The sequence below is a fragment of the Phaenicophaeus curvirostris genome, chromosome 21 (assembly GCF_032191515.1).
Source record: "Phaenicophaeus curvirostris isolate KB17595 chromosome 21, BPBGC_Pcur_1.0, whole genome shotgun sequence".
NCBI classification, from domain to species: Eukaryota; Metazoa; Chordata; class Aves; order Cuculiformes; family Cuculidae; genus Phaenicophaeus; species Phaenicophaeus curvirostris.
This window is the reverse complement of record NC_091412.1, coordinates 1,910,975-2,451,806: the sequence shown is the minus strand read 5'-3', so window position 1 is coordinate 2,451,806 and position 540,832 is coordinate 1,910,975. Positions and strand designations below refer to the sequence as shown.

The 540,832-nt window shown below is 47.1% G+C and overlaps 8 protein-coding genes, 2 long non-coding RNA genes and 2 other non-coding genes across 23 annotated transcripts; 6 read left to right on the top strand and 6 right to left on the bottom strand.

Annotated features, from left to right (window-relative positions):
- Positions 1-13,723: 13,723 nt before the first annotated feature.
- CLIP2 (CAP-Gly domain containing linker protein 2) lies at positions 13,724-97,964 on the bottom strand. Of its 4 annotated transcripts, none has more exons than XM_069873934.1 (17): positions 97,853-97,964; positions 81,281-81,502; positions 57,044-57,582; positions 46,514-46,638; positions 40,617-40,830; positions 39,452-39,649; positions 37,572-37,675; positions 35,864-35,924; positions 30,809-30,913; positions 28,512-29,456; positions 26,284-26,341; positions 24,192-24,275; positions 23,609-23,765; positions 22,936-23,095; positions 22,182-22,367; positions 18,552-18,614; positions 13,724-17,920 (listed from the first exon to the last, which is right to left on the bottom strand). In XM_069873934.1, exons 2-17 carry the CDS (start codon positions 81,390-81,392, stop codon positions 17,909-17,911), a joined length of 3,123 nt encoding a protein of 1,040 aa, XP_069730035.1. In that variant the 5' UTR covers positions 81,393-81,502; positions 97,853-97,964; the 3' UTR covers positions 13,724-17,908. The 4 variants fall into 4 exon arrangements, with proteins under 4 accessions (XP_069730035.1, XP_069730036.1, XP_069730037.1 ...); XM_069873935.1 differs by lacking the exon at positions 97,853-97,964 and adding an exon at positions 83,507-83,527; XM_069873936.1 differs by lacking the exon at positions 97,853-97,964 and adding an exon at positions 82,006-82,026.
- A 20,941-nt stretch (positions 97,965-118,905) lies between these two features.
- On the top strand, positions 118,906-127,845 carry RFC2 (replication factor C subunit 2). Its single transcript, XM_069874033.1, has 11 exons — positions 118,906-119,080; positions 120,641-120,710; positions 121,556-121,597; positions 121,993-122,099; positions 123,027-123,128; positions 123,744-123,844; positions 124,857-125,014; positions 125,379-125,444; positions 125,922-126,002; positions 126,332-126,445; positions 127,543-127,845. Exons 1-11 carry the CDS (start codon positions 118,959-118,961, stop codon positions 127,651-127,653), a joined length of 1,074 nt encoding a protein of 357 aa, XP_069730134.1. The 5' UTR covers positions 118,906-118,958; the 3' UTR covers positions 127,654-127,845.
- A 3,751-nt stretch (positions 127,846-131,596) lies between these two features.
- LAT2 (linker for activation of T cells family member 2) lies at positions 131,597-150,213 on the bottom strand. Its single transcript, XM_069873997.1, has 14 exons — positions 150,191-150,213; positions 149,623-149,841; positions 143,935-144,031; positions 143,289-143,328; positions 141,719-141,762; positions 140,720-140,774; positions 139,809-139,852; positions 139,144-139,182; positions 138,246-138,285; positions 138,064-138,119; positions 136,659-136,727; positions 135,319-135,381; positions 134,397-134,481; positions 131,597-131,710 (listed from the first exon to the last, which is right to left on the bottom strand). Exons 2-14 carry the CDS (start codon positions 149,767-149,769, stop codon positions 131,692-131,694), a joined length of 798 nt encoding a protein of 265 aa, XP_069730098.1. The 5' UTR covers positions 149,770-149,841; positions 150,191-150,213; the 3' UTR covers positions 131,597-131,691.
- Positions 150,214-158,217: 8,004 nt separating this feature from the next.
- EIF4H (eukaryotic translation initiation factor 4H) lies at positions 158,218-170,332 on the bottom strand. Of its 2 annotated transcripts, XM_069874004.1 has the most exons (7): positions 170,207-170,332; positions 164,159-164,340; positions 163,159-163,223; positions 162,953-163,049; positions 162,222-162,287; positions 160,196-160,354; positions 158,218-160,073 (listed from the first exon to the last, which is right to left on the bottom strand). In XM_069874004.1, the coding sequence occupies exons 1-7, from the start codon at positions 170,263-170,265 to the stop codon at positions 159,937-159,939; spliced, it is 765 nt and encodes a 254-aa protein (XP_069730105.1). In that variant the 5' UTR covers positions 170,266-170,332; the 3' UTR covers positions 158,218-159,936. The 2 variants fall into 2 exon arrangements, with proteins under 2 accessions (XP_069730105.1, XP_069730106.1); XM_069874005.1 differs by lacking the exon at positions 162,222-162,287.
- Positions 170,333-172,792: 2,460 nt separating this feature from the next.
- Positions 172,793-240,913, top strand: MYBBP1A (MYB binding protein 1a). Its single transcript, XM_069873919.1, has 27 exons — positions 172,793-173,032; positions 174,071-174,166; positions 174,551-174,634; positions 175,041-175,115; positions 175,533-175,640; positions 176,489-176,679; positions 176,970-177,137; positions 177,476-177,593; positions 180,249-180,538; positions 181,432-181,539; positions 182,311-182,436; positions 183,155-183,358; positions 183,917-184,025; positions 184,424-184,511; positions 185,723-185,874; positions 186,535-186,624; positions 187,746-187,883; positions 188,607-188,771; positions 189,773-189,930; positions 191,103-191,237; positions 192,200-192,308; positions 194,745-194,876; positions 197,027-197,095; positions 221,008-221,121; positions 236,374-236,475; positions 237,413-237,537; positions 240,293-240,913. The coding sequence occupies exons 1-27, from the start codon at positions 172,808-172,810 to the stop codon at positions 240,783-240,785; spliced, it is 3,972 nt and encodes a 1,323-aa protein (XP_069730020.1). The 5' UTR covers positions 172,793-172,807; the 3' UTR covers positions 240,786-240,913.
- A 7,003-nt stretch (positions 240,914-247,916) lies between these two features.
- Positions 247,917-456,021, bottom strand: LOC138729592 (sphingosine-1-phosphate transporter SPNS2-like). Of its 6 annotated transcripts, none has more exons than XM_069873950.1 (14): positions 404,606-404,912; positions 363,480-363,545; positions 335,346-335,482; positions 313,553-313,704; positions 310,439-310,505; positions 307,274-307,416; positions 305,520-305,672; positions 303,809-303,998; positions 295,373-295,438; positions 285,976-286,074; positions 273,064-273,227; positions 268,686-268,863; positions 254,161-254,207; positions 247,917-251,777 (listed from the first exon to the last, which is right to left on the bottom strand). In XM_069873950.1, the coding sequence occupies exons 1-14, from the start codon at positions 404,901-404,903 to the stop codon at positions 251,564-251,566; spliced, it is 1,974 nt and encodes a 657-aa protein (XP_069730051.1). In that variant the 5' UTR covers positions 404,904-404,912; the 3' UTR covers positions 247,917-251,563. The 6 variants fall into 6 exon arrangements, 4 of the variants coding, with proteins under 4 accessions (XP_069730051.1, XP_069730052.1, XP_069730053.1 ...); XM_069873951.1 differs by lacking the exon at positions 404,606-404,912 and adding an exon at positions 455,976-456,021 and having other exon boundaries at positions 247,918-251,777; XR_011338912.1 differs by lacking the exon at positions 268,686-268,863 and adding an exon at positions 272,432-272,514 and having other exon boundaries at positions 251,705-251,777; positions 273,166-273,227.
- Positions 456,022-456,067: 46 nt separating this feature from the next.
- Positions 456,068-458,502, bottom strand: LOC138729632 (uncharacterized). The gene is made up of 3 exons (XR_011338921.1): positions 458,347-458,502; positions 458,071-458,163; positions 456,068-456,176 (listed from the first exon to the last, which is right to left on the bottom strand). It is a non-coding gene; the product is annotated as an uncharacterized lncRNA (long non-coding RNA).
- An 8,356-nt stretch (positions 458,503-466,858) lies between these two features.
- LOC138729601 (protein spinster homolog 3-like) lies at positions 466,859-494,032 on the bottom strand. Of its 2 annotated transcripts, XM_069873974.1 has the most exons (12): positions 493,773-494,032; positions 491,909-491,974; positions 491,325-491,461; positions 490,658-490,809; positions 489,676-489,742; positions 488,420-488,610; positions 485,938-486,090; positions 482,653-482,842; positions 477,303-477,368; positions 472,692-472,790; positions 469,060-469,228; positions 466,859-467,890 (listed from the first exon to the last, which is right to left on the bottom strand). In XM_069873974.1, the coding sequence occupies exons 1-11, from the start codon at positions 493,972-493,974 to the stop codon at positions 469,061-469,063; spliced, it is 1,491 nt and encodes a 496-aa protein (XP_069730075.1). In that variant the 5' UTR covers positions 493,975-494,032; the 3' UTR covers positions 466,859-467,890; position 469,060. The 2 variants fall into 2 exon arrangements, with proteins under 2 accessions (XP_069730075.1, XP_069730076.1); XM_069873975.1 differs by lacking the exon at positions 485,938-486,090.
- Positions 494,033-498,150: 4,118 nt separating this feature from the next.
- On the top strand, positions 498,151-518,274 carry NCBP3 (nuclear cap binding subunit 3). Its single transcript, XM_069873983.1, has 13 exons — positions 498,151-498,337; positions 500,225-500,290; positions 501,936-502,041; positions 503,944-504,069; positions 506,882-507,010; positions 509,424-509,497; positions 510,156-510,264; positions 510,998-511,097; positions 511,614-511,720; positions 513,168-513,453; positions 514,248-514,405; positions 515,574-515,738; positions 516,331-518,274. The coding sequence occupies exons 1-13, from the start codon at positions 498,185-498,187 to the stop codon at positions 516,564-516,566; spliced, it is 1,815 nt and encodes a 604-aa protein (XP_069730084.1). The 5' UTR covers positions 498,151-498,184; the 3' UTR covers positions 516,567-518,274.
- A 1,840-nt stretch (positions 518,275-520,114) lies between these two features.
- On the top strand, positions 520,115-523,550 carry LOC138729629 (uncharacterized). Of its 2 annotated transcripts, XR_011338917.1 has the most exons (5): positions 520,115-520,363; positions 522,004-522,027; positions 522,539-522,622; positions 522,892-522,945; positions 523,376-523,550. It is a non-coding gene; the product is annotated as an uncharacterized lncRNA (long non-coding RNA). The 2 variants fall into 2 exon arrangements; XR_011338918.1 differs by lacking the exon at positions 522,539-522,622 and having other exon boundaries at positions 520,116-520,363.
- Positions 522,317-522,391, top strand: LOC138729842 (small nucleolar RNA SNORD49). Its single transcript, XR_011338963.1, has one exon. It is a non-coding gene; the product is annotated as a small nucleolar RNA SNORD49 (small nucleolar RNA).
- LOC138729846 (small nucleolar RNA SNORD65) lies at positions 523,228-523,302 on the top strand. The gene has a single exon (XR_011338967.1). It is a non-coding gene; the product is annotated as a small nucleolar RNA SNORD65 (small nucleolar RNA).
- Positions 523,551-540,832: the final 17,282 nt, after the last annotated feature.

Here is a 540,832-nt window from a genome sequence, read left to right as displayed (position 1 = left end):
GCCGCACTCCCCCAGCCTTAATAAGCCAAGCATCCCCTCACAGCCCTACTGCCCAACACCACCACCAAAACCCTGATGTCCCCCTGCATCCCCCAGCCATAGGGAGCAGAGTATCCTCCCCAGCCCTATTCATCTCCAAAAACCCCAAGTCCTGATGTCTTCCAGCATCCCCCCCGTGACCCTCCAGCAGCCCCTCAGTCCTATCACCCCCACAGCAGACCCCCAGTCCTAATAAATCAAGCATCATCCCTCAGCCCCGCAACACACCCCAAGCCCTGATACCTCCTTGCATCCCACAGACCTCTCCCCCCCAGCATCCTCCTGCAGCCCCAACACCCCTCTGCACCCCACAGCCCAATCAAGCCAAGCATCCCCCAATCCCTGCAACATCCCCCAAGCCCTGATGCCCCCTGCTGCCTCCAGCAGCCCCACAACCCCCCAGCAGCCCCTAGCCCTATCAAACCAAGGATCCCCCAGCCCTACTGCCCCACAATAGACCCCAAGCCCTGATGCCCCCTGGCATCCTGCAGCTCTATCAGCCCCCAGCATCCTCCTGCTGCCCTAACACCCCCTGCACTCCTCAGCTCTATGACCCCCCAGTGGACCCTCAGCCCTACCAAGCCAAGCATCCCCAGCCTCACACCCCCCAAGCCCCGACGCCGCTTTGCATCCCACAGCCCTCTCGCCCCCGGCATCCTCCTGCAGCCCCCAGCCTTATTCCCCCAGCAGACCCCCGCCCTATCAAACCAAGCATCCCGCAGCCCTATTCCCCCACAACATCCCCCAAGTCCCAACACCCCCTTGCACCCTGCAGCCCTATTACCCCCAGCATCCTCCGGCAGCCCTAACATCCTTCTGCACACCCCAGCCCTGATGCCTGCCCTGCATCCCCCAGCCCTATAAACCCCAGCAGCCCCCAGACCTATCAAGGCAAGCACCCCCCAGCCCTGCAACATCCTCCAAGCCCTGATGCCCCCTTGCACCCCGCAGCCCTTTGCCCTCCAGCATCCTCCTTCAGCCCCAACACATCCTTTCCTGCCCCAGCCCCATCAAGCCAAACATCCCCCAGCCCTATCACCCCGCAGCATCCTCCTGCAGCCCCCAGACCTCTAAACCCCAGCAGCCCCCAGCTCCACAATATCCCTCAAGCCCTGACACCCCCTATCACCCCCAGCATCCTCCAGCTCCACAATATCCCTCAAGCCCTGACACCCCCTAGCACCCCCAGCATCCTCCTGCATCCCTAACACCCCTTTCACCCTGCAGCCCTATCACCCCCCAGCATTGTCCTGCAGCCCCCCAGCCCTCTAAACTCCTGCACCCCCCAGCCCTATCAAGCCAAGCACCCCCAGCCCCGCAACATCGCCTTGCATCCCCAAGTTCTACCCCCCTCAGCATCCTCCTGCATCCCTAACACCCCTTTCACCCCCCAGCATACTCCTGTAGCCCCCCAGCCCTCTAAACTTCTGCACCCCTCAGCCCTATCAAGCCAAGCATTCCCCAGCCCTATGAAGTCAAGCATCCTCCTGCAGCCCCCCAGCCCTATCAAGCCAAGCATCCCTCAACCCTATCACCCCCAGCATCCTCCTGCATCCCTAACACCCCTTCCACCCCCCAGCATCCTCCAGCAGCCCCCCAGCCCTCTAAATCCCTGCACTCCCCAGCCCTATCAAGCCAAGCACCCCCAGCCCCGCAACATCGCCTTGCATCCCCAAGTTCTACCCCCCTCAGCATCCTCCTGCATCCCTAACACCCCTTCCACCCCACAGCCCTATCACCCCGAGCATCCTCCTGCATCCCCCAGTCCTCTAAACCGCAGCCCCACACCACCCCCCAAGCCTCCCGCACCCCCCGAGCCCCATCAATCCAAGCCCCCCCCCAACACGCAGAGGCCCGAGGAGCGTAGGGGGAGGGGGGGCAGGCTGAGGAAGGCGAGAAGGAAGAAGGGAAGGGTTGGGGGGGGGGGGGTTCAAACTTTTCCTCACCGCGGGGCTGGGGCGCGGCGCTCCTGCCTCCCCGGCGAGGCTGCGCGGCAGCGGCGGGGGCGGGCGGGGAGGTCGGGGGGGGGGGGGGGCCGGGATGGAGCCGCCTCCCGCCGCCCGGTAGGGGCTTAAAGGGACAAGGAAAAGAACGGGGGGGGGGGGGGGGGAGGGGGTGGGAAAAAACCCACCCCGGGCAGGGAGAGGAGCTCTTTGTTCTGTAATCCCAGTAAAAGTGCCAGCCATTCGCCCCGCCGCTAATCCCAACCCCGCGCAACGGCACCATCCATTGGCTGCCATTTACATACGGGATTAACCAGCACGAGAACCGGCCGGGGTTGGGGGTGGGGGGGGTTTAAAGGGGAGAATGAGCTCGTTTAAGCCTTTACACGCCGTGCCGAGCCGCGCCGAGCCGTGCCGAGACGTTCCGTCTCGGCACGGCTCGGCGCGGCTCGGCACGGCTCGGCGCCGAAGGGGTTAAAGGGGTGCAATGGGGACCTGTCGCCACCTGTTGGTGTTGGCATAGCCGGGTTTGGCAGGGCACGGTCCCTGTGTGTTTCCATGAAATATTTTTTCCTAATGTCCAGGCTGACCCTCCCCTGGCGGAGCTTGAGGCCATTCCCTCTCGTCCTGTCCCCTGTCACTTGGGAGAAGAGCCCAGCTCCCTCCTCTCCACAACCTCCTTTCAGGGAGTTGGAGAGAGCAATGAGGTCTCCCCTCAGCCTCCTCTTCTCCAGGCTAAACACCCCCAGCTCTCTCAGCCGCTCCTCTTGTTCTCCAGCCCCCTCACCAGCTTCGTTGCTCTTCTCTGGACTCGCTCCAGAGCCTCGACATCCTTCTTGTGCTGAGGGGCCCAGAACTGAACTCAGGATTCAAGGTGCAGCCTCACCAGGGCTGAGTCCAGAGGGAGAAGAACCTCCCTGGACCTGCTGGTCACGCCGTTTCTGATCCAAGCTAAGATGCCATTGGCCTTCTTGGCCACCTGGGCCACTGCTGGCTCATGGTCAGTCGCTGTCAACCAACACCCCCAGGTCCTTCTCCTCCAGGCACCTTTCCAGCCAGACTTCTCCTAGTCTGGAGCTCCACAGGATTGTTGTGCCCCAAGTGCAGGACCCAGCATTTGGCCTTGTCAAACCTCCTGCCATTGGTCTCAGCCCAGAGGTCCAGCATGGTCTCATCCTGCATGGTTTGGCATGGTACAGCTTGCTATGGTGTGATCCTTGCATGGTATAGTAGAGCCTTGCCCTGTAGAGCTTGTCTGGGTTTGGCTTGGATTGGCTCAGCACAGCTCAGCACAGCCTTGCCCCACGTGGCTTGTCTCAGCTTAGCATGGTTTGGCAAGGTACGGCTTGCTATAGTGTCGCCCTTGCATGGTTTGGAACAGCCTTGAGCCAGATGACATGGCTAGGTTTGGCTTGGATTGGCATGGCACGGCTTGGCATGGCTTCATCCTACATGGTTTGGCATGGTATGGATTGCTATGGTGTGGTCCTTGTAGGGTCTAGAATGGTTTAGGACAGCCTTGGGCTGGATGGCACAGCTGGGTTTGGCTTGGATTTGCACAGCACAGCTTGGTATGGCTTCATCCTGCATGGTTTGCCAAGGTACAGCTTGGTATGGTGTGGTCTTTGTATAGTTTAGCATGGTTTCATGCAGCCTTGACCTGTAGAGCTCGTCTGGATTTGGCTTGGCTTGGTACAGCACGGCTTGGCATGGCCTCATCCTGCATGGATTGCTATGGTATGGCATAGCACAGCTTGGCACAGCCGTGCCCCACCTGGCTCGGCTCAGCTCGTCTCCACATGGCGTGGCCTGCTCCTGTATGGACCGGCACAGCGTAGCGTGGCTTGGCACAGCCTTGCCCCGCACGGCTCTCCTCTCTTCATCGTGGTGTGGCTTGGCATGGGCTGGTCCTACATGAATTGGCATGGCTTGGCTCAGCACGGTGTGGCTTGGCACAGCTCAGGGCTGCCTTGCTCCGTGTGGCTCAACTTGGCTTGGCGTGGTTTGGCTTGATATAGCCTAGCCCAGCATGGCATGGCACAGCTCAGCACAGCCTTGCCCCACCTTGCCTCGGCATGGCACAGCCAGGCTTGGAACAGCCTGGCCTTGCACAGCTCAGGTTGGCACACCTTGGCTTGGCACGGCGTGTCCTGGTCTTGCCCAACGTGGCGCTGTCTTGCCCTGCAGAGTTGTGTTCAACTCGGCTGGGTTTGGCCTGGCACGGCTTAGCATGGCCTAGCCCAGCACAGCCTGGCCCTGCGCATGCTCAGCAGGACATGGCCTGGCTTGGCATGGCGCATTAAGGCCAGGCTTGACATGGAATCCTAGAATCATAGAATTGTTTGGGTTGGAGGGGACCTTAAAATCATCCAGTCCCACCCCTGCCATGGGCAGGGCCACCTCCCACTGCATCAGGGGCTCCAAGCCCCATCCAACCTGGCCTTCAACCCCTCCAGGGATGGGGCAGCCACAACTTCCTTGGGCAACCTGGGCCAGGGCCTCCCCACTCTATTAGTGAAGAAATTCTTCCTTATGTCCAGTCTAAACCTGCCACTCTCCAATTTAAAGCCATTCCCCCTCGTCCTGTCACTACAAGCCTGTGTGAACAATCCCTCTCCAGCTTTCTTGTAGCCTCTTCAGGTACTGGAAGGTCGCTATACGATCTTCTTGTAGCCTTTTCTTCTCCAGGCTGAACAACCCCAACTCTCTCAGCCTGTCCTTGTACAGGAGCTGCTCCAGCCCTCAGATCATCCTTGTAGCCTCCTCTGGACCCGTTCCAACAGCTCCATCTCCTTCTTAGGTTGAGGATTCCAGAACTGGACACAATCCTCCACATGAGGTCTCACAAGAGAGGAACAGAGGGGCAGAATCCCCTCCCTTGCCCTGCTGGCCACGCTGCTTTTGATGCAGCCCAGGACATGGTTGGCCTTTGGGCTGTGAGCGCACATTGCCAGCTCATGTTGAGCTTCTCATCAACCAGCACCCCAAGCCCTTCTCTGCAGGCTGCCCTTAATCACATCATCCTCCATCTTGTACTGAAACCAGGGATTGCTCTGACCCAGGCGTAGGACCTTGCACTGGGCCTTGTTGAACCTCATGAGGTGCTCAGATAACCCAGCTGGGCTTGGCACAACTTGGCACAGCTTGGCATGGCCTGGTGGGTGCCCCCGTTCACCAGAACAGGGCTCGGCAGTGCCAGGAGGCCCCATCAGTGCTGCCACCATCCCTGACCACCCGTACCCAGAGCCATGGAGGCCAGGGCCGCGTTTGCTGGCCGAGAAGACGCTCTGTGATGTGGAAATGATTTATTTTCCCAGTTCCTCTCTGCCCGTTAAGGCCCGGCAAATTAAAACAAGTGAAAAACTATTAAAAATAACTCGACAGCATTTTAGCCTCGAAAGTTTGGAAACTGCTGACAGTTTTTTCCCTTTGAAGCCCACATTATGCAGCTGCTCCATTAGCTGGGTTTTGGTTTAAATAAGTGATGATTTATTACTGCTCCAGGGCCACGAGGAGGAGAAAATATTTTAAGAGAAAACACTTTTTCCCAGTTTCTGGAGGGGTGGGGAAGGGGCTTCTCAGCTCTGTCGAGCCCCGTGCATCTTCCTCCCCATGGCGTCAGGCCTGGCAAACTCATTGCACTGGTAGGAATGGGTTGAGGGCTGGGCAGGATCCCAGCAAACCCCAACAGGGATGGAGGGTTTGATGGGACGAGGCTCCTCAGGGCTGGTGCTGGTCCCCAAGTTTTCGCTGGGAGCACACGTGGTGATGGAAACGTGCTGCATAATTAAATGGAAGCTCTTGCTCTGAAGAAAGAAATCAGGGCATCTTTTGGCTAATTATCTCTAAGCCAGGCCCTCCAAAATATCCACCAAAATTAGTTTAATTAGGTCATCTGAGCGCAGGAGGAGAAGGAGGGGGAGCTGCCTGCGAAGGATGGGCAGGGTTCTGAGCAGGGTTCTGCTGTCCTGCTCTCTCCATCACATTTGACTCAGCACCATGGCAAATACTCTACAGGGTGGCGCTTCTTGGAGCTCTCTGAAGGACACCAGCTTAGATATTAGAAGAAATTCTTTATGATGAGGGTGGGGAGGCCCAAGTTGCCAAAGGAAGCAGTGGCTGCCTCATCCCTGGAGGTGTTCAAAGCCAGGTTGGATGGGGATTGGAGCCCCTGATCCAGTGGGAGGTGTCCCTGCCCATGGCAGGGGGTGGAACTGGATGGGCTTGGAGGTCCCTTCCAACCCAAACCATTCTATGATTCCATGTTCTCCAGATGTTCCCCTGGAACTGAGTCCACACAGGGGAACTCGGCTCCCCTGAGCCCCCATCCTCTAGGGATCCTCACCCTTATTAAAAGGACATCTGGTCCAGCTGGGGGACAGATCCAATGCCTTAAACACTTACTTGCAATTTGCACATCTCCAAAGGAACCCCCCGCACAGGATAAAAGTGGGGAAAAGACATTGTATTTGGGGGCCGAAACAATGAGCTGCACAAACCCATCCAACTAGGCGAGCGGCATGAGAGAGACGGTTTAATCTGTTCTATCTGCAGCAATAAAGATGTTCCTTGTCACAGCGCCAACAAAAGAAAAGGCAACATCGCCGGAAAACAATCCTATCTACAGCAAGATTCCTCTTTTTTTTTCTTTTTAATTTGTTAATTAGTGACTGCTGGGCATCACAAGAATCGTTGTTTTCTCTGATATGCTGATTTCTTCTGTCTCTCAGTGGAATTGGAGATCACAAAAATATAAAAAAAAAAAAGCTGCTTCTTTAGAAGAGGGAATGGGGAAAAAGTTTTAGTAAGGTCAGGAGAAATTTAATTGAGAGAATGAGTTTATTTCTTCTTTCCTACAGGGGTATTGTGTTCTTTTGCTATAGCAAATTGCTGGTTAAAACAACCAAGGCAAAACAAAATGGTTTTTAAATTATAGATCAAAGAGTGGGACATTTCTGGACACCCCCCAACTCCTCGAGCACATCTCGGGTGAGCAGGACAGATGCAAGGAGCTGGAAGAGGCAACATCCATGCAAGGAAAAGCCTAGAGGAGAAAGCACTGGGGTCTGCAGCTTTGAGGGTTGAGGGGAAAAAAGAGCTTTTCCATACAGCTCGTGCGCTTGGAGGAACAAGGCATGCAGCAAACGAACCACTGGTTTATGGGCTGTGATTGCAGTGAGTCCATCCTGAACCAAACCCAGCTACTACGGGGAGAGCTGTGCACCAAGGCAGCCAAAGTGTCATTAATTCTTTTGCAAGGTATAGAATCACAGGAGGAATCATGGAATAGTTTGGGTCAGAAGGGATCTTAAAGCCTATCCAGTTCCACCGCTGCCATGGGCAGGGACACCTCCCACTGGATCAGAGGCTCCAAGCCCCATCCAACCTGGCCTTCAACACCTCCAGGGATGGGGCAGCCACCACTGCTCTGGGCAACCTGGGCCAGGGCCTCCCCACCCTCACAGCAAAACATTTCTCCCTAACATCTCATCTCAATCTCCCCTCTTTCAGCTGAAAACACTTCCCCCTCATCCTATCCCTGCCCTCCCTGATCCAGAGCACCTCCCCACCTTTCAGCCCTGGAAGCTGCTCTAAGGTCTCCCTGGAGCCTTCTCTTCTCCAGGCTGAACAACCCAAAGTCTCTCAGCCTGGCCTCGGATGGAAGGTGCTCCAGCCCTCGCGCTATCAATATTTCCTGCTGATTACAAGTGGCATGAATTCTCTGCAGAACCCGAGCTGAAATCTATTGGTCCCCAACATATTTGTAGAAAGATCAAAAATAAACCCCGTTCTCCCTTCCCTGCCTGCTGGGATACAGCCATGGCTTACAGCGGATATTTACTCTGCCTATCTGCAATTCACATATCTGGCTGCGGTGCCAGCTGCCGGCGGTTGTGCCGTCCTTTGAACACGGTGCTGCAGAAAGAGTTTGCTCCCATGCAACAGATAAAGTGCTATTCCAGCTGTCTTAAGCACATCCCTTGAATTATTTCCATGCTGCTGAGAGCCTGGCAAGGCGCTCCTGAACCAGAGCCTCCAGACAGCGTCCTGAGGAGCAAAGCAAGGAGATTTCTATTTTATGACCCCTTCATCCTTTCCAGCTCGATGACACTTGGGAGGAGGAAAGGTCTTTCCTACACTGACGTTGTCACTGGGGTTGGTTTTTGCTCATCAGTGCAGGGGAAGGGAATCCTTTGCACACCCGGGGGAGCTGCCATGGGTATCAGCAGCACCCCTGAGTGGGTCTGACAGCCCGATCCTTAGTCTCAAAGTCCTCTCTGCAGACTTCAGGCATACAAACAGGACCAGTGAGCCCCATCCATGGAACCCCAAACTCACCAGAGTGGGAATGTGGGTGTTGAGGTTATCCCTGTGTTGTGTTTGGGCTGAGAGCATCACTCCTCCTCCCACCAGTGGGGCACGAGGGGCTGCAGGGGGAGCACCAACCCTGAGCCCTGCCCAAGATCAGGCTGATATTCATACATTTTTAATCCACCTCACAGCTGAGGTTACAGACTCAACCTTTGAAATCATCGCACAATTTCACAGCGAGGCTCTACTTTTGCCTGTCAGCACTTTCCCCCCACCAAGGGCTACAGCCCCAATGAAGCTCCTCATCCCCATCCCCTGCTTGGGCTGCATTTCATAGACTCATAGAATCACCAGGTTGGAAAAGACCCACCGGATCATCGAGTCCAACCATTCCCATCAATCACTAAACCATGTCCCTCAGCACCTCGTCCACCCGTCCCTTAAACCCCTCCAGGGAAGGTGACTCAACCCCCTCCCTGGGCAGCCTCTGCCAGTGCCCAATGACTCTTTCTGTGAAAAAATTTTTCCTAATTTGACCTCCAACTCAGTGCCTGGCAAAGCCAGCCCCACCAGAGAACCTGTGCCTGCTCGCCCCCACCCTGGGAGTGGGCTGAGAGCATCGGTTCTCTGCAGGCGTGGGGACCCGGTGCCCACCCGCTCATGCCCTTGCAGCGCTGGTGCCAAGGGCAGCTGGCATTGACATTCCCGTTGGGTCCATACAGCACAAAAGTAAACTTAACGATGTTATCCGTCGATCTGGTAATTAATACCCTGGATGCTTTTTATTGGAATGAGCGCAGGCTGGGACATGCTGGGGGTTTTAATGAAGGGCCGTGCCGGAGAGGCGCATCCCTCTGGTTTCGCCTGGAAGACGATGCGCTGGGGCTGGTTTGGGGTCTGGGGGGCTGCAAGGGGTTGCCTTGTGCCCCAGTTTGGGCACCCCCAGCCCTGCATCCGCTTTCCCAGCCCGTGCACCCGCCTCTCCTTCCCCATGCTCTGTAGCAAAGCACCACACCAGCCCCCTCTGAGTCCCCACTGGGTCTTTTTTCAAACAAGATGCTTTTAAGATCTTTAAATATTAGGCAAGAAGTGTTTTCCCAGGCTCTCGTGGTGCCACGCTCCGCAGTGCCTGTTCGGGGCAGAACCCCGGCTGCCCAACAGCACCAGGGACACCGGGACCATTTCACTCCCAAACTGCTGTATCTGTAGTTGATCCCGCTGCTATTTTTAATACAGATGCCTTATTGAGATTCAAATGAATGTTTCAAATCCTCGCTCCTTTGCATAATTCTTTTTAATTAACACTTCAAAGGTTTGAACACAAGATCCATGTTATTTCCCTAACGAAGTTGACTGAACCTCCTTTCCCCTAAAGCTCCCCCGCCACATTTCCGAGGGCTAAAGCTGGGGACAGGCTTGTCCCCTGTGTCCCCTGCGTGGGGGGATGACGGCATTTGGCATCAGGCTTTGCAGAAATGGGAGCTGAGGGCAGAGAGGGGAGCGAAGGCTGCAGCGCTGGGCAGGGGCTGCCGTGCTGTCACCTCCACCCTGGCCAGCTTGGCACAGAAATCGTGGTGTTTGAAGTCAGCACGGTCAAGGCCACTGCTCTGCCCTGTCTTGTCTTACCGTCAGCACTGCTACAGCACAATTAGGGTCCTCAGGTAGAACAAAACCTCCCCAAAATCATAGAACAGTTTGGGTTGGAAGGGACCTCAAAGCCCAGCCAGTCCCACCCCTGCCATGGGCAGGGACACCTCCCACTGGATCAGGGGCTCCAAGCCCCATCCAACCTGGCCTTGAACCCCTCCAGGGATGGGGCAGCCACCACTGCTCTGGGCAACCTGGGCCAGGGCCTCCTCACCCTCCACATGAAGAATTTCTTTCTAATGTCTAGTTTAAATCTAAAATGGAGCACTCCACCTCCAGGGTGCATTTTGGTCACATTTTCAGCTCTCTTGGCACCCCAAAAGCCCAGAAACACTTTTCTGCCTTCTGAAATTGTACCTTCACAACAGAAACTGTCACGCGGTTACATTCACTAGGGAGAGCTGAAGCTTTTCCTCAGCTATCCCCAAAGTCGGGAACGACGCAAAGCCCCAGGGATCCAGCACAGACTCGGAAGGGGAGGAACAAGCCCAGGCTGCCATCCCACCTTCCCCCATCTCCATACCCATGGGTTCTCCCCGTCTCAAGTGGGAGCAGCCTCACTTGGCAGGATTGGGACCCTGAAGAGCAGCGCGGTGCAGCAAAGGGGGAAATGAGCTTCAGCTTTAATTCCTGCAAGTGCAGAAATGATTAGACGCAACAAAATTGTATAATTAGGATTTAATAAGAGACTGTCCCAGACATGCAAAAGAAGTAGGTTAGACAGTGGCCTTTGTTCATCTACAAAAGACATTAATTTGCAAATACTCTTAATATTCATTTTTTGTTATTTAGACTGATATTTTGAAAGTCTCCGATAAAATGAGAAATCTGGACTAGGCATTCCAGTTGCATTTCCAAGCGCAGGAATCCAGCTTTGATGTTCCCCTTGATAACATCTTTTTAGAGCCTTGACTGCATCAAATTAAATTCTGATTACCCTGATAGTGCAATACAGCTTCCAAATGTATTCAGGTGACTTTTTGTTCTGGAAGGAAATTAGCTATTTTGACAAGGATGCTTGTTAGGCAGCAAAGAAATGGGGAGGAAACAGCCTTGCCAGGGAAGCAGCACTTTCCCAGCCCTGATGGCAGCACAGGAGCTGCAGTTGGGAGAGGAGATGGGCAGCCCCGACAAAAGCAGATGATTTTTGGTGGCCCACAGGTCTCCCAGCACCAGAGACCTGGTACCTGTACCCCTCCCAAGGGGACATCCCAAAGGGACGGACCATGGGTGGCTGCAGGATGCACAGTTAGGGCAGGGTGACCACATCCATGCAGAGATGTCACCTCTGCGTGTGTCCTCACAGAGAGAGGCCACTTCATATCCCATCCTTACCTCCGCTCTGGATTAAACCCATCCCTGAAGCACCTGTCCATGTGCAGGGACAAGCACAGCATCCCAGGAGACATGTCTAGCATGGGGATGCGTAAGGACATCCCACCCACTGCTTCTTCCGACCCTCCCACGATGCCCACGGAGCCTGTTGGGATCCCTGGACACCCTCACCCTGTCCACTTGCACCCAGCAAAGCTGCTCCCCGGCCCGGGCTCCGCTCCTTGGCTGGATGCAAGGATGAAAATAAAGTGCAAATATTATTGTTGGCAGAGATTACCAGCTCCCCCGCTGCGATTTAGGCATCTTTAAACTTCATGTTTTATTAATCCTCACCGTACGATTAACAGCACAGAAATGTGATGTCTGCAAACAAAGGCAGGAGCTACAGTGTTATCTCTAGGAGATAGCAGGGCTGGGGCACTTGATTGTAAACATGCTTGTTAATGAACCACACAGCGGAATTCCATAAGAGATGGAGCTGGAGGCACCTGCCCTGAGCAGGGACTCGGTGCTTACAGCCGCTGCACCCTGCTCGGAGCCCAGGGCTTGATGGAAAACTTACTGGCTTCTGCCAGCTGTGCTGGGAGAGCCTCCCGTGCCCCCAGAAATGTCCTTTGTGGGCTCATCTCCCTTCAAGAGCATCAGTTGGAAAAGTAGATTTGCTTGGTCACCTGGCAGCCAGCATGGGGACATCTCAACAGCCACCGCTGCAGCATCCCCTCCGTGCTGGGAGTAGAGCGATGGAGCAGGGGCAGCACAAATGCTGAAGCAGCACAGGGTCAGGGATGAGCCTGGATGGACTTTCCTGTGCCCAGAGAGTTTTCCCAAGCAAAGTTCAAGTAAATTATTCTCCTTCCAGCTGCTGGAGGACAGCGAAGCCCATGGCAGAAGCAGATGCCATGGAATCATAGAATCACCAGGTTGGAAAAGACCCACTGGATCATCGAGTCCAACCATTCCCCTCAATCACTAAACCATGTCCCTCAGCACCTTGTCCACTCATCCCTTAAACCCCTCCAGGGAAGGTGACTCAACTCCCTCCCTGGGCAGCCTCTGCCAGTGCCCAATGACCCTTTCTGTGAAAAATTTGTTCCTAATGTCCAGCCTGAACCTCCCCTGGTGGAGCTTGAGGCCATTTCCTCTTGTCCTGTCCCCTGTCCCTTGGGAGAAGAGCCCAGCTCCCTCCTCTCCACAACCTCCTTTCAGGTAGTTGTAGAGAGCAATGAGGTCTCCCCTCAGCCTCCTCTTCTCCAGGCTAAACACCCCCAGCTCTCTCAGCCGTTCCTCATAAGGCCTGTTCTGCAGCCCCTTCACCAGCTTCGTTGCTCTTCTCTGGACTCTCTCCAGAGCTTGCTCCGGACGTTCGCTTAAGAAATATGTGACTCTCACTCCTTGCCTGATGTGGAAGTGGCACCAACACGGAGCTGGTCTGCAGGCAGCCTCTCTGCTTTCCACTCTTAGGGTGGAGGGGGAGCTTTTGGAAGAGGCTCGAGGTGTCTCTGCACCCTGTGCAGTCATGCGCGTGTGAATGTGGCTGGTTTGGCAATGAAACAAGGAGAGCAGAGAGGTCGTGGCTGCACCATGAAAACCAAAAAGCACCAAAGCTTGGAGTAAATTCCAACTCCTGCCCAACAGGGCCTAGACGCCGAGGAACCAGGAGATCCTGCTCGGCTTTGAGAATGTTATTGACAACCTCTTCTTCCACCTGCATGGTGCACGTGCCTGGCCACGTACCTGCGTGGTGCTGGGGCTCGAGCCGTGGCCTGCAAAAACACCAGGGCTGAGTCCTCGTACTTACCCAGACCTGCATGTGGGGCTGGAGGCGGGCGCTGATCCAGCAGCAACGCAACTCCGCTCTGGGACAATCCACAGCGATCCAATTCCCTGCAGGAAGGAGCTGAAGGGATGGAGATGACCCAACCACTTTGCCCCTGTAAAGTCCAGGTGGCCCTGCTCAAGTGAGCAGGTGCCAAGCTCATGAGGGGAGGGGCATTCAGCACAGCAGTGACAAGCACAGCAGTGACAATCCTCTCCTCCTCCTCGGGTATCGTGGATGCATGGAGAGGGAACAGGGAGGGTAACAGAGGGAAAATACTCATGGGTGAACCAACAGCACCATCAGTCTGTGGCTCAGGAGGTACCTGACAGCAGCAGGAAGGGAGAGCAGCCCTGAAAGGAGGTGACGATTGTCCTCATGGCCAGCGAAGGCTGTGGAAGAGCAAACACCATTGCCAGCTCCCCGTGCATCGCACCCCAGGGTGGCTCCTCTCAGCCGTTTGCAAACCCTGCTCTGGGCAGAGCCCAAACGCTGACGGCTCCAGGTCTCGGCTTCCGCTCGGACTTGCCAAATTTTCACATCTGAGCTGCAAAGGGAAAGCCCCCCTCACCCCCAGCCATTTCCATCACAGCACGGCTTGAGCACTGCCCAACACCCTTCACGCACCCCCAGGGGCCCAACTTCAGCCACAGATTTTATTGTTTAGTAACGAGCTCACCACACCAGCAAGCCAGGACAGGGGTGGATGGTACAGGAATACACTTCTGTCGTAGTTACACAGACTGAGATTTGTACAGGTTTTGTACAGAGGGAGGAATAAAATGAATCAAATAACAAAATAGACATTAGCAGTCAAACCTTTTTTTTTTTTGTCTTTTTTTATATCATACTAACAAAATCTGATAGCCAAAAAATGACTAAGCTACAAAATTGTAATACATACCGTACGGGTAAAAGGTTATCATCCATTTATACATCTAGTATCGGCTTTATTCTGGTGACTTACATGAGGCCTATAGGATCTTAGTGTGTTAATAATTCCCTACAAGATAGTGCCGAGCTGCTAAAGCTGCCAAACAATGAGTACTGGATTTTTTGTTAAGGATTTTACAGTGTCATTTGCATCGTTTTGTTTCAATGAAACCCTCATGCATCTCTACTGCAAGGCGGAGGAGCCGCTGGCGGCTGGGCAAGTGCTGGAAAGCCTTGGCTGGGGACTTGGGTTGTTCAGCATGGCCCCAGCGCGGTGCTGCCCTTGCTCCAGCTCTCTGGATGCTGTAGGAGGGATAAAGCTGAAATCGCCAACCCAGACTGATCCTTTTCCCTTTGGTCTTAGAGAAGAAATCACTAAACACGGAGGAGCCTCCGCTTTAAAGACTCTTTGTTGGGTAACGTCTTGGCTTTCAGCAGCGAAGCATCACTAACTGTTGGGGTAACGCAGCTGGCTGGGAGGGACGGTCTCACAACCGGGGTACCAGTCCTTCCTGGGGTGCTGAGTGCTCCTCTGGGCTCCAGCAGGGCGCTGAGTGCTCCTCTGGGCTCCAGCAGGGCGCTGAGCACATGCACGGCTGCCTCCTGCTCCCCCCCCTGCACTGGTGCTGAGGCATCAATGCTGCAGCTGCAAAACCAGCACGACACACACGAGCCAGAGAGGGTCTGGGGAGAAGGCAGCGCCTCGTACCAGCTAGGGGGGATCAAGGGAAGAGCGAGGCTGAAAGGGAGCGAAGGCACAAATAGGAACCAGTCCCTGACCAACAACAGGAGATGGGTGCATCACTGCTCCAATGCCCTTGAGAACCTCCCCCCCAAACCTAAGCCAGTAGGACCAAATATCATCAAGTAACTTTATACACCACCACATAGGTAAAAATAGCAATTAAACTTACAAATAAATAGAGGGGCTGGGGAATCTCCTCCTTGTCCTTTCCAAGTTTGTCCCTAGTTGGTCTCTACAACCTCAGAGGGGCAGCTGGAGGCGGGTGCCCTCAGGAAGCCTTTGCCAGTTTGGAGAGAGAAGACATGGCTGGTGGGCAAACTCTTCCAGGCAACTTCCTACAGGGCTGAGCTGAAACACGTAGGATGCATCTGATGGCGCTTCCTCTCGATGCTGCACAGTCCTGTCTGAGGAGCAGCTCCCACAGATCTGCATCCCACGGGTGGTGGGGACACAGGGGACCTGGCTTCACCCTTCTGCTACACAAATACCACACAGCCTCCACAGAAAGCCAGGAAGTGTCATCAGCTCCTGGCTGATCCTTAAGGAGCAGCACAACTATTTACAGCCAGAGAAGACCACACCACCGACTTTAAACCTCCTGTTACCCATCTGTGCTCTCATCTGAGTCAACCAGGAAGAGCCACAGGTCTGAGCCACTCGCAGGCGATGGTCCCAGGGAGGAATCAGGAGCCAGAGACTCCTCCAGCCTGAACCACTGCCACCCTGACAACTTTGGATCTCTTAAACAGAGCCAAATACATGGTCTCCATAATGACTCCTGGGGGATTCCACCCTGTGCAGCCAAAGGTTCATCCAGGGAGGTGGGAAATGCAGGTATCTTTCCTCTGTAGATGAAGGCAGCTGGTCACAAGTCACTAGAAGACTTATAAGTCACAAACCAGAAAGGGCTCTCCCACCTGCAGGTGGCCAGGAAGCCCTGGGCTTGGAGACAGGCAGCACTGCAGGAAGCACTCAGTGTTAGCTCCACTCACTCCAAAAGGAGCTGCAGAGGTGACTTCAGAGACCACCCAGCCAACTGGAGCGCTTTGGGGCACATCAGCCCTAAATTCCTAAAAGCAGCAGCTCCCAGTGCAGTGTTCACTGCCACGGGTTGCAACAATGAACGCTCCCTCTGGGATCTCCTAAAGCACTTAGGAGATGAATCCACCAACCAGAAAGATTTTGGAGACCACCCCTATGATCCCTTGGGAAGTCCCAGAGCTAGTCAGAGATGTAGTAATCTTCCTGGTCATTAGCAAGAGTTGATTAAACACTTCTACAAGGCAGGATGGGATCCACTTGAATAATTTCCAGCCAACTAGATCTCACACTTGGCCTCCTCCTGCCATGGGCCAGACTTAAGCTGTGTTTTCTGACCTGCTTTATGCCTCTGAAGCCACTTTCTTTTCTCATCTTCCCTTTCAACAAAGGGAGAGGTCACCAATCCTGCATTAAGTGACAAGATCCAGCACTGTACTGTAGCCCAGGCTCAGCAACATCCTTGTGGCAGAGTTGCAGCCAGGAAGCCCAAGCCTTTCCCAGGTTGCTTCTAGCTGCCCGTTATTCAAGGAAGAGCCTGGTAACCCACTAAGAAAAAGAAACAACTTTGTAGGAAATCAGGGCAGAAAGCAATGAAGCTGACATGCCTTGAAGTTCACCTCCCTGCAGCCTGGCTCAGATCTCCTCTCTCAATGGTCTCTTCTTTCTTGTCTTTTCCAGACGCCCCATCATAACACAAGAGTTTCCAAAGACTGGAGGAGCTGGGCACCAGGGCAAATCTGGTAAAATATTGCTGTGAATCTTCCCTGTGGTACCAAACAGGGAGTCTGAACCAGACTCTCTCTCAACAGCACATTATCCCCTTCCTCCACCTTAATATCCCTTGGGAGCTGTGGTGCAAAGTTAGAGACAAGAGGAAGGCCTTCAGAAGAAGGAACAAGACCCTCGCCTGGACCTGCATTGCTGTGTATGGATACAAGAGCTGTGTTGGCTCCATTCTGGGATTCCTCCTGATCCAAATGTTCATACTGGGATCATGCAGAGAACCGGTGTACCCACCAAGTACAGAGAGCCACTACTGTGTGAATTCTCACAGCAGCACCTTAGTTTCCTCATTTCCAAGGACAGCTCTGGAGAATTGCCAGGCAAGCCCCAATCAGCTGTTAAGTTCAACAGGCAAGGAAGGAACCATCTCCTCAAGGCATCTGTCCACACTGACTGCAGCCAGCGTGGAGCCCTTCAGGCCAGCAATGTTGAGATCCAGGCATCTGTGGAGTCTTTAGCTCAAAAAAGACCCAATAAAACACACGCCCATTAAGGGGACCAGGTTGGGCAGCCTGGCTGTGGCCCAGGGCACAGGAGGTTCTGCTCAGCGATCTCTCTGCAGGAAGAAAGGACAACGTGAGCGAGGTGAGCCTGCCCCAAACTTGGAGCCACCACAGCTCCTTCCCCAAACAGCAATGGGTGAGAAACGAAATAAATAGCCCTCTAAAATCAGATTATTCCCCGTGACATGCTATGATACAAGTACTAAGTGCAGCCTCCGTGCTCTAGAACTGCGATGTCTTCCACAAGGCAAGGAGGGAAACACTTCCCCACACCCTGTCTTCCTCAGCCTACACGTGCCAGCATGAACAGTCAACCAGGCAGGTTTTGCTCTCTCGTGCAGGTCTTTGAGACACTAGGCTGGGTGAAAGGGAAGGGACAGACCACGTGGGAAGCACACAGCCTCTGGGCACACGCTTTGGAGTTGACCACCACGAGCAAAACCCTTCGCAGCTCCTGTGGGGTCACCAGGACTCGCTGCCACTTCAGCCACCACTCGGGGCAAGGGTCATCCAGCTGGTGGGACAAGGGCAGCCCAAGCAATCCAAATTCCACAGTTAAAACCAATACAGGTTAGAAAACCAAACCCAAGGAGATCTTTCTGCTCCCTCCTGGAACAATGGCTGTCTTGGAAAACTGGGCTCCAGGATTGTCCTGATTACATCAGTTAGTATATTATAAATATTGTCCTGCTTTAAAGTGAAAATACTGTGTAGTCTTTTGGAGGTGCTAAAGCCAGATGGGGTATTGTTTTTCCTGACTGTGCACAGGAGCTGATACTGGTGTGAAATGATCCTCTTCACCTCTTCTCTATCAGAGATTCTCCTGAAGAAAAAGAAAGCTTGTTAGGCAAAACGAGGGCAAGTACAGTAGTTTTTATACAGAAGGGGAAACTGAAGCTTGGAGTGCAATACTACCAGGCCTGCCACGTCCTGACCCACTGCTCTGCACCTCACTAGCATCTTCCTGATGGCTTAGAATCATTGAATGCTTTGGGTTGGAAGGGACCTTTACAGGTCATCCAGTCCAACCCCCCTGGCAGAAGCAGGGACATCTCCAACCAGATCAGGTTGCTCAGAGCCCCATCCAACCTGACCTCGAAGGTTTCCAGGGATGGGGACTCCACTACCTTCCCGGGCAACCTGGGCCAGTGTTTCACCATCCTACTGGTAAAAAAATGTCATCTTTATATCCAGCCTAAATCTACTTTCCCGTAGTTTAAAACCATTAATAGAATCATAGAATGCTTTGGTTTCAAGTGATTTTAATGGTAAGGTGAGGCACCCACCATGCTGGGGAACTGGAGTTGTGCAAAGCCCCTCACTTTTGCTGCAGGAATGACATGGACGGAGACAGTTCAGCCAGCAAAGCTTGACCAAGAGCTGTCCCCAGTACGGCAGGCAAGAAATCACATCAAACAGTCGCCGTTTTAAACCACGTTCTGTTTATAACTTACCTCTTGCTTGTGGGACTTATCCTGCTGGTGAATCCCGTTAGCAGACCCAGAATTTCCAACAGTCTGCAACAGAATGGACATTTCACAGAATCACAAGGTTGGAAAAGACCTTCAGGATCATCAAGTCCAACATTTCTTACTGAAGGGGGAACACAGAGCCTTGTGGTTTGCCTCCAAAGGCCGAAGTCCACCAAGACTGCCACCTCCTTTCCTTAGCAGCCACTTTACACCCCGCTTTTGCCAAGGAGCTTCTTGCCCTCTGCATCCTGGCTCAACCCCTCCATGCTGGATCACATCCTTCCTAGCTACAAACCACCTCAAGTTCCTTCCAGACAGATCTGCTCTTCGCTTTTGACTCTTAAATCCTGATAAACAAACCCTGAGCTGAGGGCAGCGTGAGCTGGAGAACACAGCACAGTGAAAATCCCGGCAGTGAAGAGGACATTTGCCATTTCCCGTCTCCAGGGACAAGTGTGGCAGCCAGGACAGGCTGTTCTATCTTTAGAAAGCACAAGAACTTTTAAACGTTTATAATGTTTCTTCAGCAGGGATAATATGGAGCCCTTCAGCTTCAAAACGACAGCAGAACCAGCACAAACAAGAGAAGAAAGGCTCAGCCTGGAGACAGCCTGCCAGATGCCAGTTGCATCTCTTGGTAATCACATTCACAGTTGTTGAAATGCTGATGGCAGCAAACCAGACAGTATGGGGAGACAAGACTGCAAAGGCTTAAAACTTACGATTAGAGGAGTCCTAGCTACCCAGCTTCCACCCTCAGTGTGACTGTGAAGGTGAATAATCAACCGCATGGGACAAAGTTTTGGTTTAGGCAGGAAAACCAGGTAGAGATTCAAATCTCCCTGTAGTGCTCAGATGGGGTGTGCTAAGCACCTACCAGATACCAGGAATTAGGTCTGAAATTTGGTCTCAGTACACAGTCACGATAATGAACACAAAGTGGTGTAATTCACTTGGAATTAAATCAAGGCTCCCAGAGCAGTCAATGCAAATTCTTGAAGAAAATGTTTGAGTGTCAAATCTTTGTCTTCTCCCGCAAAGCTGAGAGATTAGGGTCTCCCAAGACATGGCAAAGGCAAAGATCTTCTACTAGAGGACAAACATATTGCAGCTGCAGGCATGGAAAGAGCAAAGCAGCAATTACTCAACAACAAGATGAAGACACAGCAATCTTAGCTCCTGCATCTCATCTAACAGCCAGGCCAGATGGGCCACACACATCAAGACTGCAGAGCGCGGTGGCTGAACGAGCCCACAAAGGGAAAACAGCTCGTGGTAGTCTGAGATTTCCTTCCCGAGCGTGCTACAAAGTGCAGGCTTTACAGACAAAGGGAGAGCGATGCCAAGGCTGTCCAAGAGGAGACAAGAGGTCAGAAAGCAGTGTAGAATGGGTTACAGCAGAAATGTGGCTGCTGGGGAAGCACCATCAACTCCCTAATTATCACACCAGGATCTCTTCAGGCCAGCAATGTCCTCAGGCTCAGCCTGACAGTCCCTGGTTAGCAACTCCCTTCACAAGGGGAAGGATGAACAGATACCATACTGAAACTAGGGAGCTTTGATCCAGACTTCCCTGTAACTAGGCACTTTAAAAGCCTGGCATCAATAGAAGTTTGAAGCCTAGCTTCCTGCAATAATCCCCCGTCTGCCTCTCAGTACCACGGTGTGTAGTTAAAGGCATAATGCTATCTTGTCATATCACTAAGATTCCTTAAGCATGACAGTATCAAAGTAATAGCAGTGATAGATTAACTGACCTCATAAGGTCCATTCCCACTCACTTGATGTAAGATTAGGTATTTTCTACACTCGGTGAAGAAATAATTACCACCAGTACCACCTCTGGAGACAGGAATGCAAAAGGGAAGATTTTCTTTTCTCAAGGACTTAGCATTAAAGCAAATAGAATGACTTTCCCCACCCCTCAGTTTCCAACAGATGAGGTCGTCGTGATGCATTTCCACTTGACACACAGCAATTATAGCAGAAGTTGAAGTTACTCTGGAGGTACCGACAGGATTATAGGACATCTTGGACAGCCACAAGTTTGTCATCATGACTAGAGGTGCCCTGTCTGGTGCCAAGGATATAAAAAGAGGCTGTCTGCAATGCACAGATGCTCAGCTGAACCAGCAGAGCTCTCAGGGCAGCAGTTTTATCATGCACCCTCCTCCTGGTTGCCTCCCTGCGAGTACTGCAACGCAAACAGCTATTTGGTCTATCTGAAAACTGTGCAGAACACAGTGTCAAGGGAGAAGACTTGAAACCCCCAGATCACCTACCACAACGTATCTGCATCTGCACCAGGGAAAACAAGCTCTCTGCCCATTCCCTGTGTCTACTGGCTTGTTCTGTCCTAGGGAATCTGCTTAGATGTGAACTGTAGCTCATTTCTGCAAGAGGAAGACATTTCTCAGCTAAGAATTTAAACACACACACGAGCAAGTACAAGAGGAGCACTGGTGCATCTGCGGTTTGAAAGCCATGACCTGCCTGCAAAGAGAAGAGAAAACACAGCTAGAAGAGTGAAAGAGGTCTTGAGACACAAAGCTTGGCACAAGGGACAGGTCAGCTCACAGAAGGAATCAGTCAGGGCTCAGACACCAGAGGTACAGAACTGAGAAAGCCAGATGGGGAGAGTCAAGCTCTTTGCAGCCCTTGTTTTCACAAGAAGGATGCAAGACAGACAGCAGAAGCAACTTTGCTTTGGTCAGAAGAAACAAGGGGAGACCAGAAGTCAGGAAGAGAAGATAGCAGCTGGAATGGGAACATCCATGGTCCATCAGCAAACCTAGATCAGATACTGAGATGCCTCCAGGAACTGGTTAGAGAAATGGAAAACATTTTCCCTGTCACCTCCGAAGTTTGTGCTTTTGAACTGCAAAGAAATAATCCTCTCAAGGAACAGAGATGGCAGAACCCTCAACTTTCGTATTATAAAGTGTATGTACTGCAAAGATTTGCAGCAACACATCATTGAAAACTTACTCACACTGCAACTTTCCCCGGAATACCACGTTTAGCAACCATTCTTGCAGAACTCAAAAGGATCCAGCTAGCAAGGCTTTTCCTAGTTTTAAGCCACATTTGACAGACCAAAGTCTTGCTGGGCTGTTCCCAGCAGAGGGAAGGGGACTCAGCCGAATGCTGCACCCTCAAAGCACAGGAAAGGATCATAGAATCATGGAATGGTTTGGATTGGATGGGACATTAAAGATCATCCAGTCCCAACCCCCCTGGCCACAGGCAGGGACACCTCCTACTGGATCGGATTGCTCAAAGCCCCATCCAGCCTGGCCTTGAACACCTCCAGGGATCAAACAGCCACGACTTCTCTGGGCAACCTGGGCCAGGGCCTCACCACTCTCATCATGCAGAATTTCTTCCTAATGCCTAATCTTCCCCCTTCCAATTTAAAGTAATTTCCCCTCACCCTGTCACTCCATGCCCTTGTAAAAAGTCCCTCCTCAGCTTTCTTGTAGGCCCCCTACAGGTACTGGAAGCTGCTCTAAGGCTCTTCTCCAGGCTGAACAACTCCAACTCTCTCAGATTCCTCAAGAGAAATAACTGCAGACAGCTGAGCGACCAGAGAAATGATTGCTGATGCTCTACCTGTGTTTTCTCCGAGGAGAGCCTCATCGCTTCCATGAGCTTCTCCATCTGGTGGCCCTGCTCCAGTGCATTGCGCAGCACGTCCTCCGTGGTGACCAGCCGGTGCTGCAGCCGGATCACTTCAGACTCTGACGAGGGGTCGATCAGGGAGTATCGTCTCTGATCCGTTACCGATTTTTCCTTGTCCTTTTACAATAAAAGGTAAAATAGAAGCACATCAGATTAAAAGCAACAACTACAGAAGCCAAGCAAAGCAGAAATCCATAACAACTGATATAACCATGTTTTGATTTCAACAGCAGATGGGGTCAGAGCACAGCAATCATATCGAGTGCTGCCGGCAGCAGCTCCAATTTGTTTCCAGCAGTGTTCAAATAAATTATTCACATTTCAACCACTGGAGGACACTGACGTACACAGGAATTAGAGGACATTGCTTACACCTAGATCAGAGAATCTGTAAAACAATGTGAGGTAGCTGACCGACCTTCAGCTTCTCCCACAAATTTTTGTCCTATTTAGCCATGGGAACAAAAAAACGCTGCAGAAGGACAGCTGGACACTTTTGCTGCTTAATGAGATGCTGCTAAGCCAGGCCACAGCTCACAGGCGCCGCCAAGGAAGTTTCCAGCAGATGCTCAGTAGCACAAAAACAAGCACGAAGACTCGCAGTAAGGGTGAAGGGCTAGAACCCCTCATGGGCAGCACAGAGACCTCCTCAGGCCAAGGCCAGGAGGGGTTTTGGTGCCCTCACCAGCACAATCAGTTTCTCTCGCAGCCCCTTGATGTCATCTTTGAGCTTCTGTTCCTTCAGCCGCCACTCAGCTTTGTGCACCTCCCGACTCAAGTCCCGCTCTGGCCCAGGCGAATGCCGGTTTGCCTCCAGTAACAAAGCTCTCAGCTCGTTCAGGCTCCTGGAAGAAGCAGCATGAGAAGGTGAAGACATTCCCTCATGTCACACCATCGGCACTGCAGTCATGCTCCCTCCCACCTTTCTAGATCCAAAGAGACACCAGTAAGAAAACCTGATCCAACTCCTAACACATCAGGAGCTTCAGATCTCCTGCCCTGCCCACTGTGCCAGCTTTAAAGCCCCTGGGACCTGCACAGGGCTCTGTTTCAGAGCAGGGCAGCAGCCAGCTTAGCTACCTCAGAGGTGACTTCATTCAGCATCTCCATGGGCACTGAGCTGTCGTGCAGCTCCTGGCAAGCAGTGAAATTGATAATTCGCAGCCCCTAATTTTAACCACATTTACACGAGCATCTTTAAAAGAACATAAAAGCTGCTGGGGGCTTCAGCAATTCAACCTCTGGTGAATGGTGGTGGTGGCACCTTCCATTCTTCTAGAGGTAAATCACAGCACCTTGAACAAACGCACAAAGAGCCCTCAGGTCTCCAGCTCCAACCTTCAGAACTGCAGACTGACCTTTCTTTCTTGAGTAGCTCCTGGCTAATCAGGACCAGCTGCCCTGAAGCATCATGCGTTTTCTTTGTCAAGGCTTCCAGTTCACCTTCCAGCCTCTTCTTTTCTTTTAACGCTGTATCAGCCTTCTTTTCTGCTGTTTTGCTCTTATTTTCCAAAGCTACGAGAAGCAGAGGATACAGGGAGAAAAGAAAGGTCATTTAATGCTTTACTTACATTCCTGCTTTCTGCCTTTTCCCAATTCCCCCTCCTAACAGCACAGAACTGGATATCTCTGGATCCGGCCCTGTTTAACGGGAGATCTCAGAAACAACACACCCAGTTCCACTTCTGCTTCTGTTGGCTTTTGACATTCAGTGAACCTAAACTTCTCTTCTCAGAGGATATAAATATCTTCTTTAGGGCTTTTGTTCAACTCTTGAGAATAGACTGGAACTCGTGAACAGATTTTTACTGACAATATTCACTAAGAGACAGGCAGGATCATGTTTTATACCTGCCCTTTTCAACACCTGGGCTCTTGTTAAACAACAGTACGAGGACGAGCAGGGAAACACCTAGTTCCCACTGGATTAGGGAAACTTACCACTTACTTGGGCCCTTAGAGTTTCAGTCTGGGACACCAGCGATGACACCTCTTTGTCTCTTTTACTCAGCTTGTCCTGGAGGTCTGTGGAGAACAAAAAGAAAAGACAAAGGTTAGAAGCTTGGAAAATGTTTTGTATAAATCACAACAGTGATCATGGGTTGGGATGCAACAGGGCATGGTGGGGACACCTTCCTTCGGCAGAGATGCAGCAGGAGACAGAAAATGGGTGTTTCTCACTGCATCTCATCACCATCCAGGCATAAGGAGGCAGGACACACAGCTAGGACAGGTTTGAGAAAGCAACTTCAAAGAGGAGAGTGGGAAAAGGGAATAAAACATCAATAAAAAAAACAAAAAAAGGAACTTTCAGGTACGTTTCTTTGAGCTATCTCCCACAGTAAAAAGTAGCGAGTGTTTTAAAAGATGCGTTTTCTGGAACTGATGCGTTTCCATGCTCAGAGCTGTAGATTTCAAGTATGATGCTTTTGCAGCTCAAGTCTGAGCTGGTTGTTTTAACACATCTCTTTAAGACTTACATAGAATCATAGAATGATTTGGGTTGAAAGGGAACTCAAAGCCCATCCAGTTCCCACTCCTGCCATGGGCAGGGACACTTCCCACTGGATCAGGGGCTCCAAGCCCCATCCAACCTGGCCTTGAACCCCTCCAGGGATGGGGCAGCCACCACTGCTCTGGGCAACCTGTTCCAGGGCCTCCCCACCCTCATCGTGAAGAATTTCTTCCTAATATCTACTCTAAATCTTCCCCCTTCCAATTTAAAGCCATTCCCCCTTGTCCTATCAGTCCATCCCCTTGTAAAAATTCCCTCCCCAGCTTTCCTGGAGCCCCTTTCAGGACTGGAAGCTCAGATCATCTTCACAGCCCTATTCAATGTGGAAACACCACGCGGTGGCCTGAGTGGCCACTTTAAAAGCAGCAGTGAGCTACGCTCTGCCCTCACTCAGCAGGAATTCCCTGTCAGTCACCGTACAATTTGGTGTAAGACATATAATCCTGTATCCACAAAGACAGTGACAACGCCGACTGACTGTGCCCAGCTAGCACCGAGAGTAGATGGAATGGGACAAAATACCTGTCTGAATGCACAGATAGCTGGAGGGATGCTCAAATTACACACAAAAAAAGTCTATTATATGAAGTTTAAGCCTGTGAAAGTTCTTGGTAACCTCTGTCTGGATTGGTATGCTCTCAGTAGGGCTTTCACAAGGGCTTTGCAGAGACCAGACTCCTTAGAGGTGGATAGCTGAGCCAAAGCGATGCCCTCGTAAGCCAAATGCCATTTGACCAGAGAAGAGACAGTGAGTTCTTCAGAAATCACCTTTATGGTGTACACTGATAATGTTTCCTGCTAAAAACCCATCCCTAAGAAAGAATGAAGGCTTATGAGGCTCCAGGGAATAAGCCAGGGAAGATGTGATCTGGAAGCACCTTACATGTCTTGGAAGAGCCCTAAATCCTTCCCAGACACCCGAAAGTGGATGCCATGCAGTGTGGTAGGACATCATTCCCAACAAAACCCATCTTGGCCAGCCAGCTCCACTCTTTCCAGATCTGCTGTTGCTCACTTACCCTCTTTGTGAGGGGGTCTGAGCACAATTTACTTTCAAAGCTAATTTTCTGAGCACATAAATTCTGCACTTTGTTAAAAGGATGAATTTGATTTATAGTAAGCTTAAAAAAGAACAAACCCCATTATTTTAAGCCAGTAGCATCAATATCTACCATTATCAGTCCTCTCCCATGAACAAACTGCATTTAATGTCTGGATTTTACCTGCTGTAAGAATCATTGATGGGACGTGTGCCCATTTTGCCAGATCTGTCTCCAACCTGCACCATCTGCCTCGTGAGTGTGTAACACGAGTGAAAACATCCACCCCTGCATATGTTCAGCCAGATTAGAGCTGGAGGGAAAAGCCAGATAACAAAAGCCATCCAGCCAAATCTGAGAGATAAAAAGGTTTCCTAAGCCACTTTCACACAGCCCTTGCTGCAAGAGCAAAAAGTTAGAGGAAAGGAAAGCACATAAGCCACAGGTTCCACAAGAAAAAAACAATACCACTTCCTACCTTCCATAGTCTGCTTCATCTTTATCTTCTCTTCTGAAATATCATTAGTTTCAATCATCTGAAATAAATGTAAAATATGAGACATAAACCCAAATATGTACCCAAATATTCCAAGCAAATTCACAACCACAAAGCCCTGTTCAAAGCAGAAGAATCCAGTAGCCACGGTTCCATGGTTTACATCCTTCCAAAGGGGGAAACAAGGAGTGTTGAGGAGTCACCCCTTACAGCTGGGCACTAAGGGTTAACCAGTAAGAGCACCCATGGGTGGCAATCATCCAGGTTCACCCAGGAGATGACAACAGGTTTTCTCCCAATCTGGTTCCAGTGTACACACACACAGAGCAATGGAAGAGCTGCTCTCCTGGTGATCAAGTCTCCTGTGGTTAACCACGACAAACATCCGGGTGCAAATGCTCTTTAGCATTCAACTTGAGACCTATCAGACAAGCCCCTCATCTTCTGAAGAATGTGACTGTGCCCAAAGTTATAAAACCAGTAATAACATGTTGACAAAATTCATAATTATAAGAGAATGAATACATAATAAAAAGCAATGCTCATCCATAGAGAGGAATCTGCCTTTTCCCCATCCTGCAATGCAAAGCCAGGGGCTGTAGAGCTGATGGCCGACCTTTCCATTGCAAGAGTCCCAATTCAGCCCTGGGATCTCAGCACACACCCCAGACCAAGCAGCTGTGGCCACCACCACCAAAAGCCCCAAGGCCAGTCCCCAGGAGCTCAAGTTGGGCTGCAGGGTACGTCTTGAAGAGAAGCAGGAGCGCACCCGAAGAGGGAATAGGCTGCCTGATGCACTCCTGGTGCTACAAAACTACTGAACTGCTCTTTGGAAGCGCAGTTGTGGTTCTCACTTGCAGGTCTAGGAAAAATGGTCACAAAGCAGCTCGTTCAAAACATTTGGATGGTTCGTGCTGCAGTCACACTAAATCAGCAGAGGCATTTACAAACAGAAGTTGTCCTGTGACACTCAAAAAGCTTTCAGCCACGCATTTCTTCCCATATTTTCTTGATTTTGATCGACACTAGAGTTAAAATAATTATTTCAAGACTCCTTGGTTCTAATCCAATACCAATATCCCCCAGAGCCCTCTCATTTAGTTAAAGGGCTCTGGAAAAAAGCTCCAGCTTCTCCTTTTACATCCATTCCTGTTGGGATATTGTCTACAATATATGACACGTTGTAATAACAACCCACTTTTCCCAGGGCCCTGACTGTACTAATTGTTCACAACCGTCTTTACTGGATGAAACGTGTTGAGCAACCCTTGAAACACCAGCAATGCTGTAAACTCCTCCTCAGGCTTTTGCTTCTCCTCTCCTGTTGATGGTGCCTTTTTGCAAGCATGAAGCTCTTGCCTTGGCCAACAGTAATTCACGGGCTTTACTTTGCTGCCTAGAGGTACAAACTCATTGCAGTGGGGCTGTTCACATTGGCAAATCAAAGCATCATGGAATGGTTTGGGTTGGAAGGGACCTTAAAGCCCAGCCAGTCCCACCCCTGCCATGGGCAGGGACACCTCCCACTGGATCAGGGGCTCCAAGCCCCATCCAGCCTGGCCTTGAACCCCTCCAGGGATGGGGCAGCCACAACTGCTCTGGGCAACCTGGGCCAGGGCCTCCCCGCCCTCACAGCAAAACATTTCTCCCTAAGATCTCATTTATTTCCTAAGATCTAATCTACTCTGTAATTACCCTTTTCTTTCCTACCCTTCCCTGGGAGGCTCAGGACTTGCTTTCAATTGGCATTTTATTTGCCCAGCCTCACGTCATCCTGACCCTTGGCAGTAGCTCCTCCACTATAATCCTCAAAGTCAACACTTCCCCGTGTCTCCAACACGTGCTGCAAGGCTTCCCATTGCCTCCACTGCATTGCTGGCAGGCGCCTCCCACCCAATCTCATCAACTCAGCCCCCTGAGGCTCTCAAACCATGTTGCATGTGCTGAGCAAGCTACGTGCATGGGCCATGTCTTTTCTTCCACCTCACCCCTACCCCTGCGGGGCCTCACTCAACAATACACTACGGCTGCTGCAGCTCCTTGGAGGACAACAGCTCTACTGCGCGGTTTCTCCACTCTGTCAATGGAATGTAAAAACATCCAGATACTTCAAGACCTCAGAAAACTGCACAAGGCAGCAGCTGAGGGCTACTCCTAGGAGGGGTTACCAAGAGTGATAACAAACAAGCAGAATGACCCAGAAGCCATACGTTTGCGTGCTGAGAAGGATGCAGGGCCTCCATGGACTGCAGCTTGTTCTCTAAGACAAGCACTTTTTCCTGCAATTTGTGGATCTCCTGTTTGCTCTGAGCTTCTGTTTTCTGCAATGTTTCATAGTCCAACATCTTCTTCTCAGCCAAAGATATCTGCTCTTTCAAGAAAGCTATTGCTTCTGTCTGATCTTTATATTCAGCATGAAGTTTCTCCAGTTCGTGCACCCTCAGCTCAGCATCTCGACACTTGTCCTTCACATCTTGGAGCTCAAGAAGATGCTGATTGCTTTTGGTTTCCAGTTGCATTTTCCAGTTGCTGTTGCATTTTTCCACTTCATCCACAGCCTCCTGCAACTTCAGTTTGAGGCTCTCTTTCTCCTTTATATGAACAGCTGTCTCAATGTCATGCTTTGCTTTCAGGTTCTCCAACTCAAGCTGGTGCTCCATCTTTATACTCTCCACCACTGCCTTCAGTTCCACTATCTCCTTGTGTTGGGTGTCAGGGCCTGTGTTCAACGTGGCTTTGAGGTCCTCCAGAGATTTCTGGTGGTCAGATGCTAACGTGTCCAACTTGGACTTCCAGTTGTCCATGAGACCCATGTTCTCATTGGTGGCTTGCTGAACTTTATGCTTTAAGTCAACTATTTCCTGCGAATACTTCTCATTGACAGCTTTCAGCTTCTCCATCTCCTGCTGGTACTTCTTTAACGTCTTCTCGTACTTCTCCTTTAGCTGGCTGCTCTCCTTCTGGTGCTCCTTGTTGGCAGACAGCAGTTGATCTCGTAGACGAAGAGCCTCTGACTGCAAGCCAAGGTTATGCTCAGGGGTCTCCGCTTGGTGCGAGCTCCTGAGGCACTGACGAAGCTCGTCCACCTCACTGCGCGTGAGGCTCAGCTCCTCCTCCAGCTGCAGGATTCTGGACTTCTCAGCTACCGTGGTTAACTGCAATATGACAGAGAAGACAAAGTCAGTCCCTACCTCTCAGCCTCCCTTTTTTCAAGTGCGCTCCAGTGGAAGCAAATCCAAAGTACATGAGTCAAACTTCAAATAAACAGGAAAGGAACACCCAGCACCTTCTGATCTGGGTACAGTTTTGCACCAGGGTAACCATCACCAGTTCTAACAGTGATGTCTTTGGGTCAATCACAATTTGCTTTTTCTAATACGACCCCCTCGTTTTCCACAGAGAAACACACATCTTTGGAACAACCCTTGCCATTCGCTAGAGAGCAACAGTGGTTTATAAAAATAATGTCCTGGAAGGGAATTCGATTTCCCCACCAGGCATCTTGCCAGATGATGCACAGAGGAAAAGTGACTGCACATGCAGGAACATCACAAGCACTGAAACCAGCATGAAGCAGATCATGTTTCCTTTATTGCTCAGCAATCCTCAGCCCACAGACTTCTCTTCTGCATCGTCATTTTTATGCCCTGGTGTAAAAAGGAAAAAGGATTTTTACAGGAATACAGATTAGAGTTTATTAGCAAAGTAAAAACCCATAGAAGGCTAGAGGATGCAAGACAATAAATCTGGCCATGGTTAACATCGAGCATAAGGGCTATGGATCAATGTCTTATGACCTGAATTTAACCTAAGGGGCCTGAACTACCCGCCAGGCACAGGTTTTGGAGAACCTCCCGTTTGTGTTTTCTACAGCTCTAACAAACCCACTGGTGAGAAGCAAGCTCACTACAGGCAAGTTCACTGATTTCCCACACCACAGCGGCATGGAAAAACCCTTCCCACATCAGCTGCTTTTAGGATCAGATTTATTGTTCATCTGGGCAGCCTGTCCTGTTGCAGACGTGGCCAAGGATCCACCTTGCACTCACCAGGACCTTCCATTTCAGGCGGCAGCTCCCACAGCTGGGCAGAGGGACAAAGGGAAAGCTTTATTTTGTTTTGCTAAGCAATGTTATTTCCCATTACAGCCTGGGGAGCCTGGAGGCAGAATGAATTGTGCAAGGTGCAGATATTAATCGGGCATGTTAATCAAACGATGAATTGTGAAGAGCTCGTGTGTCAAATGGTGGCATGGGGCAGAGAAGCAAACTCAATCTGAGAAACGAAGCCCCACGCAAGAAGCAAAGCTAGAAATTATATCATACTACCATTTCCAGGAGAGAGAGCAAATGAAAACCAAACAAAAGAAATCAGGGAAGTCTAAATTCAAGCCAAAAAACAATCAACCCCCAAAACCCAACAAAAGAAACTCAAAGCAAGGCATCATGAGCATCAACGCAGGGGGCAAGCACGCTGGTCTGCAGGCAGGGCAGTGGGGGTCCATTACCCTGGTGTCCTCTAATTCTCTGAGGAGTTTTTCAGCCTGTGCCTTCTCAAACAGCAGGCTCTGCTCGAGCTCCCGTATGCGGGCATGCTCCAACTGCGTCTGAGTCTGGTCACACAGAGGGAAAAAAGAAGAGTGGAGATGGGACAAGGGGGAAGGGAGAGAGAGGAGGAGAGAGAGAGAAAGAGAGGGAAAGAGAGGGAAAGAGAAGGCTGCAACATCATCTTCAGTGTACAAGACAAGGAAAGGCAGTTCACAACAGGAGGAGAATAAAGATCCAAACAAGCAGGAGAAATCCAACCAAACAGAAAACAGTCACTATGGGGTTTTACATGGTACTCATAGTGGCAATTCACAAAAACACAGAATTTGTGATGGGAAAACTTCCCTCTGCAGTAGAAAGCTGCTTCATTGTTTTCCTGCATCAAGACTAACCCAAAGGCATTTCCTAAACCACAAAGCTCCCACTGCTGCAGACCACCCGTACCAGACCCTTGCACCACATCAGAGAATGCAAAACCTTGCCATGATTCTACACATCTACCCTCAAGAAGAATCACAAGGTAGCCTGAAAAAAAAAAGAGTTGGAAGTTCCCATCCTCTTTTGCTCAGGAGACAGCTTGAACTAGGTAGGGGGGAGAAAAGCAGGTCAGATTGTACGCTACATGTTGCTAAACCCAAAAATACTCTGCACTGAAAGCAAATGAAAGAACTACAGAATAAAATCATAGAATGGTTTGGGTTGAAAGGGACCTTAGAGCCCATCCAGTTCCACCCCTGCCATGGGCAGGGACACCTCCCACTGGATCAGGGGCTCCAAGCCCCATCCAACCTGGCCTTGAACCCCTCCAGGGATGGGGCAGCCACCACTGCTCTGGGCAACCTGGGCCAGGGCCTCCCCACCCTCACAGAAAAACATTTCTCCCTCAGATCTAATCCCAATCTCCCCTCTTGCAGCTCAAAACCATCCCCCCTCATCCTCTCCCTGCCCTCCCTGATCCAGAGCCCCTCCCCAGCTTTCCTGGAGCCCCTTTCAGCCCTGGAAGCTGCTCTAAGGTCTCCCTGCAGCCTTCTCTTCTCCAGGCTGAACAACCCCAACTCTCTCAGCCTGGCCTCGTACAGGAGGTTCTCCAGCCCTCGCATCATCTCTGTGGCCTCCTCTGGACTCTCTCCAACAGATCCACATCCTCCCCGTGCTGAGGGCTCCAGAACTGAACACAAGGATCCAGATGGGACCCCATGAGAACAGAGTACAGGGGCAGAATTCCAAAGAAACTTAGATACCAAGCCGTTGTTATATAAAGTCAACGATTTTTGGTTTGAATAGGACCACTATGAATTCCAGAGCAATTTTTTGCACTCTAAGACTCTAACAGCCTTGTATACAAAGCAGAGCTATATTTTTTTTGCTAGCTTCTGCTTTCTTTGTTTTTGAAGCAGATGAAGAAACTAAGCAGAAGCAGTTTATGTAGCCTGCCACATCCAGGCACAGTAACCCAGGGCATCACTTTGGCGTCCTTCACCTTTAAAGCCGAAGTGCCACGTAGCTGTGCTTGGTGGCAAACCTCAGGATTCTTCTGCTACTGCAATAGCATGTAAAATTTCCCATAAATAAAAGAGCAGAGGAGACATGAGTTAATGCATGCAGTCTCTGTCCTTCACAATTTTTAGCTTACAAACCCAGCATCTTCCTTTAAACTATCAAAACCCAAACAAACCTGATCAGAACCATTTCTATTTAACCCTCATTTTCTGTCCTTCATTTTCCATATGGTTATTTGCTTCCCTCTCTCTATTGTTTTTAGGGATTTTTTGCCCTTTCCAACAATAAAACAAGTTCTAGTTAGTTGTGTACAAAACTGACACTTGTAAAAATCTATATTTATGGCTTGAAAGGTATCATTACACATGTATTCATAGATGGTTGAGATCTCAACTGCCAGATATATTCTGACTACTATTCAATGTGTTCTGTTCGATCCCAGAAAAGGGGGAACAATTTGTGGTCTCAAAACCCCAAACATTACCAAACCCCCCAAAGAATGCCACCAAAGTGCAAAAGCTGGATGAATGCATCTTAATATGAAGAATAAAAATATTTAGTTTTGTCCTGAGTGACTTCTCCCACTCTGCAAATCTCAAAGATCCACATCGAGCTCCAGGCTCGATTTTATTTAAAGGGATAATTATTCCATTGATACTAATGATTTTTCTTCATTTTCCACAAGCTCAAAATCCCCAAGGAAAACTTCAGCAACACAAACTTTTGAAATCACCTTTGCTGGTGGCAGCAGGTCAGATCTTGGCTACCTGACGGTGCTGACCTGCTACAAACCTAATCTCTGTATCTCCCAAAGAAGCCCTCTCAAGCCTCTGAGGTTGACAATCAAGTTCCCAGCCAAGCTTGCTCAGTATCTACCAATCCTGCTATTCTCCATGTCTGGAAAAACAAATGAAAATAGAGAAAACAAATAATCAGGGAAGAAAGATCAATAGTTTACAGCCTTTAAATAAAAGTTTCACTTAAAATTTGCATCAGCTCCTGTGGTTTTTCTTATTCTATGCAAAACATTTTGCCATCAAGAGCCTCAAATCTAAGGTTTTCCTGCTCTTTGAGGAAGTTCAGCTCTGAATTTTCGAGTTACATTTTGCTATTAGCCTTAAATAACTACTCATCAATTACAAACTGACTCCGCACTGGTGTTCAAGGCATGAGGTGGGTTCCAGGAGACTAGCATGAGAGAGTTCCTTGAAGCGGTCAACATTTCCTATAACAACCTTCCACCACAAAAAGCCATTCCTAAAAGGTTCTGTTTTCCTGCAATTGCTTCTAAGGCGCCACAGCATCACTATTGCCAATCACAATCAAAAATGGGTTAATTTGCAACTACATTTTAAGGCTAAACCCGCAGCTCCTCTTTCTTTATCCCAAGTGCAAAACCCAGACCTGTAACTCCAGGCTTCAGACACATTGATTTCTTTGGTCAAAGAGCTTCTAGGGATGTTCCCTGCCACGCTTGACACCCAAGAGCCTCAGTTTTGTTCAACAACTACATATCACGAGCAAGGGATTTGCTTTTGGTATCTGGGTGGTTAGTTGAACCCTAGCTAGGGGGGCGAAGGGCTGTGCTAGCAGCCACTGGTAGACTTTGTTGTGATTTTAGCTGAAGAATATTAGGAACAATCATTTTATAGGAAATACTGCTACATGAAAGAGCACTTATCCCCCTGATTCCCTATGGAAGAGTTTTTGTTCTTTAAGTGAATTCCTTCCTTCTGGAAATCCCGTCTCCCCAACAAAGCAAAAAAGGTGAGAATTAACTCCAGTGGCTCAATCATGCAGTCCGAGCACCCAAATTAGACCGGACAGAAGGTAAGAACTGACCATAAAGCCCTCTGACAGCATCTGTGCTGTCACTGCTGTTGGACCCACACGGGAACAAAGCCAGTTATCTGGATTGCAGGAAACCAGGCTGCTCCATGACTCTTCCTTGTTCTTCAGTACAGACAAGTGGGGAATCATAGAATCACTAGGTTGGAAAGGACCCACTGAATCATCAAGTCCAACTATTCCTATCAATCACTAAACCATGTCCCTCAGCACCTCATCCACCCATCTTTTAAACCCTTCCAGGGAAGGTGACTCCACCACCTCCCTGGGCAGCCTGCTGCAGTGCCCAACGATCCTTTCCATGAAATATTTTTTTCTAATGTCAGGCCTGAACCTGCCCTGGCGGAGCTTGAGACCATTCCCTCTTGTCCTGTCAAAGCAGGGAAGTGGGGACAGGACCCTGGCAGCCTGCAGGAAGCTTGACCACATCCTCATTTGCAAAGCCACCCCTTCCCAGCCCCAAATGAAAATCAGATCTATCCTTAGTTTGGGACCTGCAGTTCTAGGAGCACTTACGTCACAGTAGGTTTAGCAAGTGGTTTTTTCAGTTATATCTAAACGTACCTGCTAGCTAATGCTGGTCCCACTGCCATTACTCTGCAGCCAGGCTTAAACATTTAGAGCTTACACAGGGATAATTCACTGCTCTCAAAGACAGTGACAGATCAATCACCCTTCTCTAAAGCACTAGGGGAACCTGTCACTTAAGCTCAGGATTCAACAGAAACCTGACTGTACTCCCCAAACTAGGCAGAAACTGCACTTGCTGTCCTTTAGCAAAAAAAGTCTGCTCTCAGTGCACTGGTGGTTTATACTCTTTCAAACATTACTCTGCTTCAGCTCCTGGATAAAGAGGAGAGGTTTATGCCAAGAGGGTGAAAACACCGTATTCCATTGCCTACTTTCCCCATTTTCCTGGACTTTTATTGATGTGAACGACAGAGAAGCAGAGGAGCAGATCCCTTGACACTTCTTGCTGTTACTAACCTGGCACTCTAGCTAATGAGAAAGGAAAGCCCCTTGACCTACACATGTAGAGCAGAGCCTCGCTTTCACAGAAACATTTTCTTTTCCCTTTTTGCCCATCACAGAAAAGCCTCCCACACAAGGTTGAGCTCACAACACCACTTCCAGTTCACACAGTGTTCACTGCATTGCACTGAGCAACAGCCCTTCCAAAGGATGAGCATCCTAGTGTCAAACCCCACATTGTGGAGAGAGGACTCCACACAAAGACTCTGCAGGCCAAACAATACGTGGCATTTCAGCTGGAATCGAACAGCATTGACTGGGAGATTGTGCATGCCCACTAGCTGCTGTGAGAGGACACCACAGGGACTGGGACTGAGCAGATGATTCATTTTGACAGTGGAGAAACATATGTTGAAATGCACTCGTACAGTCAGATTTTAACACGGCTTGACAACTCATGGCAACATTCAAAGCCGGGCTGGCTGCGTGTGATTAATCCTGGGCAGCTCCTAGCGTTATTAGTCACTGGGCAACACAATCTCCACAGCTTGTACCATGGTGTTTGCAGCAGGTGCAAACCCACCGATAAAGGATTGTTTAGAGTTGAGCAAAAGGAAGCAGAAACTACTCAAGCGAGGCCCCACATGCAATATCAGGTTTTGAGCCCGCATTTTGGCAAGGGTATCAGGAATTACCTCCAGGTCCCCCTTCGTGATGGATTCCTCCTCCACAAGGAACTGCAAGTCTTCCACTTTCCTGGAGAGAGGAAAAGAGACAGAGAGCAATCAGCAACTCCCAGTTCAGCACCTTATTTCTAAACAGCCACTGAACACGAGCCTCCCCTGCACAACCAAAACCCAAGAGGAGAGGGACACAGACAAACTTTGTACACAAACAGCTCAGCAGAAGCTGAACGGCAAGACACATGGAACAAGCAAGATGGTTAATAAGCCAGGCTTCCACATAGCAAACATTTGCTTTAACGCAAGGTCCATGCTCACAGGGATGCTGTTTCTGCTACACCACCTCTCAGCAAGCACAACTGCTGCTTGCTCCCACCAGGATCCTGAACACATGAACGCCACAACCAGGCCCTCCCTGAGTTTCTTAGCCCGTTCTCCTGCAGCTGCGAACTGGGCAACACCTCTACCAAATGCACAAGGTCCATCCAAGATACTCCCTGGGGAGCAGAGCCTCTGCCTTCTTGGCAGAGGGTGGGCAATGCTTCTTTTCCACAACGTGGAAATGGGGAGCTACCCTGGCAGAAAACCTTCACCAAGGACTTTATAGGCCAGTCAAGCATAAATGCCCATAAAACCCACATGCACAAATGCACAGATACCAAGGACTCTTCTGCAAAGTCGGAAGAGAAAATTCTGTGATGAAAAAAAATAACTCAATCTCCTACCAAACTCGGTCTTCTTTGTTCTTTTCAATGGTTTTAAAAAAGGCAATAATGAGAATGTTGCAGTGGTAGCCAGATGTACGGACTCTGATTCCGTTACAAATAAAAAAAGCTGTGAGTGTACACGTCTAACTTCATAAACAAATTTCCTTGTCTAAATCTCCTCTAATTAAAGAGGGCATCTGTTGATATTTAGGAAAGAACTCAGCTGTCTTGAGTTAAAGGGTCTCCCGGAGCTGGGAAAGTGAGCTGCCTACCAGGAGGCTGGAAAGACTTATGCACGAAAGAACAATTTGTCCTCAGGAGGGGCATCAGTCAATTGAAACCAATGCTGTTTTCAGTTACTTCATACACAAAAATCCTCTTTCTATTCCCACTGAAAAGTTTAATTACGTATACGGAACAACTGGACTCCAAGAATGGCAAGCAGATCTCCTCTCCTATCCAGAGGGGAAATGTATGCCTCATCATATATACATGGATGGGGCCTCTGGGATGGGGGGAGATGATGAATCACACTATGGTAAGGCTGTACTCTAGTCTGACTTCCCTTCCTCTGAAGGAATGGTCTTCAGATCAGCATATCACAAAGAGAGGGGAAAGAATAGGCCTTTAGAAACAGATTGTACAGAAAGGTCAGGGGTCTGGAATGGCCCAACCAGAACAGTTCTGTTTATTATCCAGTACAGTTCTGTTTTATACTGTATCTTTAGGCAAGGAGATCTGAAGGCAATGTCCAACCCTAGACAAAAGTCACATCAAATGTGCAACTGTTCTAACCCCCCTGTTACTTGAAGCAGCGCAGCCTTTCCCAACGTGCAGGGAGACTACAGTGGCCAGGAGAAGGGAACATGTATTTGAAGTACTGGAAGAAGACATCCAAAGATGACTTTCGTTGTCATTTTCTTCTCCTCAGATCCAATAAATGACGTTCTTGGGCAAAAGACTCATCTCCCCCATGACTTCATCTCCTCCACATCTATCCACTTCCGCCTTACCTCTTTTCCTCTTCCAGTTGGTTCAACAGCTCAATCTTCTCCTTCTGCATCCCATCCACCAGGGCTCGTGCTCGCTGGAGGTTTCCCTCTGCCTCTGTCACGTACTGCAGCAAAAAGAGCCCAAGCGCAAAAGTGAACAATATTTGAAGTACAGAGTTGTTTAGAAAAAGATCATAGAATCATAGAACCACCAGGTTGGAAGAGACCCACCAGATCATCGAGTCCAACCATTCCCATCAATCACTACACCATGTCCCTCAGCACCTTGTCCACTCATCCCTTAAACCCCTCCAGGGAAGGTGACTCAACCCCCTCCCTGGGCAGCCTCTGCCAGTGCCCAATGACCCTTTCTGTGAAACAGAACAAAGGAACAGAAGGTTTTGCTGATCTGTTTCAGAGGATGCTATGGTAAGAAGGTAGATTTTTCCAAAACAGCCAGTACGTAGGTATCAAAAAGAAAAAAAAAACCTGCTTGGTCTCCTCCAGCTGTAAATTTAATCCACACTTCAGCGTCTTTCTGACTTCAACCCTTTGGAGAATTCAGCTCTGATTAATATTTTAGGATTTGAAGCATGAACAGCTTTGAAAATCTGGTCTGAAGTTACCAGATGCAGTTCAGTCCTGGCCATGAAGCAAGAGAGACGTTTCAGACTTGTGTCAATTCATTTGTTCCCAGTAATTACTAGGAAATATTGTAACACAATGAAGATGTCAGTTTGCAGTTAATTTGCCAACTTCTCCTGCATTTCTGAAGGTGTGGCCCACTACACAGACACACAGGCCCATCCCTGCTCCCCAGTGGCTGACTGGGATTTAGAAAGATGAGCAAGGAATCCAGGGCTACAGCAGTCGTCGTAGAGCCTTATATTGACAAACAGCACAAACACGACTCCTCTCTTTCAGTGTTCAAGTGCATAAAATATCATTTGTACAACTGCTTGTGCAAAAAAGCTAAAATGATCAGCCTGTTTTCCTTAGAGATGTCTTGATTTGATTAATGTGATAACATCCTCTCTGGCAAGAAAACAGTGACATGAATTGAGCTCATGTTCTCAGCAGTGTCCAACAGCATCAAAACCCACTGCAATGCAGCCACAGCCAAGGCCAGACTGGGTGGCTAAAGGGAACAAGTTTGCCTTCCACTTGCATTTCAGCTTTCAAATGTATTGATCCACCAAACAAACCATCTCCTGTCCTTTTTCTGGCACAGTCCTTTTTCTACTCCTCGCTTGGAGGAGAGAGAACACGTTCCACTGGCAGGAGTGGAGAAAGAACCCACCATGCAGGAAGCCATCTCCACATGAAAGAAATTCAGAGCCCAGGTTTCAGATCAGGAAGCAAAACACAGGTTACGTTATCATGATCTGAAACTTTCAGAGGACTCATGTTGAGGCTCTGGAGCGAGTCCAGAGAAGACCAATGAGGCTGGTGAGGAGGCTGGAGAACAGGACTTACGAGGAGCGGCTGAGAGAGCTGGGGGTGTTTAGCCTGGAGAAGAGGAGGCTGAGGGGAGACCTCATTGCTCTCTACAACTACCTGAAAGGAGGTTGCGGAGAGGAGGGAGCTGGGCTCTTCTCCCAAGTGACAGGGGACAGGATGAGAGGGAATGGCCTCAAGCTCCGCCAGGGCAGGTTCAGGCTGGATATTAGGAAAAAATTTTTCACAGAAAGGGTCATTGGGCACTGGCAGAGGCTGCCCAGGGAGGGGGTTGAGTCACCTTCCCTGGAGGGGTTTAAGGGACAGGTAGACAACGTGCTGAGGGACATGGTTTAGTGATTGATAGGAACGGTTGGACTCGATGATTTGGTGGGCCTTTTCCAACCTGGTGATTCTATGATTCTATATTTGTGTGCTAGTGCTAAAGCCATATTGTCTCCTACCTGCTCGTGCTGGGCCTTCATGATGGCAATCTCTTTCTCCACCTCACAGATGTGGCTGGTGGCTTTGGCAACCTCAGCCCGCTCCAGGTCCCGCTCTGCCAGTAGCTGTTCGATGTGCTGCTGCTTCTCCTTCAGTGCCTCCTGGAGAGCTGTTGTGCCAGAGATTTTTCGGGCATAACGAGAAGAGGTCTCTGTCAGCTGGAAAAGGTAAAAAGGGATAGGAGTAAAGCTATGTCCTTCACAGTCCAGAATAGCTTGAAGAGCCCTGTTAAATCTGAAATGCCGCTCACCTGTGGATCATTTATTAGGCCATACAGAACTGTGCTTTCAGGTCTAGACCCTACAGGTGGGGTCAACACGTCTGCAAAGCATCTGAACACCACTTGTGAGCTCAACAGCTCTGCCACGCTGCAATGACAGGACCATTTCCCAAAGGACAGCACATGGGCTTGGAATTGGGTCAGGAAAGATTATCATGTAGAGTATCATCTGCCTTCTTAAAGATAGTTCAGTGATGACCTGCACTGGCGCAGCCTCAAACAGTGAGCTCAGTGGGGAGGACTTATCTCAGCTGGAGACTGGTATGGGCTGGTTGGATCCACTCCCAGTAACAGAGGCTGCACCCGCTTCCCCAGCCAAGCTGACTGCGGGTGCTCTGCAGCACACACTACAGCAGAGACAGAGCTTTTAATAATATCGCTGCCTGCTCTGCTGTCCTCCTTCTTGAGTACCTTCCAAAGCATGTGGCACGTGATCCAGTGGCACCCCTCCACAGTAAAACGCAGCCACTGCAGGAGCTTTCCCTTAGCTGTTAAACAGCAGCACGCTGCTACACAACCACGCAGGACAAGAAGCAAAGACATTTTTCTGCAGGGACCCTTTATAAAACCTCCTTACGGAGCTGAGATTTATCTCACTGCAAATAGCAGTTCAGGCTCCTTAATGGTCACAATCGCTTAGTGTCTGTTAAGACTCTCATGTCCATGGAGGGAGCCCTATTTGTGAGATGGGAACCGGTATCCCACACTCCCCTCAATCCATTGATGGGGAAGAAGCTGCTGCTCAGTGCAGCCGCTGAAACAAAACCCCAACCCTCCCACTTTGCAGAGCAAGGTCACAGCAGAAGTGGACGAAGGCAGCACAGTCTCTGGAAAGAGCCACTTACCAGCCCGCTGCGGCTGGGCCTGCCCCCAACAGATGATGCCACCGAGCTGACAGAGCTGATGGACGAGCTGCTGGGGCTGTGGGTTAAGGCAGACACTCCCATGGCCATGCGCTTGCTCTTCTTCGCCTTGGCAGGGCTGGTTGATGGGAACCCAATTCGGATCACCTTGTGGATGGGAGCAAAGAGCCCAAACTTGGGAGGGCACTGAAAATACCTGTAGGACAGGAGATGCACCAGTTGGGAAATCATAGAGCATCCATCTCACCCAAGACTTGCAGAATGGCATTGTTAAGCAATACGCAACCCTGGACCCTCGGCTCATCTCTTAGTGCTTTGCTTTTCCTGCATGCAAGTGGTTGAATTATTTTTTTCCTTTACTGCCACTTAAGAGTAGTGGCAATCTCTGTGTTTACACTTGTGGTGCTTAAGCGGGGAAACCCGAGATAACTGCCTGGCTCTGTTATTGCACAATTTGATGAGATGCCAGGAAGGACCCATCTGGTAGCCTGGACAGCACAAAGATCCCAGCACAGCAACACAGCGAGAGCACACGCGCTCCTCCTTCCTTACCACAACAAGCCAACCTTCCCAAAACTCACACGTGTTCTCTACCCTACTCTGCAGGAAAATCACATAGCAAAGCGTGTCGAACAGAAAGATCTGAACCACACAGCTCTGTATAAACGTTCCTCCCAAAACAAAAGGGGAAAACGCAGCTTCTAAGATTGTAGCTAAAAATACCATTAGAGCAAACTCCACTGTTTGTCATCTCCTCCAGGTGGCAGCGAAAGGGAAACTGGTTTCCATGCAAAGAAACTTAAAAAGAAGCAAGCATAAAAAAAAGAGGAGAATTGGATAATTATGGTGAAAACTCTCCTCCACAACTGCAGTGAGCCCGATGATTCTGCCTCTCCGAATTCCCCTTCCTGAATACAAATGAGTCAAAACCCACAGCATCAAACCTTGTTAGTCCCTTCAGAGCTTGAGCTGAGCAGCTCAAGGCAGAGTTTATCTGTTGCTGGCCACCTGCACTGCAACATGTAAAACCCGATCACCTCTAGGGGTTACATCCCTCATTTCAGGGGAGTAGTCAACACAGAGAACTGTCTCCATTAAGAGCAGTTTCAGAGCAAGCTCAGGAGAAAATACTGGGCCACATGTCCTATGTTAACATAAAAACCAGATCCTAATGAATAAAAGTCACAAATCCAGCTTTGCTAACATAGTCCCCTCTCTCCAGATGTGAGCAGCTGCCTCCCCAATTCCCTTTTGAATGCTGGTAGCCCCACAGCCGTGTCACAGCCTCTGTGTGCTTTGGCGGCCAGAGAACAGCCTCATCTCCAGCCAGATGAGAAAGTGCTCCCTTTTCAACCATCTGCTCAAGCTCAATTTCACCTATAACAAGCTTTTTGGAAAAAAACAACTTCCTATAATCCAAAAATTGCTTTGCCACTTCTGCTTGCTGTCAAGACAGATCCTTGAGTTTGGAAAACCAGCCATACCACAGGGTGACCTCACTGCTGACCAGGGACCCAGGGAAGAAAATCAGTCTGCCCACTTACAAACCAGCCAAAGCTCTGCTCAGCATCACATTCTCAAACTGGAGTAGGCACAGGCAGACCAACAACATGGCAAAGCCTCTCCCTCAGGTCCAAGAGACTGCTACTCATGACTGTACAACAACAGCAAAGGCCAAGTCCCTCAAAAGCCCCCTGACAGCTCTTAGCAAGTCCAAACTTGCATCACACTACATCTGCTCATTGTCTTTAAGTCCAGTGGGTGCAATCATCTTTTATAGTTCAGAAGCAGAAATTTGGTCCAGAACACTTGGCTAAAGAGAAAAATCGGCCAAACCTGTCTGAAAGCCAAGAACTGCTTTCATTGAGTGCTAAACATAGAATCACCAGGTTGGAAAAGACCTCTTGGATCATCAAGTCCAACCACTTCTATCTGCCCCTATACCACGTCCCTGAGCACCTCGTCTAACCATCTTTTAAATACTTCCAGGGATGGAGACCCAACCACGTCCCTGGGCAGCCTCTGCCAGTGCCCAATGAACTTTTCTGTGAAATTTTTTTTGCTGATGTCCAGTCTGAACCTCCCCTGGTGGAGCTTGAGGCCATTCCCTCTTGTCCTGTCCCCTGTCACTTGGGAGAAGAGCCCAGCTCCTTCCTCTCCACAATCTCCTTTCAGGGAGTTGGAGAGAGCAATGAGGTCTCCTCTCAGCCCCCTCTTCTCCAGGCTAAACACCCCCAGCTCTCTCAGCCATTCCTCTTGTTCTCCAGCCCCTTCCCCAGCTTCGTTGCTCTTCTCTGAACTCGCTCCAGAGCCTCAACATCCTTCTTGTGGTGAGGGGCCCAGAACTGACCCCAGGATTCGAGGTTTGGTCTCACCAGTGCTGAGTACAGAGGGAGAAGAACCTCCCTGGACCTGCTGGCCACGCCGTTTCTGATCCAAGCCAAGATGCCATTGGCCTTCTTGGCCACCTGGGCCACTGCTGGCTCCTGTTCAGTCGCTGTCAACCAACACCCCTAGGTCCTTCTCCTCCAGGCAGCTTTCCAGCCAGACTTCTCCTAGTCTGTAGCACTGCACAGGGTTGTTGTGCCCCTACTGCAGGACCCAGCATTTGGCCTTGTTAAACCTCATGCCATTGGACTCAGCCCAGCGGTCCAGCCTGTTCAGATCCCTTTGGAGCCTCCCGACCCTCCAGCAGATCGACACTTCCACCCAGCTTAGTGTCATCCGCAAACTTGCTAAGGGTGCACTCGATGCCTTCATCCAGATCATTGATGAAGACATTGAACAGGGCTGGATCCAGCACTGAGCCCTGGGGAACCCCACTTGTCCCTGGCCTCCAGCTGGAGTTAACTCCATTTCCCACCACTCTCTGGGCCCGGCCAGCCAACCAGTTTTCCACCCAGGAGAGTGTGCGCCTGTCCAGGCCAGAGGTGACAGTTTCTCAAGCAGAATGCTGTGAGAAACTGTGTCAAAGGCTTTACTGAAGTCCAGGAAGATACATCCACAGCCTTTCCCTCGTCCAGTAGGCAGGTCACCTTGTCACAAAAGGCGATCAGGTTAGTTTGGCAAGACCTGCCTTTTGTGAATCCGTGTTGACTGGGCCTGATCACCCGGTTCTCTTGCATGTGCTTCATGATAGCACTCAAGATCACCTGCTCCATGACTTTTCCCAGCACTGAGGTCAGACTGACAGGCCTGTAGTTTCCCGAAGGAGCTCCAGGAAGCTCTGTGCTCACATTACAGAAAAACAACAGGGAAGAAAAGTGGGATTGTGACGGTGACGCAAACTGCAGGTGGCAAACAGCATAGGAAGTTTTGAAATAGATAAAATCTTCAGTGTCCAAAGCCTGTTGTTGATGAGTTTCAGCCTGCATGAAAGCAAAAGCACAAGCAGCTTAGTAGGCAAAGAGTCCCACAGGAGCAAAGATGGGAGGAAGAACAGTAGAATGAGCAAGTAAGGGTTAATGTACTGGAGAGGAGTAAGTGGAATTTGCCTGGCCTCGTGGGTAAGAAACCAAGAAAACCACACTAGCATCTCTCTAGTCTTCTGTGCAGACAGGAAAGCAGATGCAAACTCCCCAGTCCTGCAGCAGCACCCATGTGATGCACAGAGAGGGGGCTCACCGCAACGATCTCCTCCTCTCAGACACTGCTACTGAGCCAGAGCCTGTTGGCAGCCTCCACCAGAGAGCCTCAAGCTGCTTGGGAATCCCTAGCCCTTCCTCCTTCCCTTCATGCACACCCAGACCCGGATGCCCCTCTTGAACCAGCAGAAGAATCACAGTGACCCTCCTCGAATTTCCAGCTGATTCATCACCGACTCCTCTGGAGAAACCAAGGCAGCAGAGACGGTGACAGATTCCTCTGCTGGCTCATTCACCCATGTTTGCTCTCCTACTCCCACCAGCCTCCCGTCTCCAGCTGGCTCTCTGGACTCAACTCTCCAGCTGTGTAGAACAGCAAGTGCTGGTCTTGAGCAGCCAGGCCAAAGATGCTCACTAGATGGCAACCACTGCCAAGCAGAGAGACACCAAAGTTCTAAGTGGCCTCTGCCCAGGCTGATTCTGCAGGACAAGCTCAGGGCAGTACTGGGAATCCAGTGCAGACACAGAAAATGTAAGGAAGGCTCTGAGGGGTGTGGGCATACACCAGGGGAGTCAGTGTTACTATGTTTGCTTTACTCCAAAACTCTGCTGTTAAAATCAGCCTGTGATATAAGAGAATAAGAAGGCTGGATGAAGGCTCAAAGGATGACCAGGGACAAACATTGCAAACCTGAAGCCAGATCAGTTTTGGACAGACAGCTCTGTAGCTGGACAGTCCACCTGTACCACTTCTGTATCACCTGATATCCAATATTGCTGGAAGGTGTTGGATGTAAGGGGCCAGGATGTCCTTGTTGACTTCCCTCCATCTCCCCTATTTAAATAAAACCTTTTAACTAAAATAAGCCTTTTACTTCATTCCCAATCCCTGTCGTGGAGCTCAATTCTTCCTGCCCTTGATAAAATGTGAAACAAAAGAGAAACCTTATAAACAGGGTACACACCATAGAAACCTCACCCGAAATGTAGCAGTTTCAGAACAAAGTTGACCTCCATAAGCTGGATTTTCAAAACACAGCAACAGAGGCATGAGGATGAGAGATAGAGAGAACTCTTACATACATCTGCTTTCCACAGCTTCCACGTGCAGAGAAAATAAATCACTTCTGAACACCTTGAAGATTAAGCTTACAGATAATTTGTTGCGCATGATAAAGAAAGAGACTTTGATTCCCTCCATGACTTATTTTACCAACCAATTTCTTTTCTCTTGACAACAGGCTGGAACTCAGCCGTGTGCTGCCAGTCATTCACCGCTTTCCTGTCTTGACACTGAACACAGCAGCACCTCTCTTATTTTAAATAAAAACAAGGCTGACCCAACACAAGAATCCTTCAGTGCAGAACCTGATATTTAACAAGTGAGGAACTCTCAGCTCCTCAGTTTCAAAGCTCGATCTCAGGTCTAATGCAAGATTCCCTTCAGAAGCTCCAAGAAATCAACTATATTTCCCACCAAAGAAACTTGAAGTACAAGAAAACTGTTCCACCTGTATGTGAAGTAGGGTCAAAGTGCTGCTCTATAACTCAGATTTGAACATTCCCAAGCTCAAGCTCTGAGGCTGAGGGTCATTCCCTCCTCTAACTTCTACAGAAACAGAAGCAGCTTCCCAGCAAGCCTGTGAGACATTGTATAGGTACTACCAAGGGCTTTTTTTTCGAAAAGGGAATAGTGGAGGTGCCTGTGGAGCCAGAGGTGGCAAGATCCATAAGCAGACAGCCCTCACAGCACAGAGTCAGTCCAAGGACAGACAGCACTCCTAGCTGTTCTTTCAGATCTCTGGAAATTTGTCTCCAGAAAGAAGAGAACAAATAACATCCAGCTGAGGAAAATACAGACTCAAACCTTTATCTCCTATAGTCCTGACACAGTGGATTATAAACTTGCTGCTTGCGCTGCATCTATGAAGGCAGAAAGGCAGAAAGCAGAGCTCATACAATCACAGAAACAGTTTCTAGCAAAACCTAAATCCCACTGTAAGTCATCTACTCTCTACTCTCTCCTATTTCCTGAAACCGCTCAGGTTACTTCTCCACAGTCATTACCTCATCCTGTTTTAAAATACTCCAGTGATGCGGTTTCTATTGATCTCCTTGCAAAGCCACCTCAAAGCCTAGAAGGCTCAAAATTCCTTCCAACCCACGATGTCCAAACAAACAGCCACACACAGCCCCGAGTCCTCCTCCTAGATCGAACGGGATTTGGCCCCCAGCCACCCTCTGAGCTGGGCACGACCCTGTATGTCCCAGGCTGGGTTGGAGAGCTTCCCGTACCTTGTACCAGCGACTGCTCCATCGTTCTTCCCCAGCGGTTCATCCAGCTCCACGCCACACCACTCTCCTTTGGCAAAATCCGTCTCTCCCACGTAGCGCACAACTCCTGTCTTTGTCCCACCAACCTGTTGGAGATAAGAGGTTAGAGAGAGCAGCACCGGCGCTGCCAAAAGATGATGAAAGCTGGGACAACTATGGAGAATGGAGTGGAAAAAATACATCGTTAGTGTCTTCTCTTAGATCCAATGGAACCAAAATGGAGAGTTTCCATATCAAGCTCTCCTAGAACTGCAGATGTCTCTCCAATAATTACAAGTCGAGACTTTTGGATCTGCCTGCCTGGAAGGCATCAGGACAAATATAATGGAAACATATTTTGAAGCGTCAACTCATTACATACAAGTTAGTTGCAAGGCTGTGAAAGAGTTTAAGCCCTCCACACGCAGCTTATAGAATCACAGAATCACCAGGTTGGAAAAGACCCACCAGATCATCAAGTCCAACCATTCCTATCAAATACTAAACCAATACTAAGCTTATTCCTGCCTTCCATAAAGAACAAAGATCTGGACTAATGGAGTTTCAATTCCATGCTCTTTCAGCTGGCAGTTCTGAGCAATACTAGGACAGGACACCAATAGGACAAGCCAGGAAGGCACCCATCACTCTTCAGATGTCCCCACGCGGGGTTTGCTAGGACGCAGCAAACAGCTCTGCCAGCAAACCTCTCAAAATAGAGGCATTTTGTGCAAAAAAACCCAACTCTTCCACATCCTCCATCAACTCACGACACTAGCGTGCTGCACAGGAAAGGATCCCATCTTGCTGCAAGGCTTCCACTAGCACAGGTTACTTTCCCTCCATGGAGAAATAAGACTAAATCAAACGTTTTGCTCCTATAGGTAACTTACAGCTTTCGGCATGCTGAGTAGCCTCTAGGAGAGCACAAGTCAGGAACTTACGACACTGTGTTTGATCCCTGCTAGGAGAGCACATCGCACTGAGCAGCAGCTGCCTCTGCCTCTACACTGGAAGCTCCTTCAGGTTCGCTGAGCTACTTGTGCTGAGAAGAGACAGATGGAAAAGTAGGAGGGTTCTTCTAAAGGCTGGTACTTGAAGTAAATATGATTGGGAACAGCCTCAAAATAACTAATGTCTACAGGGATGCAGCCGAGTGCTCATATCGTTTGTGTGGATGGAGGAGTGGAGCCTTCCACTAGATAGGACTGAACCTTTTCTTAGCTCATCTCTGCCAAAGCCTCGTTTCAAGGGAGAAAGCTTAAAAAGATATTTAAACTAAACTTGCAGCTTTATCTTGAATGACTGGTGGTTATGAATTTTCTTAATATTAAATTTGACATAAATGAGTAGCAATAGAATAATATTGTCCTAAAGAAAAGAGCGACAACCAAACACAGAAATCTCCCAATTGTACATTCCAGGGTAGGGATGTCACAGATTTACCAATTATGAATCCCTAGAATTTCTGAAAATGGCTTATAGAAAGGAGAAAGTTTTCCCAGCCTGCAGATAACCAAACCTGAAGGGATCAGAGAACCCAGCTCTGAAGCCTCACGGGTCCTATTTGAACAGCTGCAGTAGAATTCTTTACCCATCACTCAGAGTCAAACATTTATTCGAGTTTACCAGATTTAGCCTCTTTTAATACCACTCTAATACATTTCTTTAGCTGCAAGTTGAACTCGACATAGGTGCAATTAATCTGAATTATTTATAAGACTTTACTATTGCTAGTAAGCTCCCTCAGTTTTTATTTTTATTGAATTTTTATCACAGATACTGAGGTAGATATCCCTTTACCCGAGCCACCTGATCTTCTAACCCCACAGTCTCATGTAAACACCTTAATACCCCAAAGTCTGGGGCCTCTAGTGGAGAGCCCCACTCCATCATTCACACAAACAACACAACCACTCAGTTATATCACCACAGATATTACAGATTTTGAGAAAGCTGTTTCCAAACAGGAGAGAAAATAACCAGCCCTATTGCCTTAGAACACACATAACTAATTGTGTCATTCCTTGTCCACTGCTCAATAAGAGAGCAGGTCATGTTCCTACCAGAAAGCCATCCATCCATAGAGTAGAACAGAATAGTTTGGGTTGGAAGGGACCTTAAAGATCATCTAGTTCCAACCTCCTTGCCATGGGCAGGGACACCTCCCACTGGATCAGGGGCTCCAACCTCCAGGGATGGGGCAGCCACAACTTCCCTAGGCAACCTGAGTTAGTGCTTCACCACTCTCACGGTGAAGAAATTCCTCCTTCTGTCTAGTCTAAACCTGCCCCTCGTCCTATCACTACAAGCCTCTGTAAACAGTCCCTCCCCAGCTTTCTTGTAGCCCCTTCAGGTACTGGAAGGTCACTATAAGGTCTCCCCAGAGCCTTCTCTTCTCCAGGCTGAACAATCCCAACTCTCTCAGCCTGCCCTCGTATGGGAGGTGCTCCAGCCCTCTGATCATCTTTGTAGCCTCCTCTGGACCTGTTCCAAAAGCTCCATCTCCTGTTTATGTTGAGGATTCCAGAACCAGACACAATACTTACAAGAGAAGAACAGAGGGGCAGAATCACCTCCCTCGACCTGCTGGTCACGCTTCTTTTGATGCATGAAGATGCTAAGCACAGATCGGATCTAACAATCCCCTAAACAGCAACATGATTCTCTGCCATCAAAGCAATGCATTTTCTCTTTCAAGCAATAATTCTTCTGCCGCCTTTCCTATGAAACAGCCCTTGCCAGCATCATCTTCTCCCCAAGGCAGACTGGACACATCTGCTCCTCGACAGCCCAGGGTCCCCGCATCCCGACAGGGCTGGCAGTTCAGCCCGAAGCCACGACCAGGCTGTCGCACTCACGCCAGCGCTCGAAGCGCTTCTTGAACCTCCCATCTTTTGGCAGGCACAAAGATACTCTTATGGATGAAGAGCCTAGAAAATTCATCCGACTCAGGCGTGGGGATTTATTCAGCCTTGATGATCTGCTAATGCTGCTAAAATAAATACTGTGTTTTAGAAAAAGCCAGCTGGCAGGTTGTATCCATGCGTGAAATGGCCTCATCAAACCAGAAGTGTCTGTTTAATCACAGAATGGTTTGGGTTGGAAGGGACCTTAAAGCCCACCCAGTTCCACCCCTGCCATGGGCAGGGACACCTCCCACTGGATCAGGGGCTCCAAGCCCCATCCAACCTGGCCTTGAACCCCTCCAGGGATGGGGCAGCCACCACTGCTCTGGGCAACCTGGGCCAGGGCCTCCCCACCCTCACAGCAAAACATTTCTGCCTAAGATCTCATCTCAATCTCCCCTCTTTCAGCTGAAAACCGTCCCTGATCATCCTGTCCCTGCCCTCCCTGATCCAGAGCCCCTGCCCAGCTTTCCTGGAGCCCCTTTCACTATTGAAGGCTGCTCCAAGGTTTCCCCGCAGCCTTCTCTTCTCCAGGCTGAACCCTTCAATAAATCAGAGGTAGCACCTTGGAAGGGGGATAAAAGGCAGCTTGTGAAAGCCTGGGAGAGCAGGAATCATGTAGCGTAACTTGTGGCAGCTCACAGCTGCCCCTCCTGTCTGTGTCCAGCTCCACAACCTAGGTGTGAAATGCAGCCAAGTGTGGCTGGCTCCTTACTGCTCTAACCCAACTGCCATGGTCATGCTGCAGACCAGAGGATTTCCATCCCACAAACACCTCAGGCTGCCATTAGCATCAGCATCACCCTGAGACATATGGAAATCTGATCCCCACCTCTCAGTCTCCCACGTTAATCAGAGCCACAATCATGCCTTCACCCTGTCAAGCACCTGGAGTTCAGGAAAGCAGAGAGTGAACAAAGCTGCTAGCAAGCTCAGCTGCACCCTGGCAGCTCAGATATGCCACTTTTTGGAAAAAAAAAACTCAAACCAAACCAAAAAGCAGCTAAAAGCAGCTCTTTCTTGAGGCTCAAGAAAAAAAAAAAAGGAAACCATATTGACACAGTGATATCCGATTTGATTTGGTTTGGAGAGTGTTTTGACCAGCATGAAAGTTTCAGGTTTCACTGCTTCAGGTGAAAACATTTATGATCAGCTTAAGCCAAGCTCACTGTGGTCCGTCCTCTCCAGCTGGATTCCAGCAGCCTCAAAGCCACATGCTGTGATCTCTTGGAAAGTTCAGCTCCAGACTGAAGTTCTTCACCTCGGTTCTGATGCCTTTGACTACAGGCCATCTTCCTGACCTGGCCTTTCCTCAAGGAAAGATCTCCAACAGTCTTAGGAGACAGTCTGGGGCTTGACCTTCACAATGAAATGAAGCCAGGAACATTTAACAAGTCTGTAACCAAACTGGTGAGTCAGACAAAGTGTCCTCCTTGAAGGACATCCCCACACTTCCCTGCTAGCTGTAGCATCACTGACATCATTCATGCTTTACTATGGTTTTCTCATCACAGTGACAAAATTGGATCCAGACCAGCATCCCAGGGTTGAAAAGAAAATGATGCTAATCCCTCCAGACACTGTCTTCATCAGAGCTGCTAAAATAGCATTTAAACAATTTACCAAATGAGCACCAGGCTGTATCTCTATCTGTCTGCTGCTGGGCAGACTCCCTCCAGCAGGCACTTGCTCTTCTCCCATTGTGTCCTCCCTGCTCACCCCAGAGCAATTTCTTTCTTTCAGCAAGAACTTCTTACCAGGGTTCCCTAACCCAGGGGCTGTGGGCAATGCCTTGCTTGCAGTACACCCCACTATTGCTCTGGAAAAAGGAAAAAATTAAATTCCAAGTGTCATTCAGACCAACAGGGACTGCTCCCATCACATCATGCATGGTTCAAGGGCCAGCGATGGCTGTAGATGCCTGCTTGAGCACGTGCCCAAGCAGAAACCATGGAAATTATGCTGTCCTGTCTGCTTAAAATTCTAATTTACCTATCTAAATGTATTTTCTCAGCTGCTTTCCAAAGCATTTCCACAAGACACTGTGCTGCTGCCCAGAGGTGGGGATAGTGCCCAAGCACAGCACGCTGACATGCCACCAGAGCAAGGGTCCTGCATCTTCTGATGGGTCCCAGCAGAGCCCTGAGCCTCTCCAACTGCTCGCCTGGGGGAAAAGAGAGGAAGGAGACGGTGGGGAAAGGGCAGACACTGAACACTTTACACTAAGCACCTTCAACGTGCAGCATATCAGCTTGCTCTACACCATCAGTGGATGACACTAAAAAGAAACAGGAGCTCACCCTTACGGGACAAGTGCTGCTTGCTCCTGTTTGAGCTGCAAGCTGGATCCAGCGTGTAATTCAAGCAGGCATCTTTTCCTTGGGGAAAAAAAAGGGATTTTTCTCCCTACACTCAGCCACCCAGACAAGGAGCTTATTTCTACCTGATCTAAGAGTGGTAGAGCTGTGTTTCCCCAGTGTATGTTACTGAGCTCAGCGTTCTTCCAAGCCCTGACCTGGTTTAGCTCTTCCATGCATTGATGGCAGCAGATTATTTTACATGACTTGATTTATCAGAGGGTGCTTTCTGCAGCAGCACGGATGTTTTAGTCCAGCTATTACAGATCATAAACAATGACCTGTAAGCGCAAGGGGGTGAATGCATATACCTGTGGGACATGCATGCCATCAGTGACCAGGCTGTGTCCCAGCTGATGGTCAGGGACAGTGTTCAGCAAGCTGGTGGTTAGGTGGAAACGTGGCTTGTGGTTCAGGTTTGTCTCTAACTACAACTTATTTCAGGTGCCATCAGCAGTTTCATCTGACCAGACAGTCACTACCCCATCTGTGAATGGCAGAACTGGCTTTTAGGGTGAGAGGAGAAAGAAGCAGATAGGAATTACAGGATAGTCCTCCCTGTGTGAAGTTACAGGAGTTTTTATCGTTTCTTTTGATCCAGCCACTTCTCTTTGTGCCTTCCCACCCCACAGGAGAACTCAGCATCGCACAGGGGCGAGTCTGACAGCACTGCTGACACGAGACATTTCTGCACATCTATCTTTCAGGCACCAGTGAGAAAATAAACGCCCTCAGGATAAGGGTAAGAGGCAAGCCTGGAATTACAGCACCCCCTCCTGAAGCTGTCTCTGATACGAAGTCCACCCACATGAATAATACAGTTGGCTCCACCACAGGCCACTTACAACTCCTATTTAACGACAGATATTGTGCACAGGAGACAAGGACTGGCCAAAACATCAGCCCAAATGAGTGGTTGGGAGGGTGTGTGCACACACAAGTCATCTCGGATGGATCAATGTGGCAGCAGAGCAGTTGCTTTGGGCTATTTATTTCCTCCTAGATTCATTGCAGTGACAGGGAACACTTGCTCCTGCGACAACAGCAGTGACACCACGCAACAGCAACAATCTCTTATGGTGAGAAAAGAGCTTGGACAAGGAGACCTAGATGTCCTGTCTCTTGAATCCTGCATATGACTGGACAACTGCACTTCCCACTGCCCATTACAAATCTTCTTAGGGATGGAGATCCACCATTCCCACAGTCCTGTGCAAGGTCTTGGCCTCTGCCACACACCTGTGTTCTCCAGCACAGAAACAGCAACCACTGGTCTCCTTCTAGACCAAGCTGCAAGCAGGCAATAAAATACCAAAAACCTCTTCCCTGGAGATATCACCTTGGTAGAACTGCAGAATAGGATCCCTCATTCTTTACTGCCTGGTTTCTGATCAGGAAATACATCCTGCAATTGCTCACCTGTAAAGTCCACACAGGAGCACTGCTGCACCTCCCAAACCCCAGCAGGCTGGGAGAGCCCTGATGGTCAGGAAAGCGGAGCATGAATCCTTCCTTCCTGACACCTCTAGTGCTGTCGCAGGAGCAAGGCTTCAGTTCCAAGCACTGAAACAGCTCAAAGCAAGCTGGCAGCAGCAGAGCAAGTGGTTATCTCTGCCCAAGGAGAAGGGCTTTGCCTGCAATTCTCCTTGCCAGGGAGCAATAGAAATGGTTTCTCATTCAGGTGGTTAAAGGCTTTCGGCAGCTTCATGCTGGGGCGTGCAGGGTTGATGCTGCAGAAAAGGACACCCTTAGTTTATTCACAAGACCTTTCCGTTACTTGCAAGAGCCAGGGGCTGCAACGCACCATAAGCAGAACCACTATGCAGAGTTAAAAATGATTAAAACCACACATTTGCTCAGCAGGGAGCCCAGAACCTGTTTCCACCAGCCTAGCCAGCAACAGCCCTGCTGAGGCATCACCCCATTGGCATCTCCCTGCTATCCCAGCATCTCTTCTAGTCTGGGTCATCTACGAGTTCTAGGAAAATCACAAGCCTAGAACCCAGCCAAAGGGTGCCTGGGGCAACACCCCAGAGCAGAGCCCATCAGCCATGGGATATAACCCAGCTCCTAGTCTTCTTCATTACATTTCAGTACTGAGTCCCAGTCAGGAGACAGAAGGCTGGCTGAAGGGCAGAATAATTCTATTAAGAGGAATTTCTTCTTTTTAATTATTTATTTCAATTTACGTACAAAGAACGGCCACCTCCTTCCCTCCCACTTTACCAAAGCAACCACATCTAGGGTAGAATGAGTTCAGCTGCTGAGAAAGCCTCCGCCCCAAAGCATGAAAAACCACATTTTCTTAGGCAAAAAACACAGCCCAGATTCCTCCCAAGCAGAAAACGCTCAACTGCTCTGTTTCCATCCCTTTTTTCCTTGGAGAAAGGCACCAAGCCAGGCTCACATTAACAGCAGCACTCCAGCGACGATCATACTTCAGGGAGCTCCTTTCCTACTAAAGCAAAGGTTAATTGTTCCACATACATTTGCCAGACTTCAAGAGATGAGTTCTACAACATTAGGGCGAGTTTTTCATCTCTTTAATGCAATTTTTGCATCTCTGGGAAAAAGTCTGAGTTAGAAAGTGCTAAAGGCAAATATTATCTAATTCTTCTGATGGAAAGCTTCTAACGGAAAGCTAAAAGTCACTTTTTGCAACTGCTAAAGAGACAGAAATGGTCTCAGAACAAAAGTCAAAATGACTTCAAGCTATAATGGGCTTTAATGCAGTTAAAGAAAACCACTAGCAGGGAATGAGCAGAACACAGAGCAGCCAGGTGTGGGTCCTGCAGACCTGGAAGGGATCCTTGCATCCTTGTGCTCCATCCACTCAATTACAGACCACAGGTCCTCCTTCCCTCCTTTTAAAAGCCTTTGGTGGATCCCGTCTGCCTAAAAGCAATCTCAAATGCAAAGATAAATCTTTCAGAGAAGCACGGGCTAAATAATCAAGATAAGCAAAACTCTACCAACCCATAGAGGGCAAGAACAAAGATTTACTCAGGGAATTTGAGACAACTCGGGTTAACCTGGAATTTTTTTTTACAGATACAAACACCAAACATGATTAGCTGACATCTCCATTACGAAGAGAAGCCACCTGCCAAGCACATTAATGAACCATAATAGCAAGTTATTTCTTCTCGTTGTCATTATCTGCCCTTTTCCTGGACTTCTACTGCATGCAAACAATTCCTGATGTTTCTGTAAGCTGAGCATTCCTGGAGAGCCAGGGAGATGCTGAGCTCGTTCCAGATTCACTCTTTTGGAGCTATTTATTACACTAACAAATCATAGCACAAACTATCTCATAACATCTGGAGGGGATAAACCAGCAGGCAGGGAGAGTGGGCTTAAGGATGCATTTTCATTAAAAACGAACAAAAACGCAACAAAAAACCCAACCAAAAACCCCAAACACAACTCAGAAGCCAAGGGGAGAGATGCTAATAGTTTATATTGCACGGATATGCTGAAGCCTCAGCATGCACGGACCCACTGAGGAAAGCAGAGTACTGAGCGGACAGATCTTGCCTTGGTGAGCCTACAGTCGGGAGAAGAGAGGGGTTAAACTCTGGAGAACATTATTCCATTGCATGGCTGGCTCAGACAGAACAGACCTAAGTTCTGGGTCTATGAGCAACCTGCTCCAGTGGGAGGTGTCCCTGCCATAGGCAGGGGGTTGGAACTGGATTGGCTTTAAGGTCCCCTCCAACCTAAACCATTCCATGATTCTAAGCTGAAGGTAGACTTTATACATCACAGTTTACCCTCTATGACTGTTGCTCCTAAAATGTGAAGGTCGCACTTCAGCACTCTCCCCACTCCCCACAACAGGTAAAGAACAACATGGGAGTAAAGAAATAAACTCATCAGAGGAGGACCCATTCCTCAGGTTCATTTCTCCCCACGTGGGGCTGCTTTAACACATTAACATAAAGCATCTCTGCCTGTGTAAATAGAGATGTCTCTGCCACTCCTCCCTGCCCATGGGACCAGGAGGGACGGCAGCAGCTTTGCTGACAGTAAGGATGGGAAGTCTGAGAAGCAGAATCTGGTCAAGTCAGGAAGGAGACAGACAAATGACAAACCCCTGAGCAGCTGTCAGCTCCTGCCATGATACAGAATGCAATGCATATTTTGGGGAAAATTTGAGGATATAGAACTTTCTCACCTCCACAACTAGGTCTATAATTCCACATGTTCACACTAGATTTACTGAGCATCACATCAAATGGGCACACGCACAATCTATCTTTGCTTTCCCTCCTCTGAAAATGAACAAACTTATATTTTTTTTACATTTCATTTAATTAAAATGAGAATTCTTGGACAACCTAACAGTGTTTCGGCGTGCAAGTGCATTGGTAGCTTTGAAAACAGATTTGTAATGCCAGAGATGCCCAACATTTGGACACTACAGATGCCGAAATCCTCAGAGCAGATTGTGCCATGGGAAGTTTTGAATCAGAAGATGTGTGTGGTCTGCCACAGCCCCTCAGTGCTCCCAAGCCACACAGGGCAGCTCCAGCATGGCTCAGCTGCCCAGGGTCCCCATCAGGCTGCAGAGAGCAAAGGAATCAACTGCATCGGCTTGAGCCACAGCCTGCCCAGGGTTGCTGCTACTGCCAGCCGAAAAACTCACTCTCCAAAACCACAAAGAACATTTGAGACTGCCCCGACACCCCCTTGCACACACGTTTCCTGGTTCACATCAGCTGCAGAACCAAGTTCTACCAATCCCCTGTTATTAACTATGTGACAAGGCTGCCTACATTTCCCTACCACTACTGGTATTGGAACCAGGTGCTTCAAAGGAAACACTACATGCTAACTTGAGATGGGAGCTAGATTGCCCAGGATGAGCAAAGACTGACCCTTTGGAACCACAGAATACAATTATGGAGTGTCCTGAGTTGGAAAAGACCCACAAGGACCACTGAGTCCAACTCCTGTCCCTGCACAGGACAACCCCAACATTCACAGAGTGGTGCTGAGGGCATTGACCAAACGCTTCTGGAATATTGTGAGGCTTGACACCACGACTGCTTCCCTGGGAGCTGTTCCAGTGCTTCACCACCCTGCTCGGTCCAGGCATCTCCTTCCAAGACCATGTTCTGTCCCACACCTCACCACCTTCTCACCTCTCCTCCTTCTCTCCTGTCCTGAACCTCACCCAGAGTTCTTAGGGAAAGGACAAATAATCGTCCTTCGCCTTTTGGGGGGCCCCAGGATCAACTCACCAGCACACGGTCTCCAAGCCGTAAGTCCTTCTCCCCTTTTTTCACAGACCCACTGTCCGACAGGTTAGATCCAGACTCGTTGCCTGTCTTCATGGCGCTGTTGAGGACGCTTTCCCGTAGCGGGATGACGCGACTGGAGAGAGGTGGTGTTGCCGTCCCCGAGTGGAGTGATAAGTTCTGAGCCGTCAGGGAGTCTACGGAGGGTGCGTCACTTCCCGAGCCCTCAGCCACGGGCTGCCGCGTCAGCTTGGATGGTCGCGTCAAAATCCCCTGCATCGGCTGGCATTCAAAGTAACGTACTCCACCAACAGAGCCATCGTTCTTGCCCACCGGGTCATCCAGAACGACCCCTGCCCACTGTCCTGGAGCAAATTGAGTCTCGCCAAGATACTGGATCACACCCGGCTTCACTCCATTTACCCAGACACGTTCTCCCACCACAAAGTCTCCCAGGAAATCATCGCCCACCTCGGCAACCTTTGAACCTGACTTCTCAGTGCTGGCGGTGGAGGTGGTACCCTGCTTGTGTAAAGGTGAGCCTGTGAATCAAGGGAAAAGAGGTTTTGGTATAAGGAGAAATCCTAAAAAGCAGCCAAAAACACCAGGAAAGGGCATTTACACAAAGGAAACATCTGGGACAACTCAGGTTGCAGGTTTACACTGAGCGAAGGTTGAGACCTGAGTGACCCCATTACTTACGCCTCTTTCTCAGCAGGAAATCCATGTGCACAGAAGTCTCCATACACTGCTCAGTTTCTGAACATCTCGCGCTCAACAAAGAACTGACCCCGTGTCTTCACTCCCCTTTTCAATGTCCACTTGCCCCTCCATCCCATCAGAGCACCAAAGGGCACTTAGTGAGGCAGCATGAATGTGAAGGAGCTCAAAAAGACAGGAGTGGTGGGAAGTGCTTAAGGGTAAAAAAGGAGATCAAAAGAGCTGTTGCTTAGAAGAAAGATGCCAAAAACATCCTTTAACCCCAAAAGAAACAAAAAAGAGGGAAAAAACCCACAACCCCCCCCCCCCAAAGAAATAGTGAAGCCCTGATGCCTTAGTACTTGATGCTAGGAGAACTCTATGTGTTTGGATATAGGCAAGCTGGTAGTCCAAGAACTGAGCATCCCACCAAGGGCAGGAACAGCTCCTGTGGGACCACACAGCTGCCTTTTAAATTACTCTGTTTTCCCAGGCACTGCTGTGCTCTTTGCTGGAGCAGAACCCAGCAGCAAGCAGACACCTGGGACACGTTCAATATAAACAGCCTCACTATAAACAGGAAGCAACTACAAACCCCTGCACGCACAGCCTTCCCAGGGCTGAACTCAATGAAACCTGCAATAAAGAACAACTTTATCCCAGCATCAGCCCATCCAGCCAAAGCCAGACCTCCGGCAACGCTTCGCTGGGAGAAGGAAAGCTGCAGGTGATGCTGGAAATCCACTGTCCCGTTCCCACTCTCCAGCACACTCTCGATCAGCCAAACTCTATGTGATACGCAAGGAGATCCTTAACTATGCCACCAGCATCTGAACCCAAGCAAATGAGCTGGCAGTGACCCTGCTCTTAATGACCCCAGTGTCAAACTCTCCTGACGCAAACTTTGGGCTTTCGGCCAAGAGGAATAAAAGAAAAGGACCTATGGACTTTATTAAAAGACACTGAAAGATAAGCGAAGCCCTAAAAGAAACCACACAAGACTGAGGAAATAAGGTCACACAATAAGATCCAGCAAATCATGTTCCCTGGTCCTTCAGTCATCCTCAACTCTTGGCAACAGAGGTCCCAAGGATGGTTGGTGTAGGGAGTGTGTGCATGAGACTCTGTCCCACACATCCTAGAGTCCTCAGCACAGGAAGGACACGGAGCTGTTGGAGCAAGTCCAGAGGAGACCACAAAGATGATCTGAGGACTGGAGAACATCCCATATGAGGACAGGCTGAGAGAGTTGTGGTTGTTCAACCTGGAGAAGAGAAGGCTTCCAGTCCTGAAAGGGGCTCCAGGAAAGCTGGGGAGGGGCTCTGGATCAGGGAGTGCACGGATAGGACGAGTGGGAACAGTTTTGAGCTGCAAGGGGGGAGATTGAGATGAGATCTTGGGAAGAAATGTTTTGCTGTGAGGGTGTAGAGGCACTGGCTGACGTTGCCCAGAGCAGTGGTGGCTGCCCCATCCCTGGAGGGGTTCAAGGCCAGGTTGGATGGGGCTTGGAGCCTCTGATGCAGTGGGAGGTGTCCCTGCCTGTGGCAGGGGTGGGACTGGATGGGCTTGGAGGTCCCTTCCCACCCAAACCATTCCATGACTCTATGATGATTCTATGATCCCGCACTCAATGAAAGTGAACTGGACTCTTTAAGCTGAAATTTCTGGGAGCCACCAACTACAATACCCAAAGCATGCTCAGGAAGCAATTTTTATTTGCTACCAGTCGAGGATGACAGAGAGAGCCCAGGCAGCTGCAGAGAAAAGCCAAATTCAAGTCCTTATCTGAAATGAACTGTGAAACTTGTTCAGCCTCAGCCATCACTACTGCTCAGCCTGCACCATTTGCACAGCTCTTTCTGAAGTAATGGGCCTGACAGATCAGGCTCAGCTCCTAGGAAGCCTGAAGAGCATAAAAGCTTTCAAACTAAGATACTTCAAAGCCTTGCTAAAGGTCTAATGTCAGGGAAAAGAAAAGAGCACCAGTGTTTCAGAACTAGCACAAAGAACCTACAGTTTCTGCTAAACCAGCTGCATTGAAAGGGATTGATATCAACACTTTGGTTATCATTAGATCCCAGAGTCAACACACTTGGAAAATCTCTACAGCACAATTGCACCAATTTGTTTGTGGCTCTGGGCAGACAGCAGTACCTCTGGCTGCTCTGAACCTCATCTGATCTAGCACAACAGTTAAGGCGTGACCATGCAAAGTCCTCTCATGAACAGAACCACCTCCAGCCTTCTCGCTGGGCTTGGTGGGCTGGAGCTGGAGCAGCTCTTGAGAATGCTGGCCAAGCAGGACACACACGCAGCACAGGGCATGTTCGAGAGCCCTGTCCCGTGATGGGCACACAAAGCGCAGTAGCATAAACACCATTCTCCACTGAAAAGGTTGGCAGCAACCGAGCCTGCAGCGTTCCCGGGAAAGCTCAGCAGCTCCTTGGGAGAAAGGGATGCCCTGCAGCCTCTGAGCTGCCCTCTCTTGGCCTTTCGCCCTGCTTTAAACTTTCCTCAACCTCATACATTCTTCTTTAACTTATTTATTTTCTGGCAAACATTGGACTTTCAAGTTTGTGTTACTCTCAGTCTTGTAGGAGATAGTACGTTGAGTGGAGCTCCATTAGAGGGATGGTGTTACACCCAACAACCAGTTCCACCTTAAAAAATGAAAGACACTAAGGATGGTTAGATTTTTTTCATCCTTACAAAATATTTTAGATAGGAATGAGGGAAAGCAACAGGGCTTCATCCATGTGAACCATAAAGACAATCATAAGCAGAAAATAAGGGCATCATTTTCATTCCAACACTTAATAGCACAGGACAGTAAAGTAGCTGGATTAGGGACCAGCAAGTTACAAAAAGTTTGTGCAAAAATCTGAGATGGCTGCAGGGGTTTATCACCAACAACATCCTGTGATAAGCATCCCTCTCCTTTCATGGGTCTAAGAGTAAGTCAACTGAGAAACACAGCTTCCATCCTGGTTGTTCATGGTTGGACCTTCTGCCTAACATAGACCTTGTGCTGCTGACATGTGACAGACGCATGTGGTGTGCCAGGCAGAACAGCCAAACTCAATTTTCCTCTACAGGGAAACGGGGGGCTGCGCCTGAATTCACTGAAGATCAAAGCTCGTTTTCTAGTTCTACTGGAGCCCAAGTTTCAGCACACTAGCAGCCTTCATCAGGGCTGCTAGTTAACCATCAAGATACAGGTTACACTGGCTCACAAACACCTCTGCAATGTGGCTGTGATAAGCAAACCCTCAGCAGCGAAGCTCAAGCAGAGAAAGGCAGGAAGGCTGCCCTGGGCTGAACAAACAGCACAGCAGGATTTGAAACTACAGCTAGACTTGCCGTATTTCACCAAAAGAGCAAACACCTTCAAAACTGGACTTGAAGTGGGAAAAGAAAACAGTTCATTGGGCTCTTGGAGCAACAATGTGCCCCCCATACAGCCAAAATTTCAGAGGAACCTTACACACTCTGTCCATTCGAGGTGCCTGTTGGACAGGCAGCCCTGCCAAACCACAATAATGGCACAATCTCCAGGAAACATCTAATTACAGGCTCCCAAGCAGAGCAGTATAGGCAGAAGCATTATTATTCTTCAGCACAAGGTGAATTATTCAAAGAGACAGGATTTAAGCAAGGAACTGCCAGAAGGTTCACCTTCTTCATTACGGCTGCATTGTAAAAACTTGGTATTTTACATGACCTCTATCACCCACATACCAAATAATAACTAAGCCACTGATTTCCCTACAGTGCAGCTAACAGGCTTTCGTGCACTAGGATTTCAGAGAAGCCAAGAGTCACTGTGATCCAGCTTAATCCATTCTTCTTAGCTTCAGGTCTCATGGACCCGTTAACGAGATGGTCAGACAACATCCAGAGCAGCGTGAGCAGCCTAAGCTCTGATCCTCCTGGGTAGATATCTGGTCACCAGCCCTTCAGAAGGCAAAAGGCAGCGCCGAGCAGCTTGTCTTCAATCCCACCAGTAGCCCAGACATCAGCTAACAGCACTGCTCTCCAATGACTGGTATCTGGAGTTCCTCGCTTTTCAAGTAGCTCTTACAGCTTAGGGGAACATCACCCAACAGCCCCAAATTCCTGAGCTTACTCCATCCTACAGGCACCTAAAGAGCTGGTCTATGCCTCTGTCATTTGAATTTGCTGTTTCTGGAGAAGAAAGATCATCTTGTTCTAGTCAGACTCCTCAGATAAACACCAGCAAGCTCCAAGAGACTCACTAACAGCAATGCGAGGGTACAGATCTTGGGTATGAAGTTGAGAACAGAGTTACACAAGAGAAACTCAAAGCATAGACTTAGTATTTTCTACTCTAACCCTGCTGTTTCCTGGTGATGCCAATCAATAAGCCAAAGGAACTCTTTGAACGTCACAATCTGGAATCTAACTCAGCACCTCACCTGGAAGCTGGTGATGGGAAAAGTTCTTTTCTCCTTAGTCCAGGAAGATCTCCCACTGCTGCTCTGGCCAACACAAACCTTGCTTGCTAGACAGGACTGCGACAGCAGCTCCTCCCTCCCTCCCTTGCACTGGGACCAGGCTCCAAGGCACAACAAGCAGTAAGCAGGATCTCTTCCACTTGAGCTTTCCAACTCCACAACCCTATTGTGTTCACGAGCTGGCTCATTCTTTACTGTTTAAGTGTTCTTCCTGTAGGTCACAGCTTTCAGAGCTGAACAACAATTTACAAATCAAAGTCATGCACAGCATCCGCTAAATGTGCATCTTATCCAACTCCCAATCTCCGTTTTCTCTTTAGCTTTAGTAAAGCCCACGTGTGACGCGTTAATAAACCACCACAGCAGACCTGGTGCTCAGGGCCCCTTTTGCAAACTCATCCCATCAGTTTTCGGGGCCCACAGAGACAGCGCACCTCCCACTGACAGGGCACGAGTACTTCAGCAGCCAAACAAACCTCTGAGAGCCAAAAGCTGGAGGGGTTAAAGGTTTTAACCAAAGCTTCAGCCTGTTCACATGGCTCTTGTTAACCGTGTCAATGAAAGCCATGTGTCCAAAACCTCTGGAAGCGCAAGGACTTCTGCAAACAATGTAGGAAGGAGGGAAATGACAGCTTTGTGAAGTAAAGGAGAAAGAAACCTCCTTTCAAAAAAAGCTCTGAAAGTTGAAATGGGAGGAAGAGAGCGCTTGCTCTGCAGCATCAGCAGGACTAACCTTCTTTGCAGGACCCCTGATGAGATGCTCAGCCTCGTACTATGTTTAAGCGCACAAAACCATGCAACCCCTCACTCCCTCCACATCTTCCAACCTCCCACAGCACTTCAGTTGCTCATTTCTTATCACCAAGCGATTGAAACAAAGAGGAAAGGAAATTTGTTTCTAAAGAGGAGGGAGAGGAAGAGAAAAATAAATAGTTTAGGCATAAGAAGCAGTGCATAGCGAGTGTTGCCTGTGCCATTTCCTACTCCCTGCAGAACCCTTTTGTAGTCTTAGTGCCCCCGAGACACATGCCAGGCACCCCAACTGCCAAAAGAAGCAGAAATACAACAGCCTGGTGCGTTGCCATGGGAATCAGGAGACAGGCAGTTAATTGATAAAATGGAGGCACATTAGGTTTAAAAGAAAGAAAGAAAAAAGAATAAAAGAGATATACTAGAGTAGCATCTCATGCCAGGAAGGGAGGAGGAAACAAGAACACACACCATATTTACAAAAGAACTTTAAAACGTCCCTAAGAGAGACCTTTTTCCTTCTGCATTTTATGATTTGGAGGTTTTTACCCTCAAATCCCATGACATCACAAGACAGCCTGACATGCAGCATGGAATTGCCTGTCCACTGCCAGGCTGGGTTCCCTCCCCATGGCCACCAGTAAGCTTCTCAGCCACCAGCCAGCAAGAAAACCCACACCAGCCTGGAAGAACTGTCACTGTCATGAGACCCAAGGACAATACACGCTCTAGATGTCACTAACCTGCGACAGGGTAGCACGCCTCGCAAATCACATGCATCTCTCAACATGCAGCTCTGTAACCAAACTAACCAGTCAAGAAACCTGGGTACCAGCTCTGCTCCGTCCCGGTCTGGGCAGGGCTTCAGGACAGTCCCGTGACCAGGGGAAGATATTGCCTATTTGGAAGCCAAGACAGATTTTGTCAGCTGGAAAACCCTAGCTGGCCACACGGTGCCAGCTAAAAGGAATAACAGCTGTCTGCACTGCCACAGGGCAAGAGCCTAAGGGGCATCAGAGCAGGCAAGCTCGCTGCTTGGTTCAATGCTTGGATGATGGCATGGGGATGTGGTCTCAGCTGGGACGTCAGACTCTGCCTCCGTTCCAACTCCAGGGAGGTATCAAGCACTTGGGGTGGACAATATGTTCCCACTCAACAGACCACAACCCTCCACTAAGAGATGGAGGTGTAGAGCAACAGTGCACTTTACAACCAAGTGCCTATCAGCTCCTATCAGTTTTTTGGTTTTTACCCAGCGCTTTTACATTAAAATTACCATAAGCCTCTCTGGCTCTGCAATATCATTTCATCTCAAAGCATAACACTACAGAAATTCACTGACTGATGTCCAGCAGAGATGGCTAGAGCTTCCCCTACAGAGGGGGGAACAGAATCACAGAATGGTAGGGGTTGGAAGAGACCTCTGGAGCTCATCCAGTCCAACCCCTCTGCTAAAGCAGCTTCACCAGCAGGTTGCACAGGAACTCATCCAGGTGGGGTTTGAATGTCTCCAGAGAAGATTTCACAGCCTCCCTTGGCAGCCTGTTCCAGTGCTCTGTCACCCTCAAAGGAAAGAAGGTTTTCCTCCTGCTAAGCTGCAAATTCTTGTGCTCCAGTTTGTGCCCATTGCCCCTTGTCCTGTCACCAGGCACCACTGAACAGAGTGCGGCCACATCCTCTTGACACTGGTGAGACCGCTCCTCGAATCCTGGGGTCAGTTCTGGGCCCCTCACCACAAGAAGGATGTTGAGGCTCTGGAGTGAGTCCAGAGAAGAGCAACGAAGCTGGTGAGGGGGCTGGAGAACAAGAGGAGCAGCTGAGAGAGCTGGGGATGTTTAGCCTGGAGAAGAGGAGGCTGAGGGGAGACCTCATTGCTCTCTACAACTACCTGAAAGGAGGTTGTGGAGAGAAGGGAGCTGGGCTCTTCTCCCAAGTGACAGGGGACAGGACTAGGGGCAACGGCCTCAAGCTCTGCCAGGGGAGGTTTAGGCTGGACATTAGGAAAAAATTTTTCACAGAAAGGGTCATTGGGCACTGGCAGAGGCTGCCCAGGGAGGGGGTTGAGTCACCTTCCCTGGAGGGGTTTAGGGACGGATGGATGAGGTGCTGAGGGACATGGTTTAGTGATTGATGGGAACGGTTGGATTCAATGATCCGGTGGGTCTTTTCCAACCTGGTGATTCTATGACACCCACCCCTTAGATTGATGACGTCACCCCTCCATCTTCTCTTCTCCAGGCTAAGCAGACCCAGGCCTCTCAGCCTCACTCCAAAAGAGAGATTCTGGCCTTCAGGAGCCTGGAGAAAAGCAGACACAATTTCAAGCAGTCACATTCACAGCCTGTTGTCAGCCTGCTGCTAACAGGTTCCTTGCGCGTCCACTGAAGGACAGTCCAGAGTATCTGCTGTCATAGCTTCAGTCCCCATTGACTAGAGGAGCTGGTTTACCAGGTGAAAGACAAGAAGGTCGACCTGCTGCAGCCCCAGAAGCTGCCACCCACGCAGGCAGGGAGGCACAGCCTCATTCGCCAGCGTCAGCAGCAGCAGCCAGGCTGACGGGATCCCCCGTGGGAGAAGGGCTGGCTGCCTCTAGCCTTCACAGCGCTCAGCGATGCTGAGCCCTCACCCCACATGCGATTTCTAGGTTCCCACACAGGAACTGGAGCTTCTCAGAGCAGCTTGGATTACATAAACATGACGTTGTTGGCAATCCAGTGAAAGCTTGTGCACTCTGCCGTACTCAAATTCAAATTATTGAGCACAGCAACGAAGCAGCTGTTTTCTGAAAGATTTATCACAGCCTTTTCAAGCCGCAGTATAAGGCAGAAAGAGAGGGAAGAGGCGAAGGCGAGAGAGCGCGATGCTTTGCGGGCAATAGCCCAATGCCTGGCAGCACAGCGTGGGAGGAACCAGCCCAAGAGATTTATAGCTGACTTGGAAACAAGGACTGAAAGCTCTGCAAGCTCAGAGCTGAAAAGTTGAGGCTGTCATTGCCTGTCCCATGGGACTTTCATGCAGTGACTGGCACAGAGACGAGATCAGCATCTGGCATCCTACAAATCTATTGCCCCTGCTGTTCCCTGGAATAGCCCCCACGGCATGGGGACTAAGATCTGATATAACATCGCTGGCTCTGGCTCCTTTGAAGAGGGTAGACATACCTCAAAAGAAACCTGTGATGAGGAGGAAGGAAAAGAGGACAATAAGAAGAAACTACAAATGAGCAAGCAAAATCAAACGAGAACCACTACAAAACTGCTTTGCACTGAAAGCAAGGAGGTGCCCATTGAGGCAGATATTTGACTTCACTAGGGCAGCTAAGAGGGCACTGAACCTCAAACAGACATTCTGAACAAAGCCTTCTTATAAAGGTCTCATTCAAAAGCCTGACTGGTACGAAATCTGCTCTGCCACAGGCGAGACAGGCATTCTCGGTGCCTGCTGGAGAGGGGAGGGATGGAGGATGCTGGGGCTTACCTGCTATGCTAGATCAGATCCAGTCCAACTCTTAAAAGAGACCCAACTCAAAGATATATTTGTTACATGCAAGGACTAAGTTTTTCAGATACACAGTGGTATTCAACAAAATATGCAGAACAGATTGGTTTTGGCAGCACAGGGCACTAGGGAGGCGAGTGACAAGTAGAAAAGATGCAAGGTTTCTTTCACTGCGGGATAATTAACTCGCAGCATATGGAAGGATCTATTTGTCTCAAGGTAAAAGTCTTAATTTTTACATAAGTATAATTTTTAAAATCGTAAAGGATATTCTTTCAGCATTCCTGTTTCAATACGCCATTCAACATTTCCCAATCTGGAAACAGGGCCCACCTACCAAACCCCTGGAGCAGCACCACATTTTCCCAAGAAAGAATGAAAACAAAAATCTCAGTTTTAAGGGTGTTTCAGGTTTCACAAAAAGAATGGAGCATCCATACCTTCCTCCCCAGCCCACACCACCCTTGTCCTCTAGAAAGAAGTCACAGACACATTTGAGACAACTAAAACTGTGATAAAGTAACCCCTGGTGCACAGAATCATAGAGTCACCAGGTTGGAAGAGACCCACCAGATCATCGAGTCCAACCATTCCCATCAATCACTAAACCATGTCCCTCAGCGCCTTGTCCACCCGTCCCTTAAACCCCTCCAGGGAAGGGGACTCAACCACCTCCCTGGGCAGCCTGTTCCAGTGCCCAATGACCCTTTCCATGAAATATAAGCCTGTATAATACAGGCTTCATTCTTCCGTAAATAAATAATAAAATCCCTTCAGCCAGATATATTCCCCTTGGAAGCATTATTCACTTTATTCACCATTGCTTCATCTATGTAGAAGATATATTTTTCCGTTTAAACAAGCACTTCACTGTAAAGATTCAATAAGTTCTGTCCCCCCGGCCCCACGTGCAAACCGGGTTGTTGCAATCACTAAAAGACTTACAGACAGAAAGGGGTGTTAGAAAGCAGCCGGTGTAACCCGTGGACAGCCCCGAGAGAGAGAGAAAATGCCAACCGGGGGAGATCCGCTCACAGGGATGGCTCCTACCGCACACGGCGAGCTTCCTTCCAGCAGCCCCGGCGATCACCACGGCGCTGACACCCAGCTCTGGCTCTCCGGCTGCATCGCTGGAATCACACCATATGTTCGGCTTCTTTTTTAAACCTAGCACAAAGCTAACTTCTCAGAGGCTTTTCTTTTCAAAGCAGCACGGAAAAGAGTTCAGTCTAAACCTACCATGTCTACAAACCCGACGCGTACATACGTGCACAGTTGTCCGCGGTTTCTTAGGCTGTGGGAATTTGTAAGGCACAAGCGTAGTTGCAGGGCTGCTATTACGGAAGTAAAGACAGCTGCTCTCAGTGAGCTGATCCGCTGACAAAAAGAAAGAAAAGGAGGCAGACTCAGGTCTTTAATGAGACATTTATAAACGATTTCCCAGGCAGAGCACAGAGAGAGGAGCAGGACAGGTCCTGAACTGGAGAAGTTTGAGTCCCAGAGAGCAACCAAGTAAAGCACATTGCTCTCTCTCTCTCTACCAGAAAAGCAATCAAGCAGCAGGGGTTTGAGATTTCACAGCCATGTTAAAACGCAGAATTTTTGCTCAGGCATCATTTCCCCATAAAACCCACTCAGATGGATTCTGGTGCCATTCCAAACCAGTTACCGCACTAGCTGAAAGGGATGAGCAGCCAAGCAGTGCATTGCTCAAGCAGGTGCACACGGAAAGGCCATTGACTTATTCACTCAGAAATGATGGAATTAGCTCACTAGCAATAAAATACAGAAGAGAAGGTACCAAAAAATAGTCTGGTTTGCTCCATCAAGAGAGTAATTATTGCTTTATGAGCAGAGCAGAGCCAGAGCAGGGGACCAGCAGCTCCAAAAACAACAGCCTGTGCAAGGAATGTGATGCAGAACAAGGTGCTGTGTGCGCGTGACTCCGGATATTTACTCATGGAACATAACTTGAGCAGCCATACACGAGCAGAGAGGCCGTATCTCTGATAACCCAGGGGAAAGGACTGTTAAAGGACTGGGAGAATGCCTAGTTCAACTCTAACTTTGGCACAGACTGCCTTTGGGCACAGCACTTACTCCAGTATATAACAAGCACTATAACCCTCTCTTACCACCCCACAGCACTCAGATGATCTGGTTACCTCACTCAAGTCAGATAAGCTCTACCGTAACGCAGCATTTCTTGCTTGGCATGACAGCTGATGAGCCATGCCGCTCGTACCAGTGCTCCCACTGGGAGCCTGCAGCACTTCAGGAGCCCACGTGGCCCCAACTCAAGCTGAAAGCACCCTTTAATTCAAGCCAGGGCTGCATTTGCACAGCTGGAAGTTGCAAGTTTAGGCAACAAGAGTCCTGCTGGCGCCTGGAGGTCTTCCCCATGTGAAGGGTTAGACATACCAATAGACCACATCAGTAACATCTGATAACGACTCCTCATTTCTACCTGCTGAACCTCAAATATTTCCTAGGTACACAACCACAAGCTTTTCGTTGAGCTCCCAATATTGAAGGGATGTCCCATCCCTGAAGGTGTTGAAGAACAAGTTGGATGGGGCTTGGAGCCCCTGATCCAGTGGGAGGTGTCCCTGCCCATGGCAGCGGATGGAACTGGATGGGCTTTAAGGTCTCTTCCAACCCAACCCATTTAATGATTCTATGACTCTTACTTTGCCCTGCTCCCCCCTGGCAGGAGTTGAGCCAATCTTCAGCGACTGCTCTTTGCAAGAACTCACAGCCTGCAGCTGGGAAAGGTACTTCTGCAGCCAGTCTTGAGGGGAAAAGCACAAAAACTTAAAACCTACATGCAATAATGAATGAGGATGCTTGGTTAGGTCCTAGCAGTATGCTGAGGGGCTTGTTTTCAGTGTAACCAGCTCTCCTGGAAGACAGCAGGGAGTTAAGCCACTGTTAATTGAACCATTGGGATGGTATCAGCAGAAAGGCAAACACTGTGTTTTGTCTTGCACGTAGGTATTTTCCCTTCCCAGTGGAAACATGACAGCAATCCAATTATACCATCACTTTGAATCATCCACCCGACTTGTGTGAGAGGGACACGTTAAGGGCCATCCAGAGGGATCCCAGGGGAACTGGAGGAGGTACCAACATTTCCTAATTGCCAAACTTGCACACAACACCAGGGCTGTGCTGAAACACAGCTTTGATTCACGACTCCATCGGCCATTTAGTTTCGCAGCCATACATCCATGCGCAGATCTTACGGGCTATACATCTCCCGTGAAGGGCACACAATAGCCTGATTGTAGACATCCACGCTATGAAGAACACAGTTTGTTGGGCTGTTTTTGTTTTGCCTAATCTAATAAAAAGGATATTTGAGAGCAGATTAACACTGAGTCATCTACTTTATTCCAGCTATCTGGCTTAAACAGCTAAGTATCCAATTGAAAAGGCAATGAGCTGTACATGAACAGGCACCATTTGTCGAAAATCCAGATCACCTATTTGCAGCAGATGCCTAATGCATTTTTTACCGTTTTTTGAGAGAAAACATGACCATGATGATCCAGATCTGACCCTAAAATATATCAGCTATGATATGAACACCGAAACCCACAGCAAACCAAATAGGTCTAGGTCTCAGGGATCACCAGAAATCAGAGAACTGTAGAATGATTTGGAGGGGGGGGAAGGGACCTTAAAGCACATCCAGTTCCACCCCTGCCATGGGCAGGGACACCTTCCACTGGATCAGGGGCTCCAAGCCCCATCCAACCTGGCCTTGAACCCCTCCAGGCATGGGGCAGCCACCACTGCTCTGGGCAACCTGGGCCAGGGCCTCCCCATCCTCACAGCAAAACATTTCTTCCTCAAATCTCATCTCAATCTCCCCTCTTGCAGCTCAAAACTCTTCCCCCTCATCCTCTCCCTGCCCAGCCTGACCCAGAGCCCCTTCCCAGCTTTCCTGCAGGCCCCTTCAGCACCAGAAGCTGCTCTAAGGTCTCCCCACAGCCTTCTCGAGGCTGAACAACCCACATTCTCCCAGCCCATCCTCATACAGGAGGTTCTCCAGCCCTCGGATCATCTCTGTGGTCTCTTCTGGTCTCACTCCAACAGCTCCATGTCCTCCCTGTGCTGAGGACTCCAGAATGATCAGATGATCAGTTTTATGCTTTCACCCTCTGAACAGCAAGCTGCCAGCCAAGACAGCAGTCAATTAGTGACGATGATGCCCCAAGCCCTTTTTCGGGGTCAGGATTTTCTCAACATCACACCACCCTTATCCAAAATGTTTTGTTCAAAGCCTGCATCAAGTCCTTCTAAATCCTGGCAGGCTTTTTTGAAGCCTCCAAATATAACACTGTGCAGAAAGCAATTCTGTGAAATAAATTATACAGCAATACAGAAGGCTCCTGTCATCTTCAGGGATGGGAATCCTAAACAACTGTAGATGTTTAGGTGTGAAATAAGACAAGCAGATCCCAAGCACAGGACTGAGACACATGCCCAGTATGCTCAGTGACTGCACACCCTCAGCCAAGTTACAACTGCACAAACTGTTTACAGAGGCAGTATTTTAGTCAGTGACAAGGACAATGGGAAGCAGCATCGGAGAGGGAAGTTGCTGCTCCTGGTGCCAGGATCGGGAAGACAAGCGGCTAGAAAAAACTGCTGGCCAGGGTAACTGTTCCAATTCCACCTCTGACTCACAGATCAACATGGGGCAAGACCCAGTTCTCTAAGTTGTCTTGTGTGCGAAACACACAATTCTGACCCACCTCGCAGCCACAGGCTCCACAGGTGGTGCTGAAGCATTCAGAGTGTCTAAACATATTTCATATGTGCACAGCAGGCTTATAATTACACAAAGAGAGAATGACTTACAGCTCGTGCTTGGTAGGCATCGATAAAGCAGCTTGAGAATTCTTCTGCAGCAGCAGCAAACTCCTCTGTAATGCTGCTCCGTAAACGAGAGCTCTGGGAGCATGCTGAATTCTCCTGAATTCTTGGGGTAGGTTCGGTTTAAGAGGTACTCTAGCAAAATTCATCACTGCCTTCATCTGCAATCATTTAAAAATCCCCGTGCACAAAGATTTCCTTTCTCAAAGAACACTGTAAGTGAGACCATGCGAGTGAAGCGCTTTGCTGCATCCTCCAGGCCATCCCTGACCCAGATGTCACACATGGGACGTGTTTACTGTGCTGGAAGCCAGCATTGCCAAAACAGTCCCATTTTGTAGCAGGGACATCACCAATTGTGTTCTGAATGGAGCTGCTGAAGTCACAGACAGCCCAGTTTCTACAACCCATTCTTTTATAGTGAGCATTGTGATACGTGGAGTTTACTCAATGACCTCACTATGACATAAACCCAATTTCTTTTAAGGCGATGTATCCTTTCAGCATCTTTATTTTAAAAGGAAGTAACTATCCTGCTGAACCCAAAATAAATAGAGAAGAACATCTGTATTCTAGATGTTTCAAAGCTCTTGTGCAGACCAATTCATCCATTTAACTGCTTGCAAGAAGGATGCTCACGTGCAGGGTCAGGGTGTTAAATCTAACCAATAGCTCATACTACACAGCAACAGTCAGAGGCCACTGTAATCCTATGGATTCTCATCCCAAATCCATCTATACTAAAGGGAATCTTTCCTTTGATTTCAATGAATATTGGCTCAGGCCTCTAATGATTAATCTGCTCTTGCAGGATTAGTTCAATTGTTTGAGGCAGGACGCGCAAGAGCAGATTCTGCCCCGAAGCCGCACCCTTACTCCGATGGGTGTAACTGCAATTGCACTCGTGCTCCAGCAGACTTATACCAGCCTAGCTGAACAGGATCTGGTTCATTATATTCAAACCACCATAAGCTGAACATCTGTGAGAAGCAGATTTTCTTTCCCTGCTGTTCTGTGAGGAGCTACGGACAGAGAGAGCAGGAGGGCGTCTGACCTCCATATGCCTTCAGCGTGCACTCGCATCTCAGCCTATGAGTGTACTGAATATTAAGGATTAACTATATCAAATCCTTCTAAGAGCAACTAATGATTAAGACAATTAAAATCAGACTCTCGGTTGTCTCTAGATGTCACCTATAAAGCTGATTAAATCAAGATTGATTTGATGTCCTTTTGTATTGTTAGCAATGCATCAAACCACTTCTCCTTGGGAGACAAACGCTGCCTGAGGTCCTTTCCCAGCTTGAAGCAGAATGGGGCAGGGGCTAAAAGCTCCGCCTAGAAAACCCTGAACAAAACATATTTCAGACAGAGAGGCTCATAAAAGGGCTGTGTGAGCTGAAGACCAGCCCTATGCTAATAGTCAAACAGCTGGGCCACGACCATGCCAGGAAACATTTGGCTTCTGGATAGGCAGAGGGGATTAGCAGTAAATATGCAGGGTCTCACGAGAGCATCCATGTCCACAAGCGAGTGGATTTGTACAGAGCCATGCAACCCACACACAGGGCACTTCAGTCACCCTACACAACGAACAAGCACGCTCAAGCTCTAACGATCACTCAAAGTTTCTCCGGCGGTTGTCACAGTTCCTACCCCTCAACTGCACTGCCCTTCGCAGCCACCTCAGCTCCTCTCCCAGCCTCAACTCTCCATTTGAGCTGCGCATCCATCCAAAATTAGCAAACCAGCAGCTCTCGAACTCTCGTTTGCAGTTTCTCCTGTGCAACCTTTGAAAACACACACTTGTTTCCTTTCAGGTATCTGATAACTTCTTGAACAGATACCTGCTTGTGTGTAGTGGATACCCTACCTGGTACTAATTGAGAGATAATCTGCTTGATACCATAGTAGCCAGAGGCATTTAATCTTAAAACACGCTCCTTGGCACTTCCCAGTTCCCCAGGAACTGAAGATGCCGTGTACACAGACCTATCAAGATCAAAGAAGAACTAATCAAACTTCACAGACACTAATGAAGCATTTCTAGCAAGGATCACTCATCTGACTCAAGGAATACCCACTCACATTTGCAGCATAGATTTAACCAAGGACAGCACTCAGATGAGAGCTGACAATTCCGATCACTCCACGAGGCCTGCAGCAAAAAAACCCAAAAAACAAACATTTGCTTGAAGTAATAGCAGCCTCTGGCCTCATGATATGGCGTCTTTCCTCTCAATTCACCAGTGCACAACATCCCAAGTTGATATTAATCAAGAGGCACGAAGCCTTTGAACAGACAAGATTAGGCTCCCTATGCCTGTGCCAATCAATCAGCTGCTCTGGACACCAAACCCCCATTTCTTTTGTTTCAGACAAAACAGTAGTTTAGTGTTTTTCATATCTATTTGGGAATGAGAAGTAATATTTATACAAAACCTGGCAGCTTCAGCAGTATTTCTTGCAGCTTAATGAAAAAAGCCTGTGGTAAGACACTGCCAAACCATCAATGACTACCTGAGAATAACCACCCCACGCTCTCTCTTATCATCAAGGCGTGAATTCCACATCAAGGACACCTTCCCTCTCTTTGTTGTACTGTAAAATAACCCTAGAGGCAACAGAAATCATTTCTTATTGCTATGCAACCAGCTGATTTACTCCAACAAAACCCTGAGAAAATTTAGGGGCAAACAAGGGATTTCCCAGTTAATTCACCAAGATGCTGCTGTTAATCCTGTTGCAGAGAAATAAAAAAGAAGATTTCCCACTGAGAGTAAGGCACTAATCCTACAGAAGAGCTACGGTGGTGGGGAGATTCACACTCCTTGGGCAGAATTCCTGCAGGGATGGCTCCTTAATGCTGGGGTCTAGATGGATGTGAAGGAACTTTTCTGTAGAGAGCTGCTGAGTCTCTGAAACCAGATGCAGCCCTCAGAAAACGAATCAGAAGACAAAAGTTAATGCCACCACCCCCAGAAATCCCAGAACCCAACTCAATCCTGGTAAAAAATATTACACCACACCAATTTCACAGGAAGCCTCCTTCAACTGCAAAGCAGGACCCGGGATGTAACCCCTGGAGTCCACTCTGTTCGATCCTCTGTCAGCCTCTTCTCCTTGCTCGCCAGTCCTGGGAGTGATTGATCACATCCAGGTTGGAGTGAGGGCTCTGAAGATTCAACAACTTGAACCAACGCATCCCACCTAATGCAGACTCTGGATCTCCACCCAGAAAACCCATCCCAGCTGCTGCCTGAACACCGAGGCTCTCATCCCTCGGCACAGAAACCATCCCCTGGGATGGAACCAGGCTCAGCAACCAGAAACCAAGCGCAACTAACTACTCCAATAACCAGCACAGCTCAGGCTTATAAACCCCTTATTACAACTTGCTTAGTTTAATTACCCTAGGGAGCCAGTCACCTCCTGCTCTTTAATGGCCCTGTGAGCACTCCAGTCCACTTCACTTTTACTTTTAGTGAACAAAAGCATCACATGGTGCTTGCAAAGGCGGACATTAAGCCAGCAAATATTAATAGCTCTGTGCACTTATTTTTCATGAAAAATGATGTACGTACACTTATATGAAAATGAGGAGGCATTCCCAGTCTCCTGGCAAAGCCATATATTTTAGCTATCAAAGTACTGGGTTTGGCAATAAAACTGGGTACCCACTGAAAAGCAGTTTTGACACTCATAGCCATGCCTAAATGTGACATTCAGGTCCTGGATACTCGTACCTGCCCATTCCAACAGACAGGATCCATGTGCAAAATGCAAGATGCAGGCTGGGTTCAGACCGGATGAGTTTAAGTATCACAGAAAATATAATGAGTCTGGGCTTTTCTGCCTTCAGTGTTGACTCCCAGTGCTGCCCAGCTCCATCTGCAAATACTAATTTTCCTTTTCTCCCACTCCATTTGCCAGAATTCTTTCATTAAAGAGATTTAAGAACCATAAAAAGCTCTGTAAATGAACGCCAGAGCCAGCTGACAGCAAAACGCAGTATGAAAGGCAAGACTTTTTCTACCCAAGCCACTCTAACGCTGCTCTGTGCAGACAAAAACCCCTCTGAAATGTGAATGCTCCCCTTCCCAGCAGCCTTCACCTGTTCCACCAGCTGGGAGGGCTGTGTGAACCCATTCATCACAGCTTTCATTCTCTCTCCATCCTACAACTCCAGGCAAGAGCAGGCTTTTCCAGGAGGAGGGTGGGAAAGAAACCATGACATATGAGCTTTGTAAGAAACAAGAAATCCAAACATTACATTGAGCCCTTTAGCAGTGACCCTCACCTTCAGCACAGAAACCTCTGGCACAGGGGGTTGAGAGCAGTAACTTTCTTTCCTTCAAGCATAGAAAACAGGCCAATGCATTTGTGGGAAAGCCTCTCCCAAGACAGCCAGAGATGAATTTTCAGTCTGGTTTTAAGGAAAATAGTTGCCACAAAGCAGTAAGGCTTAGTTTTGCCATTGTTGCAGCTTTATGGGAGAGAAGGGAGAGAGACAGTCAGCATGAACACCCTCACTGAGGATAATGTTTTCCAAGTATCCATATCAGGTGCCATTCCCCCGCTGACTTTCAGTGGAAATGACCATTTCAGCTCTCCTTCACAAAAAAAGCAGCCCCCAGCCACAACAACACAGCGTGCCCAACCCAGAACACCACCACAAGGAGTCCTTACACCTCATGGGACTTTGGAAGTGCCAACTCAGGGAGGGGACACAGCCAGGCTCTACCTCGGGGAAGTTCAAACCGGACACTGTGAGTCGGTGAGAAACAGGGGCTCCAAGTAAGTGTTCAGGATAAACAACTTGGATACACTAACCCAGTTTGTCTCATGTCCTGACTACATCAGATGTCTCTATGGAAACCTAAAGCTATCGATTGTGGAATTATATATACACATCCCCAGCATCCTACATCTGTATCCATCCTCTGTTTTGTTAGAGATGCGAGTTGTCAAGAGTACATGGAAACATTTAACAGGATACAGCTCTACTGCCCAGGAATCGGTGAGAGATGGATGAGAGACACTTGATTTGCTATAAAAGAACGTGAACAGAGCACTGGGGGAAAGAGGAAGAAGAAATCAAAGCATCTTTGTGTATTCCAGTCTTGGGAATAAAGGAAAGCACATCTCCTCACACTTCTGCAGACAAGACTGATGAGTTTTTAGGGAGGTAGGAGGAAGAAAGTGCAAACCTCTCCAAAATCCATCTGCATCTCAAGGCTTTCTGAACAACTTGCAGGTGCAACTGGAGAACAAGCACCTTCTTTGACACCTTTGACACTTCCACAATGTGGAAGACATAACCTAGATGATGGGTCTTTCTGAGCCAGCCCCAGGCCACCACAGCAGAGACAGCTTGGAGCCAACAGACTGTACACTGTTACAGTTCAGTCTTGCACTTTATTAGCTTTATGGTTGTCTTTCACAACTATACTTCAAGCTTTTTTGAGATTTCTGCCTGCCCCCAAGGTAGTAAATTAAAAAAAGAGCAATGTTCTAGCGCTGTATTTTGTAATCAAACAAAAAGGGTTTTCTTCCACCAAGCTGTAGGGCTCAGGTGATTCACCAAATGCATAAGAAAACGAACAAGTCCCCTTTGGCATTTCTGGCAAGAGGCAGTTAAGTGGGGAGACAATGCATGAGCTCAGAAAAGCCCAGTACTCTCAGCTCCCCCTGCAGACTCTGACAATCCCCTGGAAGCACTCTCTGTGCACAGACACAGCTCACAGAGCTCTTGCAAATCATGGAACAGTTTGGGTCATACGGGACCTTAAAGATCATCCAGTTCCAACCCCCCTGCCATGGGCAGGGACAGCACAGAGCACAGCTCACAGTTTCTGCAGGGCTTCTCAAATGCCTCCCATACAGCCTCCACCAGGCAACTTTAAAACCTAATGTAAAGCTTGGCATCTTTAGACAACACTTTTATCCTAGCAAACACCCAGCATATCACAGGAGGGCACTCTCCTAGGGAGGGACAGAAGAGAGAAGAACACAGAAAAAGCTTTTTGCACTATTCACAATAAACACACAAAAGAAAACTGTTTTCAGCCTCTCCGTCTCTGCCATTGTCCCTCTGTACACTAGGAAGGCACCACTGGCGTGACCGTGGGGAAAGCACTCAGTGCTGACTGCACACTCCAGGGCTAACAGCCATCAGGTTGACTTATAGTCCCCTCCTCTTGATAAGGGCTGGTTATCAGCAGCACCATGAATTATCAGCAGTGATGCACTTAGAAGCCAGAGGTTGAGCGATTCAGGCCGGCGAGACAGAGGGGGGAGGGTGGGGCAAAGCTCCACCATCCTCCTGTGGCCCTGACCTGATCAATCCCTGGAAAGGTTACAGAATCCAGTCTCCAAGACCATTTGATAGGAATGGTTGGACTCGATGATCCGGTGGGTCTCTTCCAACCTGGTTATTCTATGATTTCCCAACAGATCCTTTGGCTGCAGGTATCCCCAAAGTCTACGCCAGCGCCTGTGGCGATCAGGATTTTCATGATGTGGGCACCAAGAAAGAAAGAAATCCCTTTGACAGAAGAAAAGAATATTTTCTCTTGGAGGTTTTCCCCACCAGAGGCTGACCCCACGACTGCCTGGGCTGTGGCTGGGCCTCACGGCCAGCACAGATGCTGCTGCGCTCAGATTGAGATACAAAGGAAAGGCAACAGGATTTGGGGGTGCATGCTTTGTCACCATTTCAGATCATCATTGGGAAGGAGAGGAGCAGGAGTCACTGAAGACCAAGCCTTTGAAGAGATTTGCCAGAGCAAGAGCAGGCACAGACCTCACAAATACAGTAGCTCTCATACAGGGGGAGAGAGAGATGATGATGCTACAAGCCCTACTGCAGCCATCGACCAAGCATGTGCTGGGTAAACAGACCTGTTGTGCTCTGGTTTTGCCTTCAAGATAGGAAAGGCTCAGTGCTGAGAGTGCTCCAGCAGCTCCAGGACTCCTGCAAAGCCTCCTGCACCATCCCAAAGGGTAGAGGAGCAGCGGTGCAGCTCACAGCACATTGGCACCAACCCACTGTCCCAGGGCTTCTTCTCTTCTCCGTACATTTTGCCAGGAACAAGACTCATTTAGGACTTCTGAGTCAAAGGTCAAACTCAGTTTGGTGCATAGAATCATAGAATCACCAGGTTGGAAAAGACCCACCGGATCATCGAGTCCAACCATTCCCATCAATCACTAAACCATGTCCCTCAGCAACTTGTCCACCCGTCCCTTAAACCCCTCCAGGGGAGGTGACTCAACCCCCTCCCTGGGCAGCCTCTGCCAGTGCCCAATGACCCTTTCCATGCAAAATTTTTTTCCAATGGTCAGCCTAAACCTCGCCTGGTGGAGCTTGAGGCCATTCCCTCTCATCCTGTCCCCTGTCACTTGGGAGAAGAGATCCTGCCCGCGCTTGAACAGCTCTGCTGACCATCCATCCCCGTGATGGATGGCTGTAAGTGAACAAGGCACAAAAGCTCCAGCACACAAATGTTGCATTCAGCTCAGAGGCGGCATCGGACCCCAGCGCCCACAATCAATGCTGACTCTTTCATACTGGCACACACACACACCGACTGTGTTCGCCGAGATGCCTCTGTGCAAAACCTCTGAGGGGACAACAGGCCTAGGATCTTCTCTCTCTTTTTTCCTTTGGGCGATCATAAAACACGTTGGATTGGAGGGGACCTCAAAGCCCATCCAGTTCCACCCCTCCCGTGGGCAGGGACACCTCCCACTGGATCAGGGGCTCCAAGCCCCATCCAACCTGGCCTTGAACCCCTCCAGGGATGGGGCAGCCACCACTGCTCTGGGCAACCTGGGCCAGGGCCTCCCCACCCTCACAGCAAAACATTTCTCCCTAGGATCTCATCTCAATCTCCCCTCTTGCAGCTCAAAACTTTCCCCCTCGTCCTCTCCCTGCCCTCCCTGATCAAGAGCCCCTCCCCAGCTTTCCTGGAGCCACTTTCAGCTCGAAGGTCTCCCCACAGCCTTCTCTTCTCCAGGCTGAACAACCCCAACTCTCTCATGATAAAAATCAATCGAAAATAAGCCCACACCACACTGCAATTAGAAATCCTGCATGAAGCGCTTTGAGAGATTTGCAGCTGGGAGCTCAACAGTCACATCACTGGAATCCAAGTTCATTTCTCAACCATACCAGCAGAAACAAGGGGGAAATAGAGAGACAGGTCTGATAATTTCAAAATAAACAGCCAAGTTTATAAACCTTATCCTAAGAAATTCCTTTGTCAATTTGCACTTCTCTCCAGCAAACAGAAGTTTATTATCTTCTATTTCGATACGGAATTATTAAATTATTAAAACCCATTCAAACACAGAAGGGTTCAATCCAAAGGTTTTTCTCTGCACTTAGGGCCAAGTCCTCAGCTGAAGAAGAGCAGAGCTGCTCCACTCCCTACAGTGAAATAACGAATTTAGCCCATGAGCTCAGGCAGTGCCTGGCCCCTCAAACAAGACCTTGCACCTGTGCAAAAGAGCAAGTGAAAACTGTGGTTTTTACAATACTGCTCAAGGAAAATATTGACAAGGTTGAAGAGATGATACATATGCTACCAGTCACTGAAAGAAGAGAAAACGCAGTTGAAGGAACCTGGGGAAAGCAGAGCCCCGAGATGTAATAAACAGAGCAGAGCCAGGGTGAGGTCTTTACATGAAAGTCCCACGTAGCGGTCATGCCTGAGGCTCCTTCTCATAAGAGGATGTTCAGGGGACAAGGAGGCATGTCCTACCACAACAGTAACTTCAGAGAGATGGGGGCTATTTTTTAAACAACTAATACTTCTGCACTACTCGACAGACAGCAGACTGGTCAGCTTCATTTTTACAGTATTGTTATCACAGCCTAATTGGTCACAGCATGCTAAAGCCATTTTTGTCCAATATTATCCCCTACACCAAAAGTGACAGGTAGAAGGCTTCTCTGCTTCGGCCAAATGCTATATATTTTTGGGACAGAAACACATAGCAAAGTAATCAGACATGCAGGAAACGACATAAATTATTACAGTACAAGAGGCTGACAGATCTCAAGAAGGCAGCTACATTCTCAAAATAAAAAGTGTACTACATCGAATGTACAGGTGATTGACAGGACATAACAGAATCCTGATGCTTTTCCCCAGAACCAAGAGGAAAGGCCTTTATAATCAAGTGAGATGAAAAGCATCACATACAAAACTTGTACATTGAGTATTTGCTAAAATATATCTAATATATCTAATAAAAAGACAATGCAGCAAAGATGCCAGAAAAATAGGAGTTCTAAGCAAAGGGCATCACAAACTCTTCTGAAGCGTTAATTATACTGCACCATAGCAGTCTATACAGCTTAAATACACCCTGGCTATAGGTCAGACAGTAAAGTGTGGTTACGTGTGTCCAGGTAAATAGTTATTCAGACCCCAGTGCTTCAAATTATTTTGTTTAAACAAAGGCATTAATTCAAGGTAGTCAGCACAGGACAAATCACCTTAAAGTGCCTGGTTCTTACTCTTGCCTCATCACAGGCCAGAAGCAAAGGCTACAGGACAGGATCTCAGAGGGTCAGGGGTGAGGCTCCCACCTGCTGAATCATTACCAGCTCTTCGAGTGAGGTGTCTGTACAGGTACGTAAACAAATGAGACAGGAGGCAGTACCTCTCTCCATCAGCCCTGAATACCACAGGATCTATCACCTCCCACGCACTCCACAACCTGCTGCCTGTTTTGTGCGTTCCTTGGGAGAGGGAGGCCATTCACCCACCCCATCACACTTGTTCCAATTCATGCTCTCCATCAATCTATGCACAGATGGGGAGTTTCACATCCTGCTGAACGCTGGCACCACAAGACTTCTGTCTCTAAAGCCAGGTGATCATGTGGCTCAGTTCATGCCTCTGATGAATCAAGTCCTTACCTTCTTTTGAACCAGTGGTAACAGCAGCTGCAGTGGTCCCCGATGCCCGTCCCACCAGGCTGGAGTGCTTCCCAGCCCTGCCAGGGATTTTAAGTCCACTTGGCTTCAGCATGTTTGCTGTCTCGTGTATCTCAGGCTCGTATTGCCAGTGCTTCAAAGAGCTGTCCTGGTATCACCGTTCAGGCTTCTCGATGATGGACCTCTTCTTCCATCGTCACAGACCTGGAAGAGTATAATATAATCAGATGGGGAATGGGTGGGAGAACATTGAACAGCCTCCCAGAGCAGTGTCCAGCTCCCTCCTCACACCCCTAGGAGGCTCTGGATCTTTCATTCCTCCTGTAAAAGCAAGGGTGATGATTGCCTTCTTTTCCCCAGTCTTGCAGCCTTTAACGCTGTAGTCCTGGCCCACAGCTGAAGCCTCCCAGATCCACCAAACAGGAATTTAACCTCAATTTGGGATTTAAGCAACTAAAATTGTTGATTGGTTTTAAATCTCAGCTCATGCATCAGCCAAGACTCAGTTCTGCTCTGGGAAAGCATTGTCAGAGCCTCCCAAAGGCACACGAACAGCCCTCAGCACAAGACACTCGCTGCCCCTATTTCCACCAGACTTCAGAGGAACCTCTCAAAATTCAAAGGAGGAATTGTCCAAGATGGGGCTTTCCAACTCCCTTCATTAAGAACAAATCCAAAACCATATTACAGAAAAAAAGGCACCTGACCTCATGGATTTGCAGTAACACTGCAAAAGACTTTCCAAAATCTAAGCATGACTCGTTGGTGAAGTCACATAACTCTTCCCTTCCTGGCAGGCAATAAAACCTCCAAATTTCTTGCAAGTCCGTTGCAGTAACCATCACACAACTCTTCAAGCAAAAAGCATTAAAAGAAGAGAAGAAAAAATACAGGAAATAGCTAAGCTGCTTTACAAAAATGCGAAAACATTCCCAAAGGATAAAGAAAACCAATTGAAAAATTGAGACTATCATCCAAAAGGAAGCTAAGGCTGGGATGTGAGGGAAGAAGGAGAGTGAGCGAGGGACAACACCGACACAAGGGCAAAGGGAATTGCAAGGAGAGCAAAGCAAGGGGCAGCCAGAAGCTTCATGGGCCAAGGAGGGAGGCAGCCTGCTGCAGGCACCCTCTGGAGAATGAACGTAGCAAAGATTTACAGATGCTGCGAGGGGGAATTGCAATAGCAGGGACGGGAAGTGATCAAGGCTTGAGTAAGGGTTTCAACACAGGCTGGGTCAGAGCGCAGGGAGGGCTGGCAGGGCTCCAGGGAAAGCTGCGAGCAGACACCGAGGAGGAGAAACCACAAAGAGAATTCCAAAACTTTATTCCTGAGGGCTCACAAATACCTGAGACACCACAGAAGTCAGTCGTCCCACGCTGGCTTTGGGAGACAAAGACAGGAGGGAACAGCAGAGACAGCCTGGGGAGGGAGTCTGAGTGAAAAGCGAAGGGAATCAGGCCCCATCTCCTCTCCCCAGCCCTCCAGAAAGGGTGTTCAACACTTAGGGCAGCTTCAGACACCTGCAGACAGCACTGCTGGAGAGTATTTAGCTTACACAGAAGTCAGGGCTGTTTATGGGAAGGGGGATGCTCAGATCACATCACTAGGAACAATGGACAAGAGCAAGCAATTCTTTAAGGAAGAGAGAAAACAGCCTTCCTGTGACAGAGCCAGTGAGGCTCGGAGGCTGTCAGAGCTGGAGCGGAGGCTGCAGCTTCCAGCCCTGTTTAGCATAAAACAGGGAGACAGAATCTGTAACAGAATCTGGAGGTGAGAAACATTGATAAGCCTGGTTCCTCCCCTCTGTCAAGCCATCAGGCATCTCTCTCCCACCCACTCCATCTCTGATAACACAATTTGCCCAGGGCTAGCTTTGATTTTACAGGGCAACTTGATTTCTAGCACCTCTGCTGGCAGGTGATGTGCTCTACCATCTCCATCACCTTCATCCTGAAGGTTTGCTGTCCTCACAGCACACCCTCACTCCTGGGTTTACCCCTCTCATCGCCCAGTTCTGCCTCTCAGTTACGAAGTTTGATGCTGCACTTGTGATTAAGCAAGTTGGGATGTTGGTTCTTCCAGATAAAACCTGACGGCTGGTTGAATCCACAACCAGGAATGTGGATGGGGGGTAGGAGAGAAGGATAAAAGAGTGATAGAGCAGAATTTAAGCAGAAAGGGGTGCCAGAAGAATTTTTTTCTTTTACAGTTTGTCAGGTCTCTGTTAGACGGAGTCCCTGGATCCTGAACTTTGCATGCAGAACCACACAGGCTGTAGGGAGATGGTAAATTTAGGCTGCTCCTCTGTTTTGTGGCTTATCTATGATGAGACATGGAATTTCAATTCATTCTCCTATCCTGAAGTTCATTCTCAGTGTCCCCAGAGCTCTGCTTGCCACACCAGTCACAAGATGTTGTGATATTCTGCTTCTTCTCAGGATGGCTGGATTTTATTTTTACACAGGGGGAGAGAAATCAGAGGAAGTGCATTCCCACTGCATAACTTCTGCCAGAACCCTTTATGCAAACATATTTGCTTTCAACACAATAATGCTGAAAAACAAATGAACTCCACAGGCTGCTAATTAAGCTGCCCTCTGGACAGATAGCTGCTTTCATCCAGAAATAAAATCACCACGACCAGTTAAGCAGCACATTCACTGGGGGCTCCATGCCACACACCGGATTCTAAACCTTCCAAAGGGCCACCCCAACATCACACCCAGATCCCTGCTGCGTGCCCAGCCACGCTCGGTGCAGAGCAAAGTCGGATGTATTTGAAGTTCATTCTTATCTCCAAGAGCTGCACAATGACCGAAGCCAGGAAAAAGGGATGACTGCCTCAGCATACACCAGCACATTCGTTATCTCACAGGGAAATGAGGATGAACTTGAGAAAATTTTACTCTTTAGAAATGCATCGATAAAAATAAACACCCAGGATATCTTCAAAGACGTCTACACCTGCTGCTAGGCACAGATCCTCCTTCTCCATCGCTGACGTCTTCTCTGTTTCAACATGAAAATATACGAGCAGATTTTCAAGCAGCTCCGAATGCTGAGGATGGAGCTCCTCTGAATCAGACCATCAGGTCACCTTCACCACCCACAGCAGCACTGCCCTGAGCCAGCCAAGTCCCATGTTATCGTCCAACTGAGTGATGCAGCTTTTGTGCTGCAGAAACATCCTCAGCGTGGGACATGGGCCAGTATCTCCACAGGGCACTGCCCTGCTCCATTAGCTATAACAACTTGTGCTGAGCTCCTGTATCGTCCTCTCAGCATCCCAACAGGCTCTATTAGCAATGCCCTTCAGAAAAAAAAATCTGTTTCCAGCAGTAGATGCTCAACACAGGCAAATACGACACCAGACGCAGCATAAGAAACACATGGCTGGTTTTTTTTCCTACTCCCTATACTAGCTGCACAAGCTAAGCTTGTCTTCCCATAAAACCCTGTGGAAATGTGAATTTCTCCAGACACACTGTAACAAAACCCCATCTGTCCCTGTGGATACTCCAGGGCCACCAGCCCTGCCTATTTTGTTTTTCTTCCTTTTCCAAGCTGACACAGATTATAAGCATTTTCTAGATCTCTGCTAGATTCTTCCTGCATCTTTCCATACTGAGATCACACAGAATAACCAGGTTGGAAGAGACCCACCGGATCACCGAGTCCAACCGTTCCTACCAAACACTAAACCATATCCCTCAGCACCTCGTCCACCCGTGCCTTAAACCCCTCCAGGGAAGGTGACTCAACCCCCTCCCTGGGCAGCCTCTGCCAGTGCCCAATGACCCTTTCTGTAAAAAATTTTTTCCTAACGTCTAGCCTAAACCTCCCCTGGCGGAGCTTGAGGCCATTCCCTCTTGTCCTGTCCCCTGTCACTTGGGAGAAGAGGCCAGCACCCTCCTCTCTACAACCTCCTTTCAGGTAGTTGTAGAGAGCAATGAGGTCACCCCTCAGCCTCCTCTTCTCCAGGCTAAACACCCCCAGCTCTCTCAGCCGCTCCTCATAAGGCCTGTTCTCCAGCCCTTTCACCAGCTTTGTTGCTCTTCTCTGGACTCTCTCTAGAGCCTCAACATCCTTCTTGTGGTGAGGGGCCCAGAACTGAACACAGTATTCGAGGAGCGGTCTCACCAGTGCCGAGTACAGAGGGAGGATAACCTCCCTGGACCTGCTGGTCACGCCGTTTCTGATCCAAGCCAAGATGCCATTGGCCTTCTTGGCCACCTGGGCCACTGCTGGCTCATGTTCAGTCGGCTGTCAACCAACACCCCCAGGTCCCTCTCCTCCAGGCAGCTTTCTAGCCAGACTTCTCCTAGTCTGTAGCACTGCATAGGGTTGTTGTGCCCCAAGTGCAGGAGATGAATGGCTCTGTCTGTTCCCACAACCAAGAAAGCATCTCAGGAATGCACAATATGAAAGCTTGCTTCAAATGACCAAAACATTCTGTTCTCTATCTTTCCATTAGAAGAAGGGACAGCTGGATCTGAGTCACCTGGGCTCAGATTCAAAAAGTGGAACAATCCTCAAGCAAGTGCAGATGTACATCCAAAATATACCTTTCACCAGGACCAATATCTCCAGATACTCAAGTACCCACAGCGCTGGCCACGCATGAGAACAGCTGACATTAAAATCAAGAAACAATTGGAGGTGCATAAAATCCAATTATTTCTCAAACATAGGAAAGGAGTAACACAAAACAAGTTGGAAGCAAAAGCCTTTGTCAGTCTGGGCAACACATAACAGCTTATCCACAAGTTTCTCTGCTTCATAGAATCATAGAAGGGTTTGGGACCTTAGAGCCCATCCAGTTCCACCCCCTGCCATGGGCAGGGACACCTCCCACTGGATCAGGGGTTCCAAGCCCCATCCAACCTGGCCTTGAACCCCTCCAGGGATGGGGCAGCCACCACTGCTCTGGGAAACCTGGGCCTCTCCACCCTCACAAATAAACATAACCTCTTGAGATCTCATCTCAATCTCCCCTCTTGCAGCTCAAAACACTCCCCTTACCATATCCTATCCCTCCCCTCCCTGATCCAGGGTCCCTCCCCAGCTTTCCTGGAGCCCCTTTCAGCCCTAGAAGCTGCTCTAAGGTCTCCCCACAGCCTTCTCTTCTCCAGGCTCAACAACCCCAACTCTCTCAGTCTGGCCTCGTACAGGAGGTTCTCCAGCCTTCAGATCATCTCTGTGGCCACCTCTGGACTTAGTCCAACAGATTCATGTCCTTCCTGGGCTGATCCATCCCTCCTGCCCTCAACAAGGCACATAAGTACTTGCTTACTACATGGAACACCACCCGTTCAAGATGGTCACAAGCAACAACGCAGACTCCCCAGAACAAATCCCCTCTGGGTATACGCCAATCTGAGGATCTGTTCACCCCAACATCCCCAGTGAAAGAACTGCAAGATACAGACCAGGTTTCCAGACACCAGACTGAGTTGGCCTGAATCCCACCCTGTGCCTGGTGCTTCCTTCGGGGTAGACCTCAAAGTAAGAAGTGTTTACCCAACACGAAACCCTAGGGAAGCACAGGAATTTCATTGTGAATGCAGGTCCAAGTGGGATTTAGACTGGCTGTACCTGAACACCGCTGTAACAGTTGCGCGTATACAATATTTTGTGGGGAAATAACTCCTTATTTCTTAACATTAAATACATAGCCAAAAAGTGAGTACCAAAATTTAGCTTTCCAATTTTCTAAATTTGGAATCCACATGTAATTAAATGTGAAGCTTGCAGTCACACCTTTTCATGACAAAGGCCCATAAAAAGAGGTAAAGAACAGCACTGAGCTACCAGACAGAAGGAAGTCAAGGTTACGTGGTACAGAAAGTTAATGATAAACAAAGACCATGCAAAGCAGCAGTAAAATACTTTTCCTAAATAATCGTGCCTCACGCAAATAATCCATTATTTCAAAGACAACTATTTGGATATGGAAAGGTTCGTACAATGTGGTTTTACCTACTCCCATCTAAGATAATCTCTTATGAAGCAATTGTTTGTGCCATTACTTAAAACACTGCCTATTTTCCTCATGCTCGCACCAAGGATGAGGAACCACAAGGTCTGGGATGCAGCCCAGCGGCAGCACATCTGCAAGGAGCGTTTCAGCCATTTACGAGCTATCACAAGATGAATCTGCACACTCTTACATGAGTCATAAAGACACAGCTTGGAAAGACCAGGAATTCTGTCTGCAGCTGCTCCAACAACATAATAACAGCGACTCCATTTGGAGTAACGGAAAGTGCATTTCATGCCTGCAAGGTAAACCCCCATCCTCTACAGGGAAGAGAAACAATCCCACGTGCAGCTGGGGTTGGTCCACCAGCACTTTGGTTACAACACATCCCTTGCATGCATGTTCAGGAGACTTAAACATAAAAGCAGGAATAACTTTCTACACACGTTCTGGCTTTGTATTTCAGAAAGAGTACAGAGCCTTGAGAGGTTTCTGGGGTCGGTCCCCTGGCCTTTATCATTCAGGAACCTCTGGGGCTCTGGACAAGTGACCTACCTCCACGAAGCCCAAGAACAACCCCTGCACCCCACAGGACCCACAACTGCCTGTTCCAGCGACACATTCTGGCACATGTCGCACTCCCTGTGCAGAATGTCCCACTGAATACAGCACGACTGCTGGCAGAAACCTCCAGCATCAGGTTCTGTAAAATGTTGAAAATAATACCTGTAGCCCAACATTTCTCTGAAAACAAGCTGCTAGAGAAGAACTCAATTAACCCGTCTCTGGAGGAGCTTTTCACTCACTTCAACAATGAGCACATAGATTAAAGGCAAAAGCTTTCAGCGCCAGCTCTGGAATTCCTTTCCTACACCCAGTGCAAAACCTTTACCTAAAGAGATTGATTTTGGGTTTTTTTATAAGATACAAAGTTCTTTCTCTTCTTGTTTCTGAATTGTATCCACTTCATATTTCCAAGCCTTTCTGCACCTTCCCTCCTCCCAGGAACATGAGCTTTTTGATGCAATAAAGCTCCAACCCCTCAAGTCCTCTAGGATATGTTACTGCCCAGGTGACTGCATGCCAGAGGCAAGGACAGGTAAAGATTCGGTGGCCCAGGCTCATGATCCTGCAACGCAGGCCACGCTGAAAAGACGGGCTAGGGATTTTAAGAACAGTGTTTTGCCTCGAAATCAAAATCTGACGGCCAGACTCAAACCACTCAGTCTTCTGCAAAAGGGACAGGATATGAATCCAATCAACACAGAGGCAGGATCTGATAAAGCCAAACTGCAGCTTTGCTAATAGAGACAGGGATTATGCTGAGAAGAAAGGGTAATTTTATCTTTTAATTCCTTAAGACGTTCCATCTAATCCAAGGTAATCGTACGATCGCCTTCTCACTTCTCTGATTAGTTAGTCCTTCTGACAAGTGATCAGAAACCCATTTCTTAAGCATATGGCAGATCAGGATTAAATCCTTTCACTTCATTGAAAGTACAGAGGACAGAAGAGATGTTCATTCTTAATTAAGGTCAGACTCCGCTCCCAAGAAAATCTTTCCTTCTCCCATAGAGGGAATGGAGGTATAGTACTTCAGGAATAGAAAAAAAGAGCTTTTTTCCTTCAGCTGCACACAAGAAAAAGCAGGGATCCTGGAATTCTCTGTCAGCCAACAGGTTTTTCTCTCCCTTACAGTTGGTTCTTCAGCCATAAAGCTGTGTTGTTACTATGCAGTCTCCCCTCCCTGCCTGAAAGGTTGTTGACCTCTAAAAACGCCTGCGTTTCATCATCTTTCTCACACAAGTTTCATGATAATTAGCACAGAATGCAAAGGGAAAGCCTAGAGGCATTTTATTTTAAAACACAGGTATTTAAGCTAGTTCTTACCACTAGGATAGACTAATCGCGTGTGATTTAGTTATAGAACAAAGGCTATTAAAGAAAGAGCGTGCAAAGCCATCCCATTGCACTCAACTAAAAACATACAATGCAAAACCCGAGGCAAAGCTGGGGAAAAAAAGCCCAAAGGACATTCAAGGAAGTTATCACATACAAACTGGGGAGTAATTATGGGCTTGTTGATGAGCTCACGCTCCCCACGCTGGCAGAGCGCCTGCTGAAGACTGACAACAGCAGATAGCAACCATTCTGCACTAATTGCAGAGCAAAACTATCTCTAGTTTGTGGGAAATGTCCTGGGGAGTTAAGCCCCCAGGAGCAGGGGACAACGTCCCTGCCGAAAGATATAGGGACGCAACACCAAAACAGCTCCCATGGGAAGCAAACAGAATCTACGTGGAGATTTCAGAGCTGTCGTCCTCCGGCTCAGTTCAGGCTTAATCCAATGCCTTCTCAATTCCACAGAAAGGTTCCTCTGCAATTCAAAAGGCCTTGACAAAATCCAAGTTTCCTATTCCAAGAAAGCATTATTTGTCATGGAACAATATCTGGAAAAGAAATATAAGGACAGCAGGCGGAGTGCAGGGCAGGCAATGATACATGATAAACAGATTCCATTATAATGGCTTGGTATTTTACTACAGGACAAACTACTTCTTTAATTAAAACTGAGCTCTCCAATAACTCAGCCGCGCTGTGCACCCCATGCCGAGCTGCAGAAGGATCTGAACTTTTGGAATTTCCTGGTTTGCTTGATTTAGTGCAGCATTAAAGTTCACCCTGGCACTTCATCTGTTACTCAGTGCAGCTCAGGTTAACACAGATTTTGATTTGTGCGCTTCTGTAACCTAACCTCTGTCCCGGACTTTGAATACGAAATAAAAACAGGATCCAGGACTCTCCCACACTGAATTTCCCCCTTTTTACAACTGCACCTGCAATGAAGACTCCTCTGCAGGTCAGCCCTGGTTTGCAGACAGTAACAGAAAGGCTGGAGAAGCAAAGCTGAAAACGGGCAACAACTACTATTGCTGGTTTCTCCTTTCTCTCTCCGCACATTTAAGTTTTTCAAAACTCAGAATTGTTTTCATTTTCAGTGCAGTGTTACGACAGCCTGTCTGATGGGAGTGCAGTTGTGCGAGTTTAAACTTGCAGATGATTTGTTTAAAAGATAAGAAAATTAAAAAAAATAGGAGCGGAATGCAACATCTTTCTGGTGTAGCAGAAAACACCTTGGGACACGCTGGGCTCATCACTTAAGCCCTCTGGGTTCCACTGGCCAATATCTATACACACACTTTCAAGTGCATTGGGAAAACACCCAGTCACACATTTAATGGGATTCAGTAGACAGCGGCAACCTGGGCTTTACAGTAGAAACAGGACCAAAGCCTTGCCCCGGGTCGCCGGTCCTGCAAGAGGAACTCTAGCACAGATATAAACCCACCTTCCAAGCTGTTCCACTCCTGCCATTTGCAGCATCCATTTCAGCCCCATCTGGCTGCTGTAAAGCAGAACAGCCTCCTCCACCACAACCAGCATTTTGTGCCATGCTGCCCATCATTAAATCCCCACTAGGACTGGCTGGTGGGTTGATCATCAGCTAGAACATCCCAAACTTACCAGCTGGGAAAGAGAAGTCTTACAATCATTGAATGGTTTGAGTTGGAAAGGACCTTAAAGATCATCCAGTTCCAACGCCCCTGCCATGGACAGGGACACCTTCCGCTACCTCTTATTCAAGGTTGCAGACTGACCTACTCCAGTTTGCATAGCAAGGATCTTGGTTATAAAACAAATAGTTATAGGCTAAATATAGCTACGGAGCAGGCTTAATCACTAGGCTTCACAAGGAAGGCTGACGAGATCCACTGAGGTAGCACAGGACACAATATACGACAGCTGAATAAGAGGCTAAAAAGCCCATTAAACACATCTCAGAATCATAGAACCACCAGGTTGGAAGAGACCCACCGGATCATCGAGTCCAACCATTCCTATCAAACACTAAACCATGTCCCTTAGCACCTCGTCCACCCATGCCTTAAACCCCTCCAGGGAAGGTGACTCAACCCCCTCCCTGGGCAGCCTCTGCCAGTGCCCAATGACCCTTTCAGTGAAAAATTTTTTCCTAATGTCCAGCCTAAATATGCTCATGATCCTCAGCATCTTCCAGGAGAGGCCTCTTTCTAGGGAGGTTTGTTCCCCAGCCAGGACATCTCCGGGATGCGCTTGCAGGTCACAAATGGGAGTATTTGCAAGGGATGAGCCAGTGCTGTTTGTTGCCACAGGCAGCTGCTTTTTGCGCCTGTCAGGGTTACTGAAAAGTTTCCAGCACTAATTGGCGGACACAGAAGTTTTCAGAGCATGATGCAATGGATAAAGCGGGGAGGAATGTGTCAAAAGAAGGAAAATAATAGACCAGCTAGAGAAAGCCTTTGTTAGGGATTGCACCAGAAGGCAGTGCCTTGGTTTGGGAGACCCTCCAGAGGACACGTTGCAGGAAAAGTTCATGCTGCAGAAGATGTTGTGCTGGCTTTATCAATGAAACATCCTTGCCCTTAGCCTTTTTACAGCAACAGGCAAGACACAAAGTGACAATGACAGCTAATAAAACAAAGGGGAAGACACACACACAACAGTTCTAACTACAACATGAGCTCAACTTGAGCCCAACTGTCCTGAGAGGCTGAAGGGAAACCTCATCACTCCTTACAACTCCCTGAAAGGAGGTTGTGGTGAGGTGGGTGCTGATCTCTTCAATCAAGTAACAAGCAATAGGATGGGAGGAAATGGCCTCAAGTTGTGCCGGGGAGGTTTAGACTGGATATTAGGAAAAGTTTCTTTACTTACAGAGTGGTGAAGCACTGACACAGGCTGCCCAGGGCAGTGGAGGTGTCTCCATCCCTGTAGGTGTCCAAAAAATGGGTAGATGTGACACTTTGGGACATGGTTTAGTAGGCATAGCGGGGTTGGGCTGATGGTTGACTGGATTAGCTTTGAGATCTTTTCCAGCCTTCTATGAAACTCCCTCACTGCCCACGTTTATTTTTTGAAAACAATAAAAAGTTCAAACCTCTGCCTCAAGTGACAGCGATGCACTGTCCTAACCCTGGACAGACAGCAGGATCACATCACCTCTTGAAGTTTCTGCCTCCCCAAATTTTTGTGAAGACCCTTCAGTGCAACCCATATCCACGTCACTGTTGCTACACTAGGAAAGTTATTCACCAACATAAAACAGGATCCATTCGGACCAAGAGCTCCAGCACGAGAAATACAATTTTGTTTGCATTATCTTTTTAAAGGATCTGTGTGTGGGAGCACAGGAGAGGGATCAAAAAGCAGAGAAAAGCGATTAAAGCATTCCAAGATCCAACTATCCAACATCCACGGAGCATTTCACTCGCAAACCTCAAAGGAGTTCAGAACTGCATCACCCACTTGGTACCTGGGAGAAAAAGATACAGACAAGGAAAAGATTTTTCCCAGGATTACTCAAAAACCAGTGGCAGAGATGAAGAGTCAAGTCTGTCACATCGCTGTCTCCCTGAATATCAAGGATTTGGGAAGTCTCATATCAAAAGATTTGGGATGTTCCTCTGAAGTGTTTACTTTATAGAGTACAAACACTTCTCAAAAATAAGCATCTGGCTTTCCCAGGCACAAACAGAGTTCTGAGGGGAATCAGCACCAGAGCTCAGAATGTTAAATCTCAAAATAAGCCAAACAAAGTTCACATTCCCCTTGTACCCCAGCACAGACGGGGATGGGGAGACGAGGACTTCGTTGCTGGCTCAGAGTCCACAGCAGGATACTTCGCTCATCGGTACCACATCTTGCAACAAGCATCCAGACAGGTAAACATTAGAATCAGAAAAATAATGCACTGAAAGGAAAGTACCACCTAATTTCAGTGCAAACTCAAGTTAGCATCGTATTTTATTCCATCATAAGGCAGCAAAACCTTTAAACTGTGACAACAAAATATGACAATGCTTGGTTTAATTTCTTCACACACCTTTGCTCATGCTGCATCTCAAGCAACCATGGCTATTTTATAGAATCACTAAGGTTGGAAAAGACATCTAAGCTCATCCAGTCCAATCACCAGCCCAACCCCACCATGCCTGCCGAACCATGTCCTGAAGTGCCATGGCTACATACTTTTTGAACATCTCCAGGGATGGAGACCCCCCACTGCCCTGGGCAGCCTCTGCCAGGGCTTCATCACTCTGTTGGTAAAGAAATTTTCCCTAATATCCAATCTAAACCTCCCTTGGTGCAACTTGAGGCCACTTCCTCTCATCCTACAACTTGTTAATTGGCAGAAGAGACCAAGACCCCCCTCGCTACAACCTCCTTTCAGGGAACCACAGAGAGCAATAAGGTCCCCCCTCAGCCTCCTCTTCTCCAGGCTATAAAAACCCAGGTCCCTCAGCTGCTCCTCATAAGACTCTTTCTTCAGCCCCTTCCCCAGCTCCATTCCCCTTCCCTGTACACGCTCCAGCCCCTCAATATCTTTCTTGTAGTGAGGGTTTCAAAACTGAACATAGTTTCACTCATTTAGAAGGAGATAACAGTGCCACTGCATGGGAATGACTTCTAAAAACATCTCATGCCTAAATATTGTGGGTCTGGGTTTTTTTAATGGGTATTTTGGTTTTTCGGTTGTTTTTTTTTTTTTCAGGAATAGCAATAAGTATCAGTTTAAGGTGCCAGACTCAGAGCCACGTGCAATGAAGTCATTTTTCCACTGGTAGCTACAGCAAGAGCTCCTGCGTAACAGTACAAGAGCAAAAAATTAAATCTAGCTACAAGAAAAGTGGATTTGACTTAACCTGTTTAGCACTGCAGTTCAACAAACACAAAAGACGGACACAGCACACAGGGCCCTCCCAGAAGAGCAGGGAGAAAGCTCCAAGAGCTCGGTGGTACTGCAGAAAGAGACTTTGTGCATCGATGCACTGACAGACTTTGTGTTTCTCTGCCAGCATCAGCCACAGAGACAAGAGCTTCCACGCAGGATGGGAAGGGTCAGCGCATGGAGAAGGCAGGATTAGAACAGGACTCTTCTCTAACCTGGGCTTCCTGAGTGACCTTGGATAGTCTGGTTTCTTTATTCAGCACCTTAACTAATCTGGTTGTTTCAGAAAACTGATCAGTAAAACAAAGCCCCAGTCTTGCTGGGGTCTGACATCACCAGTACTATCAGCCAAACAGGCAAACAAAACCTGAAATCGTACTGTAAATATCACAAAAACAGTGATAAAAGAACAACAGCCAGAGATTGTTGGCTAACTGTAATAAAGCAGCAGCAAACATGCTTTCTTGCCCCACGTCAGCAACTTCCTTGGTCATTCTTGTGCTCAGACCCCTTGGGAGACGGAGGGGGAAACAGGTCATAAGTTATTTATGACAAAAATAGACCTCTCTACAATTATCTATAGACATCTCTATAAATAAGTGTATACCAGTGTCTAAAGTAGGTTAGCAACAAGTCACGTTCAGATCTAGCTACCTATACCTGGCTTTTCCCAGAGCTTTAGAGGTAGATAAACCTTGTCATGCAATGTATACAAGCTGCAAAGTGGAACCCACCACATATCTGGGAATGGAACTCACTTAATATATAGCCTCATCCTCACCAGAATTATGATGCCTTCTCTCCCCCCAAAAATATTAATTTCCTTAATCTTCATGGATAGAGGAAGCATTTTGAGAGATAAAACCAGCAGCCTCAATCAGGAGGTGAAATCCGTGCCCTTATCCATTTTAAGTACCCTGTAACACAGGGGAAGGAAAACTGGCATCACACCCTTACAGAGCTGCACCCCTTGACACTGGAAAATCCCTCGATGGGTTCTTCATCATTTCTTCTGCCAGAGCGAAAGCACAAGTGGGGAGAGAGAGGAAACACGCCAGGAACTGCTACTTGCTGGAGTAAATTACGGCAGCCTCCAAGGCGAGAGGCGGCAGGAAGCCAAGCAGAAGAGCAGAAACCCTCAGCCTCAGCAGATAATCCAGCCCATACTTACCCTAAGAGCACCTCCTGAAACGCACGGGTTTCCCTTAATTGAATGCAGCCCCCATAAGCTCCCGAGATGACAGCCTGGTTCCTGCACAGCTTCTCTCCGACGCGCTGTAATGGCTGGTGCTAATGTTTAGCTCCTGGCTTGTCTCAGAGCTGAGCCTTCGAAGTCTGGGGCTCTCTGATTTCTGGCAGGCGCTGTGACACCTTTTTGGGTGAACACAGCTGTTCGACGCAGACCTTCCCCTTCCCAGCCTCGCAGGCTCGAACGGCAGGCAGGTAACTTCTTCAAACACCAAATCTAAGTTTAAGAACAGGTAGCTGCACCACGTTTAATGCATCCCCCCCAGCAATGATGGGGCAGGACTGAGCTGCTCTGACTAAAGGGGCTCTCTGGGAGCATCGCTGCATAAAGAAATGCTGCCTCGCAGGTGCCAGGGTGGAGGCTAAGACCAACAAAGCACCCCAATACCCCTCTGTCCACATACACAGACCCGATACGGCTCAAACTGCAAGTCACCCTCCAAAAAAACCCCTCCCAGCCAACAGCAATGGATGGGCTGGTGAAGCCTGACATCCATTCCAGCAGGATGAGTTTCCGAGATGAGGTTTGGAGGCCTACGAGACCGACGCTCCACAGAGCAGCAAACAGCAGTCGGTGCTGACACAGTGCTTTGTCTCCCAGCACTTCCCAAACGTGCTGCAGCCTTCCAAGATACCCTGGAGATATCGCATGCCTCTGTCTCCATCCCTGGATGCTTCCCTGGACCATTTGCTGGTTTGTATCTGGAGATGCAAGGGGCAGGGACCTGCTCTATCAGCCCCACCGTTCACAATCTGAGCAGTACGAGAGCCCAATCCAGGCAGCCCTCCCTCAGAAACACATCTTCCTACAGACAAAAACCCCACCACAGGCTGCAAGACAGAGTTAATGTTGATATGAGGATCATTAAAGAACCAGAGAGGAGACCTAGCCCGGGAAGCAGTCCAGCCTCCCAGAGACAAAAGATTTTCTTCCCAATTCAAACCCAAAACTCACTCAGCGCCGAGCAGTCGATGCTGACACCCACTCTTATCTCCATCTTCCCTGCTCCTCCAGCTGTTCCCAGCCAGAGCCGTGTGCTGGGACCCAGCGGGTGTGTTTGCCACCAAACCCACACCCAGGCAGCCGCGCGTCCTCGGGTGGGTGGGTGGGTGCACAGGCAGGGGCTGCAGCCCTGGGTGGGTGTCAGGGTGGGTGCACGGGGCAGGGCTGCATCCCTGGTGGGTGGGTGGGTGCAGAAAGGGTGCAGAGAGGGGGCTGCAGCCCTGGGTGGGTGTCAGGGTGGGTGCAGAGAGGGGGCTGCATCCCTAGGTGCGTGTCAGGGTGGGTGCAGAGAGGGGGCTGCATCCCCAGGTGAGTGTCTGGGTGGGTGTAGAGAGGGGGCTGCATCCCTAGGTGCGTGTCTGGGTGGGTGCAGAGAGGGGGCTGCATCCCTAGGTGCGTGTCAGGGTGGGTGTAGAGAGGGGGCTGCATCCCTAGGTGCGTGTCAGGGTGGGTGCAGAGAGGGGGCTGCATTCCCAGGTGAGTGTCTGGGTGGGTGCACGGGGCAGGGCTGCATCCCTGAGTGGGTGGATGAGTGCAGAGAGGGGACTGCAGCCCTGACTGCATCTCTGGGTGGGCGCACGGGGCAGGGCTGCATCTCTGGGTGAGTGGATGTGGGTCAGGGGCTGTATCTCTAGGCGGGTGGGTGGGTGCCTGCATAGGTCAGGGCTGCACCTCTGGGTGGGTGTCAGGGTGGGTGCAGAGAGGGGGCTGCATCCCCAGGTGTGTGTCAGGGTGGGTGCACGGGGCAGGGCTGCATCCCTGGTGGGTGGGTGGGTGCAGAGAGGGGGTTGCATCCCCAGGTGAGCGTCAGCGTGGGTGCAGAGAGGGGGCTGCATCCCTAGGTGCGTGTCAGGGTGGGTGCACGGGGCAGGGCTGCATCCCTGAGTGGGTGGATGAGTGCAGAGAGGGGGCTGCATGCCTGGGAGGGTGTCAGGGTGGGTGCAGAGAGGGGGCTGCATCCCTGGGAGGGTGTCTGGGTGGGTGCAGAGAGGGGGCTGCACCCCTGGGTGGGTGCTGGGCAGGGATGAATACCTGGGGGAGGGGGTGCCCTGCATCCCTGGGTGGGTGCGGGTCAGGGGCTGCATCCCCGGCGGTGGGAGCCCCTCGGAGCCCCGGGGGGTTCCCCTGCTCCATCCCTCCCCGGGGGTGTCGGGGCAGCGCGGAGCAGCCCCGTCCCCCCGCACCCAAGGACGGTGCCTCCCCTCCCCTAGGCAAGGACAATGCGCTGCGGGCGCTGCCCGCGGCCCCGTCGGTGCCCTCCTTTGTCGCCCCCCGCCTCCTCCTTACCCCCGGGCATCCTCCCCGCTCCGACCGGGATGCAGCCGGGCGCCGCTCCCCTCGCCGCGGTGCGGCCGGGCGCCCGGCCCGCGCGAACAAAGGGGCCGCCCCGCGCCCAAAATCCCCTTGGTTGCCGGGCCCCGGCGGCGCCGGAAGCGAGGTGGGAGGGTGGAAAAAAAATAATAAAATAAGTAAAATATAAAAAAAAGAAGCAGCGCGGAGGGTGGCGTTTGCCCGCACTTAGCCCTTAAAAACGATATAATGATGAAGTTCACCTTTTGCTCGGCTGAGGTGCGGCCTCCCTTCCTCGCAGCTCCAGGGCTGGGCTCTGGAAAGGAGGAGCTTTCCGAGCAGGCTTGAATTTATGTGGTTGATTGATGCAAGAAGGGCAGGGGGAGGTGGAGGTGCATCCTGCAAAAAAAAATAAAAAGAGGGGCAGAGCCCAAATTACTGGGGCTTTTTGAAGGAATTGAGCAAAGCTAAAACACCTGCAGCCTGGGGAGCTCATTCATTCCAAGGCAGGAAGGGTGGGCTGAGCTGAGCTGATAATCACTTGTCCCTGCTGATAACTCCCAGAGCCTGGGTTTACCTTGGATGGAGAAATAACGGTGCAGGGTCCTGTCCAGTGCCTGTGTCCTGAGGTTGCGTCTTTCATTCAGGCAAGTGCTTGTGCAACGGCCACGGCTTTATCCGATGGATTTAACCAGCTCCACAGACACCCTAGATCACCCAGCGGGCAGTGGATTTGCACGTGAGATGCTACGGTGGAAGGTCACGGGCCATGCAGATGTTCCCACCTAGCAATGGTTCTGACATTTGGTGCTGTGACTCTACATGGGCCCAGGGAAGCACAACAGAGACACGAGTGAAGGAGATGCAGGCAGCAAAGCAGAGAAGAACAAAGCTGAGGTCAACTGAGCATCATCCAGAAGATGAGATTTGACAGCCCTGGCCTTGGCAAGACAATCCAGCCCCAGGGGCCAGCCACAAGCATCCTCATTTTCCTTCTTGCAGAGAGGAAGCCAAAGCAAAGCAAACTGAAATGGCTGGTCCAAGTCAAAAATAGAACCTGAAGCACCTGATTCCGACGCCTCTGCTTCAACTGTTCGTTCAGTGCCTTTCCCTGATATTTTCCCTACATCCAAGCTCAAGTCATTGCTTTACAGTTCTAGATAGGAGATTTTTATTCTCCTCTCTAATCCGCAGTTGCCTAGGGAGACAGAATGTCACCAGGAGAAGAGCTAGACAAGAAGATGCCGAGTGACTCGAGCTCTGGACTTCAACAGGAGGTCTCACACTTCTCTGTCCAGCTTCACCCCTGGTTTGCCAGCTCTACCAGCTCTGTTCCCATCCTTACATCTCAGTTTCTTTCCTTATCAAAACAGGAGGGATGCTGGTGCCCTCCCTTTGCAAGTTCCAGAGAGACTAATGAGAAGTGTTACGTGCAGCCATACATTTTGTAAGAAGGAGAAGTGTAAATTTCATAGAATCATAGAATCACCAGGTTGGAAAAGACCCACTGGATCATCGAGTCCAACCATTCCTATCAAACACTAAACCATGTCCCTCAGCACCTCATCCACCCGTCCCTTAAACCCCTCCAGGGAAGGTGACTCCACCACCTCCCTGGGCAGCCTGTTTAAAGCAGTTTTGGAAAAACACATCCTCTGTGATGTTTTCAGGTGCTTCAGGATAGGATTTCAAGTCAGGAATTGCTCAGGAGTTAAACCTTTGCATTTTTGATCAAATGCACAAGCTTCTGCTGTATCTTACATACACTGGCTTGTTGTCAGTACAAAAAATTCCATAAAAATGTTTAATTTTCAGCCCTATGCCTACACTATGATGATTCTATTCCATGATTCTATTACAACAAAGGAGGTCAGCAAGCCTGGGGTTACATCATGCCTGCCAACAGGCTGTGGTACATGGCTCAGTGCTGTTTTCCGTCTTCGGTCTCGAGTTGTTGCAGGACGGGGTCCAGGACCGACATGCTACGTTGCAAGCTGGCACGATTCTCATTGCTTCTCCCTTTCCATGGCTCAAGTCTTGAATTTCACAAGCGCTTTTGTTTTCTTCTTTAGAACTCGGTTGTCCCATGGGCTCTGCGTTCAAATAGTCATATACTGTAACAATTTCCTTATGTTATGCTCCAGGAGCGACTCGAAGCGCCCTGCGATCCGAGACCGTTGTGCCAGGCACTGCATGCTCCGTGAATCATAGAATGAATCATAGGATGGTTTGGGTTGGAAGGGACCTTAAAGACCATCCAGTCCCAACCCCCGTGCCATGGGCAGGGACACCTCCCACTGGATCAGTGAAAAAAGAGGCAGACCTGCACCATAGAGCCAAGCTTCCCTCACACGTGTGTTCTGCAACACTGATGCAAACCCAAGAATCGAGCCCGCTGCCTTCAGTAAGATGAAGCTAGAAAAACTTCATAGCTCTTAAGTCATTTCCTTGAATCATTTTGAGAAATCTGCCTCTCTGACTAAACTTTCTCAGGGGAATTTCCAGGGAGACAAGGAAAGATCATCTGGGGCCAGAGCTCTTGCAGTGACGTGGCTGAAGTAACCACAGACTAGATTTGTCTCTCTGCCACCAAGTGCTCTCCCACAAAGCCATCCCTCATCTATTGGTGTACCTGCTGTCCACAAACAAAGCTTCAGGATGAAAACAACTGTTGAAATCCCATCATTCTGCAGAGTGGCACTACTATTTCCCAATAACTAGTTACTTATTCACAGGAGCTGTGTGCCAGCAAACAACCCTGCCCTGCTGATCCCAGATGTGAAGTAGTACAGGAAACACTCACATTTGAATATGTGAGGTGTTAATTTTACACAGGTGAGCAGAACTATGACTTTGAAATAAAGCATTACGTGTAAAAAGCCTCTATGCAATCTCTTATTTGAGGCTGTCACGTTTGCCTGATAAACCCCTTGCTATATCCCACCCTCCTATTTCATGGATATTACATACATTTTGTTTTGAAAAGTGGCTGCTCACAGACAATCAAAACTGTCTGCACTTGACTGAGCCATTATTCTGATTTGGTCAGTATTTGCATTAGCTGCTGGGATCACTGTAAAGCTTCACAGCTGTTTGCTTATAAATTAACCTGACAAACTGAAGCATTACATAGACAAAGTAACGTAGAAAACCAAGGGAGTATGCATGCATGCATCTAGGGAAACAAAAAGAGCAAACGTTTTGTGGTTTGCTGTTATCTCTGTTGTTGGTGTAAGGACAGCAGATAAGAAATGGCTAAAGCATTGAACTATCTTTGCATTTTATTATCTTGCCCAGCAGCAGCAGATACAGCACCTATAGAATCATAGAATCACCAGGTTGGAAGAGACCCACCGGATCATCGAGTCCAACCATTCCTATTAAACACTAAACCATGTCCCTCAGCACCTCGTCCACCCGTCCCTTAAACCCCTTCAGGGAAGGTGACTCAACCCCCTCCCTGGGCAGCCTGTTCCAGTGCCCAATGACCCTTTCTGTGAAAATTTTTTTCCTAATGTCCAGCCTGAACCTCTCCACAAAGAGCTGACGGGAGCCCTGATCTGTCCCGTACCAACAGGTTACACTTCCTAAAGCCCTGATCCTGCAGCTCTTCCCCTCAGGCAGCTACGTTTGAAGGCTACAGAGAGCAGAGATGGGTCCCATAAAGCAGTGACATCAGGACCCCAGAAGTCAACAAAGGCTTTTGAGTTGAATCCTTTCAGCCTTTTCCCTACCATACACCTAGAAACCCCTGCCAGATACATCCCTTTGTCCTGTCAATGTATTGTGGGAACTGAGCAGTGGCAGAATCAACTATATTTGAAACCATTGTGCAGCTTCACTGCTGTCAACTTGCAGTTACATGATTTTCATCATCTCAAAGATGCAGCCGCAACAAAAGCACAAGTTCTTCCTCTTCATTCAAGCTGACACTATAAATAGCTGGCTGCATTTGGTGGCAGAGCATAGAATTCCAGCACTGGTGGGAGAAAGGAGATAAAAGCAGGGATTTAAAGAAAAGCTGTTTTTTCTCATTGATTACAGAGCTGGTGAAAGAACTTATCCTGAGGATCAGTGACTGCTCTAGGCCTTACCCATTTCAGGCCAAGCCTGAAGTTCAGAAACTTCTAGTAAACAGCTTTTAAACCGTTAAGATCTTACACAGTTGAAAAAATTCAGCCAAGTAGTGCTGTGCTTTCAGGCGTTTCTTATCCAACCAAGAGCTGCTGCAAAGCCTCTAGAATCCAGCAGATTCTGTTGCAGCTCCTTAGGTGAAAGCAACCTCTCATCCGAGTTCAGACATCTATAACTAAGCCAACTGTCTAGACTTCCTTCATAACAAATGCAAGGAACATGCACTGGGGTGCAATTCCCCTCATTACATTGCAGACATCCAAACTGGATTAACTGCTCTCCAACAATGCCCACTTCCATCCATGAATTACAGGGGTAGCCAAGAATTAGGCTAAATGAGATGGTTCAAGTTAAGCGATATGAATTCTACTCAGTCTTCCTTCCAGAAATGCTCAGCACAGCCAATGATGCTTATTTGGGTGCCTGTAGATGAGCCATGCCTGTCGGGTATGTTTTTAATAAAAGCCTGATGTTGTTCTGTTCCGCTGAAAGAAATGAAACTGTTGGCCAGGACTCAACGTGGGCAAGATCTGGCTCCAGGACCCTTCAGGGGGGTGCACGTGGCTTCTACAGCGTGATGGAAAGTGCTCTGAAAGAAGCAAAGTTGACTGCTGTGTGTTCCTACCCACTGTTACCATAAAAGAAAGCGTGGGTGGAATTATATTGAAGGATCATGGCAGTCCTCGTTAATTATGAAGCTCAAGAGGAGCTCATACTGCTTTTTTAGCGTATTTCCCATACCAAAATCAGTGTATTAACCGTTACTTAAACTTCAACCATCAATATAATTTAATCATTAGCACAGTCTGGTTGCTGTTGTTCTACATTTTTAAAGTAAACCTGCTCGCTGCGGTAGAATTGACGCTGAGGAACGTGGGACAGCACCTACTGATCCTAATGGTGAGTAACATCACATAGATTTTGTGGACTCAGGAACTGGATCCGAAGGCTCACTCTAGCGCAGGAGCACGGCCGGGTGCAGAACGGAGATGACCAGACTCAGGGCATTATTTTCCTGTACTTCACTCAGTCTGTATTTCTTGTTACACAGGTTTAAGTCAGAGAGGAAGGCCAGGCTCAGAGCTCCCAGCAGAGTCTCCTGCACTCTGCTCATTAGGTGAAGCCGCAGCCTGTTTTATGAAGCCTCTGGTAATTCCCTGCACACCTCCATGTAGCTCAGCGTATCCTGAGGAAAATACAAGTAGACAAAACCCATTCATAATGGGGTAACTGTATTTTTCCAGTTGTCAAAGCATCACATACACCAGCACCAATTGTTTACAAACGGTCTGAGCTCTTGTCTCTGTGCACTTCAAATCGAAATCACTTCTGATTCACTTACTATTTGTCATTGTATGTAAAAAAACTATTCCTCTGGTCTGCCTCTGCTCCAAGTACGGGCCACCAGACTTTTCTCATTGCTGCCAGAGCAAAGATTTACTGTTTCCTCTGACCTGTTGAATAGGGTCTGTAATAAACTAAATCAGCCTGTACTTTATGAACAAAAGCAGTCTATTTCCTTGTTGTTTGTGCCCTGATATAAATACTATTTCAGACCAAATTGTTGCACCAGATGTTTTCTACCCAGGCTAGAGCGCCAGTGAGAGGTGAGAGTCCCATTTCCTTCACATGACCTGGAGTGTGTTAGAAGATCAAAGACAAGGGACGGGAACCAGGACCAAAAAGGGAGGGGGTTGAGTCCCCTTCCCTGGAGGGGTTTAAGGGACGGGTGGACGAGGTGCTGAGGGACATGGTTTAGTGATTGATGGGAATGGCTGGACTCGATGATCCAGTGGGTCTTTTCCAACCTGGTGATTCTATGATTCTATGATCTTATTTGTGCCTACAACTTGAAAAAGATTTCAGTATCTACAACCAAAACTGTGTTTAACTGAACCTGCATTTACTGGGGAAGGGTAGAGCAATGAGCTCTCATTTTGACCCTTAGGGAAAAGCCAAACTTTTCAAATGTCTCCAGCAGGGAATACATGGAGCTGGTGTGGGCGGCTGGCCTGACCATGAACACTGCCCACTGAAACATCCAGGCCAGCCACTGCGGGCTCTGAGCCTTTCAAAGCAAGGCTATCCCCCAAAAGGCACTGATGCTGTCATTGGACATAGAATCACCAGGTTGGAAGAGACCCACCGGATCATCGAGTCCAACCATTCCCATCAATGACTAAACCCTGTCCCTCAGCACCTCATCAACCCGTCCCTTAAACCCCTCCAGGGAAGGGGACTCAACCCCCTCCCTGGGCAGCCTCTGCCAGTGCCCAATGACCCTTTCCATGAAAAATTTTTTCCTGATGTCAAGCCTGAACCTCCCCTGGCAGAGCTTGAGGCCATTCCCTCTCGTCCTGTCCCCTGTCACTTGGGAGAAGAGCCCAGTTCCCTCCTCTCCACAGCCTCCTTTCAGGTAGTTGTAGAGAGCAATGAGGTCTCCCCTCAGCCTCCTCTTCTCCAGGCTAAACACCCCCAACTCTCTCAGCCGCTCCTCATAAGGGGGGGCTGCAGGATCACCTACAGCCCACCGAGTTCCAGTCATTAGAGTAGCCGGTAAGCTGGTTGTTCCCAGCCAGCTCTGTTGACCGGGTGAGACCTAAGCCCACATTAATGAGCCCTGCTAGAGCTTTGTTGGCTCCATACAGAGATGTGGAATATTAGCAATTTTCTTGTCTAAGGCAGAAGGAGAACAGAAAAGGTAGGAGGCCATCCGCAGTGCAGCTAGCTGCCCTCTACTTCCCACAAACACATGTATGTTTTTAATTAGGGAGAGGTTTCAGCCAAAGACCCTGACCAACCTAACTTAAATACTGCAGTAATGAGCACAGCGTAAGTCTAATACATATTGCATCTTGTTTCAGCATTGATGCAGGGGAGCGGGTTGCTCTCCTGTCTCTGGGAAAGCGCTGGATGGTAATTAAGCTGCATTTTGTTCTCCTTCCACAGAAACATCCATGCAATAGAAGCACGTATTCCAGCACAGAGGAACTATCTACCACATATTGGAATTTCAGTTTTCCCCCCCGTACTGTGTTTTCACCATCAGCCCATTCAACCATCCCCTGATCCCAGCTGTCATTTTTCAGTACAACACTAAAAGGTTTAAAGAATCAGTGTGATGTCTTTATAAAAGGAGATAATTTCTTTACGCAGAAATAATACATCTTGTGACAGCAGAGTAGCAAGATGCCCCAGCTGACCTCACTCAGCACTTGGATATTGCCACAGTGATTGACAGGCAGAAACTGCAGTCGTGACTCCCAAAAATCCTGGTCTTACTAAAATAGATGTAAAATAAATGTTGAGAAAGCCTGATCTTTTGCCAGGTGTTCATTTTCATATTATAAAATTTGTTACAGAACATCTTTAATAATGTGGATTTTGTCTGTCAAACACCATGATATAACCCAGACCCAGGAACTTGCACACACTTCTTCAGTTTCCTGCCTATTTAGTTTTATTAACTGCTCTACATAAATTGTATTATGTGTTCCAGTAAGGAAAAATCACTGTGAGAATGCTGCCAGTGTGGTTTTCTACAGAGCACTGTTTAGGGACACATGGCAACTAGACTGTAATCTATTTTCTGGTTTTACTGCTTGTGTAAAAGAAAAATGCCCTCCATCTCAACAACCATTTTCACCAACAGTGAAAGAGGAACAATGACAGCAACCTGATCTGTAAGTGCTTTATGCTGACCAGGCTAAACGTGGAAGGTACATGTTAAAATAGCTTATGGTGCCCACTGTAAGATTTATCTCAGTCCTAAACACTCACGGATAAGCTCCGTGGATGCTGCAAATGCTCAGTCCCATCAGAATGGACAACAAACCCTGATCTTCAGAGTGCATCACAGCCACTAACCCGACTCCTCGCAGTGTCCATGAAGCACACACCGACTCCATCCCTTAACAGAAGCCCTGCAGACACACAAGAACCGTGTTTAGACAGAGAATGCTGTAATTATGACCAATATTCCTGACAAGACTGTGCTGTAGTCCCTCTGTACAAGCTACCCATGCCAGCAAGCATCACAGCCTGACTTTGGAAAATGCCAGCTTCTTAGCTCTGAGGATATAAGAGAAGGGAAGGAAAGCAGGTAAATTGTGTGTTCCTTAAGAAGAAAGAGAATCTGAGGAGGGTAGCAACACCTATAAAGTTAACAAGTGGAAAAAAACAATTAAGGTAAATTAACCTGCGGAACTCAGTGCTAGAATATATTAAAGATAATTAAGATAATTATATTGCAGCTGGAGCTATGTTAATTCTAATTAGAGTTAAAAAGTCACAGACAACCCTTAACTCTTGATGAAATATAAACTTCTCTGAACAGATTCTGTAATCATTTGATACCACACTTAAGTTTTCTCTCGCTCTCTTTTGAGCCTGTGATAGCAGTCAGTGTCTCAAAGGGTTTGTTCACTTGAACAGGCTCCGGTCTTCATTCGCCTGTGCCTTTCGTTTTATATTCTTTTGCAATACATCTAAGAATGATTGTGGCAGAAGAACAGAAATAGCAGATTACTATTAGTCTCTATTAGAGATATTTATTGAGAAAGGAAATAAGAAATTAGTAAAGGGGTTTTTTTTTGTGACAAACACTTAAAGATATGAATTGAGCCATGTCACACACATCCAGCATGCAAATTGTATTTATAAGCTAAATAAAAGAGATGGAGATATTTGCAAATGGGGCTTAAAACGTCAGGGAAACAGCTCCCAACAGACTGAAAAATGCAATTCCTTGTGGTATATAAGCAAGTATGGCAGGGAAACCCACCCAATCACATCCATACCTGTGTATCACTCCAAAAGCCGTGGTATTTAAACAGACTATAAATGCTGACCAAACCCAAATGATCAAATCTCACTGGGTTGTTTTTGCAACTGGGCTTGTTTTAAGAGATTATTAATACTTTGTGACATCAAGGTCGTAAAATAAAGCCCCAACCATATTGCAATCCCAGAGAAAATTGCCTTGTGAATGACATACTGCAGTGACCTTCAGATCCCAACAGTCAAGGAGCTCAAGTCTGACAGTTCCCATGCTTCCAACCCCCGGCTCACGCAGATCCCCCCTCACAGAGCTGACAGGAGGAGCAGCCGAGGAGATTTGTAAGGCAGGGCTCTGCCCTGGAGTTGTTTCCATAGAAAATAAAGAGAATATTGGATGTTACGTGCTGTAAACAGCACTTCAGGCTTGCAGGGCAATCCCGCTCTCCCTATCCCCACCCTGCAAAAAGCTCCATCACTATATGTAAAGATGAGTTTGGGTACCTGGTAGATCTACAAGTACCTAAGCAGGTCAGCCTGGGCAGCAGGTGAAAAGAAACCAGAACCTTGTTGGATTCACTCCCTCACTGCTGCCTTGATACTGTGTGGGTTCCAGAGGTGGGGAGCGCAAAAAAAATAACGCGAGCCTGTATCACTGAAGCAGAGAGAAGGGTGAAATTCTTCTGTCATACCAGTGTGGGCATGAAGGAGGCGGGTGTCATTCCTAACAAAACAAGACCTGCAACAATTTTGGCCCTTGTTTTCACAAGAACAGTGCCTGCAGACTGCCAAAGCCATGGGCTTAGCTACGTTGTGCTGCCAGCCCTCTTTGCTGGGAGCCACACTGATCTCTACAGCAGCAGATTATTTGCAGTCATTTTCCACCTCCACAGCCTCTGCCCTTCCGCAGCTGCATGATTGTATCAATGAGAAAGATGGTTTTGTCACCCATTGCAAGGAAACCACACCCGAGCACCCAATCATCCTCTCAATCTGCTGATTTCCATAGGAACTGAGGACCCAGTTTAGCAAAAGTCATAAGCACGGTTTAACGTCACATGTAGGAGCAACCCTCACGAAATTCATAATGAAAAGCCAACTCCACACCAAGCGTGCACTGCTGTACTGTGGTTTGCAGGCACAGAGCCCCTGTCAGGATCAGGTCTTGCCCTGCATCACATGGATGTGAGGCAGCAGAACGCAGGTGCAATGGGATACCAGTAGAGAGAGCTTTTAGTTTGTACATCCTTTATTTCCTTAGGAAAGATCCACTTAGCTGCAGCATTTGATTTTCCAGTTTTATTCCTGCCTCTTACCCTGTTTCCCAGCTGCATGTATTCAGACGCCTCGCTCAAGGTTACACCAACTGATGTAAAGACTGTTTTTGCCAGCTGAGATTTCTTTTCAATCACTCATTTCCATAAAATTCCAGCTCTAATAAACCAATTTATAACTTACAGCCCTGCCAGATGAGGTGTGTCCAGCTCATCTGTACTGGTTTTGCTCAACATACATGTATCCTTATGAATACTACGCTCTCTATCACTTTTACCATGAGGTGATTTTCAACAAGCAACAATAATGCTGTTTCCATTCTGAGTGGAGATTTAGGAAGGCCAATTGTGTATATTACAATGCACTGAAAAAAGGGGTGCTCATGAAGGGCATTCTGTGTGTTCTGCTTGTACTGTTTCAGACCTTCACATCCACTAACGGTTAAGCCCAATGAAATGGCTGAATTGTAAACCCAGACACATTCATGTAGCTGCTATATATCCACTTTACAACAAAGATTGTGTGTGCAGCTCTGTCTTTCTCTATTCCATTCCAACACCTCGTAAGCTGAGGTAATTCAGTGCATGTGGCATTTATATTACTGTATCATCTATCTACAGGAGATGAACACCTACAAGGCAGAGAAAGCCAACAGCTCAAGCCCAGCTTGTATCCACCCTGGTGACAGTATGTAAGAATTTCTGGCCTTTCAGCACCTTTATCACCTGCATTTCAGGAGGTTTTAATAGGCTTTCACTGATCAGACAAAGAGGGTTGTCTCTGAAGGACTGCATAGTCACAAAGGACTTGAGACGCACTCCGTTTATACGGCCTTACCTGCCTGAGAAGCACTTTACCTGGTTAGGAATCCTCCTAGAATGCAGCAATAAACAGCACCTTACACTCATGACAACCAAGTCACTGAATGATTAATCTGAACGACTCTATTAGTTTCATTTTAGCGCTCAGAAGTGTGTGAAATAACTGAATAACCACCAAATAGCCATTGTAGGGGTGGGGAGATCTATGTCTCATGGCTAGGGGTTAAAAGTAGTATTTTTCAACATCCAAGACCTTTTCCGAGCTACTGGACAATTGGTATTTAACCAAGTAAACCTATCCAGTGTCATACACAGATGTCCTGCATGTGCAAACATGTAAATAGTTGCAGAGAGACATGTGTATTAACATGCGTGAAATCTGCACAAATATAATTATTTAAGTAATTAAAAGAAGAAGTCAGTTGTACTCAATGTACTGGACAAAGGCCATGTTCTAGGCCAAAACTGTCTCTTCTCAGTTTCACCCTCTGTGTATCTTTTTTACAGCAAGTGTGCTGCCTGGATGAATGATGTTTTTAGTCATTCAGTAAAGATTCTATGAAAATATTACTAACAAGCATGCATGCAGAACTGGAAAGCTAAATCCCAGAGTAGACTTGGAAACTGTTATAAAAATAGACTCACATCTAGCAAACCAGCCTGTTCTCAGCTGATACAAGTACTCAATTCAGGAACTGTGTTAAGAGAAGGACCAAGAGAGAGAAGCAGTAATGGTGTAGGAATCAGTCCCTGTTTTCAGCTCTGGTTCCAATCAAATGGTCAAAAACAGTATCTGCCTGAAACACTTTGCTTGGTAGCCTGGAAATCACCAGGACAAATGATGTTTAGGGAGATATGAGCTCCCAAAGCCCAGGAAGAATATACCATATATTTTTGTGGGTAAGACCTCACATTGCTATTCACTCATGTGGGTAAGAGAGCAGAGTTTGACACCCCTTCACCTCATCCCTGAAGTCCTGTCTTCAAAGTATGGGAGCTCAAGCGCAGTTACCATGAGGGTATTTAACATTATTATTTGCAAAGCATGTCTATTAAATCTGAACAAGATGCCAAGACAAGAGGAGCTGCAATAAAAGCAGAAAAATGAAGCTAATGCAAAATAATCTTGTTAAACTGTGGAAACAGATGGAAAAATAGAGGTGATTCAGCTAAGAGAAGTGAGTGTGCAACTCCACATTCATCTGGATAAATAAAAAATATATGGGAACACCAGGGAAATATCTGCTGGCTACAACAGACTGAAAACTGAGCATTAGCCAGTGATGGGCTCTGAGCAAAAGATAAATCAGGGATAATTTCAGTTCAAACAAATATTTAAACTCCACAGTTACAAACTGCTTGAAACAAGCACTTACAGAGCAAGTTGTTCCTTCCCATGGGCTCCAGGCAGCCCAGTTCACGCTGCGAACAGCTACCAAACTAAACCCTGGAGCCTCCCTCCCTAGACTCCCTGCTGGCGAGGGCGGAGGCATCAGCAACCACAGCAATAAAAAGCAGTGGCCACACCAGCTGGCAGTAGTTTCCTCCCTTCATGGCTCCAGGAGAACAGCTCATATTTTATTCATGAAAAAAAAAAGAGGCCTCTGGAGGTTTAAGCAAAAAAACAGGAAGTAAATATTTCTTGGGGGCACTCGGTCACAAGCTGGGAAGCGTCCAGGACACCAAGACAGAGAGGCAGGGGTGGAGGATTGAAGCATGGAACCTCCTTTCCTACCAGCCTTCCTGTGATGGTGGGAGGAGGATCAGAAAGGGCAAAGTGCACCCTGCATGTCCTGTGTGGTGACCCAGTGCAGCAGGGAACAAACTCAGCTGATGTCCTGCAGTGGGGTTCCTGCCGGGAGTCACTGCACCACAGGGAACGTGTCCTGCGGGGCCAGCGTGGATGCACATCAGGGTAGGATCCCTCCAAGGTTTGGTTTGGAGAGGCTGATTTTTACCCCAGTCATAACAGGCTGCCCAGGGAGGGGGTTGAGTCACCTTCCCTGAAGGGGTTTAAGGGACAGGTAGATGAGGCACTGAGGGGCATGGTTTAGTGATTGATGGGAATGGTTGAACTCGATGATCCGATGGGTCTTTTCCAACCTGGTGATTCTATGATTCTATGATTCATTTGCACAAGCTCTTGCTTTGAGTTCTCCAAGCAACCTCTCTCCCCACCTTGCCACGCTCCTTTCACGTCCTAAAACCACATCACCCTAAAGTTTTGCATGTGCCTTCAGAACAGGAGCACACCCCAGCTCAGAAAAATCACCTTCCTAGGAAAAGAGATTTCATCTTTCCACATAGTCAGACAGTCCATTCCATTTCCTTGTACCCTTATTAAAAAACATCTAATATCTGTAGAGAAAACAAACTTCTGCAACCCTTCACCTTCCTGAGAAGACCAATGTGAAGCTGCAGACGTCATCTGTCAATCTCTGGAGGCAGAGAACTGTCCTGTGAGCTGTAATTGCATGCAGAGAAGCAACCACAGGTCCCCTTGCAGCTCTAGCCTAGCACAGCCTGGGCTGTTCCTAATTCCATTAATCTTACCATCAGGGCTGACTGTTTCTAACTCTAATTATTGGACACTAAGAAAAGCCCTTTCTGAGAAGCCTGAACTCTTCCTGGCAGATTCCTGGACTCTGCAGGGAGAAAAAAGAAGCTACTTGCCACTTTCTGACAGATTTCCTAAGAGAGGATGCGTGCAGAAGGAGATTTACCCCTTGCAAATTACAAAAGAAATGTAGCATTTTACATTGACACCCATCCTTCATTGTTTTAATTACCAACTAATGAATATGAGGCCCCAGAGTATCTCCCCTGCAGGGCTGAGCAAATGAGAAACAAGTCATAGCAGGGCAGTCAGTATGAAAGGAAGGCAAGAAAACAAGATAATAAAAAACCCCACACATCACACGAGGCAGCAAAATGCACCCTGGGATGCAGCAGCAGCCGTTCTTTTAATAATGCCAACATTTTATATGCAAAGCTTTCCTGGGTGGCTGTAAAACATATGGATTAATACTGGTATGTGATGGGATTAGATAAAAAAATAAATTCATATTTAAGGTGCTCTTTATAGTATGAGTGGCAAGGGGAGGAAGAAATAGTTCTCTATCAGTGCAAGCTTCCCCTAACATTCCTGTGGTAGAAAGAAACTTTAAAAGCAACAAAACCCCCTGAAGACTACGCCTACATCAAGTCCTGGTTTTACTGGTGAGGTAGTGGCACAGGTTGCCCGGAGAAGTCATGGATGCCCCATGCCTGGAGGTGTTCAAGGTCAGGCTGGAAGATCTGCAGATCTGAAATAATCCAGAGTGCAACAGCCTTATAATTCCTTGGCTCCTAATAATCAACATTATTGCATTTCATCTTTCACAGAGAGAAAATGAGTGAAAATGAATGTTATTTAAGATATATTTTGCTGCTTTCAGGCAAACAATGCTTCTGATCCAGTTTTGCCCAGCATTTAAGAGCCTATATCCAACTGGAATGGGTTGCACGCTGTCAGGCAGTACCACTTAGGGGCAGTCAGTACAGAATATTACCAGACTGCAGATGTAAGGAACAAACAGAAGAAACTACAAATGCTGGATGTACTACACAGAAGCACCGTGCTGTATTCATGGCTCACCTTGTCTGACCAAAAGCCAAGCAATACTATAAAAAAAACAAAATCCATTTTGTATCGACTTCATTGCAAATTTCTCTGGGAGTTTCCAACAAACATCTATCAAGTCACTTCATATGCTCATCCTCATGGGAAACAGAGGCCTGGGAGAGCAATGTCTGAAAACACAAACTAAACACGTTGGTAGAAGAATGGAAGAATCCAGACTGCCTACCTCCATTTCTAACCATTGTATGGGAGCTGTGTCCAAACAGAAGGCTCACAGAGTCACCAGGTTCTTTCTTCATCAGGATCCTTCCCCTTGCACAAGGGAGTCCCAGCAAGGCATGCACTGTTGCAGGATGCTCTCTGCAACATCTACATTTGGCAACAGAAGTCATACACACAGAGGCTTTCTCAGTGATTGGGGGAGTCCACATCCTCCCCAGAGGGAGGTAGGAATGCAAACAGAACCCCGCTTGTCACTAATGTGACACAAGATCCTGACATCGAGGAAAAAGGGACTGCTCAATGCCAGCTCCAAGGTGGTGCAAGCAGCTGAGCACTCACAAAGTGACAAGCGTGGCCACCACGAAGGATCATTCCCCTCTCCTATGCTTTCAGCTTTATCAACAGGGTTAGTAGACAACAGCTACGTTCTCATATAATCACCAGGTTGGAAAAGACCCACTGGATCATCCAGTCCAACCATTCCCATCAATCACTAAACCACGTCCCTCAGCACCTCATCCATCTGTCCCTTAAACCCCTCCAGGGAAGGTGACTCAACCCCCTCCCTGGGCAGCCTCTGCCACTGCCCAATGACCCTTTCTGTGAAAATTTTTTTCCTAATGTTCAGCCTAAACCTCCCCTGGCAGAGCTTAAGGCCATTCCCTCTCGTCCTGTCCCCTGTCACTTGGGAGAAGAGCCCAGCTCCTTCCTCTCCACAACCTCCTTTCAGGCAGTTGTAGAGATGTTTGCATCTAGGAAAGTGTTGCTTAAAGGAATTACTTCTTTTTTTTGCAAGAGGAGTTCTAGGAGGAAGTCTGCTCTCTTGGCTGTCAGGGTGATCCTATGTGGATTTGAACACAGGTGTCCACACTCCCTCTGCTGACTAAAGATGTAACCACACGTCTGGTCTTGTACTGGACACTCCTTCTCCAGTATGTGCTTAAAGAAATAAAGAAAGGAATTTTCAGTATTTCCATGACATTCTTAGTCTTATGCATCACAAGAGCAGGAGAGCATGACTAGCAGGTCACTGCTCCTGAGTCCTTTTCTTGTCACTCAGTGTAGAGCACTGGGCAATTATAATTTGTCCTAAACACACAGACATAAAAATCATCATAAAGCTTTTCTGGCTTAAAATTGCAGCAATCTACATACACTCTGTTAAGTATTTTCAGGTGCTTATAGAAAAGAATTGTAAGTATTTACAACCTTAGAGTCTCCTGGTCGCAATAGCTGGAATGGGTCTTTCCAGCTACTCTGTCACAAGCTGTGACTTGCTTCACTTCTAGCAGTATGATTTTACTAACTGCAGACTAAGACGGCTTATAATTTAGTGTGACAGCCTTTAAAAAAATCCAAAAACATTTAAAGGTACTTAATAAAAATGTGAAAAGCAATGAGATGCCACAAAGGAAAGCGTTTGGGTAATAGGGTGGGCAGATGCCACCCTGGATTTACCCAGAGATGTTAACGAGAGAGGAAGGAAGAGACACAGAATGGGGAAACAACCCAGGAGATGGCAGCGTGCTGGTGGAGAGCAAATGTGCAACCTCAGCCATCATACTTAAGAACAAATTTTAAATGGTACTCATGACGTTAGCACAGATCAGCACAACTGCACCTCCCAGGGACAGTGTATGGATAAATACATGAAGAACGGACGGATGCTCTGATGTTACAAAAAGAAATTAATGCCCTGTGTATACTGATGGCATCATCCCTGGGTTTGCTCTTAGACCTCAAGCAGAGCAGCTCTACAGGAGTCAGGGCCCCTGTCAGTCAGGGCGCAGACATGCCAAGCCCATGAAACCCCCTAATGCAGCGCTGTCCTGTTTCATAAAGCACCAGCCCAGCCTCCCTTCTATCCACCCCATCATTACTTTCACTCCTGGCATCTGTCCCAGCTCTGCTTTATGCTTTCAGCCTCAGTGAACACAAGATAAAATGGTCGGTAGCATCAGAATTCATTCTGCTGCCTCCAACCTAACTGTGTGAAAGGGAGCGCGAGCGAACAGGGAGAAGCCTCAATGGAAACTGCAGACTCCACATTTCCCTGGCAGCACGACCATCTGTGCTGCTACGTGACCTACTTGTGGCTGCTGAACAACAGAACGCTGCAATGGGAGGTGACAGCTCTAACTGAGACCACGGGGCTGGTGAGACTGGGAATGAGCAGCCACAGCAACTCCACACTTCTCTTAATTTGAGGCCCCAGCCTCTGGCCTTTTACCTGCTCAGTAATGTATTTTAGTGTTAGTCCTAACAATAACAGTAAGCTGAACTCACAGATTTAACCCAAAAGCAAAATGACCTGCAATACAGTTCTCCCATCCCTCCCAAACCCACTGTATACAAGAAATTTTTATTACTGATACATACTATCACTAATAATCGCCTAAAGGTTGTTTCTTCTCTTGTCTTTTACTTCTATTGTCTTCAGGATTTTACACCTCACATCTCCCATCATCATTTCATCACTGTTGCTCTTTGCTGTCTTCAGCTACTGCCTCACTTTTAATATCTTCACTGATTAAAACTTCTCGTTCAAGCTCCAAACAAGTCGCCCTCAGTTCCACCAACCACAGCACACAAAACTGCAATTCTTTTGCTGCACCTTCTGCATTTACCCTGCCCTCCGACAAAACCTGTGGCCCTGGGCTTTAGTTTCCCTGTAGGGGCTAAAGCGCAAGCCCTTGACCAGAGCTGATCTGAGAAAAGCCTTCATATAGAATGGTTGCAGTTAGAAAAGACCTTTAAGATCATCAAGTCCAATTATCGATCCAGCCCTGCTAAGTCTGCCACTAGACCACGTCCCCAAGTACAACAGGTCCTTAAAGGACCCGTTCCGTACATTCAGCACCTGCAGCTTTGACTTCCTTGCTCCTGGGATGACAAGATCTCTACTTATTTCTCTGATGGTGATTTCTATTAATTGAATACACCCAAGAGGAGCATCCCCCTTGCTAACTAAATCATTAGCAAAAAGCCTTCATCTTTACACTTTACTGATCACAAATACTTAGTAAGCTTTGTCTATAGAACTTTGGGTGTGAGAGGGAGACAGGTCAGAAAGAATAATCTTAAATCCAGAGTTTTTCACCTTTCAGAGTAACACAATACACTTACTGCATGCATGTGTATTCAGGCACTGTTAATGACACATCAAAAGAGTTCTGCCGTTTCAGCAATGAATTTGGAATTCATTTCATCCTGGATGCATCCTGCGATCTCAACAGACAGACTGGCAATAAAAGAAATCCACATTTTAGGATAGATGAGTTTTCAGACTTTTGGCTTGGGTCTGCCTAACTGCTTGCCACACGTCCCTATCAACATTGTTGTGCCCCCAATAAATACTTGTGCCCTCGATAAATATTTGGTGAACTCCAGAATCCCTGTGGATAAGTGAGGAGTTGCTGCCCACACCAAGGCTGCAGTGCTTTGGAAGACCATGCTCCAAAGAAACACACATTGTAACAGGTTAGAATCATAGAATCACCAGGTTGGAAAAGACCCACCGGATCATCGAGTCCAACTATCCCCATCAATCACTAAACCACATCCCTCAGCACCTCGTCCACCTGTCCCTTAAACCCCTCCAGGGAAGGTGACTCAACCCCCTCCCTGGGCAGCCTCTGCCAGTGCCCAGTGACCCTTTCTGTGAAAATTTTTTCCTAATGTTCATCCTGAACCTCCCCTGGCGGAGCTTGAGGCCATTCCCTCTCGTCCTGTCCCCTGTCCCTTGGGAGAAGAGCCCAGCTCCCTCCTCTCCACAACCTCCTTTCAGGGAGTTGGAGAGAGCAATGAGGTCTCCCCTCAGCCTCCTCTTCTCCAGGCTAAACAACCCCAGCTCACTCAGCCGTTCCTCATATCACAAAACCTGTCATCAGGCTCTCTGCAATAATTCTTATTAACAGTCTTTTTTTACTGTCCTTTGGGTGCTTATCAGCTGCAATCCTGCACATAGAGTGGGAGAATCCATGCTGGCCAGGAAAATGATACCTTATCTTCTGCATTTCCTAAGAGCATAACAACTGTTTAATTTGGCAAGAAACCAAGGCATGTCCAGTGTGCTGTACTGACAGACTATGACCAGCGGTGCTGTGTGCAGCCGCAGTGTTTTAGTGTCTCATATTGGGTTTGCAGAGTACTGCCATCAGTTAAATCCAAAGGCAAGAGCAACACAGTGACTTTAAGGTATTACAGGAACAAGGTATTCATCCAGTACACGGCTACCCCAACCCTGGAGGGTTTCAAGGCCAGGCTGGATGAAGCTTTGAGCAACCTGATCCATTGGGAGGTATCCCTGCCCATGGCAAAGGAGTGGAAATTGATGGATTTAAGGTCTCTTCCAACACAAACCATTCTATGATTCTATGTGCACTAGAAACAGTCTGAATTTGCCATCTGTCCTCCTCTCACATGCCTAATAATCATGTCATTATTTAATTTTCTACTTTGCCATCAATGGAGGGGAAGTTAATCCACAGTCAATTCAGCCAGACATGAAAAGGCTGCAGACCACTCACAATTTCACTCTTACGTAATGCTTACTCTAAAACCACTAAGAACCATGTAGATGTATTAACAAAAATAATACACAAAACAAGATTAAAGCACTGACTTCCCTGCCTACGTAGAACCTCAGACACAGGACGGCACTTTCCGTAACACTTTTCACCCTCTGGAATTGTAAAGCCTTATAAGAAACTCAAACTGCATCACTGTTTGGCCACAGGCTGCAGCATTTCCGCAGGCTGAAGGCAACGCTCTCATCTGCAAATGTTCATGAGCCAGCCCCAAAACATCAACTAACAGGCACTGACAGTAACGTTGGAATGCAAATGCTGTGGCAAGCGATAGGAAGACGCTCCCTTACAGGAGCATCACCACTCACACAAGGCTTTACGCATGATCAGTTCCAAGTTCCTGTCTCGTATCTTCAATTACTGAAGGGCAGATCCTCTGCTCTCTGAGCTAACACAGATGTCATTGATTACGTGGAGTACAAGCAGAGCTTAAGGAGGTACCAAGGCTCTGGTAACTACTGAGCTTTAAAACTAAGACTGATAACCAAATTCTGACAGGAGCAGCAGAACCACTCGTTCCGTTAGAATGCAAGTACTCACAGTATTTTGTGATGTCATCTTTTATTGGTTTTGTTTCATAAGAAGTAACAATTGTAGAATGCTTTGGATTGGAAAGAACCTTTACAGGTCACCCAATCCAACACCTCTGCAGGAGTAGGTTTATCTGTAACCAGATCAGGTTGCTCAAAGCCCCATCCAACCTGACCTGGAATGTTTCCAGCGATGAGGCCTCCACGACTTCTCTGGACAACCTGTGCCAATATTTCATCCTCACTGTAAAAAAAAAAATCTTCCTTATATCCAGTCTAAATCTGCCTTCCTTTAGTTTACAACCATTACTCCTTGTCCTCTCACAACAGGCCTTGTTAAGAAGTCTGTCCCGGGTTTTCCTGGAGCCCCTTTCAGCATTGGAAGCTGCTCTAAGGTCTCCCCAAAGCCTGTCAAGTCTCTCAGCCTGTCCTTGTACAGGAGTTGTTCAAGCCCTCAGATCCTCTGAACTCACAGCGCCATGTCCTTCCTGAGCTTAGGACTCCAAAACTGAAGGCAGAGTGCCAGGTGAGATCTAGGAGCGGAGCAGAGGGGCAGAAGACCCTCCCTTGCCCTGCTGGTCACGCTGCTTTGGATGCAGCCGAGGATACAGCCGGCTTTCTGGGCTGTGACTGCACATTGCCAGCTCATGCAGACCTTCTCATCCAGCAGGGCCTCCTCTGGACCCACTCCAACAGCTCCACGTCTGACAATATAAGTAGTAGCTAAAAGAAGAAATAAAAGGTTTATGGTCCCGCAGTGCAAACACATTGCTGTTTTTATTATCGACCCATCAACAGAACCATGGAATCATGGAAATGTTTGGGTTGGAAGGGATCTCAAAACCCATCCAGTCTCATCCCTGCCATGGGCAGGGACACCTCCCACTGGATCAAGGTGATCAAAGCTCCATCCAACCTGGCCTTGAGCCCCTCCAGGGATGGGGCAGCCACCACTGCTCTGGGCAGCCTGGGCCAGGGCCTCCCCACCCTCACAGAAAAACATCTGTAACATCTCATCTCAATCTCCCCTCTTGCAGCTCAATACCATTCCCCCTCATCCTCTCCCTGCCCTCCCTGATCCAGAGCCCCTCCCCAGCTTTCCTGGAGCCCCTTTCAGCACTGGAAGCTGCTCTAAGGTCTCCCCGCAGCCTTCTCTTCTCCAGGCTGAACAACCCCAACTCTCCCACCCTGGCCTCGTACAGGAGGTTCTCCAGCCCTCGGATCCGTGGCCTCCTCTGGCCTCGCTCCAACAGCTCCTTTCTAGCAGGGAACTCCCTCCCGCCCGCAGGGTCTCTCGCCGTGTCCCTCCCCTCACCCCGCCCCGGGAGGCGGCCCCGAGCGCCGCCCGCCCCTCGCTGAGGCGGCGGGGAAGCAGCCGCCGGGCCGGAGCCGCCACGGAGATGATGGAGACGGAGACGGAGGCAGCGGCGGAGTCCGAGAAGGCCGGGCCGGCGGCGGGCGGGAGGCGCGGGGCCGCAGACCCTTCAGCGGCCGCTGCCGCCGGGCACTACGAGCTGCCCTGGTGAGCGGCGCGGGCGGCCTGGGGAGTGGCGGCCATGGCGGGAACAGGGCGGCCACAGACATTGCTGCGGGGGGGGCGGAGCTCGTGGCCAATGAAACGCCGCGGGGGGCGGGGCTTGAGGCGGAGCAGCCAATGAACCGCGGAGGGGGCGGGGCTTATGGCGAGGAGCCTATGAAACTCTGCGGTGGGTGGGGCTTGCTCTTAACGGGGCCTATGAAACGCTGCTGGGGCGGGGCTTGTGGCCGAGACTGGAAGGGGCGGGGCTTGCAGCGGCGCAGCCAATGAAACGTTGCGGAGGGCGGGGCTTGTGGCAGAGGAGCCAATGAAACGTCGCGGAGGGCGGGGCTTGTGGCAGAGGAGCCAATGAAACGCAGCGGGGGCGGGGCTTGCTTTTGGCGGGAAAGCTGGGGCTCTCATGGAGCCTCCATTATGGGGCCTGTGTAGTCAGACACAGACACAGACACAGACACAGACACAGACACAGACACAGACACAGACACAGACACGCTCCTGTATTTCATCCTTCCTGGGGAGAAGGCCTCCCAAGAAGTCTGATTTGATAAGTCGTGTTTGATAGGAATGGTTGGACTCGATGATCTGGTGGGTCTCTTCCAACCTGGTTATTCTATGATTCTATGATTCTATGATTTCTCTTCTAAAACATGAAGTTGGGTTTCATTTCTGATTTACTGGGTTCTGTATCAGGGCAGTTGGTCCTGTTTGAGTTCAGGCTGTCACTTCATTGTAAGCCTTTCCTACAGCTGAGTAGGCATAGGTGATCTTCTGAATGTTCCTTTATGAATTAACTTTATCTTTTATCTGATACAAAAATAGATAATTTTCTCCTTTTTCCAGGTAGACACATCCTTGGCATTGGCATGGGGTACCATTCTGATTTTAATTTCAATACAACTTCATATGCTTAAATGTTGAACATGAATATTTATTTGCCTTGAGGGTGAAATGAGTGATGCTATAAACTTGGAAAAATAGAAGGAAGAAATCTCTCTGGAGCCCAGGCAGAGTCAGCCCTGCCCAGTGTTAACCATTAGCACAACATAATTAGGAAAAAATTTTTCACAGAAAGGGTCATTGGGCACTGGCAGAGGCTGCCCAGGGAGGGGGTTGAGTCCCCTTCCCTGGAGGGGTTTAAGGGACGGGTGGACGAGGTGCTGAGGGACATGGTTTAGTGATTGATGGGAATGGTTGGACTCGATGATCTGATGGGTCTGTTCCAACCTGGTGATTCTATGATTCTATAATGTCTCCCTTTAGCACTGGTATCAGGGTGAGTCACCAAACTCCTGTCCCAACTGGGCTTTTTTTCCCTTCCTTTCCCCTTTTTTCACATTAATGGCAGTAAAACACCCTTTTAGCAGTTCACACTGTGCAATGCTGCGCTTAGCAGGGACGGGGGACCCTGCGGTGTTTGCACTGAAGACACATCAGGTCATCCTTGAGCCATGTTGTCTTAATGGGATCCTTTTCTGTCAGCGCAGAGCCCTATTAAAGTTTCACTGGATGTGCTGAAGTGTGGGGGGTTTTTTTTTGCTTTTACAGGGTGGAAAAATACAGACCCATGAAACTGTGTGAAATAGTTGGAAATGAAGACACCGTGAGCAGGTTGGAGGTAGCCGTCCCTTTGGTTTTTTGGGGGTTAGGTTAAAAAAAGCTGTTCTACATAGATCCACAGAGCAATAAAAACACTTTTGTATCTTTACATCCATATTTGAGTATGTGCAGAAAAGCCTTTCTGATTTACTTAAGAGATTACAGGGTTTAGGGCATGTTTGAGTGGCATTGGAAGGAAACAGGCTTTAAATTGGGCTGTTGTTTAAATTGGCCCTGGTTTGATACAGCTTAGAAAACTTGTAGCTGTTATATTGTTTCAATGAATAAATATAATTTATATAACAACAGTAAAAAACCCGATAAATACAACGTTTTTCTGGAAGAGCAATACTTATCTTGACAAATTAGTTTGTGAACACAGTGTTTGTTATCAGAAAGGTTATCTCAGCAAGCTTAGGTGGGGAGGCCCTGGCCCAGGTTGCCCAGAGCAGTGGTGGCTGCCCCATCCCTGGAGGGGTTCAAGGGCAGGTTGGATGGGGCTTGGAGCCCCTGATCCTGTGGGAGGTGTCCCTGCCCGTGGCAGGGGTGGGACTGGGTGGGCTTTAAGGTCAACTTCCAACCCAAACCATTCCATGATTCTATGATATAATTAAAACAGAGGCAAAGGAAAAGCAAGAGCAATAAAGACCTATGGGATTAAGTCCTTTTAAGTTTTTCCCTATGCTAGGGAATGAATTCTAACAGTTCAATTAAAAAAATCCATAAAAGCAGCAATTCAATAAAAATTAAAACAGGAGGGAAGAATAGTTTACCTCTGTTTCTTGTGCTTAATGTGGAATAGAATTGAAAACTATGTGTTCCCACTATTTTCTTATGTAATTTCTTCTTATTATTCCTACTTAGGTCTTTGCAAAAGAGGGGAATGTACCAAATATCATAATTGCTGTAAGTATTGCTGTGTTTTACAGTATTTCACTGTGTTGGTCCTGGGTTCTGAAGTCTCCCAGTATAGATTTGCATTGTGCCTGGATGTGTTAGTAAGAGAGACCGTAGAATGTGTGGCCGGGGAGCAGTGTTCTTGGCAGGATGCACAAGTAGTCAATAGCCTCCTGTTACAAGCTTCACCTGGCCCCCAGGTGCCTCTCAAAGCATGTCTCGTGCTTCTCCATGCTGCATTTCTCTCTTCTGTTGGAGGCAGGATCTGGAACTCAGCCTCTGTTCTGGTGTTCTCTCTGCACCTCCTCTGTTGCAGCTGTTTTTCACAACTGAGGAGTTCTGTAGAAAGCACAGGTTAGAAAATTACCTTACACTAAGCAATTGCTGCATTGTTGCATTTCTAGGGTCCACCAGGAACAGGTAAAACCACCAGTATCCTCTGCTTGGCTCGTACTCTGCTTGGTCCGGCATTAAAAGATGCTGTTCTGGAGCTGAATGCCTCGAATGACAGGTGGGAATGAATAACCCTTGTTAAACTTTTAATGAAGAAGCAAGTATCCATTTCTATTTTTAGTTCAACTCAGGCTGGTTTGTCAGGCTTAGTGCTGTATTAAGGCCTCCAATATTTATTTTAATGCAGTTCTTTCCAACTGAAATTAGACAACCTTTGGTCTCTAGCTGTCAACATACGTATTATTTCATGATGTTCTGTAAACTTGATACTTTCATGCACAAAAGTAGAAACTGATGGAGTACAGAAAACATAACAATCCTGTTTTCTTGAATTTACTTTTAAAGAGTTAAATTTCTTGCACTCATGAAGATCCTTCTAAGAATGAAAAGCAAGATGTTTGTAATGAAACTCTACAGTGCTTAGGAAGATAATCGAACTGTTAGAAATTAGGACAGTAAGGGCAGTTGGGGGTTAAAATGTAGGATTTAGGGTGTTAGGTTTGTGGAAGACATTGGCTCTACCCTAAGGATCAGACACCTGATCAGGGCTGATTATATTTCCCAAGCTCTGTGGCAGACCTGTCCTGATGTATTTGAGGATGTTTCCTGGAGGGTTGTTTTCAAGTACAATACATTTTACCTGCTTTTGTTAATATCAGTTAGAGAAGAGCTGTAGTGCCACAACGTTCATTTTCTAAACAGAACAAAAAGGTAAAATCCTTTGGTTTTAAAAGTAAATCTTTGATGGAACTCTGTCTAGGAAGCCTCCAAAAAGAAGAGGTTTTGGTATTTAAAGCTGAACCAGTTAGGCAGCCTGGCTTATAAAACGGATTCCCAACAGTTGGACTGGCAGAGCTGAAGGGGAAGGAACAAAACAGCAGGAGAACAGGGAGCTCAGCAGCATTTCAGCCCCTGTGGCTGCTGAACAAAACCTGTTTTGTAATTTTACCCAGCTGATCACCAATCACTTGAATTATTGTTCCAGAGGCATTGATGTTGTGAGAAACAAAATCAAAATGTTTGCCCAGCAGAAGGTCACTCTTCCAAAAGGTCGGCATAAAATTATCATCCTTGACGAAGCAGACAGGTACGTTGGTTTTGTCTTGACGTCAGCTACTAAGTGAAATGCATGTTGTCTGCCCTTTTGGCAGAGCTGCTGTCCTGGACAGTCTGAGATGCTTATATCAGGCTATCAACAATAATTTGATAGGAAATAAATACTCATTGAACACTGTTCTTATGAGATTACTCACATCAAGCAGAGATCATTGCTTCAAAGAAGATGCTAAATATTGGGGTGGAAGACTTTGGGGTTTAGCTGGGTGTGAAATAGCATCTTTTAATTTACTGGTTCTCTCACTTTCAGAAGACTCTGGCTTACATTTACAATTTCACTGAATGAAAACAGGCCATTCTACTTCATCTGCTTATAAGAAGTAGTGTTCTTAGCACTGTTCTTCAGAGCATTAATGGTTTAGTTTTATGTGTTAGTTTCATGGAAGTCTTGGTGACTGCCTGCATTGTGAGGTGATTTTTTCTCATGACTAGAAAAGGTGCTTAGTTTACCTACCCAGAATATCAAATAACTTACAGAGCACTGTCTAATATCATTAAACTCGGGAGCTTGTCTAAAAATAAATATTAGGCTGCACCTGTAAGGCAATGAAGAGAAAAATCTGTCCTAACTCCTTTTCTCTCTCAGCATGACAGATGGAGCACAGCAAGCATTGAGAAGAACAATGGAAATTTATTCCAAAACAACACGCTTTGCGCTTGCCTGCAATGCCTCTGACAAAATCATAGGTAAAGTGCTGCTGGTCCCTGGGTGTTTTTGTCAGATGTCCTCCATACTGCTGGCTACCTTCCAGGGTGGTTTTCAGAAATACCTCAGACCTGCTTATTGCAAGGAACCACAGTACTTCTGAAAAATCAGACCGCCTCTACATCTAGCCAATAATCAAAGAGTGAATTTATGTAGGCTGTGAGCCCTCTGAACAGCTGTTTTTGATGGATAGGGCTATGCCTGACTGCAGAAGCAGATTTCTCATTATTTGGGCTTAATCTCTGTCTAAATCTGCTACAGTTTAAGATAGTTGATGTATTGTTTACTGGATATTGAAGCCCTTTTGTTGTCCTTTCTGAAACACGATCTTTAGGTTTGCCTATAGGCTAACACAATGTAGACCTTTAGACTTTTCTTGTTTAGCCTTTAAAATAGCACGTTAAATGTACACATTCAGAAAACCAGGAGAAGAGAAAAAGCTGAGCTTCATATACGTTTGCACATGTCTGGGAAAACTCAGGTAGCACATTTGGGCTGTAGAGTTGTATATGCTGAAGGAGATCATAGAATCATAGAATAGTTTGGGTTGGAAGGGACCTTAAAGCCCATCCAGTCCCAACCCTGCCATGAGCAGGGACACCTCCCACTGGATCAGGGGCTCCAAGCCCCATCCAACCTGGCCTTGAATCCCTCCAGGGATGGGGCAGCCACCACTGCTCTGGGCAGCCTGGGCCAGGGCCTCCCCACCCTCATCATGAAGAAATTCCTCCCTATGTCTAGTCCAAATCTGCCTCTCTGCAGTTTATAGCCATTGCCCCTTGTCCTGTCACTACAAGCCTTTGTAATAAGTCCCTCCCGAGCTTTCCTGGAGGCTCCCTTCGGGTACTGGATGCTATATTCTGTTTGGAGCAGACATGTTCTGTTTCTTTAAAGAAGACAAATGAAGAGCTGGAAACTGAAATAGCTTCACTCAGGATGAAAACAAGTAATTTTTTTTGAGGGAAATGCTAATTCCACCACCTCTGTCCCCAGAACCCATTCAGTCCCGCTGTGCCGTGCTGCGTTACACCAAGCTGACAGATTCACAAATCCTTGCCAGGCTACTGAATGTTGTCGAGAAAGAGAATGTACCGTATACAGATGATGGACTAGAAGCCATTATCTTCACAGCCCAAGGAGATATGAGACAGGTAAAAGGAGAAAGGCAAGGAAGCGAGGCTTCTGTTGAAAGCAAAAGACCCCATGAATGGTTGCTCTCAAGGATTTATCTTTGGAGAGGTAAAGCAAAGGGGATGTGACCTGTGGCACAAGAGTAACTAAACTATTTGGTGAGGTTTTAAAGCGGATCTGCTCTTTAAAAGTGAATTGGTGGGAACTGGATACAGAATTTGTGGGAGGAGACAAAATCTGATACATTTGCAGTTTATTCTGTTGCAGAATGTAAAAGTGCTTATTTGGCATCATTTTCTGAGAAGTGTATTTCATTCTGAGGAGGGGAGTGAGGAGCAGAGAGCACTTCAGAAAATAAGTGAAGTCTTATTTTTCCTTTCACAGGCATTAAACAACTTACAGTCCACCTATTCTGGATTTGGCTTTATAAACAGTGAAAATGTGTTTAAGGTTAGTAAGAGGGTGCAACAGTGATGCTAGAAGGTTAGCACCACAGCGGAGCGAGGCTGTTGGTGTGAATTGTGAGCCTTTGGTTTGTGGGCAGCAGTGTGTCTGTAGCAATTATAGCATTAGTCTGTAAAGAAATCCAGGTGCCTTTTGATAAAGGGAGAGAGCTCTGGCAGTCCCTAATGGCACATCTGAGATTTTGTGACTTTCCATCTCTCAAAAAGTGCACAAATTGCATAACTGCTGGGAAATTTCACAGTGATAACTGTTGAATCTATTGGGTGTTCTCATTTTGGGCTATTGAGCCTGCCATGGCAGGATAACTGTGTTCCCAGAAAAGGCAGATTGCTTCGGATATAATCTGTATTATGGAATGTGTCAGATTCAGGACTTCAGCCGTGTAAAAGCTTAGTGATAATACCAGGGGTTTAATGTAGAGTCTTCTAGTATTTTGCAGTGTAATATTTCTCTTTAATGCAGGTGTGTGATGAGCCTCATCCTCTGCTTGTGAAAGAAATGATACAGCACTGCATAAATGCAAACATTGACGAAGCGTACAAGGTTGGTTTTCCTGTGCTGTGTCTGCATAGGCACTTTTCTCTCCAGAATTCTTGTTTATTTTGAAGAATTCACTCTGTGTGTTGTTTCTTAAGATAAGGGCAATACCATGTAGATTAGCTGATGAACTACATCCTTTTTATGCAGGTGAATAAGCCAACAAGCAAAAAAGCAACTTGTGTTGAAATTACTTGCTGAATAATTGAGGTTAAATAATTTGAGGAATAGTACATGCAGCTGCAATACTCACATACAGCTGTTCCAAAAGTGAATATACTTGACTCAGCTGATAAGTTTTGCAGATAAACATGAGATTATTCTTGCCTGCACAGATTCTTGCCCACCTATGGCGACTTGGATACTCTCCCGAAGATGTGATCGGCAACATCTTCCGCGTGTGTAAAACCTTCCAAATGCCAGAGTATCTGAAACTGGAATTTATTAAGGTTAGTGTCAGCCTAGCTCCTGGTGGGATCTTTTGGGCATTTTTAGAAAGACGATGTGATCCCCAATCCAGCCACAGGGGATTGTGTTTAAGATATGCTACATATTGGTGCAGAAAGTATTTCTTTTTCCCTCTGCACCATCACTTTGTCAATAATACTGTGTTCAGTTTTGGACCCCTCACTACAAGAAGGACTTTGAGGGGCTGCAGCTTGTCCAGAGAAGGGGAACGCAGATGTGGAAGGGGCTTGAGAACAAGTCTTACGAGAAATGGCTGAGGGACCTGGGGTTGTTTAGCCTGGAGAAAAGGAGGCTGAGGGGAGACCTCATCACTTTCTCAACTACCTGGGAGGAAGCTGTAGCTGGTCTCTTCTCCCAGTTAATAAGTGATAGGATGAGAGGAAATGGCCTCAAGTTGCACCAGGGCAGGTTCAGTTTAGACATCAGGAACAATTTTTTCACCGAAAGGGTTCTTGGGCACTGGCAGAGGCTGCCCAGGGCAGTGGTGGAGTCACTATCCCTGGAAGGATTTAAAAGACGGGCAGATGAGGTGCTCAGGGATGTGGTTTAGTAGTGGGCAGGTATGGTTGGATTCAGTGGTTTCAAAGGTCTTTTCCAACCAAACGGTTCTATGATAAGAATGGTCGCTTGCAGTTTAAAGTCTGATCACCCATAGAAATGCTGAGAGTCACTTAAGTCATCCACTAGAATTGATAACAAATGTAATGGAGGCTAAATTTACTATTTGCATCGAAGCCTCAGATAGCTCCTTGAGAGCTTTCTTCAAGCACGTACTTCAAATGGTAAAATATTGAGAAATGGTAAACTGGTGCAATGGAATCACTCTTTGGATTGAAAACCTGTCCTACAATATATACACCTTGCTCCTTAAAAAGGATGTGGGGAAACACAGGCTTTGATTTAAAAAAAAAAGAAGAAAGAAAAAGGCATTCTAGTTGGTCTGCATTAGATACACTTCCCTAAGTGCGAGGGGCTCTGAAATTGGTCTCATAGCAGTAAAAGTTCTGTTCTGTTTAGTCGTTAGTTGTACGTAGGCTGGGGGAGAGAACAGAAGATCTTACATTGTCTTTATCTCTAGGAAATCGGATACACTCACATGAAGATAGCAGAAGGTGTGAACTCACTTTTACAGATGGCTGGACTGCTGGCCCGGCTCTGCCAGAAGACTGTGGCCCCTGCAGCAAGTTAGAGATTTCACTTTTGGAATGTGAAGGCCTGGTGTGCGAGGTCAGCAGCTCTGTGGGTGTCCCGAGTTCTGCACACAAAGAGCCTGTTCCCTTGGTTTCGCTAAATTGCAGAAAAAATAACCAGGTTCTATTTTTTAAAAAAAAATATTTGTACTTTTTTATTTAGACCAATAAAGCGTTAGAATTTACTTTGACCCAAGAACTCTTACCTGTGGCATAACCAACATAGAAGAGAGGACTACGACAATCCAGAGCAATAAGGTCTGGCTAGTGCACTCTACAAAACTGCCTGTGTCAGTGGTACCGAGACCCAAGAGCAGGAGAAGCAAGCACTGAATCCCATTGTTAGTCCCCACTTCAAGCCTCGCCATGAGTAGTGCTCTGTCTGAGACCGTTTTTGCACAAGGTAGGGTATTTAATGAAATTAGAATTGAGGCCTGCTGAGCAGGTGCCGCTCCTGGGTGTTGTTTATGTGCTCTGGATGAGGAAGATACCTTCACCAAAAACATACAGAGAAATATGACACATTTCTGAATGGTGCCAGCTCTTTACTTCTCATTTCCTTAAAAATATTACTGCTCTCTGCATGCTTTGCATTTCAGTTCCCTTTTCTGGTATTGCTGTCCAGGTTATGCAATGTCATTTTACTATAATTTCAGCACAGGAAACTACAGCATCACACTTTCCTCTCTGTTCTGTTTTGGAGACCACCTTGCCAGTGCAGGTGAGGAATAAAGTGGGACATGCAGAGGGAAAGCAAATGTAAATTGAATTTGACCACTTCCATAAGAGATGTGAGATATGTGCACAGCGATCTTAATATAGTGAAGAATGTTCTGATGATAGAGCCTGAAGACAACCCCTTTTAATTCAAAGTGCAGGAGATAAAGTTATTGACAGCTAAAGCGCAGGCACATTTGAGCTGGCTCCTAAATGGAATAAAGCAAACAGCTCTTAGAGTGATGGATGTAATACTCAAAGTACATTCTTCCTTCACTAGATATTTATTGAACTTAGCTTCTGATTCCCAGTCAGTGAATTGTAACTACAAGCACAAGCGCTGTTAGATATATGACTAATAATTTAGTATTAAGGAGCTTAAGCTGCTGAGCTCTCTCCAGCCACAGTGTCACAGCTTTTGTCCCCAAAAGCTAAATAAGGCAGATTTAAAGAGGAGGTTACTTTTCCCTTGGCTGTATATCACAGTCAGCCTACTCTGTTGTTAAATATGCTCAGTGCTACATAGGGGAGGAAGAGGTGTTTACAGTGGAGGTTTCATACGACAGCAAACACTGAATTTGGAGGCCCTTGCTTCACTGGGTGCACCTACCTGTCCGCTGTCTGGCTTGCTGTGCTGGTGTGAATGGAAGGGTGAGGAACGTGGAGCATCACAGTTTCTGTTCCTACCTCGTTTGAGCAGGTTTTCTTCAGTAGCTGCTTTTCAGCTCCAGTTTTAAGCTGACTCCCTGGGCTACTCCTCTACAGCACTGCAGGGACATAATGATACTCACATTTACTGAGAGGAGGAATAGTGTCGGTCAGGCCACCAGTGCAGCCTGTTCAACCAAAGTGGGTTGCTCACCCTCTCTCAGGGCAGAGCTTTCTGCTAGCAGGAGCTCCCTGGCTCCATTTGAAAGCCACACCAGCAGGGCCAAAACAGCTTTTCTAGTGCATCTGAAATTAAAAACAGGAAGTGAATTGCTCACTTGGCTGCCAACCTCGTGTGAGGGAAGAGATACACGGACCCAGGGGAGAAGGTGTTTCTCCTTGCATCGTGTTCAGACAACTCGGGACCTGGCAATTTAGGTTGAGCACCAGAAATCCTTGCACATCTTTAAACAAGTCCTGAAAGGACAGTGCATCAGCGACCACGCTCACACCTACGTACTCACTCATTGCGAGGGGAAAACGTAATGTTTCAGCACAAGAGTGTTATAACACTGAGGGAAGTGCCCACAACGGTCCCTGGATATCATCCAGCGTAATGAGATCACTGCCTGAAAAGTGCTTTGGGAGCTTTACAAAGGATTTGCCGGTCTCCGCAGCTGGAGAGCTGCAAGGCAGGGACTTGCTCAAACTCCCAGTAAGAGGAGAAAGGAGTCTCCATACCCAGCTCCTGCCCTGCCTGCTTCAGCTGCACAACTTTCAAACTCAGCTTTTGGCAGCAGAGGGACCTTACGCCAGGAAAATGTAATTGCTCTAATCCGCCTCCCTGCTTAGCAAGGACAGCGGTAAGGCTTGTATTTTAATAATTTTGGCTACACACTCACCTAATGGCTGGAACTTTCTGGGAGTCCTCTATCACTGTGTGCCAAGGATCTTTTATTGCTGCTAATCTTCTCCTAATCATTTAATGGCTCCCTCTGGTTAAGAGATGAATCACCAGTAGCTGTAACTTCACTGCACATCACTGAAAACGGAGCTCACCCTCCAGCAGGAGAGCCACAGCCTGCAGCATTTTGTGGGAAGCGGGAGCTTCTTCAGGTACTGAATGAATCACTAAGGGTGACAACGTCACGGCCCCGCAAGAGCCAGGTGTGCTGTTTCGGTAACAAAGGCATCTCCTGGCTTCCTTGCCTGTCTGTGAGCCTGCACAGAGCCAGCACAGGCTGTGGTGTCACCATGCCTACTCCAGGCTTCCTGGGACACCGGTACTCCCTACCTGGGCCAACCTTTTGCAGAGCATTTAAACATCAGGAAGGCAGCGGGTGGGAGTAGAAGCTGGGCTGGGAGGAGCTGGGGCAAGCAGAAAGCCAGGCTGTAGCCTCCCGTGCGTCTACATCCCTGAAGCGCACTTGATTTTCTCTGTGTAGAAGAGGGAACAAACACACTTATGGGAGCTATAAGAAAGTCTTCTCCTAAGTCACACTCCATAGCAGCTGCAGTTTCAGCAACATGAACAGTGACCACCTGTGGTCTCAACAATCCTGCTAAAAATACAGCCAAGCCCTTTGCAGCAGGAAGCACCTGACAGCCCCCTCTCCCGCTCCAGGGTTCACTCACCCTTAGCTCCACTTCTCTGCTCGCTCTTACCAGCATGGGTTGCACCTCTTCTTGAAGCCCAGCTTTCTGAACCAGTTTTGAGGAAGAAGGCTTTTAGGGAGCTACATTTTCTCCCCATAAGATCCTGCACATCATTTTGTGTCATCTCATGTGCTCCCATCTCTGTCTCACCCAACCGTGCAGACGTCATCTGCATCACAGCAAACCATAACAAACCACTGCATTTTCTTTGGAGGCTTTTCTACTTTAATAAATAGATGATACAATGGTGCCAAATCTGTGCCTCAGGGCTCAAGAGACACAACTGAGTAAATAATGAAGTACGCTGATGATACTGGGGTTACATTACAAGGGTTATGTTGCAGGACTGGTGTTCCTACAGCAGCACGGAAAGCTGGATGCAGTTTCTGAGGCCGGCAGCTGTGGCTCCAACCTTCTCAGTTGTTGCAGGGTCCTTGTATCTTTATAAATCAGATCCGGAAACACGAGGCAAACTGCCACAGGCAGACACTGTGAATTACACACTGTGGGTAAAGCAGGGATTAATCCTTTTTGCTTTTGTGAACAGGTTGGTATCTCATTTAGCTCCAACTGGAGTTGTAAAAGCAACCTCCGACTTGCTAGTTCCTCTTCTGCAGGAAACCACTTCTGTAGGAGAGCGTAGGAACTAAATCAGAACATAATCCCTGTGTTTTAATACCATCGTGCATGAGTCACCCTGGCAAATTAAGTAGCTGGCTGCATTAGTGCTCAGCAATTTAAAGATTCATTTCATGCCTGGCAGGAGAAAACATTGCACGGGACTGGCCGTCCTCCCTCGAGTAGACATGCGGGGAAATGAGACGGGATAACGAGCCCTCAGCTTGCCCGTGGTGACTGCCAGGTGGAGAGCTTCCTCCAGCTGCAGGTTTGCAGCAGCAGTTCAAGCTGAGCATTTCTTCCTTTCAGCAGCTCCCCTTCTGCAGGATCTTGGGCACAGATCAAAGTCTCCCCTTCTCCCTGTGCAGACGCTCGCTGGGTGTGCTCTTACAGCTTCCTCAGACTCTATACAGAATACTGGAACAAAGAGGGGAAAAATAGTCAGTCTGCTGTCTTCTAATTGCTGCTTTCAACTTCTTAATGCCACTGCCTGTTGAGTTTTCTTTCCAAGGACAAGTAGTGAGGCACACTACAAAATGTTTGCCCAGGGAAGTGGTGGCTGCCCCATCCCTGGAGGCGTTGAAGGTCAGGTTGGATGGGACTTAGAGCTCCTGATCCAGTGGGAGATGTCTCTTCCCTTGGCAGGGGGCTGGAATTAGATGATCTTTAAGGTCCCTTTCAAATCAAACCATTCTATGATTCTATGTCTGTGTATTAGCAGAAGCCCCAGCCATGCCCCTGGATGATGGTCCTTGAGCAGATCAGAAGGCACAGAGGAGCTCAGAGCCCATTTCTGAATTCGTCCTCCCTTGGTGGACAACTTGTGCTGACACTTGGTCGATACAGGGATTTTATAGCATTGTTCTGCCAGCAAAGGCTATAACAGGCATCGTTGTAACAGCAAAAATGCATTGGCAATTTTAATTGACTCGCAGAGCTGCCAGAGGCAATGCAGACGTGCAGCCACAACAGCATTTTGCTAGGGCTTACGGCTGGAGGGTTTCCCAGAAAACCTGTATCACCAGTGCTTTGGAGGACACCTGTTCCTCTTCTACCTTCACAGAACCATTTATCACTTTGAGGGGTGGATTTATGGTAGCCCCTGTGCTGCTCTGACCACTGCTCTGCACCAAACCAGGTGTGCTCCTTACAGCACCTTCACTGAACATTTTGGGCATTGATCAGCCCTAGTTGTTCCTCTGATAGCTCTGAATGCAGGGGGCACCCTCTCTGTTGAATCGTAGAATCATAGAATCACCAGGTTGGAAGAGACCCACTGGATCATCGAGTCCAACCATTCCCATCCGTCACTAAACCATGTCCCTCAGCACCTCGTCCACCCATCCCTTAAACCCCTCCAGGGAAGGGGACTCAACCCCCTCCCTGGGCAGCCTCTGCCAGTGCCCAACGACCCTTTCTGTGAAATATTTTTTCCTAATGTTCAGCCTAAACCTCCCCTGTTGCAAACAGAACAGGCTGGTGTCTGCTATCCGAGCAAAAAGCTGGAACTCAACATGACCAACGCAGAAATGTAATCCTCTCCTCCATGAAATTTCTCTCTGGAGGAGAAATAAATGCAGAATTGTTAAAAGTTACTATGATAGCACTTCTCTTTTTTTTTTTTTTTCATGGATAATCTGCCTTCCTTCCTTGCAGGTACCTAGCTAACACCATGAACACCATGCCTGGCAGTTCCATAAACACCTTCAGAAAAGAAATTGCTTGGAAAAAAAGCAAGTTTCTCTGCAGCCCCATCTGAAACAGGCCATATTTATGCTATTCTCTTGGCTTGCTCGAGCAAAGAGAGATGCCTGGCTGCAAGATAGTGCTGCAGTGGGTTCCTCAGGATGGGGCTCCAGCTGCATCCCAGCAGAGGCTGGTGTTGGACCATGGGGAGCAGCGGGTGTCCACAGGCAGGAGAAGAGGCTGAGCTGTGCTTGCTACCAGCCAGACCACACGCATGTGCTGTTGGGAAGTGATTTCATGCCATGGGTGACACGCACTGAATCCTGGACCAAAGAACAACCTGCCTTTGGTGCAGCATCTCCTCCAGCCTCCATCAGAGCCAGCGCTGCCATGGTGGGCTGCACAAGCTCAAAGCAGACGCTGTATCGTGGAGAGTGGGGTGACTGTGCTTTGCGTGGCCAGGACAAATCTGAAATATCGTGCAAGGAAAGATCTGATTCCAAGGGTCTGCCCATTGTCGGTTTGGGGCATACAAACCCTGGCCCTGGAGCTACCAGCACGTGGTGTAAGGACAATCCTGCTGGGTCTCAGAGGGTAGAAACCCAACAATGAGAGCAAGTCTGGCCTCAGTCCTAGCTCAGTCTGGAGCAGGGTGAGCAGCACTGCAGGCTCTAACCAGCACATACAGACACCACACAGCTATGTCAGCACAGGGGTTTCTTTTCATTTTTCCCTTTTCCAGCGATCCACATACCTGCTGAAAGCTCAGCTGGGTTTGCTGTGAGCTCTCTGCAAAATCTCCAAGAGCCTGTTTTGAGCTGTGACAGCTAAAGCAGAACGTGGCACTGTTTGGTATAGCTGGGGCTGCTTTTTTTTCCATACACGAGCATGCCCGCTGTATCCCCCACGCATTCAGGGTCACACAACCTCCCTACAGCTCCCAGGCATGGTTTGTTCTGCAACTGCCTTGAGGGATTCTTTATTATCAGAAACAGGTTGCTGCTGATAATGGGGCAGGATCTGTGGTTGTAGCAGAGCAGGGAGGGCTCAGCCGAGCCCAGGGAATCCCTCACACTGCTCAGCCTCCAAGCTGCACGGAACCAGAGGGGTTTTGGGGGGTTCCTGTGTGCAGCACAGAGCGGTGCCGTCTGAAGATGCTCTGATGTGGTTTTGAGTTCCTTTTGGACGGGGGCAGCGCTGGGACAGGGACTTTGACACCTCCGTGTCCACGGTTGGCGTCAGCCAGAGAGGTGGCAGGGCACAAAGCAGGGGGTCCCCACTCCCTTCACGGCCCCCGTGGGCTGCTGGGCACCAGATGGTCCCACCAGCAAGGGGCAAAGCTCCAACCGAGCTCTCTTTGGCATCACCACAATCCCTCCACCCTCGAATAAACATCAACCGTTTGCTCTCTTCGTACCTTTTCTTTGAGAGAAGGGAAGGGCCCAACGCAGGGATCGTGTTAACATAGTCTGGCTCGTCATCGGAGCTCTCCTTCTGCAGAGCTGTGAGGGAGGATGGGAGCACTGATTGGTAAAACATGCTGATCAAAATCTCATTCACACCATAGACACTCTGGGTTTCCCACCAGCGTTGAGCCTTCGGCGCTGACATGTTTCTGTGCCTGGGCTAAGCAATCTCATCAAAGTCTGCTTAAAGGGGCTTCAGAATAGTCATGGAAAACTGGCAAATGAAGTGAGCATGGACAGCTTTGCAGAGCCCAAAGAGACAGGCTTTGATTTAATCTAGAGAGCGAGCAAACACGATAACAAGAATCAGCTTGCTCAAGCAGCTCCCACACTGGAGATAGGCGGCTCTTAAATATACACGTATACACTCACCACTATCCCCCAGGCCAGGCTCCCCCCTGCACAGCACAGGAAGCCACACATTAGATTAAAACGCTCTTTAAAGGTTAACTGGAGCAAACACACCCCGGTGGCTGCAGGAGAGTCACAGGCTGACCCACTGGATGTGCACGCTGCACATTTCTTTCTCTGAGGGGATTACAAGGCTGAGCTTGCACCAGGGCATCTTCAAAAATTACGAAGATACAGGACATGAAGAGCACCACTGCCCTGTAGCGTCCTGTGGGCAGGTTTCAGCACAGCCACCTACACAGTGGCCTTTGGAAACACCACGTCCATCACAGCAGCGTTCAACTAGAGAGCATGCAGCAATTTGCACGTTGCCGTAGATGTTTATCACAGACCAGTGGGCAAAAAATAATTCAAGGCGGGGGCGATGGCTGCATTGGCCTGAGCGTGGTCGATTCTGGTCCAGTGCACCAGACACCCTGCCCGTGAGCCCCATCCCTAAAGAGTAAACAATTGCGACCCTACCTTCCGCTCGCTGGAGTTCCCATACGTGTATCGCTGCGCTGTTCTCATAGTCTCCGTCATCATCTGTGATGGAGAAGAGTTTGGACAGGATGAGGCTGAACAGGAAACGGAATAAAAATGGAGCTTTGTGAAACCCCCCTCTGACCGCCTTGTGCACGTGGCTGAGTTTCCAGCGGGGCGATTGGCGTCCCAGCACAGGTCTGCTGACGCTGCCTCACTGCTTTTCCAGCCCTGACCTCATGCCTGGATATCTGCAGGCATGGACAGGGATCTGACTGGTTCCTGCTGCTCCTGCCCCCTCCGATGCTCCATAGGAAGCCAGGCAGGAGTAGGGCAGGCTCTAGCAGCGCAAACAGTGTTGGGTTAATTCACTGAAGGAAACCAGCTTGACTTACTATTTTGATTGCCACGTCCCAGGACAGAAGCTGGAAGCCCTTAAGCCCTTGGGTCCCTCACCACAAGGAGGATGTTGAGACTCTGGAGCGAGTCCAGAGAAAAGCAACGAAGCTGGTGAGGGGGCTGGAGAACAAGAGGAGCGGCTGAGAGAGCTGGGGGTGTTTAGCCTGGAGAAGAGGAGGCTGAGGGGAGACCTCATTGCTCTCTACAACTCCCTGAAAGGAGGTTGTAGAGAGGAGGGAGCTGGGCTCTTCTCCCAAGTGACAGGGGACAGGACGAGAGGGAATGGCCTCAAGCTCCACCAGGGGAGGTTCAGGCTGAACATTAGGAATAAAATTTTTCATGGAAAGGGTCATTGGTCCCTGGCAGAGGCTGCCCAGGGAGGGGGTTGAGTCCCCTTCCCTGGAGGGGTTTAAGGGACGGGTGGACGAGGTGCTGAGGGACATGGTTTAGTGTTTGATAGGAATGGTTGGACTCGATGATGCTGTGGGTCTTTTCCAACCTGGTGATTCTATGATTCTAAGCAGACACTGTGGTCCAATGCAGCTCAAAGGCTGCACAATTCTTGGGCTGAACGTGGTAAGAAATCTGAGCTGGGGGCTACAACCACAATCAGTCTTGGCTATAATAACACTGAAAGACCTAGAGAAGCAACACAGACCCTAAAGCCTCCTGAATTGCTGCAGGAATCTCCTAATCAAAGGGATCGGCCTGGAGGTGAGCTCTTGGCAAGTAAGGTCTCACCTGCAGAAAGGGAAAATTCTCCAGGTCTGCTCTGTGCCAGAGGCAGCCCCTGCACCCTGGTTCCACCAGCATGGAGCTGGTAGGAAGAGCTGAGCCTGTGAACGAGGGGGCTTTCCCTTGGCTGAGCACGTTGTCTTCCCTCTCTGCTCTTCCAGATACCTTTGTACAATGTGCATGGACCACAACAGCAACACACCTACCTGGATCAGAGCTGTGAGACTCTCCAATGATGACGTTTTGATAGGAATGGGAATCCTCCTCTTTCTCTGCTGGAGAGAAGAAAAAGCGGGAGAAGAGCTTAAGGGAGCGTAGATGACCTGGGAACATCCCTCAGCACCTGCTGGAGAGGGCTGTTTCCCACAACAAAACACACATGAGCTAAAAAATCACTAATCTTTCTGATAGCCTGGGTGCTGGGACAGGGCGTTGCCAGCATGATCAAACCAGGTGATTCGGGAGCGTCACCAGCACCACCACAGAGTGCTGAGCGAGCTGCTTGGGTCATGGCACCATTTGAGGAAGCACCTAAGGGCAAGTGGCCAAATCTGGTCCTGAGACACCACGACTTTTCTTACAGATAGGAATGAAACCCAATAAGCATAATTACAGCAGCCCCTAAGGTGAACAGGGGAGGACCAGCTCTGGCAAGGGGCAAACCCCCAGGCACCCAGCCCAGGGCAGAAATCAAGGAGGGATTTTCCTTCCCAGTGAGCATTAAACTTGTGACTGGCGTCTTCTTGGCTTATTCTCAATTTCTGGGAAGGAATTCAGCCCCAGTCCAAGCACAGCATCCATCTTAGAATCATAGAATCATAGAATCATAGAATCATCAGGTTGGATAAGACCCACCGGATCATTGAGTCCAACCATTCCTATCAAACACTAAACTATGCCCCTCAGTGCCTTGTCTGCCCCTCCCTTAAACACCTCCAGGGAAGGTGAACTGGTCTTAGCCCAGTACACAAATTATTAGCACCTAGAATCAAAATTGACTTAAAAGAATTTTTTAAAAAACAAGCTTTTAGTTCTGTTGCTGGTCATTTCAGCTCCCTGGATGAGCCCGTGAGCAACTGATCCACGTGAGCCCCTGTACTGCTAACCTCAAAATCTGCATCCACTGATGCTGAAAACACCCCTGACACCTGCCAGCTGGTGTGGTCACTGCTAGAAAAGCTTGCAGACAGTGTAAGCACCACTGACACCCATGCTGTGACCCTACAAGCTTCTCCAGAGCAGAAGGGGAGAAGCACCGAGCTCAGCCAGGACACACAGCCCTGCAGCGGTGAGGGCTCTGCTGGTCAAACCACCGTGGGCAGAGGAGAAGGTGTTCACTCGGTGTGGTTCTGCAACAAGCTAAACTGACTATGAAGCAGCCCTCAGACATAGAAAAAGCATTCAAACTAATAAGGGTTACAAACCCATTCATTTAAATACATTCAGGTTTCTCTTTCTCCTTTTTTTTCAGTCAGGTAAGGGTTTTTTTCAGTAAACAAGCTCCTCTCCACAACCTCCTTTCAGGGAGTTATAGAGAGCAATGAGGTCTCCCCTCAGTCTCCTCTTCTCCAGGCTAAACAACCCCACTTCTTGCTGGTGGGGAGGCCTTACCTCTGGGTGGTGCGAGGAACCGAGCGCGGTTGTAGTAATCCAGAGGTATGGGCTCCCTGAGAGAAGAAGAGCAGAGTTAGTTCCTCCTGCCTGTGGCAGCTCATGGGCTTCCTAGCCTGAGATACGAGAAAGCCAGGAGGGACCAGTGTGGCTCCACTTGATTGCACTGACCAGCTACTTACACGTAGGCAGCATCCCCGGTGTCCCCTCGCAGACAGTCCTCTGCAAGCACAAAGGGTTTGCTGTCACTTCATCATTCCATTGCATTAACTCAAACTACCACCCCAAAACACCACCGGATCCTTAAGTGCAGTGATAGAAGATGTCCCCAGCAGCCAGAAAGCCCCACCACAGCCTCAAACTCCATTCACAAGCAGAGCTGGGAGGCTGGAGCAAGGGGAAGCAGCCTAAATACACCCCAGCTCCTGAGAAAACCAGGGCTCACCACTACCTAAAAGGAGGTTGTGTAGAGGAGGGAGCTGGGCTCTTCTCCCAAGTGACGGGGGACAGGACAAGAGGGAATGGCCTCAAGCTCCACCAGGGGAGGTTTAGGCTGAACATTAGGAAAAAATTTTTCATGGAAAAGGTCATTGGGCACTGGCAGAGGCTGCCCAGGGAGGGGGTTAAATCACCTTCCCTGGAGGGGTTTAAGGGACGGGTGGACAAGGAGCTGAGGGACATGGTTTAGTGATTGATGGGAATAGTTGGACTCGATGATCTGATGGATCTTTTCCAACCTGGTGATTCTATGATTCTCAAGGACAGATCCTTCCAGCTGCCAATGAGATCAGGAACATCCTCCTCAATTTGGGAAAGCAGAGCACAGCCCCACATGCCAATAATCCTCTTTGGGCAAGTGCCAGCTCATGCTGCCCCAGAGGGAACAGAGGGCTCGGAGCATCCTACACCCCCTCCACTCTGCCCATGGATCACGTGTGACGAAGCAATCACTAAATTGACAAAGCCAGAGCTCTGCCAGCTGCAGTATTGGCTGCCTGCACTCTCCCGGATGGCTCTCATCCCTGGTAACCTCTCATCGCCTCGGCAGCCTGCCCTCCCACACCCTGGGATGGCACCTACCTGTGAGAAAATTCTGATACCTGCACTCAGTCCTGTTCCCTGGGGAAAAGCAGAGCAGCGCGTTACACTTGAATGATGGGAGCAGTTTGACGATAGAGCCACCGAGCATCTTGTCATCAGCAGCTCTGTCCCCGCTCAGCTCCTTGCTTGGGGCCAGGAGAGATGAGCTACTTCAGGATATCATTTAGTGGCAGATAGGTATGGCTGGACTTGATGATCTCAGAGGTCTTTTCCAACCTGGTGATTCTATGACTTGGCTGCAAGGTTGGATGCCCCAGGGAAGAGAGGGTGGGGTGGACAGGGTGATATTTTAGGTAATCCATCCAGGACTGGGGAGCTGCAGTGGGATGAGTTCTGGATTTGAAATCCAGACCCATGGGGGTTCTTATTAAGCATCGCTGTGTAAACAAGCATAGTGGGTAGGTGCTAATAAGTACGGTTCATTTTATTGCCTCGCAGCTTGTGTCCAGGATTACCCTTATTGAGCCCTGTCTCGGGTCCTAGCAGGGAGATTCTGTCTTCCCAAACCAGTGGGAGCTCCCAGCCAGCACCTACACAAACGAGTTGAGATTTGCAACATCCCTGTTTATGAATTTTGCAGTAGGTGGTTCCCATGTGGATGGAGAGGGCACTGGTTGAGCGCCCATCCCAGGGGAGATGCTCACCGTAACCCACATGGCAGTAGGTACCAAGCTCCTCAGCAGTTTTCCTGAAAGAGAGAAATGAAGCTAAAATCCCAGGTCCCAGCAAACCACATCAGGGGTTATAAGCCACAGCAATGACTCATCCATGAAATCTTCCTGTGAGTTCACCTTCCATGAGAGGAAACACATTGTTCAAATTGGAGGGGGAAGATTTAGACTAGACATTAGGAAGAAATTCTTCATGTGGAGGGTGGGGAGGCCCTGGATGAGGTTGCCCAGAGCAGTGGTGGCTGCCCCATCCCTGGAGGTGTTGAAGGCCAGGTTGGATGGGGCTTGGAGGTGTCCCTGCACACGGCAGGGGGTGGACCTGGAAGGGTCTTGAGGTCCCTTCCAACCCAAACCATTCCACAATTCTATTCTGTGATTCAATGGGAAATTAAGAGATTGTGATCAAATCCCAAGATGGAATCACCGTGCCTGAATATTGCAGTGGAGTTATTGTGGCCATGTCGTTCGTGGGGGTTTTGATGATGGGGAGAAGGGGATTTCTCATGTCAAACAGCTTATAAGCAAAGAATATCTTTTTCATGATGTACTTATTATGGACAGCCACAGCTAATTTCCTCGAGGTTGGTTTATTGGTAGATGGTTGCCAGTAGAATGCAGTCACACTGAAGAAAATCCAGAAGAAATCTAAACCCGCTATTGAGTATCAATGAATTGAGCAGCCTGATCTGGTTGAAGATGTCCCTGCTCATTGCAGGCCGTTGCATCAGGTGACCTTTAAAGGTCCCTTCCAACCCAAACTATTCAAAGTATAACCCAAGCCACATCCAGAATCTAGTCACAGATGCCAAACCTATGCATATGTTGGGTGAACTTCATCCAACCTTGGCTCTACAGCTGGGTTTTGTTTGGGCTTTTTTACATACCTTGCTGTTGATAAATTTACAGGCTCCTTAATTTGTTCCAGCCTTCGGGTTACAGCTAGCATCAAGAAAAGAAAGAGATGTTAATGGTTACAGTAGAAGCTGATATTTCAATGAGAACAGAGCATCCACCAGAGAGGACTCCCCAGTATTAGCAAGCATTTCTCTAGTTCATCCCAAAACAGCTTCTAAATTGTTCCTTGGACATAGACGGTGGCTAAAATGGTCCTAATTGGATGAGACTTGGAGCAACCTCATTACTCAACCATGGGAGGGGTCCCTGCCCACAGCAGGGGGGTCGGTACTGGATGGGCTTTAAGGTCCCTTCGAATCCAAACCCTTCCATGATTGAAAGCTGGTGTCTGTGCCGACCACAGAGCTGGCAAACACACGCTGCAGGAAGCTACAATCCCAACCATTGCTTTATTTCCTATTTTTCTCCCAAACCCACTTGATTTAGGGGCCTTTCCCATGCTCAGAGCCAGTAGGTCATAAGATTTGGTCAGGCTGGGCTAACGCAAAAACTCGTAGTGGGGTTATGGGACTTGGTCACGGGAAAGGACTGGCCCCGCAGAGCCCGTCTGCAGCCAGTGACATTTAATACAGACCCCGCCAGCAGCTCATTTCAGGATAAAAATCAAAAGGTCAGTGCCTAACCCAACTTGCTGCAGGAAGCAGTAAGAGGGTGAGAAGTGAGTCACCCCTATTGATTCAGGTTCACCCACACTGTTGTTTCAACAGGGCAAACAGAGTGGTTTGAAGAGGCTGGGTTGGCAAGATGCTACATTTCAATGGCGTTGCTTTGGTGATTTATTTTCAATGCAAAGGGAGATTTTTTTTTTCACATCACTAGAAGCATCAAAGGTAGCTTCAGCAATCTTGGTCTAACACCATTCCACCATCTGGCTTTGAGGGGACCCTTTTATTTTTACTTTCCCCTCATTCTCTCCATGTAGGATCCTCACCCTGCAACGCAAGAGCCCATCTCATGTTCATACTCACTGGAGTGGGATCGAATCACCTCGAACCTCTGCTGGCTTTCAAGCCTGGAAGAAACAGAGGTATAACCTTAGTTGAATTTTGGGGTCTATCACAAGGAAAATAGATGCAAGAGGCTTCCCTGTGTGGTGAGCGGAGGGAAGGGAGCAGAGCTTCCACGCTGGGCTTGGTGAAATGCTGAGGTGAATCACTCCGCGTGTCACACAGGACGCACGTTAGCTCGGAGCAACTTACTGGACCCCTCTTTGACCCTTTAAAAAGTAAAAATGTGCTCACGGGCCTTTGACAGAGCAACAAACATCAGCCAAGGGAAGGACCCAAGGACGAGAGAAACATCGGTTAGGGTAATTCTGATTCTGAATCTTTATGCACCAGGTAAAGTCAGAAGAGTATTTTCATCCAGAAAAAAATGGGTGATTGTGCATGGCACGGCTTCAAACCCCACTGCTTCACTTCTGCTGCTGTCCCTGCCCATCCCAGCACCCCTTAACATCAACCTGAACAAATAACATACGTGATCCATGACAAATACACCACACGCGCCCAATAACCTCTTTACTTCCCAATCAACAGGAGAACTGCTCTTCAGAGCACAAGAGGACTGACTGGCTCTTCAACCAGAGGTGCATCCAGGCACTTACTAACTCTGATTTTGGGACCCTGAAAGCATCTCTCTCCCCCCAGCTCATTTCAGATGGGTCATTCCCCTCATCCCAAGCCAGCACAGACAAAAATGCTGGCAAAGTCCCTCATTGCAAAGCCTGCAAATATATGAGGTTAAACCATTTTAACTGCAAAAAAACCCTAGCTTAACCCAAACCAGAAGCAGAAAAAGAGCACACGACGCAACGAGCTGGAAGTCAAACCATCTGATCCAGGTACAATTTTAAAGAAGTTGGGGCAATTTAGAACAAACCCATGGGTGTTGAAGTCTGCGCTGCCTTTTCTTTCAGTCTTGAATGGACCACACCAAAGCCTTTGCCTGGTCCTGGTCAAACAGGACAGAAGCAAACACCCCAACCCCATGGAGACCTTCACAGAGCCTCTTTGCATCATGGTTGCTCCTCTATCAAAGGTTATAAGCCAGCTGTGAATTTTTCTTTCTGTGATTTAGCTGTGGTTTGTCTGTTGCTGAAGGAAATAAGGGGGGTTTTGTGTGTACAGCGCGTTTCCTTCGTTGCCTTTACTGCAGGTGGGTGGTTGCTCTGGCACAGGGTCCCACCAGCACCAGCCAAAAGCAGGGTCTTGTTTATGAAGTTACCGATCTCTCCGTCATCTTGGGGGACAGCAAGACAGGATAAGGACTTGCCTTTCCACTTCTCCCAGACCTTTATCCAACAGGCATCACAGGCAGAGCTTCAGTTTGGTTTTGGATTATTCTTTGTAGAGGCATTACCCCCTCAACAGCGACCTGGGTTGGGTCACACCACCCTGCGTGCCCCATTCTGGGATTATTTCATTCTATATAAAGCCAGATTTCAGCTGTGAGGCATGGAGAGGGTCTGGCTCTGAGCAGGGTCTCAGCCTGGGTGAGTAGTTTGGGGAAGAAGTGCAATTGTGAAAGGCAACTTACTGGCTCCTCTGGTCACTCAGCTGCTTCTCTCGCTTGGTAGCTGGAAGAGAAAAGGAAAAAAAAAAAGCTCTAGAAATGGGTGATTTGGGAGTTAAAGAGCAGAAAGACCAATAAATCATTCACAAAACCTCTAACATCCAGAGCAGAAGAGCACAGTGGAGGCAGTGAGCAGCAGTTATGATAGTTTTAACTTTTTAAAATGATGTTTAATAGAATCACAGACTGGTTTGGGTTGGAAGGGACCTCAAAGATCATCCAGTCCCACCCCTGCCATGGGCAGGGACACCTCCCACTGGATCAGGGGCTCCAAGCCCCATCCAACCTGGCCTTGAACCCCTCCAGGGATGGGGCAGCCACCCCTGCTCTGGGCAACCTGGGCCAGGGCCTCTCCACCCTCACAGCAAAACATTTCTTCCTAAGATCTCATCTCGATCTCCTCTAAACTGCTTCCCCTCATCCCATCACGGCACTCCTTCCCCTCCACCTGATCTCTGGCCGCCAGCGGAGCATCTCCGTGAGGGCAGAGCTCCCCAAGTCAGCGCATGGTTGAGCAGAACCAAACCCACTTGGAGCGGACACCCCAAGAGGAAGGGAACTGCCCGATATGACCCGTCAGCCCAGCCCGGGGCTCAGGGAAGGACCTTACCAGAGAGCTGGCACTTGACGCAGAGGCTGATTGCAGCCCCCAGCAGCATCAGCACGGCGGCTGCCCACAGCAGCTCCATGGCCCGGCCACATCCAGCCTGAAACACAGCAGCAAGGGGACCTGTGAGCACTGGGGCATCTCAGCAACTCAGTTGGAGCTGCTCAGAAAGCTTTTACCCAAAAGAGCCACATGCTCTCTGACTTCGCGGCCCCAGAGAGCCAGGCGTTTGCCGAGTTCCGAGCCCACCCTCGTGCCCACCCCAGAGCCAAACCTCCATTTCACTGTGGGGAAGGAATCAGAATCATTTTGGTTGGAAAAACTCCTTGAGATCATCGAGTCCAACCCTATCTGACCACTGCTGAACCATCTCTGAGCACCTCATCTAGCTGTCTTTTAAACACCTCCAGGGATGAGGACTCCACCACTACCCTGGGCAGCCTCTGCCAGTGCCTGAAAACCTTTCCAGTAAAGAAATCTTTCTTGATGTCTAATCTGAACCTCCCCTGGTGCAACATGAGGCCATTAAGAAGAGAAGAGTCTCATGGGCTTCCCCTCAGGGCATTGGAAAAGAGGAAAAACCCACTCGGATTTACTCAGTACCAGTCCCATAACCCACGTTGACATCATTACATGCTGCCAGCAGATGCTGTTTTTAATATCTAGAAGAGAGGTTAAAAAGGAGGCACTTTGAAAGATCCAAAGCTGCCCAGACCTTTGGACAAGGTGCTCTGGTTGTTACCCTGCACCACAGAATCACTTTAAACATTTAAATCCCCTGCAGTTTTTCCTGCGCTGAGTTGGCTCTGACACCAGCTCTTCCTCTGCTTCCCATGACAGACTCTTCCACAAACAGCAGCTAACGTTTTGTAATAATCAGCAAGACTTGGCTCCGATTTCTTCCTTTAAAATACAAAACATCCTATAAATAGCACAGAAAGCAGCCTGCTGGCTCCAAAACAGACTGTTTAGCCTATTCCTACCCCCCAGGCCCAGGTTTTCTTTACTTACAGATTATTTTAATTCTTGTTTTTAATAAACTTCTTCTTTGGCCCCTAGGGACAGAGATGCTTCAACTTGCTGAAGGCCAGTACAGCATTTCTCTGTAGGAGGCTTTCTTACCACTTAACCTGAAGCACTTTTGTTACAATTCAAGCCTGTGTTGTATTGGTACATCCAGGGTGCATGAGCCAGGGAATGGATGTTAGAAATTAGCGAATCATTTTTAAATATCATAGAATCATAGAACCGTTTGGTTGGAAAAGACCTTGAGATCATCGAGTCCAGCCGTACCTCCCCACTACTAAACTACATCCCTGAGCACCTCGACTACCTGTCTTTTAAATCCCTCCAGGGATGGGACTCCACCACCTCCCCAGGCAGCTGTTCCAGTGCGCGGGAACCCTTGCAGTAAAGACCTTTTTCCTGATAGCCAATCTAAGCCTCTCCTGGTGCGACTTGAGGCCATTTCTTCTCCCATCCCTTGATACTTGGGAGAAGAGACCAGCACCCACCTTGCTCCAACCTCCTTTCAGGCAGTTTTAAGCAATGATAAGGTCAAGATATTTAAAAACAATCAAAGAAATATCAAGAACAGATGACAGAAACCAGCAGCTTGATTCTGCCCTGCTCAGCACCTTCGACACTTGTATAAAATAGAAGAAATAACATTTCCTGCTCAAAATACAAAAGACACCAACACCCTATTCAGACAGGAGAAGCCTCGATGGTCTCCTCACAGCAGTTGAGCCTCTCGGTGCTGAGCAAGAATCCTCCTACCCATGTGAGTCGCTCAGCACGGCACCGGGGATGCCGGCAGGAGGTTTGCGGTCTGGTTTGGTATCGGAATCCCAGTTCTACACCAGGCTCCTGATTTCCAGGGAAAGATGTAAATGAGCGGGGGGCAGGGGAAGGGGCAGAAAGGCACCATCTCCCTTTTGTGCTCCATCCAGCCCCTCTAGCACAGCGTTGCTGTGACCCAGGAGGGAGAGATTGCTGAAGGACGGGAGGAGCTGCCTGGGGTTTGGTGTCAGCATCCTCTCAGCAGTGCCCAAGCACCATCCAGCTGCCTCCAAATCACTCACCCAGCAGGATGAGGGCTTGGCTTTGGGACCATCCTCTCTGCTTGCAAGCAAACTGGGTTTATTTCTACTCCCTTTGAGGCTGCCAGGGCTCACAAGGCTGTGACAGCTCCTGGCACTCACTCCATCATGATTTTGCTCTTTCTAGACCCCTTGGGGTTCCCTGCAAAGTTTCTTGCAGCAGTTTCTGGAGAAGCGAGGATGAATTGTTTTAGACTAACAACATGCCCAGCCCCCCCAGACCCACAGGAGCAGCACCCCAGCTGCAGTCAGGAAGTTGGGCACAGAGCCTGGTCAAACCCATGTGGTTCCTCACATCATTTTTCCTTGGCTCAACATCCCCCATGGAAATCATGAGCTGTGGATCATCTGCAAGAGGCAGCGAAGGGAAGTTGGGCCAATGCTGGTGAACAAAATCCATTACACAAAGTGCTGTGACACGGCTGGTTTGTTTGGGGGGTTTCTGGTTATGCTTTTTTTCCTTTTTCTCCTTTTGTGAAAGCTCCCACAGCCCCCACTCACAACCACAACACCAGCCCGGAGGCTGGGATTTGGGTTCAAACACCCAAGCCAATGGAAATCCTTTCTTTTGGGGCAAAACCTCATTTGGGAAAGAGCCGATGGAAGGAGGTGATGAACAGATTTATGACAAACAGAAGGCTGGAGGGACCTCCACATGGCTGGCAGGATATATATATATACACACACAAATAAAATATTTGGAAGGCTGAATGTGCCTTCCCTGCTCTCCGCATTGGAGAGAGAGCGGGGACAACGAACAGGCTGGAGGCACCGAGGGGGGCGATGAGCCCTGAGTGGATCGCAAGCAGGTACAGAGTTAACTGCTTGCTGATCAGCCTTGGTTTCAAGCTGTGGAATTCAAATAGAGGGAGAAAACAGGTTCCCATCTCATTTCAGCTCTTTGAGAGTAAAATTCAGAGAACAGCCAAGTAACATGTTCTCTTTATACATTTCGCTGCTCTCCTTTTAAGTTGGTTTTTCCCCTTCTTGCATCGACACAAGTTTCTCCTTGCATGAGGGAGCGGGTGCAGCCACGGCACGTGCCTCCGGTGACCCCATGCAACGTGGCCCCGCCAAACCCCAGGAGCACCCGCTCCAGGGAGGAAAACACATTGGGGACTGGAGAAAGTCATGATAAAGACCCAATCTCTGCTGCAGGGCCCTAACTCTGCCCCTCTCCAGTTTATCCCCATTGCCCCTCATCCTATCACTCCAAACTTTTGTGAACAGTCCCTCCTCAGCTTTCTTGTAGCCCCTTCAGGTACTGGAAGGTCACTATAAGGTCTCCTTGGAGCCTTCTCCAGGCTGAACAAACCCAACTTTCTCAGCCTGTCCTCGCATGGGAGGTGCTTCACCCCTCTGACCATCTTTGTAGCCTCCTCTGAAGATCCTTCAGTCTGAGACATCAGGTCTTGTCAGCCCGGCTGCTGGCGTGAAATGTTTCTAGTCCTAAACTAAGGGTTAAGCCCAGCAATGGGGCTCATAAACAGCCAAGGGAAGGGGAGTTAGTTTTGTCAGGGGAGATGAAAGGTCTCTCACTTCTAAGGCTGCTAAAGGGGAGAGGGAGGGTACACGGACATTCACCATCAATCCATGCGAGAGAGAAACACCAGAGGAAGAGAAGCTGAATTTAAATAAGGTAACACTGGCTTATAAAATGAGTAGGTACAAGCTAGTTGTGCACAGGCTAGAAAGGAAATTCCTAATGGATGGAAAGAGTAGAACTTCCAACAGCGGCTGAAGAAGCAAAAAGCTCACTTAAAAACCTTTAAGAGTATTTAAAATGTACTTAAACTTTTTTTCCAAGAAAAAGCAACCCAGGAGGGCGAGGGTTGTGGTGATGCAGCATCGGTGAAAATGGCTGGGTATCTGTAAGACTATTTCTGATGAAGTCATTTTAGTTCCTCTCAGAGAACAAGCTCAACCCTCAAAATAAAGACCAAAATTGCAGGTTTGTGTCTTTTTTTTTTACAAATAAGTTGAAAGCGTAAGATCTCAAATGCAAATATCTTACGGTCTCCTCTCCCCTCCAGAACACTTTGTGTTCTGCTCCAGTTTGCAGCACATTAAAGCTAATTCGGAGCGACTGGATGAGTCACCTGCATGAAATAGAAAGTGGAGAGTTTATTTAAAACCTCACCGTCTGAAATTCAGCACACGGACTTGTCGAACAGATGCAACGTTCGGCTTGACTCAGTGTCTCTAACATCTCTAAGAAAAGCAGCCCTGCTCTCCGTTTGCCTGCGCCACACAGATTGCAGCAGAAAGTCCCATCGGTTTAGAAACTGAAGGCTCACACCAAAGAAGCTCCTGTGGTTAGAACCACTTCAATGACCAGCAACGAGCCTCCAGAAAAGCTCCTTTCTGGGGGTCTGCACATCCCTGTTCCTACCAGGTTTCATGCCAGTGTAAGGTTTCTTCGGAAAGCTGCTGCTTTGAAGCTCAAGTCTGGTTTTGTGCAGCTATTCAAGTAGACCAGACTTTATTTCTTAACAGGGAGCAGTAGATGCTTTTTGGTAGAACACAGGACTAGAGGGAGAACTGGAATGGATAAATCAGCTTTAATATAGATAATCACTTTGTAACATGCTTTAAAAACCTCAGGTGGAAAATACAACACGCATTCCTAATTACAAGAAGCCTGCCAGGATGAGGAGGCAATTCACAAAGCATCTTGGATTTGCCCATAATTTCCTGTGTTCCAGCATCTTTCCCTGCGCTCTGGAGTCTGGGGGACACCATCCTGGGAATTGCAGAGAAAGGCAACCCACAGGTATGTAACTACATACTCCTGCATACTCCACAGCGATGAAAATACTGGATATCACACAGGATTATCCCATAATGATCCCGTTTTGCTGAAGCGTCTGCCTCACAGCTCTTATTATGCTGAACATTGATCACAAGAGAAAACGGATGCCGTGACAAAGCTCTTTTCACCCTAGGATTAGTATCAAGCACTTCAACGCAATAAAATAAATACATTCAGGTATGGGATGCCAGTCAGCCCTGAAACTGATGGAGAAGCCAGGAACCATTGTTAAATCCAGCTATTTTGTAGGATTTAGAGGGGAAAACACGGTGGGCCGCAGCATTCCCAGCAGCTACAGGCAGCAGGATGGAACAGGTCTGGGATGAGGCAGCTCAGCCTGAACCTTCCGGACTGTTTTAGTAGATGTGAATGCAGAAATAATGTGAATAAAACCAGCCACTTGGCCATCAGCAGATGGGGTGGGAGTTGTAGAGAATTATACCGTAAAATGGGGAGTCTGGGTTGTGTGGGACAGATACCCATCTGGAATCCAGAGGGGTGTGAGCACGGCCGAGGGGAACGTTTGGTAATGGTCATAACTTGGAGCTCAGCGAGTGATGGCCACAAGCAGCAGCGAGGAGCAACGTCCAGCATGTGGCTTTCTAGAGAGTTTTTTTGAGGAATGACCTTGAATTCTCTTTAAAACAGTCACCAAGATCTCACCAGGGATCCCTGAGCTCCCTGCAACCAGTGGGACACCAGCCCTGTCCCCACAGCCTTCACGTGAACCCCACACACCCCTAGGGGCCTTTCCCTCCCCATCCTCTCCCAGCTTACCTGCAGCCTCAGACGCTCTCCCTGGTCTGTCCCATCTCCTCCTGCATCTCGCCGCCGCAGTGGCCGCCGCTGGAGCTGGTTCCTCCAGGGCTCGTTAGCCAGTTTCTGGTGGTTTCCTGTCATCATCTGAATCACCAACCTCAACATCCGCTGCTCGGCCAGGCAGCCCCTCGCCGGCTCACGAGAGGGACCCACGGGTGGTGCTTGCACAAACACTCCCTGGAGCGTTTCAGAGAATCAGCTTGGGTTGGAAGGTACCTCAAAGCTCATCCAGGCCCAACCCTGCCATGGGCAGGGACACCTCCCACTGCATCAGGGGCTCCAAGCCCCATCCAACCTGGCCTTGAACCCCTCCAGGGATGGGGCAGCCACCACTGCTCTGGGCAACCTGGGCCAGGGTCTCCCCACCCTCACAGCAAAACATTTCTTCCTAAGATCTCATCTCGATCTCCCCTCTTGCAGCTCAAAACTGTTCCCCCTCATTCTCTCCCTGCCCTCCCTGATCCAGAGCCCCTCCCCAGCTTTCCTGGAGCCCCTTTCAGCTCTGGAGGCTGCTCTAAGGCCTCACCGCAGCCTTTTCTTCTCCAGGCAGTTCGGTTTATCTGCTGTGGGGGGAGAGGAAGAGGCTTGGGTGGTGAGGAACCACACACGCCACCAAGGTCCTTTCCCAAGCAGCCCTGGAGTTTCAGATGGGGCTGGTGCCCAAAACAGTTCAAGTTTCCTTTTAGCAAAGGGCTTTTGCAGGATTTATCCTGTGTGCTGGTAGTAGCAAATGCTTCCTGGGAAAACTCAGAGCAGATAAAGCAACTAGGAAATGCTGTCTTAGTTTTTAGAGAAGATCTCTTTGCTCTCTCCAACTCCCTGAAAGGAGGTTGTGGAGAGGAGGGAGCTGGGCTCTTCTCCCAAGGGACAGGGGACAGGACAAGAGGGAATGGCCTCAAGCTCCACCAGGGGAGGGTCAGGCTGGACATCAGGAAAAAATTCTCACAGAAAGGGTCATTGGGCACTGGCAGAGGCTGCCCAGAGAGGTGGTTGAGTCACCTTCCCTGGAGGGGTTTAAGGGATGGGGGGATGAGGTGCTGAGGGACATGGGATAGTGATTGATGGGAATGGTTGGACTCGATCTGATGGGTCTTTTCCAACCTGGTGATTCTATGATTCTATACCAGCCCTCAAAAAGGCAGCAAACAGCCTGAGGTCACCGTTGCTAACAGCCAAACCTGGAGTTCTTGTCCAGAGATGTAAGAATAAAACTATTCCTTATGCCTCTGCCCTGGCTGTTTGCAGACACTGGGCACAACTAAGGGCACTGTGCCCTTAGGGAAATAGCAGCACCTTAATTTTATTTTGGTGCTTGAATAGAATAAGGAGAATAGAATAAGGAGAGTTTATGAATTATTATCCCCTCAGAGCTCTGTTACAGCACGTGAAATGCGTATCCTGCTGTAGGAGCAGTTAAGTCTCCAAGTGCAGGTAAGACCCCTGAATGTTTGTAGCTTCCAGAGTGCAACAGAGAGCTGGGCACAGCCTCTCACTCGAGCTCCATAATCCCTCTCTTCTGTACCACCACCAGCATCAATCTGAAGGGAAATCCAGTTATAGTTCAATCAGGGCCCTCTCAACCAGTCGCCTACATCCATCTCTCTCCGTGGCAGGAGGCGATTATCACCAAAATGATAAACCAGCCACTGTCTACAACGTTTGCAGCTTTGGGATGGGAGCTTTACTATCGAGCTTACAGAGGAAACGTTGCTTTGATAAGGTAGTTAACCACTGCATGTGCAAATCTATCTGGACTATCTCTCTCCCAACTCTAAGGTGTCAAAATAACTGCTTGCGTGCACCTTTCAGAGCGGATCCCACCTGGAATCTGGTTGCAGAATCAGCAAATAATTCAGGTTGGAAGGGACCTTAAAGATCATCCAGTTCCACCCCCCATGCCAGAAGCCTATCTGGGAATCAGTAGATATAATCCAATCCAAAGACTGAGGAAGAGACACCTAGCTTGGAATTGCTTGCATGGCTTTATGGAAAGGGTCACTGGGCACTGGCAGAGGCTGCCCAGGGAGGTGGTTGAGTCATCTACCCTGGAGGGGTTTAGGGACGGGTGGATGAGGCGCTGAGGGACATGGTTTAGTGATCGATGGGAATGATTGGACTCGATGATCTGATGGGTCTTTTCCAACCTAGTGATTCTATGATTCTATGATTCTGGCTGCCCTCTGTGTAAGGAAAGCTACACAGTGTGAAACGGTTTTCCAGCTGCTAAAATAGTTGCTACAACGTCGGCATTTCTAGCAGAGCTCTTGGCTATGAAGTGGTTTATTAGGGGGTTTCAAGCAGGTTTTTAATGTATTTAAACATAAGCTGATAACAGAAGTTTTACAAAAAGAGCTCTCTATAGCAGAACTGATGCTCTGAATACTCTGGAGACAATTGCAGTTTGTCTTTCACACCAGAAATCTATTTAATTAGGAACAGCTGCTGCTAAAAAGGTCCCGTATTTGCTTACAGGTTCTCTGATGGCTCTCACAGCTCCAGAGATGAGTCACGGCCAAGGCGCAGACGTCACCACAGTTGGCATGGGCTGGAGCGAAGGCACCTCGTGTCAGTCCCCAGGTGTCTCCTGGATGGACACATGCGACTCCTCAGCCTCTTTGGAGCAGGGAGAGGCTGCTGACAACCAAGCCCAAGGTGTGGAGCAGCTGCTCCCTTTCCTCCAGGGTGTTACAGGAGCTCTTGGGCAGAGGGATGCCCTTTGAAGGGACCAGCTGACTACCTCGATTCCTAGCTGTGATTAGAAAGTAATTCCTGCGGTAGCACACAGAGACTATCTCACTTCTGACCATGAGCCAGCAGTGGCCCAGGGGGCCAAGAAGGCCAATGGCATCTTGGCTTGGATCAGAAACGGTGTGACCAGCAGGTCCAGGGAGGTTCTTCTCCCTCTGGACTCAGCACTGGTGAGACCGCTCCTCAAATCCTGTGTTCAGTTCTGGGCCCCTCACCACAAGAAGGATGTTGAGGCTCTGGAGCGAGTCCAGAGAAGAGCAACGAAGCTGGTGAAGGGGCTGGAGAACAAGAGGAGCGGTTGGGAGAGCTGGGGGCGATTAGCCTGGAGGAGGCTGAGGGGAGACCTCATTGCTCTCTACAACTCCCTGAAAGGAGGTTGTGGAGAGGAGGGAGCTGGGCTCTTCTCCCACGTGACAGGGGACAGGACGAGAGGGAATGGCCTCAAGCTCCGCCAGGGGAGGTTTAGGCTGAACATTAGGAAAAAATTTTTCACAGAAAGGGTCATTGGGCACTGGCAGAGGCTGCCCAGGGAGGGGGTTGAGTCACCTTCCCTGGAGGTGTTTAAAGGACAGGTGGACGAGGTGCTGAGGGACATGGTTTAGTGATTGATGGGAATGGTTGGACTCAATGTTCTGATGGGTCTTTTCCAACCTAGTGACTCTGTGTGCAATACTGTGTGATCCAAGCGTTGCCTACTTTGCAGACCAGCACTCAATTCCCCTAGCAGAATAAGCCCCCATCTCACCCTGATGAGGAATTACTTGTTTTGCTAAGTTTTCAGGGCAGCTTTAATGAAAGCCACATCCTGGGAGGAAAATTTCTGACACGCTAAAGCAGCGCAGGCACAGTTTGGTAAAGACCCAGGAGCGGCTTTCCTCTTGGCTGTCACTGTGTGATCATTTCCCCAGCTGAAGGGGAAATGCCACCCGCTCCCCTGCCCCAGCTGCACGCCCCACTGCAAACCTGATCTCACCCAGCTGAAACTGAAAGCAGCTCTGATACAGCTGAAGGTCATAGAATCAGAGATCAAGATACCTGCTGCTACCACCCAGTTGAAAGACAGCTCACAGCTCAGGCTTCTGGGTGCTCCATGAAAATCTGGCCAAGCCAGGTTTGCAAAGAGCAGTCCTGTACATCCCTATGGCGCTATAAAGCTTCTTTGCAATCCTATCCTGCTCAGCCCATCCTTGTAGACACCACAATTCTTAAATTTGAACACAAAACCCTAGAAGGTTTGAATGCTTTTATTTGATTTTTATACAGCAATACAAATTATACAGATTCATTACAGTACAGATTTTGCAGGGGTTTATAGAGGTACTTAGTGGTTTTTGGTTTATTTAAAAGAAAGAGGCAGATCTCGGGAGCACGGTGACATGAACGAAACAATCTCAGAGTGGGAAGCAAATCCCTACCATGCTGAACACTAACCTGGCTGAAACCTACTGGGTGGGAAGGTGGTGGCAAGCGTTCGCCGCAATAACATACCCAAATCATCAATGCTGGGATGCTTCAGAGCTTTACACGAGAATCTGTGAGCTTACAGGCAAGCAGGTTGTTCCTGTAACAGCGCTGATGGTCCTTAAAGCCCTTGGATGCACTTTGCTGCCAAGGGGATAGAAACGAGGGAAGCCAATGTCAGAATGAACCTGCTGTTGAGCAGGCAATGTCACATAACAGAGTTCTTGCAGCTACGGAAAAGGAAACCATAAACTGCTTTCGATTCAGTCACCCAAACAGCTACAGTAAGATGAGGAACGTGATTTCAGACACAATAACAGCGACACCGCACGCACGCTGTGACAGCACATGTGCAACCAGAAGCCCGTCTCCCATTTCTCACACCTTTCTAAGCTTCAGGCTTCCAGACATGGGCAGGAACCAGCAGAGCTCCCTGGAAATCCTCGACGCACAGAATAGGTGCCAGGAGCACACCCACAGCGCTGCTGCACGCACCCCCAGTTAGTCCAGAACACACAGTCCCATCAGGATATTGCTATGATTGCCGTGCATCAGGCTTGAGAGCCAAGTGTCTGGCACCAAAGGGTTAAATCATTTCAGGAAGCAGGGTCAAAGAATATGATTACACCATTCTGAATGCTTCTAATCAGTTTGGTTTAATACTGATACAGTGAGAGGTATCACACATCACAGATTATATCGCAGACTATATAGCTAAAATGTGTGCATCCAATAAAAACAGCCCTCTGTCACTTCAAATACATTTGATTCCTTGAAATCCAAGTGGATAAATGACTTTTGAGAGGAGGGATTCAGCTAACAGATTAGAAAATTCCAATCTCAGCTGGAAATCAAATTCCTCTTCAGCCACAGAAACACCTCTTTCTACAAATCTAAGACAAGCATCACCTACAAAATCGCATGCCAAGAATCCAGTCCAGAGAATTGCCCTGGAGAACTACGAAGGTAACCGATGCTGTGCTAGAATATGCCAGGATATATACACAGTCCCATTCCCTCAGAGCCTTCGCTCTTGTCTGGTAGTGAAACAGAAACCATCAGTGTGTAAAACATAAATTAACACCAATTTAAATATACTCGTAGTTACCAGCTTATTGCCTGTGTTCCTCCTATAAGCCCCTGTGAACAGTCAGGAGATGTATTTCCACACACTGAGAATCACAGAACGCTTTGGGTTAGAAGGGACCTTAAACGTCATCCAGTTCTACCCCCCTGCCATGGAGAGGACACTTCCCACTGGTCAGGTTGCTCAAAGTCCATCCAACCTGGCCTTGAACACAAAGTTGCTGGAGAACATCAAGAGACCTACGCCTGGCTTCAAACCACACTGCTTGGAGCAAACCTGATGCATGTGGCCTCTCCACAATGCGCTCGGGAGAACAGGAGGATTCCTGGAGCACCCCCACTCCAAACAGCTCTGATCAAAGCAGTTGGCGGGACAGGGGCTGCTCGAGGAGCTGCTCTGAGGAAGAGCCCACATATGCATTTTAAAACTTGCTGGCTTTATTGTTTAAATCTTTTCTGCAAAAAGGAGGGGTTGTGATATCACAGGATTTGCTCTAGATTCTCAAGATATGATTGTCTCATCTGAAGACAGGTGAGCAACCAGTGCTACAGGCAGCAAATGCTCCTTATATACCATGTGCTAAAGTCAGGATTGAAACTACAGTCACAAGACATGTTGGGAAGTGTCAGCATCACCCAGCGCTGCCCTGGCAAGTGCCCTGGCAAGTCTTGACCAAAACCCCTGTCTATCCCGACCAGCTCTGGGACAGCCAGAACTTCAGGAACACGCGGACAACGCTGGAGACTTGCAGCAGTGCCAGTGCATCTCAGCAGGCTAGTATCTTATTGCTACTCTAGAAAGGCAAGCCAGCCACCCTCAAGGGCATAAATTTAACCTGATGCACCCCTTGCCCATGACTTGAATATGCAAACCCTCCTCCAGCTCTTCCTTCAGCCATCAGAACATTCTTGGCCACAAGCACAGAGCCCCTTGGATGCTTTTATAGACGCATCCAGCCTAGTGAGTTGGCAGCACACCCGTGCCCGCACTGGGCTGCTGCTGTTCGAGTACTGGGATCTGCTCTCCCAGGACCACTCCAGACTTGGGAGCTCAGTGGGGTTTATTTTTCGGTGTCTGACAGTGGAGTTTTGCATCCTGCTGGGTGCCCGCTGCTTATTGCTTCCTTGTCCCACAACTCCCAGAGCCACACCAGCCTCCCTAGCTGGAGGAACCTAACAAAGCATCTACAGCAGCAAAGCAGTGCTGTGCCTTCACTCAATTCCACTCCAAACCCCCTCTTGCTGCACTCCTGACTTCAAGTTTTATTTCTTAAGTTCAAGCTTGAAGCAAGCTCTGCACAGCTATCAGGAATAACTTGATGAGAGTACGAACAGCCGTATGGCCCATTACCCATCGGTTCCCACCGCTGGGAACCTCCTTGGCCCAGGCTTTGCCATGCCAGGTTCAGCTTTAAGCTGCACGTAAAATTAAGCATTAAAGATCAAACCTTAACTGCTTTTTGCTGGTGCGAGGGAAAATTATCTTGCTTCCTCCTACAAAACTGAAATGCCACATCTATATATTAAGTACAGTGTTGTCAACTGTTGGCACAAGCAAGTTTGATGTTTCTGTAAAAGAAAAGTTTAATCAATTAGATTTGTGGAAGGGGCAAAGAAAAAAAGGAGTGGCAGAGTCTGATCCTCAGCCAGATGGAAAGAACAATGCAGAATGCACCAAAGAAACCAAGCAGTGTGTTAATGTTTGCATAGGAAGATCCACTGAAAAGTATTAAATGATGTTGGGATTAGGCTGCGTTCATCTGTGGGAAACCCTTGATCAAAGATTAGCAGATACAGAAAGATACTCATAGCAATGAGCCATTTTCCACCTCTGTCTTTTGCAGAAATCAGTATTACTTTCCTTCGTACACTGTGATGGAATCACTGCTTCCACTGTCAGGAGGTCTGAAAGACTGGCCACAGGCAAGCCTCATGGCAGGAGAGCATCCCCATCCAGCTTGTCCTGCTCTTACATACAGAACTCTTGAGTATCATAGAATTACAGAATTTATTGGCTGGATCATCGAGTCCAATTGTACCTGTCCACTACTAAACCCTGAGCACCTCATCTACCCATCTTGTAAACACCTGCAGGGATGAGAACTCAACCACTGCCCTGGGCAGCCTGTTCAGTGCCCAAGAGCCCTTTCAGTGAAGAAATTTTTCCAGATGTTCAATCTGAACCTGCCCTGGCACAACTTGAGGCCATTTCCTCTCATCCTATTGCCTGTCAGTTGGGAGAACACTCACCTCACTACAATGTCCTTTCATGAAGCTGCAAAGAGCAATGAGTCTCCTTTTCTCTAGGCTAAACAACCCCAGGTCCCTCAGCTACCTCTTATAACACTTGTTTGCAAGCCCCTTCTGCAGCTCCATTCCCCTTCTCTGGAAGGGGAGTCTTTCTTGGACTAAAGGGCCCAAAACTGAACTCAGGATTCAAGGTATGGCCTCACCAATGCCAAGTACAGGGGAAGGATCCCTACCCTGCTCCTGTGGGCCACACAGTTTCTCATACAGGCCAAGGTGTAACATATCATTCATGTAGGACAGATGTCAGCACACATGTGCCTTCAAAAGTGACTCCAGAGCAGGATCTGATTCTCTGCTCAAGCTTTCCTAAAAAACAGGTCTACCGAGTGGACTGAGTAGCTGGAAGGCAGGAACATTCCTAATTTTTTCATGCTACAGCAAGCAGTAAAACCAGCCAGAAGACCAGAGCTCCTTCCCTCCATCCAGACACAGCCACACCTCTGCCCAGCGGGGAACAAGGCCAGCAGGCAGAGAGGGGAAGCTGGGCAAGAGAGCAGCGAGCCCTTCACTGTCTTACCACAGGCTCCCCCTCAAACCTGCCCTGACTCAGACAGGCAGGACACACATTTCTCCCTGTCCCAGGCAGGGGATCCAGGTCAGACGGGAGCAGAACTCAGTCTGTGAGAAATGGCACAAAGAGTGATATAACCACAAGCTACAGGACTTCCAAACCACCTGGCAGCCTGAGCAACAGAAATGAAGTTACAGTGAAGCCACAGGACAAAGAACTCAGGCTCATTTCCACACACAGACAATTTCTACTCCACTGTGCCCTGCATGTTCCAGCACTTGTTTAGATTAGATTCCTCCCCCATTATTGTACAAGAATGGGTCTGGTACTCTTCCCCACAAAATTTACAGAAGCCAATTTCCAAATTAACAGTGTTTGAAAACTGGGGTGGGGAGAGAAACATGCTATAGCAGACTCAAATAAAGACCAATGTTAAATATTACTTAATGTTTTCTTTTATTTAAAAGATCATTCACAAAATACCATATCCATAAATTTATTTTTGTTATGAAGCAGAATGCATTACGTGTTCAGAATTCTTTTCCTTTTTTTTTTGTTTTGTTTTTAACATTTAAAAGTCAACTTTCTTGACTAGAGGTGAGATTTTTATATGGGAATTTGTTCTTAAAATCCTTTCCACATTGAAGATGTAAATAGGTCAATTATTGGTTTGGAACACAACCACACAAATGCATGTCTCTTAAATTAAGTATTAGTGTTAGACAAATGGTTCTTATCTCAGAAGCAGATTAAGTGACAAGAAGAAGGAAGGAAAGAGCAGTTCTGTAAATTGCTGGGGCTCTGACATTACAAAAGGAACCTCTGGGTAGAAATTCACTGCTAGCAGTGACGCTGCTGGCAGTGAAGCAGCCACACTTCCAAACTCCTCTCACAAGTACTCTGGTGTGCCAGCTGCTTATCTGAAAGCTGTCAGCACTAGCATCAGGGGCCCAAGGTTTCAGTGTTGTAGATCCAGGGTTTGTTTTTAAACATTAATGACCTCTCTTCTTTTGCTTCAGCCTCTGCTCCCTCCTCCCACAAAACACCGGCAAGAAACATTTCAAGTGAAGAGGGATGCAGCAATTAGAGATGCTTTTTACCCAAACTTCTATGAGAGAATCTACAGCAGAACAATTTCTAACCTGTCCATTTTCATGGTATTCAGAAAGCAGAGGTCTTAAAACTGCACACCACTGGGCAAAGAAATACAGGGCATAATGGTGATTACGTACTGTGTGGCAAAGTACACACACCTTAAAAATAAAAAAAAGTCAATTTTATTTGTAGAAACTTCGTTTAAAAATTTACCAAACATGTAAAACCCAAAAAAGTGTAAGCAGGAAGAGCCAGTGAGCAGCTGTGCTCAGAGAGGCACGTTTTTGCAGCACTAACCTCAGGCTCAGAGGTGTAGTATCATACCATTTCGACATCAACAGCCAGATGCCAGCAAGAGTCTGCTAGCAGAGGGTTTTACTGATTCCACCACCTATTCATCATATCTCTCATCAGCCACTTTTATTTGCATCTATTCAAATTGACAGTTCCTGATAACCTGTGTGAAGGGCAGTTATCCCCCTCTGTTTCAAGGGCTCTGCTGTATACAGTAATTGTCACCAATTGTCATAAATGGTATTGCACTACTAGGTTAGAACTGTAAACTTCTGTTCAACTCATCTGGACTCTTCAGTTTTCCTCTTCAGAGCCACAGCAATACAGAACAAGACATGCAGGTCAGAAGAGGAGCACTGAGGAAGTAAAAGGAAACAATACAGGGCAATAACTAAGTCTAACCTGTGCTTCTAAAAGTAAAACAAACCCAGAAAGGAAGAAGTTGAAGCAGCACCTTTGTTCAGAGACCTCCACACTCGTGGAAGCAGCAACACTGCCTTATCTGCTGGCAACTGTGCTGCTTGGAAGGAAACAGAAGAGGGAAACTCAGCACAAAGCCGGCACTAGATACAGCAAAGCCAAGAACGTACTAAAAACCACTTGTTAACAGCTGACATGCATTCACAAGCTCTGTGTTTTCGGTTTCAAAGAGGACAAATGCCAGATGGCAGGAATGGTAAACTGCAGGGTTGACATTCCAGCAGAGCTAGTCACTCTGTACTGTCTTGCTTTTTCTCCCGCCTCCCCATTCCCTCTCAACCCCAAACTCAGTCGTGCTCTTTTACTACTTCCTCTCGGGGCTTGGCTCCACCGAAGATAGCAGAGTTTGGGTTGGCTACTTGATTGAGGGGAGTATCAACTGTTCGAGGTTTGAGCTGAAGTCGAGGCCGCTGTGCTCTTTCCTCTGAAAGAACAAACATGAAGGTTTTAAGATCTGTCTGTGGAGGGGGATAGCTTTAACCTGACAAAGAAAGCAGAAGCCTCCTTCATGAAGGAAGGGTGAATGACAGAAGACAAGGAGTTTACCTTCTGTTGGCTCTCTGAAGTCCATGGAAGACCCACGAAGGGGAGGCCCATCTCTGAAGCGACCAGTGCCACCAGTTCCCATGGAGGCACCTGGTGGTCGCCGGTCTCCAGGGCGAGTTCCTCTGCCTCGGCCTCCCAAGAAGTCATCATCTTTAAATCCTGAAGACGGAAGACAGTGAATTTAAAGAGCACATTTGGCAATGCTTTTAATCTAGACTTTTATCCGGATGACTGGAAAACCTTGCAAGTCACTGCTGTCAGTTCCAGATGATGCACTGAGAGCCTTTGTCTGTAGACAGATTGCTGCACAGATCTCTAACATGTTCTAGAAGAGTCACACAGATTCCATTTGAAAGCAAGTGCTACGGCAAGTTCAGCAACTCTTTTATCCACTTAGAAGCTTATTGGAGTATTGGAGAATAGGTCATTAAGTGTGCTTAATATGAGCTTCAGCTGCAGCTTTGGATTGCTAACATTAGCTGAATTCAGATACCACTCTAAGAGTACTCAGTATGTCTGCAGCCAGAAGATCACGCTGACTACAGCCTTAGCATGGAATCTGCAGGAGCAGAGCAAATGGGAAAACAGGTCTGGAACAGTGAAATACACTGCCCTCATAAAGAAAGCCTTTGAAAAACAGAGCAAAACCTCAAGGCTTTTTAGTTCTACTATAAATTGATCCAGCATTTACTAATAAAAGAGCCAGGAGAATAACACAATTTAGAATTTAAATATTAAACTGACTGCATTTCTTCAGTTTATGAATGAAAAAAAGCCCTTGAGAAGTGCCTGTCACTGGCCAGAGTTCCCACTTGTGCCAGTGACTATCGTAGAGCACATCTCCAAGGCCCCATCATCTGCAGATAACACACCAAGCTAACAGCAAACCTGAGGGGAATATACTGTTTTTCAGAAGCTGCCTGGAAGAGAACAATGTTTTATTCCCATTTGAGACATTCCTTTTCACTTTAGTATTTGACAGAGTTGCAGAACTGTCCCTTAGATCAGTGCCAACCAATCATCTCTGAAGACTTGATTCAGAGCAGGGCTGTACAACCTAGGAAAAAAAAAAGCTTCTGTAGCAACTCAGCTTAAGTGCTTAACTTTTGGCTCACAGATCAGTCGTACAGCATCTAACAAGCTGAAATGCATCTGCATTTGAAGAAGCTGCCAAAACAGATACAAAGCTGTGCCACCAGAATGCTTAGCTATGAAGGCAGGTTAAGTGCAGTGCTGCAGCAAGCTTCCCTCTCCCCAGCACCAGTTTCATGCTAGTGGCAAGGGCAGACTCTACCGCTCCTTCTACTTTGTCTGCTCCAATCACACAAAGACCAGACATTGAAAAGTTGCACTTGCCAATGTCTCCTCATCAGAAAATGGACCAAACCCATGATTTCAGAGGACAAGGGCAACTGTGGTAATGTCACCCAGGATTCTAATATGTAGAAACTGACTGGAAGTCAAGAGTAAAGCCAGTGGCTCCCTCACTACCCTCCACTCAGGAGGCTCAGTCATTTACTGCAGTCTGCATTACTGTAGCAGATCTAGAGGTTTAGGATCATTTTGCATTTTAAAGTGCTCTGGAGCATTAACACATCTTTGGAGAAGTCAGTTGGTTCAAGGAAATGCATATAATGTCTCATTTCCTTAAGCAGACGAAAGCCTCTACTCTGAAAGAATACATACAATATCAGCTTTTCCACATGATCTGTTTCTGCTACTATTCAGAAATATACTTGGACTCATATCTGAGTAACTCTTAAAACCTAGACACCACAGGCTAGATTTGAACAGGTATTCTTCCACTTAGGATTGTTACATAAAATTTAAAATCAAGACTCTTTCCTCTGTTTTAAGGCAATGAAGGATTCCCTCTGAAGAATCGCACCGCAACTGCAGGATATCCAAAGTTGGCATACAGTAGATTCACTCAAAATAGTAATGGAAACAAATGTAGTCAACATGAAAATTGGAACGCTTTAGTGCCTTTGAGGCAGCCTATCTGTATAAGTGTTAATACTGGTACCAGAATTGAAGTCATCTCTGGAATCCCATCCACCTCCTCTGGGTTCTCGGGAACCTCCTCCCATTCCTAGGAAAAAAGCCATAATTGTGTTCAGATCTGAAGCTGTGGGAATGACTGATCAAGGGGACACCAAACCAAAGTTTCAGTCCTTCAATATCCAAAGTCATGCTGCTGGAAAATCATTTTGTTTCAGTACTACCAAGTTCCATTGCACAGGAACAAAAGATCAGTTTAAATTAACCACAAATAGGCAGTCAGAAAAGTTTCTCTAATACACATTCAATGGAAACCTTTAGTGAGTCTGGTTCAATTTAGCTTCAGTTAAAGCAAAGCCTGTTCTTACTGGAACAGGAGATAGTCCAAAACAAGTGTTTGCGTACTTGTGCTTCCTTAGCTTTCTCACTTTTCTTACATCATAGTAAAATAGTAGCAGATCAGACTGTCGAGCTTATGATTGTCCTCTGCAAGACACCATACATTAGTAGGGTTATTGGTCTCACTTCCTGGGCTAGGAGTGACAACACATTCAGCGTTTGGACACAAAGCGCATCTATTCCAGACATTTCAGGAGCGGCAGCAGCTAGGTTAGAAATGTGTATACACAATTAAAACGTCTCCTTCCAAAATAATCTTCACATTTATTTGCATGCCTTGTCTTAACAGTAGGTTGCACCAGAAGTCATCACTACAACCATTCTTTTTAAGAAGCTATTCATAAAAATGGAAGTCACCTCTGTCATCAGGCCCGCCTTTTCTGAAGCCAAAGCCACCTTTATCCTGTTTTCTGCCTTCTGCTATGTCCACTCGGAGTGATCGGTCACCCAAAAGCTGTTAAAGAAAGGGGAGAATCTCTTCAGAACTTACCATATGGACTGCCAAGGAGTTTGAGACTTGTGTGTATCCTGTTATTTCATAAATTAACAGCAAGAATACTTACTGCACCATCATACGTAAGAGCTTCCTTGAGTGACTCCACCTCATCGAACTCTACGTAACAAAATCCTGTAAGAAGAAACCTCACAAGTGAGTAGCAGTACTTTAAAAGGCCTTTGTAAGAAGCTAGTCTTCCTGCCTATCTGCCAATAGCACCCCTTCTCTTTCAAACACTAGCTATGATACAATAAGATGTACACAACTCTGAAACCAAGTATCATTAATGATGAATGCATTTACCTACAGCTATTAACAATGGGGACCAATCCTGACTTTGAACTCAGTACGGGCATTACACAAGTGCTAAAGAGCCTGATTAATTCCCTTTACCATAGGGTTCTCATTACAGATTTATCTGCACCTTTAGGCAGTTATTTAGCCAAACACTGACTTTTTGTTACTAGTATTATTAAACAAAAAGCTGGCAAATTTATTCCTTTACTGAGAGACTGTTACCCATTAAGCTTTTCCTCCCCCACTAGAAGTAGCTTAAAAACATAGACCCTTTCCACCGGCCAATTGCAATGGAAAGTAGATTTGCACCCTCTACAACAATAGTCTGAACAGCTTGCTTGTTCTCCTTGTCTATTAAAAAAAAAAGGCAGCACTGAAGCAACTGGAGTCTTCTGAACTAAAGAAAGACTGTGTGAATACTCAACACTTAAGATCCATGTCCTTAAATGGGTCAAACACCTCAGCTTTGTTAAAATTCATACAAGGCAAACAAGGTTTGAGAAAGACTTTTTATGTCAGGGAAAGCATTGACCATTGTCACTCAGGTAATTCTATACCTTAAGGCAACAGAAGTAACAGTGAATCTCACTGGAATGAGATGTTTACTTGTTAGTGAATGAGAAATCTGCATAAGTCACCATAAAGAACAGAGACCAAACAGCTAACGGTGCTTGAGAGCAGACTGAAATTCCCCATTCAGTGTGACTTTAGAAGTACCACATTATCTTCTACCAGCTAGCCACCAACAACTAAAACAACACTGAACCCACCTTTAAATTTGTCTGTTTCCTTGTCTCTGACTAGTCGTACACTCCTTACGCTGAGATCCTTGAAGATGGCATCTATGTCTCCTTGCACAGTGTTGAAGGGTAGATTTCCAACGTAAGCGGTGAAAGGGGGTTCTGTTGGCAGCTCTTTCTGTTTGCGGGGACCAAGGCCACCACCACGAGACCTGTTGAAAGCAAGCATAGTGTCTCTGCAACTTGACATCCAACACAGCCAGTAGTACAGCACATAGCACTGCTCAGGTGCTGCTTGATTTCTTGGAAGTGGATTTTTCCACAACTTCAGTTAGTTTTTTTTATCCCTTTGCCTGTACCTGCACCTTCCAGTACAGGCCAACTCCTTTCTAGTATTACCTGATGCAGTACTTCAGCAGGAAACCAGATGAACAATGTATCTAAACACATTACAGGTGAAGTCAGTAATAAAGTGATGAATTAACTTCTCTCTCATCCCACAATCCATTATGAAAAGCAACATAATGTTATCTCTGCTGTCTTCTACTCAAAACCATTACTTCTTACAAAACACAACCTAGGCTAGATTTTCAGAATAATTTCTAGCAGTGAAGAAATACTTGCATGGCACAGGCTCGTCAACTAATCCTGAAATTAAGCTAGATCCAACATTTTTAACTAAATAGTGTACGACCAACACCCTTTCCACAACCATCTAAATTATTTCAGCAGCATTTAGCTTAACAGAAACACCTTCTCCCAGCCCTTACGTTATTGAAATAACTGTTAGATATCTGGACTGGAAAGCATTGAATTAAACATGTAACAAAAAACCTGCTTGAGCAAGGCGTTCTAAGGCAGGGAAACAAACTTCAGTGCTATTGGGTTATTTACTCCTTCCCTTGCATCTCATGAATCACACTGAGTTAAACTAGGTTTTCTCTTCCCATCTTTTCCCAAGGTTAAGGCTGTTGCCATTGGCTGCTGAAAAACAAGGCTGTATGAACCAAATTCTTTACTGTATCAATGTAATGCACCTGGTTGAAAATTTCCTGTAGAGCCTAATCTTCAAAATCTAACTTTGATCTCCTTCACATAGAGGAAGGATTTGCACTGCAGGCACTAAGCAATCCTCAGTTACAGCTCCTGGACTTCTACACTGCAGGACACCACAGTCAGTGGTTCCTATGCCATTTGCCCCATCTGAGCAATCTTTGACTTCTCCCTGAGATGCCTACCTACTGCTCTGCCCAAGTTCTCTTCAATGCCTTAACTTCTACTGGGCTGTGGCCACATCTGCTCCCTTTCCCAGAGGCTCATTCTGCAACACAAATGGTATGAAAGCAGGATTTGCTAGGGTGACATGGACTAGTTAGATTTCTGCCTAAAATACTGATGGCCAAAGAATTGGTTTATTTCCTTTTATTCTGGCTGGCTGCATGCAGCCAGAAAATCCATTGGGCAAGCAGTGTACTCATCAGCCTTTTTTCCCATTCTTGAATAAATATTTTATTACTAATGAATAAGATAACGCAGAAATCTTGAACGAGATTCCTCAACTCTTTCTAGGCAAGCCTGTTCATGCCTTTTTACGGTAGCAGCTTTAAGCAGGAGTCATTTGTCACCAACGTTATCAGCATGAGGCTAAATGCACTTGAATCACAATCTACACAGATTTGGTGTCCACCCAAGCTCATATTTTAGCATTTTTGACAATATTCCTTATCTGCTTTTGTCCCATTAACACGTTAAGACTCAGACATACTGGAGAATGAAAGCTGCTATAGCTTGGTGCTGTGTACGTATAGCAGTGTTAACTTTAGTCCCTTGATTAAGTTAAGAAGGAACTCTATGAAAGCCTGGCTGCTGTTTTAAAGAATTTTGAAATATGTAAAATTCTTTCCATGCCTTTGTCCTCGATTCTCATCTGTGGCCTTACAAACAGCTGTCAAAACACCATACATTCAATTTGCAGCCAAAAAAAGTCTTAATGCTTATGTTCCATAGGAATATTAGAATTGCTTCATCTGAGTTTAAAAGGAGGAGGCCCTCTTCCTAAACACTCTCGCCGTGTTCCTTGGGCTGAAAGTGATCTGTTCTGTGAGCAAATTTGTGTAAAGACTAATGCTGAAGTTGAATTCTCACCCAGATCAAAAAGGTGACCAGGGCAGCTGTAGGGAGCACTTCCACCAGCACAGGAAGAAGGATGAAAGCAAGAGCTCCAACTACAGCTCTTGGCAACCTCAACTCAGTTTAGTTCGAGCTGCTGCTGAAACCACACCCTCAAGTTAGCAATTCCCAGAAGATTTTTTTTTTTGTGCTACAGACAAACCTTGTTTCTACCATAGCACACCAGAACTTCACAGGGTGCTTGTGTGAAAATCCATGCCCTATTGTGCAATCCCTACTGCTATGAAGTCAAAAAACTAAGCATTCCTTTTGAATTTGATCCATTAAGGCCTCAATTATCAAATATGACCAGGAATGGTCAATAACTAAGTTTTAAACTAAGATTCCTACAGAACCAGGTAGAGCAACACAAAAAGAAACTGCTTCTATACTTCCCTACCTTTTTTTCAACACCAAAACAGTGAAATAATAAAGGAGCTGCCTTCAGCAACCAAAGGAGACTGAAAGATGCTGCTCTAATTTGTAGCAAAATAGGAAAAAAGCCAACTACAACTAAAACCATACCTGAACAAAGTGAACTGCATCACACCCAAGTGTGAAGTGAACACCTGCATTTCCCAATCAGTGTAAATTTTGTTCAGACACAATTAGGTATTAATTATGTCATCTTAATGCAGGAATCAAACAACTATTGGATCTCTTCTTCAGGAAATCAAAGCAGAAAGCTAAAAAGGAAATATCAGTTCTAGCAAATGCAGATACAAATATCCCTGTAATTAGACTTTTGGTGGACTAAGTTAAATGACATGGTAAGGTCATATGTGGGTGGAAAGGAAAACTCATTTTGAAACTACTCTTTCAGAAAGTTCAGCTCTCTCCAGAAAACAAGATCTGTCAAAAGGTCAAAACAAAGACTTTTCTGAATGCTACTATTAGCCTTTCATAGCCTTTCACCAAGGATCAAAGCAATAGATCAGTATTATCACTTCGCACAGCACAGATGCAAAAGCCCCATTGGATTCCACTGTTGGTGCTTCACCACAGCAGCAGGTTGCAAGTGTTGACAAGAATCTCCAAGATCACAGCTCCAAATCACAAATTTATTCAACCAATACAGTCCATCTCTAAAGGAAGCATTGTAAGTGTTTAACAAAAAGCTTACCCGAGCCTAAAAATTAGGAGAAATAAATTTAGTGTTAATGGGTAAGACACAGGATCCAAAATGCTGAAAGGATATAGACCAGTTCTCCATTTTCACTTACCTTCAGGTCAATGTTAACCCTGAGAAAAGGTCCCTGCATTATTAAGCCCAGTATTAAGCCCACATCAAAATAAACAGCCTACCAGCAAGTCAGCAGTGATAAATGCTCAGTTTTCTTCAACTTTAATAAGCTATACAGATGTTCAGAGTTTCAGCTAGGCCTTAGTATGCTTAAGTACAGATTCTTCTGTCAAATCCTGGGCTCCAAAACGCCTACCAAAAAGCTTTTATAGTAAGCCTCTTCTTAAGGACAGTAGTGTGTTCTTCATCTAGAATAGAGGGACTTTTGCATACCATAGTATTACACTTTAGCCGTTAATCAGGGCACTGCCAGTGCACTAGCAAAACCCCTCCTGTCTCATCACACCACAGCCACATTCTGTTGCTCTTCCACTATAATCTTGAAGAGTATCAGAAAAAGGCAGATACCTCACATACGTTAGAATTTGTTGGAAGCTACTGTGTTCCATCTGCCACACTTAAGTCCCAGGTTATACAAAACAACTTCCACAAAAACTATTATATCTCAACTGAGTTTACATTATTTTTATGGTCCTAGATTGCCTAAAAATGAGTAGGAGTTACTAAATTAGGAAGGGATTCTCTAATCAGAGTCTTCAAGAATAGTCAGCTTTTCATGACACCACACACATTACAAAGCTGTAAACAAAGCACAGAGATCTGTTAGGTCTGAAATAATGAACTGGCTGTTAGTAACTTACTAGTAATAGTGATAAATTAAATTCAAGTACAAGTTACACTCTAATAGTAGCATCTGAGGCTTAAAACTACAGCTAATTCAAATAATAGGCATCTACTAATCATTGGAACACCTTTAATTGGCCAAAACAAGTATCCACATCTCACCTGAAAGCAAGTGAAGTAACTCTATTAAAGAAATCTGAATATGAAAGTAGCATTTAAACTTTAACTTTATTACTTCATTAAATGTGCATGCATTGACTAGGGCAGACTGTGTAATAACAGCTGAATTTATTATGACTGTCAAGTGCTGCTTCAGGCTGTTGTGAAGGTTATCTGTTACAGGTTAAGATGTAACAAAATTCTAAGTAGCTAACATCATCCACTTGCTCTTCTTTAGACACAAAGAATATCTAGGCATTAAAATGAGCTTACAAAGCTTGAGTGTCACAGTGTTTCCAAAGACTGGAAAACTTACTCCTCTCTCAACCCCAGCAGTAGCTCCTCCCTGCTGTGTCAACAGCCTGAAATGAAACGGATTTATCCCTCTAAGCACAGGAAGGGACACAAACACTGTTGACCAGGAAATATCTCGAAAGATTAGATCATAGAAGAGCATATTCATTAATACCTGTTTGCAAAACCAGCTTATTTCACAGTTTTATGCCTCCTGTGTTATTTCAGCACACAAAGAATCTCACATGGCATCAACCTTCAAAAAAGTCAATTACTAATCACGTCTTCCTAACCTGATTTAGGAGAAACTTCGTAATGGCTGGGTTTTCTTTGTAGCCTCTTCCCCGTATGTACTCTCCAGCAAAGACACAGAGATGAGACAAGACCAGTTCCCAAGGACTGGGACCCAGGACCTGAGGCCCCGGATCCCCGTGGCACCATGGAAACCTCTCCATCCCCGCCGCCCCGGGCCCCGCAGAGCTCATCCTTCACGGAGAGCTCCCAGGTTATCCCTGCAGAAGCTCCTCACGGCCTAGCGCGGCTCTGGCCCAGCACCTCCCTAAATCCCACCCCGCTTCGTCGCCTCCGGCGGGAACACAGCGACGCCCTCCTCCTCCCGCCCCTTCCAGGCCCTAAACCTTGCGGCACTCGCCCCATGCAGTAAGGGAGCAGCCGATACCCCCTCCCGGGACGCCACGGGCTACTCCGCGCCTCACAAAGCGGGCCCAACACAAGGCCAGGGGCCAACGCGTCCCGCGGGGCTCAACCCCATCCCCCGGGGAAGGGAAAGCGGCGGGGAAAGATGTGCCCGAAAGGCTCCTAGAGGCAGCGGCACTAGCCTCACGTAGCAAGGGAGCGGCCCATACCCCCTCCAGGGATGCCACGGCCTCTTCCTCGCCTCACAATGCGGGGCTGACAAGAGAAAGCGCCCCGCCGGGCTCACCCCCATCCCTCAGAAAAGTGATGGGGAAAGGCGGGCCCGAAAAGCTCCCGGAGACAGCGGCACTCGCCCCATGAAGCGAGGGAACAGCCAATATCCCCTGCCGGGCCACCACGGTCTCCTCCTGCCTCACAAAGCGAAAGCGACAAGGCGCGCCCCGCGGGGCTCACCTGGTCCCCCAGAGAAGGGAAAACAGCGGGGAAAGACGGCCCCGAAAGGCTCCCAGAAGCAACGGCACTCGCCCCATGAAGCGGGGGAACAGCCAGCCTCCTGGACCACCACGGTCTCCTGTCGCCTCACAAAGCGGGCATGGAGAACGCGCCCCTCAAGGCTCGCCCCATCCCCCGCAGAAGGGAAAGCGGCGGGGAAAGACGGACCCGAAAGGCTCACAGAGGCAGCGGCCCACCCCGCCCCCCGCCGCGCCCGCCCGCCATCCATCCCCAGGGGAAGGGGCAGGCCCGGCCCGGCCGCGCCCCCTCCTCGCCGGCCGCGGGGCGCCGCTCCCTCCTTCCCTCGCCGCTCCGGGGCCCAACCCTCGGCGCTGCCCCGCTCCCAGGCCCCGTCGGCGCCCGCAGCGGCCCCGGCTCACCCCCGGCCGCCGCCGAAGCTGCTGTAGGCCCGATCGTCGTAAGGATCGAAATCCGCCATCGCCAGCTCGGCCTCCTCCCCGCGCGAGCGTGACAGGACCGCGCCCGGAGGACCCCGCGCCCTTATATAAGGCGGGGCGCGCGCCGGGGCTGCCCCGCGCGGTGCCTGTCTCCAGCGCCGCGCCCGCCGGGGCTGCCCGAGGCACTGCCTGTCGGGAGGGCGGCGTGGGGACGCTGCCTGCTGATCCCCAGCGTTGGGAGAATGTGGGAGGGGCGGGAGGGGGTGAGGGGCCACGGAGATGGTGAGAGGCACTTGGCCTCTGCTATGAGGAGGGGCTGAGAGAGCCTGAGAAATAATACATAAATATAGACATACATACACATAGAATAGTCCACAGGAGGCTACAGAGATGATGCGAGGGCTGGAGCACCTCCCGCACGAGGCCAGGCTGAGAGAGTTGGGGTTGTTCAGCCTGGAGAAGGCTCTGAGGAGACCTTAGAGCAGCTTCCAGGGCTGAAAGGGGCTCCAGGAAAGCTGGGGAGGGACTTTTTACAAGGGCATGAAGTGATAGGATGAGGGGGAATGGCTTTAAATTGGAAGGGGGAAGATTTAGGTTAGACATTAGGAAGAAAATTCTTCACGATGAGGGTTGAGTGGCCCTGGCACAGGTTGCCCCTCCTGGCAACCCTGTCCCTGGAGGGGTTCAAGACCAGTTTGGAGCCCCCAATCCATGGGAGGTGACCCTGCCCATGGCAGGGGGTTGGAATTGGATGACCTGTAAAGATTCCAACCCAAAGCATTTGATGATTCTATGTCATAGAATCATAGAATCATAGAATAACCAGGTTGGAAGAGACCCACCGGATCATTGAGTCCAACCATTCCTATCAAACACTAAACCATGTCCCTCAGCGCCTCCTCCACCCGTCCCTTAAACCCCTCCAGGGAAGGTGACTCAACCCCCTCCCTGGGCAGCCTCTGCCAGTGCCCAATGACCCTTTCTGTGAAGAATTTTTTCCTAATGTCCAGCCTGAACCTCCCCTGGCAGAGCTTGAGGCCATTGCCCCTTGTCCTGTCCCCTGTCCCTTGGGAGAAGAGCCCAGTTCCCTCCTCTCCACAACCTCCTTTCAGGTAGTTGTAGAGAGCAATGAGGTCTCCCCTCAGCCTCCTCTTCTCCAGGCTAAACACCCCCAGCTCTCTCAGCTGCTCCTCTTCTTCTCCAGCTCCATCACCAGCTTTGTTGCTCTTCTCTGGACTCGCTCCAGAGCCTCAACATCCTTCTTGTGGTGAGGGGCCCAGAACTGAACACAGTACTCGAGGAGCGGTCTCACCATGTTTCCCCTTTTCCTGGGCTGTTATAATAAACCAGAGGCACAGGGACTCTCCGCAATGGCCAATGTGTCTGGTGTCCGCCTGACGCTGTGTGCCACGTGCATCTCGCAGGGTTTTAGTCGTCTTTGCCCCTGAGCGCCTCTTCCACGCCTGGGCAGGGCTCAGCACCCCTCAAGTGCTGCAAACCAGGGAGTGTGGGAGGGACCAGCAAAGGGGTGTGGGACATAGGGGAAAGAGCAAGACAGAAGAGGGCTGGAAGGGAGAGCGGGATGGAGGGGAGAAGTGCTGGACAGAAGGAGATTGTGGGACAGAACAGGAGAGAGAGGAGAGAATGGGAGAGAGCGGGACAGGGGGAACGAGTGGGATGGGGGAGAGCAGGAGAGAGGGACAGAGGGGAGAGTGGGACAGTGACAAAGGCATGAGACAGAGGGGAGATCTGGGTATGGAGGGAGAGCTGGATAGAGGGGAGAGAGCTGGATAGAGAGAGAATGGGACAGAAGGGAAGCCATGAGGCCTTATGAGGAGCGGCTGAGAGAGCTGGGGGTGTTTAGCCTGAAGAAGAGGAGGCTGAGGGGAGACCTCATTGCTCTCTACAACTACCTGAAAGGAGGTTGTGGAGAGGAGGGAGCTGGGCTCTTCTCCCAGGTGACAGGGGACAGGGCGAGAGAGAATGGCCTCAAGCTCTGCCAGGGGAGGTTTAGGCTGAACATTAGAAAATTTTTTTCACAGAAAGGGTCATTGGGCACTGGCAGAGGCTGCCCAGGGAGGTGGTTGAGTCACCTTCCCTGGAGGGGTTTAAGGGACGGGTGGAGGAGGCGCTGAGGGACATGGTTTAGTGTTTGATAGGAATGGTTGGACTCGATGATCCAGTGGGTCTTTTCCAACCTGGTGATTCTATGATTCTATGATTCATGGGATGGAGGGGAGAGCGGGATGGGGGGGGGGGAGAAGTGCTGGACAGGAGAGAGCAGGACAGAAGAGGAGAGAGAATGGGAGAGAGGGGAGGGAGGGCAGAGGTGAAGCCGTGGGACGGGGGGGGGTGTGGGGGGAGAGAGTGGGGCCAGTGACGAAGCCGTGGGGCAGGGGGAAAACCGTGGGACAGAGGGGAGAGCGGGGCACACGGAGAGCGGCCCGGGGAGGGCGCGGGGCTGAAGGAAGTGCGGGACCGGGCAGGGCGGGGAGGAGGAAGAGGCGGAGCGGCCGCGGCCCCACGTGCGGCGGGACAGGGACGGGGACCGGGACTGGGACGGGGACAGAGCGGTGTCTCGGCATGGCCCGGCGGCAGGGAGCGGGGCAGGGGCAGGACGGCGTGGCGGGGCAGCAGGGAGCGGGGCAGGAGCGCGGGCAGGGCGGCGCGGTGCCCCCCGACCCCCGCGGGCTGCTGCGGCAGGGCCGAGCCTTCCTCGACTTGTTCTGGGACATCGCCAAGCCCGACCAGGAGGCGCGGCTGGAGGGCACCGAGCGGCTGCTGCGGCACCTGCGGGAACGCAGGGAGGTGAGGGGGGGGGCGGGAGAGATGCAGGAAAGATGCTGGAGCACGGGGATACAGGAAAAATGCTGGAGCGCGGGGATGCGGGAGGGACGCGGGAGGGACGCGGGAGCGCAGGGATGTTGGGGGGGATGTGGGAGCATGGGGATGCGGGAGGGATACGGGAGCATAGGGGTACGGGAGGGCAGGAATGCTGGGGAGGGATGCGGGAGCGCAGGGATGTTGTGGGGGGGATGTGGGAGCATGGAGATGCTGGAGGAATACGGGAGTATAGGGGTACGGGAGGGCAGGAATGCTGGGGAGGGATGCGGGAGCGCAGGAATTCAGGGGGGATGCGGGAGGGATACGGGAGAGATGCTGGAGCACAGGGATGTGGGAGGGATGCGGGAGCACAGGGATGCGGGAGGGATATGGGAAAGATGCTGGAGCACAGGGATGTGGGAGGGATGCGGGAGCACAGGGATGCGGGAGAGATGCTGGAGCACGGGGATGCGGGGGCACAGGGATGTGGGAGGGATGCAGGATCGTAGAGATGCAGGAGGGATACAGGAGAGATGCTGGAGCACAGGGATGCAGGAACTCAGGGATATGGGAGAGATGCTGGAGCACAGGGATGCGGGAGGGATGCGGGAGCACAGGGATGCGGGAGGGATATGGGAAAGATGCTGGAGCACAGGGATGTGGGAGGGATGCGGGAGCACAGGGATGCGGGAGAGATGCTGGAGCACGGGGATGCGGGGGCACAGGGATGTGGGAGGGATGCAGGATCGTAGAGATGCAGGAGGGATACAGGAGAGATGCTGGAGCACAGGGATGCAGGAACTCAGGGATATGGGAGAGATGCTGGAGCACAGGGATGCGGGAGGGATATGGGAGCATAGAGATACGGGAGGGCAGGAATGCTGGGAAGGGATGCGGGAGGGCAGGGGTGCAGTGGGTATGCAGGAGGTATGCAGGAGCTCAGGGGTGCGAAGGGGATGCGGGAGGGATGTGGACAAAAGCAGCATATCCCCTGGGCTCCCGACAGCTCTGTCTCTCTTGCAGGATGAGGAGCTCAAGTACACGCTGAAACGCCTGGTGGAAGGGTTGGGAGCCACCCGGGAAGCTGCTCGTCCTGGCTTCAGCCTGGCCCTGGCGCAGGTCGGTGTTTCCCCGTGGAAACCTTGGGGTCCTGCTTTGCAGAGAGGTGGGAGGGCTCTTCTCTGCATGTGGAGGGCACAGAGGGCTCCTGCGGCAAGCATGGGACAGCTGTGGGGGTTTGGAGGATGCTACTCTTTTAGAATCATGGAATGGTTTGGGTTGGGAGAGACCTCAAAGCCCATCCAGCCCCACCTCCCAGCCACGGGCAGGGACACCTCCCTCTGGATCAGGATCTCCAAGCCCCGTCCAACCTGGCCTTGAACACCTCCAGGGATGGGGCAGCCACCTGCTGCTGTGCTGAACACAGCTCTATTTTGGCTGAACTCAGTAAAATTTCATAAATTGTAAGAACTGCAGACTGAGCTATTCCATCCGTCTCCTCAGGTTTTACAGGCTTTTGAGGAAATACCCCTCTGCAGCGTCCTGGAACAGATCAAAGAAAAACACAATCTGGAAAAAGTGAAAAAGGTGAGTTGGCTTGTAGCAGCATTGGCCAACAGCTAGTTTAAATTAACCCTTCCTGATTCTTGGAAGGCTTGATGCTTGGATACTGTAGTTTTGGGGTTCTTGCTAAGGCAAACTGCTATAATAAAACAAAGGAAATATTTGTGGAATTAAAAAGTAATGATATTATCTGGCCTGGTTTTAGCTGAGATTCGTCCATTGGACATGAAGATAATCTGGGACAGTTGCTCTTAAACACAGTGCAGGCGGTTGCTTTTTGGTGTGTTGCCTTCATATTTCACGGTGTTTGAGGCTGGAGGTTCCAGTCATTGTGTTTCACTGATCAGAGTGGTAGCTGAATGTGCAATCTAATCACTTGGTGAAGTGCATTTTTAATTCTCCTTCTTCCCTCCGCCCCTTACCTTTTCAGAAACTTGTGAGAAATGCTGCTTTTGGAAACTTTTTTGGCATCATGGCTCTGTTTCAATCTGGCCGGCTCGTTAAGGTATGTTACACCGTTGTTGTGTTGTTTGTCAGTATTCGTTCTGTCTAAAATGGAGAGAGGATCCAGAAAAAAACAGCTGGGTCATTAGCTCCTGGTTAGGATGGGACTTGAAGCATCGTTTGTGCTACATTCTCTGTAGGCTTTTTGTGTTTCTTAAATATCTATTTCTGACCAGAATGTAGGAACTATGTCAAATGGCACAGGAGGCTCCTGCCTCTCCTGGAAGGAAGGGATCTGTTGTCACATACAGCCACAAAACACCAATTTTGGGAAAGCTGAGTGGCCTGTCAAGAAAAAATTGCGTAGGTTTTTTATTGCAAGTAGACTTAAGGGTCTTAGGAGGGGATTATTACCTGAGCCTTCAGAGTTAGTGGCGTGGTATATGTCCTCTGTTTTTGGCTTATCTTTCCCTTCTAGGACCGGAAAGCTCTGCTGGAGAGCATCCAGCTTCTCCAGCAGCTGGCATGTTACCAAACACACCTCAGAGATCTCCCTCGCAAAACTCTTATCGACATCACGTCCGAGGTACAGCCACAGTGCGTGGTGGGCAGGAGGACCTTGCTTTTGGGACTGCTATTTCCTTAGTGTGTTCACAGCTGAAAGTTAAAGGAGTGTGTGTGGAAGAGCGAGTTTAAACTGTGGGAGCTGTTTCCTATACTGTGTGTGGGCAAATGCTTTTATTCTGGGAAAGGTGCCTTCATTTAGCTTAGTCTGATTTCATCATGGACAAACTTGGCGTCTGTTTTTTTCTGGTTGACTTGCCTGGGTCGTATTTAGACCTCTGCTCTTTTGAATAGAAATATGCTGAAAACTCTGGACAGCAAACCCCTTTTATGCTCCACACCTGGACCTAAGGTTGAATTTTGGGCTGTGGGAAGTGATAGGTGATTTTTTTAATTCCTTGTTTTGTGTGGATATTGTTTGTAGCTATGAAGAATAATAGTCTTAAATCAAAATTAAATAATAGTTTGTACGGAAGTGTTCTGGGTCCTTTAGTTTCAGTGTTAGATTTAAATGTATTTTGAATCCGATCTTTAAAAAATACAAACGAGCAGGTTTTGTGCCTTTTTTATAGTATTATAAGATATTGAGAGAACAATTGTAGCTGGAGTCAGTTGACTAGAATTGCTGTCTGATGACAACATATTGTCCTACTCCACATGGTTAAGCCTCTGAGGATTTCATGGCAGTACTGGATGCATCCTTTAATTATTTTTGGTTGCATCACCATAAAGACTATTTCTAAAGTTTCCAGAACACTGCAAGTTTTTAGTAAAATGCCCTACAACACAGATATTTTGACATGCTACACACCGAGTGAGACAAAGGCCCTCCTGTCTTTCTCAGATGCTTTCACCTTCATTCTTGTCTAGGTTCCTGAAGCTGTGTTTGAGGACGTCCTATTTGGCATTCTGCAAAGCGACCTTGCTTCAGCCTTCACGTCTCCAGAGAACCTGCACCTATTGCTTGTGGGCATGCAGAAATTCCCTGCTGTTCTGAAACCTGGGAAACTGAAAAAGCTGTTTGGCTCACCCACTGTTGTAAATGAGGAAAACATTCCCAGGTAAATTCTTAAATAAGGAAGCATTAAGCGCAGCATCCTTGGTCTCTTGGCTGGCAGTGAAAGGAGTGTGGTTTCATTCTGATACCTGCTTGTATTTGCCACTGCAGGTGCTGCTAAGGGTGAGGCGCTGACTGCTGTGCAGGTTCCTAAATTATAGCTCTGCTGTTTCTCCCAGGAGGCACAGCCTGCTGTGCTCAGGAAATGTTCCGTGTCCTTCAGCGGGATGAATTTGGCCTTCAGCGATCCCCTTCCAGGCCAAATCCCTCGCATTATTTTCTTTCTTCTTCCAGACTTGTTGAGCTTCTGCAAAGTGCTGCCAAATCTGAGAAGAAGGACAAGAAATTGCCCAGTGTAGCGTTTGATTTGCTACAAGTTTCACTTAAGGAAGGTGCCTTTGAACTGTTCTGGAAAGAAGGTGTGGAGAATGGACTACTGAAGGAGAAATCAGGACCCGTGAGGTTTGTTTTAGCATAGTTTGTTTGTTGTTTTCCATATTCTCCTTCTGTTTCTTGCCCCAGTCTTTCTGCTGCCCTCTCTTAGGAAGGTACCTACAGTTTCTCATGACCCGTATGAGAACACTTGCTTTTGATTATTTGGGTATTCATGGGAAACTCAAGAGGGTGCCTAAATTCTGGAGTTAATTAGTATGTCTCAGAATTATGACATATGACAAATTTGAAATTAAATTTAACCTGACAGAAAATAAAGGTAACGCACCACGTCTCTGTCTTACCCTTGTATGTGGCTTTACTGGTATGCCTCTGCCTGAGAGAGAATCTTCTTTGTTTCCACCCAGTTACATGTGCTACCGGTTGCTGGGCAGTGCTCTCCCGTTGTTGTCTCTGGATCAGCTACAGATGGTTCTCAAAGGGAAGGTGATGCAGCACTACGGAGAACATGTGGTAACGACTCAGGTGTGTCTTCTGAAAGTTCTTGTCCTACTCGGGACTAAAGATCCTGTCCAGAGCAGAACTCCACTCTGCTCCCCTTTCTGTCTTCACGTCATTGCCTAGAGGAACGCTGAAGAGGGGCTTTTTATCAGGGAATGCAGGAATGGGATGAGGGGGAATGGTTTTCAGCTACAAGAGGGGAGATTGAGATGAGATCTTAGGGAGAAATGTTTTGCTGTGAGGGTGGGGAGGCCCTGGCCCAGGTTGCCCGGAGCAGTGGTGGCTGCCCCATCCCTGGAGGGGTTCAAGGCCAGGTTGGATGGGGCTTGGAGCCCCTGATCCAGTGGGAGGTGTCCCTGCCCGTGGCAGGGGTGGAACTGGGTGGGCTTTGAGGTCCCTTCCAACCCAAACCTTTCTATGATTCTATGATGTGGTATAAAAAAAATTTATGTAATTTTAGATCTTGGACTCTTAGTAAAAGTGAGGTTATTGTGTGACCACAGGGTGCAGTGGGCTGTGGTAAATCGTCATTGCCTGTTTGTGTCTTTTTGTTCAGACTAGTTTTAAGGGTTTTGAGATTTCCACCACTGACCCACCTGCTTTCATTGGTGTTGCTGAGAAAGCTCTAGTGATGAGTGAAGCAGAGGAAGGGCATCCCTCAGCATATTGGCAGTGTTATATGGTATCCTCTAGCAGTCCTTTTGATTTTGCATGTCCAGAAGCTCCTTTTTGTCTGTCGTTGTGCTGGATGTTGCAGAGACAAATAGGGACAACTCGTGCTTTTGTTTATGTTAGTGCTTATTTCGATAAGCACATCCAAGGTTTAAGTGCAAATTTTTGTTTGGGAACTGGATTTCGGAACTCCTCTTCCTCCTTCCCTCCTAGGAAGCCAGCAAACAGCACAGCCCTACAATAAAGGGAGGAAGAATAAAAGGGGAATATTGATAAAAACAGGATTTGGATTGACTTGTTGTGGTAACAATCCTAAACCTCCTCACGTGGGCCCAAAAAATCATTGCCCTCTCGGGAGAAATAGGACTTTGCAGACTTTCTTTTCTGGTATCAAAGCAGCAGTAGATGTGTGGGTTTGCTCTCAAAATAAAGCACTGTGATGCCTCCCTGTATTGACAAGCTTTCTCCAGGGTTTATCCGCTGATGGAGTTGTTTTCCTGTTTTTCGCTTGTAGCATGGTGAATCAGGCTGTCTTCTTCCCGCTGCATCAAAACCATGGTGAATTTAATCCCTGTCTATAACATACAAATCCACTGGAGGCAATGATTGACTAAATGGAAGGAGAGCCCCCTAACATTGTTGATGAGGAGGAAAAAGAAAAGATCTTAGTTTGAATTGGTGGTTTTGTGGGTTTATTTTGTTTCATTTTGTTCCTTGACACGGGTTGTTTGTTTTGAAAAGCAAATACTGTTATCTTGTACTTTCTTAAAGGATTCTGGTTGTTGTTGGAGATGGAACTAGACAAAGCTCAATTCTAATATTTACTGACAGTTATCTTCCGAAATCCACTTTTTTTCAACAGAGGAGCAAATGTCCTTGATTTGCTTTTGTTGAGAGGTGATGGATGAAGCCCCTGTTATTAGTGCACTTACAGCAGTCTCTGTGGAGTTTTTCTCCCAGCTTTCGTACTGGTGCATGAGCATTGAGTTCTCCAGCAGTGGAAGCAAGAGCTTGCTCAGTTGTGTTTTGCCTGAGTTTTCTTACAGGGATATTTATGTTATTGTTGGATGCATTTGTAGTTGATTAGGAATTTATAGCCCCTTTATTTGAAAGAACGGTGTTCCCTAGACTTTGATTACTGCTTCTGCACCTGCCAGATCTCTGTATTAATTGTAACACTACCAAACAAATTGTTTTATTAATATACAGAAGCTACATTGCACTTTTAGAATGAAGCCACAGCTTGCCTCCTTCAAGGCTTCTCCTGTTATGCTTTTTTTTTTTTTTTCCTGGAACAAATGAGTGGGATTGAACACTGGGGGCTATGAAAGAACATTAGGAAATGGGATGTACAAAGAGGTGGGATGAGTCCTGGTGGTCTGCAAGCTGCTAGACAGCTTTGCAAGGCCAGCAGCCTACCAGCTGTGTGCCTTGAGGGTCAGTGGCAGGACTGAGGTCAGGACTCAGCACAAACCAGCAACACCTCAGGATATGTTTTTTTAGGTTAAACATCTCAACTCCCCCTCTTTTTAGAATGTCTCCATGCTTCAGAGACATCAGGGAGAGGAGGTGGGATTCGTTCAGTCAGCAGGCTCCAGGGCTGCTAGTTGGCACTGGAATTGATTGGAGGGAGTTTCCAAATTGAGGGGAAGTCTAAGGCAGATGATGTGAGAAACATCCCGGATTTTCACCCAAAATAAGAGTGCATCAGCCTTGGAGCTTAACTGCTTTGGCCAGCGTGTGGTCCAGCCTGCTGTTGGGGAAGACACAAATTAAAGAGTTGAAGTTGGTACATGGCAGGATTCTGTGGTTGCTCACAGCGATAGCTGCGATGTGGGAAGGACGATGAGGTGAAATTCATGACTTGTTGTATGCCTTATCACAGATGTTCGAGCATGTGACTTGGATTTGCTTACTGCAGTCAAATCTGTACAGTGATTTGTACTCATAAAGACTCTTGAACTCTGTGCTAGGTTCCTAACCTGCTCGTTTGACCGTGTTTTTCAGCTTCCAGACCGATTTAAGTTTGCTCCAGAGATGGAAGGATACATAGATGAATTTCTGAAAAGCTGTGATGACACAGAGAGGCAGCTGGCGGTGGTGATTGGCTTCTCTACTCTCACCAATCAAGGCTATCCAGTGTTTTCTGGCTCTTCCAGGATAGTTGTACACCTGCAACCAGTGACATTGCAAAAATATGTTGCCTGGCTCAAAGACATGTTTCTCAAGCCAGACTTTGACTGTTGTTTAGACTTCGCAAGTAACCGGCAAAAACAGAACCAGGAAAATGTAAACACGTGAGTGTATGGATAATGCACCTTCCTCTTCTCTTTCTGGTTAGTGGTTAGAATAGCTGCCTGTGTGAAGTCTCATTTGGACAGCCAATGTTTACTTGCTCTCTTGAGTTGACAGTTGTTGCCTGTTCTGTCACAGAAGGTTTAGCCCCAGCATCTGACTCTCTTGCTGGGACAAAATTAAATCCTGGAAATAGGAGCAGACAGTGCGAACCAGCCAACCTGACCAAAGCAGACTGCATCACCCAAGAAATCTTTGCTCTTCCCTTTCTAGCCCTTACGTCTCCCTTGGCAAAAATCTCCAGGGGCTTTTGTTTTACCTATAGATTCTCAGGTCTTTGTAGGAGTTGTGCATCCCTTTTACATGGCTGTTAAACTGCCCTGACTGCTCTCATTTCCTTGGCCCACAGCAAAGTACCCGCTTCCATGTCTCAAGAGTAGCCTGTAAATACTTATATCCTTGATAGGCACGTGGAGGGATTTCCAGCTAGGAAAACTTCCCAAGAGAAAGTTCTGTCCTCTTTGTCACTTTTTCTGGCTGAATACCCAGAACTTGGTGCTGTGGGTACTGGGTTGCTTGCAGGGGCTTCTTCTAAAGAAGATGTGGACAGGTAAAACAACACATCTGTGTGCTGCTGTCAGTAGAGTGAGGTTATAGGTGCACTGCTGCGGTTCTTGAAGTGCTTTTTGGTAAAATGCAGTGTCTTTAACATAAAAAATAGCAAACGTGAGAAGACTGTATCTTTTCTTACGTACCTGTTGCTTTTTCACTGCATAACTTTATGTAAAGCCTCTAAATGCTTGAAAGTCCCCTCTTGTTGCAGTGGGTTGTGTGAATTGTATTTATTTCGGGATAGTGTTCAAACTACTGATTGTGTCTGCTTCCTTATTGAAAGGGCACAATATAAGATAAATCGATTAAGGAAATGGATCATCCACCGCCTCGCTAACATCATTGAAAGTCAAGCACAAAAAGACGAGAGCCTCGTGATGGACATTTCCAGGTGAGAATGATTTAAAGACTGAATGCCACATGTGCTGGGAATAATTCTGTTTAGCTCTATAGCAATATTCCAAGTAAGCTGTCCCCACAACAAATTCCGTAGCAGAAATATTCCAGAATCATAGAATGGTTTGGCTTGGAAGGCACCATGAGAGTCATCCAGTCCAACCCTCCTGCAGTGAGCAGGGACATCTTTAACCAGGTCAGGTTGCTCAAAGCCCCATCAAACCTGATCATGAATGTTTGCAGGGGTGATGCATCTCCCTCTTTTAGTTTAAAACCCCTCCTCATTTAGTTTAAACCCCCCGCCCCTTATCCTATTGATAACATAAATCATTACAGAGACTGGTTTCTGTTTACAAAATACCTTCTACAGAGCTGGACAAATTCTTGTCATAAGTAATTCAAGCACTTAAAATTACCTCGGTGCCATTTGTTTTCAGTAGATTTTAGGTTCCTGCTTACCTAGACTGCTTGAAGATGTTACTTCTAATATTTGCATCAACACTTAATAAGCATTTATCTGTCAGTTTAAAAATCTTGGAGAAAAAGACCAAAATCTGACAGTCTGAGTATTGTATTGTGTGGCCTCACCTCTGTACCTCGAGAAATGGATCTTACTGCAAATAGTGACTTTTTTTTTTTCAGTGCTTGGACATCCTTGAATAATAATGCGATGAATATGTGGCACTATTTGGTTTGCACATGTGGGCTGGTTTTGCTTTATGACCAAGCTGACTCTTAATTTTGTCTTTGTTTCTCTCCATTCCAGGTTTTGCTTCTTCCATGCTTTCTTTAAGGCTAAGAAAAAGACTCCCCAGATACATGAGGCGAATGTCCTTCCATCAGAGCCCCTAGATGAACAGGCTCATTCAGTGACAGAAAACTACTTCTTTGGGTAAGGATTTTGCTTATGTACTTTCAGCTTGGAAATTCCTCTTTTTTTCTGGGGGTGAGATCAGCCTGCAAACAGCAGGGCAAGAGGTTTGGGATTGTGAGCTACTATTGGAGCGTTTGTTTGCCTCCAGGACCAGGGAATGGCTTTTTTTTAAGGAGATACTAGGTGGATTTCCTTAAGATCCTTACATTTTGTCCAATAATAACAACGTAATTTTGCATGGCAAACCTGCTGACTACACATATGATGATCAGATGGATGTAGACTTGAGCTCAGACTGCTTTTTCTTGTAAGATTTCTGTTGCCTCTCTTGGAAGCTAGAAGTGGAAGGACCAAAGAGAGAGGTTTTTCAAGTTGCTGTTGGCTTTGTGTCTGCTCTGCGGTCCTCCCTGTACCACGGGAGATGGAGTTGGTAATAACAGATGCTTTTAGATGATTGTCCAAGCTGGTGCTCCAACCTCAGTGGAGGGAAAGCAGAGAGGGCTTGGTGGGACACAGACTGGGAAACAACTAAGAACAGTAGTCAGTGAGACATCAAGCTGTACATTACTGTGCTTGAGTGCATGCATGGGCTGAAACTTTGGTCCTGTGAATCTGGCTTGAAATGAGCGACTGGAGCGCTGGGATGAGAGTGCTCTGCCAGTGAGTGTTGCTTTGGAAGGCGTGAGAAGGCTGTCTGGCTCCTCTGACAGTAACATGCTGGCTATTTTTCTTGCAGGTTGCTTCAGAATTTAAACACCTTGACTGTTTTGGGAGATACAGCGAAGGCTGCAGCCTTGAGGGAGAAGCACATCCATGGTGTGACTGCAGATGGGAAGCTCTGGATCTTTCTCCTTGTTCAATACGCCAACAAGCTGCTCTCCAGTGGGCATGTCAAAGCTGTGAAGCCTTTTACTGAGGAACAGAGGGATGCCTGGGAGAGGTGAGATTGGGCTAATAAAAGAGAACTTGTCTTCTCTCCTTCTGCTGTTGTTCTGGCAGCTGTAACAGAGCCATTTCACGGCAGTGGTAGTTCTGTTTCTTCCCTTTGAGCATCCTGCACCTGTAACTGGGTTTTGGAATGCCTCTCTCTTTCTCATTACCCTATTCCTTCTGTGTGTTAACTATGTGTAGGTGACCATGTCCTTTTCTATTTTTGCTCATAATCCCTCTTCCAAACATGACTGTAACCCTGCTAATCTTTTCCTGTAATAATGCCTGGACTGACTTCTCAGTGACTCTTTTCTGAGCTTGATTTCCCAGGGGTCTGTGCCTTGGCTCTAGCATTAGGGATCTGTCCTGTGCCCATGTTAAGAGGTTTTTATAGGCTATCCAAGGTGAGATGCTATCGTTGGTTAAAGGTTTTATATTATAGATGTCCAGGTTCAATAAATTAAATGTCAGGTACAGAAAATTATCCTATAGATTTGGTCGTGTTTTTAGTCTGATCATAAGAAAGGATTTGTTGTTGTGAAAGACTCAGGAGAATTTCTTTCTTCAGAACACTTCAGGCTGTGAAGAATTTGCAGAAGAAGGAAAATAAGTCAGACAGTGCCAAAGTAGTTGCTTTCCAGCAACTTCTGCTTTTAATGGCTATTCATCTTTTCAAGGTAAGACCTCTGAAGCATATTTGATGGGTGTAAAATGGGCTGATAGCTGGGCTTGCTGAACACTGAGCTAGGGAGTTTCTTTGTGTTCAGAGGTGCAATCTTTCACAGGCTCTGGCTTCTAGAAATGGGCAATTGACAGCTAATAAATTGTAATTCTTACACTGACTGTAGACAGAGGGGCAAAGCTTGGCCTGAGCATTAGTTTTGCCCTTGATTTGCTGTCGAATGGAGTGATTTTTACTTAGGTTCGTATTTTCTTCTGCAAAGGCATTGTAGTAGCCAATTTTAGTATCTGTGCCTGTTTAGAGAGGTCTCCAGGTCCTGGGTCTATTCCTTCTGTTGCTGTTGGTAGTGGGGAGCTCAGAGGGGGTGTTTACTGTCTGCTTGTGATCCAACAGAATCCATCAGAAACAATGGATGTTCTGAGTGACCTTCTGAACTGCACAGAGAGGGCGTTCAGCAAAGAACCTGAGCATAAAAAGACTGGTGAGCCCTTTCTATGGAAAGAAATGGAGAGGGGTGGTTAATGGTCTGTCTAAAGACAGAAAGTGGCAGTTCTGCATTTGTGAAACCCTGACTGCATCAGTTCTGGCTTGATGCACTTAGCCCCAGGAGAATCCCTTCTCCTTCAGACCTTTTCCTTGTCTTTCTAAATCACTTGTCCCTTACTCCAGCAAAGCATTTGTGTTCCTGTGTGCCTTTTAAATGGTAGGTGGGCTTCAGAGCTGACTGTTCTTGAGATGAGCAGTATCCAAGGAAGTTCACTCTCTCTGAGTCGTTGTTCTGCACTGGCCAGGAGCTTGCCTGAGGTGGTGGGGTCTGTCTGCCAAGGCAAAGCTGCGGGCTCTCCTAACGCTTGACAGGCCTGAAACTTGGGCTGAAACTTTCAGAGCTCAGGTTCTGAGCAAACTACATGTGTTCTGTGTGTAAACACAGCCTGTTTGCTGATTGTCTTTGGTTAGGGTATGGATCTAGGCTGTAACTCAGCTAGGAGAGAACCTGGCTTGGTCTTTTGACATCCTCTCTATGGTCTTGTTGTTCTTAAATATCTGTGTAAATTTGAGGGTACTTGTGAAAATAAAGGCTGTAGTTGTATGGTGGCTTGGTTGTATGTAGATCAGGATTTCCAAACTTCTGGACAAATGGACCAGTTTCAAATGTCAACTCTTTTCATGGGCTGCTGTGACTTCTGATCCAGGTTGGACAGGACTTTGAGCAGCCTGATCTGGTGGAAGATGTCCCTGCCTTTGGCAGAGGAGTTGGAACTGGATGATCTTTAAAATCCTTTTCGACCCAAACCATTCTATGATTCCATGATTTAGTTGGAAACACTATCAGATGTGTATACTCACTCACTTGTTGCTGATGGCTTTACTGTGGCCAAGTTGGGCTCGCAGGGTCTGCAGAACTACGAATCTAAGTAATGATGAACGGTAGATTTTGTTACCTGGTGAGGCTTTGTGGTGGCCTGAAGACAACTTCAGGCACGCTTCTCCCTATAGTTGGTAGCCTTCCAATACAACTACCGTCTTTAGCTTCACCCTTGATTATTTCTGGTCTGTGTTGCTGAATGAGTACTTCCAATAGTCACCTGGAAGGACTATCTTTTTTCCTTGATGAATCATTTTGCACTCTTATTGCTGTGCCAATGCTCTGGTTTTGTGCCTTCCTGACACTGTAAATTTGTTTCTGTGCAGATGATGCAGAGCCGGGATGGATTGAGGTGATGGTGGAAATCCTTCTCTCCCTCCTTGCCCAGCCCAGCCTACTTCTACGTCGGATTTCCAAGAGTGTGTTTGTACGGATATGCCCTAATCTGACCAAGAGGGGCTTGCAGCTGATCCTGGATGTAAGTGAGGCATGAGGTCTCTATTTTGGGATTCAATAAAAGCCTCCTTGATTTAGAAGATGTCTGACGATGTGTGCTACTGAATTTTAGATGTAGCTCACAGTGAGTTGGGATTTGGGTTTGAGTTTCTTTGCTTGTTTGTTTAATGGGAACCTGAGATCTGCTAACTTTGAGCTGTCGTCTTTGGTAGTTTTAGGCCGAAGGTTCAGTTTATATAGCTGGTAGATTTTCTATGTGAGTATAAATGGTAATAACTTCTTTTTTCTAGAAATGTTGAGCATAGAGGTGCTAAAGATAGGTGATACTGAAAATCAGAATTGATTGTACTACTGAGTAAGGAGGTGTCTTCTGATAGAGTAATACGTGGATTACAAAGATGAGCTGTTGGATACTTCAAATGATGACCCCAGTACTTCATTTGTAACAAAACAAAATGTGTGATGTCACCAGCCTTTTCAGTTTTCTCCACCTTTTAGTTTGTTATAGAAAGAACTTAGCGTGTTAACAAACATGAAGTTATAAGCCAGAAAGTTATGCCCTTATTTACTATTTCATTATTCAGATGGCTTCCTGTGCCCAAATCCAAATCCGTGCCTGTTACGCACACGAAATGCATCAAAACAAAACACTGAAACCCCACAAATCCCTCTTTTTTTGCAGGTTCTTGATCCATATGAAGAGCAAAATGAAGAAAGTGCTGTTGTTGTGATGGAAGAATCGGGCAAAAAGATCAAATCTGCACAGGACGCGGTAATTACGTGCCATTGCCTGTGACAAATACTCTTCAGACCTTCGCTGTGTAAAAATAATGTGTCTCTGATCTGTGGTAACAGACGCATTTCTCTGTCTTGAGTAAAATGGCTGTTGCTCTGTTAAGATTTATTTATAAAGTGAACACACAAATGGCTGATTGGTAGTATGTGTTTTGGCCTTGAATGAAAAAGCAGTTTTAGGTGTGGCTGTTTGAATAGATGCTGTCCTGACATTAGCATGGGCCTCTTTTGTAGCTGCAGACTGAATAGTTTCTGTGGTATGCAGCCATCTGAATTAAAGATCTCGGGTTTTAAGAACTGCAGAGATTTGAGTCACAAAGCACTACAAGCATTAGCAGAATGCAGAGACAGATGGGGGCTGTTACTTCAGATGTTTTTTGGAAGCTTGTTTCTGATTCTCATTTTACATGACAGAGAAGTCTGTTATGTTCTGCTTTTAGTTCTTGGGAAGACCTGGTATCTCTTTATCTGGAGTGTTTTTACTTGAAGCTAAGGGCTGGAAGCAAAGCAGTGGGGTGAGGGGAGGCTGGAGTTTTTATTTCTGACCAGTGACACGCAGAATCACAGGGTTGGAAAAGACCTCCAGGATCATCGGGTCCAACCATTCCTATCAACCACTAAACCATGTCCCTGAGCACCTCATCCTCCTATCTTTTAAATACCTCTAGGGATGGTGACTCCACCCCCTCCCTGGGCAGCCTCTGCCAGTGCCCAGTGACCCTTTCTGTGAAAAATATTTTTCTGATGTCCAGCCTGAACCTCTCCTGGTGGAGCTTGAGGCCATTCCCCCTTGTCCTGTCCCCTGTCACTGGGAGGAGAGGCCAGCTCCTTCCTCTCTACAACCTCCCTTCAGGTAGTTGTAGAGAGCAATGAGGTCTCCCCTCAGCCTCCTCTTCTCCAGGATAAACAACCCCAGCTCTCTCAGCTGCTCCTCATAAGGCCTGTTCTCCAGCCCCCTCATCAGCTTCATTGCTCTTCTCTGGACTCGCTCCAGAGCCTCAACATCCTTCTTGTAGTGGGGGGCCCAGAACTGAATACCTGAGAACTGAGTAGGGCTGGAAGGATGGTGGAGTCAGGAGATGAACTTTTCTTCCTCAGGATGAAGAAGGAAGCGAGGGTTCCTCAGATGAAGACTCTGAGGAAGAGAATGACAGTGGAGATGAGGAAAAGAATGAAGAAGTTGATGATAACTTCCGCAGTCAGCTGATGAATATGCTCCAAGCAGGGAATGCATTGGTACGTGTTCATTGCATGCCTCGAAACAGATACCAAGAGAGATGGGGTGGTGAAAGATTATCTCATACTCACATCCTATCTGAGCTGATGCAGAGATAACCCTGGCAGTTATCTTTGTATGACTTTTGAAGCAGGAGGTCAGGATCTTCAAAACAGGCTGTGGTAATAAGTCACTTGTTCTTCTCTTTATTGTTAAGTGTGTCTTGAGTGCTTTTGCTTGTCCAGTCTCACCCAATACAGCTTGTATCCTGCCTGTAATAAATGAGATTGATGTCAGCTAAAGCACTGAGGCACTTCTACGTGGTGCCTGTATTCGCTGGGCTATATGGAGGAGTGTGATCCCTGCAGGCCACTCTGGAGACTTGTAGCAGCATTGGAGTGTGGTTTAATGATTCCTATAAAGGCTGCAGACACAGCAATATATAAACCTCTTTACTGAAGGAGCAACAGCACAGAGTGGGGCAGTGTCAAAACCACTGCCTCTTCCCTCTCCCGATTCTCTAGCTCTACGTGTTAGTGCTGTGCAGCATGGATTACCTAAAAGGAAATACAAGCTAGATTTCTCATGGGTCTGAGCATCTGTTTTGCCTCCCCACGTTGTTATTCTGGGTCCAGAGGGAGCTTCATCCCTACTGTGAATCTGGTCTTAGCTGTGGTTCTTTTCCCACTGTCTTTTTGAAGTATGTGGAGTAACATATTGGTTTTGCATTCAAAAAACAAAAGGAAGGAGACGAGAGTGATGAAGAGCTGGATGATGAGGCCATGATGGCTCTTGACAAGAACATCTCAGCCCTTTTTGCGGAGCAGCAGAAACGGATCCAGGCAAAGAAGGATGAGAAAGGCAGGATACGGAAAGAGAAGATCCTACGGAGGGATTTCAAGATTAAGGTGCGAGATAAATGTTTGGTGTGAAGACATGTTAGTTGTAGCTGGCTGCGTGCCATGAGCTACTCAGCAGTGAACAGCTTGGGCATTGGTGCATCTCGTGAGCTCCTGGAGGTTGGGGCTGGATTGTTCTGACTTTGTACAGCACCTGGCATGGGAAGAGTGAGATTGGGGGCTTCACATGCCTACTTCAAAACAAAAAACAGGACTGTACTATCACTGAACCATGGTGATAATGCTGATCTGAAGTGCTTCAGTTTATTGGGTCCTTCCCGCCATGTACCCCAGGGTCAATGCCCATCAGTTGATGGGCCTTAGTGTGACGTGCGTAAAATCCCTCTGACAGTTTTGCAATGGAAGGGTTGTTTTTTGTTATGCTCACAGAATCTGGAGGATTATGGCTGACACCACCTTGTTATTTGTGACTGAAATACTGACTTCAGGCCACCAAGTGTCAGCATGGGCTGTCCAGGACACTCGGCCATCCAACTCTGCTCACCTTTAGAAAAGTCTGGTGCTGGTTTAGCTGAAATGTAGATTGAATGGTGTAGTGAGCCTTTGGCTTTACTGCATTTTCATTCTGATGGTGTGCTGTAAGAGGCTGATTTTATGCTAATGCACTGTCTGGAAGTCAAGGTGGGGGCTTGCAGGGGTGAGAGCTGTCAGTCAGTGGTGCTAACAGAGATCTGTGCCACGTTACAGCGACTGCAGTGGCCAGGTGGGCAGCAATTCTCATAACTGCTGTTTCTAAATGGTCTCACTGCACAAAACAGGCTCAAGTCCACAGACAGCCTTTAATCCTCAGCTTCAAATTTGTAACTTTGAGTTTCTCAGGGCCTAGCGTTACAACTGATAGCAGAAGATGTGTGGATCTTAGCTGCGAATAGTTTTCTTCAGCCCCCATCCAGCCGCTGCCCACTTGGGTCTGAAGGAGCTGCTCTGGGTATATCAATCATGTGTTCTTATCTGCATTAGTTCTCATGCCAGTAACTCTGTCTTTGCAGGTGCTGGATCTGATTGAAGCATTCTTGGTTAAGCAATCGGAGAACCCATTGGTGTTTGACATTATTGAGCCCCTGCTTCGAGTGATTGAGCAATGCATGACCTCGGATTCGGACAAGCAGGAGGTTGACTTCCTCCAGAAAACAGCCAACATCTTCAGGTAAACGTCCTTAGTCCTCCAGGTAATAGGTGGTGGCTTTCGATAGACACTAGTGGTGTTGGTCGAATCCTAGAAGTTGGTTTTTCTGAGGTGGAAGACAAATGCTATATTTATGGGTGATGTAGAATTAGGTTACCCACACCACACCCACTGGGTGTATAGTCATAGCCTGCAGGAAGGAAGTTAGGATCTGTGTTTTCTAGTCTAACGGACTTCAAGTGTTTGCAAAACTTAAAGAATAAGCGTTGTTGTCACAGTCATGGTGCCATGCCGTATCTCCACAGGCCTCTGACCTCTGAGTCAGACCAAACATATCAGCTCCCTAGACTCACAAAGTTGCTGCTGTGGCTGGAGCAGGACTCCCAACAAGTCGTTATTAAGACAGGCACGGTGCACATTCTCTCTGTTCACGGTCAGAAGTGAGGCACAATACAAGCTGGACGCAGAACTAACGTGTGGTGTGTGATGCAATGACTGCTCTGCACACCACTGCCTGACGTCCTCAAAAGTGTTTTTAGCTCTGCTCTCTACCCTGTGTTCAGAAACAGCCTGAAAAGGCAGGGTTTGGGGCAGACAGTCCCCTTTGTGGGAGCTCTGGAGGAAACTTAGAATCATAGAATCACCAGGTTGGAAGAGGCACACTGGATCATCGAGCCCAACCATTCCTATCAAACACTAAACCATGTCCCTCAGCACCTTGTCCACCCGTACCTTAAACCCCTCCAGGGAAGGTGACTCAACCACCTCCCTGGGCAGCCTGTTCCAGTGCCCAATGACCCTTTCTGTGAAGAATTTTTTCCTAATGTCCAGCCTGACCCTCCCCTGGCGGAGCTTGAGGCCATTCCCTCTCGTCCTGTCCCCTGTCACTTGGGAGAAGAGCCCAGCTCCCTCCTCTCCACAACCTCCTTTCAGGGAGTTGTAGAGAGCAATGAGGTCTCCCCTCAGCCTCCTCTTCTCCAGGATAAACAACCCCAGCTCTTGACTGCCTAAATATGTTCTTGAAGAAGAGAAGCAGTACGTTGCCTCACCCTTCATGCCACAGCAACGACTGCTTCCTTTGCTGCCCCCAGCTAGCACCATCTTTGTTCATGCGTTGCCCCGAGCCCAGCGGTAAGGACTCATAGCTCTTTCTGTAGGTAATTGCTTGGGCTTTGTTTTTGATGTTCTTTCAGGAACTCACTGTGCCGAACTAAGCAGTACTGCAAGAGAGTGGATGCTCTGAAAAAAGATTTGCATGATTTTGTGGAGAGGCTAGTGAAAAAAGCCTGCAAGCACACTCACTCTTCAGTGGCTCTCTATTATTTCAGGTGAGTATTAAAAATGAGCATGTCTGCTCTGTGCTGGGACCATGGCTGCTCCTAAGCAGGTATAATATTGCACGTTATAGCAGTTCTGGGAAGTGAGAGACTCAATGAAGGCTGGTGCTGGCATCTGTGTCTTACGTGAGGACTAGTCAGTCATCCTGGCTGTCTGAAGCATTTTTGAACCGATGTCCTTTTTTTGGTGATTTCCTTCTGTGAGCCCTGTGATACAGGAGCGATTTGGTACAGCTTTGCTGACAGTCACGGCAAGCGCTTCCTTGAGGCTTCATTGGGGAGTAATGGGTTGTGTGTGATTCAGTGCGGGAATGAGTGTAATTTATAGTCTGTCTGAAATGATCGTTCTGCAAATACTCTAGTTTCCTGTCTCTATGATAGCACAATGAGGACAATAACGATTATGGCTCCTGACTGTACATATCAGTATTCACTCCTTTGCCATCAAATATGGGTGGATTGGGATAAGCTGTACGTGTATCCGTTAGGAAATATGTGCCTAGTTAATACAGCGTGTCTCAAAAGCAGCAGACTGTCTGCATGCTCTCTCAGTTGATCTGCTGGAGTTCTCCAGGCGTGCAGCAGCCTGGGCTGAGAGCTGCACTGCAGCGCTGCCAGAGCTGTGCAGGCTCCAAAATCCTGGGTGAATGCAGAAGTCCTCAAGCAGTGCTGGTCAAACCAGATAGGAAACAGCAGGAGCTTGAGGAATGCAGGCTGAGAGCAGGGACGTCTGACTGCAGTGATGGATAATGAAAAGATGCAGCCTCCCAAGATCTATTAGTCTTCAGGTTGGCAAAAATGGATTAGAGTGAGAGAAGGGCCCTCTCGAACTCTCCAACCCTGCCTTGGTACAGAACAAGCCCCCTGCATCACTTGGCCCCCAGGTGCCTTTGCAGTAGCTCCAAGACGCTGTGGTAACTGCTATGTTTTTTGCTGTTCCTTTCCTTTTTCAGTGCCTCATTATACCTGCTCAAAGTGTTGAAAGGAAACACGTCCAATAAGTCATCGGCTCCTACCCCTCTGCCAGAGAAACAGAGTGATGCCGTCCCACAGGCTGCTCAGGTGAGGCAGTGGGCTGCTCTTGAGGGTGGTGCCAGTGAAGTTGCATTGCCTCATTTTGCCGAGTGGGCCTTGCTTATTCAGTCTCACTGCTCCTTCTGCCTGCAGATACCCGTCTGCGTGATTTGTTTTCCGTAAAGCTGTCACATTCCCCATCCCCTTCTGCCCCTTGTCCTTCTGCCTTTGCAGTGCTGGCTTGCCTGTGGCCACCAGGGACTGCTAATGTACAGTGGATTGAGGTTAATTGCCTTGGGAGCCTGATGTGTATTTATGGTGCTCTCCTGGCTGATTTGCTGTTTGTTCATTAACCTCTTGGCAGTCACTATTGTGTTGTTTTCCAGGAGGGTGCTGAGGAGCAGGGAGACACAGGATGGTGGTGAATGAGAGCAAATTCCTTTTTCAGTGAGGTTTGGGCTGAATTATCTCAGGGTGAAGAGGCTATGGAGCATCCCTGATTTCCGTGGTAGTTGTTTGCGGGGAAACTTTTTGTCTGGTTGTGCTGTGGGTGCCTATTACTCAGGGAGCTGTACTACCTGGTTCCCTTTCACCTCCTGTCTCTGCTGAATTTCACAGATCTCTGGATTTGGTGACTGTGTATATGGGGCATCCCAGTCCAGTCACCTCCACTAGAAACTTAGCAAGTAGTGTTTCATCAGCTGGTTGAACCTCTGAAGGTTCATAGCTGCTTCTGAACCTCTCAGATTCTGTACAGAAGTTGGTGCCTTAATGTTGTAGTTGTTTTCGGGGGCAGGAAAACAAACAGGGCTACCTCATGACAAGGAAGGGCCTGGAAATTACAAACACTGAGCTGTTATTAGCAGCTGAGATGATAGCCAGTGTTTCTGAGGCTTAGTGAGAGACCAGGAGTGTTAATCCAAGCAGCTCTTGTTTTATGCTGGGCCTTTCTGAGAAGAAAAACAGAGATTTATGGGGACTACAATCAACATGCTTGGTGTTGAGGCTAGAGTGAGACAAGATTCGCAGCATGCTTGTGCTTCCTTGTACTTCCCAGGGAAGGTTGTTATTCCTGCAGGAACAGAGCTGTGGTCTTGGTCAGCCAAGGACACAACCAGCAGCTGAAGCAAGTTGCTGGTTTAAGGGAGGTGCTGCGGTTCAGTTTGTGTGATGCTGCTGATGCTGATGTTGTGTTGAGGCTAGGAGGGTATTGCAGCGGGGAAACGGAGACAAAGGTGTGTGGGGACGTTCCTGTGAGCTGTGCTTTGGGAGCATCGTCTGGAGCTTTTCAGTAAGCAGCAAAGTGGAGCTAGAGCAGGCCACATTTGTGGAAAATCCTGTGACTGTAGAAGAAACTTTTTACAGTAAACATCAGCATGGGAGGAGGAATCCATGTTTTCCCCTGCAGATGTGTATGTGAAATTAGTGTTAAATATAGAGACTTCATTGGGAAACTGGAGCCTTTCAAGATCTGGCTCCCCTGTTCCTCTCTAGCCTGGCTTTGGCTGCAGTGGCACTGCGAGTTTGACCTGAGAACAGGACACAACATTAGCACAGCTTTAACTTTTATAAGTTAATAAGTTAAAGCTGTGCTAATGTTGTGACCCGTTCTCAGGTCAAACTCGCACTGCTACTGCCATGGGGCCATGGAAAAACTCCTTGGATATAGGTTTGTAAAAAGCCCGTCCACTATTGGGAAGATCACAGCTTTGACCTCATGGGCCTTAATTTTTCTTTCTTCCCAAAGGACTGTGCTTCCCTGGCAATATGAGAAGGAATATCAGGATGTGATGCTCCGCACTTCGCTCTTCACTCACCTATGTGGGGCCTGTGCAGGTCTTGGCCAGTTGCTGGGTTTCTTCTTCCCCACCAGAGGGAGATATTGGAGCATTTACAAGGTTCTGGGACTGCTGGGTCCCTGAGCTTGGTGAAGGCTGGTCTGCTGGGTGCCTAGAAATCCTGGACAGAGCTGTGAAGTGCACATAGGTCTAGATATCCACATACACTAATATCTACAGATTCAGATAGTTCTGCAGCTGAGAACACCGGGTGTGCAGCACCGCTGCAAGAGGATGCACTATCATAGAATTGTTTGGGTTGGAAGAGACCTTAAAGATCATCCAGTTCCAACCCCCTGCCATGGGCAGGGACACGTCCCACTGGATCAGGCTGCCCAAAGCCCCATCCAGCCTGTCCTCAAACACCTCCAGGGATGGGGCAGCCACAGCTTCTCTGGGCAACCTGTTCCAGTGCCTCACCACTCTCATGGTGAAGAAATTTCTCCTATATCTGGTCTAAATCTGCCCCTCTCCCATTTATACCCATTGTCCCTCGTCCTGTCACTACAAGCCTTTGTAAAACTACCCAAGGATATCTGGTTGTTGAAAAAATCTGTGTGTGCTGGTTGAAATGAATTTCTTCATTGCTTGTGATTCATCCTTATGTTCCACTGGTAATGTTTTTTGTTCTGCTTTTTCCTTACAGCTTTTGAGCACAGGTTGTTTGGACGTGGAGAGGATGGCTGTACTATATCGGGAAGCACTGACACAGCTCTTTAGTAAACGGAAGAGTGCCCTTACAAGCTCCATGTTCTTTGATCTCTTCAAACGATTCCCGGTAAGTGTTGCTCACGGGGTGGTATGCTGTCTTCTGGTGGCTCCAAAGTACAGTTGTGATTCTGGGCAATGTAGGGAGAGAAACTTTTCTGCTTTATTCTGGCCTTTCATAGCTGCCGCAAGGTTTCCTAGGATCTTCGTCTGACTCTCAGTACTGCTTGCTTCAATAACAGTGCTGCAGAAGAGCTGGATCTCATTTGTGGGTTGGGATACTGCATGGAGAATGCAGATGAACAGAAGGCTGCTCTGATTTTCACCAGTATTCAAGATCATGTGGATGAGCAAGGTCTGCACAAAGGCAGAAGGAGTCAGCTTGTGTAAAGAGCTAATGCAGCTCCTCTCCAGCTTTGCTCTAATGTGCTTTATGAGAGATGGCTGGGGGAATTGAGGCTGTTTAGTCTGGAGAAGACGAGGCTGAGGAGAGACCTTATCACTGCCTACAACTACCTGAAAGGAGATTCTAGTGAAGTGGGTGTTGATCTCTTCTCCCATGTGACAGGCAGTAAGGCGAAAGGAAATGGCCTCAAGTTGCACCAGGGGAGGTTCAGATTGGACATCAGGAAAAATTTATTCAAAAAAGGGTATTCAGGGGCACAGGTTGAGTCACCATCTCTGGAGAGATTTAGAAGATGAGTAGACGAGGTGCTCAGGGGTCTTCTTTAGTAGTGCACAGGTATGGTTGGACTTGATGATTTCAAAGTTCTTTTCTAACCGAACGATTTTACCTACATGTACAATTTCTCTGTTTTCTTCAAGAAGGCTGTAGAGCTCAGAGCCCACTTGGAATCTAATCTGCAAGCTGGGTGTTTGGATAGTGTCTGAACTTGACCCGTGATTGGAGTTGATCTCCGCTAGGAGGACAGCCAGTTTTTAAGGAACAGGCCTTGGCTTTGAATGTCACACAGTTCTTCAGGGATTTTTAGGTCAGAGTGAGATGGAAACAGTTGCCAGAAGGCCTTTCCCAAGGGCTTCAATTTTTTAGAACTGAGGTCTCTTAGGAGGAGACATAGGCTTGTGTAACTGGGGAAGATGCTTTCAGACTCTGAGGGAATCCGTGCAGGATAGAGTTCTTCTGCATACCAGGTTTCTTGGGTGGCATTGTGGGCTGGTGTCCTATGTAAATTAGTGTAGTAAAGAAGGTTGTGTGCTGCCCACGTGGACAGCAAACTTGAGATCCCACATGCAAGTTTCCAGAGCCTGTGGATTCCATGTAACTATTCCTTGTAGAAATGGCTTTTAAAGTCTTTAAGCTCATCCCTTTTATAAAACAAAGGTAAGGATAAACACAGATACTGTTTAAAGCTGGCCTTTGCCCACTTGCTAGTGCTCCCCGACTTTTTAGTAGTCGTTTTACCCCAAAATAGAAGCCACTTCAGGTGATGTTGTTGGAATAAACATCTGTGTGATGCATTAGTGAACTGTACAGCAAACTACAGCAAACTGCTGCCAGTGCTGTGTCTGGGCCATCCCTTCCAGTCCCTGATAGATGGCATTAGAGGGATGCCAGGAAGGTATTTGCAATGCAGATACTTTCTCATTTCTTGTATCTGTGCCCCACAATTTGGAAATATTTTGCCTATGAACATAGAAATGGGTGGATTAGGCCAAAACAGAGATTCACTGAGCTCTGCTGGCATGTACCCCTCCTTTAGAAAGGTTGTTTTAATCACAACTTGTTACAAGGGACAGTTTTAAGATACCTTCTCTGCAGAGGCTTTCTTCCTGACACAGACGTTAGTATGTAGGTTCAGATCTTTCCCCAAGCTCTGACATTCTCCAGTCTGACTCAGCATGTTCTCAGTTGCCTCTGGGACTGTTCCTCTGTGTGAAGGGAACTGCCTACATAAAGCATCAGGCAGAAGCAGACTTAAATCAAGAACCAGGCAGAACACAGGGGGTGAAATCTTTTCCCGAATTTTCTGATTTAAGAGTTTTGCTGCGGGTTTCCTTGTGATCAAGATTTCACTCAGGGCTGGTGTGAGCAGAGCTGTTAATTTTCAAATAAGCTGTTGTTGATCTCTGGGCACTTTTCATTCTTGTGGCATTTTCTTCTCACTCGAGAAGCTGTGTAAAATATAAACTATTTTCCTTGAAAACCCAAATGTCTGTCAGCAAACCACTAATAAGAGACCTTGTCTGTCTTTGTTACAGATCATGTGCAAGCTATTAGTAGGTACTCTTGTCAAGTCTGTCACAGCAGGAGCGAGGCAACATCAGCAGGTAAGAAGGAAAACAAACAAACGAAGCTGTATTAAATATTCGATCAGAGAAGTCACTTAATCACGGCAGCTCAGATGATGCTTAATATGCTTATTTTTGCCTTTAGGGCTGCCCAATTTTGAGAAGTGGGCCTCCTGGGGGGAGAACTTTTGCAAATAGTGCCTTACTGCTTCAGGTGTGTGACTGAAGTTGTGGAGGTAGCTTGTGTATTGACAGTCACAGGCTTTCTTTGGTAGCATCTCCATTTAAAACTGCCTCCTGCTTTCAGGGTTGAGACCTGATTGCCTTCAGTCAATTATTCCTTGATTACTTTCTTACTGCAAAGATGTTCCTCTGTATTAATGTAGGGTGTTGTCATCCTTGCCTCCTAATGCTAACTGGGTGAGCTCCTTGAGTGTGCTCTGCGCCTTGCCAGCTGTCCTGCATTTTCTGAGCCATGTGCTTCCGTGTCTGGTTTAAACCCACTTGTACTATAGATCTGATTTTTGATGGTTGATTGCATGAGCCTGACTAACACAAAATTAGTGGAGCCTTATCAATAAATCATTGCAGGGTGACTGCACAGCTCGCTGTCTGGATTTTGAGTGCAGCGGGGGTGCCTTCCGCGCCGTCAATGACCGAAACGCCTTTAGGCCAACAGCACTGTCTTTCAAACTTTCCCACCCCCCAGCTGTAACATCCTCTGTCCCCTGCAGAATTACATCCTAGACTGACCTTTCTGTTTCATAAATACCTGTTTTATTGTTTCTGGTCGCTGGGGGGAATGTGAAGGGCAGGTGTGTGTTTACAGTAAGACTGCTTTACATTGTCGGTGCGAATTGTGTTTCAGGCTCTTCTACCCAACAGGAATGGCTCTGATTTAAACAAGAACAAGCAAAAATAAGAGAGTGAATTAAGCTATTCATAATTTCAGTGGATAGAAATAAGGATGTGTTACACAAATAACAAACAAACTAATTACAAGGCACATACTTGATCCTATTCGTGAGAGACTGAGAACAGCATCCCAAGTGGACAGCTTCATTTATGTGTGTATCTTTGCTTCCCCACAGGATTGGCATTGTCCTTCTTTCCGGGCTTCCACAGTTATCTGCTCAAGCTTTCTTTCCAGAGCCTGATTATCTGTGGGTGGGAGGCGTAGAGTAGGATGTGTGGTGCGCTGTGTGTGGGAAAGCAGATAGAGAACATGGATATCCTACTGTTTAAACAAAGGCAACATGGAGACTAAGCTGTGTAAAGCCTGGGGAGCTTGGAATTGCAGCTTTACGCTTTTTGCACACTATTTGCTTTTCAGGAATTCTGGCTTCCTCTCATCAAATGTCCCAAGTTACCAGGTTTTTAGTTAAATTTTCCCACTGATTCCCAATGCAAATGTGCTTCGGTGGGATCCTAGGGGCTTGGCGGCAAGCTCGATGGGTGTATGTGGCAAAGGGATGTTGTGAGTAAAATAGGGGGATAACTTCTCTGGAGCCTCTGCAGCTTCTGGCAGCCTCTGAGGGGCTCAGCTGCCCAGAGGACTGTCCTGAAGGCACTAAAGGTCTCCTGATACCATTAGGCCATCCATGATGGTTGAGAGGCAAGTGGGGTGGTCTCCCATTTTCAGCCCCTGAATATCAACCTCTAATCACTAAACTAGCTTAGTCCCAGAGACATTAGGCTTAATTCCCTTTCTGACACTCCTGTTATTAATGCTGATTGTTCTGACTACGCCTGCTGCATCTGTATGAACAGCTAATCCCACTGTGATTTCAGCTCCTTGGCTCTGCAGATCCCTTTGGCAGGGAGTCCCGCGCTGGGCTGTGCTGGGTGGGGAGAGCCGTGCTCTGCACGGGAAGGTGGGAGCTCTCTGCTCTGGCCAGTGTCTCCTGTTGGCCTGGCAAGGAACCTGCTGGCCGCTATCCCAGCTGGCCTGGGGAGGCCTTTCCCAAGGGGGCAGGAGCAGTGGGTGCTCTTCAGATTGAGTTTTCAAGTAGTTTTGAATAAAAGGAAAAGTGTTTTCTGTGGACGTAAGAGGAGGCATTCCTTCCTCCTCACCCTGAATATCTGAGAGCAGCATGGAGGCAGGGGGTTGTTCCAGCTTTCCTCTCCGACTGGTCTCTGAGTTTTTAAGGTCTTTAAGGCAAGATTGTGCAGCCATTGGTGTTCATGTCCAGCTCTTCCTTCAGGGGTGTCTGCTCTTGCTCAAGTGTAAAGTCAGGTTTGGTCACTAAGTGATGCCCTGGACTGGCTTGGCTGAGGTGATTTGCAGCACATCTCCCTGCCTGCTCAGGAAACCACACGGTGTAGGGCATGGCTTGGATCTGCCTGGGCTGCTGCAGGTCTGTTGAACTCAGTTTCTGGACAGTTGTAACTGAGAGAGGATCCTCTTGGAAATGCAAGAGCTGTTCAAGTGCCACTCAGCTGGCGTTGGCTTGGAGAGGAGCAGCCTGGCCTCTCCTGCCCCAGCTGTTTGCCTGGCCCTGGGGATCTCTCTGTCTGGTGCCCAGGCATTCATGCAGTTAAATCGTGAAATGGATGTGAGGATGATCTGGCTGAGAACTTACCTTCCTCTGGCACGCGTACCTCTTTCCCCTCCCTTTTGCCGTGTTAGCTTTGATCGATTCACTGGCCTTGTTCAGGGCACAGGGGCAGTCGTCATGGCAGGAGCTGCTGGGTGAAAGCTGTGATGTGCTTTATGTGGTGTTCGTTAACATGAATTACTGTTTCACTGCATTAAGTATGAGAATATTGGAAAGAAGAGTCTGTGTAGGGCTGTTGCTGATGTTTCGGGCATAGCTGCAGCCTTTCTGTGCATCCCGTCTCCTTCAGTTCCTCACCTCTAAAACTCAGAGTGCATCAAATCTCTCTGCAGCAGTCGTGGCTGTAAAGACAGAGGTGTTTGTAGCTGTCAGAGGGGATGTCGTGCTTTCCTCGGAGATATCTGAAGGTGGATGAATCAGAGGATGCATCTTGAAGCGGAGCTTGGCAGAAGAAAAGGAAACTTTAGAATAAAAGCATGACAGACATCCAGTCGGCCCTTTTCCTCTGCCACTGTTCCTGCATGCAGGAGGCAGGTTGTTCACCTCCATATCGAAGTGATTTGTGAGATAAAACAAACAGCACTTTGGGGGGTCAGAGCTCTTGAGATGGATTTAACCTGGCTCACAGTGGCTGGGTTGGGAAGTTTTCCTAGCAGTAAGCTCAGGCCTTATGAGGAGCGGCTGAGAGAGCTGGGGGTGTTTAGCCTGGAGAAGAGGAGGCTGAGGGGAGACCTCATTGCTCTCTCCAGCTCCCTGAAAGGAGGTTGTGGAGAGGAGGGAGCTGGGCTCTTCTCCCAAGTGACAGGGGACAGGACGAGAGGGAATGGCCTCAAGCTCCACCAGGGGAGGTTCAGGCTGGACATCAGGAAAAAATTTTTCACGGAAAGGGTGATTGGGCACTGGCAGAGGCTGCCCAGGGAGGTGGTTGTGTCACCTTCCCTGAAGGGGTTTAAGGGATGGGTGGAGGAGGTGCTGAGGGACATGGTTTAGTGATTGATGGGAATGGTTGGACTCGATGATCCGGTGGGTCTCTTCCAACTTGGTGATTCTATGATTCTATGATTCAACCCACGTAGCAAGTTTTACACTGGAAAGGTGAATTGTAGTGGTCTTAGTGAATTGGAAACCAAAACTTGTACATGCAGCCAAGTTCTGCTCCTCTGATGTTACTGCTGGAGTGTGGATGTCTGCAGGAGACTAATAACACAGTTTCCCTAGAAAAGGAAAGAGCTGGTGAGATTGGAGTCATTTGTGAGTGGGGAAGGAAGGGCAGGAGATGCCTGACCAGGGAAGGGGGGTGTCATCCCACCCTGAATTCACTTGGTATCTGTTTAAGCCTATACATCAGATAGATGCAAGATGAAGATCTGTGTGGTAGCAGGTCTGCAAAATCACCTTTATTCAGGCAGTTCATGCATCTGAGCTGGACTTCTTGCCTCTTGAAAGATGCTTGTGGCTGCAGGACATGAAGAATCGTACTCTGCCAGTTCAAATGCACTGTAGCTCTGGCAGCTCGGGCTTTGAATGCTCGCCGTTACCCGTTGACTGGCCTGTTTTTCCACCTCTTGAAGCGTGGAGCTAAAGAAGACAGACTGCTGTCCCAAAGGTGCCTGTATTCACGTTAAAATGCTTCAGGCCTTTAAAAAATGAGCACACTAACATTTGAATGTCGTGTCTTTTTTTTTGAACTGAGAAATCTATTGGGTTTTGCTGCAGTTTATTTTTTTAACTGCAGTAGCAGTCGGGATCTTTCTCCTAAACTCTTGTTGATCCTTGCTTTCCCTTATGTATAAGCTAAACCAACATATAACTTAAAACTGCACCATCTTCTCAGAATACGACTTGCCTCACGCCTGCCATGTGTTCTTGCAGTGCTGTCAACTGCAGAAAAAAGTGGATATAAATGGTATGAAGACACTATAGATTGTAAGCAACTACTGTGGCACTTTTCAAGACCTTTAGTGGTCAGAAGTGCTACGAGTTGAAGTGAAAAAAGAAAGAAGGTGGTAAAGAATGACATTTTTTTGGGTAGTCTAATCCAGCTTGTTGGGTGCAGCTCTGAGGACTGAGGTCCTGAGAATCAGTCCTGTTAAATATGACCTTGTGCTTGCTGTAATTGCCTGCAGAAATGTCTTTGGTGGTATGAAAATGGGACCAGTGTGCACATCACAATCTTTTTGTATGTATAGACAGATCTGATAGCTTTCTTTTACTGACAAGGTGTTTACACCCGAGTAAAGCATAGCTAATGTTTTTAGGATCCCCTACCTGCATGCACGTCTGCGCACATACACGTGCTCTGAGTGGCTGAGATATGAGCGATAGCGAAGGATTCATTCTTCAGTGGTAAAAGTGGTGTGGGAATATGACAAGCCATCAAAAGTGGAGCTTGCGTTACACCTTTGAGCTGACCCAGTGCTAATGAATCGTGTTAAGCGTCTGGCACAGATGATCCCACTGGCAGTGCGAAGCCTTACAGTTCTCCAAGTAGAATGTGTGCAGTGCTAACAGATGGGGGAGGCTTGTGTTGTTTTGTTGACTGGATGTTGCTGTCAGCCTGATGTCTTCCGTGAGCACTAAACGCCTTCTCGCCTTCTCTCAAATTCTGTTTAGAAAAACATACGTGAGCTTGTTCTCGCTTCCTCCTTTCTTAATGCAATTTGATCCTATTACTGCAGTTGTTTTGCAGGAGACCTTGACCTTCAAATTACTTCCTTGTGCCTTGTTTCAGTGGATGCAGCATTGCTTTTTCAATACACACAAAAGGCTTGGATTTTTGGCTTGTGCTGATGGGGATCAAGATGTGTTTAATTTAATGATTGTTGCGTGACTCAGCTACATACCAGAATCCTCCTGAGCCTTGGGTGAGGAATGTGTTCCTGGTTTATTTTTAGCAGCATCAGTAGCGCAGCTACAGTAACAATGAGTTCTGTAACTGCAGCCCTGGGCTGTCCCAATGCTGCTACAAACCCCTTGGTGGTGCATCGTTCATTGTTGTGCGCTGCTCATTGTGGTGAGGTTCTTACTGCACTGCCTGTCCACCCTGCTGTTCTCATGCATGCAGGGGCTGCCAGGGGACTGGATGAGTCTGTGAACTAACCCTTCTGGCCTAAAAACTTACTCTGTTAGACTGAAGAAGGGGAATGTGTGGCTGGTTGCACTGTGGTACCTGGCCTTACTGCTGATGCAGGCAAAATGCATCCTGCAAGTGCCTTCTTTGAGCTGGAAACAAGCTGAAGCACGGCCTCTCTGGAAGCTTGTGCTGAACTAGTGTGCTTTTCCCTGAGAAATCCAACTTGTTGACCAGCAATGTTGGAACTAGTTTGGAAAAGAAGAGTAGTAAGTGAAACATCCGTGGCTACCAAGGGTAAGGTGTTTTCCCATCTCACTTGGACTGGCAGACACTTAAAATCATAGGATGGTTTTGGTTGGAAAAGATCCTTAAGATCATTGAGTCCAACTATCAATCGAGCCCTGCTAAGTCCACCCCTAGACCGTGTCCCCATGTGCGACATCTACTCATCTTTTAAACACCTCCAGGGATGGTGAATCAACTGCCTCCCTGGGCAGCCCCTGCCAGTGCTTGAGAACCCTGTCAGTAAAGAAATTCCTACTAATATTAACCGAAATCTCCTCTGGCACATCTTGATGCCACTTTCCCTTGTCCTGTCACTGGCTACCAGGGAGAAGAGAGCCAACGGACACCTTGCTACAACCTCCTTAGACCACTTTTAGTTCATAACTTTTTCCTAGGGCTTAGGCAAACAATGTGCTACCTGCTTCTTGTTCTTTTCCTTTAGGAAAGGCACTAGGAATGCACATTTCAACACAATTACTAAGAGCCTTTGCATTTATTTCTGCACTGTGGTCACACATCAGTTTGGATACATCCCTGTTGTCTTATTTACATTTAAGGCTGTATTGATTGTGGTTGTTGCAGTAGCTGGGAGCGTAATGATGCTGTATTTGTCCATCAAGTGAGTTTATTTTCTGTGTTTTTGCTAGAACTCTGCAAAGCTGATGTAAGTGCGGGGCTGTCATCAAACTAATAAAAGTCATTTTACTTAGTGTGGAGATGAGAATGGGCACTGAGACATAGTTCAAAATGTCATCTTATGTCACACAGATTCATTAACATTTCAAAATGTGGTTTTTTATAAAGCAGTCTGGGACAAGGAACCCTTTAAGATCTATCTAATAGAGAGTGTATTTTAGGTAAGCTGCTAATTAATCTTGGTGCTTTGGCAGTCTCCCCAAAGGGATCAAACATATATAGACATTATTTTACAGAACTGAAGCAATTCTGTGCCAGAGCTGCCATCACCAGAAGGATAAAATATGATCCCAATGTCCTGCCAAAGAGGTCCTGGCTGGTTGACAGTTATCCTTCTGCATGGTTTGTGTTCTATGTAAGCATCTAAGTTAAAAAGTAATTAAATTTTAATACAGCAAGAACAGTAAAAGCACTCCAAAGCTGCAGCAGCCAGCACCCCTCTGTGTGTGTGTGGGAGGATTCCTCCTCGTGCTGTGAGATGAATGGATCGCTGCATTAACACACCGTGCCCTGCCTGCCTTCTCACAGATAGTTTCCAGCAGGTGGTATAGGAAGGACTCGTTATGGAATATTTTGCATAAACTGTTGCTAATAATGAAGCAAAACAAACCTCCCTGGAGAAGTTAAGCTCTGCCTCCTTTGCATCGGTAATGAGAGCTGGGCTGCTGGCTCTCCTAAGCGACACGCTGTGGCTGAAGGGTCCCATTCCTTCCAAGCATCCTCCATGCCCTTGGCAGAGGGAGGACGCGCTGCGCCCGTGGAGGTGTCGGCAGGGAGAGGGCTTGGCTCAGGGTCTGGTGGAGGGGAGCAGATCCTCAGAGCTGAGTTACTCACAAACAGCAATTGTCTTGTGTAAGGTACTGTTACGGTGGCTCTTGCCTGCATGCTTCTTCCTTCTTGTTCAGAATGCACCCTCTCTTCAGGGCAGAGAAATCATTTGCAGCTGGAAAATATCTGTCACATGGATATACCGAGACTCCAGTCAGTGCCCCTCTCCTGTTCCTGTTTTTGTTTTGGGTAAGGAGGCAGTCAAGGAGATCATGTGCTTTGCAAGGTAAAGATGAGCTCTGGGTGGGCTCGTGCACATTTTTGAGCTATCTGACCGTGAGCCAGTGAAGCCGTGACATGTCCTGGCCCTGGGGATGTAAACTGCCCCTCTGAAGCCAAGGAGGAAATGGTTGAATGCTCAAGTGCTTTGCTGGGTCAGGGCCAGTGCGCTCTCCACATTTTTTGTAGACGTTTTTAATTCCTAGACCTTTAGTATATTTGTGGATTATTGCATCCCAGCTTTTTGTTTTTGAAAGCATCTCTTGCACTGGGATTGCTCAAAGAAGCTGTCTTCCTTTGGCAAGCTGGAGGACACCGACAGCATCTATAATGTCTGATGCTCTTTGGAAAGGTGTCTGGTGCTGCAGTGAAATGTAGTGTGCTCTGAACTGCTGTATAAGCCGTGTTGCTCTCTTCCTTTCCTCTCTTGTGTAAGACGGTTGAAAATTTAAAAAGATCTGTTTTAAATGTTTCAGATCCTCCTGACTGCATTTAAGTGAGTGCTTGAAATCCCATGGCGTGAGTTTTAACTTCTATTTACATTGAAAGCTTTGTGTGCTCATGGTGTATTTCACTTGGACCAAGGCAACAAGGTCTTCTTGGAGCATCATGCCTGGTGTTAGCTCTTTACCTTAGTTTATTTTCTCTGTGGTATTGGGGTTTGGGTTTTTTTTTCTCTTCTATTTCTTGGTGCCTTTTAATGGCACCTGTGTTGCCCACACAAATATCCATAACGATACCAGGGGTCAATTTACTGTCACTGAAAAACTGCCCTCTTAGCAGTCCCAGACTTTATATTCCGTCATACTCAGTACAGCACAAACAAATCATGAAAAAGCTCCTCTTTGCCTTTTTATTCTCATTCTGGAGGTACAGACTCTGTTTATTCTGCTCACTGTTGTTCAGCTGATTGTGTTGGTGATTGTGTATCAAATCATGGAATCATAGAATGGGTTGGGTTGGAAGGGACCTTAAAGCCCATCCAGCTCCAACCCCTGCCATGGGCAGGAACACCTTCCTCTGGATCAGGGGCTCCAATTAAGAAAATGGGAAGGTCATGTACGCTTTTGTTGTTGCTGTAGACACAGCTGCTGGCAAGAGCTCTCCAAGGTTGGGACGGGTCCGTAGCATTAGCAGCCCTGTGTATCAGATGACCTTGCTAAGTTAGAGACCTACCATACTGCAGTGATTTTCCAAGACTGAGTAATTTCCCATCAAACTACGTTAAACTTGCCATCTGACATGAGGAGAGGTGGTCTTTTTTTAAAGAGAGAATGAACCACCTCGGTGCGTTCTGCTCAGCCTGACAAACACAGCCCCTTTGGCAATTTGATGAGTGGATGTTAGTGTAGAGCAAATGGGAAAAGGTTGCTTGGAGGCTCGCTCATCGCTATGTGTTTAATAACAGCTTAACAAAACCAGGAGAGGAAGAAATGGTTGTGGTTGTGATGAAATTGATAATTATCTCCATCACATGGGCTTGAGTTGTGTTGGTGTTACAAAATAAGACGAGAACATCAGGATAGAAACCTGTTGTGTTGAAGTTCTGAGTGATGGTTCCTGCTGTGTTTACAGTCAACTCTTGGATCCTGCTTTGGAAATACTTGGAAGGGTGTTTTGTTGGCAAGTGAGGAAAGATTAGGGTTTCTGCAGCATAAAATGAAATGCCCGCCTTGACTGTGTTCACTAACAAGGATGTTCTTAAGAGTTTGTATAGAACGTGGTAGGTTCCTTGTTTGAGGATTGGGGAGGAATGGGGTTTGGCCACTTCTGTTTCTGCTTTCCCTTGGCATGTCTTTAAGTGGCAATTTGGCAAAGGCTGAAGCACATGAACAGAGTTCGGATTTCCCTGCAGGATTTCTAAGCAGCCACCTAGAGGGACATTCCTGTCCCAAGGGCAACATGCAGTCTGTTGTAGAATCACAGGTTGGTTTGGGTTGGAAGGGGCCTCAAAGCCCATCCAGTCCCACCCCCTGCCATGGGCAGGGACACCTCCCACTGGATCAGGGGCTCCAAGTCCCATCCAGCCTGGCCTTGAACCCCTCCAGGGATGGGGCAGCCACCACTGCTCTGGGCAGCCTGGGCCAGGGCCTCCCCACCCTCACAGGAGGTTCATGGCATGGGGCTTCTCTCTGTGGATTCTGCAAAACGGGAAGATCTGCTGGTGAGGGCCTGAAACGATTAATCTACACAGTTCAAGCCAGTACAATTTCCAACTTCTTTTTTTTGCTTAGCAGTGCTGTTTATTCCAATGTTCTGAGCTAACAATTTTACTGACGTGTGAGTACTATTTTTTGTAATCCTGCTTGAAAGCTAAACTTCAATAATTGATGTCTGAGTGAATGGGAATTCTAATTTCTCATTATCTGCTGATAAATGTTCTCAAAAGCTGAAAACCTTTGTCCTTGCAGCATCATAACTGTTGTAGTGAATCAGGGGCAGCAGCTAAAAGGCACACAGTGCCTAGGCAACGTGGGTTTTTTTTAATATGTACTGCTCTTAAATCTCTTAAATTATTAAATTTGACTTTAGCAAAGCCTCTTTAAAAAGGCCGCATTATGCGGTAGCTGAATAGCCTAAAGAAAATCCCATCTCCTGCCTCTCCTGAATTGAGGAAAATTGGCTTTGTTGTGCAGAGGAGGCATCAGGCTCAGAAAGCTTTGGGAGGAGCAGCCACGTGAGGGGACCGGAGAGGATGGCTTTGGTTTTGGTCTTAACTGAGGTGTGCAAGCAACATGAGGTGTCAGCGGAGCTTCTTAGTGTTTAACAATGCAATATATATGTGTGTGTGTGTAAAAGGAAAATGGAAGCTTTTGGGGTCGGTTGGGTTTTTTTTCCAAGAGGAAGACTGGGTTCAAGAGAAAGGATAGCGCCCCAGATGACTTTGCAAGAGATTTCTCGGTATTTGTTGATGTTTCTTTGAGCCTCATCTATTGGGATGGTCTGTGAGAATCTTGGCTTTTATTTCTTAACCAAAGGGCATTTCATGCTCTGGTGCTTAGAGGGAGGAGCTTGTGAGAGCAACGTGGAAATTCTCCAAAATAAACAGTGCTGTAGCAAGAAACCAAATTGTCTTAGGTTGTATTTTTTCTTAAATTGTGACTTTATTCTTAACTTGGCAGAGAAGTATGTTGGGGAGTGGAGAGGGAAACAGGAATATTTCCTGATCATTATTATTAATATATTTTAATACGGTAAGGGAAAGGTTTGTATGCACAGAACCAGTTGCTGCTGTTTTCTCCTCGGCGTGCCCTATGGTACCAGTGCTCCCCACCAATATTCCAGTCCTGTAACTGCCCATTACAGACAGAGCAAGAAAGCATCGGTGCTCATTGGAACTCATCCATGTTCTCTTCTGATTTGTCCTGTGTTCTCATGGCTCACTTAATTGCAGCATCTTTTTATTTCTCAAGAATTTAGGATAAGATATCGACTTTATTTTTTTTTTTTTTGGAGGGAAGCACTAAGACTGATTGGCCTTTCCGATACGGTAAGTGGCTCCCCATGGGAGAAATGAATCTCTGTGCTTACCAAAGCAGCAGACCAATATCATAGAATCATAGAATAACCAGGTTGGAAGAGACCCACCGGATCATCGAGTCCAACCATTCCTATCAAACACTAAACCATGCCCCTTAGCACCTTGTCCACCCGTGCCTTAAAAACCTCCAGGAAAGGGGACTCAACCACCTCCCTGGGCAGTTCCAGTGCACTGTTCCAGTGCCCAATGACCCTTTCTGTGAAATATAAGCCTGTATATTGCTGTGTCCTGAGGGCCTGCCTGCTGGCCTTGGGTGAAAGTGGAGCACGAGTTAAAGAACATCTTCTCTAGCCCTGGATGCTCAGTGGCTCTGTCTTTGTTGTGTGTAATGGACTTGATGATCCGATGGGTCTTTTCCAACCTGGTGATTCTATGATTCTATTCCAAGCTGGTGTCCAACACCAGCAGCGAGGCCCGGTCCAAGAGGTCAGTGTGTTGTTTCAGATGTTCACTCTTTGGACTGCCCAGCTGCCCCACAGACCCTTCATCTCCAGCAGAAAGCCCGCAGCCACCGAAGCTCAGTGGTTAACATGCAGACATCCTCTGAAAAACGGTGGTGTCGAATTCTCTCCCTGCATGTAGTGACTCATCTCTACTGCCTGTAACATCTAGCGACATCTTATTCCTGTCACCGCTTCTGCCTAGATTCTGGTGACTGTAGGAGGGAGTTTTGAGTTTAAATTATTTGCCCCCTGTCCCAGCTGCTCAGGCTGAAGCCAACTGTGCTTATGCCCAGTGGTGCTGGCCACAAATGTCCTTGTGCAGCCTCCTGCAGGCTCTCACAAATGGGCTCCTCTGGTTAAGCAAGAGCACGATGGGGCTTTTGCTCTGACCAAACCGTCTCTGTTTGCAGAGGAACCAAGCATGGAAAAAATCTGCTCCCCAGCAGCAGTGGAGAGAATGTGATTTGCAGAGTCCTTGATAAAACAAATGAAGTAACGCTGTTCTAGGGCGTGAAGAAACCTGTGTAGAAGTCAGTGCTGTAAATACACTCCGGTCTGCAGGCAGCCTGCTGCTGTGTCTTGACTGCTTGTCCTGCTGGCTCAGGTGCACTTAAAAAAACATTCTGGTGTGATTGTGTCAGTGAAAGCAGTGACAGTTTTTCCCTGTAGGGCTGTGGCTGATGTCGCTGGTGTAGGTGCAGCTGTGTTTGATGAAGGTGGTTTCTCTAGGGTGCAGCTCACTCCACATTTGCAGCCAGGTTGAGTGGTGGTGGTTTAAGTGCCCGTGCCTTGCAGTAGCTGTTTTCATGTTGTGGAGGAGGAGAATGTGCCAGCATAGCTGACGTGATCAAACTTTCAGTAGTGTAGACAAGTCCTTGGCAGCAGCAGAATGAAGTTAACAGCCCATCTGATCCATGCGACAGTGGCTGTTCAGAGTCTCAGGAATAGCAATGGAATTGTATGGATTTCTTCACTTCTGATTGGTGCTGCTGTAATGCAGGACATCTGAGGCATGGGTGGAGAGGTTCCTGAAGGATAATAACAATAAAGAGGAGAGGGGAGTTAGCAGGAGGGGTAGAAAGATGGAGATCTTGTCACAGTCAGTTTTGTCTCAATTGCTGTCTTCCAGGAAGCTTTATTCTTCCCAAGTAGGGAAGGTAGTAACATCACAAATCCAAAAGCAGAAGCTTCGGAAGTGGGTACCAACATCTTATTCTAGTACCACATCTCATGCATTTGGTTTTCCCCTGCTTGCAGACATTTTAGTGAGAGATTTCCACCATCCCCAAGTCACTGGTGTTGAGCCTCTTCCATGGATGTGAGAGACCCAATTCTCCTGCTGCTGCAGGAACATAGCAGTCAGCCTTACCTGGTGATGGGCAGGTGATTGCATTTCCATCTCCTACTTCGCCTTGAGCTCCACGTTGCTAAGAGTGACTGGGAAGTTGGCCTGCACTGAGAATTACTGCTGTTATATCTTCTAGCTGCTTAAGAGGACACACAAATCCTGTGTTTGCAAACTGCTGTTTAGCTTGCTCAGAAGCTGGCTAGAGAGAGGGATGTTGGCTGTTTCAGGTGTTTAGAAATAAAAGTTAACATAAAAAACCCCCACAAACCCAGCAGAGTTCACTAATTGTTTTTTGCACTCAGGCTTCAACAGATCATCTAGTGATGATCAAATGAACAAAATGTGTCCCGTGTGTGACAATTATTTGCGATGTGCTAATATGCAAGCTGCTGTGAGGTGTTTAAAGGTTCCTGGATGGAAAGCATCCTGCCCTGTCTGTGGAAATCTGTTTTTTTTCTGGAAAGGAAGAACAGGTACAATCTACTTTGCATGGAACTTGGGTGCATTGCAGGTTGGCAAGAGCTTGATGACTTAGGATGCTTGGTGTGAGTACAAATAGGATTGCTTTTCTCATCCAAAGCTGTAAAATGTGATTTAGGTGTCACCTAAATGCTTTACATGCTGTAATTAACCAGCCTTGCAAAATTTTTCTTATCCATTTGTCACAGGAACTTAATTTAAGCTGTAAAACATCATTGGTTTTGAGCACTTTTTGGCAAGGAAAATTTTGTTCCTGAGCTCATAAATCTCCTGTTAGGTGTTGTTTTGGCAAGACCAGGCTGAGGGAGGGTTGGGAGGAAAGTTCTCCCTGACCCCAAGCTTGACGTGTTGGTAGAAGGAAGGTGTTGGAGCAGGGGGAGGTGGTTCATGGGTGGGGGTTTCTGGACAATGTTCAGTTCTATTGCATTTTTGTTTCTTCTCTGTTCCTGGAGCCAGGAGGGCACATGTGCTGACTTGGAAGCTGGCATCTGGTAGGCTGGCCAACATGTATCCTGCTCACGTTCTCCTACCTCAGACAGCAATATCGGACCTTGTCAAGACTGGCTGAGGAAATGTCTTGAACGAGCTGATTGATTAGTCTGAACACACTGGATTGGAGCAGGAAATATTGAATTTGGCTCTGAGACGGTTGATCACGCAGAAGAGATTTTCATGGTCTTTCCTGGGTCAGCAGGAGCTGTCTGTGAATCTGCTCACAGACACCAGGAGGCTGTGTAGTGGTGGCTAACATCTCGTTCCTGCTGAGAGGCAGCCGTGCTGCGGCAGTGCTCTCCCACAGGCCTGCTCATGTCCTGGTGTGCACTGGAGCTGCAGACAGGAGCTGTGCACCAGAAGCTTTCTTGTACTTGCTGCTCAGTGTGGTGCACGGTGAGGCCCTGGCCCCAGTTGCCCAGGTAAGTTGTGGCTGCCCCGTCCCTGGAGGCGTTAAAGGCCAGGTTGGATGGGCCTTGGAGCTCTTGATTCAGTGGGAGGTGTCCCTGCCCTTGACAGGGGTGTTGACAGTAGATCATCTTTAAGGTCCCTTCCAACCTAAACCATTTTATGATTCTGTGATTCAGGCTGAGCCTGGGAACATCTCTAGGCGAGGTGGGGCAGCCAGAACAGGAAAGGTGCTCCCTGCATCCTCTGAACAGAGGGAAGAGCAGGGTAAAGCTGGGGTAGAAGTAGATGTCTAATTTACAGTGCTGCCTCGGAGCACTGACAGCACATTTCTTGACCAAGATATGGTTATGGAGATGCTCAGGTGTCCTGGCATGGGCAGTTCTGCATAACAAAGCATGCGGCGTGTTGTTGCAACGCTCCCGTTTATCCCAGAAGGCGCTGGCACTTGGCACTCTGAAACCTTTTAGACAGCAGCTAAATGAGAATCTTGCCTTCAGTGCTCGTGTGTGCCTTGTTCCAGAAGCATGGAGGAAGTTTAAAATTAACTTTTGTTCTCAAAAGTAGTTTTCTTAAGCCACCACCAGGGCTTTGCAGTATCCTCCCTTCTGTTGAACTGGATAAATATATGGAATGTGCATGTTTGTGCCGTGTCTGTAATACTGCAATTACAGCTTGTGGATTGAGGAAAACGGATTTCACAAATGTTCCTTAACACCTTTGGATTTCACTTTTTACATCTAAAGCCTTCAAGGCTTGTGTGTTTTAAGTAAATAATTGGCATTTGATGCTGGTTCAGTATGGATACTCATTCTTCATGGAGTCATAGGATGGCTTGAGTGGGAAGGGACATTAAAGCCCACCCAGTTCCACCCCTGCCATGAGCAGGGACACCTCCCACTGGATCAGGGGCTCCAAGCCCTATCTAACCTGGCCTTGAACACCTCCAGGGATGGGGCAGCCACCACTGCTCTGGGCAGCCTGGGCCGTGACCTCCCTGTCCTCACAGCGAAACATTTTTGCCTAAGATCTCATCTCAGTCTTCCGTCTTGCAGCTGAACCCTTTTCCCTCATCCTATCCCTGCCCTCCCCGATTAAGAGCCCCTCCCAATTTTCCTGCAGGTCCCCTTTAAGGATTTTTGTTTGTCCTTAACTTTTTTTTTTTTTTTGACTCTTCTTGCCTCCCTCAGAGACCTTGCAGCTTGGTCTTGTTGAGGTCACCAGGCTGTGTGAAACTCCAGGCTTGTCATTTAGTCTCAAGTTCAAGCCCTCTGTTAAACATTGCCATCAGAGTTCTTAGCTGCAAAGACTTGCCCACAGCTTGTTGGAGTGCCTGGTCTTCTATAATTCTCATTTTAATGTGGCAAGGAAGGTTAGGAAGCTTGCATAGATATATATTTGTCTTATGTATTGGACTGCAGCTGCTTCTGAGCAACCTGCTGCAAGGAGCAGGGAGCACCATTGTCGTGGGCCTTGTTCTTTTTTCCCCTCTCATAATTTGTCCTTTTGGATAAGCTGCTAGGCTGTTCCTAACTTGGCCTCTGGCTGCCAAACCGTTATCAAACTTGTAGCTTTTAGGCTCAGAAATGCTCAAATGCACGAAAGAAATGTGGTAAGGAATTAAAAGCAAGCCCTGAAACTAAGCTGCTCTGTTGGAGCCTTTTCTCTCCATCCCACACCCATCGGTGTAAAAGTAGAGTAGTTTAATGGTGCAGTAGAAATGAGGATGGATTGGCACTTGCTTCATGGCTTTGCATGCTGTTTGTTTTCTTTTTACAAAGGTTTTGACATTAATTGGAAGGGACTTTAGCTGTGTTGCTCTGGGTACCCTGCCCTGCAGTAATAAATGAGAGGTTATTTGATAACCAATGGTCTTGTTGGTTGAAGCTTACTGGGGGGTTGGGTTTTGAGGGTGGTGCGTTATTTTTTCTTTTAAACATGAAACAAATTGTAGGTTGCTGAGGAATTTCTTCATAGTTTTACTATTTCTTAAAAGTTGAAGAAAGCTTATTTAGAATTGCCTGTATTCTTGACATGTGTCCTCATACCCCAGCTCTCCAGGTATGGTTTGTCACGAATGCAGCGGGTGATTTGTGTGATTGTGGTCTCAAAGGGCTCAGTAGGTGAGAATTTCTGGAAGTGCAATTCTTTTTTTGACATATCCCTATGGCTGTAGAATAGTCTTAATGCTGAAGGTTACATCCTGAGAGCTGCTGGCACTGAATCAGGTGTGCTAGCAGGTCAGGTTATGCTGTAGCTTTGCTGCTGCAGCATCTATACCAGAAGGGAGACAACAATGCTCTGAAACACCAGTACCCTGTGTGGTGTGATACCACCTCTGTGTTTGTCTCCTGGACCTCCAAGAGCAGTGAAATGGTGATAGCACTAAAGCTCTTGATGCTTCTCAGTTCTAAAGACATACGAGTTGCACAAACTTGCGATTTTCTTGTTGTGTATATATATATATATATAAAAGGAAAAAGAAGCTCTTGCAATGCTGGTGATGTGCTTCACATTGATAAAACTGTGTCCACGATGCAAAAATGATAAGTACAAGGTGGGGAAAATCCATATAGATGTCTTTGGTAAGCATTTCAACTCCCGGCTGCTTCCTTTATGATGTGCAGGGAGGTCTGATGTAGCTCAGATACTATCCTGGGTCAGCCCTGAGGAGGCCTATCTCTCCTGCCATATGCTCCAGGCAGACCAGTTCAACTCACTGCCTCTCTCCCGTGAGCTGGAAATGCCCTCAGGGAATTTGGAGAGGTTAATTAGCTGTAGGCTGTGAGCTGCCTTGAGATGGGCTGAGAATATGGCTCTGGAAAGCTCAGGCTTCGTGGTTTGTGTGTTGCCATGTGGGCTTATCTTCAGTTCTGTGGTGGCAGGGGCTGGCCGCTGATTTCAGCCTCTTTCCTCAGGGGACTGTGTCTGTGTGGTATCTTTTTTTTCACTTGCTTGCAAAACTACCTCCAGCTAGTGCCCTAAAACCCTTGAGATTGAGAAAATAGGTTCTTTTGACATCAGAAATGAGTGTCTTGTTACTAACTGTGTGCTTCTCTTTGAAAACCCACTCCGGATTTAGGTCATTCCTTCACCTCTCCAACATTGCAAACAGTATCTTTACATCATTGTGGACAAAGGCTACTTTGGTTCTGGCTTCTCTCTTTCACAACTGCAGTGACTGAAAGACACCTTGCTCTGTTCCCTCTGTCCTGCTAACCTGGATGGTCTCATCTGCATGGAGGCTGGGAGAGCTGCTCTTCTCACCAACGTGGCTGCTAGAGATTTACTTTCAATGAGAAAACAGGGTCAGAATTGGTAGGGTTTAATCCATTCCTTGCCATTTTAAATACTCAGGCTGTACATCTTGTCTTTTCCCATGAAGGGTACGTTGTACTTTGTACAACCCAACAACCTGCCAGCATCCATTCCTTTTTAGCATCTAAATGGGGTAGGTGAGCGCATCTGGGAATTACCAGCACATCTTGGTTACCACAGAGAGCACATTTACTATTTCAGAATATAATCTTGGCCGTTTAGGCTGAAAGGCATCTCTCATAATCATTGTAGATGAGAAAGAAATAAACAAAGCTGGCAGAAAATCACAGGGTCGGCGCTGCAGTTTGTTACTGTTTGTTCTCTGCTCCCACGTGGACTGATGATGAGCGTTTCTGCTTAACTTAGTCGTCTCCTTGATAGATATATGTGGGAGTATATATATCTACTATCCCTACTTGAATGGACTTTGCTTTTATTTATTTCTTTACTATTTTATGGTCTCTCTTTTTAAAAATTGCCATTAGGGACAAGATGTTTCTATTGGGCAGTTGGATGGCTCCTAGGGCCCAGGATGGGCTGCAACATTCTCCTCCTTTAGTAAGAAGCTCTAATGTGGCTGTCAGCCACTTCTGACTGTTCTCACGCATTTTTATTTGCAAGATTATGCATATGTGGTGGGGGGACAACTTTCTCTTCTGAACTGGTAGCTGGGACTCTTGAGTCTTCTGCTATTTTTGTCCATTTGTGAAGTGTTGATAATGCTTGGCTCTCTTGTAGAGCTGTCAGGAGCACAGCAGGCTTGTTTTGGCACTGAGAAGATGCAGAGAACCCTGTATGATATCCTTAGAATCACAGAATAGTTTGGGTTGGAAGGGACCTTAAAGATCATCCAGTCCCACCCCCTGCCATGAGCAGGGACACCTCCCACTGGATCAGGCTTCCCAAGGCCTCATCCAACCTGTCCTTGAACACCTCCAGGGATGGGGCAGCCACCACTGCTCTGGGCAACCTGTTCCAGTGCCTCTCCACTCTTATCAGTAAAGAAATTCCTCCTTATGTCTAGTCTAAATCTGCTTGTCTCCAGTTTATAGCCATTGCCTCTAGTCCTGTCACCAGAAGCCTTTGTGAACAGTCCCTCCTCAGCTTTCTTGTAGCCCCTTCAGGTACTGGAAGGTCGCTCTAAGGTCTCATCGGAGCCTTCTCCAGGCTGAACAAGCCAAACTTTCTCAGCCTGTCCTCATATGGGAGGTGCTCTGGCCCTTGGATCATCCTTGTACCCTCCTCTGGACCCGTTCCAACAACTCCATCTCCTTCTTATGTTGAGGATTCCAGAGCTGGACACAATACTCCAGGTGAGGTCTCACAAGAGAGGAATAGAGAGGCAGAATCCCGTCCTTCATCCTGCTGGCCACACTGCTGTTGATGCAGCCCAGGACATGGGTGGCCTTTGGGGCCGTGAGCGCACATTGCCGGCTCATGTCCAGCTAATGAAGGGTATTGTTCTGGCAGCTTTCAAAATTGCCAAATACTTGTAAGACAATAAAAAAATGTAGTGTGATATGTCAAGATGGGCAAGTAAGATGGCTTGTGCTTCCTGGAATCACCCTCTGAAGCCAGTGTGAGGAGGGGATGAACATTCATTTCTAAACACATGGATGTTCGCACTGCATTGTGTCCATTTATTTGAGAAGATAAATCAAGGGAAATGAACTGCAAAGAAAGTACTGTTTCTTTTTGACCTCAAGGAAATGATTCCTAGAGATCTGACTCACTTTGGGTCTTTCCTTCCTTCTGCAAAGTGCTCGTACTCTTTGCTCCTCTTTACGTGACAAAGCAGACATTACCTGGTGAAGCTCCTGGAGGTTGTGAGAGCGATTCCTCTTTGAGTATTTAAAACCCTTTTGGCAAATTCTGCCAGAGACTGTTCTATGGGGAGCTGATTCATTCCTTTTCAGTCACTGGTTTGGTGTTCTTCAGCCCTGACAGATCAACGTGTGGCTGAAAAGCCATTGATGAGGACTGCTACTTTCCAAAGTGGTGTGGAGCTTGTGGTCCTGCTTGCTGGTTTGTTGTCTCTTGACATTCAGGTTCCTTTTTCACGTGCTGAGAGGTGCTTTGAGCAATGTGTGAGGGTTACACCTCTTTCTAAAGAAGAAACTTGGTGCCTCTCCTCTTTTCATAGAATCATAGAATCACCAGGTTAGAAAAGACCCATCGGATCATCGCGTCCAACCATTCCCATCAATCACTAAACCATGTCCCTCAGCACCTCATCCACCCGTCCCTTAAACACCTCCAGGGAAGGTGACTCAAACACCTCCCTGGGCAGCCTCTGCCAGTGCCCAATGACCCTTTCTGTGAAATGACCCTTTCCTAATGTCCAGCCTGACCCTCCCCTGGCGGAGCTTGAGGCCATTCCCTCTTGTCCTGTCCCCTGTCCCTTGGGAGAAGAGCCCAGTTCCCTCCTCTCCACAACCTCCTTTCAGGGAGTTGGAGAGAGCAATGAGGTCTCCCCTCAGCCTCCTCTTCTTTTGGTTTGAACTTGCTGAGATGCGATGGCATCAGTGGGAGGAGTGGGATTTGTTCTTTCTTATTGAGTTTGCCCTTGGACTGGGATTGACGAACTGGGTTTTTGTTTTGGTTGTACCCTTGAATTTTCTGACTGACTCCGCTGACATCAATTCCTCTCCCTGTGGTTTGACTTTTGCTGTTTAACTGTGAAGTTTGCTCTGGAAAAACAGGCTACACGAGAGCTAATAACAAGTTACACGTGTTAATAACGAGCTTTAGGAATTGAAGAGTCACTGTCTCTGTGATAAATATGATAACCTTAAACTGCAGTATAGCATGGTGCTGGGCACTGAGGACCTCATAATTATTCATGTCACATTTGCTCTCCGACTGAGATCTTCTTAAGCCAAATTTGATTTCAACCAGCAAGTAAATCTTTTATTTTATTTTTATTCTTTGGAATGAGAAAAGTTGTTCATGCTTAGTACTAGATTATCATTTGGTTAAAAAACAGTTGGGAAACATGGGATTGTATTGAGCACAGCAATAACAATGTTATAATTACATGAAACACTAAACATATTTTCTCTTTGCTTGAGTCTAATACATGGGCTGGAGGCGTGAAGGCTAAGCGTGACAAAATTACTAAGGAGTGATAGCTCCAGCCAGGACTCTCAGATGGCTGATGTTCTGTCATAGAATCAGAGAATGGCTTGGGTTGGAAGGGACCTTAAAGCCCATCCAGTTCCACCTCCTGCCATAGGCAGGGACGCCTCCCACTGGATCAGGGGCTCCAAGCCCCATCCAACCTGGACTCCAACACCTCCAGGGATGGGGCAGCCACCACTGCTCTGGGCAACCTGGGCCAGGGCCTCCCCACCCTCACAGCAAAACATTTCTTTTAATGTCTAATCTGAATCTTCCCTCTTCCAATTTAAAGCCCCCCCTGCCTTGTCCTGTCCCTGAACTCCAAGGCTGCTCTAAGGTCTCTCCACAGCCTTCTCTTTTCCAGGCTGAGCAACCCCAACTCTCTCAGCCTGTCCCTGTACGGGTGGCGCTCCAGCCCTCAGATCATCTTCGTGGCCTCCTCTGGACCCGTTCCAACAGTTCTATATCCTTCTTATGTTGGGGATTTCAGAATTGGACACAGTATTCTGGATGGGGTCTCATGAGTGTGGAAGAGAGGGGGAGAGTCACCTCCCTTGCCAGGTTGTTTTTAAAATCAGTGCTACCTGAGGACTAGGTCTCATTCTGGGTCTGTTCTGTCAGTCCAGCTCTTGGGTCTCAGGTCTCCAGAGGTCCTTGTTCCTTTGCATGGCTTTCATGTCTTTCCAGTTCTTTTCCTCACTGACTTGCAGCACTCCCACCCACTGCTGACTGGTGCCGTCCCTGAGCAGCCTCTTAGCGCTGTTGCCTCTGATCCTCTGTTCACCTCAAGTAAATCTGAAGTCCTGAGGTGCTATCAGGATAGCTTAACAGGAGCCTTCTCTTCGCTTTGCACCCACCTGCAGTGTGAACGCTTTGTAATTCTCAAAGGATGGTTGGTGCCCTGACGTTTATGACCCTGCCTGAGTCTTTCAGAATGAATTATGGCCTTTCATCGACTCTGAGGGTCACGATCTCTTCGTAATTGCACTGAAGTGACTTTCCACTGCATTTGGTACACGCATGCAGACATGCCATAATTAGTTCTGTAGGACACAGCCTCCCCATAATTACAAGGAATATGTAAGCTTGCCTGTCTCGAACGTGGCATTAGGGCACACTCTCATTAAATCAATATAAATCTTTTGACGTAGCCTCGTTGGTTCCCTGCCACAGTTTCTCCCTTGAGTAGAGAACAGAATTTCTGTTTGCGAGTGAAAGCTTACTGTATTGGGATAATTCCCTTTGTTGGCCATACTGGTGCTAACGGGAGGTGAGCTTGCATAGATGTGTGACATTACTGTGTTGTAACACAAATGCAAGTGCTTGAATGAGGAGCGGCTGAGGGAGCTGGGGTTGTTTATCCTGGAGAAGAGGAGGCTGAGGGGAGACCTCATTGCTCTCTTCAACTACCTGAAAGGAGGTTGTGGAGAGGAGGGAGCTGGGCTCTTCTCCCAAGTGACAGGGGACAGGACAAGAGGAAATGGCCTCAAGCTCCACCAGGGGAGGTTTAGGCTTGACATCAGGAAAAGATTTTTCACAGAAAGGGTCATTGAGCACTGGCAGAGGCTGCCCAGGGAGGTATTTGAGTCACCTTCCCTGGAGGTGTTTAAGGGACAGGTGGACGAGGTGCTGAGGGACATGGTTTAGTGATTGATGGGAATGGTTGGACTCGACGATCCGGTGGGTCTCTTCCAACCTGGTGATTCTATGATTCTATGAATTATCCAGTGGGGGCTCTGTGTTCAGCATCCTGTCCTCCCCAGACATCTGGGTGTGTTGGTTAGGAAACACAGACCTCATTGAGCTCTTGAAGTCTTTCCTGTTTGACTGCCTGCAATTGCAGATGGTCTTACTGCTCTCAGGACATCCAGGGACAACTCCTCTTCCCTCACTTTGAGTTCTTCAGTAAATAGGGCCCTAAAAATGCTCCAGTGCGAGTGTGGGTACCATTTAGCCTCCGGCTACGTGCTTTCCAGGTTGTTTTCCTTTGGATCCAAGTGGTACCTGGAGACCAGGTTGGTTATCACCAGGCTGTGTTTTTCTTGACACCTTTTAGACTTTCGATCTCAGTGGTGTCCTTGATAAAGAGTTTACAGACTCTACAGGGTTGTTTCTGTAGGGTGGATTCAGTTGTAATGTGTGGTTAATAACTTGCAGCCCTTCCTTTCCTTCTACAAGATTAATTCTTGCTGTAATTCCCAATGATTTTTGGTATTTACACCTGCATTCAGTTTTGGTCTGTGTGATGGCAGCCAGAGGCAACTGTTTTCTTTATACGTGGGTAGAATTTGCTCACTAACTCCATGCTGTGACACAAATGTTCTCTTTAAATCCTCTGAACTATTTGCAGTAACCCTTGTTAGTATGTTCTGTGCATTTCTGTCATTTGCTTTTGCCTGTTGCATTTTTCTTGTACCGAAGAAAGCCTTAAAATCTGAATTCTGGAACAGAAAAGGACTTGTAAGAAGATTGCAGGTTGCTGTTGGATTTCTAGTGACTATTCTTTTCATTGCTGTGTTCACACAGAGGCTTTGTGAGCAAGTTTGACTCTGGGGCAAGGCTGAGTGCTGCTCTGAGAAGTAGTTTCCATCTAGGGTTCCTTTGTAATGAAGCAGTTGCTAACCTGCCAGCTTTTACTCTTGTTTATTTGCGCCTACCACATCTGTCAGGGCACGATAAAGTGTAGAGTCACGCAAAGGGCTGCCTGAAGACTTTTGGAGACTGAAAGCGATGCACTCGGAGCAGACTCTGAAGCACACGTAGGCTATTAATGCCTAAATCTAGAAGTGGTACCATCCATCCCTTCCCCTTTGACTTTGTTTTATGTTTGTGCATTCAACCAAAGCCCACCACTCTGTCTCCTGAGGAGCGACCCTATTAGGGTCTGGAGAGCATTTTCCATGAGAGCGACATAGATATTGGTGAGGTTATGCAGCATCTGTAACATTCCCTGGGCACTGAGCTTAGCTGTTTTGGGGTTGTCCTGTGCAGGAGACAGGAGTTGGACTCAATGATCTTTGTGAGTCCTTTCCAACTCAGGACATTGTATGATTCTATGTTGGCTTCAGCGGGATGTCTGCATTGCTACCACCTTCCCTAGAACAGGTGGAGTTTCACCTCTCTTCTCCCCGTTCTCTTTCAGGCCCAGGCCTGCTCCCTTCTCCAGAAGGTTCTGCTACTTCGTGAATTGAAGCTCATCATGACAGAGGAGGAGTGGGAGGACTTGATCAGAGAAAGCATCGTCCAGCTGACACAGGTAACAAGTTTCAACATGTTAAATGTGTGGATTGTGCCTTGTGTTGCTTTTACTAGTGTGGTGCTTGGACTCAGAGCATCCACCAGGACTACAGTGTTCTTGCAACACTGCTGTCCAGATGTATTTTCAGAGCCTGGTACAGCTCAGCGAGGGCTGTGTGTGGATCCAAGAGGCAGAGTCCAGGTTTTAGGGCATGTACTCGTTCCGATTGCTTGAAGGTGATTTGAAACCGTAAGTTTTGAATTGAAAGGTATTGTGAACATTGACTTAATTTCAGAAAATATTATGGAAGTTCCATATTAGAATGAACTTCGAGTCCTCTAGACTTCATACTCCTGGTGCACTGCAGGCCTTCTGGACCAGCCTCCCTCGCTAATAATGTCTGTCAGGGAAACCTTAAAATACATTGGAAAATAGTTTGTACCAAAAAAAAAAAGTGATCGAGAAACGGCAGGGCTTTGATTCTCAATGGTAAGTGTGGTTGTACCTGAAAACAATTTTGAGTGCAGCTATTTCGTGGGAGGTGATCTGTGGGACGGGAGGCTGAAGAAGCAAATGCTGTTCAATTTATTCTTGTGGATTGACGTGGAGGAAACCAAACAGCCAAATTGATCTTAAGATGTGGTGACTAAACTTGATGACATGGGAGATTCCAGTTGTGGTGTTCCTACGTAACTGTAGTAGTAACCTCTTTCCTAGTGTGGCTTTCATTCATTATTTTTTATTTTAAGTGCTGGTTGTGTGGTAATGGAGACCATCCTATAATTGACCATATTGGAACAGAACGGTGAGCTCTGTTCTCTTTTGTCAAGGAGGGACACAATCCAAGCAAGTTTAAATCAAGGAATTCAGAGATGCTGTTTGTAATTCTTGAGGAAGCAGGTAATCCTAGGTTTCATGAAATAGCTTTTACTTGATGATTGCATCAGGAATTCATTGGGTGGAGTTCAGTATGATTTTATTTTCCAGCTGCATAAAACACACTGCTCCTCCCAACCTGGTCATCTCCAAGTTTCTCCCGAGCAACTGAATACCTGCAAGACTCGGTGATTCACTGGGAAACCACAACCATTTACAATGTCTTTTTGTTGTTCTTGTCAGGAAAAGTTTAGCATATTGCAACCCATCCAGTATTTTAATGAGCTTTGCCTCTTGAGCTTCATCAGTGCCTCCCATTTCTGTGGTTGAAGAGAAATTCCTGGGAAGTACTGTCAGTTTGTTTGGGCTGTGTGAGGTGTACCCTGTGGGCAGGAGGCCTCCCGTGCTGCTCACTGGCAACTGAATATTGGTGCTAGCTGTCTTTTTGGGCTGAAAGTTCCCTGCCGTAACGTTTTACAGGGTGCTTGGTTGGGGGATATAGAATCATAGAATCGCTTGGTTGGAAATGAACTTTGAGATCATCGAGTCCAACCAAACCTGCCCACTACTGAACCAGATCCCTGAGCACCTCATCTACCCATCTTCTGAATCCCTCCAGGGATGGTGACTCCACCACTGCCCTGGGCAGCCGCTGCCAATGCCTGAGAACCCTTTCAGTGAAGGAATTTGTCCTGATACCTAATCTGAACCTGCCCTGGTGCAACTTGAAGCTATTTCCTCTTGTCCTATTGCCTGTCGCTTGGGAGAAGAGACCAACACCCACCTCGCTACAACCTCCTTTCAGGTAGTTGTGGATGGTGACGAGGTCTCCCCTCAGCCTGCTCTTCTCCAAGTTTTGTCTCCCTTCCTCCTGCTCCCCCCGGTACTAACATAGTGGGGTACAGCTCCTGCAGCTGGGGCAGCTGCACATCTTTAAATGTTGATGTAATTAGAGGAATCGAGGACTTTATAGTCCATCTAATGGTTTTGATTCATAGCCAAAGGCTGACACTTGTGCTACAAAACTTTCTAAAGCTGCCAAAGGTATTCTGTCTTTTTGGTGGTGCAGAAATGCTCAGTTATCCAATGGAACAGCTGTAAAAGCATGCAGTGGCTTTATGATGTTGTAGAATGATACTTATATCATGACTGATCTGTTTTGGAGATAGTAAAAAATCCCCTGCAGCAGAAGTCAGAGGCTGAAAACTGAGCAAATTTAGAATCCGTAGAAAGTATGTATTTGTCAAGAGTAATCCTCCATTAAAATAACTTGCTGAAGGGTTTATTAGCTCTGAATTGCCATATGGAGATTGCGTCCTTGACTGAAAGAAGAGCTGCAGGTGGGGTGGAAGTTATGGACTTGATGTTGAAATCATGAGGTGAGGTTGCTTGGACTGCGTTAGGCAAACGCTTGGGCTGAACGATAGCCCTTCCTCTCCCGATGGCCACGTGTGCTTCTGCTTCAATAGATGGTAGCGAGGATGTTTATAGAACTGCAACTTTCTCCTGCAGCTCTGGCTCACCCCTTTCCATCCAGGACTTGTTTGGCTGTGCCATTCCCTTCCCCTTTTGGGGTTTTTCCCCTTCCTCTCTTGTCCTGGATTTTGTTGTCCTCATTCTACTGGCTCCTCGCACACGCTGTGGAAATTGGCCACATTGGATGGAAATGAGTGCGAGAAGCTGTGCCAGGGGAGGGTTAAGCTGGACATGAGGAGAAGGTTCTTCCCCCAGAGGGTGGTGGAGCCCTGGAACAGCTCCCAGGAAAGCAGTCACAGCACCAAGACTGGCAATATTCCAGAAGTGTTTAGCAAACGCCCTCAACCCCAAGGTGTGAATGTTGGGGTTGTCCTGTGCAGGGACAGGAGTTGGACTTGATAGTCCTTGTTGGTCCCTTCCAGCTCAGGATATTCTGTGGTTCTGTGATTCCGGAGGTGAATATGTAAGTAGGTAGATGTTGGCACTTGAGTGCTCACCCATGAGAACCTGGACTGAGAGCTGTAATTCATGATGCTGTGGAAAATGATGAATTTTTATTGCCTTACCTCTAGTTAAAAGGTCTGCATTTGTTGTCATTGGCCATTCCTGCCACCATCACTCATAAAGAGCTGTTTTACGAGGGAAAAAGTGATAATGCAGGATTTTATACCTTTCTTTGGCCCTAGGAGAAGCCTGGAATTTCCTGGGAGGGCCAGCTCTTTGACTGCACTTGTAATTCAAGCAGCAGTGCTGTGCACAAGGGAGCTGGCAGCTGAAGGCTTTGCTGTACTCTGTGTCCTTGCCGAGATCTGCAGCTGCAGGGCTGGTAGCTCTTGCAGTGCAGAGTTGCTGTTGCAGGTGTAAGGCTGTAAGGGAGGATAGGATGCTCTCTCCTGGGATCTGTCCTCTTGTCCTGTCTCGCCTCAGCGATTGCTTTGTATCCCTACAGATCACTTGGTGAGGAGCTGGGAGCCCGAGATAGTTTTAAACAGTGATACGTGCTGGAACTGGGGAAAAAGCAATGTGAGAAAACTGCAGTCTTGGATATCATTGAATTATGTGTGCAAAACTAAGAGGCAATGAGGGAGAATCAATGGCCAGGGAGTTTAAAGGAAGAGACAGCTTCCAGAAATAGCAGCTTTGGCTGCTGCAAGGCAATGGCTCGTGTGCTTACATAAGCTAACTTGACCTTATTTGTTCCCAAAATGTTTAAGCACGCTTATAAAACATATATCACAGTCATGAGGGATTCGTGTTTGTCATCTCCTTACTGTCAGCAAGGCAGGTCTTGATATCCCAGTGGGTACTTGGAGTTGACTTGTCCTTGAGAGAGCCCTGCTGGCTGCTGGTGCTCTTGGCTTGTTCTGCTGGGTTATCGGGGCAGAAACCCTTGTCCACAAGCCCTGGGACTGCAAAGATGAGGAAGCAGAGAGGAAGTTCTGGCACAGTTTTGGCCTCCCAAATCCTAAATAGCTACTTTACACAAAGCAGAACCTCGCCACGGTTGTTTAAGTTTATTCTGATGTTAGGAGTCTAGACAGCTCAGTTGTGTTTAGAGGACAGAGAAATATTGTTGCTTCATGTTGGAAATGACAGAGCTTACCTCAGGTGCTGGAGCATCTGATAGAGACTTCTTCCTCTTTGAGAGAGCTTTGTTCCCTTATCGGTAGGTCTCAAAGCGCTTTACAAAGTAAATTCAAACCAGTGAGTTGTTGACATAATGAAGGAAGTATTTTGCAGAAACTCAAGAGCTAATGTATGTAGTTTAGTAAAGTCGTTCACCCTGTTTTACAGTTGGCACGCTTGGCTGGAAGCTGATCCAAGAATCAAACTTTGCTTTCTTGTGACGTCTCAGAGACCCTCATGGCACACGGGCAATCTGACTGCTTCTGAACTTGGCTGCAGTGTGTTCAACAGCCATCTCTGTCCCCATCTTCTCCAGGGGGGATGCTGGTTGTGTTGAGTTCAGACTGCCCGGAGCCATATGATGGGGCTGATGGCAGAACCTGAGAGGTCCAGGTTTCCTCCTCTTCCATGCTGGAAGCTGCAGTACAGCTCTGGTGAGCGATCTCTGTGGGGCTGCCGGGTGCACATGCTGTCTTTTTGACTCTATCAAGACCTTATTGCTCTTTACACCTACCTGAAAGGAGGTTGTAGAGAGGAGGGAGCTGCCCTCTTCTCCCAAGTGACAGGGGGCAGGACAAGGGGGAATGACCTCAAACTGCACCAGGGGCGGTTCAGGCTGGATATCAGGAAGAAATTTTTCACAGAAACGTTCATCAGGCACTGGCAGAGGCTGCCCAGGGAGGTGGTTGAGTCCCCATCCCAGGAGGTATTTAAAAGATGGGTAGACAAGGTGCTGAGGGACCTGGTTTAGTGTTTGATAGGAATGGTTGGACTCAATGATCCAAGAGGTCTTTTCCAACCTAGTGATTCTATGGTTCTAAGTGCCCCTCAACCTGGTCTTTCAGCCCTCCCAGCTGTCATTGTGGGTGTATTTTGGTGTTGGTTCTCCTTGTTAGAAGTACTTCTGTTTTCATTCTGTTAAGTTATGAAATCGCTGTCTTGGCTTTAGAGTGGTCTTGAAGCCCTGCCAGTTTTTAGTAACTCACTGACAGATTTGTGGCAGGAAGCTCCAGGATCAGAATACAGAATTTCGTTACTTTTTTGTCATCCTTTTCACAGGAACTGGCTTGCTCTCCTGAACTTTCAGGCACTTTGTGTAACTCCTGACTTGTCCTGAAACTCCCAGTTACAACATGAAAGTTGGGGGAAATGGGAAAAGATTTTGAGGAATGTTCCAGAAAAAAACTTTGTCCAGTTCTGGAGCCCTCAGCCCAAGAAGGACGTGGATCTGTTGGAGTGAGTTCAGAGGAGACCATGAAAATGATCTGAGGGCTGGAGAACCTCCCATATGAGGCCAGGCTGAGAGAGTTGGGGTTGTTCAGCCTGGGGAAGAGAAGGCTGTGGGGAGACCTTAGAGCAACTTCCAGGACTGAAAGGGGCTCCAGGAAAGCTGGGGAGGGGCTCTGGATCAGGGAGTGCTGGGAGAGGATGAGGTGGAACGGTTTTGAGCTGCAAGAGGGTAGATTAAGATGAGATTTTAGGGAGAAGTTTTTTGCTGTGTGGGTGGGGAGTCCCTGGCCCAGGTTGCCCAGAGCAGGGGTGGCTGCCCCATCCCTGGAGGGGTTCAAGGCCAGGTTGGATGGGGCTTGGAGCCCCTGATCCAGTGGGAGGTGTCCCTGCTCATGGCAGGGGTGGAACTGGATGAGCTTTGAGGTCCCTGCCAACCTAAACCGTTCTATGATTTTCATGGCTGAGCAACTTGAAAACAAAACAGCCCTCAGAAAAGCTGCTGGTCAAGTAGCTTTCTCTGGCTTGTAGGTGGGAGTTTCCTGTGGGTTTCTTTTATCTGTGAGTACACTAATAGGAAGGGCCCAACTATACTGTTACTGTTTTCTTTGCTTGTTGCAGGTTGCTCAGGTTGGCTATTCAGAACCAAAATGAGATCGAGGCATCATGGAATGTTAAAATGCTCACAGAATCTGATACCCAAATTCAGTGCCAAGACCAAAGCGCTCCCAGTCACCAGTATTGCAGCCTCACAGATCAATATACACACAGTCCTGACTAGATTCATGCGATACCTCCTTCCACTTAGGTAGTTGCATAGGCTTGGACTGTGTGAAGCTGCATAGGCAGCTGTGTGAAGGGCACAACTGTAGACAGAGAGGGGGAACTGATGCAGGGGATAGCGTAGAGAACCCAAGACCTCTTTTCCAAGACTTTGTATCATTTGAAAGTTACTGTATGCTCTCCAAGACTTTTATTGTTGGGTTTTGTCTGGGCCCCTTCACTACAAGGAGGACATTGAGGGGCTGCAGTGTGTCCAGAGAAGGGAATGGAGCTGGGGAAGGGGCTGGAGAACAAATGTTATGAGAGGTGGCTGAGGGAACTGAGATTGTTTAGCCTGGAGAAGAGGAGGCTGAGGGGAGACCTCATCGCTCTCTGCAGCTTCTGGAAAGGAGGATGTGGTGAGGTGGGTGTTGGTCTTTTCTCCCAAGTGGCAGGTGGTAGGATGAGAGGAAATGGCTTCAAGTTACACCAGGGCAGATTCAGATTAGATATCAGGAACAATTTCTTTACTGTAGGGGTTCTCGGGCACTGGCAGAGGCTGCTCAGGGAGGCGGTGGAGTCACCATCTCTGCAGGGATTTAAAAGACTGGTAGATGAAGTGCTCAGGGCTATGGTTCAGTAGTGGACAGATACGGTTGAACTTGATGATCTCAAAGGTCTTTTCCAACCAAGCAATTCTATGATTCTATGATCAGAGGGTTTAGTTGTGATTGTGTCTTTCAGCTGGGGATTTAAAATAACAAGCTGGAGCCACCCGTAATGTGAGCAGAGAGAGGGAGATCCTATAGAGTCTGCCAGTGCAGACGTGCCCTTCATTTCTGAAGGGCATCACGTTTGATTATAGATGTCTTAATTTGTAGGGAGATGAATTATTAATGGCGACTTCATGAAATCTCTAAAAAAGCCGTTCTTCATTTTTTTTCTTGCAGATTGCCTGAACTTTTATCTGTCCGTCCTTATAAATTCTTAAGTCATTGCCCTTTCTCAGCCTCTTAGCTTGTAAAATGAGGCCAGTAGTGATTTAACTGCTGGCTTTGACGTGCTTGCAGAGCACTGGATGTGTCTGTGGAGGATTCATTCTCCTCCATTCCCCCAGCTGTCCCATATGGTTTTCCCCTGCTGCATTTTCATATGGTCTATGGGAAAAAAAAATCAGATCTTTAAACTTGGGAAAGCATTGACATTTCTGTGAGAATGGCTTCGGGATTTTTGGGCTCCTCCCTCTAAGAACAGCCAAAATAAACCGTGTCGCGGGTGCATCCAGCACGGCATCGCCAGCCAGGCCAGGGAGGGGATTGCCCTGCTCTGGGGCAGCCCCACCTTGAGCACTGGGGGCAGTTCTGAGTGACACAGGATAAAAGGGGTCCGAAGCTGCTGGAGAGCATTGAGAGGAGGTGGTGAAGGGTTTAGAGAGGAAGCTGTGTGAGAAGCAACTGAAGTCGCTTGGTCTGTTCATTCTGAAGAAGAGGAGACTGAGGGGAGACCTCATCGTGCTCTGCAGGTTCCTCACACGGGGAGGAGGAGGAGCAGGCGCTGAGCTCTTCTCTCTGAGGACCAAGGAGAGGAGCCGAGGGAATGGCAGGGAGCTGTGCCAGGGGAGGGTTAGATTGGACATGAGGAGAAGGTTCTTCCCCCAGAGGGTGGTGGAGCCCTGGAACAGCTCCCAGGGAAGCAGTCACGGCACCAAGGCTGACAACATTCCAGAAGCATTTGGCCAAGGCCCTCAGCCCCACAGTGTGAATGTTGGGGTGTCCTGTGCAGGGACATTCCTGTGCAGTGGGACTTGATGATCCTTGTTGGTCCCTTCCAACTCAGGACATTCTGTGATTCTATGGAAATGGATCTTGCTCTGTGGATTGATGGAAGCTGGAGCTTCCCCTCTTCCCTTCTTTCTCTTCAGTTACTTAGCCTGACATTCTAGCTTGGGATCTTCTGATGTACAGTGAACATTATCACAAAAGGCAGGTGTTGGGAGTGACGTGTCTTGCTTTTGGGAACTCTTGAGTTGATTCCTGGCCCTGTCATGGTCTTTGTGACTCAGTCATGTTACTTGGCCTCTCTGAGCCTCTGTAAATGGAGGGAATGAAGCTGGCTTACCTCGTACCTCTCAGGAGAAATGTGAGTGTAATTACAGGTGAGGGGAGTGCACTTACATCGTCAGATAATAACAGGAGCTGTGAGCGTACAGAATGCTGAAATACTTCATTTGGTTGTCAGTTTGTTATTAGCCTCTAAATATCAGAGGGAGGCTGTGCCCTTCCCGAAACTCTCATCTTACCTGTATGTTGGCAGGGGCTGCGTCAGAAAAGGTGTGACCAGCAGGTGAGGGAGGGGATTCCTCCCCTCTGCTCCGCTCTTGTGAGGCCTCACCTGGAGCCCTGTGTTCAGTTCTGGAGCCTTCTGCACAGGAGGGACACGGAGCCGCTGGAGCGAGTCCAGAGGAGGCCACGGAGATGATCCAAGGGCTGGAGAACCTCCTATATGAGGCCAGGCTGAGAGAGTTGGGGTTGTTCAGCCTGGAGAAGAGAAGGCTGCGGGGAGACCTTAGAGCAGCTTCCAGGGCTGAAAGGGGCTCCAGGAAAGCTGGGGAGGGGCTCTGGATCAGGGAGGGCAGGGAGAGGATGGGTTGGAATAGTTTTGAGCTGTAAAGAGGGGAGATTGAGGTGAGATCGTAGGGAGAAATGTTTTGCTGTGAGGGTGGGGAGGCCCTGACCCAGGTTTCCCAGAGCAGTGGTGGCTGCCCCATCCCAGGCCAGGTTGGATGGGGCTTGGAGCCCCTGATCAGTGGGAGATGTCACTGCCCATGGCAGGGGAGTGGAACTTGGATGGGCTTTGAGGTCCCTTCCAAACCAAACCATTCATGATTCAATGAAGTCTTCTACTTTGGCTCAGGTGATGGCCATGTGCTTGTAGGTCTCCAGACTCCGCCACAAGGACCTGAGCCAGAAGCAAAATACCAAGTTGTATCTTTGTTCTGGGACCTAGAATACAGCGTGGAGCTGTGGCAAAGCAGTCAGTGTGACTCCTGAGATCAGATCTCTTCAGCGCTTTGCCGTTGTGCCTGTGGACGTGCAGGAAGGTGGAAATTTTGCTGGACGAGAGAGTTTACCTTCATGGCCCTGGGCTGTGCCAGGGGCATAAGGTTGTGCTAGGTGGGTGGAGGGATGTGTTTTGCAGAAGACACTTGGCAACGTATTCTGCCACGAATCTGCACATTTATCCATCAGCATCAAATCTGTTATGGGGGAGGAGAGAGAAGGTTGGAGGCAGCACAGCGTGCGGAAAGAATGCAGGTTGGCCCAGCTTCTCCACCTCATGGAGCAGTGATGGATCTGTCAGGCTGATCCCACGGAGGGGAAGGGCTGTTTGTTTGGAACAATGAAATAGGCTGCAGGACATGCTGGGAATGCATAAATATTAAATGGTGCTCAAACTTCCAGCTTGGAAATGTGCTCGTCTCTTGGTAGCAGAATACTCCTCTGTGCTTTTGAGTTACTGCTGTGTCTTGTAACTCTGGGCTGCGTGGCTGCCCTGCTGTGGTACCTGTGAGAGGGAAGAGGTGAGGACAGGCTGGGATTGCAAGGTGCCTGTGATGTGAGGCTTTCAGAAGCATTGCCTGGCTCCCTCTAAGAGCCTGCAGGGGAAGCTGGGCAGCAGCTGGGATGCTGCCTTTGGCTCTTGATGCACATGCACCACTTTTTGCTGTATTGCAGGTTTCAGTGTGGCTTAGACTAAAATCCTACCTGGGAAGCTGAGGGATGGAGCTGGTTAACTGGCTGCCAGCTGCTGCCCTGCTTGTGTGACTGAATTACTGCAGGTATTCACTGCCTGTGTGCTAAACCAAGCTTGGTTTATCCTTTGTGTGAAGATGAAGGAATGCAGTGAAGTGCAATGAGAGGTGGAATGAAGGTTGGATCCTGCAGTGGCTGGGATACCCCCATGTGTTATATAGGAATTAGGAATGTAAGAAATAGCACTGACTGATAGGATGCTGCGGCTGTGCTGTTCTGGTTGTAGAAATTCTGGAAGCAGAGAACTTTGGATCTAGCGGTGTCATCTACCAGAAACAGCCAGAGGCTTTTGGAAGCAGTGTTTGGCATAACAAGAGAAAACTCTCTGCCAGCTGAAGCCATGTAGGGCGAGGCAGGAACTGCATTGCTGCATTGGCTTGAGATGAGATGGGAGTTTCGGCTGTGGAAACTGCCTCTGTATTTTTTCCTTCTGAAAATGACCTGCCCAGATCTGCTGACAGCTCAGATACGCAGGCGTGATTAACCACCACAGGTAGACTGAGCTGTAACTGGAACCGAGACTCCCTGTACAGTGGAACTGGCTGTTACTGAAGGAGCAGAGTAAGAAAAGCAGAAAACAGGAGAAAAACACCATCATCAGCAAGCGATGCAAGTGTGGCTGTTGATTATAAACCACGTGGTCTCGCTGCTTTTAGTATTGAGTTACGTGAGGCTTTGGTTTGGTAATGCTTTCAGAGGGCAGAGGAGGGAGAGTTGGGTGCCTTCTCAACAGCACAGGGCAGAGGATCACAGAAGAGGTGGTGTAACAAGTTCTTCTGGGTCTCACTTCACTCCAACACTGACCTCTAGCATAGCTGGAAGCAAAACTGCTGCTTTGGGCCTCAGCCTTGCTATGTAAAATGGAGTTACTTGGCAGCCTTGTGCAGATCTTTTGCGATCTAATTGGGGTTTGAGGGTCTGCTAAGGATGCTGCAGATGCCTGAAATACTGCTTCTCTTTTTGAGGTGTCTTTGCCATGCGTTGCAGTTTGCCATCTGTTACGGAATAGCTTTTGCTTTAATTTTATGATTGTATTTTATGCATTTCCCAAATTAAATTGCAGTAGGCTTGTAGAATTCTTGACCTACGCAATTGAGGTGGCAGCGCTAATTGCATCTTTCAGGTGGCTGAGCGAGGGAGCAGACCAAAGCAGTCTGCTGTGCAAACCTGTAACGTACAGACAGCGGTCAGTGCCTTACGTAGTAAGAATTTATGACAAATACTTGGGGAAGCTGCTTTTGAGGTTTGGACCCAGTTCCCATTGAAAAGACTTAGGGTTTTGTTCTCTGGGAACAGTTGCCCAAGGCTTGCCAGCAGCCCCAGCCTGAAGTCAGCTTCTTTCAGCTTATTTCATTTAACCAGAGTGCAGCACTAGTAGGATTGATGTTGCATGCTAAGACAAACACCACTGAAGCAAACGCTGCACCGTGTACACTCCCTGCCGCAGGAGGATGGGAATAAGAAGGTACCATCTCACGTACTGCCTCTTGGGGAGGTACTGGAGCAGAGGGGATGAGATTGGGATAATAAGTGACCCTGAGCTGAGCAGGAGTTGGACTGAAGTCTTTAAGGAGGCTTGGCTATCTCAACCGTGCCACGTACAGAGGTGCCGGTGGTTTTGTGCTCTTAAGAGTAAGTTTCTTTTACATCTTTTGTAGCAGAAGGGAAAGGGGAAAACATGTATTGAGTAAGATGTTACTGAATCCAGAGTAATAGTAAGAGTCACCTTCCCTGGAGGTGTTTAAGGGACGGGTGGACGAGGTGCCGAGGGACATGGTTTAGTGATTGATGAGAATGGTTGGACTCGATGATCTGGTGGGTCTCTTCCAACCTGGTGGTTCTGTGATTCTATGAAGATGTTACTGAATCCAGATTCCTTGAAGCCAATCCATTCTGCTTCTGGACCAGAGAAATTTGTGCATTCTGTAGGAATTAATCTGCTGCTCCTTTGGCTTCTCCACCCCCCCTCAATCTCTTCATTGTTCCATCCTGTCTCTGAGAGCATCCATTTCAGTAGGGGGCTATTTGTTTGCAGAGCACCTAAATCGTACTGGATTGCTTCTGGCTATTTGTGCTGGTGGAGCTGTGCTTGTATTTCTAGACTCATGCAAAACACTGCTTTTAACATAGATCCTGAGTCTGATGACGTCACTAGACCAGTGATATCTTCCATCTCCACCTGGGTGAGCCACCCTTGTCGTTCTGCAGGTCTGCATAGATTTGGTTGGGCATCCTAAACAAGTTGTGAATCCCAATTTCCCAAGCACCTGAAAACTGCTCTCAAAACTGCTTGCAGACGTCTGAAAAGCAGCCCCGCAGGTGTTGTTCAGAGCTGCGTGTCTTCTCTGTTCACTGCAGCAGGGTTGGTTTCAAGCTTTACAAAGCATCAGGGCAATTCTGGGAGGTAGGGGTGGCAGCAAGAACTGAGTCAATCAACGTGATTTAAATGCAGTCACCTACATCTACAGTGAAGAGAAAATGCAATTTATTTCTAACACCTCTTAATTCCAAAATGTTTGTATATTAAAAAAGATGAAATTACGGTCATCTTCGCTATGGCTCCTTCTCACAGCCCTGCCCTGATTCCTATTGTCCTGAAGAGCTGACAATCCATACTGATTTTCTCTCACTGTGAACTTGCAGACAACTTAGCAAAATAGGGATCTCAACTTAATAGCCTCTCTGAAAGCTTCTTTAAGCACAGGTAACGGCTGTTAGCCTGCCAATATCTCGTTCTTCAAATTGCAAAGAAAATTTTTATGCAAATTGAGCTGTTTTGTTTTCAAAATGGATTTGATTATTATTATTATCATTATTATTTATTGTGGTAAGCCTAATAAATGGAGTGTGCGTGGCCCGTGGGGTGTGATATCCTACATTTGAAGAGACTTTTGAGGATTTTAATCACACACTATCTATATCGCTTCTTGTTTTACCTGGGAGACTTTGGAGCTATTGAATTGTGTGACCTTGTAGGTTTATGACAGCTCTGGAATAGAGTTGCAGCGCATCTATCTGTATCAGGAGAGAGTAATTAGCAAGTTATTGATAGGCAGATGAAGTTGCGGCATGAATTCCAGCTTGCAGAACCTGGTGGCTCTGTAATACAGGGCTGGAGTGGACCATCCCTGTGAGGAAATTACTATATCTTTATTACTATAAAAGATACTCGCAGAGTGTGGAGCTTGTACAGACAGCAAATACTTCTGCTTGAAGGCTGCTGTTCCTGCAGATCTGTTGTCTGGTCTCCCCTCTTTTTCTGCTGAAAGTTTTCCTTACATTCTTGCTGGCCATCGTTGTTTTTCTGTTGTGAAAAAAGAGCTTGCTTTGGGGGATAAATTTCTTACTTCTGTGTCTCTGAGAATTTTTACTTTATTTGTCAGCTTTATCATAGAATCATAGAATCACCAAGTTGGAAGAGACCCACTGGATCATTGAGTCCAACCATTCCCCTCAGCGCCTCGTCCACCTGTCTTTTAAACCCCTCCAGGGAAGGGGACTCAACCCCCTCCCTGAGCAGCCTGTTCTAGTGCCCAATGACCCTTTCTGTGAAAAAATTTTGTCCTAATGTCCAGCCAAAACCTCCCCTGGTGGAACTTGAGGCCATTCCCTCTCGTCCTGTCCCCTGTCACTTGGGAGAAGAGCCCAGCTCCCTCGTCTTCACAACCTCCTTTCAGGGAGTTGGAGAGAGCAGTGAGGTCTCCCTGCAGCCTCCTCTTCTCCAGGCTAAACAATATGCTCATATAAATGGAGAAAAGTTTGCTTGGAGACCTTAAAATTGTGTTCCGTCTGGATGGAACGAAAGCTATAGGTGGTCTGATGGAGGAGGTTGCGTCTCTCGGAGAACTGTGACCTCCATGTCTGGGCTGAGTACAATTTGGTGCAGTGACTTCTCAGCCGTGCGTGTTGCCTTGGGTTCTGAGGTTGCTGAGGCTGGGGTGGACCTTGCCCGTTGCCTGGGTTGACACGTTTGAATGCCAAGAAAAGGCAGGCTTGGCCACAGTGTGCCTGGCTGGCCAAGAAGGCCAGCACCATCCTGGCTTGGATCAGCCGTGGTGTGGCTAGCAGGAGCAGGGAAGGGATTGTCACCTATATTCACACCTTGTTCAGTTTTGGGCCCCTTGAGAATGACGTTGAGTTGCTGGAGAAGGGAACAGGGCTGAGGGGGAGCCCAGGGGTTCTGGGAGAAGCTGAGGGACCTGAGGTTGTTTAGCCTGGGGAAGAGGAGGTTGAGGGGAGACCTCATCGCTCTCTGCAGCTTCTGGAAAGGAGGTTGTGGTGAAGTGGGTGCTGGTCATTTTTCTCAAATAACAAGCAATAGGATGAGAGGGAATGGCCTCAAGTTGTTACAGGGGAGATTTAGGTTGGATACTAGGAAAAATGTCTTTACTAAAAAGTGGTGAAGCCCTGGCAGAGGCTGCTGAGGGCAGTGGTGGGATTTCCATCCCTGGAGGGGTTAAAAAAATGGCTGTGGCACTTCAGCACATGGTTTAGCAGGCACCGTGGGGTTGGACTGATGGTTGGACTGGATGAGCTGAGAGGGCTTTTCCAGCCTTAATGATTCTATGATTCTAAGTGCAGCCTCCTCCAGAGAAACAGGCTGCGATGAGGCATGCTGCTGTCTGCAATAAGATTGTGCCTGCAAATCCTATCTCACATGAGTGTAATCCATGCAAGCTGAGGGGCTTGCTGTGATGTGTGCATCTGCACAGAAATAAATTGGGGAAGAAAGCAACCATGTAAGCAGCGCTGCGAGGCCCAGCTGCAGGCAGAGATCAGTGCCCCTGAGCCGCCTCTTTGATCCAGCTGCCTTTTTATGGCTATTTTCTGCCCTTCTCCACTTGTAAATAACTCTGGCTTTCATTTGACCTATCGTTGGAATGATTTTCCTCTAAGCCAGACCTTTCAGTGTCTCAGAAACCCTGCAGCCCATAAAGGGAACACAAAGAGATGAGATTTTTCTTTCGGTCAGTTCAGTGAATTTAAGCCTGATTGACAAGCCCTGTTCCAGCACTGGCCACTGGGATTTCCGAGGCGTAACTGTTAATGGACTTTTTCATTACTGTTTTACTTGTAAATCCCAGCTTCTGCAGCTGAGTAGCTGTTGTCCCTCAGGTGACTCTGTTGTCTGGCAGCCTCCTGGCCTTTCCAGGGTAGGAACAGATATTGTCTTTCCCCTTTTTCTCCAGGAGGCAGCAACGTGTCTCCAGTTTTGCTTTAACACAGAAATTTGGGAGAGCAGCCAGGTTTTGCCTTTGCAGTGTGCTTGTTCTTAGTTTGTCCTGTTGTTTCTTAATGAACCTGAGCATCAGCAGCTTCCACCACGTGCCCTCCTGAGCATTCCCAGAATTTGGTGGGGTTCGTGTTCCAGGCTTACTTTGGTGGCTGGTTAATCCAACCAATCATGACTAATTTTCTGCCTTTTCCTGAGAAGTCATTTGCTTCCCGGTTTAATGTGTATTCCTTCTCCATCTCTCCATTTAATCTGCAGAGTTTGAAAGCGGTTGACAAGCGTATCCTGAAGGCTGACAAGGAGAAAGTTGCCAAGAACTTGGAGCTGTTGAACATCCTACTCAAAACTGCAACAGAGCAGGTGAGTGTGTGACCCAACATGTGACAAATGGCTGTTCTGAACATCACCAAGGCCTCTTTTAAATGTCATGCTTGGCTTTTACTTTGAGACTGTTCCATCGCTACATCCCACCTCGTTTCTTACTGGTGGTACCCCTGGAGGGAATGCCTAGCTGGATTTGAGGACAGAAAAGCCCTCGTGTCTTAAGGAGTGATCCATAGCCCTTGTGAGCTCATCTCCTAGAGCTTGTTGAAGGATTTGTGCACTGTTCTGCAAATGCATGTGGCATCTTCTTTCTTATCAGCAGCAACACAGCCTGGGGTGGGTGAGGGTGAGCCAGATTTTGTCCCAGATGATTGCATTGCCCTCTACACTGAACTCCAGAGATTTTAGTTTCCAGAAACTTAACACTTACTCAGGAGCTTTGTTCTGGAGCTTTGTTTTCCCTAATGAAAAGTGACTGGTTTTGATCATGAGAAGATTTTCTCTAGGTGACAAAATAAATCTTCAACATGGCCTTATTTAGTGGAGCAAAATACCACAAGCAGCAGAATTGCTGAAGCCAGATTTCCTACTGACAAGCACTGAGCTCACACCACAGCTTGATTCTTTGTGAAGACCTAATAGGAAAGTAGGTGGAGGAGAGAGAGAGATTATTTGCTAGGATCTGAATTAACCTTTGAGACACCCCTTTCTGTCTGGTTTTACTGAAATTATCCAGTGGGTTACGGAGGACGCAGCCAGAGGTACCATGATTGTGTTCTTTGGAAACCAGACTGAAAAGGATGCTGCTTTTCTTTTAGATAGGTACATAGTCATGTGTCTTCTTCTCCCTGCTCCCAGCCATGGACTGAAGAGGAAAGAAGACCAAAAGACCTTCCAGACCCTTTTCTGCGCCATTGCTATGAGGGCCCCTTCTGCGTTCACTCTGCTGATTTTCTGTACTTGCCTCTTGCAGAAGCTACGTGTGAATTTGACAGAGCTGGACAAAGTGCTGGTAGCTCTGAACCAGGCAGAGGGCATTGGGAATTCGGCGCGTCTCGACTCTCTCTACTGGAACGTCATGCGCTGGCTCAATTATACGTATGTATGCTTGGCACTCTGGCTTCTCGGCTTGCCTGGGGGACAACTGCCTGTCCTGCTTGTCTTAATTGATGTGGGGAAGTAGGAAGAGAAAGGAAGTCAAGGCTCAGGCTGGAGTTTGAGTTGAACGGAGCTCCTGGGTTGGTGAGGTTGAAATGCTTGTTGCTGTGCTTGTTTGGAATAATGCTAGGCTCATTGTTCCAAGTGCTTACATGCTTGGGATTGATTCTTGATGCCAAACAATTGTATGACATGTCTGATACCTGGTCACGTCTTGCCAGCTGATCATCCAAGGATACACTGCCCGCTTTCAATCATCACAAGTGGTGGCCTGGTTTAAGAGCCATTGACAAAGTTGCAGAGGAATTTCTAGGTGAAGATGAGTCACTAAGCTCCTACCACATCACTGGGGATTGATTCTGCAAATGTGAAGCTGGAGGGAGTGAGTAGCTCTCCTGGGGAGTGGCTGGATACCAGTCACTAAGTGCCAGGACCTTCAATCCTCTCCAGTGATTTTTTTGGGCTCCTTGGAGTCTGGATCCCCAGCCTGATGCTTTGAGTGGATGTGTTGCAGCTCTGAAAGCCAGGGAGCATTGAGGGTTTTTTTTTTAATGCTCCTGTTTTAAATGGCAGCTGGATTTGACTTTTGCTTCAGGGGAAAGAAAAAAAAAGAAGTAGGATCTTTTCCTCCAATAGCTTGCTTCCCCTTCCTGCTGGCAGTATTTAGAGAGACAAGCAGCATGAGGGAATGCTGGGTCCTCCACTCATGACTGGGAGCTGCAGTCCCAGCATGTGGGTGGCTCGGTGTGTGGTATTGCAGCCCAGCAGGAGGCTCTGAGGGAAACACTTGCATGTGGCTCCCTGTGAGAGGACTCGTAGGCAGGGAGGGCTCCTACAAGGCAGCTGAGGCTGTTGCTGTGGCCCCTTCTAAAGCCTGGACAGGCTTGAGGGGCACAGTGGCTTGACACAGCCCTAGGCTCACGCAGGTCCCTTGGCATCGTAATGCCAGGGCTGGCATGAAGATAAAACCTGGTTTAGGAGCTAGTGGGGACTGTGGCTAGAGGGGGACTGTTAAGGTAGGAAGCGCTGAGCTTATGCGCACTGTCTGAGGAAGGGGTCGGGGTTTGCCATGCAGCCTGATGTCCCTGTCGGTGCCATCTTGCTGCATCACACAGAGATCTTTGTGCAGGTGAGCTGGAACAAGCCTGCAGCAGCACAGGTTTGTTTGCATGGGATCCTGGGCGAGGTGCTGAGAGGCAAGCGCGAGCATCGGGCTGTCAGAATAGCGTTTTTCCGCCGCGAAGAGATGCTGCTTGAAAAACTCTCTGAAAACTTCATGTTGAAAACCAGGTCACAGAATTCAAGCCTGGTTTCTTTTCAGGTGTCCTCTCTGGGGACTGAGCTGGTGCAGAGCAGACTGGGAGGTGGTGAAGCTGCTGACAGACTCTGTTGGAGCCCAGCAGCAGCTGTGGCTGTCTCGCATATATACAAAGACTGCCCAGATGGGACTGGAATGGTCTCTTGGGGTTCTGGTGGCTCAAATTGTGGATCTGCTGGAGGGTAGGGAGGCTCCAGAGGGATCTGAACAGGCTGGACCGCTGGGCTGAGACCAATGGGATGAGGTTTAACAAGGCCAAATGCCGGGTCCTGCACTTGGGGCACAACAACCCTGAGCAGTTACAGACTAGGAGAAGTCTGGCTGGAAAGCTGCCTGGAGGAGAAGGACCTGGGGGCGTTGGTTGACAGCGACTGAACATGAGCCAGCAGTGGTCCAGGTGGCCAAGAAGGCCAATGGCATCTTGGCTTGGATCAGAAACGGCGTGACCAGCAGGTCCAGGGAGGTTCTTCTCCCTCTGTACTCGGCACTGGGGAGACCGCTCCTCGAAGCCTGTGTTCAGTTCTGGGCCCCTCACCACAAGAAGGATGTTGAGGCTCTGGAGCGAGTCCAGAGAAGAGCAACAAAGCTGGTGAGGGGTCTGGAGAACAGGCCTGATGAGGAACGGCTGAGAGAGCTGGGGGTGTTTAGCCTGGAGAAGAGGAGGCTGAGGGGAGACCTCATTGCTCTCTCCAACTCCCTGAAAGGAGGTTGTGGAGAGGAGGGAACTGGGCTCTTCTCCCAAGGGACAGGGGACAGGACGAGAGGGAATGGCCTCAAGTTCCACCAGGGGAGGTTCAGGCTGAACATTAGGAAAAAAATTTTTCACAGAAAGGGTCCTTGGGCACTGGCAGAGGCTGCCCAGGGAGGGGGTTGAGTCACCTTCCCCAGAGGTGTTTAAGGGGCGGATGGATGAGGTGCTGAGGGACATGGTTTAGTGACTGATGGGAATGGTTGGACTCGATGATCCTGTGGGTCTTTTCCAACCTGGTGTTTCTATGATTCAATGAAAGAGCTCTTGGTATTGTTAGCACAGGGAAGGCCTTGCTGGGGTTGTCACCTTGGGCAGACAGGCAATGTCTCAGCCTTCACGGGGCCACAGAGCGTGCTAGAGGGTGGTAAGTATAGTGTTATCTGGTCTGTGGGTTGGAGATTCTTCAAGTCTCCGAGTGCCTTCTTGAGTTCTGGTCCAGCTCCCACTGCTTATTTAACCAGTCCCCATGCAGGCTGAGGTCCTCCTCCAGGGATAGAGCTCAGCCTTGCAGCGTGATTGTGTTTCCTGCACCTGTTTGTGTTTCTGCCTGTTTGTGGGCAGCATGGATCCCCCTGCTCCCTGGTTGTAAACTAAGTTGCTCTATATTTTTTGTGTTCTCTCTGCAGGAAGCCCAAGAAAGAGAAGACAGCCAATAAGCCAGTGCAGGAAGCAGAGTCCCTTAAGCGGAAGAAGAAAGGCTTCCTACCAGAGACCAAGAAACGCAAGAATCGCAAGAAAGGCATCCAGGAGAATGGGGTAACATCAGAAGCTACTGAAGATGGAGAACCAGCAGCCCCAGAGGAGCTAGGAACAGAAACCCCCAAGCAGAAGAAAGGCCTTGTGCCTGGTAGCAGCAAACACAAGAAACAGAACAAAGGGATCAAGGAGAACGGAGTGGCAAAGGCTGAGACTGGGACAGAAGCTGTTAATGGAGGAGATGCCGTGGCTGCCAAGAAGAAGAAGAAAAACAGAAAAAGAAAACGTGATGTAGGCAATGAAGCTGAGCCAGGTCCAGCTGCAAAGAAAACCAAGGGAAGTGGCAGCCAGGAGACCCAGCAGAAGCAGGGCAAAGCCAAGAAGAAAAGAAAAGAGAAGAAAACTCCAGCGCTGCAGGAGTAAATTCTGTGGACTTGCCCAGGCCTTGCATAGCTAGTGTGGCTCAGAGGACTGTTTTAATATCTTTTATAACTATAGTTTTTATGTCCTCCCTAACTTTAAATAAACCTTCCATGATGCTGAGCCCTAAAGCTGCGGGTCTGTATTGTGTGGAGAGTTCACCTTGAGCACAGGGAGCATCAGGAGGTCACTGTCCCTTCTCTGGCAGCGCTGAACAGCCTGTGCTTGGGAGCACAAACTTGTGTCTCTGTGATTTCCCAAGGCAGAAGCGAGAAGCTTGTTTCGATTTCTGGGTGGTTGTGGTAGTTGTGCTGGCACTGCCGAGTCGTGTGGTCAAGCCCTGTGAGAGGTTCTCAGGTAACCCCTACAGGCACATTTCTGTCCTGCTTAGGCCACACAGTACTCACAGTTTTTCCAGTCTGGGAGATGCCAACTCTTTTAAAAGCCTGGAGTTAAATCCTCATGCATATTACAGGGTCAGATAAATCCAATTTGGCCGCTCGAGTGTCATTGGTAACTACCAGGATCCGGCTTTCTTGCCTTTTTGCTGCTGGGTGCAGGAGGGCGATGGCCCCTGTGGTTGCACCAGGGACATCGATAAAGCAGTGAAACAATGGAAAGGGTCGATTGATTTGCTGGTTTGCCAGGCCAGCAGCTCTGTGCAGCCACGCAAGGAACCTGTTAGCAGCAGGCTGACAACAGGCTGTGAATGTGACTGCTTGAAATTGTGTCTGCTTTCCTCCAGGCTCCTGAAGGCCAGAATCTCTCCTGTGGGGTGAGGCTGAGAGGCCTGGGTCTGCTTAGCCTGGAGAAGAGAAGATGGAGAGGTGACCTCATCAATGCTTAGGAATATCTAAGGGGTGGGTTTCAGGAGGATGTGGCCAGACTCTGTTCAGTGGTGCCCGGTGGCAGGACAAGGGGCAATGGGCACAAACTGGAGCAGAGGAAGTTTCATCTTAACATAAGGAAAAGCTTTCCTGTGAGGGTGACAGAGCGCTACAACAGGCTGCCCAGGGAGGCTGTGGAATCTCCTTCTCCGGAGACATTCAAAGCTGCCTGGATATGTTCCTGTGCAGTCTGCTGTAGCAGGGTGCTGGACTGGATGAGCCCCAGAGGTCACTTCCAACCCCACTGTTCTGTGAGTGCCATCACCCCTTTGGACCAGATTCTCCGATGTGTTGGATACCTGGTTCTGGTGAAAAGGTGAGTCTCAGTGTTTGAAACGCTACTCATGTTGTAGTTGCCTCTAAAACCTCCTTCCTTCTTTCCCCATCCCAGCCTGCTGACCACCTTGCTTATGGAGGCTGGAAGGTGTGGGTAGGTGGCTGGCCCCGATTCCTGTCCCAGCATGGCATGGGGCATGGTTTAGTTGCTGAGGGACATGGTTTAGTGTTTGATAGAAATGGTTGGACTCAATGATCTGGTGGGTCTCTTCCAACCTGGTGATTATATGATTCTATGATCCGAGGGAGTGGTCCCCGTGAAGGCCCAGGAGCTCCTTCCTCCTGCAGAGGAGTTTGGTGCTGGCTCCTGTCAGAAGTAGGCAGGTGCTGGCAGAGGGAAGGGCCCTGGAGCAGGGCTGTTCCTGCTGTGCCTTCCGCTCTCAAAGGGCCCTGGAACAGGGCTGCGCCTTCAGCTTCTCATCCCACAGGTGGGTCTGTACCACTAGACATAGATAAGGGCATCAGGGATGTCGTGTTGCTTTTAGAAGAACTGCAAGAGGCTGTGTCTGCCCATGGCTATTTAACTGTCTTTGTAATTAATCTTGTCTCAATTGGCATAAAACTCTCTGGGAGGCAGCTGCTGGTGGTGACACAAACACATTCGATTGCAGAGCCCTGGGTAGGTGCAGTGATCCTGCTCGGTCTGCTGCGCATCCCAGGGAGCGTGCTGGCTCCTCTTGGCAGCAGGCAAGGGCTGGAGTCGCTGTGGCCACCCGCTGGCCGGGCTCAGCAGAGAATGTCCTTTCTTTCCTTGTCTTTTGCCTCCTGCCTTCACAGCTGGCTTCATCTGGCACTGGAGGAGGCAGAACTGAGAGGTGCTTTGTCATTGCCTTGGGGGATGCAGCCCAGGTCTGTCCTGGAGATGAGAGGTAGGTGGAGCAGAGCTGCACCCATCTGGAGGTGGCACAACTTGGGACAGGAGGTGAAGGGAAGCTCTGCAAGGGTGCCAGGTCCCTCAGTGTGTGAAGAGGAGCTCTTCTGAAGAGGAGCTGAACATGAGCCAGCAGTGGCCCAGGTGGCCAAGAAGGCCAATGGCATCTTGGCTTGGATCAGAAACGGCGTGGCCAGCAGGGCCAGGGAGGTTCTTCTCCCTCTGGACTCGGCACTGGTGAGACCGCTCCTCAAATCCTGTGTTCAGTTCTGGGCCCCTCACCACAAGAAGGATGTTGAGGCTCTGGAGCGAGTCCAGAGAAGAGCAACGAAGCTGGTGAGGGGGCTGGAGAACAGGCCTTATGAGGAGCGGCTGAGAGAGCTGGGGGTGTTTAGCCTGGAGAAGAGGAGGCTGAGGGGAGACCTCATTGCTCTCTCCAACTCCCTGAAAGGAGGTTGTGGAGAGGAGGGAGCTGGGCTCTTCTCCCAAGGGACAGGGGACAGGACGAGAGGGAATGGCCTCAAGTTCCACCAGGGGAGGTTCAGGCTGGACGTTAGGAAAAAATTTTTCACAGAAAGGGTCACTGGGCACTGGCAGAGGCTGCCCAGGGAGGGGGTTGAGTCACCTTCCCTGGAGGGGTTTAAGGGACGGGTGGATGAGGTGCTGAGGGACATGGTTTAGTGATTGATGGGAATGGTTGGACTCGATGATCCGGTGGGTCTTTTCCAACCTGATTCTTTTGCTCATGCTCACCAACTGTTGGCTTCCAGTCTCAGCAGGGTTGCAGGAAGCTGCTGGTCCCCAGCTAGGATGGAGGCTTAGGCTGCAAGCCTTGGTGATGCAGCTCAGACCACCGGTGAAGTGGTTTATTTTCACATTTCTGTGGTGCTTTCACCTTTGGTATTTCCTCACCTCAAATGCCAACCAGTTCTGGGAAATTTAGGGCTGGACTCATCCTGCAGGGCCTTTTCTCCCAAGCCACTAATTAATCTGAAGGTTGTTGTAGGGTCTTGACTGGAATCAAGCTTGCAGAAGAGCTGCAAGTCTTTATTCCCAGCCAGGAGGAACTGGCAGTTCATAGAACCATAGAGTGCTTTTTGTTGGAAGGGACCTTTACAGGTCATCTAGTTCACCCCTCCTGCAGAGCAGGGACATCTTGAACTCCATCAGGTTGCTCAGAGGCTTTATTACTGTTGCCAATCTTATCTCCAAGCCGACTGTTGGCACTGGGGATGCTGCCCTGCCTCTGCTGTTTAGTGCCAAAAGCTGGCTCGTTGCCTTATTAAAACTCCAATCCCAGCTAAGCCCCTCCAGATGTCTCCCGAGCGATGACTTTTCGTATATTATGCAAATGCAGCAAACAAGAGGCCAGCAGGCTGGGGGTGGCCGTGTTTAATGATCTGGAGATGCTCTGAAGAGGAGCAGGGGCTTCAAATCTGAACACTATCTTCGATAACTGTTTTTTAAATTCTTTCTGTGCCTGTAGGACATGCTGGGACTTTGGAGAACTGGAGGAGAAACAGCACACGGATGTGGTGGGAGGGAAGCGAGGTGAGCACACAGGTCTGTGGGTGCGTTGGGAGCGAGAAGACGATGTTAGAGCCTGCTGAGCTGTCTCTCTGGGTGAGCAGCAGGGTAGCAGCTTGATCGTGTTGTGGGAGCTGAGCCTGGTGCTCACGTCAGCAGGGCTGCGAGCAGCCTAGAGCAGTGCTAGGGCCATACCAGGCTCCCCAGTTCGGATGATGCCACCTCACTCTCCTGTGGGAACGTGAGCCTGCTCCCAAGCCTGGTAGGTGATGGGAAGAGCAGGAACTGTGGCCTCACAAAAAAGGACCTTTTGGGGTGAAGTGTTGTCTACAAGTGTTCCCCGCCAGCTGGTGGGGTTTCTGGAGCCTGCGAATTGTTTCAAGGACCACTTGAGCTCTCCATCACTTACATGCTCAGAGGTGCAACCACAGCCAAGCTGCAGAAGAGCAGAAGATCCTGGTGAAAGTAACTTATTGAAAAAGCCTTTCACGGTGCTTGCAGCAGAGCTGCCACTGCAGGCTGAAGCCTACGTCCCCTGCACGTGGCACATGGCCTATATCCTATATCCGTTTCTATATCTACCCATTCTAGCTTGTTGCTGCCAATAGTGACTGGCTTAAATAGCATCTTTGGATTTAACAGCTCACTGGAGTGAGCAGGGAGCGAGAGTTCTTTCCAGGCAGTGGAGGGGGGACACTTCTCTGTCTGTCCAGCACCTGGGAGCCACCGTGCTCCTGCTGTGGCCACAGCCGCTGGGTCAGTACTTGCCCATATGAGTGTAAACTGGGCTATTCTGGGATATTTGCCAGGGCCACGGAGTTCACACGGGTCAGTTTGTCACTGTCCTCTTGGCATGAGGCCAGGAAAGGTCAAAGCACAAGCCCAAAGCCGGATCCTGCACTTGGGGCACAACAACCCTGGGCAGCTACAGACTAGGAGAAGTCTGGCTGGAAAGCTGCCTGGAGGAGAAGGACCTGGGGGTGTTGGTTGACAGGGACTGACCATGAGCCAGCAGTGGCCCAGGGGGCCAAGAAGGTCGATGGCATCTTAGCTTGGATAAGAAATGGCGTGACCAGCAGGTCCAGGGAGGTTCTTCTCCCTCTGGACTCGGCACTGGTGAGACCGCTCCTCGAATCCTGTGTTCAGTTCTGGGCCCCTCACCACAAGAAGGATGTTGAGGCTCTGGAGCGAGTCCAGAGAAGAGCAACAAAGCTGGTGAGGGGGCTGGAGAACAAGAGGAGCAGCTGAGAGAGCTGGGGGTGTTTAGCCTGGAGAAGAGGAGGCTGAGGGGAGACCTCATTGCTCTCTATAACTCCCTGACAGGAGGTTGTGGAGAGGAGGGAGCTGGGCTCTTCTCCCAAGGGACAGGGGACAGGACGAGAGGAAATGGCCTCAAGCTCCACCAGGGGAGGTTCAGGCTGGACATTAGGAAAAAATTTTCACAGAAAGGGTCATGGGGCACTGGCAGAGGCTGCCCAGGGAGGGGGTTGAGTCACCTTCCCTGGAGGGGTTTAAGGGATGGGTGGATGTGGTGCTGAGGGACATGGTTTAGTGATTGATGGGAATGGTTGGACTCGATGATCCGGTGGGTCTTTTCCAACCTGGTGATTCTGGGGTTCTGTGGGATGGCAACTGGATGCTGGCTGCTCTCAGCTGCTGAGCTGGAGAAGTTGGCTTTGACCTGCCTGCCAGCGCGGAGGCTCCTGTGCTTGTGTGTGTGTTCAGTTGAGGGCAAGCGAGCAGGAAAGCTGCGAGGTGTTGTACGGGTTGAGTTGTGCTTTGGTAACCGGCTTTGATGCACAGTTTATAGAGAAGAACCACTAATCCACCAAGCCAAATCATGTTTCACTGGTACTTATTCGTGCCTTTTAACAATGGCAAAGGTTTCACTTTGCTTGATTTCATGTCCTGTCTGTCGCTGGACCCTTAGGGCTTTAGGGGATAAAGCACGCTTTGATTTTAATGAAGCCTTTTCTTTTCAGCTGTCCTGGGCCCAGGCACTCTTTGGCAGCGATAAGAGCTCAGGGGTTCTTCTGAATGCAAGAGAACAGCCGTGAGTCCTGGGGCTGCGAGCCCAAGGGAGCTCCTGTGCGGAGGACTGGCCGCTGTCCCAGGCAGAGGAGCCGTCTGGGGAAGCCCGTCTGGTGCCTGCTGCTTCTGGGAAGCCCGCGGACTGTTTGAACTGAAGTAATAACTGTTGGCTCTCAAGGTGTGTGAAGACTCTCCCCACTGCCTAGGACCGCAGAGCGGGATCGCTAATGATTTGGAGGGGGCGTAAAGGCTGGGCTGGGGCTGGTGTGTCTGTGCCGGGCTGCTTGTTGGGCTCAGGACAGGCTGGCGCCACAGGCACAGGTAAATCGTACGGGGTTCAACAAGGCTGAGGGCTGAGTCCTGAACTTTGAGCACAACAAACCCTGCAGTGCTCCAGGCCTGGGGAAGAGTGGCTGGAAAGCTGCCCGGCAGAGAAGGACCTGAGGCTGAACAGGAGCCTGCAGAGGCCTGGGTGGCCAACAGCCTCCTGGCTCCGATCAGCCCCGATGTGGCCAGCAGGAGCAGGGCAGGGTTTGTCCCTTGTACTCAGTGCAGCTGAGGCCACAGCTCGAATCCTGGGTTCAGTTTTGGGCCCCTCAGTACAAGAAAGATAATGAGGGAGCGTGTCCAGAGAAGGGAAGGGGCTGGAGCCCAGGGGTTCTGGGAGCGGCTGAGGGACCTGGGGCTGTTGAGCCTGGAGAAGAAGAGGCTGAGGGGTAACCTCATCGCTCTCTGCAGCTCCCAGAACCAAGTCCAGTCCAACTGTTGGCCCAACGCCACCATGTCTCACATCTACACACTTTTTGAACCTCTCCAGGGATGACAGTCGACCACTGCCCTGGGAGCTTCTGCCAGGGCTTCACCGCTCTTTCAGTAAAGAAATTTTTCCTAATTTCCAATCCAAACCTGCCCTGGTGCAGCTTGAGGCCATTTCCTCTCATCCTATCACAAGCTAAAGCTGCTGAGCTTCTGAGGGACATGGGTTAGTGATTGATGGGAATGGTTGGACTCTATCCGGTGGGTCTCTTCCAACCTGGTGATTTTGTGATTCTATGAAAGGCTTATCTGCTGGGACATCAGAATTTATAAAATTATGCTTAACCACCATATTCACCATTTCATCATTCAGGACTCTTCCCTCTCGTGTGTCGTTGCTGTGCAGTGAGGGGTCTGGAAGGGGATGGAGCCTCTGTGCCCACCTCTGGCTCCTTCCCCTGCTGCTCCGATGTGGGGCTGGAGCCAGGCAGCCAACTTGGAGGGAAGAGAAGGCCGTTGCTCCCCACCCCTCTGCTCCCTCTGACCTTCCCAGCTCGTGGTGTTACTTTCTAAACGAGCTCCAAGCAGGCTGGTGTCCAAGAAGGTTCATCGCCATCCACAGTGGTCCTGGCAGGAGCTGTGTGGCTGGTGGAGCTCAGAGCAGCTTTGTCCCAGGGACCAGCCCTGCAGGCAGCAACCACAGAGCACGAGCTGACACAGGAAAGGCAGCCAGGAGGTATGTTTTAAATACTTTTATTTCTTAATTTACATAAAGGTATATATTTGGCTTATTTATCTTTTTTTTTTTATACTCTGAGATTCACAATCGATTGCTCTTAAAAAATAAAATAGTCATTTGGTTCTGAAAGAAATCAGAAAACTATTTTATATTCCTCCCTTGTATAACAAGAAAATACACTATATACTCCCGTACATCACGTAGCAAAAGTGATTGTAAGTGCTGGTTTACCAAACAATAAAGCAAATGGAGAAGAAAACAAACAATAGGACGGAGGGTGCAGAGGACATCTCTGCTTTCCAGATCGCAGCCATTCGTTTGGAGGGTTCAGACCCCCAGGGGTTTCTCCTTCCTGGTCTAGAAAAAGGGAGAGACTCGGGGGTTCACCCAGATTCCAGCCAGTGGGTCACCTGGACACGTCTTCCCTGAGGAGCTGGGTTCATGCTGGGCTGGGATGGGGGCAATGGTGCTCACTGCCTTTTGTGGTACTTTCCCATATGTTTTCAAATGCATTCAAGGGTTCCTGTTCGTGCACTCTCACTCTCAGACATTCATATAAAGTGATTTTGTGTGCAGGAGATCAGTGGTTTAAAGGTATTTCTGTCCTTACTGGGCCTATTTAATTTTGCACTGAAGTTTAGAACCAGAGACAACATTGATGACCTGAACTAATCCTTAAGTGATGGGCTGGAATTTGCTTCATTCGGTGTGATGGAAACTTAAAATATGTGGATTCCTTATTAAAAGCTTGTTATCTTTTCCTATTAATAGCCTTTCTTTATAAAACCAGAAATACTAGTTTTAATGAGGTTTCTCACTCAGCTTGGATAGAATTCAAGCTTGTATTCTCATTCTAGAGAGATTTCCTATGTGTGAACCAAAAACTGTTCCTCTGCTCCACAAAGCCAACAAACCAAGTGGCCCCAGGAGCTTCCTTACCTGCTTATTGTCTACTGAGTCCAGATTTCAGCACCACTAGAATAAAAGACTGTCTTTTTTTTTTTAATAATGGGGAAGATCTAACCTCTAGTAGAGTACAGAAACACAGCGTCACTTTGTACAGCATCGCAGCGGTGAGTATCTCAGCTTTGCACATAAAGAAGCTGAGGGCAGGCAGTGACTTTCCCCAGCTCCCATATTGATGGCCTGGGACAGGGAACTGTGTATTAGAATCCAGGGAAAGGGTTTATATTGCAGCTTAGGCCCAGTTTCTGTTTGGTAATACATACGTTTTATGTCTGGATTTGATGTACTTCTTATTACCTTAACCTACAGACCCTTGGCGTAGGTGAGCTGCTTTCCCTCTAGCAGAGCAAATACCTTTACAGAGGCACTAACTGACCAGTTTTTCACAGCCAAACCAAGGAACACTCAACAAAAAATGCACCTTTTAGCTTGTGGCCGTTCGAATAGGGGCCATCAACGTGTAAAGGAGCAGCAGCATCTGCAGGAGGTGGAAAGGCTGAGTTTCCTTTCCCTTCTCTTCATCTCCTCTGAGCTGTCATAGCTGCTGCTTTGGCTTCCTTAGCCTGGAACGTGTGGGAGCAGGGATTCAGGGATGCTTTGGCGTGGGACTGCTGCAGGTAGGACTCAGTTCTCACTCCCTTGCTCCCTCCTTTCCCTCCTTCCTTATTTAAAAGAAAGCCACAGCAATTTCCTTCATGTGCCCAGAAGATAAGGCTGCAACAGCCTCTCTGACAAGGATGGGGCTTGGTGAACAAGGAAAGCTAGTGAAGACACAAAACTCTTCAGTTCCCTTTTCATTGCTGACTCCCGAGAAGTTTAAGGATGGTTCCTAACCTCTGAAATTTAGCAGGAGGGCTTCATTTTGTTGTCTACGCAGAGACACTATCAGAAAAACAACATGGGAAATGTGGGTGATTTTTGGTCTCTGATTGTTGGGTTGCTTTTTGTTTCTGTTTAAACAGCTTAACGAGGAATTTCTTCATGGGATTCAGAAACCCACGTGCCTTTAAAGCCAAGCACTTGGCTCCTAGGCCACAGAGGCGGTAATTTCCCCTACGAATGTAAATAGTGGCACGAGGTGGGAAATGAAGCATTGTTTTGGATTTGCTTTGCTTTATTATTTCTAGCACCCGCTTGCTGTTCTCCAGAGGATCCTCAGGCACTTGAGGAAAATTTCTGGCTCTAGTTGTTCAGCCAAATCTTAAAGCTATTGTTTAGGTATTTTAGGTGACAGAGCAACCTTTGCAGAAGAGTCTGATGAGGAGAGAAGGCGCACGGGGAGTCACCCTCAGAACCTGTCTGCCTGGGTGAGGATTAACTGGTAACTGGAATCACCAACTGTCTCTACACGGCTGTAGATCCTGGAATTGCATGGGAGATAAAGCCCAGATTTACCAGCAGCACCTTCCCCTGTCTCTTATCAAACTCAGGCACGACAGCTTCCAGATTTGACTCACATCCAAGGTCTGGAATTTCCTTTGCTGACTCAGTCCTACTTGCAGCCCAACAATGTGGGCACACGAGTGAGGGGCGTTCGCCTGTCCGAGGTGGTGCTGAGCTGCATCTAAACCACAGGAGACACCTAAACAGAAATAAGGGAGCAGGGAGTTCACTGAACTAATGCCCTTTCCCTGGAAGCCTGACTCCTGACATCACATAAATGTGGTTTGTGGAGGCCAAGTGCACAAAACGCCTCCAGGGAAGTGGCACCCTGACTGTTTAGGGACACTTGCTTCTCCATTGCAGGATGACACCTTGTATATGAAAGATCTCAAATGCATCTTCAGAAAGATCAGTGACCAACTGACCCCCCAGTAAGGGCAGGGTGGGACTGGGCAAGGGACTGGGGGTGCATTAGACCAGGAACCAGCTCCAGCGGAGTATCGGCCGCCTGCATTGGGAATACCGGCCAAGGGAGAATTCGTGTGACGATCCACGTGCTATGATATGCATGTAAATGCAGCGTGATGCCCCTGGCACAGCAGCATTGCACTACCAGGCCCTAGGTAAAGCGATTCAGCCCAATGGATTTTGGTATTTTAAAAACCTGTGAACCTCCTAGGCGAGGCTGAATTTAGCATATTGAGCAAACTCTAGATTTTCTGTCCCAAGGTCTTTTGGGCCTTTCTGTAACAACCACCAGCATACGCAGTGCAGTGATACTCTCTCGTCTCCTCATAGCTCAGCTTCAGGTGACAAATAGTCACCTGCTGGAAGTTTTCAGGGCTTGAAACCAGGGCACTGAGATGAGGAGAGGTGTGGACATTATTCGTGTCTGGTATGGTTGCACAGGCAGCTCCAGATCTTAAATGTTTAAATAAAACCTGTTTCTCTAAATATATATATATATATCTGCCATCTAATGTCTTCAGCAGAGATAAAGCGTCTTATGACATATTTAAATAAAAAATAATAATCTGAATCGAGCCGTCAGTGTTAAAGAAAAGGTGATGTACAGAACAGGTCCCCAATTAGTGCAGTCTCAGGGTGTGGGAGTGCTGACAGAACAGCAGCATTCAATAGGACGCAAGTTGCCCCATAATGTGGACTTTGTTGGCTACAACTAAAACCAAATACACGATCTACGGTCACTCACTTGGGTAGCACATTGTGGGTCCGGTGAACACTTGCTTTCGATGCTCAGAGGAACCTGTGAACGTCCTTATGCTCAAGAAATACTTGTGTTCCAGGCTGCCCTGCTCATCTCCTGGTGCCTGACCCTGCAGGCTGGAGCGGCGCAACGGCTCTGGTGCTGGATAACCCTTCCTGGGTGATGTGGAGCTGAAGGATCCACTGGTTTCCAGTATGGAAGGGCTTCGAGCTTGAGATTGGTGTGGCGGTGGTGGGGAGCAGGAGTCCAGGTGTCATTTCCCTCAGTGCAACTGCAAAGAAAGAAGAGAAAAAGGTGGTTAGTGGGTTTGTTGTGGGAATTGGTTGACGGTGAATATGTGCACCCCAGCTTTGTGGCAGAAACGAGCTAAGAGATCCCCCTCCCACCCTTCAAGCTGAAGGCTAGGAGAGCTTGACCAGTCTGGAGACAGCCCTTTGGCATTTGGAATTGGAAACACAGAATCCAGGAAAAATCTGTCCAAGGAAGTGAACATGTAGCATGTTTACACTCCTGTCTGTAGTGTTTAAGGGCATCGACCACGTTCATGTCAGTTGTGTGGGTGCAGCTGTTCGTCACCTCAGTGGGTAACAGGGCTAATTTGCTAGATTGGTTTTAACCCCATCAACTCACTAAAGAGAACACAGGCTGCCTCTTGTCCAAAATTATCACTTATCAAAGCTGCTCAAAGCCTGGTTGGGGGGGGATCAGGCCAGCATGCACCCCCCATCAGCACAGCTCAGCTCTCAGCCTCACAGGCAGAGCCAACATGGGGCTCCTCTCAGCACACTGGCAATCTGCACTTGCTTTAAAAAGTAACTTCAGCACAGCTATTGACCCCTGAGATAGCACTTGCGCAGGCTGTGCTGGATCTGAGCAGCTTTCCAAGATGATGGGGAAGGGATAGCCCGTCCTCTGGCTGCAGGATTTCCTGCGAGAGGCTCGGTGTAACGCAGGAAATCGCTCCTGCCCTTCAAAATTAGTGACTGCTGGGTTGGAGAACAATTCCCTGTACCAGTGGCCTGGTTTCTCTCAACCTGTATAAAATTGGGCCAAAGCAGAAGAAAGTGCAATGAAAAATGTAGGTGTGTACAGGATCCATGTGTTGAGGGTTCGATAAGGCACAGCTCAGCAACACCACCTCAGATTTGCTCCCAGATTTTTTGAGGCTTTTATATTTTTTTTTTTAAAAAATCCCATTGTAAAAAAACCAAAAAACCAACAAACACCAAACCCTTTGTTTTGAACTGCAAGAGGGGAGATTGAGATGAGATCTTAGGCAGAAATGTTTTGCTGTGAGGGTGGGGAGGCCCTGGCCCAGGTTGCCCAGAGCAGGGGTGGCTGCCCCATCCCTGGAGGGGTTCAAGGTGTTCCCTTCCAACTCAAACCCTTTTGTGATTCTATTCTGATTCCAAGAGCTCCTGATACATAAATGTGTGAGTCCACATTCAGCCAGAGACTGCAAGGTACATGCAGGACTATTTTATCCTGAGCCTCTCCCAGAAAATACTCCCTTCTGTGGAAATAACCCATCTGCTGTGCTAGAGATTGCATTAAATCTCTTACCCCAAAAGGCCATTCTTCAGCACGTTACTGAGTTCTGATTTTATGATTGCTGTTTCAATGCATTTAATTTATGGGAAAGAAATCTCCTCTTCAAAAACTTGCTTTAATTAATTTTGGCTACGGGAAAATGCTGGGAAGTGTTTATCAATCACTGCAGCGCTGAGCTGCGATGCTGTGGCTGTTGGTGAGTGATAAGAATAGTGTGAACATGAAGGAGAAGAAAGGGCAGCGTGAGCAGGACTCTCCCTCTGGGTCGCGGCCGAGGCCTTGGCTTCGTCACCCTGGATCAAGGGTTGCGGTGAGGACGGTCCTAACACAAATGTGCAAGTTTATATGCTGCCAGAAAGCATTTTTCTGCAGAAACCTTGGAACAGGCTAGAAATGGTCACTTGATAGCAGATGCCAGACCAAGAGCATTTCAGTTTTCTGAACACAGGATATGTTGAGGCAAAACATGAGTTTTGGGCTCAGACAATCACATCTGCGGGTGGCCAAGTTGATAGGGGCTGCAGGGCCTTATCTGCTCAAAGAAGGGAGCACAAGGTTTCTGGAAGCAACTCAAGGACACTGGAGCTGACCCTTAGTTTCCCTGTTCTTGATTTGCTCCAGTTTGGGTTGAAGGTAGCGAAGGCGCAGACCGCAGCCGGCTGAGGCTGAGACAGGCTGAGAGAGCTGGAGTTGTTCAGCCTGGAGAAGAGAAGGCTCTGAGAAGACCTTATAGTGACCTTCCAGTACCTGAAGGGGCTACGGCTATAAACTGGAGAGGGGCAGATTTAGACTAGACATAAGGAGGAAATTCTTCACGATGAAGCTATGGAGGCCCTGGCCCAGGTTGCCCAGAGCAGTGGTGGCTGCCCCATCCCTGGAGGGGTTCAAGGCCAGGTTGGATGGAGCTTGGAGCTGCTGATACAGTGGGAGGTGTCCCTGCCCATTGCAAAGGGGCTGGAACTGGATGAACTTTTAGGTCCCTTCCAACCCAAACTATTCTAAGATTCTATGAAGATTAACTTCTTTCCAACTTATGTAGAAAGAAATGAGTTGTCAAGGGGCTTGGGGTAGCTTGAAACCAGTGGCTGGTTAGGGTCACTCACCGTCTCAGACTTTCACAGAGGCTGGTGGCATCACAAGTTGATTCACCCTGGCGGAGGGAAAAACAGAAGTGACACGTGAGAGCTGCAATTAGCCAAGAAAGAGGCTCTTAAATCCAGAGCTGCCTGTTAAATCTAGGTTCTTGTTGTTTAACAGTTTCTAAAGAGATAGGACATTAATAACTGTCCTGCACAATGGTATAAAGCTGAAACCCTTTCACAGCAGGGCCTGATAGCGATTCTGACAATTGCTGGAACACGCCAAGCAACATTGCTGACACTAATTGACAAGGATTTGGGAAGGTCCCAAAGGCATTCAGACGTAGCAATTGTTTCCCTAAGCCAATAACAAGATTGTTTATACAGCGGCTGGTGAGTGGTGTCCTTCAGCCTGACAGCACAAATGTAAACAGTCACCACTGATAAAAATTAAATTAAGAAAAATGTCGCTCCCTTGCAGTTTTCAGCTCCTGCCGCCCTGCTGCTGCTCCAGACACCTGCTCCCCGGTGATGGACGGGATCCAGCGGGGACCGCGGTGCCACCAGGCAGAAGCTGTTCTGCGCCTCCTGCTGCGAGGGGAGCAGCTCCTGGTCATTCGGTGGGTGCCCAGGCAGCAGTGGTTTGCAAAGTTCATGCCTTAGACCTGCTCTTTCCACTCTCCACCCTTCCTCCTCCTCAGCTCTGCCCTCTCTCCCACACTGCTTGTGCCTTCCCAGTCCCTCAAAAACTGGATCTTCTTCGATAGTGTTATACATGGCAGTCCTACGTGGACTCCAAGGAGGACAGATCACCCTCAGATTAAGACCTTTGGGACTTGCTTTCTGTCTTGGATGCTCCCTGACGTCAGTGGAAATTCCTGGATTATTAGTGACAGCACTTGGAAACCTTCACCTCCCTTAAGGAGCTGGCCCAACACTGCCACGTGTGAGAGCTTTTACCTGACTGCACTGTGGTTGTACTTGGCCGACAGGAGAAGAAATGGGAGGCACAAAGGAAGAGTCTTCTCCTACCGTTTGGCTGTGATGATTTATAGTAACATAACTGGAACAGCTGTGTTTTATACCTTAAAGGATTGCAGGAGGACTTTGCCATTACAGCTGCTTTCTGCAGGTTTGCAGGGAAGATCTTACACTACCACCACTTGAGGTCCTACCAGGTAAGAACCTCTCAGTGAAACATCATTTTCTTCTTGCCCAGAGCAGTGGTGGCTGCCCTGTCCCTGGTTCACGGCCAGGTTGGATGGGGCTTGGAGCCTCTGACCCAGTGGGAGGTATCCCTGCCCATGGCAGGAGGTGGGACTGGATGGGCTTTGAGGTCCCTTCCAATCCAAACCATTCTATGATGGTATGACTTTCCTTTGGAAAATGCTGATCCATAAGCAATCTTCTGCATACCTGACCCAGGACGCTCTTTTTTTCTGTTGAAAAAGGATGATGGGGGTTCAGGCGTGTATTCCAGGATAAGAATTAACCAGTGGTTAGGAGACACCTTCCAAGAAATCTCTGCTTCAGAAATGGGCCCAGTTCAGCTCACAGCTCTTAATGTCACACCGACCCCTCAGAAAGTTTGTCCTTGAGATGCAGGGAAGCCTCTGTGCTTTTTCCACCTTTCAAGGCTGCAAACTGAAATATTTTTGAGGTGGGAGCTGATGCAAGTTTTGTACAGAATTCCCATTCTTGGTAACCCTACAACATTGGACACTTGATGGTATTGAACATCATCAATGAACTCTAACTAGCAGAGAGATAAATTGTATTATTTTGTAATGCTACAGTCAACTTCAGAGGAGGAAGGAAACTACGGTCGTTATGAACCTATCACAGATACTACAGCTCCAGATGTTTGAATGCACTGTGATGTTGTTTGGAAGTCGTGTCCCTTAACATGTTGCTATTGCACATCTTTACAAGAGACAGTATATATGCAGAAAAAGTTAGTTTTACCATTCCTTTCTCATTAGTTTCACCATTCCTCTCCCTCTAGCACCGAGAATCCGCCTGCACTGCTGACCGGTGAGCTGTAAACACACACACAACTTCCCTTCTTGCGTTACTTATAGTTCAGCCTCGTATGGGATAAAATGCGCCTCCCACCTAAGTGCTTCTGTTGTCTCCAAGTCAGGAGAGTTACCTGTTCTTGGCATTTTACTCAACTTCTCAACTTTTGCCTTATCTCTCTTTTACAGATGCGAACGGAGACCTAGAGGGGCTGATCCTGAAATGCATGGGAAATTAGACCCCACGTGACTCGAGAAGCTGCTGAGGAGAGAAGGGACTTTCAGGGAACCCTTGGAAGCTGGTGGGCAGAAAAAAGGACTGAAATGGTGTCCATTCTCCCTGCTGTGTTGTGTGCAGTGACCCACTGGGGTCTGCACAGCCTGACTGCAACAAGACTGAACTTACAGGAGGCAGCAGGTCAACTGTGAGGTTTTTATTCTCTTTTTAACCCAAAACACTAATAATAAATTTCCCATTCTCTTAGGCGGTAGAATGGGCTTAAGCTAACAAGGCTTAAGAGCATCTAAATCCCTGTTTAAGTCCCACTTGCCTTTCTAATAATGATAATCCCACATGGAATAGATTGTCGCTTCTGATTTGGGGATATCTGATGACCAAACACGGGTTCCTCAATTGTTCTATTTTCTCTGCAGTGTTTTCTCAAGACTGTGAATGTTTTCATTCCTTGAAGAGAGCGGGGTGGGAACCACTCTGTTATTTCCTGAGGGGTAGGAAACTCACCCAAACTGCCTTTCAAGACCAGAAGCTGTACAACTTTTGTAGTTGTTTTTACGGGCTCCTCCAGCAGTTAAAAACGTGGCTGACTCCTTCTAACCCCATCATTTCCTCCCCTGTCAAACCCAAATATTTCTCCTAGATCCTATCAAACCATTTCCATGTAGCGTGACAGCATCTATAATTCTGAAGCATTTATAAGGCTGTCTGTTTAATATTAAACTACACGCTCCAGAGCTGTTAAATATTTATGTTATGTAAAATGGATCTAATTTCAGAGCACCTCAGCCAGTTAGAGAACTGCAGAAGGAAAAGAAGACAAATTTAAGATAACAGATGAGTGACTGGGATCTTTTACAGGTCAGCTGTCCTCTGCTTTGTTCAGAAATGATTCTCCAAGTGCTTGGTGCCATTCAGCCTCATGGTCACCGAGCCAACAGATCCTGAAGAACGTAGTTTGCAATAAGCCAGCGCTTCTGCGTAGGTCATAGAATCATCAGGTTGGAAGAGACCCACCGGATCATCAAGTCTAACCATTCCTATCAAATGCTAACCATGTCCCTGAGCACCTCATCCACCCGTCCCTTAAACACCTCCAGGGAAGGTGACTCAAGGTCCCAGCACAATCTGTGCCGCATGAGGCCTTGGAAAGAGTTTTTCTGCCCTCATCCAATCCAAGAATGCTCTGCTCCACCCAGTGCCAGCAAGAATACAACCCAGGTCCCTCTCCTCACCTTCGGTGGCAGCTGCTTCAACAGCTTAGGGTGAAGCTGTGAGAAACAGTGGTGGGATCCATGTCCCACTGATTTTCCATCAGCTATAGGCTACTAAGCGTTTGAGCTCCTTGTGTTTGCCTCTCTGTTCATGAGTTCAAACTCAAGTAAGTAATAGGACATCAAGAACACATTTACAGGCTTGTGTGTGCGGTACCAATGCATGCAAAACTCCAAGAGAAAGGCTGTGCGAAAATAAAGCTTCTGTAAGTGCCGCCAACGCAGTGTAATGTTGTTTCATACATAACACCACACATATTTCGGTATCCTACATCTTTCCAAAAGCCCTGCTTTCTTGCTAGTGAAACAAAGTCAGACTCTGACTTTTGTAACAGAGAAGCATGGTAGGAAATGATGCCCCAATTTTTACAGCCTGCTGTACTTAACATCACTTAACTTTACAACCGACAATAAAATGCTTCGGTGGGGTCCTTCTAGCCTGCAAATATCTCATTTTTTGACTAGCAGGAGTTTATTCAGCAGACAAGAGTACTGGGCCTACAGGTACAGTTAGATCCCTGCACTTCGCAGCAGCTCCTGCCTTTGAGGATCCTTCTCCTTCCTTCATTTCACTCCGTGTGTTTCTGTGCAATACGCTACAAAGTGCTTGTCTGGAGCGATTCTTTAGGAAGAGGCACAGGCATAACGGCCTCTAATCCTATCCTTCAGCCGATTCCTCCTTGTCTCAACTTTCTCAGGCGTTGCTGAGGGGCTACACCTCCAAAAGACCTTGTGAACACACTGAAATCTGGAATGTTTACATGGACAGACATCCTTGAAAGCCTTTATGGCCTTAGATCTATGAAAAACAAAATCTTTTTCAAGTACAGCCAGCGGAAGGGGTTTTTGGCATCAAAGTGTTGGAGCCGATGACACCCTCCACCTGTACCGGTGATGACCATCAGCCCAGCTGCATTCTGCAAATCTGCATTCTGAACCTCATCAGTAGCTTTCACATAAAATCACAGAATAGCTTGGGTTGGAGGGGACCTTAAAGATCATCCAGTTCCAACCCCTTTGCCATGAGCAGGGACACCTCCCACTGGATCAGGGGCTCCAAGCCCCATCCAACCTGGCCTTGAACCCCTCCAGGGATGGGGCAGCCACCACTGCTCTGGGCAACCTGGTCCAGGGCCTCCCTAGCTTCATCGTGAAGAAATTCCTCCTTATGTCTAGCCTAACTCTGCCCCTCTCCAGTTTATACCCATTGGCCCTTGTCCTATCATTCCAAGCCTTTGTGAACAGCCCCTTCCCAGCTTTCCTTTAGGCCCCTAAGGTTGCTGCCTGAAACTGGGCAAGAAGAAGAGATGCTAAGAATTATCATGTGCAGCTCCACACCTGGATGACTTTCAGATGTGACAGTGAATTTTGTTGACTGATAAATGTACACAGGAGGTTTCTTGGCTCATGCAATTGTTACCACCATATTCCTGTGGAAAAACAACAAAACACTTCAGGAATTGGAGAACTGAGGCAGCCTTCCACACTGGTTCTAACCTCAGGGCCAACAGGGAAGAGGTGGAGTCTCCTTCCCTGGAGGTGTTCAAAAAATGTATAGACATGGCATTTCAGGACATGGTTTAGCAGGCACGGTGGGGTTGGGCTGATGGTTGGACTGGATGATCTTAGAGGTCTTTTCCAACCTTAATGTGATTCAAAGTTAAAAGCCTAGGGAAGAAGTAACACTGTCACTGTGGTCTCCTGATACCTACAACAGGACAAGTGTAGATGTATCTAGAAGAAGAGAGATCACTGAAGCAGAGGAGTGTAAAGTAGTCTTAAGCAGAAGCTGAGTCCTGTCTCTGCACAATAACCACCTCCTAATGTACCAAACGTGGTTCAGAAAGGGAGAAATGGCAGGAAAGTGCGTGTTTCATACTCACTCACTGCATCCATCACCTTGTTACAGCAGGGACCAACTGCCTTAGGGAATCTTTGCTGAAGCCAACTGACAAAACACATTTACCATTTTAGCAAACAGAGGAGGGAAATGGACACAAGCTTATGTCCTACTCATATTTTCCACCACCACTATCACCCTCATAAAGAGCGTCTGCTTCTAGAGGATGTAAAGCTTATTGCAGTTGTCCTGCCAGCAGTACAAACAGTGTCACAGGATCAGGAAGCACATCCCTCAAATCACAACCAGCCACCTCCATACATCATCACACCTCATCCATGCTCTGCATAGACCCTACTGCTTTGTCTCACTGATATTTCACCACATGGGCGTTTACAGCTGCACTTCACTGCCATTTTATCACATTTCCCTTGAGGACTTTGAATCAAACTCTATTAAAGGCATAGAGTTTCATCCAGAAATAAACAACATCAACAGAGCGGCGCATGTAGGCACTGACTTCATGTAAAGGTTTCTGCCCCTGAAACAAATCAAAGACATCCATGGCTATTCTGCTTTCCCTTAATACTGTGCTCGCTGCAGAAGCCAAAACCTCTTTAACACGTGTGGAACAAACTGGTCCCAACAGTGCTTCACCTTTTTGTCAGATGCTTTACCAACAGCAAAAAAACCCAGCAGGATGGAGACCCCAGCTCAAGTGTGCACCTATTAAGCCCTTCATTGTACAGTTTTTTTAATCAGGCAGTGCAGAATCATAGAATCATGGGACGGTTTGGGTTGGAAGAGACCTCAAAGCCCATCCAGTCCCACCCCTGCCATGGGCAGGGACACCTCCCACTGGATCAGGGGCTCCAAGCCCCATCCAACCTGGCCTTGAACCCCTCCAGGGATGGGGCAGCCACCCCTGCTCTGGGCAACCTGGGCCAGGGCCTCCCCACCCTCACAGCAAAACATTTCTCCCTAACATCTCATCTCAATCTCCCCTCTTGCAGCTCAAAATCATTCCCCCTCATCCTGTCCCTGCCCTCCCTGATCCAGAGCCCCTCCCCAGCTTTCCTGGAGCCCCTTTCAGCACTGGAAGATGCTCTAAGGTCTCCCCACAGCCTTCTCTTCTCCAGGCTGAACAACCCCAACTCTCTCAGCCTGTCCTTGTACAGGAGGTGCTCCACTTCTCAGATCATCTCTGTGGCCTCCTCTGGACTCACTCTAACAGATCCATGTTCTTTTTGTGCTGAAATATAATGAATGTAAAAAAAAATATATATATATGTCTACACACACACAAGGAATGGATGCATACTAGCCATTAGTGTTCTTCTGTAACTATGTATAGTTGCCACTTACACCTGCAGCTGGAAGGAGCTCAATTTGGTTCCCTGCTCTACAACAGAGTTTTCCTGGGATGCTGAACAAACTGCTTGGTGCACGTGTGTCTCCATCTCCTCTCTAAAAATTGGCTCCAGATCATTGAACCTATTGTCTCCAGAGCAGGGTGTAAGAACAGCCAAATCAAGGATTGCTTCCAGACAGCATCTCCTGAACTCAAGCTATTTTGAGAGTTAAGTTAGTAACCTTGGGGACCAGACACCAAAGATCAGCAGCCTGCATCACTGCAGAAATTCTGTGCTTTGATGTAAGAAGTTCCTAGTACACTGCAGCTGAAACCAGTGACTGAGAGGGAAGATGCAGGAAAGGTGAACAACTTGCTGTTAGAACTGCTCCAGAGGAGGCTACAAAGGTGATCAGAGGACAGGCTGAGAGAGTTGGGATTGTTCAGCCTGGAGAAGAGAAGGCTCCAAGAAGAGCTTATAGTGACCTTCCAGAACTTGAAGGGGCTACAAGAAAGCTGGGGAGGGACTGTTCAAAAAGACTTGTGGTGACAGGACGAGGGGCAATGGACATAAACTGGAGAGGGGCAGATTTAGACTAGACATAAGGAGGAATTTCTTCACAATGAGGCTGGGGAGGTGCTGGAACTGGTTGCCCAGAGAGGTTGTGGCTGCCCCATCCCTGGAGGGGTTCAAGGTCAGGTTGGATGGGGCTTGGAGCCCCTGATCCAGTGGGAGGTGTCCCTGCCCATGGCAGGAGGGTTGGAACTGGATGATCTTTAAGGTCTCTTCCAACCCAAACTATTCTATGAACAATAATACATCAACCTAGAAAGACCCCAATGAGTGGTACAGGGACACGACTGACACAGCTAAAAATAGCCCATGCTCTCAGCTTCCTGATGCATCACGACAGGTTCATCAGCCTCCCAGGAGCAGGGGCGGAGGTTGGTTTGCTAAAGGAAAGGACGCTAAGCAGGACACTAAGCAAATTCACAAAGAATCAGGCACAGGAGAAGCTTGCACTGGATTAGGAACCGATCGCTCAACATAGCTCTGCTGGATGCTTGTGCTCATGCATTTCTACCCCGAGAGGAAGCCTGGAGCTTGTGTAAACCTGAAATGCTCCAAGCTAAAGCTCAAACAGGACTTGGTTGTGTGCAGCCCCCCCGTCCCCACAGTGCCCTTCCCTCAGGAGACAGAAAGGGTGGCTCAGGCTGTCCTGAGCAGCCGCTCTCTCGTGGAGCCGGCCCGACGGGAGCTGGTGGCAGGTGCTCCGCCAGCTGCGCTACAGAAATTAATTGGCTTAAATCCCCTTTTCTTCCTGCACGTCAGTGGGTTTAGCGAATGGAATATGGTAATCATGTAGAGCAAACACAGGCTTTTTCGCTCAGTTCTGTACAGCCCCTCAGAGCTGCGCAGGCGCCGTCAGCATTCTCCATCTGTTCATTTATTGTAGGTGCTGAGCATCTTTCCCTTTAGAGGCAGAAACATAGGTCAGCTTCTATTTTTTCACTTTTGCAGCTCTTGACAGAGGAGAAAACTGGCATAAAGGAAAAATCAATAACCTTTCCTTCTATTTTTCCAGGCAGCTGCGACAGAACAGATGCGAAGACGAGCAAGCGGCTAACAGCACTCATTAGGTAGCAGGGACTGGGATGGAAATGAACCCCAGAGACAGCTCTGCATCCCTGCTCCGCAGCGCTGAGCTCATGGGGGCTCCTCGAGTGAGTGAAGAGGACAGGCAATGGCCTCAAACTGCGCCAGGGGAGGGTTAGATTGGATATTAGGAGGAATTTCTTTACAGGAAGAGTGGTGAAGCCCTGGCAGAGGCTGCCCAGGGAAGTGGGGGAGTCCCCATCCCTGGAGAGTTTCCAAAAAGGTGTAGATGTGGCACTTTGGGATGTGGATTAGTGGGCACAGTGGGGACTGGATAAGCTTAGAGATCTTTTCCAACCTTAATGATTCTATGATTTCATGGTTCTAAGATGTGGGTCTCTCAAGCCCTCCAAACGCTGTCCTTGAGTCTGCCCTTTATGTATAATTAGCCAAATATTAATGGCCTCAGAATTAAAGGGGTGGCATTTTTAGTGCCATGGAAGATGTGGGTAACATCATACTCTCATGTGCACTGAAATAGCAGAGGAAAGAGGAGATAGAAGGTCTTGCTTTTTTCTTGGCATGATTGAATAGGAAATGGGATAAAACATGACACAAAAAGCTGGTATAATCTAATTAAATCTTAAAAAAACAAAATCCCGTAGAAATTCCTGGTGCCACTTGGTTAGAAACATGCGTCTTACCCTCCAAAATAACTGCCTCATAATCCAGCTCTTTTCAGCAACCTCTAAGCTATGGGGTGTGAGGAACCAGTGTTCTGCTTGGCCCCACAAGTCTGGGCCAGCCCTGCCTGGTGTGTGGTAGTGATCTTCAGGAATGACCAGGCCAGGGTGCTTCAGACCCTCCCTACAGAAGCCCTGGTAGTAAAACTCCAGCAATGTTGTCCCTGTTTCACTAAAGGATGCGATTCAGACCAAGGACCCCAACATGAGTGAGTTACTTTAACACACCTACAGTCACAGCTTGCTGAAAATCTGCCTTGCAGATTTCTCCACGTGAAGACATCACCTACTGTTAATAAAAGTCAATACCTTTATAATATGCTCTGTGACCATGACAGGATTCAAGAAATGGCTCGGCCGGGCTGAATTTTTCATGACTTGTTCTATTTCCCTGCATCAGAAAGGGTTTCTGGCTTGGAAGGCTGCCTTCTGTTCAGTGCTCCAGTCACCTGCGTGGAGTCTAATCAGACTTCTTATCAGTGCCAGGGCAACCTTAGCACAGAAACTGTCCTAGCGTGGGTTTAAAATACCTTTGTGTGTGATGAAGTCCCTGCGTGCCAAGAACTGTCCTTTGCAATGACAATGCAAACTGACATATTGAAGCCACTCTAAGCATATGGTTTAAGTGCCCTTTGGGGGCAAGTGCTTTTAATCCTGTTTTACCACAGATGAGCATTTGAGGGACAGCATCTGACTTCTCAAAGGTCACAGTAGAGCATCGGTAGCCAAAACAGCTATAGGACCCCAAGTAGGAGACTCAGCACAGAAAGGACATGGATCTGTTAGAATGACTCCAGAGGAGGTCATGGAGATATCCGAGGGCTGAAGCACCTCCAGTATGAGGTCAGGAAGAGAGAGATGGGGTTGTTCAGTTTGGAGAAAAGAAGGTTCCAGGGAATCCTCAGAGCAGCTTCTAGCACTGAAAGAGGCTCCAGGAAAGCTGGGGAAGGGCTCTTGATTAGGGATTGCTGGGATAGGATGAGGGGAATGGTTTTCTGCTGCAAGATGGGAGATTGAGATGAGATCTTAGGGAGAAATGTTTTGCTGTGAGGGTGGGGGGGCCCTGGCCCAGGTTGCCCAGAGCAGTGGTGGCTGCCCCATCCCTGGAGGGGTTCAAGGCCAGGTTGGATGGGGCTTGGAGCCCCTGATCCAGTGGGAGGTGTCCCTGCCCATAGCAGAGGGGCTGGGCTTTAATGTCCCTTCCAACTCAAACCATTCCATGATTCTATGGTTTCCGGGAGGTGCATTGTAAAGATCCATCAACTGCGGGTAGAATAAGATCAGACTGTTAGATGGTTTATCTCCCGTGTTTACTGGCCATAAATGGAACCAGCAAATCATAGAATCATAGAATCATAGAATAACCAGGTTGGAAGAGACCTACTGGATCATCGAGTCCAACCATTCCTATCAAACACTAACCCATGCCCCTTAGCACTTCATCCACCCATCCCTTAAACCCCTCCAGGGAAGGTGACTCAACCCCCTCCCTGGGCAGCCTCTGCCACTGCCCAATGACCCTTTCTGTGAAGAATTTTTTCCTAATGTCCAGCCTAAACCTCCCCTGGCGGAGCTTGAGGCCATTCCCTCTCGTCCTGTCCCCTGTCCCTGGGGAGAAGAGGCCAGCACCCTCCTCTCCACAACCTCCTTTCAGGTAGTTGTAGAGAGCAATGAGAAAATATATTCCAAATATAAGAAGGTAATGACTTGGGGATGGCTGAATATTAAAGGCTGGTTTACTTCTTCACTTGGCAGCTGCTGGCTTCATGCAGATGAAAAATACGGTCTCATATGGAAAAAATATTGCTTTGTTCTGTCGCTTTAGTCAAGCTGTGGATTTCCTGTAGAGTAGGTAGGAAGATGTCAAAGATCAGTTTAGGTGTCCACAGACATTTTGAGCTCAGTTGTGGTCCTTACACAAAAAGCTCATGGCACTTGAAATATGCTTTACTAGTCAGTTGTTGGCAGCAGAAGCTTTGCTTTAGGACAGGCAGGACGGAGCCAGCTGGTGTTGGCGTAGTCCTTGCGAACTGCAAGCTGCGGAAGAGCCTGCAGGCAGAACTTCATGGTTTCCAAGCCCATTAATTCCCCACATATATTGCTCTTTTGAGGTTAATCTGTGCCACGGAGAAAGGTAAACACTATTCCTAGACCAGTCCTTAGCAACTTAAGTGCTGTTGTACAGCAAGAATGGAATTTCTCCATATGCCTGAAGTTACAGGAAGGCAAAGCTTCCTTCTGCAAGAAGAGCACCTGATCAAGTAGAATCAGAGAACTAGAAACATAGAATGGTTTGGGTTGGAATGGACCTTAAAGCCTATCCAGTCCCACCCCTGCCATGGGCAGGGACACCTCCCACTGGATCAGGGGCTCCAAGCCCCATCCAACCTGGCCTTGAACCCTTCCAGGGATGGGGCAGCCACCACTGCTCTGGGCAACCTGGGCCAGGTTCAAGAGCCCCAGGATCCAGAGCCCCTCCCCAGCTTTCCTGCAGCCCCTTTCAGCATCGAAGGCTGCTCTAAGGTCTCCCCGCAGCCTTCTCTTCTCCAGGGTGAACAACCCCAGCTCTGTCAGCCTGGCCTTGTATGGGAGGTGCTCCAGCCCTTGGGTCACTCAGAACACACTCCTTGCCTCCCTCCTTCCATCATCATGGATCCTCTGCATCCTAGTCCGGGCTTTCTGCTGTAAATTCACATGCTTTCAAAGGCCAATGACATCTTCTCTGGGCTAAAAAATAGCATCGTGAGTTTATATCACTACAGGAAATGTTTTATTATTTTTCTTCTTTTTTAAAGTAAAAAAAAGAAAGAAAGCAATCACATTATTTCCCCTAAACAGCTGAATATCAGCAGGGAAGAAACTGTTCCTCAATTATCCTTTCTGGGAGTTGTTTGATTAAATCCACTTGCTGCCCATGAAATCTTCAAATCCAAATGGTGCTTCAATGCAGCACTGAGATGTGTCTCTACAGCGAGCGTCTAGACTCTTTAGAAAATCACTCACAATGCATCTTAAAATGTTTCCGCGAAGAAATATTTCTTCTAGTAATGCAAACTACTAGGATGGAACATGTATCATTCCTGCATGCCAGTGTAATACCTGTGACAGCATTAAGGGAGGGGACACTACCCTGTGCTGGGAACAACACAAAGTCATTTGATGAGTCCTTTCTGTCTCTAACTGCTGCCACAGAGAAATCAGAGCAAAAGAGGGCTGACAATTCTCTGAGTTCTTTCCCTGTCCCACATAATAGAATCTGCAAAGCAAAAATAAGGTCAGACACTTTCAAATTGCTGCAATAGGAGAACTGGGAGATCATTTAATATCTAGTCCTAGAAAAGGCTAAAAATAAACGTGATGTGAGGCAGAAGAGTCTGAAAATGGATTATTCTCATCTTTCCTGTAATGTAATTTGCAGATGTGCTGTGTTTAGGGCAGCAAAAAAGGTGCACGGGATTGTTCTTTTTGAGGCTTGCTCTGTCTAATCTGTAATAGGTATTTTCTTTCTAGTATTTCCACCACTTTTAAGATGCAATATTAATTAGCGCTGCTACTTAGCAAGAGTTTCCACACCCAAGCAAAGGTGTTAAGAGTAAATAATTTTCTCATTAAATGTTTAATTTTAATTTTAGGAGAGAAGAAAACTCCCCTAAAGCTGTAGAATTAACCTGATTCCCATCGTGTCAACAAATGGGTGAACTATTTATGCTTGCAGGTCTCTGAAGTGGTGAGTGATAGCAAGTTAAACACTTAAATTCTTTTGTTCCAACTGGCTGCATCAGTGCAGCTGTTTATTCCTGTTGGTGTCTGCACCAGGGACACACGCTGCAGTTGCATCCTGCTGCTTGATCTGCATTGCTGTATCCTTGGCGAAAACAGCCAGCGTATATCATGCAGGATGCAGAGAGGGATGGAACAGTTATAAAAGTTGGGTATCCAGCCACAACATAGAATCATAGAACAGTTTGGGTTGGAATAGAATCATAGAATCACCAGGTTGGAAGAGACCCACTGGATCATCGAGTCCAACCATTCCTATCAATCACTAAACCATGTCCCTCAGCGCCTTACCCACCCGTCCCTTAAACCCCTCCAGGGAAGGTGACTCAACCCCCTCCCTGGGCAGCCTCTGCCAGTGCCCAATGACCCTTTCTGTGAAAAAGTTTTTCCTAATGTTCAGCCTAAACTTCCCCTGGTGGAGCTTGAGGCCATTCCCTCTTGTCCTGTCCCCTGTCACTTGGGAGAAGAGCCCAGCTCCCTCCTCTCCACAACCTCCTTCCAGGTAGTTGTAGAGAGCAATGAGGTCTCCCCTCAGCCTCCTCTTCTCCAGTCTAAACACCCCCAGCTCTCTCAGCCGCTCCTCTTGTTCTCCAGCCCCCTCACCAGCTTCGTTGCTCTTCTCTGGACTCGCTCCAGAGCCTCAACATCCTTCTTGTGGTGAGGGGCCCAGAACTGAACACAGGATTCGAGGAGCGGTCTCACCAGAGCCGAGTCCAGAGGGAGAAGAACCTCCCTGGACCTGCTGGCCACGCCGTTTCTGATCCAAGCCAAGATGCCCTTGGCCTTCTTGGCCACCTGGGCCACTGCTGGCTCATGTTCAGTCGCTGTCAACCAACACCCCCAGGTCCCTCTCCTCCAGGCAGTTTCCAGCCAGACTTCTCCTAGTCTGTAGCTGCTCAGGGTTGTTGTGCCCCAAGTGCAGGACCCGGCATTTGGCCTTGTTAAACCTCATCCCATTGGTCTCAGCCCAGCGGTCCAGCCTGTTCAGATCCCTTTGGAGCCTCCCTGCCCTCCAGCAGATCCACACTGCCACCCAGCTTAGTGTCATCCGCAAACTTGCTAAAGGTGCACTCGATGCCTTCATCCAGGTCGCTGATAAAGACATTGAACAGGGCTGGACCCAGTACTGAGCCCTGAGGAACCTAAAGATCATCTAATTCCAACCCCCTCCCACGGGTAGGGACACCTCCCACTGGATCAGGGGCTCCAAGCCCCATCCAACCTGGCCTTGAACCCCTCCAGGGATGGGGCAGCCACCACTGCTCTGAACAACCTGGGCCAGGGTCTCACTATACTCATCGTGAAGAATTTCCTCCTTATGTCTAGCCTCAATCTGCCCCTCTCCCATTAGAGCCTTTGCTGAGACAGGACCACTGCTCAGCAAAACTCCAGCTGATTCCCACTCACCCTGACTGCCCTCAAGAGAATCCACACTAATTACAGCACAGTGATTTCTCTGCCCTGGCACCCAAAAGTTGTCACATCTTGGGGAAAGATTTTTTTTTTTTTTTCTTCCTTTTCATAATAAACCCAGCACTTTCTTCCCAACTCCATGTGAAGGCACGGCTTCTTCTAAGAACCACTGCAGCTCTCTAGGGTGAAGCTTTGTTTTTTTCAAGCACACTGCATTCTGAGTGAGGAAAAGGACACAGACAGAGCACAGATGCAATTCTCAGCAGTGCTGAGCTGTTAATTCTGAGAGGTGAAGTACCTGAAATACTCCTGACCTCTGCAAGCTGCCTTCTGGCTGGAATCTGCCAAGGCTGCGCAGGTATCGGTGATGGAGCTCGGGAATAAAAGAAAGGTGATGGGATTGCTGATCCGTTTCTCTAGGGCTCTGCCATGACTGTGCATGTTTGGTTTGGCTTCCAGAGGATTGCAAAGCACAGCTGCTTAATGAAAATTTGTGAGACTCAAGTGAAGAGAAACACAGTACAGCATGCAGTCACCTTTAGAAATGAAAATCTGAGTGTTTTAACCCTCCACTGCAGCGCAGAAGAGGAAAAGAACCGCAAGGCAGTCAGGCAAAAATCACAGCAGCAACTGTAGTTGAGTGGATTAAAAATGAACAGAAATATTTAGCATTACTAGTGCATAAGAGCTCTGGCAGAAAGCATTCTTCACCATTTTCTCTCCCGTCACTTTGGAGGGATGGGATTAAATTCGTGTTTTAGAAATTACACCAAAACTGACCGGATTACATTACAGAGCGATGCACTGCATCGGGTTGTCTGCTAGTCCTAAATTTACTAAAAGCCTCTTTAGGCTGTCAGACTTCTGAAGCAGTGGGAAAATAGAATTGGGAGTGGAAAACAAGAAGAACTGCTGTAAAAAGAACTTTTCCTCCTGAGTGTTTTTGTGACAGTGACAGCCTGATTGACTGGAATTCCTGTGCTAAAAAAGTAAGAGGCAAAATATGCCAGGAATTGTGGCAATGATAAAAGTAGCTTAAAAAAAAGTCACGAGGTGCTGCAAGCCTGGAAATTCTGTTTTTGAAAGGAAGCACGGTGGAAACAGGAGGAAGCTTTACAGGAAAGAGAGGTTGCTGCCCTGATCCTCTGCTCTGCCTGGAAGAAGAAATTATCTCGGAGCTGACGCCCAGAGACTGGTACACAAAGGAACAAACAAACCCCCAAATCCCAGCAATAAAACCCTGAGCTGCTTTTCACAGAAGCATGGAAATGATAGCTGGGAAAGCTTAATTTCCGTCGGCAGAGCTGCAGAGAGGCGCGTTCCACTGCTTTGCTTCCATATTAGTTCATTAGAGAGGTCTGTGACATCTGGCCCGTGCGCCCCGACGCTACCGGTGATGAATGGCTTTAATCTCTGGCTTGTGGCACCTACGCTTGCGATTCCTGCAGGTTAATTGATTTCTGTTGGCAAAGCCCATTTCCAAGGCCTGTTGTCTGAGCAGCAGGGCTGACCGCAGAGGGGAAACAAGGCATCTTGAAAAAGAAAATCCCCCATAGGCAGCAAGCGCTAGGGAGTAACTGGCCAGGCAGAATGATATCCTTGCCAAAGGTGCCCAGTGCCAAGTGCAGATGGCCGGTCAGATATCTGGGCATAAAAGAGAAGGCTCCGGGGAGACCTTAGAGCAGACTTAAAGGAGGCCAACAGGAAAGCTTGGAGCCCCGATCCAGTGGGAGGTGTCCCTGCCCATGGCAGGGGTGGGAACTGGATGGGCTTTCAGATCCCTTACAACTCAACACAACCCAACCCAACCCAATCCATTCCATTCACTCCAGCATGGAGTTTTAGACTGCTAATAGCAAAAAGCTCTTTTGCCTTTTCTCTCCCAGGCAAGCATGCAGCTAATAAACAAATCCTCCCTCAAGAGTTCTTCTGAGGAGACCACTGAACTGGTCAGAATAGCAGATAGGACCCAGTCAACAGCGCAGACACTGTTGCACGTGGCAGGGGGAGAGCTCTGCTCCGCAGTTGCCAACCTTATTCAAGGTCCTGTCTTAACTGTTCATCAAGCCTGAACTAAAGTCCACACTCAGAAATCTGACTGTAGGATGCCATTTCTAACATGGAAGCAGGTATATCCTAGAAACAGCACGGCAGGAGTCATTCATTTAACAATTATTTTGTTAAGCATTATTTATGACAACTGCTCCCTGTCTATGTCTGAGCCAATTCAAAACATGAAAGATCCATGGCTGGATAATATAAAATCCATAATCAAATATGAATCAGACAGACCAGGAAAGGGAAGGATGCCGAAAGAGAGACAGCAACTAAACCAGGTCTGAAGCCTGAATGCTTCTTCACAAAGTGGACCAGCGGCTGGCTGGGAAGCAGGATTGCTTTTGAGGTGCGTGGAGTGCAATCAAATCTGCTCAGGCTAGACAGCAACAATCAGAAATAAACACTTGTATGCAGGAGAAAGCAGAGCTAGGAGATGTGATCTCCCTCCCACAGCAAAGCTGGTGTTTTGATTACAGTGCTGTAAAACATACCAGCACTGGTACCCAAGCGGAGTCAAGCAGTGATCCCATCACCTGCAGTGCCTCCTGGAAAGCCTCTTGGAATTGTAGAACGTCCTGAGTTGAAAGGACCCACAAAGACCATTGAGTCCAACCCAGTCCATGCACAGGACAACCCCAACATTCATATTCTTCTGCAAGAACTCCACTGGAGCTGTGACAACGGATGGGTCCCACAGCATGTTGCCGAGCACAGAGGGCCTGGCGGGTTGGTTTGACAAGCTAATAAAGAAGAGAATCACAAAATCCACACGAAATCACAGAATCACCAGGCTGGAAAGGACCCACTAGATCATCGAGTCCAACCATTCCTATCAATCACTAAACCATGTCCCTCAGCACCTCATCCACCTGTCTTTTAAACCCCTCCAGGGAAGGTGACTCAACCCCTTCCCTGTTCCAGTGCCCAACGACCCTTTCTGTGAAAAATTTCATCCTGATGTCCAGCCTGAACCTCCCCTGGCAGAGCTTGAGGCCATTCCCCCTCATCCTGTCCCCTGTCCCTTGGGAGAAGAGCCCAGCTCCCTCCTCTCCACAACCTCCTTCCAGGGAGTTGTAGAGAGCAATGAGGTCTCCCCTCAGCCTCCTCTTCTCCAGGCTAAACACCCCCAGCTCCCTCAGCCTCTCATCTTGTTCTCCAGCCCCTTCCCCAGCTTCGTTGCTCTTCTCTGGACTCGCTCCAGAGCCTCAACATCCTTCTTGTGGTGAGGGGCCCAGAACTGAACACAGGATTCGAGGAGCGGTCTCACCAGTGCTGCGTATAGAGGGAGAAGAACCTCCCTGGACCTGCTGGCCATGCCGTTTCTGATCCAAGCCAAGATGCCATTGGCCTTCATGGCCACCTGGGACCTGACACCTAATCTCCAATTTCACTTCTTGTAATTTAAAGCCCTTTTATGCAGATAACAAACCACTCACACAACAGTCACGTCACGTCTCCAAAGCCACACTGAAGTTCAGCTGTGCAGGACTTAACCTCTTTACAAGATACATGATGAGGGCTTGTTTTTTCCCGCAGCATTTAAACATCTCATTATCAAGGGAATGGATGTATCTAAAGGCACCAGGAGGCAGAAAACCTTTCCTTTCTGTGGTATTTGTGCACGGAAGGGTGGAACTGCTCTTCCAAGGCCACAGCACTGCCTGTGGCACTGCTCTTCCAAATCTCTTGCATCTACCTGATACAAGCCAGAAAGCATCACCCAAACTGGTCACACGCTTACGTCAGCCTCTAAACACCTTATTTTCTTTCTAGTTGTACTATATCTAGTGACAACGATACACCAGGGCCCTTCTCCTCAAGAAGAGCCGTTCCTGTCTGCATTGAATATCTGCATGTCCCCCGTTGTCCCAGTGAAAGGAAGGCAAAGGCAACTTAGAATCAACACCAGAGCAGTCACCTACCCACATATGATAACATTAAACATAGATACTCTTATTTTGTGACAATTAGGAGAAAGAGACTAACCCCAGCAGTTTGTATGTCATGTGGAAGCGTCTTCCGAATTACTGTAGTTGCCAACCGTGAGGTGGTCCGAATCGGTTTCTTTACTGAAAAACAGTAGCTTTTTTTTTATAAGCTGCAATAAGGGACTGGGAAAACTATCTTTAACACAGCGACCCCTGAGCGCCTATGTCCCCACATACATAGCTTTTTCTTCTTGCATGATGTTCCTCTGTATTGGAGGTAGCGAGCAAGACACACGGGGCTGAGATGGGACTGTGGGCTCAAAGCTGATCACCAAGTTCTGTAAAGTCTCTCTTGCTCTTCACTTAGCAGTCTGCTGGTTCCAGCACACAGCAAGCCTTCACCCCAGAGGGTAAAAGGGGCCTGTGATCTCAGATACTGTGCTCCCCTCCAAGCTGCACGGCCAACAACTGAGATCCACCAGAGCTGAAGGTGTAAAGGATGCCCAGCCAGCAGGACCCAAGCCCCTGTGCTTCGTGCAGCCTCATGCACTCTGCTGAGCTGAGGTTCTTAACACACAACCCAACATCCTTTACCTGAAGGACCAAGGGCAGGCAAAGAGTACAAGCATAAAGTTCAAGAGAGAAAACAGGCTTCGGTACCTCCCCATTTGCAATTGCCAGGTTACTCACTGTTGTTCAGCTTTGGCTCGGTCACTTAGGAAGAAGAGGGCTGTGGCCAGGAAGAACATCCCTCCTAGGACAACGACAAAGGGGCAGAGCATGAGTGCGTACCCCAAGCTGAGGAACTCCCAGACTGGGGACTCCTTTGTGCTTTGTCGTATCAGGTCTGAGATCTAGGAGAGAAGGGGAAAAAAAAGAGTCACTTAGATGAAAAAAGAGACATGATAATAGTCTTCCATCCCCTTGCTATGGGCCGGGACACCTCCCATTGGATCAGGTTGCTCCAAGCCCCATCCAACCTGGCCTTGAACCCCTCCAGGGATGGGGCAGCCACCACTGCTCTGGGCAACCTGGGCCAGGGCCTCCTCACCCTCACAGAAAACATTCCCCCCTAAGATCTCATCTCAATCTTCCCTCTTGCAGCTCAAAACTGTTCCTCTCCTCCTGTCCCTGCCCTCCCTGATCCAGAGCCCCTCCCCACCTTTCCTGGAGCCCCTTTCAGCACTGGAAGCTGCTCTCAGGTCTCCTTGGAGCCTTCTCTTCTCCAGGCTGAACAACCCCAACTCTCTCAGCCTGGCCTCGTACAGGAGGTTCTCCAGCCCTCAGATCAACTTTATTCATGGTGTGGAACACACAGAAGGACAAACAAGAGTGTTACATCTCATATATGAACTGATGGTTAAAAACATTCTGAGACTGAAAGGCAAACAGCAGTGGCTATCAGTCTGAGAGTCTTATTAACAAAACAGCAACAAGATTTGAATGTGAAAAGAATTTGCCTGGAGGAAATGACTAGAATATGCACTGTCCCCAGAAGGCAGGGGCATCAGCTGGTAATTATTCCCTCTTGTATCCAGACACCTTAATTCCCAACATTTCCTTCTGTGTTGATCCCCTCTGTGTACGATTGCCAGAATCAGGGTTCTTCTAGATTAGAAATTTAGGAATTCTAAAACACTTTTCGTGTTGGGGAATGGATACAACTATCCTCCAAAAAGACCTCACAACAAATCACTTGACAAATTGACATGATAAATCAGCAGTAGAGGATGAAAAGCCAGGCATGTGCTCCTGATTGCTCTGTCTTACGGATGACGTGACACTCTCAGCTAAAACCAGCTTTGAAAATGTAAAATCTCCAACAAATCCAACTCCCAGTGTAGCTGCCCCATACCTTTCTTTCTAAGGCCTTGTGTTGACCTGTTATTCCAACAAATCATGTCAATATTGAATATGCTATCTTCCTCATTTTTAAACCAAAAAGCATCTCCGAGGCATAATTCTTCCCACCAAGCCAGTGGGTTTTCTCATCTAGATGTCATAGAACGCCCTCACCCATGCCTGCAGCACAACTCTAGAACTTAACCAGGGCATGCATAGATATTTTTGCTGTTAACTTAAGAGTCACTATTTCCTGTTGTTTTGTTCCACTATATTACCAGCCACCTGCTAAGACTGGAAGTTTGGTATCTCCTTTCAAGAGGACACAGGACATAATTACAGGCTTGTGCTCCAACAGCAACATACGGTTTGCCAATTGGTCTGCTCTGTATTGTTGATTCCTGGCTTTCCAGACTCCTTGCAATGACAGCATCCTGAGCTGTTTAACTGTGCTGGGGAGGGTAAGGTGGACATGAGGAGAAGGTTCTTCCCCCAGAGGGTGGTGGAGCCCTGGAACAGCTCCCAGGGAAGCAGATAAAGCACCAAACTTGATAATATTCCAGAAGCATTTGGCCAAGGCCCTCAGCCCCACAGTGTGAATGTTGGGGTTGTCCTGGGCAGGGATTGGACTCAAACCTTGTGGATCCCTTCACACTCAGGACATTCTATGATTCTAACTGTGATTTGGTAAGACTTAATCCAGCATCACATTTGGTGCCTCCTCTCTATCATGACTAAGAGAAAGTGGGGGTTGACCGCACAGTCAGCGCTAGGACTCACGTGTGGAATCCCTTGCTTTGTTCCACCACTTCAAAACATTTACCCAAACCTTGGAGGTGGAAAATCAATCAGGAGGTGCTGCTGCAGTTTTGCAGTCTAATCAAACGTCTTTGCTAACATCCTATGAAAGCTCACATCTTCTTTTCCCTTGCTGTGTAACACGGATCTCAGACCAAGAGGAGTGACTTTGCTAAATAAACTTCAGCTCCTGGCATTTTTACAATGGAACACAAACGGCGTGTGTTCAGCCGGTGGCAGCCAGCTGGACGGCCGCCAGCTAAAGAAACTACCCATTTCCAGGAGAACAAACAGTTCAGCTGCAGTGGGCCCGATCCTAACCCCACAAATCTCTGTTTGTGTCTCATTCTGAGCACAAGAGACAATGGAGGGGGAAGAGGGAAACTTCATTACCTTTCTTGGGAAGCACGTGCTGTGGTTTTGGGAGCACTGGACAGGCTGTTGATGTGATAAAAGCTCAGGCGGGGTGAAGCCCTAGAATGACAGCTTTGCTTCTGTGTGCCTGTCCCTCCTGAATAGCATGAGCAGTTAAATTAATCTGATTTACTGATTAAACAGTGTAATGGTAACAACATATCTGAAATCATCATTTCATCCGCCCTGTCTCACTGCCGAGCCGTACATCTCAATCCCTCTGCAACTGCTTCATTTTTCTAAATTCCTGACGTTGCCTCTTGGGCACAAATCTTGCTACATCAAAGGTAATTTCTACTGCAGCATCTGGCACAAATACCTGATTTTAATTATTACCGATGTGATACAAACCAGGTTCTCCCTGGCTCCTCTTCTTCTTTGATTTGGGGTTCTCTCACTCTGAATTCAGAAATCACAGAAGAGTAGTTTGGGTCAGAAGGGACCTCAAAGCCCATCCAGTTCCACCCCTGCCATGGGCAGGGACACCTCCCACTGGATCAGGGGCTCCAAGCCCCATCCAGCCTGGCCTTGAATCCCTCCAGGGAAGAGGTTCCCTTCTCTGGGCAACCTGGGCCAGGGCGTCCCCTCCCTCATTGTGAAGAGATGGATGTGAAAGGTTTCTTTGGTTTTTTTAAAGAATCTAATATAAGAGAGCTGGGACTGATTAGCCTGGAGAAGAGGAGGCTGAGGGGAGACCTCATTGCTCTCTTCAACTCCCTGAAAGGAGGTTGTGGAGAGGAGGGAGCTGGGCTCTTCTCCCACGTGATAGGGGACAGGATGAGAGGGAATGGCCTCAAGCTCCACCAGGGGAGGTTCAGGCTGGCTAGGTTAGGTTTTAGGAAAAAAATTTTCACGGAAAGGGTCATTGGGCGCTGGAACAGGCTGCCCAGGGAGGGGGTTGAGTCACCTTCCCTGGAGGTGTTTAAAGGACGGGTGGATGAGGTGCTGAGGGACATGGTTTAGTGATTGATGGGAATGGTTGGACTTGATGATCCGGTGGGTCTTTTCCAACCTAGTGAGTCTATGATTCTATGAATGCAACTGAAAACCAGAAACCAAAAATAAGGAAAAGTAAACAATTTACTAGAGCTGTGGGGGAGCACATACTGTCTAAGTGGCACGAGAAACACATTATAAAAAGGGGCTTTTATGACACATCCTTGAAAGCTACAGAAAGGTAAAAGTAATTGTATTCTCAGAGTTATTTCAATTTTAACATCGGTGTGTTTGGATGTTGGAGGGGAAAAAAACCCCCAAACATCCTGTTAATCTTAATTGTAATCTTTGGAGATCACAACCAACTGTCATACTTGGCTGGTGACAACATCAACAGCCTGTGTTAGTGCGTGGTAGCTGAGTTTGCCCCAGCACTACCAGCAACAAGGACTCCTGCAGTGCTTCCCCTGTGAAAGTCTATTTGCTTTGTGTCATTAAATGCCTTTTTCTCCAGATCTGGTCAGCCCAGGGGTTGTCTAAGGTGACACTGAGCTTCCTCCTGTCCCAGCAGGAGATGCCTCATACAGGGGGGAACACGGGATGAAGGAACCCACGACAGGGCACAGGGACTAAAGGCGTAGGGATGGGGGATGCCTGCTTACATGTGGAAATAAGGCTCAGGACCACAATTTTGAAGTGGTGGCTGCTCCATCCCTGGAGGTGTTCAAGGCCAGGTTGGATGAGGCTTTGAGCCCCTGATCCAGTGGGAGGTGTCCTTGCCCATGGCAGGGGATGGAACTAGATGGGCTTTGAGGTCCCTTCCAACCTGAATCATTCTATGAGTCTATGACCCTTGTCTCTCCTTGCAGCACAGTCCCTTCCCTGGGGGTACGTCCCAGGAGGAGGAAGGCATTCCCCGATGTCGCAGAAATGAGAAGTCTCATTCTGAACGGTGCTCAGCTCTATAAAATTTCTGTTTCTGTATGGGGAGTTGACAGGGCCCTTGGCAGCTCAGAAAGCAGACACTTCTTTAATGAGCTCTTTAGTGCACTGAGAAGGAGCAACAGAGCAGATGGGACAGAACAACGACCAGGTCTGGATTTGGGGCTTTCTTTAATGAGATACTTCTAACTACCTTAAACATCTTTTTATCAAAAATACTAAGAACTTGCACTTCTACCAAAGTCACGGGAAACGATGGGTGCACAGCAGCTCTGGCAAAACACCAGAACAGGCTGTGAACCCTCAGCAAAGAACATTTTATATATGGGAAGTCATTTGGGATTTTTAGGGCAGATTTAAATCTTCTCTCTTGCTGAGTCATCACAGGTGGGAAGCTTGTTAGCTCATTGCAACGAGGAGATAAATCCTATGTGGATTGGTCTCCAGGTGCTTAATTCTCCTCTTATTTTTTTTTTTTTTAGCTGACAGCCTTGTCAAAGATTTGGCCTTTCCATGCACTATGGAAAAAGCTTTTAATTACTCAGCTCAGCCAGGACCAGAGTAATCCTTAACTTAAAGTTACCACTTGAGGATGCAGATAATAAGGGCCTGAGGGCTCTCTTCCTCACAGCATTTCCCCGACACACGTACATCAGATATCAGAGCAAGGGTAAGTCCCGTTTCAGCCACCACAATCCGGGCAAGCAGGAAAATGGGAGAAGATCTCTATGGGAGGAGCAATACTATCAAGGCTACAGAACACCAGTCAAGCTGGTAGCATTAAAGAAAGAGCAATAAAAACCATAAATGTGTGTCATATTCCATCTACTCTCTCCATTAGGTGATGCAAGATGCTGCCTATGCACACTGGTGAGACCGCTCCTCGAATCCTGTGTTCAGTTCTGGGACCCTCACCTCAAGAAGGATGTTGAGGCTCTGGAGCGAGTCCAGAGAAGAGCAACAAAGCTGGTGAGGGGGCTGAAGAACAAGAGGAGCGGCTGAGAGAGCTGGGGGTGTTTAGCCTGGAGAAGAGGAGGCTGAGGGGAGATCTCATTGCTCTCTACAACTCCCTGAAAGGAGGTTGTGGAGAGGAGGGAGCTGGGCTCTTCTCCCAAGTGACAGGGGACAGGACGAGAGGGAATGGCCTCAAGCTCCACCAGGGGAGGTTTAGGCTGAACATTAGGAAAAATTTCTCACAGAAAGGGTCATTGGGCACTGGCAGAGTCTGCCCAGGGAGGTGGTTGAGTCACCTTCCCTGGAGGGGTTTAAGGGATGGGTGGCCGAGGTGCTGAGGGACATGGTTTAGTGTTTGATAGGAATGGTTGGACTTGACCTGGTGGGTCTCTTCCAACCTGGTGATTCTATGATTCTGTGATTCTATATGGACTCTAAATATTAGAACATATAACATGCCGCAAAAGGCAGCAAGCAAGAGAGATGTTCCTTCCTTAAACCCAGGAGTGAAGTAGCTCCCGATAGCCCATAAAACAGTGAGAGACGCTAGGAGAATAATTTACACATTATTGTTACCGAATCTGCCTGCCTTTTTGACCTCAGGTCCATCTCGCGCTCTGCTCGGGCTGGAGAGACAGCGCTGAGCAATCACCAGCAAGCACATAATGGGTTCTGTTTGAGGAACGGCTGCACAGGTCAGACAGGGACAGAGCACCCAGACTGCAGCCTCACATCACAACCATCCAACTCGTTCCACCACCCTGCTTTCAAGTCAGACAGTAGTGGATCTGAGTCTCAACAAGAGGCTGCAGCCTGTTTGAATCCAGCAAACTAAACTGGAAAAAATGTTGTTCCAGAGTAAGCATGTCCACAGATCCACAGCATTTTAAATCATAAAATACAATCCCTGTACGAGGCCAGGCTGAGAGAGCTGGGGTTGTTCAGCCTGGAGAAGAGAAGGCTGTAGGGAGACCTTAGAGCAGCTTCCAGTGCTGAAAGGGGCTCCAGGAAAGCTGGGGAGGGGCTCTGGATCAGGGAGCAAAGGGAGAAGACGAGGGAAACAGTTTTAAGCTGAAAGTGGGGAGACTGAGATGAGATCCTAGGAAGAAATGTTTTCCTGCGAGGGTGGGGAGGCCCTGGCCCAGGGTGCCCAGAGCAGTGGTGGCTGCCCCATCCCTGGAGGGGTTCAAGGCCAGGTTGGATGGGGCTTGGAGCCCCTGATGCAGTGGGAGGTGTCCCTGCCCATGGCAGGGGTGGGACTGGATGGGCTTTAAGGTTCCTTCCAACACAACCAGTTCTCTGATTCTATGGAAATACGAGTTTTAAACTATAACACATGAATTCTGCTCCCTCAGGCAGTCAAGTCTTTCCACTACTTTCTATATTTACTTGGAGGGGTAAACCCCTCTGAAGCTAAATCAACAAAAAGGCTGTCACAAACTGGGACAAGGCAGCTGTGAAATCTACACCTCCAATTATACCTTTCATTAAAAAAGTATTTTAATTGTTGCATTTACTACAATTTTCCTTGAGTTGCCCCTAATCAAATGCTGCTCTGCCTTCCCTGACACTCCACATCAGTGATAATTAACACTGCTCTGCTAAAGGAAGGTCATTAGCTTTCTTGCTATTTAAGTAGCTCATTAGATGTAGTTTATTGACCTACTCACATCAGAAAGTTGGGGAAGGGAGAAAAATGAAGGGTGACAATCTATAGGCTTATTAATAACATTTTTCCAGGTAACATCAGGAGTTGCACAAAACCTCCTCAAAACAAACCAGACCAGCTCAGAGTTGCTTACAATTAATTACAAGGTCACTCAGACATCTTTTTGGAAGGAGACTGTTTAAAGAGAAGATGCCTGTTGACCCAGCATCCCTGACACAGAATGTAGCCACGGGGTCTGTCAAGAGGAGGCCACCAGAGACCCAGCAATGCCGCTGTGTGCATCATTAGAGATGTGGAGAGCTTTTGCACGACCCTCAGCACACAGATGAGTGATCAGGGTCCCCCCTCTCGCAGATCCCATTTGCCAGACTGTCCTGATGCTGCTTGGCCAGAGCGGCTGGAGGTTGTGTCCCTCAGGTAAATAGAAGATGCAGCAGCCAAGGAGGTCAGGCCAGGTGGGTACCACCAGGAGCAGGGCACAGGGAGTAGCTTTTAGCCCATCAGAAGGTGCTGGTGGACGAGAACTTATCTCCAGCTCTTTAAAACTAGATGGTGACAGACTTTTTAGCAAGGCATGTTGCAACAGGACAAAGAGTAATGGTTTTAAACTAAGGGAAGAGAGATTTAGGCTGGATATAAGGAAGAAATCTTTTACAATGAGGGTGGTGACACGCTGGCACAGGTTGCCCAGGGAGGCAGTGGAGTCCTCATCCCAGGAAACACTCAAGGATGGGGCTCTGAGCAATCTGATCTGGTTAAAGATGTCCCTGCTCCTGCAGTGGAGTTGGACTGGATGACCTGAAACGTCGCTTACAACCCAAAGCATTTCTGTGATTCTATAAAACACACAGTGATGTTGCCAGGTGACAAGCACACGCAGACAGATCTCGATCCCCAGACCTGATGGATGGTTGCACAAGGGAGATGAGAGAAAGAATTTAATAAAGCAGGAAGCTAACAGGAGAGCCAACAGGGCCACAGCAGCAATTCCCCTGGCACGCGGAGAGAGCACGAAGCCTGCAGTAGGTGCCTGTTTCTCATCACAGCCAGCACTAGAAGCAAGGATGGAAGAGGAAAGCAATGCCGAGCTCAGACTGGAAGCAAAGGACAGACTTGTAGGAAGGAAAGAAAAAGAGCAAAGACACAGCCCCAAAGGAGAAAAAAGACTGCCTGTACTCACTTTTCCTGAAGCAAAAGATACATCAGCAAGTTTGTATGAAGGAATAATGTAAACCCTGAGCAAGGAAGACAGGTTCATGCATCCATGGGCAGAGATGAATACAAAGGCACAGCCTCACCACCTCTTCTTACAATTGTTTAATTTTAAAGGGCAACAAAGTTATAACCAGAATTAATAACAGAGAGAGCTGGAGCATCTGAAGTATTTCACATTCTGCCGCTGGATACCTCTGCTCAGCACTTCTCAGTTTGAAATGCTGTTTAGGTATTAGGGCACAGGCACAGGCAGGGCAGGTAGAAGACCTTTATCCTGTAAGAGGACAGGCTGAGAGAGGTGGAGGTGCTCAGCCTGGAGAAGAGAAGGCTGAGGGGAGACCTTATAGTGACCTTCCAGTACCCGAGGGGGCTACAAGAAAGCTGGGGAAGGACTCTGGATCAGGGAGGGCAGGGAGAGGACGAGGGGAAAGGTTTTGAGCTGCAAGAGGGGAGATTGGGATGAGATCTTGGGAAGAAAAGTTTTGCTGTGAGGGTGGGGAGGCCCTGGCCCAGGTTGCCCAGAGCAGGGGTGGCTGCCCCGTCCCTGGAGGGGTTCAAGGCCAGGTTGGATGGGGCTTGGAGCCCCTGATGCAGTGGGAGGTGTCCCTGTCCATGGCAGGGGTGGAACTGGATGGGCTTTGAGGTCCCTTCCAACCCAAACCCTTTTGTGATTCTATAAACTGATACTCAACACGACTGGTGGGATTTGGGGTACTACTCTCAACTGTCCTCTGCCTCAGCTACGGTGTTGGCACAGTGGGACCTTTCAAAGACAGGGAATTACTAGAGAGGTGTGGGTGTAACACACTGAGCAGGTGGAATTCCCCACTGACTGCCTCAAGAATAAAGCACGGTGTTCTACTCCAAGTTGTTAAACAGCAATTATTTAAACTCTGCAGGTTATCACAAAGGTCCTGGAAAAGTTACAGTTATCTAGGAACAAAAACTGCCTCATCTAACAGGACACTACAGCAATGCCTATTCTTTTTTGTGAATGAATAGGCTGCACTGATCTATAGTAATTGATCTCAGCGCTTGGCAGGTGGTAAAACCTGATGCAAATTACAGCTGCCACCCTAAAACTGCATTTGCATAAGTCCTTTATAAGTCAGTCTTACCCTTTTTACCATAATCTAAGTTATCAATATTTAAAGAGACATGAAAAACAACCACACAGTCATGATTCCTTCCACTTAGCTTTTAAACAGTAATGTATATTTGGTGCTTTGGGTGAGTGTAAGGGATTGCATTGCAAAGTTTGGAACTGAGGAAGACACAGACAAAACCAACTTCAACTCTTGCGGCACAGCAAGGCAAGCAAGCACAGAGCAAGGCAGCAATCGCACACGTGAGGCTGCAGCTGTTAAGCATCATCTACACCCCACACGGGCAGGGACACCTCCCACTGGATCAGGGGCTCCAAGCCCCATCCAACCTGGCCTTGAACACCTCCAGGGATGGGGCAGCCACCACAGCTCTGGGCAACCTGGGCCAGGGCCTCCCCACTCTCATTGTGAAGAATTTCCTCCTTATGTCTAGTCTAAATCTGCCCCTCTCCAGTTTATAGCCATTCCCCCTCGTCCTTTCACCACCTGCCTTTATAAAACATCCCTCCACAGCTTTCTTGTAGTGCTCTTCAAGTACTGGAAGATCGCTCTGTAGTCTTCTTAGAGCTTTCTCTAGGCTGAACAATGCCAGCTCTCTCAGCCTGTCCTCGTATGGGAAGTGCTCCAGCCCTCAGATCATCTTTGTGTCCTCCTCTTGACCTGTTTCAACAGTTCTATATCCTTCTTATATTGAAGATTCCAGAATTTTGTAAGCAGTCAGAAGAAATGGCAGATCTTCAGGATCCCAGATGAACCCCAGGTGATCCAGAGGCTGTTTCACCCATTCTGAACATGCTGGTTACTGCAGTTGAGTTGATTCCTCCTGCCTTCTGCCTCACTCTCTCCAGCCCTATATTGTGCTCTTGGTCTGCTTCAGGGTAATTCTGTAGTAACAGCAGTGGGAGTTGACGTCCTCAGGCTGGGGGTTCCCAGAAGCACTATGAGAATTACATTCCCAAATTGCCCTTAAAGCCAACGGGAGCAGGTTGCTTAGCTCCCAGAGACTGCCTTGACAATCCTGGTCATAATTCAAGCTACTTCTCTAACCTGCCCAAGTGGGACTTTTATCCTACATGAAGGTCTCCATCCTACAACTCAGCCAGACAATTCCAATACCCAACACCTGCCAATTTTAACAATCAAGTTGACTGCTTGTCCTGGCTCTGCTGGCCAGGTTGGTTGTGTGTCCTTTCACTTCAAGCAGTATTTGTTTTCCTGGCTTACGTGAAAGCTGCAGGTTTATTACATGAAGGCCTTCAGTCACTGTAGCAGAGGGAGCGTGAGTAGACAAGCCAGCCCAGAGGCAAAGGATGCTGGTGCCTCCCATGACATGAGTGCTTCACTCTTGCTCTCCTGCCACAGAGCCTTCTACCTGAGCCGTGTCCTCCCAACAAGAACTGTATTAGGAAGGAGTAATTCAACATCATAATTAATATTTACCTGGTCTAAAGAAAGCCTAAGGCAGCAATTAAATTGGGGTTAAGCATATTTTTGGCAGGCATCCTTAAGTACCTCACAACTTGCTTGATCTTTGACTACCAGAACGGCATGGCCTGTTGTTCTCTACAACCAAAGTCCCTTTCTTAAATCTGTGACACATGGGAGCCCTAGGCAGCTTTCAAGATTAATTGCAATCACTCAGGGTCCTTGCCACTCCTCCCAAACATCCCTTTTATGTAAGAAAGAGGATGAGCATGCAGCAGCGTCACCTGAGCCAGCCTCGCTTGCCTCTCCTCGCTGGCACCTGCTTTCAAAGCACGCTGCTCTGCTTATTTCACTCTCCTACCTGACGTTCCCCATGGCATCTGCCCTGCACAATGACTCTTCCAGTCATTCCTTTGTTCTTGCCTCTTTCAAATAATTTCTAAAATAAGATCATTTCCTCCTGAGTGCCCAAAACACTGAAGTAAATAAAGAAGCAGCCAAATTGTACATATTTATTTTCTTGAGATATTTCTCATTTCTTTGGTCTGTTCAACCTTATCTGTATCTGGCTCTTCATGTGCTCCAGAGCAACTCTCTCATTCTGGGAAAATGGCATTCAAGACTAATGATTAATGTATATATAGAATAGAATCACAGAATCATAGAATCACCAGGTTGGAAAAGACCTATCGGATCATCGAGTCCAACCATTCCCATCAATCACTACACCATGTCCCTCAGCACCTCATCCACCCGTCTTTTAAACCCCTCCAGAGAAGGTGACTCAACCCCCTCCCTGGGCAGCCTCTGCCAGTACCCAATGACCCTTTCTGTGAAAAACCTCTTCCTAATGTCCAGCCTGACCCTCCCCTGGTGGAGCTTGAGGCCATTCCCTCTCGTCCTGTCCCCTGTCACTTGGGAGAAGAGCCCAGCTCCCTCCTCTCCACAACCTCCTTCCAGGTAGTTGTAGAGAGCAAAAAGGTCTCCCCTTTGAATATATATATCATCCCATTTGAATATATATATACAAATTTAAACATATAAGAATATGACACACCAGCGTCTTTGGGAAGAACAGATGAGAAATGATGGTAGAGGTTAAAGAAAAAAGTCCACAGCACCAGCAGCTGTGTCTCACAGCAGTACTGAGCTGGAAGAGCACATCCAAATTCTGCCTTTCAGGTGATGGGACCAGTGGAAGTCCCAGTTACAGCACTGGAGAACTGTAGCATCTTCAACACAACACGAGCTGTGCTGCTCAGGGCTTTATGTAAACACAACTCTGCTTTATAAATAATAATCTGTGTTCTCTGAAACTCAATGCATTGAACTGCACAGAAGAGTGCACGGGAAAGAAATTAGAATCATTAGGATCGTTAAGGTTGGAAAAGACCTCTAAGCTCATCCAGTCCAACCATCACCACACCATCACCATGCCTGCTAAACCATGTCCCAAAGTGCCACGTCTGTATGTTTTTTGAACATCTCCAAGGATGGAGACTCCACCACTGCCCTGGGCAGGGGTTCCAACGTTTCACAACTCTTCCCATAAAGACATTTTTCCTAATATCCAATCTAAACTTCCCCTGGCACAACTTGAGCACCCATGTACATCTAGATTTCTTTTCTGTGAAAAGAGCAGGGTCCTTTTGGAGCAGGGTCTCCTGCTTTGCTCTGCACTAGGATAACACAAAAAGGAAGATCCTTGATCAGATCAAGGCCAACAACTGCAGCAGCACCACGAAGGAGCGTTACTAATAAAAAACCAAAACATATGCACCAGAAAGGAATATTAATAACAAAGCCCAAACACGCACACCCATCCCCTGCTGTGGATTTTGCACCATTATTTATTATCATACAAACCAGGTTCAAAATACGAGCAGGTCAGAGCAGCTGCACGTTGCTGCCCATAAACAGAGATTCGGCTTATGAGACCAGATTAACGGTTCAACACACACACATGAGACTCTTCCAGTCTAATTTCTACTGGATCTATGTCCACTCCACAGAAGCAACCGCTCTCCTTTTACAGAGCTGTCCATAAGCTTTACAGGCCAGGCTAAAAAGATTTGGAAGCTCACTTCTGGTGCCCACGTGGTCCTTCTAGAGTTGAACCACAGCACAGCACTAACAGAAGCATTTAAAAACATCACGTTGCCCTGCCCTGCTTCCCATCCTGCTGGCTCACGCAGCCCTACCTTCCCTAATAGGGGTTAATTTGGCATTTCAGATGAGCAGTGAGTAAAGAAAACCCAAGGTAGGCAGGAACCCCTGCCAAAACCTGCTGTGAGTACTTACAAATCCGATCAGATAAGGGCTGCCAGCATCTCCCAGGAGGTGCGAAGTGAAGCTCTGCAAGGCCACTGCGGTTGCACGGCGGGTTGGGATGACCACGTACTGCAAAGAAGAAGGGGAAAGAAAAAAACATACATAAGGAAACTGAAGGAAGAACCTGTCCAGCTGTCTGGTATTGCTCAGTTTATGCCCAGATCAGGATGAAATAAAGCTCCCCCAGCTGTGGGTGGCAGACACAGCCACTGTCCAGGCCACGACTGGCTTAAGCCACTGGGGAGTTCTGCCACCCTTCCTAGATTTCCATTACTCCAGATGGCAGGCGCTGAGGGAAGGAAGCTCTGTCTCACCTGCACACCCCTCAGCAGCACTACACGCATGAGCCTGACTAAGAACATTGCCCACCAGACACTTTGCTATTGCTCCTCAGCCTAGATTTTGCTCGGCTGATGGGAAGAGTGAAGTTTGAGGTTGCCTGCAGCATATAACTTACCCAGCCTTCCAAATGAGGACTTCTCTGTCACCTGGGAGATTGTGTTTTATCCATAAGATACCACTTAGTTTCTTAAACCATAAGCAATTCACCTCAGTGTGGAAGGTCACATCCTCCCCTCCCACTCAATCTCTAGTCACTGTGATTCCTCTTGTGAAAAGGGACAAAGACACATCAGGGAAATGTTCCATAGCCAAGATACTGTAGTTAGTTGGGTCTCCACTCCTCTAATAGAACATGACAGCCTCTGCCAGGTCATTCAGTATAGCTCTGACTACACAGGATGAGTGGAAAACACAAATTATTTCCCCCTGAAGGGGCCAGAGCTCACAGAAAACAGAGCCCTCACCATGGAAGGGGATAGCAATTAAAAAAAAAGAAAAAAATAACAAACCCTCCTCCTGTGGAACAACCTTAATTTTATAACACAAATTTAAGAGCAGAAAAAGTCTCTCCTGCATAAAACTTGGCCGAGAACATTGGCATCAGTACACAAGTCCTGGTTTTGAAATGGATCTGATCTTCATTTGAAGCTGTAAATAATGAAGAATTCAATGGGTCTCTAAATCCAAATGAGCACCTATAAGCACTGAACCCTGTTCTGCCTTTTTCTGTCTCCCTGAAGAGTGACCTACCCTGGCAGAAAACACTCTCTCATTTAGCTATTTGTACATCATCATCCCTTTTACCTGTCTACTTTCTTTCTGCTGGGCTGCCTTCACTCTTTCTGTTGAAAGCAACCCTTCCCAGACTTCATAGCATCATAGAATCACAGAAAATTTGGGTTGGAAGGGATCTTAAAGATCATCCAGTTCCACCCCTGCCATGGGCAGGGACACCTCCCACTGGATCAGGGGCTCCAAGCCCCATCCAACCTGGCCTTGAACCCCTCCAGGGATGGGGCAGCCACCACTGCTCTGGGCAACCTGCAACCAGTTCCAGGGCCTCATCACTCTCATGGTGAAGAAATTCCTCCTTATGTCTAGTCTAAATCCACCCCTCTCCAGTTTATACCCATTGCCGCAAGTCTTTGTGAACAGCCCCTCCCCAGCTTTCTTGTAGCCCCCTCAGGTACTGGAAGGTCACTATAAGGTCTCCCCACAGCCTTCTCTTCTCCAGGCTGAACAACCACAACTCTCTCAGCCTGTCCTCATACAGGAGGTGCTCCACCCCTCAGATCATTCTTGTAGCCTCCTCTGGACCCTTTCCAACAGCTCCATCTCCTTCTTACATTCAGGATTCCAGAACTGGACACAATCCTCCAGATGATGTCTCACAAGAGGAACAGAGGCAGAATCACCTCCCTTGACCTGCTGGTCACGCTTCTTTTGATGCAGCTCATTCTTACAACCCTTTCCTGAGGTCATTTATTAATTAAATGTGACAGTTCAGGACAGGCACATCCCCAGCTGGAGATACACAGCAATGACTTTACCTTAGCTGACAGTGAGGGAGAACTCACAGCTCAACAGGAACATATCTAAGGGCCCAGGATCTGAAGCACTGGTTCGGTGCTTTAACACTTTCTCTCAGGGAAGGTGAACTGCCCTGTCTGCGTGGAGAGAGTCAGCCAATAAAAAAGGAAAGAAAAGAAAGAAAATCCACACCAGAAGAGCACTGATGCCTACTCAGAATAATCATCTCATTCCAAGCAAAGACAACTTGGAACAACGGGTAAAATTGAATTAAATGCTTTTCCTTAGGGTTTTAACACGCGCTTTGTGAATGACCTGCCAGTTCTTTCATCACTGGTTTGACAATGCTGCACACGCGCACTGCTGCCCTGCTTCGAGGGGACATTAAATGGGTGCCCTCTCAATCTCCTGTGCAAGAGAAGAGCAAAAGATGACCAGGTCCTCAGCAGCCACCTGGCTGCACACATTGGGCACTGGCCTCCTTTTACATCCAGGAGCTCAAAACAGACTTGAAGGCTCAGGGAAATCCCAAAAGGAAAATAAGGTCTAGGCTTGATTAGAGAAATGTACTGAAGGTCACAGTGTGAGACACACAATTCATTGACATTACCCAAAGACGTGGGTAATGGGAGCAACCTGGATAGATTAGACCAAAGGGGAAAAAAAGTTATTGTTGTTCTTCCCACCTGGCCCCAGGAGCCAGGAGGAAAGTGTTCTGCAAGTGCTCCTTGAGAAAAGGGCAGCTGAGAGAACTGAGTGAAATCCTACCTAGTTCGAGAGTCCAGAGTTGTGTAGATCTGTGAAACAGGGAATTGTTAGCTTATATTAATATGTGTTTCTTTTTATAAAGATTATGTTTCTAACTCTGGAGAAGAAAGCCTGTCTGGCTCTATATTCTATCAATTTTCTTAGGGAAATGACAAAGGAAATGGAAAATTTATCCAAAACTTACCATTTTCAGGGAGAGGCAGTGAATTGGTGCCAGCTGGAGAAAGAACTTTGAATGACACCTGCATCACAGAATCATGGAATGGTTTGGGTTGGAAGGGACTGGAAAGCCTATTCAGTCCCACCCCTGCCATGGGCAGGGACACCTCCCACTGCATCAGGGGCTCCAAGCCCCATCCAACCTGGCCTTGAACCCCTCCAGGGATGGGGCAGCCACCACTGCTCTGGGCAACCTGGGCCAGGGCCTCCCCACCCTCACAGAAAAACATTTCTCCCTAAATTCTCATCACAATCTCCCCTCTTGCAGCTCAAAACTGTTCCCCTCATCCTCTCCCTGCCCTCCCTGATCCAGAGTCCCTCCCCAGCTTTCCTGGAGCCCTTTTCAGCACTGGAAGCTGCTCTAAGTTCTCCTCGGAGCCTTCTTTTCTCCAGGCTGAACAACGCCAACTCTCTCAGCCTGGCCTCGTACAGGAGGTTCTCCAGCCCTCAGATCATCTCCGTGGCCTCCTCTGGACTCGCTCCAACAGCTCCATGTCCTCCCTTGTGCTGAGGACTCCAGAACTGGACGCAGGGCTCCAGGTGGGTCTCACAGAGCAGAGCAGAGGGGCAGAATCCCCTCCATTGCCTGCTGGTCCCTCTGCTTTGGATGCAGCGCCGGGCACAGGTGTTTCTGGGCTGTGATCACACCTTGCCAGCTCAAATTAAGCTTCTCACCCCTCAGCATCCCAAGTCCTTCTCCTCAGGGCTGCTCCCAATCCACATCATATGTGTGTGAGCATATATTTATGTTTATGCACAGAAATACACACACGGAGATATTACACATAATTTTGCATGAATATCTATTATAACTACACGTGGCACTACACGTGGCTTTGTAGCCAGCAAGACAATTCCCAGTAAGTTTCCAGCTTGCCTAGCTGGAGAAGTTTGGTGCCCGAACTTGGTAAATCTAGTCTGGAATTCAGGTGACAACCACATGCACAGCACGCCACCCCCCAAACCAGAAACCCGATGTGCAGCAAGCAAATTAATGGGAGACTCTATCTTGTTATCTAAAATGACATCGGAAAGGAAAAAGGCTTAAACCAGCATCCCTAAAACAGCAAAAAAAAATACTCTGTCCTGACCCTGCTAAAAAAGCACTTTATTCTGATGGAGGAAGCAGTTGGTAGCATGCATTATCCACTGGTCTAAGAAGACAGCAGAAAATTACAGCTCTACATGGGCATTTTGATGCTAAAATAGACCTAGATTCAAACCATACGTGGCCTGTTTTGCACAGCCCACAGAAACTGGAGGTGGAGGAGCCGCAGCAGCCACCGCGGAAGCCTGAGGGATTGTCCCAGCTCATCTCTGCCTCCGGGTACAGAGGCCGGCAGCACAGAGGATGGGCAGGAAGGCTGACCAAGCAGCTCTGGCAAACCTCTCCTCTTTAAATAGAGGTTTGGAAGGGCCATGGGTTCCTGCTCACATCCTCTTCCTGCGGTGAAAGCAGCAGAATGGGTTGATCTGAAATAAGTTAAGCAGGAAAGCCAAGGGGAGATCGCCCTTCTCCCAGGTGTGGGAGTGTCTTGAGTTTTATGTCTCATCTCTCTGAAACAACTTCTGCTCTTCCTGGGTGAGACAGAAATCTTCAGGACAACGCATATCAGCCTCTTAACATCAAAGACAAAGAAAACATATGATAACTCCATCCCACAGGCAGAGCTTGGACACAGTCCAGGTGTCCCTGCTGTAACTACTCTCCAGAAAAGGTAGAGGCTGTGAGCCAGAGAAACCAGCCTGAGAGAGACCCTTCCCTCAAGCCAGGCAGATGCTGTCTAAAAAACCACTTGCCCATGAAGTAAAAGGAGGCTGAGCAGGTCTCCAAATCACAGCGCGACCTGGAGCAGGACACATCCAGCTCACAGGGCTTCAGAGACACCCCTTGGAACATCCTTCCTGGTGTTTTGAGATGTGTACCTTCAGTCACAGGCACTCCTCACCCTGCCTGAAAACCTAAACCACAGCCCTCAGGGGACTGATGCGCACAGGTTGCACCAGGAGAGGCATCAACGGAACTTCTGGAAATGCTATTTAGCCCCACCTGTAAAACAGAGCAGTATTGTACGCTAAATAATTCTATTGCACTGCTGAGCACCACTCTATGTCTGTTTTGAGCATAAAGGATAGAGCATAACAGCAAGGCTCTTCTCCTCCACAGCAGCTCATGATCATTTGGAAGACCTAGTGTTTTAAAAGCAAAAGATAAGTACACAGAGCATTTTCTGCATCAGTATCAGGACTTTGCATAAACTGGGGGATGGCTTTTCTCAGCAAAGACCTAAAGAGACTGTGACTGCAATAGCTGAGACCCTTTAAATTGTCTTCGGGCTCTTACACAGAAATGCCACCAAGCCTCTGTCCATCATCTTTAGTTTTGAGATGTGCTAAGGAAAAAAACCCCTGCTATTAAGGTACAAAGGCCCAAGCACTCAGCACATCTCAGGATGTTCCACCCTTGCCTGCTGCACCGAAGCTCATTCATTATTTCTGTTCCAAGGCAGTTTTAATGTTGCTTTGGGGGGCTGGTAATTTTGAGGCCGATTTGCAAAGACGGCTGATAAAATCTGTTTCATGATTAGCATGCTCCATAAGAACCACCACCTCCTTCCCTGAGCACCATCTGAGCATGTGCCTGGGAGGAGATTTGGCGAGTTGTGCTCAGGAGAATAAGGGCTGTTTTGAACAAATTTGCATTTGGAACAAATATGAGGCTTTTACAACCCCCGGCAGTGCAGGATGTTCTGCAGTGCTGACAGTTTATCAAACCTAGCCCCCAGCACCTTGCACTGCAGGCAGTTTGAGGAGCTACACACAGACTGCTACGTGGGCAAGGACAGGAGACACAATGGAAGAGTGAAGCTATGAAGAACCAACAAATAAATCACAGAATTATAGAATAGTTTGGGCTGGAGGGGACCTCAAAACCCATCCAGTTCCACCCCTGCCATGGGCAGGGACATCTCCCACTGGATCAGGGGCTCCAAGCAGGCATCCAACCTGGCCTTGAGCCCCTCCAGGGATGGGGCAGCCACAACTTCCCTCAAAGCTAAGAAGCAAACAACCTCATTTTGTCAAGGAAAATAAACCTCTGAAGACGCTTACCAACTTGCCAGATAGGGTTCTTAAGCAGTCATAAGATCTGCAAATCTTGGGAGATCTATGCTAAACCACGTGGGATGCAGTTTCCAAAAAGCTTTACTCCTGAGGCTCAGCCAGTATTGAGAGCTTTTTATCCATGAAAACAGGATAATATTTAGGAACATGATGAAAGTCGTGTTAGGTTTATGCTAATAATGCTTTTAAACTCCTTACCGGCCTCAGGCAAGAACAGGCACCCTTCTGATTACACCAAATAAATAGTAATCAGTAGAAATTAATTTGCCAGACACTTAAAATGCACCTCACTAAAGCATATCCACACCTTTCTCTGGCTAGGACTGCCCAAAAAACTGCCTGTCAAGCATGGTTACAGCCCTGATTCTTACCTATTGTCTGACTAAACATCCTCTGTGTAGCAGGAGTGCCCGTGGACCATCTGTTCACAGGCTTGCATTGATCCAAGTGGATGTTTACATTTATCATATAGCACTTTTACAGGTCTACTTGTGCTGATAATGCATTAAGTTGGGCTTTGTACAGGACACCCAGCTCGTTTGTCTAAACAGACAGGGAAACAGGTAGTTTAAGAGTTGGCATCAACTACCAAGATCTGATTTTTAACATGCTTTTCTTTCCTGTCTTTTGGAAATCAGAACTAAGAAATTAGTTCCAATCATTTCTTATGGAGTTCTTTTGCACAAGAATCATAGAATCATAGAATAACCAGGTTGGAAGAGACCCACTGGATCATTGAGTCCAACCATTCCTATCCTAAACTAAACCATGTCCCTCAGCACCTCATCCACTAAAGCAACATAAATAACTGCAAATGCAACCCTACAAAACACAACCGACTGCAGGATGCTGGTCACATCAGACGGACGTAAAACCCTGTAAGAGCTATTAAAAAGCAACAGGATTCTGAAGTCACATCGACATCGACACAAAAAAATCTCAGTAATTAAAGTGGGAAAACGGTGGCATCCTTCGTACATCTGCTATAATGATGTAGGTGGTAGAAGAATGTCTCGGGGTTAGCTGGAGAGAATGCAGGTCAAGGGTTAGCTCTGTCTCTGGCAGACACTCCTGGAGGCCCCGGAACATACCTGACATGTTCCCTCCATCCATCCGCACCATGCTGGCAGCAGGGATGACAACCTCAGCTGCTATTTGAGAGTCTCTGCTGGAAGACTGCAGATGTGCTCTACGGCCTTAGTTCAGGCAACACCAGCCAGGACATAAAAGATTTCCTACTTAAGCCCATTAGCTAATTCTGACCAGAGAGAGTTGGGAGCGCTCCTGGAGACGGCACAGCCAAAGGCAGGAGGGACTAATGAGCAACTACAAACATTGTACCATAATTTCTTCCTGAACACAGCTGTCTGTGGACCACACACAGAATCATAAAATAGTTTGGGTTGGAAGGGACCTCAAAGCCCATTCAGTCCCACCCCTGCCATGGGCAGGGACACCTTCCACTGGATCAGGGGCTCCAAGCCTCATCCAACCTGGCCTTGAACCCCTCCAGGGATGGGGCAGCCACCACTGCTCTGGGCAACCTGGGCCTCTTCACCATCACAGGAAAGCAATTCTTCCTAAGATCTTGTCTAAATCTCCCCTCTTTCAGCTTAAAACCATTCCCCTTCATCCTATCCCTGCCCTGCCTGATCCAGAGCCCCTTCCCAGCCGTCTAAGTGTTGAGATAGCTCTTCATGCACGTCCACATCAACCTTGGACTCGGCACGGGCTGCAAGCGCCAGCTGAGAACAGAGTAACCACCTGCTCAGCCTGAGCACAGCTCTGTCACACTAAAGTTAAACTGATAGGAGGAACGAATCTCGGTAATTAAATGCTATTTAATGCTAATTAAGTACACTGATAACCTTTGTTTCTCTGTGCTTTCTTCACATCTGAGAGAAGTGGAATTAACCACCCCACCCCACCTCCCAAAGATCGAAAATTCATCAGGCAACACAGTTACGGCAATGGCAGAGCTACCTGAAAACATAAACACAACCTTGAACTTAAATCACAAACAGAACTTAAGCAGAGGCTTGAAGTTCTTTGCTGAGTCAGTATATCAACACCAATATCTTTACATCTAAGAATACCGAGCCAGATTGTTTTCTCACTAATGTTTGCAGGAGCAACAAACACAAGTCGAGGGAGTTTCCTATTGCTGTTAGACTGATTATATTTTTAGTTCTGTCAACAAACTGCCAAAGACCATTGACAAGTCCTGTAATGGGTCTGTGCTCTGGCTTCTTTCTTTTTCAAACAATAAGCACCAAGTAACCTCCCATGATGGGATTTCAACAGTCAGCATCTTTGATATATTCTTACATATTATATTGATATATAGTATGTTTGATAAATTCTTCACAATGAGGGTGGGGAGGCCCTGGCCCAGGTTGCCCAGAGCAGTGGGGGCTGCCCCATCCCTGGAGGGGTTCAAGGCCAGGTTGGATGGGGTTTGGAGCCCCTGATCCAGTGGGAGGTGTCCCTGCCCATGGCAGGCATGGAACTGGATGGGCTTGGAGGTCCCTTCCAACCCAAGCTATTCCATGATTCCATGATACGGAGCCTATCACAGAATGGTTTGGGTTGGAAGGGACTTTAAAGATCTTGCATTTCCAATCTTCCCACTGGATCCGGTTGCTCAAAGGATCATCATATGTCTCTGATGGAAGCATTACAAAACATGCAAGGGTCTCTAACAAACATCCAGGCTATTTCATGTGAAAATCAAGCTGCTGAGGTCAGCTTACCCATTGGAAAGGCTTAAAAAGCTCTGTGGTGGAGAAAGAATGGAAAATGAAGGACATGAGGTGAAAAGTCCCTGACAGTTTCCTCTTGGACAAGGTGGACATAGTCCAAAAATTCTTTCTACTTTCTTTTCCTCTCTCCTCTCCCAGAGGTGGTTCTCTATTGTCTATGTGTTGAATGGTAGGTTTGCTGGAGTTACGCCAAAGAGAGAGGTGGTTGGCTGCTTTTGTGGTCAGAAGAGGGAGGGAGGGAAGGATTTCCTATTGCAGAACAAAGCTGAGTTATTGACAACACAATCCACTAATGTGCTGACTATTAGGGAACACTGGCTGATTTCTTTGCATATGGGGTTTTGTGCTAATACTCAAAATTTGGGGAAACTATTTGAATTCAGTAATGGTGTCCTTTCCAGACATCTCCTCTCCCTGGTGTGCAGAACAAAGGACAAGAAGAATCTTCTTTTCTCTTCCTAGCTCATTTTCCTTTTCAGCATGTTAAAAAAAGATATAAATACAAAAATAGAATTGGCTGAAGTAGGCATTTAGAAGAAATGGTGAACTTCAGGTTGTTCTTGCAAGCTGACAAACTGCTCTGGCCACCAGAAGAGAAAGATGCTGTTCCAAAGTCCACTCACCATTAGTATGTCTGCTGTGATAGCCCAGTTTGAAAACAGAAGAGTTTCTCCGATAAAAATGCAAGTCTGTTGTAACAAAACACACAAAAAGGAGAAGATTTATTCACTTGACATTCAAGGGAAAAAAAAACTGTCACAAACTTTCCTTTGTTGCTTATTTGTCTCAAAGCTACACAACACTCCTTGTAACTTTTGTTGTTCATCCTGAATATTAGAAAGCTATAGATTTTTATCAGAGCTTCAGGCTGGCCTGCAACTTCATTAGTGTAAACTATGATCTGCAGAGCAGCTAAATAAAAGGCTGACATGTTTAGTAACAGAAGAACATGAGAAGCCAGCAAGAAGAGACAGCTCTGGGGTTCCAAACTCGCATCATTCTGGTCCACAAAAAGCCAGTTAGGAAAGGCAAGAAAGCCACAACTCCCCCCAGAAGTCATTTTCACCACTAGGAATTGAGTCACATGTTAAAGTAGGAAACCAAATGAGGTTCTCTACCCACTATGTGCAAGATCCCCTCCCTCCCCTGAGAGCATGTGCTGTTCTTTTTGAGGGTGACTGTAGTAACTGTAATAATTTGAGGGCGCTGTAATAACTGACACGTGGCATTGGTGATACCTACAGTCAGCACAGGACTTAACTGTGGGGTTGGCGACATCAGTGTCTTACAGTGAAATACTCTGTGGAAATGATCAACAAGCGACACGAAAAGCTCTGTGTATGCAGCGGGATGAGAGTTGTTTTTTATGTTGATGTGGCATGAATGTTAGGTCTCCCTTTTCACTTACTGCCTTCTCCTTCTCCATCCTGTGTGGCACAACAGAGCCAAGCAAAGATTCAGATCAGGAAACTGAGATGGGCAGAGAATCTTTTGTAGCGGGGAAGAAACAGGGGAAGAGGTGCTTCTTTTGCTTATTATATATATGCCCAGGGAGGTGGTTGAGTCACCTTCCCTGGAGGTGTTTAAGGCACGGGTGGACGAGGTGCTGAGGGATATGGTTTAGTGTTTGATAGGAACGGTTGGACTCGATGATCCGGTGGGTCTCTTCCAACCTGGTTATTCTGTGATTCTGTGATTCTGTGAAATCAGTTTGCTGGTGCACTTCACTAAGTGGTTCTACAAACTGCTATAGTAGTGACAAACTGGAAATGATCATCAAGAGTAAATTAACTCAGCCTAATCACTAAAATAAAAGTTCATCAAATTGAGTGCAATGGAGCAAGAGTGACAAGGCTTCAGGAGGAACATTGCCTCCATCACAAAGCCTTTTACTCCTACTTCAGTCCTGAACCCCTTGCTTTTATGCTATAGGTTGGCAATGATGGAATGGGGTGGGTTGGAAGGGACCTCAAAGCCCACTCAGTCCCACCTGCTGCCGTGGGCAGGGACACCTCCCACTGGATCAGGGGCTCCAAGCCCCACCCAACCTGGCCTTGAACCCCTCCAGGGATGGGGCAGCCACCCCTGCTCTGGGCTGCCTGGGCCAGGGTCTCCCCACCCTCACAGCAAAACATTCCTCCCTCAGATCTCAACTCAACCTCCCCTCTTGCACCTCAAAACTCTTCCCCCTCATCCTCTCCCTGCCCTCCCTGATCCAGAGCCCCTCCCCAGCTTTCCTGCAGGCCCACTCTGAATACTAGAAGGGACAGTTTAACAAAGAAACATAGATCCAACAGGATGAAAAAAAAAGGACAGAGAATCTTCCAGGCACACGTTTCCCTCTTCCTTTGTGTACTTTGAAGAGCAGAATGTATAGACAAAGCGCTCTGTAAATAACCAGACTTGTAAAAAGCAGCTCCCCTGCTCTTCACCAGCAAGAAGACAAGCAAAACCCCTTCCCTAGACTTCCCCCAAAGGCAGCTTTTTGCCCAGCTCACCCATTTCTTTCTGTGGCATCTAGAGAGAAAATGTTACTCCTGGTATCTCCGCTGGCAGTTGGAGATTAACAGCTATGGAGATTTGGATTCAGGCAATTGAAGATTTCCCTCTTCATTGCCTTTTCATTACCTTGTGCTCGGTTTTTGTTATGGTGAATAGGCTACGACTCATTAATGAAACAAAGCTGGCAAGAAATACTCGACACACTTTGCTGTGAGCAAACACTGAGATAGATTTTGGTTTGTGGTGTTCTGGTGAGCTTTGAGTCCCTGTCGCAGTCCCTGTTGCTTGCACAGGCGCAGTCTGGGGTGAGGGGCACCATGGGACTGGCAGCTATGGCTCTGATGTGACCACCACAATTGTCTTTCCCACACACACACAGTTTGAGATTGCCCAAACCTCTCAGACCATCATGTCACTGCCAGGAACAGTTGGCTTTATTTAACAAGTCTTACGCTTTGGCCCGCAGAAAGCTTCCTCTATTTGTTTCTAAAATTGTCTTTGTTTCCCACACATTCCTCTTCCTCATCCCCTTTTGCTACGACTGGATCTGCTTCCTCTGTGATGGTGTCTGAGCCAGTCATCACAGCCCAGCTGCTCAGCTAGGAAATCTCTTTCCATTTTCCCACTGTCCAGTGGTCTGCCTTGCACTTGGCTCTCACTGAAAATCACAGAATCATAGAATCATTGAACAGTTTGGGTTGGAAGGGACCTTAAAGCCCATCCAGTCCCACCCCTGCCATAAGCAGGGACACCTCCCACTGGATCAGGGGCTCCAAGCCCCATCCAGCCTGGCCTTGAACCCCTCCAGGGATGGGGCAGCCACAACAATGTCACAGATGTCACCTGCCAGGCTAAGAAACCAACGAATTAAGGTGCTGACAGGAATTGAAGCCACATGTCATGTAGCAAAGGCTTGCCCAAGCCCCAGGTGGGCTCTCAGGACCTGCTCTGAAACCTGTCCCCAGCATTGCAGCTGCTGTTGCTGCGGTTCTGGATGGATTAAACTGAGCTTGGGAAAGATATAATCACACTTCTGAATGCAGCATCCACACGCCTTGCCTGTTCATTCATCCAAGATTGCAAACAAGCATCATCTGCCTTAAGGATATACAAATTATGTGGACATAACAAGTTGTAACCCACAGCAAGTAAAACTTGCCCCCTTCTGCAGGAATTCAGACAATGCCTACAGAATCATAGAACAGTTTGATTTGGAAGGGATCTTAAAGATCATCTGGTTCCAAACCCCCTGCCATGGGCAGGGACACCTCCCACTGGATCAGGGGCTCCAAGCCCCATCCAACCTGGCCTTGAACCCCTCCAGGGATGGGGCAGCCACCACTGCTCTGGGCAATCTGGGCCAGGGCCTCCCCACTCTCACGGTGAAGAAATTTTTCCTTATGTCTAGTATAAATCTGCCCCTTTCCAGTTTATACCCATTGCCCCTAGTCCTGTCACTCCAAGCCTTTGTAAAAAATCCCTCCCCAGCTTTCTTGTAGCCCCTTCATGTGCTGGAAGGTCACTATAAGGTCTCCTCAGAGCCTTCTCTTCTCCAGGCTGAACAACCCCAACTCTATATAAATCTATATAATAAAGGGATCTATAAATAGATCCCTACAAACATCAGAGTGCACCAGTTTAGAATTGTTGGATGTGCATTTCACCCAACACGTTGCAATGAGACACGTGCTGAATGTGGGGATTAACCATGACACTGGTAAAAGGAAAAGGAACAACAAGAAGATCAAAAAGTAGGACAAAAGATACTGACATTAAAAAATCCTGTCCTTATCCGCTAATGGAGATTTCTAAAAATGAGTTCATCTGCTGCAAAGGGCACATGAGGATAAGTAGTGTTTCTGCTGGGGAGAGACTCTAGGGATGCCTGCTGCAAAGAGGACAGACTCTAGACAAGATCAATAACTCCTGAAATGGTCACGGCATTGACTCCTTGCTTTTCGACGCCTCATTTTACTCTGAGATTTCAGCTCTAGAGAGGTTTCCCCTTCTGAATCCAGCTGTGCTGTGTGATATCTCACCATCTCCATTTGTATCCAGTTGCTCATCTCTGATGAGCTGATAGAAGTTACGCTCCCCTCAAGTCTTCTGCTTACGTGAGCAGTTTGCAAATTCTGATTCCCAGAAATGATAAGTAGTTTCAGACTGGTCACACCAGCAGCTCTCCCAGCAGGACCTAAGCAGGTTATAAACTCCTTCTATGGCTGTTTGAAAGTGTATTTCTCTGCATCTTCATTATCTGCATTTCTCGTTGAAATGCTGAGTAAGACTCTCACATTTACTCACAATTTCGAAGCAAGGCTAATTCCATCTTTTACAAAGGCCTCTAGTGATAGGATGAGGGGCAATGGGTATAAACTAGAGAGGGGCAGATTTAGACTAGATATAAGGAGGAAGCTTCAATATAAGAAGGATATAGAACTGTTGAAACAGGTCAAGAGGAGGACACAAAGATGATCTGAGGGCTGGAGCACTTCCCATATGAGGACAGGCTGGGAGAGCTGGCATTGTTCAGCCTAGAGAAGGCTCTAAGAAGACTACAGAGCGATCTTCCAGTACCTGAAGAGCGCTACAAGAAAGCTGGGGAGGGATGTATTATAAAGGCAGGTGGTGAAAGGACAAGGGGGAATGGCTATAAACTGGAGAGGGGCAGATTTAGACTAGGCGTAAGGAGGAAATTCTTCACAATGAGAGTGGGAAGGCACTGGAACAGGTTGCCCAGAGCAGTGGTGGCTGCCCCATCCCTGGAGGTGTTCAAGGCCAGGTTGGATGGGGCTTGGAGCCCTTGATCCGGTGGGAGGCGTCCCTACCCATAGCAGGGGATGGAACTGGATGATATTTAAGGTCCTTTTCAACCCAAACTATTCTATGATTCTACAATTCCATCTCAGTGCTGGGCAATATTGATGCCCCAGAAGGAGGTAAGTCACCAACACCATGTCAACAGAAACTCCTTGAGCTGAGCCTGAGATGGTATAAAAGCTCTCTGGCAAGGTTTTACCCTGGGAGTTGCTGCTTCTGCAAGATCATAAAATGTCTTTGAGGGATTGAAATAGATGCTGAAATTGAGGTACAACAGGAAATTGGAACTGTGTCAAAAGGAAGGCAAAGCAAAGCATCTCTCTCCGGTCATTTGGAAATTTAAACTGCTCTAAAACCTGCTGTTGAAGTGTCTGAGTACTGTGATCCAATGATGCCACGGAGCTAATGGGTTTCAAGAGACAGGTTTGAAACCCAGTGCTTCAAAAAGTACATATTTCAGAAAGAGTGGGACCTAAATATATGCAAACTGCTGTTGTAAGGAGCTGGAGTGCAACACACAAATACACATGCTGCGAGGAACACAGAATAAGAACTGACTGGACTACACAGCTGAGCAGGATGATAAAAGACAGAAATACAAGCATCTGGGCAGCTAAGTGATATAAAATGCTGTTTTATTCCCCCTTTCCAGCCACTTCTACCACTGTGAGTAATTTACTGGATTAGTATGAAAAGATTGGAGGAAAAAAAAAGCAGTCTGTCTACCTGCTCCAGGTAGGAGTGGCTGCTTCAGAAGTGGAACAGCAGCTGCCCTCTGGGTCAAAAATGCCTACAAGACAGGTCTGAGCAGAGGGGGAAAGGACACACTGTCAGGGGAGGACGAGAGCAGAGAGTTGACAGCCTGTAAGGTGTCAACTATAAGCCTATAAGGTGATTGTGCCAAAGGATAGGCAGGTCTTTTCCAATAAACAAACCCAGAAAGACAAGAACTTAAAAGTAAGGGCTTTGGTGATTCTTGCTAGAGCGCCGAACGCTTCTTCCATGCTGATTCCAGTCGCAGTTGAAATTAATAACTCTCGAGCAGGGGAGGAGATGGTGATCTGGTGGTAGCACAGCTCAGCAAATCGTGGGGACCCATTTAAACACTTGCAAGTGAGAAATTTAAGGCTCTGAGCCAATGAGATGTCCAAACCTAATAACCTTTCAAATTTAGCACAATGCAAGCAATGACAGAAGTTTAAGGACAGACACAGTACAGAAGGTCTGGAAATACCACCGTGTTGGGAAACAGACCAGAACACGGCTCTTGCCTTTCACGCTCACACAAAACTCAAGCATACAGTTTCAAGATAAGAGCCAGGACACAACTGTCAAGGAAGCTATCAGAGATGAGAAAAACACCTATAAATGTCACTGTATTCTTTCCAGAACCAGCTGTTTTCATAGATTTTGAGTTACGGAAGGTAACCCAGCCCATCATGCTGCCCACCATATCTAAGTTTCCAACTCCAGTGTCAGAGAACAGCCTTCCCTTCATTTTGGACCAATGAGACTTCAAACAGGCAGTGATGAGGAAGGACTATGCCATGAAAACTTGCAAGTTAGGTCTCCTAGGGTAGTACAAGGGTATTAACCCCCCTGGAAGTCCGTAAGATCACAATAGCATTGAAGGGTGTGGAAAAATAAGGGCTCGTGTTTGAACTTGCCTTCCAAAGTCAATTCAAGTGATATGAAGCACCGCGACGACAATGCCTTGTGCTGTGAGACATTGGTAGCTCCAACACAGACCCGTTCTCTCAGTGGGGTTAGCACCCACAACTCTAAACAGCAACAGGTGTGGTGCCATTGTTTTCTCTTTATATGAATTTATAGTGGATGGCTTGGCCACAGATCTTCTAACTCCACGTGATTTACAAACATTAATGATCTGAGCGATCCTGACCCTTTCCAAGTTAAGAATCCCCATCTTCCAGAGGCAAAACAAAGTTAAACACTTGCCCACTGGCAGGTGTACAATCTGTTAGAGAGAGTTTAGACCTTGAACCCCATTGTCATGATAACTAGACTCCTATCTGCTTTCTAGGCATCAGGTTTCCAGTAGCAAAGAAACCATCTTTAGGGCTATGGACAGGCAGTGCTACATGCAACAAATATATGCACCAGCCTAACAGCATCAGCAAACAGACTTATATTCCTCACATCCCCTCCACAGGCAGATGTAATTTCCTTTGCAAACCATTGACTCTTTATTAGATTTATTGCTCATGCATAGTAAAATAAATAGTTTCTAAGATTGGTTAAATGACACCATCTATATTTATATATTTACACAATGCAGAATAGTCACGTGGTTATTTAAAAAGAAAAAAATTAAGAATAAAAGATGGAAATGAGACCAATAAGCACCTTTTGTTGCAAAATTTTTGAAAACTAGTTCCAGCTGAGAAAGGGGGAGGGTTTCTGCATAAAGGGACTACAAACAACAAATGAACATGTCTTGTCATCAGGGCTGCGAAAGGAGAAAATCACAGGGCTGGCTGCACAAAGAGATGGAGAGGAGGGGCAGGTGGAAGGTGTGACAGATCTCCTCACTCGGAGATGGTGGATGATGAATGGAGGGTTAATGCTTGGCCAACCAGTAATCAACAGGTTGTCTGAGGTGACCAGTTTCTTGCTGATCACTGAATCAAAGGTTGCTTCTAGATCGTGCCACAAACCAGAGGATGGAATCTCCCTCTGACACTTCCTAAATAGCCAGCGTAGGCACTCTCAGTTCTGTCTTAATCTTTTCAAGCTTTCACTCACTCGATAACGATGGCAGCTACTGAAATACTCAGATCTACAGAGGAAGAAGGAACCACAGTAGATGGGTTGACTGGTTAATTGTAAATGAACTCTCCGGTTAATTGTAAATGAACTCTCCTGCTGGGTGGAAGTGTGGAAGCTCAGTGTGGGCTTTCCAAAATTATCCCACTATTCCAACCATCTCATGCCTTCCCTTCATAAACTCCTCCTAGGTCCCAGGCTCCTCTCTGGGACACTGAAGGAGAGCCCAGGACTTGTTCAGTGTATAGATTTCTGCTCTCTGCTGAAAGCAAGATTCTAGCCTGGGGCTGGATTATTATGCTTGAGTTTTTCCTTTTTCCTTCAGTTGATTTGTCCAGATCTATCCGATGTCTTTTTATTTGCTTCAGTTACAAACTCTCAGAGAGGGGCTCTATTCTAATGTGCACTTGTGCAGCCTCGAGTATTATGGGTGCCTGGGTTATGAACAGGACTGTCAGATGCTACAGTAACACAGATAACACAAGTTGTAATTACACAGTAATTACTATTGGTCTGCAACAATCTACTTAGTTATGCAAATTAGTGGTACCTATTGGTAGCCAAAAGCAAGCCCACAAACAAATTTTACTGTAAATATAATTTGGTACTACTGCAGCTACCTTATTTTCCTGAACCAAACTATTAGGCCAGAGCAAGAGAGGCACGGATAGAGGTATAGAAACAAACCCCAAAGGCAGGGAACAGTGCTAAATCCCCAGCCCTAAAACCCAATGACAGTTAGTGAGAGGACATAAGGAGCTGAGATATCATTTTCCCTCCAGGCACATCTAGATAGTGCCAAAATGCCAAGGGGCAAAAGGAAGGACACTCAGGAGAGGAAAAGTAGGATCAATATCTCAGGCTTTCTATAGCGGACAATGTACACAGTCTTCTAAGGAGTTGGGGAGAGAGTAAAAGCCAGACCGACATGTGCAAAAGATTATACTTACATAGGCTCCCACGATGCTGCTCTTGGCAGCGACGAAGATCAAACAGATGAAGATGGCTGATCCCAGCATGCCGACGGCACAGACAAGAGGATCAGCTCGCTGGGTTTTTGACCGGTACCATTTGGTTGCCCCAGCCCCTGTGATTACACCCAGGAAACCAGTGAAGCATGTGATTGCGCCGAAGATCAAGCTATTAAAAAAAAAAAAAGGAGAGAGAGGATTTTTTTTTTTTTGAGATTTCCCCAAAATGGACAGGGTCTTTGAATGAATTATTAGGGTAAATAGATTAATGGGAATATGCATATTGGCTTTGCAAACTTAAAATAAAACAAATGAGCTCCACTGCTGAGCACTTGTGATTTTAGCACTCTTCCCCCGCGATTAAGAATCATAGAATCATAGAATGAGTTGGGTTGGAAGAGACCTCAAAGCCCATCCAGTTTCACTCCCTGCCATAGTCACATAAGGGGAACTCACAGACAGAACAGGCATTGGGAAGCTTAAGGGAAAGGAAACCTAACAAGATTCTAAATACCAGTGAATTTCAACTTACTTTGATTTTCTAACTCCTTTCAGACCACTTCAGAGAAGGTTGATGAGATTACTTACTGTAATGTTACCCATCTGAAAGATGTTAGTTTGAATGTAAAAAGCCAGGAGCTATCAAGGATTCTCTGTATTGTATGTGCAGGACTTGGATTACAGTGTCTTTGGCAACTACACTACAGTAGCTCCAGGGCAGCTCAAACCACAGGTGTCATTAAGGAGTGGAAAACATCTCTTTGCAAAGAGCAGATGGGGCTGTCTGACTGGAGCGGTGTTTTCTACTCACTGCATTTTTGCAGAATAGACTGAGACTGCTTGCTGGGAGCTCTACTTGATGGAACTCCAGATCACTAAGTCATTTACTTATGATGGGATAGTGTCAGCTAGAGCAAGAAGGCTTTCCTAATGTTCTTTTTCCCTCATGAGCTAAAAAGTAAATAAGCTTACAAAAGGTAGACTTCTCTTATCTTTCATTCACCCAGCGAAACGCTTCTTTAGCATTTGAAGTTTTGCGGCATCAAGGTAAAGCAAAAACCAATGAATTACTTTCCCTAGCTTATGTGCTGCAAGTGATATTCTGTCACCGGGACTGAAAAACCAAACCACCATTTAACATCAAGCATTCCAGACCAAGGCGTCCCAGATCTCTGCACCATCCATCAGTAAAATTCAGCTTACACAGAGCCCAGGGAGCACTGACACACAGTGAAGCTCTCCCTCACACAGAAACAAAGGTCTTCAGGGTCAGTCCCTGCAGCCTTTAGGGTCAGTCCAATCTCGGAATCACAGCCACCACTGTAGCTACCCAACCTGCCAGCTCATTCTGCTGTTATGATGAGATAAGTAAGGGTCTCAAGAAACCAAATTCTCAGCTCTCCAAACATCCTCCAAGACAAAGATAGAGGCCTCTTTTCTGCACTACAACCTGGGAACTAAGATAGAGCTGAGGTCATTGCTTCTCCCTTGGTTTGACTTCATGATATGAAGAAAAGAAGTGAAATAAAACCTAGTTTACAACCCCAGCATTTCCTATCATTGTTGCAAAGAGCTAGAGGAAATTACAGACATTCTAGTAACTTGACTCCGTGGGACTTGCCTGTTTCCTCTGGTAAATAAGCCCCCACCATCTTCTCCACTCTTTAAAGCAGCAGAGTATGAATCTCACCTATCTTTGGTGCTGCAGGACTGTGAGCCGCAGGTCTCTGCTGTCTTCTGCACGACCTGCGCTCTGTGAAGGTAGACAGGGATCCACATGCCAAGTGCCCCTGTGGCAAAGGAGACAGCAGAGGTGGCCAGCGATGAGAACACGTAGCTGCGGCTGCGGAGACACAAGAAACAAAACCAAGAGAAGGTTTAGTGGGGAAAATGAAAAAGGAGGAGCCCTGGGACAGGAGCCAGAGCCTCAGGGACCAAACACAGTGTTCCCCCATGCTATATACCTCCCTTTGCCAAGGGCCAAGGGTAACACAAGGTACAAAGCAACAGAGAATAAAAGGCATGGAATATTACTCCATATGTGATGCTCCACTGATAATGATGTACACAACTCTTGAGAAGGGCTTCAAAGAGAACATTTCTCATGGAACTGTTTCAGAAGACAATCAGTACTTGGTCACGTATTAATACAGGGCTTTCACTCTGATATGACCTGCTTACCTGGACTCCAATCTCACTTCTCCCTCCTCATCCACACCACCATATGATTACTACTCGGATAAACTAACAAAAACGTAACAGAAATATTGATAAACTAACCACCATCACTTCTCATGGGCCTTTGATGCTGAATATCAGGAAGGCATTGTAGCCAGCAGTTGTAAAAATGAAGGATGCCAGCAGAGTCCCATCAGAGTTCCAACATCGCAGTGAATTCCCGAGTGTGGGTATCTGCATCCACAGATGAGTTTTCTGGGAGTGAGAGTAGCTGCCCAAACACTCAAGAGTATCTGAACTTTGATGTACAGATACAAGCACCCAGGCACATATACAGGACAAACATATAGATTTAAACCTGTGATGAAGTGCAAGCTTTTGCGTGTTTTCTCCTCTTAAAATTAAACTGGCATTTAACTCTCTCTTCTGCCTCAGCTCTTTCAAGGAAGAAAAAGGATCTAAGCGTGTGAACAGCAGCAGCACAATTAGAATCATAGAATCACCAGGTTGGAAGAGACCCACTAGATCATCGAGTCCAACCATTCCCATCAAACACTAAACCGTGTCCCTCAGCACCTCAGCCACCCGTCCCTTAAACCCCTCCAGGGAAGGTGACTCAACCCCCTCCCTGGGCAGCCTCTGCCAGTGACCAATGACCCTTTCTGTGAAATATTTTTTCCTGATGTCCAGCCTGAACCTCCCCTGGTGGAGCTTGAGGCCATTCCCTCTCGTCCTGTCCCCTGTCACTTGGGAGAAGAGCCCAGCTCCCTCCTCTCCACAACCTCCTTTCAGGGAGTTGGAGAGAGCAATGAGGTCTCCCCTCAGCCTCCTCTTCTCCAGGATAAACACCCCCAGCTCTCTCAGATGCTCCTCTTGTTCTCCAGCCCCTTCCCCAGCTTCATTGCTCTTCTCTGGACTTGCTCCAGAGCCTCAAGATCCTTCTTGCGGTGGCAATTTTGACACTGCAATTTTGACACGGCAATTTTGACACTTCAAAAGCCTGGATTTGTCTGAAGCGTGAGCCAAACAAAGCAGACTCTCTCTTGGATCTGAATCTTAGAAAGGTTACAGCAAAAGCTGGGATCCATCAGCACCTTTGCAGTCGATACTGCATGAAAATGTTAACTGTGATTTTCTTTCCAGGGTCCTCAGACTAAACCTCCTGCAACTCCCTGCCTGGTGGCACTTCCCAGGCTCAGAAGCAGCACAGACCACTGGATCTTCCTATTAAGCATTAGAGGCACAGCTTTTTATGAGTGCTCTTACTTTCTGATGAGTGCTTTCATGTCCCTCAGCCAAGAGGTCCGAGCCTTCAGCTGTCCCCCAAGTTGTTCCACGTTTCCTCTTTTAGCCGCAGGCACAAATATCAATATGAGCGTCCCCGTTATCACTCCCAGGAGTGGTGATACCTGCAAGAAAGGAGCAGGGAATTAGCACAGGAGTCAGTAAGAAGCACATTGCATTAGTTTAATTTCAGAACTGGATTCTTTACAGCTAGCCAGAATCTGTAAGCACACTGAGGCATCTGCTCCTTCCCTTCTTCTCAGTTATCCCCTGGGGTCTGGAAGCAGGCAGCTTGGTGAATGCTCTCGTTAAGGCAGGCCGTTTCTTCATTAAAGTGCCAAGATTCATCTAAATACAGTTCTTCAGTGATATTCAGCTCTCTGGAAACCCAATCCCAGCTGGGCTAAGAGACCAACTAGTTCCTCTGAGAGTGCAGGAGCTTTTAAGCCATGAGGCCAAGTTAAAGATTTCTGGATGCAGGAAGCAAGCTGGCTTTGAAATCCTTGCTTGACATGCATATGGGTATGAACTGGAGATTTAGACTAGACATAAGGAGGAATTTCTTCGCTATGAAAGCGGTGGCGCTCTGGAACAGGTTGTGCAGGGAAGTTGTGGCTGCCCCATCCCTGGAGGTGTTCAAGGCCAGGTTGGATGAGGCTTAGAGCAGCCTGATCTAGTGGGAGGTGTCCCTTCCAACCCAAATTATTCTAAGATTCTATGATCCCTCTTCCAGGATCCCTTCCCTTTTCCAGGTAACTTCCTCAGATACGCCAAGAAACACTGAAAATTCAGGATGAAAGATAGGAAAATGGCACATTCAGGGGTTAGGTGTCCCGGTTTCCAATCCTTTCTCTCAATCACTAGGCAAAAGTACACAGTGTTTTGCAAGCTACAAACATGATTCTCATTTTGACACTGAAATTCCATCATTGTCAGAATGGAAAATAGCTTTGTTAGGAAAATAGGAACAAGGATTTTCACCAAACTACCATCTCTTCTATATGTGTTACTTCAAAGAAATTCCTGCTCAAAAAAAAATGTTCTTCCAGTAATAACCTGACAAGGGCCTTTACAAGTGTTTCATGTCCAAAGATGACAAATCTAGAATTCTAAGTAAAGGAAAAGAAGATAAAAATATTTCAGAACTGGAAAGCTGGGAAAATCCTTCATCCAGGGATACTTGAAACCTTATACAGCAGCCTTATTACAGTTGAACACAATACACAGCCCTCAAAAAAACCCCATATTATGGAAATCCTGCGATTTTCTAGGGTCATAGAATTTAAAATCTCTTTGAGTATTACCTAAAGGCTTAACCCCACAACAGGACAGTATCCATGGATATTCAGAAAGCTCCAATGAAACACTGACACTGCTGCTAGATCAAGAGATAAAGCTGCCACTTGCCAAAGTGCCTTTCTGTCTTCTTCAGCCCAGTGAAGTACAGATTATTCTTGACCTCTCCCAGATGTGGAGACCACAGGAGATCACAGAAGGGAAGCATCACCTAGGGGAAGCTTTCACTTCTGGCAAGAGCACAATAATTTCCACCAGGATGGAGCCTGCTTTACACTGATGCCTATAAACTCTCAACATGTGCTGTCTGAGTATGGAATCTAATCCATGCCATCCAAAGCAACCCTCAAAAAGTGTGCAGCTTGGCAGAAGGCCCACAATTTTGCACAGTCAGGCAATCACAGAATCATAAAATGCTTTGAATTGGAAGGGAAATTTACAGGTCATCCAGTCCAACCCCCCTGTAGAAGCAGGGACATCTTCAGCCAGATCAGGTTGCTCAGAGCCCCATGCAACCTGACCTTGAACATTTCCAGGGATGGCACCTCCGCTGCCTCCCTGGGCAACCCAGGACAGTGTTTCACTGCAAAATTTCTTCCTTATATCCAGTATAAATCTCCTCTCCCTTAGTTTAAAACCATTACGCCTTGTCCTGTCACAACAGGCCTTGCGAAAAAGTCTGTCCCCAGCTCTCCTGGAGCCCCATTAAGGACTGAAAGGCTGCTATAAGGTGTCCCTGAAGCCTTCTCAAATCATGCATCGATGTGTCACTTAGGGTGGAAATCATGACCCCATATATACAGTCTTGCAGATCGCCTGGATTTCTCAGGATAACTACAGAGACTTCATCTGCAGAGAAAGACGCTTGTGAGGATTTTTTTCCACCAGTTAATCATTTGGGTTTTATAGATGGAAACACAAGAGCGCTCCAATGTACCAACCTTGTTAGAGCCCACCAACCAGGAGGAGGGGCTTAAGGGTTTCTTATTCCTTGTGCTGGCCTCTGCTCGAAATCTAATTTCACCCTTAAAGTATTTCTGCTGCTGACTGAGGTAGCCATCCTGTAGGCTATTAAACTTCTCATTTCAGATTCACTGCTGGAAAAGTCTCTCCACTCTCCTAGATGCGGATGGACAGGGAGGGAATGGCCTGTATCTCAGAAGGGCACATTTGCTCGAGGTGGGAACCCATCTACTTCATCATCTTCAGTTGTAAAGGGTGTTGGCATGAGATTCATTGTGTTCATGAAGTGCCAGAGGCAGAGCATGCAGCCCACGGGGGCTCATGCCACCCAGCCTGCCAAAGGTCAGAAAACAGTTCTCCTGGGCCACTTCCTCTCAGCCCTTTCAAGACACCTTAGTGTGCAGGATCTGTTTGTGTGTATGTGGTTGGTGTGTATTATCTTTTCAATACATTTATCAAGGTCCCAAGAGGTTAACATAGAAGGAAACCGACTGTCTCAGGGCAGAAAAACAAGCGGAAACTGGAACAAAGTGTTTTTTCCTCAAAGCAGGAAGCCATTCTCGGAGTTTCTTGACAGCAACGGACTGAAAGACTGTGGAGTTGATTTAAGGGCATCTTTCCATCCCCATGAAGAAATCATGTTTGACTGATAATAAAGTGATTGGAAAACTCTTGCTCTCAGGCAGGAAAAACACCAAGCACAATGAGCCAAACCCACATACCTTTCCCATTTGCTGCGAGAATGCATCTGTTATGCACTTCAATGGCATTTCCTATCCTTTACCTTCTAGATATATATCAACAGGTGGAGGAATTGTGAGACAGAACTCTTCCTGACACTGATAATTGAATGCAACTGTTACTAGGATGTTATTAAGAGTGGCTTACCCGCAGCGCCCAGTGCCAATCTCCAGCTACCTGCTTCACGCTGGAGCCAGTGATGTATCCCAAGCCACTGCAAGTAAAGCAAGTATGAGAGTCAGTCAGTCAGAGAGTCACCCACAGCTGCTCTTAAACAAAAAGACAAAAGTCACAATCATTTGTGCATCCTAGGCTCTCTTCTCCAGCAGGAAGAAGCACAGCGAATGAAGCTGATGGTGGCTAATTCATAATTCTTCTCAGCACTGCTGATCTAAAAATGCTCAGATCTGATGCAAATTCAGACACTGTTCTCAAGTTTATAGCTGACCTTTCAATCTACAGCGGATGGAAACAAAGCCTTAAAAAGAATTTATTTCCCAATTTAATTTCTACATCAGGTCTATCCATGCATTAAAATGAATACTCAACAATTTTATGTTCAAGCTCTCAGTTAAGAAGTGCCCTTAAATACACACTATATTCCATCATTAATTTTTTTCTTGCCATTTAATAGTACTTGGTTCTAATTACCCATGAAGAGACCATTTCCCATAACCTAGTAAGAAAAAAACAAGAAGATGCACAACAGTTTGATGAGAGAACATCAGACCTGAAGCTTGGAAATCCCCTCGGAAAATAAAGGATCAAGAGGACCTTTGGCCACATGCTAAAACTTACACTGCAGTAACAAAGGGTGGTTCACAAGAGACTGGATGACAGAATCATACAATAGTTTGGGTTGGAAGGGACCTTAAAGCCCATCCAGTCCCACCCCTGCCATGGGCAGGGACACTCCCACTGGATCAGGCTGCCCAAGGCTTCATCCAACCTGGCCTTGAACCCCTCCAGGGATGGGGCAGCCACCACTGCTCTGGGCAACCTGGGCCAGGGCCTCCCCACTCTCACTGTGAAGAAATTATTCCTTATGTCTAGTCTAAATCTGCCCCTCCCCAGTTTATACCCATTGCCCTTGTCCTATCACTCCAAGCCTTTGTAAACAGTCCCTCCCCAGCTTTCTTGTAGCCCCTTCAAGTTCTGGAAGGTCGCTCTCTTGGAGCCTTCTCTTCTCCAGGCTGAACAACCCCAACTCTCTCAGCCTGTCCTCGTACAGGAGGTGCTCCAGCCCTCTGATCATCTTTGTAGCCGCCTCTGGACCAGTTCCAACAGCTTCATCTCCTTCTTATTTTGAGGATTTCAGAACTGGACACAATCCTCCAGATGAGGTCTCACAAGAGAGGAGTAGAGGGGGAGAATCCCTTCCCTCACCCTTCTGGTGACGCTTTTGATGCAGCCCAAGATGAAGGCGTATGCACTCAGGCTTCTCTCCAAGTGAACTGAAGGGATGTGAATCTTCTTTTTTACAAAACAGCTGCATTTGTTGCTGAGATTGCCTAGGCCAAAAGTTGCCAGGGATGCTGTGGGGCATCAGCCTTCACTGAACTATCTCCTAAGTTTTGGACATTGACATCCATAATCCCCTCAAAACTGGGCTTTTGACACAGATGGGCCCCAAAATCAAGCCATGGATCCAAAACTCTGTTGGATATTGAGATAATTAACCACCAGAACCAGGATAAACAGGATGAATATTTGTCATTTCTTGCCAGTTCACTGAATTCTCTATATAAGTATTTGGCCCTCTTGAGAAAATACTCCTTTCTCTCACCAGTTATGGACTTCACTATCTCTTTTTCCTCAAGAGCAAAGGGATGTTTGTGAGTTTTATCTCAGGAATGAGTGCTCTAACTGGTTAAACTGCTGCCTGTGTTTTCCCTGCAGGAAATGACCCCAAGATGCCACTTTTGCACAGGATGTTTTCCGGCTCTGGGAATCGGTATGCAAACTATGCAAACCCACCCTGGCTCCAACCTCACAATAGAGGATCCACCATTATTCAAAATGAAAAAAGAAGCTTGCAGATTACCTCCTCCTCCAGCAATCAGATACTGCATTGGGCTGATAAGGGAACCTGAATGAAAGAAAGTGCCGGAGGAAATAACCACTCCAGATCTGAGCCTGCCTCTTGCTTTCATCAGGTGTCTAAGGGCTTGGCCACCCTCCACTGCTCTGCATTCAGATTGAGTGTGTACCATCATTAGATCATTAGATTTAAGCAAGCTGACCCAGTGAGAAGTGTCCCTTCCCATGACAAGGGGGTTGGAACTGGATGAGCTTTAAGGTCTCTTCCAACCCAAAGCATTCCACGATTCTATGATTACTTTCTCTCTTCAGCTTTGTTATCTACCCTAGACATTATAATTTCTCCTTATAAAACGGACTGGCCACTGCTATTGCAACTACTAAAATTGGCTCAGCTGCATTTTCCAAGCTCAGTCAGACTGGCCAAATTCAGGACTGGGCAGAATTTGAGCTTAAACTAAAAATATTTTTAAAGTAAAAAATTGTGTATATTATATAGCACATCCCTCTTGAAACCTCTGATACTTTGACTGTCATAGAAGCAGATACCCATTCGCTCACTTTTGAAAACTCAGCCCAGTGTCTTCAGAGATCTTGATTTCACCTGAAATCACACTGGCTAAAGAGGGCCCTAGACATCAAACACATTGAAGCAATGAGACAGAGAACCAATATGGAATGGAATGGAATGGAATGGAATGGAATGGAATGGAATGGAATGGAATGGAATGGAATGGGTTGGGTTGGGTTGGGTTGGGATGGAAGGAACCTCAAAGCCCATCCAGTTCCACCCCTGCCATGGGTAGTGACACCTCCCACTGGATCAGGGGCTCCAAGCCCCATCCAACCTGGCCTTGAACCCCTCCAAGGATGGGGCAGCCACAGCTTCTCCGGGACATCTAGCAGTAATTAAAAATGATAGTTTAATATGATAATGCTAATAAAAGTCAGCTACAATATTTTCATTCCATTTCCACCCGTTGTGGTTAAAAAAAAAAACAAAACTTCCCACTAATTCCCAAAAGTCACACGTGAACCAGTAACCAGGCTAGAAAAAGAACCCAATTCCTGCAACTAATTAGTCACTACTCACAATTTTTTCCTGTCTAAATCATTCCAATCAAAGGCAGAAGAATTATAATCATTAGCAACTTAAAATCTGCATGAACTCACTTTAAGACAAAAGCCTAAATCAGAGGAAAGCAGAATTGTGTCACTTACCTGCCAAGGGGAATTGCGAAGTAGAACACGGACAGCATGAGGGTCCTTGTGTTCTTGGTGAAAAGGTCTCCAATGATGGTTGGTGCGATGGTGGAATAACTCGCTTCACCGATGCCAACCAAACCTCGTGAGAGCACAAGGAGCCAGAAATACTGAGATAAAGAGATAAAATAAAGAGATGAAACCCCTTAGCAGGTCCTCCCACCTCTTTTTGAATTCAGGATTGACAACAGTGGAAGCTGCAGAAAGAGGGAAACGTGAACACAGGTGACTGGGAAGTCACATCCTTGTACACATTTATTGTTTAAAACCTGTAGCTCTTTTCATCTGCTTTTCGCTGGGGAGGAAAGGGTATATTTTTTAAAGGTTTATAGACATGAAAGAAAAGTAATAATGATGCATGTTTACCCAGACCCTCAGGAAGATATTCCCCAGGCAGACAGTGGACCCTCTATTTATTCTCAGGATGCAGCCCAAGCACCAGCAACCAGCACTGACAGAGGAGGGTTTGGGGTGTTGGGTGAGTGTAACAAATCCTGCTCTGGGATCCAGCAAAAACAACCCCTGCCCAGCACAACCCCAGGACACCAAGGGACAAATGAGACCGATGAAATCCTAAAGGCTCTTCATGGCTGGGAAAAAGTTAGACCTGCAATCCTTCAGATTTTGGATTTTCTCCTTGATTAGAAGCTACCAAGTAAGGGAAGTGTTTCAAAGGTGCTGAGCACCTATCTCGCTCCACCTGACTTGTAAAAAGCATAGATCTCCCCCCTCACTGCAGGGAGGCAGAGCAGGCCAACACTGAACCCATCTGGAAGATAAGACTTGAGCTTGACTGTGAAGCACAGGAACACAGCGTGCTCGGTGAGGAAGACCTTAGGGGAAAGAGCTGCAAAGGCATCAAACTGCCCTGAGAATCCTATGCCCTTCAGAGTAAATCACAATCGAGGAGAGGGACTTCATACTCCGCACAACACTGCCTAGAATGGATGAAATGGAATCATTCATCTTACCAAATTTTCTTCACCGCCTGTTTAAGCCAACGCTTTTGAAATATGCAAGGATCTGATTTTCATAGAATCACAGAATCACTAGGTTGGAAAGGACCCACTGGATCATCGAGTCCAACCATTCCCATCAATCACTAAACCATGTTCCTGAGCATCTCATCCATCCATCCCTTAAACCCCTCCAGGGAAGGTGACTCAACCACCTCCCTGTTTCAGTGCCCAAAGACCCTTTCTGTGAAACATTTTTTTCTGATGTCGAGCCTGAACCTCCCCTGGTGGAGCTTGAGGCCATTCCTCTCATCCTGTCCTTTTCCAAGCCGATCTCTTTCATTGCACTCACAGTTTTCTAGGTGCTGCTGTGCAAAGGCAGGAGGCACAGTAGTTTGATGCCTAAATACCTGATAGATGAGCATAGTCAAGTTCTTGACATTTATGCAAGCTTGGGCTATGCCCAGAATTAATTGCAGGTGCAGAAGTTAAAGTCAATTCCAGAAAACTGTAAGCACAGGGAAATCTATTCCTACAACTGTAACCTCTACCAAATTGTTATTGCTCTATAGATCATTCAGGAGATAGCAGCAGGGATTATGATATATCCTTAAACATGACAGTGCTTTGAGAAAAAAGCACAGTCACTGATTCCCCTTCTCCAGAGGGGGAAAAGCTGAGTTACAGGGAAGCAACTGACTTTGTGCCCTACAGCAAAGCTACGCAGAGCGCAGGGCTCTTAATTGCAAACGTGAAAAATGCCGTGTATCCATCCAGCCCCACATCTCAGCCATAAATACATCCACCTACCACTGACACACTTGCATTGTTTTCCTCATTGTAATCCCCTGGTTGAAAAAAAGCTTATTGAGGATTTCGGTAGTCACACAGAACAAACATTTTTGTGTGCTCTTCACTTCCTCTTATTTTGATGTAAATTCTGCATCAATCCCCATTTTCTGAGTGGGTCCAAGCGCCTGATTTGCTGCCACAGTGTCTAGAGTGCTGCTGTCATAGAATCATGGAATCACAGAATAGTTTGGGTTGGAAGGGACCTTAAAGATCATCCAGTCCCACCCCTGCCCTGGGCAGGGACACCTCCCACTGGACCAGGGGCTCCAAGCCCCATCCAACCTGGCCTTGAACACCTCCAGGGATGGGGCAGCCACAACTTCCCTGGGAAACCTGGGCCAGGGCCTCCCCACCCTCATTGTGAACAAATTCCTCCTTATGTCTAGTCTAACTCTGCCCCTCTCCAGTTCATACCCATTTCCCCTCATCCTATCACCACAAGCCTTTGTGAACAGTCCCTCCCCAGCTTTCTTGTAGCCCCTTCAGGTACAGGAAGGTTGCTCTAAGGTCATTTATTCCTTTCCCATTGGCTGCACATCCACAGCAGAGATGTGGGTGTATGCAGCAAGGGCAATACCGTGACTCAAGCAGTTTAATTTATGCCAATTACCCAACGCTGAACCACTCCACTGCAGAAATATGCTGACAACGACTGGGGCACAGGTACTTGATGCATTTGGAATGGGCAGCAGTATTTATAGCATGCTGAATGACTTAGTCATGCAGAATTAGAAGACCAGGGAACTGGAAGCTGGTTTTGGTTTCTTAAGAAGTTCAGAACTGGATCACAGAGAGGGTGACAGGCAAAACAGTCACCTGCCAGACCCAGGATGAGTACGGAGCCAGTACCAGTTGCACCTGTAGAATGACAAATGCACTGGATGTTCCTCAAATTTGAAATACCTACATAAAAATGACACAAGTTTGAGCTCACCAGTCAGTAACACTGAATGGGAATTTCCTTCAAATAATGCTGTTATAAGATTCCACTTAAAATCATAGAATCATAGAATCACCAGCTTGGAAAAGACCCCCAGGATCATCGAGTCCGACCATTCCCATCAATCACTAAACCATGTTCCTCAGCACCTCATCCACCCGTCCCTTAAACCCCTCCAGGGCAGGTGACTCAACCTCCTCCCTGGGCAGCCTGTTGAGATGAGTAAAGGAGCAGAATCCCCTCTTGTTCAGCCTGGAGAAGAGAAGGGCCCAAGGAAAACTTATAGTGACATTCCAGTACCTGATGGGGCTACGAGAAAGCTGGAGAGGGGCAGATTTAGACTAGACTTAAGGAGGAATTTCTTCATTATTTTCTATCTCTCCCTGTCTCTCTGAGTGATGTGAACATGACAACCAACATAAATAAAAGGCAAAGCCAGATCTGCCCCATGCAAAGGAAGCACTATTCTGCTCCACAGCTGTAGCAGGACACACCTCCCATTATCTCTGTATTAGACCTCCCCCAAGTGCTTTTCTCCCCTCTTTCCCATCCCAGGATTTGCATTAGTTTTGCGAGACAAAAAGGGCTGACACCAGCCAAATTCACCTCTAAATTATCTGTGCTTAAAGGCAGGACAGGCATCTCAGACTTTTAACTGAATTTCACTGTTCCCCAAGCAGAAATCCATTAAAGCAGGTTATTTTTTCCTACATTACTTTGGAGCTTTTCTGTAATTTGTTCATCTGTACAAATAGTTCTCACTCTGGCAGGAAAATGGAAAACATCTCAGTCAGCTTTCACATCTGAGCTTATTCCTCTTCCACAGGTTAAGCCCTGCAACCTCAATCCTTCAGTGTCTTTTTCTCCGGGTCAGTGCTTGCAATTGAAGTTATTTGAAACAAAGAGCTATCACAGCAAACAATTTATTTATGTCTTTAATTTTGGTCAGCGGTCACGTCAGAGATGTCTGCACCTCCCTGAGAGCTGCCAGCACCTCCTGGTTTGTAGAGATGGAATGATTTCCTTTGGATGACTGTACATCAGCCATCACCCTCCTTGTCTCTGCTTGAGACTCTCACAGCCTCGCTGCAGCAGAGCTCCTGGGCACCAGCTTGGATGTAGACAGCTAGAGAAGGGCCATCACAGGAACACTTGAACCACACAACACGACTCCTATGAGCTCCAGGGGTAATTTAGGATGCAACAGTTCTCTGAATCCCTTTTCATAGAATCATAGAATCACCAGGTTGGAAAAGACCCATCAGATCATCAAGTCCAACCATCCCTATTAAATACTAAACTGTGTCCCTCAGCACCTCATCCACCCGTCCCTTAAACACCTCCAGGGAAGGTGACTCCAGCTTGTGTGCACCACACAAGGGATTGTGGGGGAAGATTCCAGTATACAATAAACCATCAATACATGGAAAGAATGGCGGCTGACAGAGACCAAGAGCTGCCACAGCCATCCTGGGAACTTCCCTTCAAGAGATGCCATCACTGAAAACCAGCGCCCAGAGAAAACACTCAGACATGTGTATGGGAGGTAGGCAAGTCAATGCACCTGCTCTCTTCTTCCGATCTCTTTATTCTACGGAAGGAAAAATACGCCCTAATTCTAAAGCTGAAGACTTCACTACTTCATAATTTGAAGACTAACAAACCCAAACCAAAAAAAGAAACCCAGTCCCCCGCAGACAGATATAATGGGAGGCGGTTGAGTCCCCTTCCCTGGAGGTGTTTAAAGGACGGGTGGATGAGGTGCTGAGGGACATGGTTTAGTGATTGATGGGAATGGTTGGACTCGATCATCCGGTGGGTCTTTTCCAACCTAGTGATTCTATGAAGTTTTGGAAGGGACACAAATCTTTGTGCTTCAGGGAATGCACTGGTCACTAACATCAATGCACAACCCACTAACTTCTAAATTTCTTAAAATGTCAGGAAGTGATAGGCAACAGCAGCAATAGATCATAGGGTTGGATGGTCTTGGTCTGATTGCTGGTGCCAATGATATTTCCCTACTAGAAGCAACAGTTGTGATGCAATCCTTCCAGAATTTTCACTGGACCCTACCTGGGTTACTGTGTCCAGTTCTGGAATCCTCAACTTAAGAAGGATATGGACCTGTTGGAGCAGGTCCAGAGGAGGCCACAGAGATGATGCAAGGGCTGGAGCACCTCCCGTACGAGAACAGTTGGGGTTGTTTAGCCTGGAGAAGAGAAGGCTGTGGGGAGACCTTAGAGCAGCTTCCAGTGCTGAAAGGGGCTCCAGGAAAGCTGGGGAGGGCCTTTTTACAAAAGCCTGTAGTGACCGGACGAGGGGGAATGGCTTTAAATGGGAAGGGGAAAGATTTAGATTAGGCATTAGGGAGAAATTCTTCACAATGAAGGTGGTGAGGCACTGCAACAAGTTTCCCAGGGAAGTTCCGGATGTTCTCTCCCCGGCGGTGTTCAAGTCCAGGTTGGATGGGGCTTGGAGCCCCTGATCCAGTGGGAGGTGTCCCTGCCCGTGGCAGGGGAGCTGGGACTGGATGGATTTGAGATCCCTTCCGACCCAAAGCATTCCATAATTCTATGAAAAGGTATCTTCTCTGCAAAGCGTGACGTAGTTGATATTCACATTTTCAAACTGACTTTACTCTCAATCTCACACACACATGAGTGTTTGATGGCCTGGGACACGATTAGCTTGAATCATGTTTGGACAAACCTCCTAATTATACATTTATCCGGGCTGTATAGGCCATTGAGTGAGTAATACATGTTTTAATAGGTCTAATTACAGCTTTAACTTCTTCCTATTTTTTTAATTAGTTAACAAAAGGAATTAAGCCACAGTTCCCTAAAAGATTAGCTGTCAGTGATAAACCTATAATCTGCCAAATATGTGTACAGCTCTGAACCACCAGATTTGCTGTCTAAGGAATCATATGATCCTTAAGCCTCAGTTATTAAGTATTTGCATTTGAATGTGGAGTAGCTTGTAAGGGTCTCGTAAAACGAGCTGAACACATACTTCTTTCAGATCAGGGACACACAAACTGATGAGATCACATAGATAGAGTTAACCTAGTACAAATTAACTAGTATGGATGCACAGCACCAGCACAAGCCATGATTTGAACTGATGTTGCTGGTCTAAAAGAAGGATGTTTACACAGCTACAGCGACTGCCCTTGCACTTTATCCTACATGAGGATATTGAGTTAACCTCTTAGAGTTTCCACGCTGAGCTTCTGCAAAAGAGGGCTCAGCACCGTGAAATTTCATCTTTGAACTGCTGAGGTTTGCTATATTTTCCTTCTTTTATTACATAAACATGATGCAGCAAATAAGGATGAAGAATCAGGGTTTAGAAAGAAGATGTGTGTAAGGAAAACTATCCATGGCACCAGAGAGATGGGATGGCCACACAATGCTTAAAATACCTGTGTGTGGAATGACAGTAAAGTAATAAGAAAGCATTTTGATTGATTTAATTTTTCTGAGTTTTCTAGACCAAGCTCAGCTGAATTGTATTGCAGCTACAGCCGTATTTCTGCAGCTGGCTGGGTCTTGTACTGACAGCACCCAGGGTACCACAGCAGTCACAAGCAGAGTGGCTGAAGACAGAGAAATCTGGAATACTGCAGGACCAAAGCAAACCCCACGGGGCTCAAAAGTATATTTAAGGGCTGCACAACAGTGATCCCCTTTGACAGCCCCACTCGTGTGCAAGTGTTCGCCCTTCCTGAGCAGTAATTTCTGGCCAGAGAAACATCACTTCTTGTGCTCCATTAATTTTTCTCAACCGTATCAGCACTTTGCGGGGATTTAAGTAGTTAAAGATGACACATCACACCTTTCACTGCAGGTACACAAAGGTGTATTATTAACCATGACGCAAAACAAACCAGGAACATGCTTCTGAGTATCGGTATTGTGACTAAGAGCATTGGCTCCTGTAAACTCACAGTTCAAATTCCAGCTCATTAGAGTCACCAGAAGAGCTGAGCAATGGAATGATGTTACAAACATAGGTTTCGTCTTTGCTTAAACATGAAATATTCAAATTCATAAATCACTAAGTTTGGAAAGTACCTCTAAACTCACCCAGTCCAACTGTCAGCCCAACCCCACCGTGCTTGGTAAACCATGGTTGCTAAACCATGTCCTGAAGCGCCACATCTACACGATTTTTTAACACCTCCAATGATGGAGACTCCCCCACTGCCCTGGGCAGCCTCTGCCAGGGCTTCACCACTCTTTCAGTAAAGACATTTTCCCTCATATCCAACCTAAACCTCCTCTACTGCAACTTGAGACCATTTCCTTTCGTCCTATCACCTGTCACGTGGAAGACCAGCACCCAACTCACCACAACCTCCTTTGAGGGAGCTGCAGAGAGTGATGAGGACTCCACTCACCCTCCTCTTCTCCAGGCTAAACAACCTCAGGTCCTTCAGCCCCCTCTCATAAGACTTGTTCTCCAGCCTCTGCCCCAGCATCGTTGCCCTTCTCTGGACACGCTGCAGTCCCTCAATGTCCTTCCTGTGCTGAGGGAGTAGCCTGGAATTATCTTAGTCCTCCCAGTAATGCTGGATTCACCTTTAAGAATCCGAAAGTTTCCAAGTCAAACAGGGACGTTGTCAAATCATGAAAGATAAGGTGACATTAAATGATGACGTTGACGTTCTAAATTTCATTCTGTGTTTGGATGGATGACAAAGCCTACAGCAGAACAGATAAGCCTAAATACATCTTCCACCTCTTTGCACACCTAAAGTTTTACAGATTTTGGATACATATAGTCAGGCATTTGGTGGATGGATCCTCCTTGGTGGATACAAGTCCTGGATCCAAACACTTGATAGGAATGCTGTGTCAAATCTCGATATGGACCACAAAGTCACATGCCTTATCGCCTCAAACACAAATGGGTTTAACTCTCCTCTAATAAAAGGAGAATAAATATTGAAAAGGGCTAGAGAGGGGTTACATATTTAGCATTGGTGAACTGTTCTATGCCAGTTCTCGAGAACTTATGTTCCTGTCAAATCCAGCCCAGACTTTTAAATAACTGAATATCCATGCCAAGTTTGGGCCATTTGGTGCAGAAACAAAGGATGATCAATATCTACTTTTATCTACAAGTAATCTTAACTAATCCCACATGGGGTTTGCAGCAGAGATAAAAAAAATACAAAACAGCTTGGGGGCAGAACTGATCACTGTGATATTTTGTTGGTCAGTACTTTTCTCTCCCATTAATAGGTTGGGCAAGCATTGTTTTCAGGACTTCCTGCAACCAAAAGGAGTCGATATGTTTAGTCTCTGGGTGGCACAGATAGCTACTAGGCAGGACACATGCTTGTGTGGAGCCTGGTTGGCGAAAAGTTGATGAGATATCAGCTCTGATGCAATGCTGTGAGCTAGCTGTATTTTATCTGTTTTCTGTGGAGATACAAGTGCATTTAGACGTTCACACTACAGCTACCTGTCCAACAAATAGAAGTATAAACTACCCTTCTTGCCTCCAACAAGACAGTTCTTCCCTTATCAGATGCGAGTCACGATGGCAGGTTAGCCTGGTGGGATTCTCTGCTGGTTCTTTTGCCATTTGGCCCACCACAAAGAAGGAGTTTAGACTCCTCTTTTCTTCCCTCACTGTGTGTGCCATCACCTACCCATAAACACTTTTCACTTTCCACCTCTTTACAACTACAACTGCCTTTGAAGCCACCATTGCACACATTTCCCATAACTTCAGTCACCACTGGATCCTACGTACGTTCTACAGTTCCCCACCTTCAAATTGAACTCTTGATGCAAAGCTCATCGTTCATCATTCATCACCATTTTCAAACTGCTCCCCTTTGCATGTACGCCACTGAATCAGAGAACAGTAGAGATTGAGGGACCTCTGGAGATAACCTAGCCCAGGCCCTCTGCTCAAAGCAGGACCAACTACAGCACGTTGCTCAGGACCACATCCAGTTGAGTTTTTAATATCTCCAAGGATGGAGAAGTCAGAACCTCACTGTTCCAGCATTTGACCATCTTCACAGTAAAAAAAATTTCTTCTTACACTGAAATAGAATCTCCTACACTCTGGGTCATGCCCATTGCCCCACCTTTTCACTGGGCACCACGGAGAAGAGTCTGGCTCCATCTTTCCTACCTCTTATCAGGTACTGATATACGTTGAAGCAGCGCTGCTGGCTCTCCAGGGAGAGAAGCACAGTTCCAGAGTGAGGACACCACTTCTGCAAAGGTAAGTTGTTACCTCAGCTAAATCCATAGGGCAGACACCACTTCACCTACTGTGTCTCTGTTGCATTTACCCTGAACAGGTTTTTCTCCACTCTTTTCCCTCAAGCCTGCTTGGGCACAGGGAGTACACAAGTTCAAATATCTATATCCAACAAAGGAGACTTCTCATACTCAAAGCTCTTCCCCTGAACTCTGTCAGGCAGGTCATTAACAGCAAACTGAAAATGCTCTGAGTCTTTCTTCAACTACACACATTTTATTCACACATTGACATTCATTTTATTCACAGATGCTTATTAAAAACTGCCTCGAGGTTATAAGCCTGTTTGAGATAAAACCACTACAGCAACCCAAATTTAACAGCAAGCTAGTGAGTTGTTGAAACCTTAGTACGCTTGATTAATCATTTGCTCAAGGGTCAACATATAGACCCTTCGCAATTAGGATGGACTTACAGTATAGCTTCTAAAGCAGCTCTGACTCTTCTACAGCATCCATCCACGTTATGTCAAACCCTTCCAAATTTCAGCTCATTTGGATGCATTAAGTGTCCTACCAGCTCTGAGCTCTAAGCACCTCACCTTCGAACAATTCCCTTTTGGGAAAATTCAGCTGGTGTTCAGAGCCCTGCGAGGAGAAGAAAGACTACAGCAAGAAGAAAGAGAACAAAATACATATTTAAATATAGAGAGGCGCAAGGGAGATGAAGCGAAGTCCCCTCACCTTTCCTTTGATTGTCTCTAGTGTTTGTTAATGGCTTTAGTTCTCCCAGGTGACCTGTTCAGGGACACTTAATTGAACGTGGAAAGTTTATTTGGGAATGTACTTGAGATTCTGGCTGATTAAAGTGTCCTCATTCTTTGAGATTTATATTATTACTTAGTACATGAAAATAACCAGTAAAGACTGTACGATATTCCTTTTTTTCACTCAGTGCACCCTTCAATCAGCAACTAAAGTGTTTAACAACTGGATACCTACAGATAGGCTCTGAAGTGAAGCACTTGATTAAGCACTCTGGAGAACAAAAACAAAAACAAAACCACCCTGGAAGCAGTAAGACTCCCACAGAGCTTCCCTGAGTCAGCAGGGAGCTTCTGTGAGCTCCACAGGTATGAAAATCAAAGCCAAGATCTCCTCAGCTTCTTGCAGATTTTGAATGTGAAATTCCTTTTCAATGCATCCACTCAGCACAAGAAAGATCTTGACCGGAGCATGGCCAGGGGAGAGGAACAGAGTTGGGGAAGGAGCTGGAGACTAAATCTTATGAGGAGCAGCTGAGGGAACTGGGGCTGTTTAGCCTGGAGAAGAGGAGGCTGAGGGGAGACCTCATCACTGTCTGCAGCTCCCTGAAAGGAGGTTGTGGTGAGGTGGGTCCTGGTCTCTTCTCCCAAGTAACAAGTGACAGGATAAAAGGAAATGGCCTCAAGTTGTGCCAGGGCAGGTTTAGATTGGATATTAGGAAAAACTTCTTCACTGCAAGTGTGGTGAAGCCCTGGCAGAGGCTGCCCAGAGCAGTAGAGGTGTCACCACCGGATCATTGTGTCCAACCATTCCTATCAATCACTAAACCAGGCCCTTCAGCACCTCAAAGTAAGCCCAATTCCCATTCTCCATCCAATTAGGTAATGTAATTACAAGACACTGGGTGATGGGACAGCAATGCCAGGTCCTAACAATAGCCTCAGTTAAGACGAAGCATCATTTCAGCTTGCAAATTGAAGGACTTTTCATCTGATTGACCTGCCAGCAGGGAAAATATTACATGACACTCAAACGGTGGGATTTATGTTCTTCTCAATTTAGTCTCTTGGTTATTAATATTGCATTAATGACAGGGATCTGGAATGTAATTGGAAGGAACAGAACAGATTAGCTTGCTTATTCATCAGAACACCACCCGGCAGAGTGCTACGTGCGTAGCTACTTATAAAACAGACCTTAAAGAAAAAGGTTGAAGCTTTCAAATAAATCATAGGGATCATAAAGAGTCCCGTGTTACCAGCGCCTGCTAGAACATTGAGTTAAAGCACTTCTTTTCACCCTCGTGGCTCTGGTGTGAGACACAAATAGAGGAGTCTGGAGCATTTCACATGGCTGAAATAGTGGTCATTTATCCACGCACAAAACGATTACGTGCAGCTCAGGCAGAATGTGTCTACCCAAACTGTTCTCCCGAGAACGCCAATAGTTCTGGGTTACAAGCAAACTATTGCTGTTTGTTCCAGATCTGTCAGGTGGGACACACTTAGCGCTCACAACAAATAGCTCTGGCATTAGGCACTATCACCATTCCCTTCCTGAAAGGTGCTAAGACATCATCACAAAAATGGGGACTGGGAGAACCACAACACATTTTTGCCACTGCGGAAACAATTCAGGGTTCTTGACACATAAGTTTCCAGATACAAACACGGGAATATGATCTGGCACACATGAAACTAAGTAATATTGACAGGCAGTGACAGGCTCTGATGAGTCACAAGCGAAGACTGAATCCAACAACTGAGCCAGATTTCTCAGAACAAATAGTTACAAGCATTTATATGTAACCCAACAGCATCTCTGCCTTCCACGATGTCTACAGCAATGTGCTAGGTGTAGCTGCGTTAACCAGATGGGCTGTCTTGGCTCAAACACTTTGGTTTGGACCAATTCTTAAACCAAAATGTAGTCAAATCCAACAGACAGTTCTGGTTTTTGGAGAGCACAACCCCACCTTCTTGAAGGAGAAGTTCGGATTTCTCAGCACCCTTTGAAAAAGGCATCAGCCAACTGACCAAGACACCCAGGTGGGAATGTTTTGCCCTGACTATGTACATTTTCAACGGTTGGATTTGATCATCATAGAGACCTTTTCCAACCTTAATGATTCCATGATTTTCAAGGGCAGAACAAGTTTTGAGAGTCCATGAAGGACACATTTTAGCAGAATGCCTCAAGGTTTAAATCAAATTACCGCAAAGTTACAGTCCCAGCATCTTTATCTGTACTGTTGGTTTTGCTGATTCTTAGCATACTTTATGTTGCATCCACTAAAAGTCTGAGTACTCTGGTAAGTCAGACCTTTTAGGCAACTCTGGTGAAAACCTCTGGAGGGAAATATTCTCTTCCTTCTTTCTGCTTTCACACATCTCTGGCTCACTGACTCAATCGAGAGCCTAGCACCCAAGTTATATGAGAAAGGCTGACCTTGCAGTATGTCTTGCCTGCATAAAATCACAGAATAATTTGGGTTGGAAGGGAGCTTAAAGATCATCCAGTTCCAAACCCCCAGCCACATCCAACCTGGCCTTGGACACCTTCAGGGATGGGGCTTCCCTGGGCAACCTGGGCCAGTGCCTCACCACTCTCATCATGAAGAATTTCTTCCTTATGTCTAGTCTAGATCTGCCCCACTCGAGTTTATACCCATTGCCCCTAGTCCTATCACTACAAGCCTTTGTAAAAAGTCCCTCTCCAGCTTTCTTGTAGCCCCTTCAGGCACTGGAAGCATCTCTAAGGTCTCCCCACAGCTTTCTTTTCTCCAGGCTGAACAACCCCAACTCTCTCAGCCTGTCATCTGAGAGATGTCTCATTTTTAGCATCAGATTTCCATAGAAAAAACAATGCATCTACCGATTCTTCCTACCTACAGCTCCTTATCCATAATCTTCTTTGAATCATTGTTATATTTCTAGTAGAAGCGTTATTAATTGGCAAGGCTTTGTCATGCCGTAGCTTTATTTCATTCTCTACAGCCACCCTATCTGACAATCCTATTTAACGATATTAAATGCATTTGCATGTTTTGTCACTATCTTCTCATGGGACTACGTCCATCATGTTTTCAAACATGATGATCAGCAGCATTCCCAGGGATTTCCAGCTCAAAATCTATTACACGGGTTTGAGATTAGTACTCTAATTCAAGGTTATCTGAATTGCAAATGCAGTCTTTTGTTTAGCAAGTGAACTTCATGCATTTAAAAAGAAATGTCAACACTTTAAGAGACTAATTTAGCACCTGGTACTATAAGACATTTCCCATCTTCACACTATTTGCACATTAATCAGAGCACAATGACCCTTTTTAAGCCTTTGTGTGTGACCCAGGAGGCCAGAGATTGTGTGTGTCACTGAAGAAGCCCTTACACTTCCTAGGGTGACTGATGCTTTTGTATCCGTAGGCAATCAAGAGCTCAACCAAAGGCCCCAATCCATACTTTTGCATCTCAACACAAGCCAAAGCAGTTGAATAACACTTTCCCTCTCTCCTGCATCCTGTTTTTCAGGACAGTATGCACAACTTTCAAGAACCACAAAGGTTTTTCTAATACAATGTTGAGGTTTGTTTCCAGGCCTCCTAATGACCCTAAAACTGAGTTAAATGAACTGTTTTCTTTGCCTGTGAGGCATTCTCCTGAAGCATCATGCTTCTTTCCAAGTCATAAGCCTCAAGAATACAAATCATAAGCTGCCTCATTTACATCCATGCTAAATACATAGAATCACAGAACGGTTTGGGTTGGAAGGGACCTCAAAGCCCATCCAGTCCCACCCCTGCCATGGGCAGGGACACCTCCCACTGGATCAGGGGCTCCAAGCCCCATCCAACCTGGCCTTGAACCCCTCCAGGGATGGGGCAGCCACCACTGCTCTGGGCAACCTGGGCCAGGGCCTCCCCACCCTCACAGAAAAACATTTCTGCCTAAGATCTCATCTCAATCTCCTTTCTTTCAGCTCAAAACCGTTCTCCTTGTGCTATCCTGACACATCCTGACAAAGAGCCCCTCCTAACATTTCCCCAGACTCATAGCTGAACATCCCAGTGAGGCATAAAGGGACATGTTCTACCCCACCAACTTAATACCCTCAATATAAATATCTGTGAAGCTTCTTTCCAACAGAACAGTATCCCATGGTGCCATGCAGACCCTGCAGCAGTGCCTTACATTGCCTTCCGAACTCATTTGACCAAGTCAGACTTCCCCACTTCTGAATCACAGCATAGAATCATAGAATCATAGAATCACCAGGTTGGAAAAGACCTATCGGATCATCAAGTCCAGCCATTCCCATCAATCACTAAACCATGTCCCTCAGCACCTCGTCCACCCGTCCCTTAAACCCCTCCAGGGAAGGTGACTCAACCCCCTCCCTGGGCAGCCTGTTCCAGCGCCCAATGACCCTTTCCGGGAAAAATTTTTTCCTAATGTTCAGCCTGAACCTCTCCTGGTGGAGCTTGAAGCCATTCCCTCTCGTCCTGTCCCCTGTCACTTGGGAGAAGAGCCCAGCTCCCTCCTCTCCACAACCTCCTTTCAGGGAGTTGGAGAGAGCAATGAGGTCTCCCCTCAGCCTCCTCTTCTCCAGGCTAAACACCCCCAGCTCTCTCAGCTGCTCCTCATAAGGCCTGTTCTCCAGCCCCCTCACCAGCTTTGTTGCTTTTCTCTGGACTCGCTCCAGAGCCTCAACATCCTTCTTGTGGTGAGGGGCCCAGAACTGAACACAGGATTCGAGGAGCGGTCTCACCAGTGCTGAGTATACAGCATGCAACAGTGGAGCCCACCAACAGGAATGGCTTGTGTTCCTCAGGTCACAACCACTTTTGCAAGGATCACGTTAGGAGAGTCTTCTCTTTCTTCCATTCCTGGAATGTTTTGTTGGAGGCTGAGCTTAAGATGCTGTAATAATTATTAATAAAACATAATGCTAAAGCATTATGGAGATTTCCAACAGGAGGGTTGAAGCACGAAGCCGTGCTTTGAACATTCAGCCTCTGCTGCAGGATGACAAGTAGAATACACATTTTAATAGACAACACAAGAAGGAGGAATGCTTCCAGACACACACAGTCTGGCAATGAAATAAATATCCCTTGCCTCCTCAGCAAATAACTGACCCAGGCGAGATTTCCTGCTCAGGCACAATGAAAGCAGGACAGGCAGGATGACAGTTACAGGCAGGCATTGCTTCCAAACCACCCATTAACTGACAGCGGCTGAACTTTCCTAGAGACTGTAAATTCAGGTTTCTGCATAAAAATGGGACAAAGCTGCAAAGGTCTTTGGTCTGTAAAGAGCTTTCATGCCAGCATCAGAGTCCCCAGCTGTTGTCTTGAGGCATTTTCCTGACCCGATGAAAAAGCATCAAATGTAAGCATATTGATTTAAAAAGATGTAGGCTCTGACTCAGCTCCCACAAAAGGTTCCCACAGACTTCCAAAGCAGGAGCTGAATCAGAACCATAATCACAGACCCTGTGATAACGATTGCAATAGCTTCCAGTAACCCAGATAAGCAACAGCTCTCTAAAAAAGGGTAGGCAATTAGGGGAGCCCTCACTGAGGCCCACAGCAAATTAGCATTAAGCCTCCAGCCTATTTCTTGATGCTCTCCCAGCACAAACTTCTGTCCACCTGCTCTAGAAATTGCCTGAGCTCCAAGGAGTTCTGATATTTCAGTGCAAATCAATGCCTCCAGTTTAACAAACTCGCAGCAGAAGCCTGGACAGCAGCACGTGTCAGTTCAGGTGAGTTACAACACTCAGCAATAGAAATATCTCTTCTTCTTTCAGCATCTGAACCGCTTGATTCAGATAATCGTTGAATCATAGAATAGTTTGGGTTGGAAGGGACCTTAAAGATCATCTAGTTCCAACCCCCCTGCAATGGGCAGGGACACGTCCCACATAATGCATCATTTCAGACTAATTAATGACCTGGAAGCAGGTAGCAGAGGGCAGGAGGCACAGTTATGAACGTTAACGGCACACGACCTGGGTGGTTTGAGAAGGTTGAACAAGATGTGGTGCCAGATTGCCTCTACCTGGGGCAGATGGAACACGGGGTGAGGGGCGTGCAGCATTGATTGCTCTGGGGTCCCTGAGGGGAGGGCAGAACCCATCCTGCTCCAGATGCACTGGAGATGGGAAAAGCTATGTATGGTGGAGATATAATAGGTTAAGTTAATTTTTTGCATCACACGAAGAAGCTTTCTGCGAGAGCTTTGGAACTGCACCGTCTCTCTCCTGGCACGCATCGCCAGCTGGGTTTTCAATAACTCTTCCCAAATGGTTCATAGATAGAAAGATGCAGATACTGGAGGAAAAAAAACCAACACTCAGAGCAAAAAATACAACACCAATTTCTGATAACACCTATGAAAAGCCTCCTCCTCTCACAGATTGGCTTTTTGGGGCTGATGCTCTGAGAACACTCTAACCTGTTTTTCATTTATAGTTTCCCTTGGAACAGGGACAGTAGAAAGAGACAAGGTGGGAATATAAAGCAGCCAGGAGACAAACATGGCAGTGACTCTGCACTCTATTTCAGCAAGTTTCAACTAGTGCATCTGGATAAATTTTCTCCCACGTCTTCTGTCACAGGTCAGCAAAAATCTGAGTGAACAATGAGGACCCAAGATTCAAGAGTTCAAATCCTTACACTTGGGTGCGGAAGAGAAGATGTTACTCTCACACAAACCAGTTTCTCATTTAGTATTTGGTATCAGCTGTGCTGGAGATGCCAGCAGACTTGACAGATGTCCAGAACACCTTAAGACCAGCCTGACCAAAGCTCTGTTGCTAAAGGAGTAAGCAATGGAGTATTCACTTGCTACAGTACCCATCACATAATTCCTATGAAAAAATGCAAGATAGCACGACTGAGACTGAGAAGATTGCTGTGAACAGCACTGGGAAGGAGCAGCAGGTGCCTTCTTGCTGGAGAGGAGTCAAAGAAATGGTGCCTTTCAATTCTCATAGAAGTTCTCATACTTCCTTGTCCAGGGAGCATGGATTTTGTTATCTCTTGATCTACTCTGGGCTGGAGAGTCAGGTAGCCATGAAAACAGAAAGGGAGTCTCTCACAGCAGAACGGCTGCAGGAACCCAAAAATTCCTATTTCCCAAGAGCTGCAGCTCTTAAAAGTTACCCGTGGTGGGGTAACTCCATCTCCTGCAGCCATACAGGTTTAGATCCATACAACCAGACTTGAGGTAGGTTCACCTCTTCTCCTGATGGGCAAGGCCATCACTATCACATTGCAGTGCAAGGAGGCCTCTTCCTAGCTGGCTGCTGAGAGGGGAAGCAGGTCTAACAGGGGCTGTGGGAACTACCTTTTTTCAAACCATCTGCTTTCACATATACAGGAGAATCAAAACGAGGCAGAATCAGTCCATAAAGAATTTCATTCTGCAGTGTAAAAGGAGACAAGAATTCTTATCCTTTCCTTCTCTTCTGGGAGTTCAGAGACCACTGCCTCCAGCCCAGCCTCCTTCATCGCTTGGCATCCGCTAATGCCCAGCCCCTCAGCACAGCAGTGCTCCTGTGGTGAGGAGGGAGCCCTGATAGCTGAGGAGAAGAAAAGATTGGTTGGGTGGCCTTATTCAGAGAGTAGTGGTCAACAGCTTGATGTCCAGATTGAGATCGGTGACAAGTGGTGTCCCTCAGGGGTCAGTACTGGGACCAGTGCTGTTCAATATCTTCATCAGTGATATAGACAGCGAGATTGAGGGCACCCTCAGCAAGTCTGCAGATGACACCAAGCTGAGTGGGGCAGCTGCCCAACCAGAAGGACAGGATGTCATCTAGAGGGACCTGGACAGGCTGGAGAAGTGGGGCTGAGTGAATCTCATGAGCTTCAGCAAGACCAAGGGCAAGTTCCTACACCTGGGTCAGGGCGATCCATGGTTTCAATACACGATGGGGGAGGATGTGATTGAGAGCTGCCCTGCACTTGGTGTGCTGAATCATTAGAAGCTCAATATGAGCCAGCAACATGCGCTTGCAGTCCAAGCAGCCAACTGTATCCTGGGCTGCATCAAAAGAAGTGTGGCCAGCAGCTCGAGGGAGGGGATTCTGCCCCTCTGTTCCTCTCTTGTGAGACCTCACCTGGAGGATTGTGTCCAGTTCTGGAATCCTCAACATAAGAAGGATATGGAACTGTTGGAATGGTTCCAGAGGAGGCTACAAGGATGATCAGAGGGCTGGAGCATCTCTCATACGAGGACAGGCTGAGAGCGTTGCAGTTGTTCAGCCTGGAGAAGAAGGTTGGATGGAGCCTCGGGCAGCCTGATCCAGTGGGAGGTGTCCCTGCCCATGGCAGGGGCGTTGGAATTAGATGATCATTTTCTGTGATTCTATGTACAGATTGTCATGCCAAGCACCAGGGCAGAGACAAAGCAGGAGCCGGGGCTGCCAGGGCACTGTCCCAGCACGACTCACAAGGCCATAACAGCAGCGCTGAGTAATTTGGGTGTTGACAATGCTGGCAGTCAGACTAGGAACACTCCTGCGAATAATACGGCCCCTAATCTCTTCCTCTGCGATAAGAGGGCACGCAGCGGGCTCTGTTTTCCCTGAGCAGTCTAGCAGAAGGGCAAGCAGGCAGAAATCCAAATGTCAAGAGCGTATTCTCGTCTGGAGGGTTCCAGTACCACATCAAGGGCTGGCAACATACACCAGAGCCAAGTAGCATCCATGAACCCCCTGTGAGGGATCCAGCCCCGATCTCTGCAACAGCCACAGCACAGGAACTGCACGTGTGGGAGGGACAAAGCAGCAGCTTTGGGAGAAACTAATTTGCCTTCTTTCTAAAAGAGAGTCTTGCTCAAAAATAATAGGATGGAACAGTGGGATATAAAGACTGCAGGAATTCATGGTGACTTCAAAGACAACACTCAGTACCTTTCTTACATACAAAACGATGGCTTAGGGCATTCTGTTTGCGTCTGTTTTTCAAACTGTGGATTTATCTTATGCAGTGGAAGCAGAGGAACAGACACTTTATGTTTAATAATACAACTTCTGCCAGAACACGTAAGACTAAAGGCTATTTTTTTTCCCTTGCAGTGAATCGCGGTGTGTGGGGGAGTGGGCTTGGTTTATGAACAATTGTTCACAAAGGCTTGGAGTGATAGGATGAGGGACAATGGGTATAAACTGGAGAGTGGCAGGTTAAGACTAGACATAAGGAGGAATTTCTTCACTATGAGTGGTGAGCACTGGAACCGGTTGCCCAGAGCAATGGTGGCTGCCCCATCCCTGGAGGGGTTCAAGGACAGGTTGGATGGGGCTTGGGCAGCCCAGGTGTCCCTGCCCATGGCAGGGGAGTTGGAACTAGATAGGCTTTAAGGTCCCTTCCAATCCAAACTATTCTATGTAAAGAAAGAAAGAACAATCAATTCTGTAAAGAAGAGCCAGTGTTTTGCTCCTCAAATGAATCCCAGAAGACAAAGATTAGGAAAAATGGCTAGTTAGTCACTTTATAAACAAAAAAAAAAGATGCATCAGCTCTTCTCTGACCCCTTTTCTCATCAGTGCTTCAGGAATTCACCTTGTTCAATGTGCCTTGTCTTCCCAATATGAGATCATGATACCAAAGTGGTGGGGATCCTTTCGACCTTGCTCAACTCTTGCAGTTCCTGAGTTGAACACATCTATACGACAGCTGCAAACTTTTCCGTCATCTCAAGAGTTGATAACAAGAGCTGGGCATGAGACCTCGAGCTTAACAGATACAATTTCCAGCAGAGTTGAGGACCTTGGCAAAATTTTTTGGTGTATTGGGGTGGTTTTTGTCCAAGGTTGTAGTTTGGGTCCAGAATTAGTTCTGATGCAAATCCAGGAGGAATTTACAGGTCTGGCTATTTTGATCTTGTCTCTCTTGTGATTTCTAAAACATTGGGGTTTGGATTCCATACACAATCCAGCTTTATGAACATTTTTCTCCTTTTTTTTTCTTGGCTGAAATAATGCTACTTCCACTCCTGGCACCTGTATACTGACCAGCCACAGATATTAATCCCTGAACTACTTCAGCCCGAATTTCTTAAACTGAAAATCAACTCCGAAAAGATCAGTTACATCAGTCCAGTTCCAGTGTTCCTCTTCTCGCAACCACAAGACTAAGCCCAGTGCAGAGAGAGCAACGAGAACCTCAGCACAAATTTGTCTTCCTAACCTAGAAAATGTTTATAGCAGGTAACTGGTCCCTTCCTAAAACTGCTTCCCCCTTTGGGCTCTGATCGCAGCTGCTTTTGCAGAATGTGATTAAGTTCAATTTAAAACAAACAAACAAACAAACAAAGCAAAACCAAAAAGAAAAGCAAAACACCCTTCCTCTTCATTTTAGATGGGAAATGCTCTTCTGGAAAGGATGCTTCCTGGCCAAATATAAACCAGAACAATTTACTGAGTTAAAGGCTTCTACACTTGGCCGCATGCACCTTTCTTTAGGAAAGCAAGGCAGATATGTGACTGCCCCTGCCCACTTCAGCTGGAAATTCTCTTTTATTAGAAACTACAGAGTATGTGTGTGGGCAGGAGGGAGCAGGGCAGAGAGGTTTTGTCCCTGGGTGCCATTCTTCAGGCGTGACCGCAATGCTGCAGTCTCTGGAACGCAGCTGGATGGAAAGGATGAGGAATGTCCCTGCCTCCCTTGGGGAAATCAGCCTGGTGATGCCAGAAGCTGTGATTTGTCTCTTCAGGAATGTTGCCACCTGCAGCAATTAAACCTGCTCTAGAATATGATTTAAACAAGAGGATATTTTTCCCCAGAAACTGCCAGATCATTGTTTCCTACAAGTACCTCTGACAGGCAAGAAAATGAATGCAGTGAGGAGTCCTCAAAACGGGGTCCTGTGGCTGTCCTGGGAGCGGGTGAGGGATGCTGTGCATAGCTTGACAACTCCATCATCAGCTCCCCAGACAGATCCATCAAATAGTGTTAAAGGAGGTGGAAACACGTCCAACCTCTATGCTATCATCCACTCTCCCTGCCTTTGTCAGAGGAAACAAATTGCCTGTGTAAAACCACTGGTGGATTAATTTTGTCATTCTATGTACCACAAGCAGACTTCCCAACAAACTCCAGTGTTTCTCTTGCATATCAGAAGACAAGAGAACTATCATAGAGCCATGGCTACTTTTTCCAAGTAATTTTTAAAAGCCTTTTGAAGTTTCTTTAGGATCTCCCTCCACACAAAACTCTAATGTCAACAGAAACTCTTGCTTAGATATGCTTCACCTGTTATTTTTAATAAAACACAGAATCAGTAAGGTTGGAAAAGACCTCTAAGATCAAGTCCAGCCGTCAGCCCAACACCACTGTGACTGCTAAACCATGCCCTGAAGTGCCACATCTACGTGTTTTTTAACCCCTCCAGGGAAGAAGACTCCACCACTGCCCTGGGCAGGCTCTGCCAGGGCTTCACCACTGCTTCAGTAAAGACACCTTTCCTGATATCCAATCTAAACCTCCTCCTGATGCAACTTGAGACCATTTCCTCTCAACCTATCCCTTGTTACTTGGGAGAAGAGACCAGCGCCCACCTCATCACAACCTCCTTTCAGGGAGCTGTAAAGAGCGATGAGGTCTCCCCTCAGCCTCCTCTTCTCCAGGCTGAACAACTCCAGGTCCCTCAGCTTCTCCCAGAACCCCTGGGCTCCAGCCCTTTCCCCAGCTCCATTTCCTTCTCTGGATGTGCTCCAGCTGCTCAAAGTCCTTCTTGTAACGAGAGACTCAAAATTGAACACAGGATTTGAGGTGTGGTCTCATGATCAAGGAGTAAAAGCTTTCACGGTTAGGAAAACAGTTAGACAGATCACTCCCAAAAGTTCAGACTACGCAACATGCTCTGTGTTAAGTTCACACAAACCCTTAAGCACACATTGTTCCCCTTGAGCACACTGTGATGGGAAGAGGTTTTTAGGAATGTCTTGTCCATCTCTTCAGGACATCCTACAAAGTGCTTTTCCAAAGACCTTACCTGCTCAGTGATGAAGGAGCTTGAAAAAGTGACCGCTGACCAAAAGAAGATCCCACAGCTGAGGATGATCTTTCTGTTGAAACGGTCACCAAGGTAACCAAAGATGGGCGCCGCGACCATGAAGCTACAGATGAAAACTGCAAAGGAGACAAAAAGGAAAGAATCATTTAATAAACACCAGGCCAAGAACATGAAAACTAATTTTCTGCAAGCCAAATCCTCTAGAGAGCAGTTCCATTTAATTAGACATTCTGCAGCCCGGCCTCAGAGTTGCGCAGGCTGATGGGCTTTCAGAAGTCAGCGTTTCCTTAATCAAACAGACTTTTCATTCCCAAAGAAACTTCAGACCAGTGAACTCTTCTTACAACTGAAAGCACCAGCCGCTCACAGTCCACTGAGAGCTCAACACCCGGGAATGGGCAAAACCAGGACAGAATACATTAAAAGCTTCTGTCTAAATGTCCCTGAGGAGCTGAAGGGGAGATTGGAAGGAGGGTCAAGCAAACAGAAAGCAAGCCAAGGGCTCCTTGTTGGCTCTTGCAGCAGAAACCAGAAAGAAATAGGCAACACAAACTGGTTCTTTCACTCTTCCTAGCAGTAAGGCTGGAGCACGAAGACAGGCTGAGAGAGCTGGGCTTGTTTAGACTGGAGAAGACAAGGCTCTGAGGAGATGTTAAAGTAACCTTCCAGTACGTGAAGGGGCTATGAGAAAGCTGGGGAGGGACTGTTCACAAAGGCTTGGAGTGATACGATGAGGGCAATGGGTATAAACTGGAGAGGGGCAGATTTAGACTAGACACAAGGAGGAACTTCTTCACTATGACAGTGGGGAGGCACTGGAACAGGTTGCCCAGAGAAGTGGTGGCTGCCCCATCCCTGGAGGTGTTCAGGGCCAGGTTGGATGGGGCTTAGAGCAACCTGATCCAGTGGGAGGTGACACTGCCCATGGCAGGGGGTTGGAACTAGATGATCTTTAAGGTCCCTTCCAACTCAAACTATTCTATGATTCTATGATTCTATGATTCTATGATTCTATGATTCTATGATTCTAGTTTAGGGCAAAGACTGAAGACAACCAATTAACACTCCATCATCCTACGGGCACCAGCCCTGTAGTTAGACAGAATGCTCCCATCTCCTCATGAGACCCTCTCACCAGCACTGAACTTGTACTTAAATCCATCACGGAGCAACGATTTTGCTAAAAGAGAAAGTTTTAAGCTACAAAGCCCTACCAAACAGGTCAGGAATGTCGTCATCTGAAAGACTCTTCCATTTGCTTCGCCCCAAAACCCCCACAGCCTTAACTCAAAAGCTTCTACCATGCAGTAATGAGGCTCTTGACAGAATAACCTCTGCAAAATCACCTCGACTTCAGGGTTTGTTCCCCCTGTCCAGTTCAAAACAGCCTGGCCAGTGGCACGACTGCCAGCACTGTATTCATGATTAACGTGGAACTTGGCAGAAACTGCCAAGTTTTAAGCTGATTTATACCTGGTTTTCATCTGCCCACATGAGAGATTTGGATGAGAGCAACTACATTGATTTTAGTACCGAGCACTATGGTTGACTTTGAGTGTTCAGCAAACCCAGAAGGGTTTGGGTGGGACACTAAAATACTTGGAGATCCTCTTTAGTCAGAGTTACGACTCTCATCAATTATTGGGGAGTTCTTGGAAGGCAAGGTGGGCTTTTGGCATTGACTAACTGCATCCACCTACTTTTAATTGTATAAAAGGGCGGGGGGAGGGATAGAATAGGATAAAAAAAAGTAAGAGTAGAGGACACACGCCCCTTTGTTTGGAATGCATGTATAAAATTAAAGTGGTTAAGAGCCAAATTATGAATATTTCATGGATGATGATATATGACAGCTCAAAAACGTGCAGAATCCTGAACTATGAAATGATCTAAACGTCTCTTCCTTTTTAATATATTAAGATGTCAAAGCTGCTTCATAAATGATGCATAGCTACTTGCATCTATATTTCGCGAGCCGTATGACTGTGAATGCCAGTTTTGCACAGGGAATCGTTGATAGGAATTACAGATTTACTCTTTTTACAATTAAAGTGCAATAAATGGAGATAGTGCAGAAATTTTAAGCCACAAAAAGAAGCACATACAACATTATATCACAAATAACAGCCCAAGAACCCCACTGTTCTGCTGACCAGGTGCCCTGGCTCACTGCAGGACAGGGACTGCTTGAGGAAAAGTTTTATTTTCTACCCAGGGACACTTTGTGGTGCTCACCTTCCCTACATACAGCCCCTGAGCTGCACATCCCTGAAGCCCTCGATCTCCAGTGGACTTGGCCCTAGAAAAGCAGAAGTGGCTTTCAAATCTCTGCTCTGCAAGGGTACATCTACACTGGCCTCAGTCCAACAAGGCACTTAAGCACATGCTTATATTAAGCACTTTAGAGTCATCAATTCCATGATTAAGTGCTTTGCTGAATTAACACCAAAGTGCTCAGCACCTCGCAAAGCTGGTGCGGCAACCTGGCAGGAAGCATATGGGATTGTTTATCGGGAATGAGAAGCAGAAAATGACTATGACTCGTCCAGAGCAGTGTGCCCTTTGCAATTTGACCTTACCCTTGGAAGAGAACTGAAATTCATTAATCTCCGAATCAGATATTCTGCCATGTTTATGATGTATGAAGACATCAAGGTAAAAAAAGCTTCTAAGGGCAAGTTAGAAATACCCAAGCCAGCACCTCATCATTTCGGTATATGGAAAACCAGGCTTTGAGATAAGCAGCACCTCCAAAATTCACATTAATCAGTGGGATTATTAGCTTCATATTATTAACTAGAAGATAAATGCAAAGTCCAAAGCACAAACCTCCTCTTTCCAATGGAACAAACCAAACAAAAGATCACCCAGTGCTTATCCAACAACACAGATCCTGTTGTTCCCCAAATCCCTTTGGAGAATTTATTTTTGGATGATTCTGAATGGAGCTGTGAGCTTTGTCATTGATAAGCAGCTGACTTGACAGCTCCACAAGGTGTAAAACGAAAGGACAACAGAACCTAATAAATAACAGGCAATGGAACACAGCTGTCATAATAATAAATGCAATTTATATCAGGGTATTTATGACCCAAATATGCATCACAGCATTGATTGACTCAAATAAACGTGGGATATGATGTCTGCGTGGTCTGTCAAAAGGATCTGCCTGTTATGGCTATTTCCCATGAACCAATTTTTGCGATTACTCTTGCCAATGACAGACGAGGCTCCTGGAGAACGGGCTGGGTTGGTGGAACAGAGGTGAATGAATCTGGAGTAGGTTAGCAGTTGAGATGGAAACCTGAGTTACTCTAGTCCAGAAGCGGATCCAATCTCAGGAGAGATCTGATCCAGAAGACAGATAACATTCAGTTGGAGAGAGGGGGGCATTGGAAAAATGATTAATTTGTAGAGAAAGCTGGCTGCAGGGTATGGCAGAGGGATGCATCCCAGTAAAGGAGTCTGGCAATTGGACCAGCCTCTCCATCTCTGGCTTCTCTCCCCTCTTTGATAGCATTTCTGCTCCTTGCACTCACCCACTCCCCATTTAATATCCCAGTGACACCACAGCAGCCGCAGCTTTGGCTCAGCCCACTGCCATAAATCTTCTCTATTAGGAGAGAGCTGTGACAGGGGCTGGCATTTCATTTGCCTCCTCACAATCAGCAGCTCCTCTTTCCATATTCACTTAAAGTCAGCTCAGAATGTTACCAATTCTGGAGAGTGCAAAGCAGGGCAAAGTTAGAAATCCTTCAGGATTTGGGATGAGATACTGAAAAAGTAGTGATCACATTTGGTATCAGACACGGTGGAGCAACATAGAATCACAGAATGGTATAGGTTGGAAAGGACCTTAAAGCCCATCCACTTACACTCCCCTGCCTTGGGTAGGGACACCTCCTACTGGATCAGGGGCTCCAAGCCCCATCCAACCTGGCCTTGAACACCTCCAGGGATGGGGCAGCCACCACTGCTCTGGGCAACCCTCACAGCAAAACATTTCTTCCTAGGATCTCATCTCAATCTTCCTTTTTTCAGCCCCAAACTGTTCCCTGTTCCCTGCCCTCCCTGATCCAGAGCCCCTCCCCAGCTTTCCTGGAGCCCCTTTCAGTGCTGGAAGCTGCTCTAAGGTCTCCCCACAGTCTTCTCTTCTCCAGGCTGAACAACCCCAACTCTCTCAGTCTGGCCTCATACAGCAGGTTCTCCAGCTCTCGGATCATCTCCATGGTCTCCTCTGGACTTGCTCCAACAGCTCCATGTCCTCCCTGTGCTGAGGACTCCAGAACTGGACGCAGGGCTCCAGGTAAGATCTCACAAGAGGAGCAGAGGGGCAGAATCCCCTCCATTGCCTGCTGGTCCTTCTGCTTTGGATGCAGCCCAGGACACGGTTGGTTTCTGGGCTTCAAGCTCACATTGCTGGCTTGTGGACCTTCTCATCCACCATGTATGCCATACACCTGATTTCTGTTGGTAAACAATCTCCAGCAGTGCCAGCAGTGGTGGCTCAGTCCTAGCACTGGGTGGAGCAGAGATATATTTCTGCAGAAGCAAATTATCATGTGAGTAAAGGATGAATAAACAGACACATCATGAATGCCACCCCGGGAGGGAGGTTCTGTTAAGTATAGGTATTTTCTAAAGGAGATCACATTTGTCTTCATACCTCCCTTTGTGGCTTTACTGGCTGTGGAGAGAATGCAGGAGGAGTATAATTGCCCAAAACAGGATGGCTCAGTGTCTATTTCTGCCTCTGAATGCCTGTCCCACCCTGTACAGGTGCACAAGCACCTACCCAGCCACCACTGCCCAGCTTTTTCTGTGGGTGGCTGGAATTACAAAAATGCTTTGCATAAAAAAAAGCATGAAAATCTTAGTTTTCCTAGCCAAACACACACCAGAGGTGAAGAGCATCCTCCCAAGCCTCTAATGCCTACTTTCTGGACTGTAGCTCCAGTCAGCTTTCAGGGATCAGGGCCAGGGAGCTGCCCTTCAGCCCACACTTTCCCCTCTCAAGAGCTGCCTGTGTGCCCAGGGGGAAAGTAAAACCCCAGACAATGGAAGCAAAGGAGATGAGGGGAGAGGAAGGAACCGTAGACTTTATATTTAACAGTCATAAAAAACCTCCTGCCTACTGGAATTAGACCTCACTGTTGCTATTTTTCTCATTCTTCTTCTCTCCAAACAAAAATTTACCAGGTTGACTCTACAACTGTGCCCTGAAATGGCTCTGACCCACCAGTTTCTCACCCTGTGATTTCAAAGTCACTGTTGCCTGTGCCTCACTTGCTCTTTTCTTACACGGACTGAGCAGTCCTTTGGATCTTGGACTCACAGAACAGTTTGGGTTGGAAAGCACCTTAAAGATCATCCAGTTCCAACTCCCCTGCCATGGGCAGGGACACCTCCCACTAGATCAGGCTCCCAAGGTCCATACAACCTGGCCTTGGACACCTCCAGGGATGAGAGAGGGGGGTTCTCCTGCCAGTGGATCATCAAGAAGGCATCAAGGCACTGACAGAGGCACACACAGAGGCTGCGTTTCCCCAGTCGCTGAAAGGCTGAAAGGATCAGAAAAGCACCTCCAAGATAAGTTCTCCTCTTTGCGTTTTGACTTTAAGCACACAGGGTTTATTTTTCCTATCAGGAATAATGCTAGAAAGGTTTGGATTCAGGTAAAAATAGCTCACTCTCTCTAGGCAGGGAAGCCCAACAAGAAAAAAAAAACAGTGGCTATCTTTGAGCTCTGAGTCAGCACGAAACCACACACGCACACGTCTAATTGAGCGCTGACAGGGTGTTTGGCTCTGGGGAAGGCAAACCCAGGCAGCCTCTGCCTCAAGGGACCGGCAATCCACTTAGACACAGCGAAGAACTGTGCGCTGTGAGGTTGTTCCTATTTTCCCAACAAAAAATTTCCAAACAATGACAACACCTAAACACCCAGATTCTCTCGATGGGATAATTTATGGGTGTGTACCAGGTCAATCCTGCTCTTTCTGTGTGAGATACGGCCCTGCTTGGGTTTGTTTGAGCCACTTCATTACCTCCAGGTATTTTTATATATAGAATCATAGAATCATAGAATCACCAGGTTGGAAAAGACCCATCATATCATATATATATACATATATATACATATATAGTGACCTTGCAGTACCTGAAGGGGCTACAAGAAAGCTGGGGAGAGACTGTTCACAAAGGCTTGTGGTGATAGGACAAGGGGCAATGCAGATAAACTGGAGATGGGCAGATTTAGACTAGACATAAGGAGGAATTTCTTCACCATGAGGGTCGGGAGGCACTGGAACAGCTTGTTCAGGGAGGTTGTGGCTGCCCCATCCCTGGAGGTGTTCAGGGCCAGGTTGGATGGGGCTTGGAGCCCCTGATCCAGTTGGAGGTGTCCCTGCCCATGGTAAGGGTGGAACTAGATGATTTAAGGTCCCTTCCAACCCAAACTATTCTATGATTCTACAATTTTCAGTCATGAATGCATGTGTTTCTCAATCTGCTGATGGGACCAGCTGCCATCTACCTGCACTGGTGAATAGAGACTCTCCCGACAGCCCAGCCAGCCCCTCAGTTTCACAGACATGTTTTTGCAATGCTTCTTGGTTTTATTTTCATTTTGATTATAGCTTTGTGCTCTGATAATACTACTCAGCACATACACGGCACATTTAATCACAGCGAGGGTTGGGATAATTTAGAAAGGAAGTTAAACATCATTAATCAGGGCTAAGGAAACTAAGACATGGGAAAATGACCTGCTGCGGATGGACTACAGAAAGCTTGAACCCATGCAGCTCTTACAGCTTCAGCAGCAACATGTTTACAGGACCGTATCTATGCTAAAGGTATTTTTGAAGGTTTGCAATCACATTTAAAAGTGACTTCTTTTCTGACAGCACCATGCAAGCCAAGTAAAAACCAAGACCCTTTCATGCTATTTAACAGTGAGCCTGAAAGTTCAGACACAACATGGTGATGTGTTTAGCCTGGAGAAAAGGAGGCTGAGGGGCGACCTCATCACTGACTACAACTGCCTGGAAGGAAGTTGTGGAGAGGTGGGTGCTGGTCTCATAGACCAAAGATGAGAGGGAATGGCCTCAAGTTGCACCAGAAGAGGTTCAGATTGGATATTAGGAAAAATTTCTTCACTAAAACAGCTCTCAGGCACTGGCAGAGGCTGCTTAGGGAGGTGGTGGAGGCCCTGTCCCTGGAGGTGCTTAAAAGACACGCATATGAAGTGCTTGAAGATAAGATTTAGTAGAGGTCAGGTATGGTTGGGCTTGATGACCTCTAAGGTCTTTTCCTAGTGATTCTATGATTCTCCGTGACCAAAGGAAAAGCAGTATCTGACTATGGGGCAATCCAAGGCCCTGGGAAATGCTAGCAATGCAATTTAAAACATTCACCCTTTGATGGAGATGAATCCTTACAATATAATTGTGACCTGCTGGTCACACTTCTTCAGACGCACTATGTACTACAGGTTCACTGTTCCAGCACTCTCCACATGGGCTTTGTTTCACTTCACTGCTAATTCAACAGCCAACAGATGGATCATGTTAGTGCCTTTTGCCAAGTGCAAAACACAAGATCACTGGGTTCCAGACTACCATGCAGACTAAAAGTTTGTGACAAGTGTAAGGAGCTATGAAACGCACCATCAGTTCCGTATGTCATACAAAGCTGTCGTATCCCAACAGCATCGAACATGCGAGTATTGAAAGAAAAAAGGCTTGAGGAGACCTCAAATCCATTAGACTTAAGTCTACAAATGCTTGGTTTGGATGCGACCTGAAATGTGCTCCCAGACCACAGCACGGGATGAAAGAGAGATATTAATAAATGCCTCATTCTTGCATAATTGTGTCCTCAGCATAATGAGAAAAGCAATGCTTTAAAAGGCGTGGACCTAATTACACACACTGCGCTTCTCTGGTATCTCTCTTTTCAGCAGGACACTAGATTACATTTCCCTCACTGCAGATGCCACTCATCAGTATTCAAGCTCCAATCTTGTTTTCTCCGCAGGGAGCATGTTGCACCATGAGGTGCCGGTGTTTTCCTCAGAGCAAACTGATATCAAACATCAACAACATGTTTAGGATGACCACGTGCACACACAGCTCGAAGCACATTTGTGGTGGGAAGGCAGCTGCGGTGCGATCCCACTCTATTCCGTTTGCTGTGACAGGGTCAGAACCCAGTTACAAAAACACATTTAGGAAGACAGACGGCCTGAACACAGCTTTCCTGGCAACTTCATGGTTTACTCAACATCATGCAAGACGCAGCCCCGCAGAGAATGCAGTACTGGTAATTCCACCTCTTTACCTCACTGAACAAACAAGATTCTTCCAAGAGTTATCCCAGCAAAGGATATCCTGACAGCTCCGCTTTGTTCACCTTAGCCAACAAGAATAATTGCTTCAGCAGGAACTGATGGGAAGTCCACTCCTTGAGAACAAAAAATCAGAGAAGACAAGCCAGAAAACCAGTCCAATAACACACTAAAGCCACCTGAGCTTTAAGAGGAACTGTGCTGGGCAAAGAGAAACCACTGTGGTCAAGCAAGAGTAATTTCTGACCAAACTGCAATAGATAGAACGACATTGATCCATAAGAGTGGCAAGTATGGGATACTGTGGATGTGAGGTTCCACTCACTGTGTGCAGTGCTGCACAGGGATGGAGAAATATTCTGCAGTCCCAAAAGCCTAGGCAGCAGCTACAAGTAATAACTCTAACAAAAATGAAGGGAAAAAAGGAAACAACCCTTACACGTGAGGCCCACAGAGCAGCACTAGGGTCCAACAGAGCCTCTGATCCAGTGGGAGGTGTCCATGCCCATGGCAGTGGGGTTAGAACTGTATGGCCTTTAAGGTCCCTTCCAACCTAAACTGTTCTATGACTCTATGATCAGGTACAATGCACTGCAGAGAACATCAACCCTGCTGTAACACACACTGCCTCCCACATAAACTTAAAGGAAAGATGAACAATGTCTCCAGCCCGCCTTCTATAGACCTAACCCAGTATGTCTCTACAAACCAACCACTCTCTGGTCCTCACTTCTATGTTCCATAGCATTCCAGCAGTACCCAGAAACCTGTAATGATGCTCCTCTCACTTAGACCTCACAAATCACAGAATGGTCTGGGTTGGAAGGGACCTCAAAGTCCATCCAGTCTCAACCCCTGCCATGGGCAGGGACACCTCCCACTGCTCTGGGCACATATTTCTATTATGTCTCAAAGTTTGCAATCAGTCTTGGTTTCCTGATTCAGGCAATCTGCACTGTAAAGGCAAGGAAAAATGTCTTTGAATTAAAAGCCAAGATCTAAATCAGCACTCTGTTTTTTCATTTTTTTTAATTAACTTCCAATATTATGTCAATTGAAGATACACTTAAAGATTCAGCTGTTCATATCTTGCTTATTGCTAAAGCAATTAAGTAGGTTATTCACAGTTATTATTTCACAACCATTTTCCACATCCACTGAGGTCCAGTTCTGTCAAGCTGAACTTCAGAATTTTTTATGTAAGTGTACAGTAGAAAAGCTGGCATTTTACTGCGCTGTTCAGCTTCTCTGGATGACCAGTAAATTTACTCAGAGCAAGAGCTAACTCGCTACAAGATTAGATTTTGAACACCTGTACACAGAAAACATAATTTTAAAAAGCAAAGAGGAAACACTCAAACCCACATTCTGCTTTTCACTTTGGGAATTACAGTGATTGCATTACCATTGTTTTACAGGAATTTAAGCAACCCGAACATAGAGTCATAGAATAATTTGGGTTGGAAGGGACTTTAAAGCCCAGCCAGTCCCACCCCTGCCATGAGCAGGGATAACTCCCACTGGATCAGGGGCTCCAAGCCCCATCCAACCTGGCCTTGAACCCCTCCAGGGATGGGGCAGCCACATCTTCCCTGGGAAACCTGGGCCAGGGCCTCCCCACCCTCATTATGAACAAATTCCTCCTTACATCTAGTCTAACTCTGCCCCTCTCCAGTTCATACCCATTTCCCCTCATCCTATCACTTCAAGCCTTTGTGAACAGTCCCTCCCCAGCTTTCTTGTAGCCCCTTCAGGTACTGGAAGGTTGCTTTAAGGTCTCCTCAGAGCCTTCTCTTCTCCAGGCTGAACAACCCCAACTCTCTCAGCCCCCATGAACATCTTCTGCAATGAATCAGAATTGTTTGGCTGTAAAAGACCTTTGAGATCAAGTCCAATTGTATCTGCTCACTACTAAACCAGATCCCTGAGCACCTCATCTACCCATCTTCTAAATCCCTTCAAGGATGTTGACTCCACCACTTCCCTGGGAAGGCCATGCAGCGCCTGAGAACCCTTTCGCTGAAGAAATTCTTCCTATAAATAAATAATGTATTTGCTAGCAGAATGTCTTTTGTGGCTACACAGCATATTTGATTAGGGGATTAAAATTTACCCATGGGAACATTTGAGGAGGAGCAGACACCACCCCTCCCTGTCAACTGAAAAAGTAATCATCTTCACATCTGGGTCAGTTCCTCAATCTGCTTTGTGGCGGCCAAAAAGAGGGGCAGGAATAGGTGGCTGTGGCAGAGTTTGCTTTCCATGGCAGTGCCATACAAAAGGCACACAAATTATTCCCCAAGAGAGCATGAGATTGCTGACAATTAGCAGCAGAACCCAGAAAATTAGCTTTTCTGCCACTATTTAAACCCTGCTTTTGCATTTCTCACCACTGGGAAACGAATGATTAAATAAGTCAAGGCCACTTCTGTTCTATGGCCACTTTGAGTTGTTTTTCTGCAAAATGCTTTTAGCGTGGTTTGATTTAGACTCCAAATCATAGTTGATGGAAGGACTCGCACTTGATTCTGTGGGTATTAGAGCTGAGTTTTTGTTTAGCTAGAACTGCTTATGAGTCCACAACAGCAGCAGAGACCAGAGCTGCTTTACCAGTAAACACCTTTTAGTACTTACGAGTTTACTGCAACCCTGTAACATGAAGTACAGAGAGCATCAAAAAGAATTGTCAAAAGCACAAAACAGGTCCTTTCACAGCAAAACATTAAACATACTGGGAAAGGAACAGCTGATGTGGGATATAGAAGAGGTCTTGAACCACAGGTAGCACTGAAAAAGGGAAAACTGAATCACCTCTTCTCTTAGAAGACTGACCAGTTGGGATCAAAAAAGATTGGCAGCTGCAAAATTCAAATTAAAGGAGGTATTTCATGTACAAAACCTAGCTAAACACTTAGATTTTGCCTCAGTAGGCTATGGAGCTCAGGGTTTATCTTATTTCAAACCATGATAGAACTAAATCCTGGAAGAATTCTAATTTAAGGACTGCTAAAGAATCATAGAATCACCACGTTGGAAGAGACCCACCGGATCATCGAGTCCAACCATTCCCATCAATCACTAAACCATGTCCCTCAGCTCCTCATCCACCTGTCCCTTAAACCCCTCCAGGGAAGGTGACCCAACCCCCTCCCTGGGCAGCCTCTGCCAGTGCCCAGTGACCCTTTCTGTGAAAAATTTTTTCCTAATGTCCAGCCTAAACCTTGCAGTCCATCCAAGAGCTTCAATCACAAACAAACCTCCAGCAGGGAGGAGGGCAGCTCTCATCAGCAGGAGCAACCGCACCCATGGCTAAGGGCTAGAGAAGAGTTTTGAGAAAAGCACTTCAGTAACCATAAACCCAAAAGATCTTTGTTTTATTCCCTTCCCCTACTCGAGCTCTTCCTTTTTCCACCGCAGTGATGATGTTAGACACACACTACACCCACCTTCATGGTAACCTTTGGAAAAAAAGGGGAGATTTGAAAGAGCAAGTCAGCCTCCCCCTTGAGCCCGTGCTAGAGCTCGTGTGGTGCCTGGAGAGCAAAACCAGGGCAACTGTTGAGGACTGAAAACTGACCTCATGCCTTTTCTGACCAGGTCCCTTCTCCAAGGTCCAGCAGGGCAAATCCAAACAGGAAGGCACGAACAAACTGGTTTCCTTAGGGCAGGAACAGTTCCATGCTCCTTTGGCTACAAAGCCTTTTCTAGCACAGCGTGCACTTAAACACACCAAGAAATAACAGCCTAAAGCTGATAATGCAGAGTAATCTAAATCCCTTGATCCCCGAAATCTGCATTGAGTACCATGAATTAGATTTAACTGGCAATAAAATACTTTCAATCTGTTATTCTTTTAATACAATGATACGTCACTTGTATTTGGTGTAACGGGAAATAAAGTTCCTTGTTTCCAATTTGAAACAGAAGGGGAAGGCAGTAGAGGGGAGATTGAGATGAGATCTTAGGGAGAGGAGGCCCTGGCCCAGGTTGCCCAGAGCAGTGGTGGCTGCCCCATCCCTGGAGGGGTTCAAGGCCAGGCTGGATGGGGCTTGGAGCCCCTGATCCAGTGGGAGGTGTCCCTGCCCATGGCAGGGGTGGGACTGGATGGGCTTTGAGTTCCCTTCCAACCCAAACCATTCTATGATCCTAAAATGAGGTTTACCATCCTTCTTTACAACTGCAACATCAATCCTGCATCCTACCTCAACTAACACTTTAATTTCAAATAATTAACTACTGCACAATAGGATTTGTTCTGTCTCAAAGAGAAAATAATCTCAAAACCTACATCCTGCAGCAGTAGAGAACAGAGAGGAGAGAGGAGACTCTCTAAGAGTATGGTGTTCTACTAATACATTCTTTGCTACATGTAATTTTCTGATAGCAGCAGCTTCCTAAGAAAAACATCAGGATAGGATGTGCTTCTCCTTCTTTTTAGGGTGGAGCCAAGAGCTTCTTTTTGAGGCTCTGGAGGAGTCCAGAGAAAAGCAACAAAGCTGGTGAGGGGTCTGGAGAACAAGAGGAGCGGCTGAGAGAGCTGGGGGTGTTTAGCCTGGAGAAGAGGAGGCTGAGGGGAGACCTCATTGCTCTCTACAACTCCCTGAAAGGAGGTTGTGGAGAGGAGGGAGCTGGGCTCTTCTCCCCAGTGACAGGGGACAGGACGAGAGGGAATGGCCTCACGCTCCACCAGGGGAGGTTTAGGTTGGACATCAGGAAAAGATTACAGCTCCACTGCAGGGTGAGGGAAAGCATGCAAACACAGGGCAAAGGACAGGGAAGGCTTTGAGCTCAATGAGAGACCTCCAGATCCTGCTTCGGTGTCACTGCCAAAGAGCAGGAGCTGAGCTCCAGTGCCAGGACTGGGAAGGACAAGGACTTGTATTCACAATGTTCATCCAGGTGCAAATAAAAGTGTGTCAGGGCTTGGCAGAAAAATTGTTACCTTTCTGGTCAAGCCACACATCTTCAAGATGCTTTCAGAAGATCAACAAAACAGCATCTTTTAAAATCAATAAAACCTCAATAACTAAGAAAATTATCAATCCGAAGGGAAAAACCGACGATTTTTCTCTCTGTATTATAGCCAACCTTCTTCAAAGTGGTCAGTTCAGCTCCTTCTAAACTTCTGTGCAGACTGACACCCTGGGCTTCTGCTGCCTGCCTCGTGTCCTCCGGAGGAAGGCAAACATTTGTCAGATTAAACTGATTTTAAGGGATTAAAATATATTGCCTCTCATCACACGAACTACAAGAGGACATGTGAGATATTTGATTTTTACTCACTTGCTCTAAGATGCAGGCAGCACCAGGAACAGAAGTCACCGTGGATTGGAAAAATGCTAAAATCCACAGAAAATATGGATGTAAACGCAGTTGTGAGTAATTGCTTTAGTTTGATGCTAATCCAGCAGCCTGGCATCTTTTCATTTTCTTGAAAGTTTTCCCTCCCAAATTCCCCAGTCCTGGGGACCCGAATGCTTGATATAGAAAGGCTCCCACTTATTTGTGGAGGAAGCACATAAATTTCGAAACGCTGCCCACCAAACCCTTATTTCTAAAAAGCCGCTCGCTGCTCACCGAGGGAATTACAGTATTTTGTCCTGCTCATTTGCCCACTTTTTTTTCTCAGTTGCCTGTAAAATTTTTAAAAGAGTGTTTCACGCAGTGACGGTTCTTGCTGTATAAGCTGCCACCCGTCAGGAGCTGGACCAAACCCACACTAATTTTACAGCAGAAATTTCCGTAGTGCTGGCTGGGTTTCAATCCAAAGCAGCAACATAGAAGAGAGAGAAGCCTCTCCCGATGGAATCTCAGTTTCTTCTTAACAGCAGTGTCCGTGTTTCTGCCTGAGGCATTGGCAGGTTATAAATAATAACAGGTCCCCCAAGAAAAGATCTTTCATGTAACCGCAGGAGACCACTTCATAAGAACAGGAGAACAATGGCAACAGATCAGAAGACCATGTTGTCTTGCATCCTGTCTGGGACAGTGACAGCAATCAGATCCTTCCGAGGAAAGTACACAGAATTCCTACCCAGACAGCTGAATTACTCAGAGGCTGCCCTAAGCCCTCCCAAGCACTTTAATGTGTTATTCACATAAAGATCTGGTCTTTTAAAATCTGACCACGACAACAACCCTTGTGGCATTCATTTCCACAAGGTAACTATTTACTGATAAGCTTTTGAACAGTTTCCAGCAAAGTGAGCTGCCCTGATTGTTTCTGCGTTATGAGGAAACCAGAAGAAATCCCCACACCCCATCTTTTCAATACGCTCATTACTTTATGGGCTTTTACAGCACCCCTCCTTAATTTTAAGAACGAGCAAAATAATAATACAGGATATTGTAAAAATAATCCTATAAAAAGGAAGCAAAGGGTGTTCGTGTGCAGACAGAATGGGAGTCCAAGCAGGGGCACTGGACCAGACACATTGGCCAAGAGTGGTAAAGTGCTGTCTAGTTTCATTATGAGTCACGAAGTCTCTAAAAGGCAAGAAAGGAACTGGTGGTGCTCTCACTTACCCTGTACCCTGAACTGATTCCTATTTATCACCCCAGTCATCACCCTTGCACAGTCACAGACACAAACAATTCACCGGTAGATGCAAAGGCCAGGAAAGAAAACACTGATCCACTCACCTGGGCTGATGAGCAGCACAGTGAGGAGAAGGGAGGAGTCCGGGTGAGGAGGCCCTGGCCCAGGTTGCCCAGAGCAGGGGTGGCTGCCCCATCCCTGGAGGGATTCAAGGCCAGGTTGGATGGGGCTTGGAGCCCCTGATCCAGTGGGAGGTGTCCCTGCGCATGGCAAGGGGGTAGGAACTGGATGGGCTTTGAGATCCCTTCCAACCCAAACTACCCTATTATGCTATTTACCTTTGGCAGAAGACAAGCTCTAGTCACAGAATCACAGAATCACAGAATAACCAGGTTGGAAGAGACCCACCGGATCATCGAGTCCAACCATTCCTATCAAACACTAAACCATATCCCTCAGCACCTCATCCACCCGTGCCTTAAACACCTCCAGGGAAGGTGAATCAACCCCCTCCCTGGGCAGCCTCTGCCAGTGCCCAATGACCCTTTCTGTAAAGAATTTTTTCCTAACGTCCAGCCTGAACCTCCCCTGGCAGAACTTGAGGCCATTCCCTCTCGTCCTGTCCCCTGTCACTTGGGAGAAGAGGCCAGCACCCTCCTCTCTACAACCACCTTTCAGGTAGTTGTAGAGAGCAATGAGGTCTCCCCTCAGCCTCCTCTTCTCCAGGCTAAACAACCCCAGCTCTCTCAGCCATTCCTCATAAGGCCTGTTCTCCAGCCCTTTCACCAGCTTTGTTGCTCTTCTCTGGACTCGTTCCAGAGTCCCTCTAGTGCTACTTTCCCTTACTGTTCAAGTACATCAAGTCACTCCACCTTGTAGGGATGGGCATCTAAATTTCCAGAGATGGGCTTTCCAGGCATCCACCAAACCCCATCATCCTAACAAGATGCACAAGTGAGCCAGAGGCATTAGGAACATCATTTCACACCCAGAACACCTTCAACTCCCAAGGTTTTGTGTGTCCAGCACACTTTAGAGAGGTTTCACCATCACTCAGGAGGAGCCAGTGATCTGAGCACAGGACGGGGTTTGTAAACACCTCTTACTTCATATTGAATTCTACACGATGCCCAGCAGCACCCACACAACTCTGCCAGGGTGCACAGCCACATGTGTGTCCATCTACTTCTTCAAATTCCAGCAACGTTTCAACCGGCTTTTATACCGCAAATTAAACACAAAGAACCATCACTACCGACCGCTATTCGCAATCACGTATTGAGTTGTAGGAGAAGAGAGCTGAGCAAACAGCAGGCCACAAATAAACACTTACAATGACAAGCAGTCTCATCCTACAATGAAGAGGGATCACAGAACATGTAAGAAGTTGCTCTCACAAGTCTAAGTGGCTAGTGCTATTCAACAGAAATTGTTTGTTGATTCAATTTTGCTGGCAGAATTTAGAAATGCTCTTGCCTCTTCCTGTTATAAATGGCAATTCAGTCAAAGAGCAAGTGTTTCAGGGTGGTCTTCAAAAAGGGATAAAGTCTTTTAAGGAAATTGTTGAAATACTGACTTATCCCAGTGTTTAATTTGCCGTGGTTTGTAAAAGGAAAAGGATCATAACTACACTGGAGGATGAATCAGGTCTCTGTCTGTCTTAGAGTTGTTATTTTTAAGATGATCACCCTCATGAGTTTCCAGTGTCATCCCTGACTCGCAGAAATACTTTAATACCGAGCTGAGGTGCTGCTCCGGGAATGAGCTTTGCAAATAAACTTGCATCTGTGGATAAACGAACACATCCTCTGCAAAAGATTCCAGGGATAACAAAGTTTCAATAGCCATGGGGCAGAACCAGATCCTGTATTAAATAATCCCTCATTTTAATTCTTCTGATGAGTACCTTTCAGGTAGAATGAGCGCTATGGAACACAACATACGGCAATGTGCAAGGTTTGCAAATGCAATGCCTTCAGGCATCATCAATTACCTTAATGGAAAAGAGGAAAGACAATATCTGATGAATCCAGGCATCGTTAACGTATTTGAAAAGCCCATTTCATTCAGGACTAAATATACAGAAGGTGAGACTGATGACTGACCAGTGGCCCATCTAAAAATCAGATTGCGTTCAGTGTCTGTTCCATTCCCTTCCCTAAAGACCACGGCAACGTAAACCTCCTGAGAAGCCAGCTTTGTTATTAGAGAGAATCGGAGCTGTTCAGCCTGAAGAAGAGAAGGCTCCAGGGAGACCTTAGAGCAGCTTCCAGGGCTGAAAGGGACTCCAGGAAAGCTGGGGAGGGGCTGTTATTTAGGGAAGGTAGGGAGAGGATGAGGGGGAACGGTTTTGAGCTGCAAGAGGGGAGATTGAGATGAGATCTTAGGCAGAAACGTTTTGCTGTGAGGGTGGGGAGGCCCTGGCCCAGGCTGCCCAGAGCAGTGGGGGCTGCCCCATCCCTGGAGGGGTTCAAGGCCAGGTTGGATGGGGCTTGGAGCCCCTGATCCAGTGGGAGGTGTCCCTGCCCATGGCAGGGGGTGGGACTGGATGGGCTTTGAGTTCCCTTCCAACCAAAACCAATCCATGATTCTATGATTAGCAGTCCCATACAGCTGAAAACTGAACCTTAGGGGAAAACTTCTCATGGTGTTACCAGCAGTTTATCTGCCTGCGATTGGATAAGAGAGTCTAGTTTCTGGACTACGAATCCATAAGGATTCAATAAGGTTCAATAAGAACAAGCAAGAAAAACTTACTTGTCTTTTATAAGCAATGCAAGCATTTTCTCAGCTCAGTGTGTCATATATTGTATTGTCCAAGTCATTAAGAGGTATAACATTAGCAGCTGGTAGGAATATCTCACCAGGGAGCTTTTAGTGAAAATTCAACATCCATTGTATAATATCCTGTATTATTATCCCTGCTGCCATTAAACATCCATAGTGAGAACAAGGGTTACTTTGGACAACTTGCTATTCAGGAAAATCTCTTCTCTCTCCCCATTTTTTCCAAGTGATATTTTCATCTAATATTTTGTCCTTGTCTTGTCACCGTCCTTCCAAAATATGAGCCATTTTATATCATACTTGCTAATAATTTGCCATGGTATGACATCCATGGGTTTTCAAAGCAGTTAGCACACAGCACGATGGCTACGTTAGCAAGAAAGCTGGACATAACTGAAGGCTCTGGATGGGTTAAGAAGAACTGAAACCACCTGCGCCTCTTGGCTGGTGATGCCCGTGGATGGAGTCAGGGTACCACACAGACCCAAACCACAGCAGAGCATAACAACCTCAACCATCAGCAGGTTAAATACACATTTCTGGACCTGGTCTCACTGGTCTCGTGAGGAAACTGGAAGGTTGGGTTTCTAAAGCAGGCAGTACTCTGCTTCACATCACATCCCCAAACCAGAACGTCCCTCGTGAACCCCAAGGAGACGGCACTGGAGGCAGAGCACGGCACCAATCTGCTGGATCCCACTCCTGGTTGTATCTGCGTCTAAAACCTCTGTCCCTTGACTGTTACTTTGTCAACAATAAACCTCAAGAACATTCAGCGTAACAGGTGTTTTGATGGATCGCAACAGATACTGGAGGAACGAGACATCCTGAAGAAGTGAGTTTCTTTATAAGAAGATCCCATCATATTTTAAAGGACAGAAAAAAGACAAGCCTTAGAGATAGATCCTCCTTCTAGACCCAGGTGACTGAGGAAAAGCAACCACTTGGCTGGTGATGGTTTTAGCATGGTGAGTGCTCAGCAGCACCTCAGATTTACACATTCCAGTAGGGCTCCTGTGAACCCCTCCTTGGGGGCATCACATGGGCAGCATTTGGATGGTGGAAGCTATCAAAACCAGAAGAGACGGGTGATGACAGGACTAAACTAGCAAAAATTATGAGACATTTTCATCTTCCTGTTCTGCAATTTTACCTTCAAGAAGATTGATGAAGGAGGTGGATTTATCTTGTCAAACACTCGCATGGATCTCACCATTATAACTATTTACATCAGCTCTTCTGAACTAATATCTATTATTAGTATCAGGTTTTTAAAGGTTTCTCAACTCAATTGCTGATTTTGAGCTTGCAATTTACCTCAGAAGCATTTCTGCTGGTGCAATTTGTGCCATGACTACTTTGATTTGCAGGCACAATTAGTAAGTTAAGCATTTATAACTCTTAAACTATACCTGTAAAATGAAAGCTGCTTTTAGAAACAGCCCATACACTCAAAATTGAATGCAACTCAGTTTAACAACACATGGATCTCGAAAACATTCTGCACATTCCACAGTAAGCAAAAAAAAAACCCCTTACATTTCTTTTTTTGGTGGCAAAGTTATTCTTTAACCAACCCATCTTTCTTACCTGACTCATTCTAGTCATAAAGGCTCGAATGAAATAGCACCTTTCTTTGTCAGGCTTTGTCCATGATTTCTAGTGCTCAAAAGGCGTGGCCAAGGGCACTCAGGCACTTTTCTTGTTATTTATATTGCTGGGTAGGATGGACAAAACCACAAGATGCTGAATATCCAAGCACAGAGCCCAACAGCATCCGTGTGGTGACCAAGACCACTCGCATCCCAGGGTGGGTAGAGGCAAGGATAAAACCAGTAACTGTGAATAAGGCAGAATTGAAACCAAAGAATTCTGAGCATATTTCAAACATCTTTGAAGGAAAACAAAACAAAGTAAACCTACCCCTCCCAAGGAAAATACTAGTCAGACAAATGCTATCCGGAAGATTTCACTTGGCCAAACCTCTTCACAAGGTCAGTTTGAAGGGTTTCATCGCAGAGTGGATGATTGTCTTGCCTCTACACTCGGATGATGGAGAGAGAAGCAAGGGAAAATGAAAGCGACAGTTACATGAAAGACCCAGAGGAGAGAGAACCTTGGCCAGTGCCACCAGAAATCAAAGCTCATACTGTTTTACATGTACTGCCTCTCTAATTTGCTGCCAAGTCTACCCCGACAGTAATTTCATAGAATCATAGAATAACCAGGTTGGAAGAGACCCACCGGATTATCGAGTCCAACCATTCCTATTTATTGCAACCATCCCTTTCCAATCAGTGTAGCTCCAAGTAAGCAAGTTATTTTAACTTCTTAGTTCTTTAAGGCAACTTTTTGCAAGAAAGGCATATTCCTATTAATATTCTCGCTTCAACACTACTGTCCCCCAAGAGAAGACATTAGAGTTGTGTCTCCAATTCAGCTCATCTACAAAGAGCGAGAACGATGCAGGAGAATACATACAATAAATCTTGCTTCTGTAAACATCAGTGGATGAAAAGGCTGGAAGGAGGAAATGGTTAAAATGGTCCAAATGTTTAATTAAGAATAACCTGATGTATAACTGAGTAGGGGAATAAAAGAGGTTAGAACTGAACTTCCCCTGGAAACATCTTCCCCACTGAAACCCAAAGCATTTCCCTGCTTCCAGCAAAGAACACAAGGATGTGTGCAACCCCCTCCTCCTCCTCTTCATCCCATCAAACAACTGTTTGGGTTTCATCTGAAATTTGACAGTTAAAAACCTAATCCACACTCAGTCATTTGACGGAAAGTTGACAACAACTGAAGAATTTTCAGCCCAAAATGTCTATGTGCATTTACATTTTTTGTGAGAACTAACATTGAGCTGGTAATGGACCGTGGTCCATATTTCCCCTCCAAAACCAGGTTCTGTGCATAATCTAAGCAGAAAATCAGCCTTTGCTCTATAATGTTGCATCATCATACAGAAAAAATCCAGGCATATGTGCGCATACTGGGGTAAGGGGAGTGCACTGGGAGATTTCTTTTGAGTTGGTGCAACAATACATCATTCATGCAATTCAGACTTACTTGTGCAAATTGGAATCTAGTTCTGCAGGCTGGTAACACAACCGAATACCGCAAGGAATGCTCCCTTTTTATGTAATTAATGGCTTGGAATTCATTTTCAAAGCCAGGTATATGTGTCTACAAATGAGTCACTCCTACTCAGGTGAGTGTGGGTCCATACGTGGGAACCACTGCAGCCTCACTGAAATGCAGTTGCTTCTGCCTGGACAAGCCAACCCATTTCAGCAGCTTGGTTAAAGGCTATGGCTCCCAAAATTGTGAACCACAAGGTAACAGCAAGTCCTTTGCAGCCAGCCACACAGAAATGTGACTTTTATAATGGTCTGATGGTAAATCACTATAAAATTTGATGGTAAGGTAGCAGAGTGGTCTGGTACACAGCCCAAAGGGTCTGAGAAGCACCAGTTTGGGGGAAAAGCCATCTTGAACTCAAGATGGGATGTCAGAGAAGCAAAATCAGAGAATCATAGAATGGTTTGGGTTGGAAGGGACCTCAAAGCCCAGCCAATCCCACCCCTGCCATGGGCAGAGACACCTCCCACTGCATCAGGGGCTCCAAGCCCCATCCAACCTGGCCTTGAACCCCTCCAGGGATGGGGCAGCCACCACTGCTCTGGGCAACCTGGGCCAGGGCCTCCCCACCCTCACAGAAAAACATTTCTCCCTAAGATCTTCTCTCAGTCTCCCCTCTTGTAGGTCAAAACTGCTTCCCCTGCTCCTCTCCCTGCCCTCCGTGATCCAGAGCCCCTCCCCAGCTTTCCTGGAGTCCCTTTCAGCACTGGAAGCTGCTCTAGAGTCTCCCCACAGCCTTCTCTTCTCCAGACTGAACAACCCCAACTCTCTCAGCCTCAGATCACATGGACCAGTCTAGGGCCCTAACATTCCCTCTACAGAAACTCCCTGGTACTTCCAGAGCCTACCAAACACCTGCAGTATTACATCAACTACCAGCAATGCTCTTGCTTCATAGTGAGATGGTACCTTCAGAGCTCCTTCGCGCTCTGTCATGAGCATTTGGTTTATCCAAATGATCTCTCTCTCAAAGCAAACACCTCCTCCAACAGCAATGCTTCCAACTGTACAATATTAACTTGGAAATCTCCCAGTGGGCACAGACCAAGCCTGACCTCTTTATTACCTGATCTCAGAGCCCTGTGTGAATATAGCTGCTCACATTTGGCGCAACACAGTGTGTTGCCCTGCAGGACCATAGGTTTGTGCTCTAAGAAAATGAGAGTTCTTCAGGTGGGAGGAAAGACAAAAGCAAAGCAACCTTAAAATAAATCTTCTACAACAGAGCACTTATGGCTCCCCTGGGATGAAGCACATTAAATATATAAAATGTACTCTAAAAGTTCTGTTTTCTCACTCCCAGTTCATGGAGACCCTGATCCAACTTCCCTTAATGTCAAGGCAAAAATTCTTTCCCTCTGAGCTAAACCTTACCTTTAAATTGGGCTAAATAGGTATTGGTACCAACTGTATGTACCTTCTACAAAGGTTTGGAGTGATAGGACGAGGGGCAATGGGTTTAAACTGGAGAGGGGCAGATTTAGACTAGACATGAGGAGGAATTTCTTCATGCTGAAGGTGCTGAAGCACTGGAATAGGTTACCCAGGGAAGTTGTGGCTGCCTCATTCCTGGAGGTGTTCAAGGCCAGGCTGGATGGGGCTTGGAGCCCCTGATCCATGGGAGGTGTCCCTGCCCATGGGAGGGGCTTGGAATTAGATGATCTTTAAGTTCCCTTCCAAACCAAACCATTCTCTTGATTCTATGAATTCTGAGGAGCGCACACCCGGGGGGATGGACAGGCTATGTTAAAACCTGTTAGGACTTTGGGTGGAATGGTAACTACGTCTCTTAAACCTATGGGAAATCTCTCCCCTCCTCGTTATAATAAATGACAAAAGTGAACACAACTTCGGTAAGAGGTGCTTGAACTACAGCTTATGGGAAACCAGGCCAATACCTACTTACGGAACAGACGTGCCTCAGGCAGCACAAGTGCAAGGTCCTCTTGCAGCAACCACCCCCGATACCTGCCCTGGCTGAAAGGGGAATAGTTAGGACAAACCCTCCTTCTGCAAAACAGGGAGATGGGATGGGAAAATGATTTGTTATGTTGTGTTAGTGGCCATGCAGTATCATAAAATCAAGATATTAATGAAGACAAGCAGTCTGGAGTGTTTCCTGTTCTCGTAGCCTCTTGTTGACAAGAAACAATAAAATGACAAAGTGCAACACAGGCTCGAGCATTGACCTCCTATCAGCAGGAGGCAAGGACATCTTCCTCTTCCTTCCCTGCCCCTTCTCCCCCACCAAAGATTATTTACTTTGCAATCTAGGGCTGTCCAGTGAGAGAGCACACTGTAAACGGAATTTTTATGCTTTGGTGTAAGAGGGACTGAGCTAGGGCACATAAATGTTATCCTATAACCTGCTCACCGATTCGAGAAAACGCCTTCACTCTTGAGTGCAGAGGGATTTCCAAATCGGCTTAACCGCTGTCATAAATCAGAGCCTCCGCCTGCCAGGACTTCTTGGCGTATCAGACACACAGGAATAAAGGACCAGCGGAACTTGTAATGGTCTTACACGGGCAACAATCAGGTTCTGCACTATCTCACTTTACCTTGATAAGTAAAAGGCTGACCCTTGTCACACCACTAATCGATGCACAGAGCTCTGCTTTGTATCTTTATTGCTTAAATTGAAGCTGACCTGTACAAACTGTTTAATAAGTGGTGTGTAGCAGAAGACTGGAAAAGTTCAGAATCATAGAATCATTAAGGTTGGAAAAGACCTCTAAGATCATCCAGTCCAACCATCAGCCCAACACCCTCATGCCTACTAAACCATGTCCCAGATTGCCATGTCTACATGGTTTTTGATCCCCTCCAAGGAAGGAGACTCCACCACTGCCCTGGGCAGCCTCTGCCAGTGCTTCACCGCTCTTTCAGTAAAGAATTTTTTTCCTGATATCCAATCTAAACCTCCCGTGGTGCAACCTGAGACCATGAAAAAAATGACACAAAATCAAGTATAGAGGGGGGAACGGGGAAAAAGGTTTTGCTTATTGTTGATATAACTTAGAGAACCTCCCTCTCCACCTTGTCTTGGCATTCAGAGGCCCAGATTGCCAAGGTAGTAACCTGGATTTAAGAATGCTTAGCATGGCTGGGGGAAGGGAAGACAACAGTGGCATGCCCTGCGCTGGGTAGGGCTCAGCGCTCTAAATATTTGCCATCATAAATCTAGAAAAGCAACTACGAAGCATTCTGGCTGGCTAGAAGATTAAGGTGCCCATTCGCAAGGACTAAGTCTCTGGGTCTCAGCATTAACCCAGCTGAATGCTGTGCCTTCAGGAACTGGACTACAGTTCTCATTCCGGCTCTGCCTCCGACCCGCTGTGTGACTTTGGGGAGGTCATTTCTCCCATCTGGCTTCCTTGGTTTTCCCAGCTGTAGAAAAAGGCAAGCCTCATTATTCCTTCCTATATAAAACCATCCTGAAACCTACAGAAGATAAATTATATCGAGAGCCAGGTACTATTATTGTTAGAGCTCTGATGTGCTAAATAGACACCGGCAAGAGACATAACAGCAAAATAAATTCAAGGGCAAGGAAAGCAGACAGAGCAATAAAGCACAAAAATTGAAGAAAGAGGAACAAATCTAGGGAAACCCAGAGTGCAGCACTGGGCACTGCTCCTGTGGTCTAAGTATATCTGGAAGGATAACACTATTCTGAAGCTATTCTATAAATCCTGTTGTCCATCCTCTCAGTCTTTGTGTTTTTCACGGTCTGTAGTTTTGGTGAGTCCAAACTGCTGCTCCTACTCAGCCCCACACACAGGAAAGGCTTTTTTTACCGTTTGGCTTATAAAGGATTGACTGACTGCAGCTGTACAACTCAAGTAGAAAAGAAGATGCTCTATAACCTTTCGAGATCAGCCAGGATTATCCTTTCTCCAGCTGGGAAAAGCACCAGTGAGATACAAAAAGCAGAGGAGAGCTTGGATGCAGACCTGTCAGACAATTAAGTGAACTTAACTAGTATTTATATAACTGCACATGTAGCACTTTATTATGGCTTCATCAAGAGATAGCGGAGGCTCTGGAATCAACATAGTTATATGCCTGCTACTCTAGCATGGTACCGCGATCCATCTGTCAGCGTGTCCTCTGCTGTCACAGGATCCTTGTACAGAGTCTACCGCCTTCTGGTCATTTCCATTACGGATGAGGCTGCAGCATCCCTGTGATGCTTCGGTACAGGAGTTACAGTACCCCTCTACCCAGTTTTTACTACATCTCTTAGGCAAAGAGCAGCTTGTATCTTGGAATTAATATAAAAGAACACAAAAAAATTCCGTCTTTGCAATTCCTAAGAAACCGGTCACCTTTGCTTTCCAGAGAGCAGCAGAAGCTGAGGGTGCATGAACTGGCTTTTGAATATTTGGAGTGAGAGTGCTATGAGCCTGGCTGTGCCTGCAAAGACTGGGTTACGGTATGAATGCAGGGTCATACATCCTCCTTGGTGGATTTCTTTTCCCCTTGCTGTTTGAGTTTTCAGTACTATCTCTTCCTAAAACTGTGTGCAGCCTTGTTTCTCAGTTAAAAGGATTTTCTTTACTTTTTAAAGCCTGTTTGATGAGTGATACGAACTGCCAGCAAATAGTACATTTCACTCCCCCTCATTAATGTTGTAAATTAATTTAGGACTCATTTAGATGCAGGATTAATAACCTGAGGACTAATCCACTCTTTATTCAGAGGACATATTCAGGATGAGCAGTCTTTCGTCTCACATCACTCAATTAGTTAGCAGGATCATCTCTTGGGAATTAAATGATGCTTCTGTCTCTCTGTTTGCAAAGGAGCTGTTCAAGGTTAAGGCAGAAGTCTGGGAGACATCAGTCCTGGTCCCAACTCTACTATTGCCCAATTTGCAATCATAGAATCACCAGGTTGGAAGAGACCCACCGGATCATCAAGTCCAACCATTCCTATCCAGAGGGATGAGGCTTAGAGAACAGGCAAAAGATTAAAAGCAGTGTTTATGGTGGTTTAGGCTGGCAGCTTTTATTTCACTAGGTTTAAGGGCACACAGGCCATGGGCCTAATACAGAACTTCTTAAGCTGAAGTAATACACTTGATAAGTTTTCAGTGAGGTGCCCCTGCCCTTAACTTACATGAGATAATGTATTATTTTGTGAGCGCTCGTTTCCTGGGACAGCACTGTGATTAATGCATTCTCAACATTGCAGGGGCAAAGTCAAGCCCTCAGCTCTCAGATCAGCAAAGAAATCAAGAGAAAACGTTGCTTTTCTTAAAAAAAACGCTCAATAGCCATCTTGCAATATCTCAACCTTTCCAGATGCCCTGTGTGTTTGAAAGGGCTACAAGAAAGCTGGGGAGGGGCTGATTACAAAAGCTTGGAGTGATAGGATGAGGGGCAATGGGTGTAAACTGGAGAGGGGCAGATTTAGACTAGACATAAGGAGGAATTTCTTCACAATCAGGGTGGGGAGGCCCTGGCCCAGGTTGCCCAGAGCAGTGGTGGCTGCCCCATCCCTGGAGGGGTTCAAGGCCAGGTTGGATGGGGCTTGGAGCCCCTGATCCAGTGGGAGGTGTCACTGCCCATGGCAGGAGGTGGGACTGGATGGGCTTTAACGTCCCTCCCAACCTAAACTATTCTAGGATGCTATGATTTGCTAGAGAAATAAATAATATTTCTTGCAATTAACAAATGCAATGCCCTGCTGGGGCTTAGCTCTTACTTGCTGTCAGTAAATCATCTGCAGAAGGATTTCATCCACCGAGGGGAATGAAGATCAAATATCTGCTTTGGCAAGTGTCATTTTCCACCAGAATATTTTCTTGAAGGTACTTTGTGTCTAATGACACATTTAGGACCTGTTCCTCCGAGTACAATAAATAAATACAAATAATTGCTGTAGAAAGGAGCCTGACAGACAACCAGTGCCACTTTGGGCATAATTGATTGATGCTGCTTATAATCAGTGACACTTTTAAGGCTCAGGACTTCTGTTCTGGACATGGGCTACACATCAGCTTAGCTGAACTCTGCTGTCCCTCAAGGAGAGTGTTTTCAAAGCCTTGTGACAAATTGTTAATAATTATTTGTATTGCAGCATTACCAAGAAGCTGTACCCACTGATGAGGATCCTGCTGTGCCAGGGGCCACAGGACATAAAAAGAAGGAGATATTGCAGTGATTCACAGAGTTTGAAATCAAAGGCTGAATGATGGAGCTCCAGAATGTTCTCACCTCTAGTGTGATCGTAAAGAATGAATGATTTTACACTTTATTGTTGGCTACCATTTCAGAGACAAGCTCCTGACAGGCATAAGGAAAAAAGCATGGAAAAAAATATCTTTCTGGCACACTATTTCTAATCCTATATGAATCCTATTTTTTTTTTCAGAGATATCACTGTTCCAGCGTAGATGACAGTATCAAAACAACCACAGCACCACAACTCTATGACTCCAAATAATAATTCTCTAGGAAGTTTCCAAACCAGATTGTTTCTCTTCTTAAAACATTGTGTTTGCTCTCTGGCAAGTCCTTTCAACTCTGCATAAAGATCAAAAGTGCTGTCAGAACTCCAGGAGACTGCTCCTCAGCATTATCAGATCCAGCCTGCTGGCAAAGGTGCTGTTCTAAACCTCCTCAGGACTCGAGGCCAGAGAAGCTGGGTTTGTCCTGGGGCTGTCCTGCTCTGGCTGCAGGTGCCTGCTCCATTAAAAAAGACATCACAGTTGCAATAACCCTTCCACAAACACAAGGAGAGGACCGTCTGAAGCTAACAGCACCAAAATCACAGGGATATTGTTAATCCATGAGTTCCTATAAATGCAGTGACTGTCTTTCATGCAGTGATCATCCCCAGGTACTCGTCCTGATGAGTTTTACATTTTCATGCTCCCAATTACTGTACATTCAGCAGATTCTCTGCAGAGCACATGGAGGGCAGCATGCTTTACACTTATTACCAACCTACAGAAAGTCAAGAGAAGTGAGAACAGCAGGATCCTGCTGTTGTTTTATCATGAGTTTTCTGATCTAGGGGAAGGAACCATCTCTTATTTGAATCTGTCATAAATAACATCATTAGGTTTGTTTCCTTTTGGCCCATTTTGCATTCAAGTCACTCTGAGCCTTTATCTCCTTCCCATCAGCAATCAAAACCAAAAAACCTCTCATGTTCACTCATCTTCCTAGTAAGAGAGTATTTCACAGCCAATGTGCCCAAAGGCCATAACCGAAGAAACCTGACATCATCCTCCTGAGAAGAGGAAGGTCACAAAACCCAGTGAGAAAGCAAATTCTTTTACCTGTCTGTAGCAAGCCAGCTCCACTGTCTTTGACTCCGAAGTGCTGCTGGATGTCGAGCAACACGCCTGCAAGGAGAAGAGAGAGGAAACTCAGTGCCTTCAGCCTTTGAACAGTAGACGGCCCCAACCTGCTGTGAAGCATCAGCAAAGCTTCATGTTAGTTCAGACACACGACTTCTAACGCTTGTACATTGACTTCTTGGCCCTTGATCAGGGAGTGCAGGGACAGGACAAGGGGGAACAGTTTTAAACTAATGGAGGGTAGATTTAGACTGGATATAAGGCAGAAATGTTTTGCTGTGAGGGTGGGGAGGCCGTGGCCCAGGCTGCCCAGAGCAGTGGTGGCTGCCCCATCCCTGGAGGGGTTCAAGGCCAGGTTGGATGGGGCTTGGAGCCCCTGATCCAGTGGGAGGTGTCCCTGCCCATGGCAAGGGTGGGACTGGATGGGCTTTGAGGTCCCTTCCAACCGGACCCATTCTAGGATTCTAGACAGGCACACTCAATAATTTTGGGCTACTACAATGAAACCAGAGGGAGGCAGATCATGCGGAGAGTTTGGGAATGAAATCCTTATGCATGAGAAACCGCTCTTTCGTTTCTATACAAATAAGATCAAGGTTTTCTTTTTGTTTATTTTCTGCAGAGTCCAGATCCCTTACTTCTGTTATTTTACAGAAATATAGGGAAAACTGATTCTGTGCCTTGGGTGCTGCAGAGGGTTCCACCAGACAGACAGATTGAATTCAAGACAAGTCGTAACAAATCTCTGTTGGGAGGAGATGTGACACATTGATAGGAGCCGTGATGGAAATTTTCACATTTAATTAATTCTGGGGGGTTCTCATTTCCAAAACTAACATAGAAAATAAATATAAAATAGCTTAGTAAAGGAGGGCAAGTGACCAAATGGTTGGCTTTAAAGCAACTACAAGAGAACCAAACCCAATGTTTTCTCTTCCCTGACCCCCTGTTTCATTAATTGTATGAGCAGGTTCTGTAGAATTTACATATTCAAGAGTACTTATCACTTGGGTGTCAAACATATAAAGACATGCAGTGTCAGGTTCACGCAAACACGTGTGCTTTTGTAACCAACAAGCCAACAGGGAAACCTCCAAGAGAGCCTTTATAACATCTTGGGGGTCATGTTTGCCAAGCCAGTTGCGTCAGATGTATGTCCATAGGCCTGAACACTCATTTATGGTCTAAATAAAGCGCCTTCGGACTTCTTGGGTCTGCCACAGAGACAGTTGCCCTCTTAATATCTGAGTCTTCCTTATTTAGGCTGCTGTCTTCCCCCAGACTGAGGATATACAAGTTTCTTTTTTTAAAATAAAAATGAGAAACACCATTCTCCAACTATACTGAAAAGTTCACCTCCAGTTCAAAATTTGATCTGAAGCTTTATCCAAAGTGATTCTGCTCATCACATCAGGTTACGGGAATCTACTAAGCAGCAACCTGAACTCACTCATCATAAATATCTCTGCTTTTGGGGCTGCCAGTATCACACTAAATGACTAACATAGAGATAAAAGAGCCAGAGATAACTATTCCCAGAAGACATGCAGGACAATGCCAAGAAAACAGACATAAATTAAAAGTAATAAAGGTAAAAATGATACAGAGAAGGAAGGAAAAAGCAAGAAAACACATTTGTCCTATTCCATATTAGTTGTACATCTCCATTTACTTAGAGGAGCATTCAGTTGGCTCTAAACTACCAGTATCTGCCTGGTAACATTGGTTCTATCTTCTACAAGGATCCCTGCTTCCATACTCTCTCTATCAGACTGTTTAGCCTCCAGCAGAGAAGGCTGGGGTGGGGAAGGGTGTGAATCTTATCTGCGTGTGTCAATACCTGATAAGGGGAGGAGGTAAGGAAGACAGAGCCAGGCTTTTCACACTGGTGCCTATTGAAAAGAGGCAAAGGGCACAGACTGAAATCCAGGAAATTCCATTTAAACATAAGAAGAAAAAAAACATTTTACTGTGAGGGTGGTCAAACACTGGAACAGGTTGTCCAGAGAGGTTGTGGATTCACCGTCCCTGAAGATCTTCAAAACCCAACAGGACATGGTCCTGAGCAACCTGCTGTAGTTGACCCTGTCCCCTTAGCAGGGGGCTTGGACTGGATGATCTCCAGAGGTCTCTTCCAACCTCAATTATTCTGGGATTATGTAATTTTTTTAAGTGTTAAGTGCCTGATGACGTCCAGCCTGGCACAGTATTCCCCTAGCCTTTCATTTCTTTTGGAGCACTGCTGTCTACTGTGAGCCCAACAAGAACTTCTACGCTTCCTCTTGAATTTACCTCCATTTTCAAAATGCCTTGGCATTTCTTAGCTGTCCTTCCCTCATTTGCTCCATTAATAACTGAGAAAACATTATCCAGGCAATACCTGATGAACAGAATCAAGTTTTGCATTGGCGCAGCAAACCCCTCTGTGGTTTAGATGACTTACACGCTCCCCTTGGTGAACCACTCTTCCACAAAAAGCCAGTTCCCCTGCAACCCAACCTAGAAACCTGATTTAGCTCACCCACCTCTGAACACCTTCAATTTGTGCTGCATTACTGAAATAAAAGAAGCTCCAAGCTGATGGGCTGAACAAGAGGATGGCATCCACCCACCATCTGCCAGTGTATCAGGAGGTGAATGGGGATCGCTGACCACCCAGTGATGCACCTGCTGAGATTAAGTCTTGTATGGAATTTGTCTGTAAAAGTAAGGAGAGCTTCGATCCCTCTGATTTGGCTTCTCCAAACTGAGTCTGGGGCTCAGCTGCAGGGAGTTACTGGGATATTTCGTCTCTGTGTAGCAAAATTAAGTGATGATACCAGAGCATAAGAAAACGTTGTATTCAGTATTTCCTCCCTTCTTTGCCATTTTTCTTGAGAATGTTGATGGCTTTATCTTCCATAAAATTGGGATTATGGTACCTACAAGTTCTCCTGACCTGCTGAGCTTCGTTTGATGTGGGCAGTCTGGGACCAACCGATAATGGATCACAAATTGAAGCTGGTTAAGCCTACAACTTTATTCTGGTGGGGGAGAGGGCTGTGGGTTCTGAGGACAGTCAGTTCAACAGGACAATACAAACCCACAATTACAAGACCCATGTGAGCTTGGACGAAGGTCTCAGATGATTAAGAGAGATCTGCATGTCTAATTGGCATGAAGTCCCTACTCCAAATCTGTTTGATATTCTCTTTGGACTACAGGTGTTTTGATATGGGATTTAGAGCAGTAAATTAGAGACAGCAGCAAGCAGATGATGCAATGCATCCATGAATGGATAGGAGTTTCTCTCTGCTGTGGAGATCTGCTCAGCACATTCACATGGGAACAAACTCCTCCTCTCTTAAATTTGCTCAGCTCTGTTTCCACCTCAGCAATGACTCACCTCCAACTTTAATAAGATTTAGGGATACAATTAAGCAATGATAGACCAGGGGAGAACACAGTAAAATAACAGGGCTTTTGACTGTCCCTTCTGCTTCTAGATGATAGGAAGGCAGAAGAAGCTGGAGCCAGGCTCCAGACAGTGATCATGTTGCTTGTGGAAATGTGCTCCCAGGTATCTCACACCACCTGGATTAAAATTCATACCTGTGTCCCAGGAGGACCTCAAAATAGCCATGAGCAGCTAACAGGCACCAGCCTTCCCCAGACAGCCTCTCGACAGGGCTGAGGGCCGTCTGGGATGTCTTTATGATTACATGGCACATGTTAGTGCTGTCACCTATTATTTCTTAAGAACATTCAGCAGGACTGATCCAACATACAGAAAAAATGGTGCCAACCTTCCAAAGTATCTTATTAGCTGAACCAGACACTATCAATGCTGATGTAGAGCTTGGAACTCAATGAGATGGAATAGAGGCAGCACCTAGCCAGAAGCACTGATCAAGATGGGCACAGAAACAGGACTTACAGGGAAGCCCAGACAGAGGGATGACTGGTTACTTCAGCCCTATCTAGGTTACTCCACCAGGCTAGTGTCTAAGCACCTGACAAAGACACCAAGGCAGTTATCGGATTTTTGTGGGCACTGGGCATGAAGAGGACTTTTAAGAGCAATTTGGAGGATAAGAAGTCTTTGGGTGTGGAGTGGAAGATAGGGAGGGAATGTCGAGTAAATGAGGAACGTGGCTGACCTCATCCACCTCCAGTGTCAGAGGGTTTCTAGGATCTAGTGTAGGATCCAGCAGACTCTTGCCTCCCGTTCTTTAATGGCCATTTCACAAACAGTGAAGATAAAAGACCTGATTCTGAGGAGGTGGGAATGCAGGTTCATGTTTAACAGCCCAGGTTATCTCTGATTTAGGGGAAATACTTTGGGAAAGGCAAATTTTCCTGGAAGTGCACAGTTCAGGCTTCAAACAGGGAGGTAGGTGGCACTGATCATGCATGAAGCAAGCTGCTTCCTTAGACAGACTTTGTGTTACTGACCACAGCTCAGACAAAACAAAAGCTGCAAGGCTGGAAAGTCATCTTTTATGGGGTAAACAGATACCCTGAACAGAAGATGATCTTACTACAGATGTTTTTGTGAGAAGCATCATTTCCAGAACCAGTCCACAGCAGATCCAAGTGCAGAGTGCACTGGGTGTCGTTCGTATTTAAAAGAAACGAGGGCTCTCCACCTAACGACTGCTACCTGTATATATGAAGAAAGAGTCACTATGGTAGGAGTCAGCGTTCACAAGCTCAGCCACAATGAAAACATAATTTCAAAGTAGAAAGATATTAGGGCTTCCCTGGGAAAGCTCCATTTTCCACTCACTAAACCAAAACATTATGATTTGATTTCAAACCGCTTCCAAAGCAGGTGCAGAATATAGAGTTTGCCTGTGCACTGAGTGCAAAGCTACAGGAACAAAGCCACGGGTTTTCAGCTCACCAAGTGTTCCATCAGAAATGCCCATACACCTTCTTTAAGCACAAACCGAGCTACTCAAAAAGCGCAGGCATTTTTAAAGGTATCTTTTAATGGGGGAAACTATGGTGTTTAAAAGAAACCAGCAGTCCTGGCTTTGCACTGCTCTTCAAGGAGGCCTCAAGGAGAACCAGACCCACACACTCTCTTGGCTCCTGAAGAGCCAGGGAAGAGTTTGCATGGATAGCTCTTTAGCCTCCACTACCGACCTCTCCTCCTTATCAAGGCATTTTCCTTCCCAGGCTGTGATTACTGGTTCTTCTAGGACCAGCTCCCTCAAGTGAAGCAAGGACAGCCAAGCCCTGGCCTCGTAGCCATCAAAAGCACATGCCACCTTCCTACCATCAGGCTCTTCCTCGTGCCTGCAGCCTCACTCAACCTGCTTCAAATACTGCATTAAGGAGACCTAGGAGTGATGCACACACCTGTCTGTTCAGAGACATGTGAAAAGATTAGGTGGAGAGAAGTTATTTTGAGGTCTCTGTGACTACATCTTGACTGCAACCCCAAGGTACGACTGCAGCTCACACACAGATCCCTCAGCTTCAAACGAGCTCAGCCACCTACCAGCTACTAAACTCTGGCTTCACAGTTTGAACCCTATTCAAGCACTCAGCTGTAGAAAACCACTGCAGTAGCCCTGCTGATATTTGCACCTCAAAACAGGCTCCCACTGCTACCAGAACATCTGGAATCAAAGGAGGGGAGATTCAGACTGGATATAAGGAAGAAATCTTTTACAATGAGGCTGGTGAGGCTCTGGTGCAGGTTGCCCAGGAGGCAGTGGAGGCCCCATCCCTGGAAATATTCAAGGTCAGGCTGGATGGGGCTCTGAGCAACCTGATGTGGTTAAAGACATCCCTGCTTCTGCAGGGGGTTAGACGGGATGACCTCTAAAGATCTCTTCCAACCTAAAGCATTCTATGATTCTAAAGTGCATTACCACTTTCTTTGGCTTGCTAGGAAAGCAATCCCTTTCTTGCATGCAAAAGGAAGCAGGGCTGCTCTTTAAGTATTGCTAAAGGTGTGGGGTGAGGTCTTACTTGAAAACATGGAGAAAACAAGGAGCTTCCTTAGGACATCCACACTGACTTGCCTTCTGCAAAGAGCATTTCCACTGTTGCATGCGATGACAAAACGCATCGGTGAAACCGCCTTTGGTTTTGAAATAATGCTGAAGGATTATAAAGGAACAAACAAAACAAAACCAGCAACTAGACAAATCAAAACAAGGGTTTCCTAAGCTCTATTCACATGGGCATGCTAGCAACTTGTGACCTAGAAAGTGTTGAAAGGAAACTGCCAACACTCCCAGTGAGATGTTTACAGCAGGGTTTCCCTAAGCAATACAGTGAAGGGCTGTGAAGAGAGAAATCCAGCACAGCAGGTCAAGCTGAAGATCTGAACAAGCCAGGCTCTCGGTGCCCAGCACCATTCACAGGCCAGAAAACATCAGCTCAAACATCTGCAACTAAAACTCCAGAACAGGTGAATGCAGAGATCAGAGCCTTCAGGAACCAACAGCCTCCCATGACCTGCACAAACAGAAAGGCGTCTGGGAAGGCTCATCTTTGAAATGGAGAGAATCACTGAATTGTAGAATAGTTTAGGTTGGAAGAGACCTTAAAGCCCATCCAGTTTGACTCCCTGCCATCCAGTGGGACACCTGCCACTGGATCAGGGGCTCCAAGCCCCATCCAACCTGGCCTTGAACCCCTCCAGGGATGGGGCAGCCACCACTGCTCTGGGCAACCTGGGCCAGGGCCTCCCCACCCTCACAGAAAAACATTTCTTCTCTTCTCAAAAAGCACTCATCTCAATCTGTCCTCTTTCAGCTGAAAACCATTCCCCTCATCCTCTCCCTGCCCTCCCTGATCCAGAGCCCCTCCCCAGCTTTTCTGGAGCTCCTTTCAGCACTGGAAGCTGCTCTAAGGTCTCCCCACAGCCTTCTCTTCTCCAGGCTGAACAACCCCAACTCTCTCAGCCTGGCCTCATACAGGAGGTTCTCCAGCCCTCAGATCATCTCCGTGGCCTCCTCTGGACTCGCTCCAACAGCTCCATGTCCTCCTTGTGCTGAGGACTCCAGAACTGGCACAGGGCTCCTAGCAGGGTCTCACCAGAGCGGAGTAGAAGGGCAGAACCCCCGTCCCTCATTCTGATGATCCATCTAGAGCAAACCCACAAGGGCACAGACCTGTAGCTCTGACCCACGCGAGGACCTGCTGCTCGCCCTGAGCCTATTTTCAGTGGGTTTTCATTAGGAATAGCGTGATAACACCCTGCCGAGCACTCTACTGCTTGGGAAGAGACATACAAATCTCTCACTGCTTTGTAGTTCTATTCCTATTCTGAATCCAAACCCGCTGTTATCCTCAGAGACCCACACCGCCTGTCACACCCACTTTTGCCATTCAATATTTTTATCATTATTACAGTATCGGGGAAGTATCTAAGCTGTTTGTGCATTCCCAAAGGCATCGGGCTTACCTGCATGGCATGTAAGAAGTAATTAAGCATTAGGAAAAAAACTAAGGAACGCAATTAAGCAAGGGCTTGGAGATGAAAATGTATTAAAAAACAACTTTGCCTTCTCTCTCCATCAAGTGGTAATAAATGATGGTTCTTCCAAACTAGCTCAAACTCCACTGTAATGCTGGATGCAAAGTCTTAGCACCAAATTGCCTGCAAGAGTGGGAGAAGGTAAATAAAGTTCATCAGGTGTAGAATCAATTAACACAAGGCATCGTTAACACCGGGTCAGGCCATCTGGGGAAGGCAGCACAGGACAGCTTGTCCTGCTCAGATAAAAAAAAAAAAAAATCAAACCAAAACAAATAGGAATTTGAATGCAACCCTGGCTGCCAAACGCTGGGTGCCTCACTGGCAAAACCACACCCTAATCAAATCCCTCATCTCCCTAATTACAGTGCAGGCCTGTTCCCAGGACTATGGTTGGGAAGGAAGCCCTGGTCGAATGGGGAACATGGGATACTTGGCCAGCACGAGCCCAACAGATTAAATACATTCCATAACATGGATGATTTTCCATTTATGATCCAACGCAACAGCAGCTCTCACCAGGAAAACTCCACAATGACATGGGTCGAGTCTGAGACTTGGCTTGCTGTGTCACTTTGCTCTCCCTCCCACCCCTGCCACACAGCTCCCTGCAACGAGATCCTTAATTTCTACCTGTCTCCACTCCCGGTGAGACTCCAGCCTTAGCTAAGCTTAATCAGCCTTGCAATTCCCACCAGCCAAGGGAAGACTTCAATTACAGATGGGTGACGTGATCTGGCTGGAAGGACAGGCTGAAATGAATTGGCACCTGGACCTGAACTTGGAAACCAATTTCATCAAGACTTGGAAAGATGCCTTTACGTGGAATGGTAAAAATCTGCTGCTACAACTTTAAACAGCCAACAGAAATGTAAGGAGTAACTAAGGTTTATGAAATGAAAGGAAACACTCTCAGATGAAGCCGGCCAGACCTCTTTCCCATCCCCAACATCTCTATCTCAGGACTCAGTTCAAACCCTCTTCCAGTTTCTAACTCACAAATCAAGCCACGCTTTGCACCGCAAAACCTCTGCTCTAACACAGACTAGAACGTTACCTGTACTGAGGGAAGAAGCTGCTCTTGTGATATTTTAGATCTAACCAGCAGCCTTATTGGATTTACAGATCAAAGAGCAGAGCCTCAAAAACTAAGAACACTATTATTTTACTTATTCAAATCATGGAAGTTTCAGAGGCTCCCCCATAAGACTCCCCGTGTGCAAGATATGGTAGGGAAAAAGTGAGCCTGACACCAAAAGCTCTAGAGAACTTCTGGCTTTCTAATCTTTACAGAAGACTCACAAGTCCAGCTAATTCATGTAATAAAACATATCTCAGACTTTGTATACAGACTAATTAAAATAAACAAAACCAGTATAGATAATGATAGAGCAAATCAAGTGCATATGAATTCAGCCAGTGACTCACCACTCCCTTGTTTTCCCTATTGGAAAACTTGGCGGATCAGCATACTGGAGTGACAATGAGTCAGGAAACTGGCATGAGCCACAAATTGCAAGGAAATTAAAATAACCATCTACAACATCTCTTTGGGGGGACATTTTGAAGATTTTTGCTGGCTTTGTACGGATGTGGCTATGGACTTCACAGCTCTACTCGCATGGTTTTCTGGCTAGACAAAATCAACAAAGAGAAGAGTCATTTACAGGTTCTTCTAGAGGCAAAATGTAATCATAGAATTCTAGAATGGTCAGATGGGACCTCAAAGCCCATCCGGTCCCACCCCCTGCCATGGGCAGGGACACCTCCCACTGGATCAGGGGCTCCAAGCCCCATCCAACCTGGCCTTGAACCCCTCCAGGGATGGGGCAGCCACCACTGCTCTGGGCAACCTGGGCCAGGGCCTCCCCATCCTCACAGTAAAACATTTCTGCCTAAGATCTCATCTCAAACTCCCCTCTTTCAGCTGGAAACTGTTCCCCCTCATCCTATTCCTGCTCTCCCTGATCAAGAGCCTCTCCCCAGCTTTCCTCTAGGTCCCCTTTAAGTAATGGAAAAATAATGACTAGGCTCTTGTTCTCAGAATCAATTTGATGCCTTTCATTTTACATCTTCTTGCTTATCTTTTAACCAAATCCACTTGAAGCACACTGCCCCATCCTACTGGATGCTTGGTATCACTTTATCTTTTAAATAGGCAGATATTACTCGCTTGGAACCAGCCAAAGCACATGCAAATATTTTAATAGTACTAAACTGACAACTAATGGCCTGCATGACATGAGGTAACGGTCCTCACCCTAATTCTGCGCAAGCATAACCTCTAGCTGGTCACTTGGCTGCCTGCCTCGTTCATGCAGACCATGAGAACTTGTCTGATCAGATTTGAGAAGTTCAGGCAGGTTGGGAACACAAAGCCCACCAAAAAGCCTGGGCTATGAGATGCACCTTCCATGCACAAGCGGCCCCCTCTCTCATCAAGGGATGACATTTCACTATAATATGATTTGATTCAACTGTTAAGCTTAAAAAAAATGTTTAAAGATAAATAAGAACTGCATATTTCAAGGCTGTGAAGGCTAACAGAAGGAATTCCCTACTTTCTGTAATATCACAGAATCATGAGAGAGGATTTTTTTTTACCCCTTCCCTCCCCTTTTACAACCACACACACTTTTGTGACACAAAAGACTGAGATGTGTGTGAACAGCCAGGGTAATTAGTGACTGCTGATTTATGGCAGATGACAGCTAATTTCTCCAGTTAGGAAGATTTCTATCAAATCTCTAGAAATATGCCCTCAGATTGGATATACTTCCAAGCGACTGCATCTCATTTCTCATTTGCATTTTGCTTCTGCTCAGCAATGCCTCGAAGCTATTTGGGAACATCACAAGCTGCCCAGGGCGTGCTCCTATATTCTTGTAAGGAGCTTTCTATTCTTTTTGACTACAGAGAATGTTTTATAATGTGCAGAATCATAGAATGGTTCGGATTGAAATAGACCATGAAGATCATCCAGTCCAACACCCCTGCAGTGAGCAGGGGCACCTTCAGCCAGATCAAGTTCCTCAGAGCCCCATCCAACCTGGCCTTGAATGCTTCCAGGGATGGGGCATCTACCAGCAGTCTGGGCAACCTGGGCCAGTGTTTCATCACCCTCAGTGAAAAACAATGTCATTCTAATATCTAGTCTAAATTTCTCTTTTAGTTTAAAACCATTACCCCTTGTCCTATTGCTAGAGAAGCCGAGGTACCCTGTACAGAGCAGCCTGCAGAACAGCAGGCAGGCGGTAGAGCAGCCTGGCACCAAATCTCAGGCACGTCCCACGCCTCAGTCAAAGCATGACACGTCGACTGTCACGGTCCTGGGCTCACAAAGAGTTCTGGTAATCAGCTTCATGCAGCATCAGGATATATTAGAACACCTCCAGTGCTCCTGGCCAAGCTGCATCCTGTTTAAAGAGCGTCTTTGCCATGTTAGTTAACATCCACTGCACAAAACTCCCTCTGCAACCTAGATTGGGAGAGGGTCGTGAGGCTTTAAAAGTGCAAAAGTATGAAATGCTGGAATTGCCTATGGCACATCCTCCACAGATGGAAACTTGGATAAAACTGTGATGCCAACTTAGGGCCCACTTTTAAGACGACAGGAAATCTGTTTAAAAAAAACCCAAAGCCCTACTATTTCAAGTAGCTACCTAAATCTCCTTGGTTTAGCTTCCAGATGAAAAAGCCTTTGGCTGCAGATAAAAATACCTACCCCAACTTTAGTAATCCCAGAATGGCCCTTGCTGTTAAATACAGGCTTCAAACATCTCTGAGACTGCTGCTGAACACAGCAAATAGGTTTAGGAGTCTGTCATCCCACGTAAAGAAAGGAGGATAAAGCTACTGAAGTTCACTCTTGCACACTGCTCCCTTTCATTCACCTGTTTTCCCTGTTCTCTCTGGTTCTCCTCACACATCTCCTAATCTATGATCCATGAAGCAGCTTCCCATTCCCAATGCATATTCCCTTCCTCCTTCCCTCGCGTCACACCTGCATTCACTTGAGGAATGCTCCCACCACAAGTGTGTTGATCTACACCAGAATCCTACTACGTGGGGCATTAATATATAACAAAGGTTGTATAACATTGAGCTACAAGGATGATACAAGGGCTGGAGCACTTCCCACATGACGACAGTCTGAGAGAGTTGGGGTTGTTCAGCCTGGAGAAGGGAAGGCTCCGAGGAGACCTTAGAGCAGCTTCCAGTGCTGAAAGGGGCTACAAGAAAGCTGGCGGGGGGACTGTTTACAAAGGCTTGGAGTGGTAGGACAAGGGGCAATGGGTATAGACTGGAGAGGGGCGGATTTAGGCTAGACATAAGGAGGAATTTCTTCATGATGGGAGTGGGGAGGCCCTGGAACAGGTTGCCCAGGGAGGTTGTAGCTGCCCCGTCCCTGGAGGGGTTCAAGGCCAGGTTGGATGGGGCTTGGAGCCCCTGATCCAGTGGGAGGTGTCCCTGCCCATGGCAGGGGTGGAACTGGATTGGCTTTGAGGTCCCTTCCAACCCAAACTATTCTATGATTCTATATAAATAAATCAGAATGTCCTGCGTGGAGGAGTTTTTTCCATACCCTCACATGACCCAAGGGGGACATTTTTCTAACAGACAAGGACTGAGGATGTATTACTCCACAGAGCCAACACAGGCTCCTGGAACCCTCTTGGTTTTCTTCCATAGCTACTTCAAGCAACCATTGCAGTCCTTTAGTCACTGGCAATTTTTAATCTGTAGATGGATGGAAATGCCCTTCTGCCATCACCCACTCCACTTTTGAGGGACATGGTTTAGTGTTTGATAGGAATGGTTGGACTTGATGACCCGGTGGGTCTCTTCCAACCTGGTGATTCTATGATTCTTTGATCTCTCTTTCCTCCCACAGAAGCATTAAGCATCTGGGTTTCATTGGGGCTCCTGGTCAAGCTGTGCAAGGAAACAATCGAGCCTGGTGCACGACTGTCGGTTGCTGCATTAGTTTTGTAAGCAACAAGTCTTTAAATTCATCAAGCTGGCATGGCAATTGGCTTTGTGCAATTAATTAGTAAGGTGCGCAGATCTTCAAAGCAGATCGTTGTGGGGCACAAAAGCTGGTTAAAGAACCTGGGGCTTACCCACAGGACTATTAGAGAACAAGAAACCGGCTTTGGAGTTATCATAGGTGATTATTTAAATGCATCAGTCTAGCATCTTTAACATGACCCATTGAAGAATTTACTATAGAATCACTAAATAGTTTGGGTCGGATGGCACCATGAAGGTCACCCAGTCCAGCCCTCCTGCTGTGAGCAGGGACATCTTCAACCAGATCAGATTGCTCAAAGCCCCATCCAACCTGACCTTGAATGGTTCCAGGGCTGGGGCTTCTCCCACCTCTCTGGGCAACCTGGGCCAGTGTTTCACCACTCTCAGCATAAAAAAATTCTTCCCAATATCTAGTCTAAACCCCTCCTCTTTTAATTTAAAACCATTACCCTTTACATTCTATAATAGCTCTATGGCTGGTATAGCAGTAAAATCTGTGTATAAAACCTTACACCTGCAGGAGGGTGTATATGTAGATGAGAACAGAGTGCACTAAAATAGGCACAACACCTCGGGCTTCTCTATAATTGGAAGTGGTCCTTGGTGTGTCCACATGACTGCAATGATACCAGGAAATCCTCACTGCATGAGCGGGGCTTGCTCTGTTCTATTTATAGTGTTTCATTCAGTGGGAGTTGTGGCAATTTCTGAACCTAAACCATCTTCCACAGCACCAGTTTTGATTTTGCCTCGTGCGTTGCCACAGGACATCCACGAGCTTGGGTGAAGGTACCAGGATAGGAACGCATCCTCCTAAATGACACAGTCACATTCACAAAACCTAATTGAACCCAGGCTTAAGGGACAGCACTGCTCTGTTCCCAATCCTGACACGGCATCGCTATTTAACCTCAGCTAAGTTATTTGATCACGCAGAATTTCAGAGCCTGCATTAACCTAATGAGGTTAATAATAATAATCATTGGTGTCACAGATACAGTAGGGTTTGGTTATTACATTCTTGTGAAGTGCTTAGAAGAGCCCCAGATGAAAGGGAAATTAGGAGAAGGAAGATTAATTAAAAGACATGCGCATCCCAAATAAAAACCAGGCAGGAACGTTGTTGTTGCTGTTATTAGGACAGAGAACCTGTCTGATTTAGGGCAGCTTTTATTTCTCTGTTGGTAAAGCAGACCTGTTTTAACCACTTTCCACATTCAAGCTGTATTTGTAGATTGTGGGTAGGTGATAAATGCAGCTGAGCCTCTGATATTGCAAACACAAAGGGCTTTGATCAAAGGTTTGGGTTCTGAGTTACAGGACAGAGCAGCAGTTTGCCTTTGCTATGACTGTTCAAGGCAAAAAAAAAAAATGTACTGCCACACTGAAGGAAAGACAAGGACTGAAGTTCATAAAAGAAACATTTCCTGTGGATAAACACACCGTAGTGAGAAGTCACTGGGGAGAAATGGTGCAATGAAATCCTGTTTCATTCCCAAGCGCTTGTTAATAAACAGACCTGTGCAAACGGAGACACCTTTTCTACAGAGCTGTTTATCCAGGTGGTGCCAGCATTTAGCAGTTTGGTCAGGCCCATCACCTGTCCTAAACAGGGCGAAAGGGACACACCAAGAGATGTGGTGATGTTAATTTGTGTAAAATGGAGCAGCACAGCCCAGGAGGAGACTCCAGCTCGCTGCTTTTTCCCCAAGCCCCAGCTGGGACCGGTGTCTGTGGGAGCAGCCTCCCTCCTTTGCCACAGATGATCCCTAGTTCTTCTGACAGCGTGCTGGGAGTGTGAGATGCTGTACTTCAATACAACATCATCCAGTGACAGATACAGTCCTAAATCGAACTTTGTATTTCAATGTGACACCAAATTCCATGAACTAGCCCCCAGGGCAGTCACAGAATCACAGAATTATAGAATGGTTTGGGTTGGAACGGATCTCAAAGCCCATCCAGTCCCACCCCTGCCATGGGCAGGGACACCTCCCACTGGATCAGGGGCTCCAAGCCCCATCCAACCTGGCCTTGAACCCCTCCAGGGATGGGGCAGCCACCACTGTTCTGAGCAGCCTGGGCCAGAGCATCATTACTGAATTCATTCAGTAATGCATTTCTTAAGAAATAGGTGAGTACAGGAATCAGGGGAAAAAAACCCTAATAATTGTACAGTCATTCCAGGACACAGAAAAACCTTTCTTTAACTTGCCCAGAAAGTTTTCTGGTTTTAAAAAACACAGTGGTATTGAACCCTTCACTTCTCTCAAGTGAGATGCTTTTAAATTGCTGACAGCAAGTCACCTACGCTTTCATTTATGATAATTAAAAAAAAATGGACATAGCATTCCCTTGTTCCAGAAGACACTGTAGTACAGCTAAAGATGGAGTTTGGGGTTCCCCCCTTAACTATAAACAGTAAAAGGCTCTAAATCATTAGTCTTCTGCTTATGAAATAGGCATTAATCCCTTAATGGCAGGTGCACCCCCAAGCATCATGAGATCCAGAGCTAACCGCAGCACACAGCTCATGGAGGCCCACATCTTTTTCAAAGAACATCTTGGCAAGGTTCCCCAAGCCAGTTCCCAGCAAGTTTATAGCAAAATGCTGTTTTCTAAAAGCAGAACTACCAGTCCCTGTTTTCCTATGGCTTTGTGTCTCAAGAAAGCTGATGCTGAGTCTTATACCATTGTGGTTGCTTTCATATCTAATAAACATTAAGCTTGTGTTACAGGGACTCCCTCATTTCCCTGGCTCCAAGTTTTTATGAGACCTCTGGCCACACTGTATCTTTGAGAAGTCTTCTTTCTTCACGTGGGGCCAAATTTGCCAACGGATGAAACCAGTAAGGGTTGAGGGGAATAAAGAATAACCTAGAGAGAGGCTGATTCACAAAATACCCTCTGTTTAAAGCCAACTGCTTCCACTGCAAGTCATGTCTTCATTTACTGGAAGTTCTTTCTTATGGTCACAGTGGCCACATTTCATTCCAGAGTGACTTTCCTGTTTCTGAACAGCCGTATGCGTCATAGATCTGAAGCCAGCCACAGCAGCTTTTCCTCTCAATACAGAAGCAAATATAAACTTGGAAACAAGTGCATTATTCTGTGCCGGTTACAACTCTCTCTTAAAAAAGAATCATAGAATCATTAAGGTTGGAAAAGACCTCCAAGCTCATCCAGTCCAACCATCAGCCCAACCCCACCGTGCCTGCTAAACCATGTGCTAAACCACGTCACAAAGAGCCACAAGGATGCATTTTTTGAACTCCACCAGGGATGGAGACTTCACCACTGTTTGGGTAAAGACATTTTCCCTTATATGCCATCTAAACCTTCCCTGGCACAACTTGAGGCCATTTCCTCCCATTAACTTCCATTAATGTCTGTTTACCATTAACTTCTGTTAACAGACGTTGTCTTGTCTTTTACCAAGATAAAACACCACACAACTTTGAATAAAAACAGACCTAACCAACATTTCTTGCAACGATGTTTAATAACCTGAAGCTTCATATCTGGCCAATAAAACATAGTTTTTAGGATAGACAGTCCCTAACTCTCATTCCTTATCTCAGAATGTGTTTGTGTGTGAAGTGAAGAACTGTTAAATCTTCAGAGATAATCAAGATTGGGCACAGGTGCTGCACATAAGGGAATATCACTGAAATAAAGCAAACTATTTATCTTCCCCTTCCTACCCACACTCTGCTTTTGCATAGAGATATCTAAACAGCTGAAGGGATGGGGTCAGGAAGAAAGTGCTTTGCCACCAAACTTGTACAGAACATAAAAGGCAAAGCTTGCTTTGATGAAACAGCCTATTGGGGTCCTGTGATCGTGCTTTCTCACCAAACAGAGAAGAAAAGGATCCATTTTAAAATTAAAAGGCAATCCAGTCCCCTGTCTGAGCAATAGCTCACGCTCTTTGGTCCTGCCCTTCAGTCACTGGTATTAAAGGTAGTTCTTTTAGGACTCGTGTCAATCTTTTTGATCATTTATTCTTGATTTAGATGTTGAGCAGAAAAGAAGGCATCTCACACCCATTGGAATGCTCTGTAATATAAACTGGATGAAATGAAGAAAAAAGCAGGGCTAATCTGAGGCAAAGGGGGAAAAAAATCCTCAATGCTGCCTGATTATTGAAAGTCATTCACAAAAGGGTTGTGAAGGGCCTGTGCAGTCAGTAAATTTGAGGTAAATGAGGATTCAGGAGGTACTGCACACTCTGAGCACCAACAACAGTGCAATCAGATAAAGCAATTCTCGGATAAAAGAAACTCCTTGTCAAGCACTCTGCTGGCAGGGGGTCTACCTGTTGCGCCTTACGCGTGCCATGCCTATTCCTTCTCCTTGGGATGTTGGCTGGAATCATTCTTGACTCCAAGCACCCACATGGCGTGCAAGATATTTGTTAGGAAGCTGGGCTGTGGAGCACCCGCTGACTGCTGCTCACGTCAACCCCCCATGACGAACCAAGACTGGTGGACTTCACCTTGAATCCTGTGTTCAGTTCTGGGCCCCTCCCCACAAGAAGGATGTTGAGGCTCTGGAGCGAGTCCAGAGAAGAGCAACAAAGCTGGTGAGGGGGCTGGAGAACAAGAGGAGCGGCTGCGAGAGCTGGGGGTGTTTATCCTGGAGAAGAGGAGGCTGAGGGGAGACCTCATTGCTCTCTCCAACTCCCTGAAAGGAGGTTGTGGAGAGGAGGGAGCTGGGCTCTTCTCCCAAGGGACAGGGGACAGGACAAGGGGCAATGGCCTCAAGCTCCACCAGGGGAGGTTTAGGTTGGACATTAGGAAAAAATTTTTCACTGAAAGGGTCATTTGGCACTGGAACAGGCCCCCCGGGGGAGGGGGTTGAGTCCCCTTCCCTGGAGGGGTTTAAGGGACGGGTGGATGAGGTGCTGAGGGACATGGTTTAGTGATTGATGGGAATGGTTGGACTCGATGATCTGGTGGGTCTTTTCCAACCTGGTGATTCTATGATTCTAAGCTCTGGGCTGGGTAGAAGTGCAGAACACACCATAACACAGCTGTAACTCACCGCTGAACCTGTTTTAGCACAGACAGGTGGCAGGGAAGTCCTGAAGGACCTGACAAGATCACTATGTGAACTACCGTAGCACAAAGAACTCCATTTTCCAAAGCCAAGCTAGTGAGGGCGCTTTCAAGTCGGCCCAACCAGCAGCCACGGATGCCACCCAGACTCCAGGTGGCTGTGGGCAGGTCCCAACAGGCAGCCCAGGTGTTCCCGGGAGGAACGTGCTTTGCCAAGGGAGCTGCAGCATTCCTCACCAACCTCCACACTGGAACAGGTTTCCGAGGGGTCCCAGAAGTCATTTGCTCTCTAAGCTCTTCCCCGCAAGGTACGGGGCATGATGGAAACGAAAACAAGAGAAAATTAATCTTTTTATTAATTTAGAAGGATGCGATTCATGACTCATAGTAAGCTTGTATAAATAAACAGCATTGTTTAAATCTTATTTGTAATTACACTTCAAGCCAGGGACTTTCAAAGCTGCACTGAGAATACGGCATCCAACTGTCTAATTTATTGTTATTTTAAGCAGGTACTGAGCGCTCAAATTCCCTTGGCAGATTATATCTCAGCCTAAGTGTTTTGCTAGAGGTAATTTTCATGTGTTCATGACAGCAGCAATGAGAGGAAGGAAATCAAACAAAAGCGAATTCCATCTGTGTTGTCCAATTTCTTCCTCTCTGTGTGGCGAGCTGGAGGAGAGCTGGGCACAACTGCGAAGCTGCACGCTCGCAGCGCTCCTCCTGGCTTGGCACCGAAGGGAAAGTGGAACGGAGGAAGGACCAAATGCAGGTGGTTTGGGAAAGGAAACAAACCGGTAGGCTTTCTTTACCAGCCATGCATTTCCTAGAAATAGGAAAACCTGCTCTCTGAGCTCCTCCTGTGCACTGCACTGGCCACCTGCTCATTACAAGTGTAGTAATTATCTTAGAACAGCCTTCCAGAACTTAAAGGGGCTCCAGGAAAGCTGGGGAGGGGCTCTGGATCAGGGAGTGGAAGGATAGGATGAGGGGGGACGGTTTTGAGCTGCAAGAGGGTAGATTAAGATGAGATCTTAGGGAGAAATGTTTTGCTGTGAGGGTGGGGAGGCCCTGGCCCAGGTTGCCCAGAGCAGGGGTGGCTGCCCCATCCCTGGAGGGGTTCAAGGCCAGGTTGGATGGAGCTTGGAGCCCCTGATCCAGTGGGAGGTGTCCCTGCCCATGGCAGGGGTGGAACTGGATGGGCTTTGAGGTCCCTTCCAACTTCAACCATTCCATGATTTTATGATTCTAATTAATAATAGATCACCTTGAAAGTCTTGTTCATACTTCTTCATCAGCTTCCTGCAGCCCTCAACCACAGACTTGAGCTTCATAAGGATCAAAAATGTCTAAAAGAACAGAAGTTACTAAGGGAAAAGTAATTTGTGCTAATACTTATACATATCTGGAATGCCAATCTGCCTAGGAAATTAGTTTTACTAACATCTCACTTGAAACACACCAGACGTGCTTAGAAGGCACCTGGTGATCCTCAAGGAATTGGATGGAGTCTTGAAGAACTGTCACAGAGCTGGTTGTTCTTGAAAAGCTGGACAGAACAAATGCTTGGAAAAGTGCCTATCACGTGTTACTGCTTTTTAATACCTATTGCAGCGTTGCATGAATTGAAGACATGCAGCAAACACAGGGAAAATTAGCAGCCTCCTAATGTATATCAGTGTTAAGAGCCAGAAGGATCACAGTCACCCACTTATTCACTACAGAAGTTGAGTTGGGAAGGAGTTACCATCTGTCCTCTTCTCAAGGCACTGTTTGAACCGAGAGAGATTTCATAGAATCACAGAATCACCAGGTTGGAAGAGACCCACCGGATCATCGAGTCCAACCATTCCCATCAATCACTAACCCATGTCCCTCAGCGCCTCATCCACCCGCCCCTTAAACCCCTCCAGAGAAGGTGACTCAATCCCCTCCCTGGGCAGCCTCTGCCAGTGCCCAATTACCTTTTCTGTGAAAATTTTTTTCCTAATGTCCAGCCTAAACCTCCCCTGGTGGAGCTTCCATTTCTACATGGAAGTATAATGAAATCCTAAAATGCTGGATTTACCAGGACTCTAAAATATATATATATATTCAAAAAAATTATTCCCTAAATTGGTTTAACTGTTTTGGGGGGGCTGCTGGAACATCTGGACTGCTCCTCCCTCAGCTAAGAAACTCACCTTTCACGTCAACCCGAATTCCCATGCAACAGATTTGATTTTGGTTTTGTTTGCTGCTCATCTTGGTCCCACTTTGTGATGGAACTGACTGAGAAGTCAGAACTGCTCTACACACACTAAACCCAAACCAAAAGACAGTAGGTTTGCCTTCTCTGTTCAGAATCGCAATCAGCGGTTTGATTTTTATATGTCCAGTATTTAAAACTACACACATGCCCCTACCCAATCTTGAAATGGCTTCCAATTTCTTTCTTTACTGAGCTTTATTCCTATCATGTGCCAGGGAAGAAAATGCAACTTGATAGCTGAAATGGCAGAGACTGAGAGAAATCTCTGGCAATTACTTCTAAATGACCTGGAGTTTCAGAGAACACCGTTAATTCATCTCCTTGTAGGTGGGGTTCCAAGATGCTCTTCCCTACTGTCTGATGCTCTCAGGGCCCAGAGGAGGACTGCAGGGACAGGAGATGATGTTAGATGGTAGGAGATGCAGGTGTTGGAAATGACAAAGACGTTCATCAAATGAAGACACACTCCAACCTACTCCTGCCTCCTTCTTTGCTTAATTTCCTAGTTTTATATTCTCATTAATGCCACTTTTTGGGGGGTGAGTAGGAAGAAATCGTCACCTCAGGCACACCACCCTAGGATACTGCAGAAAGAAAAGACTGCATAAAAGATCTATAGGCATAAGGATCCTGCTGTGTGCTGGAGGCATAATTCATCTCCATTCAGCTAAATTGTGCAATAGGGAGGCAGAGAAAAACTGCAGAAATTGCTTTGAAAACAAAAACAAAAAAGTGTTTTCCTAGAGCCATCATCAGGTTTGCTTGTCAGATCAGTTGCATTTCTTTTTTTTTTTTTTTGTGCTCCATTCAAATGCAAAGAAAATGCTTGAAGAAAATTGCTAGTTCTGATATTTACACCCTTCCCATACACAGCTGGAGTGAGATTTCTGCTGTGGGGGAGCAACAGAATCAACAAAATAGCCTAAGCCTAACGCAGTCATACTGCAAGAGCTATTTAAATACATATGTGAAAGATTTCTTGATGTCCTACACTCTAATAAATTTTATGCTTAAATAATTTTTACCTAGTCATTTTTACAGCAAGTTTTAGGGAAAGGGCCATTTCAGGGTAAAGACTGTGATCCTGGAAGTAGGACTGAAGGAAGGAAGTTAAACCACAGAATGGTTTGGGTTGGAAGGGACCTCAGAGCCAATCCAGTCCCACCTTCTGCCATGGGCAGGGACACCTCCCACTGGATCAGGGGCTCCAAGCCCCATCCAGCCTGGCCTTGAACCCCTCCAGGGATGGGGCAGCCACCACTGCTCTGGGCAACATGGGCCAGGGCCTCCCCACTCCCATCATGAAGAAATTCCTCCTTATGTCTAGCCTAAATCTGCCCCTCTCCAGTTTATCCTCACTGCCCCTCGTCCATCACCACAAGCCTTTGCGAACAGCACCTCCCCAGCTTTCCTGGAGCCCCTTCAGGTACTGGAAGCTGCTCTAAGGTCTCCTCGGAGCCTTCTCTTCTCCAGCGGGAACCACCCCAACTCTCTCAGCCTGTCCCTGTATGGGAGGTGCTCCAGCCCTCACATCATCTTTGTAGCCTTTTCTGGACCTGTTCCAACAGTTCCATGTCCTTTTTATGCTAAGGATTCCAGAACTGGACACAATACTCCAGATGAGGTCTCACAAGAGATGAGTAGAGGAGCAGAGTCCCCTCCCTCTCCCTGCTGGCCACGCTTCTTTTGATGCAGCCCAGGACACGGTCGGCTTCTGGGCTGTGAGCGCACATTGCTGGCTCACATTGAGCCATCCATTTCTGTCAAAATACAGGTATTTAAATACCATCCACCATCATAATTTTATTTAAAATCCTTTACCCTCCTTTTCCCTTTCACACACATGCTCAGTCTTCCTCTGCATAACACTGGGAAAGCTCCGTGTTTTAACACACACAAACATCAGCTACGAAGAAGAGGTGTGAAAGGAAATTAGGTATGCAAGTCAACTCATTCACAAATTAACTGCCTAATCACTTGCAGGAGCATGGTGCTTTGCCACACTGGAAAGCGCTTGCCAAACAAGAGGCAGCCAGGGGAGCATCCCTGTTTTTCTAGCAGCTTGAAAACAACTGGTGGAGGTAGATGAAGAGATACCTCTGTTTCTCCGAGAAGCCATTTCAGGATCAACCGTGTCTTGTTGCTTTTCTCAGCTTCTGAACACAAGGAAGACATCAGCATCATCACCAACATTATGATATAAATAATTAGCAACTAACAGGACCACAGAGTATTGATTAGATGTGAAGAGTTTGTATAAACAGCCTTGCTATACCGGGTGGGAAAGAGAGTTTTCAGACCTTATAATAATGATATATTATCTCAGTTTATGACATAACAATTAAACATATGCCTAAAATGAGAGACTGGGTGCTAGTGAAACTCAAAGCACGGAGCTAGAAAGGCTGTGCCCAGTTATCCTCAAACATACGGCAACTGTGTTTCTCACGTGTTCCTGCTGAAGCCCCCTGACACAATCGAGCCTTGAGGCTCTGGAGAGAGTCCAGAGAAGAGCAACAAAGCTGGTGAGGGGGCTGGAGAACAGGTCTTATAAGGAACAGCTGAGAGAGCTGGGGGTGTTTAGCCTGGAGAAGAGGAGGCTGAGGGGAGACCTCATTGCTCTCTACAACTCCCTGAAAGGAGGTTGTGGAGAGGAGGGAGCTGGGCTCTTCTCCCAAGTGACAGGGGACAGGACGAGAGGGAATGGCCTCAAGCTCCACCAGGGGAGGTTTAGGCTGGACATTAGGAAAACATTCTTCACAGAAAGGGTCATTGGGCACTGGCAGAGGCTGCCCAGGGAGGGGGTTGAGTCACCTTCCCTGGAGGTGTTTAAGGCACGGGTGGACGAGGTGCTAAGGGGAATGGTTTAGTGTTTGATAGGAACGGTTGGACTCGATGATCCGGTGGGTCTCTTCCAACCTGGTGATTCTATGATTCTATGATTCTCCCCCTCCTCCTCCTCGACGCTGTCCTGCTTCCAGCTCCACCTGCGTGGATGCAGCAGTTAAAGAGCACAGTGGCTGCTGAAAAAAGATCCACTCTTGTGGATCTCATGGTCCTGGGGCACCATAAGAGCAATTCTCCATGGCAGTACCCAAAACCTACCTTGAACTCTCTGTTCCTTCTACCATCGACCCTTTCTAACACAGGAAAAGTAGTAAGATCTTCATCTCAGTTGTGCAGTATAAACACTGCCCTGTATTCTCACTCATGTGAAGAGACTTCAGCCCAGCTATTTTCTTACAAACTTCACATTACTCAGTTTCACAGAATCATAGAATCATCAGGTTGGAAAAGACCCAGCGGATCAGTTTGATCAACTGATATCATTTTCTTTCTGCAACTTTTCAACCTCACATCAACAACCCTCCTTTACAAACATTTTGATACAAACCTACTATGAATATTTCACAGCACATTTGAAAAATAAATAGTTGCAGCCTACCAAGTAAAGCATTTTGCTTAAATTTCACACTCATCTTTCATAAAACTACAAAATGTGGGTTTGCCTTCTCACCATACCAGAGACTGCAGAGAAACACCCTGCAGCACTGTCACTGCTGCCACACCACACGCACATCCTGCAGACTGCTTAGGGCTGCTCTTGTGCTTCATTTTAAATGACATCGAGCCCCGTGAATCTGTTCAGAAGCAGAGGAAACACTGGTCAGCCTTGTTGGTTGAGCTCTGCCAACAGGAGAGATCCCTATTCCACATTACGAAAGGGCAATGGGAATTAGCGTTTATAGGTATGGCACAGGTCATCATTGTAGAATGGTTTGAGTTGGAAGAGACCTCAAAGCCCATCCAGTTCCATCCCAGGGACACCTTCCACTGGATCAGGGGCTCCAAGCCCCATCCAACCTGGCCTTGAACCCCTCCAGGGATGGGGCAGCCACCACTGCTCTGGGCAACCTGGGCCAGGGCCTCCCCACCCTCACAGCAAAACATTTCTGCCTAAGATCTCATCTCAATCTCCCCTCTTGCAGCTCAAAACTATTCCCCTCATCCTATCCCTGCATTCACTTATCCATGTGCTAAGCACAGCTCTGTCCTCCCAACAGTCGTTGCTGTTACTCTTCTGCACAGGAGACAGCATGAGTGTCCTTAATTGCAGTTCCTAACTCTAAAAGGAACTAATAGATAATTAGCGTAGATCCAAAAAGCCTTCTCCAGGCATTTCAGATTTGTTTAAGAAGCATCCATGACTACTTTAGTAAGCATCAAATCTCCACTGAATTTTAGAGCTGAGCAGAAAAGTAAAAATATCTAGAGCTTAAAATATCTTTGTGCTTCAAGACTGACCTCCATCCACAGGTTAGGTTACATCACAAGCCCTTGAAGATCTGAATAGTTCAGTTAATTGCATTTACTTGTCATGTCCCCTTACTTGAGAAATCCACACTAAGGCTACGAGTGCAGTAATGGTTGTAACAGTGACAGGGCTGCCCTGAGGATAAAATTGATGTAAAAAGCAAACAACAAAGAATAAGATTTAATTTCTCAGGGTTCCTAAAAAAAAAACAACAAGAAACCACCAAGATGTAACCCAGCTGAAATGCTGGAAACCAGATGAAAGCGCAGCTCCGATCCATCTCTCCCTTCATCGCAGCATTTCAAGTTTTCAGACTTTATAATAATGATATATTATTTCAGTTTATGGCATAACAATTAAACACATGCCTAAAATGAAAGACTGGGTGCTAGCAGAAACTCAAAGCATGTAGCTAGAGGTTTCAAACCAGCCAAAGGCTCACAGCAATTCCTGACTCTTACAAGAGCTCAGAGGAAGTAAAAGCACATTATTTGGGAGATTCTTGGATTTTGCAGAGCAAACACCTCAGAATTTTTCCTGCAGTAGCTCTTGATTTCACATTTTGAAGAGGACAGCCTGGTTCTCCAGCCCATCCTTCTGCTGGATGGTTACACTGCTCATCATCATGAATTTCTCTCTATGGCCAAGAGGCAATCCAAGCACTTTCCATACACCTACAGCACCTTCTGCACCCCAGCACCCCGCTCCTCACATCTGCCTTCTCAGGGCTTTCCATCACACACAGGAGACAGCTTCTCAGCCCTCCTTGAGAGGCAAGCATCTCCACCTCAAGTAGACAGAAAAAGACCATGCTGAAGGGTTTAAAACATTCAAAATCCCAGCTCGGAGAGAGCTGCCAGTGGCCAACATTTCTAAGGGCAAAATTACAGCATGTGGGAATTACAGATCTGCAGACAAACCAGCAATTTGTGAGGAATTCGAGTCACCAGAAGCAACAAATTAGGACCACAATTCTAACAAAATTAGACGCAGTCTCCTTTTAACCTCATCTCTATTTTTAAGGGCATTTTTTTTAAAAAAAAAAAAAAAAGGTTTGTATTTGTTGTGTTGTTAAGAGTTTCCATGAAATTGGGCTGAGAGCAACTGTTTAGGAATGAAGTTTCCCATCGTTTACCCTCACTACCTTAGGATGTGTGAAGTTCTGCTCATGCCTGCACAAGGAGGTTTCTATCAGCAATTTAACAGTGACAGTTGCACAGCAAAGATAAAGCTCAGGAGGAACATGAAAATTCCCATAATCTTTGCAAATTAAGGGGGCCTACGGGAAAGCTGGGGAGGGGCTTTTCATTAGGGAGTGGAGGGACAGGATGGGGGGGAATGGTTTCCAGCTGCAAGACGGGAGATTGAGATGAGATCCTAATGTGACCTTGTTGTCTACATGTCAATAGACAGAACTATGGAAAAATAAAACAAGAACCAAGGCAATTTGCACCCCCTTCCACTCTATAACAATAAAAATCACCCAACCGCATCTTTTAAACCATGCCTGTTCGTTTCAATAATTACTCTACCAGTCCACCTAAGCACGGCCCCTCAGCCCCCTTCTCCAAAGGGGAACCACAACCTGAAGGAGAAGGAGGAAACGGCTCATCTGCTGAATACAATGTTCGGAAATGTGAGGTGAACATTCCTCACCAAAGCAAGATGAATGTTCCCACCCGAGCACAAAGGAAGGATTCATATCTCATATATTTCCCATTGTTTGAGCTTGCTTGTATGTATGTAAATACATTCAGCAGTCACCAACGGGAGAGATTTAGCAGCTAAAGAGATTAATGTTTTTAACAGTAGAATAGCAGAAGCAACGAGGCAGGCTGCACCCTGTTCAGTTCCACGACTGTTCTCCAATTCGGACACAGAGATCCACCCTTCCGTGGGTGCAGTTACCTTTCTAACACTCAGTGAGATGTGCAACATCCACTTTCCAAATGCAAACATCACATGAAAGTTGCCCACAGCAAGGGGGTTGTGGCAACAAACCCCAAAGGAAACCCAACGCTTCTGTTTGCTGCTAAGTCTAAGCAGGGTTCTTCAAAAGCTCTGCTGCACGATGCTGTGTCAATGATTTCCAGTGATGGTGAGGTCTGTGTGGTATCAAACAATGAAACAAATGAAGACTTTGAAGTGTAAGATATTTAAATGAGATGGCTTCATGATGTTAGGAAATAACACTTGGGTAATGATGGAGACAGTGGTTTCAAGCTTCCACACTGAAAAAAGTGTTGGTTTGACTCCAAAGGGTTCATCAGACAGTGAAAAGCACGATGGAACTGGCCCAGGAAAAGGAGGATAAGGGCTTTTAAATAAAATTATCATGGTGGATGGTATTTAAATACCTGTACTTTGACAGAAATGGATGGCTCAACATGAGCCGGCAGTGTGCGCTCGCAGCCCAGAAGGCCAACCATGTCCTGGGCTGCATCAAAAGAAGCATGGCCAGCAGGGCAAGGGAGATGAAACTGGATGGGCTTTCTGCCCCTCTATTCCTCTCTTGTGAGACCTCACCTGGAGTATTGTGTTCAGTTCTGGAATCTTCAACATAAAAAGGACATGGAACTGTTGGAACAGGTCCAAAGGAGGCTACAGAGATGATGCGAGGGCGGGAGCACCTCCTGTGTGAGGACAGGCTGAGAGAGTTGGGGTTGTTCAGCCCGGAGAAGAGAAGGCTGCAGGGAGACCTTATAGTGACATTCCAGTACCTGAAGGGGCTACAAGAAAGCTGAGGAGGGACTGTTTACAAAGGCTTGTAGTGATAGGACGAGAGGCAATGGGTATAAACTAGAGAGGGGCAGATTCAGACTAGACAGAAGGAGGAATTTCTTCATTATGAGAGTGACGAGGTCCTGGCCCAGGCTGCTCAGAGCAGTGGTGGCTGCCCCATCCCTGGAGGGGTTCAAGGCCAGGTTGGATGGGGCTTGGAGCCCCTGATCCAATGGGAGGTGTCAGGGGGCAGAGAGATGGGACTAGATGGGCTTTGTGGTCCCTTCTAACTCAAACCATTCTAGGATTTTATGAAGGATTTTGTGCAGAGCCGGCAGATGTGGCAAGGCTCCCAGTCCGCTGTCCGTGTCTCACTGACGTGCTGCTGCGCCTCGCTCCTCCTCCGAGTGCAGCTGCTGGGGCTGGGGCATCTGGCACCCCGCACGGAGAAAAGCAGCAGCCCTGTACCCTAGAGAAGGCACAATAGCTAGAAGATCCAAACAAAAACAGAAAGCGAGGCTTCACCAACCTACAGCGGGTTTCAAATAGATGCCTGCAGTGTTCCACAAGTGACTGCTGCTGTCTGGAGCGACCCAGCATCTTTGCACGGTCATCACTGCCCACCAATCGCTGGTGATTTGGGTTGCTGCCTCCCTTTATCTATTTCACAGAAAGCTCATAATGCTGCCCTTTCTAGCCTTCACCACACGCGCTGAAAGCCCTCTTCAACCGCACCCTGTAAAAATATAATGCAGAGTGTTTATGGATAAAGACAAGCTTTAGAAGACTGGCAAGGAATTACGGGTCCTTGAAACTATCGATTGAGAGAGAAGGGACAGGGAACGCTTATCGGCACAGGCTGCTGGCACTTGCGGTCACATCGGCCGCCAGCAGTGGCAGGTGCTAACGATGAAATCTGCGTGCACATCCTAGAGGGACGGCTTTCCAACAGAGGAGCTCTTCTCCACTGGGGCTGGGGTCACTGTTCAATTTGATTCCACACAAGTGAGAGCCTGGGGGAGGGAGAAAAGGAGAGAAAAAGGAAGAGCGAGGGCCCTCTAAGCACCCGCAGGCTCGGCAGCAAGGCTCTGAGCAGTGGGCTGCAGCAAAATCACAGGGGCTCAGGCAGCTGACACGGCAGCAGCGTTGGGTAGACAAAAAAAAAAATGACTTGCTTTCCTCTCAGCAAACCACACGCCACCCAGCAATTTCAACTGGAAAGACGCTATCCCAGATTTAAAGGGAAACTAGTTAAAGAAATGCATCACGGAGTGGGAGAGGTGAACACAGCACACAGGCTGATGCTTTGGCTCTAACAACCCCAGGTGCTGCACTCTTTCTGCTTACGACCAAGTCTTTTACTACCTGGCTTTTTAAGAGCAGCCAAGAGACTCTTTTCTAACGATAACTTGCAGCCTCGAATTACCCAAAGCGTGCTCTGCTTCCCTCTAGCCCCAAAATCTCACAGAAGCACCCTGGAACTGTTACTTTAAAAGACTGAATAACTCAGTCTCTACTGCATTCTGGGTTAAAAGGGAAAAAAACCAAACCAAAGACCACCAGAGCCAAGGATCAGGTCCTCCAGACTAAGTCTGAGAACATCACTAAAGAAGAAAATTGCTTTTGTTGAGATATTTAGGTACATGGTTTTTTAAACCTACCTTAAAACTGTCATGACATTGCCTACCAGAGTCTAAATTATACATTCAGAATTATATGTATTAATTTCTAAAGTGTGTATTTATAAAGGAGCAGCTATATTTTAGAAACACCATACTTATAAATCTATTTTTTAAAACAGAAACTTTCTCTATGACTCCAATATCTATATTTTAGGTCTCCTGTCTTTACAATTCAATACTAGCAGAGGCAACTGGAGTCCACATGTTTGAATGAGAGCTTGCAGTGACCTTCTACATTATGTCAATGGCATTGGAAAAAAAAAAAAAGAAACTGCAAACCTCACTCTGGCAGAACAAAAGAAAGCCCTGAATACAGTAGGAAAACGTGCTGCTGATATATTTCCTTCTTACCAGCTTCCTTCACTAAAGCCAAATTCATGTGAGCAAAAAGTTGAATGCATTTGTTTTAATCCAGCAAGAAAACTGAAGTGCTGAAAAAGATTGGTTTTGCCAGCCAAAAGCGTAATGAATTTTACAAACAGCTTAATTCTCACATCAGGGATGTAAATCTAATTCTAGTGATGCTCACACCTTACCTGATCCTACATGTTGTTTTCTGGCAGTCTCATAGAATCATTGAGGTTGGAAAAGCCCTCTAAGCTCATCCAGTCCAACCGTCAGCCCAACCCCACTGTTTCTGCTAAACCATGTCCTGAAGTGTCACGTCTACAGGCTTTTTGACTCTCTCCAGGGATGGAGACTCCCCCACTGCCCTGGGCAGCATCTGCCAGGGCTTCACCACTCTTTCAGTAAAGAATTTTTCTGTAATATCTAATCTAAACCTCCCCTGGCACAACTTGAGGTCATTTCCTCTTGTCCTGTCACTTGTTATTTGGAAGAAGAGACCGATATCCACCTCACCACAACCTCCTTTCCAGGCACTGCAGAGAGTGATGAGGTCTCCCCTCAGCCTCCTCTTCTCCAGGCTAAACAGCCCCAGGTCCCTCAGCCGCTCCTCATAACGCTTGTTCTCCAGACACAGACCAGAGCCTGCCTGTCCAGGACTCTCCAAACAACCTCTCCCACACCAAGGCTTGTTTTGTACATACAAACCCCTCGCTACAGAGAGGGAGTGCAGAGGACATCTCTCCCACTCAGGCCTGAAGCAGTTTGTACTTCCATTGGATGAGTTTTCAAGTGAATAAAACCAAACATCATGAGGTAGAAAAGTCCAGTAATCCCGAAATGGGGCTGAACTTATTTCCCATTCACATAGGAAATGCGAAGGGATGGTATAATACGGCTTGATGAAATATTTAAATCAAGTTAAATCCTGATTCAGATTGTATTGCATGTGCTTTTAACAGAAACCTCTACCTAGCCACACACATAACTTCTGTTTCGATTCAAATATTAGCTCTACTGCTAATTTATTCATTAGGTGAAGTGCCTTTCAGCCATGCAAATGATTTACGTGTGCACTTGCGAGGCCAATCTAGGCTTGCAGTGACGTACAGAGTGTGACATTTAAACCATTATATATTCCTGAACATAATAGGACTACAAATGCATTACTAATTTTGAGTCACTTCCAAATGAGAGAAATAAGTTTAACAAGAACAATGACATGCAGAGCAAGAGTGATTTACCTTGCTCTTCTTCAGCGACCGTTGCCATCTCCCTCAATCCGCAGTCCAAAAGCCTGAAAATTTTGACAGCTATGTAATAACTTAAAGATACACCCTCTGCACCTTGAACAGCTGCCAGGAATGTGCCTCAGTATCACACGCACCTTCACGCACCTTTAAAGAAAAGGGTTTTAGCTTCTAAGAGCTTTACTGAAGCATGGCTTGAGACACAAAGAACCTCTGGATGGGCACTGTGCAGAGGTTCAAGGAATGGAGTTTAGCTAAAACTAAGCTCCAAGCAGCTCTTCTCTCTGCACTGTGTGTATAATATCTGGGACATGTAGATTTAGGAAGATGCCCCATTTCTCCAGTGCCCCCAGCCCCAGGCACTTAGAGCACAGAATCATAGAACAGATTGAATTGGAAGGGACCTCAAAGCCCATCCAGTCCCACCCCTGCCATGGGCAGGGACACCTCCCACTGCATCAGGGGCTCCAAGCCCCATCCAACCTGGCCTTGAACCCCTCCAGGGATGGGGCAGCCACCACTGCTCTGGGCAACCTGGGCCAGGGCCTCCCCACCCTCACAGAAAAACATTTCTGCCTAAGATCTCATCTCAATCTCTCGTCTTGCAGCTCAAAACCACTCCCCTCCATCCTCTCCCTGCCCTCCCTGATCCAGAGCCCCTCCCCAGCTTTCCTGGAGCCCCTTTCAGCACTGGAAGCTGCTGTAAGGTCTCCCCGCAGCCTTCTCTTCTCCAGGCTGAACAACCCCAACTCCCTCAGCCTTATTATAGAATAATCCAGGTGGAGAGATCAATGTTTGTCCTTCCAAGCACTATTACTCAGGTACCTTGTTTGGTACTTCTACCAATTCCTCAAAAATGGCAAAGAATAAAAGTCTCAGCTCTCAATACTATCACATTACATCGTGTTTCATCCTCTGCCTTCTCTTCCTCGTCAGAAAAGGGTCTAATGCATCAAGACGGAGCTGATCAGGAACTGTCAGTTTTAATCAGAGCGCTATAGCTGTCAGTCACCAGTGGCCCTTGGGTATTTTGTTTCCTGAATACATAAAAGATTGCTGTCCTGAAAGTTAGTCAGCATTCCTGGCTGCTCGATGGAAACGAGACTATTATAAATGCTTTAACATTACTATAGCTGCAGCAGCATTTGAGTTCTAATAGCTTAGCACATGCAACGTCCACTCCTTATGAGCCACACAGTTGCGTTAGTAATCATTTTTCCTTATTGTATTTTGTTTCCTAACTTACAAAGTCAGCATTTATTAACAGTGTTGCAATTCCACATTAATTATTATTTATCACTGACAGTGTGCCTGGAATGGCACAAAATTAGTCCTTTTAGTAGCCCTGATTCAGCATCCCATAAGGAACATTTCATCCACCAACCTGCTCGATCACTAAAGCCTGGGTAGCAGTGCAAGTGGGGCAGCTCGTGACCCATCAAATTATTTAACTCGTGCTGCTCAGGACAGCAGTGGGTTCAGCTGGGGTGCAGCCTACAAACACAAGCCTGTTGGAGAAAACCACTCAGGCACCATGAAAATGAGAATCCAGTATCTTACGCTACAAAAAAAATATCAATCCTGGCATCGTCATAGAATCATAGAATAGTTTGGGTTGGAAGGGACCATAAAGATCATCCAGTTCCACACCCTGCCATGGGCAGGGACACCTCCCACTGGATCAGGAGCAACAACATCTGCAGCAGAAACACAAAACATCCAAGGTCATCCCTGCAACCCTGGCACAGATCATGAAATACAGAGGTGGCTGATAAAAGAAGTGAAAATTGCAATTCAACAACAGGACATGACCCTCCCTTTTCGGATCTGTACGGCTTGGTTGGCATATTCTCCCAAAGGATCACTCCTCTGAGATGGGAATATGCAGAGAGAGCAGATCAGCAAATGGTAGGACAGCCTTGGGAATCAAAGTTAACCCTTGGGTAGGTTGAATTCAAGCGCTGCAGGCTTCACACAGGCAGATGTCCTGCAGCCTCTGTCACTTCACCCACTCTTGTTGTCTTCCACATAGCCAGGAACACAGGGCTCACGTTCTAATGACAAGTTTCTGACACAAATAAAGAAAATAGGAAGCTCTGAAACAAATGATTAACTGTGTTCTGTTGTTTACATAATTATTGGCAGGAGGCTGAATAAAGAGTGAAATGGATTACTGCAGTTTTGGTTCAATGCAGCCTTAAAATCAAAAAAAACCCATCACATGCCAAGGCTGAAAGGATTTGCATTCCAGCATGTGGCTCTCTCATCCTGCCAGCCGCGCTCCAAGCTGCCACTGCAGCTCTTCTCCGTCTACACCCGCATCGTTTCCCTCTGCTGTTCTGTTCAGCCTCTGCTGGACACCAGCAGAAGCAGAGCTAAGCCACGGAAACAAACAAAAAAAACCCAGAGAAGACAGAGCAACAGAACCCTGGAGTGGCTCTTTGTATTGCCGAAGCCTGAATTTAGGTCTGACAAGGCGTAAAGCTGAGTTGTTCTGCAGGTTGAGGGAGGGGGTTCTCCCACTCTAGTCTGCTCTCACGAGATCCCACCTGGAGTCCGGTGTCCAGTTCTGGAATCCCCAGCGTAAGAAGGATGTGGAATGGTTGGAACAGGTCCAGAGGAGGCCACAAAGATGATCAGAGGCCTGGAGCGCCTCTGCCTGACAACAGGCTGAGAGAGTTGGGGTTGTCCAGCCTGGAGAAGAGAAGGCTCCAGGGAGACCTTACAGCAGCTTCCAGGGCTGAAAGGGGCTCCAGAAAAGCTGGGGAGGGGCTTTTTACACGGGCCCGGAGTGATACGATGAGTGAGAATGGCTTTAAATTAGAAGGGGGAAGATTTAGATTAGACATTGGGAAGAAATTCTTCTTGATGAGGGCAGTGAGGTCCTGGCCCAGGTTGCCCGGAGCAGTGGTGGCTGCCCTATCCCTGGAGGGGTTCAAGGCCAGGTTGGATGGGGCTTGGAGCCCCTGATCCAGTGGGAGGTGTCCCTGCCCATGGCAGGGGTGGGACTGGGTGGGCTTTGAGGCCCCTTCAAAAGCAAACCATTATGATTCTATGATTTCTCTCCTTTCATCTAAAATTGCTCCACAATTTCACTTGTGGTAGAAGATAAACAGTTCTGGAGAAGGATGATTGCTATTTATTCAAAAAAACAGAAGTACAGAACAGGTGGGAACAGCTCCATCGCTCTCACAACATGCTTCATTGCTGTCTAGAAGGATCAGCCTGACAGAAGAATTCAATGCCTTATTCTGTCATTTTATATATTGAAAGATAACATGGTGGTTCCCAGCCAGCTCTTGTGTGGAGGCTTTCATGGAACACACAGCACCATGAAGAATGAGAAGAGATCACCACAGGCTCCTGAACAGCTCATCCAAGAACCTTCCAAATGAAACGTCCAGCCATTCCTGACTGGTCCAAAGCAATGACCTCAAAAGTGGAGGATTCTACATCCCTTCTACATCCAGGATCCCTCATATTCTCATTTTCCTGATTTATTCTGCTGTCAAACCAGACGCAGGGAAATTAGCGTTCCCTCCCTTTCGCTTCCCTTCCCTGCAACCCAACAGAAATAGCTGGGTTACATAAGACAGAAACACCCACAAAATAACAATGAAAACAGATGTGTCAAAAAAAAGAAAAGTGTGTACAAGATGCCTACCGTGAGTGCCAGTTCCAAGTAAAGCACTCATCCAGGCTACAAATAGCATGGTGCTCTATTTAACTAGTGCCAAACTCAAAGGGCAGGTCTAGCAGTTACAGCTCAGAACTAAAGTTTTGGGGTGGGGGGGTTGGTTGGGTTGGTTTGCCTGTACCCAAGAATTGCAGACCATTACACCAAAAATGCAATCTTCAAGAGAGGTCCGTGCCAAGTTCTGTAACTGAGCTTCTCTGGAGATCACCAGGAATCATTCACCTCACTTATATCTCTCTGGGCTCTTGAGTTCAAGCCTGTTTTGCACAACCCGCATTGACTTCCACGGCCCCTTCGGCATTTCACAGGTCCTTCACAGAACTCACTTTGAACATATATTACTTTCAATAAAACACTCATCACCCTACACCCACAGTGCCAATTTCCAGAAAACACTTGCAACCAGCAGAAAGGTGTCATCCATTTCCAACAGACAACTTCATGCTTTCTCCTACAATATTCACCACATTTGGTAGATTCTGTCTTTAAATCCTTGCTGAAAGCTACCGTTGTGTTCCTTCAAATGCTTCCTCTCTCTTTGGCTATGCTGCCTATCAAAGAAATCATACCTGATGATCTCCTAGGGACCCTGACACTAACCAATACTGTCTCCTGTCTCCTTCAGACCCCATTCATGGCCTACAGCTTTCTGATATCTATTGATATGGATGGTAAGTACCTTAGGTGCACTGTCCGATTCAGTAGAAGCTGCCCAACAATGTCCTGGTCTGTAAGACACATAAACCAATGATAACGCAAATAAGCAACTCAGCGAGAGTTCTGATCTCTGAATTTCTCAATTTCTATCTGAAAAATAAAATTATGATTTCCCATTGAACCTGCTGAATGGGTACAATCAGCCTTTTTTATCAGTTAGAAGGAACTTTGAGGCCTTTACAGACTTATTTGATTCAGGTGACACATTATAACACCTTTCAACCACAAGTTCCTCAGCACTGTTAGACCCAAGCAAGACCTATGGAATTTCATATTAGGAGAAAAGTCTCCAGCTTTAATTAAGATCTAATGAGCTTTGTAGCCCACCATGCTACCTAATCAGCTTCCTTTCCTTTGCTTCCAATCTACAGTTTACCAGAAGCAATAAAGAATAAATGTATGATAAATAGGAACAACTACAACCAAGTTGACTGTTGGAATTCAACTCTATTACAACTTTGCACGGTATTTGAAAAGTCCTGAAGGAATGAGTATGGAATTCCCACTCTTTTGATCAGAGAAGCTTTTCCACACAGTTTCTGATATTGACAGTCTGGAAGATCAAGGGACAAGTAAGATCATCACATTATTCTTAAGAACACACTCAATATTTATGAGGGCCTTAACTCCATGTAATAAAAACCACATTCACCGACTGCGATGACTTGGATGCTCTGGGGACAAAATTAATCAACATGCATGAAAGAGGATCTCAGAGTCAAACAGGAAAATCTGCCCATAATAACAAAGATAGTTACTATCTGGCAAACCTCCATCACAGGGCAGAAAAATACTATGATTAAACATAATAAGACTTCACTTGAAATGTAAAATACTCTGGAACAAATCTGGCCAACTCACATTAGACCCAGCAAACAGGAAGCAGCTGACTATGCAATAAAGCCCATCCCAAAGGGAAAACACAGTGTTAGAGAAATAGATGCTACTACACAGCCCTTGGCATCGTGTTGCAGTGCTTTGTCTCCCCTGCTCCTGAAACGCATGAGGTTCAGCCCTTCTAGCTTCTGCTCACAGTGCAGCGCTGCTTGAAATACGAGCCAGTAGCACAAACCTCCCACCCAAGCAAAACACCACTGACTTTTTGCAAATTCTCACATGCGTGAGCTGGTGGCACTGCTGGCTCAAGAAGGTTCTGTCAATATTCTTGTCCACTATTTTCCCACATTGTAGTCCTCAGCCAAGTCCTAGGTTGCGATTAGCTCAACAAGAGGCAAAAAATGAAGAACTTGCATTGTCACTTAATGGTTCCCTCCCTGAAGCTCTAAACCCTGAACAGAGCGTTGTTACAATGGGGAAAAGGAGCTCTCCTTTCTCATTACATACATGAGATCTCCAGGGAGACCCTAGAGCAGCCTTCCAGCACTGCCAGGAGCTCCGGGAAAGCTGGGGAGAGGCTCTGGATCAGGGAGAGCAGGGACAGGACAAGGGGAATGGTTTTCAGATGCAAAAGGGAAGAATAAGATGAGATCTTAGGGCAAAATGTTTTGCTGTGAGGGTGGGGAGGCCCTGGCCCAGGTTGCCCAGAGCAGTGGTGGCTGCCCCATCCCTGGAGGGGTTCAAGGCCAGGTTGGATGGGGCTTGGAGCCCCTGATCCAGTGGGAGGTGTCCCTGCCCATGGCAGGGGTGGGACTGGGTGGGCTTTGAGGTCCCTTCCAACCCAAACCATTCTATGATGACCTCAGATTGCATGAAGATCCTTCAGCAGGAAACATGCTATAGGGTAACATATAACTATGAGAAACGTGATCTCACTAGTAAAAAGCAGCAGGTATGGTTTACAACCTCTTGAACATCTTTGCATTTGAGAATTAGTGTTGAACCTTTCCTCACCCTTCAGTTACAGCTTGTACGACATAGTTTTAAACTTGACTTTCAACTTTCAAGAACCATTTGCATGGATGTATCTTCAAAGAATGGCATTTGATTTGCAGCTATGTGTTGTAATGAGAGGCTAATTAACACAAATATGGTTATTAGCAAGTTACAGACATCTACAGGACAAAACCAGCAGACCAAAGCCTGTGGCGTACAGCGTCACAGGGACATGGAACCTCAAGGATGAACTAACACCAGCCAAGACTCACCACTAACTACATCACCATAGGCAAATCACCAGCACTCTACAACTCTGTTTCCCCTTCTGCAGTAGGATAGTAAGACTCGTTTACTCCGCTGGGTAGTCCTCCATCTTAATTAAATCATTACCTTTAAATTAAAGGCACTGCAGAAATGCCAGGAAGTAGCATCTGAATTAGAAGGTGGAGGTGACACCCTAATGAAACACGATGATTTTCATCGTCAACAGCAGGCGCAGTAAGAGGTCATCCATGCTATAATTGTGAAACCACATTCCAAGCTTCTGAAGGCAGGATGACTTTTCCCAAAACTCCATTAAGGGAGAAGGTACATCCCAGCAGCACCAGACGGCTGAAATGCTGCAGTTTCACAGGTGATCTACCACGGTTTCATTACTGCTAGTTTTCCCTTTTCTGTGCTCTCTGCTTTCCTAATAGCAACAAAATATCACAGCTCTTGAAGGAACGCTTTTTTCCACAGGCAATTGTTTTCAGTATGATCAAAGACCCATTAAGAAAATTGCAGAGGATCATTTCCCTTCAAGTCAGTGATGTTGAGCCGAGGCTTTTCAATCCTTTCTTTACAAGAGCTGCAGTGGAGGCACTCCCACTGTTTGCCTGAGACAGCTTCTCCCAAATATCACAGAATCATAGAATCATTAGGTTGGAAAACACCCTTGAGATCGTCAAGTCCAATTGTGCCTGTCCACTACTAAGTCGTATCTCCAAGATCTTCATCTACCAGTCTTCTATACACCTCCAGGGATAGGAACTCAACAACTACCCTCAGCAGCCTCTCCCAGTGCCCAAGAACTGTTTTGGTGAAGAAAATGTTCCTAGTGCCCAATCTGAACCTCCCCTGGTGCAATATGAGGCCATTCCCACCTGTGACTTGAGAGAAGAGACCAGCACCCACTTCGCTACAACCTCTTTTCGGGCAGTCATAGACAGTGATAAAGTGTCCCCTCAGCTTCCTCTTCTCCAGGCTAAACAACCCCAGCTCTCTCAGGTGCTCCTCATAAGACTTGTTCTCCAGGCCCTCCACCAGCTTCGTTGCTCTTCTCTGGACTCGCTCTTATTTTAACATTCCATATGCACTAGGGATTCCCAGCTCTGTGTAAACATAAAGACATTACTGAAAGATCTGTGATTACTGCACAGGCTTTTTACTTTTAAAGTACTGGAAGAAACTTATTCTTAAACAGTGAGAAGGAGGCCAGTCCTCAGCGGAGACCTAGTTTCATCCTGTGTTCCCAAAAGAGCTGCAACCTCGTGTCAGGTGTGAAGCTGTCTAAGTCCTGTATCTCAGAAACAGCACTAAAGTTCTGTCACGAAACAACCCAGATACCTAAAGATCCACCATCCTAAACTCAGTCTGTACTGGGAAATCGTTAAACCAAACCTAACGAAGCAGGCAGCCAATTCCCTGTTTGTCACACCTGAGAAAAAATTAGCCAAGTACAACTCACTACTCAAGATCTTTGTGTCCAGAGTGTAAACATCAAGGAATACCACATTCAGTGCTTGCTTTTTAGCAATGCAAAAGCATTTACTTTTTACTTTCAGAAGCAAGATGTGCTGTAGGAGACGTGAGCCTGGAGTTTTCATCCTGTTACTTAAGATCTCCTTGTGTCGATGGGATGCACGTTATCTAATTTCTATGTGGTTATGTTAGAAGACAGTGGAAGACACCCTGGAAACTCCGTTTGCAACAAAGAACTTCACATATCATCTTTTTTTGCCTACTGACTAAAAATAAACTAAATGTATACATGCACATACTTATTATATATGCATACTAAATATATTCTCGGGTTTTTTTTTTTACTTGCAATAGTGACCAAGAAGACCAAAATGGTTGCAATCAAGTTTTCAGCTAAGAGAGAAGATGCACTTCTAGTGCCCATAAACTGGATTCTCTGCCTGCTTTCCATCTGTCAGCTGCCTACGGGTCGCTTTGGAGTCCACTGACCTGCTTTTGACTAAATTTGACAGCAGAAAGAAGTCCCAAAGCTCCCAACACTTTCATTTAAATAAAATGGTTGGGTAGAGGAGAGACTCTAATAAGACAAGAAGAGAAAGGTTAATGACAAAGGTCAACTCTTACTTGACGTCAGAGAACACACAGGAGGGATCACCCTAGAGACACAAATCCTCAGGAACCAGTTTCCATTGGTATTGCGGCTCTTTAACACTTGTTCCAAACAGAGCTGGAGCCAGAAATTAATTCCAGTTCTCACAACAGTTCACTGGCCTTAGGAAAATCGTAACTTCTGATGCGACTTCCCTTGCCAGAGCGTGGCTGGCGCTCAACTCCCTTATTACGTTGCTGCAACAACTCATATTTGAAATGTACTTTGAAGGTCTGAGGAGTTGTATTCACTAATTATTACCTGTCTTGAGACATGAGCTGAATATTCAAAGCACTGGCTCGATTCATATGCAAGTGCATGTCACTTAAAGAGGTGGTATGCAGGAAGACTCAAAATATAAAAGCAATCCAAGACTTCTATCATAAAGCCAGTTTTGAGCTCAAAACACATCATTCTTCTCCCATAACTCCTCTGGATTTCAATTATTCCTTGGTTTGAATTAGCACTTTATGAAAAATCAGTTTGAAAAATAAATACCCATTGACGGAAGACAAAGATGATTGTGCCCCCCCCAAAGGAAAGTCTGAGATCTTAAACCTTTGATACCACACTGAAAACTAACAGCGAAGTTCCACAGGGCACTGCAAAATCACAGCTTAGCCTAGAAATACTGGCAATTACAGCATCAGAACTGGCAGTAACACACTGCAGCAGGCAGGCGTTTTTATCCCCTGGTCAGGCACTTCCCAGCCTTCCCAGAAGTGAAGCCAGAGCATCCCATGCCTTCTGTTCTCACAGGCAGAAAAATCGGAAAACAAAGTTCTTGCTGAAAGTACCAGAGCGAAGAGGTGAACAAGCTAATTTTTTATAATAAATAAATAACTAGACTGAGTGTGCGGGGAAGGGGGGGGAGGTGATAGCTTCCTAAAAAAGAAACTTTCCATGCGTTAAAGGAAAATGGTGCTTTGTGGTAAATCTCTTTTACCAAAGAGATTCCTGTTTAAGGGCGAGGGAGTAAACGGCACTTTCCTTCAGTAATAATAGATCAACCTTTTATCTCCAAGCTTCCTCCTGGAACAGACTGACTACCAACTGGGCTCTCAATACTTCCCAGGACAAGCCTTTACATTTCCTGAAGGAGCAAGCCTTGCTTAAAAATAATAATAAAGAGGCCACAACAGTGTCAGTTAAGTTTCCCTTCTAATCCTCCCCATCTCCAGACAAAATAAAGCCAACCCAGCCAACTTATTCTGACAACAGTGACGAGACTGATGTCCCTCGCGCCCTATTACTGTCCTACAAACATATATTATTTTAATGCAGTATAAACAAATCCCTGATTTGTTTAATGCCGTATTGAGTCCTAGCGATTAAAAGATGTATATGCATAGAGCAAAATTTATATGTGCACAAACCCCTTTATAAGCTCCGGAGATGAAATTATCAGTATTGCCAAACGCAGAATATGTATTATATTTTAATTACATGAGACAGTTGAATAGCAACAAGCCTACTTCATTTCTAATTAGAAAAAGTTCAGTAATCATCCTCTTCCCTGCTGTTATTGCCTGACAAGAACAAACGAGGAGTCCCCTCTGGGGAGAGGGCAAGAAACAGCTGAAGACAAGGTCGTTTTGGAGCGGGGCTCCCAGCAGCAGCACCCCCGATGCGGCCGGGGAAGGAAATCCATCAGGAAAGAAGGTTTTCACAACGTTTATCCCAGGAACCAAGCCGGTTTGCACAGTGCCCTGCGACCAAGGGGCTGGTCCTGCCGAGCATCCCTCCCTGCATCCCTCCCACTCAGAAAGGAGGTGGTGGAGAGGTGGGTGCTGGTCTCTTCTCCCAAGTGACAGGGGACAGGACAGGGAATGGCTTCAAGCTCCACCAGGGGAGGTTTAGAGTGGACATTAGGAACAGTTTCTTCACCAAAAGGGCTCTCGGGGAACTGGAACACGCTGCCCAGGGAGGTGTTTGAGTCCCCATCCCCGCAGGCGTTTAAGAGACGGGCAGATGAGATGCTGAGGGAGATGTTTTAGCAGCGACAGGTCCTGCTGGGCTGGAGGATCCCGAAGGTCTTTTCCAACCCAGGGATTCTCCGCTCCCTCCCCGCCTCCCGCAGCCGAGCCCCGCGGGGCTGGGAGCTCCCGGCGAGGGCTGGAGGGGCTCGGAGGAGCCCGAGACAAAGCCGAGCCCATCGCTTTTTCCCCTCGCACACACAAAAGCGACAGCATCCCTGCCCTCCCACAGCAGCCGCACCTGTCACCGCAGCGACTCTCCCGCTGCCCATCCCGAACGAGCCCCAAGCGAACAAAGGACACCCCCCTCCTCTGCGCCCCCCCGGGGGCGGGGGGGGGGGGCCCTCACCTGCCACCGTGTACCGGTCCAGGTAGTTGAGCACGTTGCCCACGCTGAGGATGCCGGCGGCGGCTACCCGCGCCCGGCCGAGGCTCGGGGCTTTGTGCCGGGCTGCGGGGCGCTCGGGGTGTTTGCCGGTGCCCGGCGGCGGGTTCATCCTCCCCGAGAGCGTCTGCACCTCGCCCTCGGCGCCCCGGCCGCAGCAGCCCCGCTCGCCGTCCTCCTCCTCCTCCTCGTCGCCGGCTCGGAGGCGCCCGCCGCAGCCCGGGCTGCCGCCGGAGGAGCCGTCGCTTTCCAGGCACATCATGGGCGGCGGGGAGGCGGCGGCGGCCAAGCAGGAACCCGGGAGAGGGGTGCCCGGTGCCCGCCGCGCAGCGCCCTCAGCGCCGCATCCCGCGGCCGCCCCGGCGCCGCTGCCGCCGCTGACAGCTGGGGGCGGGGCCGGGGAGCTCCGCCCACTGCGGGCGGGGAGCCCGGCGGGGGCGGGGTCTGCGGAGGCCCCGCCCACTGTCACACGGGGAACCCGATAGGCGGGCGGGGCCTGAAGAGGCTCCACCCACCAGTATACAGGGTGCCGATTGGCGGGCGTGGCCAGTGGAGGCCCCGCCCACCACTATATGGAGCTGCTGATTGGTGGGCGGGGCCTGGGAAAGCTCCGCCCACCACTAGACAGGGCACCCCATTGGTGGGCGTGGCCGGTGGAGGCTCCGCCCACCACAGCATGGAGCTGTTGCTGATTGGTGGGTGGGGTCTGGGAAAGCTCCACCCACTGTCCTGGCACTGATGGCTCCAGTGGGGCCTCACGAGGCTCCACCCACCACTATACATGATGCCCCATTGGTGGGCGTGGCCGGTGGAGGCTCCGCCCACCACTATATGGTGCTGGCTGGTGGGCGGGGCATGGGAAAGCTCCGCCCACCACTATACAGTGTGCCCATTGGTGGGCGTGGCCATGGAGGCTCCGCCCACACTAGATGGAGCTGCTGGTTGGTGGGCAGGGCCTGGAAAGCTCCACCCACTGTCCCAGCACTGACAGCTCCGGTGGGGCCTGAGGCTCCGCCCACCACTATACATGGTGCCCCATTGGCAGGCGTGGCTGGTGGAGGCTCCACCCACCACTGTATGGTGGTGCTGATGATTGGTGGGTGGGGTCTGGGAAAGCTCCGCCCACCACTACACAGGGTGCCCTGTTGGTGGGTGTGGCTGGTGGAGGCTCCACCCACCACTCGATGGAGCTGCTGGTTGGTGGGTGGGGCCTGAGAAAGCTCCACCCACCACCATACATGGTGTCCCATTGGTGGGCGTGGTCGGTGGAGGCTCCGCCCACCACTATCTGGAGCTGCTGCTGATTGGTGGGTGGGGCCTGGGAAAGCTCCACCCACTGTCCCAGCACTACAGCTCCTGTGGGGCCTGAGGAGGCTCCACCCACCACCCAGACACTGACAGCTGGGACTGTTAGGCCCCGCCCACCACCCACCCGGTGAAGCCCCGCCCACCACACATAGAGGCAGCTGTGAGGGGGAGCGGTGTCTGAAGGCCTCGCCCCAAGGACAGCAGAGAGGGCATGGCCTGAGCAGGCTCGGCCCTGCATGAAGGGGGCACCTCCTGCCCTAGAGCCATGGGTTGGGTTGGGTTGGAAGGGATCTCAAAGCCCACCCAGTCCCACCCCTGCCATGGGCAGGGACACCTCCCACTGGATCAGGGGCTCCAAGCCCCATCCAGCCTGGCCTTGAACCCCTCCAGGGATGGGGCAGCCACCACTGCTCTGGGCAACCTGGGCCAGGGCCTCCCCACCCTCACAACAAAACATTTCTTCTCCTCTCAAAATGCGCTCATCTCAATCTCTCCTCTTTCAGCTGAAAACCATTCCCCTCATCCTCTCCCTGCCCTCCCTGATCCATAGCCCCTCCCCAGCTTCCCTGGAGCCCCTTTCAGCTCTGGAAGCTGCTCTAAGGTCTCCCCACAGCCTTCTCTTCTCCAGGCTGAACAACCCCAACTCTCTCAGCCTGGCCTCATACAGGAGGTTCTCCAGCCCTTGGATCATCTCCATGGCTTCCTCTGGCCTCACCCCAACACCTCCATGTCCTTCCTGTGCTGAGGATTCCAGAACTGGACACACAAAATCAAGGACTCTAGCAATGCTGTCTTGTATCCACATGGGCCACATACGTCCAGCCTCTGATCTGCTTTTAAGAGGAAATCTGTACAAACGCCCTCCTTGTCTGCTTTCAACCCTCAGAAGTCCCTACAGCCCCACGACCGTGGCTCTCAGGGAAGGGCTGGTGGCACGCGGTGGGGTGAGGGCACCTTGGAATGTGCTGCCAACCTCACCTCTTCCTGCTCAGCCCCAGCCCATTTTCCTACGGCACAGGAGTCGCTTCAGGAACAAAGTGTGTCTTCAAAGGAAGTAAAATTGCTCCAAGTTCCCCTCACTGAAAAAAAGTCATCCCGCTCCCCATAAAGTTCCACCTTGGAGCTAAGAACAGCCAAGAGAAATTTCATTTCAAAAGGAGAAGCCTTCAAAGAGATAAAAGCATTCGCAGCCAGCGCGGCTCCAGCCTGTCGTACCTGCCATAAAGCCACAAAAGCTAAATAAAAACAGAGAAATAAAGGGACTGCTAGAGATCTCACGTGTGCTCATCCAAGAACAGCAGGTTACAATCTCACATTTCTCTCATTCTGTTGATCTTCCTTACGAAACCGTATCATGATGAAAGCCTTTGTCTCCAGGATACGTGGTTTAAACAGAAACCCTGTCACCCACCTCTGAGCAAACAGGAGTTCCACAGGGTGCTGTGTCACCGGCTGGCTCTGTCACACCCTCTCGACTGAGCCCGTATGGGCGACACCAGCACCGGGCTATGCCGGTCACCCGGCGAGACGCCGCAACCGGAACCCCCAGGGATGCTGCCAGTGGAAAAGACACTTTCTGCTGACTCAGCACGCCGTTCCCTACTGTTTGAGCAATGGAAAAGAGCAAACACCATTCCTGATGACACGCAACGCTCCCAAACAGCGGTAAAGGATGTTTCTGTCTTGTGATTAGTTCTACACAGGTGTTGCGGAGCTAGTTTTGGTAACAGAAAATAAAAAACGTAGCTAGATTCACCTAGGTTCATGTTCTGGTTGACTTGTCTATATCTCAGGAAGCATTTTTTTACTCCGCAGCAGCATCTGCAGGTCAGATGTAACCGCCTCTATGGTAAAGCTTGTACTAACAAAACCGCTTCTTCACATTCCCAGAATTTCCAGAATTAGTGATGTACAATAATGTGGTCAAGTGGCAGTGCTCCCCCAGAACACTCTGTAGCCTGAAAGGAGAAAAATAGAGTAGAATGGAAAAGAAGAAAAGGAAGGGGGGGCGGGAAGAGTGAAATGGCTTCACAAAGACCACACAACTTGGCCAGCAGCGGGGGCTAAACTCGTGCATTCTTTAATTTAGAAATATCAGGTCTAAACACAGCTGAACTTGAGGCTCGAAGATTTCCACAGAGGCCACCCAAAGTACCCAGGAGCTCTCAAATGCGTATGGTCTGCTCCAAAGTCTATTCTGCTCTTTTTTTAAAACTTCTTGGGTAACCCCTGGGCTTTGCAAGCAGAAAATAATGTTCAGAAGATGTTAATGAAATTAAAAGGTAAGGCAAAAGTAAAGACCTTAGTTTTATGGATCAAATGGGTCCCTTGAAAGCAAGGAAAAAAGCACAGCTTTCTTAAGGAATGGAAGTTCAATTTAATTTCTTTCTTTTAATTTCTAACCAATACTAAGCACAAACACAGTTGACACTGAAGCCGAGGGGACTTGGTGCATATTAAAGTAACTGCCTAAAAAGGCTGGAGAGTGGCTTCTCCAAATCCCCTCGATTCACCAAAACCCCAAGAAAACAAAAACCAGCTCAAATGCCAACTTACTATGAAAGGTCAACAAATATGCTCTGAGGCCTGGGCTGGCTTCTAGTGGCCATCGAACACAGAATCACAGAATTATTAAGTTGGAAAAGACCCACAGGACCATCAAGTCCAACCATTCCCATCAATCACTAAACCATGTCCCTCAGCACCGCATCCACCCATCCCTTAGACCCCTCCAGGGAAGGTGACTCAACCCCTCCCTGGGCAGCCTCTGCCACTGCCCAATGACCCTTTCCATAAAAAAATTTTTCCTGATGTCCAGCCTGACCCTCCCCTGGTGGAGCTTGAGGCCATTCCCTCTCGTCCTGTCCCCTGTCACTTGGGAGAAGAGCCCAGCTCCCTCCTCTCCACAACCTCCTTTTAGGTGGTTGTAGAGAGCAATGAGGTCTCCCCTCAGCCTCCTCTTCTCCAGGCTAAACACCCCCAGCTCTCTCAGCCGCTCCTCTTGTTCTCCAGCCCCCTCACGAGCTTTGTTGCTCTTCTCTGGACTTGCTCCAGAGCCTCAACATCCACGCCGTTTCTGGTCCAAGCTGAGATGCCATTGGCCTTCTTGGCCACCTGGGCCACTGCTGGCTCATGGTCAGTCGCTGTCAACCAATGCCCCCAGGTCCCTCTCCTCCAGGCAGTTTCCAGCCAGACTTCTCCTAGTCTGTAGCTGCTCAGGGTTGTTGTGCCCCAAGTGCAGGACCCGGCATTTGGCCTTGTTAAACCTCATCCCACTGGTCTCAGCCCAGCGGTCCAGCCTGTTCAGATCCCTTTGGAGCCTCCCAACCCTCTACCAGAGCCACACTTCCACCCAGCTTAGTGTCATCCACAAACCCTTAGCAGGGTGCACAGAGCAATGCTTGGTCCAAGCTGTAGCACCTTGAAGAATGTGCTCTTATTTCTGACACAGAGAAGAGTTTCAGCTCAGAGACATCTACAGACAGGCCGGCAAGAGGCACAGATAGTTTGCTGGGTGGACATGCAGGGTCTGACAGCCAACCCTAACCCCTTCCACTGGAAATTCGCAGGCAAACAGAGCAGATGCCAGTGCATCCATGTCATGAGGTTCATGTAAAGAAGAAGCAGAGGGAACTGGAAAAATACGATGGATTGGCTTTACTGGCAGGATGATTCATATGACTGAACTGCTAAAATCACTGGTTACTACCTCTTAAGAGGAACGGAGTAGATTCTAGCTTAAAGACATTGCTGGGGTTTGCTGTTACAGGTTGTTGAAAGGCGATTTGATTACAGTGTGCAAGTTTTATCATAGGGAGAAAAATACCAGTTCTAAGAGCTCTAATCAAGTGAAAAAAGGCATGGCAAGAACCAGAATAATGTCTCAGAGTTAGAAAAATCTTAATGAATCATCTGGTTCGCATTTGTTAGAGTGATTATCATCTGGAATAAAATGCTAAAGCAGGGTTGTATTCTGTGCCCCTTTATGCCCTTGGATCTGGGTTGATTGCCTTTCTAGAAAATACATTATTAAAGTCAAGCATGAGCTCTTGCAGTCCTTGCAGAGACAAAAAACAGTAGCTTTCTCATAGCCCTGGTGAGAAAGGTGGACAGAGTCTTTCCAGAAACTGGTGATACCTTGTTCTGTCTAAAAGCTAGGAAGCTCCCTCACACTGTCAACACTACCAAGAGGTGTGCAGATGCAATTAAAACCAAATCTGAACTTAGCTAGCTCATCCTTCTGTTTCTTCCCAATTATACCTGTCATCTGTGCTCCAGAACGAGCTCTTGCCAGATTCTGTAGATTCCAGGTTACAGATATTACCCGGGGAGAAGAGAGCCAGCAGCCTTGAGCATGTCTCTGAAAGCATCTCAGCCCATGTCCCATCACTGTCTTGTCCCAGGGGCCCCGAACACAGCTGGGACCAAATAAAACCACACGCAAGTCCTTAACCGTGCTCTGCTGAAAGGTACTTACATACAACTTGCCGACCATTCAATGAGGCAAAAATCAAATTCACTTGTTAGTAGCCCTCCTCTCTCCCAGTGTAGTCAACAGAACTGATCCCCTTGGGGATTATTTTCCTCCTTTCATTGTTTTGTTAGTATCTTAAAAGCTTGAAAATGTTTATTTTATTTTATCCTAGTCTGCACTTATTGATTTTTCCCCATCTCCACAGTTCTAGAGGTGGCTGGTAGGAGCAAAAGCACTTCTGTTTTACAACAGCTATAATGTATCTTTGATGTAACAAAATTGTGTTTGCCAGTCACCGTTATTCATTGCAGTGACGCAGTCCAGTAGCTGCTCCACAGGCAAGACCTGGCCTACAAGAAGGTTTCTCCCCAGGGTCAATAGCTGACCCTCCGGTGCTGGGTGTCAGAAACTGCCTTCTCTATCACCTTCTGTTGCTGTGAGAGAAAGGGAGGAGAAGGCTGTTTGCAGAGGAGAACGGTGGGTTGGACTTCCTGTGGAAGCCAAAACCCAGACCTGAGCCCTCCTGAGAACTGGGTTGGACCTTACCCAATCTAAGACATTACTATAGCCTGAAGAACTAGACCATCAAGAAGATATCACATTGCTAGTTTGGGAATAATGAAAATTAAAAGAAAATGCCTTTCCACCTCTACCCAGCCTACGTAGAGTCCAGATTCACTCTTCAGGTAATAAAAGTCTCGGAAAAGTCACTTTCTGTTATTGCAGGATACTGTATGCACAGAGCAACACAGCCAGACCTTGTCACCTTCAGAATAACTTCATTAAGCAGAGAAGACACAAACAGTGCCCCTAAATAAGCAGAAATTCTTAAATCTCTCAGAAGGCAAATTAGGTTTCATCTCAATTAAGGTTGTTTGGGGCTTTGAGCAACCTGATCCAGTGGGAGGTGTCCCTGCCCATGGCAGGGTGTGGAACTGAATAGTCTTTAAGGTCCCTTCCAAGCCAAACCATTCTATGATTCAATGTCGACCGTGTAGTGGTGTTTTAATTCTTTGAATTCAATGGAAATGTGATGGAGGCAGAGGCAGTGAAGCAAAGGAGAAATTCACGAACAGAAGTTGGCATCCCAAGGCCCAGTTCCTTTCTAACCTTTGCGCTGTAGTGCATGAAATGATAAATTGGATGCAGAAGAAGCTGTTTTTCTATGAAAACATTTAGCTTTTAGAACAATACAAGCGGCTGTTCTCACCCTCCCCTACAATCCTACATAAGGGCCTGAATGCTTGTTTGTGACATTTTCAGTGCCAACGTTTGTACGGCGTTCCAGCCTCCCTGGCATAGACCAGCCCAAGCCAAACAGAAGTGAAAAATAAATAAAGAAACCTTTCCATGCAATCCCCATGCCCTCTCCCCCCACTAAAAAAGGAAACCCACTTGTATATTCCAAAAATCTAAAAGAACTGCAGACTGCTTGGAATCCTGGTATCCCGAGGCAGTTGATACAGATACCACCACTGTCCTTTGCAATGTCTGAGCGAATGGTTTTTGATGTTCAGAACTGTTGGATGCAGTGCTCGATGCCTCCACAAAAGTTCTGACCTTCCTTATCCCCAGAGGAACCTCAGTGCTCCAAATAAACAGTTTGTGGTCTCATCTCAGGTTCCAGAGGGGAGTTTTGGTAAGTTTTGTCCCATGTTTCACTGCAGGACGTTGAGCCTGAACCGTTGCCTCCTCCCACCAGAGGAGTCAGATTCTACAGATTATAAACACGCACAATGGCCGTTAGCATCCCACTTCTCAGAACAGCTAAATACTTGAGGTCTGATTAACTAGCATTTAAGAATCCGGTGTGGAATGGATAGTTACAGAAATAGCATCCTTGCAGTGCCCTGGCATTTTAGCAAGGGACTGCCAGGTCCATGTGGGAGCAGAGGAATCCCAAAACAATAAGGACAGACCCAGCAGTTACCAATTTCTAACCAGCTTCCTGGCATCTTATAAAAAGGCTCAAGCCGTAAGAAGGGGATCCTTACAAAAACAACAGGAACAGAAACAGCTCCACTGTTTGTTTTTGCCCACAGGAGGACAGATAAAAGATGAGGTCACACAAAGCAGAACAGGCTGAGACCATGCACCTCTAACTGCGTGGTTTTCTCAGCCCGGCTGACTTAACTCATTTGAAGACCAAATTTCCTCGAGCAACTTTGAAAATTCCAGCTTTATCCTAGCAGCTGTAATTAGGGCCGAGCATCCATTGTCTCAGACACTGTCCCCAGAATTGCTATCCTAGTCTCATAACCACATGTGATTTATGTTAATACATCATTGGGTTCACTTGAATTTATAGTATTCCATGTGGGCTGAAGCATTTGTGGTTAAAAAAACAGCTATAGCCTCAGCACCTGAAGGGCCAACCTGTGCTTCTGGAAGAGGGGGTTATTTCATTTCACACTTAGTAATTTTCATGCCTTCTCAGCATTTACAGTGAAGCCATTTGCTTTACAACAGGACACTGGGCATGTGCTCTTCTGGACTAACAGCAATTACATACTTGGACTGAATGATTACAATTCTATGGCATTGGATTTGACAACTAGGTATATAGGATGGAAGGAACCAGCTGTTATTCTTAGAGGTTCAATGGTTTCAAGCTCCAAAGTCCACACTGGTTACAGGTCCAGTGGATCAGACAAAACAGGGGTTGCTTCACTAATGGGTTGCCCTGTCCAGACTGTAGAGAGACCAATAAGATGCGCAAAGAGCTCTGTGACCACAGACAATTTGATGCCATGGGCACAAAAGAAAGACAAGGCAAAGTCATCTTCAAAGCCAAAGCACTGCTCCAAAATTAGAGAGCTGAGCTAGGTTTGCACCCACGGTGATGGTCATTACCATAGGTGCTAGTGAGATTCTTTGAAGGGATCACAGTTTGAATGTAGATAAGATCAGGGAATTTAAGAGCAATTTGAAGAACATCCAAATTATTGTGGAATCGGGATGTCTTAAAAGGAAATAGGAAGGAGGAGGTTCTCAATCCACGGAAAGTTGCATGGAGTAGGGGTGAGCAGATTTGAATTTAAGCACATTTTTTATGGGATGGAGAGCTAAGGGAGAGGGAAAAATCAGTGAGATGGGTGCAGAGTAAGAGGACATGTGCTGCCAGTTAAAATGTTAACTGCAACACTATAAGTTATCATCAACAACTGTTTCTTAGTTCAAGCAATCTTGTGTCCTAATCAGAGAAGTTTTAAATTAGGCTTCATTTTCAACAAGAAAGGGAACTGAACAGATAATAAAATGTTAGTTGTGATGCATGAAGGCACGCCTACACCTGGATCATCTTCCTTGTATGCAAACAGAGTGAGCCAGGCAGTAATTACCTGATCAGTACATGATGCCTGGTGTTTTCACAAAGCTGAAACAATCATGAGGCCAATTAGTGATTAAAAAAGTTAGAGAATGATAACAACCCATGGAACCACTCATTTGCTGTGAAAGAGGCTGTAAGATACAGGCTGTTGCCATAAAAAAAGGCAAATTTTTATAAACTGGAATCTAGAAATAAATTGAAAATGGAGCAGTAGGACACAGAATATTCTGTAAGCTACATTTTCAAGTCTGTTTTAACCCAGGAGTAGTGCTGACAGCATACTACTTCAGCATCAGATAAAGGAGTGGAGCTGTCAACAGCAGACACTGCTGCAGTCTGAAGCTACCAAGGCCTAGACACTTTCAAGTCAGAACCAAAGAGATTGTTAAGACAGCAAGATGAGGGCTCTCTGGTCTGCTGACACGCTGATAACTGTTAACAGAGAACCTCCAGGAGCCTGAAAGGATGCTCATGTTGTGCCAATGTTTTATAAGCATAAATACAGGCCTGGCATCAGTCCTGGGTAAAACAGCGTAAGGGCTGACGTGGGATGCAATTAATAAACAGGGAGATCATGTGGTTAGCACCAAAGAATAGAACGTTAATAAAAGGTAGAATTTGCCAAATTCATAGAATGGTTTGGGTCGGAAGGGATGTTAAAGCCCACCCAGTCCCACCCCTGCCATGGGCAGGGACACCTCCCACTGCATCAGGGGCTCCAAGCCCCATCCAACCTGGCCTTGAACCCCTCCAGGGATGGGGCAGCCAGAACTTCCCGGGGCAACCCATTCCAGGGCCTCACCACTCATGATGAAGAAATTCCTCCTTATGTCTAGTCTAAATCTGCCCCTCTCCAGTTTATACCCATTGCCCCTCATCGTGTTACTACAAGCCTTTGTGAACAGTCCCTCCCCAGCTTTCTTGTAGCCCCTTCAGGTACTGGAAGGTCACTATAAGATCTCCTCAGAGCCTTCTCTTCTCCAGGCTGAACAACCCCAACTCTCTCAGCCTGTATGGGAGGTGCTCCAGCCCTCAGAGCATCTTTGTAGCCTCCTCTAGACCTGTTCCTACAGCTCCATCTCCTTCTGATGTTGAGGATTCCAGAACTGGACACAATACTCCAGATGAGGTTTCACAAGAGATGAGTAGAGGGGCAGAATCCCCTCCTTCAACCTGCTGGCCACGCTTCTTAGTTGCAGCCCAGGATACAGTTGAATCAGAGGTTTCCTTGCCTGTTGAAAGGTAGCGATACCCCTATAACGAACTTCTACACAACACTTAGATTAGGGTTCCACAACAGGTCAGATTTACCATGACACATGCGGTGAATTAAGCCCGGCTGTATTAGACTTCACAAAACACAATTCAAAGTGGGGATATGTTCATAGAATCACCAGGCTGGAAAAGACTCACCGGCTCATTGAGTCCAACCATTCCTATCAAAGCATATTTCTGAAGGGGTCCCTCAGAAACTTTCGCTCTGTTAGTGACAAGAAGAAAGCTATCAACAACCACGTTCCAAAACTATAGCGTTTAGTAGATAAGGACAGCAGAGGTTACCACCGGAATGGTATGGATTGCTTGGCAAGTTGGAATAATACTTTTTAATTTCTAGCAACACAAACTATAGATGTTACAGGACAAAGGATTTTACTCTGGAAAGCAGTCACTTTGTAAAAGTGACTAAGTGAGAAGTCAATTAAACGTGAGTTCCCAGCACGGTGCTGTAGGCACAAGGGCCTTGAACACTACAGGAACCTGGAGTAGGAGGCAAGCGATATCACCTTTGAATTGTGCTGTCGCTTCTGCTTCTGGCACAGCAAGTACAGTTTTGTCAACTACCACTCGAGATAAACAGAAGAGCACTCAGGAAAGAGCTGCAAGAAAGATGAAGTGGCTGGGAAAGATGTTTTAAAATAACACATTCAAAAAGCACAAATGGGTTTGGAATGTTAGGCCAAGGGCTGATTTGCACAGGTTTTTGTGCACATACACAGGGAAATTCTTAATTCAGCTATTAGAGAATCATCTGTATCACAAAACTATAAAAAACCCTTACCAGCTGGAGTGTGAAGCTACATAGATAGAAACAAGAGAATGTTTGTTAGCGATGATGGTAATTAACCAATTCACCAGCAATTGTAGCAGTTCTACTTTAACAAAAATTATTCAAATCAATCAAAATGAGATATTTTTCTGCAACCTGTGTAGTTCACACAGAAAACAATTTACAGGAGTCTCTAGCTATAACATATAGACTATGGGATTAAGTGGCCAGAAAAGGTCCCATCTGCTCTGATAATCTGTTTTTAAATATAGTCAAACTCAACTTAACTGTGTACAAGCATGTGCATATGTGTGTATCATAGAATCATGGAACAGTTTGGGTTGGAAGGGACCTTAAAGATCATCCAGTCCCACCCCTGCCATGGGCAGGGACACCTCCCACTGCATCAGGGGCTCCAAGCCCCATCCCAACCTGGCCTTGAACCCCTCCAGGGATGGGGCAGCCACCACTGCTCTGGGCAACCTGGGCCAGGGCCTCCCCACCCTCATAGTGCAGAAATTCCTCTTTATGTCTAGTCTAAATCTGCCCCTCTTCAGTTTATACCCATTGCCCCTCATCGTGTCACTACAAGCCTTTGTGAACAGTCCCTCCCCCGCTTTCTTGTAGCCCCTTCAGGTACTGGAAGGTCACGATTAGGTGTCCTCAGAGCCTTCTCTTCTCCAGGCTGAACAACCACAACTCTCTCAGCTTCTCATATGGAAAGTGCTCCAGCCCTCTGATTATCTTTGTACCCTCCTCTAGACCTGTTTCTACAGCTCCATCTCCTTCTGATGTTGAGGATTCCAGAACTGGACACAATACTCCAGATGAGGTTTCACAAGAGATGAGTAGAGGGGCAGAATCCCCTCCCATGCCCTGATGGCCACGCTGCTTTTGATGCAGCCCAGGACATGGTTGGCTTTCTGGGCTGTGAGCGCATATTGCTGGCTTGTGTCAAGCTTCTCATCAACCAGCACCCCCAAGTCCTTCTCCTCAGGGCTGCTCTCAACCACATCATCCCCCATCCTGTAATGAAATCAGGGACTGCCCCAACCCAGGTGTAGGACCTTGCCCTCAGCCTTGTTGAACCTCATGATGTTCACACAGGCCACTTCTCCAGCTTGTGTGTGTGTATATATATATATATATATACACACACGCATAAAAATAAGAATAAAACTTGGAGCAAGCTTTTCTTTTTCTTCAAATGCTTCTTTCTTTCTGAGTAAGTGCAAAAGGAGAAGAGAAAGAGGGAAAAAAAAAAGAAAAAGAGGCTTTAACACCAGTGGCACTTGGTGCTCCCAAAGAGCTGAAATGGCTGTTGCTCTTATCACTTTCCTGGTTCTGCGCTCACTGCTGCAAAACGTAATGAACCACAATTGATATATGGCAAAAGGGCAAGTTTTATAAGCTTTGCTAAGTAACAGAGAATTACAAAGTCAGAACAAAGCTAAAGGGCATTGCTTATGTGCTTAAATCTCAGAAATACAACAAATTTCTTGGGACTACTGCTTCCAACTGGCTCTTTTTAGCAGCTGATTCTGCTTAGATACAGCAGCATGCCCAGTGCTCATTTGAGCTGCTGGAGCTGATCTTCTCTACCTTCGCCCTGAAGTGCAACCTGCAGGAAGACCAGCGTGCAGGTTTTCTTACACCCATTCACATAACCATGCAAACCAAGGCGAGAGGGGAAAGGTAACATTATGCCTACGAGCGTAGGACTGGAAACTCTCCCTGCTGCTGCTCTGGGCTCTGTGCCTGGCACCTGCAGCAGAGTCCTGCTTTCCTTGAAAGCACCAGATCCCAGGCACAGCGGAGGTAACGAAGCCTCCAACAGATTCATTCTTGCTACATCCCAGTTTGCTAAAACCCACTTTGATTGCAGACAGAGCACTGAACCTTCATCGGTGACTTCGCTATGAGCTACAGATTGGGAAAGTTCTCTCCAGCAGGAAGAACATTGTAAGGTCTCCAACTCGCATCATTTCCTAGTGTGACTCAAACAGCGATACTCACACAGATGTATCCTATGCCTTGCTGTATGAATTCCACACATTCACTGGCATCACTGTAAAGAATAATGAAAATAAAACCTATGCAAGCAAGGGCCACGTCTTGCAGTGGAGGATCTGGTTGAATGCAAGTGTAACTCACGTTTTCCTGCCATTCATCTCCCACCAGCAGTTCCTTTAATTGAATCAGAGCCTGGTTGTAGAATCAGGAAACCTGTTTTCTGCTCCGAGGGGAAGAGAACGTAAAGGGAGAGGCTGGCACACGTTCTTTCAGAACACATACTTTCCACATTGATTCACAGCAGCTCTGAAAGCATTATAGCAAAGTGTGTAGTGGCCAGAAAGCTGCCCAGTTATCCCAGAAAACAGAGATGAGTGGCATTTGGTAAACACTGATGGAGATAACCAGACCATGCCTTAATGCTGCTCCTAAAAAAATTGTGCAGTTTCCAGCCACCTAGGAAAAAATCATTATCACCTGATGTCACCTGATGTCAGCTGTGAAGTGATGTCAACTAGCTCAGTTGTATCTGCATTACGCTTTCCAGAGAACATGGGACTGGAAAGGCCTTCCAGATCTCCATTTTCTACAAGAAGTTTCTTTTCCCCACAGCTCCCACCGACACTTTTGATCCTCCCTGTTGTCAGGATTATAAATTTCTATCTTGTTTCCAGGCTAAGTGCATTCCTGGCCCAGTCATACCCTTTTGCTCTTTGGTTTAAATATGTTTCTCTTCCTGTTTTTCCTTCCTGTAGTCTATTTACAGAGGGAATCTTGCCCCTCGCAGGGCAGACACTTTCCTTCTCTTATAAAACGGGTTCCTAGGATGACTGGGCAATGAGTAATCTTTTTCGGTGCTTATTTCAGACCTAAGAACCTGCTAGAAAACTTTAGGTAAGTTTTCATTCCTGCTTTGTACAATGCATTGATAGCCTCTTAGACTGCCCTGATTATTAGAACCGCGATTGCCTTTTTGCCATCTGGCAGGTCCGATCCACCCTTTAGCCCTTATATCAATTCTTGTCCATCACACGATCACACCTAGATGTCGTGTACAGCAGAAATTCTTGTTGAGCTATAGGTTCATAATCCTGCATTTTGTATTGCTGAATTTTATACATTTCAATTCCATTACGCCTTCAAAATCACCATAAATGTAAACCAATACAAATTTTGATGAAGACCATAGGTATTGTTAAGAACATCATTACTCACTACCCTCATCTCATTTCAATGTTTCTTGGCTCTGTCCCCTCTTCTCCGCCTCTCTGGTCCCATTCTCAGAGGGCAGGTTTATCCAAACCCTTTCTGCTGCTATTTTCCAGTTCTTGCAATATGCTGGAGTGGAGACTCCTGTACTTAGGAGGAATCCTGCTAATATTGGCACAACAGCTGGCAAAGAAACTCCAGACCTTGTCCATATTCAAGTATGGTGATTTCCCTAATCAGTTTTCCCTTTGAAACAGAAAATCTGAATTGCAAACCTGCTTTTGTTTATCCTTTCATTTGATTTAAATAGAATCAATTTATGATTGTCCAAGCCAGGATGTTTTTTAGCAACTTCTTTAATGTATCCTTAACGCTTGCATGAATCATATTTGAAGTCACATCATCTCCTGTTGATCCAGGCACATTTTGATGAGAAAAATCGATTAGATAGTATGTCCAGGGCTATCTGACCTTATATTTAATAGCATTTACTCTCCAGTCTATTATCTGGGAGGTTTGTCGTCGCATGCTAGTTCCCAGTAATACGTCTCTGTAATAACACTACAAAGATCGTATGCAGATACGAATCTAATAAAAGAGAGAAGCCTTCTACCACCAACCCGGCAGAACCTTTTATCCGTGCGGTTCCTTTCTGGTTCCTTACAGCCTGTCTTGTCATCAGCACAAGACAGAGAGGGGAACGTTGGAATTTGCTGGATAAGACAGATGGATCGCAGAGAAATAATTCACACAAATTCCAGGTTGCAAGGAAGACTGAGAAGTTTGAAATCTTACCATGAAGTCAGCCTTTTATGCTAGAGAAAACAAAGAACGTGGTGCCTGCCATCAGTTCTGTTTGCACAAGTGTTAGACTGCGCCACAGCCAGACAACACCTAGAGGATAATAGCTGTGAAAGCTGATTTTATTATCACTGCTGAGCCCATCCACAAAAAATTTTCTACCATCATGAAAAACAGGCTCAGTGATACCCTTGATTTTTCAGCTTTTGCTTGTAGAAGCAAACCCAATGCCTTGGAAATATCACTGTTGAAAAAAGCTGCGAGATCTTTCTCTCCAAAGAAACCACAACTGGTTGAACTGCAAAGTCCTTCACAATGCACAAGCCGCAGCACTTTTATCACTGCAAAGCAGCTGGCCTTGGAGACCACATCAATGTGCTGTGGGTTTTCTTTTCCACAGAAATATTTTTAGCGTTTGGGTTTTCCTTGACTTTCGGTGGGCTGAACTCCCTGAGGAATGGGTGGTGAAATACAATGAACTTTCTCCGACTTGAGCACCATGGGAATAGCCCTGCCCTCCTCCCCATCCAGCCCACGGAGAAGCGTGCCATAAAAACAACATCATTAGGTAAGCGACTGCTTAAAAGGCAGCTTTCCTTCCTAGCCTTTGGAAACATCCTCCTCCCACACAAACACGTCGATTTACAGCTTGTTTGGATCACGCAGGTAGGAGCTCATTTGCTTTTGTCAGTTATCACTGAGAGGGTGAGAAAAACTGGTTTCATAAGAGGTAAAACCTGAGCTGACTCCAAGCCAGAAGAATGCCCCGCTCCATCAAACCAGCTCACTGGACAGGTATGTTTTTGGCACAGCATCAGGTAAAACTATACCAGTATCTGGTATGTAAATGCAGTTCTGGCAGTCCCTGTCTTGCTGTCCCTGGACAAGCGGATTCACTGCCTTTTTTCCCCTTTCTGAGGTCACCACTTATAAATAAAGTCTCCCTGAAGAGCTAAGAACCACTTTAGTGGAAATGTGGCAAAAAAATGAAGCTAGTCAAATGGGTGCAAGCCTGCACAGATAAACCCCCCGAGTGCTCACTTGTTCACAGTCAACTTTAATGACCCGTATGAATATCAATAGGTTATACCTGTACAAATTCCTCATGCTAACGATGTCCAGCTTATCCATCAGCATTTCCAATGGGAATTCAATTCTGCAACCATGTCTCAAGTGATGCACAAATACATATCCAGACAGTCCAGATAAGATTCTAGGTGAGCAGTGAAAGAGCTGGCATTGTTTAGCCTGGAGAAGAGGAGGCTGAGGGGAGACCTCATTGCTCTCTATAACTACCTGAAAGGAGGTTGTGGAAAGGAGGGAACTGGGCTCTTCTCCCAAGGGACAGGGGACAGGACGAGAGGGAATGGCCTCAAGCTCCACCAGGGGAGGTTCAGGCTGGACATTAGGAAAAAATTTTTCATAGAAAGGGTCACTGGGCACTGGCAGAGGCTGCCCAGGGAGGGGGTTGAGTCACCTTCCCTGGAGGGGTTTAAGGGACGGGTGGATGAGGTGCTGAGGGACATGGTTTAGTGATTGATGGGAATGGTTGGACTCGATGATCCAGTGGGTCTCTTCCAACCTGATGATTCTATGATTCTATGATTTCACTGAGCTCTCATTAGTCCGAGCAGCTGAAGACCAGGAAAAGCTGCCCAGAAAAGCTGCCACCACCCCTTAGCATAGCTGGTGTTCCCCAGGTAAGGGATAATGGCTGTGGAGCCATCCCAGTCGTGTTGTACTTCCTCACATAGGAAACCCAAGGCTAGGGGACAACTTTTTCCAGAATCATCTAGGTTAGTAGATGTGGCAGCAAGGGAGCCCTTCAGAAAGGGCCCTGCCAGTAACCTGACTTGTCCTTCTGGTCGATAATAGTGGCAAGAAGCTCCAGGTCAGGTTCTCTGCAATAGCAAGGCATCTACCCATCACGTGTCAGACCTCAGGTATCTCTAGCACCAAGCTGTGAGCCCATTTACTGAAAGGATCCTAAAAGCAGGAAGGTGAAAACAAAAGAAACAGAGAAAGAGTAGCCAGCCCTCAAGGAGCAGCTCTCCACTGCCTGCTGCCCCCTTGTTGCAGGATGGATTTGGGTAAAGGATGGGGCTTCTTGCAGGGCGCAGCCACCAGCCCACGCTCCTGCCTTCGAGTGCAACGCTCCTTCTGGCAAGAACTTTCAAACTGACATTGTGACTTTCATTTTTCTGGTTTCTGCTGAAACGAACTATTTTTGTGAGAGGAGAGGCAGGGTCTGCATAGCAGAGAGGCCTCAAATCCTTTACATTTGGGTGCAGCACACAGCATTCTTGTGGCACCACAATGACACAGTCTGCTCTTTGGGAAGGCTCTTGTTCCAAAGCACTGGGAGTGAGTCAAAGCAGGCTACTTCCATGGCATTTAGAAACATAGAATCACTAGGCTGGAAAAGACCTTTGAGATCATCAAGCCCAACCGCACCTGTCCACTATTAATCATATCTTTAAGCACCTCATCTACCCATTGTTTAAACACCTCCAGGGACGAGGACTCAAACACCTCCCTGGGCAGCCTCTGCCAGTGCTTGAGAATCCTTTCAGTGAAGACATTTTTCCAAATATCCAATTTAAACCTCCCCTCATGCAGCTTGAGGCCGTTTCCTCTTGTCCTGTCACTTGGGAGAAGAGCCCAGCTCTCACCTCACCACCCTCCTTTTAGAGAGTCATAGACAGTGATGAGGTCTCCCCTCAGCCTCCTCTTCTCCTGGCTAAATCCCAGGTCCCTCAGCCACCTCTCACAACCTGTTCTCCAGCCAGTTCCCCAGCTCTGTTCCCTTCTCTGGACTCGCTCCAGCCCCTCAATGTCCTCCTTGTAGCGAGGGGTCCAAAACTGAACCCAGGATTCGAGGTGTGGCCTCACCAGTGCTGAGTCCAGGGGCAGGATCACTGCCCAGCTCCTGCTGGCCATGTTGTTTCTGATACAGACCAAGATGCTATTGGCCTTCTTGGCCACCTGGGCCACTGCTGCATGGGGCACTTGTTGCATGGACAAAACATTTCATAGCTGCAGATTTGCACTCAAGAGCAGAGAAGCAGCCAGGAGTTTTAGTTAAAGAACTTGAATATAGTGTGTTTGGTAAGGAAAAATGCAAAAGAGTCTCACAAAATTTTGGATAAAGCAGAAACTTCTCAGGGACTTCACCATGACAGCTACTCCGGGGTGTTAATGGAGCAGTGCCATCGCCCTGGCACGCAGGGAAGGTGTGGCATCCCACCCAGTGAGCGCTGGTGCTCTAACAAGCCAGAGAGCACAAACATTTCTCTCATCGGCGCATTTTTACCTCAGTGAGCAATCTGGTAGCACTTCCAGTTTCTTGAAATCGCTGTGTTGAGGCATCCATCTAATTGTCTACGTTCCTCCCATAGCTGAGTCCATACTGCAATCTTGGAAACAGAGATAGACTCCCCCAGGTCCGTGCTGCCCAGGGTTGTCTTCTCCTCACACCTCCCAGCGTGCACATCACCAGAAAGCACAAGAATGTGCTCCCATTTCCTAGGGTCAGCAGGACTTCAGCACAGCTCGCAAACCACTCTGCAAGTCTCTGATGACAGGTGCAATAGAAACATTATTTACTGCTACGTATTCCTGGCAGCTTTCCTAGGTCTTCCTTGGAGCAGATGGAGAATGAGCAGCACTAACACTGAAGCTGGGGGTGCAATCATTCACACATGCCTAATACTCTTCCGAGTGGCACTCACTTCTTTGAGCATGGAAAAATGAACTTACTGTGGGTGCTACAACAGGCAGAGCTGCCTCACACAGCAGCTCAGAAGATGCCAAGGACAAGCGCTCCCCTGGGCACTTCAGAAGGGGCTCGTTGCTGCCACGAGCTCCAAGAGACCAGGGCTGAGAGTTACAGCAAAGCAGCGAGGAGGAAAAGTATGTAAAGTATTCTCCTCCAGCCGCAGGGGACAGGTCACAATCCTATTACCGTGAAGCCACGATGAAGGCTTTGAGTGTTGTGATCGCACAACCTCGTGGGAACAAGGAAACGCTCTGTTTCTTGCAGAAGAGCGTGAACAGCCAGATACGTTAGAAATTCCAAATCCTCAGCACACATGACTAGCCTTAAAAACCTCCCCGATACTTCCTCACCTTGCATTTTGCAGCCCCTGGCAGGCAGGGAGGGCACGAGCCCTGTACACGAGCCAGAGTCGCGGCGTGCGGAGCCCGGGAGGTCAGATGCAGGTGCAGAGCGTACATCACAGGGATGTTTCTCTGGGTGGAACCACACAGGGCTATGCTCAGCCTTGAATGTAGGTAGGGTTGCTGGGATCATCCCAAATTTCATGTAAAAAGCAGCAGAACACAGAGGAAGGGGGGAATACTCATAGAATCACAGAGTCACCAGCTTGGAAGAGACCCACCAGATCATCGAGTCCAACCATTCCCATCAATCACTAAACCATGTCCCTCAGCACCTCGTCCACCTGTCCCTTAAACCCCTCCAGGGAAGGTGACTCAACCCCCTCCCTGGGCAGCCTCTGCCACTGCCCAATGACCCTTTCCCTAAAAAAATTCATCCTGATGTCCATCCTAAACCTCTCCTGCTGCAGCTTGAGGCCATTCCCTTTCATCCTGTCCCCTGTCACTTGGGAGAAGAGGCCAGCTCCCTCCTCTCCACAACCTCCTTTCAGGGAGTTGGAGAGAGCAATGAGGTCTCCCCTCAGCCTCCTCTTCTCCAGGCTAAACAACCCCAGCTCTCTCAGCTGCTCCTCATAAGCAATTTGAAAATATTGAAAATATATTGAAATATTGAAAAATTGAAAATATACTCAAAGCAATTTGAAAATATTCATACAGTGAAAGTTGTTACACCAGCTCGGTCACAGCAATTTAAATGTGTATCTTGGTGTATTTATATATATCTATCCATACCCATATATATATATATGGACATATATGTATATATATGTGGAAAGGGAATACAGCATCCTGTATGCACGGGTTCTGTTGTGGCCATCCCAGCCAGTCCTGCAAGCAGATTGCCAGTCATTTCAATTCAAGACTGGTTGTTCAGCTCCAAGAACAGTGCTAGGGATAAACACTCATTTCAGTCTCGAAAAGACCAATGCAAGATCATAGAATCACAGAATTGTTTGGGTTGGAAGGGACCTTAAATTTCACAGAATCACAGAATAACCAGGTTGGAAGAGACCCACCAGATCATCGAGTCCAACCATTCCATCGAGTCCAACCATTCCCATCAAACACTAAACCATGTCCCTCAGCACCTCGTCCACCCATGCCTTAAACCCCTCCAGGGAAGGGGACTCAACCACCTCCCTGGGCAGCCTGTTCCAGTGCCCAATGACCCTTTCCGTGATAATAATGGGAAAGAGCCTGTCTTGCCTACCCAGCTGGAACAGAGCTGCTCCCCACTCAAGAGAGAGAAAGGGTAGAGCAGCATGGAAGCACAAGGATGGATGGGAGCAGGAAAGGTTTCTTCTAACAAGTAGTGACCATATTTATCCCTCTGACCGCTAATAAACGGTGCCGGGACACCAAGAATTTGTGCTGAGCCAGTAGTCCAAGATTTCCTTTTAGGTTTAGCATCACCTGCGTGGGCTTCAGGGTCGCAGATTAAGAGGAATAAAGCAAAATGAGAGAGGGGAAAAAAAAAAAAAAAAGAAAAAAATTTCATCCACTTCCAATCCCCTGCCACGGGCAGGGACACCTCCCACTGCATCTGCTCATATTCTCTGCTTCCTTGCCCCCTTGGCCTCCCTTCAGCCCTGGAAGGAACAGGTGCGGTGACAAACTGTTCTTCTGCAGGGAGAGGTGGGATGGGGCATTGGCCAGGTCCTGAATTCCCTTGAACCACCGTGTCCGCTCCTTTTGAGGGCAGGCAGCTCCCTCTCCTGGTCGATCTCCATCTGCCACCTTCAGCTCACACGGTGCCATGAGAGCCAAGTTCCCCAGTCCCATCTCCTGCCCATGGGGGCTGATCCAGCAAGCACAGATGGACCGGTCTGTGTATAACCAACAAGCTACAGATGAAAAGCAAAGATACAAACAAAAATAGAGGAGAGACTATGAGGTTTAACAAGGCCAATGCCAGGTCCTGCACTTGGGGCACAACAACCCTGAGCAGCTCCAGACTAGGAGAAGTCTGGCTGGAAAGCTGCCTGGAGGAGAAGGACCTGGGGGTGTTGGTTGACAGCGACTGAACATGAGCCAGCAGTGGCCCAGGTGGCCAAGAAGGCCAATGGCATCTTGGCTTGGATCAGAAACGGCGTGACCAGCAGGTCCAGGGAGGTTCTTCTCCCTCTGGACTCTTGCACTGGAGAGACCGCTCCTCGAATCCTGTGTTCAGTTCTGGGCCCCTCACCACAAGAAGGATGTTGAGGCTCTGGAACGAGTCCAGAGAAGAGCAACAAAGCTGGTGAAGGGGCTGGAGAACAGGTCTTATGAGGAGCGGCTGAGAGAGCTGGGGGTGTTTAGCCTGGAGAAGAGGAGGCTGAGGGGAGACCTCATTGCTCTCTACAACTGCCTGAAAGGAGGTTGTGGAGAGGAGGGAGCTGGGCTCTTCTCCCAAGTGACAGGGGACAGGACGAGAGGGAATGGCCTCAAGCTCCACCAGGGAGGGTTTAGGCTGGACATTAGGAAAAAGCTTTTCATGGAAAGGGTCATTGGGCACTGGCAGAGGCTGCCCAGGGAGGGGGTTGAGTCACATTCCTTGGAGGGGTTTAAGGGACAGGTGGACGAGGTGCTGAGGGACATGGGTTAGTGATTGATGGGAATGGTTGGACTCGGTGATCCAATGGGTCTTTTCCAACCTGGTGGTGATTCTATGATTCTATGAATGTCTTTCACCCTGGAAGAGAGGAGACTGAGGGGAGACCTCATTGTGCTCTGCAGCTTCCTCACACGGGGAGGAGGAGGAGCAGGCGCTGAGCTCTTCTCTCTGGGGACCAAGGACAGGAGCCGAGGGAATGGCAGGAAGCTGTGCCAGGGGAGGGTTAGGTTGGACATGAGGAGAAGGTTCTTCCCCCAGAGGGTGGTGGAGCCCTGGAACAGCTCCCAGGGAAGCAGTCACAGCACCAAGGCTGACAATATTCCAGAAGCGTTTGGTCAAGGCCCTCAGCCCCACGGTGTGAATGTTGGGGTGTCCTGTGCAGGGACAGGAGTTGGACTTGATGATTGTTGTGTGTCCCTTACAACTCAGGGCACTCTCTGGTTCTGTGATCTATCTCAGATAACCTTCACCCTGCAGCTAAACCTCAGGCCAGCTCAGTTTGCAAATATCTTAAAGTGAAGGAGATGCTTGGAGGTAGGAGGGGTGGGGAGTTACCTGCCTTTCAGTCAGCCCCAGTGGATGGTGGGGCTCATTCTCCTCCCCCGTACCACCCCCACACTGGGTGAAAACAATCACTGTCACCTGGTACTTCGTGTGAATGAAGAAAACACAAGGAGCATCAGAAATCCTCCCTCACAGATGGGGTCTGCAGCACAGAGCAACCAGATGACTCGCTAAGGGTCTCACTGTAGGTCTGTAGCCAAGCCAAGGACTGAACAGAGATGTTAAATGCAAGTAACACTCCTCTGCTTTCCCCAGATATAAATTCAAGGCTATAAAAAACGATCAAGGCTAGCAAAATGCGCCTAGATGATACAGGCTCAGAAAAAATACCTCCCCTGCCAAATCCTATCCCTACTCTGCTTTTCTGGAGGCATCCCTGTCCATTCCTCCCCTGACCTCTAGTGGTTTAGACTTTGTCCAAAGTAGAAGAGTGGCTGAGCTGAAGTGAAAAGTGGCTGTGCTAGTTCTGGCCCAGTAAAATGCAGCTTTTCTCCAGTAAAAACAAGTGTAGAAACAGAAACTGAATCCTAACAGCCTCCAAATGACATTTGGAACTTGTAGAGTTTGAACTGGACAAGGTTTATTTTTACTATTTGCAAGGCTGTTTCTGCAGAAAGCAAAGAAGGTTCTTCAGAGAAAATATTGACCTTGGTTTTACCCTTCCCGAGCTCAAGCACATTCAGCTTTCCAAGGAATCACTCTGTTCCTTTCGCAGACTAAATGTGGAAGGAGGAAGAATTTGAGAGGTGACCACAAACCCAGGTGATACCGGGACATCTGTACCTGGGACAGTCTCCTCGGGGACATGCAGAACAGCAGTAGTCAATTAAAACCGTCGTGTTCCTGTAACCCAGATGTGATTCCTTATAAAATAACCTTTCATGGGCAAAGAGAAAAACAAATTGCGCTTTAGTCTTGGGCTTCCTCCATGGAGGGTGCCATAAATACAAAAAGTGGTGCTTGCTGCTGCATTAAGTGCATAGGATACTTTATGAAGAAAGACCTGAACCAGAACACACCTCATATCGAGTTTCTTTAATGAATTAATGAACTGCTTGTAAAGACAACTACAAGGTCATTGTGCCTTAGCTCTAATTGCTACCCGACACAGATACGGATATGCCAACAGAAACCAGGCGCCACTAAACGAACACACATACATTTCCAAAAGGAATATTTATCCCATCTCATAGATCTCACCTATAAGCTGGAAATGGTCAAACATGCTTTTAGCTGCATCACATCCTCTTATTGCCTTGGTCTTCAGGCCATTCAAGGAGCAACTGCCAATGGTCTGTAAGGGATCCAATGCACACCTCGCCCTATAAGCTAAATAATTAATAGTGAACATGTTTACAGACTGAATTTTCCTTCTGCTGTCTCCATGCATTTCATTCATTGATGCTGAGGGACCTCACTGGGCTGTTAAGTACTAAAACCTTCCTGCAGCAGCTGACTCCGACAGCCTGCACTGTGAGGAGCAGGGAACACCTTGCATGCCGGAATTGCTCCCACTGGTGATGCTGCCTCAGAAGTCACGCTGGATGGTCCCTGCCAGGGGATCAGTAGCCCAGGAGCCAACTTAGAATCATAGAATCACCAGGTTGGAAGAGACCCATTGGATCATCGAGTCCAACCATTCCCATCAATCACTAAACCGTGTCCCTCAGCACCTTGTCCACCTGTCCCTTAAACCTCTCCAGTTTAAGGGACAGGAAGGGGACTCAACCCCCTCCCTGGGCAGCCTCTGCCAGTGTCTAATGACCCTTTCCATGAAAAATTTTTTCCTAATGTCCAGCCTGAACCTCCCCTGGTGGAGCTTGAGGCCGTTGCCCCTAGTCCTGTCCCCTGTCACTTGGGAGAAGAGCCCAGCTCCCTCATCTCCACAACCTCCTTTCAGGCAGTTGTAGAGAGCAATGAGGTCTCCCCTCAGCCTCCTCTTCTCCAGGATAAACACCCCCAGCTCTCTCAGCCACTCCTCATAAGGCCTGTTCTCCAGCCCCCTCACCAGCTTTGTTGCTCTTCTCTGGACTCGCTCCAGAGCCTCAACATCCTCCTTGTGGTGAGGGGCCCAGAACTGAACACAGGACTCGACGAGCGGTCTCACCAGTACTTCAGGTACTAAAGGGCGGTGCTGTTGACAAAGAACACCATTTCCTACCCAGTTTCCTTTCCTTTCAGGGTGAAGAACAAGGAGGATACTTATCCTCTTCTAATTGCAAGGCGTCAAGCATTTTATAGATGCTGCTGCACGCACTGGTAAGTGCTGTTTCTCTCCTGGGAGCGCTTGCTCTGTGCCTCCTGCCGTCATTCAGATGGATGAAGGCATAATCTGTTTTTTTGGAGCTGCCTTATATATATGAGGTTCCATTCACCTACATCAGCTCTCTCTTTTCTCCAGACTAATACCAAAGTGAGAAGGCTGTTAGGTTATAGATACCTTCTCTTGTACTTAACAGAGCCAAAAAAAACCTGCTTGGAAGTGACCCAGCATTTTAAGTTTGTATCTTTCATTAGAAAGCTAAACAAAAATAAATCTCCAGCAGAACATATTTTAAAAGTAAATTTCTACACTGTGCATTGTTTTTAGATTAAAAGTGTTTTCCAATCAAAATAACAAGTTCAGCAAAACTCAGACCTGTGTTTCAATAAACCAAGTTATTTTTAGGGTATCCAACAGGAGTGTGGTACCACCTGAAGGTTACATGAAGGCACAGCATAGCACACACTAATTAATTTGTCTTAACAGAGCACACAGACATAATAAGGGTTGGGCATTTACAGCAGTATCTCTAAGTTTTTCTCAGCCATTCTGCTGTTAACCAATGGTCCCATTTTGCTTATTTTGGGTCCATTACCAACCATCTCAGCAGATCATAGAATCACTAGGTTGGAAAAGACCTTTGAAATCATAGAATAGGTTGGGTTGGAAGGGACATTAAAGATCATCTAGTCCCCTGATGGGCAAGGACACCTCCCACTGGATCAGGGGCTCCAAGCCCCATCCAACCTGGCCTTGAACACCTCCAGGGATGGAGCAGCCACCACTGCTCTGGGCAATCTGGGCCAGTGCCCCCCCACCCTCATTGTAAAGAATTCCTCCTTCTGTCTAGTCTAAATCTGCCAGTTTATACCCATTGCCCTTCATCCTATCACAAGCCTTTGTGAACTGTACCTCCCCAGCTTTCCTGTAGCCCTTTCAGCACTGGAAGCTGCTCTAACATCTCCCTGGAGCCTTCTCTTCTCCAGGCTGAACAACCCCAACTCTCTCAGCTCGTCCTCATATGAGAGGTGCTCCAGCCTCAAGTCCAACCATACCTGTCCACTATAAACATCACACAGAGCAAAGAGAACCATCTATAAAGAGCAGGATGAGCAGATCAGGAATTCAATCTCCAATAGGCAGTTCAGTGCCATATAAAACACCAGTATTTAGGCTTTTTTGTAGCTCATGAAACACGTAACAACCCTCAGTCTTCTGTATGAACAGGTGCCTCCGCTCTAGTTAATAGAGGCATAAAGGTCTTTAGACCTACAGAAAGAAAATGTTACGGGTAAGATGGGTGTAGCTTGCTGGTTTTGAAACACCTGAAAGTCCGCAACTGGGTTACTGGCCTTAGAAGAGTAACTTTTTCTCCTTGCATACCTAGCCCTCATTAGCAGGAGTTTTGGGGTAAAACTACAGTGATGCTCTCACCCAAGCTCTCCTATTTTTCTTCCCCTCCTGCCAATACCAGCAGAGCCTGCTCATTGCTCTCCCTGTTCCATTACCTGAAGCAGTCATTGTGAGAGGGACAGGGGGAAGATTACAGCAGAAATCGACTCTCTGCTTTCTCTAACGAGGAATAGTTCCAGGTGGTCAATGGCTCATAATTTCCTATTGACTTAGAAATGGATTCCCCATAATCTCCTTGTAGAGAGGATGCAGTGAAAAGCAAGAGAAAGATGGGCACAGGAGCCTGGAAAACATATTTTATTGCTCAGTAAGAGCAGGTCTGCCCTGTTATTTTTAACTCCAAGGACCTGCTCTCCTTCCCAGAGTCAAATCTGAAGTTTCAGCCAACAAACAGATCCCAGACTACCTTCAGAGCCCTTACAGGTGATGTCTAAAACATGAGGATAACAGCAGGAGTCTTTGCATGCACTTGTCAGTAATGCCAAGAATAAAATCACTTGCAGGAACAAGGATCAGGTTGGGAAAGCAAAGAGGGCAAAAATTTTCACCTAACTTTTTTGCAACCTGTTTTTCAAACTCTCTCTGTTCCTGGCATGACACAATGTTCCTTAAAGGAAGGAGAAATTATCTTGCACTATAAAATATGCTTTCTGATATCAGAATAAAAGATGCATGGGAGAAAAAAACCCCGACAGTCATGTGCTATTTCTAAAACATCTCGCTCCTGCCCCAGTTTGTTATTGCAGGGCTGTTCTTGGCCACGTGTGCCTCTTGAAAGGGACAAGAAGTCTCACACTTACGATCATAAAATAGTTTGGGTTGGAAGGGACCTCAAAGCCCATCCAGTTCCATCCTCTGCCATGGGCAGGGACACCTCCCACTGGATCAGGGGCTCCAAGCCCCATCCAACCTGGCCTTGAACCCCTCCAGGGATGGGGCAGCCACCCCTGCTCTGGGCAACCTGTTCCAGGGCTTCCCCACTCTCATTATAAAGAAATTCCTCCTTATGTCTAGTCTAACTCTGCCCATCTCCAGTTTATACACATTACTCCTCATCCTATCACCCCAAGACTTTGTAAACAGTCCCTCCCAAGCTTTCTTGTAGCCCCTTCAGGTACTGGAAGGTCACTATAAGGTCTCCCCACAGACTTCTCCAGGCTGAACAACCCAAATCTCTCAGCCTGTCCTTGTATGTAATCCAGCCCTCACATCATCTTTGTAGCCTCCTCTGGACCCATTGCAACAGCTCCATCTCCTTCTTATGTTGAGGATTATTTTTTTTCTGAAGGTACTGCTTTGAGGCAATTAAAATCATTTATTTGGGTTAAAATACATACAGTTCATCAGCACAGAAACATCACAGGCTATCACATGCAACCACCAGAATTAAGAAAGTAGAAACAATTTCCTCCTCGCTTTTCCTGCTCCTGGGGGGTTCCTGTTCAGAACTGATTGGACGTGATTGCTTTGGGCTTTAATGCTAATAAGGATAAATTTCATTGCAATATTGCTATTCCCTCTGAACTCCTAAAGGATACACGTAAATAATTTTAAAGAAATAATCTTTTTTACTGCTCTTTTCCATAAAGGAAACCAATGAGGGAAGAACCATCCCTTCACTGATGTTGAGAATACGTCCTCCAGAGAGGTGTTTGCTTTATACCACAACGCACCGGGCTAGATTGCAGACTCCGTAGTGTTAATTTTCCTGCCAGGCTCCCAAAGACTGGGTTTAGGAAACCTTTCAGCAAACAAAGAGATTCCCTGTGGTCACTTCAAAGTGGTACACGGTGATTATTTTTCTTCCCTTTTCCCTGTTTTGATGAGACTGGGGTTACTCGAGGTACGCTGCTAATTCCCATTCATTTATCTGTTTACCATCTGCTTCTGGTAACTCGTCTGTGCCAGACACTGTGGATTTTTATGATCCATAGTCAATGCAGATATTGGGAAGGTCTCCCTGCCCATCTTCCCCTCCCTTTCTTCCAGTCCTGAGCAAGCAGTAGTGGAAAAAAGAAGAGCGATCCTGTTATTCACAAGCTGCCTTGACCTAGAATCTCTTACTTTATGGTACCTGCATCGATGCATCATGATATACTACAGCTTGTTATCTTATCATGGATGTATTTCAACAAGTCTCCCTGTTCATAACATACTTTTACTATCAATCTTGTTTCTAACAGCCACAGTCCAACCTTTCCACAAGTGGAACTTCTCCACATTTATGGAGAGACACGTAGAGTGGTGTCATCATCTTGACAGGGCAAGAAGGAATGGCCTCAAGCTCCGCCAGGGGAGGTTCAGGCTGGACATTAGGAAAAAATTTTTCATGGAAAGGGTCATTGGGCACTGGAACAGGCTGCCCAGGGAGGTGGAAGGTGTTTAAGAGATGGGTGGATGAGGTGCTGAGGGACATGGTTTAGTGATTGATGGGAATGGTTGGACTTGATGATCCAGTGGGTCCTTTCCAACCTGGTGATTCTATGATTCTATGATCTTCAAGACATGAAGATGATGAAGACTTTCTTTGTTGAAGCACCCCGGGCAGGTTATCTTTGAGACAGAAGTCAACTCCATGGCACAGTTTTCTGCACTAGTGTATTAAAGTGTATTAAAGAAAAGGCTGGGGGAAAGATACAGATGCATTTTCTGGTTGAAAACGGCTTACATGGCAACTCAGCACCAGCTTCTCTTCAGTTGCAGTCTACGAGCATGTCCTTACCCCGCTAAACAGAACCATCGTCGTTGGAGAGCCTTACTCTGAAAACAAAGTCTGCAAAGGGATGCAGAGAATTCTCACAGCCCTTTGTTTTGATAACCTTCATGTACTTAGTGGCAGAAACGACAGCTCGTCCTCAAGCTACATGAAGCTTTCATTTAATAATGCAGAAAGGTGAGAGTAAGGTTTACTGTTCATTGTGGATTTTTGTTTTGTGTGGTTTTTTTAAACTCTACTCTGCTTACAGTAAGAGGCTACTTATCAAAGCCAATTGCAAGCTGTGAAATGCATATATTCAACTCCAAAAAGCAGAGCTGGTGTTGCAGGGCTCTTATGTTATTTCACAAAATGGTTTGGATTGGAAGGAACCTCAGAGATCATCTAGTTTCAATCGCCCTGCCACGAGCTTTGTGAGAAGTCGTGGGGAGGATGCAACTATCTTTTGGAGGTGACAATGATATCTTAGCCACAAGCATTCCAGACTTCCAAATCCCTCACCACCGCCCAGCAACGTCACTTAGAATTAAGTACTGACCTTGATGCACTTTTGAAACAAATAATTGCAGAACTTACATAGAAAGCAAGTTCTTGATCTTCCTTAAGAAAATCCTGCAACTGCAATGACAGTGAATTAGGTGAGCAGAGGGAAGGCAGAAGTCATCTGCACCGGGAGCAAGAGAATAGAAAATTCCTACCTAGGACAAGGAATAAGGAAATTGTAGGAGGCACACTTCTTGTCTTCTTGCTGTTCTAATGGAAAAGAGGAGTGAGCAGTTGTGTGGTCACCTTACCGAGCTGCAGGGGAAAAGGCCAAGTGAAGAGAAGCTGCCTTAAAGATGAAGGTCTAGAACCTGTGCTGAGGTCTGGTATGGTTCATGGTTAGCAGTGCACCTCTGCACTTAACAGGAGAGGTGGATTAGGTGAGAATTAGAAAGTGAAGACATAGCTTGCCCTGATGGCTAAGGCAGCAGCTATTCTCTGCTACACAAGAGGCACAGGGGCTGGCAAGAGTGCCACTCACAGCTCTCCAGAATACACGCTGGGGGAGCTAATCAGGGTTTGCTAAAATATGTATGTGCACTAAATAAAATATCAAGAGATATAAATACATCTCTGCCCCAATTCTTTCTGCTCTGTCCGGAAAGTCCAGCAGTCTATACAGCTCCACAAGGGCTTCCTTCTGCACGACACTGAACTTCAGTCCCCAGCTATTTTATTCCCGACAGCTGCAAGACCAGAGCGTTCCACTGCCAGACATCAATCATGTTAGGTGTTTGCCTGCACATCCGTGTCCCTGAAAGTCCTAGGACTGCTTCTGAGCTGCTACTCTTTTGCAGTTCTTTGAGGGACTAACATGAACCAAACGTACAGGCTCTGACTTTAAAAATCCATCCAATTCTCTGGTTTCCATGCAATGGGGCTCATAAAAACCTCCACCATAACACAGTTTTAGTTGGGTCTCTGGCCAGGTGGAGGTCCATGCATTTTAACAGCAGGTGCAGACACCAAAGTGGCTGCATTTACCTTTGCACAAAGCCTTGTGCCATCTCAGTCCCCACACAACCTGGGGGGATTCACCACTTTCTAAATCAAGCCTGGCAAGCAGCTGCTGCAAGCCACCAGCTACTGACTTTTCCCTTTTAAGCCCCAACCTGTAAGCAGGGTACAAAACAAGGTCAAACCAACTCTTACAGGTCCTTCTCAGACACAGCCGCCGCGTGCCCAGCCTCTCAGTGACTCTCCCTCGCAGAAACACAACTTTGCTTTTTCCCTAAGGCTGAAGATATTAATAGGTCACTTCCACCAGGGTCCATTAAGATTTTTCAAACAAAGTTCATTTTAGGATTCTAAAATATCAATTATTGTTCAGATTCTTTTATGCTGGCTGAAACTATGTAGGCATAAACATCTGTGGTATGATGTTAATGGATTGAGAGCAGCCCTAAAGAGTGGATGGAGCATTGGTGGCTCAACATAAGCTGTCAACGTGCACTCACAGCTCAGAAACCAACCGTGTCCTGGGCTGCATCCAGAGCAGAGGGACCAGCAGGGAGGGAGGGGATTCTGCCCCTCCACTCTGGTGAGACCCACCTGGAGCCCTGCATCCAGTTCTGGACTCCTCAGCACAGGAAGGACATGGACCTGTTGGAGCAAGTCCAGAGGAGGCCACAGAGCTGATGTGAGGGCTGGAGAACCTCCTGTACGAGGCCAGGCTGAGAGGGTTGGGGTTGTTGAGCCTGGAGAAGAGAAGGCTGTGGGGAGACCTTAGAGCAGCTTCCAGAGCTGAAAGGAGCTCCAGGGAAGCTGGGGAGGGGCTCTGGATCAGGGAGGGCAGGGAGAGGATGAGGGGAATGGTTTTGAGCTGCAAGAGGGGAGATGGAGATGAGATCTTAGGGAGGCTAAGATCTTAAAAGCCTACTAAGGCTTTTAAGTAGTTAGGAAGTCATTCTGTTACATGGCACCCATGCAATTTTACACACTGATGGATGACTAGATGAAGGCAAAAGCCAATCCTACCAGATGCCAGGCAAAATCTCATGGATCTGACCATTTACCAAAATAGAGGGCGATACAGCCAGGGCCTTTGACCAGTCTTGAATGCAGGGAAGTGTCAGAACATTCTTTAAAAAAGCATTCAGCTCCCAAGCTTGCTTGATATTCCGGTGTCCCAGGGTCCTGTCCTCCTCTGCAATAATGCATCTGGCCTCAGCAGAGCTTCACTAATGGCAAATTTGCCCCTCTGTTTTTAATAGCAGATTCTCTATTCTTCCTCTCATGCCCTGTACCAACAGCAATAACCGCATTTTCGTTGAGCATCTTTTGATCGTATGATTTTACTCTTACAGCTACAGCTTTATGAAACTGCAATTTATCTGGGTTTCCAACCTTTCCAATATAAGGGCTACCGAACATCACCCTTTTTAACTGTGGCTTTGGAAGGATGGATGAAACCGAAGTTGTTGGATGCTGACAGACACGAAAGCGAGCTTCGCAAGGTCATCAGAGCAGCATCCATGTATACCATGAAGTTTAGAGGCAGAGATTCCAGTACTGCTTCACTCTGTCAGAACCAGGATTCTCAAGGTATCTCCAAATCTTTTAATTCAAATTCAGTTTGTGAAACCTCCTGCGCGCAATGGATGAGCAGAGCTGTTCAGATTTCTTTTATATTAGTACATAGATAAGAAAACGCAGCAGGGTTTAATCGCTTTGCCTCTTGATACTCCAAGGGAAGCAATTTGCTGAGTAAGAATATATAAGCTTTCTAAAGTCTATTTTCAGAGAAGAATCAAAACATAAAGAGAGCAAATCAAATGGATGGGAGGGATGAACACCTTGATGGACTTTCTTTTAAAATCTAGAACAGACAAAAGCCTCCAAAAAAACTCAGTCCTCATCATCAGTGAAGTACGGGGAAGAGATGAACTCTCTTGGAGACCTCATTGCTCTCTACAACTCCCTGAAAGGAGGTTGTGGAGAGGAGGGAGCTGGGCTCTTCTCCCACGTGACAGGGGACAGGATGAGAGGGAATGGCCTCAAGCTCCACCAGGGGAGGATCAGGCTGGACAGCAGGAAAAAACTATTCATGGAAAGGGTCATTGGTCCCTGGCAGAGGCTGCCCAGGGAGGGGGTTGAGTCACCTTCCCTGGAGGGGTTTAAAGGATGGGTGGACGAGGTGCTGAGGGACATGGTTTAGTGATTGATGGGAATGGTTGGACTCAATGATCCAATGGGTCTCTTCCAACCTGGTGATTCTATGATTCTACTCTGTACCATCACCCTACATGACTCCTACACACCCCATGGGAAGGCGCAGATCGAGTTGTCCCAGCAATGTAAGGGACTAAGTTCAAAATAAGCTGAGATCTGCAGAAAATCGATGCGTGTGCTGCCAAATCCTTACAGTTTTGTGAAAGAAATGCTCAGTCATCCACTGAGCCACTGGAACAGGCTCGCTAACCTTAACTCCTTCAGGAGGAAAACCTGTTAGTGCAGCTGAGCGGAAGGGAAGCAATCTGAGCAAAACTGAGCAGTGCTTCACCTAGGGGTCTGTCGTGGCACAGTTGGCACAACCGCTAAACCAGTTTGATTACAGCAGCAATGCCCAGGTTATGAGGCCAGGCTAAGAGAGCTGGGGTCGTTCAGCCTGGAGAAGAGAAGGCTGCAGGGAGACCTTGGAGCAGTTTCCAGGGCTGAAAGGGGCTCCAGGAAAGCTGGGGAGGAGCTCTGGATCAGGGAGGGCAGAGACAGGATGAAGGGGAATGCTTTTGAGCTGCAAGATGGGAGATTGAGATGAGATCTTAGGGAGAAATGTTTTGCTGTGAGGGAGGGGAGGCCCTGGCCCAGGTTGCCCAGAGCAGTGGTGGCTGCCCCATCCCTGGAGGGGTTCAAGGCCAGGTTGGATGGGGCTTGGAGCCCCTGATGCAGTGGGAGGTGTCCCTGCCTATGGCAGGGGTGGCACTGGGTGGGCTTTGAAGTCCTTTCCAACCCCAAGCATTCTGTGATCCTATGCCTAGGCTGAAGAACCCACACACAGGGCACTGCGCCATGTACTGAAATGCTGAACATGTTCAATGAAGCTTGCACACATCCAGCCCATTTAGCTACACCCATTATTGTGCGGATGCATCCCACACACATTTCCAGCTGTGATCCAGACCAAGGGCTCTGTTCAGTGTATAACAAGAGGCAATCAACTGCCTTGTCCTCACACACTCCCCAAGGACCCATGTCTCCACCCCACCACTCTCCATGCAAGCAGGTACATAGTTGTGCAGGTTGCCCAGCTCCAAAGCACATGAAGAACAGATAACTCTGGCCACCTTCATCCTTATATCCCAGTGCCAGAGAAGAAAAGAAAGCTATGAGAACATCTAACATCTCTTCCCAATGCTTTATGCAAAGTAACTCCTGCTTCTGGTAACTCAGCTTGGCACGGCTCGTGTACGCTCAGGGTGGGCAAGTATTTCATTTGCATGAAGTACATCTATCTCCAAAGCGGATCATTTCCCTTCACATCACAGTTATCACTTGCTGCATTGATAGCAGCTTGAATATTTCTAGACTCCTATGCCTACTCACTTTTTTCAACTCTGCTGCTAAATAAATTGCAAAAAGAATCATCTCTTGCTTTGATTTCTCTGCAGATATGAGGCTGAACTCTCCTTATTACCAGGCACAATAAATTACAGAGACCTGGAAAGCAGCTGCCACGCATTTAAAGCATGGAGGCAAATTCTGTACTGACCTTCCTATCCAAATAAACTCCTTTCAGCTGTTATTCATTCTAGTGAAGCTAAAGTTAAGTTAAACTCAGCCACCCAGACTGCCACCTTGGTTCAGCGCCGGGCAGTGTGCTAGACCTGCACCCAGACTCCTTGGAGCTGCACTACCAAAGAGACTGCAAGGGGTGCAAAGGCAACTTCAGAGAATCATGGAATGGTTTGAGTTGGAAGGGACACCTCCCACTGGATCAGGGGCTCCAAGCCCCATCCAACCTGGCCTTGAACCCCTCCAGGGATGGGGCAGCCACCACTGCTCTGGGCAACCTGGGCCAGGGCCTCCTCACACTCACAGCAAAACATTTCTGTCTAAGATCTCATCTCAATCTCCCTTCTTGCAGCCAAAAACCATTCCCTTTGTCCTGTACCTGCACTCTCTGAGTGCACTTCCTAGCCTGCTGTACAAGCCTTTGGTTTCAGGGACTGAACACCACACTGCCAAGCACGGGGGCATCACACTCCTGCAACTCCAGACTGTGGGAAAGGGACTGTTCCTTCAGCCTGCAGGAACTGTTCCAGGCTTTGAGCTCCAAACTGACCAGACAGAGGTTACCATTGTTGAACAGCACTGGGCAAGGGCAGCAAAAACATCATGTTAGCATAAGAAATCCTGCTACCACTGAAATGCCTTTTACCCGAGACTTCTCTAGACGCTAATGCCAAGCGTTTTGAAGATCATAGAATCACCAGGTTGGAAGAGACCCATCGGATCATCAAGTCCAACCATTCCTATCAATCACTAAACCATGCCCCTCAGCACCTCAGCCACCCGTCTTCTAAACCCCTCCAGGGAAGGTGACTCAACCTCCTCCCTGGGCAGCCTCTGCCAGTGCCCAAGGACCGTTGCTGTGAAAAATTTCATCCTAATGTTCAGCCTGAACCTCCCCTGGTGGAGGTTGAGGCCATTCCCTCTTGTCCCGTCCCCTGTCACTTGGGAGAAGAGCCCAGCTCCCTCCTCTCCACAACCTCCTTTCAGGTAGTTGGAGAGAGCAATGAGGTCTCCCCTCAGCCTCCTCTTCTCCAGGCTAAACACCCCCAGCTCTCTCAGCCATTCCTCATAAGTCTTGTTCTCCAGCCCCCTCAAGAGCTTTGTTGCTCTTCTCTGGACTCGTTCCAGAGCCTCAAGATCCTTCTTGTGGTGAGGGGCCAGAACTGAACACAGGATTCGAGAAGCGGTCTCACCAGTGCCGACTCCAGAGGGAGAAGAACCTCCCTGGACCTGCTGGTCACGCCGTTTCTGATACAAGCCAAGATGCCATTGGCCTTCTTGGCCACCTGGGCCACTGCTGGCTCATGGTCAGTCGCACTCCCTCATCCACATCTAGAACTGCTGGAAGGGTATTTCATTTCTTTGCACTACTGCTCCTAAACAGCCGAACCGAGAGCTGCAATCCGCATTGAATAAATGAACAAGGCGGGTAGTCTTCATCAGCGCTGACTCCAGTTGGCTTGTAGCAGATTGAGATGAAAGCTCACCACCAGCTAGAACGCCTGCTGCCCAGTTGAGTCCCTTCTGAGCACAACTCTGAACTATAAGGCTCATTTCTGAAGCCACCGAGACTATTTACCCAGGCTCTATTAGCCATTGTAGCAGCAGGAGGTGCATCACCATGAAATAACTCGCACGAAACCAGCTTGGATTTACAGTGTGACTGAACAAACTGGGAAATGAAGGAGCCCCAGGTGCAGCCTGGGGAAGCTCCTTGTAAGAGAAGGCAAGACTGAGTGAAAACTAAGCATAGATGTCTCCAGGAAGGTGTGTCTCTCCTTTACTCATAGAATTAATCTCTCTTTTATGTTAAGGATTGTACATTTTATCCACATTTCTATCATAATTCTATGGGGATAGAACAAATACGCTTTGACTCACTACATCCATGGATAGAAATCCAAATCCGTTTGCTGCAAATATTGTGCAGATTATAGCACTTTACATACCCGTATGTGAGCAATTCTCTACCAAAATATTTACGTGCACACTCTTGTTTGGCTGTGTCTTTATGGAATGCTGCGAAGTCTAGAACACACACATAAGTGTCATTGTGTGGGGATCACAGACACGATGCTTAATGCTTATCCTGTGTTGAAAACTCAGTGAAGCAAGAGGTTTATGTACTTCTAGAGAGAAGGGGAAGGGGGGGAAGAAAGGAAAAATAGAGATATCCACAAGCTTTACTGTAGCAGTCAAAATTAAATAAATAAAAATATCGAGGGAGAGATAAAGTGTGTATAGCATCATGCACTGATTGCATTACATGCTCGAGCACACACAGTGAAACACCCCCAAGGGCTCTTTGCCCTTCCTGAAGTGCAACCCACGTCCTTGAATAAGGCTCAGCTGCAGCTCCCCTGCATCCGCCCGCAAGGGAGAAGGCAGCTGGAGGCAACTCCTTGCCCTGGGCAGGAGCTCCTGGGACTGTAACACCTTTTGGGAGGCAGCGCGTGATGAGGAGCCGCTGCTCCCAGCACACAGAGATGGGGAACCCTGTGCCTGTGGTTTCCTTTTGCACCTCAGAGCTCACGGGGAACTCCTGAAGCCACGTGGATCTGGAAATAGCCTGCGCTAACAGAAGAGCCAGCACTGCTTACCTCCATCTGTGGCCAAGGATGATTAAACCCCAGCGTGATCACTGCTCTGCCTCCAGGGCAGGCAAGCTGGCACCATTTACCTCATCCTCACACAGCTCTGCAAGCCTGAGGAACCTCCCTGCACAGTACACCCCCAATGACACCTTTAATTATTTACAGGACAAAGATTCCACGTTTGTCTTTTGGGAAAAAGCCAAATGATATTTTATTGGTGTACTTTCCCTCCCCACGTTTTCCATTTCCACGTACATTCCCAGCTCTCAACAGCAGAGCGACTGCACTAGACCAAACCTCAGAGGCTTTTTGAACTAATAGTTCAAAACTAATAGTTTAAACTATTTATTTATAATAACAGTTTAGTGATTGATAGGAATGGTTGGACTCGATCCGATGGTTCTTTTCCAACCTGGTGATTCTATGATAATCCTAAGGGGTTATTTCTGCTCGTGTCTAAGGCAAAAGGCAGAAGAAAACCCAAACCCTCACATCCAACAAAATTCCCCAACAAAACTGACTTTTTCTTCACTTCAGTACTACTTCAAGATTTGAGGGAGGTCAGATGCTCCTCTTGGGCTGGAGGTGATGGGGTATATTAGCTTTGTCAGGCTTTTCTTACCCAAGAACTGGAGTTTGCCCTTCCAGAAGGGAAAGATGACAGACTTACACACTTACATTAGACCATTTTGTTGACCTCCCACCAATTAAAGCACAGTAGGAGTCCAGCATCCCCATAAATCCCACTTCCTTAAGTACCTGCCTTTAGCCATCCAAGTTTGAAAGCAACAGCCCATACTGAGAACACGAGAAGAACTGAGCACTTGTATTTTTCTCTTATTCAGAACCATATATTGGAACAGTTTTACAGTGAAAACCAAAGATATCAATCCATGGCCAGAAAATGGATGCATTTAATTCAAGGATTTGACCTGGAGATGGCAGGAAAACATTTTCAGTCTCAGTTTCTGGAGAAAATGCATTCCAATAGCTTAGCACAACAACCTAGGATCGCTTAGAAAACAAGATTTTCTGCTGTATAACATCCAAATTTTTGGAGTTATAACTATGGAAAAATAGCCATCAGGACAAGGCAGTGATGAAAACCCAGGTTCTGACTAGAGTTGGATATATAGCCAAAGGGCCTCACTGGAAGGGAACAACCTCTTGACTTCTTGGCATAAGAAGGAATGTGGACTGAATGTCTCCTTATGGAAAAGAAACCTGGAAACTGTGTGCAAACTTGCTCTGTCTCTGTCAGATGAGAGACACCTTGTACGGCCAGGGACACCAGTCGATAAACGTTCACTCAAAATCAATGTGCTACCCTCAACGATGAGTGAAGCCTCCACACGAGGCTACAACCTCAAAGCAACCAATGGCATGAGTGGAAGCTCCAGCAAGCACGTGTTTCACTGTCCATGAGGTCCATAAAGGTCCTCCAACCTTCATAAAACCTCCATTTGTGGAGAGGTGCAAGTTGATGGATGATGTAGCATCGCTCCTGCTTCAGCTCGCTGGGTTTTTTCCAGTGTCTCTGCATTTGCAAAGCCAAGTTCTAGGACTGGGCAAGTTTTTACTGTTCCTGTTACAGTTTGATTTGCATACAAACTGTTCCAAACAAGACTATTACAAGCTATTTACATACATAATACATGAAATTCCTCCTTTGCATCTCCATGACCTTGACTGTTATCTGTCCTGCTTCTCTTACATAAGATGTATTTGTGAAGCTGTATTTTTCATGCTCCAACTATTTTGCCCTGCCTAATACTTAAGTATCTTATTTTCACTAAGGTATCTTCAGCCCCCAAATTGCAATTGGCAGTTGCTTTTAAGATGAATTTACTGAAGACACACCTGAAAAATCCTGATTTGCACATCAAGTAGCACCTCAGCTGCAGTGCCAGGTAATATAATAGGGACACTTCTTTTCCAAGGCTGCGTTCCAAAACTCAATGCTCCAATTTTGAGTTCTGTGCAAGGAAGCAAGCAAATCCTATACAGTTCTCAAAATAGGCTCATTTATATTAAAAGCAAATGAAAACATGACCAAGAAGAGCATTCTTAGTTGGACACAGACTCATAGCATGTCCTGAGTTGGAAGGGACCTACAAGGACCATGGAGACCAACTCCTGTCCCTGCACAGGACACCCCAACTTTCACATTGTGGGGCTGAGGGTGTTGGCTAAACACTTCTGGAATATTGTCAGCCTTGGCACCATGTCTACTCCCCTGGGAGCTGTTCCAGGGCTCCACCACCCTCTGGGTGACCTCCTGAGAAAGGAATTACAGTGAAAATCACTGCTGGAGTCAATGCATTTTCAAAGCCACCCAGAATTAAAGCTCCTGTTGCCCTGCAGGCTATTGCCCCACTGCAGCCTCTTCAACCCTGTTGCCTCTGAAGTTCGCAGTACAAGGAAACACAGCAGTAGCTCAGTTTAGCATCCTTATGGAAACACTGTTGATGTTTTCTTTCCTCCTTCAGATCTCCAAATGCTTTGGCACGTAAGCATCGCAACTTATCCTACAGATGGCCAAACCACAGATCTTTGCTTCGCAGCCGAAGTCACACACGGTTCTCTCTCCCCTGGTACAACTCGAGCATCCTCCTCTAGCTCAAACGCTAAACACATAGGACACAGAAAGAAAACCCCTGAAACGTTTTATCTGGAAACTTAAAGGATACCTAGATATAGAACTGCCTCTTCACAACATGGAGAAGCACAATTCCAACAAGAGAATTCCTCCTACAAGAAAGCCTGAGTAAATCAGCCTCAGGCACATCCTACCAGGGTACAGGACACATTCCTGGCAGAAGCTGTTGAAACCATAATAATATCAGAAAACGAAGCTTTATTGAAGTCTTCTTCCATCGGTCTCTCCTTGTCAGAGTTTATTCTGGCCCCCAGAGCCATTTGTATTAGAAGAGCCTTTAAGCAATGCAAAATCATGGAGAAAGAACAGCAGCAACTCCTTGAACCACATCACTCAGATGCATAAAACAAGCCGGAAGAGCACAGAACCAAATATTCACTATGCCTTAGACGGGCACATACGATCACTTTAAAACATTAATAGTGCGGCCTCTGTCATTAAAGCAATTCACTAATTTCTCTCACTGTCTGGAAACCAAATTCTTCTGCAATGATGGACCTAAGCTTTATCAGTCAGGACTTGAATTGTTTGCTCAGACTTTACCTTGCTGCTCTGTATATCACAGCCAAGGTTTATCCCAGAGGTCACTGCATTTTTAATCAGTATTTCAAAGTCCCTGTGAGTGGAAAACACCACAGAAATTGTCAGGGCTAAATGAACTGCCGTTCTGTTTCTTTAATAGGTTTATTTCTCACCAGTGCCTAATTCTTACTTATTTGTTAAGTCTAATTAGTCAGTATTCAAATGTGCCATGCATTAATTTGGACACTGCTCAAATCCCACACAGATTTCACATGAAAATGGATTATTTGAATTTTAAACACAGTCTGTTCTACCAATTCCAACATATTAAGCAAGCACATAAGCCATTAAAGCCATGAAATGCCAGTTGACCTAACAACCTGCATCAGAAGGGAATGAATAAAGCTATTTACTTTGTTAACTGATGTCCAGAAGCAACAGCTACACATGCACTGATTCTGAATCCTTTGATTTCTCCAAGATTTAGGTGAAGTCCAGATGCTGGACTATCACAGTCTGCACGGAACTGTTGGCCAGTCCAACTCAGAACCAGAGTCTTGGGATTCCCCACTACCAGAAAGTGTTCCAGCCTCCTTAAGCTACACCAACAGAATACAATTCACCCTGCCTGCTTCAAATTTTTAATATGGTAATTAAGTCATTTAAGCTAATTGGCTTTATATTCATCTCTTAGAGTAGTCTAGACAACTCAGAGAGACTACGCCTTAGCATTTACCAGTAGGGAGGGAGGGTATTCTGCCCCTCTGGTGAGACCCAGCTGGAGCCCTGTGTCCAGTTCTGGAGTCCTCAGCCCAGGGAGGACGTGGAGCTCTTGGAGCAAGTCCAAAGGAGGCCATGGAGATGATCCGAGGGCTGGAGAACCTCCTGTATGAGGACAGGCCGAGAGAGTTGGGGTTGTTCAGCCTGGAGAAGAGAAGGCTGCAGGGAGATCTTAGAGCAGCTTCCAGGACTGAAAGGGGCTCCAGGAAAGCTGGGGAGGGGCTCTGGATCACAGAGGGCAGGGATAGGATGAAGGGGAATGGTTTTGAGCAGGGAAAGAGGGGAGATTGAGATGAGATCTTGGGAAGAAATGTTTTGCTGTGAGGGTGGGGAGGCCCTGGCCCAGGTTGCCCCGAGCAGTGGTGGCTGCCTCATCCCTGGAGGGGTTCAAGGCCAGGCTGGATGGGGCTTGGAGCCCCTGATCCAGTGGGAGGAGTCCCTGCCCATGGCAGAGGTGGAACTGGATGGGCTCTGAGGTCCCTTCCAACCCAAACCATTCCATGATTCTGCTGTTGAGGTACCTTTTATATTTCTGTTCTAATTTGTGTTGGAGCAAAGGCTCAGGGTGATCAGAGCTGCAATGACCAGCCAACGCCACAAAACCCACCACTCCTCCAGTCCTTGATGCTGCAGTTGAGTGACTACTTTTTTCTCTCTGCTAGGGTTTCAACACTTAGTTTTGAGTTAATGTTCTCATTTTTGAGGTGAAGGAACAGTCATATAAGCCAGCCTTCCAAGGCTCACTCCTTGCCTCTGGCACAGAGATCTATGGACTTCTGCTTGTCTAGACTCGGAACGTCCAGCATGGTAGCTAGACTATTGCCATTAACATGGAAAAAGAAGAGTGCATTTTAACACATGTATTAAAGTTTGCTCTGCCTCTGCTAATGCACTTCAGCGATCCAGCACAGACACTGCCTCTTTGAGTCAGTCTAGACAAGGCTGTAGAATCTGGCCTGAGCGCTCGACATTCATTTCCCAGAATCGCAATAGCTTTATTTTAATTCAGCACGATGGCACCTTCCAAACACAGCAACCTGGGAAATAAATGTTTCAGGGTTCACATCAGCGTTAGCTCGACTCCACTGGCAACGCTTCCTCCTCAAAGCAAGTGCAGAGATAATAGAAGAAAAAGCAAATCCACTTAAATGATGGCGACAATACAGGACAAGAACGATGAGCAAAATTACCTTAAGGTGGAAAAAAAAAGGACTGCTAAGATGTTGGTAAATACCAAGCCCTGTAATTCTAACACTGAAGCTTCCATAAGGCAGTAATATTCAGAAGGGTGATAGGATCATCAAATTATGCAACAGCAAAGGAAAGGGAAACTATTACAGCTCAAATCTTCTCCACACAGGATGAGGAAAAAGCAAAGGAAAACCCCAGAGAGAGTTGTTTTGGCTGCCACGATCTTTAAGTGTAGCTGACTTGGCAATTGTGTTCAGAATGAATGTGGGACCAGGCAGAGGACGGGGTTGGCAAATCATCCACAAAAGGTTGTTTCATGACACTGCCCTGGCACTGCATAAAAGCTGATTAACTTTTTGAGATCCTGTAGATCCAGAGATGAGCCAATAAAAGATTTCTTTTTTACTTCAATAGCACGGTTGCACATCCATACAGATCTGGAGGTCAAGAGAGAGAAATTTCAGGGTCAGGATGTGGAGAGAGAGAGAGACTTTGGGGTGAACAAGCAGGCAGGTTTTTCTAGGTGCACAGAAAAGCCACATATTTCCTTCTTAGAAGCAGGGGAAAAGTTCTTTTTACCCAATTTGCATAGGAAATAAGGTGCGTGCAATTGTGGTCCATGCATCTATCGGTACCTGTGCCTCTGCTGCCAAAATTACCCAAACATACACCAAACGTACACGTTTGCAATTTATTCCAGTAAGGTTGAAAGCCTGATTCTGGATGATGAAAGTGGAAATGGTATCCGAAGAGGACCTTATGAAATCATAGAATCACCAGGTTGGAAGAGACCCACTGGAACATCAAGTCCAACCGTTCCCATCAGTCACTAACCCATGTCCCTCAGCACCTCGTCCACCCGTCCCTTAAACCCCTCCAGCGAAGGTGACTCAACCACCTCCCTGGGCAGCCTCTGCCAGTGCCCAATGACCCTTGCCGTGAAAAACATTTTCCTAACGTTTAGTCTAAACCTCCCCTGGTGGAGCTTGAGGCCATTCCCTCTCGTCCTGTCCCCTGTCACTTGGGAGAAGAGCCCGGCTCCCTCCTCTCCACAACCTCCTTTCAGGGAGTTGGAGAGAGCAATGAGGTCTCCCCTCAGCCTCCTCTTCTCCAGCCTAAACACCCCCAGCTCTCTCAGATGCTCCTCTTGTTCTCCAGCCCCTTCACCAGCTTCGTTGATCTTCTCTGGACTTGCTCCAGAGCCTCAACATCCTTCTTGTGGTGAGGGGCCCAGAACTGAACACAGGATTCAAGGAGCGGTCTCTCCAGTGACGAGTACAAAGGGAGAATAACCTCCCTGGATGTATGCTCTAAATTACATTTTAGATTCATGGAATCATTAAGGCTGGAAAAAATTTCTATGCTCAAATCCAACCATCAGTCTTACCTCATTGTGCCTACTAAACCATGTCCCCAAGTGCCAGGTCTACACGTTTTTTGAACACCTCCAGGGAAGGAGACTCCACCACTTCTCCAGCACAGCAAAATGCTTGGTCCGACGTCTGGTTTTGGAGACAGCCTGATTAGGCTTCAAAGGTAGTCATGGGTCTGGTAGTCAAGAATATGCAAGTACCTACACGGCAGCAATGGGCATCTTGGGAGCTGGTTTGTCCGGGGATTTTTGGGGCAGCCAGGTAGGGAGTAAGAAGAGGAAAGGAGTGACTTGCTTGTTTTCTCCACGCATCGAAGCAGCAGTTAGGCACTATGAACTTGCTCGGTCTGCATTTGGAATGTGGCACCAGTTATAAGAGCGTGTGGTCTCCTTTTAAGATACAAGCCTGGCTGTTCTAGAGCACGAACCGCCTCAGCTCACGGGCAGGGAACTGCAGGCACTGATGCTGGCAACAGGAATACTTAAAACTAGAATTTACCACTGGAGCTAAGGCTTGTGGAAGGTCAAACCCAATCCCTCAATAGCAGAAAACCATTCAATATGAGATACATTTCTACTGCAGTAGAAAACAGCATATTTTACCTTCAGTGTGGTATTTTATCCAATAAATTTAATTTAACAAAGGGCATCTGATGTCTCCAATCCATTTTCCTTCCACACTGGAATTGCAGAGCAAGCAAAAGCGGGACTAGTTTTGGGTGCACGCCTGGCCACATCAGTAAGACTTCCCTGTGCTTTCGCCAACCTTCTCAATCTTTGCCCTCCACCAGGGCTGCTGAGCACACGTGCCAGCGCTAGAACACTGTCGGGTATTAGAAGGATTTGCTCTCTCAGAACAGTTGCTTCACTCTTCTCTAACAAAAGCAGCTTTATTGCACAACCTCAGCAAAGCCGTGCGCTTGTCTAGAAATCCAGACTGGATCCAACACTATCCTTTATAGCACAATAATCATCTTCTTGCCAATGCCCCCACCTCTAACCCCATCACATGTTATTAATGATGAGCGAAGCACTGAAATTGGTGTTCTCAGCTGTTAAACACTTTAGGCAGATACTGTATCATACCAGAGATGAGAGTTAACTTGTACCAGGCCACATCTTCCCCCTTTTTGCAAGGCAAGCCATGTGATGGAGGCATACGGCACAGATGGGGTTTTTTTGCTGGCTGACAGCGTGATCGAATGTCAGTTTACATCAAGGTGCTGCTATCCTGGCAGCACAGCCGTTCCCACAGAGAGGAGAGCGGAGGCAGGCTTAGATAAGCACATCAGAAGGGAACGGGAGGCATTTCAATCTAACTTTGTTCTTTAAATGTGTTTGAAGATGTAAATACGCAGTGCTCTGGAGAAGGGGAGAGCTGCCCTCCCTCCTTTGACTGGACTGGCTCCTCACTAGCCAGCAGGCAGCCCTCCAAAGCACACGAGAACATCTTGAGCTCTCAGCCTGCTTCCTGCTGGGCCGTCTGCTTCATTTATATTTTAATCTGTTCCCTTCAGGACAGCGCTCTGCCTTACTCACTACAAGTAACCTGCATGCAATGAGCACAAGCACTTGCTGCACGCCCAAGTCCAAGAGCACAAGCCAACACGTTCCATCTGCTGGGGAGCAAGGAGCACCCAAAGAGAGGAGCTTGGCTAGAGAAGTATCCTCACATCCAATATCAAAGTCTCATGAAAACTGCTGAGGCTCACCAACACGTTCATAGGAAGGCCGAAGTTTAACAGGAACGGGAGAAAAGCTCCAGAGTATCTACATGTTCTGGCCCAGTGGAAGTCATAAATATCATAGAATGGTTTAGATTGGAAGAGACCTCAAAGCCCATCCAGTCCCACCCCCTGCCATGGGCAGGGACACCTCCCACTGGATCAGATTGCCCCAAGCCCCATCCAACCTGGCCTTGAACCCCTCCAGGGATGGGGCAGCCATGGCTTCTTTGGACAGTTTTTTTGGTCAAATCCAAAGGACAAGTCCACAAGAACAATGTGCTGAACTGTGTTCTAGGGTGTCAGACATTCTCTTCCTACGCAGAGAGTTTGATCACCACTGAAGGTTCAGTCCCACTGAGATTCTGATGCGGTCCAACTGAGAGAGTTGGAGTTGTTCAGCCTGGAGAAGAGAAGGCTGTGGGGAGACCTTGGAGCAGCTTCCAGTGCTGAAAGGGGCTCCAGGAAAGCTGGGGAGGGGCTCTGGATCAGGGAGGGCAAAGATAGAATGAAAGGGAACAGTTTTCAGCTGCAAGAGGGGAGATTGAGATGAGATCTTAGGGGGAAATGTTTTGCTGTGAGGGTGGGGAGGCCCTGGCCCAGGTTGCCCAGAGCAGTGGTGGCTGCCCCATCCCTGGAGGGGTTCAAGGCCAGGTTGGATGGGGCTTGGAGCCCCTGATGCAGTGGGAGGTGTCCCTGCCCATGGCAGGGGTGGGACTGGGTGGGCTTTAAGGTCCCTTCCGACCCAAACCATTCCGTGATTTTGCAATTCCTTAAATCTAATTTACTTTTTAAATTACTCAGACATTGTCCAGGAAACAATATTTAAAGCTGATGTCAGACAATGGAATTCTTTGGACTGCTTCAAAAACAGCCTGAGAGGGTAATGTCCCACCTTATGTCAGAAAGCCCTAATAGGTATTACACATGAGAGCTCAGGTGAAAAATCAGTTCTCTACCATGCGGTCCCATTTCCCTGATGAAGGAAACCTTTATTTAATGAAGCATCACAGCTGGTTCAATCCTGCAGCCGCATTTCTGCCTTGCTGTGTCTAGAAGAGCTGCTGCAGAAAGGACAAGTCACTTAAAGAGAAAGGAAGCTGCACTGCAATCTTTCAGAAATATTGTATGATTACAACGTTAAATCAAGATTAATCCAATTCTCATTTACACTGTTTGCCAACAAAAGCTTATGCATGACATGGAACAAATTCTTCACTTTTTAACCAAAATCTGAAATGCAAATTTAATTTTTATGTTCTCTTTTAAGAGAAGAGATTAACATTAGAAGAAGACTGTAAAAGCAAGCATTCCAGTTCTTAATTCACTGCTCTTGCCCTTTCACTAGTGATGTCCTGAGGCACCAGCCTGGATTAGATATCCCTCAGTGCCAGGTACCAGGTGCACTCCTATAAACTACTTCTCCACTTCCAAAGGCAGCTTATATTTCACCAAGAGACAGGCCATCAGTTATCGTTCTGTGTGCTGGGGATCACTACAAGACATTCCAGCTCCCTTCGCTGGCCAGAGGTTTGACAGCAGCAGTGAATTTTTAGCAAGTAATAGAGAAAGCTGAATAAACAACACACCCCGGAAAGCACTTACACCGCGGCCATAGCTCTTTGCAGACACAGCAGTTCAGAGAGCGCCCAGACTCATCCGAGATCACTCAGTGCTCTTCTGACACAGCTTGTTTCAAATTGTTTATGGAGTTCAAAGAGAAGCCCGATGAGTAAGAAGCAGTCTACATGCTGACAGCTCAACCAGAACCTGCTTTGCATGGTGTGAGCTGAACAAGATAGGTACCAGCATCCTTCACCCCAGCCTGAATTAATGCTCCATCGCAGCCTTCAGCCAGGTAAGGATGCCCAACTCATTTCAAGAGCACGCTTGAAGACGTGCTTGTTTTGCCCTGGTTTGGAAATGAATGCAAATGTGACCCCTAGGGAGTTGTTAAATCTCCAATATTTAATTTATAGCACTATCATAAGAGTCAAAATTAAGCTAGATCCAGGGTAAAGTAATTAAAAACATGACTGGGAAATGGTCCTACTTGCATCTGCCTCGGGGACCTTTATCTGCTACAGAACCACGTCAGTGGTATCCCTGCAGGAGTCAGAGGACAAGCGACCCGCCTCAGGAATGCACGATTAGAGGCTTTGAAGCAGCAGGAGCTACATGAATGCTAAGGGGAATCCTGTCGCTCATCCTGATGGCGTTCACTGCAGGGTGTATCGCTAGGAACACAAATGAGAGGAGCATCCGTGAAGGGACAAAGTTTGTAACAGAGCCTAATGGCTTTACACTGCCCACCTGCCAGGGAAGCAGCTCTACCCTCCGCCTTCACAGCTGGATCATAGGAGTGGGTTTCAGTCTTGTTAAAACTCACTTTTCAGCATTTACCTGGCATAATTTTTAGGAGAAGCTTGGCTCTGTTGCAGCCACCTAACTCGGATGAAGATTAAAGAAGGCAACGGGGAGGCAACAAGGTCCAGCAATAGTGCTGTGGCCTCCTGGTGCGCACACAGCGATCTCTCTGCTCAATACGCTGAACAGTGTTCATGTCTGTGACCTCAAGTTGTGCCAGGCTGCCCAGGGCAGTGGGGGATTCTCCACCCCAAAGGGGTTCAACAAGCGTGTCGCTTCAGTGTTTTCGGACGTGGTTTAGCAGGCACAGCGGGGTTGGGCTGACGGTTGGATGGCATGAGCTCAAAGGTCTTTTCCAACCTTAACGATTCAAAGAAAGCTACTTGTGGTAATTCTGACTGGAGAGGACCTGCCTTACAGAAACAGTAAGAGACTCCACAGCTGAAGTCCTTGCTACTAAAGCAGAGCATCAGTCCTCTCTGCTAACTCCAGGCAGGTGTAGCACCTCTAAATGGGACACATTACCTTCCTCCATGAAATGAGAAATACAAAATAAATTCTTTAAAATAAACCATCCTTAGGCTGAACATTAGGAGAAATTTTTTCACGGAAAGAGTCATTGGTCCCTGGCAGAGGCTGCCCAGGGAGGGGGTTGAGTCACCTTCCCTGGAGGGGTTTAAGGGACAGGTGGATGAGATGCTGAGGGACATGGTTTAGTGTTTGATAGGTGATACTATGATTCAGAAATCTAGGAATCCTGGATTCCAGTGCATTTCCTCAGCCAGCAGCATCACCCTCCCCACGACCGCTGTTAAATGAGAGCACACAGAGCAGGGTGCCTCAGCTGGCACACAGGCGAGTTATTGTGGAAAAGCCAGCTTCAAGTCCTCTTTCAGGATCAAATAGAAAACAGCCTAATCTCCAGTTATCTATTATTATTCATTATTAGGGAAATAAGAGCCTTACAATGATAGCTTACAGAGAAAGATGTATACAAAGCTAAATTACCTGTCACAGCTATTTCATTTTATTCTCTTCAGCCTGCTCTGCCGCTTAATCTCAAGGCAGTCGGCAGAAAGCGGTGCACATACCGGCCACTTCATTACACTCCCCAGAACATCCAGGTTACTTGTGGAGCTTCTCCAACTTCTCAGCCCAGTAGCACAGGGGACCCAGAGCCTACAGAGGTAGGAAACGTTCCATTTCCTTTTTAATCATAGAATAGTTGGGGTCAGAAGGGACCTCAAAGCCTATGTGGTTCCACCCCTTCCATGGGCAGGGACACCTCCCACTGGATCAGGGGCTCCAAGCCCCATCCAACCTGGCCTTGAACCCCTCCAGGGATGGGGCAGCCACCACTGCTCTGGGCAACCTGGGCCAGGGACTCCCCACCCTCACAGCAAAACATTTCTTCCTAAGATCTCATCTCAATCTCCTCCCTTGCAGCTAAAAACCATTCCCCTTATCCTATCCCTGCCCTCTCTGATCAGGGGCATCCTGATCAGGTTAGGGTTAGGCATCCCCAGGGCTGCTCTATTCCATTCTCCTGTGTTATCGGGTTCATTACCTGACATTAGGTACGTTGCTGTCACTCATAAGCAAAAGCATTTTGATGTCCATATGCTTTGTTACGGAAAATTAAGCTCAGAGCAAGTACCTGCTAAATCACATCATGGGGGAAAAAAAATTATCTCTATGAGAAGAGATTCCAAACTACCACAACCAACCCTTCAGTTACTAGGAAAGGGCTTTGGGAGGAAACGGAGTTAAACAAAGCCTGTACCATATGTTCCATGCAAGGCTTTCAGTTGTGTGAAGTATTTTCATACAGATAATGTCACTTACAGCACAAGTTAAACAAGATGTTACAGAAAATGGGCTTGTCAGCTAAGCGTGGATTTCAGGCACTGCCCCGATTTGTGAACGGAGCTTATTGACAGTGATCGACACAAGACAGGAGCCCTCGAGCAGATGGGAACCTGGCAGCCTGTTTGATAGCTGTAGTCCAAGGAAAACTGAAAACTCTGACAGTTCTACAGCAGCACAAACTAAATACGCAAGCTGTAAATATAATTAAAAGGACTGGAGGGAACGGTTATCAAGGGAGAACTAGAAGGGTTTGAAAGGTATATGGGGAAATATTTAGGCTAGCACATCGCAGTTGTATGACAACATTAAATACGAGAATGACGAATATCAGGAAAAGAATAAATTGATGGCAAAATCCACGGGGCTGTTTACTAACTACAGACACGCTTAACTCAGATAATTAAAAGCTATAGGCAGACGTGACATTTAAGGAAAATAAAGAGGATAAGAAACAATCTGGCACCAGCACCGAATAAGCAATTTAACACAGGTTTAAGGAATGAGTATTAAAAAGGACACACCGGAGGCATGTTCACACACACAGAGTCTCTCTCCACACTCACTTGGTTTCTATATTTTTTAGGTATCTCGGTTCAGCACCAATATTGTCATTTCTCATTTGATATTGTCTGCTCAAAGTCACTGTTTGGTTTTCTCTGTCAGGAACACGTACTCAAACCCTCGCGTGCCAGCAGCAGGAGGCCTGGAGCAGCTCCTGCTTGAAGGCCAGCGGCGCAGGGACGGGCACGGCCGAGTTTGACACCCGTTCCAGATGAAGGGGTCAGCACAGCAGGCACCCACCGGGCTCTGAAAAGGCAAAGACGGGGGAGGCACAGTCAGACAACCCACGTACAGGTGGGGACGTTGTCAGAAAAAGTAAACAACGAGAAATGCTCTGCGCAGAGTTTACTCTTTTAGCTGAAAAACAGCAAACTGTGCGTTCATCCAAGGTGCTTGGCAATTTTCCTCTTTCTTGTTCTAATTACTAGGTATTATTTTTATGCCAGGCATAAAGAGAAGATAACTGAGAGCAGCAGTGATGTCTGCCTCCAAGTCCTCCTACCTGGAGGAGAAAGACCTGGGGGTGTTGATTGACAGGGACTGACCATGAGCCAGCAGGGGCCCAGGGGGCCAAGAAGGCCAATGGCATCTTGGCTTGGATCAGACATGGCGTGACCAGCAGGGCCAGGGAGGTTCTTCTCCCTCTGGACTCTGCACTGGGGAAACCGCTCCTCGAATCCTGTGTTCAGTTCTGGGCCCCTCACCACAAGAAGGATGTTGAGGCTCTGGAGCGAGTCCAGAGAAGAGCAACAAAGCTGCTGAAGGGGCTGGAGAACAGGCCTTATGAGGAGCGGCTGAGAGAGCTGGGGGTGTTTAGCCTGGAGAAGAGGAGGCTGAGGGGAGACCTCATTGCTCTCTACAACTACCTGAAAGGAGGTTGTGGAGAGGAGGGAGCTGGCCTCTTCTCCCAAGTGACAGGGGACAGGACAAGAGGGAATGGCCTCAAGCTCCTCCAGGGGAGGTTTAGGCTGAACATTAGGATGAAATTTTCCACGGAAAGCGTCATTGGGCACTGGCAGAGGCTGCCCAGGGAGGGGGTTGAGTCACCTTCCCTGGAGGGGTTTAAGGGATGGGTGGATGAGGTGCTGAGGAACATGGGTTAGTGATTGATAGGAATGGTTGGACTCAATGTTCCAGTGGGTCTCTTCCAGCCTGGTTATTCTATGATTCTACCTAAAGGAATCCTGAGATCCCTGCAAACAACAGAGAGAGCATCCAGTTTGATGGGACAGAAACCAGTGACACTCCTAGGGGTACAGAGGTTATACACAAACCAGTGCACTCTATCCATAAACACCAGTAAGGTCACCTCCCAAACACATGATACAGTTGTACATTTTATCTCCAGGTTTTCTATCCAAGATGAAGCAATCACAGGCCAACAACTCACTCAAAGCACAGTTAACCAACTAAATCTTACCAACATCAGCTCTAAGATTCCCTTCTGCAGTCAGCAGTCTTCCTGTAGCTAAAGAGACACATTCCCCAAAGGATGCTTTAATTTTCTTACCTCCCTAGACTGTTCCTCGATCCATAATGCTTCTCAGACCTTCTCTCTCCTACAGCTGGCTCAGAGCTTGAAGCTGTTTGACTTTCTATTTCTCTGTGGATGCAGAAATCTGCAACAAAGCTGCAGGCATTTTTAGAGTATCTAAAACCAGCCTTGAGCACCCCAACGCATTCCTGTTGCTGGAGACTGGTTAGCGATAGCCTGAGAATAACAAACCAGAAATGCTTCCTCAACAGAGCAGCAGCAGCTTCCTTCAAGTATTTGTCATTGACAATAAAACATTTACTGTTAAGCAAAAAACAGAAAAGAGCTGAGAAGCCCAACTGAACACTGTGAGCTCTTAGAAGATCTTGGGACAGGACTGAAGTGAGTTTGCAGTGGTCTAATCTAAAATGAGTGAGAACACATGGTTGCTATTAAGGAGTAATCAGCATCATTAAAGTCACCTGAAACACGTAGAGCATTTGCAAACTGGAAAATAAAGCTGTCTGAGCAGCAGGAACCTTTATAAAACATCAGGAAAGTTCATATTTGACAAGACTGTGTGTTTGATGTCATTTTAAAACAGGAGTAATGAGAGTGCAACGCAAACTGATTGGTGAAGGTTCATCGGATATGGGCAAAGCACAGAGCCCAGGAGCTAGCGTACAAGTACAAAAAATATGTGATTGATGAATTAAAAGCTACGCTTCTAGTTTCAGCAGTTTTCCTGCAACGACACCTATGTTAAATACCCATTCCTGCTAGTCCCCTACCAAATGTGAGAGATCAAGGTTCTGAAATGGTCAGAGTGTGGGTAGCAGTCACAGGAGGTGAAGGTCCCTCTTCTGGCTTCTGCTGTACAAACATAATGTAGTTATATTAATTTTGATGAAACCTCTTGGAGGTGAAATGAAATTAAAAGGCACACGTCACTGCATTGTCCAGCAGCACTGTGAAGGACTAGTTTGAGGAGAAATGTTGCAATAAATGCCCTGCTGCCTCTGAGTGCATCTCTCTGACACTGAGGATTCAGAGCTGCCCCTCCAGCAGCACGAAGGCAGGAGTTGAACCAGGACTCTATCATGCAGGTGAGTAATTCCTACCCTGGAGAGAAGGAGACGGACAGACAGACTCACATGCTGATGTTAAAATAACACCACCCCTCCCCTGCTGGGTGTGTGTAGCTCTTTCACTCCCTTTCAGCCAGTTTAGTGTCTTCTCTTTAAAAGCAGGTGGCTATTTTCCCTTTGCCTCTTATCAGCACAAGACTTTTCATCACAGAGCAGATCAAGATTCTCATTTTTAAACCAGTGTTTTTGGTGAACGCTCTCGGCTGGGTTTGGTAAGTCTCCTGCACACATGCTTGGTTATTCTTGACAGACTGAGACACACTCCAGCCACCTATGGAAACGAATCTTGATTCATGTTTCATCTTTCCACTTGAGTCATTCCCTTTCTATGACAGGTCACTATATTTATATATTTTATATTTATAAATGGCTTTAAATTGGAAGGGGGAAGTTTTAGACTAGACATTAGGAAGAAATTCTTCACAATAAGGGTGGGGAGGCCCTGGCCCAGGCTGCCCAGAGCAGTGGTGGCTGCCCCATCCCTGGAGGGGTTCAAGGCCAGGTTGGATGGGGCTTGGAGCACCTGATCCAGTGGGAGGTGTCCCTGCCCATGGCAGGGGGTGGAACTGGATGGGTTTTAAGGTCCCTTCCAACCCAAACCATTCCATGATTGTAAAACTACAATACTGGTGCCAAATTTGTCTTGTCAGTCTCTTCAGAAGCTGAGAGAAGTACTGGCACTAGCTCAGAGAAGCAACAGTACAAGTTTGGATAGCAGCTAGACTTGCAAACCTAAGAGCAATGCAAAGTAAACCAAACACGAAATGGTTAGAATGATGATTGGCAGAGATGTGATGACTCTAGTGCTGGAAATGGAAGTGCTATGAATAATTAGCCACCTCTGACCCATGCAAACATCGACTTCATCTGCAGCACAAAACGAATTGCAGATGGCACTGGGGAGGAGAATCAAGCTATTCACTGTGCTTTCCCCTCATCAGAAAAACTCATTTCCTCTCTACTGTTGAGCAATGAAACATTACCTGATTGGATCTGCTGAGACAACTTCACAAGGAAGATATGGAGCGAAGAATTAAAGAGCCCATGGGGTGATACCACAGGTAATCCTATTAAAACTGGACTGGAAGGGACAATGCAATGTATCTCCTATTTTAATAATCAACTAAAATAAATCCCGTAAAGGACCACATTTATTTGGACATTTCTCTGCACTCCTAATGTCACTGTTGCTGAATGGGATGCTGGATATCAGTGCTTGAACAAGGACATTTCTCATTCCCTCCTCCTGTTCCCGTTACTACTCACTTCTTCCTACGCTGCCAGCTGCTTCCTGCCTTCCTACTCCACCGCTTGCCCTGCACACCTGCCAGCCCTCTCTCCACCCGACTCACATCCTTGCTGGGTGCCAGTTCTTGTCCAGCCTTGTCTGCTGACAGGTCTCACCTTCCCACGGATAACAGCTTCATTGAATACAGCTCCTCGAATCCTGTGTTCAGTTCTGGGCCCCTCACCTCAAGAAGGATGTTGAGACTCTGGAGTGAGTCCAGAGAAGAGCAGCAAAGCTGGTGAGGGGGCTGGAGAACAAGAGGAGCGGCTGAGAGAGCTGGGGGTGTTTAGCCTGGATAAGAGGAGGCTGAGGGGAGACCTCATTGCTCTCTACAACTACCTGAAAGGAGGTTGTGGAGAGGAGGGAGCTGGCCTCTTCTCCCAAGTGACAGGGGACAGGACAAGAGGGAATGGCCTCAAGCTCCACCAGGGGAGGTTCAGGCTGGACATCAGGAAGAAATTTTTCAGGGAAAGGGTCATTGGTCCCTGGCAGAGGCTGCCCAGGGAGGGGGTTGAGTCACCTTCCCCGGAGAGGTTTAAGGGATGGGTGGATGAGGTGCTGAGGGACATGGTTTAGTGATTGATGGGAATGGTTGGTCCATGATCCGGTGGGTTTCTTCCAACCTGGTGATTCTATGATTCTATTCTATGAAATTTGGGGCTCTCGACACTCCCTGGCCACTGTAATAAATTTCCTACAGCCCATGACTCCAAGGCTTAAGAGAGAGAAAACACAAAGACACTTTCCCACAGAAGGCTGAGAGAGCTGTCTCCTGTGTGCTCTTCTCAAACACCTTTACCTTTCCTCAGCTGACTCCAGAAGAGTGACGTCTTCAGGTTGGAATGAAGCCTGAAAATAAAGAATAACATCAGGGCTCATCCTCCCATGCCCCCGCCTTTGGCTTGCGGAGGGTAGGATGGAACAAAGCCTGACTGGGAAGAAAAAACAAACAGCTCAAACTGTCTCCCTGGCAATCTCCCCTGCCTTTAGCAAGCACAACATGTTCAACACACGCAGGTACTCGTTGGAAATCAGATATTTCAGCACCTCTGTTGAAAGCTGCCTCAGAACAAATGAGTTTTAGCACTGGTTTCCAGGGCCATTAGAAAAAAAGGCCAAAGGCTATGAGGGAGAGGAGGCATTTGGTTCCTTTTCTTGCACCTCTACAGCATCATTGGAGGGCAGACATTTCTCACACCAGGAAGAAAAACAGGCACCCTAAATTAGGCAGCTCAGCTTGGTTTTAAGGCAAGTTTGCAATGCTCAAGAAGCTAAATGTACTTACTTGTAGTTAGTCTGCTCTGGAATTGTCAGGATCACAGAAAAGACAATCACTTGTAAAAAAAAGACCCATCCCATGGCCACATATCTTCTCGAGGGAGGCACAAGCTCCCTAGTAGATCTCTCTCCATTTAAACAAGCCAATCTTTTGTGGTTAAACATTTGCTTTTTATGGAACATTAGCAATTCCAAACCTTTCCTCTTTCTTCCCATACCTCGCCCTTAAAAAAAGATAGAAGTTCCTTAATAAAGTTGGCAAGTCCAGGCAACCCAGTAAGCAGGAACATTTTCTTCTCTCCCAGACACAGGTAACTGGCTTCCTCCAAAGCCACCAATACCCACACTCCGGTTCTGTGGTCTCACCTTTTCCAGTAGGACTTTAAACCTCTGGTAAAGTGCAACAAAGCACATAACTCATCACACTACATCAGGAGACATGGACCCCCTAAGACAACTTGTCAGTGTTTAACAATACAAAGTAAACTTACAGGAGAAACATCTGGTATGAAAATAACCACATCTGCTTCACCACCAACACTCTCCCACTTGTGTGCGCTTGCAGAAACGGTGACGAATCACATTTAATCACATGCTGATAGAGGGGGATCAGACCACGCAGTGTGACCAGGTTAATAGGTTGGAGATATGCAGAGCTGAAGCCCAATTAAAACAAACTTAAAAATAGAAGTGCAATTTGCTTTAGAAGCTATGCCTCCTCACTCTCCAGATCAGGCAAGCAGCTCTGTCTTCCAGGACTTCTAGGCAAAAAAAGGGCCAAAGGAAAATAATTCCCTTGTTTAGGATCTTACCATGCAATTACCACTGACTTATCCTCAGTGATTCAGTGTAACTGGAGGGACTGCTGGCTTGCAGGGGCTTTTGTGGTAAAAATCAGATCATGAACATAATTTTCTAGGAGAGGATATTGTTCAAATACTCTCAAGTTGTCATAAACCATCCTCTAGGTGAACCATCTCTAGTCATTCTTAATATAAAACCCAGGCTAAAACATTTACTGTAGAAAGAACTGGGCTGCTTAAGCAGCACTTCGCATCAAGCACTTCTCTTGACTTCTGTGCTCAAACCCACATAACTCTCTTCCATCACACCACAAGGCTGTCTTGCTACCAAGCTCTTGAAAGTCAGAGGTGGGGAGTCTGTGATCTGCATTTTATTCTACTACTAGACAAATTCAAAGAGTTATCAAAATCATAGAATCAGCATGGCTTGGGTTTGAAGAGACCTCAAAGCCCATCCAGTCCCATCCCTGCCATGGGCAGGGACACCTCCCACTGGATCAGGGGCTCCAAGCCCCATCCAACCTGGCCTTGAACCCCTCCAGGGATGGGGCAGCCACCACTGCTCTGGGCAACCTGGGCCAGGGCCTCCCCACCCTCACAGAAAAACATTTCTTCCCAAGATCTCATCTCAATTTCCCCTCTTGCAGCTCAAAACTGTTCCCTGTCTTTGCCCTCCCTGATCCAGAGCCCCTCCCCAGCTTTCCTGGAGCCCCTTTCAGTATTGGAAATGTTGAATGAGTTGAAATCTTCTCACTTGGTTTTCCTGAGGAAATATTTTCAGCAAGAACTCAGGTGTCCTTTTTCACTTCGTGACCTCTTTTACTACAGCTTTGGCAGAGCAAGTTCCAGTGACTCTGTGGTGGGTTGTAGAGAACAAGTCAACTCACTAAAAACATAAAGGTATAAAGCTATGAAGAATTTAACAGTTACATCTACCAGGCTGAAGATCAAGAAGTACTCGGAGACCTGCATTTCTTTAAGTCATGTTTTCACTTAGCATGATAGAGATATTCCTGAAAAAAAGATGCCTGCAGTAAAGATTTTTAAAAATCAGGTGCCTAAGATTAGGCACCTAAACCCATAATTAAGTCTTTAAGTAAGTGGCTTGATTTTCCTGAGTGTTGAACACACAGCTGCTCAGACCGCCCTCAGTAGGAACAGAGGGATGCATGGGTCTTGGAAAAACAGGAATGAGGAAAGAAAAGAGTCAGAAAATGAGGAAAGAAAAGAAGTAATGGCTGCCCCATCCCTGGAGGGGTTCAAGACCAGGCTGGATGGGGCTTGGAGCCCCTGATCCAGCGGGAGGTGTCCCTGCCCATGGCAGGGGTGGGACTGCATGGGCTTCGAGGTCTCTTCCAACTCAAACCATTCCATGATTCTATGATTTGATACTTTAAAAACTGGTCACCTTCAACTTGTGGACATCAGTTTCAAGGCTACTGCCCAACACATTAAATACCATGAAGAAAATGATGCCTGCACACACACGAATGCATGAATTTACCTTTCAATTCCATTTAAAAGCCTTTTTCATAATAATAAAGAAAAATATTAACTGTAGGGGAAAAAACATTGCAGTATAAAGGCAGATAAAGTCAGATCTTAGCACCACAGTATAAGCCTAGACCTGTACAGGTCAGATTTGTTCATGATTTTATGGAGACAGTGCCCATTTCCCAGCCCTGCTCCAGCTCCATCGGCAGAGTTCTTTGTATCACGATTCAGTCACATTCCAAATCCATATACATTTATCTGTGCATTTACAAAGGACCTTCCTACAGTAGGATTTGACAGCACACACATTAATCTCTCAAAATTACAGCTGTTTTATTCCTGCAGGATATGCAGTCAATTTGCATATTAATAATAAAACTGTTAAGCAAACATCAAGTAACGCAAAGCAAGATCAGAGAGATTTTGGTCATCTGTACAGGATTGGGATCAAGAGTCTTTTCCCACAAGCTTTTGTTTCCCTTATGAACAAAAAGCTTTCTAAGAACCTTTCTAAGGCTTTATTGGATTACAATGAAGCTAATTATAGAACTGAGATGAACTCAGTGGCTCTCTTATAATGGAATATGGCCAGGCCCAGGTACCTGACTGCCAGCACGACTTGGCAGGGGCTCACATTGCTCTTTCTCTGCCTTTTTTGCCTCTCTCAAGGGAGGAGGTGACTGCAGTATTGCAGGCAGGGCAGGAGAACCCGGTACTTAAAAGGAGGCCTGAAGAATGAACAATGTTTGCAAAACAGCAAAAAGATCTCTGAAAAAAAACTTTTGCCATAAAAGTTTTGGGATAATGGAGGATTTTTAGGTCTCTTACTTATTTCAGAATTTATTTTAACAAACATAACATCTGCATTTTAATGCGAGGAGGGAAAGGTGAGAAAGATGGATCCGCTGCTAAGAACAAACTACTGCCAGCTGTAGCATTGACTGGGCTGACCCAGCCTTTCTGCACTCATAGAATCACATGAATCATTTAGGTTGGAAAAGACCTTTAAGATCATCAAGTCCAACTTTAAACCTCACACCGCCACATCCAACACTCAAACACGTCCCTAAATGTCACATCAACATAGCTTCTAAATCCCTCCAGGGATGGAGATTCAATCACTGCCCTGGGCAGTTCCAGTGCTTGACAACCCTTTCCATAAAGTAATATTCCCCAATATCCAATCTAAACCTCCCCAGGTGGAACTTGAGACTCTTTCCTCCTATCTTGTTACTTGGGAGAAGAGCCCAGCACCCACTTCACCACAACCTCCTTTCCAGGAGCTGCAGAGCACAGTGAGGTCTTCCCTCAGCCTCCTCCTCTCCAAGGTAAATAACTCCAGTGCCCTCAGCCACTCCTAGTCATATTGGTACATAGGTGGACAGCATCTACTTCTTTTCAGCTTACATGCCGAATAGGCATCAGCTAATTATTCTACAGATTCTAAATTAAGATTAATTATGTACTGAATGATAAAGGCACGAGGCAAATCATGAGACAACGGAGGGAATGGAAGAGAAGAGCAGGGGAGATGAGCAAGACAGAATTCAGCCAATTACTCTGCAACAGAACAGCAGAGGGGAAACTATGAATCTGTCATGAGGGAGAACTAGTCTAGGCCACCTATAAAGATGCAATAGTCTTCTTCAGTGGAAGTTAGGAATGAGTTAAACAGCCATCAGGGTTGGTACTATCATAGCATCACAGACAGGTTTGGGTTGGAAGGGGCCATCCAGTCCCACTCCCAGCCATGGGCAGGGACACCTCCCACTGGACCAGGGGCTCCAAGCCCCATCCAACCTGGCCCTGAACCCCTCCAGGGATGGGGCAGCCACCACTGCTCTGGGCAACCTGGGCCTCCCCACCCTCACAGCAAAACATTTCTGCCTAATGTTTCATCTCAACCTCCCCTCTAGAAGCTCAAAACCATTCCCCCTCTGCCTGTCCCTGCCCTCCCTGATCCAGAGCCCCTCTCCAGCTTTCCTGGAGCCCCTTTCAGTCCTGGAAGCTGCTCTAAGGTCTCCCTGCAGCCTTCTCTTCTCTAGGCTGAAGGTCATAACTGAGGCAGCCTCCGCACAGGTCCCTCACAATGACAACAGCAACCTTGAGACTTTTTTTTCAAAGCCAAATGATGGGTTCGACACCCATGGCTACACCAGCAGCATCACAAAGGGTCACAGCTGTCCTGCAAAATACTTTGCAAAAGAAAATTCAGCTGCACGAGTGATTAGGACAAAGAGGAGTAAACCAAAAGATCTTCTTAGGCAGGAGCAGCCTAGAGAGAATGTATAAATCTGTAGCCTGCAAGCTGGGGTCTGCCATCTGCACACCTCCAGCCACAGTACAAGAAATTCCTTAGATGCTGCCAAACCACTTCCATGAGCTACTTGCTTGGGAAGGAGAGGAGGAGGGAGAGAAAAAGTTGCATGAAACATCTTTGACAATTAAAATTCCACTGATAGCAACGTTACACATCATCACTGGTAGAAGGAATCACTCTGGAGAAGCACCAACATCATGGTACTGATATATCTTAGACACATCCTGCCCACTTAATGCTTTCATAGGCATTCAGCAGAAGCAAGAAATAATCACGGCTCTGAAGGCAATTTTTATGCCAAGCAGAGTCCTAAAACTTATTTTAAAAAATACCCACATAAACAGCACTAAAGGTCAGTACCAATCCCTGTCCCTGCTTTGAGGAATGAGGGAAGGGGAGGGAAAGATCAGAACCATTACTTGAATGGATTTTTAAAATCTCCAATTTCGGAGCTTTTCCAAAATGCTTCTAACCCACTATTTTGGTTGGAAAGAGCAAAGAAGAAACATTAAAGGTAGGAAGAGAATATACAAACAGTTACAGAAAACACAAGTTTGCAAACTTGTTCGACTGTCATTTGTGTGATTCCAAGCAGCTGGAATGCTGCAGAACAAACCAGCTAGGTCACCAGCAGCTTCCAGCAGCAGCTCTTTCCAATCCACATAGAATCACAGAACGGTTTGTGTTGGAAGGGATCTCACAGCCCATCCAGTTCCACTCCTGCCATGGGCAGGGACACTTCCCACTGGATCAGGGGCTCCAAGCCCCATCCAACCTGGCCTTGAACCCCTCCAGGGATGGGGCAGCCACCACTGCTCTGGGCAACCTGGGCCAGGGCCTCCCCACCCTCACAGCAAAACATTTCTACCCAAGATTTCATCTCAATCTCCCCTATTTCCCTGTTTTGGAGGCAGAGCCTCCAAGTGCAGTTTCACACAGGCACCTCTGCAAGACCTCTAGCTCAGCAGTTCTCAGTGAAACAGAGGACAGTGCAGCTCCAGGGAGCCCCAGGCATAGCTCAGAGCATCCAGCCTCTTACCAAAATGCAGGAAAAAAAAAATAACAGAAGTCCTCTCCTCTTGCATTACAAAGCAGAGAGAGAAGCATCTGAAAAGAGGCAATCGAACTACTCATCATGATTCTGCTCATTTCTAGGCACTGACTTTCACAAAGGAGGTAAGAGTAGGAGTAGGGATGAGTCTGTCGTGGACTTCATGTACCATCTACAGAAGAGCGTTCAGCATCTCTTGCTCATATGTCAAATGCGTGTCTCTGCAATGTTCCACTTACAGCTTCTGGTATTTTTTATTATAGAATTGAATGCTGACTTAACAAAAGTGATGACTAAATCAGCTGTTTAACGAGCAAATCATGACCATACCAATAGAAAAGCATGATCAAGCTGCTTAAATCCTAACATAGCTGAATAATAGGAAAAACGATTCTCAAATCTCGGCCTGTCTGAGTTTCAAGGAATCAGCTGTGGTGTTGGGGACATCTGGTTGACAGCTGTTGATGACTTTAACTTTTGCAAACTTGATCTCTAGAGTCTGGCAGCAGAGACAGAATATTGTGATTCTTTTACTGATTCTCAGCACTCTGTGAATCCAAGCTCAAGACTTTTCATAGTATCATGTTACTGTATCAAATGAATCCTTTACCAAACCCAAATCATTACCTAATACCAATATTCCCAGACAATTTCAGAATCAGGCTGTACGCAGTATATATGTCCTTATATTGTGTACAGAAGACTCAAAGAACAATGTGGAACTTCATGGTCGTGCACTTACATGCAGAGAAATTCTCATCAAATGCTAACAAAGGACCTGGCACAGTTGTCACCAGCAAATATCACAGAATTAAACAAAATCAAAATGATTTTATGGCCTCAAATGCCAATATGCACTTGTCAAAGAACTCAGTTCCTGGGCTTAAAGTGATGTAACAGTAACTGGTACCCAGTGACGGCGCTGCTGTACAACTTATTGTGTTGGTAAACCTCACCTCATTTTTAGTCTGGAGAAAAGGAGGCTGCAGGGAGACCTCATCACTGCCTACAACAGCCTGAAAGGCAGTTGTGATGAGGTGGGTGTTAGTCTCTTCTCCCAGGTGACAGGACAAGTGGCACAGTAACACGGTACCAGACGAATCTCAAGCTCTAGTCCAACCTCAAGTGGGCAGGGAGCTGAGAAGGCCTTAACGAACATTTTTAGATCTCACAAATTCATCCTACAATGAGGCACTGCTGCAATGAGAATTGTTGTCCTCTAGCTGGAAGAGAAATGCTACAAATTTCACCAAATATAGGCAAGAGGTTTCAATCCAAACATTGCTACCAAGTAGCTTAAAAAATACCCTGGAAAATATTAAGACTTAAGACCTTTGCAAGCTGATCTGTCTATAGCCAATAGTAAAAATGCTTCGCTGGAAATGGGTTCTCTGGCACCACATGAATTTCCCAAAAGCCAGTGGTGTGGTGGCTAGTTTTCAGAATCAGAAAAACTGCTCAGTCTTTGAGAATATCAGCTTTTATTTTTGAGACTATTATTACACTCTTACTGAGTATCACAAAAACTGTGTCTCTATTATTTCTCATAACAGCATAAGGCCTGGCCATATTTCAGTACCTGGTTTCAGAACACCTAGTTAAAAAATGAGGGGGAGAGAGGGAGAAACCAAAACCTGCAGTTGCTGAATTACGCTATTTATAATGACATTAGATATTCACAGTCATTACAGGAATATTGTGCTTTATGACCCTTACGATTTACTGGGAGAACCAGGCAAGATGTGTAATACTTCACAATTCACTTGCTAACACCCTCTTGGGGCTTTGGCTTTAAGATGCTGCTGGGAACGGCCCCACCTCAAACAATGGAAATTGGCTAATCTAACCATGTCCTGTTTGGCACCTGGCTTGGTATCATGAGCCCAGATCCAAAGTCTCATGCACTTCAGAGATAAAAGCTCACATGGATAGTTAGATGGAAGTGGTTTACAGCTCCTACTGTTCACTCGGGAGAGCAGATACTTACCCAAGGCCTCAGGATATGCTCAAGAGCCTCAAAGGATGATAAAGAGGCTGTTAGCATATTCCACATAAAAAGATCACAACCCTCCAGTCTTGAATCTGACACTGACCTGGCCAGCTTCTGCTTCTCTTGGTCATTTCAGACTGCTGAAAACACTTCTTGCACTATCGACGTTATGCAGATACTACTGGAAAATCTCATCCTGCTGAGAATGCATAGGCCTCCCTTCCTAATTTGCATGATTCATTCTGCCTTAAATGCCACTGTCTCGTTTCAGCTCGCAGTCGTGCCTGGGACAGCTCTATACATCCCGCTCTGGAGCTCCCACCTCCACAGAACATTCCTGCAGAGGGGGGAGAGCTGCCATATGCCAAGGCAGTAGCAATTTTTGACTCACAGTCAAAAGCATACAAAAAAGTCAGTCTGCAGGATTTTCTGCCATATGGATGAATTGTAACTTGGCCTTTTCTCTAGCTGTATCTCATTAAGCAAAAGGAAAGAAAAAGGAGAGGGCATTCTGTGCTTCTTTGTAGCTCTTTCCCCAGAGTTCATCTTCATTTGAAAGACAGCATTCGATTCTGGTACCTGAAAAACCAAGGCAGACAGAAGGAAGTTGTAAGGATCCAGGTGATTAAGGAGAGTGTCCTGTCCAGTTCAACAAGTTTTGTTTAGGTCTTTTACACTCTGAATATGACTTCTTTCAGGGAAGAGGGAGGATTATTACAGAGAGACAGGACTGGTTCTACTGGGCTCAGAAAGACCAGAGTAGAATCATATAATATTTTGGGTTGGAAGGGACCTCAAAACCCATCCAGTTCCACCTCCTGCCATGGGCAGGGACACCTCCCACGGGATCCAGTTGCTCCAAGCCCCATCCAACCTGGCCTTGAACCCCTCCAAGGATGGGGCAGCCACCACTGCTCTGGGCAACCTGGGCCAGGGCCTCCCCACCCCCACCACAATTTCTTCCTAATGTCCAATCTAAATCTTTCCCCTTCCAACTTAAAGCCATTCCCCCTCATCCCATTACTACACACCCTTGTAAAAAGCCCCTCTCCAGCTTTCCTGGAGCCCCTTTCAGCACTGGAAGCTGCTCTAAGGTCTCCCCACAGCCTTCTCTTCTCTAGGCTCAACAACCCCAACTCTCTCAGCCTGGCCTCAGATGGGAGGTGCTCATCTCTGTGGCCTCCTCTGGACCTGTTCCAACAGTTCCATATCCTTCCTGTGCTGGGGATTCCAGAACTGGACACAGGACTCCAGGTGAAAAAGAACTGCACCTTCCACAAAGTCTGTAATGGCCCATTACCTAAAGTAAAGCTGTTTAATTACTCCACAGACTGCAGCATTTTGAAGGTATCACAAACAGCACTTCCCTGATCCTTGTGTATTCTGCAGTCCATTTTGCACAGTATCAGAGGTTTGTTTAATCTGAGACTTCGCTGGGATTCTGCCTTTATTTTCTTACAGAAACTAACACGGTATGAACATGATGCAGACATTTCATAGAATCACAGAATGTCCTGAGTTGGAAGGGACCACAAGGATCACTGAGTCCAACTCCTGACCCTGCACAGGACAACCCCAACCTTCACATCATGGGGCTGAGGGTGTTTGCCAAACGCTTCTGGAATATTGTCAGCCTTGATGCCGTGACTACATATGTGTTTTTGCTTTATAGATCTAATACCATGGCTGGTGTACAAAGAGGAGAGCAGTCAGACACAGGTTTAAAAGCTATAAAGATATGCAGAAACCTCAAAGCTGCTCCGCTTCCTTACGATCTTCCTCAATGTAGAACGACGTCAGGAGGAAAAAGCATCCTCCGAAGACCCCAACAAAAGCACAGAGGATGAAGCTGTACTGCATGCTCCAGAAACTCCACTGGAATGAGTGAGCATGCTTGGCCTGGATAGCATTGGAGATCTAGGGAGTGAACAAAGCTCTCATTAATCTGGGATAGCATCAGCACCCTCTCTTGGTTTAAGCAGACTGTTTACAGGCACAGGACAGACATTTGATAATGACCTTTACAATTTCTTGATGTTATTTGATAACTTTATACCCCCCTAATCAGCAACAAATGGACAGAAACAGGGGGTAGCATCAATACAGGCACAAGGAGCAACACTCATTAAAATAGGAAAAGCTGGGAATTAATTTGAGAGATGAGAGTGGGATCTGCTTTCAAGCCAAAAGGCATTGGAGGAGCCATGGACTGACATTATGACAAACTGGGAAAAAAGAAGATATCAGGCAGTTGGTTTTTTCACCGACTAGAGGGTGAGGTTGCAAAAGCTATAAAAGATACCCATGAATTTTATTTTTGTAGACAGAATGAGAAGCTGATTTCAAGGAACTCAATAAGATTCAATACTTAACCCAGGAACTTAAAAATTCTTCTTAGCATAAACAAAAAGATGAATGTTGAATGCAGTGATTTTTATGACCACATTTGTTCTTGGTGGTTAAAATATGCTATATGACTTGAAATACACAAATATGAAACTCTTCAACCTTTCCTGGGTTTAGTGTGATTATTTATGACAGCTTAGGCAGGTAAGAGCAAGAGCAACTCTAAATGGGCACCTAGGGACTACATCAAGGATAATGGCCAAAATACAAACCTAATGCATTTAATTTTAAAATCCTTAGTAAGAAAATCTTTGAAGCACAGAGGGAAGAAAAACAGGCTCTGAAAACGTCTATTCCCTGACCCTCTGGTGGATGAAAACCTCCACAGGAGCTGGCAATGTGTGCTTGCCGCTCAGAAATCCAACTGTATCCTAGGCTGCATCCAAAGCTGTGGGACCAGGAAGGCGGAAGGAGATTCTGCTCCTCTGCTGTGCTCTGGTGAGATCCCGCCTGGAGCCCTGTGCCCAGTTCTGGAGTCCTCATTACAGGGAGGACATGCAGCTGTTGGAACGAGTCCAGAAGAGGCCAAGGAGATGATGTGAGGGCTGGAGAACCTCCTGTACGAGGCCAGGCTGAGAGAGTTGGCATCATTCAGCCTGGAGAAGAGAAGGTGGGGAGACCTTAGAGCAGCTTCCAGTGCTGAGAGGGGCTCCAGAAAAGCTGGGGAGCAACTCTGGATCAGGGAGGGTGATTTAAAGCTGCAAGAAGTGAGATTGAGATGAGATCTTGGGGAGAAATGTTTTGCTGTGAGGGTGGGGAGGCCCTGGACCAGGTTGCCCAGAGCAGTGGTGGCTGCCCCATCCCTGGAAGTGTTCAAGGCCAGGTTGGATGGGGCTTGGAGCCCCTGATCCAGTGGGAGGTGTCCCTGCCCATGGCAGGGGTGGAACTGGGTGGGCTTTGAGATCCCTTCCAACCCAAACCTTTCTATCACTCTCTGTCTCACCAGCCAGTTTTTAAGCTAAAGGATTAGCTGAAGAAGGTTAGTAAACAATAGCAAGACACAAATGCAGAAGATTTGGTGGTTAACCAACAGCACTTATGCTCAGCATTGGAATATCAGTTCACAGAAGCATTCCAGAAGACTATGTTCTGCCCACTGCATAGAACCCCCCTTGGACACAGAGGAAATCAAAATTCCTGGATTTATTGTCTCTGTTCTTTGCAAAGCTGCAAGGTTACCTGAGGTTATTCTCATCTGGATAAGCTGTTTTTGTCTTCACACTTTTCAATTAGCTACTATTTAAGGCAACTGCATGCCAGGTGCTGCACAAGAAATGTTCTACACACAGATCCTAGCAGGACGCAGCAGCGCATCCAGCTGGAAGCCTCAGTTCTCCCTGCGCCTCAAAGATGGCAAAGAACAGTGGGTAAGGGACACAAGCATTTTTGTCTTTCAGGCAGGCAATATAGACCAACAGAATAGTCAAAGGAGGCAGAATGGATAAGACATTTCAGTTACCAAAATACCTCCTCACATTTTTGCATATTCAATCATTTTCTATGACACAAGAGTTTCAGTTATTGTGTTCCCCTCCAACACAGCCAATTCAGTGCCAGGGCAATAGTTTCATAATATACACCAATGACCAAAAAGATAACTTTGTTTGCCATAAAGAGAGAGCTGGCATCTCAGAAGGAGAGGGCTGTCTTCTCTGCCAGACAGACTGCACAGTTAAGACTCCAATTTTCCCCATCTGAGGACAAGGGGGATCTCCTGTCTGGCTGGACCAGCAGCAGCTGCACTTGCAGGCACAGCTCCCACAGGCGTTTCTGTCTGGCCCTGCCTAACCCTAACTCCATTAACATCAGACACAGAAAGAGCAGATACTGCTGAGGTAAATTTCTTGAAATAAACTTCCATACAACCAAAGCTTTAAAGCAACAACAATGACGACGATAACTCATTCTCTCTCCCATGTTCTGTAGAACAGAAATCATAGCATCACAGAAGCACAGTATGTCCTGAGTTGGAGGGGACCCACAAGGACCATCAAGTCCAGCTCCTGTCCCTGCACAGGACACCCCAACATTCACACCATGGGGCTGAGGGCCTTGGCCAAACACTTCTGGAATATTGTCAGCCTTGGTGCTGTGACTGCTTCCCTGGGAGCTGTTCCAGAGCTCCACCACCCTCTGGGGGAAGAACCTTCTCCTGGTGTCCAACCTAACCCTCCCCTGGCACAGCTTCCTGCCATTCCCTCGGCTCCTCTCCTTGGTCCCCAGAGAGAAGAGCTCAGCACCTGCTCCTCCTCCTCATGTGAGGAAGCTGCAGAGCGTGATGAGGTCTCCTCTCAGTCTCTTCTTCTCCAGGCTGAATAGACCCAGAGACTTCAGCCGCTCTTCACACTCTTCCCCTCTCAACCCTTCCCCAGCCTGCTTTGTCCAGAAGCATCTGAGATCAAGTACATGAAGGAAGGGAAAGAAATTGAGGTCTCAAGCAATATGGGAATCCAAGGTTAAGGTAATTTGAGACTTTGAATGCCAAGTCGTACCAAAAGGCAACCACAGCAGTCACTCTTGTTCTGATTTTCAAGAGACTATTGACTAATTGCAAGATTTCAATCTTAAGACTTGAACTAAGGTGCTTAGGTTTTATGGTATTTGATTGATTTCCATAAATTCTTCACATACTTGGCAGAAACTGCTTAAATCCAAGTACAATCCAAGTTGCAGAAGTGTATGCCTTTGAAAATTTATGAGTTTGCAAATTTAAAATCAAAATAATTTGCTACACACTGCCTGGAACTACTCACACCTGTAGGTAGAATATTATAGTCTACCACCTGCGGTGTCACAGGACTACAAGTGGCATGCAAGTAAAAATGTTTAGAAAAATGTCTTTCTAGTCTCAAAGCCAACAGCTTGAGTCATTTCTAGTTTTGGAGCAGGAAGTGCCTACAATTCTGACTGCCTGGTTTTCAGTATCCAAAAGTTTTAGCCTAACAAAAGCTCAATAAGCAGAGATTTCACTTACAATCCCAATGAGATATGGGCTGCCTGCATCTCCCAGCAAATGGCTCACCAAAATCTGCAGGGCAATGGCTGTAGACTGCCGTCTCGGTGTCACAACGTACTGGAAAAGAACACAACCCACAAGAGGACAAAGATTAACAGAGTGCATCTCAGGAATGGCCAACTACTCATATAACATCCTGGACATGTGAATATATTCTTATATATTTCAGAATCATAGAATCATAGAATAGCTTGGGTTGGAAGGGACCTTAAGGATCATCCAGTCCCACCCCTGCCACGGGCAGGGACACCTCCCACTGGATCAGGGGCTCCAAGCCCCATCCAACCTGGCCCTGAACCCCTCCAGGGATGAGGCAGCCACCCCTGCTCTGGGCAATCTGGGCCAGGGCCTCCCCACCCTCCTTGTAAAAAATTTCCTCCATCTACTCTAAATCTGCCCCTCTCCAGTTTATACCCATTGCCCCTAGTCCTGTCACTCCAAGCCTTTGTGAACGGTCCCTCCCCAGCTTTCTTGTACTAGAAGGTCACTATAAGATCTCCTCGAAGCCTTCTCTTCTCCAGGCTGAACAAGCCCAACTCCCTCAGCCTGTCCTCATATGGGAGGTGCTCCAGCCCTCTGATCATCTTTGTAGCCTCCTCTGGAACCATCAAATAATAATCAAACGTTGTTTATAACTTTGGAGACAAAGAAGTTATCCTGAATAAAAGGGTGCACTGGACAGTCTGTTGAGAAAAAAAGCATTTAAAAAAATCAACACACATGGGGGAAATGACAATAAAGTAGGAATAGCAGGATGCTCTTGCCTCCATTCACAGCAACTTGTACAGACTCATTTGGCCACACAACTAAGAGAAAGCTTGCGGTCATCCTGATTTAGGAGATCCAGCACTGACAGCCTCCAAGAAAGACCTTCTGTGACACTGTGTCAGCAGGCGTGGGCAAGACTGCTGGGGGAAACGGGGGAACCTGGACCCTGAGGTAGCAGCCACGGCTATAACGGATGTCAGCTGAGACCTTGCAGACCACATGAAGACAGAAGGAGGGGACCCAACCTGTCAGAGCACAGGAGGCTGATGGTGCTTTGATGACAGCTTTGATGGGGAAAGTTTGCTGCTTGTAACTGAACAGCACCTGATGTCCAGCTGCTCTAACAGCAACACTACAAAATGAGTACACTTTTGAGTGCACAGAGCTCAAATAACAAGTTGAAGACGATGTGATGCTCATCCAGCCCATCAAAAAGCATCACATATGTTAGAACTAGTTTTTATTTTTTAAAATGCAATATAGTCATTTGGGGGTTATGAGGGCTTTGTGTTTGTGCTACTGAAGATCAGCTGTGCCTGAAGTTTTTCCATATAATTTGTGTCTCTCTTTCAATAATACATTTAAGCAAAAATCATACACAGCTTTAGATGAGATCTTAGGCAGAAATGTTTTGCTGTGAGGGTGGGGAGGCCCTGGCCCAGGTTGCCCAGAGCAGTGGTGGCTGCCCCATCCCTGGAGGGGTTCAAGGCCAGGTTGGATGGGGCTTGGAGCCCCTGATCCAGTGGGAGGTGTCCCTGCCCATGGCAGGGGTGGGACTGGATGGGCTTTGAGGTCCCTTCCAACCCAAACCACGCTATGATTCTATGAATAAGATAGATAAATGCCACTATCCCTACACTCCCTGATAACAAGCCCTTCCCCAGTGCCACACAGGGACTTTGAACCAGCCACAGCACCCAGCCTGTCCACAGTGACTGCCCAGCTACCCACTGCGTGACATCCTACACACTGTCATCTCCTAGGAGATCCCAGTCCAGATGCCTTGACAGACAAGTAGGGCACCCCAGACAGATACAGTTTGCAAACCCTGCCTGCTGTCTCTGGAGGTTTTGGAGATCCTCCTGCAGACAGCATGACAAAGCTGTCAGCTGAAAAAGCAGATGGCACAGACAGGCTGGGAAACGCTTCTATACCTCCCAGGGCACTTCCAAACAAAGGCGGGGACGTGTTGGTTGCCTTCCCAAATCCCATATTAGCTTCCAGTTCTAGCATCTCCTATGCTTTTAGCTGCCAAAAAACTAGAAGGGAGTGTCTCATCACTCCACAGACAGCAAACTTATTTCATAAGGGACACTCCACATACAATGTATTGTAAGACAGGCAGCCACAGCACTTCTTCGCTTGCACATTATGACTGTAGTTGTACAGTAGATACCCTCATGTTTACAGCTGAATAAGGGGCACAAAGATTACTACATGCAATGCATCTCGATGTATTAGCCACAAAGAAAGAAAGTCCTTATCATTCAGTCAGCATCTTCCTTTGTCTTCAGCTCCACAGGTTGCACTATAACTGAATTCCTAGCTACATTGTCTGGCTAGTAGTGCCATGTGGGAAGAAAGAAAAATCATTTTCATGGCAAAATAAGAACATGCATTAGCAAATCCAGCCACATTATTAGCAAGCCTACCAATTCACAGGGGAAACAATGCGAAAAGAGAAATTACTGTTGTTATCTTTGGCACCCTTCAGTCAGTGTAATAGCAGTAATACCCTTAACCCATGGCATTTCAGCAGGATGAAACACAGCTCCCAGATAAGATTGCCACTGAATGAGCAGGCATCCACACATTTAGCTGGATTCCATCATTTTTTTCTGATAAAACAATTAGTAACATTTAGAACACCACAGATTGACTCCAAAGCATGTTCACGGTAACGCACTGGATGTCTGCTCTCGGGAACACGCCGCTACAGAACTCTGCTCTGCCAAACCTTCCACCTTCCCACTTGTTGCCAAATGATGCAACATTGCTTGTGCCTAAACTCCGAAGTTTCTAAAATAAATACAAATGAGAGGTGTTGGTCACTCAGGAGACAAGACCTTCCTCCTCTTATGGTTTTATATGGATCCAAGACATGGCAAGGATGCTCCAAATAGACTTCTTGTGGGTGGTAATGCGATGCAGCATTCCCTGAGCAAGCCAAGACGTAAGCAATTGAACTGAATGAAAGCACAGCTCCACCTCTGCAGCCTGGGTTCAGAAAGGAGCTGACAGTAACCACCTGCCTTGCTTTCCCCATTCATATCAGAAGTATCTAACTCAGTGAGGTCACCTTCTTCTTTAACAATGACAGAGGAGAGAATTCAAATGCAGGCGCAGGAGTTCAAAGAAAAGTCAATTGAGAAACTTATAAACAGTCTTTCAGCGGTGCCTCAGCTGATGTAAAGAGAATGCTAATTGTAATAGCACTTGGTTCTGTTGCAAAAACTCAGTGATTTCAAAATAAGGGGAGACCTTAGAGCAGCTTCCAGTACTGAAAGGAACTTCAGGAAAGCTGGGGAGGCACTCTGGATCAGGGAGGGCAGGGGTAGGACAAAGGGAACAGTTTTGAGCTGCAAGAGGGGAGATGGAGATGAGATCTTAGGCAGAAATGCTTTTCTGTGAGGGTGGGGAGGCCCTGGCCCAGGTTGCCCAGAGCAGTGGTGGCTGCCCCATCCCTGGAGGGGTTCAAGGCCAGGTTGGATGGGGCTTGGAGCCCCTGATCCAGTGGGAGGTGTCCCTGCCCATGGCAGGGGTGGGACTGGATGGGCTTTGAGGTCCCTTCCAACCCAAACCATCCCATGATTTTAGGACTCTACAAGATGGGGCCCACCTGTATAAAGTGGCGAGACTTGCATCACTGGGGCCTCCCAGAGGACTGTGACTGATGGATCTGGTTTCCCGTTTGGTGGCTGCCCCATCTGTTGGGTGTAACTGTGCCACAAGATGCATGCTTTTCACATCACTCCTTTCTAAAGCAAGTTACTGATGACAGAATTCAAATTAAACACACACCACTGCTGTTCTTTGGGCTTGTGGTGTCAGTCCTGGAATCCCCAAGAGTCTCACAAGCATCACTGCTTGCCTAACGCTTTGGCAATGTAGCACCACTTATGAATCTGACTTGCAAGTGCTGGAATTCATCTGCACTGTAATCCGCAATAAGGGAACTTGTTCAAAGAGTGATGAATTGTAATGGAATCAAGAACTTTACTGAATACTGACTTTCCCTCATTTGGAACATCTTTTCAAACCATTGGAGGACAAATAGAAAATCTCTGATAACAGACAGCAAGCAACCTGCTTTCTGGTGCAGGCCATTTTCCAGCAGACATCTGTCCTGCTTTGAGCTAGGACAGAGTTAATTTTCTTTCCAGTAGCTGCTGTGTTTTCGATTTAGTATAAGACTAATGTTGAGAATACACTTTTACTGAGAGAGAAACTGCTGGTTAAGGGCTAAACTACAACAACATCCAACAACACAGAACTGTACAGAAAATCCAAACCAGTGTGGGTACCAGAAGCACTAGAGAGTCCCACTTGCATGGTTTCACCTAAATCAGTGCATCTCCTTTCCACAATGAGCTTGGACTCCTGCATAACCACACCTACCCTGCCACTGGGATCTTTACACAGCAGAAGGGTGCACCGAGAAGGGTGTTCTTACTAAGAACCCCTTCAACTCTTCCTAGATGGTGAAGGTCCTTCTGGCTGCGAAGATGCAGCCTTATGGCCAATACCATGTTGAGAAAAGCTAAAAAATGAAAACAAGGAAATAGTTTCACTAGCACTTACCAACAGGATGTCTGTCACAACAGCCCAGTTTACAGACAAAAACAGTTCTCCAAACGCAATGAAAATCTGCAAAAAAAAAGAAGAAAGCAGTGACCACACACTGTATTGACCCCATTTGTGAAGATGAAGACAGGTTTACTATGCTTATCTATGTAAGAGTTGTTGTTCATACTCATCACTTTATAAATTAAACATCTCTGTCCATGCTTATCAACACTACCTTCATCTTAAAAGGGGAAGGAACCAGGGAAGGTGTGTGAGCTGCTTTGTATCACAAACCCTCAGCAGAAGAGCCAAAATAGGAAACATATACCAATGAGCTGTACTGAACTGCTGAACCCAAGAAGAAGGAAGCAAAAGCCTGTGAAAACAAATATTCAGTATGGGTTCAAACAAAGGTCTCCATTTCTTCAGGTTTCAACTGAAACCAACAGAACATGACTGGGCCAGTACAAGTGTTCTGAAAGTCTCCTTCAGAGAGAGAACTTCCAAAATGAAACAGTCTCCAAGAGACAGGCAGCCTCAAAACCCTGGTGCCCTAATTCATCACAGATGGAGACTCAGACCTACCCATGGCAGATCTTGCAGCCAACAGAAAATACCAGCCCTTCATTGTCTCAATTCAAGCTAATGCTCTCTGAACGCTCTTGGAAGATCCAAATTCAGCAAGGACTTTCCATTTCCCCTCTGATTCCATATAAATAAAGCTTAAATGTGCTTAACTTAGGCTTGCAGCCAGTGAAGTGGTCAAAGTCGTACTCACAGAGGAGTTCTAGGCAAATGCAGACGTGCAGATCATAGAATCATAGAATCATAGAGTCATAGAATAACCAGGTTGGAAGAGACCCACCGGATCATCGAGTCCAACCATTCCTATCAATCACTAAACCATGTCCCTCAGCACCTCGTCCACCTGTCCCTTAAACCCCTCCAGGGAAGGTGACTCAACCCCCTCCCTGGGCAGCCTCTGCCAGGGACCAATAACCTTTTCTGTGAAAAATTTTTTCCTAATGTCCAGCCTGAACCTCCCCTGGTGGAGCTTGAGGCCATTCCCTCTTGTCCTGTCCCCTGTCACCTGGGAGAAGAGCCCAGCTCCCTCCTCTCCACAACCTCCTTTCAGGTAGTTGTAGAGAGCAATGAGGTCTCCCCTCAGCCTCCTCTTCTCCAGCCTAAACACCCCCAGCTCTCTCAGCCGTTCCTCATAAGGCCTGTTCTCCAGCCCCTTCCCCAGCTTCGTTGCTCTTTGGACTCGCTCCAGAGCCTCAACATCCTTCTTGTGGTGAGGGGCCCAGAACTGAACACAGGATTCGAGGAGCGGTCTCACCAGTGCCGAGTCCAGAGGGAGAAGAACCTCCCTGGACCTGCTGGCCACGCCGTGTCTGATCCAAGCGAAGATGCCATTGGCCTTCTTGGCCACCTGGGCCACTGCTGGCTCATGTTCAGTCCCTGTCAACCAACACCCCCAGGTCCTTCTCCTCCAGGCAGCTTTCCAGCCAGACTTCTCCTAGTCTGTAGCACTGCATAGATGAATCGTGCTATACTGTGATATACAGGACCTTATGCAAATTCTATCACTTGTGCCGTAGATAGCAAGAGATAGCGCAGGTCGAAGTGAAACAGGAAGGAGACAAACAGATTTATTTAAATCCAGGTTGACACTTTAAGAATAACAAGATGCAAACACAACAAAGCAGAAAGTTGTGAAGACTTCCAAACTGCTCCTAGATACCATCAATGGAACAGATGACTGTCTGCCTTCATACATCAAATGAGAGATTGGCCTACCTCCCTTACAGGAATCTTGTGATGTTTAGCACTTTTAAAGTGCTGTTTCCAGTTTTCCCTTCTTTTTCCAAGTCATTTAATCTCTACAAGCCCCTAAGAACAGCACATGTCACATCTAATGCAAGAAAAGACAGTCAAACTCAGCTTTAGAAAGTAAGTTACACTCTCAATCTATAGTTTGAAGAAATAGCAATTAATGAAAAACTATCCATGATGAAAAAAAAATGTGATATTCTGTGGCCAAGGCCTCATACTCCAGAGAGTAACTATTCCATACAGAATTGTGTTAACATTAGAGACACGACTTTGTTTGCTTTTCTCTCCTAAGGTCTTGCGCAGATTGCAGTTGTGGGGTCACCAGAAAAATCTAACCCAGACAGTTTTGAAAGGCAATAAATCATTCTACAGATTGAGTCAAGATATTCTGTCTAAAAAAATATCAACGTTATATTTTCTCATTCAGAATAAATGCAAACTGTTTGAATAGCTGGCATACTAAGCTGTCCAACTGCAAAACAACTGCAATCAACAAAGAGGAGAGAGGAGTTCGTACTTTTCTCTGCTATCCTGGAAGTACCAAGGGAAGGGAGAAGGGCTGGAAAACAATAGAGCAATGTTATATCTAAATCACAGAATCATAGAAAGATTTGACTTCGAAGGGCTCATTCAGTTTCAACCCAACTGCCATGGGCAGGGACACCTCCCACTGGATCAGGCTGCTCAAAGCCTGGAGTAGATTTAGACATAGCTTCCACTGAGACAACAAAGCCAAGTAATTTTTCTCTGTCTTTTCAAAGGTAGTCCTTAAATCAAGAACTGGGTGTCCAGAAAGAGGAGAGAAATCTCATGGCTTTTCAGCCCATCTACCTGAGCAGAAACCCTAGAAGTCCTGCCACATTTCCATGTTTACTTGTGAATTCTTGTGCGTTGAAACATTTCTTCCATCTTTGGCCACAGTTGATTAAACCTGACTCATTCCCTTTCATTATCCACTCAGGTAAGTGGAAAGTACCATACACAGACTACTGTAATTGCATGCTGAGGCAGAGAGGCTTTTTCGCTTTGATAGCTTCCACACTGGGAAGTGATGGAGACAGGCTTGCTAATGCCAGCGTGCATGAGTGGACAGTGATGGGAAAGCCATTTTCCTGCCAGTGTCCCACACAAATGGAAGTTTTGTTTCAGTGGGACCTTCAAATGTGATGCCCCAGCTGCCAGAGCACTCCAGTTCCCACGCGGGTGTGCCTAGCATCAGATCTCGTTTAGAAAGCAAGGAGAGACATGGCTGGTGCCAGAGAAGGAGATCGTTTTCCAGCTGTAGCGGTAAAAGCATGAGAATCATAGAATGTCCTGAGTGTGAAAGGAGCCATAAGGCTCATTGAGTCCAGCTCCTGTCCCTGCACAGACACCCCAACATTCACCCCAACATTCACGTGGGGCTGAGGGCCTTGGCCAAACGCTTCTGGAATATTGTCAGCCTTGGTGCCGTGACTGCTTCCCTGGGAGCTGTTCCAGAGCTCCACCACCCTCTGCAGGGAGAACCAGGTCCTTGGATTATGTACAATTTCTTACCACTGCACATTGTGTCAGAACATCTGCATCAAGCACACCCAAAAGGAAGATAAAATGGCAAAGTCTCTGGTTAAAATATCAACTGGTCTGCCCACGGCAAGAAACTTAGAACACAGTTATCTGTATCCCGGTTCAGAATTGCCTTCCAGATAACACACTGCTGGAAAACAGAATGCTGTTTGCAACAAGAGAAACATTTTAAACAAATTTCTTTTTATCAGTCCTAATAAAAGATGTATTTTGGTATTGCAGACCCAATATATTGATTCCCTTAGCTAACACAGGCTGACAAACAGAACTGTTGGCCTCCACCTCTAATACAACCAAAGAATATACCCGAAGCAGGGCTGTGTGGGAACCTGGGAAGTAGAGAAAAGAAACGATCAGTTCTTTCAGCCCTCAGATCTCCACTCCTAAATCTAAAAACAATTTTCAATTTCACATTTTTTTTTGTGTATGCACACTCAGACATGCAAATCCATTTGTTTTTTCCCTTGGTGTAAAGGCATTTTTCCACAGGAACACACATTCCTAAGGAGCCAAAAGGAAAACCTCTTTGAATGAGTGTTATTCTTTAAAGCTAAAAAACCTGCCAAAGTACCCTTTTGCAGAGAAGTGTTGATTATTGTAATTAACTTCACTTGGATCCTCTTATTTATGTAAATCATGTTAATCGTGGCTATGGAGTCACAGGAAAAAAGGTTGGAGTCTTTCCCTAGCTGTTACCAGATTATACTTAAAATAAAGTTTACATTCAGTTCCCTTCACAGGGATTTTTTGTAACTACTTGTCATTCCTACTAAGATTCTGGTTTTCCCTTTACTGAGAACAGAATTTAAGTGATTTATACTTCAGTTTGCATTGCCAAAAGCTTGACTTTGAAGATCAGCTACTGATTTGGGGCTTTGAAGGTGATGGCTAAATTATTCTTAGCAAGAACTGTGTGTGCTGTACAGTCACAACCAATGCTTTAGTATTCAGAGAGCAAAAATAAATAAGAATACTAAATTAGTCACATAGTATTAAAAATTAACATAAGATTGAGACTTCCTTTAACTACATTTCTGGATAAGGGACACAAGCTCCATGCAGCCAACTGCAGAGGCTCACTGTTCTCTTCTTTGGCGTGAGCAGAATCTGCTGGTCCAAGGCCCAATTTATAACACTGCCTGCCTGCCCTTTATACTGGACCAAGAGATGCACAGCGTGGCTGTCCTACCCCCTGCCATGGGCAGGGACACCTCCCACTGCATCAGGGCTCCAAGCCCCATCCAGCCTGGCCTTGAACCCTTCCAGAGATGGGGCAGCCACCACTGCTCTGGGCAACCTGGGCCAGGGCCTCCCCACCCTCACAGAAAAACATTTCTCCCTAAGATCTCATCTCAGTCTCCCCTCTTTCAGCTCAAAACCATTCCCCTTCATCCTACCCCTGCCCTCCCTGACCAAGAGTCCCTCCCCAGCTTTCCTGGAGCCCCTTTCAGCACTGGAAGCTGCTCTAAAGAAAAGCAGCTTCTCTTCTCCAGGCTGAACAACCCAAACTCTCTCAGCCTGGCCTCGTACAGGAGGTTCTCCAGCCCCCAGATCATCTCCATGGCCTCCTCTGGAATCTCTCCAACAGCTCCATGTCCTCCCTGTGCTGAGGACTCCAGAACTGGACACAGGGCTCCAGCTGGGTCTCACCAGAGCGGAGCAGAGGGGAGAATCCCCTCCCTCACCTGCTGGTCCCTCTGCTTTGGATGCAGCCCAGGACACGGTTGGTTTCTGGGCTGCAAACACACTTTGCCAACTCATGTTGAGCTTCTCATCCACCAGCACTCTAAGCCCTTCTCCTTGAGGCTGCTCCCAATCCATTCTCTGCTCAGCCTGTGTTTGTGCTTGGGATTGCAGAGAATTCTGCAAAAGCCACCCCACACCTCCTCCTCCTCTTCCCCCTTCATGTTCTCCTTAGGACCCCAGAAGACATTTCGCTAATGATAGGTTAATTGGCACTTACAAAAGTGGAAAGGATGTTCGTCTGGGCCACCATCAGAGCTATGTAGAGGCACAGAGAAGAAATGAACATGCTTGTGGCACAGATCAGAGGATCAGCTTTATTGTTGATCTTCCTTAATCTTCTTGCAACTTCTGCCCCAGCAACAACACCCAAGATTCCTGTCCCGATGGTGATGCCTCCAAATATAAGGCTGGTGACAAAGCAAAGGATTCAGTTGAGCATAGTAAGACCATACAGGGGGAAAAAAAAAAAAGGTGTTGGCTTATACGTTGAGTTTCAGAGGGATCTTTAACAGGGAACTCAAATTTTATTCCACTTGACCTAACGCTCACATTCCTTCAAAATGGATTTAATCCCAAGCCTCAAATGAAGCTATGATTCTGCAACAGAGGCTCTGTCTTTACAGAGCAGGTGTCACACGCCCAGGCTCAAGAGGACTCTTCTCTGTATGACCTGGCTTGGACATCCTCTGCTTTAGAGGAGACACTGTCGTCTTTGTTACCTTGTGAACCAATCTACTCAGTCATCCCTAAACCACAGATGGAATAATCCTGTACTACAGTCTGCTGCCTTGGAAGGGATCCTATCACGTGGAGTTACATACATCTAAATTATAACCTTCGAGCTAGTGCAGCTGAGATGAGTCACTTCTCTGACTATGGGAAACATCTACCACTTCTCAACAGAGTTCAAAGAATATTGAATAGTTAACTACCAGGAGGTCCATGTAGTGTTCTGTGAATGCAGAACCTCAAATGCCACTCAGCTTTGTGCATCTGCAAATGCAAATGCGTTCTCCAGGAATAACAAGTTCCTGTTGTAAATGTACATGTTTGAACAGCTTAGAAGATTCAGCTTCCAAAGGGACTTCCATATATGCTTTTCTCTCTGTCCCAAATGAGATCCTAATGGCAAAGCAAGACTCTGGCAACAAGACCAGTGCTGCCACTGATTGTATAATGCATCCTAATTCTCCTGGAGCAAATGAGGACAGGAGCATTGTGTTCAGAGCAGAAGTGCTTCTAGACATTTCAGTGTAACAAGGTAAATACTGTACCTTTTCCTGAGCTTCCTGCAAAGCAAAATAAACAGCTAGGATGTGACCTATTGCTTTAAACATCAGTGTATCTACTTTGTAATTTCTTGCTGGCTGATTAGGAAGAACACAATAATTTTACAAGAAAAAAAAAATAGGGTGTTTCTACAAGATAACAAACTTCAAGCGTACTTGTCTTCTCCCAGCAGTTCTTCATGTTTCTGATCCATCACCCACTAGAGCTTAAGAATAGCAATACCAATTGTCACCAGGCAGAATAACTGCCTTGGAGACCTGTCCAGAAAAGACAAGTTCCAAGGTGACATGAGTTGATCAAAGCACTCATAGAATTGTGTTTGCAAGGTTCATGTGCTGTAAATTGCAGCTGAAATAAACCAGCTGCAACAGCAAAAACTACATCTAAGCACAGTTCAACTGGCAGGGAGGAGGAAAGTACTGAAGCCTAGTTCTGTGGAAGGTTCCTATGGGATCTTTTAAGGTCTGAGAATGCTCTCTTACCTGCCTGATCTGTTTTAAAGTGTCTGCACAAAGACCTGAAGAAAAACTTCATGCTGCCTATTTATCTCCCTTGAAAGCATTGAGACCCGAGTCAGCTGTGGTGCCATTTGAATTTGTGTTTCCAGGGACTCTAAGTGACACAGCCCTGATCCTTAAATAAAGCCTGCAACTGCTGAACAGCCAGAGGGGGAAATGTCCTTAAAGTATCCCTGGGAATATGCAGCTCAGCTCCTCCAGCACCAGGTACAGGACTGACACAGTTGTTTATATTGCATTTCTTTCTACCCCTTTGGAATAACAGTCTAAAACCAGCTTTATGCTGCTGCTGGCACTGGCCTACACCAAGGCCATTTTTAAAGCATCCTGTAAGAAGCAGTACATGAGGTTAAACTATCATTTGACTTCCCTGAAGATCATGTCTGTTCTAGCAACACGACTGAGGAATAATAATTCAGAAGATGGATTAGAAAACAGAAGATAGCCTAACAACATCAGCTTAATAAAGGAAGTATCTCAATTCTATCTGCTAACAGATAGAGTGAAACGGTTTGAACTGCTCAGCTTCCTTTCTCTGCCTACTTGGAGCCAGGGTCCCGAGCTCACTCCTTTCCTCACTATATGCAGGTTTTTACATCTGCAAACTCGCTGTGCTTACTGTATGGAATCATCATAGAATGATAGAATAGTTTGGGTTGGAAGGAACCTTAAAGCCTACCCAGTTCCAATGTACCTGCCACGGGCAGGGACACCTCCCACTGGATCAGGGGCTCCAAGCCCCATCCAACCTGGACTTGAACACCTCCAGGGATGGGGCAGCCCTGGGCAACCTGCACCAGGGCCTCCCCACCCTCACAGAAAAACATTTCTCCCTAAGATCTCATCTCTATCTCCCCTCCTGCAGCTTAAAATCGCACCCCTGCCCTCATCCTCTCCCCGCCCTCCCTGATCCAGAGCCCCTCCCCAGCTTTCCTGGAGCCCCTTTCAGCACTGGAAGCTGCTCTAAGGTCTCCCCTCAGCCTTCTCTTCTCCAGGCTGAACAACCCCAACTGTCTCAGCCTGTCTTCGTATAAGAGGTGCTCCAGCCCATTATGATTACTTCAAAGACCTTTCCTGTTATAAATTCCCCTTGCTCATCTAACATTTAATACTTATTCATGAATCTTCATTGGCCTGGGCAGCCTCTGGAAGCTGAGCTCTGTTAGCAGTTACTCACAAGGCCAGGTTATCCTGGTTCGATGTAAGAATGTGATACCAGATCAAATTCATCGTGCTTGCTTTATGCTGGGAGTCACGATGACCTGGCCAACAGGGCAGGAGTTTTCAAATCAGAATAACAAGAAGATAACACGAAAGTTACCACGCCACAGGATCTAAACACACTCAAGTGGGTATTTAAGTAGCTTGGTGTGCACAGCTGATTGTCAATTCAAGTCTCCTTGATAAAGCTGCTCCTTTTTCCCACAAGTGTTCCTATATCTTCTTCATAGAATCATAGAATCACCAGGTTGGAAAAGACCCACTGGATCATCGAGTCCAACCATTCTTTCCACCTTACTCAAATACAGGTGGCAGCATCTTTCCAGTTAACCAGAAGATTATAAACAAACAAACAAATAGGAGTGCCTCAGCAGACCTGGAAGCAATTTAATCTAACATTCACACCCAACTGCCTTCACAGGAAGGGTTTGCAGTCACATCCCGCTTTCTGCCTTTCGTCGTGTACCCCTCACCTGTTAGATGAACTACATGATTCTTGGAGGCACGGTGTCACGAGGCCCTGAACAATCTGAGCTCGGTAAAGAAACAGCGGAACCCACATTCCCAGGGCTCCGGTAACGAAGGCCATGGCAGTCAGACCCAGCGAGGACCAGACAAAACTCCAACTGAAAGTAAAAAGAAAGAAAGTAGAGATGATAGAAAGAACAGGGTGCGAGGAAAAGATAAAGGCTACCTGCAACACTCAGGGTTTCAAGCAATAACAAAACAAATTAATTCAGACATCTTGTAATCAAAATGCCCTCCCTCGAAGACAGGAACTGTGATGAGGCTTTATCTATGAACTTCAACAGTAAAGCACTAATTTGGATGAAGAGTGTGACCTCCTGATTTCAGGAGTCTTGGTCTCTTGCTGTTTTCATTGCCAGCTTTTGCCTAAATAATTGCTGTGAAAATTTTCTTTGCAGAACTGCAACAACAGAAAACAGGCAAGAATTTAATGGCTTAGTAGCAAAATGGAAGTGTTCTACATGCAAATCTAAATGCCTCAGTGTGGTTTTAAGTTATGTAACTAGCATAAATAAGACTAACATCTGGGTCTTCCTAACTGTTAAGGCCCGGTGGCTGAAGCACTCCCTAACTCTACCTTAGTAAGTAGAGTAAGTTTGGGGCACTTAATCAGGGAGTGCAGGGATAGCATGAGGGGGGAATGGTTTTGAGCTGCAAGAGGGGAGATTGAGATGAGATCTTAGGAAGAAATGTTTTTCTGTGAGGGTGGGGAGGCCCTGGCCCAGGCTGCCCAGAGCAGTGGTGGCTGCCCCATCCCTGGAGGGGTTCCAGGCCAGGTTGGATGGGGCTTGGAGCCCCTGATGCAGTGGGAGGTGTCCCTGCCCATGGCAGGGGTGGAACCACATAGGCTTTGAGGTCCCTTCCAACCCAAACCATCCTGTCATTCTATGATGATTCCATGAAGCAAGCACTAGAAGGAAAGTAACTTTTTACTGGTCTCTTTCAAGCTACAAGTCCCCTTTGAGGTTGATAGGGAGGTATGAAAACTTAAGACTAAATAAAAGTGCTGCAAATCACCAGGGATCACACTAGAGGAGCTGCTAAGACATGATCCTAATCCTTCAACTTCCAAAGATACAGGGCTCTTTGACTTGATTAAAAGTGGAACTATTCATTTTTTGGCAACATGTCCTTATGCTTTGGAAATCAATTGCTGAAGAAAAAGAAAATTAATACCTGTTTTTACAATACTGCTGGGGGCTGTAAGGAATATCTTTGTAGGAAAACAACTTCAATATTAATCCAGTTGAAATGCCAGGGAAGATCATTTCTGATTTAGGAAAGTTCATTTTTTATTCACTTCAGACTGTTCTGCCTACAACTTCTGATTCAACAAGCTGGATCTCTAAGGTACGTGCTGTCCTGGATGCAAACAGGATGCAAATCCAATTGTTAATTAGAAAAGGCCAGATCCTCTAGAATCATAGAATCATAGAATAACCAGGTTGGAAGAGACCCACCGGATCATCGAGTCCAACCATTCCTATCGAACACTAAACCATGTCCCTCAGCACCTCGTCCACCCTTGCCTTAAACACCTCCAGGGAAGGTGACTCAACCACCTCCATGGACAGGCAAGGCCCCAGGGAAGCAAATCTCTAACAAAAATCATTGTACAGGATCCTGGGGAGCAGCTGCAAGCACAGGCACCATGCAGTGGCTCTGGCACAGGGGCCCACGGGCTGCAGGGCACCAGCAGTCAGCAACCTGCTGTGATCAGCATTTTACTTTGTCCTGCAGGTCAACTGGTTAAAACACCTGTACTGCTACTTTATAAACCATATCAGGGTTCTACAGGCGCTGACCTCTGTAGCAGAGGCACAGCAGGTCTCAAACACCATACACAAGCTGCCTGAGACATGCTCTACCAATCTTCCTTAAGGACCAAAAATTACAGAGAAGTTACGCTGACAAAATAAGCACTTTTACCAACCTTGCTTACCCTAGTGTTAAAGCAAGAGGGAAGGGAAAACTGAGTAGAAAGTAAAGCTGCATTTTTAACAGAAAGGGTCACTGGGCACTGGAACAAGCTGCCCAGGGAGGGGGTTGAGTCACCTTCACTGGAGGGGTTTAAGGGATGGGTGGACGAGGCGCTGAGGGACATGGGTTAGTGATTGATGGGAACGGTTGGACTCGATGATCCGGTGGGTCTTTTCCAACCTGGTGATTCTATGATTCTAAATAGGAGCACACTACCAGCATAACTTTGCCTCCTTCCCTGGCATCAAAACAGGAGGACAGCAGAAGCAAAGACATTTTTGATCTCTTGTCTAACATTGCTGTAAAACAGTGGAAGAAAGAGTTTAATTAACAGTGTTCAATCACCTTGTGCACAGCACGTGATACAAAGGGATTTGGTGGTCATATTTCTAATAGTGGAATGGTTGATCCTCAATGGAGGGAACCTTCGTTGCTGAAATCACTTACTTCTTGGCAAGAGATAGGACATCCTGGCACCAAGTCGTCTTGGCAGCTCTGTGTACGCCTGGTTTCTCAGCCGCTACTCGTATTGTGCCAGAGATGCTCAGCGCTCTGTGTGCTGCTGTCCTTCTCTGGGTCCTGTGAGGGACCAGCAGAATCAGAAGAACCAGTGCTAGAGCTCCCATGCAAGGAGTTATCTGTGGACACAAGGCTGGTTAGATCTTATAGTAAAAACTCTACAGCAAGTCAAATACAGTGCTAGAATTACATATTAGGAAATTGCAGATACATGCAGAAACAGATGGGACTTGCTGCTTGTAGGTCATATTTCGGAAGAAGAGGAGTGACTTTGGTGATTTATGGTGATCTTTCCTACTCATCACACAAATTCATGATCGCTCCCTCTGATTTTGGAGAACAACATGTGAAGAAGGAGAACGGTGCTGTAGTACCCTGACCACCAATGCAAAACTGTCTGACGCAGTCATCGCTGTTATCCGAATAACATCAGTGACCATTCTTCCTCTCTCATCCTGTTCTTGCTAGTTAATTTTGTAGATAAGTTAGGTGGGAAGATTTAGATGATTAGGAAGAAATGTTTTGCTGTGAGGGTGAGGAGGCCCTGGCCCAGGTTGCCCAGAGCCATGGTGGCTGCCCCATCCCTGGAGGGGTTCAAGGCCAGGTTGGATGGGGCTTGGAGCCCCTGATCTGGTGGGAGGTGTCCCTGCCCATGGCAGGGGGTTGGAACTGGATGGGCTTTAAGGTCCTTTCCAACTCAAACCACTCTATGATTCCATAATGCTGTGAAAGTACTTCCAAAGCACTGGGTGTTCAGTATGGAGAGACATTGTGATAACGTGACCAGAAGAGGAGAGGGTTTTTTTCTTGAAATCCTCAAATAACAGAATTTGTCCCAACAGCATTTCAGAAAACAAACTCTTTATTTTCATAGTCATGCTACCAGTAGAACAGTCATTTTACCTCCAGTTTCCTGTTTGAGGAGGTCTCGGTGAACTGACAACCACTCCCAGTGTGTCCGCAGGTAAGAGGAACATCAGCACCTGCCCTGGCTGCTGTGTGGCTTGCCCTACACTTGCTCTCATTCTGCAAGAGCTGGGCATAAATCTACTTGTCTTGCAGAAAGAGATCAGTCAGACAGCAGAAAGTCCTTCCACTGCTTAACTTTTTTAACACAATGAACATAAATAATCTAAATCCCAGTGATGATGGCTCAGACCCATGAGGGAAAGTGAATAACTCACCCTGAATGCCCAGTGCCAGTCTTCCGTGGCATCTGCCATGCCAGCTGCTAGGACATAGCCAAGACCACTGTAAGCAACAGAAAGGAATAATCAGTATGATTATTCACCATGATGAAGTCTGGTGAATTCTTGCTGGCTGAAATGACATGTCTTGCCAGCTAAGGAGAGCCTAGAGAGTATCCTGTCCTAGTTTCCAAAACAGATAAATAGAAACAACCCTCCTGGTCTGTGCTAGTCTGCTTGCCAGCCAGTTAGGAAAAAAGAGGCTAATCTCCTCAGAGCAGACTTGAGATGGTGGCAGCAAAGTCCTACATCCCCCTTGGAATACACATTCTGCAGAATGACACTGCAAAACCAGACCTGACAGCCCAAAAAATAAGTTTATTATTTACTCTTCTCTGTGCTAGCCACGTGAATGAAGCCCTGCAGGAATTCTTTTAGGTTTAAGCTGCCTTCTGGGCTTAGCCTCAACTGCTTTAATAAAGAGTAGCCCTCAAGCCACCTAAAAAGCCCTCCTCCACCTCTTCCTTAGCCACCATCTCAATTTAACTAAAAGAGGAGAGAGAAGCACCAGATCTTCCTTGGCAGACATTTAATGGAGGGCTCCTTAAAAATTTGTCAAGCAAACAAATACCTGGAAGCTTTTGTTTTCCAAAACCCAGAAATGAATTACCCACCCCCATGCACACCGGTTCAATATTTTACTCCTATAGGCCTATGGGTTTTCAGAGTTCAGATTCCCCCCAAGAAAATGTTTGGGGAGAAAAGCAAATTTTTCTTCACGGCAAGTATAGGAATAAGCCCAACCAGCTCTATTTAAACATGCTAAGAAAGTGACAAATCCTTTTGCAAGGGCAAATGAAGCTGGACATATATAAATATACACATACACATGTCTAGTCAAGGCTCAGGGTACATTGACTTGCAGGTGTGGTCAGACAGAGTTTCAAAAGACAGCCCAGTAACAAGCAGGAAAGCCAACCTTCCCACTGGAATGAAGATGTAGAAGATAGATAACATTGTGGTCCTTTTCCCTTCCTCGAACAGGTCTGCCATGATGGTAGGTGCTACTGTGGAATAACTGGCCGTGCCAATGCCAACCAATCCTCGTGAAAGAAAGAATAGCCAGGAATACTGCAGGCAAAAGACATATTACAGTCCAAAACTGCCCAAGTAAAAAAGAAAGCTTACTGTTAAAGAGGTGCATCATAGAGGATCAAATGTACTAGAGGAAACAATAATTCCAGTGCCTTTTGCATATGTCTCTATTCCCAATGCTCACACCTACTTCTTACCCATCCCACTGCTGCACTTGCAATGATTTTAGTGACACCCAGAGGGAATTGCAGGGTAGGGTCGATAGACCAGAAGCTTGCTGAACAAGCTGCTACTCTGTAAGGTCAGAATCAACAAACATTTGGGATAAAAATAAGATCCCATCCATCACAACAGTGATGCGAGGATCCTCTACTGCCCAGGCAGGGCTCCATCCTCCATCCAGCATTCCTGCACAAAGTCCATTTAGTCCAGGCTTGGGAACTGAGTGCTCGCTGATAGCTTTTCCAAAGGTGATCAGAGAAGGACTTTATCAACTCCTGCAACATGAATGCGGATTATTTTCACAGTACTCTCTAAAAAAAGCAACATACCGATTCATTGATGAATGAACTGCCTAATGTTACACCAGACCAGAAGAAAATACCGGCTCCAAGGATGATTTTCCTATTGTACCTGTCACCGAGGTATCCAAAGATGGGGGCAGCCACCATGTAACACAAGATGAAGACTGGAAATCCAAGAAGAAGCAAAGAGAATGTTGATCAAATTGTTTTCATCACACGTACTCCTCACCCTTCAGACACACTCAGGCTGTTTTATAGGGCAGAGGTTAAAGGCATGTAAAGAACAAGTAGGCAGATTGATATTTAGAGAAAGGTAAATGCAGATCAAAAAAACCCTACATATATATTACATGTGAATTGTTCAAGTTCTGTGTTTCTTGAGAAATGCCTTCATCTTTTGTGGTTCACATACTGAAGGATTTTTAAGGACTTGGCTCTGAACCAGTGTGTTTCAGTTTTGCATTATACTTAGCCTGCCCACAAGTGGAAGCGAGCAACACCACAGCCAAGCAGGAACTCGAAGAAATAGGTAACTAGTTTGGTTTTTTTTAGGAACAAAGCACATAGACGCAAGGCAAAGTAAACTGTCTGTACAGAAGAGATTGCATTACCTGTGTGCAGAAGACCTGTATCCCCATCACTAAGCTCGAAGTATTTCTGTATATCTAACAGGATCCCTGCAACAGAAAAAGACTAAATTCTATTCATTTGCCAACTCAAAGGTTTATTGGAAGAAGGCAGTTTGCAAGAACTGCAGCACAAGCCCCTCCCCATCTTGCTATTTTATGTAATAATTACTCTACCACAAGCACAGATAGACAGAGAATTAAAAATTTTTATCAGTATTGATAAAATTCACAATCTTCCACTGTATCAGTCTCATGAGAGTCAGTTTACCCACTATTTCAATGACAACTCTTCTGTTTCTTTTGTACCATTACTACATAAGCACAGGGACAGTTTGCAGATCGAGGTTTAACGGACGTGATGTGGAACAAAACGGTGGCAAAGCTTTGCAGCCAGGAGATTGCTATCTTCACTCAGCTAATCTCAAAATGTTCTTATTAACCTTAAAATCATAGAATCGTAGAGTGGTTTTGGTTCGAAGGGACCTTAAAACCCATCCAGTTCCCCCTCTAGCTATGGGCACGGACACCTCCCACTGGATCAGGGGCTCCAAGCCCCATCCAACCTGGCCTTGAGCACCTCCAGGGATGGGGCAGCCACCACTGCTCTGGGCAACCTGGGCCCATCTCTTCTCCAGAGAAAGTTACTTGACACCAGGAGTCATATATTGATTTTTTCACTAGCAGTCTCGCAGTATCATGCAGCCTTTGCTCTGACTTTTTCCTTCTCTCTTTTATGTGTGGGGAAGAAGTATTAAAAAAAAAAACAACAAACCAAACAAACGCTTAAACTCCTTTCCTTTCCCTTCCTCTTCTCTTCCCTTCTGTTCTCTTTCCTCTCCTCTTCTCTCCCTCAGTTTTTAAAGATACTGACTGAATGTCTTAAATTCCTGAATGGTCTAAGTAGTAAAAATAATTAGTTTGTGTACTGTCTCCAGACATTCATTCCAAGCCATCCTTTGGGTTTTTTCAAGGTTTTAAAACATTTATAATTTCCAGGCCACTCAGAAGGAAAATACAGCAAGCTCAGAACAAGTGTTTCCTTCTAATTTATAAATCAGCATCATGGTAGATGCTTAGAAGTGATGCTAAGCAGCAGAATTGACACAGAGCATAGTTTACGTGGGAAGAAAAGCCATAGATCCCCACCAGTTTACTAGAAGTGATGCTCAGCTGTTCACAGCTAGGTGAAAGAAAAAAAAAAGTTTAAAATCATACTTTGGAAGGAGGAAATTATTTGTTGTAAATTTGGTAGGTGATGCTTACGGAAGTGGGTTTCTGCTCCCCTTACACAACCATGTTACACTCTTCACTGCAGAAATCACACAGCAGATCAGGAGGAAGTTAAGCCTCCCCTGAGCAAGCTTGCACAAAGATAACATAATTTTTGTACTGTTAATGGGAGGAATGGCATCACTGGTCTTCAGACAAAGGAAAGCCTTATCTAAAGGACTGGAATGCTAGCTCCAAAGAAGAGCTGCTAAGCTGCTGTACACAATAAAGGGAAGCATCTTAGGCCAATCTCTGTAGGATTCAGACACAGAAAGGTGCTCAGTACACTGCATCTGTTCATAGGAAACTTAGATTAAAAAATATGAATCATAAGCGCTTAACAGGTGTGACTTTTACAAGCATTCTATCAACCATTAACAACAAATTCTTCATTTATTGCTCTTTCAAGATTTATAATTGGAAGTTTCATTAAAAAGATGACCAACAGGCGAAAGCTGATAAGTGAGAAAGGTTCAAAAGACATAAGACACATCCTTACTTAAGAAAATATTTGTAACTACCGAGTTGTGGAGAACTTAAATTCCTTCTTCTGTAGAAATAGAAAAGAAGCACTCACCTGGTACAATAAACCAATCCATGAAGTTGATTAAGTTTCCATAGCACAGCACTGCCGCTATCAGGTAATCTCGCCTTGGTGAATCGCTCTTCGACATAGACACGCATGGCCCTTGGCTCACATGTGCTGCTGTAGCTCCATAATTCCTTTCCTCAGGAGGTGGCTGGGACTGCAAGTTGGTGTTTTCACTGGGGTTTTGCATCTTTCCCACTGCATAAAGGCACCGTAGACGAAGTGTTTCCTTAGCACACCAAGCCACAAGTCAGTTTTGCGCTCAGGGTATGGGGAACTTCAATCTCTACAGTCATTTCCGGCACGAAAAACCAAAACGAAGTGTTCCTTGCAGTAGGAAGAACTTGAGAGTTCTGTGTTTGTGCTTAAGTGCTGTACCTGGAAGACAGGGAAAGGGAAACGTAAACATAAGCAAAATGATCAGCAATTTAAGCAGAAAACTCGCACTCAGTATCATAGAATGGTTTGGGTTGGAAGGATCCTTAAAGCCCATCCAGTCCCACCCCTGCCATGGGCAGCGACACCTCCCACTGGATCAGGGGCTCCAAGCCCCATCCAACCTGGCCTTGAACCCCTCCAGGGATGGGGCAGCCACCACTGCTCTGGGCAACCTGGGCCAGGGCCTCCCCACCCTCACAGCAAAACATTTCAACCCAAGATCTCATCTCAATTTCTCCTTTTTCATCTAAGATCAATTACCCCTTGTCCTATCCCTGCAATCCCTGACACAAATTCTAGTCTATTTGCTGGTTTGGGGTTTATTTTGGGGGGGAATACCCAACAAACACAAAAAAAAGAAAAACCCAACCCCAAATGCTACAGAAAGCAGAGAGGAGAGAGATGGAAACATAAAAGGCTCTCCTGCACCCCTGCTGGAACTGGTCACATTCCACACTTCTGAATTGTGCAATGGGATTTCTTCCCCTTTCTCTCCCAAAAAGGAGTCAGAAAGGGGAAGAAAGAGGGACACGGGAAGGCATTCTTGTTCTTTCACAGCGTGTGGATACTTTTCTTCCCTGTCTTTCTTCTGGCCACTTAGAAAAAATATTCTTACTTAATTCTTCCAGCATCAGTTTCTCTATTTTATTAATTATTTTTAGAACCAGGACCAGTCACCCTTTCTGAGCCATTTTGTGCGTTACCAGACTGAGAAGGCAAGTTATTTTTTGCCACCTGATAAGAAATTTTAGTGTGAAAATTTACAGTAAACCCTAAGAGTTTAAGAGCGAGGCAGCTCAGTGTGCAAGCGCTGCTCACTGTTTATGACTCATGCATGGAGACAAGAATCTACAGTTGGGTTTTTTTAAGAACTGTGTGTTTCTCACTTTGGACTAATGTGAAAAGCAAAATAGCACTGAGCATTCTTGGCCATTTTGTAAAATCAAGACTTGTTTACTTTTGCATGCTCGACACTGCAGTATTTCATTCCAGCTTAATTTCATGAGGATCTAGCTCTCCATGAACCAGAAGGCGTGTTTAATTCAATCATGGGTAAGGATAAGTCTAATTTTATTTCAAGAGAGGGGTTATTTTGCTAACATTTGAGCTCTCAGCTTTCTCAGGGAGGATTTGGATATAGATTATGGGCATGGCTCCCCGCTCCTGGAGCTCCACACAAGTCAGTTTGTGTCTGAAACATTTCAGAGTGTGTCAGCTTACTACAAGGAAGCAATTTTTGCTCTCTAGTCAATATTCTCACCATCCCCTCTGTGGAGGCAATAGAACCTTCGCAGATCAAATGTCACATTATCTACACATGCCCATGCTTAATTAAACCAATGAAGCCATGATTTGACAATATTTGGGAGCAATAAGTAACAAATGCCCTGTCTTAAGAAAGAGCACTTCACCTAATTAAAACAGGACAATCAGTTGTTATCTGTTTTTCCTGGTTGCTGATTATCAACAGGATAATTGTATTGCACTGATAAATATGTTACAGGAAGTTCAGTTTTGGACTAAGAGAGTATTTAGTACAAATCACAGCTAACACGAGACTTGAACTGAACCACAATTTCATCTCAAAATGATTTTCACACTGAGCACTATTGAGATGCTATCCCCTCCCCAGAAATGGAACAACTAACCTGAGCAGTTACTGGCAAATTGCTACAGGCTGTAGAACCTGGGCAAATGTCACATTATCTACACATCATCTTGCTTAATTAAGCCAATGAAGCCACAAGTCAACAATACTTGGGAGCAATAAATAACAAATACCTGCTGAAGGGAACCACAACCTCATCTCACGCTGATTTTCACACTGAGTGCTACTGAGATGTTATCCCCTCCCCAGAAATGAAATAACCACCCTGAGCAGTTACTGGCATATTAATATGAGGTGTAGAACCTGAGCAAATGTCACATTATCTACCCGTCCCCCTGCTTAATTAAACCAATGAAGCCACGAGTTGACAATACTTAGGAACAATAAATAACAAATGCCTAGCAAGACCTGTCTTAGGAAAGAACATTTTGCATAATTAAAACAGGACAATAAGTTGTATCTTTTCTTTCTGGTAGCCGATTATTAAATCACCAGCCTGAGCGTTTACTGGCAAATTGCTGCAGGCTGTAGAACCTGGGCAAACAGCATGTTATCTATTCATGCCCCTACTTAATTGAACCAATCAAGTCACGAGTTGACGATATGTGGGAGCAACAGAGAACCTGCAGAATTATGTAACAATTAAAAACTTTATCTGCATCAACAAAAAATAATCTGCACAGGGTACTGATTCCTTTGCATAAACCCCGCTGGGTTTGGAGAGGCGAGGAGGAGCCCAGCTCTGCTGTTTTGATACCAAAAATACCAGCGAATAAACTCTCTGAGACTTTCTTAAGAGTTTTAGAAAGTGAGCATCCTCTACCAGGCCTGGGCAACATGAGCAGTGATCTCTATCAGTTGTGTGCAGCCAGACAAGAGCTGGGACATAAGAGATTTCCACTTACATGCATATGGATAAATTTTCCCACAAATCTTATGCATATTCTATCACTTTCCAAGACCTTTGACCTGGCCCACCACAGCTGGTTTAATGTTCTGTCATGGACATGAGGAGAATTTGTTCCTCCTGGGCTGATACACAGAGGAATAAAACGATCTCCTCTGCACAGCCACTACTTTGTTGTAAGCTTGCTTTGAATTAGGCGCCACCAACAGCTTCTGAAAGCCTCAGAGGGCTTCCAGATTCAGTAAGAAGGAAAACAGCAAACTCTGCAGGAACTAGATGGGAGTACAGGCACAGAAGCCTTCTCTGGAGAGCTCTGTCCCTCTGGTGTTCCAGGCTCAGGAACACCCCCAGACTGAGGCAGCTAAGGAGTGAGGTTAACCTGGCCCCTCTTGAGTCTGGGAAGAGGAGACTAGGAAGACAAAGAATATATCATAGAATCATAGAGTCACCAGGTTGGAAAAGATCCACCGGATCATCGAGTCCAACCATTTCCATCAATCACTAAACCATGTCCCTCAGCACCTCGTTCACCCCTCCCTCAAACCCCTCCAGGGAAGGGGACTCAACTCCCTCCCTGGGCAGCCTCTGCCAGTGCCCAGTGACCCTTTCCGTGAAATTTTTTTTCCTGGTCAACAGTGGCTGAACACGAGCCAGCAGTGGCCCAGGTGGCCAAGGCCAACAGCCTGTTAGCTCGGATCAGCCATGGGGTGGCCAGCAGGACCAGGGCAGTGATCGCCCCCTGGTCTCAGCACTGGTGAGGCTGCACCTTGAATCCTGGCCCCTCACTCCAAGAAGGACATTGAGGGGCTGGAGCACACCCAGAGAAGGGAATAGAGCCAGTGAAGGGAGTGGAGGACAAGGCTTATGAGGAGCTGCTGAGGGACCTGGGGTCGTTTAGCCTGGAGGAGGCTAAGGGGAAACCTCATCGCTCTCCGCAGCTCCTGGAAAGGAGGTTGTGGTTAAGTGGGCGCTGGGCTCTTCTCCCAGATAACAAGTGACAGGACAGGAGGGAAAAGCCTCAAGCTGCATCAGGGGAAGTTAGATTGGGTATTGGGGAAAATTAATTCCCCAAAAGGGTTCCCAGGCCCTGGCAGCGGCTCCCGGGGCGGTGGGGGAGTCCCCGTCCCTGGAGGGTTTAAAAGACAGATGGGTGAGGTGCTCGAGGATGGTTCAGTAGTGGGCAGGGGCAGCTGGACTCGATGATATCAAAGCCCTTTCCAGCCGAACGGGTCCGTGTTTCTGTGACAATGGCGGCTCCCCGCGCGCCCCGCGACACCGGAAGCCGCCGGCCTCTCTACGGCCGCGCCGCAGCACGAGGGACGCCGGTTCCGGGCGGCGCTCTGTCCGCTCGCGCCGCTCGGTGGTGGCGCCGGGCGGCGACGCTCCGTGCCGCGGCGGCGCCGTCTCGGTGTCCGGGCAGGGGGGGAGGCGGAGCCTGGCGGAGCCATGGCGGGCGTGCGGGGCCTGCGGGTCTCGGTGAAGGCGGAGGCAACGGGGACCACGGCCGAGCCCCGCGGGCCCGAGCCCGAGCCTATGGAGGTGGAAGAGGGCGAGCTGGAGGCCATCCCCGTGAGACGATCGCTGCGGGAGCTGCTCCCGGTGAGGAGGGGGCGGGGGAAGGAGCGGCGCCAGGCGGGGCGGGAGCGCCCGAGGGGCTGCAGAGGCGTTTGTGGGGCAGGGGGGGCCCGGGGGGCTGCGAGGGTGTTTGTGGGGCCCAGGGGGCTGCGAGGGCGTCTGGAGGGCAGGAGGATCTAGGGGACTGCGAGGGCGTCTGGGGGGCAGAGAGGGGCCTGTGGGGGTGCAGGGGGATCTAGGGGGGCTGTGAGTGTGTTTGTGGTGCAAGGGGATCTGGGGGGCTGTGAGTGTGTTTGCGGGGCAAGGGGATCTAGGGGTCTGTGAGTGTGTTTGTGGGGCGAGGGGATCTGGGGTCTGTGAGTGTGTTTGCGGGGCAAGAGGATCTAGGGGCTGCGAGGGTGTTTGTGTGGCAAGGGGATCTGGGGGGCTGTGAGTGTGTTTGCGGGGCAAGGGGATCTGGGGGGCTGTGAGTGTGTTTGCGGGGCAAGGGGATCTGGGGGGCTGTGAGTGTGTTTATGGGGCAAGGGGATCTGGGGGGCTGTGAGTGTGTTTGTGGGGCAAGGGGATCTAGGGGGCTGTAAGTGTGTTTGTGGGGCAAGGGGATCTAGGGGGCTGCGAGCGTGTTTGTGGGGCAAGGGGATCTAGGGGTCTGTGAGAGTGTTTGTGGGGCAAGGGGATCTAGGGGGCTGTAAGTGTGTTTGTGGGGCAAGGGGATTGGGGGGCTGCGAGGGCGTTTGAGGGACGGGGGATCTGAGGATCTGTGAGGGCGTCTGTGGGGCAGGAGCATCTGGGGGGCTGCAAGGATGTCTGGGGGTAGGGGGATCTGGGGGTCTGCAAAGACGTCTGTGGGGCAAGGGAATCTGGGGGGCTGCAAGGGCGTTTGGGGGGCAGGGGGATCTGAGGGGCTGCGAAGGCTTTTGGGGGGCAGGGAGGTCTGAGGGGCTGTGAGGGCGTCTGTGGGATGGGAAGGGGTCTGGGAGGCTGCAAGGCTGTTTGTGGGGCAGGGGAGGCCCTGGAGGGCAGCAGGAGCACTTGTGGGGCTGCGAGGGTGTCTGTGGGGCAGGAGCATCAGGGGTGCTGCAGGGGCGTTTGTGGGGCAGCGGGGTCCAGGGGCCTGCAAGGGTGCTTGTGGGGCAGGGGGGTCTGGCAGGCCTCAAGGGCATTTGTGGGGAGCATTTGTGGGACACAGACTGAGATGGGGTGGGGTGGCATGTGGAGAAGTGGAGGGCAAAAAGGGGGCTTTGGGCTGTGCGAGGGGTTGCAGGCAGGGGAATTCAGGAGGAGGCGGAGAAGAGGATTTAGGTTGTAGGGGTGGGCTGAAGTGGGGGCTGGACGTGGGGGAAAGGCAACACAGAGAGTATCTAGAGTGGGGAGCAGGAAGGGACTGTGGGAGAGCTGAGTTGGAGGCACTGGGAATGTGGGCTCTGATGAGTGGGGGTTTCAGCTGGAGGCACTGGGAGTGTGGGCTCTGATCAGTGGGGTTTGTGCGTTTCCTTTCATTTTTCTTTTCCTTTTTCCACTGTTGCTGTTTGTTCCTGTACAAGTTTTAGTTGGATCAGTTTTAATACATAAAAATGGGTCAGAGTTCCTCTAACCTCCTAAGTAGTCTTTTGCTTTCAAAACTTAGTGCAAGGTACTTCAGAACTAATCCCTAATTAGCTGATTTACCATCATGCTTGAGCTTCTACCAAATACATGGTGCCAGAGACAGCTCCCTGCTGTATTTCTTGGTGTTTCATAAGTCAGCCTCAGACAGTGGAGGTCTTCAGCTTTAAAAGTGCTTGTGTGCTTGCCTGTCAAGGGATGCAGCTTGGAGCAAGGATCAAGGAAAAGAAGATGTAGCCCTTTTTTTTTCCAGCGTAGCAAGTAGGTGCTTTCAGTGTTCATCAGTTTCATTTTGCTTTGTTTCAGGACACCAGCAGGAGATACGAAAACAAAGCTGGAAGCTTCATTACAGGAATAGATGTAACCTCCAAGGTAATTTTCGTGCTGTGGTTCTTCAACATATCTAATCATCATTGCTGAAAAGGAGGAACTGTTTCATTTACTTCCTCCCCAGTATGCACAGCTCAGCCTCACAATCAGATAGCTGACATTTTTTAATAACCAGGGAATTCTCCTTGTGCTATCTGTCACCTGCAGCAGGACAGGATCTTGTGTTAATTGTAGGAATTTTCAGTTTTAAGTTACAAAAACTTGCATACCAAAACTTGAAAGTGTTCCTATTGAAGTTGATCCACTTGAAATTGCAAAACAAAGCCCCTTGAGCCGAGCCAGCTGAGTCTTTTTCCTTTTAGGTGAGTGACAGAAGTAAGAAGTGGTGCTTGGTAGGAAAATGTAGTTTTATTGCCACATATCTTCCTAGGACATCTTGCTGCTTAATCATTGAAGATGTAGTTTGAAGAATGTGAACAGCTGTTGCATTTAAATAACTTAAAGATGCAGAATTCCGCAGAACTCAAATCCTGCAGCTCCTCTCTGTCCATCTAACCCCGAACTGGCTGTTGTTTCATGTTGTGCCATTAACCACAATATCTGTCATCTGGTAATAGACAAAAAGCAGTTGATCATACACTTCATAAGACAGGAACACTTTTGTATGTTCTAACAAATACAAATCCCTGCCACAGCAGCATGTTGATAAATGACATGAATTCTCATTTTGATTAGAGAAGCTCAGAAGTTTGTGCTTATCAAAAGGTACACAGAGGGTTCTTCATCTGAAGACTGAAAATCAACTTTTTGTCTTCGATATCTAGCTTGTGTGTATTGTAATTCAGTAAAGAATTTGAAGTTTCCCTTATCAGGAGAAAGCTGTCATCTTTTGTTGTGTTCTTTAATGATGCAACTCTGAAAACCTTTAAGAAATGGGGTCGAAGATGTTTTGACAACCTTGAAAATTGTTTAAAGCCCATGTTTATTTGAACATCATTGGTGACAGTTTTGGCTTAATCACAATTTGTGTTCCAAGTTTGACTTTGGTTAGGAAGAGCCAAAAATCTATAATGCTTCCTAATAAATTCTTTAGAATACGGAGCTTCTCAGTCAGCATCAAAAATTGCAGAAGATGCACATAAGCTGGTGCTCATGAGCTACTGAGTTGCCAGTCCAAGTAAGATCTTTATAGTTGGCTCTCTGGCTGGTGTTGGTGAATTTGTGCTCAGAGAGATAAGTCTACATTTTTGTGTATTTAAAAACAAATAAAATAAAACAAATAAAAACAAATAAAAACAAATAAAACCAAAAATCTCTTAAATTTTCCACGTGGTAGAAATACTTATTTTCAGTGAGGGTTTTTTTTGAGCGCAGCCTCTGTACGTTTGTTAGGAAGGAAGAGATGGTGTTAGTGCTCCATCATGGAAGGAAAAGATGATGTTATTGCTCCATCTGAGGCAGCTTGTTTCTGTGCATCCTGATTCCCATTGTATTACTGGACCTTTGTTTAAAGGGTTATGTGGCACAGAAATGTGTCAGTGAATTGTTTCTGCATTCTGAAACATCCAGTTCTCTTCAGAATTAATAGAATTCTTAATACGGATTGTTGCTGTCTGGTAAGTTTTAACCTCTTGTTGGGAATGCTGCCGTGATTCCTGTTTTGATGGCATTGTTTGGCAATTTGCAGGAAGCAATTGAGAAAAAGGAACAAAGAGCAAAACGCTTCCATTTTCGAGCTGAAGTGAATCTCGCCCAAAGGAATGTGGCGTTGGATCGGGACATGATGAAGAAAGGTATAAGTTTATCCAATAGACAAGAAGAAAAGATCGTTTTGTTTATTTCCTCACAATTCCTTTAGTCTATAATATTTTATGCATCCCCATAAGTTTTCCCAGATCATATTGTCACAGAATAGTTTGGGTTGGAAGGGACCTTAAAGATCATTGGTTCCAAACCCCCTGCCATGGGCAGGGACACCTCCCACTAGCTCAGGTTGCCCAAGCACCATCCAGCCTGGCCTTGAGCACCTCCAGGGATGGGGCAGCCACAACTGCTCTAGGCAGCGTGTTCCAGGGCCTCCCCACCCTCATGGTGAAGAAAGTCCTCCTTACGTCCAGTCGAAGTCTGCCCCTCTCCAGTTTATAGCCGTTCCTCCTCGTCCTGTCACCACAAGCCTTTGTGAACACTCCCTCCCCAGCTTTCTTGTAGCCCCTTCAGGTACTGGAGGGTCACTCTAAGGTCTCCTCGCAGCCTTCTCTTCTCCAGGCTGAGCAACCCCATCTTCCAGCCTCTCCTCGTACGGGAGGTGCTCCAGCCCTGGGGTCATCTTTGTAGCCTCCTCTGGACCCGATCCAACAACTCCATCTCCTTCTTATGTTGAGGATTCCGGAACTGGACTCAATACTCCAGATGAGGTCTCACAAGATAGGAGAGGGGCAGAATCAGCTCCCTCGAGCTGCTGACCACGCTAAAGTAAATTGCTTTGAGTTTTTTTTCACATTTTTGTTTTAAACTGCTTGATAGTTGTCATTTTGCTCCTTGCTTTACCTGCCTCAGAAAGAAGAACACATTTTTTGTGTACCTTATTTACTGTTTGACAACAGCCCTGAGTGCTGTGTGTCCAGAATTCATCTTCTGGGTCAGTGCCACCTTCTTTGGGAAGACCAGACCTCAGTCTCTGTGTAGGAGCAGAGGACTCTGCACAGTGAGATCGGATTCCATGCTGTCTGCACAGTGAAGCTGAACTAACTGCACTTGTGCTCTTGGATGGCAGACTGGGCACGTTGGAATATAAGCAGATCAACTGGGCAGTGTGTGCACAACAGATTGGTGCTTTTGGCATCCAGTTTGTCCTCAAAGGTTTATGTCCAGCTGGCAGGTTGGCCCCACTAAGCCGTGGCCCATAGACGCTCCCCATCAGACGATACCAGCAGAAGTGCTGTTTGCACACATCCTGGCCACCGGCTCATCCGTGTTCTGGCTCTTTAGTCCTTAATGGTAGCACTTTGGCAGCAGCGTTTCAGAGAATCGTAGAATCACCAGGTTGGAAAAGATCCACTGGATCATCGAGTCCAACCATTCCCATCAATCACTAACCCATGTCCCTCAGCGCTTCATCCACCCGTCCCTTAAACACCTCCAGGGAAGGGGACGCAACCGCTTCCTTGGGCAGCCTGTTCCAGTGCTCAATGACCCTTTCCGTGAAATATTTTTTCCTAATGTTCAGCCTAAACCTCCTCTGGCAGAGCTTGAGGCCATTCCCTCTCGTCCTGTCCCCTGTCCCTTGGGAGAAGAGCCCAGCTCCCTCCTCTCCACAACCTCCTCTCAGGGAGTTGGAGAGAGCAATGAGGTCTCCCCTCAGCCTCCTCTTCTCCAGCCTAAACACCCCCAGCTCTCTCAGCCATTCCTCATAAGGCGTGTTCTCTTGCCCCTTCACCAGCTTCATTTCTCTTCTCTGGACTTGCTCCAGAGCCTCAACATCCTTCTTGTGGTGAGGGGCCCAGAACTGAACACAGGATTCGAGGAGCGGTCTCACCAGTGCCAAGTACAGAGGGAGAAGAAGCTCCCTAGACCTGCTGGCCACACTGTTTCTGATCCAAGCCAAGATGCCATTGGCCTTGTTGGCCACCTGTTACTAATGGAAAAGCTTGTTCTGTGAAACTAAGTACCAGTTTTGTATCGCTTCCTCTTCACAGCAATTCCTAAAGTGAGACTGGACACGATTTACATTTGTGGGGTGGATGAGATGAGCACACAGGACATCTTTGCCTATTTCAAAGAGTACCCTCCTGCTCACATTGAGTGGTTGGATGATACATCATGTAAGTAAATGGAGTCTTTTGTCTTTCTCTTTTTGTAGCATCTGTCATAGCTGAACTTCAGGTGCCTTAGTGGCTTTCAAAGTCACTGATCTTTGTCTGTCTCAGTTTCCTTGTCATTTGCCTTAGTCAAAAAAAGATTTAGAAAGGAAGGAATTAATAGCATATGGTGAAAATGAAACCCACTGCCTGGTTGAGTGTTTACTATTGCAACGAGATAGCATAGCGTAACTTGGAGGTCTCTAAATGGAAAAAACAAAGGTCTAAAATGTGCTGCTCATACGTTAACATAAATAATGTTCCAGCTTGAGAACATCACGAAGGGTGGTGTTCTGAGGGCGAATTATCGAGCTGTGTGTAGTTAGGCAGACTGGTAGTTTTGTGCTGTTAAGGAGCACGCTTGCTGCCATATTTGTTTCATGCATCCTCAAGGAGAACTCAATGGGTGGAAGGAGGTGGCAGCTGAGTGTGGTTTACAGAGATTGGGAAAGGAATGCAAACTCACATTGCAAGGGCTGTTTCGGAGACTCAGCGTGCTGTGAGATTGCCAGACAGACGTAAGGTCATTGGCAATCAGGCTTTCTTCAGTGACCACTAGAGACTGTACCAGAACTGTTTGCTACAGTTGGACCCTGGATCATGGAACTGGAGGGTTCCAAGATTGTCGTGTGGCTGGAAACCCTGTAACTGAAACCATATCAAAAGAAATAGGAGCCAGTGCACTTTTTCCAGTTGGATTGGGATTGCTGGGAAGTGGTGTTTCAACAAGCATGGCTAAGAGCTGAGAATCAGTAGCATGGTTCCCTGGAATGACATTGAAGGAATTACATTTTATTGCAAGACAAAATATATGGTAAACAAAGTACTGGTAACCTTGAAGTCACAGTGTGTGATGGCTTGATGTGCTGCTACAAGCTGACAGCAAATCTGAAACGCAGTGCGCCCGGGATGGACGATCGCAGTTTAGAGCGGCTGGAGGAACCTGGAGTGGTGCATAAGCGAGCAAGTGCACGGCTGGACTCTGTGTCTGAGGCTGCAGGTCCGCGATGGTCTGATTATCCTTTCCCAGTCTGATTATCCTTTCCCAGTCTGATTATCCTTTTTCTTAAGTGTCACATAAGTATGTTTAGCATAAGAGCAGAGTGAACTTACAGAGCAAAACTGCAGGCATCAGAGTCATAACAACACTTGGCCCAGTTACAGTTCAAACACGTCTTTTTTTTTTTTGCCAACTGCACTTGGTAAAAATATCAAGGAAAAGCATGGCCTTCCAGCGTAGATTTGTGACACAGCATGGCAAAAACTGTAACTTTCCCAACCAAAATACACTTCAAGGTGTGTTAGCGCTAATGAGAATTTACAGTACTGTGTGTTTCAAACTTGGACTTAAAGTGATAAAGGCTTTGAAAATTTGGCATTGTGACAAGCAGGTAGACATAGATAAATGAAGAGTTATTAGCCAGTCGTTGAAGGTAGGATCTGGGTGTTCTTCACCTTGTAAGCCTGTCTGCTCAAGTAACTTATGAGAGAATATTTTATTTTGGGACACTGTATAGCTTTCTTGATATCCGAATACACTCTGCTTGACAGCAGGGCAAGAAGTGGTATCTGTTGCTGTATTTGCACTGAATGCATCTACACTGAAAGCTTTTAAACAAAATCTTCTATGCAGTTTTGGCTCTTTTGATTTCGACATTTATGAAATGCTTTTAATTGGCACAAGAAGTTACAATTTAGTACCATCTGCTGATACTTCAGGCATGTACAAGCCATATACTGAATTGTGTCATTAACCTCTGTACGTGATAATCTGTGCAAAGTGCTTGAGCAGTCTCTCCTATTTTCCCCTATTTTCCTGTTTTTTTGGAAAAGATTAACAGAGTTTTGCGGCAAAGTCCAAGGTTCTGCCAGAGGGGGAAGAATCAAGGTTTCTTTCTTCTCCCCTCCACCCGCTTAATCACATTTATGTGCTAGCACGTTCTTGAGATACATCGACCCTGGTTTGGTGCCCTAATCTGCTGCTCTCGGGAAGCTGACTTTAATACGTATGGTTGTGCATTTCAATGATTTCAATTGTTCTATGTGGTTTTTGTAACATGATGAAAGCTGGATGTCCTCCAGCTTATCAAGTGTGTTAAAGAATATTAAATTCCCTGCAAGAGGTGTATTTGGTCACTTTTGTGTTGTATCACTATCTAAGAGTGTTTCTGAACATAGAATCTTAGAATGGTTTAATTTGGAAAAGACCCTTAAGGTCATCGAGTCCAACCAGCCCTGCTAAGTCCACCCCTAAACCATGTCCCCAGGTACGACGTCTACTCATCTTTTAAATGGCTCAGCCACCTCCCTGGGCAGCCTCTGCCAATGCCTGAAAACCCTTTCAGTAAACAAATTCCTCTTAATATCCAACCTAAATGTTCCCTGGCACATCTTGAAGTCATTTCTGATGGTCCTGTCACTGGCTACCAGGGAGAAGAGACCAAACTCCACCTTGCTACAACCTCCTTTCAGGCAGTTGTAGACAGTGATAGGATCTCCCCTCATTCTCCTTTTCTCCAGCCTAAACAACCCCAGGTCCCTCAGCTGCTCCTCATAAAGCTTGTGCTCTAAACCGTTCCCCAGCTCGGTTTCCTTCTCTGGATGTGCTTCAGCCCCTCAATGTCCTTCTTGTCACGAGCAGCCTAAAGCTGAACCCAGGATTCGAGGTGTGGCCTCATCAGTGCTGACTGCTTGTGTCAGTAATTTCCTTCCAGTGGATGTGACTGCTCCATTACACAAACTGCATTTTGGTTTTGTGTGTGTTTGTGTGCCATAGGTAATGTGGTCTGGCTGGATGAAGTGACTGCAACGCGGGCTCTGATTAACATGAGTTCCTTGCCTGATCAGGAGAAAACAAAAAGCAGAGCAAATAATGAAGAGAAGACAGCTGAAAAAGCCAAGAAAGGTAGATTGAGATGTGCCCATGTAGACTTCATCTAGTTAAATCGAAACTTTAAACTTGTGCGTGGGTGCTGCATAATCTAAATTACTGAAGGAGCTTCTATCATATAGTTTCAGGTAAATGTATTCTGCCACTTTAAAAAAGGCTTTCATCTTGGAAACCTTTTGAAGAAGCTGCTTCTTAAAAGGTGGGTTGGAGCTAGACCAAAAGCAGTTGATACTGAACGCGTCAGACACAGGGTCATACTCCAGTGTGATATTTATAGTGGTACATGTTACACAGAAACAAAGTCTGTGTGATGTGTGTGCACAGGCAGTAAAGGATGGATTCTAAGTGTGGAGAGAGCAGGGCTAAGAAGATACCCTATTTCTGAAACACCACAATTGGTTCCTTTCTTGATACACCCCTATCCTATACGTTTATCAGTCACACCGATGTGACGTAGTATCCCATCACCACTGTGTACCCTCTCTAAATTTCACCACTGCTTCCAAGAAAGATGCATGCTGCAAGGTCAGTTAGGAAAGAGCAAAGCAGCTAAAGTATACGGAGATTTTGTGATAAATCTGGTACCTGAATGCCTGAATTGTGAATGCGTTTTATGGGTGTAAAAATCAAGCTTTTGGTAGAATCATGGCATGGTTTGGGTAGGAAGGGACCTCAGTTCCAACCCTGCCAGGGCAGAGACACCTCCCACTGGATCAGGGGCTCCAAGCCCCATCCAACCTGGCCCTGAACCCCTCCAGGGATGGGGCAGCCACCAGTGCTCTGGGTGACCTGGGCCAGGGCTTTTCCACCCTCATCGTGAAGAATTTCTTCCTAATATCTGATCTAAATCTTCCCCCTTCCAATTTAAAGCCCTTTTTGGTACGTGAGGCCTGTTTAGTGGTGAGGCTGGTGGGTTAAATTGCTGAGGTTCAAAGACCAGGTACCACACAGCGCAAAGCAAAGAGAGGTGTTGATTTGTTAACCCTTTTGTAGGTTTTGCTTAAATATGAGCAGCGTGCAAACAGCCGGTCTCTGTTAGATATTTGCAGTGCTACCAAAAGCCTTTCTACAAAGTTTGGAGTTTAGGGCTTTGTTAAACTTATGGATCCTTCTAATTCAACCCCTTGTTTTCTTGTTGCTTTTCTCCACAATGCAGTGGCTCCATCACCATCCATGTGACTTTAAGTGCTGGTAATTCCTCAAGAAATGCTTGCTATAAAGTTTTTGGAGATCAGTGACTGTCTTGTTTAAATGGACCAAAAATATATGGATTTAATCTATTTGGCTGCAAATTACGTCATTACACCACATCTCAAAATAAGAATATAAATTACTCTTGTTCATCTGGAAAAGTGGGATATAGATAAAGTACAAGCTGTTCAGTCACATCTTAAGGTGTGAGATGCACACAGATACATTGCAGTAATCTGTCTTAGTTGCATTCCTTTTCTAGTTTGGAATTTGAGGGTTATTTAGGCATTTTGGGAAGCAAAGGACTAGCGAGAAGTGCGAGAAGCTTATCATTTGGAAGCAAAAAGTGCCTGAATGCTGCCTCTGATGGAACAGGGTTTGAATTTGGCTGCTTTGTTTACCTAAATTCTCTCTTTGGTTTCAGTTTGTGCTTTACCCTTTTCTTTCAACTTGGGTGTCTTTTCCAGGATCTTTTGAACAGCTGTTGATCTCTGGGTTAAGTTTTCAAGTCTGTTGCTGGATGAGGTCAAGATAAGGAACTCTGAAATATAAAAACTGGGGTTTTCTTAATCTTATATCTGTGGAATACTTTGCAAATTATATTGGTAGGTGTTGGTAGCTGTCCATATTCACTGCTGCTTTTCTTGTGAGGACTGTTTGGAAAAAAATATATTCCCATATAAATTTTCTTCCTCTGAGCTAAAAAGAACCCTGAAAAAATCTATGCAAGCATCTCACAGTTTTATTAGCTCTGGAAGCGAGCACTCTTGTGTTAGTTATTTCACTTCAAAATTAAGTCACTAAGATTTTTTTTTTCTCCTGCTCTCGGAGATTTCTAAGCTTTTGAAAAGGAACTTGCTTTACATTGTGAGTGTTGGATACTTGCAGGCACTTGTAGCAAGGAAATAGGTGTTTATGTGCTTGTTGAAGTCTTGGCCTTGCTGATCGCTGCCATACTCTGAAATGCAGCACAATTTCATTTGCTTTCAGAGAATTAATAATCCGTGTGCTGCTGCCACAGGCAATTATTGGCACAGCGGCTGCCTGGTTAGCATCATTCTGTGCTCGTGTGTGCATCCAGTTTCTGCAGACATGTACTTTTCTGATTATTCTCTAGGCTGCAAAGAGAAAAGACAACGCCTTTGGTTTGATTTCAGAGAATGTAGATAATAATAATCGAATATGACTGACACTAAAACAGAGGTTGGTTTATTTTCCCAATTATTTTCCTTCTTAGAAAAACAAGAGGAAAGTTCTGAGGATGAGACAGAAGAAGGCGAGGTTGAGGATGACAATCCAAGTGAGGTTGAGGTCAGTACGGAAGGAAAGTAGAAACAATATCGAGGAAGTTTTGCTCTAACTGGTGTAAAGTCTTCATAACATTGTAGTTTTAACCGTATATATTTGCATTTCTCGATTTAATTATCAAAGTAAATCAGGCGGTGCAGATACGCTGTTGGTGAGAAGAGCTGTGTAAGAGTGGTTTGTGAAAGCAGATTTTGAAGAGTGGTCTGCTGTGTAAGGGCTGGGCCCTGCTCTTTTCTGCTGAGAGGTAGCTATGGAAGAACAATAGTGGATGGCAGCGGCCTTTCAGCAGCAGAGGCAGTGCCTTCAGAGACAAATAGGATTTAGGCTGCTGTAGATGCGGGGGAATCAGCACATGCATTGATGTTTTGTAAGGAATTTAATCTTGTTTATTTTCTGCATTTCAGTCAGTAGAGCAGCATCATTGGAAAATTGCAGGTTTTAATAATCTGATGCAATGGAAGAAGAGAATAATTTGCATCTTCAGGGAAAATTAAAAATTCACATTAGTTTGTCAAGAAAAAACAAGCAGAGTTCACTCGAACTTGGGTTGTAAAGTAACTTTCTTAATAATTAGTCGATTGTTTCTCTGAAAGCAATTGATTTTCATTCACCAGTGATGTTATTTCTGAGTCCAAAATACATTTTTTTTGCCCCCCTCAAGTTGGATGCCCTCTCCCAGGTTGAAGAGGATTCTCTCCTGCGTAATGATCTTCGCCCTGCCAATAAACTGGCTAAAGGAAACAAGCTATTCATGAGATTTGCTACTAAAGGTAAATTAACAGTTTAACAAGCGTAATAAATTGATTGCTTGTTGTAATTTTATTTGTTGACTCATTAATGACTTGAAGTAGCTCATTTTTATTTGCAAAATTGTGAGGGGCTTTGCTAATTATTAGGTATTCAGATTTTGCAGTAAATCCGCATTTAATGTGAATTAAATCCACTTGTACCTTCACTTTGGGCTCAGGACGTCCTTCCCAGTACCACAGAGTAGCTTTTATGATGCCCTTCTCCACAGAGGTAAATTTCGTGTTTTATAAATATGAAAATAATTTGAGATGCTGATGAGGTTTTAGTGGAAATCATTGCTAAATGCAGTTGAGATAGTAAATTATGTTGATGAGTAAAATGAAAATCCATATAATTTCTGGGCCATGCAGGAAGTGACACATCCATAAAGAAAAAGAAGGTCATGAGTAAGGTGAGCACAGCCCCAGCAGTTACAGGGGCATGCGATGCTCTCTTAAGCTGATACACAGAGACTCGCTCTCCCTAGAAGTAAGTTTCTAGGCACAAACAAAACTGTGGCGGTAGGAGAAGTTTCAGAGGTGTCAGCAGAATTGTATCATCTGTGCAGGACACTGAAGTAATGCTGATGTGTGAGACACAGTCGGTCTTCCTTTTACTCCCTGTGTCCTTGACTGGAGGGTTATGTATTTTCATGCTAGTGGTGTTAAGATATCATTGAAGAGGGAAATACTCCTTGAATTTATGTTTTTTCAGATGACAAAAAAGAGCTGGGAGCTGCAAGGCGAAGCCAGTATTACATGAAGTATGGCAATCCGAATTATGGAGGCATGAAGGGGATTCTTAGCAATTCTTGGTGAGTAGTGGATAGAGGAATTGTAGCATCGCAGCTGATTGAACAAGAGGGTCTACAATGGCTTTAATTTGTGGGTTTTCTTTCTATCCAGTTGATGTAGATGCTTCTTATGTGTAAAGAATGTTTTTGCAATGTCACTATGAACGTGCCAGGGGAATATTTTCTTAGGAAAATAAGGAATATTTATATTCAAAACATTCAGAACAGATCGTGGAATTATGGAATGGTTTGGATGGGACTTCAAGGCCATCCAGTTCCAACCCCCTGCCATGGGCAAGGACACCTCCCACTGCATCAGGGCTCCAAGCCCCATCCAGCCTGGCCTTGAACCCCTCCAGGGATGGGGCAGCCACCGCTGCCCTGGGCAACCTGGGCCAGGGCCTCCCCACCTCAGCTTAAATGCGTGTCTGCTATTAAAGTGACTGACAACTGCATGTGCTTAATCCAGGACTGCTTGTGGGTCATTCACGATGCCTTTTCTGTGACAGGAATGTCATTCTTTTTATGGTGTTGCAGGAAACGAAGATACCATTCACGTCGACTCCATCGGGATGTGATAAAGAAAAGGGCACTTATTGGGGATGATGTTGGCTTGACTCCTCCTTACAAACATCGTCATTCAGGTAAAAGATGCCAGTGAGTCAACCCTGTAAGAACATAACAGGGGAATAGAGGGCTAGAAAGAACCTTAAACAGGGCCTTGTGTAACTGCCTGTCACTCATGGAAATGAAGTGTACATTTAGAAAATATATCTGTTAGTGAATTGTGTTTTAAGAGTTTCCAGGGAGCAGCTGAGGCAGAAACTTCACGCAGCTCCTGGGCTTATCGAAACAGCTGCTGCTTCTTATGTGAGAGATTGCTTTTACAAGTTCAGGACATGGGAACTATAGCATCGAGGGCAAAAAGAAGAGAAAACTTCAGCCTTCTTGGCAATGTGTGTTACTTGCTGTGTCAGCTCTTCTGTTCTATGAAAAAACAAGGCTGAGATAGAGAACAATAAAGATTAGAAAATTGTGTTCATTAAGCTTGAACATCTTCACCTACTCCCTAAGGTGGGGATGTGCATTAGAAAAGTAGTTGGTGTGAAAAATCACTGATATGAAACAAAGACAGCATCACAGTTTCGTAGAAGTAACCTATTAAAATACAGCCACAGATGTATCGAACCTCGGGGAAGATTGTGCATAATAATAATAATGGTAATAGTGGCCTACCAGTACCTGAAGGGGGCTACGAGAAATCTAGGGAGGGATTGTTTACAAGGGCATGGAGTGATAGGATGAGGGAGAAAGGCTTGAAATTGGAACAGGGAATGTTTAGAATAGACGTTAGGAAGAAATGTTTTGTTGTGAGGGTGGGGAGGCCCTGGCCCAGGTTGCCCAGAGCAGTGGTGGCTGCCCCATCCCTGGAGGGGTTCAAGGCCAGGCTGGATGGGGCTTGGAGCCCCTGATCCAGTGGGAGGTGTCCCTGCCCATGGCAGGGGTGGGACTGGATGGGCTTTAAGGTCCCTTCTCACTCAAACCATTCCACGATTTCGTGATTCTCTAATAATGTGCTGCTGCCTGAAAAGATGCTTGCATGCTGCTGGTGATTAAATATAAGTTGTTGGTTTAGATTTAAACCAGTCCACGTGATAAATCTACGGCAATGATTGGTGTGTTCCCTTTGGCATTACTGTTCACAGGACTTGAAAGGATTATGGCAGATCCCACAGTTGTCACATTAAGCCCTGCAAGATCCTAGGAGGAATTATGCTTGGTTCAGGAAGTCTGAACTGCACCAACTACAAGAGGCAGTTGCGCGTTACTGTTCAGGCCAGCTTTGTGCTTGAGCAGGCTTCTCGGGTGGCAAACACCACTGGCTCACTGTCTCCTGTAGCGATTTTCTTCCACTCAGGCTGTTCTGTGATATCAGTTCCACTTATTTTGCAAAACATTCTCTCTCTTCAGCCTCAGCAAAGATTCATGGAGCATTAGTTACAGTGATATTTTTGGGTTTTGCCACGGTTCTAAGGTATCATATATGAGTGATAAGCTTCAGTTTATCAGAATCAGTTTGTTTTGCTGCAGGCTTGGTAAATGTTCCTGAGGAGCCTATTGAGGAGGAAGAAGAGGAGGAGGAAGACCAGGATATGGATGAAGATGACAGGGTTGTGGTCGAGTACCGTGATGAACTGCAAGCATTCAAACAGTCGCGAGACCGCAGTGCAGCAAGACGATCGAGTGCAAGCGCATCTGATTCTGACGAAATGGACTATGATCTCGAACTGAAAATGATATCAACACCCTCTCCCAAAAAGAGCATGAAAATGACAATGTATGCAGATGAGGTGGAATCACAACTGAAAAACATAAGGTAAAAGTTTCTTATTCTTTAGAAGTATCGATCAAAAGGCATCCTAAATTTTAATTGGTGACAGAGCTTTCAGAGCTTGAAGACAAACTGTTGGTGCTACTTTTTTGATGCTTAATTTTGTAGTAGACATTTTTACATGAAACAAAAATACAGAAGGCAGGGATACAAGCTTTTAATTGCACTTAACATTTTTTAAATATAGCTTCCTTTGCAGATTTCCATAACCTTCTTGATAATAATGAAGCTCAGAGTGGAATCAATAGAAATTTATGCAAGTGAGCACAATTAATTTCCTGCATTTCATAGCTAGAATAGAGGGAAAGAACTTGTCTTTCTCTTTTCCCTCTTTCCCTTCCTCCTTTCTCAGAAAGAAGTGTCAGTGACAAAAAGGAATTGATGTTCATTATGGGCATATTAATCAAAATCACATATATTATAGATTAATCCCTTCACTAGTACGGTTGTACTTCATCAAGTCCTTGAACGCTTCTGAGATTGCTTATCTGCTCTGAATTTTGACCCAGCGGTGCAGCCTTAAGGAGACAAAGTCAATACCTGCCTTGAAATGGATACTGAGATATTATTAGATCCCATTATACATGGGATTATTGCTAAACTTAGGATTCTGACTGGAACACATCCTCTTCTAAGTAATATTTTAACCTCTGTTTCTCAGTAGATAAATCCTGATATTACTGTTTTCTGTGATGTAATTTTACATATAAGAGGACTTAAGAATTACACTAGATTTCGTTTCATTTAAGGGACGTTAAAGCTCTTATTACTTTCTTTAGGAATTCCATGCGAGCAGATAGCATAGCAACCAGCAACATCAAGAATCGGATTGGCAGTAAAGGATCATCAGAGAAAGTTGCAGATGTGAGACTACTGTTAGAAGAAAAACGTCAGAACAACACTGGGCCACGTCAGCCAAACAGCACCGTGAAATCAGGTAATTTTAAACTCTTCTGCTGTGCAGAATTGTGGCTGGCTCATTAAAATGGATGTCTTCATTTCACATCTGTGCTCCACTGCGATCTACAAACCTGAGGGGATTCTCTTCAGCAGCAGTTTCTGCACCCATACAGTTAATTTTTCCTCACTAAGAGACTGGGTTGGAGATTGCTTTGGGAAAAAATGAACTGCATTTGAGTGAAAGAGTGATGTTTATTTTCATCCAATTTATTTGCCTGTTTATATTTCCCCCCACTTTGTCCTTTTTGATTTGTTTGCTCCTTGAGGCAGAGGTTTACGTATGACTCTGAGAAACATAGCACGGGGCAGCTCACAATGAAATGTGGAACATCAGCTGCTTACACGAAAGAATGTGTATTACATGAATGTGGACGTATTTTTCAGTTGGCAGGGTTTGGTTTTGAGCTTAATTGACTTTTTTACTTAGGCGTGTGTAATCTTAGGTCCTTTCAACACGTGCAGTAGCAAGAGGATTATCTTGTGAGTGAAAGATACTTTCTCATATCAATGTAATACAGAAGTTATGTTAGTGTATAGCATCCCCCTGCACATTGTGGGGCTTTGACAAGTTGGGACTTAAAAGCAAAGGCAGTTATGAGATATATGATTTTATTTGAACCTCCTTTAAGACTCGGAATCATCTACCTGAACCAGACAAACTTCAGAATGTGGTGCTTGCATTGTATCAATATATTTAAGGTTCTTATGTTCTGGTTTTCATTTCATTTTGCAAAATACCAAGCAGGATTAGAATTCTGAAGCAAGGTATGCAGTATCTGAAAAGAATCATGCGGGGCATACCAGTTTTCATATCATCGTACACACTGTGCTGCTAAAACAGGAATGCACAAGCTGTGGAATAACAGTGTGTTTTGATCTTCCAGACAGAGCACAGCCTGAAAACAGTAAATGTCAAATTTATTGCTAAACAAAAGAAACATGATGTCTAGAGAAACTGTAGTGCAGACGTTGCCAGGAGTGAAATCTGAGTATGAAAGACTTAAATGAAAAGGCTACAGAGAATATAGAGAATCTGTGTAGTTTCAAGTTGTGTAGATTGTGAATGAGCATAAAATCAGCTGGCAGAACTAAAGTAAATATAACAGGATTTTTGTCATTTTAATCACTCATTTTTTTGTCCCTAGATGTGCGGCAAAGACTGGGAAAACGACCACATTCTCCAGAAATTAAACCTCCAAGTAGTACCTCTGCTCCTCGTCGAGAACCTGTCTCAGATGTCCACAGCCGGTTAGGAATCCCCAAACAAGATGTAAAAGGCCTGTACTCTGACACCAGAGAGAAGAAATCAGGTTAGTTTTGTGGAGAAAATGTAAAACTGCAATTCCTTTCAAAGTATAAGAGAAACTTCAGCAGAAAATCACACAGGATGTTCAGCTGCTTGAATTAAATATGAGCAACCTGATCTAGTTGAAGGTGTCCCTGCTCACTGCAAGGGGCTTGGAGTGGATGACCTTCATGGTCCCTTCCAACTCAAACCAGTCTATGATTCTATGAATTGGCAACTGCTTGTTCACTTTGAAATCTGAATACATGTAGGTAGGGTGAGCCAAGTATTTTTATGAGCAGTATCTTTGTATAAGTATGCTTAGAAGCAGCAAAGCGCTGTAAAACTGTGGTCAGAACAGGGCACCAAAACGATGCAGTGGCACTTCAGACCATTCCACAAATGGGAAACGGTGACCAAGGCTGCGCTGAGCCTCCTATATTTTATTTACCACTACTGCTTCAAAGCATAGTAGGTTCCATACCAAACATTAAGGTGAGAGGAGTATGAGGACTTTAGAGAGGCAGTGAATTTGGCCTGGGTTCCTCAGACTTCCTTCAGAATTCCTCTTAGTCCTGTCTCTTTCTAAAAAAATGTTTTGTTTTTCATCTGATTAGGTAATTTATGGACCCGTTTAGGGTCTGCTCCGAAGACACAAGAAAAGACTTCAGATAAACCTGAAAACTCTGTGGCATCTCCAGAGGAAGAGGATTCAGAGCTCCAGCGAGTTTGGGGTGCTCTCATTAAGGAAAAAGAACAGTCTCGGCAAAAAAAGAGTCGATTGGATAACTTGCCGTCTCTACAAATTGAAATCAGCCGAGAAAGCAGTTCTGGGTCAGACACAGAATCGTGATGGGTTTTACGCTCTGAGCCTCGAGGCTGTGACTCTGCAGTGTGGCAAGATTTCCTGCACCCAGAAGCTGGACACTGGCAAAGACTCTGCAGTGAAAGTTCCCGAAGTGTCTCTGTCCCTTTTATACAAAAAGAGCTGCATATACCACTTGAAAATTAAAGCAATCCCGTTTGTCTGGAGTCTGTGGTTGGCTCTGTGTTACGTAGGGCATTGTCATAAATGTTTATATGCAAACCTGTAGTTAACTCTTAACAAAACACTTTTCCCCAAGCATTGAACTTAAAAGAAGAGGCAGAAATGCTCTGTATTTTTAACAATCATTTTGTTCTTAATGTTTTTAAACATGGAGCCTTTTGACAAAATGTTTTACACAGTTCATCCAAAGAAGAGGGCATTTCATAATCGATATCATTGCCTTGCCCTTCTGGCTCTTACCAGCACCTTTCCTTTCCTCTTGAAGTAATAACAGAAATGCTTCCTGGGTAGGCAGCCAGCTAGGAGAAAGCAGAAAGGGACCATCACGTTCCCTTCCTCCAAAATAATGAATGTAAACCTAAGTCAGACATTGTAATACAGTGAAAATTCACACAGCATCCAAGTAGCGTCACTGCTCTCAAGGAATTCTCATTTATTTTAGTGATAATTGTGTTCTGCTGTAGCAGGGATTGAGATGTTCAAGACTGCAAAGCTGGATGTTTGAGGAGTGTGTAGATTCCCAAGGGTTTCGTTTCTTTTTTGTTACATGACAAGAAATCACATTTCTTCCATTTCATCTCTGTTATGTTTTGAAGAACCCTAACAATTTCAACTCATACATTTTTATATTTGTGAGGATTTTCCTGTTGGCTACAGTGGAAGCTATAGTGGTGTTTTCCTGCGTGCTGTTTAACTATATATATATATATATATAACTGAAAGAGAAGAGGAAAACTATAGGATCACTGTCTCCTGTTGATACTTCTGAATGTCCTTATTGTATCGTACGTGTGGATGTGGACGTGGCTGACTTAGGTTCAGCTTTTTCACCCAGATACCCACTCTAGGTAAGCAGAAGGGGGTTGGTCAGTGTGGAACTGCCAGTTTTTCTTCTCCATCCCTATGGCATTTATTTTGATTGACAGTAATTCTAAATAAGGAATTAATGCTAGCACATTCTGGTGAGTAACACAGGTAGCAGAAACATTGCCACATTCTGATAGTCTGAAAATTCCTTTGTCCCTCTTTCCTGGATTCTGTCAGTCCAAAATGTCTATGAACGTCTCTTCCCCTTTCTGCTTTTTAACAAACAAATGTTTTCCGCCCCCTCCTATTTTTGTACTAAGTTGAAGTAGGTTTGAGGTTTCACAAAAGCAGGGAATCTGCATTTAAATTCTTTTCTTGCTGCTTTATGTTGTGTAAGAATAGCAGCATGTAAAATTAAAGGTAAAATGCAAGGTACAGTGACTAGAAGGGTAATCTGGGGACTGGCTGGGCTTCAAGCATTATTTCCTTGTTTTGTGACACTCATCCTTGATTTGATATTTAATTATTGAATATATAAGTGTGTCTCATAAAAGTACTGTTGAGAGTAAATGACTGCAACGTGTGATCACTGTAACAATACATTTAATGTGTGCTTTCATTAATCTCCCTCCCAAAGTTTTCCAATAGAATCATATCCACACCGTACCCATTTCTCAAGATCCTGATAAAATTTATTTAACCAGTGTCTTTTTGCCAGTAAACTTTGTGTTGTCTGACTGCTTGGAATCAATTATGACCTGTCCTCCTGAAGGGAGATGATAGATAGGTGTCATGCTCCTGGTCTGTGAGGACAGGCTTCTGCAGTGTTGAGAACCCTTGCGTGTTTTAAGGCTGAGCAGCTGGTTGTGGTCTCCTCTTGATGCTGCTGATAACCACTGTGTTTCCACGTAAATACTCATCACGTCAGCCTGGTGTAAGACAAACTGGCTGTTATGAAGGACAAAGTGGGAAAAGAATCTCTTCAATCCATATAAAAGAAGTAAAGAGTGTAAGAGATCAACAAAAGCAATGGAGGCAAAGGCTTACGTTCAAGGAAGAGGAGCCGTGAGCACCAGTTGTGTCTTTGAGGTAGTTGTAAATACATGAGAAATGCCTGCATCGTGTCTGGTTTGGAGAGGGCTGCGTGTGTTGGTGAGACCGTGGTAGCTTAGCTGCAGGAAAACTAAGTCTTACTCTTGTAGGGGCTGATGTAGAGGGCGGTTTTATAGCTGTTTGCCTGGTTTTGCTTTTTGATGATGTACAGAGAAGCCTTGAAAAGTGTTTGCTGGTATCGGGAATTCCCAGCTTTGGTCTTCCTTGGATGAACTGCTGGGTTTTCATAATTAAAAGTGAGCGCTGAACCTTTGGTGAATCCTTTTTCCTCAACATGTTTAACTTGACTCTCTTTAAGCTAGAGAGAGACTGCAGGCAGTGTTTCCTTGTCAATCTCCTCCTCTTTGTGGTCAGTTGTTTTGTTCTTAGTTCATTCACTCAGGAGTCCTCAGCACAGGGAGGACATGGAGCTGTTGGAGCGAGGCCAAAGGAGGCCACAGAGATGATCCAAGGGCTGGAGAACCTCCTGTACGAGGCCAGGCTGGGAGAGTTGGGGTTGTTCAACCTGGAGAGGAGAAGGCTGTGGGGAGACCTTAGAGCAGCTTCCAGTGCTGAAAGGGGCTCCAGGAAAGCTGGGGAGGGGCTCTGGATCAGGGAGGGCAGGGATAAGGTGAGGGGGAATGATTTTGAGCTGCAAGAGGGGAGATTGAGATGAGATCTTAGGGAGAAATGTTTTGCTGTGAGGATGGGGAGGCCCTGGCCCAGGCTGCCCAGAGCAGTGGTGGCTGCCCCATCCCTGGAGGGGTTCAAGGCCAGGTTGGATGGGGCTTGGAGCCCCTGATCCAGTGGGAGGTGTCCCTGCCCATGGCAGTCCACGGTGTGAATGCTGGGGTGTCCTGTGCAGGGACAGGAGCTGCACTCGATGATCTTTGTGGGTCCCTTCCAACTCAGGACACTCTCCCTCCCGGCCCTGAGGGCAGCCGGGGCTCCCTCTTCCCGCGCTCAGCACGGGGGAGGCAGAGCGGGGCCCCGCGCCAATGGACGCGTCCTCCCCCCCCCCCCCCAACTCCCCGCAGAGGGTTGGTACGGCCCGAGCCTTTATAAGGAGAGCGCGCCCTCCCCCTCCACAGGCCTCCTCCCCTCACTGCGGGGTAGTACTGCTCCACCTTTAGAATTTCTTATGGCGGTGTCTGAGTTCTCAGCCCAGGAAGTGTTTAAAAAACGGGTGGATGAAGTGCTTAGGGATAAGATTTAGTTGTGGACAAGTGCGACTGGGCTTGATGACCTCTAAGGTCTTTTCCAACGTAGCGGTTCTGTATCTCTATAAGGAGAGCCTCCCCCGCTGGAGGTGGTACGGCCCAAGCCCTTATAAGGAGAGAGTCCTCCCCCGCGGCAATGGACGCCTCCGCCCGCCCCGCTAGAGCAGTGGCACAGTCCGTCCCCCCTGCCGCGCGGTGGTACGGCCCGAGCCTTTACAAGCGGCCGCGGCCCTTCTTCCTACCTTTTCCCCTTGCGTGCGCGGTGGTGCTGAGGTCGAGGCCCGCGGCGCGGGAGGCCGGGCCTGGAGGCGGAGGGACCCTCCGGCCCTGCCCCGTGGAGCTGCCGCCACGTCCCGGCCGAACCGGTCCCCACTCGCGTGGGGGGTGATGGGGGCCGCGGAACCGGGACATGCGGCGCTGCGGCCCCGCAGGCCTGGCGCTGGCGGTGGGAAACCGCGCTGGGGTTGCTGGAGAGGCTGCCTGGTAAGTGACCGCGGGCTGGGGACGTGGGGGGCTGTGAGGAACGACAGACGGTGTCCGAAACCATAGGGTGGTTTGGGATGGAAGGAATCTCAAAGCCCATCCAGTCCCACGCCTGCCATGGGCAGGGACACCTCCCACTGGATCAGAGTCTCCAAGCCCCATCCAACCTGGCCTTGAACCCCTCCAGGGATGGGGCAGCCACCTCTGCTCTGGGCACCCTGGGCCAGGGCCTCCCCACCCTCACAGCAAAACATTTATGCCTAAGATCTCATCTCCATCTCCCCTCTTGCAGCTCAGAACCCTCATCCCCTCCTTGCCCTCCCTGATCCAGAGTCCCTCCCCAGCTTTCCTGGAGCCCCTTTCAGCACTGGAAGCTGCTCTAAGGTCTCCCCGCAGCCTTCTCTTCTCCAGGCTGAACAACCCCAACTCTCAGCCTGGCCTCGTACAGGAGGTTCTCCATCCCTTGCATCATCTCTGTGGCCTTCTCTGGACTCGCTCTAACAGCTCCATGTCTTTAAGAGCGAGAGTAAGGCTGCAGGTTGGGCCTCAGCAGAGCGGAGGGGCAGAATCCTCTCCCGCTTCCTGCTTTTTCCAGCTCTTTGCTTGCAGCCCAGGGCACGATTGGCTTTCTTAGCTGCGAGCCCACGATGCTGCTCATGTTACACTCATCCACCAGCAACCCAAGTCCTCCACAGAGCCGCTCTTGATCCCATTGTCCCCCATCCTGATTTGAAATGCGGCTCCCGTGCCCGGTGAGCAGTAGCCAGTCTCTACATTACTGAGACACGTTGTTTATTCAGAGTTTGCCGAATTCTGGATGCTCGGGGGATGAACCCTCTAAACCCAAATGTAGAGCCCTAACGTAGTCCCCACAATTTTATACACTACAGATGGCTGAATATTCCTACACTTCCTGAAAAGGTCAAGTATATTCATAAATAACCATACTATCTTAATCTTTTACACACATGCCACCAAAATCCTAAATGTATTTTTCCTCTAATCTTTATGCAGCCTCTAGTGGCCGTTCCACAGCCATTCACTGATGAGGTTTGACCAATTTCTTGCTGGTATTAAAGCATTAGTCCTTACATTTTTCTGTTATCACATCCTTGTTTGGTTCACCCTGTTTACCAGACTATTTTTGATCTTAAGTTTGCCCCATGGCACCCATTCAAGGTTAGGTTTGCTAAAAAGACAGTACATTAAATCAAGTGCCTTTGCTTTTTATTATTATTGTATTTTTATAGCACTGTTTTGAGCAAACAGCTCATTTATTTGGTTATTGGATGTGCCAGACACTTCGTGTGCAAGGAACACTGCGACCTTATTATTGAGCCTGTGGAATTTCAATTTAAAAATTGCCTGATGGTCTTTAAGGTTCCTCCCAACCCAAACCATTCTGTGATGTGTAAGTTTCCTGACCAAAAAGAGCATTATTAACTACTGAAAGCTGTCTGATTTAAATATTTAGAGATTCCCCGTAGTAATTCAAACATGGATGGAATCAGAAGCAGAGTGTGGGTGGTGAGGTTCTGGGTTTGGTGGGTTTCTTTGTTTATTTTCCTGGATAAACCTACTTTATAAGATCACTACTGAAGTATTTTCTAGTAATGCTTCTTTTGTTTTTATTCCCACAGGAGAAAGATGTCTTGAAGTAAAAAGTAAGTTAAAGTTTATTTTCTGCTAAGTTGCTCAACTTGTTAAAAAAGTTCTGGGTCTTCACTTGTGTGCTAATATTGTAAAGCAGTTAAGTATAGGACTGTTAAAGAAAAATAACCTGTAATAATTACATCTTAAAGCAAGTTAAATAAAAACTAATTAAAACTAGTTTTATGTATTGTTAAGCTAACAGAGAGGATATATTTTGTAAGCAAAATGAAGTGTCCAACAGTTGGTTCAAGGTATGACAAATACTACCTTTTAAGTAATGAAATAGAAATTTTGTTGGCTGTTGATGATGATAACCCGGAATAGGAAGTGCCGTCAGATGCGAGAACTGACGATAACCTTCTTATTTATCTGAAACACAGCTACATGCGTGCAGAGGTTGAGTTCTAGAAATTTGTCTTCTAGATTTAATTGAGCAACCTTTATTTATTCTTGATTTCTGCAAGGTGTGCTCTTGTAACATGTAATGTAGCTTCACGCCCATCTATTTAACTTTTTCTGCAGGGCCTGGTCTTTCCTGATGGATGTGAGACAGTCAGGACAGGGAACAGGTCAGGTCGGTCTTTGGAGATGACCCTGATGTGAAAGGTAAGTGATGAATTTCACTGGACCATGTGGAGCTTTATACCAGAATCTAAGTTGAGAATTAATGAGGCGTGTAGGCTGCCACCAACTGGAGGAGCACGTTTTGTCAGTTCATACTTTATAGCTTGAATCAATCTGCTTTCCCTCCATTCTTCCCCAAAATTTAAAGCCTGATGCTTATTTCCTGGTATCTCTGTGTTTAGCAATAGTTTGGGTAACTGCTGCCCTGTGTAAATTGTTACTAATCATAGTTGTTACCCTTGATGTTGCAGCTCTTCAGGTCCTGTGGCATAGAGTGAGGCCGTGAAAGCAGGAGATTATCCTGGGTGAGTTTAATAACTTTTCATACTGTTAGCTTCACGTGGTGGTTTTGGCTGCAATCTCAGCCACATTACCCAGTTGGGAACATTCTCATTGGCTGTGTTTCTATTTCTGTATATTCTTAGCTCTAAAAGTATAATTAATGAAGTTTTAGGTCAAAAATGCTTTATTAGACTAAAACAGAGGCCGTAAATATAGAAGAGCAGCTGTTTTCTGTGCTACAGTTTTGCTGACAGCACTGTCAAGCAAAGGGATAATGGTCTTGTACCAGTTTACCTAAAGATATCATATGATGAGACTAACCAAAACTTGCTGGAATTACCGTCAGATTGACTGGTGGTGAGCAAAAGGTTCTTCTGATGATATCCCTTATGTTAACAAGTGGGTTAATATTTAATGTTGACTGGTTAACTGATCCTTAGTGTTTTATTGCAGGTGCTTATGCTGAAAACATCTTGTCTGAGGAAGAAGGAAGCCAGTAAAACATGTATGAGCCTGGGAACTGTTGAGTGTAAAGACTACATTTTTCTGCCCTAAGATGTTAAAAAAATGTTAACAGTTACACGGTTTTGATTCTACATTTATTAAAACTGTCTCAAAAAATGCTCCAGCTGAGTCTGGTTTTGTGACTTCACTGCATTGAGGAATGACTTGCTTTTATGCATTGTGTTGTTAAGAAACGTGCTAAGCACTCCTCTAACTTGCTGTGATGGGATACAGTAGATCTGTAGATCACACACTGCAGAATAACAGTAAGGGGTTTTAGTTGTGTAAGGATTGGCATTTGCTAATTTCTTTAAACAAGTGATACTGACACTGCTGCAGTAATTACTGGAGGGATTAGGCCTTCGGTACCCTTAAAATCAAGAAGAGCAAATACAACTATTTCTGTAGCTTGACCTTAACCTTTTTTAAAGTCTGCTGCAGAGGGTCAGAATCTGTTTCTGCAGCAATAGGATTCTGACTGGTGCTCTGCATCTCTCCTAAATGATGGTCCAAATGTGCAAAACTAGAATTAATGGCCAGATGTGGAGAAAGGGGAGAGGCACTCCTACTCTGCAACTTGTCAGCATTCTTCAGCATTGATAGGAAGAGTGAAAAAAGCTGATTTTGTGCTTAATAACAAGATTGGCCTGCAGTGGAGGTTGATGAACAAGGAGGTTGGGAGACCTAAAATAGATGTGTTTAAATAAGGAGGAAAAAAAACATTCTGAGGCCAAACCTGCCGATTAGATAGATTATTTCAGTGTAGCTGGAAGGCTTCAGTGCTCTCACAGGAGTGGATCCTAAGTCTTCTCAAACTCAAGTGACTGAGCGTGTCTGCTGAGGGGCCAGTGCAGATGTGCTGATCGCTTTGCCCACTTGGTGGCACCAAGTGATAGAATTCAGCTCAGTCTTCAGTGCTTTTTGGAAGAGGTGCACATCCTCAATAAAGTGAGCATGCTCTTTTTGTGCCAGTGAGGAGTTAAGCGGTGTTAACCAGCTCTGAGTAGAAGGTATCTTGATAGTCATTCTGCAAGTGATGAAACTTTGACCCAGTTGAAAATCTTGCTAGAAGGGCTGTGGCTAGGGAAAACCCATTCAGAACAGCCGACAAAATGGTCATGAAGAGTTTGGGGTTAGTGTTATTCCTACAGTAATAACGTAGGTGAACAGTTCTTGGCTGCCACAAAATAAAAAGCAGGATACAGCTTCACCGGTAGGGATTTGTGGTCTATACATAAAAGGTTGTGGAGAGGAGGGAGCTGGGCTCTTCTCCCAAGTGGCAGGGGACAGGACGAGAGGGAATGGCCTCAAGCTCCACCAGGGGAGGTTCAGGCTGGACATTAGAAAAAAAATTTTCACAGCAAGGGTCATTGGGCACTGGCAGAGGCTGCCCAGGGAGGGGGTTGAGTCACCTTCCCTGGAGGGGTTTAAGAGACAGGTGGATGAGGTGCTGAGGGACATGGTTTAGTGATTGATGGGAATGGTTGGACTCGATGATAAGATGGGTCTTTTCCAACCTGGTGGTGATTCTAAAATAAAAAGCAGGACACAGCTTCACCCATAGGGATTTGTGGTCCATAAATCCCCTGTCATGGAGTGAGCTGGCTTATTTTCAGGATGGGACAGTGGAACATAGATTTTATTCCAGTCCTGGGTCGCAGATGAGACTTCAGGGATGACCCCAGCTGTGACTGCAATCTAGGCAAAGACCCAAATCTGGTTTTTTTGGCTGATGACCCAAAATCAAGGTGCTATGGGTGGTTTTGCACACTGCATCCCAGGGCAGCGTCCCTGTCCCTCTAACAGCAGGGACGAGCTGTGCAATCAGGACACGCATCTGTGCTCGGGGCATAAAGTGTATGAAATGTGGGATTTCACAGAGGCTTCTCTCATTGAGGAGTCGGTTATGTGCTTTAAACCAAAAAGAACAGGTTTAACGTTTTCCAAAGAAGCAGGACAGCGACTGCTGCTGTGATCAGTGTGCAGGTAAATTAAAGAGTCTTCCTAATAACATCACTGTGATACAGGGTTTGATAGAAACATTCAGCCTGGGTAATGGAGTGTGCAAAACTTCTTTGGAACTAACTCATCTCTCTGTATTTGAGCAGAATGAAGAACTGATTGCTTCAATGTTTATTTTAATTAAAGTTGTAAAGCAGAGTTGCGTTCTGTTGCAAGTGTTTAATGGAACAAAACTATTTTTGCCTGATTTTAAGAGCTTGTGTATTAGAACATGTTGACATAAGACATTTCTTAGCTGGTAGGATATGCATTGGAAATAAAAATGTTTTTAAAAGTTTCAGAAAGAGCGCAAGGACTCCACTGCCTTTTTTAAATGAGAATGTTTATGCCATTAACGATGATGGGGGTGAGGGTAGCCACATGCCCTCAAACAGAAACTGTGTGCTTGGCTGTTTAATGTGCTGCTTAATTTGCTCAAGATAGGTTTGGTGCGACTTGTTTTGGTAATTGTTCTTTCTAGGATGTATCCGAATGATCTCATTAAAATAGAGAAGAGTTGATCTGGGAATACTGTAAACAGGAAACAGTTTATCTGGGTTTATTGAGGGTACAAGTTGGTGGTGTCCTCATTAACTATTCATGAGTTACTTGTTTATTGTTTTCATCAATACCAAAGTTCCTCAGCAGGGGTCATCTAACAGGCTGGGTTTTGCTAAGATGAATGAATGGAAAAGTGTTATTCTTATTAGAATATGGTGCTTTTGGAACAAAATAGGTGCCCTGTTGCCACAACCTTACATGGGACCATATATGTTCTTACTATTTACCTTGCAGTGCTTGGTGGAGAAGTAAAACCATCCTGTTCTGATTATGTTTGGAACACAACAGCTTTCCAGTGTAGAGAACACGCAATGGAACCAAATCCTGATTGTAAAATACAATTACTTTGGATTTTCTAAAGATTTAGGAGAACAGTTGGCAGGAGACCCTGGCATATAACAACAGCCAACAACCATGGGTAAATCTAAAATAGATTAAAGAATTAAAGCAGAAAGAACAAAAAAAAAACCCGCGCAGTGAGGCTAAGAATGGCTGAGTGCCAGCTTTTAGCAATAAGAGAGATGGCAATGTTGCGTAGTAATTCATCTGGGAGAGAAAACAGTTGTTATGTATTATCTGCAAACTACGTGCTGTGACTGCTGACCTGACGGAGAGCGGCTGCTCGGGGGAGTAGGCTTCTGTTTGTCTTTCTTTCCGCACAGGGATGGTGTCAAGGATGCCAACTGCCAACTTCTGTGATGTGAATCTGCATTTAGCAGTAACCAGGCTCAAATCCTCAGGCTCCCTTGTATGTAGGGTCAGAGTAGACTGGCCTCTCATCAACTCAGGGAATTTGTTCCATGACCATGGGACAAGGCAGGAACTGTGAGCAGCTCCTCGCACATCTCATTTTGAAGTAGAATAAGTTGGAACAGACATTCATAGAATCATAGAATCACTATGTTGGAAAGAACCCACTGGATCATCGACTCCAACCATTCCTATTCCATTGTGCAAAGAGTTTCCTTGCCTGTGCCAGGGAGTGTGGTGGTTCCATCCCTTTTTCCCAGCATCAAATGGAAAGATGAGGGATGGGAAAGCAAGTGCAGTGCGGCTGGTGTCATCAGGAGCGGAGCTGTTCACATGGGGAAAGGGCTGCCTTGCGAGCACTCCACTTTCTTTCATAAATCACAGGCTTTGCAATTCATATAAATGCTGGTTATTAGTGTTATAAAGCAATTGTATCTACATCAGCATTAAAATAATCACTCACGCAAACCCATAAATTACTATAATTAATATATCCCAGCCATTAACTAAAATCTAAAGATGTTTTTGGCTTGGTCGCTGCTGTTTCAGCGGAATCAGTTATAGCTGGTTCTCTCCACTTAATGAGAAGGGAGGAAGGGATATACTGTGTGTTTTACCTATTCAGAATGAAATAGGTCCTGAATTGTGAAGCTTCCCTCTTTTTCTCTTGAAGGCCAATGGCAGAGCAATTAATTTTTGAGTTTAGCCAAAAAGAAGCAAGGCGCTGCTGAAGGAGCTGCTGTTTTCTAGCAGGGGACAGCTAAGATGGTATTAGTGTTGTGCAAGGAAAATTTATGGGTTTGTTTTCTTCCAGCTACCACATTACAAAATGCTTTGTCTGGTGTGATGTCAGATGCTCCAGGCAGCGACTCAGGGTTGCTCTGAGCAAAGAGCAAAGGCTCAAAATACCCCCAAGGTGTTTGGCCTTTCTCCTGCTCACCCAGGGCTCAGGGTCTTAGTTTGTAGCTCCTGATTGACTTTGTGCTGCCAAAGCCTTGTCGTATTTCATATGTTCCTGTGAAGGACAAAGCTGACACACATCCTGGTGGCCTGGTGGGACAAACATGCCCCTTATTTTATCAGTGCATGCGATTTAGTGTCTCAATTTAATGCTTACACTCAATTTTAGCCCAAATGTTATGAATCGATGCTAATGCTGCTCAAAATTGCAGACTTTAACAGGTGGAATTTGATTTAAAGCATGCAAGGAGGATGTATGTAAAAAACAGTGTGTTTTGTGCTCCTGTGCCCTAATTCGGAAAGAGGGAGAGTAACAGTTGCCCTGTTTTACCTCCCAACGTTGAGCCTACAGGATGGTGCAGTGGTCAAGTTCAGAGCGCTTATTGTAAAGAAAGACATAGAATCATAGAATCACCAGGTTGGAAAAGACCCACCAGATCATCAAGCCCAACCATTCCCATCAATCACTAAACCATGTCCCTCAGCACCTCGTCCACCCGTCCCTTAAACCCCTCCAGGGAAAGTGACTCAACCCCCTCCCTGGGCAGCCTCTGCCAGTGCCCAATGACCCTTTCTGTGAAAATTTTTTTCCTAATGTTCAGCCTAAACCTCCCCTGGTGGAGCTTGAGGCCATTCCCTCTCGTCCTGTCCCCTGTCACTTGGGAGAAGAGGACATGTTGCAGCCTCAGGAGATGCTTGTTTCCGGAAACACGGTTTTACTGCTGGTTCCCTCCTGGTTTTCTACTAAGATCTGCACCATTAATTAGTGTGCAGAGAATCCCCCGCTCAATGAAAATATCCCTCTTGAATAGACTTAATGTTTCTGAGTGTACGACCAGCAAAGGCTGAGCCTCTGTTGTCTTTGACACTTCGCAGTCCCATTGGTCTTGGCTCCAAAATGTTTCTGATCTAAACAGAGAGCAGTGACCCAGGAGTGCATGAATGAACAGTGAGAGGAAGAGCCAAAGGAGTTAAAACATTCTCATAGAATGGTTTGGGTTGGAAGGGACCTCAAAGCCCATCCAGTCCCACCCCTGCCATGGGCAGGGACACCTCCCACTGGATCAGGGGCTCCAAGCCCCATCCAACCTGGCCTTGAACCCCTCCAGGGATGGAGCAGCCACCACTGCTCTGGGCAACCTGATCCTCCCCACCCTCACAGCAAAACGTTTCTTTTTAACGTCTCATCTCAGTCTTCTCTCTTTCAGCTTTCTTTAGGACAAATAAAAACACTACATGAAGAATCACTTGCCCTTGATTATCTTCCACTCCATTGCATGGAGCCTCGGGACGTGCAAGTCTGGCTGCTTGCTCAATCCAATGACTGGAGCAGCAAAGCCCTTCTGGTTCTCCTCAGCGGTGGGTGTAGAGCTGCAGCTCAGCTGGTGTCAATAAGCACCTCACGGCCAGCACCTGTGTGTGGAGCAGTAAAACCTGAACCAGATAGAAATGTGAAAATCACTTATGCCATAGAGACTGAATTGGAAAACCCTGCTGTTCTAATCAACTTGAAATGCTACAAGTTTCATCTTCAGTAATTAAGACCTTTCCTGTACATGGGGGTTTTTATGTTCGGCTCCTGTTACGTTTTGCAAGTCAATACTTGGATTGCTTAGTAATTGCAGAGCACAGCTGCAACATGAACTCTTGAAACAAATGAAATAATGATCCGTATTGCTGTAGCTGCCGATGGTTTTCTAGGGGGCTGCCCTTGGGGTTTTTATCATTTTAATCTATTTTCTAGCTTTTTTAATTACTTCCTTGCCTGTGCTTTTGCAGATCCTGCAGGAGAATGGTTTCTCCAGGTTTGGTTGTCTCTGTTTTTCTTGTATTCTGAAAGCGTCGTAACCGCCTTCGATCAGAGAATCGCAGAATGGTTTGGGTCAGGAGGGACCTCAAAGCCCATGAAGTCCCATCCACCCCTGCCATGGGCAGGGACACCTCCCACTGGATCAGGGGCTCCAAGTCGCATCCAACCTGGCCTTGAACCCCTCCAGGGATGCGGCAGCCACCACTGCTCTGGGAAACTTGGATCACCCATGGACCAGGATGCTCAAAGCTCCGTCTGGCCTGCCGATGAAATGCCTTATAAACTGCTTTACATCTCTTGTGCCTCCATCAAATGGTCCTGAAATGATCCACCAGGGTTCCTGTGAAGCCATGTTACCTGAAACTGGAGATCAGAACCTCACTGGGGTATCTGAGAAAGGAGGGGGGGCAGTTTGGTCAGTCATTGGATAAAGCAATTTTACTTAACTCTGCCAAATCAGATATTTATTAACTTCAACTGTAGCAGTAAATAATAAAATCTTTATGCCGAGTGCTCCTTGGGATGTGAAGTACATAGGATTCCTGCTGTGAACATGATGAGGATTGTTTCAAAGCGAGATGCGAGCTGGAGCTTTGAAATGCAGGATGATTTCAGGAGGTGATGGGAAGACGTGGCACTGAGGTACGTGCTCTCTGAATTCCATTTAGCATCTATCCAGTCATCTCAAAAGCAGCTCATCTGCTTCTGCGCGGGGGGAGGAAGATGCTGTGTTTGCGGGAGGCAATACAGAGCTTGTGTCAGCACCAGCCTGTTTGGTGGTCCAGAACTGGAGACCACATCAAGAAGAAGGTATTTCAAAGCTATCGCCCCTAGAGCTTCAAAAAGGTCTTTGGAGATGAGAGCAGTGCTGTGTCACTTGGCAGCATCTCAGCAGTTAAAGCTGAGGAAAAGGGAGGGTTTCAGGGAATAGAGAAAGGCCGAGGTAACTCTAAAGATACTGAAGTTGATTGAAGAACTGAAGGGATACCCAGAGCTGGTTACGTGGATGAAGGGGCAGCTCCGGTCTGATCACTGCCCCTGCTCTAGGTGGCTGTTGGTGACATCCAGCCCATTTTGAGGGACGGTTTCTCTAGTGGCTGTGTGAAAATTTGTTAGCTTGTGTCTTTGGAGAGAGCTTCTGGTACAGAGGGAGGTGGAGAAGGCAACTCTACTTCCAGGGGAAGGCCTCTGAGCAAGGGAGCAGCAGGATAAGGTCTCTGGGTTTGCCGGCGGGATGTTGCAGAAGCTGTTGGAAGTACCAGGAGGAGTTTCACAGAATCACTAGGTTGGAAAGGACCCACCTGATCATCGCGTCCAACCATTCCCATCAATCACTAACCCATGTCCCTCAGCACCTCATCCACCCGTCCCTTAAACCCCTCCAGGGAAGGGGACTCAACCCCCTCCCTGGGCAGCCTCTGCCAGTGCCCAATGACCCTTTCTGTGAAAAATTTTTTCCTAATGTCCAGCCTAAACCTCCCCTGGTGGAGCTTGAGGCCATTCCCTCTCATCCTGTCCCCTGTCACTTGGGAGAAGAGCCCAGCTCCCTCCTCTCCACAACCTCCTTTCAGGGAGTTGTAGAGAGCAATGAGGTCTCCCCTCTGCCTTCTCCAGGATAAACACCCCCAGCTCTCTCAGCTGCTCCTCTTGTTCTCCAGCCCCCTCACCAGCTTCGTTGCTCTTCTCTGGACTCGCTCCAGAGCCTCAACATCCTTCTTGTGGTGAGGGGCCCAGAACTGAACACAGGATAAGAGTTGTGAAAGTTAGAAAAGGAGGAAAAAATGGTATTAAAGTTATAGTGGACTCAGGGAAGCTTTTCCCTCCTCAGCACCTCTGGAGGACGCAATCAGGAGCTCAGCCACCGAGGGTGTGGATCTCCTGTCAGTTCAGAGGCCTTTTGTGCACAACTGTAACTACAAAATAAGCTTTTAACTGTCAGGTGCAGCTGAGGCTGTTTCACCAAAGCCCACGGGTTCATCCATCACAGACAAGTCTTGTTCCTCATCTGAGGGATTAAAATTGCACCCAATCAGCCTGACAATTCCCCTCACTCCTCCTAACAGCCCCTGATAATCTGATCACCTGTTGAAAAACAAGCTCTGCAGGTCCTTGCAAGAGGGGGTGGCCCAGGCTGTGGTGAATAATCTTATTAAAAGCCTAGAGGCTGCTTGGAGCCTGAAGTAGGGCTTGGCTTGAGGTCAGGACATTCGCTGACCCTTACTGATTAAATAGCTGGTGCTCATTAGGGGCCTTAGGGGAGGTTGATTACCTCCCTTTTGTTTTAAACACCCACCTCTCATTTAACATTCCCCTAATAGCTCTGGTGTGGGGTGAGGATTTGGGGGTTTCTTTCTCTCTTCTCTTAGCAGAATCCAATGCTTTATCAAACTAACGCTATACTTCTTGAATTTCTCCTGCTGCTCGCAGGGTGGCCAGTGCCAAGGATAGGGCAGCAAACTTCTGGGCAGTGCTGAGCGGTTTTGGACATAGGTGAGGAGGAAAAGCTGCGTTTCTGATCAATGATTAAGCAAGAAGCCTTTGAAGTCACAGACTAGGAGGCAGAAGGTTACACTCGTAAGAGAAAGAAGAGGTGGTACCTGCATCCATTAGAAGAGGAAATTAAAGCAGGTAGGAACAATGATCACCTTCCAGAGAAGGTGGTGTTTCATCACACCCTTCAGGTCTTCCTAGAAATTAAGGAGGGGTAAGGAAATGAGTGTTGATCATGGGAAAACACTGCCCCTGGTGTGCAGAGGAGGTTCTTGGTGGCTGCTGTTTTGGAAGAAGTCTTGGTGGGGTGGAAGGGAAACGGAAAAGAAATGAATGACTTGGAGGAACACAGAGATTAAAATGGGGATGAGATAACAGAGACCTCTAGATACTTAAGTATGCATGAGTTGTACAGCACAGGTGATGTTCTAGTGTGACTACATGACATTCCTTCTGAAATCATGGAATCATAGAATAGTTTGGGTTGGAAGGGACCGCGAAGATCATCCAGTTCCAGCCCCCCGGCCTTGGGCAGGGACACCTCCCACTAGATCAGGTTACCCAAGGCTCATCCAACCTGGCCTTAAACACCCCTAGGGATGGGGCAGCCACATCTTCCCTGGGCAACCTGGTCCAGGGCCTCATCACTCTCGTGCTGAAGAAATTCTTCCTAATGTCTAGTTTATATCTGCCCCTCTCCAGTTTATACCCATTCTCTCTTGACCTATCACCACAAGCTTTTATGAATAGTCCCTCTCCAGCTTTCTTGTAGGCTCCTTTCAGGTACTGGAAGGTCACTATTAGATCTCCACAGAGCCTTCTCTTCTCCAGGCTGAACAAGCCCAACTCTCTCAGCCTGTCCTCATAGGGAAGGTGCTCCAGCCCTCAGATCATCTTTGTAGCCTCCTCTGGACCTGTTCCAACAGCTCCATCTCCTCCTTATGATGAGGATTCCAGAACTGGGCACAGTACTCCAGATGAGGTCTCACAAGAGAGGAACAGAGGGGCAGAATCCCCTCCCTTGCCCTGCTGGCCATGTGCCCAGGACACAGTTGGCCTTCTGGGCTGATGCCTGGGTCTGAGCTTGTTCCGTGGAGTCCTGCCTAGTGCAGGTATCATCAGAGAGTGCTGGTTCATCCCCTTCACGCGAGCTATGTGGAATTTGTGTGGGACTAACTTCTACATGAGATTTACTTGGCATACGAGGGTAATTTTGCTGATGTGCAAACCTGCTCAGATCAGCCTGCCAGATGTGGCTTCTAGGAGAAGCACCACCTAAATTCAAGCTGCAGTTCCCCTGTGCATGTGCTGTGTAGGTGTGAGGGAAAACAGCTCTTGCCTTTTACCACTTCCTAATTAGTGTTATTGCTTCAAGAAGCAATATCCACTCAGGTTAATGAGCTAGAATGAGGATGGTTTCGGCAGTGAGACATGCAAAAGATTGAGTTTAACTACCTGTGAGATGGCAAGCAGGGTTTTCTCCCAGCGATGCTGGGGATTTGGTTCATTTTGCGCATTGCAAACATCATCCCGTGCTGCCGATTGAACAAACAGGCCTGATGTGCTGCTGATGTGAGCTGCGGGTCGGACCCGCGCTCTGGAAACGAGCAGTAGGGCGAGACAGCTCACATCTCCCGAGTGCTGCAAGAATTCAAGCTGTTCTGCTGCTTTGGGTCTGGTTGTTTGTTTTTCCTGGTTGAACAATGGAGTGATTTTTACAGGAACTTCTGCCAGTTGTTGAGGAAACGCACACCACCCAGCTGGCTTTAAGCACACTTGCAAAACCTCTCTCACAGCTTCTTGCAAGGGAGAATCTTAGAATGGGCTTGGACCTCAAAGCCCATCCACTTCCACCCCTGCCATGAGCCAGGGACACCTCCCACTGGATCGGGGGCTCCAAGCCCCATCCAACCTGGAAAGTAATGGTGATGTTCCCCTATTAGAAAGTGATGCGTGAATGGCATGAGGTTTAACAGGGCCAAATGCCGGGTCCTGCACTTGGGGCACAACAACCCTGAGCAGCTCCAGACTAGGAGAAGTCTGGCTGGAAAGCTGCCTGGAGGAGAGGGACCTGGGGGTGTTGGTTGACAGCGACTGACCATGAGCCAGCAGTGGCCCAGGTGGCCAAGAAGGCCAATGGCATCTTGGCTTGGATCAGAAACGGTGTGACCAGCAGGGCCAGGGAGGTTCTTCTCCCTCTGTACTCGGCACTGGGGAAACCGCTCCTCAAATCCTGAGCTCAGTTCTGGCCCCTCAGCACAAGGAGGATGTTGAGGCTCTGGAGCGAGTCCAGAGAAGAGCAACAAAGCTGGCGAAGGGGCTGGAGAACAGGCCTTATGAGGAACGGCTGAGAGAGCTGGGGGTGTTTAGCCTGGAGAAGAGGAGGCTGAGGGGAGACCTCATTGCTCTCTACAACTCCCTGAAAGGAGGTTGTGGAGAGGAGGGAGCTGGGCTCTTCTCCCAAGGGACAGGGGACAGGACGAGAGGGAATCGCCTCAAGCTCCACCAGGGGAGTTTCAGGCTGGACATTAGGAAAAAATATTTCATGGAAAGGGTGATTGGGCACTGGCAGAGGCTGCCCAGGGAGGAGGTTGAATCACCTTCCCTGGAGGGGTTTAAGGGATGGGTGGATGAGGTGCTGAGGGACACGGTTTAGTGATTGATGGGATTGGTTGGACTTGGTGATCCGGTGGATCTTTTCCAACCTAGTGTTTCTGTGATTCTATGACGGCACACAGCCTGAAACAGACCCATTTTGTGTTTGAAAATGTCCACCTCCGAGATCTGATGGGAGTTTGGCACCAGCCGGGTTAGCGCGTGCCCACAGCGCGGTGCACGTGGTGCTCAGAGGCTGCCTCTTCGCTGCCTCCTTGTATTAATGAAATATGCGATAAGCTGGGATTGCAGAGCTCACCTGGAGGTAGCAGCAAGACAAGAGGCAGCTGCAAAAGAGGAAAAATGAGGCTCATTCCCATGGTGACGTGTGATATAGCTGGATTTTCTGTGTTATAGCCAATGTCCCTTCCTTTATCTTGTGGCTTCCACCCTAGGCTGTATTTCTGCTCCAGGAGCTCACACCAGCCGCACAGGCATCCCTGCAATAAGGTGCTTTGAGGTCTGATCATATAGCTGTGATTTTCCTTTTGTTTAGCATGTGTGTCACTATCACTGGTGCTCCTGCTGCTGGCAGAGAATTTCAACTGCTGCTTACAACCCAGAATGCTAACCACAGAGCATCTCCACGCAGGCTGGCACAAACCCAGGGAGCTCTGGTTTCTCCTGAGGAAGGACACACTTGCAGCCTCACCTTGATAAAACAGCGATATAAATGCATCAGCCAAATCTTGAGTGAGTTATATATTGATTTTTCTCCTCTTCTTGGCACAGCGCAAATCCATGGCCCTATGCTCCTCTTTTCTAAACCTCAAATACTACTTCTGCTTCCACTAACAACTCATGGAGGGATGCAGCACACAACAGGCTGCCTGGAGGTCTGTGCAGGCAGCCGAGTGCTCTGCCAGATGCAGTTAAGCGAACTCTCCTTGAAGGATGCTTTGTAGATTCTGCAGGTTTATTTGCTCCTCAAACTGAGTTAATAAATTAGCAATGAAGAACGAAAGATGGCCCCGAAGCCACAGAATCAATAAGCTATTAGGAGGCAGAAAACCTGGGGAATTAATTCAGAAATCTGTGCAAATAATTAAGGGGATGGTGAACAGGTTGCATCTTTTCTGACCCTGTTAAATCAGATCTTCAATGTTATGCAAAACCATAAACTAAAGCAAAGGTAGGAGCAGCTGTCTTGGTGTATATTTACAGAAGAGAAGATAGAAATGCAAGCCCAAAACTGCCAGTAGGGACTATAAAAGGTATCCCCAATTCTCCATCAATCAGGAGTAATTGAGCTGTGGGCTCAAGTAAAAAGCTGGCACTGAATTCCTAAATACTTGTCCTGCAGTGCCAGCTTGGGATGCAGGGTTCCTCCTGGCCTTTCCAGTTTGCAGAGCTCTTGCAGTTTGTCCTTGGAGACAAATTCTGCGCTAGCATTTGTTAGTGGTAATGCACGAGCAGATGGAATCCTTTCTTTCCCCACCAACTTAGTGATGATGGCTGCCCAAAGAAATAAGCTAACACTAACATTTTATTCCTAGCAAAACTTCAGCTCAGTGTAAATCATGTATTTTGGACATACCATAGCAGGGGTTGGGTTGGAAAGGACCTTAAAGCTCACTCAGTTCCAATCCCTGCCATGGATCCAGCCTCCCTCTGGATCAGGTTGCTCAAAGCCCCACTCAACCTTGGAGACTCCGGGGAGGAGGCAATGAATAGAATGGTTTGGACGGGAAGGGACCATGAAGGTCATCCAGTCCAACCCTTCTGCAGAAGCAGAGACCTCTTCAACCTGATCAGGTTCCTCAGAACCTGATTTCACGGAAAGGTTCATTGGGCACTGGCAGAGGCTGCCCAGGAAGGGGGTTGAGTCCCCTTCCCTGGAGGGGTTTAAGGGACGGGTGGACGAGGCGCTGAGGGACATGGGTTAGTGATTGATGGGAATGGTTGGGCTCAATGATCCAGTGGGTCTTTTCCAACCTGGTGATTCTATGATTCAGAGTCCCATCCTACCTGGCCTTGAAGGTTTCCTGAGATGAAGCATCTTCCACCTGTCTGGGCAACCTGTGCCGGTGTTTCATCACCCTTACCATAAAAAATTTCTGCCTAAGAACTAGTCTAACCTCTCTTTTAGTTTAAAACCATCACCTCTTGTCCCAATGCTACAGGCCCTGCTAAAAGGTTTTTCCCCATCTTTCTTATCAGCCCCCTTAAGTACTGAAAGGCTGCAATAAGGTCTCCTCGGAGCCTTCTCTTCTCCAAGAAGATGTGCAGGGCTTTTTTAGCTGCTCTTTTGCAATGTTGCTTGGAGACATCGGTCATTGCAACCTCTGAAAAAGGAGGTCAGTAAGTTTGGTTATAAACTCTACTGTCTCACCAGGTAGCAGAAGAGCAGTGGTTGCTACTGCCGGGCCAATCGCTGCTGCCTTTCTCTGTAATAAAGTGATTTGTTGTAAATTAAGTGGTTGTCCATCACGCAGCTGCTTACTGCTGGGCAGGCAATTAATGGTGCAATCAATGGCACCTTCTGAATTGAGCTGTGACCTCGGTAGGCTGATCTGCCAACTTCACACTCGGAGGCTGGGAGCTGCTCAGCGAGCCTTGCAGGCCGTCCCTCGCCGCTCTTTCTAGCACAGGGCAAATGGATCATGGAGCAAACCCCGCAAGATGTTTCTGAAGCCAAGAAACAAGATGTTTCTTAATCCTGACAGTGCAGGAAAATTGTTCTTCAAATGCATCTTATTTAAAGGAGTAAGGTGAGGGTCGCTTTTGCTGGTTGTTGGCTTTGAGTACGTAGTGGAAGGATGTTTATGCTGCCTGTGATCCTGGCCAAGGCCTGTAGCATTGCCACGAACACCCCCTTAGGAACAATTTCTTCACTGAAAAGGTTCTCGGGCACTGGAAGAGACAGTGGTGGAGCCACCATCCCTGAAACGATTTAAAAGACAGGTAGGTGAGGTGCTCAGGCATCTGATTTAGTAGTGGACGGGCATGGTTGGACTTGATGATCTCAAAGATCTTTTCCAACCAAACGATTCCATGATGATTCTGTGATTGAAACCACAGGATCCATCAGATCCTTTCTTGGTTTTGTGTTTGTAGCAAAAGGGAAGCATTGTAGTTGGGTGGAATATTTGCTGAGATGTGGTAGATAATTGATGGGCTGGAAGGGGAATTGAAGGCTGGAAGGGGAAGGTGTCCTGATCCATCCACCCCTGCTCACAGGAGCCGGTCTTCCCCAGTGCTCAGTACTTGGCATCTGGCGCTATTTTACTGGACCCTGAAGTATTTCAGCATTGGTCTTATCGCTTCATCAAGGAAAATGATTCCAGAAAGAATCGCACGCCTGAGCTGCGAAGTCATTTTGTTTCAGAGCTCCTTGATCAGCAAAACCTGAAGCCTCTCTGGTTCTTAACTGTGCTTGCTCAGTGTTTGGTATGTAAAACAGGTAGTTCTTGAGGGAGAAGACTTATATTTTTCCAGATATTTCTATTCCATTTTCCCTTATCAGCTGAGCTCGAGCAGACTCTTTGCTATCTCCAGCATTAAACACACCAGCATGAGCTGCCAATAAATAATGCAAAAGATTCTCCTAACCAGGACGCTTTCTTCTATTAGTAAGGGAAAAAAATACCAGACTTCAGGTTGCGTGGGAGCAGCTGGAAGTTTTAGCCTAACCTCCTCTTGGGTTTTTAAGTGGGTGGTTTTTTAATCCCAGGTTGTGGGCGAGATCTGCCTGGGTCTCACTCTTACATCCTTTATTTCAACCCTCCCAGAGTCACCTTCTCCCTGGGAAAATCACATCCCGCAGACATCTTCGCTCCTGCTGGTTTCTTTTCTGTTTAACCAGCTGCAGCGCTCTGGCAAGAGTTCATTTTCCTCGCAATAACCAGGATTTTCCCATAGGTTTCATTGTGACCATGCTCTCAGCCTTCCAAAGCACTGCCCAGCTTTCATGTTTTTAGGTGGAAATGATCTGGTTTTGTGTCATCTTGAAACATGAGGCTCTGCATGGCGCTGGTGGGTCTCCTCTGGACCTGTCTGCTCAGGAAAACAGCAGCCCAGCACTCCTAAATTTTGGATATTGGCATTCCCATTGAGATTTTGATGTAGCTCTGCTCCAGGCAGCTCAGCGCGTTGGTGCCTTCAAGGATCCGCACCCAGGGCCAGCAGCGGCTGCTCAGGAGGGCGTTGAGTAGACATCAACCATCGCAAAGGCAGAAATCCTTCTCTGTCCCTGTGAAAATGCGCTTCACGCTCCCCAAGGACCATGTTTTCTAACAAATAGTTGTAACCACACCAGAAGTCAGCCAACTGCTGCTCACTGGCTTTTCAACTAGGTCAGCTTTTTCCTTTGAAAACCATCTTTTTCACATGGAAAACGTTCCTCCTTTTGCAGCATTCGTGATTATTTCTCATTCATCTATTCCCCACAAGCAGCCATTTCCTACGAAGCAGCTTCTTTAGAACCCAGGAGCTGCAAGATAGAGATGTAAGAAAAAAAACAGCCTGTACCCACCACCCCCTCTGGTTTAATTACTATTTCAGTTCTTCCCTGCAGTGCTGGGCATTCCCAGGGGGAGCACGGGGAATCCACCACGCAACGCAGCCCTGCCAGTGTATTTTTCTTTCTTAAAGCTTAGAAGGGAATGAAAATAAATACAACAGGAGTTGGGGTTTAGTGAGAAATGGAGGAGGTTGCATTAGGGAAAGCCCAGTTCTTTATTCCTTCTGCTGAGGAGAAGGACTTGGGGTGCAGGGGTATGAGAAGCTGGACATAAGGCAGCAACGTGAACTCACAGCCCAGAAACCAACCGTGTCCTGAGCTGCATCCAGAGCAGAGGGACCAGCAGGGAGGGAGGGGATTCTGCCCCTCTGCTCCACTCTGTGAGACCCGTCTGGAGCCCTGTGTCCAGCTCTGGAGTCCTCAGCCCAGGGAGGACATGGAGCTCTTGGAGCAAGTCCAAAGGAGGCCATGGAGATGATCCAAGAGCTGGGGAACCTCCTGTATGAGGACAGGCTGAGAGAGTTGGGGTTGTTCAGCCTGGAGAAGAGAAGGCTCCGAGGAGACCTTAGAGCAGCTTCCAGTGCTGAAAGGGGCTCCAGGAAAGCTGGGGAGGGGCTCTGGATCAGAGAGGGCAGGGAGAGGATGAGGGGGAAATGGGGTTTGAGCTGCAAGAGGGGAGATTGAGATGAGATCTTGGGGAGAAATGTTTTGCTGTGAGGGTGGGGAGGCCCTGGCCCAGGCTGCCCAGAGCAGTGGTGGCTGCCCCATCCCTGGATGGGTTCAAGGCCAGGTTGGATGGGGCTTGGAGCCCCTGATCCAGTGGGAGGTGGGAACAGGATGGGCTTTGAGGTCCCCTCCCACTGGAACCATCCTATGATTTTAGGACTCTACAAGACGGGGCGCACCTGTATGAAGTGGTGAGACTTGCATCACTGGAGCCTCTCAGAGGACTGTGAATGATGGATCTTTCCCATCTGGCCTTCAGAACTTAATGCTAAAGATATTTAATAGAGCTAGAAAGATCTTCTTCTCTTGCTGTGTAGTGTTTGCTGGTGGAGCATGGCTCCCAGGCAAGTAAAAACTCAACTGTCTCAAAAAGGGTGTGATCACTGCCTGGTATTCCCAGGATGTCCTGGGAAGCTGGGAAGAGAATAAATCTCTTGCTCACTTCAGAATGTTTTACTGGAGAGGTTGGATCAGTAGTTTTTTCCCCTTCCTCATAAACATCAATACTTGAATGCTGCTGGTCAGTATAATTGGGTTGATTGGTTTCCTTGGCAATAGCAGCTACTGGCGATGAGCTCCGAGTTCACAGAATGTGGGAGCCCCTGTGTCTCTGAGAACTTCAGTGCTCCCTGCACGAGCTTGGGAGCCTCCTCTCCCGCTCCTGATAGTGGAACATACCCCTCATTTTAAATGAATAATCACTTTTCAAACCAAACGGGGCTTGTGCAAACTCTTCTGAGATAACCCAGCTGGAACGAGCCCTCTGGAATTCCTGGCATCAGCCCTTTCATGCCTCTCTCATTCCCTGCCCACTGTTTTGATTCCCCTCAGTGTGGGCTCTTCAATCTGCGCAGAATGATTTCCAATTACATTTTTGTTGCTCAAGGCATAAATCTTCTCCCACGGAACAGTTTTTTTCATGCACAAGCAGAGCCGCGTGGCACTGGTGCAGATAATGAACCAAACCAGCCTTGGATGTTTAATGGATTTT

Bases quoted from the DNA above. Each gene is read 5' to 3' on its own strand.
- MYBBP1A (XM_069873919.1), top strand. From the start codon at position 172,808: ATGGCCCGGCGGCAGGGAGCGGGGCAGGGGCAGGACGGCGTGGCGGGG. The intron at 174,635-175,040 runs GTGAGTTGGCTT...TTACCTTTTCAG, and splicing joins ATCTGGAAAAAGTGAAAAAG to AAACTTGTGAGAAATGCTGC. The intron at 177,138-177,475 runs GTTTGTTTTAGC...GTTTCCACCCAG, and splicing joins GAGAAATCAGGACCCGTGAG to TTACATGTGCTACCGGTTGC.
- LOC138729601 (XM_069873974.1), bottom strand. From the start codon at position 493,974: ATGCAAAACCCCAGTGAAAACACCAACTTGCAGTCCCAGCCACCTCCT. The intron at 490,810-491,324 runs GTATGTTGCTTT...TTTTGCCTGCAG, and splicing joins GTTCATTCATCAATGAATCG to TATTCCTGGCTATTCTTTCT. The intron at 488,611-489,675 runs GTGAGTTATTCA...TTGTGTCCACAG, and splicing joins ACTGGCACTGGGCATTCAGG to ATAACTCCTTGCATGGGAGC.
- LAT2 (XM_069873997.1), bottom strand. From the start codon at position 149,769: ATGTTGAGGTTGGTGATTCAGATGATGACAGGAAACCACCAGAAACTG. The intron at 139,853-140,719 runs GTATGTAAAAAA...TCTCTCTTTCAG, and splicing joins GTAAATTTATCAACAGCAAG to GAAAACTGCTGAGGAGCTTG. The intron at 138,120-138,245 runs GTAAGTAGCTGG...TTCTTCTCTCAG, and splicing joins ACCGGGGATGCTGCCTACGT to GGAGCCCATACCTCTGGATT.
- EIF4H (XM_069874004.1), bottom strand. From the start codon at position 170,265: ATGGCGGATTTCGATCCTTACGACGATCGGGCCTACAGCAGCTTCGGC. The intron at 164,341-170,206 runs GTGAGCCGGGGC...TGCTTTCAACAG, and splicing joins AGCTTCGGCGGCGGCCGGGG to GTCTCGTGGTGGTGGCCTTG. The intron at 162,288-162,952 runs GTGACTTCCATT...CTTTTTTCCTAG, and splicing joins AGGCGGGCCTGATGACAGAG to GAATGGGAGGAGGTTCCCGA.
- RFC2 (XM_069874033.1), top strand. From the start codon at position 118,959: ATGATGGAGACGGAGACGGAGGCAGCGGCGGAGTCCGAGAAGGCCGGG. The intron at 121,598-121,992 runs GTAAGTATTGCT...TTGCATTTCTAG, and splicing joins TACCAAATATCATAATTGCT to GGTCCACCAGGAACAGGTAA. The intron at 125,445-125,921 runs GTTAGTAAGAGG...TCTTTAATGCAG, and splicing joins ACAGTGAAAATGTGTTTAAG to GTGTGTGATGAGCCTCATCC.
- LOC138729592 (XM_069873950.1), bottom strand. From the start codon at position 404,903: ATGATGTGCCTGGAAAGCGACGGCTCCTCCGGCGGCAGCCCGGGCTGC. The intron at 305,673-307,273 runs GTAAGAGCACTC...GTGTCTCCGCAG, and splicing joins ATGAAAGCACTCATCAGAAA to CCGCAGCTACGTGTTCTCAT. The intron at 254,208-268,685 runs GTACTTCACCTC...TCCCTCCGCCAG, and splicing joins AGAGGTCAGGAGTATTTCAG to GGTGAATCAACTTGTGATGC.
- CLIP2 (XM_069873934.1), bottom strand. From the start codon at position 81,392: ATGCTGAAGCCAAGTGGACTTAAAATCCCTGGCAGGGCTGGGAAGCAC. The intron at 37,676-39,451 runs GTAGGAGACAAT...TTTTTGCTGCAG, and splicing joins TGAAGGCCCAGCACGAGCAG to TACGTGACAGAGGCAGAGGG. The intron at 24,276-26,283 runs GTAGGAAGTGGT...TGTTCTCCACAG, and splicing joins GATGAAGCAGACTATGGAAG to ACCTCCAGGACAAGCTGAGT.
- NCBP3 (XM_069873983.1), top strand. From the start codon at position 498,185: ATGGCGGGCGTGCGGGGCCTGCGGGTCTCGGTGAAGGCGGAGGCAACG. The intron at 510,265-510,997 runs GTAAATTAACAG...ATGTTTTTTCAG, and splicing joins CATGAGATTTGCTACTAAAG to ATGACAAAAAAGAGCTGGGA. The intron at 513,454-514,247 runs GTAAAAGTTTCT...TACTTTCTTTAG, and splicing joins TCACAACTGAAAAACATAAG to GAATTCCATGCGAGCAGATA.